Source organism: Anser brachyrhynchus (assembly GCF_964034855.1).
Source record: "Anser brachyrhynchus genome assembly, chromosome: 3".
In the NCBI taxonomy this organism is placed as follows: Eukaryota; Metazoa; Chordata; class Aves; order Anseriformes; family Anatidae; genus Anser; species Anser brachyrhynchus.
This window is the reverse complement of record NC_137696.1, coordinates 17,683,309-18,116,356: the sequence shown is the minus strand read 5'-3', so window position 1 is coordinate 18,116,356 and position 433,048 is coordinate 17,683,309. Positions and strand designations below refer to the sequence as shown.

Here is a 433,048-nt window from a genome sequence, read left to right as displayed (position 1 = left end):
CCACCCAGGGCTGCCCCCCACCCGCCCGGGGACGGGTCACCCAACGTCCCCTCGGGCACCTTCACTTCTCCGGAGTGTTTTTGCTGCAGGTTTGCTGGAAGCGGAGACTTTCACTGCTAGGCAGGGAGGATCTGCCACAGTAATTAGAAGCCCTAATCCGGCCACCACCCACAACAAATTTCCTGTCCGAGCAGATATTAGTGGATAAAACCCTAATTTTTGACGTTGTCCCAGAATCAGCTTGATTTCAGCAGTTTACGTTAAGGCCGAGCTGTTGGGAGAGATGATGAAGCCTTAAATATGCATATGGCCTAGTCATTTGGAAAGTTTGGGGATAAAGCACGTATAATTGCTCCTAATCAGTTTATGAAACATAAAAGCTCAAACCCAAGAGAAAGCCGATAGACGCAGAAATGGAAATAGCGATTAAATCTCCCCACGCCGGCGAGGTGGCCTGGATACGGTGGCGGTGCCGCGGGGTACCAGGGATGCGCCTGCTCCGGGCACACGGCTCCGGGACGGGGCAGGGGGGTTCACGGGTGGTGCCAGGTCCCCAAGCCACGGTGGAGAGGGGCATCTCCGAGGGGCATCTCCACCGGTCCTTCGGACAATAAATCAGTTAAAGGATATCTTGATATACGCTCATCAGATAGGATTATCTGGGATTAGACTAATCAGTAAATGTTTCTCTGCTCATTATTTTCCAGGGAAGATTTTCAGCTGATTCTCCGACGCCGAAAGATTATTAATCGCTTAAAGAGCAGAACATCAAACATCGCTCTTGCTCTAATTTCCCTCGGTTCCGCCCCCCCTGCGGGCAGGGCGCATGTGCCAACCAGACCGGGAGCCCGAGGGTGCCCCAGCACCTGGGACCCACACCTTGGGATGGCACCGCAGGGGCACCGGTGGGATGGGTGCCCAGGGCTGGCCCTTCCAGACCCTGGAGTGAGCCTTGCCAAGTCCTTGCAGGATTACAGTATGCGCTAAGTGAGTCCCAAGCCAGCAGCCAGCGGGGTTTAGGGGCGCCTGTCTTTGCAGGGATGTGAAGGGAAACCTCAGAAGGGTGCGCGCTCACCACAGATCCACCTTCTGTAGCGATGAGGAAGGGGAATCAAGGAGGAGGCATTGAAGGGACTGGTTTAGGGGATTAGTAATGGGATAAGGCAGCTTTCACCTCCCTGGTTTAGATATGAATCAGGTCAATAATAAAGGAGAGTCTGCACCATCTGACAGTTCGTGGCTGCTCGGGGTGGAAGAGCCTCCTGTGCTCCATGGACAGGGAGCGCACAGCCATCATCAGACCTGAGCTGGCAGCCTCGGCCAGGCGGTCCTTGCTGGCCCCATGCCATGCACCCCACATCCAGCTCCTGCCTGGGTAAACAGGATGGGAACACCAGCAATTTGGCAAGGGGGAGAGTCTGGGGAGAGGTTACTGCCTCAGCAAGCTCAGACAGAAGGAAAAGGGCTTTTCTTCCACCTCCTCCACGTCCTGCTGGGAAAGCAATGGCCAAATAGTCTCCATTTTGGGGTGATGGATCTGTGGGAGCAGGTGGCACGGCCAGGTTAAACAAATGGCGATATCTGTGCTCATAGCGCTGCTGTGCTGCAGGGAGCGGTTCCTTTCTGCCCCGCGCTGATGTTGGTGAAAGGCAGCATTTGCAGGATGCAGGCAGCCACATCTGGCCACGCATTCCGCCTGCTGTGCCGGAGTGCAGCAAGCTGGGCTTACGGCGAGCGCCTCAGCAGCCCTAATTTGGCACTGGAGGGGGTCCCTTTCCACGTCCCAGAGACATGCCCTACTAATTCCTCCTCACAGCTTTCTGTCTTAAGACATTTGCCTTTGATTAAAAACAGAAGAGCAGTCACGGTTTAAGTGGAGTTTAAGAGCAAACCACGTGCCGGGGAACAGGGCTCTCACATCTGGAGTGCTGCAGATTTAATCAAACTGCTGGGAAGTGCCACGCGCAGACAGCTGTCACAGCAGCCTGGAGCCGATCCTCTAATTAATTCCTGGCGAAACACAGGGCAAACAAATGACCATCCAGGTGGTACACCTACAACCGCATGGTCGGCAAGCAGCAAGCAATCGGAGTTGGGGATGCTCTCCCTTGGTGGTACCCGTGCCCACTCCACTTGTTTCTGCAACCTTCGGAGCAGCGTCCTACAAAACGTGGGTTATGGCAAAACAGGACAGGTCTGGGTGCTCCTCGGTGCTCCGTCACGGCTCATTAAAGCTAATTGAAATGGCTGCCGGAGCTGGGTCTGCGTGGGTGCTTGGGAGTCCTGGGCACACGGCAGAGCTGGAGTGGGAATACCCGACTGTGAGGAGCCCCAAACTAGCCGATGGACTGTCCTCTCCAATTAGCCCCACAAAGGAGCTCTTATTCCTCCGCACTATGCTTGTCCGATTACTTTATCTTATTATTTCTTGATCATTCCTCCAAAATGTGCTAATTAAACAGAAATCATCAAGTCAATTAGAGAAACACTCATTAAAGCAGAAAATAAAAGAAAATATAAGCAGAAGAAAAGCGGCTGCAAGGCTCCCAAGCACGCACAATAGCTGCCACATTCATTACATCAGCATCTCCCCAAAGAGGGGTATACATTGTCAGACTCTGGTTCAGGCCCTGGAAATTAAACTTCCCAAGCAATGGAGTCAAATTTCTTTTTGTTTTAATGGAAAAAGCTGCGCATTACACCACCTTTTTAGGTTTCTTTTATATTTGAGAGAGCAGAGAGATGTTTGGTCCCGTGAAGGTCTCAGGTCAAGGACAATGAAAGCTGCTGGAAGAGCTTTACTGACCTTAGTGAGTTTGGAACTGAACCTAAGTTCTTAACACCCTTCTGGTCTGGAAGATTTTTCAGCCAGTTTCTTCATTCAGAAGGTTAGCTTTCGATGGGAAACCTGCTCTGTGCTCAACGTAAAACCATGCGGGAGGGACCTGCCCGTGGCCGTTCAGCAGGACAGTGGCAGAGCTGGGGGACAGATCCTGCTGGACCCTAGTGCAGGCATCGCATCCAGGTGCCACAGCTGTTACTGCTGCTCATCACGGGAATGGTTTTAAACTGAAATAGAGTAGGGTTAGGTTAAATATTAGGAGAAAATTCTTCACCATGAGGGTGGTGAGGCACTGGCACAGGTTGCCCAGAGAAGCTGTGGATGCCCCATCTCCGGAGGTGTTTAAGGCCAGGTTGGATGGGGCTTTGAGAAACCTGGTCTAGTGGAAGGCATCCCAGTCGGTGGCAGGGGGTTGGAACCAGATGGTCCTCGAGGTCCCTTCCAACCTAAACCATCCTTTGATTCTATGACCCTAGACTCCACGGCAGACACACCGGATGCTTCCATGGGAATCCTCGACTTGGCCTCAGGACTCCATTCTCCTGCCTTGGCTACCTCAAGCAACACACAGGGCAATAGGGCATGCCCACCCCCAGTGAGAGCCACAGTTACGGCTTGGAAAAGGTGGGTTGGTTTGGAGGCACTGGTCCCAGGACGTGGAGGAGTGATGGAAAAGTGCCCAGGGGCTGGCTGGAAGAGGTCCTGGTGAGAACCAGCTGCTCTGCTGGTGCCTTGAAGGTTGCTTTTCCCCTTCTCCACCTCCCAGCCTCCTTTCTCCCCCAGCCACCTCAATCCACCCAGTCACCAAGCCACCCTCTCTTTCCATGAATGCCATGGTGAAATCCAGTCAAACACGTGAAATGGCAATTCCACTGTTTCTAATGTCTCTTCTGGGGGCAGGGAAAGGCAGATTTCACTTTATTCTGCCACAATATGGTGGAGAGCCCAGCTCAGATCTGGGTGAAGGTGTCACCCAGTCCCTTGCTTTTCCAAACCAGTTCAGCCATGCCTAATTGTAGGCGCTGCGCTATGAGACCTGACAGGGTTCCTTCTCCTTTAATTAAGCTCCAAGTTTGCTATCTGAGTGCCGTGCCATATGGTATTGATTTTTCGGCTCCGTGTGACAGCACTTGCCATGAAAGCAGCTAACCTAATTAAAGACGGGGACCCCGCGCACGCAGGCGGCTACTCTCACTCTTCCCTTTAGTGCCGCGTTCTGGAGTCGCTCTCCTGGGCGCAAACAGGTGCCAAAACGTGGGACCTGCCTGGGCTCCGAGGACAAAATCCTCCGGCCATCACCACCCAAAGTCCTGGCGCTTGAAGGCGAATCCAAAGGCTGAGAGGCATTACACAGGCAGCATGGCTCTTTACCAAAAAAAAAAAAAAAAAGAAAAAAAAAGAAAATAAAAGAAACCAGCTGGAGGACCTATAGGAATAACAGAAAAATAACATCAATTGTAATCCCAAATATGGATGCTCCTTCTCATATGAGTAGAGGCATATGGGCTTCTTCAGCTCCTTCATTGGAAGCACCCAGTTGTAAAATGTGCACCAAGCAAAGCACAGCCATTATTTTGTGTGTGCACATCATTTTCCCTATAATAAAGGACATAGAGCATGAAGGACTTCCCAGCTTTCCTACCAAATTCTGCTTTTTGCTTTGATGCGATTTCTGCAACATCATCAAGGTGGACCTCAATGCCAAAAGGGACTGTATTGTCCAAAATGAACAGATTGAGTGCTGCTGACAATGAACCCAATCACCTCAAACAGGGACTTGTACTATGGGTATTGTCACGCTCCAAGAAAAAGGAGAAAAAGGATTAAGAGGAAGAAATAAGCATCCCCCTTGTGGGATCATTGTCTGCAAGTCTCTGAGTTTTTGCTGGATTTTGAAGGTGAAAAAAAAAAAAAGTATTTTCTTCCAATTTGAAAACGGCAGCAGGCACTCTCATTTCCTTCTGCTTCGTGCCTCAGATGGCTCCAGTGACAATGCAGGAGGGACGCCTGGCCATCAGGTTTCTTCAGCACCCCTTCCTTTGCTGTTCCTGCAGTGCTTAGCCAGCCAAAGGTGAAGGAGCTGAGGAGGCTGCAGAAGACCTGGGAGATGCTTTTTCTCTGCAGGAGCAGTTCAAGGAGAAAGAAAAGCTGAGCCCTGGTGGTAATGACATTTTTCCACATGGGTAAATACATTGATCTGGGACAAAAAACACCCGGCTGTGCCTCTGCCCGTGTTGCAGAGGAGGAGGAGGGACGGGAGATGTGCAAGATGCTGGAGGCAGAAGTTGTAAGCTGTGGTGTCTCTCCCAGGGCAATTCCTCTGGGGAAAGCTCAAACCTCAGCAGACCTGGATCTCTGCTGTGCCTGGAGTGGTTCCTCCCACCTCTGCCCTTCCGAAAACAGCTGGGTGGCCATACATAAATACCACAATATGGTATTTATTTATTGCACAGAAGTGATGGGATGCCCCCAGGAATGTCATACACCCATAAAACAACTTATAGGGGTGTGTTATTAGTGTCTTGCCACTGGGTGGACAAAGTGGTTTAGGAGAGCACAGGGCAAGGCACGCATCCTGCCCAAAGAGCTTAACTTCTAAGCTTTAATCAGAAGAATTAGGGCTTTACTTTGGCTCTAATTTAATCAGAAAGAATAGTGGAGGTGGTCGTGCCATTTCGTTGGCAGGGTGCTATCTGCTCGGGGTGTTTTCCCTCTCGCTTTGCCTTCCCCCAGCAGCACCCCCAGGTGGCCAAGGTCCTACCACTGGTGGCAGGCAGCATCCTGGTGGCCAGTGCTCACCTGGGGGAGCTGCCCGGGCTGGCTTTGCCCTCCTGCTGGAGGCTCTGCTCTCGGTGGGCTCCCACAAGGCTGTCAGAGGTCTCAGCTACCTGCCACCATGCGATGGATGTGATGGAAACATGCGACACATCTGATGGAGGCTCCACCAGGTCCCTACAACTCTGCTCGCTCAGCGCTCTCCTTTGGGCCATTTTGTTGCCAGCAGAACTGCAGCCTGGCGCTTCTTTAGCCCAACTTCTGTACCTGTGGAGTGCTGAGGCTGAACCCATTGCTTTTCTCCCCAGCCCCACACCCATCTTACCCACCACAGCAACATCAGACTGCGCCCTGGACGTGAGCCTCCTCCCAGCAGCTCTCGATCCTCCTTGCTGTACCCACAGAAGCACAGAAGTGGCTCTGATGGTACCGAGCAAAATCTAATCAGGCCTGTACATAAAACAGAGGGCGAAAGAAAAGCCCCGACCGTATTTTTAAATAATACCAAAAAGCTGTAAGTATTTGGTCGGCCTGCTTGTTCTTACTGCCTGGGATCAGCCCGATTATTCAGGGATTCATTTTTATTTCTGAGTTTTATTTTTTTTTCTCATTTAACAGCTGCACATTAATAAAAACTCCATTTATTGGGGGATTTGGCTGGGATTGCTATAATAAAATAGAAGGATTTGTGCCGGGCACTAAAAGAACTCTCTGCAAAAAGTAGTGTTTTTCCAGTGATTAGGAGAGCCAGAACATATTGTTTTGCCGTGTAGCCCCGTCACTGCCGGGGATGGTGACAGATGTCTTGTGTTAATGTTGAATGATTAAATGCCATTTCTGAAGCCACTCCCTAGCTGCGGAGCACGGTGCTGCTTCACCCACACAATCTGCCTTCAATCTGTTCCCCTTGCTGAGAGCATCCTGCCTTCGTGCTCGTCGAGAAACCCCCGTCCCAACCCAGGCCATCATGGTGTCCCTCACACATGCCACTAGCGTGGTCACTTTGGTGGGACCACCCCAGGATTTTACTGCACCCAGCTCCTTCCACACGCCCAGCTGTGTTCCCCTGTCCCCAGCTGTTTCCTTTCCCTCCCTTATCCCACCAAATCTCTGCAGCCCACGAGCCGCATCCTGCTCTGCCCCCAACCAGGTAGGTGACCCAGCTGGGGAGGAAAGCCCTCTGACCAGGAGGAGAACACGGGCAGGCCAGCAGCGAGGTGGAAATGGTGACTCACTGTTGTCCACCCAAAATTTCGCAAGCAGCAATGCTCCTCTTCTAAAAGCCAGCTCCAGCCTCCGAAAACACGCAGAGTGATACCCAGAGAGACGCGCACAGATCCTTGATCAGAACATCTGTATCCTCTGCGAGTATATTGTCTTTGCAAAACTATTATCTGTTTGGCATCTGTTGCAATGACCTACTCCGACAGCACAGCGCTTGGGACCCCCGCTCATGCGACATCTAAGGCCAAAGTCAGCGTGGAGGACAAATCAGGTTGTTTCTCCAAATAGAGCTGATGCGGCGGGGGGGAGGGAGGAGCAGGCTGGTGAAGATCTGGCGGTTCACGTGCATTTACACATGCCACCGCCAGACCCGCCAGCCAAGGGGAGAGCTTGGGCACGGGCTCTTGGGCCAGCCCAGAGGTGCAGAAAGATGCTGAGGAGGGGGAAGACCGCAGCCGTCCATACCATCCATACCATTTTCCGTGGTGGGTTGGCTCCATGCACCCTGTGGATTCAGGGGCAAGGACCCCACGTGCCCCAGCACCTGGTGCCACTGAAGGCACCTGCCCTGGGCTGCAGCGACCTGGCTGTGCAAAGCCGAGCAGCGAGGGGTCCAAATGGACAAATTTCCACCACCTCTGCTTTAAAAAATCACAAAACCTGCCACCGCCCCCCTAATCCATCGGCCGACAGGTCAAGTAAAAGCAGGTTGCCCACTCGCTTTCACTTCTCCCCCAACTTAATCTGAGTGCTAAATTACAAGTTGATAATGGGTTCCCATTAATTATTGATTTTTCAGATAATACTTGTTAAAGTAGAATTAACGCTATTGTTTCTGAACAAATACTGCCCAAATACTGTGTTTAGCGGGCTTGTAATCAGCTTTACCCACTTCTCCTCTAATCTGATTGAAACAGATTTCCTACCAAATCTTTTTTATCATTTTGTTGATATTAAAAGGTCACATATTTGTGCCTGCCCAAAAGTTTAATTTAAGTTACTGCAATCGATTATCATTACATGTTCGCACACGAGTGGCAGAGTGCTGATGGAGGAAACTTTAATTTAGATTGGAAATAAAGAAGAGAGAAAACCAAAGATGTACACGTTTCATGGCGTTCATTGAGTGATGTTAGGCATTGTACATTTTAGCTTATTTTCCCAAGCTCTATATTATGATTCTGTTCATCATAATGCCTTTTGACCCGCTGCATTTACTCCATCATAATTATCCTTTAATACTCTTATAAATGAACTTTTAGCTTATCTTCTGTTAATTCTCAGAACAAGCAAAGCACTAACGTAACAAACAAAGCCATCTAAATAAAGTGTTTAACCCTTCTGGTGTCTTCCCCTGTTTATTTGAAGGTGGGCCATGATTTTAGGAGGCAGACGGCTTAATTACACCTCCTCTTGGGCAGTGCAGAGCCTGTGAAGGAATTTCAGCCCCTCTTCAAGCAAAGTCACATTGAACAACTCTGCGGAAAGGAAAACCAATGAATTAAAACCAAAGCAAAACTAGTTGGCAAGACTATCGCGGATCAGTCTGGGATTTCCGCAGTGTTGGGCAGCCGCCCAAGCCGAATGGCACACAGGACCTCAGGTGAGCAAGTTAGCAAGGGAAGGTGGAGGCGAGTTGTCTCAAGCACTTAAGAGGCTTCGGTTCAACTTGCAGTCTGGCCAAAAGCACTCAACAAGCCCTTGGGCGACTCAAATCTCTACAGGAGGTGGAGAGGACATCCCTGCTGGGTCTGTCCTGCACACCCACACCTCAGAGCTGAGACAATCTTCCACAGTGCAGCTGTAAAAAAGCTTACAAGCACCACGGTCCTAAAAACTATGCTATCTTCCACCTTGTTCCTCCTCCACAGCTGTGCTCAAGCCATGATGAGAAATGGGGACACACCAGCTTGTTCCACTTACGGTGTTTCAGAGTTTGGCACATAACCACATCTCAGCTATGAGCACAAGAAAGGCTTCTATAAATACAAATATTCCAGAAATACGATATCTCAGGAACACAAACACCAGGGTTTGCAGCTGTATATGGGTGCAGGCGAGACACCACAGGCCACACCGGAGACGCCATCTGCCAGAAGAGTCCTCCTTGTCCTTTGTAACCCAGGAGGGACGAGAGCCTCCGGTACCCCCAGCGCCTTGGACACCTGCCACCGACCCTGCGTGTCGGACTCTCTCGAACTCTTCTGCAGATGGCAAAGCTGCAGCCCATCTCTGCTGTGACCTGATTTCCCTGATCCACCTCGCGATGAAGTGCGAGGTAGCTGGCACTGGTCAGCGCCTGGGGGACAGGCGCCCAGGTACCCCAGGGCCCAGAGAGCCCTGCTGCCCACAGATTCCTCAACGTTGCAGACGGGGACAAGACCATTACGGGATCTGTGGTGCAAAGAGGGGTCACATCCTTGGCAGGAGAAGCCTGCTGCTGCTAGCGATGCAACTCCTCTTGCCACAGGCACTCCGGTCTCCTTGCTGTAGTTATTTATTATTGGCATGACAGGCAAAGCAAGAGAGGGCCCTTTTCCTGCAGAGTTTGCTAAACCTGGAGCATTATTTTCCCTGAGGGAGCTGAGACACAGAGGTTAAAGACCAGATCCAACACAGGCTTTAGGCTTGGTCTCAGACTTTAGGTGTCACCACCAGGCTGCTGTCACAAAATGGCTCCGTCTTCTCCTCCAGGCCAGCAACCTGAGATCTGCATCCAGCAGGGACTCAGCTCCTTCAGGATTTCCTTCTCCACACATATCCCTCATCTGCCTGTTTCAAAGGAGAACTGCTTCCTTTTTTCATCAGTTCATTGGAGAGTATCTCACATGCATAATTCCTGAAAAAAAAGAGGTTGCTAGAGGACAACTCATTTGAGACGATTCTTTTAACAACTGGGTAAACTTTGCAACTTGCTAGTGAATGTCAAACAGATTTTCATGGAAATTTGGTGATATTCAGTGAAAAGATATTAGCGTGCATAATGAGAAAATACCTAATTCTCCCAAAGAAGGTTTTATGTCTATAAGTGCATTGACAATAACCTGGAAGGGTGAGATTATAGCTAGTAATGCCACGCAGACCTCCAAAGGAGATTAACTCAGGAGTTTTGTTATTAAAGGTGTACTGTAACTCCACTGCAGTGAGAGATACTATATAGTACTAAAAAAAAAAGGTTAACAGCCTTGAGCAGCACTGGGAGACAACTTGCCTGCATTAGTGCATGTTCCAATAAAAAAGGTCTCAGTGAATGGCAAATGAAACAGCCTTCCTCTTTGGTCCCCAGCCCATCTTATTTTCTCTCTAATATTATTTGCCCTCACAAAATCCTGTTATAGTCTTTCCCCTGGTTTTGACAGCAAGATGATGATTCCTTCCAAGCCACAGGGCTGGATCCTCAGCTGCTGCGAGCTGACCCAGCTTTGCCAGCTAATGGGACTACGCTGACTTACATCAGCTGGGAATCTGGTTGCTCCCCTGCTTCACGTAGAACGGCCTCACAAAGATTATCACTGAGCTTTAAGACTATCATGTTTTTGTTGTAAAGAAATCACCCTAAAAGCATTTTTTCCTATTCGTTTTTTAAGAATCCAATCCTCTGTTGTAGCTTAAGGAGAAGCAATTTCCTGATTACCACCAGCAGAGCCAAGGCCAACTTGAGAAATTTGTGTTTATTTTCTGATAACATAATCCATATTCCACAGAATTTACCATGTGAAATATACTCCTGTGTAATACCAAAGTGTTAATGGCATGGAGTAAAACCACAAGCTGGTTTGAAATGCAGAGATTTTGAAGGAAAAGATATGAAATCACATAATGCAGCTCCATAATCGTTTGACAATAAATGATCCTTTTATCCGATTATTATTTTGGTTGCGTGTCTTCAATAATATGCAGCAGTTACCCATTCCCCAAAGCATTTGGATCACAGCTGTGACCAAAGGACTGTGGCCTGTACCGAGAAAGGTGGGTCCTGGTTCTTCATTACCCCATGCACAACCTGAGCTCCTCAAATTTTAGGACCGTCAACGGTATGAAACATAGGATCACATGTTTAATTGTTTTAAACGAAATCATTGCACCAAGAGTTACAACCTGACAGGCAGGGAACGAAGAGTACTGACACAGGAGTATAAAGACAGCACTGAAAAAGACTGTGACCAACAGAGTCAAGGAAATTAAGAAGGAGGCATCCACATTTACCAAGAGCAAACATATCTCCTGTTCATTAGCTAGATATCCTACAGTAGGCTGACTGTTAAGTTCCCATTTATGGTTCAGAATATGTTTTTTTTTCAGTCAATATATGTTTGCAGTTTTAAACAAGGAAAGAAGCACTAGTCACATCTTTTGGTGATAAGTGCAGGAAACTACCAGCTCCTTAACTTTCCAAGGGGAAATCCTAGAATGCTCATATAAGACTTAATTTGTAAAGAATTCAGGAAATAGCATGAGGGAAGTATGTTTTTACTGTTTCAGAAAATATAAATGATCCTTTTTCATCAGATTAGGAGTTGGCTTAAAGAATGTAACCATATTGATAAAATAATGCTACAGCTTCTCGAAGGAATTTGATTTCATTCTTTTTTTTTTTTTTTTTTAAAAAAGAGTGTTACACAACATTAGTTGTGTCCTTATTAACCAAATTTTAAACTTGGCAACTGTTAAATCCCTAAATCAATGCCAAATAATTCAGCTGCTCCAGCCTTATCTCAACCCAGCAGTGTTGGGTTAACCAACGGGCTGCAAAATAATATTAAATGTTACTAGATTTTTGTAACATTTGCAGAGTATTCAAAAATGAATTGAGCACTAAATAGCATGTGGTCAGATCAGATATGTGAGCAAAATTTAACCACCTGCAGAACTGCATTATCATTTTTAAGAAAGCTACACCCAAATGCAAATCTACATCTCCTTGGAAGAATATGGAGCCTGGAAATGGTCCTTTGGGATGTTGCTTGAAACAGCTTAAGAAATGGTTGAACCATGGTTGGAATGCATTCTCTCTCTAAATTAAGAAAGAAAGGAGATATTTTTCACCATGTATTCCCTAATGCTACCTACAGCCAAAATAATGGTCTGTTCTTGCTATACCAACTGGGAACTTGGTTGTTGATATATGGTGTCACATACATGTTGTATGGCAAAATAATTCACCCCACAGAAAGGATATTATGGGAAATCAGGGCACAAAGATATGAGGCAGAGAGAGATTTTTCTCTTTCTCTTCTCTTTCTCTTCTCTTTCTCTTTCTCGTTTGTTTGTTTGTTTTTTGGCCCCTGGGCACTGAGTGACAGAGATGTAGAGAGGGATTTGTCAAAGGCAACTCATCTAATCAGTGTGCAATATAATACGTGTGAAAATGTGGAGGAGAAGGTCAGGAAAGATGCACCTTCTTTTGCCTTCAAAAGAGTTCTGCAACTGAAGAGGAAGAGTCCGTGCATTTTACCTTACAACTAGTATGACGAAGAAAAAAAAAGAAAGGGTCCTATGAAACTGCAAAAGCTTGGGAATCCTATTGCCTTGGTCATACCTGGCCAGCCTCATGCAGCAAGATGCTGGCTGTCCGGGGAGTGACACAGGATGCTTCACTGCTTACCTCAGACCAGTTACATGGGTATCTGACATGGGTCTGATTCTCATATCTGCCTTGATCTACCCAATTCCTTCTGGAAGCTATGAATGCTGAAGGCTCACAGCACCCCAGAAAATCGGGCATGGTGTATCTGTCCGGCAACACTTGTGGGCTCTTTATATCTTTTTTTTTTTTTTCCTTGTAATAAATAGGCATAGCAATGCTGAGCACAGCAAAGGAAGATGTGCAGAAGCAAAATTATGTCAGAGAACAGGTCAGCAGAGCCAGGCATGAAGGGGACAAAGCAGATGACCTGCTAGTGCAAATGCACAGACCTTCATTTAAAGTCAGACACCATGACAACTATTTCAAGAGTAAATTGTTGTAATAAAAGTATTTTTAGAAACCTTTGCAGCTGTCAAATATACTTGCAGACCAGTAAGTTTTCTTTCTTTACTCATTCAACTACTTGAAGTTAAAATTACTCCTACAGAGCATCTACAATAGCAGCCTCTGAGATTTCCCAGATGAGATGCAGATGTCCATGTAGCCCATTCATATCTCCTGACCACAACTTGTTTTTCTGTAACTTAACACAAACCCAGCAGCATCCCTGGGACTTCCAAGGGTCTGGACTTCTGGCTGAAATCCTACGGTGCAGAAGGCCATGATATATATAGCAGGAGCTGAATAGTTACATTGGGGACTGCAAGGCTGCAAGACAGGCAGCTGAGCTAAAACCCAGCTCAGGAGGGCTTTTCTCCTTCCAAGTGCTGCTGTTGTGGGGAGAAACACCAGTAGGTTCAAAGACAGATAATCAAACCCTTAGACAACTGTGGAGATTATCAGTGGTGGCGAGAACACAAATTCTTTATTAAGTGTTTACAGATTCATTGAAACTTCTGACCAAAATCCAAAGTATGATGGACTGAGTCACATTTCGTTTATATTTTTCTTCTACTGATTCAGTAGCAGTGATCTGCAGTTTGGGTTTGTGCATTGGAGAACTAATGGTGGGATGAAGACCGAGCAGGACAGTCCAGTCAGTCAGGTTGCTTTCGTTCTGACGTGACTCCACCAGCTCCAGCAAAAGCAGACCAGAATAAAACTGACCTCTTCAAATCAGGCTGGATATATTCTGCCTGGCACTTGGATGGCACAGATTGGTGTTTGGCACTTCTCTGGCTGTTGAAACCCCAACAGGATTTCTTCACGAATGAGGGAGCAGTTCGGTTGCAGGACCGGGGTTGCATCTCAAAGCACAAAGCGTGTGCACCAGCAATGGCAGTACAAGCTGACAGCTCTAATATATTTTCTCTCACTGGAAACAAAAATTTTAAAAAAAGCTATTAAACTGACAAAAAACTTTGCACAACACATGTTGCCAGTACTCTGGCATCAGCCTAGAGGCTTAGAAACACACAGGCCCTGGGAACTGCTCTTTTCCACCCAGGGATCCCACCCATGGCCTTTACTCTCCATGGAAGAGGCAGGAGCCGTATGTGTGCGGGGAGAAAGGCGTTTGGCCAAATTACCTTATTTATTCATGGGCCTTCCTTAATAATCATGATAATAATAATAAATCCTGTGGGAGCAACCCAACCAATTCATGCGCGGGTGTGCAAACGGGCAATTTGCAAACTAATTGCCCCCACACAATGCGCCGCGCAGACAGGTTGCCCGAGCGCCGGCTCTGCATGCTTTTTGTACGCGGCGGCTGCCCGACAAGAGGCGGTTGAAATGCTTTCTGGGCAGACAATGGGCTTGCTCAAGTGTACAACTATTTCGGAGGGAAGCTATCCGCCCACCCCGGGTGGCGAAGGTTTGTTCTGCCCGTGTCCAGCTGCTGTGTCCTGCCAGGAAAATACAGGGGCCATGTGTGGGACACAACAGTTTTGCCTTATTGCCTCTCCCGGCTTGGGAGGACACAGAGAATATCGGCAGCATATGGGCCTCAGGGGATCTCAGTCATTTAACAAACATTATATGCTCCATAACAAAACAACAATATTTTGGTACTTAGATCAACCAAACAACTAAATGAAATTCCCTAGAGGGTGAGGGCTGGTATGCTAATTGGCTTGCCTTGTGGATTTTTCTATGCGGCTCCCCAAGAAACAGATTGGCCCATTTTTCAGGCAACTGATTGTTAATTGGAGTAATGAATAGCGGGCTGGAGGGGCCGGCCACTTCACTTGGTAAATTCAAACCCCTGTTATTCATGAGGATGAGATGGAGGTGAAGTGGTTTCCACAGAAGACGAGCAGCCGGGCTGGTGCCAGGTCAACCCCAAAGCATTTTCCTTTCCCTTGTGTTGGGAACCTTCCATCCATCCTCTGTCCCTCTGGGATGCCGTGACCTTCGAACAGCTGAATCACTGGCGGGAAGGGCTCCCCGCGTTGACTGCAGGAGGCCAGCCAGTACCCTCACCAAGAGACCTCCCTCCACCAGCCTCATTCTCTGGCTTTTTGGTCTCTAGCACAGACAATCTTTAACACCTCTGGGAAGGTCCTGGGTCTTGCTTCATTTCCAGGTAGCTCTGATGGGCTGCACAGAAGGTCTCAAGGAGTAGGGGAGTCTGCTGGCACAGCTCCCATGTCTTCCTCTTCATCTTCCCAGCTCCTGCATCCACTACGTGCCCACACAGCCTCTGCTCTCTCCCCTTCATCCATTCACCAGCAGCGATTCTGGTTCCCCTTCATCCCAGTTTGTCAGACTGGTTAGAGGAAAGCAACTGGGGTGTGGGGAAGGTGAAGATTGTGATCTTGTCTGCTCTTTGATCCAGAATTTCAGAAACACCCTGAGGTTATTTCCAGTACTTCTGCAAGAAGTACCAAAATAATTTCTCATTTCACAGAACTATCCAAAACTTTTCTAGCTTTGCATTAGTTTAGCAAACAAAATATTTAAACTTTTTAATAGGCCACATTTCCAGTCAATCACAATTCCAATTCTAATATTCTAAAATGTAGAAACTGCTCAGTTGCATATTTCCAAAAAAAAAAAGAAGAGTTTCAATTTCATGTTGAGCACTAAGGTGGTTCAAACCAGCACACAGGTGCCTCATGTCAAAAGTCACTTCTGAAAATCTCACAGCATAATTTTTATTCTTCATTATATCAAAGTAACCAAGCTCATCAGAAATTAAGATTATACTCCGCAAGAATAGACTTATTTTTATCTCGGGGTAATAAATGATGTTAGAAGACAGGTAAGTAACTCCATTTCCTGAGAATTAAATAAATAATAATAATAAAAAAGTGGCACAGAAGAGAAAGAACTGTATTCAAATGCAATTAATGACGTTTGGGGCCTGCTTTTTTGGGTACCCAAGCTGGGTGCTCCAAAAGGCCTCAAAGGGCAGGGAGGCTGCTTTTGGACAAAGCTCTTCTTAAAGTGCCTCAGGTTGGGCAAGCAGAGATTCCCTGTGTTTGCTTCCCCTAACAGACCGTAAGTATTCACCCAGGTACTTCTGCATTCACCCAGGCACTTCTGCATTCACCTCGGAAATAAGCACTTTATAACCAACAGTGAACTCATCACCGGGACACTAGAAAGTACATTCATTTTGTAGGAACTAAAACAGTGAACATTAGTTTACTTTTTCAAGGAAGTTTAGAAATATTGGAGGCATAAGGGATGGAAGGCTAACAACATGCTGCCACTAACATTTATTCAGCAGTAGTTGGTCCAAGACATGAAACAAATAATTAAAAAGACTTCCTTTCTTCCAAGGACCACTCTGTGTGATTATTTCATATATAAGACTTTAGTACCTTCTAGCAAATGAGGGGTTCACAGTGTTTCAGAGAAGAAAAGTGACTCATAGAGGACTCTAAGCGTTCCTTGCTGGTGTACAGGGTCAGGCAACAGGGCATGGATAATTTAAAGAGTTGATCCCTTGGTTTATAAATTAGAGGGGAGTTCACAACTAGTTTAATTTCCATGCTTTCTTTTCTATACACATCCAGCAACGGAATAGTACCGATATTGAGGAAAGACAGACACCTGCATTTTTTTGCTCTTCATAATTTTAAAGTACTTTATATAAATCACTGAAAATATCAAAAGACACAAAAAAAATCATCATGAAATTAAATAGTTGGAAAAAAAGAAATCACACAAAAGTACAAATAACCACACAAAACCCACAACTACTATCTATAGTCAGTAGTCTAACTGGCAGCTGGTTACTGAGGGAATTTTTCAGGTGTTGATACTGCCCAGGTCTTCCTTAATGACCTGGAAGACAGGGTGCAGCGCTGTCTGGGCAAGTCTGCAATCTATGCCAAGCTGGAGAGTCACAGTCAATGTGCCGGAGGTCAGGAGCTTGGCAGACTGGAAAAATGGGCTGAGAGGAGCTTCATGAGGTCCAAGAAAGGCAAATGCTCAGTCATGTGCCAGGACAGACAGATGCCATGCAAGGGGACAGGCTTGGGGCCTGCTCCACCAACAAGGCCCTGGGGCCCAAGCTGGCCAGCAATCAGCAGGATGCCCCTGTAGGGCAAAAAAACAGCCTTGTCCTAGGCTGTTGTAAGCAAAATGTTAGCCAGCAGGACTGGGAGGTGATCCTACCCCTCCACTCAGCACTGGTTTCTTCAACCGTCAGAAGTGAAGGCAAAGAGGAGACCTTATTGCTACCTAAAGAAACGAACATGGAGCTGGGCTCTTCCCAAAGATCTTCGGTGACAGCACAAGTCCCTGTTAGATATCAGGAAACAAACGTTAACCTACAGGTAGTTGAGTCTGGGACAGGGCTTGGAGAGTCTCTTGGAGATACTAGACGCCCATATGGACAAGGCTTTGATCAACCTGACTAAACTTCAGTTCTGATCCTAGTTTTAGAAGGGGAACTTCAAGATGACAGTAAATCATTTTAGGATTCAAATATCATGCACAAAATGTTTTTTTTTTTAAACCAGGGCATTTTTACAAAAAAACTTCATTTCTGAACATTGTTGTCATACATCATGCCAAAATAGGTCCCGAAAGCTTTACAGAAGAGGCTGAGATCAATTTTCTGCAGGTGGAGCTGTCCCACAAGGTGAGCAAGGACTTTCCTCTAACTCAAAATATTCAAAACTGACTCCAAGATTATGACGAGTTCATAAAAATCTTTATTAACGAAAGCCTGGTCAAGGTGCAGGCTGTCTCTTCAGTTAGACAAACCTGTGCCACTAGACAACCAGTTGAGCTAATGAATAACATACCTTTTTGAACACATGCTTTGTCCACACACTCACAGGCAAAACGTACATTTTCAACTGCCATCCTCCGCATAAGACACAGGCAACAATTCCCAAAAACATGAACAGTTAAAAATGGTAGCAGTTTGTTTTCACTTCTCCTCTCCACCCAACTCAATTGTTCTTTAAAATAAGCACGTAGAAGGAATTATAGATAATATGTAGCACAGTGCTATGTGACAGCCCACAGATGGATGCATTTCTAATGAATCTGAAGAAGTTAAAAATGCACTGATAACAGACATGAAAAAAATCTGGGGAATTTTCCTTAATTAGATTACACTCTGTGCACCCTGTCTGAATGAATGAGGACACAGCAGTGGAAACCGCCTGACAGCACTGTTAATATAACTGGTAGGGTTTGTAGTAGCGGACATCTGTTTAAAAGCTGTGATCCAAATATGCCCCTAGAGGCCAATCAGATGGGTTTTCTTCTAAAACATTAAAAGCTGAATTCATACTTGCTGGGAGCAGGTGCAATTCCATTGAACTCAAAGGTATTATCGCTCACCGAATTGCAACGTCAGTCCAGACTTTAAACGACTCCTACCGGTCTGCAAGTGAGGCAGAAGTGCAAGAAAAAATAATCCCATTCATGACAAAATGTTCAAATAACAGCAGGGTGCAGCAATGCTGTTTGCCAGTCCTGGGCCCTAGTGGTGTGCCCTAAAAAAGTGACTGAAGTGCAAAACATGTTTTGCTCCTACTCACTGATCTCCAAGTCAAAGACTTGAAAATTTTGCTTTATTTCCTCCCTCATGTTTAGCTGCCTTGCTTACAGACATACATACGGATGTAGCTCCTTGCCTAGAAAAGCAATAAAAATAATAATATGGTTTTTATTGTTGTTTTCTTTGAGAACAGAATCAATTCCAGTTTTATTCCAATCATACAAGCACAGGTTATGTATAGAAGGGGTCCAGAAGGGGAAAATCTGGGCATGATCCCCACACACATCACTGCACAAAACAGACGCGCACCCCTGTATAAATAAATAACCACTAAGCCATTCCCATTCATGTTTCTAGCTAGCGCAAGCTATTTAACAAATAATATAGGTCAATTATGTAGGTCGTGATAAATTTGTGAAGAACTTCAGCCTGTAGGGCACCAAAAAGACCACGCTGAGGCAGCATTTTCAAAGTTACTGCTCGCTTCTGCATGTGGCTCGCAAAGAGCAGGGAGAAACAACAGAGACATGCTTGGATGTTCATATTTGCTGGTAGTGCAGCCACAGCTGAAAAAGTCATTGACGTCCCCTGGGAGACACCCTCTGTGATACAATTGCAGAATGGTGGAGCCCGTCCCGCATTTATTGCAGACAAATCCAGTACACAGCCACAAATATAATCTGTTATACCGTACTACACCCAGCCTGCAGAGCCAGAGAAAAATATACCAATTTGGCCTGATACTAGAGGTCTTCAGAGTTTGAGTTTATTGCCACACGATTATGTACAGCTTGAAAAAAAAAAAAAAAGCCTGGAAGAAAAAATACATATTACTTCAAACCACAAAAAACATCGGCACATCACTAGATAAACAAAGAGAGAGAGAGAAGTGCAAAACAGTCAGTGAAGGAATAACGTTAGCATGTCAAAGGCGCGCTTTAATCCTGAGCTCTAAGAATACGAGGCTTGTACACATGCTGCTCCTCCAAAACTTTTCAGCCAGGTACTAGTCCCAGCCACATTTGCCAGAAACGTAAGTGTTTCAGGGAGATTTAATTTTTATGAGTTTGTCAAAAATTGGCGCGTTCCCAGAGGAAACAGAGAAAAATCTTACTTATGCTTTCTCTGTGGGAAAGGAAATGGCCACTCAGCATTTATCTAGTATGTCTGACAGCAGCCCTCTGACCAGGGATGGGCACAGCTCTGGAGAAGCCACAAGATAGGCTAAGCCCTGCCTTTTTAGAAATGTTGGGGAGGAATGATGGGGAATCATGGAGGCAGACATCAGAGGAATAGTGGGTGCCACCTGGGGTTTCAGGTAGGCGATTGGATGGCAGAGGTACCTGTAGGGTCAGTGGGAGCTCAGGGTAAAGGGGAGGATGTGGGGACTCTGCAGAGTGTCTCAGCAAATGCTACAGATATGTGTTTTGTAGTGGAGAGATACAGGGGCTGTGGGACTCAAATCCACAGGGAAATAAGCTTAGTTTTCACTGCTGAAGGAACACAGCATTTTTCTGCTGCAGGACAGCACTAATAAAATTTGTTCTTTGAGATAAAGGGGGAAAATTGATCTTGGATGGCAATCTGAGCTGTAGGTTTAGTTGCTGTTACCCGTTCTTAATATTTCAGGCAATCCCAGCTCTGTCTGCCACGGGACATGAGTTCTGACTTCTGCACTGCCGTTAGAGAGGATGTGTACCTGGTGTGCTTGCAGATGAACTCCAATATCTTTAAACAAAACATCTCAGGGAGTCATCTGAGTTACTCTATTGCACCTTAAATGTGCAACTGTTTTTTACATTCCCACACCTGCACTGCTGCAAAAGAGCCATTCCCCAGGCAGAGCGGGGGGGGGGGGGGGGGGGGGGCGGGGGGGGGGGGGCAGCACTGAAGGAAACACCAGTGGATACAGGGGGTCTTCATTATTTAAATAACTCTTCAGGTCTCAGAGGGCAGATGTTCGAAGCCACACTTGTGCATCCAGGTCCACATCATGCAGCCTGAACTCGTTTGTTGGCCACGAATCAACTGGTGGCAGAGATCCCTTCTCAAACAACTGGTCCCCAGTAACCTGCATTCTAGCTAAGGTATGGCATATATAACACACAAAGTATGAATGCACATTTATGTAATATATGTAATATGTAGGCACCATACTGGAAAATTTGTTACAAACCTCATAGTATATGGCTTGAGTTAATTATGGGAATGACCACAGTACTATACGTAAGAAAACTTCAGAACAAATGCAGAACCTTTTAAACTATCCATACTTCCACCCAGGGCCCCAAATGAGGTGAGGGGGCGGTTTCCAAGAGCAGACCAAGAACTGTTACCTGTGCACATAAATGATTCTTTCACAGGAGGAATAAATAAATAAACAAATAATAAAAAACAGCATTACAGTTTTACAGTTTTCTGGGTTCTCTGCAGCACAGCTAAAACATTACAAGCTGCATTTACAAATATATGTGCAGGACGTTTAATATACAAGAGACAAATACTATACTGTTTCCCCCTGTCCCTAGGGAAATGGTGTTGCTGATAAAATACTGCTCTCTGCTGGCCTGGCCTGCTTTTCCAAGAGGACCTCACTTTCCACAGTCTTCTCTTCCCCCTACTTAGCGAAAAGGGGAAAGTTCAACATGTTTTGCTGGATCTTTGATTGCATCTTGCAGCAATTGGTAACAGGAGCACTTTTCATTTAGGACTGAAAATAAAAATCATATTGCTAAGTAAAACAATCTTGATGTCACAGAAATCTTTAGTCTTGAAGAAAAACATAAGTAGTACTTGAGCTCTCCAGAAGCATTTCTGTTTTCTTACAACATGAAAAAAGAAATTGGCTGTTCATGTAGCAGGCTACCCGATGCAATGAGCTCAGGTAGGGGTGTATTTTTAAAGGCAAGGGCCTGAAGTTCTGTTCTGGGTATTGGGAAACTTGGTCCTAGGTGGGAATTTTCACTGCAGCCCAAAATCCTAGAGACAACAACAGGATTTGACACAGCTCCTCGGTCCCCAGGTCCTTGAGAGGACAGCCCTAGGCCTGGGAAGCTCCTTGCCCAGAAACCTGTGGACTTGTAGTACTCACTATGCACATTTTTTGTTGTCTTACCAAAAAGCGATCAATCAAATTGAAAAACAGCTTATTTGCAAAGAATTTACCTTTTCCCACTGCACCACACTGCCTGCCACTAGGCATCTGTGTGCTACAGCTTATTAGCAAAAACTGTAAAACTTGACCTTTTTAACGTCAGCGTATCATCTTCAGGGGCAGAGTGCCTGTCCCAGGAATAAAGGGTATTTAACCAGCAGGTTGCTGAGTTTCTCCTGTTCACCTTTTTCCTTATGGACCTGCAGCACCAAAGTGCTACAGGGGCAATTTTGGGATTAGTACCTATAGGAATTACTAGAGCACACTCATCTGTTTTTCTCAAGCTACCTGCAGACTCAGAGAGGTTTCTGTAAGGTTTCTTGTATTTTCAGGGTCTCTCTTGCAAACTAGGAGGGCTCGAAACCAAATAAAGTGTGAACTCTGTTGCAACCACATCACTGGGGAGCCTCAGATCTTAAAGACTTTAAGTCTTCGTGCCTTAATCTTTCTATGTACGATTTTCCCATTAAGAGCAAAACTCCTTTTAAATATAGTTAAGCAACATTAAAGCAAGTTAGAAAACAGTTGGAAAGTTCAGTTTTCCTTACATGAGCAAAACAGAGAGTTTCACGTGAACAGTAATGATCATTTGAAATTCCTCCATGCCTGCTATGCATAGGGCTTGGAAAAAAAATAATTTAATGCCCAAACAGTGCTACAAGGAAGCAATTTACTGGAATAAATAGTACCCAGCAAGACTCAGCGCTCTTTCCAACAGTGGGATCTTTCAGCACAGATGCCTGCACCTGCACAGCACTGTAGGAGAAACAGCAGAGCTCAGTGGAAGATAGGAGCCTCTCGCACACAGCAAACAGCATTGTGGCACGAATGGCTGCTCTGCATCTGATTTCCAAACATCAGTTTTCTCTTTTTTTCATGTCTGTGTTTCCTGCTGAACCTTCACGTATCCTTGCTCCAAAAACAATGCTCTTAATTCTTCCAGATTGGGTGGATTGGCAAGCTGCTGCAGAAGTAATTTTAGCTGGTGAAAGACAAAGTGACTTATGTGGAAGAAAGCCACTAAGAAACTTACTCAAGCAGAAAAAATTAAAACCTCTAGAGGAAAAAATAAAGCAATCTTCTGATGGAGTCATTTGCTTACTCTCTGCCTAGAACACAGCTGGATAAAACTTGCAAGCGACAAGTTCTCGTCATGACAGGATCTAACAAGAAAAGCTGAGGGTTTGTAGCTATCCTATCAGTCATCTATTTGATGACCTTATTCTGCGGGAACTGAGAGTCAAAAGAGCTACTTGCTGGACTTGAATACATTGCAGTCCATAGTTACTTTCCATACATATTTTCCTTCCGTATAAGAATTCTTTCCCTACGCTTGTAGGGATTTCTGTGAATACATATACATTATGTGCACCAAAAACATGGGGATGGGAACTGGAGAGCTGTACCTGAGCTTCTGATCAGGAAGCAAAAAGGGCCCGGTGTTTACTGGGAATGACTCACCATTTGCAAACGTTGCTAAAGGATTTATTTGCAAAACCAACCATTGTGTCAGCTTGATCAACATATTGGCACATAGGACATGAAAACTGTCTGCAAATTATCTCAGAAGAACTTCCTCAAGTTAATCAGTCGCCTCCAGCTGCCCACTTGACACATAAGCCTGAATCCCTGTCATGGGCTGTCCTGGGCTGGCTGCCAGACACTCAGCCAGCGACTGCCTCGCTCTCCCTCCTCAACAGGACAGGGAGAGGAAATAAGAAAAAGCTTCTGGGTTGAGATAAAGATGGGGAGATCACTTACCAATTATCATCACAGACAAAACAGTCTTGACTCGTGGGAAATCAATTTATTGCCAGTTACAATAGATGTGGATGGTAAGAAACAAAGATGACATTAAAACAAGATTTTCCCCTCACCCCTCTGCCCAAGGCTCAGCTTTACCCCTTCATTCCTGACTCCTCATCCTCCCTCCCACCTTGAGTGGGACAATGGAGAACGGGACATTGAGGTCAGTCCATAACAGCTCCTCTCTGCCCGTTCCTTCCTCCTCACATTTTTCCTCCACTTGAGAGTGGGTCTTCTCCATGGTCTGCAGTCCTTCAGGAAAAATCTGTCCCAGTGTGGGCTCTCCACTGGCTGCAGTCCCTTCAGAAAACAGTCAACTACTCCAGGATGGAGTCCTCCATGGTTACACAGTGGATACCAGCTCCACAGATCATGGGATGGCTGAGGTGGGAAGGGACCTCTGGGGCCATCTGGCCCAACCCCTGCTCAAGCAGGGCCACCCAGAGCTGCTTGCCCAGGACCACGTCCAGGTGGTTCTGAAGATCTCCAAGGAGGAGACCCCACAGCCTCTGTGGGCAGCCTGTGCCAGGGCTCTGTGACTTGCACAGCGAAGGGAGCGTTTCCTGATGGTCAGGGGGAACCTCCTGCGCTCCAGTTTGTGCCCACTGCCTCTTGTCCCGGCACTGGGCACCGCTGCACAGAGCCTGGCTCTGTCCTCCTTGCCTTCAGGGATTTATACACGCTGATGGATCCCCTTCGGCTCTCTCCACGCTGACCAGCCCCAGCTCGCTCAGCCTCCCCCACAGGCGAGGCGCTCCAGCACTGCGGGCGTGCTGAGCAGGGAAGGACCAGCCCCATCCCCCTGCCGGCAGCACGCTGCCTAACGCCCCCCAGGCCACCATTAGCCTTTTCAGTGGCCAGGGCGCGCCTGAGGCTCGTGTCCAGCCGGGTGCCCGCCACCCCCCCAGACGCCCTGCGCCCACCCAGCCGCCCCCTGGCAGCAGCCCCCCGCTGCCCTCAGCCGCCACCACAGCCGGCAGGGCGCGCAGGCGCAGTGGCGGCGGTGTCGCCATGGCGGAGCCGGCGGTGGCGGCGGTGTGAGTGCGGCCGGGCGGGCAGCGCGGGGCGGGGGGGGCAGCGGGCCGGGCCGGGGCGGAGGGGCCGCCGGTGCCACCGGGCCCTGCCGGGCCACCTGCGGGTGGTGGCGGCGGGTCGGGGCCCTCCGGCCTCTCGGGGCTCTGTAGGCAGCGGCGAGAGAAGGCTTTCCCCTGAGAGCGGGGTTAATGGTCCCCCTGCCCGTCAGGGAGACGCGAGGGGGCTGCTGCTTCCTCTCCTGTTACTGCCTCATCCTCCCTTCTCCTCACACAGACCGCGTTCTGCACAGCGGGCCGGGATCCTGCTGCTTTCCTTTCAGGACATGCTTGTAGCCCTCTGGCACTTAGAGCCAGCGGAGGCCTTTCTTGGACCGCGAGGGTTGGAATAATCGCCCGGATATGTGCAAGGGTTGTCACCCACATCTGCTAGTGCAAGCCAGAAAGAGCTTTCTCTTCTTTCTTTTCTTTCTTCTTTCCTTCCTTTCTTCCTTCCTTCCTTCCTTCCTTCCTTCCTTCCTTCCTTCCTTCCTTCCTTCCTTCCTTCCTTCCTTCCTTCCTTCCTTCCTTCCTTCCTTCCTTCCTTCCTTCCTTCCTTCCTTCCTTCCTTCCTTCCTTCCTTCCTTCCTTCCTTCCTTCCTTCCTTCCTTCCTTCCTTCCTTCCTTCCTTCCTTCCTTCCTTCCTTCCTTCCTTTTTCTCTTTCTTTTTCTTTCTTTCTTTTCTCTTTTCTTTTTCTTTCTTTCTTTTCTTTTTCTTTCTTTCTTTCTTTCTTTCTTTCTTTCTTTCTTTCTTTCTTTCTTTCTTTCTGTTTCTTTCTCTCTTTCTCTATTTCTTTCTCTTTCTTTCTTTCTTTTTCTTTCCTTTCTTTCTTTTTCAACACCGTTTCCCCAGTTTCTCTTCTGCAGCACCCCACGGTTCCTCTTCCCCTCTACCTGCTCTTCACCCATATTTGTGCCTTTGGTCTTGCCTCCCTCCATTTTTATAAAATCCTCTCCTAGCTGTTTTTGACAATGTACCGTGATCACCTTGAATTTAATTCCTCCCTCTCACACCTTCTGTATATCTCCTGAATTCCTGTCATCAGCAGATTACATCTGTCAAAACCATGTTTAAGTCAACTTCGTCAACTAGTTTGCTTTCTCTTCTTGATTACACTGTCAAAAAATTAATAATGGAATTTTCTCCCCATAAATCACTGATGACTTTGTTTTAATCATCTGATTGCCTACATGGGCACTTGTGTATTTGTTGCGTTGTGCTTTCCTGCTGGGTCTTTCCTGGTGTTGGAGCTGGGGGTCCAGGCTGATTCCCCGGATCTTCCTCCTTGCCTGTTAAGCACCAAATTAAAATTGTCCTTGTCTGGTCTCGTGGGACCTCCTTCACCATCCAGGAACTAACAAAGATAACTGCAAACGATTCAGGTTGCCCACAGAGGCTGTGGGATCTCCATCCTTGGAGGTTTTCAAGATCCGATGGGATAAAGCCCTGAGCAACCGGTGGGTCCCCATAGCTGCCTGTGCTTTGAGCAGGAGGTTGGACACGAGACCTCTGGAGGTTCCTTCCCACCTCAGTTACTGTGTGTAGCTTTTCTGAACTCTCCTTCCTCTATTCTTTCTTAGGCCTCAGCAGCAATGGAAAAAATTATATATTTATGCTGTTTCGTGTCGTAAAATTAGCTGTAGATCTCAGCGACCTGCTGAAGGAGGATGGACATGTTCCTTCTGAACTATTAGGAAAGTGGTGTGTGATGTTGGCACCCAGCTGCCACGGAGGCATTCGATGGCTGGAACGGGCGACGTGAGAGAAGAGGGATTTTGCTGCTAGGTTCAGTTTTACAAGCGATTCGTAGGGTAATCCCAGCTCTTTGAATGCAGCATTCTGCATCGTCCTGCTGGGGTAATTTTGCACATCTAACTGCAAGTTGCCCTGGATTAATCAAGCTAGATTAGAGCACTGAAGACAGCAGCTGTCTCACGCTAGATGCTGAAGGAGCTGAAGGCATAAATCCTTTTATGTGCAAGCAGTAGTCTGTCACTCTGCATGTAAGGTTTTTCACCAGGCTCTTTGTTGCAGTGGATAATTGCTTGCTCTGACAGTCATTCCCAACTTTATCACTAACAGTTAAGTATTTAACTAACTCTCAAGTCAAGTTTATTCCTGTAAGTCCCTTATCAAATAACCATCATGCTCTTAGATCTTTTTATAATACCTTCTATAGCTTTAGAAAGTAAAACGCAGCTTTCTTTTCTGTTGGATGTAGGAGTGATGTGGAAACCACCTGTTCTGTGTGAGACAGAATAAATAGAACATTTGGTAACAGGAAGAAACAAAAGACCTGATAAATGGAAGCCATGAAGATATCAAAGCGGTTCTTTGCTTTTGGGATTTTGGCATGCATCGCTATTTATGTCGCATACATGAAATGGCACTTGGATTCCAAACCGGTTGTGGGAGCAACAGAAGGAGTTGCTGAAAGCAGGAGAGAGAAACTGAGCCATCAAGCACTGACCACAGACCTCTCGGTCTTTTATGGAATCATGTTTGACGCAGGAAGCACAGGAACCCGCATCCATATTTTTAAATTTACACAGCAGCCTAAAGGTATGGCCTGCACACTGCACAATAGACAAATTCTTCTATAAATTATGGAGCAGCTTATTGATGATTCTATTCGTGGGAGTACTTGAACAAATGCACTTCAGCTCTTTCCGGAGAGCCATCAGGAAGTGCATTATGATTTGAGCATGTGGGTCTGGATGAAATTTATTGTGAAAATGTTCAACAAGGGGGAAAACGCAGTAATGTCAGAATGGTAACTAAATAGCTGCTGTACCTTTGGAACACATCTTAAAGAAAAGCAGTTTTTATCACGATATTTGTGGGCGAGAGGAGCAAGTTCAAAGTGCCTCATTCCCCCAGATTTTCAGCATGAGGTTGTTGGCTCTCTCTAGTTCCTAGCAGTGAGCTGCTTCTCTCTGCGTTGTCTGGCTTAGTGGCACTAAACTTTGTCTTGGCTTCAGTGGCACTTCCCTGTTGGATTAAAATCGCTGTGTATTGCATTTAGACAAAATTTTTGCTGAGAACCAAGACAGAAGTTGGCTGTAAAGCTCCAGTTTTCCTCTGGAGTTGTAAGCTTCATTTGTTTATGTGTTGTCAGCTCCTGTTTGTGAAACTTGTAAAGATGAAAGAAACAATGTGAACGCTTAAGTAGGTGATGTGGAGGATGTTTTTAACAGGTAGTAGTGTGGTATATGGTGTGTTTGGCCTTTGGGGAGCACCGTAGGTTTGCAGGATGGACTAGTGTAAGGCCTAGCCACCAAAGGTGTTAAACAACAGTCCACACATGGACTGCGTTTGTTCTTCTTTCAGTGTACTCCCAAACCTCTGCTTCTCTCTAAACAGAATTCCAGAATATATTGCAGGAAACTTCATGGAGTGTAGTTGGGTACGAGAGGGGGATGCTGTCAAGTTCATGGTGTTTTGCTTGCAGATTTCCAAAATACTTAGGGCTGGCTTCCTCTGCCGCCATTGAAAATGGTGGGAAAACTTCCACTGACTTCTGCTGGAGTCAAGTTTAGGCAGAACAGAGCATGCTGGAATGTGTGGCCTTTGTTACCCATGTAGTTTGGAAAGCTGCACATGGCAGGGGTAAGGGCTTGAAGAGAACGTGTACCCATCTGATACATTTGTCTGATGTGCATAAAGAATATGTGCGTGGTGGGCACCAGCACGATCGTGGCTTTAACTAATGGTTTTGTGGAGAGGTAATTCCACAGCAGGGGCTGTGTTCAAAGGTCGGGCGGCCTTTGATCGTTCATTAGGCAGAGGCTTCAGTTGACTCTCGTTAGCACATAATGATGTAATTTGTAAAGTGGTTTTGGCTTTGTGCATGCAAAATGATTTGTACTAGTACTTATTTTGGAACACTGCTTTTGAACAGAGACTCCCAAATTAACCCATGAGACGTTTAAAGCGCTGAAGCCAGGCCTGTCTGCATATGCTGATGATGTCGAAAAGGTAATTTTGTTTCTATTACTGTAAAAGCATGTGCACCAAAGCGTGCTGCTCTTGATATGAACAGCAATTCACACCTTGCCGTGGTACAATATGCTGAACTGTCTCAGTTCAGTCTCCAAATGGTACAAACTCACAGCAGAAGTTGGTCGATGCTCAGAAGATCAAGGAGCAGAACACATCTAGTTCTGCTTGGTGATGTTAATTAAACACAGCAGATGTTTCTTACCGTCTTAAGATTTCCTGTGTGCTTAAGAATATGACAAAAGAGCCATGTTGGATTGGAGCGGAGCCTTCTCCAAAAGTGACCAGAAGTGGATTCTCAGGGAAAGAGTCAAAAAAACAGGCCGAGTATTAAGTGACTTCTCTCCTGTCTTCCTTACCTTCTGGCTCACAGGGATTTAAGGAATTCCTGAGCCAGACATGCACCCGGCTCATATTGTTTTGCTGGCTCCGAAGGGCTTTTTCCCCAGGGATTTGTCGCATTGCTTTTTAAACCTTCTGTAGCCCGAACATTCAATTTTGGTACTGCTTGGCACATGGCACAGTTTGAGAAAGTGACTTTTCCTGTTTGTCTTTGACCTGTTGCTGGATAATCCCAGTTATATCCGCCAGTTCTTACTCCGTGAGTCATCTGCTTTCTCCTGATCCCTTGTGATGTTTACTTGTCCCTGTTCCGCATTTACAGTGAATCATATCTCTGATCACCCTTTTGCCCTTCAGAGAAAGGCAAATCTTAAGGGTTTCTAAGATGGGCTTTGGTTGGGGGTTGTTCTTTCTCTGCTCACAGAGTGGCCAGGGAATAAAAGAGCTCCTGGAGGTGGCAAAGAAGGAAGTTCCTACGGAGCTGTGGAAGTTTACTCCTCTGGTCCTGAAAGCGACAGCTGGCCTACGGCTGCTGCCGGGAGAAAAGGCTCAGAAATTGCTGGATAAGGTACTGTTTCTTATCTTTCGGTTTGCTTTCCAGAAATTTTATGACAAAAATTGGTCCCTTCAGCGTAAAGTATATACTCCTTTATCCTTATGTACATTAGTCACTCCTATCACTTTACTCTGAAAGCAGTATATAGTCACCTGATCTCGGATGAGTCCGGAGTGAGAAATGCTATGAGTACAAACACAGAGGAATGATGACAGCTCCAAATATGCATGGAGATGACATGAAACATAATAAGTGTAATGAGATACTTCTAACAGTCATCACAGGCTTGTTCTTAGTGCGTGGGTTTGTTGGTGGTTTTGACCAGAATCCTGCTTTTCTGAGAAGATCTTTCTCATTTTGCCATGTTATCTGCTGTGTTATCAGCCTGCTGCTGCAAGATTCCTCTGCTTTATGTTGATTAGAATAGTGTATATTGTATTTAAAGGCATATAAAATGTTTAGTATTTTAAAATATTATAAAAATAAACAAAATATTATGTCCTAGACCTTACAGCTGCTGGAGAAGTTATTGCTTGTACCCTAATTGTACTCTTTTTTCTAAGCAATGATTGGAGGGAAGAAATGTGGTGTGGTTGAAACCAATGTCTAGATTGTTCTCTGCTGCTTACAAGCTGCTCTGTTCTTTTTCCACACTGAATTTCATCTGGAACTGCTGCAATTGTTGCTTTAGAAGACCCCAGAAATGCAGGGCTTTGCTGCCTCATGTAGGGTGCAGTACAGAAAGCCTCTAACAGCCAACATGCTCGTGTTAAAAAAGCCATTCCCTGGTGTAGTCCCAAAGTTATTGTCCCTAGTAGTTGTTGGCTGTGATTTCTGGCCCAAGAAAAGGAACAGTTGTGTAAAGCCAGGTTTGTTTTTTTTTAAATTGCTTTTCAACTGAAAAAAAAAGCTTTCTCTGAGCATAACTTTTCTTTGAACTACAGGTGAAGGAGATTTTTCAGGCTTCCCCCTTCTTTGTGAGGGACAACTGTGTGTCGATAATGAACGGAACTGATGAAGGTAGGTTAACTTCTGAAGAACCTTTTTGCAATCCTGGAGATTCCTGCTGCGCTGTGGCAAGTCCCCACTGACCGTACTAGGAACCCGTATGTAGGAGATTTGATACAATTTTTATACTGCCTCAGACAGTGCCTGCCAAAGAGATTTTGTGCTATATTTTCCAATGTGAAGTCCTTCACTGCATCCTGATTTTCAAAGCTCTGATTACCAGGCAATTCCTGTGGGAATTGCAGTAAGCACTTCTGGAAGGTTCTCTGTGTATCTGCTTGTTGAGGTGGTCTTCAACACCTCCTGTTTTTGTACGCCCTGCTTTTGACAATGCTCATCTGAGCTTTCTGGAAGTATTTGGTCTTAATGTTAATTAAAACTGATCTTATGAGTGTGATTGTGATTTGAACCTGAAAAAAAAAACACGTTACATAGAGAAAATATATATTGAAGTAAGTGGATGTTCATCAAAAAAGGCTGAGCACAGAACCCAGAATCAGTCTTGACTTAAAGTAATTCAAAGAAACATGTCTACATTCTGGGTAACTTAGTGTTGAAGTGTGTTTTTAATCTGCTTAGAAACCAGACTTTAAAGTAGTTGCTGCTCCAGAGCTGTTTATGAGTTTCTTTTTTACTGCTTAATGGAAGAAAGACATTGTAATTCTTTTCATTTTAAGTTCATTAATAGCTCTGACAGCCTTGGTTCAGCCAAGGGTTGAAGTGGACCTCGTTCCCTAGCGTGCCTTAGTTTTAACCAAATGGATAAATATTTTAATTTGTTAACATAAGGGCCATTAGTTCACCTAATTCATGGAGAAAAAGTTTAGAAAACAAGAAAAGGACAGCAACAGTGCAGTTCACGAAAATGCTTTGAGGGAATAGGAAAAAATAAAGCACTGAAAAGATAAAAATTCTTAGTATTCAAAAGGAAAATTGTATGCCTAACATCACACAAAAGCCTACTGGTGGGTATTTTCCTAGCAAATGAACAATGTGAGAGTTTGTCATTTCCTTATTTTTTAGCTAAGAACTGAAGCCACTCTAATAGAGCCTTTGGGACTTCTCACCTAAGTGTTTGGCCTGTGAAGTACAGAGTTCTCCAGACATTTCATATATGGGGCTTCTCTTCCTATTACCACATAAACTCTGGTATGGAAGGCCACTCTCCTTGCTCAAGGCTGTAATCTTGGTTTATGACAGCCATTGACAGTTGCGGAAACACTGGCTTTGGGGCGGGCTGGGTCAGGGTAGCCCAGCAGAGCCAGTCCTGTTTGCCTCTCTCGAAGGTCCTTCTTTCTAGGTGTCCTTTGGAGTCTTTGCATTAGAAATCCTCCTTTTGTCAAAGGGGGCAAGGGAGCTTGTGGTAGATGCTTCTCTGATGTCTCTTTCTATGGTTGCATGACAAGCTCTGGTTTGCTGATTATTTTGTTTAGACGGTGGAGTGAAACTGAGAAAACTTTAAAATACCTCCAAGTGAAACAGATACTAAAGCCGGAAGACCTAGTAATATGGCTCATCTTAATGGTTACTGTTGTCATATAAAATGAAGTTACATGCTGTAACAGTGCATCTTCTGATATTATGTGATCTAACCGTGCCTCTTCTGAATCTTTTCCTTGTTAGGTATTTCAGCCTGGATCACAATAAATTTTTTAACAGGTATGTTTTCATGAGTATGTGTCTAAAAATATGACTGATGCTGTGAAATTCATACTGTTTACTGCCCCTGTATAATATTTGCTCATTCGTTGGAAGGGTCTGGAAATAAGTCACCAGTTGTTTTTGGCCTGCCCCATTTAAGTAATTAAGATTTTGGCCATTTGCTTGATAGAATGAGGAATTTAATCCCTTTTCCTAGACGTTCATGTAGCCTTTCTTTTAATTCCCTGTAAGGTACCAGAGCATTTTATTCCTTTTTATAGTCTGCCACTAGCTCTGCATAAATTTTTGATGTGGATATTGTAGATCTGCCTGGCAGCTGCACAGTGTGAAAGTAAGTGCTGTTGGTGCTTCCTTACGTATTTATAACAGAAATACAGTTAAGTGTTTACACTGGTGAGATAGAAAAGGGTAGCTGAAGAAAAAAATTAAACTGAAGCCCTCTCTGACAATAAGCAAACCAGTCTGCCACCCAAGCACTCTGTTCAGCACAGTGTGCGGAGCATTATGACAAGTGCTGTAAATCTTTTTATGCTCAAAGGAAGTATCAGAAAGGTCAGAGATCTTCAAACATTAGCTCTCATGAGGTGTATACTGTGGTACTTGGCACAAACTGATCTTGTCAGGAAGGTGTATTTGAAGGATCTAAGAAGAACTGGATTTAAAAGGGAAGAAAGGTCTGGGACGGCAGCAGGAAGAATCCTGAGAGAGCTAGTCTATTAAGCCAGCTCTTTTCAGTCTGTTCTCCCCTTGGCCGTAGGAATCTGCAAAATACTGCTGTGGGATCGGGGAGAGATGGCCAGGAAAACCACATTCCTTTGTATTTCAAAGTGGTTACCAGAGTAAAGTTTGCAAAAAGGTGCTTGCATCCAGTGAAGAATGTTTAGGAATCCAATAACCAAAGCTGCTGGAATTAGGGCATGAGCAGCCACCAGAGAAATAATAGTCACTTGGAAGATTTTCAGGTCACCCTGATAAAGCACAATTAAGTGACGATGTTATAATCTAGTGCTGGCTGGAAGCTGACAGATGGAGTTGGATTGCCGTCTTTCTTTACAGCTGTACTTCTGGTTTTATTCCTTGCCAGTTTCTCACAGCGCCCACTGTGCCTTTCTCTGTTCTGTCACGCATTTTAGGTAGCTTAGATGACCCGCAGAGGAGAAGTGTAGGAATGCTGGATTTGGGTGGCGGATCAACACAGATCACCTTCCTCCCACACGCCGAGGTAATGGGAACGTGCAGCACGCTGTAGGGAAATGGTGGTGCACAAATCAGTAACTGCTCGGTTTTATTTCCCTTGGACACATGCCAAGGAGTTGTCAGTGTAACATAAAGCCATGCTTCTGACAGAAAAACCTGTATCGGTTGGTCACGTATGCCTTGTTACAGTCGGTGACAGAGACACGCGCAACTCTCTGTCAGTCCTCTTGCTCCAGCTCCGTGGGTCCGTGCATGTGGTGAATGCCAGGGCTGCTTTATATAGGAGAAAATGCAATGTCCTGAGCATCTTAATCCTTCACACTCAGTTTGTGCTGCTTATAGTGACCTCAAAGGCAATGCTGTTAGTGAATCCAAGTCCATTTGGCTTATATTGTGTTCTAAGAACAGAATTAGATGCATTAGATGTTTGTTTGTGGCTTTCCTGAGTTTACTCAGTTGCAAATGAATGCTTTATAAAGAGGAGCATGAATTATGCAGTTAGAAGCACATGCTGATGTTTTTCATCTCAGCTTCCTCTTACGGCATTAGTATAGGTGTTCTGTGAGCAGGAAGTCCTGTGGATATGGAATAGCAAGGTCCTGGCCCGATCAGAGATCCTGTTTGTAGTAAAGCTGCACAGAAGCAGAGGATAAGGCTGCTGTTTCTAGTGTGCCGGCCCGGGCTGATCAGGACATTGTGCTCTCACAGAAGAATGCCAGGGAATGTGAAGAGTCCTGGGTGTGGAAATTCTGGAGTTAGACATGGTGTTAAGATATGAGCAGCTAGGCATGAGCTGCCTGAGCTGTGTTCCCCATAAATGCGCTGGTGGCGGTGGTGCACTTGGGGAACAGGCTGCACAGTGCTTTAGACAATCGTCCTTTCATTTCTTCAGACCACAGGCTGGTCCTCACTCTGTTCCTTGGCAAGAACAGTGATGTGCTTTTCCTCCGGCCTGTGGAAGTTCACAGCTGAATTCACTGGAGTAGGAAGTTAACGCGTGCCTGGTTTACTTATTATTTTGCACAGTTTCCCCTAGTAGTGATCCTGTGAAGAGGCAGTTTCTGTAGCATCTTGACAAAACCAGTTAAGAGCTGTAATAAGGACTCCTTATAATTAAAATAATTCTTTTACAGATGAGTTTGGTGTAGACACACCTAGAAATGTAACCAGTTTGGACTGTCACGTAAAGTCACTATTTTAGCTCCAGTTTTTTGGTTATCTCATGTATCAAAGGTCAAATGGAGATACATGCAAATTCTTCGTTTCTCTGTGAACCATGCTAGGATTGTTTCGTGTATTTCCTAAGGTTTTGGAAGATTGTCTTGTTGATGTTTGCTGTTGCTGGCTGAAACCTTGCTGTGACATCTTTTTTTCCCTCCAGGCAACTCTCCAGACATCACCAGCTGGCCATACAACTTCATTTCAGATGTTTAACAGCACCTACAAGCTGTATTCATACAGGTTAGTCGTGGTAAGAAGAGGTACTGTAAAAGTAGGAGCTTTCTTTGAAGCCAGCGAGATCTAGGTGTTTTGCTGAAGTGCACTTGAGTCCTGAGAAGTGGGTGAGCCTGAGCCAAGTCACTGTCCACACAAGCTGACTAGGGGGCGGTTATGCAGAACAACAGGCAGATAAGCAGTCTGATGGCTGAGAAAGTGATGGGCTCTAATTCTGCTCCTGGCTTTGAAGCTGCCTGTCCACCCAAAGCTTTGGGCAGAGGGAAGCAGATTCTTCCCACCTACATTTGCTGTGGGATGTGTTGGGGCTTGGAAAGTGTCCATGCTGGAGGTTGTGTGGCCTTTGAGGAGTGCAGGAGAAAGGTTAGGGGAAGCATTCGCAGCCTTTAAAGAGACATTATAGTTGACAGCTATTCCCTGTGCTTTTTCAAGGAGAGGTTATCCTTCTGGGTAAGGATAATATCACAGTGGGTTGTCACACTGTTCCCCTTATGCATTAGCTGCTGACTTGAGCCTTTTTGCTGGGACCGCATAGAGGAGGCAGGCATGTCCCGGCCAAGTTGTCGGTGGAGTATCAGAGGAAGGGTGTTTGTTGTTCACAGAGGCTTTTTTTCCCTTTGCAGTTACCTGGGACTCGGGCTGATGTCAGCAAGGCTCGCCATTTTAGGAGGAGTTGAGGGAAAACCCTGTAAGTTCCGGGCACTCTTCAAGTCTTGGCTCTGAGCACAGCGTGCATTGCACTATTGTGGGGGAAAAGGGTTGTCTGTCCTCTTCCTACTGGGCTGAAGGTGCCCGAGTGCTATGTGCATTCCTGTCACAGTAGCTGAGTGTGTTTGAGACGAATGCAGGAGGTGATGCTGCTAGATCCCAGGAGACGTGGATGTTTGCCAGCCTTAAGGGGGCGTGGGACACTTGAGCCATGGCTGGGGCTTAGAGGTGCATTGCTGAGGATGTGGGACAGTATGAAGCAGGACTGGGGATCTAAAATTAACTCCGTGCGTTTTTCTCTAACGTGGCTTTGTTTTACTTCTGCAGTAGGGGAAGGTGAGGAATTGATCAGCCCTTGTTTACCACCCGGTTTCAAATCTGAATGGCAACATGCTGAGATAGTGTACAAAATTAAAGGACAGAAGGCAGGTATAGTAATTTATTGCTCTCTCTTCCTATCTAGGCCAGCATGCTAGTAGAAGAGTATTTAAAATCGTATGCCCTCAGCTTCTTGGAAAGATACTAAATTCTCCGTCTCTGTCTGGCTTTCTCTTGACATGCTGTTAAAGAGATTCTGCAGCTCTTGCCTCTCGCGCTGTGGTATGTCTGCTCAGTCAGTAAATCTGTTAGTAGTACTGCAGATGGAGCTGAGCGCTCCCTGAATTCTTTTCAAAGTCCTTCTGCCTCAAATGGTGTTGTTCGTCTCTGATCTATCACATACTTGGTCCCGGCCTGAGGATGGTCAGTTACCGCTTGGAGAAAATGCAGGTGTGTCGTTTCAGTCCTCTGTGAAGAGCCTGTAAGAAATGAAGAAGCGCTGTTGTGCGAAAGGGAGCCTGTCTCCTTGCAGATCCTGAAGAAATTTTGCGTTTAAGTGTCTACCTGTGCTATGCTGGGTGTCTTTGCATTCTTTCAGGTGAGCCTCTGTATGAGTCTTGTTCTAACAAAGTGGCGAAGATGCTCTACAAGAAGGTGCATAAAGCTGAGGAAGTGAAGGACTTGGATTTTTATGCTTTCTCCTACTACTATGACCGTGCAGCAGAGGTTGGTCTCATAGGTATGTTTGCTCCTGTTTTCATTTCATTTTAAATGACAGATCTTGGAAGAAATGGTAGCACTGATACACATCACAACGCTGTGGTAAGCTCTCATGGCTACCACAGTGCATTGGTCTCGAGTGAATATTGAACGTTGTTGCATTTCTTTACAGAAGGGACTGGAGATGTGATATAGGACCTCCAACTTTTTGTAGTTTTTCAAACAAGCTGTCTGCATTTCAGAAATGATTGGTGTCTGATTACAGTCCAAAATAGAAAAAAGACTTCACGATGATATGAAAAAACTCGCTAGCTTTTTTCTTGGGCAGTAGAGGAGACCGGACTTGCTCTCTTGGGCTGACCTTTTTAGATGGAGTAAATATTTTCAGATAGTTCAACATGTATTCAGAATGAATCCCATCTCTTTTCCAGTGGTACACTGGTGTGCACAAGGCTGTCACATTTAGTAGTAGAAAGCAGGCGGTGGGATCTCAAGCTAGTATGGACAAACTTACTCCCTCCTCAGCCACCTTGTTTTATGAATAATTTCACATTTAATATGTTGCAGAGCACCACTGCCCTGTCAGATCTGGTCAAAGCTGTTAGCTGGGTTCAGGCATTACAGGACAGGGCAGCATAGACATGGGGCAATGTGAGGAGGTCTTTAAACTCTGTTTTTATATGAAAATAGTTTTAGGAAAGAAAGTTCCACATAGAATTAGGTTTTCAAGCTATACTAAGAATCTTGAATAAATGTTTCTATACCTTTAAAGCAAATGCGAGTTTTGTCATTGATTTCAGTTGGCTCAAGGCTTACTTCCAAACAGTCTGTACAAATGTCTTTTACAACTTGAGTCTACTACTGCCTTTATACAAAAAAACATTAAACATACCATGATTTTTTTTTCTCTATTAGATAAAGAAAAAGGAGGAAGCTTAACTGTCAATGACTTTGAAATTGCAGCTAAGTATGGTGAGTAAAAGATGCAATCAAACAAGACTGGTAATTGTGTGTAAATTCATACCCAGGTAGCAAATGCGTGACATGCTAAGAAGACTGATTTTTTGTTTCAAGTAAATATTCAGCACCTCTCTCCATAGCACCTCTGCTGATTTGTGTGTATTTCTGAAAATATCAACCTTTTTTTTTTTGAGATTTAGTTTTCTTGTAATACATTTAAAAACCCTCTTGAGAATTACTAATAAACGTGTCAGTTAACAGTTATCCTGAAACCATGCTTGCAGAATAAATATGGCGGTTCTCGTCATGTTAGCATAATCCATTCTAATTTTGTTTATTTTTTCAATTTTTCTCATGATTTGTTTGTATATTTGATTGTTAATTGAAAAGGGGAGGAAAATGATTCATAGCCTTTTTTGCTTCACCAGCTGCAGAGAGAACTGCCTGCTCAGATTTGCAAATGTAATCATGTTTTTGTTTGTTTGTTTGTTTTTAATAGTACAGACTCGGGCCTTGATCAAACTGACTTGTGACTTTTCAGTAAACTTTCTGAGTGACTGAACAATTGTTGCAGTTCTTATTTCTGGACTATCTTCTGAGAAAGGAAGTGGTTTTTATTTTATTTATTTATTTATTTATTTTTAAACAGTTGAATGCTTACGCTCAAGAAATTTTTTAGTAGGAGAAGCACAACTATCTGTTAAGCATTTAAGCTTTATTGAGATAGGGATGAAATTTTTCACAACGCTTGTTTTTCCAAGCTGCTGACATCTTTTTTTTTCAGTAAAAAGCGGATGTGATCACACTTGAGGTTGCTGATATTTAAGAGATTTAAAGTAGGTAGGATGAAAGTGGGAGGCCCTTTTTGTCCTTGCCCTGATAAGTACAAGAAACTCAAATGTCTTTGTGGAGACAGAATGCCTTGCTCTTCCTTCCTGTGTGCCAAAACTCTTGGGCTTCTGCAAACACGTGCATGCTATTTTAATGTCATTTTAATGGGTTCCATTACTGTGGAACACAAATTACAAGAGGTGTTTTTTAAGGATTTGTTTGAGGTTTTTCAAAGCTAGGTTGATACACTGCTTTCTTTGTCTTCAGTGTGTAAAACCATGGAAATCAGCCCTGGAAGCAGCCCTTTTCTCTGCATGGACCTGACATACATCACCTTCCTCCTGCAAGAACTGGGCTTCCCGAAGACCCAAGTCTTTAAGGTAATGCACAAAAACAGATTGCTGGGAAGAGTGGGCAGAAGATGCCAAGGCGTTAGTCATCATGCCAGTAGCTTGGTCCCTGGTTTCCCTTCTTGCTACAACGCATGCTCTGTGACTGAGGTGGGGCAACACTGCCCCCACAACTGTGATAACCAGTTGTGATAACCTTCAGCACTATATTCATCTTGCATACTTCTGTCAGAGAATTGTGTTTAAACAACTTTTTTTTTTTCCTTCAGCTTGCCCGGAAAATCAACAACGTTGAAACAAGCTGGGCATTGGGAGCCACTTTCCATTACATCGACTCACTCAATAGACTGCAGTACTAAAGCTCTTGAAGGCAATTTTGGGAACCTCAGGTTCTGGAAAACCAACACAGGAGGATCTGTAGAACGGGTCTGGTTTTGGCTTCCGGAGTCCTTTGGGACGTTACCATAAGCTAGGCCCCTTCCCTCCCACCCCCTGCGAGGTCCCCTCCATCACTTGCTCTTTTTTACAGTGCACAGTGCAGTATCTAAAGAAGCCTTGATTGTACAGCATCTGCAGTCAACTTGATGCAAAACTGCATCATCATTGAAGGAAAACCAGGACACCTGCAGGACATCTATGATCTCTATGAGAAAACCACACCTTTTTGGAATATGCCTGTACTATTTGCTTGTACTGTGCTGGTCAGTGTAGGAAATAGTCACTCCAGAGGGAACTCTTTACTGTCCTGATTTCAGGGTGTTTTTTTCCTGTTTGTCAGCAGTTTCCAGTGATAATTATTTTTATTTTACTACTTACATGTTTGAAAATGAACTCATCCGTATGTGTGAAGACAATGCATTTACATGGCTGTGCTGCTGACAGGCTGCAGCTGAGAAACGCTGTGTGGAAGTTTCAGCTCTGCTTTTCACTTGCTGGACTAGCAAAGCTCAGGAGCACTATTGAAGCTGCATACAAACAGGCACGAATCAGAGCCTGTATGCCCTGTAGGGTTAATGCCTACAGCCTCAAGTTGGTGTGTTGGCTGTTGGGAGATTGGTGGTGGAAGACAACACCAGATGTGCTGGATCAAGATGAGCACCGTCTGGAAGTTTGGTACGGGGCTGAGGATGGAATTGACAGTTTTGGAGTAGGTCAGCATAAGATCCATAAACAAGATGCAGCCACAAAAAAGAAACCCTGAGCACAGCTTATTGGACCTCACAGGCATTTGTGCCTTGGCAAGGCTTATGCAGGGCCCAGGATAAATGGTGTTTTGGGTGCCACTTCCTGCAGACGCATCTCACTTTGATAAATGAATGTATTGTCGTTGCACTGAGCTGTGGCAGGGTAGCTGCAATGCACCACTCCAGCAGTGTCCTGGACACAGGCTGGAAGTGATCTCAGAGGCAGCACGAGCTGGAGAGCACATGCTGTGCTGCTTGTAATCCGACCGTGGAATTGTGTTGTATTTGTATGGATGTTTAGGCAGACCTGAGTGGTCGTTAGGGGCTGTAAAAGAGCCCAGCCTGCAGGAGAGCCAGCAGCGTGTGCCCTGGTGCGTGGGCTCTCATGGACTTAGCCCTGTCCTTTTCCCGGGGCAGCGAGACACAATATAGGTGTGCATGGCTGCTGGCTCTGCAGCTGAGCCTGTGGGGGACATTTGAACCCCCCCCTACTGACAATAAACCTCCAATTAAAAATGAAGACCTGGTGCTGGTGGTGTGACTTTTAGTGCCAAAACCTGGCAGACCCCACAAGGTGGGGGGGTTGAAAAACACATGCCCTCACACCTTTCCATCCCCTGCGTGCCATTCCCATCCCCTTGGGGAATTCCAGTCCCCTCAGGCCATCCCTGCTGTCTCACACCATCCCCATTACCCTCACACTATCCCTTCCTTCATGACACCCATGTCCCTTCATACCACCCCTGTCTCTCATGCCACCTCTGTCCCCCTCACACCACAGAATCACAGAATCATCTGGGTTGGAAGAGACGTCCAAGGTCACCGAGTCCAACCTCTGAGCTAACACTAACAAGTCCCCCACTAAACCATATCACTAAGCTCTACATCTAAACGTCTTTTAAAGACCTCCAGGGATGGTGACTCAACCACCTCCCTGGGCAGCCCATTCCAGTGCCTAACAACCCTTTCAGTAAAGAAGTTCTTCCTAATATCCAACCTAAACCTCCCCTGGCACAACTTTAGCCCATTCCCCCTCGTCCTGTCACCAGGCACGTGGGAGAACAGACCAACCCTCGCTACAGCCTCCTTTAAGGTACCTCCCAGTCCCCCTCACACCATCCCTGTCCTTCGTGCCATCCCCATCCCTTCATGTCACCCCTGTCCCCCTCAAGCCATACATGACCCCCCACACCATCCATGTCCTGTCATACCATCCCTGTCACCTCACTTCATCCCCATCCCCTCACACCATCCCTTGTCCCCTCGCACCGTCCCCATCCCTTCACTCCATCCCCTCACACCGTCCCCTCACACCGTCCCTTGTCCCCTCACACCGTCCCCATCCCTTCACTCCATCCCCTCACACCGTCCCCTCACACCGTCCCCGTCCCCTCAGCCCAACCGGGAGCCCGGGGCAGGGCCGGGGGCGGTGCGGCCGCTTCCCCTCACCGGGGGCCGGCCCGGTCGGGCCCCGCCTCGCCGCGGCGGGCGGAGGAGGCGCAGGCGCGGCGGCCCCGGCTGCGGCAGAGGCAGGGACGGGGACGGGAAGAGGGACGGGGACGGGGACGGGGGGGGGAAAGGGACGGATCCCGGCGGAGGTGCCGCGATGGCGGCGCCGCTGAGCGACGGGGAGAAGCGCAAGCAGATCAGCGTGCGGGGCATCGCGGGGCTGGGCGACGTGGCGGAGGTGCGCAAGAGCTTCAACCGGCACCTCCACTTCACCCTGGTCAAGGACCGCAACGTCGCCACCCCCCGCGACTACTTCTTCGCCCTGGCGCACACGGTGCGCGACCACCTGGTGGGGCGCTGGATCCGCACCCAGCAGCACTACTACGAGCGGGACCCCAAGGTGAGCCGCCATGCCCTGCCCTGCCCTGCCCTGCCCTGCCCTGCGCGGCTCGCCTGCGGCAGGCGACCCCAGCCCCACCTTCACACCTCGCCCTGGCTGCGTCCCCAGTCCCCTTTCTGGCCTCAGATCCCCCCCTCGCGCTCCTGTGAGCGTGGTCCCACGAAGGCCGCCGTGGGCATCGCCGTGGGCACGGTCACGTCCACGCCTCGGCGGGCTCCTCGCTGGCTTCGCGCCTGCTCCCACGTCTCTGCCACGCGGGCTGGGGGCACTGGGGGCTGCAGGGCGTCCTTCAGCCCTGACCCTTCTGAATTAAGAAGCCCCAGCGCTGAACCGGGGAGCCCCGGGGGGCAGGTGTGTGCTGGAGGAGGCACGGCCCTTCCCAGCCTGCCGGTGGTGGCGGCGGCGGCACCGAGTCAGCTCTTTTCTCGGGGTTATGGATATTGCCTTGACGCACCGAGCTGCGCTCAACTAATGTGCTCGCATGCCGGCGTGGCCCTACGTGCTCTAGGAGTTACGCCTGGGTGTGGAGCCTTCCCTGTTATCCTTGCTCACCCAAACATACCATAGTCAATATTATTGCACCGCCAAGGGGCTGTGTAAGTCCCCTCAAGGGTAAGAGGAGCCTGGAGAGGGGTTGCTCTCTGTCCCAGGCACTTAGATTTTCGCTAGAACCACGTCCCTGTGGGAGGCTGAAGTGAGCAGAGTGTTTATGCCTCCGTGTGATGCTTTCACTCGTTCTGTTGAGTCCCAAGGAGAGGACGGGAAGAGCAGAAGGACCCTTTCATACTCCCAGAGCAGGTAATCCTGCCGCTTAGTGCTCCAAAACTGGCCTGGAAAGATCCTGGCTACCAAGGAAAGGGATTCAAGGGGAAGCATGATTCAAAGTCAGGCTATTGCTCTGTTAAAACTCCTGTTTACGTATAAAAATATCTGTGGGGATGGAAAAATCTGAGTAAGGGCAAAAGCGTGCGTAGCCTGCTTCCCCGCTGCGCATCCTAGAAACAGGCTTTCATTAGCATTCACCACACGGGCAGTAGTTCCTCCGAAACTTGGGAGGTCACCGCAGACCCGTCCTTCGTGTGCAGTTGTGCCAGGAGCTCTGCCACCCGTGGGACAGTTCATTCCTTCAGTAGAGTGAAACGTGCATGTCAGTGTGGGGAGGACACAAGGAAGGGCGAGCCCGTATTGTTTCAGCCCCCGACAGCCTCAGGTGGCTTTGAAGCATGTGTCTAAAGCTGTCAACATCTGGAACATCTGATCTGTCACCGTCTTGCTCAGAGATTGCCTAAAATCCAGCACGCCGGGCTGATCCTTTCTTGCAGAGCTCCCCAGAAGAGAGAGGGTGCCCCAGCCAGGACAGAAAAGCGATGGGAAACGCTCTCAGTGCCAAAAACAGGCTGGGGAAGGTTGAGCTTGCGCGCCCAAGTGCCTTCTCCCTTCCCTCCCGCTGTCCTGCCGCGGGTGACCTGGCTGGCTTATCTTCTCCCAGCTCAAAAAGCGCGAGAGGAGAGCTGGAAAATCACTGGCAGGAAGGGGGTTGGCCTGAAGCCGGGCCAAGTATGCGAGGGGCGGGGGGCTCCCTGCTTGCTGCAGGCTCTGGATCGGCTTCAGCGGAGCATGAGAAAACTTTTAAGAGCCCGGTGCAGGCATCACCTCGGGCGAGCTTGGCTGCGCGTAAAGATACAATTCAGCATCCTAGATAATTCCTGCCTGAAGTTAATTAGGGAAACACTCTTAACAGGCAACGGGATTTTTCTATAGAAGGCTGTTGGCAGGGAGATGTGCAGCGGGGAGTTGGCTAGCATCCCGTGCAAGGCTCCTTCTGACAAACAAACTGTGGTGCATGTTGTTCAGAAGCGGGCGCCAAGAGCCGCGTTGGGAGGCTGTCCCTTGCTCTGAAAAACAGTTGGGCCTGATCTTAATTTTAAGTGACTTCGGTGAAATCCTTTGGGTGCAGCAAGTGATGGGCAGGCCTCCCAAGGTGGGGTGAAACGTGCTGTAAGTGTCTTGCTTTGCCTCCCCAGCGTATTTATTACCTGTCCCTGGAGTTCTACATGGGCCGCACCCTGCAGAACACGATGGTGAACCTGGGCTTGCAGAACGCCTGCGATGAAGCCATTTACCAGGTGAAGTCCTGGGGTACGGGGAGGTCCCCTGAAGAACTGGCCAGACTTTTCCATGTGGATGGCTGGGTATCTTTATTTCTCAAGGCCTCCTCCTGAGGATGTTTTATTTTGACTAAATGAAGGCTTGGCCCTCTGCTTGTGTTCCGCCACCCCCAAAGAAGGCAGTGGTGGCACCTTGGGGTGCCTCGAGAGCTGGGCTTACAGATTCCTCAGACCACTCTTTTCCTGTAGTGGCCGGGCTCTGCATGCAGAAAGCAGCTCCAAGAGTCCCCAAAGACTAGGGAATCCCAAGGGGCAAACAACTTCCCACCACTGGGAGAGGTGATGGCTCATCACGGGTCATGTAGTCTGCTGAGGGAGGCTGGGCCAAAAAGGAAAGCGCAAAACCACCAAACCACAGTTCATATGTGCATGCACATACATAGAAAGCCCTACAGCAACACTGGCAGACGAAAGTAAATCGCCAGGAAGGGGGGGGGTGGGGAAATGGCTTGATTTTTCAAATGTCACTGGATGGGTTTGAACTGGAAAAAATACAGCCACTGCTGAGTACCACCGAGTCGATCACAGATGCCAGGCCATATTTACTTAGGCTCACTGCCATCTGCAGCAGGACAGTGACCTTTTTGACGGAATAGGAGTTTGGGGGCTTCCTCACCCGAAAGCTTTATTTCCCTACCCCTCAGACTGTAACTCCACGTTACAGCTTCTAGCAGAAGTTGGGCTCTGTCACTCACTGTCCCTCCAAATGAGGTGCTAAGCTTGCTGACGAAATGCCCTGGCCAGCACCTTCCCTGCTGAGGGATGGGAAGGGATTCCCAGAGAGGCACCCAGCACTTTCTGTCTGAGCCTCAGAGCACAGGCTGGTTTTATTCAGGCAGGATCCTCGAGTCCCTTTGCGAGGCGTTTTCCACGGGCTGATTCGGCCAGCTGTGCAGCCAAGGCTTCCCGTGCTGTAGCCTCCAGTTCCTGAAGCTCGTGATGGCCAGCTGGGACGGGAGGTCTCGTATCCAGCATGGCTTTGTCACGAAGAGAGACTGTATTAGTGCCCCCTGTCACGCCATGGAGATAGCTGAAGCTCTGGGAGGGCGGTCTGGGGAGGAACTGTAGCATCTGCCTGGCTCCCCAAGTGTCCTTGCTGCTGGCAGGCTTCCCCTTGAACCAGGCACAACCCCTGGAGAGGCAGCCAGCCCTTGGGTTAGAGGAGAAAAAACCCTGCGAGCTGCAGAAGATGAGACAGCCACTTCCACCCGCGGGCCCCGGCCAAGCAGCTTGGCAGCGGGGTGCTCAGGATGTGGGACGGCGCAGAGCGTAACGGTGGAAACCGCAGCCACGGGCTGCAGAAATGGCCGTAACCTTCCTCGAGGCACCGGGCTGGGCTCCGCAGCCCTTTGCGCGCCGCCTGGCCGCCTGTCGGCCTCCTCCTCGGTGGGAGGGCCTTGCGGCCGGAGGGGCTGCCAGGAGGCCGGTGTTTTGTTGGGTGTCTCTAAGGAAACCTGCTTCGTGGGAAAGCGGTGCTTGATGAGGGATTGTTTTCCAGTTAATTAGGCTGCCCCCGGGGGCCAGAAGCCGGTGAGGTGCTTTGGGGGGTGAGGGAAGGGCTACGGGGAGAGCCCCACGCGGTTTGTGTGAGGTGTAATCATGTTGGTTTGGGATTTGTGTGTGCCCTCCTCAGAGAGCACCCTCAGAGCACGGGGTCTGGGTACTGACGTGTTCTCCTGTGGCTGTTTCCCCAACAGCTGGGTCTGGACTTGGAGGAACTGGAGGAAATCGAAGAGGATGCCGGGCTGGGAAACGGAGGCCTGGGCCGCCTGGCAGGTAACGCGGGGAGAGGGGAGCCCCGTCCTCGCTCCGAGGGTGGCCCGAGAGGAAGGGCACGGAGTTTACCTTCCTCGTGAGCATGTCACGTCTTCATCTCAGCCTCCCAAGGGCTCTCTGCTTTGTGTCACCTCCTGCACCTGGGGCTGCCTGCCACAGCAGGGCCTCAACCACACACGGCCAGCATCCAGGAGATGCCTTGGTGCCTGACCGGAGCACAGCAAGCTGGGCTGTAGCTGAAAGAGGCTGTCTGAAGCCTTTCTCCTCACCTCCCTGTAAAAGCTTTTGTTTTTTTTTCTGAGGCACACAAGCAGCCCTCACGTAGGCGAATTGTTGGCTGCTATTTTGATCTGCCCGTCACAAAGGACTGCTGGAGTCAAGAGCTGCCTGACAGAGGGAGTGCCAGGGCTGAGCTTTACCAGAGCTGCCCTGGACCGATGGTCAGAAAGCTTTGCTTTGACAGAGCTCGTAGTAAAGCAGCTGGTGAGTCAGGATCAGAAGCCCCGCAGGCGGGCGGGCTTCGAGCCAGGCGTGGGTTTCTCAGGCAGGTTCGGAAGAGCTCTCGCTGCAACAATGCTGCATTTAGGTGCATTTCACTCACACCTGGCTTGAGCTGCTGCTGCCCCCGATGACCACTGGTCTCTGCTCTGTGCACATCTGCTCACATGGGAAAGGTTGCTGCACCTGCACCTTCATCACGCGAGGCTGCAGGCGCTCCCGGTGTCGGCACCATTGCTCCCAAATCTCCCCTGGCATTGGCCTGATGCTAAGGGCCTCGCTCCTGGGGGAGTCCTGCCCTTCTCACTAACAACTTTGTGGGGCCCTGGTGCAGGCTGTCCCCTCCTGTCCCTTCTGCACGGGGATTCCTGAGCAATCAACGTTCCCAGCAGCACCGGTTGTGGCAGACCCTCAGCCCCGCACCCAGCGCGCCGCCGGGGCGAGGTTGGTGGCAGTGTGATCATGCTCTGCTCTTCCAGCTTGCTTCCTGGACTCCATGGCCACGCTGGGGCTGGCAGCGTACGGTTACGGCATCCGCTACGAGTTCGGGATCTTCAACCAGAAGATCGTCGACGGCTGGCAGGTACGTTGTTGGCACACGCGGGTCGCCCCATCCCCTTCTATTTCGTGCTGCGATGGCCGGCTCTGCCTGTGGGTGTGACCCGGCCACACAAACAGCACGTGGGGCCCTGGGCTGCCCAAAACCTCAGTATTTTAACCTGGGGTGCTGCTGCTCATGTGGGGTCCCTTGGAGACTGGCAGCAGGGCCTTAAACGGGGACTCTCCCCTGTAGCATTAATAATCATAATGGTTTGCAAGTGAAAGTAGACTAAAAAACTGCCCCAAGTGGTGGTTATTCCTCATGTATGTCTGGAAATGATTTCTCTTAGGAGACTTGTATTGCTTCTGTGCATAAAGGACCCTATTTTCCCCTTAAAACAGCTCTCCATAGGTCAGGTAGGGTAAGAGGTGTGAGGGTTGTTTTTTCTTCCTCCTCCACAAAGAAGCTGTGCTGCTAGGCCCTGTAAATGGTGGAAAAGAGGCCAAAAAAAAGAAGCAAAAAGCAACTGTAGTTGGTTCAATGTTACTTGAAAAAGAACAGGGGCAGTGGTGGCTCAGACCAAGCTCCCTCCTGGCAGAGAAGCGCCTGCAGACGCAGTGTCTGCAGGTGCCTCAGCCCCTCTTGTTCATGGTGCACATCAGCGTGGGTTGCTCTGCTGAATTCACTTCTCTCCTGTTGGTGCTGTCAGGAGCAGAGCAGAAAAATCCTCTCTGGCAGAGGGCAGAGCAGTTAGCAAGAGCTGGATTACAGGGGGTAGTTTGGACTCCTAGGGGACCACAAACTGCACCATCAAGCTGGATGCAAAGCCCTCAAGGCACTGGGCGCAGGAGTCTGTGTGGTTTGTATGGATGGTTTAAACCAGCACAGCTCAGCAAAGGCAATAGAGAGTGATTTATATCAGCTGGGTTTTAGTCATCCAAGTTTTGGAAAGCCCAGCTGTCTTCTAGAGACCTCTGTGTATCCATTTTTAAAGCCACCTTACCAAAGCTTTGCTTTTCAAACCGTCTCCCTTTGGAGAGCCGAGTTTAGCCTCCCCTTGGAGACACGAGCCCCGTCTTGAGCCACGTTTGCCCCTTGCAGGTGGAGGAGGCCGATGACTGGCTACGCTACGGCAATCCCTGGGAGAAAGCTCGCCCCGAGTACATGCTCCCCGTGCACTTCTACGGCCGCGTGGAGCACACCCCTGAGGGCGTGAAGTGGGTCGACACCCAGGTACGCGCTGGGCTTGGGGAGGGTGGCGTGGAGGGGGAGAGTCTGCCCCCGTGCTAACCGAGGTCAGGCTTTGCTTCTCTCCCGCCCTGGTAAAGCGCTTTCTGCTACGTTTGCAGTTTCATTTTTATCGGCTCCGATGGTGGCAGGGAAAAGGGGGACAATGTTCAGTCGCAGCTGTAACTTCAGAAGGGGTTGGTGCCTGAATCTGTAGCAATTTCCAGGGTGAAACCTCTCATCCATTCTTGCAGGGATTTCTGTCAGGGGAGGATTGCAGCCCTGGCTCGTTCTGCGCTGCTCCCGGCCACGGCTTGCTCAAACCCAGTGATTTTGCAGGTGGTTCTGGCACCGCTGCTGTGGGTGGAGATCCATCTCTTGGGGCAGCCGCGCAGCAATCCAGCGGGTGTTCAACTCCTGTGGTCAGAGCAAGTGCCTCTTTCCCAGGCCAACCTGGTGGGTAGACGAGGTTTCAAGTCTCCAGTCTGCCCGGAGGCCTTGTTCTGCACCACTGTGGAGAGCAAACGCTTCTCCAGCTCCCGCATTCCCCTGCCTCGGGTTGAGGTGAGGCAGTGTCGCAATTACAGGGGTAACGCTGTGCTTCGGGAGCACATGCCTGCCAGGGGCATGTGCAGCTGCAGCATAAATGTGTTCCAGTTTTACAGCTGAGGGAGGCAAACTCTGAAAAAGCCTGGATTTATTAAGGGGATTGAAGAAGTTTCAGCCTCTGCGCCCCAAGCCCTAAGGAGGAAAGGCCTGTGAATTTCTCGGGGATTTATGGACACGGCCTAGCCTTGTTCCCACTTTGGTCGAGGGTCTGTCTGAGGAGCATACAGCCACAAAGCTGTTGAAGGCAGCGAGGTGCGGGCAGGTTGGCAGGGCTCAATAACCACACACCTGTGAACAGCACGGGGCACCGTGCCAGAGCTTCCCGGGGAAGCAGACACCCACCTGGGGACTGAATGCCTTTGCCTCTGCGTGCTTTCCTCTTCCAACCCCAGCGTTGCTCTGGGGTTTTCAGGGATCCCAAGCTGCGCAATGGGAAACACTGCTTCTGACAAGGAAGTGAGGTTTCAGCCAGTGCTATTGAAGGAACAGAGTGGAAAGGCTTAAAAAAAGTCAAAGATGCAGTTTCTAAATATAGCATCGTGCAGTTAATGGGATGCATGCCCCGGTCCCGTGGCTCGGACAGGGCAGGCTTTTTGCCTGCCTGCTTCCATGTTCGGAGCTGGTAATACCAGCTTGGAGAGCCCGAGCTCTTGCTGGTTTTCTCCAGAGGGGAGGTGTTGCTGACGCCAGCACAACGAGGCTGTTTGGGGCCGACGTGCCGATCCGCCTGGCTTTTCCCTGCCCTGTGAGCACAGCTCCATCCATTCTCTGCTGCCCTTTGTGTCTGTGCTTGGGGAAGGCCTGTGGCTGCAGGGCTGTCACAGCACTGCATGCTGATGTGTTTAGGGGGCTGTAAGCTCCTTCTAACAGAGGTGGCCAGGCCCCGTGCTGCAGGATCAGGGCTTTCCTCTGCAAGCACTGCTCAGCTCTGCTGGCGTAAGCCCTTAGGGGCTTTGTTCTGGGGCACGGTGCCTTGCCTCCCTGCTCAGCTGGTTTGGAGGCACGGAGACATTGGTACAGCAGTGAGCTGGAGCATGCAAGCTTGGAAGCACACCTGTGCCTTGCCTGGCGAGTGTAAGCTCAACTGGAAGCCCCGGTGGTGTTCTCTGTAGCACGAAGCCACCTGGGCAGCATCCCAGTGCTTAAGCACAGCTGAAAGGCTGCACAAGTTGTTCATGCATGTTCAGTTCCAGTGCTGGAGATCTCAGTGTGTTTACCCAGGTGGCTTCAACGTACGTTTAATGGAGTTTTTGGAGGAAGCGCTATGGCAATGGTGCTTTGGTGGTCGGGTTTGGTCCTGGGAGGCTGCAGAGGGCTTCTGGGCAGGATTCAGGCTGTGCAGTTTATCCCAGATGGAAACACCCAGGTGCCCCAGCACTGTGCCAGTGCAGGCAGAAGAGCAGTGGCCAGCTGAGGATGCTTGCAGGGCTTTGGTGAATAGTTCATAGGCACTCCAGTTGGTATGGGCAGGTCAGCAGGTTGCTTGCAAGCCTGTTGTTTTATTAATGAGCTTGAAACTCCTGTTTGCCAGTGAAGCTCCAAACAACTCTTCCTCTCCTATTAATGCTTTTCTAGCGGGTGCTGAAAGTGCCCGTGACAACAAGCAGGTTTGTGAACCTCAGCAGCTGTGTTTTAGTGCACGTGGGATCTTTACCACAGCCAGAAGTTGCCTGTGTCCTCTGGATTCTTTCTGGAGACGTTTTGAACCTTCTTCTGAGGATGTCATGCTGCTAAACAGAGGGAAATGCTGTCCTTTTGCAGGTTGTCCTCGCCATGCCGTATGACACACCAGTGCCAGGATACAAGAACAACACTGTGAACACCATGAGGCTGTGGTCTGCAAAAGCACCCAATGACTTCAACCTCCAGGAGTGTAAGTGCTATCCCTCCACTGCCTATCTTCTGGCCAGCGGGCTCTGGGGCTGGGACATCGTTATTCCTCTGTGTGTTGCACCTGGCACAGCACTCCACATCTGCCCTGCTTTATCCATACCTCCTGGCTACCTCAAAAACACAGTGCTGAATGCACATTCATGGATCACACCACCTCCAACCACTTCCAGAACCCTTGTGCACCCACCCATCCTCGTTTCACCCCCCTCATGCTTGCCTCACTCTCAAAACCTGCCCTGTGCATTCCCCAAGTGATAAACCATGTGCCAGTGTGTTCTGCATATCACCAGGTGAGCTGCAAACACCCAGGTGCCATGGAGAGCCATTTCCATGCAGCAGCATCCTCTAGTGCTGAAGGAAAATGGCAGCATTTTTCCTTCCTTACTGCTGGTTTCCTCTGAGTCCACGTGTGACCCCTACTGTATTTTTCAGGCTCTAACTGTAGTGCTGAAGGACACGTCCTGGGCAACTAACAGTTGCTAGGCTGTACAGAAGGGGAATGTTTTAGACAAGACTGATTGGATTCATTCTTCCGTACTTGGAAGGACCCAGACGTGCGTGTCCAAGCAGCCCCATCAGGGGAACTTATGTGGGACGCAGAGAACTGAGTTCTTGATCAGTTCTTGATCGGCAGCTGTGAGCTGGGTTTCAGGCGGGCCTTTTGTGCCCTGTAGGAGTTAGCTGTGGTTGTGGTCTTCGTGCTTCTTTGCCCTGCACCACTTCTCCTTAGTCCTGAAGCAAGATGGCTGCTTCACTCGCTTCCTTTTTTTTGCCTTCTCTGTCTGCTGTCCGTCTTCACTTTCTGTCTTCTGTCCTTTCCAGTCTGTGTGTCTTGAGAAACTGTGTGGGTATGTACCTTTCTCTCGTCTCCTCCTGTCTCTATGGGTGCATTCACACACGTCCATTCCCTTTCATATTTCATTAATACCAGCCGTCATGTTCCTGCTAGAAATCTCCACAAAAGAGGGAAAAGCACGGTGTTGGGGACCTGTCTGAATCTCTGCAGCTGTGGCAGTGCTGTGTGTATTTCTCTCTCACTGCAGTCAATGTGGGTGACTACATCGAGGCAGTGCTGGACAGAAACCTGGCAGAGAACATATCCAGAGTCCTGTACCCAAACGACAACGTGAGTGACTCTTGCTTCTCTTTCCTGCTGCTTGGGTTCATCCTTCCTGTAGTTTTATTGCCTTGTTTGCAGGCAGTGGAAGGTCACGGCCACCTGATGGTTATTGTTCTGGTTTGAGGATTTTTAATACAACGTGTTAGCTCTGTAATTCTCAATGAACAGATGCAGCTCTGCTGGCCCCAGAGCGTCACTGCTGCCTGATGGCAGCTGGGAGCCTGGCCCATATCATATAGTTGCTGTCTGCCTTCATACTCAAGGCAGTTGCCAACTTACATGGTTTACTGTTTGCAAAAGTAAGTCCTTATTTTAGAGGTGTCTATGAGGGGGCACTCATTTCCAGCCCCAGTTCAAGGGATTTCTCACGCAGGAATTGTCCCAGGCCATGCAGTCATTGTGCACCCAGTCACGGATTAGCATCTGTGCTGGAAAAGCTCATCTCCTGGGCTTTACCCCACCCACTCATTTCTCTTGGTGTTTTAAAACAGAACAGCGTGTTGTGTGGTGTGCACAGGAGGCAGCTGGTGTGTCCATAAATGACACTGGCTCCTGGCTATTGCAGGGAGTCCAAAATCCTTGCTCCAAAAACCCTGTAGAGGGCCTTGCAGCGAGGGAGGGAGCTGCACTTGGTCTGTGGGAGCAGCACCGATGTGTCAGGTTCTGTTGCCCTCTGGAGGCAGCTGAAACAGCAGCCTGTAGCATGGCTGGAGCTGTAACATGGCTGGCCTCCTGAGAGGCAGGATGAGTAACACCTAGGTTTGGCCTGACAAAGTGCAGAGCACGTAAGGGCTGTTGGGAAGCCCATCGGATTGGACAGGAGCATCTCCAGGGGCTGGGCTGCCAACTGGGGATGGCAGCTGCAGCACTGACACCTGCGTGTCCCCCACATGCAGTTCTTCGAAGGCAAGGAGCTGCGGCTGAAACAGGAGTACTTCGTGGTGGCCGCGACCCTCCAAGACATCATCCGCCGCTTTAAGTCCTCCAAATTTGGCTGTCGAGACCCTGTCAGGACAAGCTTTGAAACGTTCCCGGACAAGGTGGGTTTGTGGGCAGGGAGGGCCCGGGGGTGTTTCAGCCAGACCTGCCCACCGTGTGGGAGAGCAGGATGCTTTGCTGTATACAAAGACCCTGGCAGTTTGGGTTGGAACACAGAAGTGATCTCGGGGCCCATTCTCCAGGGGAAAAAATACATTTTGGAGCAAATCTGTTGAAGGTTGAACAGCTCCATGGGAGCTCTGTCTGTTTCTGGCATGTGTGGTTCTGTGAGCCATAAGAAGAGACCTGAGTCTTCCCCCAACCCTGACCCCACGGGGGCTGTGCTGGGACACAGACAGAGCCCTGTCACTGCCACATCTGAGCCCGGCGAGTCTGTGTTGCAGGTGGCTATTCAGCTAAATGACACCCACCCTGCCCTGTCCATCCCAGAGCTCATGCGGATCCTGGTGGACGTGGAGAAGGTGGACTGGGACAAGGTGAGCAGAGCTGGAAGGTGCATACCACACCTCACAGGGGCAAGAGCTGCTGTCCTCCCCTTAAATAAGGTTTTCTTCCCCCTCCTGGCCCCGGCATGTGTGTGTTAACCCGCTGTCTGCGTGCAGGCCTGGGAGATCACGAAACGGACCTGTGCGTACACCAACCACACCGTGCTGCCCGAGGCCCTGGAGCGCTGGCCAGTCTCCATGTTTGAAAAGCTGCTGCCCCGTCACCTGGAGATCATCTACGCCCTCAACCAAATGCATCTGGATGTAAGGGACTCGGCTGGTCACGGGCTGTGGGTTTCGCTCCAGCTGCCTTTTAGGATGGGAATGTTGCCAGGCCCTACAGCTGGGTTGCTAATGCCCCTCTTCCTGCCCGCCCGCAGCGCGTGGCAGCTCTCTACCCAGGGGACGTTGACCGTCTCCGGAGGATGTCGGTGATCGAAGAAGGGGACTGCAAGCGCATCAACATGGCACACCTCTGTGTGATCGGCTCCCATGCCGTCAACGGCGTGGCCCGCATCCACTCCGACATTGTGAAGAACTCAGTGTGAGTTGGGGGACACCCACAGTGTGCACAAACCTCCCCTCTCCTCTCTGCTCACTGAGCTTCGCCTGCAAACCTGGGGGGCTGGCTGGGGCAAACAGGTATCAAGGCCCGCTTCGGTTGTCCTGCTGGGCACAGCGGGCTGGAGAGACAGTCTTATTTGAGAGTGTACAGGGTCCAACTCATCTCCCTTCGGAGCTGGTGAAATCCTAGGCATTAGAGCCAAGGAAGGGGTTTGAGAGGCAGTGCAGAGAGTTCACGATGGTACAACGAGATCAGTAGAGGTTGTCCTGAGTCAGGAGCATGTCAGGAGCACCCAGCTGAAGCTCTGGGTGGTGGCAGAGTGGTTCAGTGTGGCCCCTACTCCCTGATGTTCCAGGTTCAAGGATTTCTACGAGCTGGAGCCGGAGAAATTTCAGAACAAGACAAACGGGATCACGCCAAGGCGCTGGCTTCTGCTGTGCAACCCAGGACTGGCCGATGTTATCGCCGAGGTGAGTCGCAAGCAGCTGGAGTGAGGGGCTGAGCTGCGATCCCTGCTGTTTGCTTCTGGGCACTTCACAAAGTCTCAACAGAGCCTGAGGGAAAGGTCTGGCAGGTGTGAGCGAGGACAGCCTGGTAGGAGCATGCCTGTTGCACGTGTAGGTGTGAGGTTGGCTGAGCTTTGAAGTCTCTGAGGAAGAGCTGGCCAAGGAGTTGCAGAAATTTGGATCTGGCTCCCTCCCCTCGCAGTGGTTGCAGATAACCTGTCAGGCAGCACCGCGGTGTGTAGAAGTGGGGTGTCGGCAAAAGCATCCAAGCTTCATGGCCACAAAGGAGCTCCCTCAGAGCCCCAGCCCCAGTTTTGTCTCCTCTGTTTAGCAGGCCCTTGAGGTTTGTTTATTTTTGCTTCACACTGGGGTATGCAATAGCCGAAAACCTTTGTGCAGTTATTTTTTATGTCCTGCCCTTCAGTTTCTCCAGCTGCCAGGAGGCCCTGGTACACATGCACATACCCTTCCTCTCAAGCTCTTTGAGGGAAAAGGACTTGTTTGGATTTTTGCAAGTACCCATTTTCCCCTGTACCTTCGAGCTCCCTGAAAAATCAATTTTCCGTAGGAAACTGTGCCCCTTTTCCTGTCCAGAGCATCTCTTCTTCCTCTTCCCAACAGGGCTGTGGTTGGGGAAGTGCACTTGTGGACGGGGTGAGATGTCCCACAGGTGAAACATCCCTATTTTGATTCCTTCCTTTAGAAAATCGGGGAAGGCTTTGTCACAGACCTGAGCCAGCTGAAGAAGCTCCTGGATTTCATCGATAATGAGATGTTTATCAGGGATGTGGCAAAAGTCAAGCAGGTAACGAGCGCTGGAGGTGAGGGGGGAAGAAGGGTAGAGGCAGCATGCTCCCAGGGAACATCCCAGCAGCCAGCCCTCACTTCTGGCACAAGGCCTGCTCCTCATCAGATTTTCTTGCCAGGAGAACAAGCTGAAGTTCTCAGCCTACTTGGAGGAGCAGTACAAGGTCAAGATCAACCCTTCATCCATGTTTGATGTTCAAGTCAAGCGAATCCACGAGTACAAGCGGCAGCTGCTGAACTGCCTGCATGCTATCACCCTCTACAACCGTAAGTCCTGCCTGGTAGGGGCTGGTAGTCCAGGGGCGCCCCCCAGCAGCCCCTTGCTGCCAGCGTTCCTATGAAAATGCACGCCAGCTGGTGGCCAAGGACTCCTGAGCCTGGCTGTGCCCTCCTGTCACGAGGGGCTTCTCCTCCAGGAGGAGGACAGAGTACCTGAAGGGTCCTGCAGAGCTCTGGAGAAAAGCTCACAGCCCAAATCTCCATCGCGGCGTGGTCCCAGGGCCCAAGTCACCCCCGCACCCGTACTGCTGGTGTTAGGACTGGCCTGGTGCAAGCTAAAACCCCGCTCCCAAGTGTCTGCCTCATCCCCCTGCCCCTTCCCAAGGGGAGGCAAGTCATTACAGCTCTGACTCGTGGCTGTCTGGAGTGGCTTTCCAAGTACTTTGCAGCCCGATTTTGCCCAGCACAGCTTTGGCAGATGTCTGGTTGGGCTTTGGGGTTCTGCAGGTGTGCTGGGCTCACAGCCCATCTCTGATGTGAACGATGAGCTCTGCCCGGTTTGTCTTTGCTTCAGTTGTTTATGCCCTGCTCTTTCAGGCATCAGAAGTGACCCATCCAAATCCTTTGTTCCTAGGACGATTATGATCGGAGGAAAGGTAAAGTGCTTCCCAGCCTCAGTGCACGCGCGGTATTGGGATGCGGGGAAGGTGCTGGTCCCTTCTGGGGGCTTTGCTGGGGTTGCTGTGGGTTAGCCAGCGTAGGTCTGTGCTGGTGGGCTCTTCAGGAAGCGCTGTCATGGACTAGTGGGGCCCCATCGCTCCCCTCCTGGGGCTCAGGGCTTCTCCCAGTAGGGTTTTGGCTGAGCCATGTGAAGAGCAGAGGTGAGGCCCAGGTTCTCCCCACAGCGAGGACCCCGCATTGGCACCTCTCATGCTCTGCCTTCCTTAAAAGCCTTCACTCTCTCTGGGCTGCTCTTCTTCAGGCGGCCCCCGGCTACCACATGGCCAAGATGATCATCAAACTCATCACATCCATCGGCGAGGTCGTCAACAACGATCCCTACGTGGGGGACAAGCTCAAGGTCATCTTCCTGGAGAACTACCGCGTGTCCCTGGCGGAGAAAGGTACGTCTGTGGCGCATGGAGGCACAGGGCAGGAGCTGGCCGTGTCCCAGCTGAGCCCAGAAGCTGGTTTGACAGAAGGCTGTCACAGCGGGCCACCTGGGCACCTTCAGGAAGGGCCTGAGGGCTGCAGGGCTCTACATGGGGCAGGAGCCTGGTGCAGGAGCAGCAGCAGCTGCATGGGGTCCTGGCAGAGCTGGGCCTTTGTGCCTGGGTCCGGCCTCTGGGCTGAGCTGGAAGGGTCAGCAGGCCACTGCCCAGAGTCGTTCTGCTGTCCTGGGCCCAGGCCGGGGGGAGCTGCAGCAAGCCGAGGGCTAACTCCCACCTCTCTTGCACCCGGCAGTGATCCCAGCAGCGGATCTCTCCCAGCAGATCTCCACAGCTGGCACAGAGGCCTCGGGCACCGGCAACATGAAGTTCATGTTGAACGGGGCCCTCACCATCGGCACCATGGATGGAGCCAACGTGGAGATGGCCGAGGAGGCAGGCGAAGAAAACCTCTTCATCTTCGGCATGCGGGTGGAGGACGTGGAGGCCCTGGATCGCAAAGGGTTGGTGCTGGGGAGCATGCTGCCCTCTCTGCCCGAGACACGTGCCAGCTCTCTGGGTGCTGGGCCCCGGGGGAGAGCGCCAGCCCCTACAGCCCGTCCGTGCCTCCTCCCTGCGCAGGTACAACGCGCTGGAGTATTACGAGCGCCTACCGGAGCTGCGGCAGGCCATTGACCAGATCAGCAGTGGGTTTTTCTCCCCGAGAGACCCCGGGTGCTTCAGGGACGTTGTCAACATGCTCATGCACCACGACAGGTGAGGCCTGGCACGCATCCCAGCCCCTTCGTGGGAAGATGACTGGGCTGCCCCGCCTGGGACCCTGCAGCAGGCAAACCCCGGCCTTACTCTGCGTTCTGGCTTTCAGGTTTAAGGTGTTTGCCGACTACGAAGCCTACATTAAATGCCAAGGCCAAGTGGACCAGCTGTTCATGGTAAGAGCTGCCCACAGCCTCAGCAGGGGCAGGGGGTCCTTGGCCATGGAAAAGGGGAAGCTGGGCTGTAGCGGTGCCCCAAGCCTGAGCCGTGCGGGGGTGGGATGAGTGACCGCTGCCCTTGCCTCCCCTCTTCCCAGGACCCCCGGGAGTGGACTAAGAAAGTCATCAGGAACATCGCCTGCTCGGGCAAGTTCTCCAGTGACAGGACCATCACCGAGTACGCCCAGGAGATCTGGGGGGTGGAGCCCTCCTCCACAAAAATCCCCCCACCCAACCTCCCCCGGGACTGACGCAAGCACAGAGGGAAGGAAGGAGGGATGGGTGCCCAGCCCCGGAGCCCTCACCCGCATTTCACCGCCAGCTGGCCGGGCTTGGCTCTGCAGGAGCGAGGCCTTTCCTTCGGGGGGGTAGAAGGGTGCTCTGAGGAGGAGCCCTGACTGAGGAAGGGGAGCGGGGGGAGAGGCGAAAGGCCCCCGTGTTTGTACCCAGCCTGCACGTGCTGCGTATCGCTTTTAGTGAGACAGCCACGGATCAGTCTTCCGCAACCGCACTCCACGCTTAACAAGGGATCTCCAGCCAAATCCTTCCCTCCCTCTGCACGTGGCCTGGCCTCCCTGCCCCACAAACGGGTTTAGACCACACCGAGTGTCGTGTCCTCCTCCAGGGGCTGTGCCAGCCCAACAGCAAGGGGAAGGAGAGGCTGCTGCCTGCCCTCCCTGCCGCCCCCTTCCCCCAGCGATGCCTGGAGAAGGGGCTGGGTGTTAGATCAGCTGCCTCCAGTGCAGGTGCCACTTCCATACACTGTGGTGCAGGAGGAGAGGGATCAGCAGCTGGGATCACAGAGCTTGCTGTAGCCTCCTCCCCACCTAGTAATTAAAAACCCAGTAGCCGAACCACTCCAGGGATATTTTTTTTTTGATTTTTTTTTTTTTAAAGCATCTATAGCTGTGTGGAACAGGTTCTGCTTGCCCCTGCCAGCTGGGTGGTGACCCAGCCCGGTGCATGACAGCTCCTCTGTCCCTCCCCAGCTGGGCCCTGCTGCTCCGTGCATCCCTCGTGGGGCTGGGGTCAGTTTAACACCTGTAGCGCGATGTAGAGCACCAGTACTCCTGTGTGACACCCACTCATTAAAGCAACCCGAACATGCGTTGGTTTGACTTCGGTGTGACTGCCCGCTGCGTGGGGTTCCAGCCTGGTGCCGCGACACTACAGATGCGGACACGGTCCCCTGCAGCCAGCACCGGCCGGGTGCCGGCACTGTCATGGGGACAGCATACCCATGCAGAATGGGCTCTTTGGCCAGCACCCAGGGTGGAGATGAGGGAGACGGGGCCAGAGGCTGCTCTGCGCCACTACCATGTCCCTGTACCCTGGCATGGTGGCTACATGCACTGGGCTGGGGGTTACGGTCTTGGATTTAGCCTGGAAATGGCACGGGGGGGGTGCTCTGCTTGAAATCCCACGGGCAGCTCCTGGTTTCCCTAGAGCCTCAGCCGGGCTCCAGGAGAGCTGCTCCCGCAGAGCTGGCAGCAGTACCACCCCTAAAGCATCGTCCAGTCCCAGTTGCAAGCCCTTTCTCCCATCCCCTAGCCCTACTGCAGCACTGCCACACACCCAGCTGGCCTGCCCGAGCAGGGAAAAGGTCCCAAAAACAGGTGAAAGCTGAAGTGATCAGCAGTCAATGCCTTTATTAAAACTACACCACTTTTAGATAAACATTTCGGTTTAAGTTTCCAAGCATCTCACTGGCCTACTGCAGGGACCGGCGGCATTGGGGTCACCGCCAGCTGCCGTCCCCGTGCCGGACCCTCAGCTCTGCCCCCGGAGGAAGGCAGCCAGCCTCCAGCTCTGCCTCGCTCTGAGCCAGCTGCTGGCAGCAGCATTAGCTGGAATGTGCAGGTCACTCTCTACAGAGCCACATAAGTGTTCCTCTTCTGTCAGTGCAATAAATACAAGTGCATCAAACATAATTTAAGTGGCACAGTTAGCTTATGAGTATCATGGGTCAGAAACCTCAGGGATAACCACGCTAATGGCAGAAGAATCTCAGTACAAGAACAAGCTACTGTCTGCTTTGCAACTAGTATGGTCCTGCGGGTATAACTGGGATGCATGCCGAGCAGTTTATACTACGCTGTACACCCCTGAATGGACCCTTCAGGCAGCACGATTCACTTCTGAGCACTAGTGACTAAACCTACAGCACCACTCCTTTCTCCTGGACAGCGTGCTCCCAACACAGCAGTGAGATGGGCTGAGAAAGCTGCTGCTGGAAGTGCCTGTGGTGCCCAGAGCACAGCAGGGAGGCAGAGGGAGAAAGGTGGAAGAACCCCAGACTTGTTTTTGCATCAAGAACTGCGTTGTCACTGCCTGCTTGTAACTACAGAGGAACAGTGTAGCCACCAGGAACAGGAAATCAAAAGGAACTAAAAAGTAGATGAGGGGAAATCAAAATACAAGAGTTCTTCCCACCCAAAGGAAGCACATAGCTGGCTGGCTGTGTACAGGGAAAATGGAAGACACCCATTCCCACATCCTGGGCCCATGCTGATCGCAGAAGGGGGAAGTCAGGCAAAACACGATCTTATGCTTTCCAGCTTAAACTCCCAACTCTGTAATTTATCTGTATAAGCCACTTCAGTCCTAGTAAGAAGTGCATGTGAGGAAGGGGAGGAGCTCCACTGAGGATAACAGGGATGGGAGCAGAAGTGATGTCCAGAAGGGAAACTGTACGGAACAGGAAAAAAAGGGTATTCATCTTTTCCCCTTAAATAGATGTTGGAAAAGGAAGAACAAAAAAAAAATCTCACTTTATTTCCAAATGTGTGCAATTAGCCCAACACTTGCAGCACATTGTGACTGAAGAGCTAAACAAAAATACCTCTCACCACCTGGATCTTCAGTGTATTTGTAATTACAGCCACTTAGCGGAAAAAAAGGGCAGGCAAAACGTGTATTTCCTAGAAAGGGAACACCTCAAACTCAAGCAAGACAACTGTGGTATGGAGACACGGCAAAAGCCATTTGCCTACAAATGAGTCTGTACGTGATCCAAAAAATAGCAGCAGTGTTTGGAAGTGAAAGAAACACCCTTGGTCATGACATACGTGTCCTAGGAATGTCTGTCCTCGGTGGTACCGCGCTGGATTGGCCAGGCTCTGTTGTGCTTACTTTTTTCACCATTTGGTACAAGCTCCTGGGTTGTTGTCACCCCTCCGTCCACGTCAGAAAAGAAGCCATCAACTTCTTTCTTCTACCATCACAAACGCTGATACTGGGAGCTGGAGTTGCCAAGGGTACACATCAGGACTGGAGTGGGAATCCCTGACCTCCTTTCGTGCCAGGGATGGAAGAATGGCAGACTGACCCACGGGGAGGGAAGAGGAAAAGGAGAGAGAGAGGGGAAGGAAAGAAAGGGAAACCTCTGCGCTGCCAAGCAGCCAGTCTTCAGTGATGATGCTCATGTTCAGATACTCCCAGAAATTCCCTAGGAAAAGAAACAACACAGCAGTGACTCTCAGTTGTCCTACGCTCTGGTGGATGCTGTGGCTTCTGTTTCCCTGGCAAATACTGGGGCTCGAGCGCTTGCAGCTAGAGGGAGCAGCAGTGAGCTTTGCTTCACCCATCTAGAAGAGGTAAATGCCAGCAGCAGAAGCAGCTGCTCTGCAGGCAGCCCCTCCAGAGCATCCAGCTCACAGCAAAGATGAGACAGAGAGGGGGGGAGCGCTCCCAAGCTTTCTGTGGTTCCCTTTCTGTAGTTCCCCTTCTGACCCAGAGCCCCAAGCACCATCCCCCCCATGCTGTGGAGACCCCGCTGGCTGGGCTGTTACCGCAGTATTCGAGGTAGCTCTGGACTCCTGTAGATGTATTTGTGCCGGTAGCCGAGGTCTGTGTGGAACGGAACGAACTGCACCTTGTAGTCTCGGAAACTCCGCGATGTCGCCGCGATGTTGTAAAGCTGAGTCCGAGGGGAAGCAGGTGAGGGCCACGTGTCACTCCAAACCAGCTACCCCCCAGCTCAAACCCAGCCATCCCACCCCAAATCAGCCCCCAGGCCCCCAAACCAGCTGCCTCTCTCAGGGGTGGTCCTGGCTTGACCAGCTTTGCGACCTCTCGCCCAGCCTCACTACCGATTCGCCACCTCCAGCACCACAGAACCTGTGGTCCCTTCAGGCTGCGCATTTCTGTGTACGTCCTGCTGTTGCTGTCTTTCTGCCTGGCTTTATCAACATCCCTGGGGCGTTATTCTGGCCACCCCAGTCCCTTCCTCCAGGTCAGTTCGCAGAGCCACACGCCTACCTTTTTTCCCAGATGAAACGGTACCACCGGGTCGTCCTCAGCGTGAAGGATGAGCAGGGAGCAGGAAATGTATTTCACACTGTAAGACAGACAACAGTGGCAATCAGGAGCAGGTAGACTGGATTCATTTTCCTCCCTGCCCAAAACTACTTCTACCACAGAGAGCCCCTTACTGATGTCAGGCAAAGCCAGTTAAAAAATAGAGCAAGCAAACAACTGCAAGGCTTCAACACAGCACGCAGGGCTAGGAAACGTGGGCTGGCCCGCAGCAGCCTCCCGGCACTAACACCAACACGCCTGGATTTGCGAGGAAGCTGCAGTGACTAACGTGTTCTGTGGGTCGTTAAGTGCAGTTCAGATCTTGAAAATGCTATTACACGGGCACCATTAATTTGATCTGCAGAAGATTTACTAGCAAAAGGCATCCTTGGAAAAGCTGTTTGCTGCTCAGACCCAAAGTGGCTCACATCACTGCAAGGCATCGTCCCCCAAGGTCTGGTTTGGTTTCGCAACTGGAAACCGAACTCCTAAGTGCTCAGCCTCTTGAATGAGGTGAAAGCAGACATTATTATGCAAAAAGGCGGCTTATGCAAACGCACACCAGAGAAATAATCCCAAACCTTTAAAGTCCTGATGCTACTGCTTAACGTGTAATGCACACTTGAAAGGCATAAATCACCAGGATCAAATTAGCATATCCCTGAGTAGTCTCTGTGCTCTCTTTTGCATCTCTCCTCATTAAGACCAATTAAAAAAGAAAGAGCTCCATAGTGCAAAGCTGTGCTGCATTCAGGGCTGCAACAGTAACTGAAATCCCTTCAGCAAGTACAATGCTTCGACAGAAAACTAGCAGAGTGCAGTCTGCTCCTTGATGCTTGCCCTGGTTCACTGCAGCCACAGCTGAAACCCCAGCGAAGAGGGAAGACACTCACTTCTCATCGTTTGCAAATTTAATTCCACTCGTCGTGATGGGGTCAAGGAAGAACCAGTCAAACCCAGGGAAGTATCTGTATATCTGAAAGGAAAAACTGGTGTTAGTGGCAGGCACCAGCAGGACAGTTACACGCAGCAGGAACAGGGCAAGCCTCTGCCATCCCTGTAACATCCCTGAGCTGCTGGCTGCGCGCTCTGCAATGAGACAGGCCACATTTCCACCGGCACCTTTTTTCCTCTCCTGTGTCAAGCCCCTCTTATCAGCCTGCTCAGGAGCAGGCTCTCGGGGAACTTGCACGGTCAGAGTATCAAGGCATGATGCTGCCGCTGGGAACAGTTTTCTGGCAAGCGAGCTTTATCCCTGGGCACCTCACCAGGACAGGCACATCCAACATGGGTGTCTGCTCAGTTTAGAGCCAGCTTGTAGCTGAACGGAAGAGACAGCCACGTCGGAGTGAACTCACCAGGGGATCTGGGCAAGCAAAGGGACCACACAGAGAGGGCTGTGACCAGGGGAAGCCCAGCTTTGCCATCACTTTGCTCACAGCCCACAAAATGGCCTCCCACAACAGGAAAGCTACAGCACAGAGTGGGCCGTCCACTGCTGAGAGCTGAGTTTACCTTACCCTCTCTGCATTTACTGCCCTTTCTGACCCCAATTTCTGTTTTATTTCACCAGACTCCACACATGGGTTAGGTATTGCTTACTGCAGTGGTCTTCCCAGGACCTGCCTTACACGCTGGTCTTTATTTCCAACACTTGTAAACGTGACTCATGGCAGTTAGCTCAGCTACATCGCTTCTGAAGGTTAATCTCTAGGCGTGCCGTTACACACCACTGCTGTGAGAACCGCTGTGTACTTGCCACAGAAAAGGGGTGACTCCGCGCCTCCTCCCGTATGTTGGTGAACGGAGATTCCAGTATCAGGGCATCCGGGGGTGTTTCTGAAAAGCCGAAGGCAACGTGCTGAAGTGCAGGGGTCAGCTGCCACCGCGGCATGCCAAGGACAGCCTTGTCACAAAACCTGGGACATCGGCAGCACCTGGGCCAGGTGGGGTGAGCAGCAGCCCACCAGACTTACCTCTCTCACAAAGGCGCCTCACGAGATTTGTTGCGACCCTGGAAAGGAGAACAACGGGTGTTAATCCAGCACAGTCCCTCTGCAAAACACCAGGCTCTGGTGTTAGCAGGGGGCAGGCATACAACTACAATGCCCTAACACTGCGGTCTGGGCAGCCAGCCCACGGTGACTTGGGTTCCCACAGGTCTCCCAAACCCCCACTGATGCCCACAAAGGGCATTAGGCACCTGCGTTTAGGGAAATGAACAAGGCCAGGAAAGCAGCACACCATGTAGTCACTTGAAAGGATCTCTTTGAGGTGGCTCTCAGGCTCCTGACATACCCACAGCGGTGCAACACAGCCTCCTGCCCCATGGGTACAAGGGCTGAGGAGCAGAGAGGGGGAGGCAGGAGTCGGGGCAGAGGGTTACTGAGCTCCAGGCAGCTGAGCACGGGGCTCCCAGCGTGACACTGGCCACAGCTGGGTCAGAAAGCCAAAAGGTGTCCTCCATGCACCTCCCTAACGGGATGGACACATCTGCAGAAGTTGCTGAATCCTCCAAGCACAGCTAACTTCAAAAAGCTCAACCTCTGGGCTGGCTACAGTCACCAGGCCGTTCAGATGGCAGTGCACTGGGAAACGTCACCAGAATGCTCCAACCCAGAAAGGGATCCTGAACGCAGCAAAAATAAAGAGGTAGAGCCAAAGGGAAAAATAAAATCTTCCTAGTCTCAAACAAAGCACGCCGTTTAGTACCACGGTGACGAAGAGGCACTATCCTGAAACACCTCCCTGCCCCAGCACCACGTTTCGTTGGACAGCAGGGCAAGCCACTGTAGACTCAAACAGTCTCATCTGCACACTGTTTAATTTCAAAGCAATTCCTGCGTTTGCCCTCTGCTCATCCCCACATCAATGGGATAAGAGTACGTGTTTTCTGCTGAGCGTGATCAGCCTCCAGACAGCGCAGGAAAGGGAGGAAGCATAAAAGGAAAGTTAAAAACCATTTAGGAAAAGGCACTTTGGACTGCAGATTTCTCACTGTTCCTACTTCCCTGTGCCAGGCATGACCCCATAAACACTGTCGATGGCCATCAGTGCAGCCATGCAGGCATCTACATGAATATTAATTACACACAATATGTTTGTCAGGACAGAAAAAGAACATTTTGTAAGGGAAAACTGCGCGCACATGTGGCCTGTCGCTCTTCCAGAATATCAAAGCAGCACGATGTTCTGCTTTGAGAGACGAATACAGACATAGGTTCGCCACAGGAAGAGATCAGCGCAGCCCCGCTCGCCTTCCACTCGATCAAATAGCATCATACTCTAAGTGCCTGTTTCCCAGCAGATCCCTCCGGGCAACGAAGGTTCGAGATCAATTCCCGCACAGTCATTCACTGTAGCCCTTCTCTCTGCAGAGCGCAAAAGGGGAGCTACTCTGCAGCAGTTATGCCACAGACTCCAAGCCAAGCCAGCCTGGGGGTTTTGGCAAACAGCGCCTTCACCCAAGGTCAGTGTTTGATGTTTGTCAGAAGGTGCTAAGTCCCACTGGGATTAGATGCTTACCCCGTGCCCAAGGAGTGTCCCCAGATGTAGACAGGGTTGTCTCCGCTTCTTGCTTTTATCCAGTCGAAGACGTGAAGGGCGTCATAGGTCATTCCCCTCTCAGACGGGCTGCCTATCGAATCTCCCCAGCCTGAAACACAGAAGGTCCCTCCGTGAGCTGCATGAAACGCTCTGCAAAGCCAGACGGCTCTTCCCATGCAGCACACCTGCAGAAGAGTCAGGCGCAGGCAGTTTCTGCTCATCTCACTGTGCACGTCTACAGCTTGGGGTTAAAGCCCTGATTGATCAGCAGTCATTGAAACAAGGTAACTGCTGGCTGCAAAGAAATTTTTGTGGGTTTGGTCAACAACAAAAACAACAGCTGGATCCTAAACACGGCCACACTGTGTTCTTGCACCTCCCTGACCGCAACTGCCCAGCTCTCAGACCTCGGCTGCTTTTGCATGCACATAACCAATTCCTAAGTGCAGTCTCTAAAAGCATACAAAGTGGATCCTTGGGATCAAAACCCAAGCACATTTCACAAAGCTGTTGCAACGTCAGCTTGTCCATGGTGTCCAACCAGGGCCCGCCAGCAATCTTCCACCCTCCTGATTTCTCTGGCTCTATCCCTATTACAGCGTGTCTACACACCTCACGCCGAGCAGGAAGCATCCCACATCCCTTCTGACACCTACAGAGCAGCCGGAGAAGCTGCTGCCAGCAGGACTGAAAAACAGGGCGAGCTCCTACAAATAAAACTCTGAGAAGAGCAGCAGATACTTGACTAGTGGTGGCACAGAGCTGCAAAATGGTCGCAGCTCCTGCCAAGGATGTTAGCAATGAGCTGCCATGTATCTTAGCTTCACAACAACTTCAGAGCAGCTCGCTGTCTCTGTGAGACCAGAAAGAACATGAATAAGTAGGACTTCTATCAAAGGTACCATTATCTGGGGAGCAGAAACAGTATTTTATGATAATCTTGTTTAATTCTTGTGCCTTTTGTTACACTTTGGAGTAATTTTATTATGGAAATTTGAGATTTCTGGAAATGCCTTACAGATCAGAAACATCTGCAGCATCTAATACAGCTTCTCTGAATTGTCAACAGGGCAGCACATAGTTACAGGTCACAAAATAACCATGTCTCGTTTGTACAATTTAAAGGCGAGAAAAGGAAGGATGAACTTAAAATTGAAAAAGAAACAGCAACCGCAACTGATTAGCTAACAGCAACCGTGTGCAAAACAACAGTTCCCCTGAGATTATCTTAAAAAGAAAAGCAATTATTTTGTTACTTAGAAAAGAAAGATAGCTAAAAGCGTTTCACAATAACAGAAGCCCACATACCTCGGTAATCAAACGTGACCACATGGTACCCGAGGGAGCTGAGAACCTGGAGGGGAGAGAAACACACAGAGCTCTCACAGAGGCTGCCACCTCTGCCGTGCTCTTGCCTCAGGCCAAGGTGCAGGGACCTGATTTATAACATTATCAACCCAACTCGGTAAAGGAGTAATTTAAGAGCTTTTCAGCGTGGCAGGCGCAGGGCTTTCGAGCAGCAGACATTTCAGTCTGCGGGCTTTACTCCATTTGTCTCCTGGGCCGAGATGTAGATCACCCCTTTAACAGCTTTACCCTTGGTATCTACAAATACCCAGTGACCGTTTCCCATACAACCAAACAAAGCCCACACAAAAACTTCCGGGTTTTCCAGTGAAACAGCACAACTGCTTCATTTATACTATCCAAACTTGCATAAAGGTGAGCTCAACATACAGAGGTCTGTTTCAGGTTTCAGAAGGCTTAAACATATACACCTAAAACTTACAATTGCTCTATCGTGAAGATTTACGTTACAAACAGTGGTAATCCTAGTAAAATCCATTAAAAGCAAGTAAAAATAATATCCCCACTAGATCAACTTGCTTAGAAAAAGTACCTCGGTAAAAACAGTACTAGCATTCTGAGCTACCATTGCTTGGTATGACTCTAACATCTCTGCAGTGGATAAAAATCAGTCACAAAAAGATTAAACTGCTGTTGTGACCTCTGTAGGATGTGTGATAGAAAAGCCATCTTAGTATTACATTACACTCTAAATCTTTTAATGGACCGAAGGAAATTGCGTGTAAAACCAACACGTTGTTTTTAGTGTAAGTGAAATCTTAACAGTCTGAATGATTTCCGTTACAAGTTTAGGCCTCGTTAGTACTGGAAAAAAAAAAAAAGCACCATACAGAGAAGAGGGGTGTTGGCAACCCAAATCCTTTGCTGGGGGGACCATGATGGTGACAGTATCTCCTTTTTTCCTTCTCAGGTCCGCTTGGGATCAATCTTTGTACATTTCTGATGTGCACAACATGCTACTTTCTCTTCACCAGTCTGTGACTCTACATTACAACCCAAATTACCCCGCAGGATGTGTTTAAGACATATCGGACATGTTCTCTTCCTCACCTCTAAGCCCATTTCTGCATCTCTCTTGCAGACCGCAGGCGAGCTGCTCCCAGCCCTGTCCCCACGGCTGGGCTGTGCCCCCTCCCAGCCCCGCTCGTACCTGCACGCCTCCGCAACACACCCTGCGTCCCCATCTCCAAGGTCTCTGCTGTCGCACGGGGCCTGCGCTCCTCTACGCTGCATCACTATGCTGGCTGCCATCGGCATCTCGTTTGACACAGAGTAACTATCTGCAGCTTGCACGTAAAAACGTGACAGATTTTCTCTCTAATACTGTCTGTGCGGGAGTTGTTACTATTTGCATTACGGTCACAGCCAAACCACGTCGTTATACAAAGCTCAGCAAAATAGAACAAGCTAGCCAGTAGTCACCTGGTCTTTAGACGATTGCTGTTAGGGCTAAACAAGCCGAAAACAGTGCTCCACGGGGCTCCAAAGCAAGCTCAGAAGCTTCACAAGCCTCAGCCGTGTTACCAGCAATAGCAGTGCTACATTCATGGGGCTACGAGGCTGCAATTTCCCTCTTCGGCAGCTTACCAGCTGCAGACTATCGCTCATGAGCCCAGCAAGGATACTGCAAAACCTCTTACACTGCAAACCCTCTTGTGACCTGAGGCTTCTCTCCAGGAACGAGCAGTGGATTTCCTCGGAGGCAGCTACCCATTCAGCTGCCTCAGGGCAACCTGCGCAGGTCCACGGGCAGCAAACAGCTCTTCATTGTAACGCATTAATTGGTTGCTGAGCGTCTGATTTTATAGCCAGTGCAGCTTGCGCAACGAATAAGTGCATTATAGTGATTACGACGAGAGCTACAGGATGCCAGGCCAAGTTCAGAACTCCTTTAACTGCAGGACACCACCACCCTCAGGGGGACTGCAGGAAGGAACAGTGATGCATCCTTCAGGATGCCGTAGCAATCTGGGCATCTGCTGGGTGTACAACACTCGCTGCCTTCAGGGCTCCTTGCACCACCAGCTGGACTGCCAGCATTAGCTGTTGGGTGATTAGTATTTGTTAAAATCGTTTCAAAAAGAAAAATATCTAATGGTACCGGCAGTGTCACAGCATACAGCTGAAGTGACATGCCTGCACACTGAGCATTACCTCTTGGAATAGTCCAGTTGTACTTCCTGTAAGAACAATTGTTCTCAAGTATAATTTTAACCTTAACAGGGGTTAAGGTTATATATATAGCTGACATTACCAGGTAGAGCTATAAACAGACAATTTACAGTAACGTGGGGACACACAGTATGCATACAAGTACTGTATCTTACACAGACGCCTGGATGCTGATTGGAAATGGAGAGAGCAATCCCACTGTCCCACTCGGCTCTAAATGGCTGTCTGCAGACAGAAAAAGCTGCTATCTTCACATGTGCATCACAGAGTTTGCCCTGCTGCTTGCCGGCACCCCCTGGGGACTGTCTAACACATTATATCAGGCTCACCCTTGCTTTACTTAGTTGTGGTAACTCTTGGCACTACCACGGAGTTATATTACTCCACTCCCCCTGCTTTATTGCCATTTTCCCACTAGCACGTACCCAGAATTGATGTTATCATTCACAACTGCACCAGCTTCAAAGTCACTCCTTCCCTCAAAGCCCCTTTGCTCTTTGCTAGTCAGGTCTCCTCAAGCAATTCCTGGCTCTTCCTTTGGCTCTAAATCCTCCCGAGGGGGTTCCCCAGAGGTGTGCCCTGTACTGCGTGTGCTTACAGGGCAAAGGCCCTTTACACAACGGAGGGATTAAATACCCAGTTGTGAGCGCAGATTCCTGGGCAGAACAAGTTACTGTCGTTTCAGCATCCTGTTGCAGATGACCTTGCTAACATTGCAGGCAGGTGGGGTTATGTATTTATCAACCCAACACCACAGTACAGAATACCTCTGCAAACTGTATAACAATAACGCAATAACCAGGTAAAATATTAGTAAGTACATTAGGTGCTGCAAGACAGCTGATTCCACCAGAATTACTAAATATCACTTTTGGTACGTCCACTTATGTATTGGATGCCCCGACCAGGCATGCAGAGCACCAAGTTCTTTCTTGCAAAGCCTGGTTTTCAGCTTTGCAATGGGATTTTAGTGCTAAGTCACCACACACAATCTAGCCTTTTCCAGACCATTAAAAATGACTTCCAGATCAGAAGACTGTATTAAATCATTCCCTTTTCACATTTACTTATATGATAATAAAACAGAGCAGTGAAAGCAAAGTTATGCAACAGATACTTAGCTGGATCTGGAACAGACTACGTCATCTTCTGTGCTACCTGGGGAAGGGAAAGTGATGAAGAAGCCTCGAACATCTCCCTCTGCAGGACTTTCTGGTCATAGGAGAGGTCTCATCAGTAGTATTTGTTTCCTTATTTTATCCAATTTATTATCTATTGTTCTTCAGTATCAACTGTTAATTAACCTGCTGACAGCTTAGCTATCTTTGATATGTTTGCTGTATCGGCTGCACTGGCGGCATCTCTTCTGAGTAACAGAGATGAACTTTTATTTCAATTAGCAGGGTGATAAAAGATTTTTACACTCCTCTATTTCTTCTTAAAAAAACCTGCCGAGTTTAACGCATCGATTGCCATCACACAGATAGGACTACTGTTTCATTTACAAAGTCAAGTCCATGCCAGTTCTTCTAGAGCCTTGCATTTCACATACCCTTGTTCAATCAACCATTCCCTCAACTCCTCTCTGCTCCATTACTGATAAGGCTTTATTTACGTTCCCAATTTAAACCTTTTTTCTTTTGATCTCTATCCTAGATTTCTTTTATGCTTACACTCACATACACTTCCCACCTGTGCTGTCAGGACTGGCACCCACCTCGCTGTGTGCAGGGGGGTAGCATCGCTGTTCATCCCCGGTCACCATTCCCATGGCTCCACTTTCCTCCACCTGGATTTCCAACTTCTCCCCCTCTGTGTGCCTTCTGCAAACAGCCCTTAGCTCTCCCCCTGCATCTGCCTCCTCAGAGCATCAGTCTGACCCGCACCAGCCACCACCTTCACCATATACCTGGCCAAGACCACCATGGAGAAGCCTCCAGCTTTCCCTAACCCCAACCTGAGTCGGAGGCAGGGCCACGCCTGGGGGTTCAAAACCCCACCGCTGAGAATGGCCGTGCCTGGAAAGAGCGCCCTGAAGAGGGACAGCTAAATTCTCCTCTTGTTGCTGGGAGCCAGGTGCTGCAAGGCAACACAAAGCAAACGCGCGGAGTAGAGACCAGGAATGCAGCAAGAGGAATCTGCCTGGCACTTGCCCTGGCCAGCTGCTCCTGCCCAAAGCACCAGCCCTTGCGCAGCAGCCAGCAAACAGTGGGGCTGCCCTCGAGACAAGCCAGGCCCAGGCAGCAGCACCCCACACACCCACCCAAACCAAGTCCTGTGTCCTCACAGCCTGGCATGGCACAGCCCCTGCGCTTTCCCTGCTTTGTGGGAAAGCAAAAAAATATGGCAGAGTCCCAATCCTATGCCCTGAGGCTATTAAGCCTCTTCTGGTTTAGGTGGTGTTGTCTTTCAAAAGCATATTTTCCTTTCTTGTTTCTCCCTCTAAAACTAGCTCAGAAAAAGTCTCAGATGAAACTAATAAGACTTCAGCTGCCTTTGCAGATAACACATTTCCTTTGGCCCTTAACAGGATGTTTAGTGTAGCAGTGACAAATGTTTTCTATGTAGCAATTACTTACATCCCTATAACAATATCCCATTGTTTCTTTTGTTGCTATAAAGTTGGGTAATCTCATGCAATTGGCAAAAAAACCTCTGCATCAGCTCTCCAATCTCCCAGCACATCAACGCAGCAAGGACCAAAAGCTTCACCGCCAAATCCTCAACAAACAAGTCTGAATCGCAGAGGAGCTCGCTGTAGCCTGTTCCTGACAAGGGTAGCTAGGAGAAGAGGACTCCTGTCTTGAATTTTAAAAGGTTTTGAGGACTCTTGTCTTGAGTTTTAAAACGTTTTGACTTGCAATATTCAAAGCATAAATAATTTGTATCAACACAGTGACCCTGAATATATTAGTATATACGGTATCTGGAAACCAGGCTCAAGCAAAGAATAACTGGCCACGTGTCCAGAGCAGAGGAAAGCACCCCTCAGAGTGAGCTTTTTTCTGGTTACTGCTCCAAACACACATCCATGCAGGCACCAAGGATTGGAGCAGTGACAGCCTCAATGTTCGGTGCTGCTGCTGAGAAAAGCTGCTCACACGGATCAGTCACTTGGGAAGAAGGAGCAGACCTCTCGAGTTATTTCCCTTCTGAGCCTCTTCTAGGGGGCTCTCCCCTGCTGCTTCCAGGGTCTGAGCACCAGAGGCTGAAGGGCCAGCAAGCCAACCTGGTTCATTCTGCTGGAATAAGCACATACCCAGAGTTTCTGGCGTGGTCCAGTACTAGTTCGGACAAAATCCAGAACTACTCCCTCTGCCTGTCCTGGCCAACACAAAATGCATTGCAGCAGACGTTGTTTTTCTGGGAGTCAGCCAACTGGCTTAGCATACATGACAGTCTCCCCAGCTGTCATGTGCCAACCTTCAGTAACTTAGCACATCCTTTTTTTCTTAGGAAAAAAGCATCACCTGCTTCTTTGAAACTTCCAAATGGCATTTTCTAAGTGACCTGAATTAAAAAAAGGCTTTACTGCAGGGGATCTTGCATAAGTAGCTGCATTGCAATAAGTCTTTACGAATGCCAACACTGACACCAATTATAAGAAGAAAGAAATGAAAGATAAATCCATAGGAAAAACACAGCCTCAACTCCCTCTGAAATGAACTAGCAAAAATAATTATGGCTCTTTGGGGACATTTGGGGATGCGTTGTGTCACAACAGTGACTATACAGAGACTCGTAACATATGAAACAATACTCTTAAATAGCACCTTAAGTCAGCATACCAGGATAATCAATCAAATCATGACTGTGATTAAATAAAGCTTTTATTTTTTTCCTCACGAACTGTTCTGAACATATTCCTGGCAAAGAACCTGGTTAGTTTGGTTGGAGCTGACAGGTAACAGCAAGTAAAAAAAACCTTTCAAGTATTTTTGAACGTGGTGAAGCGTGCTCACTGCTTACAGACTCCCCTAGATGCGGGGTGTGTATGGCAGAAGGGGGCCAAAAACCCTAGGTCATGTGCCTGGTGGCAGTGGGCTGTAACGAGCAGTCTTCAAGCCTGTGCAGGTCTGACTGCATTAGTGCAAGCGCCTGGACAGCACGCGCAGCCACTTACCTTGTAAAGCTCCACGCGGTGATCCCCTCCTCTGGCAAAAGTGATTCACGAAGAGAATGAAAAACAAAAACAAAAGCCACATGTCAACATTTAAGCTTCCAGAGACAGGCTTGGGATTCCAGCTAAACGCAAGCATGCATGCCAAACATAAACACTTTAACTGCTTTGTTACGGGCTAGAAGGAGACACCACGGCACTGTTGAGCTATGCAGGATATAGTTTAAATGTCGACTTCTCCCTTTAAATTTCTTCTCATGGCAGAAAAAGACGATCTTTTCAACCCGCCCTCCAACCTCCCTTTTCCAAAGCCTGTAACACATCCAAACCGGCCTGCCCTTGCTGGCTTTGCAGATCCTGAGCTGCTGCCACCAGTGCTGCCCCAGCCAGTAACCCCTGCTCCCAGCAGACCTCACCACATTAACCCAAGCGCCTGGCCCTTGGAACCTCTCACCTGGCTCCTAGCACAGGGACAGAAAGGACACGTGCAAAAGACTGAGCAGAGAAAACCAGAGTGGAACACTAGAAATAAGTCCAGGGGAAGAATCTGCTTTAATGTTTTTTTCATAAATTGAAAACTAGCGGCTAAAAAAGGAAAGGAGAGGGAATGTGACATCACACGCATTAAAATAAGTCCCCATTGTGACACTGCTAATCCACAATGGAGCTTTAGTCTAGCATTGCTAAAAGTAGATTTTCGCCTGCACTCACATGAAAACCCTAAAACATTCCCGCTATGACTGGTTTGGTCAGTGCAGCCTCTAAACCAAACTGCCACTTTCCAGACCTCCCTCGAAGAACACACGCACTTGCCAGCCAAAAGTTGTCAGCTCCAACTGCGCTACAAAATACCTAACACAGCCAAAACCACTCAGGGCAAAATGTAAGGGGTTGCTTGGAAGTCAAGTTGAATCAAACAAGTCTGAGGAAGAAGATACACTTGCTTGAAAAGCCATCTCGGATGTGCACACACTGGTGACTTCTCATGCATTCCTCAAAGTGCAATACGTGATTTTTTTTTTTTTTTTTTTTAAGGACATCAGGTAAGCATCATTTTTGCCTCAGCTCCAGACCACTCAGCTGAACCAGAAAGCAAAGGCAGTGCCTTTTACTTATGCTTTATTGATGCAGGCTGTGTTAACCAGGCCTTTCACAAGAGACTGAAGATGCGCTGTGGAAACATACGGCAACATACATTAAAGCAGAAACGGCAAAGCCAATATGACTCCGGCTTCCTCCAATGCACAGAGTAAAGCAAAACGTGAGATACGCAATCAATACATAGCTCAGCACTTTATCTCAGTAACACCTGGGGGAGCCAAGAAGTAAATCTAATCAATAACCGCACAACAGAGATACCGGTCCTAAATTACCACTGTTAAGCTGCAGAGCAGTTTCCATTAGTATCATTTGCTACACCCAATAAGGACAAGAAAACAAACTAAGCAGTATTTGAAAAATAAGGCAACAATTTGATTAAACCTTGTAACACATCAGCATGAGCAGACAACAGTTTCTGAAGTCCCATCTGCTCATGCATTTCCTAGCTCACAGCATGCAACTTCCACATTTTGCCCCTGTACAGAAAAAAGGAACGCTACTAAGGTAAGAATTTAGGTGAAAAAGGGCAAACCTCCTGCAATGTAAAGGCTAGGAAACCTTCGCTACCAGCACAGTTGAAACAGAATTGTATTACAGCAACGCTTCTGCTCTTGCAGAGTATCTATAAGCAGACATCAGCTGCAAAAGAACACGCACTCAGAAAGGAGCCAATACTCTTTGAAAGATGCATATTAGTAAAGAAAAAAACCCACATGTACTAATAACTCAAGTAAAGCTCTGCATCATGCAGAGATGTGGCAGGAAAACCATGATACTGCGAAACACCCAGAAAGTCCCATGCTGTACTAATGGGTTTTAGCACCCAGAAACTTTAGAGAACCTGACCACAGCTGCTAAGATTACAAGTTTTAGAAATGCTCCTGTTCCAGACAAACGTCCTGTACATGTGCAATAAGGAAACAGGCCAGCACATTACCTTCCTCTTTCCATCTGATTTTCCTTCCTCAAAATGTGTTAACTACTAAAATAAGCTCATGAAAGGAACTGGAAAGCTTATTTAATATACGTAAAAGCATACATACAGAAGAGGTAATACTATCCCATGTCTTGATTCAAAAACCGTTATACTGGAAAGAAGTATTCCTCCCTACTTGATTGAGTAGGCGTCACAGCCTCCTGGCACGCAGAGGACAGAAAGCATCTGCAGGATCAGATCTCTCTGATAATGCAATAAATGTATTCTCACATTCAATAAATGGAGAGCCATCATGCCTTAAAACATGCTTTCTTTTAAAAAGAAAGGAGAAGAACCAAAATGCTTTTAGATTTATTTTTTTTTTTAAATCAATGTGTTGAAGCTGTAGGAAGACAGAAAAAACACACCGCCTAACAGAGCCGTTGCTGTTTTGTGTCTCACCTTGTTCCAGCATTGCCGTGCAAATAAAGGATTACAGGATGGCTGGAACCCAAAGCATCTTCAAACCACAACTGGTCCTTCCCCCGGGCATTCTTCCATAAGGCTGCAGGGACTGTATGCCTGTATCCAGAAGGAAAAAAATATATATATGTTTATTCCCTTGTTGCTTTTTAGTGTCTGCAACTCAAATTTTGAGTTTTTCCTGATCAATTCATTCACTCAGAGTTAAACTCCTCACGCACTCTTGATAAAGCTGTCATTCTTAGCCAACAAGTGAGACATTTTAAAAAGCCAGTGAGTAGTGTTATTTCTACATTTTAATCTCCAATACTTTTGCCTTCAAAACCCAGGGCTATGCAAGGCACCAAACTTCCCAGACCAACCCAAAGCACAATTACTGAACTTCCGGCTGTTCTACAGGAAGAATCTCAGTCCCCAGGCTTTTATGGTGCTTGATTACTTCAATCAACAGACTTGTACATCATAAACAAGATTCACAGCTAGGTCATTAGATATTCAGAATAATGACCAAAGTCAGCTGATTTTGGAAAGAACATTTGATAAACAAGAGGTATAGCTGACTAAAGCGATTTGAGGAAAAACAGGTGCTCAAGGTCTGATGAGAAGATACTGTATTTTGTTTTCAAATACCAGATTCTTGAAGGTTTAACGTCTTAGCTAGAAAAGCTATAACCTAGAAACCCAGGAATTTTTAACTCACAGCTGTTCTTCAATAGAAAACATAGCTGGGCAGCCTGTTAGAATGAATTCAACACTAGTGGGGAATGGAAAGAGATAAACAACAGACCAAAGAGAAGGCAGGCATTCAAACTGGGTAATTACTCCAGAAGACAAACACTGAAAGTGAGTACATGCCCACAATCATCTCAGATTGTTGACAAAGGGGCCAGCTTACAGCTATCAGAAGTACGAAGGTGCTCACATTCCTTTCTCCTACGAAGAAAGACAAATTCCATCTACCACACCTTCCCGCAGACATAAACATGGTCAGAGGACAAACCAGTACATAGGAAAACACGTTAGAAAAAAAAAAAAAAAAAACCTACTTGCTTGCATGCAGCAGCCAAACATTGAGTTTTTGAGGAGGAAAAATGCCCAAATAGCTGTAGGACCCCCTGTTCTGCCTCAATAGTTCCGCAAGCTTATGAACAAAGCCGTCTGAGGAGTTTGTTTCAGGAGCATAGTGAACACAAAACCTTATGCTAACGTTAAAACAAGGCTCCAAACTTTAGTGAAGGTCCCATTCAAAAGGTCATACGCTCCCAAGCAAAGAGAAACTTTGCTGCCTTAGAGGACACATACAGGGTACACGCACACAGCTAAACCCTCCAAATCCCACAGTTTACAAATCTAACAGCACTGGCTGTATTAAGCAACGGCACCTTTCCCTTCACACCTGACACAGTGTCTAGGCTATTTTTTCAGGTGTTTGCTGTTCTTGTGGTATGCGTTCAAACTGCGGGCACTTCTTGCTGTTCAAAGCCAGCAGGGACTTTCTGTGGCTTTGAAACTCCTGGGTTTGAGACACAGTAGAAATTGGTCACGAGGAACAGATGCAGAAGCTGGTTTGAGCTGGCCTAATAATGCAGCAAGTGCTGAAAGCAGACCTTTTTCAAACAAAGAACCAGTCATTTGAGCCGGTCCCGGTTAACAAGGAGCTAAAATTAACTGTCCTTGCCTGGGACCAGAAAAATCTTCACGAGTAAAAGCGAGCACTGACACTGTCACTTGTTCTGCTAAGAGAGCAAACGGCGTGTTCCTTCCTCACCCACTCTCCAAACCTTACATATGTTTTGTACACAGAATATTCTTCCTCCTACTCTGAACACTTCGATCCTGTTTTCCCATCTTCCCCCACATATACTTTGCAAAACAAACTATGAACGGCAGTCAAATAACAGAACTTGTAACTCCTTGGGTCTGGTCTGATGTGGAGGCATGACCTTTGTAGCAATGCAGAGCCTTTCTGATTCCAAAATTATGAAATTTCTCTGAATGCAAAGGTTGTCCAATTTTGTTTCACGCATTATCGATCCGAGTTCAGCCAAGCTCCAGCGATCTGCATGCTTTTCAACACGAACTCAGCCACTTGGCAGAGAAAAAACACAAGCATCCACAAATCAGAGCAGGCAATGGCTGCCGCATGCACAGCAAAAATACTGGACACGCGATACTGAGAACAAAAGGAAAGACTACGGATGTACAGCACACACTGCACACGGCAGGTGTCCTTACCAGACTCCGATGGTTACATCCTCCTCTGGCTGAAGGTAATAATTACAGGTGTGGTTTAAACCTTGATCTTGTGGTCTTTTCAAGTCAATGAAATATGGGACCCTCACTGAAATACAAAAAAGAAGAAAAGAAGAATAATGAAACCTTTTAATTTTTACCTGTATTTTCTTACAAAACAGTGTTACCAAGGCACTGGAGAGTTGTACAAACCAGTCCACTGTGCTGAGAAGACCTTTTTCATTGTGTGAAAGGATGAAATCAACTACTCTTGTGACTAAAATATGAACAACAAAGACAGCAAGGTAAGATGCAAGCAACCACCAACAAAAAAAATAGGCAGGAGCAGGCTAAAATAAAGAGGTGGGGGATCCAGACAAATCTTCCTGTGACATGTACCAGAGATGTGAACCATCTCTGCTCAGTTTGCTTTAAAAATCTCCCAGGCACATGACAGCCACTCCTGCTGCATCAGGGCGGTGGGTGAGTTGATTTGGCCTTTCATTGCTTGCAGTAAGGGCAGTTACCGATGGGACAAACTCACCTGGGACAAAGGGCGCGTCCCAGAGTTAACGTCTGATGTGTTTCAGGATGGCATGTGGTTTCAGCCTCTATATTTAAAAAGTCTAAAGGAGATACTGTATCATAATAGCAGACACTGCATTGCTCTTGTCATAGAAGAGTAAGATAAACTGTGTCAAACGCTGGCCTTCTGAGCCTTTGAGGAGGATACGCAGTTTGGTAGCCAATTCTCCAATGACTAGAAAATAATTGCTTTATCTCCCAGACACCTCAGCATTTACGAGACCACATTAGGCTGGAAACTTCATCTCTTCAGATGAGCACCTCTGAAGCCCCAGGAAACAAAACAGTTCCACCTCAGTTCACTCCTCCAAACGCTTTACATTTCCCAGCCTGCAGAACACAGTTGGCTTTGCTTGCTATGGTCAATGATTCAAACGTGAACAACATCAGGAAAGTCAAACTTCCCCTCATCAAACATCCCCTCAGATTTTCAGCACTTTTTTCCTATTGCGCAGCGTCTATAAAACATTGCTTTTGAACCAAGCAATGTGCTAGGTGAGGCGACTGGCTTAGTCTAAACACTTGTTTTTCCACCACCAACGCTGTGCAGCCTCTCCAGGCAGCCTGTGAAACACACAACACCAAGAGGGATGCGAGAGCGCTCTCCCAGCAGGACGGAGCAGTTCTGAGGACTTTGTTCTCCCAGTAACTCAGGCTTTTCCCACCTGAGCTCCACTCCAGCAGAAGCAGGAAGTCTGTCTCCTGGACGTTTAGTGGCACAGTAATTAACTCACCAAAGCTTCTGTTGTATTAACACACAGAAGCACCGCTATTGGTGACAGCCACATCTCACTTCGCTTACCCCAAACACCATTCCCCAAGCGCACAAACCACAGCAGACAACGGCTGTGTTAACCTGACAAGTCCGGAGCCTTAGACTGCAAACCCGTGCCTGAGCGTGTTTGCTCTGACGCAGAGGCATTTATTTTGTTTAAAAGGGTATCTGTAGGTCACCTGGACCCCTGCAAACACAAACGTGAGAGTCCAAAAAACCAAAGCACAGGTGCCACCACAGACCCACTGGGTCACCGTGCTGTCACCACACAACTCACAGGGGTGGCAGGTCCTCCCCGAGGGGGAATTCTTTAGTCAAGGTCTGGACAGGAGCACGAGTCACTTCTACCAGTGTTCTGGGACAACTATTCAACTTCCCTCTGCCTCTACTTTCCCCATATGCAGTATCTGTTAATCGTCATTGCCAGAAAGTGCTTTCCTGAAGCTCTGTGCTCCTGTTTTAGATGCAGACCCCAAACTACACAAAAGGGGGAGGAAAAACATGGGGGAAGAGCACTGACTCGTGCTCAGGAGGTTAAAAAGCAACACGACCACTGCTCCGAAGGAGAAATGCCGCTCTCCAGCGGAGAACAATTACTCAGACTTCCTAGTGTGCTTCCAGTAAGGATTCTTTCTACAGAACTACGAAGGCAAGTAGTCGTCGTTGGGTACTGTGACAAGTAAATAGGTGACTGCCATTATATTAAAGCAGTGGGAACAATACCACAGAGATCTTAGCGCAAGGACTCCTGAGAGAGTGTTACAGGACAATTATTTTCATCACTTGGGAATAAAGAGAGGCAGGAATTTCACGGAGACCTAACAAAGCTCCGCAAGGGCAAATGAAAATCACCACGAATGAAAGCAAGGTGATGAAAATGGAAGCGACCTGCGTTACTCACTGTTACCCAGCTGTCGGTTCTGACAATCACAGCACGAGAGCTGGCGCCGTTCAGAAAGTACACGTGCACACTTCATAGCAACCACAAACCAAGGTGTTAGAGTACACAGAGAATGCAATCAAAATGACAAAAGTGATATAAAAGCAGCGCACGTGCACTTGGTCCTCTTAGCCAGGGTTTCTACAATTACAGGGAAAGATTTTAAGACTTCATTAGAAAACCCAAGTCAGGTTTAAAAGACAAATTTAGATTGCGAAGAAGCATCCCTTATAGTGATGCTCCGTCATTTTCTACCCTGTGGATAACTCAGACTTCCCTGGGAGCTAAGCCAGCCCGCCAGAGCCATCCCACAGCCCGTTTGACCAAACGCAGAGGCCAAACAGACACAAAGAAAGCATTCAATGTGACTGCGTGAATAGGTCCCTTCTGTTCTGCCCCAACCAAAATACCGCGCTGAAGTGCTTTCAGGTGAAGAGTCATGGCCTGGAAAACAATGCGCTGGATTTAATTTCACTTGCTTGCTGCCTATTCACGCAGCTTTGTTAATCCCTTTGGAAAAATGTATTTGACATATTGTACAGTTTTCCTGAAGGAAACCGTTTGGGCTGAAAGCTGGCTCCAGTTTGGTCGCTGTATTTATACTGCAACATACTACTGAGACCACCAGGGCCGCAGCCAACGCTCTCCAACACACAGCTTGGAGAACTTACAGCCTGTGAAAGTTCACATCCTTCACAAGCTGTAAACACGCGGGGAGGGGGGGGAAGTTACAGCAGGCAAACAAAATACAAAGACATTCCTCCCCTTCACCCTTCACCCACCCCAACAGAGCGGGTCACTTACCAAAGTTTAGGAAGACCAGCTTCGCCTGAATAGCGGGGCAAAGTTTGACTAGAAATGGAATGGCTATGTACACTCCCAGCAACCAGATTATTAGCCTCCGCAACCGGAACCATAATCCGTATCGCCTGTGTAAAGAAGGAAAAAAAAAATAAAGAAAGGCCTGAATACAGCAGGAATTTTATGAACCAGTTGTCACAACGATCTGCGTGCTTGGTGCATTGGAAAACGACTTCATTTATTCTTCAAACAAAACTAACTTGGAGCCCTTGACGCAGCCTCAGCTGTTTGAGAGAAGCAGAAGCCAAGCAAGCTGTCAGCTGATGATACACGCCTTCGAGAAAGGGAAGAGAAACTCCCCTCTGATCACATTCTAAACCACTCTGTAACAGCTTTTTTTTTTTTTCCTGATGATTTTACAGATTTCAAAATCTCTGGAGAAACATATGACACATTTGTCTCCAAAGAGAAGCACTTACCATTTTAAGCACTATCAGCAGGATTTTTTTTCCAGTTACATTTTTGTATACTTTAAGGAACTGTGTGTAATGAGACAGCCTGATCTCAGACCAATAAAATTACACGTGATCGCACGTACAGACTGGAGCAGAGGTTCTGCCTTGTCCAGCTAAAAGGGGTCATACCTTCCAATGACCTGGAAAGGAAATCTTTCTAAGTTATAAAACATGATGAGATTTCCTACTGTGGCACCAATTCTCTGTGAGTCCAAACCTGAGATCCCCCAAGACTTTATTTCTACTTTCCCATAAGTACTCTGATTGGGAAGAGTAAGCTCCTTTAGAAAAAATATTTTAAGAAAAATCAAAGTATCACACAGCAGAAGTCAAGCAAGTTCTCTCAAAATATGCTTTACTGTCTCAGAATAATTACATACGTACGATTGTGCGCGTACACGAAGTTGTACTTCTCATGATTTACTTGCCTGACACGCTACGGACAGCATCACTGAGTGCCACTGCAGTCAGGAACTAAAATGCACACAAACCCTTCAGGCACCAGCACTTCTCTGCTCTCCAGCCGACAGCCCCGAGCAGGAACCACGTCGCAGGCCAGCGAACAACCAGTTTTCACTATCGGCAGTTCCTGCCAGCAGCTGAAGGCTGAGATCAACTTTTCCAAGAGGCCTGAAGTTAGTACTCTCTCGTTTGGCGGTTCTAGGAGGTGACACGCTGAACTTGCTCCATAGCAGTGCTAAAAGGGCTTGAACGCTGTCAGCTACTTGAAACAATCAAACAGAGGACCTCTTTTTTAAGTATTTCTCCAGGAGATGAGTGTACAGCTAAAACCAGTATTGAAATAATCTAATCACAGGCCAAAGCCCTTTGGATCTCAATAGGTTTTGCAACCCTAGGCTAAAACCAAGGTTCTCAACAACAGTCGTTCTACCCAGCGCAGAAAAAAAAGCTCCCCACAACTCTGCCTTTAGGCTTTTGGCATGATTGCTCGTGTATTTGCCTGGAATGGGCTATCCTCCTACATACCCCACACCCACCACACTACTGCCACCCCACAGGTACCTGTCCGTCTCCTCACGTCCTGAGTTACATACACATCTGCCCTCCAAATGGCTGCCCTTTTCTTAACAACCTGAACTGCCGTTTTCCAAAAGGGGAGGAAAAACATTATTAAAACATCAACAACCAAGCCTGGTTGCAGCAAGGGCGTGCTGAAAGGCTCAAAATATTATCATCCTTCCCATGGAAAACCTGACAGTGGGGACGTGAAGAAAGCCAGCAAGGCTTCCAGCGACATTTCCATACCTCGAGCCCATTTTCTCAAGGCAGTAGGGAAAACAGACGCAGCAAAGGACTGGCAGAGGAACAGGCTCAGCATCAGAAGAGCGTTGGTGGTACCGGAGCCTCAGTGACCCATCTCCACCCCAGGGAGAACAGCAACTGGAGGAGGAGGGCGCAGAGGTCCCGAGGGCACAGGCACAGGACACAAAGCCTGCCCACAGCCGTGATCCTTCCGAGCAGCCCAGCTGGCATCCTCCAGAGCAAGGAGCTGAGAAATGCCATGAGGTGAGCTGAGCACACAAGGAAACCCCTGCAACTTTGGCAAAAGCCACCCAGTATTTCTCTTGGGCAAATGGCAACCGCAGCGCTCTCTGCTCTCAAGCTAAAGCTTTCTTTCCACAACCACCCCCACATGAGCACACAGCACCTTTTTTTTTTTCTTTTTTTGTCACTCAGCAAGGTTCGTGGGAGAGAGATCGCCGAGGTTCAGTTGCTCAGCCTTCATCGTATTTTGCTTCTCTTCAAGGAGAAGAGCATCTCCCTGCTAAACCTTTGGGGTTTGGCTCTGAAGCCCTCCAGGCACAAGGAGAAGACATCAAACCACAGGGTCTCCAAACATCCCCCCCGCAGAAACGCTGAACGCGACCCAGGCACGAGCTGGAATCGGGAAGAGAAATTGCTGAAGACTACACTGAGAAATGCCATCAGAGCAAAGGAATGGTTTTAGCTTCCACTTTTTCTCTTTAGGAGACTGAACAGAAACATCGTTTCCTTGTCTCCGGTACCCCATGCCAAACGCTAAGAGGTAGTGTGACATCTACACCTCATCACCAGGGAGATGGCTACTTGAAATGCAACCAGGGCAAAGCCTCCGCCCATCAACAAGCGGCTTCCCCTCTGCTGATAAATCCAAGACAAGGTGCTGAAGTGTGCCCGCTCTAAGTTATCTGCTAAGTCCTTAGCAAGCAATTTCACCCAATTAAACGGCTCTCGCTCTGCAGAAAAGCTATCATAAGAAACAAATGCCCCGCACGGGGAGCTTTGGGCGTGCTCAGGCAAAAGCAGCAGCAACACGCTTTTCACCCCCAGAAAACTCAACTGGTCTTAGGGTCTTAGTGAGAATATACAAGTGAGTTAGAAAATAAGCAGCTGCAAACTGAAGACATCAAAGAATATCATGAACAGATTTCCAGGAACAATGGAGGTAACGTCTTAAACAAAATAAAATAAACAGGAAAAAAAAAACTAATTTGCTGAAGGCCTCTGCCCAAAACATTGGTAAAATCTGAAGCAGTTCTGGCTTCACGTGGGTTTCTGAAGTGGGCACGAAAAACACACTCCCTCTCCAGACATACTTAAACCAAAGAAAAAAAGGTCTTTCCTCTGTGTGACACCAGAAATTGAAACATTTCCTAGGATTTCATACAGGGACAAAGGTCCTATATTTACTCAGCGCGATCACGGTCTGCACTTGGGCAGACAACAGAAGTACCTGACTGGAGAGGAGGACCTAGGGGTCCTCTGAGGAGAGCTTCCCTCGCCTGTGTTGTCCTTCATCTACCAGCGCCAGTGGAACTTCAGGCCCTAACATCCTTTGAGAAACTCCCCTCCAAGAAAACTCCAGGGTCTGGTGAGCAGCAAGTGCCTGATAACCTCACTTCCGAGGCATGCTCTGCATCCAGATCCAGATTAAAATCACCTCCCCTGGAGAGCACCTGAATCACTTCTCTGTCAGAAGCGCGCGAGATGAGTTTCCATCAGGATCTCCTTATCAGCTGCGTGACCAGGATGAAAGGACAGCCCTAGGGTGAAGTGGGACACTGACACCATGAGAGCTTCACTCTAGCAAGAACGGGACAAAATTCATCAGAAATACATGTGCACTGGGCTTGCAGTCCCAAAAGGACATATGGACAAGTATACGCATAGCCTACATGCCCTTTGTCATCTAGGGGAGACAACGGTAAAACAAAGCGCTCGTAGACATTGAGGACATCCATCTGCACTTGTTCCAGTGAATGCTGTTTCTCTGGTGTCCCTCAAACCATTGGCTGTTCAAATTGCAAACCAGCAGTCCTGTCCCAGCAGGAACTCAGAGCGTAGCACACGGACAGCCAAGGCCATTTTCATTTTTGGTCAAAGTACCTCCTGATTACCAGGTGGCAAAAGTGACTTTAAAAGAGGAAAGAATAAACAGCATGAATACTGGCATAAAGAGTACATGTTCCCCCACTTCTCTAACAGAAAATATTCAGGAAAAATAAAAACCAGTACTTTCCTCCCCAGAGAGGAGGATCAAGAGCACTGGCAAGCCTTCCTTGCTGGTCTTGTTTTAAACAAGAAGTGTTTTCAAGCCCAGGTAAGATCTTCAGGAGCATCCATCTTCTCCCTATAGGTGTCTGGGTGGGCGGTATTGCACAGGGCTCCTCCTTCTTGCAGGGCCTGGAGGAGGAAAGGAGCACCAGGTCATTCTTCTCCCTCCACGCAGGCCATCCGATCCGCCCAAGCTGATTAGCCTTTTGTTGTATTTCACTTGTTCCCTGCCAACGAAAAGAAAAGCGAGCCTACCAGCCTTCCAACTGCGTGAAAGCGCATCCAGAGGGAGCCTCCCAGCTCCTGATCGGGAGCTCGCAGCCAGGCTGGGGGCTCATCTCCACTCCAAAACACTACAGCAGCTTCTGGCCAGCTGGTGCAGCAGAGCAGTTTTGCACCACAAGAATAATTTGGGTCTTTTTCTCCCCTGGTTTGCTGCAAAACCCGCTTTATGTGCAGGCAAATGCAAACTGAGGAGATGCTAACGTCAAAGGGTTTGTCCCCTCCTGGCTTCTGTGCGCTAGAACGAAGTCGCATAGGCAAACGGGCCCTCACGTGACTCTTTTGTTTCAGGCCCGGCTATACAAAATTCTTCTTAATGAAGTCTTTGGCCAAGCCTTAGTTCTGCTTCACTGGAGGCACTGTATCGAGAGCAGGAGGCTGAATTATAGAAAATCCACCCAGTCCTGAAAACTGATCTTCCCTTGAATTCACGAAAGCCAGCGGGAACACAAAAGTCTCAGATGTTACGAATCGCAGCAATCTCCCCCCTTGGCATTAGGATCCTTTTTAAACAGCATCAGTGCCCTGCAAAACATCTCAAAAATAAAAGTCAAAGGCCCCCAAACTCAGCTTGCTATACCAGAGATGAAGCAATCATCTAAATAAAATAATAATAAAAAAAAACTATAAACAAAACCATAATCCTGGAAACAAGACGAATTTAAAATAGTATTCATGTTTTTTCCAAGTGTGTTCCCTAAAATAAAGCAATAAAAAAAAATCATGGACATAAACTGTCTTCGTATCCGCAGCTTCAACCAATTCCTAAAAATCTTTGCTCAAGGTGTGGAAAACAAAAAAGAAAATTGAATCTACCAGATGCCTTTGCCACTTCTTAACAAAAGAAAAACAAACCACCTTCTTAATAATCTTGCACTTCGTCTCTCTCTGAAGAAACACTCTAACCTCTCTCAGGAACAAGCCTGTCGCACGGTATCACCACTTCAGTCCACCTCTCTACGGACACAAGGAGCCTGGAAGACTGCAACCTCCTGAAAACAGACCGAAGGCACTACATTGCAAAGAGCTGTGCCGAGCACATTTTTACAAGGGTAAAGCACTCGAGGATTTGTCAAGCACTCGAACGCCACTCCACTCCCATTCATTGTTTAACCATAGGCTCCCTTCCAGAGCAAGGCTACTGATACACAGCAAAAATATTTTTTTTAATTTATTTATTTATTTATTTATTTTACAATCCACTGGCTAACATAGTGGTGTTTTCAACCAGAGAATAAATTGTTACTGACACATGCCATGCCTGCCAAGGACAGGACGGGATTTACTGACTGTTACCAACGTTGCAAAAGGCAACTTGAGATTTCAGCTATTAAAGTGAGCTAGGGAAGTTGGGTACCTATTTGTTCTCTGACAGCCACCATAATTCAGGTACGAAACCGTCCGTAAATAAAACCAATAAAGCCTCTCACCCAACAGCGAGCCTTCCTAGGAAAAGCTGAGCGTGCCTGGGTGCGTTAAAAGCTGAATAAAGCTTTACCTGGTAGGCAGAGATAGCAAAAACTGAACCTCTGAATCTGGCTGAACTGCTTCTATTTGCACCTATGAGAAAGTGTAAGACAGTGGCAAACAAAACGCTTTCTAAATATCGACCTTAGAAGGCTAGGATGGAACAAGGCATCTGAGCCTCTGCCCGCCAAGGCTCAGCCCAGGACCAGCCACCTGCGCGGGGTATCGTGAACTCTGCCCTGCTGTTCCTCTTTTAATTAGAGGCAGAGCAAGGGGAGCAATGGGAGTAATAAGGCAGTGGAAAGCCAACTCATTTAAACCCTAAAGGTTTTCATTAAAAGACAGAAGAGAAAGGCGAGCCATGCTTTCTGAGAACGGTTTCAAATATGCAAGCTCCACCTCTAGCGCCTCGGAATACGCGGCAGGGATTTGTTGAACACCCATCACCAGCAGTGATGGAAGGCGAAGGCGTCCTGGCAGAGGGAAAAGCTTGTCAGACCTGCATCGCCCGGGAGCTGGAAGCACACCCACAAAACCTTTTATAGTAGCAGGAAATTCGAGGGGTTCCAAGCAGAGAAAAATTACTGCCAGCCATTGAAGTTTATTCTTTTCTTTGTTGATATTATAGCAAAAAACAAAAAGCTTTCTTCTCCCCGCCCCCTTTTTTTTATTTTTTGCTATTTCTGTAGGGCAGCAAACAGCTGTCGTAAGCAGCAGCTTATTTCTCTGTTCGTGGCAGCATCACAGTGTGAAAGCTGCACACACAGCTCCAGAGAAATTGTGGTCGTGTTTGCTGACAAGCAGCATATTTTGGCTAGATGCTCACCAGCACTTCCAGCATCCCACCCCTTGTTTTACATTAACAACAGCAATCAAATGCCTAGAGACTTCGCGTTACCTTACTGAATTTCTATCACATTTTTAATAAGAACAAAACCACAACACAATTAAAGCAGAGAAGTCCATTTGACAGGCTCTGTGCTGTTTTTTTCCCCACTTCCCACAGCAAACTGTCTACTCCCAAGCTCTTCCTTGAGGCTTTCTTACCCATTTTAGCCCCAAAGCAAGCCGTTGCACGCAGGTCATCTCCTTTGGGCTGGGCTAAGGGCTTCAGGCAGCATTGCTCCAACTATCTGAGCACAGATGAGGTTTGAAACTTGAAGCTCGCAAATTCCTCCGGCCCACCGCCTCATTGCCTAGCTCCCCTCTCACAGCACAGGCTCTCAGTCTGCTTCTGCACCTCCTCCTGACCACGAGCAAGTGAGAAGGCACTAACTTAAAGCAACCATCCCCAAGAAGGGTATCATCTTGCCAGTCAACATCTGGCTTTCTAAATAAAGGAGAGCACCTCAATGAACGGGGTTTTTATTTGGAAGGGGGCAAGCTCCCGATATCAAGACCTTAAAAACCAGCTTCAATTTTCAGAATAGGGAATGACCTCGGAGAGGAACTGCAGGAATCAAGACCGTGCTGCAGCAAGAAGGGGAACTGAGGTGGCAGCAGGGAAGGTAAGGCAAAGGGGAAGGCGCTGCCCATCAGCTGACAGCGATGAAACGCCACGGAGGGTCAGGCAGGGTCTCGGGGAGCAGCAGGGAGAAAAGGAAGCCCACAAAGGCAGGGAAAGGTACACGAGGGCATGGCGCAAATGCCCAGAAATAGCAGAGCTGCCCTCAGGCGACGTACAGGCCTTGGGCACTGAAACACTTCTACAAAGAGCTGAGCAAATGAAGCCAGGTGGGGAAAGGCTCCCCAGGCACTCCCACACCCCACGGGATGGGGGCACAGGAGCTACACCTCACTTTCCCCCCCCCTCGAGCACCCATGCCTTGCATTCTCCTCTCAGAGCAATGATTTATTTGAAGTGCACACTGACCCACTGAACAACAGCCACGCTGCTTTTCAATACTTAGCTGGAAGGGCATTAGGCATTCGTGTTAATTGTGCGTGACAGCACTCACCTGAAAGCTGTGTTTTAAGAGGAAAGGAGCAGAGGCTTCTGTTATTTTAAGCACGCAGCAAACAATGAGTAATTACACCCTAGGCAATTGAACAATCGAGCGTTGGGACAGAAAAGCTGGCCTGGGGACTGGGGTTTTGAGCTTGTTGACTTGCTCTCAACGCATCTTGTGCAACAGCACCTTTGTTTGCACCACAGCCTTTCCAGGATAAATCTTTTCGTTTAAATTCCCCGAGCAGGCTTCCTCCAGAGCTCCCCAGCAGCGCTGCTGACACTTATCAAAGCTGAAGTCACCCACGCGAGATTTTAGCCGAGCTTGGCACTGAGAATACCGCTGTGGTGCAAGCACGCTCCCTCCGCAATGTTTACTGAATTCTTAAGTTCTCCACTCATTTCACGGCCGACAGCTGGTTTATATTAAAGGCACAACCCTCGGCTAGTCCGTGAGCTGGGGAACACAAGGCTGTCTGAAAATGGAAGGGGAAAAAAAAAAAAAAAAAGATAATCGAGAAAAGGCTTAAACAGCACTGGAAGTGCAAAACAGGAGCCTGAGAGCAGCCGAGAGGGGTTCTTACTGAAGCAGTGCCGCTCATTTCCCTCTCACACTCTCCTATATTGGGGTGCAAAAGCAAAGGGTGGAGAGTAAAACCAATTTAGATCTGCAAAACTCCACCCCAGTTCCTAACTGCAGCTGAACGGAGAGCCATTTGCCTGTTAACAGAGGGCCATAACTGAAAAAGCCAGTTCCCCTGCTCCCACGTAAACCTGTTCACATCCTGTACATCTGCCAGACCACCGTGTGTGCAGCAACAACAGGAACCCACGGGTTCAGACGCAGTTCCTATGGATACACATGTAGGAACAGGTCCACGTTTCCAAGCTGCGCAGCCTTGTGAACATGAAATCTTTTCCCACAGCGGTTTTTGGGAGACGGCCACCACCCAACCAAGCCTGGGAATTACCACTCCTGGCATGCTCGGTGGCTCTGGCTCTCTTTTAAAGCATCCGGGCAGCACTCTCACTTGTCTACAATTTCCTTCTAAATGCACAAAGATGGTCACCTCACGTTTGTCCATCTAAGCAGCCCTGCCTTTGCTGGCAGAGATCAGAAACCAATTTTCCTTGGAAACCTGCAGGAAAAAAAAAAAAGCTTTTGTATTAGCAGCGATACAGCCACCTTTTAGATGCAGAGCACATCACCAGTGAAACATTTTGATTACAATGAGCCAACAGTTCCCTGTTAGAGGCACACAAGCGAATGGGAACATTAAACAATGCCAAAACATTACATATGCTGGCCATCAGCTGATCGCTGTCACATTTAGCTGGCAGTCACAGCGCCCTCTGAAATTGTGACCTGCTTAAAAAGGGAGGCTCGGTGAACAGTGCACGGCCGTGAAGCGACAGCCGTGATTAAAGAACGGATGCAGGAGCAGAGACAGAGCTGCTGCCAGGCGCCGACATACCTTGAGCAGCAGGTTATTTTGCATGCAGCCAGGGAGATGAATCCATTCCTGCTTTCATCTGCGCTTTGTTCAAGGGTTCCCGCTGTAGGTATCGGCTTGGGGAGGGAAAAACTCCGCAAGGACGAAGCTTGGAAACTGAAGCTGACAACGAGAACCACAGCCTTCACTAATACTACAGAGATCTGAAGAGCCAAGCCAGGAAACACACCCAAGGACGGTGAAAAGCAGGTGTTGGCATATTTCTACTTAAACCCAGTGCAAACTGAATGTTTTGCAGCACTTTAGCTCAATCCACCGCAAAGCTTAAAGTGTATGTGCTCCCTGCTCTGGTAGGAACGGGGAAAGAGTGCTTTATGACAGGGACAGCACAAAGCTATCAGAACCTGAAAGAAAAGCTTATTCATCATGTTTCTGCTGGGTTTGCAGAGGATAGAACAGGGTATTTCCAATGACCGTGGCCAATTCGCAGATTTTATACCCAGCAGCACAAAACTGACCTTGTCAGCTTTGCTCCTGCTTCCTAAAGCTGCTCTGAAACCAATCGCAAAGAGAGAGATAGGACTGCTGTTGGGGAGAAAACAGAGCCAGGCTTCCTTTCGTGAGGATGCCGAGGCAGTCTAGAAATGCACTCGAGCACCTCGAACACCTTGCACACGCTTTCCTCCCCAAGCAAGGATGCTGCGAGCTGGAAGCCCTGACTGAAACAAACTCCGGTTACATCACCCTCATCTGCAGAAGCTTCGCTGTCTTGGAGCAGTCACCCCAGGGGAAGCTTTACCGCAAGGGGAAGGCAAATCAGCCTCTAGACGGGGTAAATATATTTGCTGTTCTCTGCTCTCAGCTTGCTTAAACCCCACTGAGAGGAAGTTTTCTTCCAAGCAGGTTTTTTTCCCCAGTTATGCCACATGAAGTCCTTTATCCTGCCCACTGCCAGCAAGGAGAGATGAGACTCCACACGACCTCATTTCGAGTATCATTCAACAGCAATCTCTTCTGCAAGAAGAATTAAGCTGTACTTTCAGCTGCTGCAGACCTGACTTTAATACTACCATCCAGATGCTGCAGGAAGGAATATCTTGGCTGCCCTTCTTACGTGCTGTGCGGGACAGACAGGCAACACACGACAAGCGAAAGGCAAAGCCCACATTTTGGCCGGCCAACCAGCGAAGGAACACCAGTTCTCGCTATTCACACACTGCTCCTAGTAAAAAAAAATAAATAAAATGAGGCAGAGGTACCCGAAGAACACAGTCACCTCTTACCCGTCGTGACATGAGGGAACACCTCTGGGCTTGCACGAGGCTAAAAGAGCAATACCTGCCCTGTTATCCGTGCCTAAAGCCATTCAGCACACGTCCAGCCATGGCAGTGACTTACCACAAGTAGGCACATCGGCCACTCTGTCGGCAGAAGCTTGTTTTGGTTTTCTGTTATTAAAATAAACTCCCCAGACATTGAACTACTTACGCTATGCATCCCCGCATGCCCTCCGTTGGAAGGTTTTGTTTAAGATATTTGCTAGATTCAGAAGAGAACTTTGATGTCTGTTCCCCCCCCCCCCCCACGCTTTTCTTTTGATTTCGAGAATTCTCTTTCTGCAATTTGATAATTGCTTTGAGCAAGGAGAGGGCAGCTGCGGGACATCTCAAATATTTTCTAATGTTTATTTTTAAAAGTCAAATTTCTGGCCCAGCCATCTTTTTTATTGCTTTAGCACTCAGTAAGAGTTATAACGTTAAAATAAATCTGGGTTAAACAAACAGTTTGATTTGAAAAGTAAACACAGACATCCTTCCTGTTAGCTCTGTTCAATAATCATAGTTTAAATGATCACGGCACTTAACGCGGGCTAAAAATAGGAAGCTCTGCTCACAAGTTTAATTGCCTTCATTAAAGCAGCAGACTTCTGAAGCTGAGTGTTTGACCAACACTGCTGGGAGACAGCGAGAAGCAAGGTGGGCTGCAGCCTTCAGGGCTGGTGCCCACGGGCAGAGGTGACCACGCAGCGTGACTCCACGCCGTGCCCGGCACCCACCCCATGGCTGCGGGCTCGGTGCTCTCCCCTGCATCTCGCCTGGCTCCCGGTGAACTTTTGGCTATTTCACCAGCTGCCCCGGGCTGCTGACTTGCCCTGCTTGCTACCTCATCCTCCCGGTTTTACCGGCAGTAACCATCTCTGCTCTGCTACGGTTGATACACAAATTACACACCCTTCAGCCCGGGGATCAATCCCCAGCTGTCTCTCTGCCCGAGCTGCTTTCCAGTACAGCTAACGTGCTCTCCATTAGCAATGCAAGCCCTTTAAATAAAACAAATAAACTGCGGTACAAAGTCAAGCGCTTTGGAGAAACAATTCTACCAACTGTGCTTCCATCAGCTGGGCCATAATCTTGACAAACCTGTCGCAGTTTACACTTGCCTTCCAAAGGGCCAATCTACTTTCATCAGTATATGCATTTAGCTGCTAAATCTTCTTCCCCTGAATCACAAATTAACTCTTACCATTAAAATTGCACAGACTCCACGTCAGGCTAATGACTTTAAAGTCTCCTCGGTCTCCTGTTACCCTTTTAAAACACCAGAAGTACTCTCCCTTAATCTTCTTGCGGTACTGATTCAGTCACAGCCACATTAACATAGTGCTCTCACGTTACAGCCCTAGTGAGCCTTCCTTGCTTGCACTCCCTCGCCCTGGGTGTCAGAAGCCATCCACCACTGCAACACCAACAACGTGACGTTCCCAGCACAGCTTCTCACAGCATTTCCAAAACCCAGGGATTTCTAAGGGAATCGTGGTAGAAGCCTATTAATTAATTTCACATCCTGATACGGTTGCCAAAATAACATGACCCAACCTGCAAGGATAAGGTAAATTAGCTGTAGCCTCCTAAAGGAACATCACAGTAGCACGGTGCCTTTAGAAGGAAACTGGGCTCAGCAGGCAGGACAGGACCCTCATTAGCAGCAGAAGTCTTGCTTGGGTGTACCAGGCCTCTTGCTTGTGCCACAGCAGCAGATCCTGCAGAGGAAATGGTGCCACCATCATTAACTTTCATTAAAACCCCACAACGTTGCTTTCAACAAAAAGGAATCCGTATTAGCACATCCTGGAGAAAACCTACAGACTCGCCATGATGACCTGGGACTGCATTTGCAGAGAACTACATTCCTGGCTAGGCAACTCCAAGCCATTTATAGCATGAAAGCAAGTCATCTTCCGAAATGAGCTGGTCGTAAGTAGGCCATTGATCCTCTGTGCAAGAACAGGCTGGATGTAGATGCGGGGATATCGGAGGCAAAAATGACTTCCAGAAGGAAAAGCACGTACTGGATGCCGAGGAGTTGTGCTGATGTTGAAGCTCAGTTTAGCTTGCGCAGCACAGCATCGCACCAACTGACAACACAGCCCCTGGTTATAGTCACTGGTATGACCTCACCGGTATAACCAGAGGAACCCAGAGCAGCCAGCTGAGAAGAAAGGACAGAAAACTTTGGGATAACGCTGAGAAGATCCTGATCTCCACAAAGACATCTTCACTCCGGGGGTGACTAGAAAGTCCTCTTGGTCCCAGGAGTTACCCAGAACTGCACCTATACTGGGAAATTTAGGTATACCGAAACAAGCAGAGCCCTACAATTTATACAGCTCCTAAGCAGAAGAGAGACTTATAAGAATTACAAAGCAGCAGCGATTAATAATAATGCAGTAATTAATAATTCAGACATAAGCTATCAAAGCAGAACAACTGAACCCAGGGGCCCAAGTGATGTCAGAAGGATGGCGTTGCACTGAAATTGAGTTCGAGGAGACCCACACAAAACTCGGATATAACCCGAGAGCAAACGGTCTGCAGAGTCTGAAGCAAGCGTGCTCAAGCAGGGTTCTCTGAGAGAAACGTGGGGAAAACACTCAGGGACTGTAGGATGACATAGCATGAAGCAAATGCAGCAGAAAAGTGCTGTGCTCTATTACAGAAAATCCAGAGACTCACAGGAAGATTGGATACGAGGAAAGAAATTTTAGATCATATAGAAAGATCTGCAGCAGAATGCTAGCAGTCCCAAGAGATGCTTGAAAGAGTTTTGTGTTTTCTGTTTAACACAAAAAACAAATTCAGTGATGAACACGATGGAAACAGGCTTCAACGGTACACAGCGAAGCACAGAATTGTCAGGCACGTATCAACACGATGGCCTCACAAATCAGTAAGACAAGAAAAAAAAACAGAACACTAACAGAATGCACCTAATAACTCTTCCACATTGCAGGGAGTCTTGCTATTTCAGCTGTATGAATTACACATCTCTGAAGAAAAGAGGGAGATGAGCATAAGGAAAGAGAAATTTAAGAGGTGCAATCCCCAAAACCGGTTAACCTGCAAGCAGCTCAGAGGCACTCACAGTCATAAGCTGTCCACGTGGCCGACAACGACGCCTGGCTTTGGACCCAGCCGCTGAGTTGCCATCCATGGGACAGCCAGCCAGATGTGTGGCAGTAATTACACAATCCCAGTTTTGACAGATCCTAGCAAAACATTACTGTGTAACCTCCTCAAAGAGAAATTGTAGCAAAAACAGATAAATAAACAGAAAACCACAGAGCAAGTTGTTTGTACACCCAGATGAGGAACGGTGTCTCAACCTGTACTCACTGTGAAAGAAGGCACGGGCAAGAAACTGGAAACCATTTTATAGCTCCTTTGTGAACTTTGCCCAAGAACAACTGAAAAAGCAGAGACTACTCAGAAGGAAGGTGGAATTGGTGAAAAGGTTACGTGACCGCTGAGACTTCCCCATACAAGCAGCACCTCTTCTCCTTGAAGAACACTAGCAAGGTTTGACCTTAAGACAGCAACTGAAGGGAAAAGATGGCACAAAACTTAATGGGAAAAAGATTCTTAAGGAACATACAGTAAAATTCAGCCGTATCAGAGGGAACGGCGCCAGACTGCAGCAGCAGCCTTCAGCCTCACAGTCTTCATCATTTTACTGTATTAAAAAAAAAACAAAACACAAAAAGTACTGTAAGATGACTTTCTCCCCTTCCAGAGAAAGGCTGAGAAAATTGTGCACAAGGCAAGCACAGGCGATTACAGTCAAACTGAAATTACACCAAATTGTCGTATGTTCAGACAAAAAGAGATCTAGATTGTGGGATCCATGGGTTGGACGGCCAGAGGAAGGCTGCCAAAAATACACCTTGCGGGGACTTGAGCCAGGAATAGGGGCCACTAAGGGTGAAGACAGCCGAGATAAGTGAAGAGACAGCCTGGAGGACAGCAGGCTTCTCCAGAGATGCAGCAGCAAGACAAAAATATCAAGGTACAGAGCTTACACATATGGGGTTTTCAGCTTATCACTGCTTCACAGCACGGAAAGAGACAGAACTAAGTTTTATCATTAGCAGCGTAGGAGACTACGGAATGACAATTAAATACTTCAGGTCTATAGTCTGACTATCGACTGGGACTAATGAGGTACAAATAAGGACTAAGGCATGGGAGAGAAGGGTAATATTCATGTGACCATTTGCCTCCAGGATCAGGGTTCAGCAGAAATGAGATAGGAGAATTTGCTTTGATACCAAAGCCATTATTAAAAGCTTGCCTGGCTTTCTTTATTCTCCTTGCTCTCGCATAAAGGGCTTTCTATACCTAAGGCTATTCAAACGCATTTCCTCAAAACATCACGGCCACTGATCACAAAAACGGGTTACAGCAGCAGCCTTGCAACCACCCTTCAAGCATGAACCCGCTGTGATTGCTATCCCCAAAACACTGCGCTACCTTAATAACCAGCCAGCGGGTACTTTAAACCGCCAGGTGGAAAACGCATCATAACACCAATATTACAGGAATGGCTACCCACACAAAACATACGTACCGGGGAATCCAGGTACCATATGCTGTTTCTTTAGCACCGCAATGTTGCCTATAATAGCTTCAGACAAAATGTGTCAGTTTCTTTAAAAAACTAATTGTTCACTGACTGTTGAAGCAGCTACTGCTCTTAGATAGTCATTACATTGTATTTACCACTATGTTTGGAAGAATAACAGAAACACCTGTATTTGTTCCTTTCCGTTTGTAAACCACTTAAGAAAAGCCACATTAACTCCAGCATGCACTCACCTAAACCACATAAATCTTATTTATCAGATACCCATCTCCATTATATGCACATGCGCGCACATGCTCTTTGTAACAGTAGTTCAAATGCACAGCCACCTCTTCAGAATGAATTTCAGCTCTCGGATGAATGAGCACAGCGTGATGATATGTCTGAACCAAAACAGAGGGACAAATACGGTGCTAGTGAAAAATAAAAAATACTGTTGAAAGCATAAGTAGTGCTTACATTTGCTGTTACAGTGCTATTTAGCCTCTGCTGAGGCACTGGACACAAACAGAAAGCCCTGCTGGGGAAGTGCACATGCCCTGGTCACCACTGCAATTACAAACCCTGATCCTGCTGCCCCCGTAGCCCCCCACGCTCCACAGCCACAGGATCTGCCACGGACACCTCAGGCTACTGTGGGGTTGGTTTGCTTTTCTAAACAGTGGTTCGTGTCATTTTCAAAGACGAGATGAAAAGCCACATCCAGAGAGACCTACGTAACAGCTGTATGAAATGCAGGCAGCCCCAGTTCCCCCGAACACAGAACCCACAGCCACGAGAAGCGCTGATTTTAACTATCTCAACAACAAGGATGTTGCTAGGAATAGCTTGCTGCAGTACTAATCCCCAGCTCCCGATACCACATCACCTCCGCCAGCCCAGCAACCCCGCCTCAGCCAGTTTTCACCTCTTTCCAGCTTCCGTGAGCTGGGAAGTAAAACCGAAGAAGCACGCTGAAAAACAGCAACACAATCAAATATTCATTTTATATCCAGTGGTATAATGAACACTGCAATAACAGCGCAACTTTGCAAACTAAAACAGGAGGATCCAGGTGATCATACTGCAATTTGTTGGCTACATAACTGACGACTGCCAGAATACCCCCCCCAAGGGAGGTCTGTTGTATATGTACCCTCCTCTTGTGCTCTTCCTGAAACACCCACTGCTACCTGCTGCCAAAGGTGGGACAGGGGGCTAGGCAGCCGTCTGACCTGACTCAGGGTGGTTGTCCTGGACAACACCATTAATCTCTGGGCATCATACCCTCTTCTACCTGGACCTCCTGTTCCTGCAGGCTCAGGTTCATACTTCAGCAGTGTATTTGCTATCCTGCAGAAAACATAACCAGAGGGTATTAGCAGACCCAGACATCTCGCCTGCAAAACACCATCTGAAGGCTCACGGGATGAAGCAGTCAAAGCAGGTCCATTGAAAGTCAGTAAGAAGGACAAAATACCAGGAGAGCAGAAAAAAGTAACAGAAGTATATAAGCAAGTGATTGTTCCACTTTGCGCTTTTACTCAGTTGCAAACAAACACCATTTTTGCAACACTGCACAGCATGGTCACTGAGATTTTATTTATTTTTTTTATTTATTTAAACGTGGAAGAGGGAAAGTGTGCTCCAAACAGATAAGGCTTTCCTACAACATCAAGAGTTTGATAAACACTGCTGTATAAGGAATACAGGACTAAACACACAAACAAAAAAAGGTTCAAAACGCATACAGGACTTCAAGAATTTCTGAAACAGGCTTCAAAGGCTCAACACAGAGAAAAGTAAGGACAACTTGCCTGCTGACCATTTTTAAAAGCGCTGAAGGAGAAATAAATGCAAGAAAACTTTCCACAAGGAGCGTATTTTCCCTGCTTTTAGTTTGGCCTTCCCAATGCTACATTTCTAATGGCTGTGCCTGGTGACCGCTTCCACCAAGCACCTGCCTGCCAGGCCACACCAACAGCCTGCCCTGCACGCTCAGGACCTGGTCAGAGCCCGCCACTGACATAGCGCTTCTGCTTCAGTAAGAAGTACTTTGATGCTATTCGCGATGCTGACAAAGCGATCAAGCCATCACTTGATTACCATTAGTCCTAGAAGTTACCCACTTCAACAAACGGAATAAATATGCTGATTTTTTTAAGTTATTATAAAAGCAGAGCACTGACAGAGTCTGATCTATTGCATGGTCATTAAAACAGAGAGATCAACCCAGCGCCATTTTCAATTACCAAAAGCTCGTCATAACGCGAACAGAGCGCTCCCAAAGGTTTACCTCCAGGGCATAAAAACAAATAGCTATTACCCATCAAGATTAATAACAACTCTTTAAGGGCTCTGTCATTGAACACGACAAAAATCTACGTCATCAGCAGGAAAATGTTATCTTCAAATGTTAAATTTTGTCTAAGAGAGCAGAAAGTGTCTGAAAATTTACCAGAGGAGCAGCCACGTGAGCTCATTTTCTAGAAATCTGTCGACTGCCTTTGGATGTTTATAGGCTGCTGTATTCCTGAAGCACAGCAATTTGGCATCAGCCACCCAAACCACACAGCCACCGCGATCATTAAATATTCTTCGCACTTAGGAAAAACGCAACCGAAGGAAAAGCACTGTGCTGGCGCCGAGGTGCCTCAAGGGTTGCGTCTTTTCCCTCTCTACCCTTCGAAAGCATCAGTGAGTCTTCACATCCCCCTGAAATGTTGCACGAAGGCGGCTCCAGCTTATAAGCATCTTCTCTCGTGACAGATTTTTGTTTGTACCGAGGGGCACAAGCGTTCTCCTAGCACAACTGCGTAAATACCTGCAAAATGTTCAAAACGCTAACGCAGCTAGACACTTTACTTGTGCAGCCGCGTAGATAAGCTTCCTCTACCCTCACCTAAATCCCACTCACTGTTTTTTTTTACAAAAAAAAAAAAAAGCAAAGCCCACACACCTCCCTGCCTGACAGGACTCCGCGCCCAAGGGACTCTACGGGGCCGTGCGCAGGTACCAACCCCAGCCCCTCCCGGCCCTCAGCGGCCAGATCTCTAATTAATTCTCAAATTAACGACACCCCGAGACCCCAAACACCACACACCCGCCCTGGGCTCCCCTCAGGGCCGGCCCCATCCCGGGGCACCGCGGCAGGGCAGCGCCCGGTCAGGGCACCCCCGGGGGAGGCGCGGCGCTCGGTGCCGGTGCCGCTCGCCCCGGTGCTCACCTGCCGAGCGGTCGCTTCATGCCCGTGTCGGCGGCGGCGGGCAGGCGGAGGCTGTGCCTCAGGCTGCAGCCTTTGTCGAGCGGCGCGGGCGCGGCGGCGGCGCGCTCATGCTCCACCGTGACCGACTCGTTGCGTTTCCTCATGCCGGGGAGGAGGGGGGCGGCGGCGATGGTGGTCCGGGACGGCGGAGACGGCAGCCACGGCTCCCCCCGAGCAGCCACCGCCGCTGCTCTCTCAGCGCCGTGCTCGCCCCAGCTCCGCCCCCGTTAATCTCCGCCTCCGGAGCCGGGCTGAGGACAAAGGCGCCGCTCGCCCGCACCGCGGATGGCCGCCGCCCCCTCTCCGCGCCGCCATCTTTACTGCGGGCACTGCGCGCCCGCCGCCATTTTGTTGGCGGCCTGAGGCGAGGCCCCGGGTGGGCTCGGTTCCAGGCGGCAGCATGGTCAAGTGTCCTCTGAAACATAAATCAGCCTTAGCAAAGTTTAGGATAAAATTGCCCCCCTCATATGTTCCCTCTAGCCCTCTGGGAAGCTTACAGTAGCATATGAGGAAACATCTTTATGTGTTGATCTCTTCGTCTCCACAGACACGCAAAGGCGAGGCTATGTTGCCACAGAGCTCCCCTACGCACATGGCAATTTTCCACTGCAATGATTAGCAGCAAAAAAAGGAACAAATAAAACATCCCTTCCGGTACCAGCAGTAGCTAGTGACTAAAATATCCGTATTCTAGTAATGCGCTGCAGAAAACTGACATGCTTATGTACCCCATTTCCTACTGCCGCTGCTGCGTACTGAATGCCAGGCTGGTCCATCGAGGTACCTTGTATGTTCTCGTAAAGTGAAAAAGTGGAAAAATTCCTAGAAAACAGACCTCTTCAGACCTCAGCTATCATACATCCATTTCTTCTGTATTGCTGCAAACTGATCCCATACCTGGAACATACCTGGAGATTCCAGGTAAATACGGCATTATAATCCCGGGAGCAAAATCAGGACCAAAAAGGAGGAAGCTGTTGATAAAATACAAGCCTCAGCTATCTTAGCAGTATGGATAGCTACCAGAAATTGCTCTCTAATCTGCTGATGTCTGCTTTGTTAAGTCCCTGGAAGTTTCTCCTACCATTTGTGACCTTTTAGGGATTTTCTCTCAGCCAAAGCATAATTTCTAAAACTTTCAGGCAGGCTTTTGGAAATATCAGCGATTCTTGTGCATGCTTTGAACAGCAGAGTGTCCTTTTTTTTCCCTCAGCTTTTGCCTTATTCCCTGCATCTCGTTGGGAAGGCTCACAGCTGCAATTGGGATTGTTAGCCATGTGTTCGGACATGTGGTGACAGCAAGTCGTGAGTGGCAATCATTCCTCAAGCCGGCACTTCAAAAGCTGTATTGGGCTCCTTAGGAGTGACAAGGCAGTCCTGCGAAGATAGAGCTGCAAGCTGCCTGACAGGCTTTGGTATGAGGAGGATGGTCTCAGGTGTCATAAATCCTCTGAAATGACTGAGAAAATTTATTACCAGGAAGGTCAAGTAAGGAAGATTACTTGAAAGTCTATATTTATGGCATGGGTCCTAATAACGACTGGCGTTCTCTCTGTGCTAGAAAGAAGGCAAGCAAATATTTTCTTGTAGTGACCTTAAGCCATTCTCAGCATTTCTGAAGGCTTCCTTAACTAGGTACAAGTATAAACAGGCATTTGTTTGGTCTCTCCCATCATATCAGATTGTTAAGATTTAGAAATCACCACGTCATCTTTTTTTTTTTTTTTTTAAGTTTAATGTCTGCTGTACTGCTAGTACATAATTTATAGAATATGAGAGAGGTTCTCCCATTTGGGATCAGTACTTATCCTTCTTGCCTATTGTAAGAGATGAATGTGGCATCATAAATTTGCCCACTCACAGAAATCAATGCACAGCATCCATTCTTAATCCCAACCTGTGGACTTGATGGGAGTGGTCAATGCAAGGGTCACCTACAAACCATACTACTGCTGCTGTTACAGGCAAGCTAGGGTGAAATTTTACTGTCTGCGGTCACCAAATACTTCATCTGAACAATGCAAAACAGCCTGGGGAATGTGCTGCCACAGGATTTCTTAGCAGCCAGTAACTCCATGTGGTTCTACAAAGAGAATATGTACAGGAAGAACAGGAAAATCCAGTCAGAGAAAAAGTTGAGAAAGAATTTGATATTTCTTAGCTCAGGGCACAAACGAAGATTATAGGAGAGCTCTAGTAGAAACTATCCCTATGGGCAAGGACACCTTCCGTGAGGTTTCTGTGTGTCTGGAATGATCTGGTAGAGGTGTGGATACAGGCCATAGGGCAAGGACACAGCCTGCTGGACTGCAGCTATGCCAGTCTCCTTCCTACCCTGTATTCTTCCCAGGCAGCTGCACCTGAAGATGGAAAGCAAAGGACAGCAACTGAGCACAGGTCATAAGTAATATTAGCAAGAGAAGGGATGATAGATGTGTTTGGCTGTGGATGAAGCTCTTAAAGGTCTCCACAAAGGACAAAACCCAGAGAAGAAGACACTGAAGGAACACAAAAAAAGCCAGGAGAAAATTCTGGTGAGAAGACTACTGGGGGATAAGTCTCTGGAAAGCACAAGGCTATTCAAAGCAGCAGAGCAAACAGAAAAGGCAAGGACAAAGCCACGGCTGAGGATGAGGTGCTTGAAAGGGGGCAAAAGCCAATGAGAAGAGACTCAAAGCAGAGCACAAGGAGGCTACACTGCCAAGAAAGGCAGCAGTACCTCTCAAAATCTACAGAGACCTGCTAGGAGGACAGACACACACAGCTTTCTGTTCCCCAAGCTGCTCCTCTCTGGGAGGACAAGGAGGGAAACCTGATGCTACAAGTAAATTACGCTCTTTTCTTAAGCATCAATCAAGGCAGAAATGCTTTAGCTTAGGTTGCTTGTGCACGTTTGTGCTTGATGGGCAGTGTGAGGGCTTTGCAGCACCACAGCTGGCTCCCACTGCAGGTGCCTGGAAGCAACCCCACACATACTACCTCCATCACTGGAGCATTAGCGGCACTTCAGGAATTGCTGTACTGCCAGCAGGCATCAGGGAATTCTGTCCAGGCACATGCAAAGCTCAGCTGACCTCTGGAAAAATATTTTTCCCCAGGTATGGCTGAATAAATACCATTTGTACAGTTCAATGTCATCTCTGCTTACAGCCTCGCTGCCAGACTTGTAAGCGTGACTTTGCCGGGTGTTTTGTCTTTGTCATAATGGGGAAGGCATTGCTGTATATAATAGACTCAAGGAAATTTTCCCCATGCGTCTAGCTAGGTTTGTTTAACTGGTGAGTTTGAAAACATTGACCCCATGTTTAGCTCTCTTCAATAGAGAAGATTGATGGGAATCTTCTACCCAGATGTATTGTTATTTGTTCCAGACGCAGAAGGCATTCAGGGTACTCTGATAAAGCCATAGGCTGATCCTAGGTCACATTTAGCTCCTTCCTCTGCAGTGCAGTATGCATTTCCAAGGGCACGGGACAGTTCTGCAGAATCCAGATGACAGAGGAAAACACAAACGCATCTCAGTCCAGCTCTCGCAGGCAGTCTGCTGGCCAGGTGACAGAACTACAGCCTGGAACAGCCAAGCTCAGTCTCATCAGCTGGGTTCCTAGCGAAGCACAAGAGAACTCAGCATTTCCCTTGTCCCACTCCAAGCTAGGCCTGGGAAGTTGTAAGTTAAGAAGTAAACCATCTGGGAATCATTTCTACTTACCTGCCTGCTTGGGTAATATTTCAATCTGTGTGTTTGAAGATGTCCAAAAGGCTTCTCTCCAGAGTTTTCTCTTTGCTGACCACCTTGCCTGCCAGTGCCAGTGCTCCTGCTGAAGCACCTCTGGCACACCCCTGTGCCTCGTTTTACTCCCCACTGATGCATCACGTCCCATCTGAGAGTGTGCCCTGTGCCTGTGGCTGCTGCGCAGCGCAGAGCTTGCACAGCTGGAATTACACCGACAGCCTGTAAATATCCGTGCTTAAGTTCAAAGAGCTACTTCCCATCTCCCAGAAGTGCTGGCACTCCAGAACCCCTGTGTTCTGGAGTAAGTCTGTGGTTCTGAGAAATTCAGTGCCACAAAGTGGGACCTTCGAAGCAGACACCTGTCTGTCACCTAGTGAAGGGACATGCTCAGGGACATAGAGTAGGGCCAAGGACGCAGTACGGGTTTCCAAGTAACAAGCTCACGTACTCACACAAAGCAGGCTGCAGACAAAATGTTCATCTGCTTGAAGCCTGAGTTATCCATACCACAGGCTTAGCTAAAGTGAACTGGAGTTTTTTTACCTCTTGCACCAGCCAACAGTCAGCAAGCACCTCAAAACGCAACTTTGAAAAAAATCTCAACTTTGTTGACCCTACTCTCTTACTACAGCAAAAAATGTATCTTGCTCTGCAACAACATATCTGTCTGCTTCTGCAAATGTCGCACACGCTGCAATATGAATTTTGGAAGTGCCCAAATGTCGGTGGCTGTAAAAGTGGCTTGGCCACTTCGAAGACAGGACAGACGTCTCCTGGTGTTGCTGCAAGCCATCAGTCTCATTGCTTCAGTAATGGAGGATACGTGGCACTGAAACCACGCAGATCAAAATACACATCCTGCAAGAGGCTGCTGAGGACTAGCTAAGCTGTTTGTGGGCTCTACTGGAGCAAGTTATGATGTGCTGCTCTGCTGTGAGGGATTAGCTGACCGGTGGACCATCACAAGGTGCGGGTGTGTCATTCATACGCCTTGTTCCTCACCTCGGTTTTCAGTGAACCTCTTCCAGATGCTACAGATATGCCAAATTTATCTCCAGGAAGACGAGTGCACGTAGTGCTGAAGTCTGCCAGCCCTGCCACCTGGCTGCCTCCCCCAGCAAGTGAGGGTTGCTCTGTGTGGGGATGGGGAGAGACGAGGCCTGTCACCCATGGGTCGGGGAGCTTGTGGGCAATGCAGCATCATCCTGGAAACAAGCGGGCTGCTCTGTGCAGCAGTCGCCTGTAGATGGCTGTAGTCCCACGTGGCACTGAGGTAGGCTGCAAGGGAAGGCTTTGCACCAGGTCAGCAGCCACAAGGAAACTTTCTGACCTTTGCTGGCTTCAGGGATAGCAGGCCCCTGAGGCTGGAGGGAATGTCTGGAGTAAGGAAGAGTCATCGCTGGGAGAAGAGCATCAGGCCGAGGAACATTGAAACAAAGTGGACAGAGACAAGTCCACAGGACCTGGTGGCACACGCGTGAGTGCTGAGGGAGCTGGCTGATGCCCTTACAAAACCACTCTCAATGCTCTGTGTAAGGTCATGGTGATGAAGAGAAGCTCCTGAGGACTGGAAGAAAGCTCATCTCACTGCCCTCTTCAAGAAGGGAAAAAAGGAGGATCCAGGGAACTACCAACTGGTCAGCCTTTTCCTGATCCCTGGGAAGGTGATGGAGCAAGTAATGCTGGAAAGCATTTGAGATGCATGGAAGACAAGGTGATCAGGAGTAGTTGCCATGGATTTACGAGGGAGAAATAATGCTGAGGCAACCTGATGGCCTTCTACAATGAGATGACTGGTTTGGTGGGTGAGGGGAGAGCAATGAATGTTGCTTCTCTTGACCTGAGAAGGGCTTTCAACACTCCAGTGAGAGCATCACAGACAAACTAATGAAGTATGGGCTAGATGAGTAGACGGTGGGGTGGTCTGAAAAGTGGCTCAATGGCCAGGCTCAGAGGGTTGTGCTTAGGTGCACAAGGCCCACCTGGAGCCAGCTGATAGTGGTGTAGCTCCAGGGTTGATCTGAGGCCAATACTGTTTCCCCTCTTCATAAATGAACTGGATGATGGGTCAGAGTGCCACCTCAGCAGGTCAGCAGACGCTAGAAAACTGGGAGGAGAGGCTGATACACCAGGGGGTTGTGCTGCCATCCAGAGGCAACAGGACAGGCTTGTGACATGGGCAGAGAGAAGCCCCCTGAAGCTCACCAAATGGAAGTGCAAAGTCCTGCCCCTGGGGAGGAACAAGCACGTTCTCCATCAGCACGTGCTGAAGGCTGACCAAGCAGGGACACCTTCTAGTAGACCAGGTAGCCCTAAGTCCCATCCAACCTGACCTTGAACACTTCCAGGAATGGGGAACTCAACTTTTCTGGGCAACCTGTTCCAGTGCCTCACCACCCTCATAGTGAAGAATTTATTCCTAATATCTAAGTTTACCCTCTTTTAGTTTAAAGTTGTTCCCCATTGTCCTGTCACTACATTCCCCAGTAGACTTCCTCTCTAGCTTTTTTGTAGGACCCCTTTAGATACTAGAAGACCACTGTAAGGTCTCTCCAGAACCTTCTCTTCTTCAAGTTGGGCAACCTCAACTCCCTCAGCCTTTCTTCATAGGAGAGGTGCTCCAGCTCTCTGGTCATCCCCACGGCCCTCCTCTGGACATGCTCCAACAGGTCCTTGTCCTTCACAGAATCATTCAGGTTGGAAGAGACCTCCAAGATCACCGAGTCCAACCTCTGACCTACGCTAACAAGTCCTCCACTAAACTGTATCACTAAGCTCTAAATCCTTGTGTTGAGGGCCCCAGAGCTGAACGCAGTGCTCCAAGTGGGGTCTCACAAGCCTTGCCCCTGCCCTTGTTGTGCCCAAAGAAGATTGCACAGAGGAGAGGACAGCTAAAGCCCAGTCCACCCTCAGGCAACATTGGCTCAATCTGGTACGTTGATACACCAAAGGAAAACGGTTTTGACCAAAGAGCTGACGTCTAACTGAGCCCCTGTGATGCCCTGGGACAGCGTGCTGCTCTGAGGTGAAAAGCTGAGGAGGAAGCTGTGGCAGCCGGCCACCTCCTGAGGAGAGGAGGATGAAGCAGCAGCTCCCGTGCTTAAGCCAGAGATTTGGGTCTTCTGCGCCTTGAGGGGAGCGACGGGGCCGACCACAGGCAGCACACTGGGACCTGGGGGCGAGTACCGACAGCGGTGCCTCACGGCCCCGGGGCTCCCCTCAGGGGGCTCCCCTCAGGGGGCACCGCCTCAGCGCCCCGCTCCCCCCCTCCCAATCCCCTCAGCACCACCCCCCGTAGCCCCTCCCCCCCCTCCCCTCCGTCCCCTCGTCCACCAATCACAAAATCCCCGCGCGCTGCGGCGGCGCGGCGGCGGCGCAAGCAGTTGCTAGGCAGGCTCCCGCCGCTGGCCCAATGGGAACGGGGAGCCGCGGCCGGGCCCGGGCGCAGGCGGCGGCGGCGGCGGGAGCGGAGCGGCAGGGGCCCGGCGCTCACCATGCCCTACAAGCTCAAGAAGGAGAAGGTGCGGCCGGGACGGGCGGCGGGGGCTCCCCGCACCCCCTCCACTCCGCCCCAACCCCGCCCCCGCCGCCGGGGACCCTCCCGTTGCCCTCGGCCCCTTCCTTTCCCCCCCCCCCGGTTCCCCGCCGCGGCCCTCTTTCCCCTCTCAGCGCGGCCGTTGGGCGGGGGCGCGCGCACGCGGGGCTGCGGCCGGCAGGGGGCGGGGGCGCGCGCGGCGGGCGGGGCGGCTGGTGCAGGAGGGCGGCGGGGGCGCGCGGGGCGGGGGCGAGCGTGGGGGGGGGATGTTGCTGCCCCCCCCCCGCCTTTATCCAGCCCCCCCCAGCAGCTGGGGGGGTCCTGGGAGGGGGGCACAAGGTGAAATCTGACCCCCCCCCCTCCATTTATTTCTTGTCGCCCCTCCAGGAGTCTCCGAAGTCAGCCAAAAGCGCCCCGAAGGCCGGCGGCGGCAGCGGGAAGGATGGCGGGGCAGAGAATTCGGAGGAGGTAAGGCTTCCGCCAGGCTTCCAGCGCTGCGCCCCTGCGCATCCTCGAGGGAGAGCGGCGTCTCTCGGTTGGGGGTGCCTCCAGCTGCCCTGCCAGCTAGCCCACCTCCCTGCCGCCTTACAAAACCAGATCAGGAGCCGCCAAAGCCTAAAGTTTAGGTGAAGTTAATTCCCTGTGAAATTCGGCCCAAAGGGAGTGACGGCAGCTGAGGAGGGGACGGGGCGAGTCTCGTGCCCCGCAGCCCTGCGAGAAGAGAGTTGGCACAAAGCTGATGGCGAGCGCCGCCGGCGGAGCGTGGTCAAGTTGGCTGCGGAGGGAGAGGAGCCACAGCTCCCAAGGAGGAGGAAGGCTGACAGACTGGAGCAGCTTCCTTGCTCCTGTCAGAGCGAAGCGCAATAAACCCTGTTGTCACCTTGTGTCAGAGTGGGAGAGTAGTGAGGAGCTGTAGAAAAAGAACTTGTTCTTCTGAGGCATTTTCTGGGGGAGTGAGACTACGGAATAATTGCTAGGACACCTCAAAGAATAGGGGTGAAGTGCTAGAGATGAAATAATTCTCTTTCGGTATTACAGCCTCATTGCTGAACGCAGCATTACTCACAAAAAGGCGCAGTCTATTCCCAGCTATGCAGAGCCTCTTTCGCTCTCAGTTTGGATGTTGCCAGGCTAGCTGTGTTAGGATGGCCTCAGCAGGACGTGATAAGATGATAAGCGGGGCTAGAACTAGCAAAAACTTGGGTAAACTGCAGCTTTTCTGGTAGACCTGAGTCTGAGCAGCACTCAAACAGCGTGACTGCAGATTTTGAGACTTGGCTGGGAAGAGCATTGTACACATGTTCAGGGAAGGATGCGTGTGTGTATGTGGGTATTTTATTTATTTTAATACTGCAGTTCGGCGAACAAGTTGTGCCACTTCTCTGTCCGTAGAAGCCTGTGTGCTCAGGTCTTGTCTGGAGCACGTTGCACTTAGGATCTGGAGGATCTCAGGTAGGAGATGTAAGGCTAAGGAAGACTAGGAGGGAATCTGTAGTTCAGTGGGAACATCATGGTCAAAATACGGTTATTTTAGAGTCTCTTCCAAAGCACAGAGCTGTGTTGCAGACCTGTTACAGCCGCTCCACTTCAAGGTTCAAGCCCTGCTCGTGGCCAGCCTGCCGTGTAGCCAGCAGGGAATCAGCTGAGTTTGTTTGCCTTGGAGCAGGCGGCAGTTTTGTAGATCCTTTTTCTATATCCCATCCTCATCTTGGCCTTTGTGTTTTGTGCGTAGAGGTGCAAACAGCTGGCTGCTGACTTCTGAGGCAGTGATGGAGCTCCAGCTTCGGCGTTGCTTTCCTGGTAATGAGCGCTGCAGTCAGAAAGGGAGAATAGCTCAGGCTACGAGCTCCCTTCCGTGACCTGAAATGGCACGTAATGTCTGGTTGTTCCTAGGCGCAGGAGAAACTTAGAGGTGTTGTGTCTAACCTTCCCTCCCACAAAACATACCCAGCCACTTCCTCATACCCCAAACAAAATCCAGCCCTTCTTTAAGATGGAAAGCTGGGTCTCCTTTGATCATAGGAACAGAGAGCAGAAAGGAGACACCTCTGCAATGTGCCACTGCCACAGGTCTCGTCTCCATTTCCCTGTTGAGTTTGCAGTGAAGTCGTTCTCTCTCGGTGCTTTCCTGCCTCCAGACTGCCTTGCTGCAGAATGGAAGAGAGTTCTTTGCTTGACCAGAAGAAATGTATACCAGTTTGAATGCGATTTTCCTGCTCTTCAGGAGGCACAGAAAGGTATTTTTGACTTTCACGTTGGGGGACTGTAAGGAATTTGATCCGTGTGCTGGGATGGAGGCTCCTTCCTCCTGCTGGAAGCAGAAGGGGGTTTTTCCTCGTGAAACGCCCGGAGCGGTATCGCGTGGTGGGGTCGATGCCTCTGCTGCCGCTGTGGGACTCTTGTACCCTCTGAATTCTTCCGTGGAGTTATGGTTGTCTGGTTGCTTTTCTGAAGGTGAAAGCTGCGTGCACCAAAGGGAATTGTCATCTTTCCTCGGGTCTCAAGAGATGTCTGATGGGCTTGGAGCAGAACAGTATTTGGGCGGTCCTCTTCCAGTGTCTGCTTTCCTCCCTCACGCTGCGCTCCAAGGAGCGGGGAAGGGCTCTCAGCCCTAATTTATCCGGAAAGCTGTGACTTGTTTTGCAGGCAAGTTGTCCAGCTGGTGGAATGAGTAAAGCTCTGTGAGGAGCAGCTCTGGTTTCGCAGATCCGAGCAAGTGCAGCAGTCTAGGACCTCCTGGTGGGGGTCTTTGCAGAGGGGGACGAAGCGGGCAGGAAACCTGTAAGCAAACTGTTTTGTTCCCTGCAGCGAAGGAGTCTTCAGTGGAGCTGATCTGGAAGGGCAGATGTGCTCAAAAGCAGGCACAGAAGCGTCTGAGTTCCCTACGAGGGCAGTGCGGTGCTCTTTTAGGTGCCCTCCTCGGTGAAGCTCTCCAGGGTGAGGAGCCAGCGTAGCTTGGCCAGCCCCTGCCTTTGGAGGGGCCGTTTGCTCTGGCAGAGACGGGGGCTATGGAGGAAAACGCGGGAGCGGGAAATAAAAGGTTTGGGTGGTTCGTTCTCTCTGGAACGTGACGAAGGTATGAATGGAGAGGATTTCTCTGTGGCTATTTAGGGAGGAAAAAAAGAAATAATGTCAGAGACCAAGGCGGCATTGGGTGAGAGGATGAGAAAGAGTTACTCCTCCTGGCCAGAAAGACTGGGAGAGGCAGCTGGGTGGGGAGGAGAGTTAATGACCTGGAAGTGGGAGCAGGGATTAGCAGCAGCAGCAAAGAGGGAAGAGGAGTTGTTGTGCAGCCTCAAGGGCAGCTCGGAGCCTCGCGGGTGAGATCCGCAGCTCTGGGAGAGGGTGCTCGTCTTCACCGCGCTGCCGCGTTACGTGTTCTGCAGCTGTCTCCACGGGGCTCGCCGCTGCAGTGCCTGGAGTTCATTATTCAGAGACGGGCGTTACAGCGCGCTGATGTTGCTTCGGAGGCAGAGAGCTCGATTTTAATGGGGAAGCCGGGTAACGACAGACAAAGGGAGCAGGTACTGACTTGAGGGATGGGAAGGGAAGAGTCATCTGAGGAGGAGGAGCCGAGAGCAGATCTGGGCTGAGGAGCTTAGCGAGCGGGGGATGCTCCGGGGACCAGTGAGGCAGAAGGGCTTTCGGAGCGGCGGCGATGCGCCCAGCTGCAGTGGGAGTGCCTGCAGAGGTGAGGTCATGGATGGGCAGGAGAGCAGAGCGGGGCTGCCACTGGGCTCGGCGTGGCTGGGGAAGGAGCGGCTCCGGGAGCCCGGTGTGAGGAGAAACGGCACCGAGCAGGAGGCCCAGGGCCTGGGGCTCGTCGACTTGCACCGACAAGTTCCCGGCGAGGAGGAGGAGGAGGAGGAGAGGCGGTGGGAACCAGCAGGGAGGAAATGCCAAGGAGCCGGGGAGCCTGAGCCTGGGGGAGCTCAAACCCGGTTGCGACTGGGGCCGGCCCATCCTGTTGGCTCCTCCGCAGAGGGAAAGGTGGGGCTGCTGCACCACGCTCGGGCGGGCGGCTTTGTGCCGGTCGCTTCGGCAGGCGAGCAGCAGGGCTTGCCGTGGTGGTGCCGGGAGCGGGGCCGAGCCCGAGCAGGTGGAGGTGCGCCTGGGGCAGGGAGCTGGTGTCCACCTCAGGGGAACGGTTGGCGAGGCTGTTCAGGGGAAAAGCTTTCAGTCCTTGCAGTCTGCGGTGATCTCAAGGATGGAGGCTATGCTAGGGAACTTGAAACGAGCCTCTTCCCTCCTGATTCATGTGACCAAGCGGGGAGGTACTGAAGGCAGAAGGACGGCGGGCCTGCCACAGGAAGCCCAGGGAGAATCGATCCTTCCTAACCCCCCTGAGCACTGCAGCGTAGGCGCAGAGCGTATCCAACCTTCCCCATCATCAGATTCTCTCTGGGAAACTTGGTTAGGTGATTTCCGTGTCGGTGTGTCTGCTTCCTGAACGCCCAGCAGTTAAATCTGAAGCCGTGTTTCGCTTCTGGTGACGGCTGTCGAGGACCGTAGAAGCTAGTGGCGAGGACTCCTGCAGACCCCCCCCCGTGAAGGGAGCGCGGCTGTAACCTGTGAGCATGCGGTGCGTGTACCGTGCTGGGAACATTTGCCTGGGGCATTTCTGAGTGGGTGGGGAACGCGCAGGCATGTCCTGTCAGCCCCACATGGCTTCTAGGAGAGCCCATGTGCCCCGCTTCCCTCGGCGTTACCTGTCGGGCTGCTGACACACCTTTTGTTTCCCTCTGTATCGTCTTCCCCCCCGTGGTGGCTCGGCGTTCAGATTCTGCCCTGCTTCCCCGCGGAAGGAGAAGAGCGGTCCGGAGCGGAGGAATCGCCTCCCCTAAGCTGCCAGGACAGCGTCTGCGCGGCTCAGGCTGCCCTGCTACCCACACGGTCAGGGTGAGGGATGTGCTTCGCTCCCGGGAGGGTTCCAGCAAGGTTTCAGCCCGGCTTAGCTGCTGGTTTGGCTGCTGAGGGGAGACCGCTGGTCAGGATTAGCTGCCCCCAATTTGTAGTCCGGGCCTGCTTTCTCTGGCAGATGGAGCTGTGTTCATCACAAGGCTCGTCTTGCTCCCTCCTCTCTTCACCGGACAGCGCTGCTCCATGCAAGGAATCGGATCAAGTCTCAACTGCAGGGAGTTCAAATCCTGTTGTCTCCCCCCACCTTGGTTTGGGTTCGAGTTTGAAGCAGAACCGTTTGAGATTTCTTTTGAGCACAGCCAGACCAAAGCATTTCTTATTTCTGGTTCGAAGCAGTGGCTTGACAAAATACTTGGTGTTCCCTGTTTGCCCCTGCTCTTCCTGTGGACTCTTGGCACTTACGCAGAGCAGTGTCCCCTCGCAGCAACGTTCCCTGTTCCTCCCTTGCTGTCTACCCGCGTGCCGTGGGTGTGTTCACTTGTTCTTGCGCAGCGGTGCCATGCTGCGCCTCTTTGGAAAGCGTCAGGGCTCAGTTTGGGTAAGGGCTGTTCCTCTCTTGGGTAAGCTGCAGCTAGACTGCTCCTCGCAGGAAAATACTGGCTGTACCTTGTTTGGAGGAGAGCCCGGACAAGCTGCTGCGCTGCTGGTGCTTCTCCCCCAAAATCCTACCAGTTGGCGTCCCGGGGAGGTGTGTGTTTGTGTTGCTGTGCTGGGAGCTTGTGGGGGAAGAAGGGACTGACGTGCAAGGGTTTCGCCCACCTCTCCTCCCCATCCGTTGCACTATCCCCGCGGGGTCCTGACCCGCTTCACCCTGCAGCTCCTTGGCTTCGTGCGCCAGCTGGGAGGAGTTGGCTGAGCCGGGGGACGGGAGCCGTGCTGGGCCCATGCGGCAAGGCCGGAGCAGGCTGGGTGCTGTGTCGGGATGTCGCCCTTTTCCACGCGTTTCCCACGAGGTAGGTCAGTGTGGTGTTACAGGATCAGGTAGTAAGCCACTAGGGCCCAGGTGGGACTGGAACCAGCAGAGCTTCAGCCAGAACAGAGCTGAGCTGAGAAAACGCTGGCTTGAGTTTGTGGTGACCCACTGAAAACGAGAAAATGCCTCTGCAAGTGCTGTTCGACAAGCATGAAGCGGAGAGAACGTCTGCTGGGGGAGAGTGCAGGCAAAGAGTTCATGTCAGTAACCCCTAGCAGCTCGTGGCAAGACGTGGCTTTGCTTTCCATATCTCTAGCACCACGTGTACCAGGAGGCTCTGATGCCTTCGTGCTACCTCGCAGAGGTGAGTAAAACTGATGCCCGCTTCGCAGGTGTGCTGCAAATGCAACCGAGCGGTCTGGAGCCTTGCAGAAGCAGGAGAGATGTGCTGAAATTCAAGTGCAACAGTGCAAAATGTTCCCGATTTCTTCAGGCCAAGAAAATGCTGATTACATCTGATTGCTTCTGAGGCTCGTAGGTAAAAGCTCATGAGTTGTTCTCTTTTTTTCTCATCAGGCCCAGCAGCCGCAGCAGCAGCCGCAGCAGCAGCAGCAGCAGACAACTTCAAATAAGCGTCCCAGTAACAGTGCTCCCCCACCGACCCAGCTGAACAAGATCAAGTACTCGGGGGGACCCCAGATTGTGAAGAAGGAGCGTCGGCACAGCTCTTCTCGCTTCAATCTGAGCAAAAACCGGGAACTGCAAAAGCTCCCGGCCCTCAAAGGTACAGAAGCTGTGGGGCAAGGGTGACCAGCCTGATGAGCTGCGCTTCCTCCAGGCAGAACGCTGTGGTGTAAGGGCTCTTTCCAAAGGGCCCCTGGCAGTGTCCTGCTAGCCTCCTGCCAGCTGTGCTGCAGGGATGGCTCTGGGAAAGATGCTTGACGTGGCAGCAGGCTGGGAATTGATGGAGAGCCTAAAAGAAAAGGAGGATGCTCAGTGTGAGCGTAGTTACCTTCCCGTTTGAGCTGATTGAAGCCCTGGTGCTCAAGGTTACTTGAGGTTGCTTCAGATTCTTCTGCAGATTGTGCAGGAAGGTGGCAAAGTGCAGAGACCTTGGTGCAGGCTGCTCGTGGTCCCTACAGCCGTGTGCTCCTGGGAGAGGACCAGTTCTCCTCCTCCTCCTCCTTATGTTTCCATTGCAAACTCTGATAGCGCTATTGAACTTGTCTGCATTAGGGCAATTACACAGTATTAGCAGTTAGTCTCCATAATGGGGCAATTAAAGATGTCTTAAGTGCAAGGAGAAAGCGTTTTCAGCAGTCACTCAGCCGGGCCCGTTGCTGACGTTGTTCACAGAGACGGGTCGAGCCTTTTCAGCAAGGGCAGTGCCTTGCAGCTCAGCAGTCCTTCTGCAAGTGAGATGTACGTTTGCCTGGCTGGCCCTGGCGGCGCAGTTTCCAGTGGCAAAATACCAAAAGGAGAAGGCCATTAGTACGGGGCCTCTGCCATCTTGGCCCCCCTCCTTCGGGCTGCTCCCTGGGAAGACGACGAGCCTCCCGTGTGCTCTGCCCAGCTCCCTGTGTGACTGCGGGGTGCAGCGCGTGGGTGTTGTCTATGATGGGAGCCAGTTCGGTGAGTTTGTTCTCCAGTGTAGTTTGCACTGGGAAGGGATCGATGCTTATCAGATCAGAACCCCCTACCAGGTTTGAAATCACTTGATGGATCGGTGCTCCAGGGGCCTCCTTCCACCTCCCCCTGTCTCATCTCCGTAGCAGGGATAACCCCGCGCCTCCCTCTTGCCCCACCAGCTCAAGGGGGGCTGTGACTAGGGAAGGAACGCAGGGCAGGACTGAACCGTGCCGACACCAGGTAGATGCTCTGCCCGCCTCCAAGGACAGGCATCCTTGCTTTCTCTTCCAGATGCTCCTCCGCACGAACGCGAAGAGCTTTTCATCCAGAAGCTGCGGCAGTGCTGTGTGCTTTTCGACTTCATCTCTGACCCCCTCAGTGACTTGAAGTTCAAGGAGGTGAAGCGAGCGGGACTCAACGAGATGGTAGAATACATCACGCACAACCGTGACGTCGTCACCGAGGCCATCTACCCTGAAGCTGTTATCATGGTGGGGCATGAGGCCAGCATGTGCTCGTGCCCCAGAGGAATGGGGACTGCTCAGAAGCATGCGCTTTTGGGAGCGGGGAGGGAGAAACATGGGTTTGTCAGAGAGCAGCGTGACCCCAGTCTTACCCCTCCCTTGCAGAGAGAGCTGGAAGCTTTTGTCCCTGGCACAGACCGCACTTGTGGAGTACACGTGCAGTCTGTAACCCTGCAGCCTTTAGAAGGGGAGCTGTTTGTGGGCTCAGCTATGGCAAATCCCTCTGCACTTAGGGCTTCGCTGCTGGGAGGACCACCGTGAAGCGCAGGGCTGTCATTCATACGCCTTTTTGCTCCCCTCAGTTTTCAGTGAACCTCTTCCGGACACTCCCGCCATCATCCAATCCCACAGGCGCGGAGTTTGACCCCGAGGAAGATGAGCCTACGTTAGAGGCTGCCTGGCCGCACCTTCAGGTGAGGAGGAGCAGGATATAGGACTGGTCAACTTATCTCTGGGAACTCGAGAGTCCGTGCCACCTTGCTGCCTGCCCCAGCAAGCGAGGGTTGCTGTGTGCTGGGAGAGGGAAGGGCAAGGCCTGCCACGCGCGGGGCAGAGGCAGTGCAGGGCCATCCTGGAAACAGGCTGCTGGATCTGTGCAACGTCCACCCGCAGATGGTCGTCGTCCCGTGTGGCACTGAGGTGGGCTGGAAGCGAACGCTTCGCTGGGAGTAGAGGGAGTTGTGCTGTATTGCCTACGTAAGAAGCAAATCCCCGCAGCGTTAATTTCCCTCACAAAGGCTCAAGAGCCCTCGTCCTCTGGGCTTCAGCAGAATTAGGGGTAGCACCCTTGTCTGCTTTGGTGCTCTTCTCCTTGCCGTGCTCCCTAGGAGGCGTGTGGAGGAAGAAGAGTGCCTGTTGCCAAAGCAAAACCTGTGCTGGCACCTGCTAACACGTCACCTGTGTGCTGGATGTCATCCAGTTGCATTAACTGGGAGCAGACGTGACCAGAAAAGGACAGGGAACTGGAGGGGACGAAGAGGGAAGGGGGGGCCAAGGGTCTTTTCAGTAAGCTGTGTGTCCTGGGAAACAGTCTTTAAGACAACATACTTGAAAAGGGATACGAAGGCAAGAGAAACCACGGTTTAACAGAGCTGAGAAGTGCAAGTCAGGAAGTGAGCTTATGAGGATCTCCCCGGGTGCCTGCATGGAGACACGCTGTCAAGGTGACAAAGGCAGAACAAGAGCCAGTCACTGCAGGATGAAGCGAAAAAATAGGCAGGAAATAAGGCGCAGTTCTGCAGCAGTGGTTAATCGCTTCTCACTGCTGCGGTTGATGTAGGGTTGGGAGTGTTGATGGGAACGGCTTTCCTTGGCACCGGTGCGTTATGATACAGTGCTCTAGTCTGGCGTAGAGGTTCCTCAGAAGCATTTTAGGCAGGGGCAGCCCTCAGATAGTCTTGCCCATCTAGGACAGAACTAGAAGTTATTGTTTCAGTGCTGGCGGCCTTCTCAAAGCAAGCTGGCCTTTTTCCCCCAAGGGGGACACAACGCGAATCTCACATCGTTTAGCAGGGTCAAGCCAACCTGGAGCCTGTCCCCATGAGTCAGAGGGCACGATGTGTTTTCCTGGGGTCATTTCATGTCTTTGCTTTTCTGTGCTTCCGTGGTGTCTCTCAAAAGCTTCCAAGGAAATCTAAGCCGTTGCCATCTCTTCTGGAGGTTTCTGTTCTCTGTACAGGCAGTGGCTGGAGGTAGGAAAAGGGTTTCCCGAGCGCAGTGTCTTCATCTGAGTAGGTGGCTGTTGTCTTTGGTGGGAGCTGTGGTGAGGAGATCTCATGCAGATTGGGACAGTTAACGTGCCACTGCCCATCGTAGTGAGGGCAGCTGAACTGGTGCCAATGGGTGGGGAAACACATATTCCTCTGTCTTCTGTGCCCCCGTTCGGGCCTCTCAGCTTTCCCCCAAATCCTTAAGGAGAATGAAAAGATTTAAAACATGAAGTAAACGCTGGTGAGGGGATGAGGGGGGATTTCTAAGTGCTCTCTCTTTCTCCTCCCCCAGCTGGTGTACGAGTTCTTCCTGCGGTTCCTGGAGTCACCTGACTTTCAACCAAATGTAGCGAAGAAATACATCGACCAGAAATTTGTACTGTCTGTAAGTAATCGTAGCCCCTGCCACTGTGCAGCACCTTTAGGAAGGACATGCAGCAGGCTTTGGCCAAGGGGTTACGCAAATAGTCCGTCTTTGTCAGGAGGTGCCAGATGATGTGGGTTTTCTTTCTTCCCATGTCTTATCTTGAAAGAGCAGCCCGAATTCTCTGAGCAGGGCAAGAAGGTGCGTGAGCTGTGGTCCCTGGAAGTCATCGTCATTGTACAGGAGGAGCGGGGCAGTGGGGGCCTTGCAGGGGAAGCCCAGGAACAACACGCAGCTTCGGAGAGTGTGGAGGCCATTGCCATGCTTTAAGAGATGGAAGAGGTGCTGCTGGTAACAGCTGGTGGATAGGAGGCTGCGTGTTTCAGGGCAGCAGCTGCTGTGATAAGGGTGCTGAAGGAAGAGCCACTTGGCGCTGAGCAGCAGCACTGCCCAGTGTTGTTTGTAGCGTTGTCCCAACAGGCGGTATGCAGACACTGACCGAATTTGTGTCCCCACAGCTGCTGGATCTCTTTGACAGCGAAGACCCCAGAGAACGAGACTTCCTAAAGACTATTCTGCACAGGATCTATGGGAAGTTCCTGGGGCTGCGAGCGTACGTGAGGCGGCAGATCAACAATATATTTTACAGGTGAGATGTTTTGTAGTGCCACTGGCTTGCTGAATGGGTGGTACAAGCCAGTGAGATAAATTCTGGACACTAGAATGGGACTCCCATCTGTGATCCAGACTTTGATTAGCCAGGTGGCTCAGTTATGTCATGCTGCTGAGGTGTGGATAGCATTCACCTCTGCCTAAGAGCCGTGACGATTTGGTAGCCCTGCCTTCAGCATACGTAGCAAATGCTGGGAGTGGTGAGCATTGGCTTCTCTGAGGTCATGCTGATCTGGGAGCTGTGAATGGAATATTTGCCTCAAACTCTTCCGCCTTGCCCTGCTGTCTTGGAGTTCTGCTGTTTGCTAGGAAAATCCTCATCTCCGTTGTTTGTCCTTCCTTTTGCTAATCAGACTGGGTCCAGCACTCGGCAATGACCTGTCGTTCTTCTCTTCTCTTTAGGTTCATCTATGAAACAGAGCATCACAATGGGATTGCAGAGCTGCTGGAGATCCTGGGAAGGTAAGGGCATTTTTGGAAGTCCCAGAGGGCCCACTTTGGGTGAGATATCCTAGCCCACTGTGCTGCGTGAGCTGGTAGTGCCTTCTTCCAGTTGTTCTTGCAGGAGCCACTCTCTTTCAGAGGGTCTCAGTCTGGTGAAGCACACAATGAAATCACTCTCCAGCCTTCTGATAAACGTGGCGATAGCCTTCTCCTCCCCACATTTGTCTGCGTTTCTCTTGTGTTTGAGACCAGTCCCACTTTACTCTTACCGCCTGCTGAAGCCAAATAGCTTCTTGCAGCCTTGAGCAGCCTTCTCCGTAGCTTCAACAGCCCTTCAGCAGCAGCAGCCCTCTCTTTTGTTGCTGTTGGACTGTTGTGTGAAGTCAGGCCTTGAGGACTGGGCTGCCTCTGTGCTGGACTTCCACAGATGTTCTGTTAAACTGTGTGTGAAGACTCCTGGGCCCGGGCAGAGCAGAGCCCAGGCTCCTTCAGAGGCCTTTCCCCACCACGCCATCTGAGGAGACATGCTCTTACTGAGCGGGGTTTGCAGGGTTGGGCCCCAGCAACTGCACTTCTGCTGGTTGGTGCTTTCCCAAGTTACTAATGAGAGAGAGCTACGCCATCTCACGGATTCTTTTGAAGTGGGAGATAATGTATATCCACTGGGCGAAGACATTAAATAGACTTCTGTTTCTTCTCAGCATAATCAATGGGTTTGCTTTGCCGCTGAAGGAAGAGCACAAGATGTTCCTCATCAGGGTCTTGTTACCACTGCACAAGGTGAAGTCTCTCAGCGTCTACCACCCACAGGTGAGAAGTGCTTCAAGTTCCCAGGGCAGATTCTTGCAAAAGTGTTCATTCGGGCTTTCTTGTAGATATTCAGCAGGCTGCGTTACTATATCACACAGACTTCTTGGTGTAAGATGTTTGGGGCTCTGCGCTAACCTTTAATTGTGGTGATTTGTCCCAGCCTTGTAGTGTCTGGGGCTGTGTGTGTGTGTGTGTGTGCTTTTTGCCACTGGCTGACGGGAGGATATCCTGTCATTACCTGCTGAGTGAATGCTCTGGCCTGCTTTGCCTTTCTGTGCTGGAAGTTCATGAAATACTGGTGCCCTGCTGAAACCAGAGAGGTAAAATTCTGAGCTTCAGTCATCTGTGGTGTGTCATCTCTTAGTCATTGCTGAGATATGCGGAGAAATCAGTGTGCTGGGCTGCTAGGCTGGTATAGAGATTAATTTCTTGTCATTTATAAGTAATAAGAGAAGAGAAAAGTGGAGAAGATTGGGACTCGGGCTAGAAAGTGAAAAATGGATACAGAACAGTGCTGTCTATTTTCACAGCCTCGTTTTTATGCGGGTAGGGCTTGCCGATAGTTGAGTTTGCTCCCTCCCATGTGTGTGGCTGTGCTTGCATTTGAGTGTATTAGCTGCAGATGGCTCTAGATGGCTCACGTTGTATCCTCTGCGCTGCACAAATGTCCTGAGCTCAGGTCCTGTCTGCTTGGTCTCCGTGAGCCCCCGATTGCCATCAGAAGAACTGGAGTCCTTTGGAGCTGCAGCTGTCTGCTTGTCACACGCGCGGTGGAGGGCCTAACGTGACTTCCAGTTGTGGGTGGCGGTGGCAGCGTTTTAATCTCCAGTACATTTGAGGATGCTCTAATCTTGCTGTGTTTCCTCCTGCAGTTGGCGTACTGTGTTGTACAGTTCTTGGAGAAAGACAGCAGCTTGACAGAGCCGGTGAGTAACCTTGCTTAACCTCTGCATGTCAGTCAAGTCCCAGAAAGTTTCACAGCTTCCTTACAATCCGGCAAGAGTGAAAAAGGGCTGAAGAGGGCTGAGAGGCATCTAGATTGTTTACTGTACTTGCCTGGCACCCTGTGGGCAGAAGGGGCAGTGCTGCTCATGTGCAAGCCTTTTGCATTCTTCCCTGAAAGCTTCAGGACGGTGGGCTGTAGTTTGCTTTTGTGCTTCAGGTCTTGGTGCAGCAGAAAGAAAATTATACAGTGTCCTTTCAGAGCAGGGCTTTCAGCTTGTGATGGATTCTGCAGAGACAAAGCACATTTCTGTCTTAAGTCTAATGGAACCAGCATGAGACCACAGGGGCCTTGAAATAGTACAAGTTCACTCCAGACTGCCAGAGCTGGCCAAGGAACCATGAGGATGAGGTCGTGAACCTGGGACCCAAAGATCTACCTAGGCAAGCCACTGTTTCTTGATGAAAATATTCTTCCTGCTCTAGCATCCGTATGCTAACTCCACGGTGTTAAGTCTCAGTGTAGAGACATATGCCTCCTGGACGGAGTGCTGTTGAAACATCAAGTTCTAAAATGTGGAGCCCTCCCATCTTCCAGTTACTGGCTACACGGGCCTGCAGCGTTAGCCAGGCTATATGCTGGCTTGGCAGCGGGTGCAAGCAGGAGACAAATGTTTCTCCACCTACTGGAGGCCAGGAAATGTCTTCGAGAGAGCTGAGCTTCACAACCTCAAAACAGCAGATGGCCAAAGAACGCGTGCTTGTGCCACTGTAGCAGGGAGCACCAGAAAGTGTGAGCATTTTAATGAGTAGCACTAGTTGAGGTCGTTCTGTTCTTTGGCTGAAAAGTGTGTGTTTGTGGTGAGCCTGATGGTACTCGGTGGAAGCTGGTCAGCTGTTGTCAGCTTTCTGGCTCTGCAGCTCTGACACCAGCAGTGCTGAAGCAGACCTCCTCGCTTTTCTCTTAAATGTAGGACCTCCATTTCCTGTGTTCCCGAAAGCCTCCTCTCAAACAAATTGTGTAAAGTGGCTTCCTGATCGTGCTGAGTACTTCCTGTGGCTGAAATCCAGCCCAGCAGCCTCCTGCCAAAGCTCTCGCTGTAGAGTGAGGGATAAAAGAGAAATAGAAAGTCTGTCAATATTTCCAGGATCCGTTCTGCAGCTTACACAAGTAGTAGAGCTCCATAGCTCATCGCTGCTTCCTGAGTTGGTGGTCCCTGGACTAGATGCCCAGGTCTGGTTGGGTGTTTGTGGAAAGCAGTGGAACGACCCGATTTCCTTACCTTCAGCGGGCTGCTGCGTTGGGTCCTGACCAGACAGACCAAGGCAGTATCACAGCCCTGTCGATGAAGCATCCTGCTTGTGAAGGTTTTGAATAGACTACTGGTATTACCGGGGGTTATTGAAGTTTTGGAAAATTAGAGGGGTTGTGCACCAGCGAGGCTCTGGCTGCACCAGGAGACGTTGCCACCAGTGCTGGAAGGAGGCCAGATCTTCCTAGGCCCACACTCGCTTAGAGTGTGCCTCCCAGAAGCTTGCTCAGCAAGGCTTGGCATGGGAGCTCCTGCATTACAGCAGCCTGACTGACTGCCAGGTGAGCAAGGCATCAGATGTGCTCAGGAGGAGTGCACGCAGACTCGACACACCTCGTACCACCTTAGCTGTAGGAGAAATTTGTCTGAGTCACTGGAGCTAACTCAAGCCTGCGTGGCAGACCTGAGTAATGGAAAACAGCGAGGATATCCAGCTGCTGGCTTCTTGAGCCTTGAGGTGGTGGAAACGGAATGCTCAAACCTTGCTGTTGCTTTGCCCACTGAAATTCCTCTCAGATGCTCAGAATCGGGTTGCTGAAGTACACGGTTTGAAAGAGTAGCTCTTACCAACAGTCGTCTGAATCTAGTGGCTGTAGAGTTAGAGCACGGAGTCAGCGTTTCTGTAAATGCCACACCAATGGCTCCCCCAGAGTGAAGGTCTGCAGGATCTTGGATCCTGTCTTTGACAGTGCCTAGAAGCAGATGGGTAGGGGAGGAAGCAGAATTAATAAATAAATCAAGTGGAATATAGCTCTTCTCCTAGTATTTCCTTCCACTGTCTTGTAAGCAACAGTTTCCTCCCCCAGAAGTTACATCTGCATTGTCATATTTAATCATCATCATTAGGTTTAGCCTCCGTGAACTTACCTATTCCCTTCTGGAGCATGATTGGACTCCACAAAGTCTTCCACGAATGAGCTCTGTAATCCAGTTACCTTTGTGTGTAATGGTACTTCCTGAACCTGACCATTGCATTATTTATTGGGTGCTTCCTAGCGTTCAAGCTCTGCAACGTATTGGATAATGATTCCTTAATCGCCCTCTCCGCAGCATTTCTGACTCTACGAGTTGATCCTCCCTTGTTTCTCTGCACCATCTGGCAGCCCCAGCCCGCTCTGTCTTGAGCCTTCATTGTTAAACTGTGCTTGGGGAAAGAGTAGTACGTAATTTTAGCATCCTGGGCAATGCCCTGGGCAATGCGTGCAACTTGGCAGAGTTTGTACTTTGCCTTCTTCCCTGGTAACCCTCCTTGGCTCTCTGGGAAAGTCTTGTTATTTCTGTTATTTCCTCTCCTCTGCTGTTGTGACCAGACCTTTAAAATCTCATTTCGCATCTGATGTTAACTTCTGACGCTGTGTCCGTACCCTCCCCGCTCAGGTGATTGTGGGCTTGCTGAAGTTCTGGCCGAAAACGCACAGTCCCAAGGAGGTGATGTTTTTAAACGAGCTGGAAGAGATCCTGGACGTGATTGAGCCGTCTGAGTTTGTGAAAGTTATGGAGCCCTTGTTCAGGCAGTTGGCCAAGTGTGTCTCCAGCCCACACTTCCAGGTGGGTCCCGGCTCGGGGAGTGGGTAGGGCGCTGACTTGTAACCCACTTGGCACGCGAGGGTAGCGCCACAGCTCTTGAGCTCGTCTCTGGGTTAGTGGTGACGTAGGTGTCACCAGGGTGAGTACCGGGGTGCCGCGTGCTGGGAGGGGGTGAGAATCCTCGCCCCAGCCACAGAGCCATCTCGTCCAAAGTGAAAACTAAGCTGACTAGCGGACCCCCTCCTGCTGCACTGTGCTGTTCAGCACCATGTATTATTGCAGCAGCCTGGAGCTGGCTAGCAGGTGCAGTACAGGGGAGAGCCATCCAGTGTCACCCTGTCACAGCAGGACCAAGCTGACCGCAGGACTCGGGTGAGGCCAACAAAAAAGAAGCTGTGGAATGAAAGTAGCTTCGGAGAAGGTACTTTGTATTATTCTGGTGTAGCCGATGGTGTCCTGGAAGTGCTGGAGTCTTCCCACTGAAGGGAAGCTAACTGCAGTACCAGGCTAAAGCGATCTCAGTGGGCGATAGTCTTAGGGCTGAAAATCTCCAGGGTGGTAGGAGCTGCTAGTAGCTCCTAACAGCTCTTCTTCGCCAAGTGTTTTAGTTTGCCATAGTGTGCAGGAGGAAGATGCACGGCTTGCTGATGAAACACGTGACTCACCCGGCTCTGGGTGGGGTGTTGGATGGTGGCAGAGCCCTCCCCAGGGTGGGTGCGACTGCTCGGTGAGGCAGGCTGGCTTCAGCTTCAGTCCCTCTTCTTATACAGTGAGGTACAAAGGCAGGTGTGAGGTACAAAAATGAGGTCAGCCTAGGTTGTGTGTGCGTAGAAGATCACTGTTCCCTGAAAAGGATTGACTCTGGGAAGGGCTTGGGGAGCTTGGTGGAAGCCAGCTGGCTGTGGATTACACGTGTGGTGGATGGGAACCAAAGGACCAACAGGAGCTTTGTGCATGGAAGTTGCAGCAGTAAGGAAGGAGGGAGCTTGAAAGGAAAAGGGCAAAGGATGGAGGAGAGGCATCCTGTACGTCATAGCAGGCCTCTTCTGCTGTCAGCTCTTTGCAAAGTAAGACTGAAGAACCTGGACAAGGTGCAAACGCCTCACAGTCTAGGGGAATAAACCTCGGAGGTGTTCCATACAGTAAGACTAAGCAGTTTTGGTGTCTGTAGCTTGCCTGAGAACACAAATAGGAATTGACTTCTTGGTAGGTCTGCACACCATGGTGGGAGAGTTTTCTCCAAGTGGATTGTGTGTTAATCTAGCAGACAAAGGCCTAACAAGATCTAATAGGTAGAAGCCAAAGCTAGGTAAGTGACATGAGATGAGTTTCACTTTCTTTACTCAGGTAAAATGATAAGTTAAGGGGATGTAGCGAGTTCTCTGTCAGCTGAAATATCAAACAGACTGGATGCCTCTCTTCCTAGGTGTTTGTCATCCTCAAGCTAGCACTAAACGCAGAAATTTACCCCCCAGCCTGGGGACTGCATTGCTGAGATTTGTGGTTAAATATGAAGAATTGTGATTGAATCTATCGCTATATAGAAACTTGCTAGACTTGTTTGAATTGACAGAGCACGGTGGCTGCCCCAAGATTTTCCGTATTTTCACCCTTTTAGATCTGGGAATGAATTGTGGGCCTGGTATCTGAATCATGCTTGAAAATCCAGAGAGACTGTGTTGTGGAGAAGGCCAGGGAGGAATGGTAGAAATGGAGCCTTAGGGAGTGCAGTCTGAGGAAATGGAGGCTTGGAATTAACCTGTGCTAGGACCTGGAGAGGATGACATTGCTGTGCTCAAGTGTTGTGTAAAGGGTGATGGAGCCATCAGGATGATGTTAGGCTTGCTTAGTCATGAGGTTTTTCCCCAGGAAAGTGAGAAGTGTCTGGCAAAAGCTAAGGGTGATAACTCTAGGCAGAGGGAATAAATGGCCATGTAGAAGGTGGCCAAGGTCAGCCCTGCTGCCTGTGCTGTGGGGAAGCATTTGCTCCTCAGCTGAGCGGTGGCAAGCTCTGGTCACAGCACTGCACAGTTTCCACGTGCACCACAGGTGTAACTGGAAGGAGCCTCTCCAAGGATGGGTTTCTCTCCCACTGCAGGTGGCAGAGCGAGCGCTGTACTATTGGAACAACGAATATATCATGAGCCTGATCAGCGATAACGCAGCCAAAATTCTCCCGATCATGTTTCCAGCGCTCTACAAGAACTCCAAGAGTCACTGGAACAAGTAGGTCTTTCCGCATGCCCTGGCACTTGCTGTGCATGCAGGATTGCTTGACCTACTAGCGATCTTGGGGCATGCTGCTACAGTGCAATGATGCATGGCACTCGGTGACACCAGGTGCTGAGCCAGAGGGGGCGTTCCAAGTTTCAGCACGGGAAAGTGTCACAGCAGACCACAGTGGCCTGTGGGGTCAGGCATCTTGCAGTGATCGGCCTCGCGGCTGTCAAGTCTGCCCACGGATTGGTACCTGCATATCGCTAATGCTGCGGGTCTCTTGGAGGTGTGCTGTAGGTTTTCCAGCCGATTTCTGGCTGCCTGCTAACTGATGAGCACCCGTATGCTTTCTGTGACCAGAGACATTGGGTAATGCAGTGCCTGACTGCGTTTGAGTGCAGGAAGAATGGAGAAAGCAGAACTAAGCAGGCAGATGCCCTCTGTCAGATCGCCTCCCGCGTCTGCTTTCTCGGTACTGGTCTGTGTTGTGGTTCTCCCGTCAACTTCCTGCTGGCCTTTCTTCCAACTGCTTCTTCAGCTGATTCCTTTTCCATTTAACTCAAGTTGTAGAGCTCACTTCCTTTTAATGAATTAGCTAGAAATACTCAGTCCACAGCTGAGATCCTAAAGTCTTCCAGCAAAAAAGACAGTGAGATTAAAAAAAAAAAAGTCTAATTCCAGAGGGCGGAAAAAGCAAAGTAATTAATTCTGGGGAGGCTGAGCGAAACCAGGAGTTAAGCATATACTGTGGTAGCAAAGACAGGGTTGTGATGCGGAACTTGTTTGCAAACAGCTCCCTACTGGTCTGCTGTTTGATTGCTTCCTTCTCTTCATTACAGCAGGAAGCACAAACTTGAGCTACCGGTCAAGGGTGCCCTAAAGACTAGGGTCAATGCGTTACCTCTCCAAACAGAGCTGCCTTGCTGTCTGTTCCATCTGATGCCATTCCGCGTACACATGCAGACACGAACATGCACAGACAGAGGCGTGCACGTGTGCACCAGAAGGCAGACACATGCATGTGCAGACAGGCACACGTGCTCACACAGATGCTTGTGCACATTTGCAGGTGTGCGTGCAGACGTGCACACAGGCACACTCTCGCTTAGTGTCGTTGCCCCTCCTGATCAGAGTTCAGAAAAGGACTTCATGTTCTTCTCTGAAACCCTTTACCAGTTGTTTCCTTCTTTCACCAGTCAACATTCGTGATTCTGCTGTTTCTGCCTTTCCTTCTTGGCTCCTTCCCAGTGCTATGGCAGATGAGGTCCTGAAGGTGTTTTCCTCGTATTTCTCCTTTTCTCTCTGTTTTAGCACAAGTCACGTTGTCTCAGCACAGGCTGAGTACCTCAGATTCTCCTCTTCCTTCCCATAGCTCCTCTACTGCCAGCGTTTTGTCAGCCTGTATAACAAGCCCAGGAAGGCTGTGGCTCTCTTCCTTATTCTACGTGTAGAGCTGGAGAGGCACAGGGCTCAGATCTACTGAATCTCTCATTTCCCCCGCATCAGGCGTTTCAGAAACAGCTTCCATGCTTGTTTTTATTCCCTACGAGAGTCCTAGTCCCAGAGAGCTCAGGCACAGCGTAACCTGTACATAGGTTGCTGACATGAAGGCAGCTGTTCTTCTGGGGTACTCCTTGTGCTTGTTTCCATCTCTTGAGGGATGCTGAACGGCTGTCTTTTGGGCAGCTCGGTGACAAAACCCATGAGTAAACACTGGGCAGCCCAAAAACGTCATGTTGCGTATGACGAGGTGACTTGTGGGAGGCACTAGAGCTAGATTAGGTAAAGCCCTCTTCAGAACAGTCCTGAGCAGGTCCTTAGTGTCCTTTTTCTCCAGTTTCTGACTTTAGGAATTAAGGAATTAATGGCTATTTTTGCACTCACGAGGAGCGCAGTCAGAGCAGGGCTATCCCAGCGGTCTTTTTCTGTCTTTCTCCTCCATCTCTTTCTCCATGTGATGGTCTCAGGTGCTGTGTTTGTGGAGAGGGTTTTCCCACACGAAGAGCCGGGACTGCGTGAAAATCTTTTGTAACGTTTCTGTAGCGTACAACGAGTTGCTGCAACTGTTGGCTCTTGTCTGTGCTGCTGGGGCTAACTCAGGGCTGAGGACCTGGCGGGTACCACCATGACTTGTTCTCCTTTCCTGATTTCTTTGCAGGACAATCCATGGGCTGATCTACAATGCACTGAAGCTGTTCATGGAGATGAATCAAAAGCTTTTTGATGACTGCACGCAGCAATACAAAGCAGAGAAGCAGAAGTGAGTAAGAGGTTCTTGCCCTGTGACTTGAGCTCATCCTGGAGTCTCTTTGGGTGCAGTAAGAGGTGACAGACGCCAGTACGCAGGGGGGAGATGCAAAGGTGGTACAAATCATTTGGTCAAAAAGTAGAGGACTCCTCAGCAATAATCACGTGTAGAGATGAGAAGAGTTAAATGCGTGATGAGTTAAAAATTCTTTTCAGTTCTGCTGAAGCAGGTAGCTTGGAAAAGAGTGACAGAGTTTGCTGGGTTATGAGGAAGTAAGTTGCAATGTAGAGGCTACTCAGCTTTTCAGAGAGGCTTGGAAATATGTAGCAGTTTTTATGTGTGTTAGTGAATGCCAGTGGAATCCTGCTGCTTTAGAAAGTCTTTTCTAAAGAACTTTGCTGCGGTGCAGAAGATGTTTTATGCCAACTGCAGGACACTTTCAATTTTTCAGTAATAAAGATGGAATAATACCTAGAACTTCAAAGAATAAATGGCGGGGATAAAATCTTAGCAAGTGTGATGCAGTAGCTGTGTCATGATGCAGTAAAGAGGGGAGAAAAAAAAAAACAACACTCTTCCTGCTTTCTTGTGTTGGTTTTGATGCTTGTAGGACTTACCTTGGTGAGTTGAATCAGTTCAGGAAGCTAGAAGGAAACTTTTTCTTTCTTGGGTCAGTTTTCTGCTGGCTTAGTGAAATAAAAAGTGCTTTTCATTCCTGGTAAGCCAGGGCTGCCAAAGGGGGAGGCAGTGAGGAGCTCTTAGACATGTGCAGCTATTTAGTGTAGGGGCATTTAATAGCAAAGTTGAGATGCGAATCAGAGTTTGGGGATGGGTAACCTGCATATGGAGAAATTAAGGTTTTGTTGCATCTAAATTGTCAGCAAACAAGATTTTTTATTTTCCCATTGTAGGGCATCTGTGAAGTCCATATCAAGGTCCAAACATACGTTTTAAGTCACAGTCACGGCACTATTTACTATGAGGTCTACTTGGTGTTTCCCTCAGGAGCTTTTTCTACCTGTTCAAATTTATATCAGTGCCCCACATTCAAGTGTGGCTGATGTAGGATTGTTCTAGAAAAGGCCAATGAACTACCTCAGAACTGTCCAAGAAATGGATGGATAGAGCTGTACTGGTTTCTGCTCTTGTTATTTTTTTTTCCCTCTGGCGCCCCTCTGACTACTAGGGCTCAGAAGATATTTTGTTTTGTACCTTTTACTGTCCTACATAACCAAATTTGGTAAAATGTTGATTGAAAGCTTGGGCAGAGGGGGATGGAAAAAGCTTTTTAGCAGCTGAATCTGAGACAAGTTTACTGGCAGCAAGCATGGTACAATTTCTCAGCTAAGTGGGATTCCCCTACCACGGGGACCCAGCTAAAGAGCCCTTTCTGTGCAAAAAGCAAGAAGGCTCAGCTGCACTATTACTAGCACATCGTTACCAGCTCTTTTTGGTTTGAGCAGTGTGGAAAGGTCCCCTTCTGAAGGGCTGCTAGAGTTAGGAGGAAAAGTTTTGGAAGGTCTGTGGGGACAGGCTGGGAAACATCTAGGAAGGGAAATCTGTGGCAGGAAATGAGGTAAGACAGCAGGCTTCGGGAGAAGCAGCTTGTCTGGGCAAAGTGGTCGAGGTTTTGGGCTGAGACAGAGTGAAGAAGCAAGGGATGGGGGGGGCTGTTATCCTTAATGTCAAGGGATAGTAGGAAAGGGATTGGTAAAGGAAGCAGGTTAGAGGAAGATCTCGGTGAGGAGTTGGGTAAGGGACCTGGGAGTGGACAGGACATAGGGCAATGATGGGGGATAAAGAGCATGGACTTGAGAAGGTGGATTAAAAAAAATGGGCTTATTAGAGCAATATTCCTAAGTTATTTGCTTAAGTCTATTGTAAAAATGTCATCTTTTTCCTTCATATCTTTAAGACTTCCAAGAAACAAGCAAATCCATATGCACTTAGCACTTTGGCTACGTGTTCTGGACTGTAATGGAATAAGTCATTGCTGGAATGAAGGGGGTTAGGAAAAGCTTGTTTCTCTGGCAGGAGAAAATGATATTTAGTGGTGTCTCCCCTGTGGAAGGAGAGAGTTTTGTAGCTGAAGAGTCAGTCCTGGAGTTTGGAGTGCCATTCCTGCACTTCCCTACCTGCTCTTCTGTCAGCAGGGGGCTGCAGCCTGTTCCAGTGAACAGCAGGTCCCACCATCTCCCTTCTGGTGGAGAAGTCGTGCTGCTTCCACAGCTCCCTTCTGCTGTCTCACTGGCAGAGGTCACTGCAGGCCACGGCCTGCTGACGCGCAATCATGTGGTGTTGCAGTTAATTGCTGTTTTCTTTTCAAACGCAGAAACCTAAATGAAGTAGGACTTTTTTTCCCTAATAAAAAACCTTTTGAGTTCGTTGACGTTTATTGTTTCAGGAGTAAAGCAACGTTCCTAAGGCTGCCTGTGGGAAGTTGGCTGGATTGCTGTAATGCGGGATCGATATTTAACTGCATCACACCCTTGTTGTTTTTTTCACAGGACCTCTGCCTTATTCAGTGAGGCTGGCGAGTCTGAAAAGCTGAGGTTTCTTTTGTGTAGACAGAAAAAGGAGGAGGCATATGAAATGTTTCCCAAGGAGCCCCCTAGAGACCCTGTGCTATGAACTAGAAAATAGCGCGAGACAAAGACTGCACACGTGAACAAAGCCAGTGGATGTGAAACGGTGAAAAGGAAAGATCTTGTAGGCACGCAATTAGGCTGCAACCAGCTGATAAGAGGTCTGTTCAGAAAAGGCTTAGTCATGTTTCTAATTAGTTACTGTGCTTATGAGTGACATGCCAACGCAGGCCTGTCACCGCTGCACTCCTTGCTGTGCAGCTGCAGCCCCTGGAGCAAGGCAGGGCACGGAGAGACAGCCCATGTCCCCGGGGCGTATGGGGAGGCTGTTCAGCGCAGGTGATCTGACTGTGCCTTCTGAGCCTTACTAATGTGCCCGGACACTTTGAGGCTGTTTGAATTATCAGAACCCTTTGGAAAACAGCGGGGAGGTTTGGGCAGATAGATAGTGTCTTATCCTGAATGTGCTGACCACCTGAGTGGAGACTGCTGGGCCTTAACTCATCTGTGAGGGGGGAATAATCTCTGCCCATCTGTCAGGGATGCAAGGGCTTTGGATGCTGACTTTCAGAAAATGTGCTGTCAGCGTGCCCAGGGGCCTCCCTGACACCTCATGTGTTAGCAGCTACATTATCTCCTGTGTTGGCCACAGCAGCAGGAAAGAGAAGGTATCTCCCAGTGTAGCTCTTCTTTTCCAAATGAGGAGCACATCACCTAAAAAGCAGGGCTGTGGGGGTTCTTCTCCCATAGATGCAGCGCTAGCCTGCGAGGCATTGCTGCTTTGCGAGATAGGATTCTCCAAAGACTCATGTCAACGAGTGACACTGAGGTAGACTGCAATGAAAGGTGTCCTAGTGCAGGAGGTAAAGCCAGTCTGAGTGATGAAGCTGGGAGAAGCTTCCCCTACAGAGGGATGTTGGACAGCCATAATACAGTTTGAGCCACTCAATGGGGCATCAAAATAAAGATGAAACTGTTGCATTCTTTGGAAATATTTGCTTTGCTGAAAAGGGATCACTGGTGTAAAGCTTTTAGACTTTTAGGAGCATGGCACTTAGTCTGGGTGTTCTCTTTGGAAGCTGGACTTTTACGGTGTCAGCTGAGCGCTTTACAGATTAACAGCGGCTCGCTGCTGGATGTCAAAGAATGAGGAATGGAGCTCTTCTGCAGTGCTGTTCAGCCCTGCTTTGGTGATCTGAAAGGAAAGAACCTGTGCCGGAGAGGCATGGAGCTAGATGACTGGGCACTCATGCCCTCAGCGTCCTGTGTAGTGGACCGGTAATGTGATGCAGTCCAGCCGAGTAAAATGAGTTTCATTATAGCCTTATAGCACAGCAGGAGACACGATCTGGGCAAGGTAGACGTTGCCTTGAGGAGCAATGACCATTGTCGAATCACGGAATCGTAGGATCACGAAGAGTCTTGAGATTGAAGGGGACCTCTGGAGGCCATGTGGTCCAACCCCTTGCTTAAGCAGGGACACCCAGAGCTACTTGTCCAAAATCATATCCAGATGGCTCCTGAGTATCTGCAGTGCGGAAGACTCCACAACCTCTTCGGGGAACCTGTGCCAGTGCTCGGTCACCCTTGCAATGAAGAAGCGTTTCCTGATGTTCACATTGCACCTCCTGTGTTCCAGTTTGTGCCCGTTGTCTCTTGTCCTGGCACTGCACACATCTGAAAAGAGCCTGGCTCTGTCCTCTTTGCACCTTCCCATCAGGTATTTATATGCATTCGTAAGATTCCCCCCGAACCTTCTCCAGCTCTCAGTCTCTGTGCCTATCATCATCGTGGCCATTTGCAGGACCCACTGCAGTATGTCCATGTCTGTCTTGTCCTGGGGAGCCCAGAAATGAACCCGGCACTCCAGGTGAGGCCTCACCAGTGCTGTGAGCAGCGGGGAAGGATCGGCTCCCTCAGCCTACTGGCAGTGCTTTGCCGAAGGAAGCCCAGGACACCAGTAGCCTTCTTGCTGCAAAGACACACTGCTGGCTCACCTTCAGCTCCGTGTCTGCCAGGACCCCCAGGTCTCTCTTTGCCCAGCTGCTCTCCATCTGGGTGCCCCCAACTTTTTGGGTTCCTCCCCATGTTCACAACCTTGCACTTTCCCCCTGTTGAACTTCATGAGGGTCTTGTCTGCCCAATTCTCCAGCCTGTCCGGGTCCCTCTAGATGCTCGTGCACCCCTCTGGCGTATCTGTCGCTCCTCCCAGTTTTGTTGTCTGCAAACTCACCGAGGGTACACTCTGCCCCCTCCTGTAGATCATTACTGAAGATGTTAAACAGGACTGGACCCAGTGTTGACCTGTGGGGTACACCACTATTACTGGTCTCTAGGCTTTGTGCCGCTGATCATCGCCCTCTGGGCCCAGCCATTTGGCCAAGTTTTTACCCACCTCACTATCTGTCCATCCAGCCCATACATCAACAGCTTGTCTCTGAGGATCTTACAAGGGAGTGTCAGAGGCTTTGCTGCAGCCCAGGTAGACAATCCACTTGTCTACCAGGCCAATCACTTCATCGTAGAGGCTTACCAAGTTGGCCAAACATGACTTCCCCTCAGTGAGTTCGTGCTGACTGCTCTTGGTGATTTTCTTCTCCGTGTCCTTCACGTGCTTGGAAATGGTTTCCAGAACGAGCTGCTCCATCACCTTCCCAGCGATCGAGGTGAGGCTGACTCATCTTCAAGCACTTCTTCCAAGCTGCCACGATTGATCAAGGATTATCAAAGGTGGCCTCACGTCTGCCAGCTCCCTTCCTTGCTGCAGCCTTCCTCCTGGTTTCTGGGACCTGGGATTCCCGAGGGCCACTCTCGCTGGTAAAGACTGAGGCAAGGAAGGCATTCAGAACTTCAGCCTTTTCCCTGCCCTGCGTAACCAGCTCTCCCACTTCATTCAGCGGTGGGCCCACGTTTTCCTCAGTCTTCTTTTGTCATTGATGTACTTACAGAAGCACTTCTTGTTACCTTGACATCCCTGACCAGATTCAATTCCGTTTGGGCTTCAGCCTTCCTGACTTCACTCTTGAATGCTCAGTGTCACTGTGTTCCTCCCAGATCACCCGTTCTTACTTCTACTCTCTGTACACTTCCTTCTTTGTGTTTGGGTTTGACCAGGAGCTTCTTGTTCATTCACGCCGGCCTCGTGGCATTTTTGCCTGACTTCCTCTTCGTTGGGATGGACTGCCTTTGAGCGTGGAGGTAACCCTTGAATATTAACCAGCTTTCTTGGGCCGCTCTTCCCTCCAGGGCCTTATCCCATGGGACTCTTCCAAGCAGACCTTTGAAGAGGCCAGTCTGCTCTCCTGAAGTCCAGGGTTGTGAGCTTGCTTTTCACCTTCTTCCCTGCCCTCAGGACCTTGAACTCCACCATCTCATGGTCACTGCAGCCAAGGCTGCCTTTGACCTTCACGTTACCAACAAGCCCTTCATCGCTGGTGAGTATGAGGTCCAGCAGGGAACCTCTCCTTGTTGGCTCCTCTGCCACTTGGAGGAGGAAACTACTGTCAGTGTCGCTCCAGGAACCTCCTGGATTGCTGTGCTGTCCCTCCGACAGATATCCAGGTGGTTGAAGTTCCCCACGAGGACCAGGGCCTGCAAACCTGAGACTGCTCTTAGCTGTCTGTAGAGGGCCTCATCCACTTACTCTTGTCAGTCAGGCGGCCTGTAGCAGACCGTCACTATAATGTCACCTTTACTCATTCTCTCTTTAATCCAAACCCACAATCTCTCAGTTGGCTTTTCATTTATCGCCACACAAAGCGCTCTGCACTTCAGCTGGTCTCTCACAAAAAGGGCAAATCCCACCCCTGTCCTTTCTAAAGAGTCTTTATCCTTCCACTGCAACACTCCAGTCATGGGAGTTGTCCCATTACACCTCCGTGATCCCAAGATCATAATAGTCTGAGTGCCTAGTGGACAGACATCTTGGTCTACGTTTCCAGTGGCAAGAGTAATACAAGTATTTCTGTTTACCACACATTAAAAAGGGTGCTGGAGAAACTGGGGAGGAGACAACAGAAGAGAACTTGGGGAAGATGAGTGTAAACTCCTGGCCACAGTTCTCTGCAGAGACCTCCAGAGCTCTGTCAGAAAACGAGGTATAAGTTTCATTTTTGGTTTCTGACCCCCATGTTCTCTGATGGAGTAGCCTGCTGCTTGAATGCTTGGCAGCTTTATTCTCATTTTTACCCTCCTTTCTTGGATATATTTCAAGAGTTTGAAGTAATCACAAAATATAAGAACTTCCTTGGCACGGACAGGCAGGGTGCTAGACAACCAGTAGCAGAGACGAAAGCCGGAGAAGTTAAAATCAGAAATAAAGCAGAGATTTTAGTGCAGATGTTTAAAACGTAGAAGAGAGTAACAGGGAGGAGTGGATGCTCACCTCTGTCTCCGGGGGAAAGTTCACTGCCCTGGGATTTGGAGGCGGCCAAGTTGAATGCTCACTTGAGGTCTGTGCCAAAATCTGTGCCAAGCTGAAGAGCCGTGCCCTGGCCTGTGGGCAGTCGTCTCTGGCGTGGCACGTTATGGCCAGAGAGAAAAGGGAAACGTGGGCAGCTGAGCCCCAGATCTGTTGGAAATAACAATTTGCCCCTCTGCGTGTGGGGCACCAAGGAGTTTCCAAACCGGTGTCACTGCTTTCCTCCAGAAACTGGGCTCTCGGCTCCGCTCCTGCAGCGCACAGCCAAGGAGCAGGCACCTGAGCAGCCTGCTGCTGCCACCCTGTGCTCCAAGGGGAGCGGGGAGTGCGCCTGGGGCAAGCTGCAGCACTCCCTTCTTGTCACATCTCACCTCGAGGTAAAAGAGGGGCTCTCTAAAGGGCTGAGCAGCTCTTTCTCTCACCTGTGCTCTTCTGCTGTCCCTGTTTTTTTTTTTTTCTTTCCGTTGGTGAAAGCTGTGCTGTCCCCAGGAGTTCACACCTGTGCGCTCTCTCTCTCTCTGCAGGGGAAGGTTCAGGATGAAGGAACGAGAAGAAATGTGGCAGAAAATAGAGGAGCTGGCCCGGCTGAACCCCCAGGTGGGTAACAGCAGGGCCCTAGGACAAATGAGACAAGAATATGCTGGTGGGGTCTTGGCCTGCTTCCTCAGCTCATGAGAGCAGCTCTAGCACGTGATCTCAGGCCCGTGCGCATAGCTGCAGCGGTGGGCTGTCCCTCTCAGGCCCTAACATCTCGGGGATGCTGGCAGTATTTTACCAGCCCGGACTCCTGCAGCACTGACCTCTGTGTAACGCCACATGTACGGTGTGCCTGCGGCCCAGGCAGGTGCCACAGGTAGGAACGGATGGGTGAAAATGCTCCTTTCCTGTCTGTGCGCTTGCTGTGACCTTTGCCAGCACCAAAGAGAAGAGCCCCGTGGCGTTAGGAGGCTGGGGGGAGCAGGTTTGGTGTTGGCTGGTGTCCTCACTCCCCAGCTGTCTGTCTTGTCTGCAGTATCCGATGTATTACGCACCTCCGCCATTGCCTCCAGTCTGCTGTATGGAAACGGAGACCCCAACTGCAGAGGATATACAGCTTCTGAAGAAAACGGTGGAGACAGAGGCTGTGCAGGTGCGTAGGTGACGAGGGACCTTCCCCAGTCCCTCTCGGAGTGCTCGGGACATCACCACAGTCAGTCCAGGGCCCGGCAGTCAGAACTGGCTCCTTCAAGCGTTTGGAGGGTAAAAGCCCCCCTACTCTAATCTGTGACCATTGGAGATCAGCCTGTAGTTTGGAGTTTACCTGACCTCCTCGCTCTGGAAGAAATGTAAGTGGGGCTTCTCTGTGCCCTTTTGGTTTGCGTCTGGCTCTCAGCCTGCTCTGCAGCACGCCACGGTGTCACCCAGCATATCCTAGAGCAGTCAGAGGAGGGGGAGGCTCAGGCTGTACGGGGCTGAAGGGCTTTGTTGCAGCTCTCTGACTCCTTTGGTTTGTCTGTAGATGCTGAAAGACATTAAGAAGGAGAAGGTTTTGCTGCGCCGGAAATCTGAGCTTCCTCAGGACGTCTACACTATAAAAGCCCTGGAGGCCCACAAGAGAGCAGAAGAGTTTCTCACCTCAAGCCAGGAGGCTCTCTGACGGGCTCAGGAGCTGGCCCGGGAAGCTCTGCCCCCATCCCTTTCCCCCAGGGGTCACAGAAATGCACTTGGTTCTCATGTATAAATAAGGAATGAACATGGTGAGCTGTGCCTGTCCTCCACTCCATCCACATCCCTCCAGGGTAGATCTGGTTTTACGTTGTAACTTGTACCTCGCCACTGCCGTGTCCTCCTGCTTTTCCACCTTCGCTGTGCGTGTGTGAAGGGAGCCTGCCTGTCCTGCAAGCCCGGGCAGGAGTCGCTTCATTTCCACGCTGCCTGGTTCTTATTCCGCCCGGGAGCCAGAGCCTCGCTGCCCTGCAGGGAGGGGAGACGCTCCCCGTACCTGCAGCGGCAGGAGGCTGAAGGGAGCCGCGCTGGGCTCTGCAGTCAGCAGAAAGAACCAAAACCCCTGCACAGCTCACCTCCCGGGGGGGCAGAGCTAGGCAGCGGCACGGTGCGCTTGACCCCTCTGACTTCAGAAACAACCTGAGCTGCCCAGCTCAGCCTGACGGAGGCGGGTGGCACAAATCCTGCCCTCGCTGCCGCCTGCCCCCGCGCAGCCGAGGCCTGCGGCTGAGCTTGGGCTGGGAGCATCAGGCAGAGTTTGTGGGGGCTCTGCTCTCTCCCCGCCCTGCCTTGGGGTGCGGCTCTGCGGTCGGAGGGTCTCGCGTACAGCAGGAGGCGTTCACTTCCACCTTTCTTTTGCTTCAAGCCCCCTGTTCTGTTCCCTTGTCAGTGGAGTGGGGGTTCAGTGCTTTGCCACCCCCAGTAAAGCTGGGTGCAAGCACTACGTACTATTGCTTCCCTCCCTTTAGAGCATCCTTAGAAGCTCTCTTGTGGGAAAGTGAATTCCTTCAGCTCTTTGTATTGGTCCTTGCTAAGTCGTCTCCATCCCAGCGTCTTGGGTAATTGTGGGCCCAGAATTAACTTCTGGCTTTGTAGCAGGCGTCAGCCACTGACTTCTGCTTTCTTCCTCTACCTGCTCAATTAAAATACTCCCGCAGCTCTCCCTTTGTTGCTCTATCCCATCCTTAGCTCTGCAGTGGCTGGGGTTTCTAGGAGGCTTGTGCTGCTAAAGTCATTTCTGCCAATTAGTGGAAGCAGTGGATCCACATTATGGGGCCAAGGCTGAGTTGTGAGTGTTCAGTTGTCTCCTCCTCATGATCGGTGGCTAGACGCTGCTGTCGAACTGCTTCTGTAGGTGCTCTGAGCAAAGTTAGCCTCGCCCTATTACTTCAGCACCTGCCGTGGCCTGAGGCCCTTGTTAGTTCCGTGGCGCATCAGGGACTTGCTGTGCTAATTTAGCATTTAGGGTGCACTTGATAGCCCAGGGGCCCGCGCAGCACTCGGGTGCTACTGTGATCCAGCTCTCGGAGCTTTTTCCCCTACCTTTTGTGGTGCAGATTAAGTCCCAGGCCCAGGCGCCCCCTCAGAGAGGCTGGTTGCGATGGATAAGGGAAGTCTTCGCTTCTTACCTGCTGCGCTTGCTTTCTCGACGCATCAGCTTGAGCGGGTTTGCGGTAGCGCAGGGAGCTTCTGGGGTCGGTGCCAGCGTGACGCAGCTTTGCAGCATCGCGGGTCATCGCAGGAGGTCCTGGTGTGTCTGCTCCTCGTCCCCACCAGCAGACCGCTTCCTGGGTCAGAGGTTCACCCCCTCTAATCCTGCTGCTGGTGCGCAGCACCCTTCTTTCCCTCCAACCCGCGCTAGGCTGTTTTTCCCCCCGTGTCGCCCCCCCGCCCTGTTCAGCTCTCTTTCAGTTCGGCCCTCGTTCGGCATGCCACCATCTCTCGGGAGCAGCTGGCAAGCGTGCGCGTGCGAGAGATCACCCCGAATCACGCAGGACCCCGCCTCCCCTCTGCTTCGTGCGATGGGCCAGTTCATCAGGAGACTTACGAAACACCTCAGGGAGGTTATTGCTTATTTTGAACATTAGCCCGAGCTCATGGTCAGCTGCCAATCAATTACCTCACGTGAGCCTGGCACAGCATGTAGACATGCGCTGGGTAATGCCGGCTGAAGGCTTGCAGGAGCGGCAGGTGGCTCCGGGGCACAGCACAGATGAGGACTGCCAAGCACCCCAACCTGCAGCAGGGTTTAGGTGGGTAGGGGAGGACGTTTCTTCCCCTCGCGGTTATGGGCTTTCCACCTCGCCTGCTTAGCGTCGCGTTACAAGCTGCCGCCTTGTTTCTAGAGCGCTCCAGCATGTGCCCGCCCTCACTACCGCCCGCTCGCTGCTGGGAAGCGGCCGCGTTTCCCTGCTCTGGGCCGCGCTGCCTGCGGAAAGAGCTGAGACCTGTGGCACGCGGAGGCCGGGCTGCCCTGCGCACAGCCCCTCTCCGCCTGCAGCCCCCGGCCGCGTCCGGAGGAGTACTGCCGAGAGCGGGCCGCGCGCGGGGGCAGGACCGCGACGCACCACGGCTACGTGCTGTAGGGCTTGGATGTCCTCATAGCTTTGTGTGTCTTGTTCTGGGTCAGGGACCTCAACGCTTAGTACCTTTCCATCGCCATTAGTTTACTGCCTACTCATTCCAGTGTCCTGGACATCGAAGAAGGGGACCATGTGAGTCAGGGGGGAGCGCGTTATTGCCCTCCGCCACGCGTACCGCTCATGTGCAGACCTGCGTCTGCCACGCTACCGCTGCCCCTTGCTCCACACTTGGTTTCTAGCATTAGTGCTCATTTCTGCCTATGCCTTCTCCCCACATCAGCCAAATGGACAGAACTGGAGCTGCCTCTTCTACTTCACACAGCTCCCTCCTCCCGAGGGAGCGAGCAAAACTAACTACTGCATTCACCCCCTGGACACAAGTATTAAGCTGCTTACAGTTCATATGTACATATGGTGTACTTTATTTTCAGTAGAGCATTACATAGTATGAAAGTGTTGGATTTTGTACAGATGTCCCTGTATGTACAGTACTAAATAAAACTGATCTCTTGGAAAGACACACTGGGCTCGACCTCTGATACGCCAACATGCAGCCGCGTGCCCTCGGAGGAGGCACCCCTGGGGGGAGAGGGACTTCTCCAGCGCTGGGACGAGGTGTTTGTCCCAAGCCAAGCTGGGTGAAGCCGCTCAAAACCCCTCCCTCCACACGTACGCAGGGTCAGGAATGTGGGCTGCCTCCTCCAGGGCAGAGCAAGTCAACACAAGGACATCACAGCAACTTACGTGGCAGCCAGAACCGGGAAAGAGGTAAGGAAGGGAAGGTGGACAACGTCAACGGGAGAAACTGGAACAGCGATGCCTGCGAGCCCCGGCCCCAAACTGGGTGACCGAGGGGCGGGCGGGGGTCTGGGCGTCACTTCCACTCGGGCCTGGGGCCGCTCAGGCTCTGCCTGGCCTGCAGCGTGCGCCGCACCACGTCCTTCCACTGGTCCTCGGAGATCTCGCTGGCCCAGGGCGGGATGCCCAGGGTGGGGAGCTTCACGCCGGCCATCGTCCTCTTCACCAGCTCCACGTGCTCTGGGGACGGACGGGCAGCGCGTGAGGCCGGGGCCTTCCCCCCAGGAGCGGGGACGGCACTGATGTGGGAATGGCATTGATGTGGGGATGGCGGTGACATGGGGATGGTGACATGGGGATGGCGGTGACATGGGGATGGTGACACGGGGAAGGTGACACGGGGAAGGTGCCCTTACCTGGGTCCATGGGGATGGAGCTGCGGCTGCTCTGAGCCGCCGCGCCTTCCTCCTCCTCCTCCTCCTCGCTGTCCGCGGGCGGCTCGGGCAGGTGCAGCCCCAGCATCTGCGGCACAAATGGAGGCGGGGAGGTGGGGATCGGGCCCGTTCTCCCCCCGGTCCCCCCCCCCAGCCCCCCAGCCCGGCGCTCCCCGCTACCTGCAGCCGCTCCTGCAGCCCGGGGCCCGCCGCCTCGCCGGGGCCCTGCTCCGGTTCCTGGCTCAGCGGCTGGTACAGGTACCCGCCGCCTTCCTCCCCCTCCTCCCCCTCTTCCTCCTCTTCCTCCTCCTCCTCTTCCTCCTCGTCGCCGCTCCAACCCGCAGCGCCCTCGGGGGCCTCCGGCGGCCCCGGCTCGCCGGGACAGACCCGTTCCGGCCCCATGCTCGGCGCCACCGCCATGCACCGGGCGCGGCCCCGCCGCCCCCTCTTCCTCCTCCTCCTCCTCCTCCTCCTCCTCCTCCTCCTCCTCCTCCTCCCCCTGCCCCCGGCCGCCCCGCCGCTGGGCACTGTGGGTGTTGTAGTCCCGCGGGGCCCTCCGCGTGCCACCCTGCCGGCGGCGGGGGGGGGCGGCCGCGGACTACAAGTCCCAGGGCGCGGCGGGGGGGGGGACCGGAGCGGGGCCGCCTGAGCCGCCTGCCCGCCGCCAGGTACCGGGCTGGGGGTGGCGGCCGAGCGGGGCCGGGGCGGGACGGGCGGGCACGGCTGCACCGGGGGGGGGGGCGAGGGGCGGCTGTGGTGGGGGCGGTGAGGCGTGGGGGGGGGGCAGCAGCCGGCCTCCGGGCCTCCACCGGGCGTTTGGGCCTCCGCCGAGCCCCCAGCGGGCACCTGGGCCTCCGCCGTGCTGGGCTGAGGCGGTGGGAGCGAGGCTGAGGCGCGTGGGGAGCGTGGCGGCGGCACGAGGCCGTGCGGTGGCGAGGGGCCGAGGGGGGCCCTTACAGCCCTCGTACCCGCTCCCCTGGGCTCGGGGCAGCCAGAGGCTGGGGCTGGATCTTGGCAGGAGGGAGGTGGAAGCCTGGGAGGTGAGGAGGGGAGCGGCCGGCTCGGGGATTTGGGCAGGAATCACCTGGCGGAGGTGGCACTGGGAGGAGGTGGCTCTCCTCTCGCCAAGAGCAGCCGCCGTGGTGAATCCCAGCCCGAGCACCCGGTCTGCGCTCCCCGCCGCCCCACACGAAGCCTCTGGAGCTGCCGCTGCTGAGCCCCGTGGCTGCCCTGGCACGGGCGCGCTCCCCGCTGCCGAAATGACACGGCGAGCTGCTGAATGTGCAAGCTTGCAGTTTCGCCCTGCCTTAGCATAAATAGGCAAAGCACGGGATAAATGTCAAGCACGAGTGAAGAAAGCGGGCTGTTCTCGTGCTATCTGTAACAGTAAGTTGGAGGTACTTGAAATAGAACAGTCTATATGGACTGCCGCGAGCTGCCTGGGCTATTTTAAGGGTTACTAAACCTTGTGGCCGTCATCTTTTTGGGAGACGGGACCGAGGCAGCCACACGGTAGGGATTTGCTCTGCGGCACGGCTTTACGGGAACGGCAGGCTGCCCTGCTTGGGGTGGTGCCGTAATTCTGGGGTGACAAAGGCAGAGCCCTGGAAAACACAGGGTTTCTCCTCCTTGCTCTGGGAATCGACTGCAGCAAGGCTAATCCAAGCGGCTTTCAGAAATGGCTCTGGGTTTCTTTGTGTGCAGAGGAACGAGGCAGCCCGGTGATCTCTCTTAGCGCAGAGAAGGGGGTCTGAGGATGTGTATTTTTGTCCTGAGGTTGTGGTTTAGCTACGGTACTCAAAGATGGTTAGCAGCTTTCTATCTGGAGCAAAACGTTTTCATAGTTAATTGCAAGGCTTGAAAATAGCGAGACTAAAGCAAATAAAACATCTGAAAAATCCGAGTCTGAAAACCCAGGGTGTTGGTTTTTTGGTTTTTGTCCCCCTTTGCTCAAATCACCACAACAGTTTTGGAAGGTATACCAGCGGAAAATTATTGAATTGTTCCCTGGTGGTCCTGGACGGCTGTGTGCTGTGCTGGTAGACCCTTGTGAGGCATAAGCTGGGCTAGTTGGTTGGTTGGGGCTTGCTGTGCACCTTCAGACAGCAGCACAGCCGGAGATTTGGGAGCGCTCTGTGTAGGAGCTGCCTTCGAAGAACACCGAGCTGCCTTACGTGGGACGACAACCAGGCTGAAACGCCCCGGGTGAGGCGCCGCGCTCCCTCTGCCGGGTGCCAGCGCCGAGGAGGCGCGAGGGAGGTGTCGAAGGACGTCCGCAGCTCTTTCTCAAAGCAGACCCGTGATCGTGATCTGCCACTCGCGGTCGGGTGTCACGCCCGGCCGTGGCGTTGCTGGAGGCGGCCGTCGTCGCGCCGCGTCCTCGGGAGGCACCGCCGGACTCGTGAGGCTGCGCGGCAGGTGGAGGGCTCCAGGCGCTGCTGCAGGACCGTGGCAGGTTGTTCCTGAGACGCTTCTGGTTTTAACCTCCTCGTGCTTAGCGGCACGGGAGCGGCTCGCTGCGCTGCCTGCTTCGTTTCCAGCCCCCGTCAGGTACCTCAGGGGAAGGGCTTTGCGATAGCAGGTGAGGCGTAGCCTGCTTTTTAGAAACGTTCTTGTTCCTGGCAGCCGATGACGGGACCTGCCAGGGTTTCAGCCCAAATTTCTCTGCCTCCCATGCTTGAGCATAACTCTGGAGGGGCTCTGTCAGAGCAGGGGAGCGGGCAGTCCTGAAGGCTGTGTGCTGAGGGTGAAATGCGAAGAGCTGCTGGCTTTTGGGGGGTGCAGCGGGGAGCTGAGGCATCAAGTGGAAGAGCCTGGTGGCTTCAACAGAAGCCCTCCTACAACAGAGCCCCCGTGTGCCCGTCGTGGTGGGCACGCTCGTGCCTTGCCGACACTCTCCTGGCTATGCCTGGGGGTAAGGGGTGGCCGGGGCTCCCTGAGAGAGCGCGTGGTGAGTTAACAGCAGCTTCCTTGGGTTTGCTCAGTCCGGAAGAATCTCTTCTCTCGCCCTACAGGAAACCTGTGCTTATTTCGGTGGCGTTGGTTGGTCTCCCTACGGGTCCAGTGTGGGGTTCCTGCGGGCTCTGGGGCACGGGTTCAGCCGGGTCAGAGCTTCAGGCGGCTTCTGGTGCAAGGGCAGAGGGGCTGCGAAGGCTGTTTTGGGGAGATGCAGCCCCGGGCAGAGCGGGTTAGGGTTAGGGGAGAAGGCACCCACACTTAGCTCGCTGTCTGCGAGGATCTGTCGCAGCCCTCTGCCTCCCCCCAGCCCTTGGCATCGCTTCTGTGAGTGCAGAGATTCGGGGCGTGAGGCGGGTTAAGCCTCCTCGTGCCACGAAGGAACGCGCCCATGCAGGGCAAAGGGGATGTTTGTGAAGCCCGGCCGCGGATTTAGGTGCCGTCCTGCCGGCCGCCGCCCCTGGGCGCGTGTCAGCTGCTCTCGGGGATGATCTCTGGAAAAACTTTTCGCCTAAGCCGGGCCTTGAGCAATCGTAATGGTAGGAAGCGGCGCTGCAACGCCTGCCGCAGCGTCAACCTTGCATCCCACGGTGTAGCCGGGGCCGTGGCGCTCAGCTGAGCAGATTAACTTCTTAGGATGCATCCCCTTCGTTTCCTGTCTTCCTGTGGCTAATCCGAGCGGTGGAACCGCGCGGGCAGGGCGGCCGGCTCCCGGCGGCCACGCGGCAAGCGGCAGGTCTGCTCCCAGAGGACCCGAGAGGTGACAAGGTGACACGTGTCCTCTCCTCCTTCCTGGGCCTTCTGGAGAGCGCTGGCAGTATTGACACGGCCGCTCAAGTCCCCTTGAGCTACTTCAGGAGCCTCCGACGGAGTCACTTAGCCCAGGGGTGGCTTTGAGGAGAACAACCGCTGGTCGGGTTCAGCGGTGACTCCCGGTCGAGGAGAATAAATAAAACAGATAGGGGAAGCCTGCGGGAGAGCCTAAAAGGTGACTTTGGTGGTCTCCATGGAAACTCTCTGTTCTGCAGCTTTGTGGAGGACTCGTACCAGAGCTGCTGGCTGGCTTGAAGGAGGCAAAAAATAGTAATTAAAAGGTGGGCGCTGTAAGGGAGAAGCGGCTCCGCGGGAGGGGCGCCTCGGCTCATCTGTGCCGCGCAGGACTGCGGGGAGCTCTCTGCTCAGACTTGGCCCCTGTCCCCTCGCCGCGACTTTATCTCTGACTCCTTCCCCAGCCCTGAGGAGCTGGAGATAAGGCCGGAGCGTGCTGCTGGGCCGTACGGGCGCCCGGGCGGAGAGCTGCGGCCCTGCTTGTCTGCGGGGCCGGGGGCCGCCTGGCTGCGCTCCACATGGCGCACCAGCTGCTCTTCAGCTCCTTCAGGAGGAGAGCTCTCCGTGTGAAAAGTTAGCGCTTTCCAAAAAAAGGGGCTGAGAAAATGTGTAGGAATTTTAGTCATCGTTCTGAGGCGTCCGCGCACCGCTTCACGTTCGGCAAATGCTAAAATTGGGCGTGGGGGGAGCGCGCTGAGGAGCGAGGAGCGAGCAATTAAAGAGGGAATTTTCTTTGGGCTGCCTGCAACGCTGACTTCTCCTCTAATGGCTGTTTTTCAGCTGGGGGAAAGCTGCTGACGAATTAGACGGACCTCCTTCTTCAGAAGTGCCAGGGCAGGACCGCGCTCCAGATCCTGAGATCCAAAGGGGAACCTCCGCAGAGCTCAGCGACGGTGACTTCTGTGCGAGCTGGTCTCGGCCATCTGTCTGAAGCGTGAGTTCATACACCGCAAGGCGTGCGTGGCTGTGCCTGAATTTACTGTGGGAGAGAAGGGACTTATCCTGATCCTGAGTGGGGAGTCAGATCAGAGAGCCTGAATGCAGATGTAGTGCACCCTCCTATCAGGGACTCTTGCTTTGGGGGGGAAGCTGTTCTTTTGGGGTTTTTTGTTTCTCTGCCTTTTTTCTTTGCCTTTTTTCTTCCTCTGGCATTCTCACAAGCGATCCAAAGAGCGCAGTCTCTTCCCTCTGGCTCTGTTCTTTTCACCTTCACAGTTGGCTCTCCCCGCATGTCTTCATTCATGCGGACAAATTGTTCTGGCACGTACATGATGTGTGCATGGCGAGGGCATGGCCGGGCGCACAGCACTCGGCTGCCTTCGCAAAAACTGCTGGGCTTGGGCAGCCTGTACTGCCGCCCTACGTTGTTTTTTTGGTGTGAGGACATCTCTGCTTGCTCTTCCTCGCCTCGCTCAGGTTACAGCACCCGCTCTGCCTCTCCTTCCCAAGCGGAGAGGGCAAAGCTGTCTTCAGCGGGAGGGCAGATGGGCGAGGACGCAGCAATGTGACCTTCATAGCTGGCCTTCAAGGAAGGCAGGAAAACCCGCGAGACGGATCGTGTTATTTTAGCATTGTGTCTTTGTTACAGAGCCAGGTGACGCCTGCGGGGCATGGCGGCGGCCCGGGAAGCATGAGGCCGTGGCGCTGGGGGCCCTGAGGACGGCCTGGCTGGCGGGGACGGGGAGGAATGTTACGGTGGGCCGTGCACCTGGAAGGCGGGCCGCGCAGGGTGAACCACGCGGCCGTGGCCGTCGGCCACAAGGTGTATTCCTTCGGCGGGTACTGCTCCGGAGAAGACTATGAGACTCTGCGGCAGATCGACGTCCACGTTTTTAATGCAGGTAAACGCGTCCCTCTGGCAGGGCAAAGGAGCGGCTTGCTCGGTTACTGGTTTCATTGCCTGCTGCTGCTCGGTGTTACGTGCTCTGTTACGTTTAATTTCCAAATTTCTAATTTCCAAAAAAGCTGTCTGTGTAGATGGGAGCCTCTTCCGTCGTGCAGCTCTGTGTTTTCTGCTTCGGGGGCAGGCCACAGCGGGGCTGTAGTTCAGCAGGCTGCTAGGACAAGAGCTTACCAGAAGTAACCGTATAGCCATATAGTTCTGTCCTTCTTCTCTGTGAACGCTAACTCAGGAAAGCGCAAAGAGGCACCGGTTAGCTGGTGTCCCCCATCCAGCTTCCAGTTTTCAGCCACCCCTGGCATGTACAGGGCAGGGTGGACTCGGCGCACAGGGCTGAGTCTCTGGGTTTAGGCTCCCGAGCCAGTTCCCTGTGGGACAGCTGAGTGCCACCACCAGCGCCGTGGAGTCAGCAGGGGTGTGTGGCTAGGGTGGAGGCATTCCCGTTTTGGCAGCAGCTAGCTGGTAGATATCCAGGCTCGCAGTGTGGCTTAGCAAAGCAACCGGAGCTGGAGTCATTCTTGTAGGGTAGCCAGTATGTGTCAGGAGGCTGAATCGGAGCCACGGCTGTGCTGGGAGAGGCTGCGTTTCTTCATTCGGTGCCCTTTGAACTGAACGGATTACTGAGCTGGTCCATAAAGCGCCTCCCTATAATTAGGCTGAAAAATTGCACTGATGCTTGGATGGGTTCGGCTGAGCAGAGGCATGAGGGGAACCAACGGCTCGTCCTTTGCAGAGGGGACAGCACGCTGAGCTCTCCTAAGGTGCAGGTGATGTGCGGCTCGAACCGCTTTGTCTGCGAGGCACAGCGAGTTCACTGCTCTGAATCTGACCTGGGAGAAGACAGCAGCGCACGGGGTGGTGGATGAAACGTGTGGCTACGTGGGGTCGTTGAGGTGGTCTGCTCACGGTGCAGAGGGCAGCTCAGGACCTCGTGAACGAGGGCATTCCTCTCTATTGGGAGACACTGGCCTCTTGTCGTGCAGTTGGACGCTGTAGCTTGTGAAACGTGCCGGCAGAGCGCTGCTCTTGTGGTGCGTAATTACCATGCCCAGAGGAATGCTCCTGCCTCGTCCTCCCGTCTGACCACTCCCAGGTGTTAAAGGGTCAAGAAGCTACGGCTGCTGCTTGGGAGGTGCCACTGGCTTCCCAAGCCCTTGCGCTGTCAGGTTTCGGTGCTAAAGCTGAGGTTCTGGGTCCTGAATGATGTCTTGCAGTGATCTGAAGGGGAAGAACGCCAGCGTCCTGCCTAGCTGGACTTCTTAACATTGGCTGTGCCTCCTCAGTGCCCTTCCTGCCTCTGAGGTGGACGCTCACCTTTTAAGAAGCCTGATCCTTTCCCTTTTGCTGCCCTGGTATTTCAGGGGATGGCTCTCTTCCCCTCGCCGCAGTAAGACATCTAGCTGGTCTTTGCTATGTTACCTCCACGTGGCAAACAAAATTGGAGGGAGGGCGTCTGGACGCTGTTATGTAATGGCCATGCAATGCTCGCGGTGCCTCCTGCACTGTCATTAAGCCCTGTAATACACACTGACTGCTCTGACTACCAGGGAACGTGACGTGCAGGCTCCCAGGAAGGAGAACCTGTAATCACAAGGAGCTCCCATTTGTACCCCAAGGTTAGCAGAAGGAACTGGAGAATGGGTGGGGGTAAAAGAGACGCAGCTGTCGGGTCTAAAGTTCTTACTTATTATTTTTTTTTTTAAAGACAAACAAACCATTGTTCCTACAAAGCTGCCGTGTCGTTTTATTTAGAATGTGCTCCCACAAGTCCAAATGCTGTCTTCAGGTGTCTTGCCTTGCCTGTTGCTGCAGTGAATTATTCCTGTGCTGCCCGTTTCTTCAGCGTTTTGAGTCTCTTCTTCAAAAATGTCACTAGTCTGAAGTAGTGTCTGCATTCATTATCACCTCCCTCCTTTTCTTTCCCGTTTTGGTAGGGTGTGTGTGGTGGTTTTGTGTGGGGGTGGTGTTTGTACCTTCACTCGTGGTCTAGGATGAAGGAGAGTGGAAATATCTTGAGTGTGGCTGATGCAGAACCAAAGCTATTTCCGTCCAGAGTCCTCCAGTCCTCTGTGCTTCCTGTAGTTCTCTCCTGAACAGGGGCCCCGTGGAAAGCTGTGCTTCCATATTTCTTAGCTACCTACTATTCAGGGTCAGGCACAGCTCTGTCTTGCTTACCAGACTGCTTCTGCGCCGTGTTGTGGCGAGGGGAAGAGAAATATCGGGCTTTCTGCTTTCACAAATGCTCACTTGTCCAGGCTGGGTAGACTGGTGAGCACGCGTAGCGGGCTTAACATCTGACACAGGCTCAAACTTGTGCTTTCAGTGTCTCTGCGCTGGATCAAGCTGCCTCCAGTGTGGACAAACAGCCGAGACCAAGTGAGAGAGGTGCCCTACATGAGGTATGGGCACTCGGCGGTGCTCATAGACGACACCGTCTACATCTGGGGTGGTCGCAACGACACGGAAGGAGCCTGCAACGTGCTCTATGCCTTCGATGTCAGTAAGTTCCAGCTTCTTGCTCTTTCTCGTCACAACTGCTCTCGATGAGACCTTTTCCCTGGCCCTCCACGTTGTTCCCCAGCTTGTTTCCCTGTCCCTTGGTCTCTCCACAAAGTGGTAGTCTTGGCCAGTTGGGCAGATGGGGAACTGGTGCTGCTGGATGGTTCAGCGGGTTTGGAAGGGGAAGGGGGTGCCCAGTGTGTCTGCGTACTTGACTCTCTGTAAAAGCCTTTGAATAGAGATTACTGAACTCTTCTAAAAATCGGATGGTTTTACATTTTTCTATCAGCTTTGCGTGCTCTCTCTGATTGTAACTACAACAGAAGCACCGTCTGTGTGCGGCTGAAGGTTGCAGCGAGAAGGGGATAGAGCTCTCAGGGACTGTGATGTCTCTCCAGGGTGGTCATTCTTTCTAAAAGCGTGAGGCAGAGTGAGGAATACAACGCACAAGTAGCCAAGGACAGGATGGAACAACAAGGGCAGGCATGAGCCAAGTTAGATAAGCCTGAAAGATAAACTCCTTGAGGCTTCCAGTCGGTTTCTTCCTCGTGCTGCTGGAACACCTGGGAAGAACAGGAGCCAGCAGGAAGTGGGTGGACGGGAATGCCAGGAAAAGAGCAGGGTACACCTGGATTCCGGGGGCAAGTCCACGTAAATGCTGACCACTAACTGGCTTGCTGGCCTTGCTGTGAAACTGCTTCCTCTGGTGCTCGGTCATGAATTCCTTTCATTACCAGGAGATGTTCTGAAGCTTGAAGCTGCTCTCTGGGCGCAGGGTTTCTCCCTTCCCCTGACACATGTAGCTGAGAAGCCACCAGCAAATCGCTGTGTACACAGAAGCCTTGCAGTGGGAGCTGCCTGGCGTCCCCGCCAACTCCGGCACTTTAGCATTAAGTGAAAATTAACTGAGAAGGCCAGGCGTAAGGGAGCCCATCGCAGCTGTCTGTACACGCTGTGCCCGTCCCCTGCCAATCCTGGAAAGTGCGGCTGGCAGCCCTCCGGCTGTGGCGTCAGCCCCATTGTATCAGTCACGTCAGGCTGCACAAAGCCCTGGCCCAGTGCAGCTTTGTCCTCTGGGGCTGGAGGCACCGATCCGGTCGCGAGTTGAGGCCCTCTTCCCCTCTCTAATCTGACACGTTACGCTCGGGCAAGCTCTCGCTGCTGCCGTGTGACTGGGCTTGGAAGCAGCCCCGCCAAGGAAGGGAACTCGATAGCTGTCGCGGGTTTCTCACTAGCTGGCTGCCCAGGGATTTTGTTGACCTTGCAAGCCCCTTTGTGTGGTTCCAGCTGGAGCCTAGGTGGACGGCTGTGGCCGCGGGCCAGGCTCCGAGAAGTTATCCTCGCGAAGAATGTTGCTTTGGCTCCAATTTTACCGCTTCCTGAAATAAGCACTGCTGTTGGCAGCTCGGAGCAGTCGGGGAGGGCGGGGGGGGAACGTCTCCTGCTGCCTCGAGGCTTATCTGTGCCTCTCTGTGGGCTCGTGGGACAGGTGCCTGTTTATGCTTGGCAGGGAGCTGCTGGCTTAGTTCCATGCTGCCCTGCATGGAGAACAGCTCCGGCTGGATTTAAAGTCCTCTTCGAATTCAAGCCAATCCCTGGAGCGTGTGGGCTGCCTCTGGCTGGTGTAGACACATGGGGAGCAGTGCTGAAGGACCCACGGAGGGTGGAGGGCAGGGAAGGCTCCCCTTGGAGAGGGGGTGAGAAGATGACAAGTGGAGCGGATAAGATAGGGAGAGCTGCGCTGCAGAGGTGAGGATGTGCACAGTAGCTCTGTTGACACAGTGAGCCTGTGGTTCAGTGGCTTCTGGCTGGGTTTTGGAGCACTGTTTTTCCTCGGTTAGACGGCATCTCCAAGCCGTGAGGTCACTAGGGCCACTTAGCATCGTTGCTTCACTGTAATTGAAACTGTAAATGCAGAGCTGATTAATGACTCACAAGTAGGCTTTGCAAGAGATTCAGTCCAAATAACATTGCTCAAGCAGCGCTGTACTAATCACGCGCAAAACTCGAGCTGTTTGTCAGGCCAGGCAGTGTCAGCAGCCGTGCCCGGGAGCCGAGGACCTCTGTCACCGTGCCCCTCTGGAGGCTCAGGCAGGCAGCCATGCCTGGAGAAGCCTGCGGTCTCCCTAGGGGAGGTGCTGTGTACGAAAGAGAGAAGGATTTCTGCCGCAGAAATGAGGAACGGTTGCAAAAGGCTATCCCATCCCCACGTCTTCTGTGTTTTCTTAGCGTTGTCCCCTGTTTTGTTTCAGACACGCACAAGTGGTTCACGCCAAAGGTGTCTGGAATGGTCCCAGGAGCCAGAGATGGGCACTCGGCTTGTGTCCTGGCAAAGAGCATGTTTATCTTCGGAGGCTACGAACAGCTGGTGAGTAGTCTCTGAAAGAGCTATTTGGCCACCCCTTGGGAAAGAGGGTATTCCTGCCCAGCAGAAGCAGGACACAGGGGCGTTTTGTATTCACAGTTGGTTTCATTTTATAACTCGGCAAAGTCACGGCATTAATTATCCAGGTTAGGTTCATAATGTTTCAGAGAAGACGGTTGGCAAAGTCAGTCTACAAAAACAGTGACTTTTAAATACTGTCTTTTCACAAAACATACCGAGTTAAAATTTCAATATGTTCTGGTGTATTTCTCCAACACTCCGATGGTATTAGATAAATGTATAATATTTATGATAAATACCATATATATTTATTTTAAATTAGCTGAAAAGTGCACCAGAAAAATCACTTTCAAACCTGCAGTGTTGCTGTGAGGCTTTGTCCCAAGCTGGTGCGTGTTCCCTGTGTTCTCTACCTCTTCTCGTACCTCGCTGAGCCCCTCCAGCGAACACTTGCTCGTCCTCTCGTGTAAGAATACCTTGAGACAAAGGTCATCCTGCACTAGCTGCCAGTGTGCTTAGCACCCCTTTAAGCAAATCCTTACGTGCTGATCTTAGGAGGGTAAGTATCACTTCAGACTATCACCAGACTCCAGAAAAGCTGTGCAAAGTCACAGCTCTTTATTTGGAAGAGAGCTGGGACTCTGTTAAGGCAGTCCCTTGGTTTTTTCCTCCCGTTTTCCAAGTACTGTAGCATGCTAAATGCATGGTCTTGGTTGCAGCAGCCGCGTTACAAATGTGACTTGCTTTTAACCAAGGCCAAACAAGCCCGTATCTGTCTCGCAGCTATCTCCCCTGCCTGGAGGAGCAGAAGTCTGTGCTGTTTGTGTGAATGTAGGCTCTCGCAGGCTGCGTGTGGTCTTGGTGGAATCCTCAGACCCCTGAGTGTATTTACTCTTGCATGTTCAGCTTCCTAAAAGTAATCTTAACTCCTGCCTTTCCTTGTGCGTCCGTAGCAGAGCCAGCTTCTCTTTCCTGTTAGAGCCACCACCTTTTGTTATGGTGTGAAGTAGAGGCAAGGTGCTGCTGTGCCCGTACCTACTGTGTGTGGGACAGTCGTGGTGGTAGGAACTGGGGACCGAATAAACGGGAAGGCTGCAGGGAGAGAAGGGGCAGCTTTAAGAAGAGGTGGGCTTTGCCTCCCTCTTGTTAAGTGGTTATGTATGCTGTTTACCCTGCCGTTTTGGAGCAAGCGCCACATCTCCTAGGAAGCGGTGACTCCAAAGGGATGCTCTGGTCTCTACGACAGCGTCCTTTCGCGGAGGGCCGGTGTGACCAGGCTTCTTAGCCCCTTTGTGACTGGGCTGCCCTGCTGTCTTCCAGGCCGACTGCTTTTCAAATGACATCCATAAATTGGACACCACGAACATGATGTGGACCTTAATCTCTGCCAAGGTCAGTCTCTGTTTTTCACTCTGCCTCGGGGACAAAGTCTCGTCTCCGCTATTCCCTGGGGTAGCTGCCTGCACGTGCCTCGCGGCTCCTGTCTGGTGTGGCAGGAGGGGAAGTTCTCCAGGAGAAGGCAGCCGCCCCAACTTCCCTGTCAAGATGTCGTCTCCCTGGGTAATCTGCATTGTTCCTCTTGCTCTGCTTTAACCTGTCCCTGCAGGGTACACCAGCTCGCTGGAGAGACTTCCATTCAGCCACCATCATTGGAACAAAGATGTACGTGTTTGGGGGCAGAGCGGATCGTTTTGGGCCATTTCACTCCAACAACGAGATCTACTGTAACCGCATTAAAGTGTTCGATACAGAAACAAACTCCTGGCTGGACTCCCCTCCAACCCCGGTGCTTCCCGAAGGCCGACGGAGCCATTCGGCATGTGAGTGTGGGTCTGCTGAGAGGGGAGGACAGTGGGGAGGAATTCCTGCCCCCAGCAGAAGGGGTCTCTGGTCCGCCGGGCAGAGATGTGGGATAGCAAGGGCTGCACGGAGCCTGGCTTCTGCGGAAAGCTGCCGCCAGCAGCAAAGCCTTGCGTGCAGCCCTGCACGTGAAGGTGGTATTAATCGGAGCAGACAACTAGCACCGCTTTGCTGTGCTTGATTTTGGGACAGGACGGCATGCTGATGTCTGTGCTTACTCCCCACAGTCAGCTACAATGGGGAGCTGTATGTCTTCGGTGGCTACAACGCACGCCTGAACAGACACTTCCACGATCTCTGGAAATTCAATCCAGGTATTTATGCTTTTAGCTCGTTGCAGTGATGGTGCTCAAGGCCCTCAGGTGTGTGAGTGCTCAGACGAATGTTTGCTCCGGGGTCTGGGAGCGTGTTTGGGGGAAATAGCTCTTCTGACAGTGCTGACAGAAACTTGCCGCTGTGCTTGGCACCCCTGTTCCTCCTCAGACCATCTCCAAATCTCAGTTAGAAAGAGGAAAAGGGAGAATTGCTGAAAGATGTGCCTGCTCAAAAGGGGGCTGGCAAAATTTTGTCTTGTTCTTTAGATATGCAGAACTCTTGGCAGAAAAGGAGGTGTGGGGTTAGAGAGGCTGTAGCTGGGGAAACCACTCACGCTGACCTGCAGCATCACCACGGCACACTCTTGGTACCAGGTCACCTTGGTGGTTCTTCACCTGGTACCCCAAGTATCAGTCAACCGTGAGCTGTTTTGGGGTCTTCCATTTGTTTTCTAATTGTTTTGCACATGAAAGCCTTATATAAAAATGTTACCTGCGAGCAGCCAACTTGCTGTTCCCCCAGCCAATTTAGGAGCTAGTGTGAGAGCCTGTGAAGGTTTTTAGGTGCCATGCATTAGTGAACAATCACCCCCAGCATCCTCGCCGTGGAGAGCGGCAGGGACAAAGGCTGCTGTCTCCTGGTTCGGTTCCTGTGCTCCCGCAGCCAGCTCGGTGAGGATGCTCTGCATTCTCAGTGGCTGCCAAGAGATGGAGCTGGTTCCTGGGTCTCCCTCCAGATCCGGCACGCACCGGGGTCCTTGGGAAGGGAGCCTGGCTGCTCCTGCCGCTCCCTGTGGCATCTGACCCGCTGCTTTTGGCAGCTCAGGGGCTTGGGCTTTGTAAGCGAAAGGCCTGGGCTTGCTGCAGTGGCTGAAGGGCAGAACCTGCAGCTCCCCTTCCAGCAGGCAGAGCTTCAGCAACCCTGTGCCCTAAGCAGCCTGATGGAAGTGCGTCATTCTGACTCCAGCAGAAAGAGGAGGTGGACAGGGAGGGCAGATGTGAGATGTGGTGTCTGTGGGGGCCTCTTTTTTGCTGTGGTCTGTTTAAACCCATAACCTGCTTATACCCGGGTCTCGGCCAGGCTTTTCTGACAAGCTGGTGCACTCTCACCCTCGTCCTTCCCCTTAGTTTCCCTTTCCTGGAGGAAGATCGAGCCCAAGGGGAAAGGCCCATGTCCTCGACGCCGGCAGTGCTGCTGCAGAGTGGGAGACAAGATCATTCTCTTTGGCGGCACCAGGTGAGCTCTGTGGGGTCCATGGGAGGGTTTTCCTTTCTCTTCAGTAGTTTCCCTCCGTGCTCTGCCCCATGCTGTAGTCAGATTCACTTCAGAGCCACGTGGCAGCTTCCCATGCAAGTGTGACAAATTACCTAGACCAGGGCTCCTCTGGAAAAGACAAGGGGGAGACTGAAGATGTCATGTTGGCCTGTAAAGCACCCGGTGACAAGCCCTGTTCGACACCCAAGACCAATAGCCTGGTCTGCTGCGCTGACGCAGACTTCAAACAGATTTATCCTCCGTTACATGCTGTCCTGCTTCTCCCACCACAATTTATTTCTTTCCTTGGCAAGAGGGGTGTCTGCCAGGCTGCAGAGGGATGTCAGCTCAGCTGGGAGCTGTCTGAGGAGCCCTCCACACAAGGCAGCGTTCGCTTCCGTGCCAGTGCTCCTTAGCAAAGTTTCCATTCACAAAGGGGACCCGGTGCTGAGGATTTAGCTGTCAAACACTGGAAGTGATGCTGTCAGGAGGCAGGGCAGCTTGGATGTGGCCGAGAGCCTTAACAGCTGCTAACAGAGAGGAAGTGGCCCATCACCAGGACATGCTCTGTGCTGCCTGGAATGACAGACGGCAGCTCTGGAACATGGGCCTGTTTGCCAGTATCCACCTTGCACGGGCACCTGAAATGCTTTCAGCCCTCCCAGTGCTTTGGAAAGCTTTCTCTGGGACCCTGGCAGCGGCATTTTGGGGATGCTTCTGAAGACAGGTTGGAGGCAGAGGACGAGGCAGAGTAGGTCCAGCTCGGAAGTGAAGGGCCTTCAGCTCCAGGAGAGCTTTTGGGGTGGGAGAAGGTTTAGCAGTAGGATGGATGTGAGGGAGCGTTCAGTATATGGAGGTACGCAGAGGGGCTGAGTTTATCCAGGCTCCTCAGCAGACACTGGAGCTGCTCGCTGCAGTGGAAGGCTTGCAGGGGCTCGGTGACAGGTCTGGATGCTCGCTGCCGCTGCAGCCTTTGGTCGGCGGCACGGATTTGTGTCAGGGCAGCAGCTGAACTGGTGTTAAACCCAGGCTCTCCTAACAAACGCTGGCAGACCCCAGTGAATGTGACACCAGCTTTTCAGAGCTCAGTCCGCCCCTGCCAGGCAGCACGGCAGAGCTCGTCTTTTCCACGGGGTGACTTCGCTGTTCGACTTGTTCTTCGAGCCGGGCTCGGTCCTGACGCAGGCTGGCTCACCGCGCTGTCCCGGGGCAGGAAGAGCTGCTGGTGGCAGGAATGCGGCCCGCCTGGACCTGGGGAGGGGGACAGGCTGCGGTGGGGGCTGTGCTGGCTTCCTGTAATGGTTATCAGGTGTGTCCTGGAGCCGCCTGGCGAGATAAGAAGTTTTCCAGGAAGTCGTTGTAAACGGAGAATTCCCTGCGGTCTGCCTCCTGACCTGCGCTCCCCTGCCAGGGCAGGGGAGGGGGAGAACACAACGCGGCGCAGGGATGGGGTGCGGGGGATTCGCCTTGCAGGATGAGCCGGCGTGCATGGCTTGCGGGCGGCAGCAGCGCCAGGGCACGGACGGGCAAAACCCCTTTGTGTCCTGCCTCTCCTGGGGGGATTCCTGTGCCCTGCAGCCTGCTCAAGAGGTGCTTCTGCAGGTGCCTCCGCTCCTGCAGCGTCCAAATGCTTCGCTTCTTTTTGCAGTTCTGCCGAGAGCTCAGTCTCTTTGCCCCCGTCTGTGGTCTCTCGCTGATCAGCAGCACTCCCGCTGTTAGCGTCTGGTTTAAGCGACCAGGCACGTCCCACCGACCGCAAGGGACAACGGAGGGGAGACGGAATGCTGTAAACCAGAGGTCAGCTGAACAGCTTCCGATCCAGGCTTGCCTTGGGGATGTGTTTTCCTGACAAGGCTTAGGAAGGCCTGGCTTCCTAAGGGAGGATGAGCATTTCTGCTGGGCTCTGGCTGTCGCCTCGCAGCCCGCTGTCTGGGAGCTGCAGCTCTCCTGGTCTTGAACTCCAGGCTTTCCCCAGCCGCTTGCGGCTGGGCGATAAAACCGCAGCCACGCTGCCTGCTGGCTTCTCCTTTGGAAGATAAGGGATGCCCCAGGTTTTCCTGTGACGTGGATGTGAGATTAGATCGCGGTGCGGCGAACATACGGGGTGGTATTAAGGGGGCTTTCGCCTGTATCCAGGCAGATGGGACCCGTCAGCAACAGGTCTTCTCTGCCAGCACTGAGCTGTGCCCCGGAGCTTGTGGGGGGAGATGAGGACTGGGCGAGCAGGTGCTGCCTCACCTCCTGGGGCGGTGCGAGGCTTAGCGGCTCGTAGGTGGGCAGCGAGTGGCAGGGGGGTGAGGAGTCACTGCACGAGGCTCCAGCCAAGCAGGGAGGATGTGCTAAACCCCCTTGTGGCAACCCAAAGCGGGACTTAAAACACCTTTCCTTTCTTTCAAGTTCTCCAAGCCACCGTCAGCCGTGGGAGCACCTTCCCACAGGCTGGCCCATGTGCTGGGGCACGCAGCGACCCGTCCTTCAAGTGGCTTTGGCAGCGAGGGCAAAGCAGTGCTGCCTGCAGCGTGGGGCTCCTGCCCTTTCAGGGCCTCTCTGGTTGCAGGAGGTTTGGATGGCCACTAGCTACGACCGTCACCGTCTCTGGAGACAGGGCACAGGTCCTGTAGCCCCGCAGCACAGCTAGAGAGCCTCCCAAAAAGTCCTCTCGGGTCTCCAGCTTGATCTTGCCCACCCCGCCGGGGTGCCAGCACTGCTTTTGGACTTTGCACTGTGCCACTGAGCGGTGTCTGAATCCTCCTAGGTCGGATGGCTGGCCCTTGTGATGTTCTCCTGGTTTGATCTGTATGCGATTAAGTGACGCAGCGTCGCTGTGACCTGGTTTGCCGGGGCTGCTGGGTTGTTGGAAAGCGGTTTGGGAGGTACTGGGAGGAGGAGGATTGTGAAACCAGCCAGGAGCCGGTCAGGGTGCGGGGAGCACAAAGAACAACCACCGCAGGGGCGTTTTGGCACCGACTGACGAGCTGTGCTTGGGTCCCGCAGCCCGTCTCCGGAGGAGGGCATGGGCGACGAATTCGACCTGATGGATCACTCGGACCTCTACATCCTCGACTTCAGTACGTGAGCGCTCCCCGCCCGCACGGCTCGTGCCTCTCGCCACCGGGTGCCTCGCTGCCAAGCACCGCTCGCCGTGGCGTTTTGTGCCCGACGCCCCGGTCCCCGCACGCGAGGAGTGCTGTGGCTAACTGCCCTCTTTCCGCAGGCCCCAGCCTGAAGACGCTGTGTAAGCTGGCGGTGATTCAGTACAGCCTGGACCAGTCCTGCCTTCCCCACGACATCAGGTACCGCACGCCTTGCTGCCAGGCCACCCGTGGGTGCGCTCCCTGCCTCGGGGCGCTCCAGCCCTGGACGCTGCGCTCGTGCTTCCCCTCAGTGTGCCCCGTTGGTGTGTTGCAGATGGGAGCTCTCGGCCATGACGACGAACAGCACCATCAGCCGCCCCATCGTCTCCTCGCAGGGCTGATGCCGGCTCACCCCTCCGTCGCCCTGCTCTCACTCCTCCACACGCCGACCTCTTGCTCCACTGCCTGCATGAATTTTTAGCCCTTTCAAGCAAGGAACGTATGTGAGCTCCGTTTGTCTCGCCCTAGCCAGGCCTCCCTCTGCCCTCGTCACGCTCAGGGCAGCGCGGGTGTGTGGGCAGGGCAGGCTGCCGGGGAAGGAATCTGCTCGCCCCAGCTGCGCGACTCTGAGCCCCCGTCCTCGCCTCTGGCTCGCCTGGAGAGCTGCAGCCGCGCTGGCCTGGTCCCCTGCCAGCGAGGGCCCGAATCGACTCCTGCCACCAGCCCCAGGCCACGAACTGTGCCCCTGCTGCCTCACCAGCGCGGGGACCTCCACGCCTGCACCCGTCGGCGCCGCCCTGCCTCCGGCCTGCTGGGTCCCGTGCCTGCCGTGGGGGCCTGGCCCCAGCTGGCTCCTCTGCCTGGCTCCCGTTGTGAAAAAAACAGCGCCCAGGGGCGGTTTTATAAACACTGAGGCAGAGGTGGCCTTCTGCTGCTCTGTGTGTCCGAGCTGGGGGCCGCCGTGCTGGGAGGGGAAGGCTGGGCCTCCACTGCAGCGGGCGTGGGGTGGGGTGGGGTGGGGTGGGGTGGGGTGGGGTGGGAGCTGTGCGACGCCCGGGGTAAGAGGGCTGGAGGCTCCACGGGTGCCTCAGGAGCTGGTTCCTTGCCTTCTGGCACTGCCCCGCTGTAGGCTGTGGTGGGCGACGAGCAGCAAGGGTGAGGCTGGGGCCTGAAGGGAGCCGGGCTGTGCTGGCAGCGTGTCTGGCTCAGGGAGAGCAGTCCCTGGCACCAGGTTAGCCGCGGGGGCTGGCTGGGCATCTCCCCCAGGCTGGCAGGCAGCTCCAGCTCCCCCCGCTCACCCAGCAGCCTCTCCAAAGCCACGAGGTGCCGGAGCTTTGTGCCGCAGCCCTCCTCCCCCAGCACTGAAGCACCAAGCTCCCTCTCCCTGCGCCGTGCCAGGCGGCAGGGGACACCCACGGACCCCCCAACTCGGTGTCGGGCAGCGTGGCTGCACCCCGAGGTGCTCCTGGCTGTGGGATGGGGCTTCTGCAGGGACAATCACAAGCTCTGGGGCACTGGTGGAGACACCCGGTACCCCATGCCAGCTCCCTCTAGGAGAGCAAACCTTTGGTGGGGAGAAGGCGGTGGCCTTGCTGGGGAGGGGGTTGTGGGCACCCTGCTCCCTTCCAAGGGCTGAGGGACACCGTGGCCCCACGCAGCTCAGGTCCCCAGCCCACCACGGACGTTGTGCTGGGCTGTTGATGATCGGCCGGTAGCTGGTGGACACACACCCCGCGGTGGGATCCCTGCTGCCTTCGTCATCGCCCCCTCCTGAGCTGCCAGGCTCGCTTTACAGACCCCAGCTTCCTTTTATTGCTTCCCCTCTCAGATTGCAGCCGGGCCGCCGGGGCTATTTTTAGCAGCCTGCCTTCTAAAAATAGCCGCGAGCTGTTGGCAGTTGCGTCAGGAGAGGTACCTCTCCTCCGCCCGCCGCCTTGGCCCCTGCGCCCCGGGAGGCTACAAAAGGAGGCCGGGAGCAGCGGGGGTCAGCGGGTTCAGAGGCAGCCGCAGGCGGAGGAGGCGAGAGGCGCTCCGCCAGCTCCGGGCGCGCCGTGCCGGCACCATGACCATCTTCTGCAGCCACTGCCACAGGCCGCTGCAGGCAGAGGCGAGCTGCCTGCCCGGGAGGGCCAGGTCGGCGCCCGGCGTCTCCAAGCCGTTCAGGTGAGCCGCCCCTCGCCCGCGGGGCTGCAGGCCGGGCAGCGTGCAATTCCCGCAGCCTGCCGTTGTGCCGGAGCAGGGGACGCCGTCCCCCCCCTCCCCAGGACAGGGCTCCCCAAAGAGCTGGCTTTGCAGGTCGACCAAGAGCGCCTCGAAGGCTCGCCGGGACCAGATCAACGCGGAGCTGCAGGCGCTGCGCTCCCTGCTGCCCATCTCGGCGCGGGAGAAGGAGCGCCTCTCCTACCTCCACACCATGGCCCTGGTGTGCCTCCGGCTCCGGGGCGCTCACCTCTTCCCTCCAGGTACCCGCGGGCACCGCCGTACCTGCCCGGTGCCTCGCCAGCACGGCTCTGCACGGGGCGCTGCTCCTGGAGGAGCCTCATGCTGTGCTCCCCCTGCAGACTCGGCTCCCCCGGCGGGACCGGTGCTGGGTGCGGAGCTGCTCTCCCTGCTGCCGGGGTTTCTGCTGGTGCTCTCAGCCGGCGGCAAGCTGGTCTACGTCTCCGAGAACGTCTCCCAGGTCCTGGGCCTCTCCATGGTAAGGCCTGGCCGCTGCGGGGTTGCAGTCGCTGTCCCCGCGAGGCTCTCCGGTGGCTTCAGCAGGCCGCGAGCTCGCGGTGTGCCAGCACCCGGCCCCGCGGGGCAGGCACGCTCCGTGACGACAGCTCCCCGACCAGGTGGAGCTTCTCGCCCAGGGGGACACAGTCTTCGACATCTTGGATGGGCAAGCGCGGGAGGACGTGTGCAAGAAGCTCCTCCTGGCGCAGGAGCAGCCAGGCAGGGGTAAGGCTGGGAGAACGGGAGGCTGCTGGGGTGGGGGTCTCACAGGTGCTGGGCTCTTTGTGGCCGCCTGGAAGGGGAGCGGGGCTGCCAGGGGAGCCCCTGACCCACCCCGGCAGGTTTGCTTCTCTGCAGAAGTCACGTTTGTCAGCGAGATGTGCACATCCAAGGCCTTCCGCCTGCAGCACGGGGGTAACCGGGCCGTGGCGGTGCGCGGGCGCTTCCTGGCCCCACGCTGGCCGGCCTCCCCCACTGCAGCCTTCCTGGCCCTCTGCACTCCGGTCCCACGGCTGGCTGCAGAGGGCGATGCTGGCTCTCAGGACGACCTGTTCCACAGCACTCATGCTCTGGACATGACGTTTACCGATGTCACGGAGAGGTGAGGGGTGCCCGCTCACACCGCAGCCCCAGCCGGCTGTCCAGGACAGCCAGGATGGCTTCACTTCGCTAAGCCCGGGTGCAGGACACAGGCTGGACCCCACTCCTCTTGTCCTCCCCAGTGTCATCTACCACCTCGGCTACCACAGGGAGGAGCTGATCGGTCAGTCGTGGTACAGCCTCCTGCACCCCGAGGACACTGACCTCGCAGCTGCCCAGCACAGGGCTGTGGGTGAGTGTCAGGCCTGGAACTGTCCGTGTCCTCCTCTACCCTGGTCTGACTACACCCAAGACCAGGATGGTTGGGACAAAGCAAGTTTAGTCCTGCTCACTGTAAGAAGGAGGAAGCAGAGGGTTAGTTACACGCCCACGTGGGTTTGCAAGCACACAGGTGGCTGCTGAGCTGGGGGCCACCAGCGCTCTGCCCTGGCACAGTGAGGGGACGCACACAGAGGGGGGACGATCCCCCTTGAGCCCCGTTTCTCCGAGCATCCCCGCCCCCCTAACGCCTCCCCTTGCCCGCAGCGTTGGGGCCGGGGCCGGCCGCGAGCCCCGCGGTGCTGCGCGTGCTCCGCAGGGACCGCACCTGGGCCTGGCTCCGCGTCTGGGCGCGAAGGGGCCGCGGCCTCATCGCCTGCTCCAGCCGCAGCCTCAGGTGAGCGCTGGGCCGGGCCTCGGGAGGCTCGGCGGGGGGACGGGGGGGGGGTTAAGGGTGGGGCGCGGAGCCCCGGGGGCCGCCCCTCACCGCCGCGTCCGCCGCAGGGAGGAGGAGGCGGCCTACCTGCGGGCACGGCGCCGCGCCGCGCCGCCCCGCAGCCCGGCACCGCCTCCCGCCGCCGCCGCCGCCTCCCCGCCGGGCCCGGCGCTCGGCCGGCTGGCCGCACAGCTCCGCGCCTTGGCCGACAGCCTCTCGCCGCCCTCCGCCGCCGCCCCGCCCTGCCCCGGGACCGCGGCCTGCCCCGGGCCCTGCCCCGGGCCCTGCCCCGCGGCCTGCCCCGCGGCCTGCCCCGCGCCGCCCGACGCCGCCCTGGCGCTGGCCCGTCTCCTAGGCGACGCGCTGGAGGCCGCCGCGCCGGGCAGCGCGCATGCGCGCCGCGCGCAGCTCGCTCCTCAATAAAGGCCCCTCCCACCGAGTGAGTGAGTGACTGAGTGACTGACTGACTGCGCATGCGCGCCTCCCGACCGCCGCTGGGCGCGTGGCTGAGGGGAGGGGGCGGCCATGAGGGGGGGCAGGGGGGCACGGGGCGAGGAGGAGGAGGAGGAGGTGGAGGAGGTGGAGGAAGAAGAAGAAGAGGAAGAGGAGGAAGAGGAGGAGGAGGAGGAGGAGGAGGAGGAGGAGGAGGAGGCGGCAGCGGGCTCGGCGTCGGAAGGTGAGGCCCTGCGGCCGCTCCCGCCGTGCCTGAGGGGGCTCTGAGGGGGCCCTGAGGGGGCCCTGAGGGGCCGGGCCGTAACCCGCTGGCCCCTCGGTCGGTTCCTGCCCCGGAGCGGCCCGAAGCTGCTGGGCCCGGGCACCGGGGCGAATGCCTGAGGTAGGGGTAAGGGAAACGGGTGCTCCCGAGGGGGTTGGTGACACCTCGGTGGCCCGCCGTGGGCGTCGGTGGGGCCGGAGGTCTGGCAGAGGGGGGGGGTGGGTCTCTGGAGGTCCCCTCCCGCTGAGGTGTTCTGAGGGGAAAAGGGACAAAAAGCAGCCAGGAGGTTAAAGGATCGGGAGAGGGTGCGGGGGATGAGGGAAGCAGGCCGGGCCCGCGATGGAGAGCCCCTCAGGACGGCGAGTTTCCCCCAGGGATGGGAGCAGCCCTTCTGGAGCAGGGCACTGCACTTCCCCAGCTGCTGCCCAGCTCTGTTTGCCCCCTGGGACCTCTGGCTTCTGCCCTACAACGGCTGGTGATTTGTCATTTTTTCTTCTGCTGCTCTCAGATGATGTTTGTAACAGTGTGAGTGGCTAGTTCTTGCCAGCCTCCTACAGACACACGGTAGGACACGTGTCCTGTGCTGACACTGCTGTGCGGAAGGTGCTTTCCCCGTCAGGTTTTAATGTGTTGCTTCTTGGTTTTGTTGCCAGCATGTGAGCCTTTGCTTACTTTCACGGTACTGTTTTGGAAATGTGGCCAACTGGAATTCTGCACTGCAAGTGACAGTGCCTTTGTCTTTACAAAACATTAGAGTCATTTCCACATCATTCTTCCTTTCTTTTAATGTTTTCTCTGCCCTTCTCACTGACCTTGCACAGAAACTTTCATTCATCCAGGGACACCCACGTATCCTCCTATATAGAGATTAACTGCTCTACGCCCCAGTAACTTGTGTAACGAATACAGATTCTTCCTGTAGTGCAGTTTAAAGATTTCTGCACTGAAGGCTACGAACTCCACTAAGATGATGGCTATGAATTGCCGAGCTGCTTGGCACTCGGTTTGTACCTGAGCGGTGAGCGCAGGTCTCTGCTCGGAAGGTGTCGCGTTGTGGCCGTGCAGGCACTGAGTGGCAGCACGAGGCTGACAAAGGGCAACGGTGATGGGGGGCAAGGGAGCCTGAGCCAGGGAGGAGATCAGCCGGCAGCAGGATCAGCGGGAAGGGTGTTTTGGGGGAGCAGGGTGATCAAACAGCGCTGTGTTAACGTTTCCTTTCTCCCTTGCTCTGAAAACTCGAGTGTACAAGCGAAAAGAAAGCATTTCTTAGGGCAGTACTTGGGGCAGGGTACGGCTGTTTTGGGGAGGCCATGTTTGGGTGTTTTGTGCCAGCCGCTTGGTACCCCAGCTGTGCCTCGCCGCCAGGACTGCGTGCCTGGCACTGTGAAGAGGTGCTGAGCAGGCAGACACCTCCCAGGTGTGAACCCAGAAAGAATTGGTTTGGTTGCAGTTAGGAGGAGGAGAACAGTACGCTGTTGGTGTAGTACTCGTCATTCGGGCTGCTAATGTTTTATATCTTGTAAGAACTGTTTAGTCTCCTTCAGTGACAGTGATCTTAAAGAAGCGTAGCAACAGAAGACTCCGGGAGAATATCTTGTGCATTCATCGGCACTTGGCGTAGAAGTGGTTTTGATGTTTCTTCTGTTGTGGTGGTCTTCTATTCGGCGGTCAGAGGCGAGAAGGAATAATTTGTAAAATATAAGATGTGAGCTGAGGGGTGCATGCAGCAGGAGAGGGGCGGCACCACTGGGCTCGTGCCAGTTGTAGCCAACTGAGCTGTCCCTCTTGGTGGAACTCAAGAAGTGCCTCAAGAAGCTGTTTGTTTCAGGTGTGTTCTGCTCTCTCTTCCAGATCCGTGTTTTATGTCTTTTGAGGAACGACTGCAGCTGCAGAGTGGTACGGGAACAAGAGTGAGCAAGCAGGTGGCCAGTGCGAAGAAAACTGCCAAACCCGCAGTGAAGCAGCAACGAAGCAAAAAGGGGTAAAGGTGTCCTCGTGCGTTCAGAATGAAGTTCCTGTGTGCCCTCTGCTCTCCAGAAGCTGTGCTGGGAACTCCTCACGGGTCGCTGTTGCCTTGGGGCTGCTGTAGATCTCCTTTAACGTGCTGTACAGCGGCGTCCTTCACCCCAGCGCTTTGTTTGGGAACGGGCTGATAGCGTTGGGGCTCTCGATATTCTGTCCTGCTCCCCAGCTGTCACCTGTTACTTGACAGTTAAATCAGCACTCAATTCCTGTACGCCCTCTGTACCGAGATGCTTTTAACCCAGAAGCACGGCTTGCTTCTCTTTTAAGGGAGAGTGTTCTACCTCTGTCCCCCTGCTGCTTTCTGATCCCCTTCCAGCTTATCGGGGTCTCCTGCCCGGCTCCCGGAGCTGCAGAGTTGGCCAGTTTTTCTGGGATTTCATTCATCCTTCTGCTCTTCTCTCATCTGCGTTGATGTTCCTCCCTCCCTCCCCTCCGCCCAGTACTATCCCGTTCTCCTTCTCCGTAGTCTTTACGCCTCCTGTTTGTATTCTCTGGAGACGCTATTGATGTGGCGACTGTGGAATGTAGTCAGTGCAACAAAGCCTATCAGATCTCTTTGCCGGCCTCTGCCATTAGCAGCTGCCATACCATTACCCTTTACTTGCGGTAGTTAACAGTTCTCAGTCCTCAGGGTCATATCCCAGCGATTTGAACAGGTCTCCTCTGTTGCACTGGTGCTCCCTCCCCTATTTCTGAACCTCTGCTGAGTCGGTTTTCCTTCTGAATGAAGCAGTTGACCAGAATGATGCGTCTACTTTGCCTCCTACCCGAGAGGCTGGGAGATCTTGTGTAGTGCAGCATCCTCAGACAGCGTCTCTATTTCTAATACCTGGTTTGCATAATTCTGTTTTTATTATTTAATTCCCCTAATCCTTTAAGCGCTGCATCACTGTAAACCCCAGATGCTGTTTCTCTCATGGTTTTTTATAATGGAAGTGAACTTCTTAAAAAGGGCTTCAGGGAAATCCCCGGCAACTCGGCTGCTTTCAGCGATGGGTTATAAAGCTGGTTTGAGCGTTGCACAGGGGTGCAGCTACATGAGCGGATGTGAAGATACGCTAAATGCTGCCTCGAGCATGAGTTGGAGATCTGCTTTATTGCCTCAGGGCTGTTTGTGCTCCTTGCCCCAGTGAAACTATTGCCAAGTGTGGCTGTAACGCCAGGACTCTCAGCTTCACACGTCTTTCCACGTTTCTGGTAACGTAGGTGATGTACGGACAAATCATGGGATGCAGCATCTGAGTGGTATGGGGAGAGTAATACTCCCTTCTCCCGCGTTATCCTGCCTTCCTCTCACCCCTAAAGCACCAAGCTCCAAAGGCCTGGGCTACAAGAAGGACTTGGGTCCTGAGCCACTGCGAAGTATCTCTTGGAATACGTGCCATAAGCTGTATGGCCCACGTTCCTGGGGTCTGGCCTTTCCTGTACCCGAGTTACGGTGTGACACACATCAGTTATACTGCTCCTGGTCACAGGAGGGCGGACCTGTCTCTGTAACGACCACGTCACTGCAGAAACACCCAGCTTTGGTGTTGCCTTTCACACTGAGTACCGCTCAGTAGCGCGTGAGTTGGGCTAGGAACACAAGAGGGTTGTCACGTGGTGAACGAGAACGTGCGTGTGATGACTGAGTACGGTGCGTTTACCGACGCGTCCTGTGCAGAGGCAGGTTTTCATTTGATACAGTGGGCTCTGAGGTTCTGGAACAAGACACGAAACACGCAGATGTTCTGTGGGGGATTACTTTAGCCACGCATCTATAGATCGGTTGGTTGCACTAGCCTTGTCTGGCTCTTGACCAGGCCACCTCTAAGGTATCGCCATGGGAGAAGCCTGGTGTTTTGGCACTGTGCATTAATATCCTCCAGAGGGTCTGCGTGACCTGCTGGCGCATTACTCTGAGCCTCTTTCTGCCCTCTGCTCCCTTCAAGTATGTGGTTTTTTTTTTTTCCTCTTTCAGGCCGGTGGAGATGTCTGCCAAGAAACCCGTGCCTTTTCTGCGACAAGTTGTCTCTGTCACAAAGAAGGTGGGTGCTCCTTCTCCCCAGCTCAGCTCAGCTCCCTTAGTGACGCCGAGGGGCACGGAGGTGGTGCTGGGGCTGCCGAAGGTGGCACAGGCTGTTAGTGGGAGACGGGGCTTGGACCAGCCTGCTGAGCGTGGGTACAGGTACTGCGCGTTTTGGGGAGAACAAGAGGTGGGGTGCAGCAGGTGCCGAGCTTAATTTGGCTTGTTGCTGTTGCCAGGTAAACTGGATGCAGACGTGATGACTTGGTGAGGGACCGCCACCTTTGTTGTTGGGCTCAGTCTTTGCTAACTGCAGATGTTTTCAGTGGTGGCTGTAAATATTGCTAGATAAAAAAAATAAAATAAAAACGTCAGGGTCTGATCCATGGGAAGAGAGAAAGCAGGACCTTAACGGTAAACCTGGCCCCGGCTCTCAGCTCTGCCTTTCCCGCTTCCAGATCCACAGAGACCCTCGATTTGATGACCTGTCTGGAGTGTATAACCCTGAAGTATTTATGAAGACGTACAGCTTCCTGGACGCCATCAAGAAGCAGGAGAAGGAGGTGATGCTTTATGCCTGTCCTTGGCCAGGAGAACCTTGCTTGGCAGGAGCAGCTTCCGCAAAGGCCTTTCGCAGCGGAGCTGGCAGGCAGGCAGTGACGCAGCTTTCTGCTCTCTTCTCCAGATGATTCAGAAGCAGCTGAAAAAATGCCGGGACGTGGAGCAGAAGGAGAAGCTGCAGCAGCTCCTGAACCGCATGGTAAGTTCGGTGCAGCAGCTCCTCTCCTGTGAGGCACGAAGAGAGGAGGTGTGTGACCTGAGGGTTCTCTAGACGCTTGCTGACACGGTCCATCCTTTCTGTGCAGACACAGCAAGAACTGGCACAGAAAAAACAGCAAAAACGGAGGGAGAGGGAGCTGTCTTTGAAGAGACGACAATGGGAATTGGCCAAGCAGGGGAAGAAACCCTTCTTCCTGAAGAAATGTAAGTACAGAGTGCGAACGTGCTGCTGACAGGGCTCCGAGCTCTGGAAGTGAGTGGTCGATAATTTCGCTTGGAGCTGCGGAGGGATGGGTCTGGTGCTGGCACCCGAGTGACAAGCCGGGCCTGGAGCCAGGCAGGGAGAGGCGAGAAGGGGCCAGTGTGCGGAGATGATTCAGGCTTGGGTTAAAGCCTCGCTCCTCTCTCCTTTGCAGCTGAGAAGCGGAAATTGGAGCTGGCAGAGAAGTACGCAGAGCTGAAGAGGAGTGGAAAGCTGGAGAGCTTCCTGAACAAGAAAAGGAAGAGGAACGCCATCAAAGACAAGCGCCGTCTGCCCTCGCAGAAGAACTTGTGACGGCTGGGCAGGCGTGCTGCTGCCTGGAGAGGTGGGGCTGCTGCTGGGGTTCCCTCCGCCCTGGCCAGGCCTGGGAGACGGCCCCCCATCTTCCTGCCATCGCTGTACGGTGATGTTTTTAGGCTCCAGACCTTGCACCTGCCCATCTCTTCGTCTAGCTAGGAGAGCACAAGCTGTGCCCTGCGTCACTGGCTCTTCTCTGGGTCTCACAGGCACCAGCTGAGGTGGGAGGGCTCCGGTCCCGGCCCTGCTCAGAGCAGGGCCAGGGCTGCGTTCAGAACAGGCTGCTCAGGGCTTGCTTCGTGTGGGGCTGGAGATGTCCGAGGACAGATGCCACCACCTCTCTGGGCCCCTGCTCCACTGCTTCCAGGTCTCAAGGGGATTTCTTTTTTTCTTCCAGGAACGCTGCCTGGTGTTAGCCTGTGATCATTGTTCTCAGTGACGTGCCCGGCTCTGTCTTGTTAAAAACCTCGTTACAGGTCTGGGCACGAGCAGGAGGGCTTGCTTGTAGGCCTCTCCCTCTGAGGCTCAGTAAGCCAGCTTCCCTCAGCCTCCCAGCACGGTTCTCCAGCCCCTGCCGGTTTTCCCATCCTCAGCTGCAGTGAGCCCAGAGGGCCAACACCTTGCTGCTGGGGGCCCGACCTGGGTGTGGTATCCAGATGCAGCATGGCCAGCGCTGAGAAGAGGCGAGAGAACTGTGTCGGTGTCTGTCAAAGCAGCCGTGGCGTGGCAGGCCTCCCTCGCGGCCCGGCACGCAGCTGGCTGGTGGGGCACAGCTGCCCGGTATCTCCAGCAGGGCTGCCCCCTTCTCAGCTTGTTCTCTCAAGGGCTGGCTCCGCACAAAATAAATACTTCACTTTCCCTCTATTCCCGGTGTCGGTGCTGTTGCAATCCAAGCTGTAGTTTGAGCTGACAGGACGTGCCTCTCTCCGGCACTACCCACGACCGCCATCTCTGTCGTTTCTCCTCCCTCCTGCTGGCCCTCTCCTCACCGAGGTGACGTGGGTGCGGGCCCGGTGCTCCCTGTCAGACCCAGGTCGGCAGGGCAGGGCGCAGCCCCGCTGCCGCAGGCGGGCAGCTGCTGCGTGGGGCCCCGGGGAGAGGCCTCGCGGCGGGCAGGAAGCGAGGCGAGCGACGCCACCGTTGCCTGGCTGAGGGCGGTACTGGAGCATCTGCCTCCCCGCACATCCTGCTCTGCTGACGGGTTTTGGTGAGACTGGGGGAAGGCGGAAGAAGTGGGATGTGCCAGCTCGGTTAGGGACGATAAGGAGATCCTCAGCCGCCTTTAGCCCACGCGCGGCTTGCTTTGTGCGCTGCCCGGCCTCTTCCTCCTCTCCTGGCCTCACAATGCAGAGCCTGCCGCATCCTTACGCCTTTGGAGGGGGGGGGTTCCTTGGCAGCAGCGTGGTGGCACCGAAGCTCGAGGCTAGCACGGCCTCTTTGTGGCATCGGTTTGCTGTTCTGTGCTTTGTTTCTGTCCTGGAGCTGAACAAACCTCTCCTGGTAAGGGCGCAAGGAGAGAACTGAGGAAGGAGGCCGGAAGCCCTGGCTGAGAGGCTGTGCAGGAGCAGCCTTCCCAGGTCCCCGTGCCCCCATCCCTAGCTGCTGGGAGACCCGCCCAGCGGGCAGCACTCCTGCTGCAGCCCCAGACCTCTCCCCGGGTCTGGGTGGCCACCAGGGAGCTCCCCCTTTTCCCCCCTGCCGCCACGTGACACTTGGACCCGCTAGGGACAGGGGACGCAGACACGAGGAGGGCTCAGGTCTTTTATTGCAAAGAGGGAGATACGAAAAAGGTCCCGTGGCCGAGCCCCCGCCGAGCCTGCGGCTGTCCAAGAAGGAGGAGGAAGTCCTCGCCCCCCCCAGCGTGGGCACCCGGCTCTCGCAGCACGGGGAGCGGGGCCAAGAGGCCGCGGTGGGGCAGGCGGCGTCCCCGCGCAGCCCCGGGCCGAGCCAGGGGGCCGTGGCCCTGCGCTGCTCGGCTGCCCTCGGGGACCGGAGCGCTTTTGCCCAGGGGGGGAGGAGAGGCAGGATCAGTCCCCGCCGTCCAGGGGCGCCGCGGCCCTCCTGGCGTTTCGCAGGGATGGCCGAGCGTGGCGGTGCCCGGGCTGGTGCATCACGTGTTGTCCTGGGCCAGCTCCTCGGGGCAAGCGGGCTGGTCCCGGGACTTGCCCGGCGCCGGGGAGGGCTGGGGCTGGCAGGTGCCCTGCGGGGCGGGGCCCGGCCCCGGCGGCGCGTGGTTCCGGTGCCGCTGGTACTGCACGAACATGCAGACCTTCAGGCCGATGGCCAGCATGTTCTTGCCCATGAAGATGCTGGAGACGCGGGCGTCCCTGAAGAAGACCATGTTGCTGCCGCGGATGAAGATGGTGGTGATGTTGACGGTGAGCATGCTCAGCATGGGGTACAGCATCATGCGGTGCGGCACGATGCCGATGCCTTGCATGCTGATCTCGCAGAGGGACACGCAAGGGAGGACCAGGAGCAAGATGTAGCAGTAGAAGAACATGATGCCCTCTGCCCAGAGCGGCAGGCCCTTCTTCTGGGGCTCCCACAGGTTGGCCTGGATGTCCAGCACGTCCAGCATGTCCACGATGACCCAGAAGAGGCGGTTGCGGAGATCTTCCTTCTTCTTGAACGTCCGGACGTACTCCATGCGTTCCGTGGCCACCAGCAGCACGTAGAGGGCCGGGATGCAGATGGAGAGCAGCAAGGTCAGCGCTTTGCGGGCCATGAGGTCCAGGCTCTTGCGGTCGGCTTTGTAGTTCTGGTAGACAAAGTAGACCTTGATCTCCAGAACGAAGACGTAGAGGAACCAGAGGATCATGGCGTAGCCCCGCTTGGCTGTCTTCACCTCCGCCCCGACCCAGATGGCCACGTAGCGCAGCACCAGCAGGAAGCACACGTCGCCCACTGCCACCATGACGCAGATGCCCAGCTTCCTGGAGCCCTGGCTCTGCTCCACCAGGTAGGCATCCATGAGGATGAGGCTGCTCATGATGAGCACCGTGGAGAGGCACACGTGGGGCTTGCTGATGGGCGGGGAGGGAACCATCCTGCGGGGAGGAACAGGCAGGACCATCAGGGAGCTGCCGGGCTTGCCCGTCCCCACCCTCTTGTCCCCCCCCCTCTCCCCACCCGCTGTGGATGACCAGAAGAAGGGGTGGGGATGGTGGATGGTCATCGATTCTTCTCCCAGCCTGTCTACCTGGATTGTTTCAAACCCCCAGAACGTGCCAGGCCACGTCTCCACAGGACATGCTGCTGGGGAATGGGCACAAGCCCCAGCTCAGACCCCAGGGGCTGCAGGGGGGGAGACCATGGGGATGTCCCTCAAGCATTCGGGGTGCTACTGCCTCTTCCAGGAGCTCCTCGCACTGCTTAATCTCTGCCGCAGTGAAGGGCACGTGCCTTATTTTCCGTGGGCTTTCCCAGTCCACGGCCCTGGTTCTGCTCTTTCCTGGAAGGCAGGCACGGCCGTGGCTGTGCTTCCATCCCGAGCAGGCCCTTAACGGCTGAGAGCCAGAGCCCCTGTCTTTTTAGCCTCCTTCATTTTCATGCTCAGCATTAGGAGAAAGGACAGCCGGGCTAAAAATAAGCTGTAGGGTGGGAGGGAAGAAATCTGCCCAACATCTTCAGTTTCCTCCAGCCTCGCACTCCTCAAGAGCTTTGCCTACAGCTGTCTGCCCGTGCCCGCTGTTCCCCGGCATGATGAGCAGGGAGCAAGGAGAGGCAGCACTGGGCCACGGCTCTGTGAGAGGCCCTCAATTTCAGCCCGATGCTCGGCTCCCCGGCACAGGGGCAGAGCAAAGCCTGGACCCCACGAGTGTCCTACAAGCCTCGGGTGGCACGGGCGCTGTTGGGCTCCCTCCTCCTGGCCGAGCACAGCTGCGGGAAGCTGCTGCCAGCGCCGGAGGGAGCAGGGTACCGGGGGCCCTGCGTGGCACGGCTCGGCAGCTGCTCTGGAGGGGAGCCAGCCCCCGGGCTGAAATGGAGGACGAAGCTTGGCTGCTCGCCGCGCTGCCCGAGCACGCTTGGGCAGGGCAGGGGCCGCCGGCAGCGTGCGGGTGGCACTGAGCGGAGCGAGCGCGTGGGAGCGGGGCACGCGGGGCACCGCCATACCAGAACTACTTTTTTGGCCAAGAACCTGCGCGCTCTGAGGGATGCAACCTGCCAGGCAGAGGTGCCAGAGGCTGGCGCGGGGATGAGGGAGATGATGGTCCCGATAGATGGGGAGCACCCCAAGGGCTCCTCCGTTTAACCCTGCAGGCTCCTCAAGCCTTTGGGGGAGCTGGAAACCTCCCGCCCCCCAGCTCTGTGCTCAGCATGCTGCCCCATCTCCCGAATCGCACCCGGCAGCCGCTCTGCCCCGCTTTCGGACCACAGCGGGGCCTGCCACGGGGCTGCCGCCCCCCCCCCCCCAGCCCCTGCGCCGAGCGAGCCCCCCGCGCGCTGCCGTTACCTGGGGGTGCCCGGACAGGCGAAAGCCCCGAATCCTGCATGTCCCGAGCCTTCGGCTGAGCGCGCAGACGGGCTGCAGCAGGAGAGCGGCGACGTGGAGGGGAGCTGCTCCGGGCCGGGGCGGGGAGCGGCACGGAGGGACGACGGCCGGGGCGAGGGAGCGGGGGTCCGCGGCCGGCTCTCGCTGTCCGCTCGCAGCATCGCTCGGGGACCCGCGGCGCGGCGGGGGCGGGAGGGGCTCGGCGAGGGGAGGGAAACGGGGACGCGGCTGGGGGCGGGGGGAGACCCTCACCCGGTCCCCGGGGCTCAGCCCGCACCGGCGGGGCTGCAGCCGCGGAAGGGGGCCCCGGAGCTCCCCGCCGGGGCCGCGCTTACCTCGGGCGGCTCCCCGGGGAACCGGGGCAGGGCGGGGACGGCGGCGGCGGCGGGGGGGGAGCCCCGGTGGCGGCCCCGTGCCCGGCGCGGCATCGCCCGGCGGCGGCTCTGCGGCGGCGTTTGGCCCCTCCCGGCCGGGCGGGGACTGCGGCGGCCCCCGCCTCGGCGGCACGGCCCGGAGCGGCCCGGCACGGGCTGGAGCGGGCCCGGGTCAGCCGGGGGGCTCCCCTCAGCCCGGTGGTCGCCGCTCTGCGGGGGCCCGGCCCTGCGGGGTGGGGGCCGCGGGGCGCTGCCCCCCGCCCGGGCGGCGGCTCGGGAGGTTGGGGGGGGGGTTCCCGGGGATGGCGGGAGGGGACACCGGGTGTGTGGGGGGCGGCTGTACCGGGGCACGCACGGACGAGTAACGGGAGCACGGGCAGCGCCCCGCCAGGCCCCGCCGGGCCGCGGCCCCCCGAGCAGGCCCCGTTGCCATGGCAACCCCGCCGGGCGCGCGCCCGGCCGCGCCCCCCGGCGCGCGCTCCCGCCGCCGGGCCGCGCGTTAAAGGACTCGCCGCCACGCCCCCCCGCCTCCCGCCGCCTCCCATTGGCCGCTCCCACCCCGGGCTCCTCGCCCTCCTCCTTCCCCGATTGGCTCCCGGCTTCCTCTAGCCACGCCCCTCGCCCCCCTCCATCCCGATTGGCCGCACCCTCCGGCCTCCCCTTTCCCCCGCGCGCCATTGGCCGGCTCCCCGCCGCAAAGCCGCGCCCCTCCCGCCGCCCTCCCATTGGCCGCGAGCCTCGCGGGGCCGCCCTCCCATTGGACGGCGGGCCTCCGTCTCCCGCCTCCTCCGCCGCCGCCGCGCGCGCTCGCGCGCGCGCGCCACCCATCGAACGGGCGGGCGGGCGCGCGCCCAGGCGGAGGCTCCGGGGCCGCCACCGGCGGCGGGATGGCGGCGGCGGGCGGCGCGCTGGGCTCGGGGCCCCCCGTGGGACCCCCGGCGGCGGCGGCGGCGGCGGCCGGAGGGGGAGCGGCGGCGGCGGCGACCGCGGCCGCCACGGCGACCACCGTGATGATGATGACCGCCGCCACACCGGCGGCGGCGGCGGTGACGGCCGCCGGTCCCGGCCCGGTGCCGGTGCCCATGAACCTGTTCGCGACGTGGGAGATCGACCGCTCGGCGCCCAGCTGCGTGCCCAGGTCAGCCCCGCGGGGGGCACCGCGGGGTGGGTGGGTCCCGGGAGGTCGGTGCTGCCCGCCGAGACGTCCCCGGGGAGCTGCGGGGGGGGCCCCGGTACCGGGAGGTGCCGCCGGGCCTTGGGATGGGGCGTACCGGGAGGGGGGCACCGGCGCTGCGGTGGTCACGGAGAGGTTGGGCGTGGTGTGCGGGGATGGGGCGTGGTGGGCGTGGTGGGGGTACGGGGACGGATGGGCCCGGTGGTCCTGGGGGTCCTCTCCTACCTCCTCCGTGGGTCTGTTAGCGGTGATGACGGTGGTACAGGGATGGTTGGGCAGGTGGTCCTGGAGGCCTTCTCCAACCTCCATGAGTCTGTGATGATTCGTGGTGATGGTGGTGGTACGGGGATGGCTGGACCAGGTGGTCGTGGAGGTCTTCTCCAACCTCCATGAGTCTGCGGTGATGGTAGTGGCCTTGGAGGCTTCCTTCTGCCTCAGCGAGTCTGTGATTATTTGTGGTGATGGTGGTGGTACGGGGATGGATGGACCAGGTGGTCTTTGAGGTCTTCTCCAACCTCAACAAGTCTATTAGTGTGTAATACTGGTGGTAGGGGGATAGTTGGACCAGATGGTCTTGGAGGCATTCTCCTACCTCAACAATTCCATGATTCTATTATTGGTAATATTAGTGGTACAGGGATGGTTGGACCAGGTGGTCTTGGAAGTCGTCTCCAACCCCAATGAGTCTATTAGTAGGTGATATTGGCAGTAGGGGGACAGTTGGACCAGGTGGTCTTGGAGGTCTTCTTCCAACCTCAATGGTTCAATGATTCCATTAGTGGTGATAGTGGTGGTAGGGAGACATTTGGACCAGATGGTCTTGGAGGTCTTCTCCAACCTCAATGAGGCTATCAATGTGTCATACTGGTGGTAGGGGATGGTTGGGACAGGTGGTCCTGGAGGTCTTCTCTAACCTTAGTGGTTCCGTGATTCTATTAGTGGTGATATGGGTGGTCCAGAGGTGGTTGGACCAGATGGTCTTGGAAGTCTTCTCCAACCTCAATGATTCCATGATTCTGTTAATGGTAATATTGGCAGTAGGGTGACAGTTGGACCAGGTGGTCTTCAAAGTCTTCTCCAACCTCCGTGAGCCTATTAGTGGGTGATATTGGCGGTAGGGGGACGGTTGGACCAGATGGCCTTGGAGGTCTTCTCCAACCCTAGTGAGTCTATGACCCGCGCGTTGCTGGGATGCCCACCAGGGATGTGCTCAAGCGCCGGGCCAAGAGGAGCCCAACGCATGGGGAAAAGAAATCACGGTAAGAACCAGCCCTTGGAAGGGGCACCAGGAGGCTGAGGAGTTGGGAGCGAGGAGCATGGGGGGCCAGCAGCCGGACAGCTGGGAGCAGAAATGTTTGGAAATTTGCCCAGCTGGTGTGGTGCCCATGGAGGTCCTGGGCTCCGCGGGCAGCAGCCTGGAAGGAGCACGCAACGCGTGCCTGAGGAATGCGGGCAGGTTTGGGGGCAGGTTTGGGTGCTGCGTGTGGAGCAGGACGCGGCGGTACAGCTTCCGAGTGCCTTGAGGTGGTGTCTGGTTGTGGGTGTCGAGCGATGAGCCGGGCGATGGTGAAGCGCGTGTGGACGTAGCCCTCGCACGTGGAAGCTGGGAGTAGCAGATGGGAGGCGATTCTTCCTTCCCAGCCCCGAATCTCATCTGGGTTCCTGGGGGGTCTGTGCTTGTGTATCTCAGGAACCCCGCTACGCTGTCCCCGTGCCCGGCTGTGCTCCAGGAGTGGCAGCGGTGGCAAAACAACATCCAGTCAGGGGTAATGGGGCTTTTGTCCTCTGCACGTGCCTGGTCTTAATCCTCCCGGCCCTGAGCGTGTGTAGGGGCTGTCGAGGGGCTGTGCCCAGGCCGGGAGGATTTCGGGGAGGAATCCAGGGCACTGAACCAAGTCCCCGTTGAGTTTTGGGGGTTGCCTCGCTCTCGGACTGGAGGTATCGTCCTTCCTGGTGGGGTCTCTCTGGTTTTGGGGCCAGTCTGGGAGAGGTGTGTGCCGAAGCGTTGCTGAAGTAAAATGTCTGTCTGCATCGAAGCAGCGCCGTGCTGTGCTTGCATTGTTCCGCGCGCTTGGAAGAAACGCGTGGAAGGACTTTGTGCAAACACGCTCTGGGGCTCGGGCTTGCCAAGCAGTGTTATTTTTCAACCTCTGTTAATAGCTCTGCTCTTCTGCGTGCTCCCTTTAACATCCAAGAGGCCACGAGTGCGAGTTCTTAAAGAATTAGGAAACGAGATAAGATTGCCTGATTGGGTTCGTTCTTGCTCTTTTTCCATGACACGGCCGGCGTGTTGTGGATGTTGGTTCCACGATAAGTCGTGGCGTTTCGAACTGGAGGTGCGAGATACAGGCAGCGTTTCGGCTCGTGGATTGCTGTGGCTGAGCTCAGAGAGCAAAGGCAGGTTCTCCCTGCACAGCCCATGCCGCGAGGACACAGGTACACTTATTTACACAGCATCCCGCAGCCCTGGGGGCTCAGGGGGCTGCTCCGTCCCCGCGTGAGCGCAGCCTGTCTATTCTGCAGCCCCTACAAATTCCCCTCTCCGAGGCTGGCTCGGTGGTGAACACCCCCGTGCTCGGTGTTCCTTTAAGGAACCATCTCCTTCCAGCCGGAATAACAAGCATTTGTCTGCCTCTGGTGCTCTCCAGTGCTTCCCTGGGTAAATCAGGGGTTTTCACGGTCAGCTTCCAGCCTCAGCAGAAGCTGCTCGGGGAGCAGTAAATGGCTCCGGATTATTCCCCCAAAAGGCAGTAGGATGCCACGGGGGGACGGCGCAGCTCCAGGCAGGGAGCGCCTGGGAGAGGCCCCGGCTTCTAAGGAAGCAGTCTCGTAACCGGTGATATTTGCCGTGTCTGAATTATGATTTCCTCTTTGTCCTATAGAGAAAACAAAATGTTCCAAGCGGCCGTCTGATTGCTTATTAATATCGTGGGCTTGGCGACGCGCCTGCGAAGCGACATGTCTGGTATGCCGCCCGCTGCCCGGCCCTCCCTGCGCCTCGTCCGGCACAGGGGAGCGCGTTTGGGATTTCTCCGCGCCGTGTTTCCCTTCTGAGCACATGCTGCTGGCATATAACATATATATATGTATGTATATATTTCTGGGGAGCTGGCCCCGCCACGAGGCGCGGTGGCTTTGTTCAGGTGCCTCCATACGCCGGCAGCGGCGGGCCCGGAGGAGAGGCGCGGTGTTTCAGGTGCCTCAGCACATCGCCGCTGTGGTTACGGAGACCGCTCCCCGCTCTGCGGGGTGATTCATCCGCTGTGCTCACAGCCCAAAATTGCACGGGCATTTCCTTGCAGGCCTGTTGCAATGCGAGCACCGTTACAATTTACTGCCCGCTGTCATCTGGCGGGCGGTTTCTGTTGCTCCTGGCTCGTGCGGTCTAAGCCAGCGAGGGATTCTGCTCGGTAGACAAAATCTCCTGTTGTGTTCTCGTTTTTCTAGGTCCTCCTTATTTTCTTCCTCGTGCTGATTTTTTAGACCTTCACTGGAAATCCTTCTTGTTCTGCAGGGTGAGCGTGGCTTCAGTAACACGAGGTCCAGAGATAGGTGCATATGGGACAATCGCCTGGACAAAAAATGCCCAGGTTCCCTGCACAGCTGTGTACTTTACCTGGTTTTCTGTGCGTAGGATACCCAAATTCCTTTCATAGTACAGGCAGCTTAGGATGATGGTTGAACTCATGCCTTCAGTTCTGTTTTCCAGAAATGAAGACCACTAACAATCGGCTATTGTGCTGTTACACCGGTAAGAAAAGACCAGTCCCGTTCTAAAGGCTTCTGCTGCTCTTCTAATTGCTCTTTAACACTTTTTCTCTGCTAGGGAAGAAGATCATATTCATCCAAAATGTCTCGTGGGCAATTCTGTTGCCTGGTTTTCAGGTAGTGTCTCTGAATCCATATTATTTAGGTCAGAGTTTTTAGGCGTACGTTACTTATATATTTTAGAAGAGCTCCCTTTCATCTGTTCTGCATTTTTCCTGTGTTCCTTCAGTTATTTTCTAGTAGGCTGTTGATTTTCCCACCTTACTTATACATCCAATTTCTTCTCATTGCTCCTTTCCCTCAAAGGCCCTGCACACTCCTGCTGATAATCTTGGCACCGTTCTCATGTTTTTTCCTTGCTTCTCTATTTCCTTGCACACCTGTAACTCAGTAATCTTCAGTTATGAATCTTAATTTTTCTGTTTTCTAGTTAATTTTCTTTTATTCTCAGGATTTAGAGGCTATTACTTGCGAAGCTGCAGCAGCCACAACTCGTTATTTCATGGCTTTTGTTTTTCAGCTGGACAATGCTCGTGGGATGTGTTTTAATAGCTTTGAGGTTTTCTTTCTCTCTTAGTGAATAGCAGGCTTTTTCCTGTAGTTAGGCTTTTTGAATGTTCTTGGATGCACTTCCCTGAAATACAGTCCCGTCAATTGCCATTTATTTCGGTCCGCTCCTACCTCCTGCCTGAGGCTGCTGGCTCTGAGTATTCCTTTCTTTCTTGTGTGCTCCTTTGTCAGAAGCAGACCCAGGATGTCCATTTGAATTTCATGGCATACTGTGTATATGAATAATTTACTCATTTTTTTTCCCCTGGTGTTTATCGAGTCCCTTAACTGAAGCTTTTCCTCTGCCTGTTATGTTCCTTAATCTCCCATCAGAGCACAGGACAACGTTCCCGTTTCTCTGCATTTACGCCTTGCTCGTGTCACCTCGGACTGATGAGATGTTCACGCTCACCTGGGGCTAACCTTGTCTGTTGCCCTACTCCTTCGGGGAGCACCACCCCTTATTTCAGGGACCTGAGCAAGTGGCTGAAAAGCCTAGATACACGTTTACCAGTTGTGGTGAGAATTGTTTTTGAGTGAAGGATCTTTACTGTGCAATTCTTTAGAATTAAACTTATTTTTTTTTTAAGGAAAATGTAAACATTTTTTATTCCAGTTGAAGAAGCTTCAAAATGGATGCCCAAGTCTTTTCCGCAGGGCTGCACTGCCACCCGTGTGCCACTTTGGTCTCCAATATGCTCTCTTCTGAAACGTGCCGTATCGTGGTATGTATCGGGAGACCTCTCATACCGTGGTGCCAGATTTCTGAGCCTGCGGGGGGTCGGATACAAGGCGCTTGCCCGCTGTTGAAGACACCAGCAGAGGAAATGGATGGGGTGGTAGGTGGGCTTGCTGTCGTGGTGAAGAATCACAGAAGCAGGGAGCCGTAAGGAAAACTTTATGCTCACCATCACTAGGTGAGTTGTCAGAGTTGGGTTTCAGAAGCTGCCGTGTGGCACGGGCTCCTTTCTGTGGACACTGTGGACGATGGAGAATCCCTCGTCTCTGAAGTCTCCGCGGCAGGCTTTGCCCGGCTGCTGCCTCTTCGCACCTGAACAACTGCCCGTAGCCGAGACCTGGAGGAAGTTGCTGTGGGTTTGCGGGCTGACCTTGACCTGGTTTCAGTGCTTTTCCCGGCTTGGCCGCACTGGCCCTTCTCCAGCGCACTTGGAGAGGCAGCGGTGCGGCCTGGCCGGCCCTGCCAGCTGGCGGGTGTCGGGCTGCGGCCTGCCCTGCAGCCCCGTTAGTGCCTTCAAACCTTGTTGAAAGGTGCTTGTCACCCTGTCTTAAGCACGTATGTATTTTTTTTTTCCCTCTGGTAGACAAGGCTGCAAGTGGTGTTTTTGTAACCGCTTTGTGGTGGTTAATTCATTAGCACGTTTTATTTTAGCCCGCAGACACAGCGAACGAGCTGTTCTGCAACAGGCATCGCGGCCGGCTGCTCGTGCCGTGGCTCCGTGGAGGTGTGGTGTGTTTGTACCTTTCTCAGAGCAGTCTTGGACCTGGGGGCAGCCGGTGCAACAGTTCCGCTGCCCTGGTGGACAGAAAAGTCAAAAACCTGTTAATTTGCCAAAAAAAGGTCTGTGACTTCAGCCACGCTAACACCTGATTTCAGCACGGCCAAACTGAGTGGAGAACAATGCTTCTTCAAAACTTGCACTTTTGGGTTTTCCGTCTGCCCTGAGGTTGCTTTTGGGTTAGATCCTAAGTGAACAGTGGGAAGTTCAGATGCAGTGATCTGAAGTGAGCGATGCTAGCGAATGATGTGATGTTTCCCAAGTAACATACCCATCGTGTTGCCCGTAAAAAAAACACAATAAAAAAGTTTGCTGCCGGACGCAGCCTCGCCACCGACTGGCTGGCTGGTCGGCTCTTTTCTCACATTTCTCGGGAGGCCGTTATGCAGCAGGAATGAATCTCATCACGTGCTTTTTGTTAAACAAGTCGCTCGTTTGAAAGCGGAGCAGGAAGACGACCTTGTGGTTTGGACACGGAAGCGAGGCTTAGATGCGGATCCTGGATCTGGAGCTGCTTGCTCTGTGTCTCACTCCCATTCCTGTGCCCCTCACTTTGTTCCCAGCCACTCATTTCCATGCCGTGGTGTTGCTGTTTCCTCACTTGTGCTGGGGTGACCGGAGCTGTGTGGTAAAGCAGAAGCGACCGCGACGTGCGGCGGTGTTGCTCTGAAAGCTAGCGTGCCAGCGCTTGCCAAGGCAGGGATTTGTCCTTCTTGGGGAAAATGGGGCCTTAGGAGACTGCTCATGCGCTCTGGAGAGAGAAAGCTGAAGCCAGAGGAGATGGCTGGGGGCTCTGCTCTGACTCCACAGCCTGAGGAGTGGAGATGGGGAAGCCTGAGGGTCTCAGAAGGGAGTAGCAGGAGAGGAGCCCTCTCAGAGCCCCATTGCCAGCAGCGCTTTCCTCGCTGCCTCATCCTGACCCTGCGGGCTGGGGGTCCTCTGACCCGTCTCGGGGGATCATGGAAGCTGGTGGAGTCTGGAGGAAGGTCTGAGGAGCACCGTGTGGAAATGGGGCTTTTGTGGACTTACCGCCGAGGTTTTAAGGTCTGTTTGTGCCGAGCAAAACCCTCGCTCCCGGCAGGGGCCATGGGTCTCCACGCAGCGTGCAGCGGAGTGTGAGAGAGGCCAATGGCCGTGTGAGCAGGGCGCTGGGCGTGCTGGGACAGGCTGTCCGGGCGGGTCCCAGCACCTCCTCAGGAGAGGCTTCTTGACAATGCATTTATTATCTGGAAACCAGCTGGGGTGACAGGAGGCTCTGGCAGAGTCCCGCGTCCCGTCGTGGTGGGTGCCGCCTGTTCTCCAGGGGCCGTGCTCCCTGGGTTGGATAGGCATGGGTGAGGGGGAAGCAGAGGTGAAGTGGTTCATCCAACAGCTAAGAAGTGGCAGAGACAGGGATTAAATTTCCCCTCTCTGCCTGGAACCAGATCTTAACTCCGAATTGCTTCCTTCTGTACAAGCAGCGAAGTCTGGCCGTAGCAGAGCCTGGGGGATGTGGTTATATCACTGCAGCTCTCTGTGCGCCTGGTGGGGCAACGCTTGATTGGTTTAGGTTGCCCTCAACCAATTTTCCTTTTTTTTTTTTTTTCCCCCCCCAGTCCCCAAATGTTTGGGTGTTGCCAATAAACGAGTCAACTCCCCATCCAGTTGCCCAGTTCCATCCTGGCTCGTTAAGGGCATAGACTGCGAAGATCCACGTTTCACGGAAATTGGTGGCTAAAGGGAGGTTGGAGGTCCTGGCTCTCCTTTTCCAGCAGGGTGCCGGAGAAGACAGCCTGCAAAGAGTCGATGCAAGTGCGGGAGAGGGGGGTGGGAGAGGACGGTGTGTTTTCAGGCCAGGCTGTTTGATGACTAGCAGCAGTAGTTGAAGCACAATCTGAGCGGTGCCTTGTTTTCCAGTGAGGCATCCGTGTGGGTATTTAATGCGAAGGGATGCGGAGTGACAGGAGAGTGGTTTCAAGTGCTTCCATTCATCCTCTGCACAGCAAAGCACACTTGCTGCCTACGTACGGAGGTAAACGTGCCTGCAAGCCAGCGGGGTGAGGCATGTCAGCCCGCAGTGCTGCTTTGTGGCAGCTGGGGGAGGAAGGCTTTAACACCTCCCTCCTGCCCTAAACCTCTGCCTCTTCGGGGCCTGGCCGAGAGGAGGGAAAGGAAAGCTCTTAACCTTATTATTGGTTGTGAATACAACAAACAATCCAATTACTGCCATCCTTTAATCCGGGCGCCACAATTGGACCACAATTAAGGCGGAGGAGTCTTGGTTCCCTACCCCTGCAGGCAGGGGTGTGGTGCCTGTGAAGGAGGAAGGCAAGGCAGTCAGTTACTGGCCCCCAGACCTTACCTTCTCTTCTGAAAAACGATGAGGCACTGGTGTCCGATCCTGTTGGCGGTGCCAGGCACTCCTGTTGACGTGAATACGAATAGGCTCGGGCTCCCAAGTGACAAAAGATTAATAACTCCGCTTAATTACAACCTACTTTTTTCCTAACACTGTGAACGTAAATGACTTTTCAAGGAGAGCTGGCTGTGAGATGCGCAGGCTGGTGGAACTCTTGGGGCAGAAGGCAACGCTAAGTAGATCAAGGTTTAAAATCCAGGGTAGCTCTGATCGAGCGGTCCGTGTTAGTAAGCGGTGCGAGAAGCTCCCTGGTCTCTGCCTTCAGAGTGGATATCGTGATCTCAAGCCAAAGCGGCTTTACTGTGGAGGTTACAAGTGTTCAGTTTCCTCCTCTGCTGGGGGGGTCTCATGTTGAGCCAGCTCTGCAGAGCATCTTCCTTGTCGTAGCCGGCAGCACAGCACCCTGAAAGAGGTTATGAAAGGGAAATGTGGAGCTACATTTGGTTTTGCCAGCAATAGTTGTATCTGATGATACAAATAAAGCACGTGAGGTTTTGGAGTTCAATTCTGGTTTAACCCGAAAATCAATTCAATTCAGCTCAGTGCGTAGCAAATGTTTGCTGCTGACAGCCCTCGAGAAGGAGCCCTGGGTCATCGATGATGCTGGTGAGTTGCCTTTGACATGGCTTCTTTGTCCAAGCAATAGGGCAGAGACCAAGATGAGGGACATCCTCAGCAGCAGCAGGGAGAACAACAAATGTTGGGGAAAAATAATCTCCTTAATAAATAAATAAATACATTTTTAAAAACTAGGCTGTGTGAGGATTTCTGGAAGTACCTTTGGAGTGCCCTGGCTCTTGGTTCTTGACTGACTGTGTGAAATGAAGCCACTGAAAGGGAGATGACTTGCTCATTTCTGGGTTTGAGAGAAATTACCTCCTGCTGCCTGAAAGGAGGCTTTTGAACAACTTCTTCTTCCCTTATTTTGCAATCATGACTCTTTTCTTCCCTCAAGATGAGATGCGTGTTCTGCAGAGCATCTGTTCCTCTTTGGGTACGTAACCAAAATAGGTGTGCGCATGCACCTTAAAGATAAAAATGTGGACCTCTGTGGCAAGTAAGCACCTTTGGCAAGGACATTTGGAAATGTGTGCTCCAAGAGACCTCTGCACTTGAGCTGTGGTGACGCAGCTGTTAATCCTTCCTGCTTCTCCCTGCTCCTGTGGGCTCCCTGGGGAGTACCAGCTCAGCACCCTAGCCTCTGTACCTGCAGGATGTCCAGGGGCTTGCAAGCGCCAGTTGTTGCTTCTGAGTGATACCTTGGGATTGGATAAAATGAGTAACGAGGGATGGATGGAGTCTGTTTCATGCCTAGTGACCTTGTTCTTGTGCACGACAGCTTGCGGTGTCTGGGAGGAGAAGAAGCTGCCGAGCAGCCTGCTTGTGGAGTAGGTCTGCTATTGACAGATAGCGCGGCGAGGCAGCTGTTAGCCTGGAAGTAAAATGACCAGAGCAGTGAAACAAGGTAGTGGAGAGTTTTTCAGGCTTGGGAGTGTGGAAGGGGTTGGGTATGACTGATTAAAATACCTTTTCAAGAAGTCTTGTGTTGCACTTAAATCCACGTGTGTGCATTCATGGCCAATCTTGGGTCACCAGACGGTGGGTTTGAGATGCTTTCTTAAGATTTCCAGCCTGAAACACAAGGATTTTCTGCTTGTGCTGAGTTTCACCACATTAATAATAAATTTCCCATGTGGAGGACAAACATACAGCAAATCCACCAAAGCTGAATGCTTCCTTACCCGCTGTGCTTTGTGCTTGAGTGAAGCTCACGAGCTCTCTCGTGGTATATATGCAGGTCCACAGCAAGTGCCCCCTAAATATATCTGTCCAAGCATGATTCTGTTTTCTTCTTTCATGGAAGGACATTAGTGGCCTCTTCCACATGGACACACCTGAGAACAAAAGTGCTTCGAGTTGCCCAGGGCTCACAGGGCTACTTTCTTTCTTGCCCATCTTGCTTCCCTCCCTCCCAGAGTTCGGTGTGTGCTTTCTGTCGCATCGACACCGGGAGGTTTCCTTTAAAGCGCTGTGATTCTTCGGGCAGGCTTAGGTTGCTTTTGCTCGGGCTGCTGAGGGATGCTTTGTGGCAATGTCATCCTCTGAACGCCAAGCCTTTCCTGTCCTTGAGGATAAAGGTCTGACTTTGAAGGCTCACGCAGCTTTTGCTCTGAGGGAAGGTGCCTAACGCAATCAGGGATTTTCCAGCAGGACGAGCTGTGTGTTTCCCAGGGGCCGCAGCTTTTAGATGAAATGGGTGAGATTGGCCCTAAAACAAGGCTTTCAGCACCAAACCTGCCTCTGTGCTGTGGGTGACTGGGCTTTATCCCAGCTGGATATAAAATCCTGCTCCCCACGGCAGGCAGCCCTGCGGTCACAGCTCTGGAGCGGAACAAACCTGGTGAGCGTTAGCTCCTTCCTCAGGCACCTGCTTCAAAGCAGATCGGAGAAAGCTGAGCTTTGAGGTGTGTGGCTGTTTCTTCTTTTTTTTGTTTTTCTCTTCCCCTGTCCTTTGGGATGCATTTCAAGCTGTTTCTCAATGGCTGTTGGCAGGCTTCCAGGCTTCGCTGGCTGCCTTGCTGAATCACCTGTAGTGCGAATAGTTTAGTAACACATGAGGATTGCAGCAAGCGCGAGGGGCTATGACTGCAGCGTGCAAAATGCCCTCTCGTGCCCAGGGGATGCGGATGGAAAAGCCTGTTTGAAAGTGGTGTTTGGGGCGACTTCTTAGCATGAGGTGATGTAAAACCCAGCTCTGGCTCTCAGCAGCTGGCACCCCTAGCAGGGAGCCTCGATAAGCCGGTAGGAGTTGTTTTCTCCCTTCCCAGCTGGTTTTCTCACCAGCCCAAAGGAGAAGTGGGGCATTGTGGCAGGGATGCTGCCCCTCTGGACAGAGAGGAGCACTGCCCGGTGGGACTGCAGAGCCTTCTGCTGCCTTCCGCAGCTCCGCTGGCAAGCAAAAAGACATTTGGATGGAAACCCACTTTGAAACGTGGCTGCCGGAAGGCTCCTGTGGTTTTTGATTCCTTCATCCACATTAGCTGACTTCCGTCTCTTCTTGTATGGACCTGGGTGAGATTAGTCAGCCTCGTTTTTGGTGCAGAGGGGGCAACATATGTGTCTGCTTTCCAGTCCTTTCTGAGGAGCTCCTCGCTTGGTGGGTGAGGGGAGAAATGCCAGTGCTGCAGGCTGCTGGGGACGGATGCCTCGCCTTTTACTCCTTCCTCCCGAGAAACCTCCACTTCCCCTGCACCCAAACCTCCTCCCTTCCCCAAGAGAGGGGCAGGGGCACTCGAGCTGTCTGCAGCATCGGCCTCAGATATTGATCTCCCATCGGTGGCTCCGCTTTTAGACCAAGCGGGAAACTGGGTAATTGCAAATCCTATTTCTTAGAAAAGAAAAAAAAAAAAAATCAATCTTTTCTCAAGCCGAGTGCCGCCATTTCCTGTCAGCTGCTTGTCCCTGGGCATACAGAGAAGGAAAGCTGTCTGCAGCCCTTCTGGGAGCTGTCTGAAAGGCTGGCTGACCGCTGTGGGAAGCAAATCCCATGGCTCGCTCTACCTTTGTGGAGTTCTGCTGTGCCAGGGTGGGAATCAGGCCTTCCGAAAGCCCTAGCTTTGCTTCTCAGTATAAAGGGTCAGGTGTTGTTTAATGCAGCAGTGACTTTAAAGCTGTTGAGCTTCCCTCTCTGGAGCTTTCAACTTGGCAAATGTTGAATTTGACTGCTGCCAATGAGTATTGAACACTGCACTGCCGGAATAGTGACCCCAGAAAGTGGGCCGCTGCGTTGTCCGCATCCCCTATCTGAAGGGGTGGCACCTTCTCAGCCTTGTAGCTTCTTATTCTCTTGACATACCTTACAGAAAGGACAATACATTTCAGAGATGGCTTGACGCCAACCGAGGTTATGTTGTTAGTGATAAACGATGGATCATTTTTCTATAGGTTTTTGTTGTGTTGCCATTTTTGGTTTACCCGAGCAAGTCTGGTGCTTGTGTATGCTCTCCAGGAGGCCGGGCCAGACAGATTTCTAAAACTGATGTCCCACCTGATCCTCAAAAATATGGAAAAATATCCCAGTAGGAAGTCTCGCCTGCTGGGCTTTGACGTGATCCTGACACTGAGTGGTTTTCTATTAACTCTCTTCTCAAATATCAGTATTCTTTTTTTTTTCATTTTTTTTTCAAAAAAATTTTTTTCAAAAACTAGATGTTGTTTGGCATCTTTCATCTCCTGTGAGGCAGATAGCTGGGACACCTGACCCAAAGCTGTCGTGTGAGCCCTCATCACAGCACAGCCAGTGCTGTCGCTTGAAATCGCACTAGCAGATTGCAGGACTGGGCACAGGACAAAACAGATGAAATAAAAGTGCTCAGATCAAGCCAACAGTGCCTTCACAATGGAGCTGTGTTCACACTTTGGTGTGCTGAAGGAGAAGAAGGTGAGAGTCACCCCGAAGTGGCTAATTGCTGCTGTCTCGCCCTGAGGGGAAGCTGTGCCGGGGCGATGGGCACACCTGGCATTGGAAGCCCTTCCCCCAGATGACTCACGCCTTGGGCTGGTCAAAAGAAAGGGGGAGAGCTTTGTTCCTGTCCCAGGCAGAATTCCAGACCCTACACCGGGTGGGACACCTTGGATGGCATCAGTTGGCAGTCCCAGCCCCACAGCTTGGGACTGGCAGCCCTCCTCTGCTGCTAGTTGCAGCGTGTGCGTGGCAAGCTGCCTCAGTGCTGGCCCGCAAGGAAACAATTCATTATTTTTTATTATTATTATTTATTTTAGGTTTGTTCTTTGCTGGATTAACAGGTTGAGTCAGTTCATCATGTGCTCAAACACACGGTAGTGGTGGGGAATCACGGGGAGCTGAGAACAAGGCACGGGGCCTGCTGGCTTGCCAGCGTCCTCCAAAAGGGATGTTGGTGTCCCCAGAGAACCAGGGCGATGCTCAGTCCCTGTGAACAGCTCTTGCAAGGGCCTGAAATGAGCCTGGAAAAGAACCATGAGATCTGTTTGGAGCCCCGGGGGCGTGGTGGGGAAAGCTGTGTGGGAGCAGCCGCGTTGTGAGCGGTGACTGGGGGCTGCCCGGCAGCTCTCCGACAGGCACGGCCTGCGGCGTGAGGCGCGCCAAATGGAGCCCTGCTGCGTTTTCTGTCAGGGGCGGCTGTGTCAGGAGAAGGTCTTCCTGGTTCAGCTCTCCTTCTTGTTTTGTCACTGGTGTCTGTTTCGATCATTGTGGCCTCGGTTAAGGTGATTTGTAGGATAATGGGGCAGAATAAAGTATTTCTCACCGAGCGCCAGTTCTGCCGGGTGTGTTACCAATTGCTGTCAACCCCTGGCACCTTCTTGAGGTGCCTCTGTGAACAAAATTCCCTGCAGAAATGGAAATATGTCTGCAACTGGAAGAGAGGCTCTTCTGAAAGGACCGAGGCACAGCGGAGCTGCAGCGAAGCACAGGGATTCCCAAGGGGATTGCAAGCTGTGTGTGTGTGTGTAAGAACTCGTCCTTTTTCATTATGTGTGAGGCTGGTACAGATTTTCCTGGGCACGGGGGTGTTTTAAGCCCAAGCGGCCGTGCTGTAGCTGGGCTGCGAGCTGACAGCATTCACCGAGTGAGCGGCAGCCATCTTCCCAGAGCTTCACAATCTTGAGCCAGACACAGCTCAAGCAGGAGCCAGAGGGGTGTGCTAGACAGGTTATCACCGGTGCTCAGATACCAGCCTAATCAGAAGCTGTGCAAAATCAAGGCTAGCTCCCAGAAAGAGCTAACAACCCCTAAAAATACACAGTTGGCCTTGTGTCTTGTGTCTGCTGTCCGTGAAACACGTGCACGTGTGGGATTTATGATTGTGCTGTGCGGGTGTTCGGTTGCGGAGCTTTCGCATCCCGCAGCATCACCGGAGGTGAGGTTGGGCTTGCTGTTGAGCTGTGATATTGCAGGGGGAGGCAGAAGCAGTGCTGACAGAAATGCAAATGGTGGATGAGTCTCACGTTTCAGGTTGTCTCTGGAATTGCTGGAATAATTTCTGCTTCCTACGTGGCAGTTGCGAGCAACCAGAGGGGCCGACAGGAGCATTTGCATTAAGCCTGCTGACTCTTGCTGATACCGCAAGCCGAAGGGATCGCGGTGTTGCGTGGCTGAGGCTTAGCCAGGTGCTCAGCATCAGGTGCTTAAGTTCAAGCCCTGAGAGATGCTGCAAACAAGAGGGCGTGGGAAAGGCCCATTTTTTTCTGGGATTTTGGAAAACGCTGGAAGATTGCTGTGCCCTGACTAATTGTCAGCCCTTATAAGGTGGTTCGGAGCATTACTCACTGCACTTCGCTGAGCCTAGCGCTGTGTTTTTATTGCCTGTTATGCTGAAGCAGGCCAGGCTACTTCTCAACAGAGAGCAAGCTGCTGGAGTTGCACGCAACGACGCGCACGCCGCTCTGAAAGCGGTGCGTGCAGTCTTTGGAGATCTCAAACGTGTCGTTCTTTCAGATGGAAAAACATGGGGAATCTGTCGTGATGGTTGTTGAAAGACCTGCCCACGGTACCTTTGCAGCCCACGCGGGATGCCCAAGCTGTCCCCCTTGCAGCCCCTGCTTGCTCCCTACCACAGTAGCGAAAGGGTTTCATTGCCTCCTGGCTCTGATGCATTTTGGTCAGTTTAAAATCAAGCTTTTTGGAAGTAATTTGCTGTTTTCATTTTAGATGAAAAGACATCAGTGACTTAAGCAGAAACACAGCTCTTAAAGCAGCTCTTGCTGCAGGGCAGCTTATTCCTCTGGAGTTTGTTTAAGTGGAGTGTAGTTCAAACAGGGCTGTGAGCTAAGCCCTCGAAGGCAGGATTTTTAAAGCTCCCAAGGTAACTTAGGACCTCAGTCCTAAGCCCTGCTGGCTCCACAGACTCACAAATTCTGTTCCGCAGCTCCAAAGCTTTCTTGTAAGGATGCTCACAGGGCCCTGGGCGCATATATCTCTTTGTGTGAGACAACGTGAATCACCGTGGGAGAAAACGAAACTTCCCCTTTCATGTGGATGCTTTCTAGCAGGTAAGAAACTGATTAATTAAATGCTAGGCATGGCTGTAAAATAGGGAAATTAAGGGTTGGGGAGAGATAACAGTCTTTTTTTTGTTTCCTTTAGATTGCATTTTAAGCACATCCTTCTGGTTATGTGTTGTGGGGCATTTTATGCATATCTGGACTGACATTTTCTTGTCTTCAGGATCTTGACCATCCATCTCAGCACAATCGCCTTGTTTTCATTTTTCTTGTGAGGTGCCCAGCACTACTGTGTACTTCATGTTCAGGGCAAGCTGGGCTTTCTATGCAGTTGAATATACTTTTGGGTCATGATCATAACAGTTCAGAGTTGCTGGACTATGGAGAGCAGAAAGTATCAGCTCCTCTCGGTGGCTCAGGGACTGACCGAGTGTTTGGACCTGACCCTTTGGTTCCCGTTGTGCTTCTCAGCCCTGTCTGTCAGGGGCTGGAAAGTGGGGAACTGGAGTGGCCGTGGCTGATCCGCCCAGCGTAACGCCTGCTTAGGCACATGGAGTTATTTTATCACATGTACCAAGGCAGATGAATGTTTTCTTATAATATGTTTTCTTATATAATTTCTTATATATTCTTATAATATTATATGTTTTCTTGTAATATATAATATAATGATGTTTTCTTATAATATCCCTATTCTTCCAAGGCTAGATAGTTGCCAGATGGATGTGTGTGTCTGATCATTTTGTGGTTCCCCTTACACCGCCCAAGCCACACGGTTTGCTGAAGGCGACTTTTGACTCAGTGATACCACTGGCGTGTCCCTGGGGATGTTCTGGGTATTGGACGTGTATGATAAGAAAACAACAGAGAAGCAGATATGTAATCAGGGCTTGAATTCTCGCAGAGCTGTTCCTGATCTCAGAAACCACAGGAGTGTCATGTTACTGCAGTTCCCAGATGGAGATGCCGTGTAATGCCTGCATGAAATATCCCAGCACGCTAGGGACACGGAGCCTGGGTGCTGCAGAGGCCGTACGTGGACAGAGAAGGGCCATTTATTGAACGGTAGCACCGGTGCTGATCTTCAGTCTGGGCACGGGACTGCTGCGGAGTTAACTCTGTGCGAGGGGGTGTGCAGGGAGAGCTCCTGCCTGTGTGAGTTGGGTTTGCAGCCCAGCACGTGCCTCCCGGGTGTACCACAAGCACGCCTGAGCATCCGTTCCTGGACTCCTGTGGGGCTGACGGGGAGTCTAGCAGACCTAGGGGCGATGCTGGGGGCACAGAACTACCGTTAGTTGTTTCTACTTCTGCTATTCCAGAGAGTCGTCTTAAATATTTGTGTTGCATCTCATCGCGTTTTGCTGCTTACTTGCCAAGGCTGGTTGCCTTAGACACCGGGGCTCTGGTAACTAGGACAACAAGATTGAGCAGGCAAAGGTAGAAATAATGGTAATAACTTTCTCAACTCCTTCTGAAATAGGCTTGTATGAACCAATACCATGCACGTGGGCGACTTGTGCAAGGCAGAAAGGCAGAACAGACTGCTGACATCCTCAGATCCTGCTGGCAGCACTGCCCTAACGGAGCAGTTGCATCCTCCTGCAACTGGAAACAAGCCGCCAGGCGCACGTGGACGTGGCTGACCTCTTCCTCCTCCTCTTCCTCCTCCCCAGGGCTGGGGCTGGAGCAGGGCCCAAGAGGTGCTGAAGGCAATCCCTCAGGGGCCAGCCCTTGTGCGCCTGCCGATTTGGCACAGCCTGAGTGGGAAGCTTTCTTCCAGAGACGTTGTCCTCTCCTGGAATAGTTGGTTGTTGGTTTGTTTGCCAGCTGGGAGGCTGAAGAGGGCCCGGGAGAAGTTCATGATTGGTGTCCTCTCTCGTTCCTCACATGGCTGACTTTTGGATAATGTTTATGCAGTGGGCATGGCTAGAAGTCAGCTTTTGATGCAGTTCTGCTGCCCTTTGATAGCAGGCTGTTTCTGTCCTTCTAGGTACTCCCAAATCCAGACTTAAGACAGCAAAACAGTATTTCCTAGCCCACATTTGAAACATATTGCTCCTGGAAGCTCCTGTGGATCTGCGTCCTGCTGTCCCTGTGCCTTGTTACTGAACGTCTTTTCTGCAGTAACAAACCAACACTGTGTTCTCTCCTCTGGAAAGCCTCCAGCTCCATGAATTCGTGCTAGCAAGATACTTGTCTGGCATCTTTTGCTGCTCTGCCTGTTGGTGTCCTGTACTCAAACACCCTTGACCAAGACTCCCTTTTTCTGTGCCCCGGTGTAAGTTTAGGATCGTCCAGCAGTGCACAGAGGAGGGCTGGAGGAGCTGCCTCCTTGGGAGCAGTGGGCTTCGGGAAGGGCAGCACGTCCACCTCTTGTGCAGCCGCAAATAAAGAAAAGTACTTGTGGCTTCTTTGCTCGCCCGGTAAGGAGGAAAAGAAATTCCATCGCCAGCTGTGCTCTGTCAAAACCATCTGCAAGAAACCTGCTTCTGATGTCTCGGTTGGCTGCATGTGTGGAGAGGGGGTCACAGCAGATGACGGGTCAGAAGTGTCAGCGATAAAATAACCGTGAGCTATTTCTGTACTGGTCATGGGATCCAGTGAGTGGCTGAACCCTGCCCTGGATATCCACGCAGCCTAATGAAAAGCTCAAGTTAAAGACCCAGGTCTTAAAAATAACTGTTGGATGGGATCCTGGGCATCCCTTTGACAATCAGCACCTAGACTAGGGCTGTTGGAGCATGCTTCTGCTGTGTGTATGGCGTCCCGGTTTGAGCAGGTATTCCTGCTATTTTAAGATCAGTGCCTTCTGGTTTTGAGGTCTCAACTCCTACTTCTACTTACCACTGCTCACCCCTCGGGTGCAGACCCCAAAAGTCCTCTCCTACAGGCCCGTGAGCCGGCTGTTCTTCAGCTGCTGGCGGTGCCTGGGCTTGTGGTTGTCAAGTGCTTGTGTGAGCCCAGAAATTTCGTGACACTGAGATTTCCAGCTGGCTGCAGTGCTTCAAGAGAGCATTGGGAGTTCATTCCCCTCGGCTGGCTGGCCCTGCTCTGCCTCTCTGCCCTTTCTCCAAGTTCCCTTCCCTGGCTGTGCGTGCAGACCAGTGATTGACCGCACCGGTGAGGAGCCCACCAGTGGCCTACGGTAAGAGCTGTAAATGCTCACACACAGCAAAGACGTGGCTGGGCAATATCTCAAAGTAATACGTTGGGTTCTCTTATTATTGACCACAAATATTGTAGTAATCAGTGCTAAAGAGGTCTGGGAGTATCCTTCCCCAGGTTCTGGCTGTCTTCTCTTGTGGACCAGGGAGGGTGCAGTTGTGGTTGAGCAGCCCTGCTACTGACTGGTAGCCTTAGGTAAGCCACGGACACAACATCTGAGAAGGCTTTTGGAGCAAATTCTCACTGGGACATCTTCTGCTGGTCATTGTCAGGTGTTGTCTGGTGGGTGCCTGCTTTATGAGGATTGCCTCCTGGGGTGAATCTGCAGGCTGCTCCTGCTCAGCTGCCTCCATAAGGACCTGTCTGCTGAACAGGCCGAGCGCTCGTCACTTGGCCAAGTGACAGCGGAAGCAGTGTGACACCATAAGGCGAAGCATCGTTTTCAGGAAGAGCGCTCTGTAGGGAGCACCTCGGCCTGCTGCGATTTGAAGGCAGTGCCCCTCGGTGACAGCTGTGGAGGCCAGCGTGGCGGCAGCGCGTCACTGTCTCCTCCTGTGGCCGTCCAGCTGTCCTGTGAGAGGTGGCGTGCTGCGGGATGCCCTTCACACAGCCGCCCGTGGAGCTCGGGGAGCCTTGGAGGAGGAAGGAGGGGAGGCGAGGATGTCTGGTGTAGCTGCGCCGGTTCTGGGGAAGCGCTCCGCTGAAGAGTCTGTGTGGTAGCGTTGCTTCCTCCCACGTTTCTGGGAGCTGGATGGGTTCAGTAGCGTGTCTGACACGTCTCTGAGGCTGCCAAGCTCTGTTTGCTCTCTCTCTCTCTTAAGGCTAGAGAAATAGGAAGCTTGAGACAAAGTAACTTCAATTAATTTAACATCAGTGACTAGATGTGTTTGCCATTCCTCCTGGTGTGATGGGTTAGTTCATAGAAGGATTTCAACATCTGAGGATGGATAACCTTGAGAATCACTGTGATGAATCCAGGTTGGTTTGCCTTCTCAATCCTGGGTGAAAAGGCACGGCAGCTTTGCTATCTCTGCTCTGACGGACAAGGTGGTAATAACAGGTCAGCCTCACACAGAAGTGTTGGGCCTTGCCCAGGCAGTGTCCCATCACTGGGGTTGGGATGCCTGTCATTTACGAAGAAACTCTGCTCCAAGAATTCTTTTATATGGGATTCCTTTATGTAAATATCTTTGGTTTCGAACAAGAACATTAAAGGTACTTGTGTATCCTGGCTGTAGTTCCGTTGTTTTCTTAGCCTTGACATTTTGATTCAATGAACTTTATTTTAATGGAGTTTGAGACTGGGGAATCTTTAACAAAACTGGGGAGAAAAAAATTCAAATCAGTATCCAGCTACGCAACACTACCTTGATATCTTCAGCTAGGGTGGAGGTGAGAAGACGAATATGGCTGCAGTGGTTTGGTCTAGACCTGCCCTCTGGTCCAGATGGTGAGCAGCCTGGGTGCTTCCTTGGCTGGAGCCTTTCTCTGCAGTGGGCACATTGGAAAAGCTTTTTACAGCTTGAAGTGCTGGCAGAAGAACATATGCGGAAAAATGGAGAGGAGAAAAAAACAACACACACACACACAAAAAAAAGAACAAGTTGCCTGGGATGGGATTCACTGGAGCAGTGTGGAGAGATGCCAGCGTGTAGTAGCCAGACTACTGTGTATGTAGCTGCTTGCTTCAGACGGTGTCTTTCCTAGGGGACTGGGAGGTGAGAAGCCACCCTTCTGTAAGGGTTGTAAGGGAGTTCTGACAATCTGTAGGTTAGTAAGCATCTTTAGTGGAAGCTAAAGAGCAGGCAGTGGAGCACATGGACAGACATGACATTGGTGTGTGGTTCCTGTTGAAAGAAAGGACCATGAAAAGAAGACTTACCTCTCAGATGTCGTGGACTTGTTGGGGCATAAGAACTGTTAGATCTCGTTGGTAGACTGCTTGGATTCCCAAAAGGCCTTCAGTAAGGTTTCTCAGAGGAACTTCTTAAAATGCTGGGCTGCTACAGAACAAAGGGGAAAATCCTCACGCAGGTAGATACTTGTTTAAATAAATATCAGGAATACATAGTCAGTTGTTATGGTGAAAGCTCACCAGTGGAGATCCGGAGGGGTCTGTACGCTCAGATGCCTGCTCAGTATTATCCTAAATCAAAACAATCCTTCTTGGAGAAGATTAATACAGCCCTGAAGAGTGCTGAGGGAGTGTATGGTGTGGGATCGTGTTCGGTGCACACCAGCACATCGACGGGCTTACTCCACAGGGCTCTATTTCAGGGAGTATTTGTGATGCTGTGCTGAAGACTTGGATGCAGCTTAGATTTGCATTTCAGGAATGCAAGTTGGACTGTTCAGGCTCAACCTTATTTTTCTTTTCTGACTGAGAGCATTAAGAATCTGACATGGCTCTTCTTGGCAAAATAATGGCCTGAAACCCTTGAAACTTTCCAGAGATCAGCACTTGTATTTAAAGTAGGAATATTCCTTCCTCCGGTTTCTCTCCCTGAAGCGCTGGATGATATTAAACTTCTTTCTTTTCCTTAGAAAGAGGAACGTCGATGCTGAATCCCGGGGGAGCTGTCACGCGGGGCTTAAGGAGCGCGTTCCTGTCAGCCTCTGACAGGAGCCGCTGGGCGAGGTGCTTTGGCAGCTGGAACCGAGTGGTTTTGCTTACTGTGCCAGCAGCCTGCCCCAGCTGCAAGTTTCGATGAGCTCTGCATTTTCTTTTTATCCCTGTCGTGACTCAGTGGTACGGTAGCGAGCATTTTATTCTGCGCATATGCTCCTGTGTCCCCGGTCCCGAGGCTGTTGAGGCGTGGTTTTGTGTAAGGCCTGCCAGCCAGACCGCCTGCTCTCCCCTCCGAGGAAGCTCTCGGCGCCGGTTCACAGTGGAAATAACTGGAAGCAGAAGACGTGCGTTGCTGCAGACACTGGGAAAATGGAGCAATCAGCATCCTGGGGTCGGGGGGGGATGAGAGCACCCCTGGAGACTGTAGGAGGGCTCTCAGAGGTGGGTGGGTGCATAGAATCACAGAATAATTGGGGTTGGAAAAGCCCGCCAAGATCATCTGGTCCAACCACCGCCCTACCACCAATGTCACCCACTAAACCATGTCCCTAAGCACCACGTCCAGCCTTTCCTTGAACACCCCCAGGGACGGTGACTCCACCACCTCCCTGGGCAACCCGTCCCAGTGCCTGACTGCTCTTTCTGAGAAGAAATGTCTCCTCATCTCCAACCTGAACCTCTTCTGGCACAACTTGAGGCCATTCCCTCTAGTCCTGTCACTGGTTATCTGTGAGAAGAGGCTGACCCCCAGCTCCCCACACCTTTCTTTCAGGTACCTGTAGAGAGCAGTAAGACCTCCCCTGAGCCTCCTCTTCCCCAGACCAAACAACCCTAGTTCCCTCAGCCACCCCTCACAGGACTTGTGCTCCAGGCCCTTCACCAGCTTCGCAGCCCTGCTCTGGACGCTTTTCAGGGCCTTGATGTCTCTGCTGGGCCTCTCCTCTGAACTCTGTGTGTGGAGACAGGCGTGAACAGAATTTGCTTAAACTTTCCGTGAGGAAACGCGGGTGTCTGCTCACGTACGGAGCCCAGCTTGCATCATCTCTGGCCTGTGGCTTTGTGCCACAGCAGCCCAGGGTGGGCTTGCCCTGGTGGCAGGGCTGAGGGCTTCTGGCTGGCGTGCTCCAGCCGCTCCTCCTGGGAGGCGCTGCCTGCTCGCTCGCCCGCTCTCGAGGAGCTGCTTGCTGGCACGTGGGAGCTCATTGCAATTCAGGGGAAGTAGCTGAAACTTTTCTGGAAAAGTAGGTCAGGGAAATCTGCCTGTCAGGAAAGTCTGGGGGGAGAAAAGGGGATTTGATGAAGGCGATAACAGCCCAACGCAATCCACCTCCATCTGTTTCTATTGAAGGGATTTGTGGCTTGAATGTAAATCATAAAGGCGTCTATAAAAACGCAGCTCCTGCTAGAGTGGCATCTGGTGACCTCGCTCAGCTGTGGCACCTTGTAGCTCTCTCCTGTCTGAGCTGTGCTGCCTGGCAGGTAGGCTTTTGGGCAGCCGTCGGGGCTGGCAGGGTACGGACCGTCAAGTCTCAGAGGGCAGCAGTGTGTCCTGCTAGAATCTTCTTGTCAGCACGGCTCCTGTTTGACCGCAGTGCTTTCCTTTTAAGAAAACCGTGCTTGTAACAGGTAGATTGCGCCTGAGGCTGGACGGAGGAGAAGCCTCGTGAACAGCAGCATCCTCTTCTGATGCAGCAGGTAGGGCTGTCCTTGCATTGCTCAGACAGCGCTGCGATCGGTCTCACCCACCTCTTCCTCTTTGCGTATGTGCCTACCCAGTAGTGAAGAGGCTGCTGGGTTTTCTAGCAGCCTCTAACGTGGAAGAGATTTATTCAGTGCTGTTGCTTTCAATAGGTGCTGGTCTGCTGCCAAAATGGGGAGAGCCAGTTCGGTTTATGTTACTGAAGCAGCTCAGGTTTTCGGGAACATCGATGGCTTTACGCTGTTCTCCGTGTTACACACCGAGAATTGATTTTGGGTGGAGAGAGCAGGAGTTCTTCACGCTGCCAGTTCTTAGCCAAGAACCGGCCCAGTAACTAGCCTTTGGTTATGGGAATAATACGTGCCAAGAAGGCAGCCTCTGTCTCCTACTCTGCGGATGCTTTGGGACCAAGGTCCAAATATAAATCAAAAAGCACCAGATGTGGACTCAGATGGAAGCATAAATTTCAGGTTGGAAGTGCTTCAGTGGTTCATATTGTAAAGGCAAGTCCCAAGGAGAGAGGTTTGCTTCAGAAAACTCACCAGGACTTGTACCAAAAACAAAACCTGGGTGAATGAGGAGAATCTTGTCTAGACACAATGCGATTAATGCATCTTCACGCTAATACTTGAGGCGACGTTCACTCACCTGTGACTTCTGCCAGTGCAAATGCGATGGACCTCAAGCCACTTTCATAGAGTTCAAGACGTGGATGCTGGGAGTAGGAGTGGTAAGAGGCTCAGATGATAGTTGGATCCTTTGTCCCTTTCGGTGGTGAGAAGAGAAACACGCAGGGCTGCCAGAACACGTACACTTCTCTTCTCCAAAATGGGCTGGAGCTGGAGGACCAAATGCTAATGGTCATGCTGCCGGTACTGCTACTGTCACCAGGCTCCCTGGGGCTCTGCTGCAGCCTTGCTTCTGCTTTTCTCACATTCTGGAGCAGCTCAGCTATACAGAAAAAGCCTTATGCACCTTCTCACAGAGGCAGGTTGGAGTCAGTAATCTGTCTGTGGGAAGTCCATTACCACCTACCGAGCAGCTGGCGCACAGCAGCATGGGCTCAGGGTGATCAACAAGGTAAATTGTACCCGGTCCCGTGAACCCCTTGTGGCGTTTCCTCCCGGAACACTATAAAAATTATAGGGTTACGCAGTGTATTCATTTTTAGCTTCCTTTTTGAAAGCGAAAGGGTGACTCACTTTGTGTTTACTAGAGGGGAAGCTCACAAATAATTAATCTGCTTTTGTATGGAAATGAGAGCTCAGTTAAAATCTCCGAAGTCAGTCTATTAAGATTGGCTCGCTGAAGCTACTTTAGATGTGCTGGATTATAAGAACACTCATCTAAACATGTTTTCTGTAGAAAGCCCCGTTAATTGGATGGAGGATTATTATTCCTGAGCAGTCAGAAACCAACAGATTCCGGTCGGTGCCCTCCAAGAGGCTGGAGCTAGCAGATCTTATCGCGTATACCCTCCCTTCTCACGTGGAGGTTCAAAGAGGAGAATCACCTCTCTGCTTTTTCAGGCTCCCAGTTGGTTTCCTTAGCTCTGCAACTTGCCAGCGAACCGAAGTGTTTCATTTCTGGTTGCTCGTGGTGGTCTCCCTGTGCACCCAGGGCAGGGAGAGGCTAGCCCTTAGCAAAGTCTGCTTCCTGATGTCTGTCCGGTGAGCTCCCCGTGCTCGCTTCTTTGAATTCTTTAAAGCTATGAAGACTCTTACTGCAATTTCTTTTAAATTTGCAAATTTATTATTATTATTATTATTAGCTGTACAGTAGGGCGATAGTTAACATTTCCATGTACTTTTTATTTAAATGCATTTCTCTTTTTCTAAAGAATACAGTATCTCAACTTTTGTGTCCACTCTAAGGAGCGCTTGCTTGGCTCTTATCTGCCTGCATCTGGTCTGGAGGAAAGCCACCACAGAGGAGATGAAATGGAAGAGCTTTATGCAAACAAATATTCTTGCACTGAGGCTCAAGCGTAATGGCAGCTGAAGAGAGGCTCGGGATTGCTGAAGCCTGAGGTTCTTGGCCCAGATGAATAGTCACCATTGCGTGGGCCCCAGAAAGCACCCATGACAGAAGGCTTGGGGTCTGGGCAGAACTGTGTACCTTATTAGCCTGGCCCAGATGTAAAATCCTGGCCCAGAGGACTGTGCCCTGCAAACTGTGGGTGATTTCTGGGGGCAGTGCTGTGTGACTGACAGCGCCTGACTTCTGATCGTTCTTGGCCTCCCCAGGAGTGAGATCACGGCTGGATGCTGCCTAGAAGCCCCTTTGCCACTGAACCTGGGCTACTTGGGTTACGGGGGATAATAGGGGACAACTGGGTGCAGAGGAAACAAAACACGTTTCAGAGGAGGCTCACAAAAGCCCTGTGACAGACACAGCTGACTTCTACATGCAGAGCGTTAACTAGGGGAAGAGCAGACCAGCTTGTGCTTTGTGACAGCGCAGGAAAATTAGCCTAGTTGTTGGTTTGGGGTGGGTTTTTTTTGCTTTTTGCTTTCCCCCCACAGGTAAGACGTGCCTTGGCCCAGTGCTGCCCGTGCTTTGGCTGTCACAACGTGAAGGACAGCGGGGCTGTGCGTGCCGCTGGTGAGGGCAGGGGCAACTGCAGTGGGGCCCAGCTCTAACTGGCCTTTACATGCCTCTCTAATTACACGTTGATTTTAAGCAGGGATTATTCTTGTAAAGCTGTATTTTAATTTGCCAAGGCAATTTCAGTGCATATTAAAAACTAAGCCAGTGCAGGCTTTGCATCTGCTAGTTCTGGCAAGATCGTGGTGGTTGGTTATGGAACCCGAGAAACCCAGGACCTCCAGACCTTCCTCCTCTTTTTGTGGTACGAGCCTATTTTAATTCCTCCTGCTGCTGCTCTGGCTGCAGGACTGCTTCTCCCTTGTACAAAGCAGGGCTGGCTGCGCTACAGGTCCGTAAAAAAGTGCAGTGGTGGTGCCCTAGTGCAGAATCTGTAGGGTTTGGGCAAGCCAAACTGCACTGTGGAGTCCCTGGAGGATGTATCCCTGCGACCTGCTTTTTGCAAGGAAGCAGAAGGAGCCCGGCAAGTTTCTTGAAAAGCCAGTGTCTTCAGCGAGGGAGGGTGAACATGAGATGCTACTAACAAGCTGACGAGTGCTTTGGGATCTTGGCTTCCCGGGGTTTGTGTTTTGTTCCAGTTCCTGCGTATTGCCATGCATGCCGCTGGTAACTGTGCTTGGTTTGATGTTTTGTATGCTTGCTTCTTGGCCCTGGGAGCTGAAGATAGTGCGGTCTAACCGGGCCGCGGTGCTGCCCCTCCCTCCAGGCATCGGGGTGGTTTGTCTGATCCCCTTACAGCATTTCTTTTTAAGGACCTGCCAGATAGTTCTGAACTAGGTTTTTCGTTCCAGTACCTTCCTGGGATGCCCCGGTCCTGAGCCTTTAGTTCAGTTTGCTCCCTTGGTGTTGTTGTCCTTTGACTTTCGTCTTTCTCTTAAAAATCATAACTGATTTCACAGTTACTTGCAGTCTTAATTATTGCCTGCCCTTCTTAACCACTTCCTCTGTGTTAGTTAAGAGTCAGAGGTGCCTTTCCTGGCTGTTTTCAAAACAGTGTTATTTTGGGCTTGATCTAGCTTTTATTTCTTTCACGGTTTGGTCAGTGAACCAAAACAAGTCATGTTGTTGTCTCTTCTGCTTCAGCCGGCTGGTGCGGAGCCGCCTGTGGGCCAGTCCCAAGGTGCATGCACTGGCATCCATTTCTCGAGCAGGCCACGTCGAAGAGCTGGGGATGAATCCTTTCAGGAACATTTAAACGCCTCCCGTGTAAAATTCAGAGCACTTGGGAAGAAAACAAGGGCACTGCGTCCGAACGTGCAGGTTTGACTTGGCCAACACACGCCCAGACAGGTGGAAAGGAGCACCTCTGTCACACGAGGTGGTTGCAGGCAGCTCTGTGCTAAAAGGAAAGCTGCTCTGTGGCACCAGGTAAGCTGCAGCTCCTTGCTGTGTAGCGTGTGAGAGCTCTGCTAGGGCTGTGACAGATGGCTGGCTCTTTCTAGGCAGGTCGCAGCGTTTCTGTTCCCATCTTGCTTGTTGCACTGAATGCACAGAGTTTGCTCTCCCGTGATTTTACCACTTCTGTCCCCCCTTTTCAGACAAGGGTGCTTGTGTCACCTGTGGTCAGCACAGTGGCCTCACTGGTCTAGGCCAGTGTGGTGAGGGACCTGCGTATCAGAAGCTCTTTTTTTTTTTTTAATAGCTGCTGGAAACCTTCATGCAGAAAACAAAACCTCATTTTTGGTCAACCTGGTCCCTTCTTGCTGCTGCTTGGGCAGTAGCCTGCAGAGACCGATAGGGCTGGGGTGGTGGGTGAAAAGCAGTGCTCTCAGCAACGCTGCCGCGTGCAGCCACAGGTGGGTACCAAACTTCAAGCTGCCTCAAAGGAAAAGATTTAAAGCAAAACCTTGAACAGAGGCTGAATACATCTGGGAAGGAAGCACAGCAGGTTTATTAAAATAGCAGCACTCTGGCTGGTGCAGATCTTGGGGTGATAATACCAGCCCACGATGACTTGGTAGGGCATTTCTCCGTTGCTGACTTTTTCTAGCCCAGAGCAGCATGACCGGACTGTAAAATGGCACGCTGAGCCGCTGCCGGGTTTGTGTCTGACATGAATCAGGTTAAACGTTAGCAGGAGGAGTACTTTGTCGGGAAACATGCAGTTCCAATTAGCATATTCATCTTTCCACTTAAGTTGACCAACGGGTCAACTAATTCGCTAATTTAGCATTTATGGAAGAGTAGAAGGATGGTAGTTTAATAAAAAAAAAAAAAAAACAGTCTGCAAGTGAGAAGTGGTTTGCATGGAGAGCTGTGCTTGCCCCATGGCGAGGCACGTCCAAGCCTCCAAGGGTGGCCCCGAGGAGAAGGAAATTACTGGAGCCGTCGGCAGTGGGAATCCTGGGCAGTGTGTTGCTGCTCTGTGCTTGGTGGGGATTCTGGAGAATGGGCAACGCTCCCCAAATTGGTGTGTGGCCTTGGCCAAGCACGTGTGCCCTGACCTGGGGGGCTGTGACCTGTGTGATGGCTCTGAGCCCGGCATCTTCATGCCCCTACCTCGCTGCCCCGCTGCTCGGAGCCATCCTTTCCTTAGGCACACGGCGTTACGAGCAGTTCACGTCTTACTCCAGGTGCACCGCCGGCACGCTGACTTGTTGGCAGCACGACGGCAGCTGAAAGCCTGAAGCAGAGGTGACTTTCTGGAGAGGGGAGCACAGAGCAAAGCACCCTGAGGGCAGTGTTGCTGCGGGTCTGCCTGCCTCTCCCCGTGGCGGGGCTGGCGCACACCATTTAGTGCACCGTGGCCGATCTCCTTTATCAATGATGGTTCGAAAGCATAACCTGCTAAAACCCTGCAAAGGAACCATTGCAGCTGGTCCAAGAGCAGTTTGGGCTCCAATACACTCAGATACCGGCTTTGAGGAGGAGAATGATTTTGCACGTCGCGTTACCTATAGAGGAAGAGTTTTATATCCTCGATGACCCGCTCTGCCCTGGGTGGCTGTGCCGTCTCAGTGGCACCGCCACGCTGCGAAGCACGGATCTGGACCCAGAGGAGTGCTGAGAGCTCGCAGTGAGAGAGCAGGCTCTTCCCGGGAGGCCTCTGGGTGGCACTCCGAGCTCCTGGGCAGCCCCACGCGTGTCCCCGCAGCGGGAAAGCAGCTTCTGTGTGCGTGCGTAACCGACCAGCCGGCGGCAGCGAGCTCAAGGGCAAAGCACTGACCAAAGCAGAGCTGTTCGGAGATCATCTGCCCGGGGATTAAAGAGTTAGGCACCCTTCCAAGGGCTGGTGGGAGCAGGACGTGCCTGATAAGTGTACGTGTGCTGTGAGATGGTGACCTTTAATGCAATTAAAAAGGGACTGCCCAGGCGGATGACTGCAGGTGGGGCTGCTGGGGTGGGCTTTCTCTCCCGGAGGACAGGAAAGATGAAATGCTCCGGGTTAATGCAGTGGCACTGAGGGCCAGCTGAATGTGTTGTACATGGAAAAAAGGCTGGGTTCTGCCCTGAATGGCCATCCCACGGGGCATGGGCTGCCAGGCCATGGGAGGACTCTGGACAGCTGAGGGCAGCCAGCTGTGAAGATGAGGAAGGATGGGCATAACCGCTTTGCAGGGCGCTGTGTTCTTCCCTTTGCCTCCCATTTGTCCTAACTGAAGACACCGTCTTGCTCTTTGGTAACGTACACCCTGCTGACACCGGCACTCTCGGCCATCCCCAGCACACCTCTGCCCTCCTCCTGTGTGGGGGCCCCTCTTTTTTTGGGGACCCCAGGAGGAGCTGGCATGGCCCTTGGCCCCCACTGTGCTCGTTTAAGCCACCTGAGTGCCGCTCGCTGTGGCCACGGCAGTGGGAGAGCAGAGAGGCAGGAGCGTGCTAGCAAGCCGTGTGCGCTCTGTCACGCTTTCCCCAGGGGAGGCTCTCGAAGCAGGCTGAAGTCGGCCTTCATCCCAGGTCATCTTCACGCACGTCACTGGCCCACCTCCCTGAGCTGCGGCGCCTGACGAGGAACCCGCTGCTGTCCCAGTTCTTCGCTCCTGGTTGCTTGCAGCAGGGACGTGGCTTCTGAAACGGGAGTAGGTCTCCCTCTGCGCGCACCAGCGGCGCCTCATCCGCGTGTATCGTGGCACAGGATGCAGTGCCTTGACCTCAGAAGGTTGGGAGAGCACTGTGGGCAGCATCGCGCCACGCACACCCCGCTCCTGTGCCCTCCCTGCTGTTGGTGCCGCTCAGAGGTGAGCTGTGGGCCTCTGGGCAGAGCGCGTGAAGCTGGTTTTGTGGGCACCTGTGAGACTGGCGGGTCCCAGGCGAGCTCCAGGGCACCCCTGAGCCCTGGGGTGCCTGATCCTCCTGGCTAAGCCTCCAGCTGCTGCTGTTGGAGGCTTAGTCCCCGGCTGTGCCCATAACAGTGTTAGTATTGACCAGGATGCGTGGAGGGCCACTGCTAGGAAGGGCGGATGCACTCTGACGTTTGTAGATGGCATGGGAGCTTCAGACAAAATCCTGGCGGCTGCTGCTTGAAGTCGGTCAGGATGTTCAGGAAAATAATATTTAGTCTGAGCTGCCTTAGTCTCAGCTGTCTGAGCTGGTGGTCAGCAAGCCGAGTACTGAACAGCGCTGGATACTGGTGGAGAAAACGTATCGTATCCACTCACAGGGAGCATGAGGCCTGCCCTTCAGGTTCCAGATCCCATTAGGGGCCAGATGTGCCTTTCGAAGAGCCCTCGGTGCTGCCTGGCTTCGTGTTCCAGCCTTCACCTTCAGCGTGTGACTCCAGCAGAAGTCCTACTTAGCACCTCTGGCTCCTTGCTGGCTCTCCTGTGCAAAAACAGATGTCGAAAGTTCCTTGGTTGCACAGAGCTCAGGCTGCTTCTCTGCCAGGCACCTTTTCCAGTCCGTGGATAAGCTATGCGTACTTATACAGCTCCGGTTTTGCAGGGTGCCTGTTCTTCCTGTACTGCTCACGCCTTGCGTTTTCATCCCGTTTTCCTCGCCCCTCTGCCAGCCTTAGGAGCTGTACTTCTGGTACAGAGGAGCTCAGTGCCTCATCCGGGATGCTCTGGAAAATTACACCTTTGAGGTTTGAATGCCATCAGATTCAGTGAGCTCCTGCGTTTGCTTTTTTTTTTTTTTTTTCCCTTGGCAGGATGCGTGTTTGCGTGGATGTGGGTGTGCTCCTTTCCCTTACCGTCATCTCAGCTGAGGATGGGGGCAGTGACAGACGTGTGACCGTATGTGCGTGTGCTCCTCTTCCCTACCATCTCCTCGGCCGGCAGTGGCGGTGCTGTGCGGCTGAATAAAGAGAGAGAGCTGCACAAGTCAAAGGAAGGAGCTGCTTTATTGTGCTGCGGGTTTAAAAAGCCGTGATCAGGGGAGGGGATTTTGCAGGTTGGAAGCAGCATTACACAGCTGTGACCACCGGAACCCAATACAGAGGATGTCCTTGCCGTAGTTCCACAGCCCAAGAGCACTTCCTACTTACCCTGTATGATCAGGTAGATCCAGATTTATAACTTACCTACCAGAAAGTTCAATGACTTGGGGGGATCACGGACATACTGTTCTGATCTTCGTGGATCAATCCTGTCCTACGGGGATCTGCAGGGATTAGCGAGGGACCCGCTGCTGTCCAGACCTGTGCCTGCACAGCAGTGACACAAATCTGGGCGATGCACGGACTGGTTAAGTAACGGATAAAAAGGGGGTCATCAGGGATAGGCAGGCTGCTGGGGAGCACCCTTCTGAAATAGGTGTGCTCTGTTGCTGCAAATACGTTTAGACTCCAGAACACGTGTGCTAATCTCAGTGGGAGGGGAGGTGGTGTTGCAGAAAGCACTGGTTTGAAAACGGTTTGGGGTCGCAGGGTGCTGGGCAAGCGATATCTCTGGGGGCAAGGGCAGTGGGTGGAGGCAGGTGCCCAGCTTTCTGCACGTGGTGTGGCTCTCCTGCTGCGTGCAAGAAAGCTGGAGAGGGTAGAAAGAGAAGAAAGGAGCTTTAAAGTGCCTTATCAGACATAAAAGAGCTCAGCTGTTTTAGGCTGAGGAAATAGGCAGAGCTGATCAGCATGCACGTACTCTTCCCCGAGGAGAGCCACCAGGTACCAGTGGGATTCCTGAGTTCCTCAGAGAGGAGCATGAACAGCGAATGAATGAGCTAGTTTGGGTAGGGAGCACGTTTTGCAGCGAGAACAACTGCCAGGTAGAACTGCAATCTTTCAGTATCCTCAAATGAAGACTGGATGTCTTTATGGAAGGTTTAATCTTTTGGGGATGAATATCCATGCGGGTAACTACAACAACTGGAAAATTTGAGTAGTCCTTGACTTACACATGCAAGCCGTGCACCTCCAGGATCTCCTCTAGGATCTAGGGAAAGCCAAAGTTAGCACTGTTTGGGGAGTGGTGGCAGCTAAGCTTGGCCGTCGTTCCTTGCGAATAACCTCCGTGGGAGCATCCCATAGGCCCCTAGGCAGGAGGTCGGGGTGGCTGGCAGTCTCACAGGCACCGACTAATCCTTTGAGCAGCCGAAGTAGCTCTTCTCGCTGAGCCTCGGTCTCCTTCATGGTTTTTCCCTGCCACTTCCCGTGCAGAGTCCCCGGGCTGCGAGGTGCTCAGGGTGGCTCCGCTGCAGGAGGCGTCCTGCGGGGCTGCTGCCTCCCGAGTCAGCTCCATGCAGCACTGCGCGAGAGAAGAGCCGAGTGGTGATGCCTGCATGGGAACATTTGCCTTAACTAAGTCCGGGATAAGAATGGATTTAGGTGCTTTGGTTTATAAATAAACAGCACTCGTGGCCAAGGTAGATTTAAGCAGAGCTGGCAACAGCCCTGCTTGGGAAGGGATCTCTTCACCACATGGCCTGCTGTAGGACTTCCTGTCGCACGTTAATCCCTTAAGCCTGCTTTAGCTCCGTTAATTTTCCTTCTTCCCTTTTTTCCCCAATGGGCTGTCTCGGTGGCGCGTGAACGCCGGCGTTCCTTGGCCAAGCCTGTGCCCGCGGCGGGGCCGAGCATCCAGGCTGCCTTCCGAGCGCCGGGTACCATGTGGCAGGGCCCCAGGGATGGTGGTGCCTGAATGCGTCCCATTCTCTCTGTCTTACAGGCTCTGCAGTCTGCGCCTGAAGAAGCTCACGGTGCTGAAAGAGCTGGACAAAGAGCTGAGCTCGGTGCTCATCGCCGTGAAGATTCAGGTAGGCTCCTCTCCTTGCCCGGCGGCAGCAAGCCCATCCTCGTGCCCTCGCGGTGAAGTGCCGGTCAGCGTGTCCCTTGCTTTGTGCCGTCCCCTTGTTCCTGCCTCCTATAGCACCCTTGGGGTGATTCTGGCTCCCAGGCAGGGGGGAATGATGTCCCAGCAAGCTGCCTGGTGCTGGCTGGCATCGGGGGTGAATTTGGCTAGGCCTCCGCACTAGAACAGTGCGTCCCGCTTCCCTGCCTCAGCCAAGGCTCTCCTTACAAGCTGCTGTTGAGGTTTGGCGTCCCCTACCCCACTGCCGACCCTTTAGGCGAGCTGTAGGTGCTGGGTGCTTTCTGGCAGTGCTTGCTGTTTGGATCCCCCTCCCTGGGGAGGGCAGGGGCTATGTGAGGGATGTGCGTGGCTTCCGCAGGCATCTGCACCCTGTGGGATCTCGCTGCTGCCTCTGCTGTCCCCTCCCTTTCTCCATGTGCCCTGGCCTGCCCTGGTGCTTCTACTCTGAACCAGGCAGAGGGAAGAGGAAAGGATCTTTTATCACCAAGGGGAGAGGGAATTTGCCCCCATCCTCACATGTGTGTGATCCTGCCCTCTCCCTCTCTCTGTGGCTGGTGGTGGAGAGATGGCTCCTCGTGGGTTGTGGGCACAGGCTTTGCCAAGGGACAGCAAGGAAGCGCGATGCCTCTGGAGCGTGCTGTCCTTGCCACAGCTCCCCCGACCCAGCTGGGATGCCGGTGTCCTTCCTTCGTTCTTGTCAGCCGGCCGAAAAGCTGCTGATCCCATTGAAAGCATCGTGGGGCGGGCGCTCAGCAGCTTTGTCCTCTCCCTGAGCTCTTTGTGCCGCACACATTAGGATCTAAATCCTGGATTAGTGCTGGAAGCTGCTGCATTAGTGGAGCTCTGGGAGCCGGGATTTGCCTTCATGGCAGGGTGGGTTCCTTGCCCAGAAGGATCTGAAAGCGAAATGTGTGAAACGTGGGGCCTGGAGGGAGGAAAGGAGCCGGATGCCGTGTTCCATACGCTGTCAGTGTCTCGCATCACTTGTCTTTTCATCTCTGCGTGTACGTTACCGTTCAGGAGAGCCAAAAACACAGGGCTGTGTCCATTGATGCAGGCCCTAGCGAGGGAAGAAGCTGGGCAGGGAGGCAGAGAGGCTTCAGCAGTGACTCCTGGAGGCCACAGAGGCTTTTCTCTGCAGGGCTCTGAGGCTGCGGTCGGGGTCTGGATCACCTGCGGCTGCGTGCCGCTGTAGGCTCCCTGCGAAGCTGAAGGAAACTGGAGGAGAAGGCTCCTGCCCACGTTCCCCTGTAGCTCGGCGCACGTCACGGGAGCGGGGTGGGCTCGTGCGCCTACCTGGGCTGCTTCCACCGGCCTGAGCGGCCACCTTGGCAGGGCTGGGGACTGCCGAGCCTTCCCGGGAGGCAGATGGAGGCTGTAGGCAGCTCCAGCACGGCCTGCCCACAGACGGGCCTCAGATGGATCCATCCCTCCCGCTCCTCTCCTAGGTAACAGATGAGTCACGGCAGCAAGTAGCTGTGTGAAGGCTGCCCGGCGAGCGTTGCTGTCTTTTGGGTGGAAGCAGATGATACGTGTGGTTTGTGGAGGACCTCGCAAGTTCCCAGCTGGGGACTGGTGGAAAGGGGAGCTGTATTCCCTCACATTTCAGCGGTAGCTCCGCTGGGCTGGGGCAAATCCTGTCAGGGTGCTGCTGCTCCCAAGGGCACGTTACACAGAAAGGAAGCTCGGGGCCTGCCCGAGTGGGGCCCGCATCGGGACGACAAGTGCCAGGCCTGCTCCATGAAAATACGTGCCCCAGAGGATGGTGGAGGCCTCTCTGGGATGTCCCAGTGAGCACACTGATCTGGTCTTTAAAACGCAGCTTCCACATGTGGTGTTGCTCCCTCGTGTGGAAAGACCCCTGTCGAAGGGCCGAGGGAGCTTTCACGTCTGCAGAACACCCTCATTTCCCGGAGGGGACCTGAGTGTTCAGCGTCCTCAGTCAGGGGCTTCCCGTGAGGTAAAAGTCCTAACTACTGAAGTCCAAACTACTAAACAGGGGACTTGCTCTCACCTCCCTTGGGTGGTTTTTAAAACTTTACCCCTCGCTACCTCAGGGGGGCTTCCTGTGAGGTAGAAGTCTGAACCACTGAAATCCAAACTACTAAAAAGGGGACTTGCTCTCACCTCCCTTGTGTGGTTTTTAAAACTTTACGTCTCACTATGTTTTTTAACAGCTTGGAGATGTCACGGAACATTTCCTACTGCGTATTGTTCAGCGTGGCATTAAGAGATTCAAATGTGCCTGGCGCGGCACCACAAAGGTGCAGTTATCTTGTCTTGGCTTCCTCGCTGTGATTATGGTGTGAAGGGAAGTGTGGTGCTCCCTCTTGGCAGAGGGAACTCCCAGTGCTGTAATTCAGGAACTCTCCGTCTTGAGCTGCGAACAGAGGAAGCAATCGAAGAAAGAGGAAAGCTGGTCCCCGCACTGCCAGGGCAGGTGCTGGGGCAGGGCTGCAGATCCTCCTGCAGCCGCTCGCTGGATGTGGCTGGAGACTCAGGTTCAACCCTTGGTGCTGTTGTGGAGGGGCGATGGTGCCAAACTCTGTGTTTTGAACACCCATCAGAGCAGATTTATACCTGAAGCTGGGGGCTGTACCTGGCAAACCAGGCCTGGGAGCTGTGTGCTTGTATAGAGCAGCGCAAGCTCCGGTACGGTTGCAGTCTGTTAGGTAGTGAAGATCTACGAGCAGAACCGCTCCCTGCTGCTTTTACTTCCTCAACAATCTTTGTTGTCTGTGGTCTGCACTGACGCAGTCTGATATTAAGTCTTCTTTTAGTACCGAGGGTGATACTTGAGTGTTGTGCTGAGAGCTAGGCCTTGCCTGCCATTACCCAAACTGCAGAGCAGCTGAGCTACGTCAGGGGCTCAAAGCCACATCGGACAGAGGTTTGAATTTCTCTAGGGATGGAGATCCCGCAGCCTTCCTGTGTCCTGTCCCAAGTGTTGACTGCCCTTGGGAGGGAGGAGTCATTCCTAGCACACAATGGTCATTTCCCATTTTCCAGCTCATCCCCATTGCCTCTCACCCTCACCTTTGAGAGGAGTCCAGCTCTGTCTTCTCTGCGCCCTCCTGCTAAGTGTCTGTGGGTAGCAGTGAAGTCGCCCTTCACCTCTTCTTCCTGCTGATCAACCCCCAGCTCTCTCAGCCTCTCTTTCTACGTCCTGTGCTCCAGCTCCTGCTGATCCCAATGTCTTCTGCTGGACTTGCTCCAGTCTGTCGATGCCTTCCTTATACTGGGGAGCCCAAACTGGTTCCAGAGCCCAGGTGTGGTGTCACCACTGCTGAAGAGGGGAGCAATCCCTTTCCTTACCTGCTGCTGCTTGCACTTTTGCTGGGCTGAAGTTCCCATAGTGGTAAGGAGCACAGAGGCTGATGATGTTTAAGAAACCTTCATTTTCACACAACCCAGACTATGCTCAGCTTTCCTTTGCTGTAGCGCCGTCCCCAGACATAACGTCTTCATGAAGAATAACTGCACTGGTGCGTGCAGTTTGATGAAGGACTGAATCTTTGGTGGGAAGTCTGCAACAAACAGCAAATGGTAAATGTGCCTAAGTAAAAGGTTGTGGTGGTGACCAGCTATCGTCTCTTAATGAAGAGCAATGCAGGAAGGAAGAGTCGGTGCGTTCTTGGCCAGGAAGGCTCCCAGATGGTGAAGGGGATTAGCTCCACCTCCTCTCTTCCGTTTCAGGAAGCCTTTTCACAGGGAAAGCCTTGCTCCTGGCACAGTGGCTGGGAGCAGTGTTGCAGGCAGCTCAAAAAAGGCCTCTTGGGAACGAAGGACTGTTTCTGTAGAGCTTGTCTGTGCCTCAGTATCGGCAAGAACTGTAATGCTGCACCACTGCAAGATACGGAGGCCTTTCCTGCCTCCCCTCTATAGGGTTGTTTTTCTTTTTTTCCCCTTCCTTACTAGCCTGGGTAACACCAGCAATTGGGGTGCAAGAAAGGCCTTCAACCAGTGCCACCACTGTGGGACATCTTATCCTTGAAGCTGGTCCCATAGCCCTGTGGGGACGCAGCCATGGGGTATGGGCCTTTTGGGAAGGTCCGTGAGTTCTGCTGTCCTATGACCAAGAGAGCCTGGTGCATACAGAGGACATTTTTCATCCCCCGGATCATTCGGTCTCTCTGGGTCAGCAGCCACGCCGTAGTTGGAGGTAGTGAAGGTAGGAGAGAAGTAAAGGAAAGGGTACTAAGAGTGGGCTGTGTTGACAGAGATCCCCTTTTACTGCCCTCCTAGGGGGAAAAACAATTGTGTATGTGGAAAGGTAAGGACTGTTGCCAGAGGAAATGGCTAGGAAGAGTTTTTGGAGAGATGAGCTGGGCGAGGAGGGGACCCCTGTTGCCCTGGGGTGTCCTGCCTTGGTCCCAGCAGAGCCAGCTGTGCCTGGGTCTGTCTGCTGGGGGAGACGTGATCCAGGACTGTCCCGTTGTCCCTTTCCCGGCCAGGCAGCGTGCTCGGACCTTTTCCTTCCCCTGCTGGTGCTGTCTGCCTGGCTCCAGCAGTGTCCGCAACCGCAGCGTCTGGGTGCGAGGAGCCAGGTGAAGCAGAGCAGGCTGGGGAAAAGCAGGTCCCAGCAGGTGGGCAGGGAGAAGAGGCCTTTGGCAGCTCGGGAGAAACCCCAGGCTTTCGCAAAGTGTTTATTGGTGTTTGCAAGGTGACTCTGCGAGGCGGAACAGAACAGAGCCACAGCTCTGGCTCCTTCCTCACGGGCTACGAACACCAGACCTACGTGTGTGGTGCAGTGGAGCCTGTGGCCAAGACGCTCCAGCTGAGCTGTGCGTGCCTACCAACCTTCTTGCAGGGTTCGAAGCGAGTCCTGAGGTCAAATGAATATGTCCTCCCGCCTGGCGGCCTGATGGAGACCGAGCTGGAGCTGACCTTCTCACTGCAGGTACCTCGCCTGGCCCCCTGGGCATCCCGGTGCTCCCCTCGCCCGGCATTTCTCAGCAGGCGTGGTTTTGGGGCTCGCTGGGAAGGGGGCAGCCTCTGAGGAGGGGCTCTGGAGCCTGCCTACGCCCTGACGAGCACAGCACAGGTTCATGCTGCTGGCCTGCTGCTCCAGGGTTTCAGGGGGTGTTTCTCTGGGCAGTGGGGATTTGGGGGATGATGTGGAGCACAGCTGGCCTTTGAGGGGCACCTCAGAGGTGGGCAGGTCAGATCCTGCTGTATATCAGCACCGAGGAAGAGTTCCCTACCTCCCCGTGTGCCATCCCGAGCCCTGCCCTCACGCTGCCCTCTCCCTGTGCTGCCCTCCCCCAGTACCCGCACTTTCTCAAGAGAGACGGCAACAAGCTGCAGATCATGCTGCAGCGGAGGAAGAGGTACAAGAACCGCACCATCCTGGGCTACAAGACCCTCGCAGTGGGCATCATTAACATGGCCGAGGTACGGGGTGCTGGGCACGGAGCGGGAGCTTGGCACCACCAGTGCCAGCCCTGGGGAGGGAGCTCGGTGCCACGAGTGCTCTGTGTCACCCGCATTTGTCTGTCTGCCTAGGTGATGCAGCACCCGACGGACGGAGGGCAGCTCCTGAGCCTCCACAGCAACATGAAGGACGTGAACATCCGAGTGGCTGAAATCAGCATCTACTCCTTGTCCAGTCAGCCCATCGACCACGAGGATGGGAGTGTCCCCTCGGGCCCTAAAATCAAAGCTTCAGGTGTGTTAGCGCTCACCCACAGACCTGAAGGCAAGCGTTTGGGGTGGGGCACGGGTAACAGAGGGCGTCCCCAAGTGTCTGCCAGCAATACTGAGCGTTTGACTGGAGCCTGGACAGATGTCTTGCTCAGCTGTGGCATCTGCAGTGTCTGCTTTCAGATCGCTCCCCAGACATTGATAACTACTCTGAAGAAGAGGATGACAGCTTCTCCTCGGAGCAAGAAGCCAGCGATGACGCTGTTCAGGGCCAGGTAAGGGAGAGATCTAGCAGGGTGGCTTATGTCCTGGTCTCATCTCTCAGGCAAGGATCAGACGTTGAGCGTCTGCATCACCCCAAGCTCCCTCATCTCCCTCGCAAACATTTGTCATGGTTTCAGAGGGCAGAGAGCCACAGTACCTGACAGCAGGAAGGACTGTGGTGCATGAGGACTTTGGAGAGCTGCAGTGTACTTGGATGAGCCATAGGTCTCACCCTTGTGTCCTGGGAGCTGTCTGGTCTGCAGCACAAAACGCCTGCTGAGCACCTTGCACCGCGGATGCTATCCCTTCTCGCTGCAATAACAGGCCAGAGGCTGTCCTGAGCTGCCCTCTCTCTTGGGGAGAACAGAGCTTTTAGGAAGAAGTAGTTTGGGTCTTAAAATGGTCAGGAGGCAGACCCATCCCAGCGCTGTGATGAGCTGTGCCACTGCTGTTTGCAGTCCTGCTGTTGTGCTGCGTACACTCAAGGACTAAAAAAGCCTTGTGGTGGCACGCTGGTCAGGAGCAGCGACAGTCCTGAGCAGCTCGGGATCCACCACATCACCTGCCCCATGGTGCCAAGCTAATACATCAGTACTCCATGTGGAAGCCGCGTGTTTCTCTGAGGCTGATCCCTGGAAGAACACTTGCATGACCCGGGGAGGCCCTGGCTTGTGGCCTCGGCTTCCTCTCCAACCCCAAATATCCCGTCTCTGCCACTGCTGGGTGAAGAAGAGAGCTGGGGTCAGCAAGCTGTATGCACAGGCTGTTTCTCCTTCCCCTGCTCTGCTTGCGTGGCTGTGGACAGGGGCTGGGGGCGAGGAGCAGGGCTCCCAGCTGCTCTCCCACATGTGCAGTCAGGGTGCTGTGCTCTCTGAGCTAATGCTGGAGAGGGGAGAACAGCACGTGGGTCGTGGGGAGGCTGAGAAAAGAGGTTTAGGTTGCAACAAGGACATTGCAGAAGGCTGCTGTGCCTCCCCTGCACCTTGCTGGCACGTTGTCCCCCTGGAGGGGCAACATCACTAATAAAGAAAGTCTGCTGGGGGAGAATGGCAAGGAGGGAGAGGAGCAGGAAAGTGAGAAGCAAGCCTCTGGGAGAGTGGGCCAAAGCTTTTCAAGGTGGGAGGTAAGCGTGGGGCGGGGAGGCTTCCAGGAGCTGCTGCTCCCTGCAGCACCCGAGTTGCTCTGACGTGCTGTGGCCTCTTGCCCGCAGGATCTGTTTGATGAAGAAGACGACTTGAGGAAAACCAAGAAGGCCAGGAGGAAAATGATCCGAACCACGTCAATGACCAGAGTAACATCTGCGTTTCCAATGTGATCGAAGGGATGGAAGGGACTCAACTTCCTCCCCTCCCTGCAGAGCAGGGGCTGGATTTCGGGGCAGGGGGTTGCTGGCACTGGTGCAGAGCAGGCGATGGAGCCCTTGGCTCTGAGCAGAATGGGAAAACCTCCTGCCTTCACTGGATTAGCTCACTGGCCAGAGCCATACCCCAGCTCGTGGCCTGAGCCATGCTTAGCCTGGCTTTGTGCACCTGATGATCTGTGGGCAATGGTTCTGACTTGCTGCCGTGACACGGTCTCTTCTCCTTCTCTCCCTGAGGAGGGGGAAGGCTGGCACAAGTAGGGCCATTGGCAGCTCTTCTGCCGCTCAGCAGAAGGGGGGAGCTTCCCTGGCAGCCCCCTGCTCCCCAAGCATCTCCTTATCCCTGTCAGGTCCCTGGGCACCTTCTCCTTGAGTTTGTTCCCCAGCTTTTATCGATTGAAGGCAGCATTCCTCAAACGGGTGTTCTGGGAGACAGGGGATTTAAATGGAGAGAAAGTGCTCCTCCAGCCTGTAGCAGAGTCATAGTCCCTGCACCATCCCTCATGCCCCAGTCAGCAGCGTCTCGCAGAGTCCACATTTAATCCAAATCCTACAGCAAATTTAAGGACCCAGGTAGATCCTAGCTGAGCGTGGGCCTGTGGACCCAGAAAAGAGCCAGTGGGCTGTTAAAGAGAGCAACTACGGGCTGTGCATTTGTCGTCTCGGAACCTGTTTGGATAGTTTTGCTGACCTTTTTTTTCTCCCCTTGTTTTATTTCAGCAACCAAACTTCAAGCAGAAATTTGTGGCTTTGCTGAAGAGGTTTAAAGTGACAGAGGAGGTAAGGAGCAGGAAGGCTGCCCCACCTGGCAGCGGCTCCTCGCAGATGTGTCGGTGTTAGAGTGCTGGTTCCCGCTAACTGGGAGCCTGAGCCTGAGCTGCAGGTGCTCAGGGCTGTTCCCAAAGGTGATGTGAGGCACGGCACAGGCTGGGGCTTGGCCTTTTCAAAGCCTTCTGCCTCAAAAAGGCAACTCCGAGCTTCGTGCTCAAATCAAAAACACCTTCCCAAAAGGCCTGTTGGGGAGATGTCATGCTCATGGCAACCTCCTTTGGCCCAGTGACAATGTCACCTGCACGCACCTGGCCTGGGATGCTGATGACTCCCTAACGCTTCGTTGCCCTCTGGCTTTGTCCCACAGGTCCTGGATTCTGACCCTGTAGACCAGACCCAGGAGGTGGAGGAAGACCTGGGCTTGCTCTATGACAGCCTGGAAGAGTGCAACAACAGCGACAGCGGCCCAGAGATCGAGGACAACGAGAGCGTGCACAGTACGCCCAAGCCGACCCTGAGGTAAGGATTGCGGGAGGTCACAGGCCACCAGCACCGTCCGTGGGACCTGGAGGAATGCCCTCTGACACTTCTCTGTTGCTTGGCTTAATGTAGGCATTGTCCCTCTCCTTTCCCATTGTCATCTTCCGTTGGCGCAGCTGAGTTCCTCACTTGTGTATCCTGTTTAAAAAAAACCCTTAAAACTGCCCATAAAAATTGGGTTCCTTCATACTGACTCTCATTTGATTTCCTCCTGGTCCAGCGTCTGACACTATTCCTGACCTGCTCTAAGAGTACCTCCTGGACCTAAGCCCCTGCTGCCGCTAGCTCTCACGCCTTTCCGCTGGCAGTCCCGGCCTTCTCAGGCTTTCCACCCCGAAGCATGCCTGCCTTTTGAGCACGTTGTCTCGGGGCTGCTAGGGCCAGTCCCTGTGTCCCCGCGGGATCTGCATGTTGTGTTCCCACCCCTTGCGGAGGTGTATGGCTGGCAACCCTCAGCGACACCGCTCGTCCCGGTGGCTTGGCTTGCTCTGCCGAGCACTGCTGACTTGGCACGGAGGTGCACTGAAACCAGGCTTTGCTCCCACGTGGCCCGCGTTCACCTGGCCTCCCTGCTCGTGGCTGTTCTGTTTCTGCGCTGTCCTTTCGTGGGGAAGCTGCCTCCTGTTGTCTTTCTGCTTGGCTGCCTCACGGTGCCCTGAGTCTCTTCTAGGCAAGCAGAGACCAAGCCGAGGTGACTTGTCATTATTGTCTCTAGAGTTAAGCATTTGAGTATAATTCGTGTTAGTTTGTATCCCTGGTGAGGGTGCTCAGCAGGGGCAGCAGACTTGGTCTGCCACAGGCAGAATGTTTGAAAGGAGAACTGCTGGATTCAGGAACCGCTTCAGGGCATGGGGAGGAGACAGGAGCAGGACTGAAGTCACATCTCGCACAGATCCACAAGTTGTTCGGGAGGAGACAGCGGGTGTGTGGGCACGAGGGAGCTGCTGAGGTGGTCTGCTCGGGTCTCCGAAAGGAGTTTCATGTGATCCCTCACCGCAGGCCTTAAAGAAACAGAGGCGCTGTGGGAGGAAAAGGATGGTGGTCCTGTGGTCAGATAACAGCTTACATGTGCAAAGCTGTGGAAACTTTAAGAATTAAAGCCTGCTGAGTGCGTTTAAATATAAGGCCCTGCTCTGGCTCTGCAAATCCACCAAGGTCCAGTCCCTGGGAGAGCATCCTGCCGTAGGTGCTGGTGTGTGCTTGCGCCCGCCCTGACAGCCCGTCTTGGGCGTTGCTGTCTCTGGTAGGACAGCCTGGTGGGCCCCGGGCTGGTTTTCAGCCTGCTCCCGGCGTCCCTAGCTTGGTGTGCACTCTGTTCTCCGGTTCTGGCAGTGCTGAGCGCGTACCTCCTTGCATTCCCGTGGGCTGCGGGGTCCCAGTGCAGAGCATTCTCACCCTGGTTGCCTCAGGAAGCTGGTGGTGATCTTCCAACCCAGCCTGTAAATTCAAGAGGTGCTCCTCCTGTTGGGTTTGTTTTTTTGTCCTAGACAGCCTTGCTAGACACCACAAAGCTCGTGTGGAGCACAGGTGTTCAGGTAGTCCTTGAGAGTGAGCGGTGGCTGCTGCCCTGCCTGGGGGGCAGCTGGGGGCTGTAAGACCTCAGCAGTCAGAGCCTGGGTCTGAAGAACAGAGGGGAAGGAGCAGAATTCTCCTTGGGTGGCTGAGAATATGGACAGCAGGGAAGGAGGCTATGGAGAAGGGCCTGGGATTTACCTAAATCTGAACCTGCTGAGACTCTGACTCAGTCACACCTGGAGGAGAGAGCCTTTAAATTGCAAAGCAGGGAGAGCTGAGAGCTGCAGGAGAGCTCTGTGCTCGGCGTGACACATCCTCTAGTGACGAAAGCTTCTGGGTTGCAAGTGAGAGAGGGCAGGCACAGACACAGCTTCCAGGTGGCGGGGGGGGGGAGGCAGCCCCGTTTAAAGGGGGCATTGAAAGCCAGACCAAATGCACACAATTTGGGTGAATCCAATGTCTAAGGGCTGGGGACGCCTGCTTTTCGAGGTGCCAGCCAGGGGTGTGCCACGTCGGGTAGGACTACAGGAACAGTACAAAGGAGAGGTGCTGGCTGGGGGCTGTATTTTTAGAAAGCTTAGCATATTTCTCTGCTTTGACTCTTTAAGTTTTTAATACGGTCTGTCTGAATGGGTTGAAACTGTTGGCTGAGAAAAGGCAAGTGCAGAGTAACGACTGTGCAGGGTGGTGAGGGTGCCTGAGATCCTGTCGTGGAGACTGGAGAGGTGGAGAGAGCAGAAATGTGCTAATAACAGGAGACATCAGCTACCTCTGTGTGACCTGGGGAAAATATCTCATGGGGGCACAATGCAGACTCCAAATCTGTGGCTTTTGTGAGTGAACGTGTCGTGAAGCAGCTGGCCGTGGAGCTAGCGAGGGGAAAATCGAGCCATGAGTTCTCCTGCCAGTCTGTAAGCGCTGCTGCTGAAGGGCTGCTCTGTGGTGGGACCATCACTTACTGAGACGAAACGTCCCAGCAGGAGCAGTAAAAGCAGAGAACCCGGCCCTGTTGTGCCTGGCAGCACGGCGTGCTGTGTACAAACGAGGAAGTAAAGAGAATGAAAGCGCAAGGGGCAGCCAGGACGTTCAGAAGCCCGTGGGTGTCCTGCAGAAAGCTGCAGATGAATCCAGACGAGGATAAAGGTGGAAAGGTGGAAACCCTGGCAGGGTCCTAACAGAAGAACAGCTCCGTGTCCTACACTTGTGGTCATCCCTGCAACCCAGCAGGCCTGTCTGCACAGCAGCCAAACCAGGAGAAAGTTTTGCTGGGAGTGAGCACAGACAGACAGACAGACAGGCAGCTCAGGGGGAAGTTGCCTCACTTCTCTAAGGGGAAGCCGCACGTTGCGGGCGGGCTGCCCTGCTGCAAGGGTCCTGGGAGAGCTGCCAGTGAGGTCCAGTGGTGCAGCCTGCTGGTTTCCCAAAGGCTTCTGTGGTCCCTGAGCAGCCCACAGGCCATGGAGGGGGCCTTGACAAATAAACAATGGGTGGAAAGTGGGGATGCGAAGGTGGAAGCGGGCAGCCCTCGCCGTGGTGGCAGAGACCCTCCTGCTCCCCAGCAGGGGTTCCCGTGTTGACCCCTGTGACTTGGTGTGGCACTGTGCGGCTCTACCAAAACATCAGCGCTGAGACCTTAAAAAAAAAAATATATAAAAGCGTAAATGTTAGGGAACAAAAACAGGACGTTGCAGTACTGCCGTGCTACCTGCGGTGCTGCTCTGTCCGCAGCGCTGCGGCCTCAGAGCCCTGGGGAAGGGGAAAGCAGGAAGGGAAGGTGGAAGCTGCAGCTGGAGGTGTGCAGCAGCAGTGTTCGGAGAGAAGGAGCCCTCCCCGGAAAAGGGGGAGCAAAAGGGAAGGCAGCAGAAGTCTGTGGGAGCCCTGGTGGCGTGGAGGGCAGCACGTTTGGGTTGCGGTGTTGGCAGAGACCCCGCACCGGTGAGGTAGACAGCTGCCTAGCTGGGGCTGCCTTTCTGCACCCTGCGGTGGCAGGGGATCACCGGAGGGGGAAATGGCTGCCGGCTAGGAGGCAGAGACCTGCCTCCAGTTCCCTGGGGTCACAGGTTTTAGCCTGCTGGGGCACGAGGGCACGTGGGCGTCCACCCCTGCGTCCCGCCGGGGACCTCTCCACGGTGCTCTGTGCTTGGGACAGGCCGGCGGGGGCGCGCTGGGGTCGTGGTGACTTTGTTCCTCTCTTATCCCTGCCTTTTTCTCTCCCGTCTGTCTGTCCGTCCGTCCGTCTGTCTGTTTCTCTGCAGGCGTTTCTTTGAGGGAGTCTCTCATTCTGGTTCCCAGACTGAGATCGGCAGTCTGCACAGCCAGAAAGGGCAGGATCAAGAGTCGGGCAGCCCTGTGAGTTACACCACCACCACCACCACCACCACCACCATCTCCTGTCCCCCTTCCCTCCCCGGCCAGCCCAGCACCCCCGCAGCGCCCGCAGCTCCCTCTGAGACCAAACCCGGGGCTGCTCCTTCCCTTCTTTCCTCTTCTTTTTCCCAGTGCCAGCGGACAGGTAGCGATAGCCTTCCTGGCAAGGCAGGGGGGCGTCCTCTGGGGCCGGTCCCAGGGGGATGCCAGGCTCCCCCGTGGGAGCATGTGCTGCGAGGCCGGGCCAGGTCCCACTGCGGGCATGGGTCACCGGCAGCCGCCCCGCGCGGGGCGCTCCGTCCTGCCCTGACCCCGCTCCCTGTCCCCCAGGGCGAGGCAGAAAAGAGGAAGCCGGGAGCGCCGCGAGCGCAGGAGGAGCCGGGAGCCGAGGTCCCCGCAGTGGTGAGTCCAAGCTACGGGGGGACGGAGCGGGGCTGGAGCTCCCTCGGGCACCGCCTCGTTCCCTGGGATGGGCAGAGGGGGCTGGAGAACGGCAGGAGCGGAAGGAGGGTCAGGAGATGGGGCTGCAGGAGGTGCAGCTGAGCCCTGTCGAGGCCCTGCAGCCTCAGCTCTGCTGTGGGGCCAGCAGGGCACGGGGAGCAGGGTGGGGAGCAGGGTGTGCACGACGTGACTGTGTGTGGCCCTCAGGAGCTGGCCGCAGAGGAGCCGAGTCCCCGGCTGGCCCCCGCAGAGGCTGCCACGAGGGAGGGCAGCGTGGACAGGCTGGCCCAGCTGGGCCCCGGGACCAAAGCCGAGCTCCCCAGTGCCGTGTCGCCCAGGTAAGGCGGCGCCGGGCCCTGGGGCAGAGCTGAGGAGGCTCGGCGTTGGCTCGCTGGGGTGAGGGGGGGTGCTGGAGGAGGTGGGGTTTCCCCCCACACAGCGTCACCTCTCCTGCTTCTCGCTCGCAGCAAGGCGGAGAGCAAGCAGCTGTGGCGTCCCCGCAGCACCTCCGTGAAGGACCGGCAGAGCTCCAAGGGCCAGGGCGGCCGCACCAGCAGCCTGGACAGCGAGAGCTCTCCTGACTCGTGGCACAGCACCCAGGTGAGGCCCTGGAAGCCTCCTCACCCGCAGGTCTCTCGCCCGAGAGCCCTGCTGGGCCCTCTGCTGTCAGCAGGTCGCCTGGGGCAGCCTGCCGAGCCTAACTTTGGCGGTGATGCCGTCCTAGGTGCCCCGAAAGTCTGTTTACGATCAGCTGAACCAGATCCTGGTCTCCGACGAGCACCTCCCAGAGAGCATCGTGCTGGTGAATGTCGCCGAGTGGCAGGGGCAGGTAGGTGCGAAGGGACGGGGGGTTCTCCCGGCCGGGGCAGGGTGTCCTGGGGAACCCGGTGCCAGCTGGGCCCTCCTCTCCCCCGCCGCATGGCCCTTCTTGGGGGACACGGTGCATCTGCAGTGCAGAGCTGCGTGCACAGGTCTGTCCGTCCACCTCCTCCATCGCTGCTGGGTCCCCAAAGCACAGCACCCGGAGCAGTCCCAGCAGGGATGCCTAACAGGATGCCTGCCTCATGCCCTCGCTGCTTGGTACTGGTTAGAGCTTTGCTGGGTGCCACAGCGGAGGTGCCGGACTCCCCCTGCTGGCACCAGGCCCCGGGGAGCGGAAGAGGCACTGCTCCCTGCTTGGAGATGGAAGGGCCTGCTGGAAAATCAGGGCAGGGCTTGTGGCAGGAGAAAAGCTCCTTGCACATCCTTGGTGTGTTCCTGCTCTAGCTCTCATCCTGAGAAGGGAAAAAGGAGTGGTATCTGCTCCCAGACCCTGACGTGGCCTCTTCTAAGCCCCCCGGTCTAGCACAGCAGCGCCGTTCAGCTGCATGCAAACACCTGAAGAGACGCAGAAGCGTTTTGGAGTGCCGTGGGAGAGAGAGCCAGAGAAGGGAACGAACAAAGGAGGGACTGAGCACAGAGCTGGGCCCTGCTCTGGGGTGGCAGGGCTAAATCAGAGGGTCCCTTGATCAGCCCCGTTATCTCAGGGAGCACAGCCCGGCTCCTGGGACAGCTGTGCCCTTGCCAGTGCAGGCTGGTGACTGCTGTGCTCAGAGACGAGAGCAGGGGCTGGGAGGAGCGGGGACACTCGGGTAAGCAGCCAGGGATGTCCGGGTGGTGGCAGCCCTCCCGTGCAGCGCGCGGTGGGGACAGGGGCCCCAGCCCCATCCCAGTAGGGCCTGGGCAGGTGTGGCCCCGTGGGGCACCCGCGGCTTGGCTTCACCCCGGGCTCTCTACCTTGGCAGTACGTGAGCGAGCAGCTCCTGGCGCACAAGCAGCTGGTCGTGTCCACCTGCTCGGTGGCGGACATCCAGGCGGCCTTCAACACCACCGTCTCCCGCATCCAGCGATAGTGAGTGCAGCTCGGGCTCAGTCCGGCGGCTCCCTGCCGCTGCGGGGAAGGGCCGGGGAGGGCACCGGTCCCCCCGGGGCTCACTGGGACGCTGTGGCAGCAGCGGGCTGGGCTTGGCTGGCCTGGCAGGGCACGTCCCCGTGCCACCCGCTGAGCCACCAAGGGTCCATCACGGTCTCCGTCTCTCCCTCTGGCAGCTGTAACTGTAACTCCCACATGCCTCCCCCGGTGAAGGTGGTCGTGGCAGGGGACCAGAGCTACCTGAGCGTGGTCCTCCGGTTCTTCGTGGAGCAGCTGGCCAGCAAGACGCCCGACTGGCTCAACTACCTTCGTTTCCTGCTTGTGCCACTGGGTGAGAGCCACCGCGAGCCTGGCTTGTCCTCCCCCACCGCCCCAGGCCCCCCCCCGCCTGGAGCCAGCGTCCCCCTTCTCGCCCGCAGGCTCCCACCCTCTCGCCAAGTACCTGGCCTCGGTGGATAACAAGTACAGCACCCTCTTCCTGGACACGGCGTGGCGGGAGCTGTTCAGCAGGGCTGAGCCGCCCGCCGCAGGTGAGGAGCGGGGCCCGACGGGGCCGGCGGCGCCCCGAAGGGAATCCCAGCAGCACTCGGTGCCCTCACCGCTCCCTGTGCCCGCAGACACTGTGGACATCGCGGGCCGCGTCACCCAGTTCATCGCCGGAGCCAGCCTCTCCCACCAGCTCCCCATCTCCGAGGCCATGCTGACGTACAAGCAGAAGAGGTGAGCGTAGCCCGCGGTCGCCTTTCCTGCCTCAGGGGCACGCGGGAGACGGGGGACAAGCTGAGTGAGGCCACGCGCTGCCCCCCCCCTGCCACCCCCTGGCGTGCACGGCCCCCGCAGCGGCTGCGGGACGGCGGGGACGGACTGCCTGGGCTGGGCCGGGCCGGGCTGGGGGCTGCGAGCCAGCACCGTGCCGCCCCGGGGGGTTGACGCTCGTGTTCCAGCTGCGCTCTCACCTCTCCCTTCTCTTGGTTTCTGGCACCCAAGGAAGAGAAGTCTCTATTTTGATTTTTATATCAGGTATTGGCTTGTGCTTGCTGTGCCGCTGCCTGGCCCGCCCTCCCTCCCCACCCCATGTGCGTCCGTCCCCCTTGCCGTGCAGAGGAGCCGCGGCCCCAGAGCGGGGCAGGGCTGCCCTCCCGCATGCAAGCCCTCTCCCGGCACCGGAGGGGCCGACTCCTTGCCTCCTTGTGTAGCGTGCCCTGTGCTGCCATGTCGGGGACAGGGTGTCCCGGGGGAGGGAGGGCAGAGGAGAGGGGCCAGGAGCCGGCTTCGGCCCCTGCCAGCGCGAGGGTCCCTGAGCCACGAGGCCGGCCAGCGTGGCAGTCGGCGCCCCCAGCCCCTGACCAGCCTTTCTTCCTCGCGCAGCCCCGATGAGGACTCCTGCCAGAAGTTTGTACCCTTCGTGGGGGTGAGTGTGAGGAGGAACCGGGGGGCAACTGGGGCTGGGGGAGAGGGGTGGTGCTGGCGGGCTCGTCTCACTTGTCTCTCCTTGCAGGTCGTGAAGGTGGGCCTGGTGGAGCAGTCCTTCAGCGCCTCCGGTGAGTCCCTGCCCTCCCCTTCCGCACCACAGGGAGCTCCTCGGCGGTGTCCCCCAGCCCCCCCTGACCCCCCCTTTCCCTCCCCAGTGGACTCGGACGATGCCACAGCCTGCGCTCCCTCGCTGCTGAGCTCAACGCCAACCGCCAGTGGAGCAGCCCCCTACGGCAAAGAGACCGTGAGCACCCCGCCGCCCTCCCCGTCTGTCAGCAGCGGCCTCTCGGGGGCCGGGTAAGGAAGCGGGTGCTGGGGCACGAGGGTTTGGGGTGCTCCCAGGCCAGGCTGCCGCGTCCCAGGGCTGCCCCGGGGCAGGCTTCAGCTGGGTTACGGGGTGCTCCCCTCTCGGCCAGGTCTCTGAGCCCCGGCGTGGAGGTGATGGGCCTGCAGGTGGACTACTGGACGACCCAGGGGCTGGACAGGAAGAAGGAGGGCGAGAAGAGGGAGACGGGCATCAAGAACACGCTCAAGAGCAACTTCCGCTCGCTCCAGGTCAGCCGCATCCCCGGCATAGGGGAGCTGGTGCCGCCCAGCACCATGGCCATGACCGTGGTCACCAAGGAGAAGAACAAGAAAGGTAACTCCTAAACCTGCCCTGGGGGGCTCTCCAGTTTTGGGGGCACAGCCAGTTGTAAAAAGGGCAGGGGGGGAGCTTGTGGGAGGGCAGAGCTGGGACCTGGCGCAGCAGGAACAAGGCGGTGAAGGCAGCCCTGGGGCGAGGGGTCCCGCTCCGGGCCGGGTGGGGACATCCTGACATTGGTCTTGTCTGGCCACGGCCCCCCCAGTGATGTTCCTGAGCAAGAAGCCGAAAGAGAAGGACCTGGAGCCCAAAAGCCAAGTCATCGAAGGGATCACACGCCTCATCTGCACAGCCAAGCACCAGAACACCATGCTGCGAGGTGAGGGGAGGCGCCAGCCCCATGGGGCCGCGGGCGCCAGAGCTGGGGGCCGGGGCTGCGCCTCACCGCCCCCTCTCCTCTCAGTCTCCATAGACGGGGTGGAGTGGAACGACGTGAAGTTTTTCCAGCTGGCGGCACAGTGGCCGACGCATGTCAAGTACCTCCCCGTGGGCATCTTCGGCTACTCGAAGAGCGTGTGAGACGCGGGGCAGCCCTGGGATGGAGCTGAGGAGGCGGTGGGCCAGATGTGCTCGCAGCCCCCCCGCTCCGCAGCCCAGCCCCTCCAGCTCTGCAGAGGGACCTCCACACCCGCCCCGCTCCCCGGGGGCCGAGCCCCGTGACGGTGAGGCCACTGAGACCGGCTCCACGCATCCTCCGACACCAGCCAGGGCACCACGCCATCTGCCTCCCCTCACCCCCAACAGCAGCCTGGGACAAGGGTTGGCACCGGCCAGCGTGGACCCGGGGGGGGGTTCTCCGGGCCCCCCTTTTCCCCGCTGCGGCCGTCGGGGCCCCAGCTGGGCTGGGCCCGGGCAGCTTCCCAGCGCCGGAGCCACAACCGGGGCTGCTCAGCGTGGAGGGGGGGCGGTGCTGAGCAGGGCCCCCTGCCCTCGACCAGCCCTTGCTGCTGTCCCCACGCTGCTGGGGCCTGGCCCTGCCCCACAGGGCTGAGCCTCAGCCACGCTCCTCGTCCCCCCGCAGCCCCGCTGCTGCGGCTGGCAAGGTGCTGCCGAGGCCGGCCCCAGGCTGCCGGGGGGGGGATCACCCCTCATGTCCACATCCCTCCCCGACCAGCCCTGCCCCAGGGTGCTGCCAGCTGGAGGTGCAGCATGGGGGCACCTGGGTTTTTTTTTACAAGATTCTATTTTTTTTAAATTTATTGTACGGTTACTTTTCGGGATTAATTTTAATAAATTAATGCTGGTACCATTAGGGCGGCGGTGGTGTGGCTCCCTCCATGCCCAAGGGCACGGCTCAGCGAGAACAAAACAGCGTGAAGGCAGCAACCAGCACCTCTCGAGCAAGCAGGGCCACCCCAGGGAGGTGGAAGCCAGAGGCATAAGCCCACCACCTCCACCCCAGGGGCCAGCTGCAGCTCTCTGACAGATCAGCCACTGGGACTGGGTGCAGCTTGGCTCGTTTATTCAAAATGGAAGTCCTCACGAAGGGCTGGGCCCAGCCCCTGTCCTGCTGGCCCAGCCTGGTCCTTATCTACCTGAAGGTGGAGAAAGTCTGTCTCCTTTCAGCAGCGGCTGGGCTTGCACCTGTCTTGATCTCTACAGTCTGGAAGGCAACTTGGGGCTGGGCCTGGGAGGTGGGAGGCGGTGGGGACTCAGCAGGGACGTACTCCAGGACGTGGGGCCTCCCTTCCTGGCGCCGCAGGTAGCCCTGGTTCAGCAGGTGCAGGACGCAGGACAGCACGTCCACGCTGTGGCAGCAGAAGCTCAGGAACTGCAGCCCCGGCCCCAGCTCACCCTTCTGACAGGCATCGATCACCTACAACAGCGAGGGAGCGCTGCGCTGCAGGGCAGCACGCGGCACGGCACCCGGGCGGCCCCTCCACGCCCCCCCACCTTCAGCCTCCATACCCTGAACACCAGGTTGTCGATGTGCAGCTGCTTCTCCGCCTTGAGGACACGGGTGATGAGGCAGCAGAGGACGTTCCTCTTCCTCTCCAGGGCGCCGCTCTCAGCCCTCTCTGCCCGCAGGTACCTCTGCCGGGGCAGCAGCCTCAGGTGGCGGCCGGAGGCTTGGGCCAGGGCCGCCCGGTTCAGCCGCAGGGCACCTGGAGCTAGCACCCGGCCCACGGTCAGCCGGGCCCCGAGCCGGTCCCTGCAGGAGCCCCAGGGCGCCCGCGTGGCTGCTGCGCCCGGCCCGGGGCCTCCCACCGCTGCTGTCACCCCACGCCCCGGCCCCACACGCGGCCCCGAGCCCCAGCACCACGCAGACCAAAGCCAAGACCCAACCGCCCGCGCGGCCACGCGCCCCCCGCGCCGCCCAGCCCCGATCCCCAGCCCCACACACGCCCCCACCCCAAAGCCCGGCCCCGCACCCAGGCCCCAGCCTCGTCCCCGGGGCTCAGCCCCAGCAGCCGGACTCGCCCCGGCCCGCCCGCATCCCCCCCAGCCCCTCCGCCCCCACCCAGCACCCAGGGGCGGCCCAGCACCACCCGAGGGTGCCCAGCCCCGCGCTCACCCCCCAGCGCGCAGCTCTGCACCAGGACGCCCTCGCCCTCGGTCAGCGGTGCCAGTGCCTGCTGCAGCAGCTCTGCGGGGAGCCCCGTGGCCCGCAGCAGGGACTCCACGGCCACCTCCTGCGGGAGGGGAACAACGGCCAGGCGAGAACCTCAGCGCCCGGAGACCCCCGGAAGGGGGGCACGGCCCCGCTCGGCCCCGGCACCGGCTGCACCCCGCCTCCGCGGCCCCAGCTCCTACCTCGGCGCCGTTGAAGCGCAGCAGGACGTACATCTGCAGCGTGGACACGTGCAGGACGCAGTCTCCGAACCGCAGCTCGGCACGGCCCAGCCACGTCCACTGCAGGCGCCGGGGCCTCGCGCACGCCCAGCCCCGCTGGCTCTGGCCTGCCGGGGGACACCAGCGCCAGGGCCGGGCAGCGCTGCCGGGCGTCCCCCGCACCCGGCGGCACCGCCGGGCGCCCCCCGCGACACTCACTCTGCCCGCAGAAGGCGGCGAAGTCGCCCAGCGGGGAGCTCAGCGCTGCCGAGAAAAACCTCCCGGGCTCGTCCATGTGGCACAGCGGGGACACGGGCCAGCAGCGCGGGGACAGGGCCAGCACCGTCACCTCCGGAGCCTCCGCCGCCGAGGCCTCCCCCGGCGCCTGGGCACGCGGGTGCGAGGGCAGCTCAGGACCCCACGAGGAAAACGGCGGCCCCCGGCCCAGCCCCGCCGCCCCGCTCACCTTGTCCTCGGGGCTCTCCGGGCCCGCGCCCAGCCCCAGCAGCCGCTTGTCCCGCTCCTGCAGCTGGAAGAGGCGAAACTGCTGCCGGAGCTCCTCCGACTCGGCCAAGTCGCTCAGCATCTCCTGGGGGAAGCGGCGGGGGAAGCACAGCCCAATCTGCTCCAGGACGGCCCCTTCCAGCCACGAGGGGCCCTGCGCCAGGAGCCGCTCCCCCAGGTACAGCCTGCCACAGCCACGGCGCAGGTCAGGGCCGCCGCCGCCACCCAGCCCCGGCCTCGCCCCCAGCCCGCGGGCCCTGCGCCGGGCCCTGCGGGGCCACGGCCGCCCTCACCGGTAGAAGTGCTCGAAGGTGTGCGCAAACTCCAGGCCACTGAAGACGACGAAGGGCTCCAGGACCTGCTGCAGCAGCCCCGTGCTGCCCGCGGCCCCGTGGAGCTCCTGGATCTTCCCGTCCAGGTAGCGGGCAAACCGCTCGCTCACCTGCGGGGGACGGGGCTGGGTGTGCGGGGGGCTCGCGGGGTGGGCACAGCACAGGGACGGGGCAGCCGCCCCGCAGGGAGCAGGGGGGGAGCCCCCAGGGCTCCCGGCAGGGGACGAGGGCCCCTGGCACAGCCCAGCGCAGAGCTCCGTGCCTGCGGCTGGGCACGGGCGCCCTCAAGGGCCCCGGGATGGCCGCTGGGGCCCGGTGCCAGCGCCGCGCTGCCTGGACTCACGTGCAGGGCGGCGAGGAAGGAGAGCCGCAGCAACGCCCCCGCGAAGCCCTGGCCCAGGGCCACCACGAAGGCAGCCCGCTGCCCGAAGAGCTCCTCCGTGGCGCCGCGCAGGCGCCGGTACAGCCCGCAGTACCGCTCCGCCACATCGGGCGCCTGCCCCGCCGCCTCCAGGAACCGCTGCACCTGCGGGGAACGGCACCGGAGGGGTGAGCACCCGCAGCCCCGTCCCGCTGACGCCTCCTGCCCCCCGGCCGGCCCCCAGCCCTACCTGCTGCTGCACCACGCCGCGCCAGCACCGCACGATGCCCCACAGGCCGCTCGGCTTCTGCGCCGCCGCCACCCTGGGCGGCGCCTCCTTGTTCCTGCCCTCCTGCCCGCCTGCCGGGGCACAGCCGGGGCTCAGCGCGGCCTCGCGGGCAGGCCCCGCACACGGAGCGCCGGCAGCATGGCCACGGGGGAGGCACGGCCACGAGCCCTCCCCGGGCCCCGGGGCCCTCTGCAGAGCCCCCCGTGGCTCCCCACGGCTGCGGCCCGGGACTCGTGGCCCCTTCCCGAGGGCAGCCCCTCGCTCACCCGCCGCCCTCGCCTCCTCCGGCTCCACGCCGCCAGGGTCCACGTGCACCAGGAGCTGGGTCAGGAGCCGCACGCAGGAGCCGAAGGCGGCGCCGCGGGCCGGGGGGCGCTGGGCCGGCTCCCCGCTCCCCAGGTACTCGCTCAGCAGCCAGGCCAGGGGGCTGACGCCGCTGGGGTCTGCGAGGCCACAGAGACTCAGGGCGGGCGCCTCAGGACGGGGCGGCGCGGGGAGGGGCCCGGCGCGGCCCGAGCAGGTACCTGGGCTGGTGATGCTCTGCACCAAGGGGCTCACCAGGGCCTCCCAGCACGCCCTGCCCAAGGCCCGGGCCGCCTCGTCGTCAGGAAGGAAGCGCTCGGCGAAGTCTTGCTCGTGCCGCAGCGCCCGGTTCAGCCTGCAACAGCCAGCGGGCAGCGCGCCGTGGCACCGGGCGCTGCCGGCGGGCACGGCCTCCCCCAGGAAAGGGCTCACGGGGCCGGCAGCCCGGCAGGACGCCCCCAGCCAGGGACCTCCCGGCCAGCGCGGGACACCCCCGCTGCTCCTGCGGCCCCTCTCGGGCTGCCAGCGGCGGGGGGCACGGCCGGCAGGGAACTCACTTGCCAAAGAGCTGCAGCAGCCGCCCCCGGTCCTGGCGGATCTCCTGGCACCAGGCGAGCGCCCGGGCGGTGCAGCAGAGGAACGTCCGCCGGCACAGCTGCTCCCTGAAGACGGGCCAGAAGGTGGGCTTGGGCCCCAGCACCTCGATGCCGCGCACACGCGTGTCGATGCCGCCCTGCGGGAGAGCTCGGCCCTCAGCTCCTCGCGCACGGCCCCGCTGCCCTGCGCCGCCAGCCCCCGGGCTGGCCCCCGGCTCCCCACCTGCTGGCACCGCTTCACCCGGATCTGGATGACGGGCCAGAAGCGCGTCATGTTCCTCAGCAGCACCACCCTGCTGGCCGAGGGCAGCACGCTCACCTGCAGGCACAAGGCGAGCCCTCAGCGCGCTGCACAGCCAGCACCCGCCGCCCCCACGCTCCCCGTGCCAGACCCTCGTGGGGCAGCAGCAGGAGCAGCCGCGTGGCCCGAGCAGCCCGGGCAAGACTCACGGTGTTGAGCACCGTCCCGACGGCAGCAGGGCTGTCTCCCCCCAGCACCACCACGCGGGCTGGCATGTAGCTCGAGTCCTCGCTGGCCACCAGCATGCTCATCTCCCTGCAATGCGGCAAACGTGGTGATGCCCAGCTGCCCCCCACCAGCCCCACACGCCTCTGCCCAGGTCCCACAACCCCCAGGATGGGGCCCGTGGGCAGGGCTCGCGCAGAGCCCCGAAGCCACCTCCTCCCCGCACGGCCCCTGCCCCCCCGGGGCCCCCAGCCCTACCTGACCACCACCCCGCACTGCATGTGCACAGTGATGAAGTGGGAGCCGGTGCTGCCGTTCGACTCCCAGTAGGTCTTGGGGTTCCTGTCCGTGAGCTTGCTGGCGCGGTGCGGGTTGGAGGAGACCTGCACCTTCTCCCAGCACTTGTCCTCCCTCACCTCCACGCTGGAGCCTGCGGGCAGAGCGCGCGGAGCCTCCAGCTGCCAGCCCACGCACAGCAGGCGCGGGGGCCCCGCTCCCCACGCTCACCTCGGCACAGGTTGCGCAGAAAGACGTCGAAGAAGGGGATGCTGATGGGCCGCTGGCTCCGGCGGTGCTCTTCGATCTGCCCCAGCGCCAGCTGGGGGACGGGGGCGGGCGGTTACTGGGGGCCTGCCTCCTCCTCCCCTGCGCCCGCTGCAGCGGGCGGAGAGCCGGGGGCTGCCCCCAGACCCAGAGCCCCGCGCCGACGGGCTCCCCGGCTGCCCAGGCCCACCTGGATGCAGCCGGCCAAGATGCTGCCCGTCAGCGTCCGGTGGAGGCCGGTGAACTTCTCGCAGTCGCTCAGCAGCTCCAGCAGGGCCGGCGCCATCGGCACGGCCGAGCTGTGTTTCTCCAGGGCTTTGCCCAGGGCCTCGCGGGCGCCCGCGCGGCACATGGCCACCGCGCAGTCCTTGCTGGCGGCGGCCAGGCGGTGCAGGAAGCCGACGACCTCCTGCACCACCTGCGGAGGAGGCAGCCCTGAGCGGCCAGCCCGGCGCCGGCAGCCCGCGGGGCCCCACCGGCGCCGTGCCGCAGCGCTCCAGCCCCTCTCCGAAGGGCCCGGGCTGCCGCTGGGCACGCAGCCACCGGGACGCGGTTGTCACGGCCGCTCCCAGTGCGTGCCACGAGGCCGGGCTGCTGCGGGCAGGGGCCCCGACGCACCCCCGGCACCGCCAGCCAAGCCGTCCCCGCCCACCGGGAGTGCCGGGGCCCCCTCACCTCCCGGTCGCTGCCGTGGGTGCTCAGGGAGGACAAGCAGGGCTCCACGCACTCGTGCCAGGGCAGCGCGTCCTCCTGGTAGCCGTCCAGGAACTTGTTCAGGATCCTGAGCGGCGGACAGGGCCCGCTCAGGACTCGGCACGCAGACGGCCCCGCCAGGGGCAGCCCCGCTGCCCTGCTCCCCCTGCCAGGCCGGGGCCGAGCCCGCAGGGGCGCGTCCTGCAGGGCCCCCAGACCCCCTCGCAGCCCCCCCGGCCCCACCTGAGGATCCGCAGGCCGACGGCCTTCTCGGCCCCCAGCAGCTCCAGGCTGCGCAGCAGCATCTGGAAGCACCGGCGCTCCTGCGACGCCTCGCCGGAGGGGACGGGGCCCCCGCCGCAGAGCTGCCGCTCCAGGGCAACCACCACGTCCTCGGACAAGGCGCCGTCCCCCGGGCCGCCCGCGGGCTCCCTCACCTCCAGCAGGGCCTCCGCGCCTGCGGGACCGGGACCAAGGAGGTGGCGGGCCCAGCCCAGGCACTGTGCCTGCCGCGGGGCATGGCACGGGGAGGGGGCGCGGCCGCAGGGTACCTGGGGTCTTGGGGCCCAGGGGCAGCCGGTGCTCCGCCAGGCAGTTGATCACGCCGAGGGCCAGCAGCGCCGTGGGGCCGCCGGCGCCCTGCCCGTCCCGCCAGCAGCTCTGCAGCACCGCGGGGAGCTCGCCGCTCACCAGCCGCTCCGCCAGGCCCCGGTGGCCGTCCACCAGCATCCTCAGCACCAGCAAGCCGTTCCGCACGCCCGAGGCGCCCCTGCGGGGACACGGCGACGTGGAGCCACCCTCAGCCCCCCCGGCCCCGCGGCCGCCCGCCCCGGGCCCCGTCCCTACCCCGGGACGCTCTGCATGGCGCGCACGGCGGCGGGGATGGCGCTCAGCAGGCCTGGCGAGCCCTCGCCGCAGGCGGAGCCGATGCTGGCGAAGACCTCCCGCAGCAGCTGCGCGTCGCCGTGGCTCAGGGGCGGGGGCTTCCCGACGGCTCCTCCGGGCTCGCCGGCCCCGGCTCCCACCAGCACCTTCAGGGCCTGCGGGGCCCGGGGCGGCTCAGCGGGCGGCGGGCGCCTCCGCCACCCGCGGGCCAGCCCCAGCCCAGCCCCGCCGCCCGCGGCGTCCCCTCGGCCGCGCCGCTCACCGCCAGGCCCGCCTGCTGCACCAGGGCGGAGGCGGCGTGCTGCCGCATGCAGGCCAGCACGGCCCGCACGCCGCCCTCCATGGCGAAGGGCACGCGCCAGTCGCGCCGCTCCATCAGCAGGGCCACCAGCCGCAGCGCCAGCACCACCACGCGCTTCTCGGCCGCCTCGGCGCTCAGCAGCTCCACCGCCGCCTTCACCAGCTTCTCCCTGCGCGCGGAGGGCGCCTCAGGAGGGGGCCCTGGCACCCAGACCCTCCGGCCGCCTTCCCCTGCCCGTGTCGGGGTCACCTCGGCAGCCCCAGCGGGCAGCACCCGCGCGGCTCCCCCACGCACCTGGTCCCCGGCCCGCCCCGGGCCTCGCCGCCCTCCTGCTGCTCCGGCTCCGGCTCCTCCTGCAGGACCCTCACCATGTGCTGCAGCCCCGCCACGCGCAGCTCCGCCTCGCAGCCGCTGCTCCGGATCGCCTCCACCACCTGCGCCACCTCCTCCAGCGAGCCCCTGCCACTCGCCCCCTCGCAGCCGCCGCACGCTGCCGGAGGGCGGCCGGGCCGTCAGGGCGGCAGCAGCGCCCGCAGCCCCAGCGCCCGCAGCCCCAGCGCCCGCAGCCCCAGCGCCCGCAGCCCCAGTGCCCGCAGCGCCCTGCCCGTGCCCCGGCGGCTTCACCTCTGCTCTCCGGCGCCTCCGGGAAGCGCAGCCCTTCCCTCTCCAGCAGCTCGCCGAACAGCTGGGAATCCGACTTGAGCACCGCACAGACGCCGTCCTCGGCCCTCGCTGCCTCGGCCGGCGCAGCTCCAGGGCCGGCGCTCCCGCAGCCGGCACCCTCCGAGGACGCCGCGGGGCTGCCCCCGCCGTCCCGCTCGGCCCCCCTGCCCGGCCAGTATTTGCCATAGACGCGGGAGCTGCGCAGGTGGCCCCGGGCGCTGCCCCGGCTCTGCTCCTCCAAGACCCGCAGCACCTTCTGGGCCAGCCCCGCGGGCACCGGCAGCCGGATCAGGGCGTCCTCGTCCAGCCCCGGCAGCTGCACAGACGGGGCCGAGTCAGCCCCCGCGGACGTGGACCCCGCGCCCCCTGCGAGGGCCAGGACCCAGCCGGACACCGAGGCCGCACCGCCACGGGGCCCCGCTCCCTTCCCTCGCCCCCTCGGCCCCCACCTGCTCTGCCTGCTCCCGCTGGACGAGGCCGGCGATCTCCTCCTGCTCCTGCACTTCCAGCTGCCTCACGAAGAAGAGCAGCTCCCACCACTCGGCGCGGCTCAGCGTCTCCGCAGCCTTGCTCGGCTGCTCCCCCAGGTATGGCAGGGAGCACAGCCCCCCCAGGGGCCTGGAGAAGAACGGCTGCGCGACTGCAGGACAGCGGAGCGAGGAGAGGCAGCGTCAGCTCCGCCAGCTCCCCCTCTGCTGCAGGCCCCTCGCTCCCACAGAGAGCTCGCGTGCGGCCGGGGCACGAGGGGTCCCCGCGCCCCCCAGCCTGCCGCGGGACTGGGAGGCGACAGGAGGGAGGGAATGTGCCAGGAGCAGAAGCACGGAGCCGAAATGGGCACCTCTAGCTGAGGGCTCTGCCAAACTGCTCCCACAGCGCCTGGACCAGGGCAAGGCTCGGTCACCCAGCACCAGCAGCACCCACAGCGCCAGCAGGGCTGGTCAGAAGAGCTGAAGACCCAGCCAACGCGATGCTCACCCGCTGCCAGTTTGTGGCTGTTTGTCAGCGTCGTCCCCCTCTGCCGGCCCTCCTGCTCCTCCTGCCCCGAAGAGCCGATGATCTCCACCATGTGCCAGTGAACCCAGTAAGTGCAGCCCAGGGCTTGCCAGTACACCTGCGGAGGAGAGCATAACACAGAGGTGACCGAGGGAACAGAAGACAACCCGTGCTGCCCCCACGCAAGGCTCCACAGCAGTGCTGAGAGGCCTTTCGTTGGCCCCGTCCTCCCAGCGGCGGGTACCTGCACGGGCGGCGTGCCGTCGTTGCTCTGGCGAAACTCGCCCTCGTCCCCCGCGCTGACCTGCTCGTAGTCCTCCAGCAAGCGCACCCGCATGCCGCGCACCAGCTGCGCCCGCACGTACTCCACGTAGCTGCTGCGGCTCGGGAAGGCCGAGCGCGTCTTGAAGGCGCTGGGCTCTTTCGGTGGGGGAGCAGGGGCTGCCTGGGCAGCGGTGCAGGATGCGGCCCCGTGCTGGAAGATGGAGCGGGCGGTGCGAGGCTTCGCCTCCTGTCGGGCCGGCGGCTCTGGCTCGTGGCTGTGCTCCCAGCCCATGGCACGCAGCAGCTCCACGATGAGGCCGGCCATCGCCATGCTGAACTCAAACTCCTGCTTCACGCGGCTGCTCTCCGGCTGCTCCTCGCCCTGCTCCTCGCCGCTGCCGAGCTCGTCCAGGAGGGAAGTGACGCGCAGGTAGCGCTTCACCAGGGCGAACAGCTGCTTCCCGGGGATCTGCAACGGGCAGGGCCCTCAGGGGCTGCCTGGCTGAGAGCCTCCACCCCGGCTCGCTCCCCCGAACCCAGGATCTTCTACTACCTGTGGAAGGTGGATGTCCTCAAAGGACATGCAGCGCTCTTCCGACGATGTCGTCTCAGCAAACAGCTCCAGCAAGGTGTAGCAGCTGTCAAAGTCCATGCGCTGCTCGATGCCATCCTGCTGGCTCAGGGACAGCAGGACATAAGCCCAGCTCCCTGTAAAAGCAACAGAAACTCTTCAGGCCCCCTAAAGGCACCCCTCATGCCACCCTCAGACACATGAGAGATAAAACATCTCTCTCTCCTGTGCATGTGCACGTGCCCTGCAAGGACTACACGCCAGCTACTGGGGAGAGCTGTGTACGTGGGGAGCAATCTGGCACCAGCAACTGGGGTGGCCAGGGGGGTCTCGGTGCCAGTGACAGGAGCATGGGGGGGGGGGGGCTCTGAGCTACCAGCCACCACAGTGGGAACAGCGTGTGTCCCCAAAATCAGCTACCGGGGGCACTGCCATGAACGAGCCCCACGGCACGCTGCTTCCCTCCCAGCCCCCCCACCTGCATCGTGCGAAGCCAGGACCCTCAGCATCTCGCCGGCGCTGCGGCAGATCTGCTTCTCCTTGTGGCACAGCATCTTCGCCAGCAGGTCGAGGGCTCCCGTCTCCCTGAAGGCGCCTGCCAGCGAGCCGATGCCAGCGTAGGCGCTCAGCACGTGCACGGTGTTGAGCACGGAGGCGGCCTCGGGGGCCCCGGTGCCGCCCAGCTGCCGGCCGGCTCGCCGCACCAGGCTCCCGACGTCGGCCTCCATCTCCCGCAGCGAGGCTTCGTCCGGCGCCGCGCCGCCCGCGGGGAACGGGCCGGCCGCCCTCTCCTCCTCGGCCCGCGGCCCCGCCGGCTTCCCCTCGCCCAGCAGCGCCGGGCAGCTGGCGCACGCCTCCTCCGCGGACATCCACAGCGACACGCTCCCGGCATCGGGCCCCGCGGAGGAGCCGCCGCCCGCCGCTCGCTCCTCCGAGCGGACGAGGCTCCACCGGACCAGGTACTGCGGCTGCCCGTCGTGGCCTCGCCGCTGCCGCAGCAGCTCCCGCGGGCAGGCCTGCAGCTCGGGGCCCAGCGGCACCAGCAGGCCGGTACCGGGGGTAACGGGGCTACCGGGGGGCCCAGGCCCAGCCCCCGGAAGCGGAGGCTGCAGCGCTTGCATGATGTCAGGGAGTACCGGGCAGCCGTGACGTCACGCAGCGAGCATCCCCGCCGCCACCGGGACCGGCTCACAGAGCGAGCGGCTCCGCGCTGCTTCCGGGTGTGCGGCACGGCGCGCATGCGCGAGGGGAGGGACGGCCGGGGGCTGGGCCCTGCGAGTCCCCTCCCCCCCGTTCATTAACGGCAATAACACACCGGCGGAGGCGCACACACCGCTTTATTAGCCCAGCGTGGATGCCACGCGGGGCAGGTGCACGTAGCTCTTGAGGGGCGGCAGCGGCCTGATCTTGCGGCCAGCCCAGCCGCCCTTGCGGTGCCACAGCCCCGTGTGCGGGCGCTTGCCCAGCCAGCGGTTGCGGCCCGCCTTGCCGATCACCCGCTTGTTGTGGTCGACGTTGGAGACGCGGCCCACCGTGGCCACGCAGGTCTCCAGCACCTGGGGGGGGCAGAGGAGAGCCGTGAGCCCCCCGCTGTGAGCTAGGGGCCAGGCGGCTGGGGAAGGGCCGGCGCGGCTCCGCTACCTGTATTTGCCTCTTGGAGGGCAGCTGCACGATGGCCGTCCCGTTCACCTTCCGCAGCAGCACCCCACAAGTCCCTGCAGCGGGCGAGAGGAGGAGGGAGCTGTGCTGAGCGGCAGGACTTTGTCCCAAACCACCACGGGGAGCACGCCCCCAAACACCCGTGCCCCTCATGCAGCACCTCCTCCGGAGGACAGACCCTCAGGGACACCCTCGGGAGGCAGCGTCACGCAGCTGTCCCCACCCCTACAGGGCACGGCTTTGGGGAGAGGAGAGGACAGCCAGCGGGTGCCCCCGCGCAGACGCACCGGCCGCGCGGATGTACTGCGCTCCCTTGCCGGGGTGGCTCTCCAGGTTGCAGATCAGCGTGCCCACGGGCAGGGCCCCCAGCGGGTAGGCGTCCCCTTCGTTGGCCGACACTGCGGGGGACAACCCGGTGAGCGTGGCACGGAGCGGCCAGCGGGCCCCCAGCAGGGCGGGCACGCAGCCCCGGGGCGTGCACCTGCCATCCTGCTGATGCGGGACGAGTTCTTGATGATATCCCCCGGCTGCATGTTCTCCGTGGCGATGATCCAGCGCTTCCGGTTGCCGCCGGCCACCAGCGCGATGTCGGCCGACCTGCGGGGGGGGCGGGGGGGGGGAAGGCGCGGGCGGGCGGTCAGAGCGGGGCCGACCGCACTGCAGGACCCGCCCGCGGCGCCCGGCGCTCACCTGCACGGGTCGTATCGCACGCCGATGACCTTCTCGGTGCCCTCCTCGTAGCGCAGCCGCTGGAAGTCGATCATGCGGTACCGCCGCTTGTGGCCCCCGCCGATGCCCCGCACACGGATGCGACCTGTGGGATGGGGGGGGGTGGCTCCACACGGGTCGGAGTCCCCTCAGCCCCCCGGTTCCACCCCCAGCCCCCGGTGCCCACTCAGCCCCCGGGTCCCCTCAGCCCCCGGTGCCCACCTGTGTGGTCGCGCCCCCCCGTCTTCCTCATGCCCACGGGCCGCACCGTGTACTTGACGCGGCACTTCCACGTGGGGTCGGTGGTGCAGCGCGCCGCCGAGGCGCTCAGGCAGCGGCAGGCGGCCGCCAGGGCCCCGCCGGACGGCGATATCGCGACAGGCCGGGCGGCGGCGACAGCGGCGACAGCGGCGCGGGGAGCCGACAGCGCGAGCGCCCCCAGGGCCCGGCACAGCGCCGCGGCCGCCATCTTGCGCACCGCCCCCCCCGCCCCGTCCCGGGCTACCACTGCGCGTGCGCGTCGCGGCTACGGGCGAGGGGGCGCGGTCACGGGGAGGGGGCGTGGCCAAGCGGAAGGGGCGTGGCCAAGCGCCAGGTGGGGGCGTGGCTCCGCTCCCGGTGTTGGCGCGAGGGGGCGCGCGGGCGCCGGTGGCGGCTGGCGGCGGCCATGTTGCGTTTAAAGGGGCCGCGCCGCTGAGCGGGGGGGGAGGGGAGGGGAGGGGAGGGGAGAAGCGGGGAGGGGGGGGGCGGATTTGGGCCGGGCCCCGCCCCGTGCCGCCGCCGCCGCCGCCGCCGCCGCCGCCGCCGCCGCCGCCGCCGCAGCAGCCTCGCACCGGTCTCCGCCGCCCTGTGCCGAGCAGGTAGGAGCGGGACGGGGGGGGGGGGTCCGGGGGGGTTTGGGGGGGATTTAGGGCCGGTGGGGCGGGTCTGCGGCACGGGGAGGCGCCAGGCCTGTAGACCCCGGGGCTGCCCTGTCAGCAGGCTGCGGTGGCTTTGCCCTCCGGGGTCAGGCAGGGCGGGCAGGGGGTTGTCCCCACAAAAACGGGGTGTCCCCAAAAAAATAGGGGGCCTCCCCAAAATAGGGGTGTCCTCCCAAGAATAGGGTGCCTCCCCAAAATAGGATGCCCCCCCGAAGCCCCCTTCCCATGCCTCCCGCCCTGCGGCACCCCGACCCCGCTGTCCCCAGGGAGCCCCCCTGGGCAGGTGCGGGCCCCCCAGGCCAGCACGGCCCCGATACGTTTCGGGGTGCTCCGTGGTGCCCCGCCGCACCGCCGAGGCCCTGTGCGAAGCCCCGTTGGCCGCAGGGCCGTGGCGATCGTCCTCGCTCCCAGCCAGGCCTGGTGCCGTAGGGCTGCCGGGGAGCCTGTCCCCGGAGCCAGCCGGGGCATGGAAATAGGGCCTGGGCGGCTGCGGGGGGGAGCCCTGCGGCTCCATGAGCTGGGCTTCGGGGAGGTGTCGGCCATGGGGCGATGCCGCCACGCAGGTAAGGGCGATAACGAACAGGGATGCAAACCCCCCAAGCCATAGGATCAATGTTTGGATGTGCTTCTGGGAGCCCGGAGGGAACGGCATCAGCCCCCCGCCCCGAGCCCTCAGATGGGGGCAGCCCCCCAGCAGCAGCTCGGTGGCAGTCGTGGGGTCGGCGTGCGTGGCGCTGCCAGCGGAGCGGTGGGGCCGTGGTGTTCCTGGAGCCCGGCCGCATCTCCTCCCCTCCCCCCCGCAGTGTGGTTGGCGCTGCTGCTGCTGCTGCTGGAAGCCGAGGGCAGCGCCGTGGGAGCCCCGCGTCGCCGCCACCGCCGCCGTGCCCGCTGCTCCTCCGCGGCACCGCTGGGGCAGGCGGGAGCGCCGGACAAGCCACTGCAGGCATCCAGGTACCGCTCCTCGGCGGAAGATTCCCTTCTGGTGACTGGGACGGGCAGGGCGCCCGGCCGTCCCGTAACAAAGGGCCGCTTTGAACTGCAGTTTCGGGGAGAGCCGGCGGAAAGTTTTCCCCTGGGGGAGCTTGCAGGAAGGCAGGTAGGCGCGGAACCGCGCTGCGGCGACGCCGGGGAGGGATGGAGGGGTTTCGTCTCTGCTTTCCTCGTCCCAAGGATACGCAGCGGGCGTGCCTCCCGCTGCCAGACAAAGCCAGAGGAGCGATGACGGAGGCGGCTCCGAGTGCACAGCCATGGCTCGCAAACTTTGGGAGCCTTGTTTCCGCCCAAACGTTCCTTGTGCAAATAAAACGCTTCCCCGAGCAGAGGTACACCCTGCTGGAGGGGCTGGGGGGGGACGCAATTCCCCGTAAACCTCCGGGAGGGAGAAGGGATGCGGCTAGAAGGCCGTGTCTGGAGGAGGGCTGGGGGATGGTGTTGCCGCAGAGAGCTCTGGCCGGGCAGCCCGGAGATATTTGCACAATGGTGGGAGGCTGCGGCGCGCTTCCAGCCGGCACCGGCTTCCCCCGCACCTTGCCCAGCTCTCCTGCGGCGCTGCTCCCCGCTAGGGTCTCCTCTAGCGCCCTTGGGCTCTGCTCCCCGGGTCACTTTGTCCCGCTTGGGGAGCTGGAAAAAAGCACCTGCCCCCGCTGCGTGCGAGGAGGAGGAGGGCGGTGTGCAGCGAGCACGGGGTCAAAGATCTCGCCAGCCCAGACGCAGGGTAAATAAACACGGCTGCGCTCTGCCGTGACTGGCGGGAGGAGCAGGAAGCTCGCCTCCTCTCCTCGGCTCTTTGGGAGGAATGCCCAGGTAGGAACAACGGCGTTAATCCCAAAAAGGGTCACGGGGGGGGGGGGCACAGGGGACGCGCTGCGAGGCTTTGACCTTGGCGGAGGTGCCGGGTAAAGGCTCGATTTGCTAGGGGAGCCGGAGGTGAAGCCGATCCTGTGCTTATTGTGCGGGTAAAGCTTTGTCTCGGGGAACTCGCCTGCCTTGTTGTGTTTTGAGGCCCGTTTGTTTCTGGAAATAGCCCGCCCGCAGTCAGCTGGTCCCTGCAGCCGCCCCAGGTATGCAGCGGAGGGGGTGCGGGCGCTGCAGGGCCTCCCAGGGCACGCGGAGCAGCTCCGGGGCACTCGCTGGGCCCAGCGGCACCCCGACCGTCCCCGTGCTCCTGCGGCACATCCAGCCCTCGGATTAGGCAGACGCCTGCAGAGGCATCGGCTCCTGGGAATTATTCCGCCTGCTTTCATACCGCTGCGTGCTGTCAGGGCAAGGTAACGGCTCTCGCTCTGCAGCGAGGCTCCCTCCCTCCCTGCCTCCCTCTTTCCCCATCAGATCGGGAAGCCAGGGAGAGATGCTCGGCCTGGCTTCGCTCCAGCTGCTTAGCTCTTGTCTCCGCTAGCCCGGAAACAGGTTTTTAATGGTGCTCCGCTCTCGTCCCAGCCACAGCAGATGCAGAGTGGATTTGGCTGCTGCGGGCATGAGCAAGAGGTTTTTGTTTTCGTTTTTTTTTTTGCTTTTTTATTTAAAAAAAAAACAAACAACAACACCTTATCAGTTGATCTGGAGACGCTAGCGCAAGGGTGGGGGGTGATGAAGACTGCCATTCCTCTGGTCCCAGTGAAAGGTGCGTGTTTTCCAGGCCAGCCGGTGTTGTAAACAGCACGAGGGGCCGTAAGGAGCAATCGGGCTTTCTGCTGTCACAGTCTCTTTCTGCTATCACACGTGTCTCTTCCTATTTCTTTACTTATTTTACCTGCGTTGCCTCCTGTGTCTGTGTTCTGCGATTGCCAAAGAACAAAAGGGGTAAGCCCTTTCTGGTCTTGAAAGGAGCGGCTGATCTGATATAAAGCTGACCACAGCAGCTCCTCTGTCTTCCCCAGAGCAGATGTGCTCTTGACATTGGCTCACGCTTTGGTAACCCAAGAATTGTTTGCTCTGGTCAACCAGAACAAACCCCAGTTTGCCATTTCCAGCCGTGGGCTGGAAAGCAGGAGGAGATGAGAAGCTCCCAGGTCCTTTCTGAACCTGGATCACCGCGGCCACGTCCCTGGAAAGCCGGCTTACCACCACCTCGCCCTAGGCTTCAGGAAGGTTGTGTTGCAGCACGTTTTCTGTTAGAGACTGGGGTGGCGGGGAGCTGAAGCTTCTGGGACAGAGAGGAATGTTTCATGCTTGGGGGAAAGAGCATTCGTGGAGTTTTCCCTTCTTCTTGTGGGAGAACCCTTCCACGTGAGCTGCAAATCTGCTCCCTGAGCCCTAGTTAAACACCCTTGGGGCTCCTGCAGCCTGCGGGTTAGCGCAGGCTTTCCCAACACAGGCCTTCTGGCATCTAGAAGGGCTCCTGGAGCGTCACACTCAGCTAGAGCTGGCATGTGTCAGCTGCTGCTGAAAGAAGCAGTCCTGGCACTGATCCCCGTCCAGGGCGTAGGGCGGGCTGAGCTGTTTCCAGCAGCGCAGTCAACTTGCGCCGAGTTATAAATGACCGTCAAGCCCGGGGAAGCTGGGTGGGTGAAGCCTTTCTGGGCCTGGAGATTGGCTTTAAACCACGCGAGGGGATGCCTGGGTGCTGAGGAGAGGTCCCGTGTTTCGGGCACGAGAGGACAAGGGCGTGAGAGCTTCCTGCCTCCATTCCCAGCTCTGCTGCTGGAGGTGGATTGCACTGGTGGATTCCCAGCTGTGTCCCTGGTGAAAGGACACGTGTGTGCTGCATTCCCTTCCTTCGGGCCCAGGATCAGTGCCTGATGCTGCAGCGCCCGGCCCCTTTGTCCTGAAGTGGTGCCCAGCGAAGGGAAACACGAGGAGGAGTTTATCAAATCGGAATTCAGGTTAGGATTTTATTTTCCTTTTCTTTTTTTTCTCCTGGATGGTCAGACCGGGTTAGGGGTCTGAAGAGCTTGTAGGATCTCTACCTCGGGAGATACTCAACCCTTGACTGGACGCAGCCTTCAAATACCTGATCAGAGGCAGGAGGATGGACCAGAGACCTTCCCAATGACACAAATACCCATCGCAGACCTTTAGTTAGGGAGGAAACTGCAACACAGCAGCCTGTGTAAGGTACACGAGGCCATCTGTGCATCAGTCAGTTTGACTCATGAGGCTCTGCAGTGCAGGAGGGGTCCGGGCTGGAGGCAGGGGCTGGGGGAGAACCGGGGCAGAAGACGGGGCCCGTAGGTGCCCCTTTTTTCCGCAGCAGGGTGGAGAAACTCATAAGCCAGGGTTAAACAATGGCAGGGCCCCACGCGTATCAGAGTTGGGCGGCACCTTTTGGCTTTGGGGTTGCAGCTCAGAAACGTGCTGGGTAGGAGCTCCCCGGGTGCTGGCCCCGGCCTGGTGTCCTGTTTGTGTGCCCTTGGTGGCTCTGAGGGAGCAGGACGTGTCCCAGGCATTGCTGGCACGGCATCCCAGAGCACTGCTCCCGCTCCATGCCTCACACGAGCCTCAGCGGGTGTGTCCTGGCTGCCCGTAGGCTCCTGCAGTCCCTGTTTGTTTCCTGATGCTATGGTATCAAAACGAGGAGGAGGCTTGTGACACCAGCTCTGCGATGGCTGAACCTCAGCACGCTGTTTCACTGCCCTCGTTTTACTTTTTGGTGTCCGAGGCGTCAGGCTGAGGTTTCGTTGTGATGTGGAGGCTCGGCTGTATATCGGTGATCTCACTTTCAGCTTCGTGGAGGTCAACCAGACTTCCAAAAAACCCTTTATTTGGTGGTTTGACAGCAATGAGCTGGCAGAGGTCCAAAAAAAAACCCCAAAACCCTAACAAAGCAACCCCCAAACTCTTCCCTGCTTCCCTCAAGGAGGTCACCCTACCTGCTCTAGGTAACAAAAGCACAAGACTGGGATAACTGCTGTGAAAATAAGCCTCCAGCCCCGTGTTTCCATTTCTGAGATGCTCATCAATATCCGTCTCCCAAACTTACTCCCTCCTTCTCGCTATGAATCAGCCTCATTCTTCTCCCCAGGAAGCTTTTTTTTCCAGAACCCAGTTGTTTTTCCTGCAATTACCGTATCCTTAGATCGCGTTCTCCTACAGAAGAGCTTGCTGCTAAAAGATCTGCGCTCACTGCCGTGCAGGAAGCACTGGCAGGCCATCTGCAGTCTGAAGGAAGCTGCAGTCGCTGCCCTGACAGCACCACTCATGCGAGCTGTGCAGCACCCTGCATCTCACCTGTGCTTGGTCCAGGGACGCGCAGGGAGGCGGTGAAGCGAGCTGAATTTGTTCAGGCACGTGTAGAGGTAACAAAAGACCACCTGAAGTCTGCTTCTGTCGTAGCTGCCCCCTGATTTCCCCGGTGCCAGGTTTGTGGCTCCCTGGAGCCTCCTGGCATTAGGCAGCGTGACTTTGAGGTCCGCTTGGACCCACCATCGTCTGGCATCCTTGTCTCCGTTGTGGGCTTAAGATGCAAGCGCCGAAGCTTCCAGCTCTTTCCTCTTACAGCTCTTGTGTGTGGGAGTGGATTTCAGAGGCAGAAAAAGTGGGCTGACGAAAACTGCTGATGCTCGGTGGTTTCCCGGTGCCGCACCGGATCGCAGGAGGAAGGTTTGTGCCCGGCAGGACGTGGCAGCTGGTGGCTCCCCGGCTGGCTGCAAGTGCTGCAGAGCTCCGTGCAGGCTTCCTCCTGCCCTGCCTTCCCGCAGCGCTCCTCCAAACGGGAGCAGGGGAGGGGAGGAGGGTGTTGTCGGGAAGCCGGGCTGTTCCGGCGGCTCACCGTCAGCAGGGAGGCCGTGCCAAGTAGAGCAGAAACGCGCTGGTGGAGACCTGAGCCGCGGCACCCCCGGAGCTGTGGGGATGGCAGGTGGATAAATGAGGAGCTGGGTGCTCCAGCCTGAACCTCCTCTTTCTGCCCGGATAAAGGACGCTCCATGCCCTTTGCTGAATGTGTGGGAGCAGGAAGAGTGCTTATGCAGCAGCCTCGGCCTGCCTGACCTTGGCATCGGTTGCCATACAGCACGTTGCCTCTCTGGAGGGCTGTGCACCGAGCACAGACCTGCCAGCCCTGGGGAGGGCTGGGAATAAGGCTCTGTAGGGAAGAATCCTCGCTTCGGAGGGACAATGAGCTGTCTTCTGCCAGCGTTCGTGGGTTTTCTTCCCTGCACTAAAGGGAGCAGCGTTTAAGCGACTCCTCTGCAGCCCTCTCTTTGTTTTCTTGGTGGTGTTTGGGAGTGAGCGGCCCGTGTGCTGCTCTTAGGTCTGGCACCCTGCAGCCAGCCCGGGCAATCTGCGCTCCCCCCTTGAATGGGAAGTTGGAGCTGAGCACTAAGGGAGTTGGTGCCTAGCAGAGCTGTGCTTGCCACAGAACCGCAGAAGGGTTTGGGTTGGAAGAGACCTTAAAGACCATTCAGTTCCACCCCCCTGCCATGGGCAGGGACACCTCCCACCAGACCAGGTTGCCCAAAGCCCCACCCAGCCTGGCCTTGAGCACCTCCAGGGATGGGGCATCCACAACTTCTCTGGGCAGCCTGTGCCAGGGCCTCACCACCCTCTGAGAGAAGAATTTCCTCCTAACCTCTCATCTAAGTCTTCCTTCTTCAGTTTAAAGCCATTACCCCTTCTCCTGTCACTACGCCCCCTGACAAAGAGTCCCTCCCCAGCTTTCCTGCAGGCGCCCTTTAGGTTGTTGCAAGGCTGCTGTAAGGTCTCCCCAGAGTCTTCTCCAGGCTGAACAACCCCGGCTCCCTCAGCCTGTCTGTGCAAGAGGTGCTACAGCCCCTTCATCATCCTCATGGCCCTCCTCTGGACTCGTCCTAATACTTCCATGGGGCCCCAGAGCTGAACGCAAGACTCCAGGTGGGGTCTCAGGAGAGCAGAGCAGAGGGGGACAATCCCCTCCCTCTCCCTGCTGGCCACGCTGCTTTTGATGCAGCCCAGGGTATAGTTGGCTTTCTGGGCTGCAAGTGCACATTGCTGGCTCGTGTTGAGCTTTTCATATCAACCTTCTTCAGCCCTGAGGTCCTTCTCCTCAGGGCTGCTCTCACCAAGATCATCTGGTCCGACCACCCCCCTACCACCAATGTCACCCACCAAACCACATCCCTAAGCGCCACGTCCAGCCTTTCCTTGAACCCCCCCAGGGACGGTGACTTCCCTGCAGCTTCCACGGTATCATCCTAGCCGAGAAAGTCAGGGATTGTGCAGAAGTGTTTGTGCAGTCAGTGAGAGGAGAAGAATCACTATCAGTACGTCTGGAGGATCCGAGGGTCAGGAAATGTATGTCGTTCCAGGGTAGGATGAGCCCGATGTCTCCTGGGTCAGGTTGTTTTGTTTAATCTCCCTTCTCAGACAACCTGAAGCCTCTGCAGTTCTGAAAAACGAGTTGAATGTGAGGACTGTGAGATGCTGTAAGCTTTTTCTTCTGGAAGGGCAGAAGAAAGACAGGATGTTGCTGGAGCAGAGATCCTCGTGTTTTAACACGCAGCTCAGCAGTTTCTCAGTTGATGAGTAGCTCTGTGCACAGCGGAATTAATGAGGCTGATTTCCTATGGATCTGGGGCTTGTCAGACTGTTACCAAGCAAGGTGCGAGCTCTGGTGGCTTTTTATCCCGGCTCATAAGATGTTCCTCTCCTCAGTGCGTATGTATTGAGCGTTACAAAGGTGGCAGCAGGAGCTCAGGCCGTCCCAGTGGGGATGTAAGTAATGCTTCTGTGAACACCGTCAGCATTTTCAGCTGGCCCAGCACACAGAGGGCCAGGTGAAGGGCTGCTCATGGGCCACCCCGCTGTGCAAGCCCTGGAGCAGAGCTCTAGGTGTGCTGTATGCCGGGTTCGAGGCTGCTTGTGGGCATCTCCTTGTGTCTCCAAGCGGTACCTGTGCTCCAGAGGACTCCCGCTCCCTGATTTCCCTATTTCTGGGTATGGAGCTGGGTTTTCTTGTGAGCCAAAACTGGTGACGGGGCCATTTTGCCCTTCAGCAGTTGTTACCTGGGCTTCTGTGGAAGCAGGTGTCTGCTGCACCTTGCTAGCAAGCTGTGTGCACCCATTTTGGGGCAGGCAGGTGGAGGTTTGCCTGGTGGAGCAGCGCTAGCATCCTTTGGGCTGCTGCCTGGGTCCCGCCACGGGCTTCCTCGGGAGCTGGGAATCCTTGCACATCTCTTCTTGGATTGTGCTTACCCGCAGAAGGCTGACTGTGGCAGGGTTTCCCTTGTTGCTTTAGCATTCAATCCCTCCCCCTGATGTTTTATCAAGGTGGGAAAGAGCACAGGGGAGTTACGGATCAGGTGGATTCCCTAGGAATGGGCAGCTAAGCAATTTGGCAAGCAGGCTCTGAGTGGCAGCCAGTTCTCAACAGACCTATCCTTTTCTTCCAAGCCATAGTCTGTGCCCTGTATCTTGATCTCGGTGACATTTTTCCTGCCGTTCTTACCATTTGGTCTTCCCAAAAGCAAACTGGAACTGTGTCAGTCAAGGTGAAACCTTTCAGTCTGAAGTGCCAAACGCAGAGGGTGACGGTATGTGGAGCGTGGCAGGCGCCCAGGAGGGGAGGGTGCAGTGGGTGCAGCACGAGGTGGTGCTGGCGCTGGGTGACGAAGCGGACGTGAAGTCAGCATCGTGACTCGGGGGCTAGGTGGGGAAGGACTCGATTCTTGCTCACAAGTAAGAACAGTCTTGAGGAACGTGAACCTTTGCCCTGCTGAGGCTCTCTGCTGCGCTGAGAGTTTGCTGCGCTTCCTGAAGGACGTGCATCACTGGAGCAGAAAGCTTGGAGCTGGCATCCCTCTGCTTTCCCTTCCCTCTCTTCCGCAGTCAGAAGAGGTGTTGGGCTCTGACAGCCTCCTCGCATCAGTGGTTTGCGGGTGGGAGGTGCACACGTTGCAACCACAGCTGCCAAGCACAAGTCTCAGCTCCTAAATGGAAGCTAAATCAGCTCCCCTCGCTGCTGGGAGTGTGGGGGTGCTGGAGGGCAGTGCTGACTTTGGAAGGTGAAGTGGAAGGGCTTAATGTGGGCAGCTGGTTGAACCCTGTCGCTGGCAGATGAAGGAGGCTGTGGCACTTGGGTCTGGCTGCTGAAACAGCACCAAGGCACTCAGATTTTGGTTTTCTCTCTCTGTAGGGCTGCAGGGCCAGGACTATGTCCACCATGGTGTACCCAAGGGAGGAGAAACTGGACAAGCTGAGCCAAGAGGAGATCATTTCCAACACCAAGCTGGTGATGCAGGGCCTGGAGGCGCTCAAGAACGAACACAACTCCATCCTGCACAGCTTGCTGGAGACCATCAAGTGCCTGAAGAAGGATGAAGAAGCCAACCTCGTGCACGAGAAATCCAACCTGCTCCGCAAGTCGGTGGAGATGATTGAACTGGGGCTTGGAGAAGCTCAGGTGAGAGCGGCAAGTGCCCTCCTGTGTGGTTGGTACCTGGGACTGATGGGGGAAGGCAGGCGCGTGGCCATCCCCCGTGAGCTGGAGAGGCAGTGTGGCCCTGGGGGTGGTCCCTGAGCACGCGTGTGAGGGAGATGTGAGGCTGGGGTCTCTCCTGACTCTCACTGTCACTCTTGACAAGGTGATGATGGCGCTGTCCAACCACCTGAACGCGGTGGAGTCGGAGAAGCAGAAGCTGCGCGCTCAGGTACGGAGGCTGTGCCAGGAGAACCAGTGGCTGCGCGACGAGCTGGCCAACACCCAGCAGAAGCTGCAGCGCAGCGAGCAAACCGTGGCTCAGCTGGAGGAGGAGAAGAAGCACCTCGAGTTCATGAACCAGCTGAAGAAGTACGATGAGGATGTCTCACCTTCGGTATGCCCTCGTCCTGTCAAGCAGCAGCCTTTTGCCCTGGGGGGTTGGAGCAGCAGGATTGCCTGGGTGTAACAGCCTTGCCCTGGGTTTTGTCCCTTCCCAGCTACAATGCACAGCAGGGTCTCTGGCAGAGCATGGAGTAGGGTGCCAGGATTTGATGGGGAAATCTGGCTTTACTGGGTTTGTTGTGTGGGAGAAAGATGGCGGCAGAGACACCAGGGAAGTTGATGGTGGTTTTGGGCTGCAGCAGGGAGAAGAGATCCGCAGGTGGCTCAGCCCAGGCTGCTGTCATCTCTTCTGAGAACCAATAGCACTGTGATTCCTGTTTTCTCAGGAGGAGAAGGAGGGCGACTCCACCAAGGACTCCCTGGATGATCTGTTCCCAAATGAGGAGGAAGAACACGGTCCTGGATGTAAGTGCGTGCTTATGCTTGGTTGCTGACTGTATCTGTTCAAACCTGCTCTGCCAACCGTGCCCCTGTGTGTTGTTCTGTGCCTGCAGTGCCCCACCAGCACAGCAGCGCGGTGGCAGCTGCCCAGCAGGGAGGCTATGAGATTCCCGCACGCTTGCGCACCCTCCACAACCTCGTCATCCAGTACGCCTCACAGGGACGCTACGAGGTGGCTGTGCCTCTCTGCAAGCAGGCGCTGGAGGACCTGGAGAAGACATCAGGCCACGATCACCCCGATGTGGCCACCATGCTCAACATCCTGGCGCTAGTGTACAGGTGGGGATAGTGGGGAGGGCACAACTGGGCCAGGAGGGCTTTCTTCCTCCCTTTCACCAGGTCAGCACATTCTGGTGACAAGGAGTTCTCCCAGCTTCCAGGGATTTGCCCTTCAGAAAGGGTTTTTGGCACAGATAAGGGATTTGGACTGCTAAACTTCCTGATAAAACTAGAAACTGGCTAAAGTAGGGAGGAAAGGAGAAATGAATGGGCTGTGGGAGCTGGCCTGTGTGGAGGGGGGACTGCTGTTTGTGGTTCTGCTTGCCGTGGGCTGTGTTGTCCAAACCCTGAATAACTAGTTGGTTTTGCACTGCAGGGATCAGAATAAATACAAAGAGGCAGCACACCTCCTGAACGATGCTCTCTCCATCCGTGAGAAGACCCTGGGCAAAGACCACCCAGCGGTGAGTGTCTCCCTCCTCTCTTGGTCACTTCTCTTGCCCAGGGACAGCAGGGACCCTGTGATGTGTGGGGTGCTGTTTGTATGGTGTGGGGCACCGTTTTGTCATGTCAGTATCTTTCTTCTTCTTGTTCAGTGTGGCCTGGCAGGATCCAGGAGAAGCCAGTTCCTGACATGTAGGCAAGGTTGGTCCCACTGAATTCATCTCTGTTTCACAGAGAAACTTATATCTCTGCAGGTGGCTGCAACTTTGAACAATCTGGCTGTTCTCTATGGCAAGAGAGGAAAGTACAAAGAAGCAGAGCCACTCTGCAAGCGAGCCCTGGAGATCCGTGAGAAGGTACTGGACTCCCGTGACCTCCTTCCGTCCAGCTCTCCCTTAAGGTTTTCTTTTCCGACCTTGCAATTTTTAAATGTTGTCTTTTTGTGGCTTCCCTTCTTCCGTGCACCCAGGTCCTAGGCAAAGACCATCCCGATGTGGCCAAGCAGCTGAACAATCTGGCCCTGCTGTGCCAGAACCAGGGCAAGTATGAGGAGGTGGAGTACTATTACTGCAGGGCCCTGGAGATCTACGAGAGCTGCCTGGGTCCTGACGACCCCAACGTGGCCAAGACCAAGAACAACCTGGTGAGACCCTGGGAGGAGGCCGTGTGGGGGTGGCTGGGAGATAGCTGGGAGAGGTGGGGAGGGTTAACCTGTGTCGTCCAGTGGGATTGGAGCTGTTCTCTTGTTCGCAGGCCTCCTGCTACTTGAAGCAAAGCAAATACAAAGATGCGGAGGTGCTGTATAAGGAGATCCTCACCCGTGCTCACGTGAAGGAGTTTGGCTCTGTGGATGGTTTGTACAGCAGGAATTACTGGGGCTGGGGAAGGCTGAGCAGTTTGGTCCCCTGGCGCTCAGCCGGGGCTTGGCTGATGCTGGTATCCCCTTGGCAGAGGGATGGGGATGCCTTGCAGGGCCCCTGCTTTGGGCACTCCTTGAGACACTGCCCTTCGAGTGTGTGGTGCTGTTGCACGTCCCTCAGAAGGAGACTTGGAGAGCTCTGGCTGTGAGTCTTTGCTAGGCTGGGAAGCAGTTGTGGCTAAAAGGGGAAATAGCAAGCGGCACAGTCATTCCCAGGCATGGCCTGAAGTTTCTCCTGTAAGCCTGACCCAGGTATTCCACCGTGGGAGGACTTGTTCCCTCCTTCCCATGCCCTGCCCTTGCAGTGTCACTTCGCTGGGGCTCTGGGCAGTGCCTGGAAGCCCCGTCACCTCCCTCTGGTGAGCTGCTGGCTTTGGAGACAGCGCTGGGTTGTGCAGGAGCTGGAGCTGCAGTGGAAGTAACAGAGCAAGAGGACGAGGCGGTGAACGGAGCTGTCTTGTGTCCTTCTCCACACAGATGAACACAAGCCGATCTGGATGCACGCGGAGGAGAGAGAGGAGATGAGCAAGGTGAGTCTAAGCTGGGGGTGCAGCCTCTTGACAGCAGCAAGAGCTGAGAGAAAGATTCGTTTTCAAAGCTGCCGGCCAAAGCAGGCCCAACGGAGCCATGCTGGCCGTGTCCTCTTCTCTCCCAGGGCTGTGGAGCAGGCCGGGAAATCCAGCCTTGCAGGACAGATGTGCAGTTGGAGTGAGATTCACTTTGCAGCCTGGGCAAGGACTGAGCCTCTTCCTCCCCTGGGACAGTCGGGCCTGGGCACAGCTGCCCTGGGGGCAATGGCACAGCACGTTCAGCATGATCAGGCAGTGGTGACCACACACCTGGCTTGTTCTGCTGGGGCTGCTACACTCCGCTTTGTGCCATTTACACATCTCCTATTAAAAAAGTATAAAACTGTCTTTGTAAAGCTTCTCTTTTTTTTTTTTTTCTTTTTTCCCCTCGCCCCTCTTTCTCCCTGCTTTTAGTGGCAGCAGGGAGAAGCCAGCTTTCCTTACAGCGGCTCTGGCCTCGAGTCTAGGCTTTTTGTGCCCCCAGAGCATTTCACAGTGGTTTCAGCCACCCTTCTAGGGCTGCCTATATGCAGGCATCAGAGGCATTTTGAATACTGAGTGGTCTTATCCTTGGGGTTGTGCAGGTTCTGACCCAAGGACACCTAAATGTGCCTGGCCTGATCCTGGTGCCCAGCGGGAGAGCACAGGGCGGAGAAAGGCGGTAGGCACGGGGCTAACGGCTGTCTTCTCGCCCTACAGAGCAAGCACAGAGACAGCGCTCCCTACGCCGAGTATGGCGGCTGGTACAAGGCCTGCAAGGTTAGCAGGTAAGAGGGGTTCGTGGGCAGCTCGGGGGGTGGGCGAGGTGGCCCCCAGGGCTCCCGCTCACCCACCATCTGTTCCCGTAGCCCAACTGTGAACACCACCCTGAGGAACCTGGGCGCGCTGTACCGGCGCCAGGGCAAGCTAGAGGCAGCTGAGACCTTGGAGGAGTGTGCAGTTCGCTCTCGGCGGCAGGTAACCCCGGGGGGACCTTCCTCGGGTGGGGGGACTTTGGGGTTCTGGGGCTGGCAGGTCATGGCGTAGCCATGTGTGTGGTGGGGGCTGTCCCGTGCCTTGCAGCCTCCGATGTCCGTGGTTTACATCCCCACAACCCTGGAACAGCTCGGTGGTTGGCGTTGGGGTTGTGCAGGGGTACACACGTGTGTGTATACGTATGTGGGGCTGCACTTGCATGCACATGGATGGGTGGAGCATATGCTGGGGGGATCTGTGTTGTGAAGGAAGCGTGGCTCTTGGAGTGCAGGAATCCTGCAGCTGCATTAGGGCAGCTTACTGGGCTTTGTCAACTACCGAGGAGATCTGCACTCACTGGAATATTTTCCTCCTACTAATTATTTGTCCAGGAAATACAGTAGAGATTTCCTAGAGCGCCTCTCAGCCTAAACTCCTCTCAATTCTCACGCAAAGCGGGAGTTGTAAGCCCCCAGCACAAAGGCTGTGGGAGAGCAGAAACTCTCACGCACCAAAATGTGAAGGACAAAAAGTTTTCAGCTTTGGGGCAGCGAGCCCTTGTCACTCGGGGTGGCTTGTGGCTCGAAAGGGGCTCCCTGAACCTGAAACCCAAACAGATTGCTAAATGTAGGATAGCATTTGGCTCTATCCTCGCGCGGGAGGATTTTGGCTGCGATGGGGCAACGGCTGAGAGGTGGGACGGGCCTGGGCAGAGCAGCACCACCGAAGGGCAAAACCTGGTGCTTCCTTATTCCTTTCTGCTTGCAGGGCATCGACCCAATCAACCAGACGAAGGTGGTGGAGATCCTGAAGGAGGGTGACGGCACAGAGAGACGTCGGAGCCTGGGTGGCGGCGTCAAGTACGAGAATGCCACAGACGGTAGCGAGGAAGTGAGTATGGGCGTGGAATGGAGCGGGGTAAGTACAAGACACCATCAAGAATGGCCTCAGCTGGCTGCTGGAGGGAAGGGACAGCCCGGCTCAGGGCTCTCCCCGTGTGGCCTGTCGTGGCATCCTCGTCTGCCTCCATTTGTCCCCTCGCACACTTCCTCCCCCTCTTTCTTGGCATGAGCCAGCCAGCCCACGAAGGTGCGTGTCTGGGCCTGGCTCCTGGCGTACAGGCCAGATAACCCCCACTGACGGCTCCTGCTCCCGGGGGGCCGCCGGGTCCTGGCAGTGCACAGCATGAGCTGGTCCCGGCCTGCCCTTAATCTCAGCCTTGGCAACCTTATTAACACCTCTCCCCGCTGCGCACCCTTCTCGAGGCCCTGGCTGAGCATCAGCCCCATCTCAGGCCCACGCAGCCTCCGCGAGCAACTTGCCTTTCCGTCCTGCAGCGCGCCACGGGCAACGCCGAGCCCAGGGAGGTGTGTGCGTGCCTGTGTGTGTGCCCGGTGGGTCTGTGGCTGCGTGTCTTCAGGGCAGGGGGATAGCCCGCAGGCAGTGCCTTTGCTGTCCTCTCCCGGCCTCGCGCCACCCGTGGGCTCTGGCTGAGCAGAGGTGGTTAAAGGCAGGTCTTTGCAGGGTGCCTGGCTGAGCTGGCCGGCGGTGGCGAAGGAGGCTGCTGTTAGCTGAGGCTCACGCAGGGTGAGCTGAGCCTGCCGGGCTCGCTCGGAGACTGAGGGGCACTTCGGTCACTAGCGCTGAGTTCGGAGGAAGGTAGGGGTCCAGGTGTGGGACAGGTGGCCTCTGCGAGAAGGCGGGAGAAGTGAGCATGTGTGAACATCAGGGGTGCTTGGCTCGAGGGCTGTTAACGCTTACTGATCTCCTGCAGGCTCTAGCTGAGAGCGTAGCTGGCACCTAGGGTCGGTTGCAGCCTGGCACGACACTGAGCACAAGTCCTCCGCTCCCCCCTCGCGTCTGCTCTCACTAACCCTTCCATCCTCACCCGCATGAGCTGCCTCCCTTCCTCCTTCCTCTCCCCTCTTGCCATGACAGCCCCTCAGCACCCAAGCCTGAAGCCCGCTGGCTCTCTTGATTGTGGATTGTACCCTGGAGGTGGCTGGAGGGGGCCTGGGGAGCAGAGCTTTGAGGGCTCCTCCACACACAAGGCTGCCCTCAGCCTCAGCTCTCGGTGTCAGGACTGAGGAGGGTCCTAGCCCTGGCAAAACACCAAAGGGCCCTCGTGTTCCCTGTTAGCAGAGGGGGACAGTCCCCGTCCCCGTCATCCTTCCCCAGGGGGCCCAGCCAGCTGTAGAGAGAGGTTTTGGGAGCTGGGACGCGGCTGCTGCCGCGTGCTGCTCGGCGCCTTTCCCAGCCAGCAGCACGCACAGCCAGCTCCCTCTGCCCCGCCAGCAGCCCCGCGCTGCGCCCCAGCTGCCCCAAAAAGAAGGCTGAGGCAGCTCCCCCTGCTCCTGTCCGTCACGGGCAGCTGTTCCCTCTGCTGGCCTAGAGACCTCGGTCACGCCGCCCCAGGCGTCTCTGCTGCCACCCCTTGAGCTGCCACCTGCTGCAGGCAGGGCTCCGGGAGCCCCCGGGGTGGCGGCGACCTCTCTGCCCCGCTGCACAGAGCAGCTCGAGAAGCACCCCGAGCCCTGGACCAGCTGCCTGCTGCCCAGGTAAAGGCGTGAGCCCGCTGTTTCGGCCCCGCCAGCCTCTCTCCCCGTCCAGACGCGGCCCGTTGCCACCGCATGCAGCCCGGGCCCTGCCCCAGCAGCTCCCCGGGCTACCTCCAACCTCACGGCCTTGTGAATTGTGTCTCTCTCCTCTCTGTGCACTAGGCTTAAATGCCTCCCGAGACTCCCTCTTTCCCCTCCACCGCAATCACCTGGATGTTTGTGTTGTACCTTCCGACTTTTCCTCCACACCATCCCTCCTTCCTCGGCAAGAGCTCCGCGCCAGCCCCCCAACCCTCCCGGCGCGCGAGGGCACCGCAGCGCCTGCAGAGAGGAGTGCCCAGCCGCACGGGGCCCCGCTCCAGCCCCGTGGCCAGCAAGAGCAGGAAGGATCTATCTGCGTGGAGCTGCCTGCTCCCCCCTGGCCAGGGCGGCGGGCCGCCGTCCCCTTGCGTGCCCCCACCCCAAGCCTGCCCTTGCACACCCCTGGGGACCGCAGGGGACTGTCTTCGCTCCGGGCGTGCCGACTCCACCGTCCTTAGACAGCCTGAGCCCTCCTAGCTTGTTCCCTCCCCCCTCTGCAGAGGCCGGGATGGGGGGCACGAAGATGTAGGGGGGCTGTTTCGGGACACAGAGGCCTGGCCTTGGCAGGCCCGTTGTGTGCCCGCTTGCTTTCTCCCCCCGTAGGCTTAGCTGATGTTAGCGCCCCGTAGCAAACCTGCGCTGGCCGCCGGCGAGCTGGACTCTCCCTGCAGCACAGGGCAGCCCCCGCCGTGCTCTCCTCCTCCCCGCCGTGCTCTGCAGCCCAGGGCCAGCATGGGGGGCTCTCGGCAGGGGCATGGATGTCCCTGCTGTACATCCCAGGTACGGGGTGACGGCCAAGGGCCCTTTGGCTGCTGGCTCCTAACCCGACGCTGTAGCTGAGCTGGCGTGGTGGTGGCAGTAAGAGAAAGCGTCCTGTGGCTCCAGGGTCCCCGCATGTGGCTGCTGAGGGAGGGAGAGGTGAGGGAGAAGCTGTTCTCTGTTCCTTTGGAGGCAGAGGGATGGGTAGGAGGAGAGCAGAGCTGCTCTCCAAGCAGGTACAAGTGGCTGAGGTACAGAATGGGCTCACTGAAGCACAGCAGGGAGAAAGAGGAGGTGCAAGGAAGGGTGTGAGGGAAGGAGGAGCTGGGGCTTGGGGTGTTCCAAGCACGAGGGACAGGTGAGGTGGAGGGAGGTTTCCACAGGAGGAGAAGGCTTTCCTGGGGAGGAGGAAGAGTTCTGAAATGCGGGACCTGGCTTGCAAGGCACGGTCCTTGGGGCTATGACTCACTGTCCTTAGCCACGTGGACGGGAAGACCGTAAACGTCTTACTGCCAGGGAGGCAGTGCTGACCCTGGGCTGGTGTGGGGATGGCTCAGTGCCCCCGGTGCTGCTGGTCCCCGCTGGGAAAAGGCCCTTTTCCCAAGAGCAGCCCACCACTGCCGTGAGCCCCGGGCCCTTGGGTGCACGCCCCCATCCCACCTGCTGTCAGAGGCGAGCCTCCCTGCCCTCCTGCAGGGAGAGAGAGGAGCCTGGGGAGGCTGCAGGCAGCAGGGCAGAGCCTAGAGGCCAGCGCAGGAATCCCCCCCCCCCTTTATTTATTTAGCTAGGTAGTTTCATGCTAGTCACCTGGCAGGCTGCGATAATAAACCTGCTTGTGTCTGTCTGGGCCTGGCTTTCCCGTGGTGGTGGTGCGGAGGCCTCGGGGCACGTGCGTACCGCTCTCCCGGGAGCTTGTGCTTGCTGAAAGGGGGCTTGTCCTCGGGACCACGGGGGCTGGAGGCCAGGGCTGAGCGCCGTAGGGCCGCACCGTCCCTGCCTCTCCCTCCCACTGCTGCCCCGTGCTCCTCGGAGCGTGGGGAGCCCCCAGTTCAGGCCTCAGCACCACCTGGCTCTGCGCTCTGCCGTGTCCCGGACCTGGTGCTGTAACGACTGTACCTCTGATTAAAGGCAGACAGACCAGAACCGCTGCCCTGTGCTTCTTTCCATGCTCCGTAGGGCAGCGTTGCTCAGCCCCGGGGTGGAGGGGGCGAGACGCTGCTGGATCAGGCATGGGTGCTTGGTGTCTGTGTGCGTGCAGGGGGGGCGTGCTGCTGCATGGGAGGCAGGGGGCACCTCACTGAGGGACGCAACGCTGCTATTCACCTCCCCGGTCTCCAACCCGGGGTTGCTTCCAACCCTAGCCCTGCAGCCTCGTGGCGGGGCTGCCGTGGAGCATTTGAGGTTGGGCTTTCCTCAACAGCTGTTTACGTTACCCAGAAAAATACCCCGCTGTGCCCTTCGGTGCTGAGCTTCACGTGCGGCCAAATCCTGCCCGGGTCCTCTGCCTCCATGCAGCAGAGGGACTCGGTGGTGGAGCTGCTGCTTGTTCTCAGCGCTCTCATCCTGGTGGGTGCAGTGAGGTGGGTGCTCTGCAGTAAACCAAGCCCCATCAGCGTTCTGGGTTAAAAATAACGCTGCAGAAGAGGGAGCGGGGAGAGAAAGGAGGCTATTTTTAACCCGGAGTGCAGCAGCACTCGGTTCTGGCATTGGTCTGCAGTCAGCCTGCACCGCTGCAGCTGGGGAAACGTGGCTCCATCCTCCAGCCCCGACCCCAGAGCTTACCTCCCAGTGGGATCCCGCTGCCCCTGCACCACGACCCTGCTCCCCTGCCCCGGCAATGCTCCCTGGCTCGTGTGCCCTGGCAAAAGGAACAGTGCCTGGCGTGGCAGAGCCCTGCCAGCAGCGTGGTGACCCAGTGCTAGCGGTGGCGGGGCTCTCTTGCTTCCTCCCCCCTCTCCCCTCCATCCCCATCTTTGCTAGTGCTGCGTACCGATGGCCGGCTCTTCCCAAAGCTGCCTGGGATGCCCGGCGGAGGAGCTGGATTGCTTTGCCTTGCTAATTCTGACGGTGCTCTCTGCGTTCCTGGTGAGTGGGTGCCTGGCAGCAGCAGCGCGTGGTTCCCAGCTTGGAAGCCCCTCGTGGCGATGAGAAAGCGAAGAGGTTCTCAGTGCGCTTGGCTTACCCGAGAACAGATGGGATCGGTGCTGGGAGAAAGGTTTGCTGGTAGGAGACGTTCTGTTCAGCTGGAGGAGAGAGGCCCGGGGTGGATCAGCTTTGGGTAACCGCGGCAGGGAGGTGTTGGAAAAGCCCTTCCCCAGGGCTGCAGCAGTTCCTGAAAATTTGGGGGTGAGAACAAGGAGACTTAAGGCAGACCCCGGACAGCACTTGGGCTCTCGCTGCTGCCAGCCCAGGCCAGGGCACACTTTGTTCACGTGGAGGGGTTCGAAGGGGCTCCCGCACGTGCTCATGAGGGCTTCTGTGGTTGCCTCACCTCTGTTTTTTCTGCCTCGTTGTGCCAGGGAAAACAGCTCTTGGGGCCGTTGGGATCAGTAGCAAAGAAGACCACAGTTAACAGGTCGTGAGAGCAAAAGCAGCCCCACACCAGCAGCGATGCCGCAGCCTTGAGCAACGGGTGTGCCTGGCCGCGTGGGAGAGCTCGGTGACACAGTGGCACAAGGCGGTGGTGTGCTGGCAGCCGGCACGCGGCCACTGAACGCATCCACGTGGAGCTAAACCACGAGAGGGGCTAGAGTCCATCAAGGGCTGAGAGCACCTGTCTCAGTAGCGGGGACATTTGGGGGCACGAGGGAGGCAACAGACTGGGGAACCAGGTTTAGGGCCAGGTTTGGTCTCTGGAGAAAGCAGGCAGTAAAGGAAGCCCCGTAAAGAGCCACCCCGGAGCAGCCAGACGAGCCCGTCCCAGGGGCGTTCGAGGTGGGCTGAGTCCGTGTGCGAGTGCCGAGTGGTTTTGTCTGACACGAGTGAAGCAGGACCAGCGAGCGGGAGCAGGACAAATGCTGGACGGGCAGGGGGACCACCACCAGCACAGCGAGGAAGGGGGAGAGGGGAGGCTCGTTTCCAGCTGGCAGCAGGCGGGGAAGCGAATGCCCTAACAGCACGTCCTGGCCTGACCGAAGGTGTCCCCAGGCTCGGGGACCCCCGTCGGCGCTTGCTGCTTGCTGCCCCCGGGGACCTCCGCTGAGCTGTAGGAGACGGAGCGGGGCTGGGGGTGCCGGTGGCCCGGTGCAGGTCGGTTCTCAGCGTGCCAGAGCCCCCCCTCAGCACCGCTCAGCCCTGGCCCCTGGCTTGTGTCTCCGTCTCCAGGACGGCAGCGGCACCCTCCAGCGCAGCAGCTCCCTGGGGAAAATCCGCGACGTGATCCGGAGGAGCAGCGAGATGTTGGTCAAGAAGCTGCAGGGCAACGGTCCCCTGGAGCCCAGGAACACCAGGTATGGGCCCGGCGGGCCGCGGTGCCGCCGACGGGGATCGGGCACGAGCTGACCCCTGCTCTCCTCTGCTTCCTCGCAGCATGAAGCGAGCCGCCTCGCTAAACTACCTGCACAAGTCCAGCGACGCCTCCTTCGAGGTGAGGGACGGGGACGGGGCAGGAGAGGGTGCCGGGGGGGGCCGTGGGTGCTGATTCTCATATGTGCTGTGTTTTTCAGGGCACCCAAGGGCTCCGTGCGGAGAGCAGAGGCCTCAGCGCCAGCAGCATGGATCTTTCCTCCCACAGCTCCCTGCTCGCTTCCAACTGACCCCCCCCGCGGGTCCCCCCCCTGCACTCAGCGCCTCGCCACGGCTTTGCAGGGCCGCAGCCGGCCCCCCTCCCCACCTCCACCGCTCCCTTCCCATCACAGTGTGCCCCCCTCGCTCCACCCCGGGGGTCCTGGTGGGCGGGGAGGGGGGCTGCAAGGAGCCCCTAGCTAGTTTGGGGTGGCGGGGGGCACTGGGGACAGCAGGAAGGTTAGGGTGCTGGTGGGGTGGGATGCCCCCCAGCAGGTGGGGTGCCCCCCAGCACCCGGAGCACCGGGATGTCCCCCATCCCCTAGAGCACTGGGGTGCCCCCCGCCACCCGGAGCCCCAGGCTGCCCCCATCCCCCGGGGCGCCCCCATTACCGGGATGCCCCCCGACGACCACCCGGAGCCCCCGGGGGCCCCCCCCCATCCCCGGGGCACCCCTATAAGCCCCCAGCTTGCAGGAGAGGGCTGGGGGCTTAAACTGGGGGCTGGGCGGGGGGCACGGCGCGGCTCCCGAGCTGTACTTTCCGAAATAAAGCCCCCCCCCCCTTCCTTCCGTGGCTGCCGGGGGTGTTTTAGGGGGGGTATTTGGGGAGGGGGCGCGCACCGGGGCGGAGGGCGAGGATGTCGGAGGGGATGACGACGGGGTGGTGACGTCATCATGACGTCAGAAAGGGGCAGTTCTTTTCCGGAGCAGGGTGGAGCTGGAAAGGGGTTGGGGAGGGCTTGGAGGCGGACGGGGGGGGGAAGATGGCGCGGATCAGGCTGGAGGACCTGGACGGGCTGGGCGAGGAGGAGGAGGAGGAGGATGAAGGCGGGGGGGGGGAGGACGAGGAGGAGGAGGGGGACGAGGAGGAGCGGGGCCGGCTGTTCGCGCACTGGGAGGCCGTGGCCAGCACGCACCGGGTGAGCCTGCCCCCAGGTGAGCCCCGGGGGGGGACGGCCGGGATTTGGGGGGGGACACACGCGGGGCACCCCCTGACCCCTTTGCCTTGCAGACATGGCCGGCCCCATCGCCCAGATGAACCGGCACAGCCAGGCGCGGGAGCCCGTGCCCCACGTCGCCCTGTCGCGACACGGCAAGGTGAGAGGACCCCCGACCCGCTTCTGATCCCCCCGATTCCCCCCCCCCCCCCTCCATGCAGCCCCCCAGCCTTGCACCCCGCTGCCTGCCGCGCTCGGGCGCCTCGCCGCCTGGCACGACCCGTGCCAAGCAAGTGTGGGCGCTGCTTGGGGGCTGCACAGGGTCAGGGCGCTTCTGCGGGGGGCGGGGGGCTGCGGCCCGGCTGGCAGCACCGAGGGACCCCGCGTCCCGCCCGGGGGAAGGGGCTGTGCTGCTCTGTGCTGCCATGGCCTCGCTGCCAGCGCCGCGTGCGGCTTGGGGTGCCACGGCGCAACAGGGGCGTAAAGCTGTCAGAAGTGTCCGAAGTATAAAGGGTCTGGAGGGGAAGATGTAGAGGGGTGGCTGAGCCCCTTGGTGTGTTCAGGGCAGGGCAGGCTGAGGGGAGGCCTCATGGCGGCCTGCAGCTCCCTCACGAGGGGAGCGGAGGGGCAGGCGCTGAGCTCTGCTCTCTGGGGACAGCGACAGGACCCGAGGGAACGGCACGGGGCTGGGACAGGGGAGGGTCAGGCTGGGGGTCAGGGAAAGGTTCTGCACCCAGAGGTGCTCGGGCACTGGGACAGGCTCCCCAGGGAAGTCATCACAGCACCAAGCCTGTCATAGCTCAAGAAGCGTTTGGACAACACCCTCAGACACAGCTGGGTCTGATTTTGGGGTCGTCCCATGCAGAGCCAGGAGTTGGACTCGATGATCCACGCAGATCCCTTCCAGCTCGGGATATTCCATGGTTCTGGTTGTCAGACCCGAGCACATGTTATTGTTTGTCACAGCTGCTGATCCAAACCTGGCAGCTGCTGCTTGAAGACTCCCGTTCTTGCTAAGTTGCACACCTCCTCTAATCTCTTGCACAAAAAGGTGCTTTGAGAAATAACTGTGAAGAAGCGCTCGTCAGACTGGTTCTTGTGTCTCTGCAGGCTTGGTTAGGCTTGCTCCCAACCAGACGTCTGTCAGTTGTCCTCTATACGAGGAGGGCTTAACCAGTTTCTTCTGGGCTGAGGTCCAGTACAGCTGCCTGTGAGACACGTCTCAGCACGCGGGGGCACAGCCCTGAACCAGGGCTTCACCGCACTCCTTTCCCTGCTCTTCTGCATCCCAGTGGCTTAGTTTGGGCTCCTCTGTACCTGCACCGATCCCAAGCAGGAGCGGTCCCTGGGACTCCGTGGGACCTGAAGATCTTCTGTTGCTGTTGGTGCCTCCTTTGTGCCTGAGGAGGATTCTTGGAGTTCGACTCCGGGGCTGGGTGAGGAGATGGGAGCCGCCTCGTGGCATCAGTGCTGAGGGGACTCAGGAGCTTGGGCCCTTGTGGATGCGTTCCCCAGGCTCAGGCAGGTGGGTGGTGTGTGGTTGCTCCTCCTGAGCCTCGTGTCATCCTCTTGGAGGTGCATGAATTCCTGTACCACCTGCAGAGCCTTCCTGGCCTCAGTACTGAGACAAAATCCCCGACCCAGTGGATGTGAAGCATCGTCACTCTTTCTCTTGCCCAAGTCTCACCTTCTAGAGGGGTGCTTGGTCAACGTACGGGTCAGGCTGCAGGGCTCCAGACACCGTGCCTTGCTGAACTGAAAGGTTTGTTCTCACATGCTGTCAGAGATGAGAACTGCAAACAGTCTAGAGGGACTGTCTGGTGGGTTCCCTTGTCTGGTAAATGCTGTTGCTCTGCTGGGCTTGGTGGATCAGGCATGGCCCCATCTGAGGGTGACTCCTGTGCACCCTTTCTTTTTTGGGCTTGTCCAGAAGACCGAGTGTCTGTCGTGGAAATAGAGGTTCTGACCCTTACCACAAAGCTGTCCCCTTTGCACGACCCGTGCTCGTGTCTCTTCTTCCCAATTTCACTTCTTGGTTTGGGAGAAGGATCCAAGAGGAGTTTTGTCCAACCTTCGCAGCTCTTCTTTGTGCTAGAGCTCTGCCGCCAGGCCTTCCTTTCTCCTGCGCAGGAGGTTTTTTGCCTGTTACCCCACAATGTACATAGTGCTCAAGGGAATGGGCGCTGCTGCCCGAGGGTCCAGTCGAGCTTAGTGGAGGCCTTTGGGTGCCTGGAATCAGGACCATCCTTGTGTGTAGGCAGGACAGTGACCGGAGAGCAGCAGAAAGCCCTGTGCTCCCTGCTGAGGATGTGCTGCATTCCGTGTGCATGCCAGGAGCCTCCCCGCACCCTGCCCCGTGTCTGTGCTGTTCCTTTCGCTGACTTCTGCCCAGCGGCGCTGCGTGTCCTTGCCTGAGGTGTGTGCACCATGCCAGCTCCCCTCGCCTTCTCCGTCCCCCCCTGCCAGTTGCTGGCATGCAGGGAGTCCCGTCTCGGCAGGATCCCTTCTCCCCGCTTCTCGCCTGCCGTCGTGGCGTTGGCTTTGCCACCCAAGTGCCAGCGCCCTAAACTCTGACCGGCTTTGTCCTGTGGCCTGTTGCAGTGTGAGGAAGCGGCCTACGAGGAGCGGCACTACCCAGCTGGGAAGTGGGCGTGTGTCACCAAGGGGGAACCCCTGTATGAGCAGAGCATCTCCCTGAGCTTCATGAAGCTCATGCGCTACATCTGCAAGGAGAACTCTGTAGGTGTGTGCAGGCAGGGGCTGTTGGGGGCTGGCAGGCTGCGCAGAGGGAGGGCCCTGCCTCATTTCGGCCCTCGCCTCTCACCGTGCCTGCTGGCTGCCTTCCTGCCTCCTTCCAGGTCGCTACTTGGGCATGACGGTCCCGGTGCTCAACGAAATCCACCTGAACAAGGAGGGGACCGAGCTGGAGCGCGAGGTCCTAACCGCCTATTACCTCCCGGGACAGTTCCAGCAAAACCCCCCCATCCCCATGGACCCCGAAATCCACATCACCGAGAGGGCGCCGCTCCGGGTTATAACCAGGTGACCCCAGCGCCGGCCGCGCTCCCTGGGCTCGCCGCGGGGCTGCTGCGACGCCCCGGTGGGCAGAGGGATGGGAGCCCGTGGCCGGGGCGAAGTGCGGCAGCTGGCGGCTCTGTTTGCTGATGTTGTTCTCTTTCCTGTAGGGTTTTCTACGGGATAACCACCGAGGAGACGATTCTGCGGGAGATCGGTCTCTTCTGGGAGCTCTTGGGCTCCACAGACGCCGTGCTCCGGGAAACCTACATCGTGGCCGTTTACCAGAACCCCAGCGTCCCTCAGCGCCGCAATGAGATCTGGTTCATCCGACGGGCAGAGTGAACCCTGCAGCCGGCGTACGTGGCGGTCCTGACCCCAAGGAGACGAACGCACGTCCTTGCCCGCCGCCCACCCGCGGAATGACGGACCGGGAGACTGCGGGCTGGCTTTGCGCCCTTGCCAGGGGGAAGCCTGCCTGCTCTGTGCTTCCCCTGCCCCTGCCGGGCCCAGCTGAGGCCGGGGCTGGCACCGGGGAGAGCCTCTGCAGGAGGCCGCTGGTGGGAAGCATGCGGCGGTGCCCACGTAACCGTGAGGGCTCGTGCAGCGTGCTGGCGCGACCTGGGCTGCTCTCGGCCCTGAGCCGGGGCTGTAGAGCTGAACCAGGCGGGCCGGTTGGCAGTCACGAGCCGGGGGTGTCCAGAGGGCGAGTGTGTGTACAAGGAGCGAGGCCCTGGACTCCGGTCAGCCTCCTGCAGGAGCGGCTGCGCTGAACAGAGCCGCTGAAGTGCTGCTACGGGGACAGAGGGACTCGAAGGGGGGAAAGGGCTGGCTGCCAGCACGATGTGGATGCCAAACGTTTCCCACCGGGTGGCTTTGTAGCCTGCTGGGTGCCTCCCCGGCTGTCACCCGCTGTCCCTCAGCTGGGACCGGGGCACTGGCAGCCGCCAGCGGTGGGTGCTGGAGCCGAGACGGACGGGTCCCGCCTCGCGTCGCGCTCCCACCAGCAAGCTCCGCGCCCCCAAATACTGCCGTGCTCTCCCGGGGGGAGGCCGGCAGCGCCGAACAAACAGCAAATAAACCCAGCTCAAACGCTGCGGCTGCGGGTCACTGGTGGCGGGGACGTGGCGTGCCTGGGTGGCCTCCTGCCACCGCCTCCACCGGGCCGGCCGCTCTCATCGCCGGCCCTGAGCGGGGCAGGTGGTGGGGAGAGGGAGGCTGCGGAGTCGCCCCCGGCTTCCCCTGAGGCCTGTGTGGTCCCGACCACAACCAGAGCCGCTCCCGGTGACAGGAAGCCGCGGTTCCGCTCTGAGGGCGGCTGGGCTGCAGGCAAAGCCCCGCGGCACGGCTCGGGCACGGGTCTCGGCCTCGTCCCCAGGGATGGTGCGGGGAGGCTGGTGGTGGGCCTCCGTGCGGGGCTCGGGGGGGCGGGCAGGAGGCAGGGAGCCCTGAGGCGGGGGGCTGCGGGGGGCGGTGGTGGGCACCGGCCCCTCAGGGGGACCCCTCGGTGAGCCCCGGGGTGGGAGGGGAGCTCTGCAGAATTCCTTCACTCTTTTAACGTCTAGTAGCTTTTTATTTTCTTTATTTAATTTTTCTATTATTTTATTTTATTTTATTTGTATTTTTATGTTATTTTAAAAATCTATTTATTTTATGCAATTTTTAAATTTAAAATGTTGGGGTTTTGTATTTTTTTTTTTTTTACCTTTTTTGCATTTTTCATATTTTTGTAACGTAAATTTTTGGGTTTTGTAATTTTTGTACATTTTCATATTTTTTAATTCTTCTGTAGCTTGAAAAAGAATTTTACTTTTTTTGCATTTTTTGATTTTTTAAAAAATTATTTAAAATTTTGATATTTTTTAATGTGGTGGCCTTTGTGATTGTTTGCAGATTTTTAAACGTTTGTGATTGTTTTAAATTGCTGCGATTTTTTTTTATTTTTTGTAACTTTTATTTTTTGTCGTGTTTTCATTTGCTTTTTGTTTTTTGTGCTTTTGTTCTTTTGTACTTTACTGTTAAATTTTTGCACTTTTTATAATTTTTTCATTTGTCTTTGCTTTTTGTAGCTCTTTGGTTTTGCTTTTTTCATTGTGTTTTTTTAAATTTCTTTTTGTAGTTTGTTTTCTGTAGTTTTTTTCGATTTTTGCCTCGTAGTTTGTATTTGTAGCTTTGTTTTGTAGCTTTTTTTTTGTTTTCCTTTTGCAGTTTGTATTTTTGCTTTTGTTGTGTAGCTTGTTTGTTCTTTTGTTTTTTGTCTTTTGTCTTTTTCTCTGATTTTTTTTGTCTTTTTTTGTTTTTTGTCTGGTTTTGATTTTTTTTTTGTCTTTTTTTGCCTGCTTTGTTTTTGTCTATTTTTTGTGTGCGTGTCTGTTTTTTGGTCTGCTTTTGTTTTTTTTTGTGCGTGTGTTTTTTTTATTTCCCCTTTTCAGTAACCACCGGAGCCCTTTCATTCCCTCCTCCTCCCCCTCGCCCCCCCTTTGACCACGCCCCCGGTTTAGCCCCGCCCCTCCCGGTTTGGCCCCGCCCACTTCCCTCCGCCGGCGCCGCCCCCGGAAGCCCCTCCCGGCGGGGCGGCATGGCCCGGGGCCGGGGCGCGCGCTGAGCGGCGCGGGGCGGTGCGGGACGGGACGGGACGGGGCGGAGGATGGCGGCGGTGCGGGCGCTGCTGGTGCTCGGTGAGTGCGGGGCCGGGCCGGGCCCCGCGGAGCCGCCACCGACCGGGGGGGGTGGGGGCTGCGGGAGGACGGGGGGAGGCTGGGGAGGGGAGAGGCTGGGAGGGAAGGGGGGAGGCTGGGGGAGAAGGAGCGAGGCTGGGAAGGAAGGGGGGAGGCTGGGGGAGAGGCTGGGAGGCAGGGAGAGAGGCTGGGAGCGAGGGAGGCTGGGAGCGAGGGAGGCTGGAGTGGAAGGAGGCTGGAATGGAGGGAGGGAGGCAGGGAGGGTTGGAGGCAGGGAGGCCGCCGACCTCCCCGTGCTCTCCCCGTGGATGCTCATCCCTCCCGCGCCACGTATGTACTCCGGGCCTCCCGGCCCCTTCGCCTCCTCCTCCTCCTCCTCCTCCTCCTCCTCCTCCTCCTCCTCCTCCTCCTCCTCCTCCTCCTGCTCGGGCTGCCCGGCCGAGCCCCCTCTCAACGGCGGCGACGCCAGATGCGCCCTCGGCCGGAGCGTGCGGGGAAATATTCGCTGAGTCAACTTTTCTGGCGAGCCCCGAAGCCCCAAATGTCTCTTTTCCTTCTGGACGTGCCTTCGCATCCCGCGTCTCGGCGCGGCGGTGCCTTCCCCGCGCCCGCTTGCGAGCCTAAAGCGCAAAACCTCCGAAAACGGGAGCGGCCGGATGAGGTCTCGGAATTCCTCTCGGGTTTCAAGAGTCCGACACAAACCCCCAGCAGCACGATGTGGGCGACCTCTGCTCCTCGCGCCCAAGCCGCCGTCTGCTTCCGAGCACGGCAGAGGCTGATCCGAGCAAGCATCCCTTCGGCGTCCGGAAAGCTGTGCTGCTCGGCACACTTCTGGGACGTTTTGGGGCCAAGCAGTGAGAAGCCGACGCTGCTCCCGTATCCAGAACCACCTGGTGTCCTTCGGGACCCAGAGGTGCCCTCGGTGGGGTGCAGCTCCTGACGCAGCGGGGCTCTGGAGGCATGGGGACCCCACGGCTGGGGGCACTCCTTTGTCCCCGCAGCGGGTCCATTGCCTCTTGGACTACCAAGAGTTGGCAGCAGAGGGAGGGATGTCACCTCCCGCATAGCTTCGGGACGTCCTCCGGCCCCCTAATCGATCCCAGACCGCCCTCCCATCTCCTAAAACGCGGTCTCGGGTCGATCGGAGGCAGGTGTTCCAGCCACCGCGAGCACCCGTGGTTCCACGGCGTGATGGGTGCTCTCACCGGCAGGACCGCGCGTCTTTGTGGCGCTCCTTCGGCCGGCCTCGAGGCCTGGCGGGCAGTGAGCGTGGCCCCGGAGGGCCAGCAGTGCCTCTTCCATGGCGCATAGGGTTTGGGAGGAAAGGCGAGGGGAGAGCGGGGCCGGGCGACAGGGCACTTGAAAGAGATCTGAAGGCCATGAGGCCCGGCTGCGGGTATTTGCTCGGGGAGCTTTACACTAATATTTTTCTTCCCTCCGTTGCAATTCATCTCCCGCTTGGGCCGCGAAGATCAAAGCTGTCCTCCAGCGAGTACACGTGGGCTTAAGTCAATAGCCGGCCCTACACCTCTCTCCGGTGAATAAACACTCTTTCCTCCCTGAACGGTTCCGAGCGCGGCTCTCCAACCTGGAATGCGAAGCATTCCGCGTTAGCAGTGGGTGTTTCCACAGCCCTCGATATTTGGGATCCGGGAACAACCGCGCATTTAGCAGCAGGCTCGGGCACAAACGTGCTCTTTGTCGAGGCGGTCGCCGCCGCCGTGGTGGTAGGAAAATTCCCCCGAGGTTGGGGGGGGACGTGCGATTGTCTGCCCGGACCCCGAGGAGACGGGGCCGGGGGCGGTGGCCTCGTGGGCTGGGTGGTTTTGGGGAGGCCTGGAGGGCGGCGAGGCACGGAGGCATCTCTCCTTTGTGAGGCGTTAGATCCTGCGGGGTGGTGATGTTAAATTTGGGGGGGGGTTTGTGAAAACTGTGCGCGCCCCCCTGGAGAAGGCTGGTCGTGCTCGAGGTGGGAGAGGGACAGGGACAGAAGAAATCAACGAGTGCATTTTGGGGGAAAAAAATGGCGATTTGACAGCCGATACCGGGTGGTTCCTGGGCATCGGCGCGGCAGGGGTGCCCCTTGGGTGGTCTGGCTCCGCGTCCCGCTCCTTGCCTGGAGGATGTTTGGGGGGTGGCATCCAATTGCCGCTCGTAAATGCCTCGCATCTGTTGGGAGAGCAGATGTTATCTCGCGCCGGTGGGGTTAAAGCGCTGCTGCAGCGCGCCTCGTGTGCCAGCATGCCTGCAAGAAGCGATCCCACCGCTGGGCACGGGAGGGTTTGCTCTCCGACGGAGACCCGGTGGGGAGCAGGTGAGGATGCTGCAGGTTCTGGGGCTTTTTGCGCGGCTCCGCGTGCGCTTTGCGACTCCCGCCCTGTGTCCTCGTGAGGTTTTGGCAGCAGTGAGGTGGGGATGCCGCCCGAGCTCAGAGCGAGGAGTCCTACCCAAAGGTTTGTCTCACCTTTCCTCCTCCTTTGGCACGCCGCAGCGGGAGGAGGATGGACCCGTGCCGCCCCACCGAGGCAGGGGCTCCATTTGGGGTCGTTCCTTTGTTCGGGGGAAGTGCTCGGCACCAAGTGCCACCCCCTGGTCTTTACCTGTGTCTCCTCTCAGTCCGCGCAGCCCCCGCCGAGTAGCTGGGGAAGATCTTCGAGCCAAACACAAGTGGTCTTTGTTTCAAAGCATCAATTTGTGTTGGCAGCCAGGTCTGCAGTGCATGTGCTTCTCATTGACTGCTGCTCCAGCTCCGTTCCTCGCTCCGTGTGCCAGCATTTTTTTATTTTTTTTTGAAGATTTAATACAAAAATGTTTTTCCTGAGCTTAAAAGGCTGAGCCGTACAGTACTCTTAGTCTTAATTTAAGCCTTGCCTTTTTTCGGGGAAGCGCTCTCTGTCTGCTCGGAGAAGAGGCTGCCTTTGAGAGGTGACCCGTGCGTGCTGTGCCATCAGCAAAAGGAGAGGCGAGGGGCACCTCGGAGCAGTGTGCAGCTTCTGGAAGCCTGGGACACGGGGCTGGCCTTCTCCTGAGCCTGCTCGTCCCGGGGCGCTTTGGGACAGCTGCTGGGTAGGTGCTTTTGGTACTCCTTGTAGGCTCTTCGGTTTGCTCAACTCTCCAAAATCTCCCCTCTCCCATTTTGACCCCTCGGTGAAGGCGTCCCGCGAGGACCCATCTTGAGATCTCGTTTTAATCCCGTAAAGCATTAGGTGGTGTCCAGGCAAGGCCCGGCTCGCTGCTTAAAACCTCCCTGTCGGTGGGGAACAGAGGGGTGCTGAGGCATCGGGGTGCCCGAGAGAGGAGAAACCAAAACCAGACGGATCCAAGGGGACAGTGGTGGGCGCCCGCCGGCTCCTCTCCCCTCGCACAGCGGGGACACACGAGCTGTGTGTCTGGGGAGGAGGTTTCAACCGATGACCCCGCAGTCACGAGGTGTTGGGGTGCCGATGACCTCTCTCCTGGTGAGAACGGAGCAGGATTTTCCTGATTTTGGGGCGTTTGTCTTTTGCTTACGTAGGGCCCCAGAGCGCGTCCTGGGCGCCTCCGCCGAAGCCGCGGTTGCGGGGCGGCTGGGACCTCTGTGGGGCTGGGGGGGGTTACGTCAGCGGCGGGGCTCCGCAGGAAAACTGGTACGGGCAGGCTGCCGTCTGGAAAACGGGGTGGCACGTCAGCTTTCAGGTGCGCGAACCCTCCAGCTCTGGGCAATGAGACGCTGCAGGCGGGGAAGAAGTGACGGGGGTTGCTGCGTGCGTGGGGAGCTCCTGCGGGACGGGGCTGGGGTCAAAGTGACTTGTGTGTCGGCTCCTGGGTGACATAAATTCAGCTCGGGCCGCCCCAAAGAGTGGCGGCACAGTTCCCGGGGACTGTCACCGCGGTCCCACTCTCTCTGTCCTCCGTGCCCTGAAGCAGGAGCGACGGCATGGAGCGGCCGGGCCCCGTCCTCGCTGCCCAGGGGAGGGCTGAAGGCAACGTGGGCTTTCTGCCCGTGCTGTCAAACGCGCTGCTGGCGTGAGATGGGCGCCGCGTTGCTTAAGCCCTCGTATAAACAACTTTCCTCATTAGGGTTGCTCGCTGGCCTCCTCGGGAGCACAAAGAAAGCCTTTGATTCCAAAACACACAGCGACTCTCCAAATGGTTAAAGGCGGGACAAGCCGCGGCTTGCAGGTGCCTTTGTTGCTCTCCACGCAGCGTGCTCTGCTGCGTGTCCTCGCTCCCCCTGCTGCGGCGTGGCCTCGGCTCCGTGGAAGCCACCAAGCGGGTGCCCGCATCGGTGGGAGGAAAGGTGGTGGTTTTCTGGTCCTTTTCCCGGCAAAGGCGCGACGGGAGGCGATAAAACCCGGCAGCCTCGCAGGGCTGCGCACATCCAGCTTGCCCGAAGCGTCCCCGGGAGCGGAGAGGAGCTGGTGCTGCTGAGGAACGTCAGCCCGTTGCCTCTTGGAGGGGGGCCAACGCGCAAAGTCTCCTCCAGCAGCTGAAGATCATCGCGGACCAAAGCAAACAGAGCTTCCTGCGCGCTGCTCTTTGTTTGTCTTGGGTCCTCTCCCTCCTTCCTGCCTGCCGCGAGCGCTGGAAAACGGGGAGACATCCCGGGTGCCGTGAGACCTCCCCGTCCTCCAGCCAGCTCCAAGCAGATGGTATCCGCCGAGATCCGAGGGAAAAGTCTAGCTCTGGGGGCAACACGTGGCTTTTTCTCTGTTGGGTCAGCTCCTGAGGACTTTCCCCATGCCTCGCGTGTGCTTGTAGCCTTCGGCCGCATCAAGTCCTGCCTCTCTCCCGCTGCCCTGGCCCAGGCGCAGCTATTCCTTCTCCAGCTTTGCCTCCCGTCCCTCCTCTCCCTGGTTGCTCTCCTGGCCCCACCACAGCACGCCGTGGGTCAGTGGCTGTCCGGGAAGAGTTACGTGTTCTCCGGGCGCCCTGGGGATCGGCCGTGCTGCTGCTGTGGACAGAAGCACTTGTTTCTCAAGGAGGTTCGATCACCGGATCAGTCTCGGTGAGTCAAGTTATACCTGGGCTTCGCTCTCATTTCTCGCTGGGGCTTTGCATTAGGCCTGCCAGCGGTGAGTGCTCTGCCGAGCTATCGATTTGTAAAAGTGCTCCCAAAAGTGCCCTGCTTGCACATTTTCCCCACTCAGCGACTTGTCTCCGTTTTTAGCAGAGAGGTAGTACAGCAGCGCTTCCCAGAGAAGCCACCTTTTAATTAATATTGCATGAGCACAGGAAATACTAGCTGCTCTGGCTGCTCTCCTATTTTTGTGGCTTTTAATATAGGTTCAGAAGTGGCTCTGATGAAAATAAACAAGGGTCTGTGCCTTTCTGTGCCCTCCCTGCTGCCGGCGGCCGTGAGCTGGGGCTACCTGTCAGCTTTCCAGCGACGAAGAGACGGAGTGGGATGAAGTCTGCGGCCCCGCAGGGAACGGCTGGAGCAGGGGAGCTGTGGATGATGCTTTTTGCTGGAAGAACGGCGGTGTGACGAGGGGTGGCGGTGTGTGACACGCAGCAGCCCGTGCCGACTGCCCCTGAGAGGCTCGTGAGCCCATACAAGTGGGAGAGGCACCGACGCAGCCGGTGGAGCGGGCCCATTTCAGGTCTCTCCCCGATGGCCTTTTGGCAGCTGTGCTCGTCTGCAGCCCTGCTGGATGTGCGGGGCAATTTGGGGCGGCTGGGAGAAGCTGGCGCGTGCTGTCGGGAGTGCCTTTCCCAGGAGTGCTGCTCCCCTTCCGAGGGGAGGGGAGGGGAGCAAACAGGTCGAACCTGCGGGAACCCAAGTGGAGAAGCAGGATGCTCCGGAGGCTCGCTCACCTCCAGCCGGACCCACGGCCTCGCTCGTCGTCCCCGTCTCCACACAGCCTCCTCGAGGCTGGAGGGGTGGGCTCGGAGTCCCTGAGAACAGCGCAAGCCTCCAAGTTCTTGGCTGTGCCTCCTCCTCCTGGCCAGCCCCCGGCTGCTCTCCCCGCTCTGCTGCCCTTGGGGTGTTTGTGGAGCCCGTGCTGAGCTGTGCCTGGTTTGGGGTCTCTCCCCCAGCCCTGAGCCAGCTCTGGCACCGGCAGGACCCGCCTGGCGCTGTGGTGCCGCCCGGGTGCTCCTCCACCACCAGGTGGGTTTTGCTTGGCAAGGACCTCGGCGTTCTCACATGCCTTTGCTTGAATTTTGGGGAGGCGTCGTGCTTCCAGGCTGCTCGCAGGGAGCACGGGGCTTGTCCTGGCTCTCCTTGGCGTCTGCCTGCTGTGTTCCCTTCTGTGGCAGAAACGCAAAACACCCTTGCTGTGTCTGCCAGAGAGCTCTGCCTCCGTCGGATGGGGGAATCGCAGAATTACCCTGCTGGGAAGAATCCTTCAGGAAGAATCCTTCAAGATCTCCAAGTCAGCCTGACCTACCAAGTCCCATCACTAAACCACGTCCACACGTCCCTTAGATACCTCCAGGGATTCAGCACTGCCCTGGGCCGCCCATCCAACGCTTGACCACCCTGTCCATGAAGAAGTTCTTCCTGATGTGCAACCTAAACCTCCCCTGGCACAACCTGAGGCCGTCGCCTCATGTCCTATCGCTTGTCACCTGAGAAAAGAGACTGACCCCCTCCTTTCAGGTGGTTGTGGGGAGGGATGAGGGCTCCCCTCGGCCTCCTCTTCTCCAGCCTAAGCAGCCCCGGTTCCCTCAGCTGCTCCTCATGTGTCTTGTTTCCCAGTCCCTTCACCAGCTTCGCTGATCTTCTCTAAACACGTTCCAGCATCTCAACATCTTCCGTGTAGTGAGGGGCCCAGAACTGAGCACAGTGATCACGGCACGGTCCCGCCAGTGCCACGTACAAGGGGACGGTCGCTTCCCTCGTCCTGCTGGCCACGCTATGCAGGCCAGGACACCGTTGTCCTTGGCCACCGGGGCTCACCGATGGCTCACGTTCGGGCCCCGCCGATCAGAGCTGCGCCTCCGACCTGCCGCGCTGCCGGCAGCACGCGTCGGCCGTAAATCAGCCGTCCGGAGGGAGCCGGGGAACTGCTGGAGGGCCCCGAGCACGCCCGGGAGATTCAGTTGGCAGGGCCGGCGGGCGCAGCCAGCGCCGTCACCGGTGCTGAGTCACCCCCGAAGCATTCGCGCTCCTCGCTGGGGCTTGGCAGCCCGGCCGGCGCGGTGTCTGCGCGGGAGCCTTCGGCTGGCGGGGCCTTGCGGAGGGTTTAATGGGGCCAGCGGGGTTCCCAGCTCCTGCTTGCGGCCTTCCCCCTACAGGAAAGCGGGGTCACGCTCTGGAGCCTTTTTCTCGGTGATCCTGGGGTTTTCTCCTGCCACGGATGTGCGAGCAGCTCCTGCCTGCTCCGGCACTCTTCCCGGGGACGGCTGCGCCCCGGTGCGGTGCGGCAAGCGCTGCCTCGCCAGGCGGCTGATTTACGGTCCCCAGCCCCCCGGTGGCTTTGTTCTGCTGTTTTAACCACTCTGAAATTTGGCTTTGCCATTCCCAAGTGCGGGCCGTGGCAGGGCAGGGAGGACTCCCAACCACGGGGGGGGGAGAACCCCCTGCAGCTCTCCGAGCAGCGCCGGGGAGGCTAATGGGGATCGCGCTAAGTGGTTGTGGCTTTTCTTTTTCTTATTTTTTGTTCTAAATACTTCTAAAGCTCGGTTCGAAGTGTGCAGTTGGCTTCTTGGTGGTTGCAGGGACTGGCGGGGAGAGGTGCTGGGGTCCCACAACGTTCCCAGACGAGGGCCTGTGGCTGCCGTGGGGCTCCTGCTGAGGTCCGTGATGCTCTGCAGTGGCCCCAGTCTGCTGCAGACGTGGTCGTGCGTTGTCACACGGGGGTGGAGGTGAGGAAAGAGCGAAGCAGCCCTGCCGTTCCCATCTGGGACCCAGGCCAAGCGGCTGAGTTCTGTGGGATGAGCAGATGTCTGCAGCTGCTGCAGGATGGGGCTGTCTCCGTGCCTGCTTTGAACTTGGGTCGCTTCTCCTCTGGAGCAGTAAATCCCACTTGGAAGGTTTATGGAGCCAAAGCCTCTCTAGCAGAGCATCTCTTGGGAAGGCCAGTTTGCACCCCTCCAGCCCTGCTGGCGACTCCCGTAGGGGATGATTTTTTTCCTGGGCACGGGGCGAGTCGGTGCTTTTCCTTTAAGCAGAGTGGGACACGCTGTGGTTTTAAGAGGCTAACGTGATGGGCGCCCAAAGGCTTTCCAGATGTCGGGCTCGCTCGGAGCAGACCTGCCGTGCTCAGAGCTCCTCGCCCGCACCAAACCATTTCCATCTGGCCTGGCGGGGGAGAAGGGCTTTATTGCAACTCGACCCGTTCGGGAGGCTCTCTCAAATGGAACCTCTCGCGGAGAGGAACGTGCTGGCTGGAAATCATTTGGAGATGCAAATCTCGCGGGGTGTTTGGCTCGGCTGCCGTTTCCGCAGGATCTGCGGGGCCGTGGGGTGGGCTGTGTGCGGGGCAGGCGTGCTCCGAGCAGCCGCTTGGTGTGGCTGCAGGGACCGACCCACCCGGCCAGGGGCTTGCTTGTGTTATTAAGCATTAATGATTTTTTTTTTTTTGCCTGCTTCTGCAGCCTCAGCTGGTGGAAACAAGCGTGCTGGCCCTGTGCTTGCGACCAGGAGGGGACGAAAAGCTGCCCCGCGTGCCATTCCCAGTCCTGGCATGCCAAAAATCTGCGTTTATAGGAGCGTGTTCGTAATGAGCTGTGCCAGGAAACACATGGCTTGCTTGGGCTGTGAATGGGAGGCCTGTGCGGGGCCCTGCACGCACCCAGAGCCTCGCCAGGACACGGAGCAGGCGCTGGCCTGCGGTCCTTGCTCGGCGGGAGGCAGAGAAGGGCTGCAGGCGGCTTGGGGTTCTGGTTTTGCTTGGGGTTGGTCGTGCATGGTGAAGGTGTCTCCTAATCCTGCTTATTCACTCTGAGGCTGAAAGGCTGCAGCCTGGAGATGGATTTGGGCTGCTCTCACCACCCACCTTGGTCAGTGGTGAGAGCTGGGGCATCTCAGGCCATCGTCATCCTCTCCCCCAGCTGTGTCCCTGGCCTCTCCTCCAAGAAAGTGCCCCTCGTGGTCACTGCAAGGTGCCCAGGGCCTTCCCCAGCGATCAAGGTCCTCTGCCAGCCGGCCGTGTCCTCTACAAGACGAACTGCTTGGGGTGCTGGCCATGATGATTTCTGCACCCGGCTCCTTCTGTGGCATCCTGGTACCTGTGGTTCAGGCTTTTTTTTCAGTCCCGAAAGCCAGCTGTCCCGCTGCCCTCCTGCCAGCGGGAGAAGAAGAATAGGAGGGCTCCCCTTGGGCGGAAGAAGCACAGGGTGGGCTTCCCCCGGGTTTTGGTGCCCTGGGCGCTCCAGATGAGCTGTAACCCCTCTGATCTGCCGTTCCAGATGCCGAGCACCAGAGGAGCTGGCTCGCACATCTGGCAGAGCTGAGCCGGGGCGAACTTGGCCGGAGCAGCCCTGGCAGCAAGCGTAGCGCTGCTGCGGCCTGGCTGGGGCGCGGGGCTGGCTTGCAAGCTGCAGAAGCCCCGTGGGCTTGCTTCCCAAACCAGGGAGCCTCGAAGCCCTTTCCCAATTCCTATTCCCGTGCCTTCAGCTCCTTGTTTGGTTGCGAGCAGCTCCGGGATTACTCACGTCCTTGCGTCAGCTGCGGTGTCTCAAGAGGTTGCTAACCTAAGCTCTTTGGGGTAAAAAAAAAAAAAGAAAAAAGAAAACGGATCCTTTCCTTTTCCCCTCGTGTCCTCAGCCGAGAGCTTTTAGCTCATCAAGGAGATGCCCGGGGATGGGTGGCCCATGGCGGGGAGGAGCAGGGGCGTCCCACAGGGCCCCGCCGCCTGCTCCCAGCTCTGCTTCCCCGGCGCGGCTGTAGGTGAGCTGCAGGCACGGCAGGGCTCGGGGCTGCGCAGCAGCTGAGGGCTTTGTGGTCGAGGCCGCATTCCCCAGCGATGTCGTGAGGCAAGGAGACAATGATCTTTCTGGATTGCTTCAAGATGCAGGCCCGTCAGGCGGAGCCGGGATGCGCTCGCCTGGCCGCCCCCGGCTCGAGCAGAGATGGGCTTGGGGGAGCTTTCGGAGGGGGCTGCAGTCCTGGGGGCAGCCCGAGAGGTGAAGCGAGGTGCCTCCTGGAAGAAACGAGATGAATTTTGAGCAGGGGGATACCTCGGTGCGTGCAGGGTGCTGGATCCAGATCCCTGCCACACGTACACTCTCAGAGCCGGGATGTGACCTGGTCTTTGTCTCCTCTCCTTCCTGCTGGTGCCCGTCCCCTCCCTGCGGATGATTTGCTCCGTGGGGTGCGGGAACGCTGCCCTGGGGACCTGCAGGTACCAGCCCTGCTTCCCTGCACGCTTCCCCAGCCTTCCTCGGCCGCCTCGCCGGGAAGTTTTTGTGGTTCCGTGAGATATCCTCTGGGTAAAACCCCACCAGGCGTTTCCGAGTGAGCTGAGCTTTGAGCCGTGTTTATCTAACTGGGCCGGAGCTTTCCTAAAAAGCTCTCTGCAGCCACGCTTTTAGGCCAGAAACATGTGTCGAGGGTTTCTTCTCCTGCGTGGGTATTCTCCTGCCGGGACACGGGGGATGCTGAGGCAGCAGGACGCAATCCTTTCTGAACCCTTTCTTTCCGACTCCTCGCAGTGCCGGGAGCGCGCCTCTTTGACCGCTTTCTCTCTGTCCCTCTAAGAAGAGTGCTTCCAAGGTGCTCAGCATCTGCCTGGCCTGGCCTCTTTCCCCGCAGAGCCTGGTGCTGGGAGCAGAAGCCCGGAGCGACCGGCGTGCTCTGAATTGCCCTTTGTCTGCTCGCCTCTCTGCGGCCAGCTGGTAACCGGAGCAGAGCGCCTGCACGGCTGCCTGCGGCCGGGCGGCTGCCGGATTTAGGAGTACGTTGTAGGGCAGCCACGTCGAGCAGGGCTGAGGAAGGAGTGGGCTGAGGAACGCGCTGGCTGCCCTGTCCCCAGGTCCCCCAGGCACCGAGCTCGCGGGCAGGGCTTGTTGCGTGGAGGCAGGGTGCTTGGGCTTTCCCAGCGCCGCCCGGCAAACGCAGCACGGGGCAGCTCGCCTGTATCTTTGCTAAACGAGCTCAGGCTGCACAGCTGGCTATGGCTGGGGGAAAGTGGCTCTCTTCCTCCTGGCAGAGATGCTTCCAGCCCTGCAGAGCCACCCCACGGCCGCTCTCGGACCCTGGGGTCAGCCCCTGCGATTTCTTGTTTCGGTTTCTCCTCGCAAGTGGGTTGAGCCCTGGGCTGTTGATGCTGTGCCCTCTGTGCTGTGCTCCCTCGCTCCCGGGGGCCGTTCTTGCTCCAGAGCAGTTTTTCTGGGTGATACCTGAGGATGTGCAGGTGAGGTGGAGACCTGGCCCCAAGGAGAGAGGCTTTGAGGAAATCCTGGAAACTGTACCTGGGTGTTTTTCTCGGGTACGATCCTGCTGCATGGTTAGGGCTTGCACACATCCTAAAAAATCAGGACAAGAGGAGCCCGAAGAAACATCTGAGTTCCCCGAGGAACTGCCTGCGCTCCAACATTTGGGAGCAGGGGGCTGTCCTTGGCTCGTGGCAGCCCCGTCCCCATGTGGGGGGATGCCACATGAAAATGCCACAGTTCCAGCTCTCTGGAGGCTGCTGTGAGCACCTCGTGCTTCCCGACTCCTCTCTGCCCATCCACGCGCCCTAAACGTGCCCTCCTTTTTCTGTCCTGCAGCGGTGGGGACTCGGGCGATGATCCATTTCACCAAGGAGCCGTACTCGCAGGACGCCCTGCACGGCCGCAGCGCCATCCTCCGCTGCGAGGTGGAGGACCCAGCCCACGTGGAGTTCGAGTGGCTGCACAACGGGCTGCCCGTCCAGGACACGGAGCAGCGCTTCAAGGAAGGCAGCAACCTCCAGTTCGCCGCTGTCGACCGGCACCGGGATGCTGGGGACTTCCAGTGCGTGGCGAGGAACTCGCTGAGCGGGGAGGAGGCGCGCACTGCCAACGCGTCCTTCAACATCAAGTGTGAGTGCGGGGAGGGGTCTTTTGGGACGGCACGGGGCTGGGAATGCTTGGGTGTACGGGGGGCGACGGTCAGGCATTGAGGCAGCACAGGCTGGGCAAGCAGGACGCGAGGAAATGGCCTCGAGTCGTGCCGGAGGAGGTTTAGGTTGGATATCAGGAAGAATTTAATCGGGGAAAACAGGGTTAGGCATTGGAACGGGTGGTGGAGTCCCCACCCTGGAGGTGTTTAAGAGATGTGGCATTTAGGGACGTGATTTAGTGGTAGATGTGGTAGTGTCAGGTTGATGGTTGGACTCGACGGTCTTAAAGGTCTTTTCCAACCTAAATGGTTCCATGATTCCTCTCTGGCTACCACATCCTTCACGCCTTCAAGGCCCCCGCATCTTCTAATGCTCCCAAGGCTGTCAGAGATGCTGCCGTCCCCGTTTGTATGGATGTTACTGCACCAAGCGTGTCCTGAGCACCGCAGATCCTTGAGAGCCCACCTCATCCCTCTGGGAACAGCCACCCGGGGCAAAGCGGGACATTTGCAGGGCGGCGTCCCTTTGCTCCGCGCTGTCTCCGGGGGTTTACATGTTTCTAAGCCGGTGCCCGGTTATTTATTACCGAGCTGGCACTTGCCAGAGCCAGCCAGGCTGACGTTCCCTTCAATCCCGCAGGGATTGAGACGGGCAGCGTGGTGCTGAAGCAGCCAGCCAGCGCAGCTGAGATCCAGCCTTCCTCCACCGTGGTGCTGCGGTGTCACGTCGACGGCCACCCGCGGTAAGGGTTGCCCCCCGAGGAGGGGACCCGGCCGGAGGTCCCCCCCGCGCCTTCGCCGCGCGCTCTTCCCCCTCTCTCTCCGTCTCTCTCTCCTCCTCTCTCCTGCGAGGACGCAGTAGAGCCTAGGGAAGGCGAAAGGCAGGATTGAGCCTGCGGCCGAGCACCGGGGGAGAAGGCAAACGGCTTCCTCGGAGCCGCGTAGCGAGGAGCACAGTAAGGACGGGCTGTGACAGCCCGGTCGCTGCGCTGCTTGGTGTGCTGCGGTCACTCTCCGTCGCTTCCCGATCATGTCCCGTCCACTCGGCTGCATGTCTCATAGCTTCGTGTGTGTGTCGTGGCCGGCGGTGGGAGCGCACAGCCAGGGAACGGGGGCCATCTCTGGGCTGTGCCCCCCGCACACGTGCTCGCCAGGGAGCCCTGCCGCCGACCCCGCGCCCCGCTCACCCTCTCGCCCCTGTCTCGCAGCCCCACGTGGCAGTGGTTTCGGGACGGCGCCCCGCTCCCCGATGGCCGTGGCACCTACGCCGTCAGCAGCAAGGAGCGGAGCCTCACCCTGCGGAGCGCCAGCCCCGATGACAACGGCGTCTACTACTGCTGCGCCCGCAGCGCCGTCGGCTCCGTCTGCAGCCAGGACAACTTCACGCTGAACATCATCGGTGAGCCGCGCGTTTGGCTCTTTTACCGGGTCCCTCCAGAAGCAGAAGGGGCTTTCCCTGAGCTCTGGCTTGGGAACTAGGGTTGTGCTGGCACGTCTGCCTCCTTCAGGGCCACAGTGTCCGTGCAGCGTGCTCCCGGCTCTTTTTTGGGTTTCCTCCGGTGTAAAGAGCAGCCCAGGGTACCCCTGCTTCCCTCACCCTCCTGTGGTCTCTGCTGTTGCAGACGAGAGCTTTCCCCAGGCGGTGATCGTCCCGCAGGACCTCATCGTGACCAAGAACGAAGAGGCAATGTTTGACTGCCAGTTCGCGGCCGTGCCCCCTCCCACGCAGGAGTGGCTCTTTGAGGACAACCCCGTCACCAACAGATCCAAGTAACAGGGACCCCGGTGATGTGGGCAGGGCTGGGAGGCACAGGGAGGGGGCACCGTGTTCCAGAAGCGAGCGGGAGGGGCCAAACCCTGGCCAGGCGTTCAGCATCAGCCACCGCGGTGGCTTCTCAGCTCGGCTGGCTTGGGTTCAGCGGAGCCCTGGTGCTTTTGTCTGGCCTTCCCCTGCGTAGGACTTAGGAAGTGGTTTGTCCCCGGAGGAGTCTGTGGGGCTGGGAGCCCTAGATGCCTGCGTACGATGATCCCCAGAGCCCGGGGCATCTCCCAGCCTGGCCGGGGTGCCCGTAGTGGTGATGCTGGGGCCGGGGATCGCGCAGCGGGACCGTGCGAGGCAAGTGGTGCCACCTGGGTGCCAGATGCCCGGTGGCCCGGCAGCTCCCGGGCGCCACCTTGTGCCCCCTTTTCCCTTTCCTGGCTGTGCCAGCTGGCCTGTTTGGGGGTGCCTCTTTCCACGAAAGCCAGCTCTGCTCCAAAGAAGAGACTTTTCTTAGCACGTCTCCTTGACGAAGCGCGCGTCCCACCTTCTTCTTCCTGCACCCTGCTTCCCCCGCGCTGGGAAGCCTTGGCTTGGCACAGAGGTCTCCCCGTTTGTTCCGTGGGCTCCTGTAGGACAGCTCGGGGCTGCGGCTGTGCCCCACGTCCTGCAGAGACGCCCGCTGAGGTCTGCCTCTCCCCGCGTGCCCAGGACCACCGTGTTCGCCAACGGCTCCCTGCTGATCACCCAGGTGAAGGCTCGCAGCACCGGTGTCTACAAGTGCGTCGGCCGTGGGCAGAGGGGGAAAGCTCTGGTGCTGAAGGCGACTCTGCAGCTGGCAGGTGAGGTCCTGGGGCCGGCGATGGGGCGGGCAGCGAGTCCCAGAGCTGCCCTGCCCCTCTGGAGATTTGGGACCACGTAGCAGCGGGCCAGTACACAAGGTGGTGTTTGGTTTATCTGTGAAACTGCTCGTCCTCACTCCCTGCGTGCTCTCTGCTGGTGCTGGTGGCTCCCGGGGGGGTGGTGATGCAGGTGGGACGGCCACGCTGCCCTGTTTGAGCCCTGCTGTCTGTCGCTCCTCTCAGAGATCGAAGAAATGGCCCCCTTCTCCCCGAAGGTGTTGACGGCGAACCAGGGGCACCGCGTGTCCTGCGCCGCCCCGCGGGGCGTGCCCACGCCGCAGGTCTGGTGGGAGAGAAACCAGGAGCGCATCCCCCCTGCCGGCAGGGTGTACCAAGAGGCAGAGCAGCTCGTTTTCACCAGCATCACTGAGGCGGACGCGGGGACCTACACGTGCCACGCTGCCAACAAGGCCGGGGAGAAGAAACAGGAGCTGAGCATCACTGTGGCTAGTAGGCGGCTTTCTGAGAAGGGCTGGGAGCATCGGGAAGGGCTGGGTGGGTGCTCGGGGTGAGCTGGGGAGGTGCTGGTTGTGCACATCTCGTGGCTGGTTGTGAACTGCCCACCCGGGCTGGATGTAGGGTGCTGAGCGGGCCCCGTGTAACCCCTCTCTTCCATGCCTAGCGGTACCCAAGTGGGTGGAGATGCCCAAGGACAGCCAGCTGGAGGAGAGCAAGCCAGGGTACCTGCACTGCCTCAGCAAGGCCTCCCTGAAACCCACGGTCACCTGGTACCGCAACGGCGTCTCCATCTCTGAGGTGAGGCGACAGGGCAAGTCCCCGCTGCTCCCGGGCGCTTCTGCTGGGCTCCATCCTCCCCTGCTGCTGCTCTTTGTCACCTTGATCCCACCCCTGGCATCCCTGGCACTGCCCCTGGCACCCTCTCCGTCCCACTGGGGTGCGGGAGCACGACTGGCTGTGCCTTGTGCTTTTGGGGTGGTGACGGGGCAGTTCTCTGGGGGGGTCTCAGCGGGGCTGCCCCTATCTGGGAAACAAGGCTGTCACCAGCCCTGCGCGGGGACGCTGCCCGTGGCGCTCCTGCAGCTCCAGGGCTGGTGACAGTGTTGTTGACGCCCCCATCTCTGGTCAGGACTCACGCTTCGAGATCTCGGAGAACGGGACGCTGCGCATCAACAACGTGGAGGTGTACGACGGGACCATGTACAAGTGTGTGAGCAGCACGCCGGCAGGCAGCATCGAGGGCTACGCGCGGGTGCACGTGCTAGGTGGGTGTGCTGCCACGCGCTCCGCTCCCTCTCCTTGCAGGGAGCTCTCTCACCTTTCAGGAGGGTCTCCGGTGCCCCCCGCCCCATGGCCAAGGCACCGAACGGGGCACCTCTGTCTCTTGCAGAGAAGCTGAAGTTCACCCCCCCGCCCCAGCCGCTGCAGTGCATGGAGTTCAACAAGGAGGTGACGGTGTCCTGCTCGGCCACCGGCCGGGAAAAACCCACCATCCAGTGGACTAAAACAGGTGAGGGGGGCTTGGCTGGGGCACATCTGTCCCCGACATGGACCCCAGGAGCTCCCACAGAGTGGCAGACATTGGCCACTGGCGCTGGGACCTCTGGAGGCCATCTGGTCCAAGCCCCCGCTCAAGCAGGGCCGCCTAGAGCAGGGAAGCCGCCCCGTGGCACAGCGCAGCACGTGTGGCCGCCACATCCCTGTCCTTGCCGTCCCGCAGATGGGAGCAGCCTGCCGTCCCACGTCAGCCACAACGCCGGCATCTTGTCCTTCCACAAGGTGAGCAGGAGCGACTCGGGGAACTACACGTGCATCGCCTCCAACAGCCCGCAGGGCGAGATCCGCGCCACCGTGCAGCTCGTGGTAGCAGGTGAGGGCTCCCCAGCAAGCCTCCCGGCTCTCTTGGGTCACCTGGGTGGCATGTCCCCGCCTGGGTGGCATGTCCCTGCAGGGACAAACGTCTCTCCTGACCCTGAGCTCTTCCCCATGGTGCTCAAGCATCTGTTTTGCCAGTGCCTTGGGTACAGCCCTAGAGGATGTGCCACGCTGCTGGTGCTGGCCCCGCTCTCCTACGCGGGCTCGGTGTCACTCCCAGGAGCTGACAGCCTTCGTGTCATCCTCTCCACCTGCAGTTTTTGTCACGTTCAAGCTGGAGCCAGAGCCCACGACGGTGTACCAGGGGCACACGGCCATGTTCCAGTGCCAGGCAGAGGGGGACCCCGTGCCGCACATCCAGTGGAAAGGGAAGGACAAGATTCTGGATCCCAGCAAGCTGCTGCCCAGGTACGCGGCCTCCATTCGGAACTGGAACGGGGTTCATTGTGTGCACCTGGTACCAACAGCATGGTCTCAGGTTGCCAGTCTGGGGGGTACGTGGTCAGTTGTCCCCACGTCCAAGGGCTCTCCTGGCCCCAGCTGAGCTGCAGCTGATTGTTCTTGGGCGCTGAGGTCTGGGACGATTACGGCAGGGATATGAGGCTGAGCTGTCCTGGGGAGACGAGGCTGCGGGTGCCCCACGCCTGCCTCTGCCCTCTCAATGTTTGCAAAGGGCTCTGTGTGGTTGGCAGGATCCAGATCATGCCCAACGGCTCCCTGGTCATTTACGACGTCACCACCGAGGACTCCGGAAAATACACCTGTATCGCTGGCAACAGCTGCAACATCAAGCACCGCGAGGCCTTCCTCTACGTCGTAGGTGAGGGAGGTGCCCAGCCTCGGGACGTGGCCTCCTGCCACCCTGGAGCAGCTCTGGGCCCTGCTGCTGGGGTTTTTCGCCTTCCCCTGCCACGTTCCCAAAGAGGGTTCGGGAAATCCCTCCGTGCTCTCACGGGTTCGCTGCTCTCTGCCCCACAGACAAGCCGGCAGCAGAGGAGGACGAGGGACCCAGCAACCACACGCCCTACAAGATGATCCAGACCATCGGGCTCTCGGTGGGGGCAGCCGTCGCCTACATTATTATCGTGCTGGGGCTGATGTTCTACTGTAAGAAGCGGAGGAAAGCCAAGAGGCTGAAGAAGCACCCGGAGGGCGAGGAGCCCGAAATGGAGTGTCTGAACGGTGAGGCCGGTACCCCCGGGGGTGGGGGCTTCCCTGCCTGCCCCATAGCCCTGGGCTGGGGGGGGCTGAGGGTGAGCAGGGAGCTCCCCAAGGTATCTTGCTCTTGGATTTGGCTGTGGCTGGGGGCAGAAACCTGCTGCCAGGTGAGAAATAGGCAGGGGAAGGGAGCCCAGCAAGTTGGTGCGAAGCCTGCGTCCCAGCTCCGTGTCGTGGCCGTTCCTGCCTGCTGCAACAGGAGTAGTGCTGCTGCTTCCAGCACCCCTCTGTGGGGTCACACACGCCCTTTGCCAAGGGAAAGGCGGTATCCCTATGAAGCAGTCGTGCTCTGCCAGCCTCTCCAAACCCCAGTTCAGCAGCTCCTGGTGCTTCAGGGGAGACTTTTCGCTGAACGCTCCCAAACTCTGCTGGGAGCTCACCCTGTTGTCTCCGAAACCCGTAACAGCTTTACGCACCTCCAGCATCCTCCAGCAAGGCACTTTGGAGCATAACGAGTTACCTGAAGAACCTCCTTGCCACCTAGCACCTCTCCCCGCGCTGGCAGACACAGCAGGACGTGGGGGCTGCTTTCCCCAGGCACGGTTTTACAGCTCCGGCTGCACCTCGCGGTGCTCAGCATCGCTCTGCGGCTGCCCACAGCTGGCCTCGACCTTTGCTGCCAGCGGAGCTGGTGGCTTTGGCAAGCAGCTGCCAGCAGCGGCACCCCTTCCGTGTTGGCAATACGATGTACTGCGCTGGTTCCTACCACCTTGTGTCCATCAGAGGGTATTTTTTCCCATCCCGTGGCAGCTCAGCTGCTTTTTAACAGCTGTTCCCTAAGACCCTGCAAAACCCCTGCTGGGCCCCACTGTGCACAAGCTCGTGACTCCTGCAGTGAACCCTCGAGCTCTCCGCAGCATCGTTTTCATTTCCAGAAGCTGTTTTAGCTCTTTCTCTAATGTCAGGTTTGTCCTTGCATCGTTGATCCCAGTGAGGTCTTCTGAGGGATGGGCTGCAGGCGAGTTTTGCTCCCCGTGTAGTTCCCTGCACCTCCTCCTGCACCAGTTCTCCAGCACTCAGCCGCGTCCTCATCTTCTGGGGATAGCTGTGAGGTGTGGCAGAGCATCGCCACGGGGTTTGGCCGCTGTTTTCCCTCTTGTATCGATACTTTGAGCAGAGCCAAACCTCCAGAAGACAAGCCTGGCTGGGGGATGTCCTGGGAGCAGGGATGCAGGAACATCTCTGCAGTTTTGTGCCCTGCTAGTGTCACCTCTGCAAGCCTCTCCCATGGCCAACCTGCAGGCAGCCCGCTCTTGCCAGCAGACTCTGGCCAACATCCTCTTGGAAAGAATTTGTTTTAATCCTTTTTCAGGTTGCCTCAGTTTTTTTTATTTTATTTTGGCCTGTCCTTATTACATTCTTTTTATTCTGCCAGACTTTACCCCTTCTTATTCTCTTCACCTGGAACCAGTTTAGCTGTCAGAGAGATGCGTCCTGGCTTGCTTGTAGCCCTCACCCAGCTGCCCGGATGTCTCTGCTCCTTTTTGGCCCTTCTGTGGCCTCACTTGGAAAAGTGCTTTGTGTTTGCTCTCAGCTCCGGTGGAGTGACTCCCCACCGTCACTTCTGATGCGGTCCCTCTTTAGCTGGGCGACCTGAAGTGTCTCAGCACCTACCTGAGGATGAGTGCTCCCCGGCTGGCCGCCAGCTGACTTTCCCAGTGCCCCCAGGACCCGGCCAGATTTGACCTCCCTATGGATTTGCGGTGGTTCCTTGCAATGGATTTCCTACGGATCGATGCGCTCCTGACAAGTCAGTCGCCCTCTAAGGTCGTGTCCTTGGTGTGCCTCATCCTCTGCAACGCGAGTGCTTGCTCTCAGTGTCCCTCTGTCTGACCGTGCTGCTTTTTTGGGTGAACACGGAGGGAATTTGGGGAGGTTAGCAGCTGTGTGGACTGATGGGAGCGTTTGAATTTGTGTCAGCCTGTGCTAATTTCTGCAGGAGATGCTCACGTGGTGCGGGCAGGTGGGCAGAGCAGGCACTCCGCACTTGGTCCCCCCCTGCGCTGCCGGCCGTGTAAATGAAACTTCATCTCCCTGGTCCCTTTGTTACCATCTGTCCGATCAAAGCTCCGTGAAAGATCGGCGATGTCTGTGCTCAGGAGCGCCTGCCGCGGCCGCCTGCTGGCGCTGTCTCTCAGCAGCACAGTACTCGCTCTGCAGCCTTCGGCATTTTCTTGGCACGGTCGCAGCAGTCTTGTATTATCCCCTTGGCTTCGGGCTTCCAGTCTTGAGACACCATCAGTCACTGCTGCAGACAGCGGAGGGTCAAACAGTTTCTAAGCGCTGGGCTGCTGACAATTAGCATAAAAACAGGGCGAGCGTAAGCAGCACCGAGCCTTGATTTATAGGGCAGATGGTGTTTTTCACTGTGCTCCTCTGTAAATATTACTCCAGCCTGTGGCAGAGGACAACTGTCGGTAGCCGTGGCTCTTAAGTTATAGCATCTCAGCGCCAAACCTACCTGTGGCAAAGCCGTGTCACCGTGGCCAGACGTGCTGGAGGGCAGGGACCTCTCTTGGGCGCACGCGGTGCGAGCGTGTGTGTACCCGTGCTGCCCTACGACACCCTTGGATGGGGATCGTGGGCCGCGTGGTTCCTGTCGGGGATACCTCCGGCTGGGTCAGGTCTTAATGCTCTGATTAAATTCTTTTGCACGGCCAGGTGTTCCCTGGATGCTGGGCTAGTTGAGATGGGGTGTGCGCAGTGACACAGGGTGATGCTGCACACGCATCACCGTAGCTGGGCGCTGTGCCCTGCGCCTTACAATCGGCCCCGGGAAAGTCTCGCTTCCTAGCGCCAGGTCTGATCCGAGCAGTACCCGCGCTAAAAGTCCAGGTTTGCTGTCTACACAGGCAGCTTGTAGGGGAAACGCAGGGCTCGCTGCTTTCTCAAGGCAATGTTTTCTCCTGCTCGCTGGCTTCTGTTCGTGCTGGGGAAATTCGTAGCGGGCTTCCTAATCAGAAAGTCTGCTGGGGTTAATTGTAAGGTGCTTCGATCCAGGTGGTAAAAGAAACTCCGGGCTGATCTGGTGATTACCAAGGCGAGCATCGCGGGATCGGGGGGGTCAGGCTGCAGCAGCTGGTGCCAGAGGGACCCATGGGTCTCTAGGGCATTAAAAGACCGTGAGCGGGGGCCTCTCCGCCCCACGCATCTGATCCACTGACTTCTCTCAGTGGGCAGTGGGGATGTGGCCACCCCTCGGGGATGTCAGCGTGGCGTGGGACGGACAAGGCCAGATGGGGCCAGTTGGCTCTGGGACCAACGCCATCGCTCAGCGTCTGATTTCAGGGGTGGCTGCAGGGCTGGCAGGGATGGGGCCGGACGTGAGCCCGCGGGGAGGGCAGCCTGAGGATGGGGTCCTCGGGGGTCTGGAGGGGGCTGGTCCCCAGTGTGACATTACCAGCACAGCCGGGCAGGATGCTGAGGCCACGCGTGTCCCCTGTAGGTGGTGCTTTGCTGCAGAACGGGCAGACGACGGCGGAGATCCAGGAGGAGGTGGCCTTGACCAACCTGGGCAGCAGCTCTGGGGCCAGCAAGCGGCACAGCGCCGCTGACAAGATGCACTTCCCCCGTGCCAACCTGCAGACAATCACTACCCTGGGTACGCCGGGCCACCCCATCCCAATTCTCAGCGGGAAACTCGGGGCTGAAACCTCCCAGCCAGAAAACTCAACGGGCTGGGGCTCGGAAGGTCCTGCAGCCCCTGGGCTTCCTAAATTTGCTGTCCTAACTCGCGCTGTCTTCCCCTGTGCGGCTCTGCACTTCCAGGCAAGGGGGAGTTTGGTGAAGTCTTCCTGGCCAAGGCGAAAGGAGCAGAGGACGGCGAGGGCGAAGCGCTGGTCCTGGTGAAGAGCCTGCAGACGCGGGACGAGCAGCTGCAGCTGGACTTCAGGCGCGAGGCGGAGATGTTTGGCAAGCTGAACCACGCCAACGTGGTGCGGCTGCTGGGGCTGTGCCGCGAGGCCGAGCCCCACTACATGGTCCTGGAGTACGTGGACTTGGTAAGGGCCCTGCCAGCAGTGGCAGCAAGCGAGAGCGGGGGGACGGCAGAGATGGAGCCCTGCGGGTGTGGCGTGGTCCAGGCTGGTGGCACAGGGACAGTGATTTTGGGGAGGCCAGGCTGAGCTTATCGGTGTTCCCAAAATTCGGAGGAGTGGGGTTCTCCTGCAAGACCTGGGGGCGGGGGGGGCTTTGTCCTTTCCCTCCTCCTCCTCCTCCTGAAGCTGTGGGACCCCCTGCTGCAGAAGGGCTGCAAATGCGGACTGCTCTTATGGGGAGCGTGGGCATGGGGGGACAGGAAGGAAGCCTTTTGGGGCGTGAATGACCTCCTGGAAGCATCAGGCCTGCTTGCCCTGATCTTAGCCCGTAGGGAGGTACTAGCTTGCCCTACAGGGCGAGGACCAGAAGGACCGTGGCCCAGGAACAGAGGCTCCACGGTGCTCCCAGTGGGAGCGATGGGACTGATGAGCACGGGAAGGTGCTTCCTCTGAGCTGCCGTCTGTCTCCTAGGGGGACCTGAAGCAGTTCCTGAGGATCTCCAAGAGCAAGGACGAGTCCCTGAAGCCCCAGCCCCTCAGCACCAAGCACAAGGTGGGAGCGCGGCCTCGGAAGCGCGGCGGGGCCGGGGGCTCTGGGGAGGGCAGGGGGTGCCAGCATCCCTCTGGGGCCAGGTGTCTCTGTGCACGCAGGTGGCGCTGGGCATGGAGCACCTCTCCAACGGCAGGTTCGTGCACCGGGACTTGGCGGCCAGGAACTGCCTGGTCAGCGCCCAGCGGCAGGTCAAGGTCTCGGCCCTGAGCCTCAGCAAGGACGTGTACAACAGGTCGGTCGGGGAGGGGGCTGGTGGGAGGGGACGGCACCGGGATGGGACGGCGCCCACCTCACTCACCGCCCGCCTGTCCTGCCCGCAGCGAGTACTACCACTTCCGCCAGGCCTGGATCCCGCTGCGCTGGATGCCGCCCGAAGCCGTGCTGGAGGACGAGTTCTCCACCAAGTCGGACGTGTGGTCCTTCGGCGTGCTCATGTGGGAGGTCTTCACGCATGGGGAGATGCCGTACAGCCCGCTGGCGGACGATGAGGTCCTCGCAGGTACGCGGGGCGCCTCGCGCTGTCGCCGCCATCGTAGCCCCCTCCCTTTCCTCGGGGACAGCAGGGTGTCCCCCCTGGCAGCACAGTGCTGCCGCGGAGGGGATCACGCCTCTTCCCAACACCTTTCCATCCCGCCAACCCACACCAGGGCTGCAGTCGGGAAAGACGAAGCTCCCGCACCCCGAGGGCTGCCCTTCGCGGCTCGCCAAGCTGATGCAGCGCTGCTGGGCGCCCAGCCCCAAGGACCGACCCTCCTTCAGCGAGCTCGCCACCGCCCTCGGGGACAGCCCGGCCGACAGCAAAGCCTGAGCACCCTGCCCCTGGCTGGGGAAGGACGCGGCGGGGCGGGCGGGGGGCCCGCGGGTGCCTGGGGAGCCCCCGGCACTCCTGCGGCCCCTTGCCGAGCCCGACCCCGCTGCGCGGCACCAGCGGCTGCTGGACTCGAAGCACAAGCCAGTGTACTCCCCCCTTGCCTCTCTCCTCTCCGTGGCTCCGAAAAGCCCGCGGGCTGCCGGTGTGGATGGTGCGCGGCCCCCCCCTCACCTGGCGAGAGCCGGGCTCCAGCACCAGGCTCTCCCCTCCCCGCTCGCCACGTGCATATCTGTCCATCCGTCCGTCTGTGCTAGGCATGCCTGTGGGCACGGGCCCACCATCAGGAACACGAAGTGCCTGGCATATGAAGGAGACGCTCCACCACCTTTTCCCCATGACCCCGTGCCTTTTTTTTGTGTGTGTTTTTTTGTTGTTTTTCTTTTTGTACGAGTCCTGGGGGCAGCGCCCCCCTCCCCTCCTCCCCCAGCGCGCTGCCTCCTCCCCACCATAGTATTTCTGTTACTGGAACGCAGCCTAGAGTGGGTTAGTTTGTTTGCTTGAGCGGAGGGTACCGCAGCCAAGAAGGGTTGGGTTTTGTTGGGTTTTTATGTGCTGCTCTCAATAAAGAAGGCTTTTTTTTTTTTCGTTTTTTTTTTTTTTTTTTGTAAGACGCTGCTGTCAATGCGTGCCTGACTCTTTTCCTCCGCGTGGTTCCTGGGGGACAGACCTGGCCGGGGATGGCAGGGGAACTCATGCCATCACATCTCGTGCATCTCCTGGAAAGGAGAAGCTCCTTGCCGGGGCATCCCCCCTGCGTGGTGGTGGTGGTGGTTTGGGTCAGCGCCAGAGGAGCTGCGAGCTCTCCAGCACCAGAAATACTCAATGCCGGACCCAATAAACTCCATCTAGTTGGCTCTGCTTTCATCGGCGATGGACAGGAAGCGTCCAGGATCCCCTTCCTACCTCTGCTACCCAGACAGGCTGTGGAGGTGCTGGAGGGTCAGGGGAAGGCTGCAGCGAGGCGCCTAAACGGGCAGGCACCAGAGCCAGGAGAAACTCCAGACCCCAAGGGTGCAGAAAGCCTGGGGGTTGGGGTTGTGTATTTTTGGGAGTGATGTCATGAAAAAGCTCTGTATCCTTGGGGAAAGGACAGATGTTGGCCAAGCTAATTGGAAACAGCGGGCTGAACATGTACAGCCCTGGCTGAACGTGGTGTAGGGGAGCGGGGTATCGGCATCCCACTCGGGCGCCTGCGGGAGAAGAGGAGGCCTTGGGCAGCTGACAGGCTTGGGATCCGTTTGTCTCAGCCCAAATTGAAGGAACATCTCAAAGAAAAGCCTTGGGGAGGGAAGACGACCTGTGATATCCATGGCTGGAGAGCAGCATGGCTGCACCAGCACAAGGGCCCGATCAGGAGACCACCATCTGGGGTCAAAAAACGGGCGTTTATGGAACAGTACGAGGTGATAGCAAGCGGGTATGAGTTGTCCCAGCTGCTGACGACCCAGGACAGGAGATATATAAATATATATATAAAATATAAGGATCTCCAAGCCAGGTGTTTCCAGTAGCCCCTGACAGTTGCTTCGGCCCCGCGGTTTCCCAGCCCCCCTTACCCCGGCGTGCTTTGAGGACCACAGGACACCAGCTGGGCGCAGAGCAGCACGCAGGAGCACTTCCCTTGTGGCTTGACCCGCTTTCATCTCCTGCCCTGCAGGGAAGTAATGGGAGCAAATTGGTGTAAGCAGCCTCAGCTGGGTGCCCCCGCCCAGGGAGGTGGCCCGGGAGCTGCATTTAAGCTCAAGCCAGGGCTCTAAGGGATGTTTTGGGCTACCTCCTGTTTGGTGCTCCCACCTCCTAGGCGCGCGCCGCAGCTTTGTTATCATCCCGTCCTGCTCTTTGGTCCCGTTTCTTGGCTGGTGAGCGGGTTCTTGACGGATTCTGGACCTGGCTCATCCTGGGGTCACCTGCACCAGGTGTGGCCGGTGCTCGGCCCCCCCGGGGAGGGTGGCCAGGGGCATGTGATGGGAGGCATGTGAGTGCCAGCGCCCCGCCGGGAGCTATAAATGGCATGTGTGCTCACTGGAGGAGCACGGCGCTGGGGGGGACGCGAGGGGGGTGTTTGTTTCTGCTCCAGGAGGCCGGCCCTGCGGAGGGGCAGGCGGCTGCGAGGGCTGGTGGCGAGCGCGTGTCCCCCCAGCGATGAGGCCCATGGGGCGCTCAGGAGGCAGGAATGGCGCTGGTGGAGGTGGGCTCGGACGGGGTGCGTGGAGGGAAGAGGGCTCCCCGAGGGCTGTGGTGGCTCTCTCCTGGCAGGGCCACGTGCCTCCGCTCATCCTTCCCGCGTGGGCTCTGCCTCCCGTGGAGGCCCTGCTTCCCTCCTGGGGGGGACCCTACCGCCCCGAGGCCGGCCCCGTACGTCTCCTTGACCGCCCGCGGAGGCTGTCCCGCCTGGAGGCTGCCAGGCCTCCACTCTGTCCTCTGGGGGACGTGAAGGTAGCGGTGGCCTCCTACCACACACGGAGACCCACGGCGGGGGCAACGCGTGTCCTGCTCACGCGGCCTCCCCAGCCTCCCTGGGCCTCCACCGCTCCTTCTGGCCCTGAGCGGAGGCCGGGAGACTGGCGAGGCTCACACCCAGCCCCTACAGCGGAGGATGGGAGGCTGGGGCAGCTCATGCCCGGCCTCTACAGCTGCTGGGGGGGGGTCTGGGTATGCTCTTGGGGGGCAGGCGGAGGCCGGGAGGGAGGCCGGGAGAGCACGGGGGCTGTCCTGGAGGCCGTCCTCCGGTAGGGTTGAGGCTGGGGTGGGCAGCTTGATGGATACGAGGGCAGGGAAGGCGGATGGAGGCCTGGAAGGGCCCTGGGGTGGGGGTGGTGGGGGGGTGTCCTTGGGGGGTCCTTTCCCCACGGCCTCCCCGGGCCTCGCCGCCTCCCGTCCGTCCGCGCCGCCCCGTCCACGCCGCGCGGCGCGGCCCCTTTAAGCAGCGCCCCGCGCCTTCCCCACCCGGCGGGTGACGCCGGCGCGCTATGCAAATAGCCCCCCCCCCCTCCTCTTCGCCCAATCGGCCGGCGGCTCCGCGCCCCCGCCGCCCAATGAGACGGCGGCCGGCGGCGGGGCGCCCGCTCTCCCCATATAAGGAGCGGCGTGCCCATATAAGGCAAGGTTGCCGCGCTTTATATGGGGGCGGCGCGGCGGGGCGGGGGCGGCGGCGGAGGAGCGGGTGGCGGCGGCGGGGCCATGGCGGGGCCGGCCTGAGCCCAGCCCAGCCGGCCCGACCCGCGCTGGCCGCCGCCATGTTACCGAGCCAGGCCGCGGCCGGCAACGGGGCCGCCGCTGCCGCCGCTGCCCTGGCCCGCGGCTCGGCGCTGGGCCGCTCGGCGGTGCCCCGCGGGGCGAACGGCGGCGGCGGCGGCACCGGGGGAGGAGCGGCGGGGCCGCCGGGCGGGCGGCTGGAGCGGGAGGCGCTGTACAGCGGCAGCGAGGGCGACTCGGAGTCGGCGGAGGACGAGGAGCTGGGCGGCGGGGAGCGGCGCGGCATCAAGCGGGGCCTGGCGGAGGCGGCGGCGGCGGCGGCGGGGCCCGCGGTGGGCCCGGGAGCGGCGGCGGGCTCCGGGTACGGAGCGGGAGGAGGAGGCGGCGGCGGAGGAGGAGGAGGAGGAGGGGGCGGCGGGGCCGTGAGCGGAGCCAAGCCCGGCAAGAAGACGCGGGGCCGGGTGAAGATCAAGATGGAGTTCATCGACAACAAGCTGCGGCGCTACACCACCTTCAGCAAGAGGAAGACCGGCATCATGAAGAAGGTGGAGGCCGGCGGGGCACCGGGAGCGGAGGCGGGGGGGGAGGCCGGAAACAACGGCGGCGGGTTCCCCCCGCCCCGGGGCCGGATGCGCCCGGCCTTGGGGAAGAAGCGGGGGGAGGGAGCCCCCGGTGCCCGCCAGCCGGAGGGAGATGGGCCGCCCCGGGTCGTGGCGGGGCGGCCTCCGGGGTGGGGTGGGGGGGTGGGGGGAGGCTTCGAGTGGCCTTGCTGCGGCCTCACGGGGTGCGGGGGTCTGCGGGGAGAACGGCCGGAGGCTGGCCTCGACCTCCCGGGGGGTCTCCTGCGAGCTTGGCTAGAGGCTGGCCTCTGCCCCCCTAGGGGTCTTCCGTGAACCTGGCCAGAGGCTGGCCTCCACCCTCTGGGGGTCTTATTTAAGACCAGCCAGAGGCTTGCCTCCACCTCCTGGGGGTCTTCTGTGAGCCCAGCTGGAGGCTGGCTTCTACCCCCTGGGGGTCTTTATGAGACCGGCCAGAGGCTGGCCTCAACCCCCTGGGGGTCTCCTGTGAGCCCAGCTGGAGGCTGGCTTCTACCCCCTGGGGGTCTTTATGAGACCGGCCAGAGGCTGGCCTCAACCCCCTGGGGGTCTCCTGTGAACCGGCCCGGAGGCTGACCTCTATCCTCTGGGGGTCTTCTATGAGACCGGCCAGAGGCTGGCCTCGACCCCCCCAGGGGTCTTCTATGAAATGGGCTGGAGGCTGGCCTCAACCCGCTGGGGGTCTTTATGAGACCAGCCGGAGGTTGGCCTCTACCCCCTAGAGGTCTCCTGCAAGTCTGGCCAGAGGCTGGCCTCAGCCCCGCTAGGGGGGCCCAAGTTGGGTGCAGAGGACGCAGGTCCTCCTGTTTTTTTTTTTTTTTTTTGGGGGGGGCGGGAGGCCGGCAGCGAGGTGGCCCTACATGCATGTGTGCCTGATTCCCTGTCCTCCCCCTCACGCAGGCCTACGAGCTGTCCACGCTGACGGGCACCCAGGTGCTGCTGCTGGTGGCCAGCGAGACGGGCCATGTGTACACCTTCGCCACGCGGAAGCTGCAGCCCATGATCACCAGCGAGACGGGCAAGGCGCTGATCCAGACGTGCCTCAACTCCCCCGACTCGCCCCCGCGCTCTGACCCCACCACCGACCAGCGCATGAGTGCCACGGGCTTCGAGGAGACCGACCTCACCTACCAGGTGTCCGAGTCGGACAGCAGCGGGGAGACCAAGGTAACGGCCCTGCGCCCGCCTGGGGACACGTCCCCTCTTGCTGCCCCTCCAGCAGCCCTCGGGGCTGCCTCCTCCTCGGGCCCGGCAGAGGCAGGCAGGCTGGCGGCAGGTGTCCTGGCCCCGGCCACGAGGCTCCCCACCGGCCCGGCTCGCCCCCCGGGCAGCTCTCGGCGCTGTTATCTCTCCCCGGGCGTCTCCATGCGCTTGCACTCATTGATAAAAATTTGATTCTGCCTCCATGGCCTTATAAGGCCTGGTTTCCCTCGCCAGAGTCCCTGGCAGGGCCCCTCACATTCCTTATAAGCTGCAGCTGTCTCTTGCTTTGGTGCTGTTTTGGAAGGGGGCAGGGAGGACATGGGGAATGGAAACATTTGGCTGGACCGACCGCTTCTGCTCCCTGCCCGGCGGCCCTGCAGGCGCCGGCCCCTGCCTGCCTCTGCTGGTCGTGGCCCCCGGCCCGGGGTGTCGCAGAGGGCACGGCGTCAGGCGGGTCCTGCTCGCAGGTCGCTGCCCCAGCACAGGGAAAAAGGTCCGTGGGATGGGGTGTCCCCTGCGTCCCCAGCTCCTTGGGGCTCTGGGTGTGAAAAGCTGGCCCCGTGTCCGTGGCGCTTGGATGCGCAGGTGGCTGGGGAGGGATGGGACGTGGAGCTGGGGGCTTTGCTGTGACTCCTGGGTCCGTGCGGGGTCTTGCGGGGTGCTGTGAGTTCCTGCAGCTCTGCTGGTGGGATGCGTAGCGGGCTTGTTGCGCCAGCACCCTGCCCCACGAACAAAGCCCCGCACCAGCAGCCTTCTCGCTGTCTGGATGCCCCTAAACACAAAGCAGAGAGACCCCAGAGAGGGCGCTTGGGACCCCTGTGCTGTTGGTGAGCCCCCAGAAGCAGGGTGCAGACGTGCCCAGCGCGCTGCTGGGTGCCACGGGGATGCTCGGGGTCATGGTGCTGCCACGTGCCCGCTTGCTGCGCGCCCTCTTCCCCGCGGTGAGCGCTGCTGCTGCTCCAGGCAGAGGGGCCTTGCTGCTGAGCCCCGCAGATATCAGGGAGGGGGATCGATACCTGCAGGCGGAGACCCCGGTTACCCCAGGTTGGCGTGACTTCCCTGGGTGCCCCTGACCCCCCCCGTGAGCTCTGCCAGTGGGCGAGGGAGGCCACCGGCGCTCCCTCCCTCGTGCAGCCTCTGTTGGGAAGGACTCGGGGCTTCTCCTTGGGGGGGAGAAGGCAAACAAATCCCGCGGGCATCTCGTGCCGAGGCGCGCTGTGCGTGCACGGAGCAGTTCGGAGGGGCAGGAAGGGCTGTGCGTGCCACCCGACCCGTGCCTGGCACGGGGCTCGTCCACGCAACATCCATTGAGATTTCCGCTGGAAACGGCGCCGGGTGGCCCCAGAGGAAGCGCGCTCTCGCCGTGTGGTTGCTCTGTAGAGGTCTCCTGCCTGCTTTCTGGTGCAAGCCCCGCTCAGCGCCCTGCGAGCTCCGTCCCAGCGCTCTCAAGAGGTGGTGCTTTGCGTGGGCTGTCTCGTGGCCACAGCCAGCGTTTGGTGCAGGGCTTGGAGGAGCCCTGCGTCTTCTGCTGGGTGTCCCGGGTGCGACCTCTGTGCGGACAAGAGCTGCTGGTAGTGGGCTGCAGCAGCAGAGCGGGGAGCGATGCAGCCCACTGGTGTTCCTTCATGCTGCAGCCAGCAGCAGCTCTGCGAGGTTCCCCCGCTGCGACAAGCCCAGCGGGGACAGGGGGATGCTCTGCTCCTGGCACTGCAGCCACGGCCTCACAGCTGCTGGCCTCTGGCATCCGTTGGGGTGAGAGCAGAGGGGTGGCACTTACGGGGCGATCCGTTTCGGAGTGGGGGGGGAAAAGTGGGGCTTCCTGCCCCAGCTGGAGCGGGGAGCGGGTGCTGGAGACCAGCACGGCATCTCCTGCATGCTGCCAAGGCCAGCTGTCCTTTGGTGTCCCCGTAACGATGCTGGTGGTGGGTCTGGGCCGTGCTGGTCAGCAGCGCCCCATGCACTGGGTTGCCTCGAGAGAGAGGAGGTTCCTTGCACCCTGCTGTGGTCCAGGCTGGGCACCAGGCGGCCTGGGCAATGCCCTGTGTCTCACTCACTTGTGGCACGTGCATCAAGCGTGCCCAGCGGCGTGGGGCTGTGCAGACGCCTCTGTCTCACTGTGCTGCGTGTTGGCTCCTCAGGCATTGCTCTGCAAAGCGGAGCTCGGGGTGGGAATGGACGTGCAGCTGGGCCAGCACGGGGAGGACCTGCAGGGCTGCCCCTGGGCTCGTCCATAGTCCCTTGGGTGACCTGTGCTGAGGGTGGCCCGGGGCTTGGCTGCTGCTGAAGGCTGGCCCCATGCACGCAGGCTGGGCTTTGCAGGGTGCTGGGGTGAGCTGAGGTGCCCAGGGGCTTGTGAGCGTCCCAGATGGGCAGGGAGAAGGCAGTGGGCGTCCCAGTCCCAAGGTCTGCCCCAGCTCCCTCAATTCCTCCAGCCCAAGAGCGATGTAGCAGAGATCGGAGGGACCTGCAGCAGGGCAGAGATGGGGTGTGCGTGGTCAGAGCATGCTGGCCTGGCTCCTTCGCTCTTCTCATCGTCCTGAGGTTTGCCCTCGTGCTTTCAAAGCAGTCCCAGGGACCCCACTGTGCATCTCCTGGGATGCCTCTCCCAGTCCCCAGGGGGATGCGAAGGGCTGGGCTGCCTGCGGGCTGTATCCTGGGGGCTGTGCACCCGTGGGGACGGGGGGACCCTGCTTTTCCAGCTGGAGACGGGACCCTTCCTTGCGTGGCCCGGTGGGCTGCGGGGAGCTCTGCCCCCTCGCCCACATGGGGAGGGTGCCCGCAGCTCCCACGGCCCCGTGCGGCGCGGCAGGAGTTTGTGGTTGAGCTCATGGAAAGTGGCTGTGCCGGGCGCCGCGCCGTTATCACGTGCCTCTGCTAATTTGGACGTGGGGGGGGGGGACGGGGGACCGCGGTGCCAAGGCGGAGGGGCTTTGCTCTCCTCCCTCCCCGGGCCCTGGGGCAGGGCTGAGTGCCCGGGATTGGCTCCCCCCTTGTCTAAAATGGGCTGCCTTCCCTTTTTTAGCTGTTCGTGGAGCTGTGAATTCCTGGCTGCTGGCAGCCTGACAAGCTGGGAACAAGGCGCAGCACGTGGGAGAGCTGGGCCCACCGTGCAGCGGGAGGGCTGGGAGCGTGGCCGCCTTAACCCTTCCCGGGCGTGCCGCCAGCTCCCAGGTGGCACGGCCCTCCGGCGGGGTCCCCGAGGGGGTCTGCGGGGAGGAGGCACGCCGGGCGAGGTGTGACCGCCCCGGGGCAGCGGGGACCCCCCTCGCGAGGTCGCCGGCAGATCCAAGATCCTGCTTCGCGGCTGCCGAGGCCGGGGCGCTGACCCGTCTCCACCTCTCCTTCCGCAGGACGCGCTGAAGCCGGTTTTCACCGTCACCAACCTGCCGGGGACGACGTCCACCATCCAGACGGCCCCCACCACCTCGACCTCCATGCAGGCCAGCAGCAGCCCCTCGTTCCCCATCACGAATTACCTGGCGCCAGTGTCTGCCAGCATCAGCCCCAGTGCCGTCACCAGTGCCAACGGGACCGTGCTGAAGACTACTGGAGCCAGTGCTGTGACGTCCGGGGGCCTCATGCAGATACCCACCGGCTTCACCCTCATGTCAGGTCAGTGGCGTTCAGGGCTGAGGACCGCGTCTGTCTGTCTGTCCATCCGTCCGTCTCCGTGCTTGGAGCGTGTCGCCGCCCTCGCCGGAGGGCAGGAGACCTAGAGGCAGGTGGAGGCAGCGGCTGCTGCTGTAGGGTGACCCCAGCTGGGATGCTTTGCTCGAGAAGGGTCTCGTGGTGACCGTTCCCTTAGGGCGCTGCTAGCTGGCCCTGCTGCTGGGAAGGGTGGCAGGGAGCCGAGCGGGGGCCCCCGGGGCAGCACCGAGGAGCCCGGAGGGAGTGAAAAGAGCTGGTGGTGACGGAGCCTTTCTTTCTCCCTCCTTTTGGCAGGTGCTTCCCTTTCTCCGGGGACCCCTACCATTCCTCTCACTCAGTTACAGCCGCACTCCCTGGCTCTTCCCAGCCAGCAGGGCCAGGTGGTCACGGGTACGGCTGGACAGCTGCAGCAGGCACAGCAGACAGTCTTCCGCTTCCCTGCCAGAGCTGGAGGGCAGATCGTGTCGCTGACAGGTCAGCACTCGCTTCTCCTCCGCTTGCTTCAGGTTGGGGGGGATGGAGGCTCCTGCAGGGGGTCCCGGTCCTGCTTAGAGAGCTGACCCCAGCTGAGGTGGGCGCGCGGAGGAGGCTGAGCGCAGGGCGATCCCGGCTGCGGCTCCGGGGACGGAGGGGAGGACAGGGCAGAGTGCTCGGCACGGGCAGGTGGAGAGCAGGGGAGGCAGCAGGTTGTCTGCCCCCTGCCCTGGAGTTTGTCCTGGGGCCAGGAGATGGGGTCCCTGGTGCAGCTGTGCTGGGAGGAGTGATGGAAGGAGACCGTGGGGGCTCAGGTGCGCGGTGGATGTGGTTTCGAGTGCTGGTTCCAGCTCTGAGCAGCTGCCCCTGCTTTCGTGCCTGGGTCTGCAGTCGGTCACCGAACCGCAGCGCAGAGGTGATGAAAGAGTCAGCGTGGAGGAGGTGGAGGTGTTGCTGTGCTGTCTGGTAGGCATCATCCTCGGCAGGAACTCCTCATGTTCCTGGGTGTTGTGCTAGGGCTGGGCATGCCCCTGGCAGGGGGTTCAGAGCAGCCATCACCTGGGGATGAGAGAGTATTTCTTGTGTCCTGCCTGGCTGTGTCCAAGTCGGTAAGCCTGACGGCCTGCGTGCTTTCTTGGACTTCTTATGGGTCTCTTGGTCCCGTGCGAGGAGCCTGGGTTTCCCTTGTGTTCTGGAGGAGCTGAGAGGACGACGGACGTGTGTCTCCGGTGTGGTGTGCGGGGAGATGCCCAGCCCAGGCCAGGTGGCCTGTGGTTCCTGCTCTGGCGTCCTTTGCTCTTTCCTCTGGAGATAAGACCTGAGCCTGAGGGGAGCTTTCTGTGCCGAGCTCTGTGTTGGCACAGCCTCGCTGAGGAGCTGTGCAGCGAGTGCACCGGGCCCCTGCGGCTCTGGGGTACACAGGTTGTGGTCCTGGTGGCTGTGGTTGTTCCTGCACAGGGCACCGTGGTGTCCTTGAGGTTGCTGGAGCTGGGTGAGGTGGCCGTGCCCTGAGTGCCTGCTGGAGAATGGTGCTGGGCTCCAGAGGGTGAAGGCCTGAGCGTTTTGGGCTCTCGCTGTTCTGCTCGGTGCTGCGAGCCCGTCTTCGCGGGGCTGGCTGAGTGTGGGCAGTGCTGGGGCCCTCTCCTCCCAGCATCTTCTGCGCTGTGTCCTGGTGGAGCCAGGAATGGAAATGAGGGCCTCAGGCATCCCTGAACTGGGCCTGGACGCTGGACAAAAGCTGCTCTGGCATTTCCTTTCCTCTCCAGAGCCCTGCAGGCCAGCTAATGCCTCCTTGGCCCCTGTGCGCCAGGGAGGAGCCCTCCCCAACGCGGTGCTGAGCCACGCTGAGGAGCCCTGTGTGGCCAGAGGGGGACAAATGCTCGGGCTGAAGGGCTCCCTTCTCTCCCCAGGTGGTACCATGGCTCAGCAGGTCCCTGTCCAAGCAATCCAGGTGCACCAGGCACCGCAGCAAACGTCTCCCTCCAGTGACAGCAGCACTGACCTTACCCAGACCTCTTCCAGCGGAACAGGTAATTGGGACCTTAGGCTAACCACACTCTCTCTCCTTAACCACTGCTGATAGCAGCCCACACCAACAGAGCTGCTTCCTGCCCGGGATCACTCAGTTCAACTCTACCCCACGCTTTCTGACAGTTTCCCAGGCGGATTTTTCCCCTGTTGCCAGCCCCAGTGCCATGCTACCTCTGGGTAGGTGCTGCTGCGCACAGCGCACCTCAGAGGGGATTTCAGAGCCTCTCCACATACGTTACCTGCTCTTTCCTGTACCAAGGAGCTGAGAACAAGTTCCCAGGCTCTTCCCAGTTCTCAGGGGATTTCTTGCTGAGCCAGCATTGCGCCCTGCAGAAGGCATTGGCTCATTTGTATTTGTCACTTTTTTATGTATGTGCAGAGGACACCTTTGTTGTCCAAAAATGAGAAACAAACTGATTTTGGGTGCCTGGATGCAGGCTGAACCCGGTTCAACAGCTTGCTCAGCTTCACCACGACACCTGCATCACGGGTCGGATTCAGTCCTGGGATATTTGGCCCCCAGGCTTCTGCCCTCTCACCCTCCCTGACATAAGCTACCCAGTTCCCCGGGGTTTCTCCTGAAGAGCTTGAGGGGAACAGGATGGGGATTCCCACGAGCCCGGGCGGTGCTGAGCAGTCACTCACACTCACCTCTCTCGTGTCCCGGTGCCAGTGACCCTCCCAGCGACCATCATGACATCGTCTGTGCCAACCACGGTGGGCGGCCACATGATGTACCCCAGTCCGCACGCGGTGATGTACGCGCCCACCTCCGGCCTGGCGGATGGCGGGCTCGCAGTCCTCAACGCTTTCTCGCAGGCGCCCTCAGCGATGCAGGTGTCCCACAGCCAGGTCCAGGATCAGGGTAAGGCAGCTCTCTGCGTCGGTGCTACCCTCTCTTGCATGTGTTTTTGCTGTCTGTTTGTTCCCGAGGGTTCTCTTCTGGGCAGTCCTAGTGCCTGTAGAAAGCCCTGGCAAGGATGATGCTCAGTGTATTCTTTTTTTTGATCCGTATCTATTCCTCTGTGCACAGGATTCCTTGAACAATTTGCTAGGGGAAAGGGTGAGGGTTGCTGGTGTGGGGAGCGTGGAAGTGTTTTCCAACCTTAATAATCCTATAAATGGGGCAGACAACAGGGGGAGCTAGGAGACGGGAGAGGATGCCCAGGTGCAGGAGGGGACAAAGCAGTGCGAAGCCACGCATGCAGGCTTGGGTTGGGGGTTTGTGCCCAACGCCCAGCGTTTGGAAAACGGCGTCATTTGTGTCATTCCCTCTGTCTGTGGCAGGTGGTGTCCCCCAGGTGTTCCTGACAGCCCCATCAGGCACCGTTCAGATCCCAGTCTCGGCTGTCCAGCTTCACCAGGTAGGTGCAGAGTGGTGCTTGGGGCTGTGGCGGGGGGGATGTCCTCGCTTCTCCTGTGGGGCAGCGCTGCCCCCAGTGTCGGTCCTCTGGGGACCTGGGCGCTTGGGTAGGGCAGGTCCTTGGGTCTCAGAGAGCTGGGGAAGCTGTCGGTGCCACCCACCCGTGGGTAGAGGAGGTCTTCGCTCTCCTTGGGCAGGTGCCTAGAAGGGACGCCGCCACCCTGGCTGCTGGCACGCCTGGTCTGAGGGCATGCTGTCCCCCAGTGCTTGCTCCTCCCTTTTCTCTCTAGATGGCTGTCATCGGGCAGCAGAGCAGCAGTGGCAGCAGCCTGACGGAGCTGCAGGTGGTCAACTTGGACACCTCGCACAGCGCCAAGAGTGACTGAGAGGCCTCTGCTGCTGGCCTTGTGCCGTCCCTGGCTTGTCGTGCCGGTGCTGGGGCTGGCAGCCATTCGTTCTCGTACAGACTGCACCAGTTATTTATTGTTGCCTTTTCACGTTTCCTTCATCCACACATGCACACACACACGCACCCACCCACACACACACACACACAGGCATGCGCGTGGGGCTGCAGGACCCACCTGGGGAGGAGCTGTGCCGGGGCCACGCAGGGCTTGGGGGCGTCGGGGTGCTGCGATAGCTGTGCTTGTCTCTCGCCAGCCAAAGAAACTTGTCTCTCGAGGGGAGGGTGCGCTCCATGCTGTAAATAAATACTGGGGGGGGCCGATCCCAGCTGGAGGCCCTGGATCCTTCTAGGTGCTCCGGGTCGCCTTGGCTGTGGGTGTTCGCTCTGCGTGGGGCCCGGAGCTGCCCCCCGGGAGCCGGAGCGGAGCCGTGCCGGCCTCAGCAATGTGCCTTTGTGGGGGTGACGGGTCCTGGCCGCGGCAGCTCCCCGCCCCGGGCTCCGCAGGGGAGCGAGTGGCCAGCTTGGACGTGCATCTCTGGTTGGGCCGGGCACGTGGCCCCATCCTCCTTGTATGCACTACAGCAAGCCCTCTGCCCTCAGTGCCTCCTCATCGGGCTGCCCGGCGGCTCTGCAGCCTGCCCGGCTCTGCCCCCGGCAGCCGAAACGCTCGGCAGGTGCCCAGGAGCTCAACGATGCCCCGCAGAGCTCCCGGGGGGGCTCCGCGGCCAGCCCGGCCCCACGCTCCCGTCTCGGCCCTTGCACTGCTTGCGGACTCCATACGCCCGAGGGGGACGTGGCCGGATCTTTCCCACGTCCCTCTGCAGCTCCAGCCGCTGCTTTCTAAATTTCTGTGTCTGATGCAAGGCGGAGAAGCAACTCGAGTGTCAAAAGGGAAGAGCCCGCGGGGCGCTGAGCTGCTGGGCGGGCGGCAGGCTCTTCCCGGAGCACCAGGGTGACCTGCGGGGCCATCCGGGGCTGTGGAGGAGCCTCAGCAGGGCCGGGGAAAAAAGGGCTGGAGCATGCTTGGTCCTGCATGGGAGTTGCTGTGAATGGCTCTGCTACCTAGCCCTGTCCCTGGAGGGAGAGTGAACAAGTAAGAAGAAGCTGCTGAACCCTTAGGGGAAGGAGCAGCTACTGTAATTTTTTTTAAGTTAAAGACGAAGCCTTGGGGAAAAAAAAAGAAAAAAAAAAAAAAGAAAAAAAAAAGAAAATGACTTTATTTTTCTAAGTGTTAAACTCAGTATTTATGTAATTCTTTAAGGAATAAAAGTTTGGCTCCTGTACAGTTTTCATGGGGTTTGTACCAGGGGGATGGGAGAGGGGTGGGTGGGCATGGAGGCAGGAAGGGGGCCTTGCTTTTTGAGTTTGTATTGTAACCTTGGACATGTTCCCTCAGCATTAGCGTTTAAGCTGCGCTCTCTGCCCACCAGCACGTGCCAGGGACTGAGCTGACCCGAGCCAGACGATTGTTTCCTACTTCCCTGCACTGAGGACTCCGTACCCGTAACTTCGGGTTTAAGGGGCAGGAGGCAAGTGAAGCAGTGGCTGGCCTCTAGGAGGGGGCGCAGGGGCTTGCGGTGTGCCCGGCGGCCAGAGGTGGGCTGGGTTTTCTGGTGGCCGCTTCCACCTCTGGTCCTGGGCCGCTGGCTGTTCTGTGACCGCTGTCGGTGTGGAGCAGCAAAGGGACATCCCCGGTCCTCTCTGGGGGGTGAGTGACCAGCAGTGGCCGCTCTCCCTGCTCGTGGCGCAGGTGGCACCTCTTGAACTCCTAGCTGATGACCTGGGCTCTACTTTCCCTCCCTGCAGCCTCAGCTTGCGCTGCGCCTTAGTGCGCAGATGCGGACAGGTTCCTTCCACGTCCCCCTGTGCAGACAGCTCCCTGGGTAGCCAGCCCTGGTTCTGCCGTGCAGCCTGTGGCAGGCTCGTAGTGGCCCATCTGGTGACCGTGATGTTGCACGCTGCCTCCCCTTAGCATCCTCGCTCTGAGCCGCGTGTCCCCCGCAGCTCAGAGCGTGCGGGAGCGTTGCACCAGAAGCTCTACGAAAGCCGCTCGGTGCTGCTTCCGAAAGAGAAGGCCGAGTAGCTAGGAGTTCACCCAGGGAGACAAAGGTGGGCTTGGGGCTCGCGTTACCCTTGTCCCAAGCACATCGCCGGGGCCATGCTTCGCTCCGCTTTGCTTGTGCTGGCACTGTGGAGCAGGGCTGCGGGGCCGGGGTGGCAGGAGTGCCGTTGCGGGGCGTCTTGCTGCATCCCCTCCCTCGTTACCCAAAGGCAACTGCTGGTTAAACGCTAATGGTGTATTTTATTTAAGTGCAGACTTGTAAGAACACTTGTGTATCAGGGACGAAACGGCATTTATTGTGTGGTGACATTTTTAGTTCATTTTACTGGTTTGAGGGTTGCGTGTGTGCGCGTGTGTGTGTGTGCATGTGTGCGCGCGTGTGTGTGCATAAGTGTGTGTGGGATTTTTTTTTCCCCTCCAGTTTCCAGGGTTGTGTTTCTGGAAGGATGTGGAAGTAATCACAGTACTATGTACAGAGCTTTCTTTTGTATTAAAAAAAAAAAAAAGAAATTACTCTTTCAATAAATGTTATCATTTTGTGCACAGATCTGGGGTCTTGGCCATGCTTTGCAGGAGGGGTGTTCTTAGGGAAAACTCATCGTCAATGAATGGGGATCAGAGGCAGCTTCCTGCACCAATATGTGTACCCCGGAGGGTGGGGGATGTCTGGGCGTGATGTGGCAGAGAGAAGGAAACCTTCTGACGTCTCTCTCCATCGCCATCACCTCTTGTGAAATGAGGCCTGCCCAGCTTCCACCCTGAGGGTCCCAGAGCCGGGGGGTGGGCCAGAGTGGGTGGACAGCAGGGCCGCGAGGGCTGACCCTTTGGGCTGCTTGGGAAGGGGGTGGTGAGCAGGGCACGGTGTGGGGGCAGAGAAGTACCTGCTGCTGAGGGGCTGTTCGATGAAGCACTCACCTGATACGGGATGCCACAGATGCGAGGTGCTGGCCAAGGCCTTGTTGCTGTGGGGGACGTCGTGCAGCCGGTCTTGCAGTCCTGGAGCACCCAGATGGTGGTGGTTGGGGTGTGCAGCTCCATCCCCAGGCCTTGGGGCTAGGAGAAAGAAGAAACTGCTTTTAAATGAAGTAGTTGAAAGGCTGCAAGCAGAATAGCATCTCCTGACAGTGGCAGGCTTCTGGTCCCGTTCTTGACCAAAAATGAGGTGGTTTCCCTGACCCTCTTCCAGATCCATTACTTTCAGACTCCTGGTGGCTTTGGGGATGGAGCTTAGTCATTACAAGGCCCAGCACCAAGGCTGTTAAATTCCCTGCAGCAAACAGCTGTGAGGAGATACAGCAATACTCAAAGCCCAAACTGGACCATCCTTGCCCCCAGGCAGGTGCCAGTAGGTCTCTAGGAGCTAGGTCAGGGCACACAAGTTATCGTTAAGTGGATAAAGGTGGGACAGAAAGCAAAGAGAGAAGGGCTTGTTGCAATCATCAGTGCTGTTGGGTCAACAGCATCCCAGCTGACAACACAACCGCCAGCCCCTATATAGCAGGTACCATTTTTTTAGAATAATATTAGGAAAGTTTAGCACCGTAGTAGAGGGACCGCCCTGTGACTGTACTAGTGCTCACAGTGCAGTTTGGAGAAAACAGATCCCAGCAGAGCAGGACAGAAGGTAATAACGAAGGTGGTTAGGAGCAAAACACACCTGAAATGGCTCTTTTGCTACCGAGAGGAGAGGTGCTTCACTTGTACAGGTCACACCGCAGCCAGCCCGTTGTTGAGCACTCCTACACAGACTCCTGGCTTGGCACTATAAAACCCACGTCAGCACAAGCAACCCCATGCTACTTGGCCACAGGGGACTGTGCACGGTGCGTGAAATTCCTAAGGCGAAGCAAGATATCACAGACATCATCTCCATTTGAAGGATGAAAGCCTAAGCATGGTATCGAGACCGTCAGAGCAAAGACATGAACAGTGCATAAAAAGGTTTCGGCCTCACAAATCAGACACCTGTGCCCTGTCTGGCCACTGCCACTTGTCGCTGGTGACGGGTTTGGCCATGGGATGTCGCCAGCTGGGTGCCAGGTTGCGTTCCCCACAGCAGAGCGTTAGCACCACCTCATGCTTGCGACATTAAACGCGGCCCTGCTGCAGGTGCAGTACACGCATGAAATGACGGCTGCCGAGACTGGAGGAAAATAGCGACAGTCGTGCGCCTGCTGTCAGCTTTCCTGTCGTCGTGTGGCGGTTAGGAACTCAGTTTCCCCTTCATTAGCGCCAATATTCTGTGTTTCTCTCTACAGGAGACGAAGGGACTTGTAAAGGTAAAGCATGATCTAACTAAATACCAGTTTGATACCCTAAATTTTAACAACGCCTTGGGAGTTAATGGGGAACACAGAAAGATTTTGGGAGAACCCACGTGCTTCCGGAAAGAGAGGATAAACAGAGGTTACGTGTAATAATGGAGAAATCAAGAGGCAGGCAGGGAAAGGCAAATATTTACAGTTCTCCATTGGTGCCACAGCTTTAGGGGCTGGCCCCCACAGGCTGATGCAGCACCGCGCTGATTTCTCCAGCCCATTGCTAACTGCAGTTCTACGGCTGGTATTAATTGCTGGTTGTTGTGGTAATACACGGAAATTGCCTCATCAGTTTCATTAGTACCAAGGGTAGAAATGGTTGGCCAGGTACCTGTATTTGCTCCAGGATCAAATAAGAAAGCAAACTCTCATCCATTTAGCCTTTAATTTTAATGGTTATTTATAATTAAGACAAATGTTAACAGAGGAGGTAGATAGAAACCTGTACCTACCGCATTCAGGCCTTTGGGAATCCTGGGTCCCAGAGACCAGGAGGAAAGGCCGGAGCAAAGATGTACTCTTGGTGGAAGAGGACAGGGTCAGGGAATACTGAAGTAAACTGGAAGTAACGAAAAACTGAACGTTTTTGACTGAAAGTTAAGGAAGTCCACGGGCCCTGAAGGGATGCACCGTCTTTGACCATTCGTGGTGACTGTGAGAAGTGCCTGAAGACCGTCACTCCTGTCTTCAAGGAGGACGACCCGGGGAACTACAGGCCGGTTGGACTACAGGCCCAGTGTAGGGCCACCAAGTGATGAAGGGGCTGGGGCACCTCTTCCATGAGGGGAGTCTGAGCGAGCTGGGGCTGTTCAGCCTGGAGAAGAGGGGGCACGGGGGGGGGATTCATTAGTCTGTATAAATCCCTGAAGGCAGGGTGCAAAGAGGACAGAGCCAGGCACTTTTCAGCAGCGCTCAGTGCCAGGACAAGAGGCAGTGGGCACAAGCTGGAACACGGGAGGTCCCATCTAAACACCAGGAGCACTTCTGCGCTGTGCGGGCGTTGGAGCCCCGGCACAGGCCTCCCCCGGCCCCACCACCGCAGCGGGGACGGGGCAGACCCCGGGACGAGCCCCACCGAGCCCCGGCGGCCGCCGGGTGCCGCTGGCTCCCCGTGCCACCGCCCCGCCCCGGCGGCGGAGCGCAGGCGCCTTCCCCGGGCACGCCGCGGCCCGGCCCCGCTGCGGGACGCGGAAGCGGGCGGGCGGCGCTCGGCGGCCCGGCCCCGGAGCTCTGCCCCTCGCCCAGCTGCAGGGCCAAGCCCGGGAGGAGTGCCATTTGTCCCCCAGCCGGGCCCAGCCGGGGCTGGGGGAACCCCGTCCCCCGTGCTGGCGGCGGGCGGAGGTGAGCGGGGGCCCGGCGGTTGAGCGGGCGTTGCTGGGGGGTTTTGGGGTGGTTTGGGAGAAATCTCGGGTTTTCCGCGGCGGGCAGGGGCGAGGAGAGCCGGGCTTGGGTGCACTGCGTGGATGGGGTGCGGGCAGGTGTCCTGTCCTGGGGCTGCGGTGGTACGGGATGGGATGGGAGGGAATGGGATGGGATATGGGAATGGGACGGAATGGGATGGGACGCCTGGCTGCACACGGGGTTTGCCAGGCTGCACTCCCGAAGCGGCTTTCGAGGTGCTGGCGTTGCAGCTGGCGTGCGCATTTGCCCCAGCTCTGAAATTTGCAGTAGCGCACATGTCTAAGCACTCTGATGGCTGATCTGCGGGTTGTCAAAGAGCAGTCAGGGACTGGGACGGGTTGCCCAGGGAGGTGGTGGAGTCACCGTCCCTGGGGGTGTTCAAGGAGAGGCTGGACGTGGTGCTTAGGGACATGGTTTAGTGGGTGATGGTGGTGGTAGGGGGGTTGTCGGACCAGATGATCTTGAAGGTCTTTTCCAACCTTAATGCTTCTATGATAGGTTCTAGTCTACCTCATCCGTCCTGCGTGTTACAGCTACTTCTTCAGGTGCCCTAAATCCAAATTCGTCCCCGCTTAGCTGTAAATCCTTCTGGGCCCTTTCTGATAGCTCTGCCCTAAAGAGTTTTTTTTTACGCTATATGCCGACATGTGGAGACTGGGTGAAGTTATCAAAGAAAATAATGCTGCATAGAGAATTGTTTTACTCTGGTTTTTATATCATGTGAACCTCTTGGGGTAGGGAATGCCTTTGTACGCTGTACAAACACAGCTAGGGAAAACATTTTTTTGGCTTATGGTGCAGCGTCTAAACACTGTCACAAAGCAGAGGAGAGTAACTTGGTCCTTTTATTACAAAAAGATCCCAGCTGTGCTCTAGATTCTAGCTGAACGGGCCTCTTTTTCCTCTGGGATTTTGTGAGGAGAGCCTCTTTCTGTGTGCCCCAGTAATGCTAGTCTGTGAAATGGGCTCATTTTCTTAGAGCAGGGATTCTGGGTTCCCTTCAGAGCTTTATCCTGGTTGCAGGATCGGAACGAGTGCCTCAGGCTGGTGAGGAACTGAGGTGCCTGCTCGCTCCTTCCCTGGCAGGTGTGTCAGAGGTGATGATCTGCTCCCGCTTCCCCTGTGTCTCTGCAGACTCGTCCCCCGCCATGGTGAACGAGAGGCGTGATGGCGGCCTGCTGGTGCCGCTGGGCCCCGAGCTGCAGGCCTGCCCGTGGGAGCTGCTGCGGCAGCGGCGAGGCCACGACGGGCAGCCGCAGTACCTGGTCCGGTGGAGCCTCGTCCGCTCGGAGGAGCGAGCGGCGGGCGGCGGCTCCTCCGCGGGGCCCGATGCCGGGAGCGTGTCGCTGTGGATGTCCGCGGAGGAGGCGTGCGCCAGCTGCCCGGCGCTGCTGGGCGAGGGGAAGCCGGCGGGGCCGCGGGCCGAGGAGGAGAGGGCGGCCGGCCCGTTCCCCGCGGGCGGCGCGGCGCCGGACGAAGCCTCGCTGCGGGAGATGGAGGCCGACGTCGGGAGCCTGGTGCGGCGAGCCGGCCGGCAGCTGGGCGGCACCGGGGCCCCCGAGGCCGCCTCCGTGCTCAACACCGTGCATGTGCTGAGCGCCTACGCTGGCATCGGCTCGCTGGCGGGCGCCTTCAGGGAGACGGGAGCCCTCGACCTGCTGGCGAAGATGCTGTGCCACAAGGAGAAGCAGATCTGCCGCAGCGCCGGCAAGATGCTGAGGGTCCTGGCTTCGCACGACGCAGGTGGGGGGGCTGGGAGGGAAGCAGGGTGCCGTGGGGCTCGTTGGATGGACTGGGGGGGTCAGACTGCAGCTTCCCAAGCAGCTCCTCGGTTGCATTTAGGATGCTCTAAGAGCTAGGAGCTCCGTTTTTCCTGACAGGTTCCCCAGCTGCGATGCGGATTAACTGTTAGGAGGACTTGTGCCAAGGGGCTTGGCAGAGCATCAGGGCCTCTCTGATGCCAACTGGAGAGGCTCTGGCCTCTTCTCAGCAGGGAGCCTCTCCCCAGGCCCTGGTGGGTGGAGGCCTGGTGCTTGCCCGCTCCTTTCGTTTGAGGGGAGCTGCCATGGCTCAGAAGTGCCTGGCGTGGTGTGGGGGCACCTGGAAGTGGTGGCCTATCCGTCTGGTGCGTGGTGTCTCACAAGAGCCATCGGGGGGTGGGGGGGGGGAACACCAAATCCCACATTAGCAGACATTAGTATTTTGATGGGTATGATTTTTAATATGTTAATGACCCTTAATGTGCAAAAAGTTACTATAGGTCAGCCTGGAGCTGTTTTTCTCCTTCTTGTTTTTTGCCTTTTATCCCTTATCTTCCTTGCTTCTGCTAGTTCAAGGCTACCTGTCTCTTTCTTGCAGCTAAAAGACTACACAAGCTACAGGCCTCTCTATTTTCTTCAAGGTTTCCTTGTTTTTTTTTCCCAGCTTTGGGTCTACACCAGTGCCTGAGTTCATGCTTGTGTGGGGTTGATGGGGAACCGGTTCATGGTAAAAGTTGACTTTTTCTTATTTGGAACCCTGTTCTGGAGTCAGTTGTTTGGGGTTGCCGTTTTGGGGGAATCCCACAGCTCTCGGCGTGCAGGAATACAAGGTTATTCAGCAGAGCAAAACACTGCCAGTCCAGGTCAAAGGAGAGAACGGGGTTCTAGGTTATACTGGGGAAGAAAGCTATTGCTTGCCTGCCAAAATCTGGTGCAGGGAGGGTGGTGTGAGGGATGCCTCTAGAGGGCCTGAAGGGTTTCTGTTGTTGCAGGAAGCCGGTCTTACATTCTGCTGTCCCTGAGCCAGCAGGACGGCGCTGAGCAGCGCATGGACTTTGACAGCCGCTACACCTTGCTGGAGCTGTTTGCTGAGATGATGTCCTCTGAAGAGCACTGCATGTCCTTTGAGGGCATCCACCTTCCCCAGGTAGTGCCAGTAGGCAGCCGAGCAGGGCTGCGCATCGCGAGGGCTGGCAGGGGATCTGGGCCTGGCCCAGGCCTGGGCTCTGGGGCTGTGGAAGATCCTGGGTTTGCGGGAGCGAGCCGGGGTGGAGGCTCTCAGCCAGGCAGCCCCTGAGGGCCCTGCCCGTTGCAGATCCCCGGGAAGCAGCTGTTCGCCCTGGTGAAGCGCTACCTGCGTGTCACTTCCCTCCTGGATGAGCTCGGCAGCAGCGAGGAGCAGGGCGGGGAGCAGCCGGAGAGCAGCCGCGTGAAGCAGGAGTTTGAGTTCAGCATGGCGATGGCCGGCCTCATCGTGGAGCTGCTGCGTGCCATGGGCTGGGAGCACAGCCACGAGCCAGAGCCGCCGGCCCGACAGGAGGCGAAGCCTCGCACCGCCCGCTCCATCTTCCAGCCCAAAACCCCGACCTGCTTTGCTGCCCCTGTGCCTGTGCTGTCTCCAAACCATGGTGCCCAGAAAAAGCAGGGTGGTGCCTTCCTGACCCCGTCAGACTTCGCCGACCGCAGCAGCTACGTGGAATACGTGCAGGCGCAGCTGGTGCGCGGCATGCGGGTGCGCTTGCTGGAGGACTGCGGTGAGGTTCGAGCTGGGGAGGAAGGCGAGTTTCTTCACAGCACTAACAGGATGCACGCAGCGCAGGTAGGTCGCTGGTGGAAGTAGTCGGGCTGGGGTGGCAGAGGGGACTGACGGGTGGCTGGTGACTTCCTAATGGTGTGTTCATGTTATATCATACTTTGGGACTTTGGCTACAGCTGTCCTAGCAAAGAAGTCACTTCTCAGAGCTGGGTTCCTAAGATAAGCTAGTCTTGTTTGGTGTGATCTGTCCTGTAAGATTTCTCAGCTTTCCCTCTCCCTGGTTTGATCTTGGGGGCAGTTTGGGAACAGGCTGGCTGGCGCAGGTAACACAGCAAGAGGTGCTGGGAGGTCTTACGCCTTGGTGTGTGAGCAGTAGTACTTGGGATGTGACACTTGTTCTCACTGGGTTGGGCACACCCTGCATAGCTGTTTCTTTTATCTGTGAGTATGTGTCAGGGTCAGCTTCCCCTTAGAAATGCTCTTTGGGTGAGTAGACCTTAGGTAAGAACTTGTGGCGACAAGAGAGCTGTTAGGGCTGCGTGTTTGCAGTTTACCAGAAGTCAGGGAAAAGGCCTCAATATATGATGAGGCTTGGCCCTCTCAAATGCTTGGGAGAGCATTTGAATGCTGTTCCAGCCTTTCTGTGGGCACAGGAAGGTGTTTGCTCCAGCTTAGGCCTTTTTCTTGTGACTTCTCAGTCCTGAAGGCTGGGCATGTTCAGCGAGGGCTGAGATTTTGTTGTGACTATGGAGTGAGGAGCTGGTGGGCTCTGTGTGCCACTCCAGTGTGGTTATTTCTGCAGCATGTCAGCTGTTCTTGCATTTTGGCCATGTCTTTGAGCTTGTGAGAGAAATCTCAAATAATTTTCTTCAGACAGGATCTTCTGTGAAGCTATTTTATTCGCGGTTGCAATGGTGGGGGTCCTGCCAATTAGGAGCGCAATTTAGTAAACAAATCATCACCTTTTATTCCCTATTACCCGACACCTGATCACCTCCCCTGTTTCCTCATTGGCTGAGTACTACAGGTTCACAAGCTACTCGATGCTCCTCTATAGCATATATGTACAATTTTTCTTTTTTTTCAACCCTTTAATTTCTCCCTTTTCCTTTTTTTTCCCCTTTCTTATGTTTTGAGAACCTGTGATCTTTGTTTTACTGTTCCCACACTACTCATCCTGTTTTTCTCAAGCTTCCACCTTATTTTGGAACAGTGAGGCCTTCTACTGTCCACTTACCTACTTAGCATTTCTCCTTGTTACGACTACACAGCTACCTTTGAATACAGAAAATTAGTTCTCTACTGCAAAAGCACAACTTAGTTTCTCACAAGCTTCCCAAACCCTGCAGCTAATTGCAATTACTGCTGCCTTAAAAATCCAGCTTTAGCTGACTGTCATCCACAGTGGGCTGTCTCTGCTTCTGTCCTCTGCTCAGTCCCGCATAGTGTGGGCTGCACAGAGTGCTAGTAGTCAGTTCATGACATCTCGAGTGAACTGAGATAGGAACCGCTGCACACACGTTAGTGTGAGCAATTGTGTTTGCTTTTTTTCCCCCAAGTAATTTGCAAAAATGTATATTTTGGTTGTGCAGTTAAAGAGTCTGAGGCCACTCCAGTTGGTCACAGCTGTGCTTAAAGTGCCTCTTCAGCCTGTGCTCAGAGGCTTCCTTACTTCAAGATGATTTCTGCAGATAGAGGTGGTCTGTGAAGAGACTGATTGCCACACTAGGGCACAAAGCTGTGTGTTGCTGATGCTCAAAAATCAATTTAAAAGCCTCGTTCTGGTATCTGTAGAAAGGAACAACTTCCTAATGCTCTTTCCAAATCTCTCTTGCAGTAACTAAAGTTTATTACTAACCTTTCCAGAGAGAAGGTAGAGAATTTGAGGTTACCTTCTGCATATTTGAAGGCCATCTCCTTTTGTTAAATTCAAGATTCTCTGGCCTTCGTGGACTCAAGTCCATGGCCTGTTTTATTTTGTGTAATGCAATTGTTGTTATTTACAGCTAAATAAAAATTAGCTAACAAAAACCCCTGAGCACTGGCTTTCTCGTATCGCCTCTCTGCTTTCTTGTGTAATTTTTTTTTTACCCCTCAGCCAGTTGCAGACTGCTTGTTCCTACTGATATTCTTCTGCTTAATCCCTGAGAACTGATCAGAATTAACTTTTCCAGTCCCCTTTTGGTAACTTCAGCTTACTCTGATGGGTCCAGGCCCATCAACTGCCACCTAGCTTTGGAGAACTTCTTGCAGCTGAAATTTAAACAAGCGGTTTAAAATGCTTGGAAATGTGCGAGAGCAAAAAAGATGTTTTCAGCCTTACCTGCTTGTGTGGTGCAGATTATTACAAGCACGTGCTTGTATGGGGACAGTGTAACTGTTAGGGCAGCATGTGCTGGGCAAATATGGCTTGACAGTATTCTTTGCGCTGTCTTCCAGTCCCATTCTTTCCCCTCCATAATCCTTTCTCATAAGAAACGAAGCTTGAAGCAGGTATATCTGTTACTTCAAATTTGTTGTTTATCTTGAACACCTTTTGTTGTTCTTTCCACTAAAATATGCTTTCAAGTTCTATGCACTGCTGAAGTCAAAATAGTGGAGCTGTCCCAGTGATTTTTTTTTTCACCATTTTTCCCTCTCAAATAGTAGGCACTGGCTTTAGTGTTCATTGATCACTTGAAAACATCACTGAATAACCTAAATCCTTCCCGCTTTCCAGCTGTGTCTTCTGGCAGATTATTTGGCGTGTCTTTCATCTCTCTCCTCCAAACTGAATTGTTTCTTCTCTCTCAGTTGTGGCAACTTCCAAATTTGTTCCCCTCTTCTCACTATCAGTTTGATTTACTTTCTCTTGTGTTTATATAAGATTCAAGCAAAACACTCTCCTGGTTGCTTGCTGTCAGTCTTTTCTGTGCAAAATGCAAACTTGTATGCGTTTTTAATTGGGGCCAGTCTGTCAAGTGTTGTGTCTTGTAACTCCTCTCAATTGGTTTAACTCAATTTCTTTCCATCTGATGCTTTCTTGAAGTTTCTCGGCATCTTAACTCTGACTTTCCGGCACAGTGGGGTCCTGGTAGCACCGGTGTAACTCTGAAAGAGCTCAGTGAATCGGGCAACCTCTGTGTTTTTGTGTCATCAATTTAAGTTATTGACACGTTGTACTTGCTGTCGCTGGGTCCTCCTTCTGCTCGCTAAGTTGAATGTAAAATAATGGTACAGGAAGCCGGGAGGGATTCTGAGAGGCAATTGAACAAAGCACAGGAAACAATTGTCCTCTTTGAGACCTGCTCGTCAAGACCCCAAAACCTTTCTGAGAGGGCTGGTGAATGACGAGGGTATAAAAGGATAACTGATAGAAGATAAAGTCAGAGCAGGAAAAACAGTTTTCTTTACGTTCGTGTTCGCCAAGTGGTTTGTGCCACAAGACCCTTTAAGTGTGGCTCACCTGCCTCCAGGTAGTGTTAGTTAACTTTTTCCTTTACCAGGGTTGGGTACTTTTGGAGGGGAATGCTTAACCAGATGCACTTCTGTCCTAACTTACTGCTCCTGTGCTAGATGAGGTTTGTAGACGAGTGGTTTTAGTCAAAGTTGACAGCTTTTCATTTTTTAAATAAAGAGCCAGGTGTAATCAGGGGAACAAGTTAAGAAAGCTGGTATGCTTAAAAATATGTGTGTTAAAGCCCAATATGAATTAGGTGCTGTTCTGCTTGAACAGCGCTTGCTATTTCCATGCATTTGGGAAAGGGGACAACGAATGTAGCATGGGGGTTGAATGAGTGAGCAAGTCTCATCACCAGGTTCTCTTTCACTCACAGGTTTTGTGGCAGTCAACAGGTCGGACCTACTGGATGCATTGGCACATGTTGGAGATTATTGGCTTTGGAGACCAGCGGGATGACCCTGCTGGTCAGGAAAAAGAATACAATCTGATAGAGAGCTTCAATCTAGACAAAGGTGAGGTGCTGCATGTGTGAATGTATCATCTCTTTGCTTCTGCCAAGGTGTATTTTTCAGTGGTGAACTTTATGTGGCTAGGCATATTTTGCATTAGCAGGCTGGATTTAGCAAGCATTGTCATCATTTAGTTTGTATGATTGTGCAGAGCTGGTTAAGTAATCACATGCCTTGTGAGTACATGAAGTATTTTTGAATCCTAGACTTCTGTCATGATACAACGTAGAGCATAAAGCAGGATTTAAACTGTGACTGTCAAAAAATGTATGTTATAATTAGCTAAACAAACTGCCAAAATAAGAATGTAGAATCTCCAAGATGAAGCTGCCTTAGGGACCCACAGATTCACTTCTTTAAAAGCATTAACATGCCAACAATTTGCTTAACTTCATGCCACTCAGCTTTGGAAAAGGTTTGGAAATACTATTTTCATAAGGTATCTGCAGAATCTCCTAGAAGTGGCATCCTTTGATTTTGCCCTTGCAGTGGGTGAAGATAAAAGGGAAAAATCCAGACTTCAGGTACCCCTTCTTTGCTCAGCGTCTGACGTGACTCTGGCTGGGGAACTTGATGAAGTAACTCTTTCATCAAGCCCTTGATCTTGTAGGACATCCTTTGAGCAGGCAAGTGGTTTGGATTTAACCGCTGCAAAAAGCAGAGTATGCATCAGATCAGGAGCTAATTATCCACTTTCAAAATGTTCTTATAGCCAGTTGAAAAGATGGCTTTTTTATAGACTTCTGTCTCTCGTAAGTAAAGACTTAACTGCATGTCAGTTCAAACTGGCTAAGTTAAAATGAACTTGGTTAGTTTGCCTTTTTTTCCTCAATCGCTCTGACTTTGATGGAAGTATGAGGTCAATTTCGCATCTGTGTAAAAATCTTTGCAGTCATCTTATCCCACACAGATGTGGAATTGAAAAAGTAGGTGCTTTCAGCTTTGGGTCTTGGCACTCAGATAAATTAGCTTATGTTGGCTGACTGTCGGTAATCAGCCACGTTTGTAGTTGTTCTTAGCCTTTTGGAGCGAGTTTGAGCCTCTTCTGTTGGGTCTTGAAGCAGTGAATGTCTCCTAGCTTGCACTTGCAAGCTGTTGCTTGGCAGATAACAGCAAGTTGATTCAGGTTTTCTAAACTGTGCAGCGAAAGTCTAGCCTAATAACGAACTTTATATCCCGGACTTCATTTTGGTTGCATTAGTTAAAAGAAGCTTGATGAATATGTAGTCTCCTTTTGCTTTTGCCTATGAGTACTTGCCCAGTTTGCCAGCAAGGGGCATTGGGAAAAGAGAGAAGCTCCAGGCAGAATCCACTTCCAACCTCTTGACCCCTTGAGCAGCTCAGGCCAGCTCTGTTTGCCCTGCTGCAGCTGCCTGCTGGCGCTGTGGGTGCTGCTGGTGCTGGGTGACCGAGCCTTGCCCTGGTCCAGGCGCTGTGGGAGCAGTTTGGCAGAGCCCTCAGCTAGAGGTGCCCGTTTTGGCTCCGTGCTTCTGCTCCTGGCACATTCCCTCCCTCCTGTCGCCTCCCAGTCCCGCGGCAGGCTGGGGGGCGCGGGGACCCCTCGTGCCCCGGCCGCACGCGAGCTCTCTGTGGGAGCGAGGGGCCTGCAGCAGAGGGGGAGCTGGCGGAGCTGACGCTGCCTCTCCTCGCTCCGCTGTCCTGCAGTCGCGCAGCCGTTCTTCTCCAGGCCCCTGGGGGGGCTGTGCTCCCTGCCGTACCTGGGGGAGCAGCCGAGCAAGGCTGCGGAGACGCTGAGCCGCGCCGAGTGGTGGGAGCTGCTCTTCTTCGTGAGGCAGCTGGAAGCGCAGGAGCAGGAGGAGATCGCCGGCCTCGTCCAGCGGGAGCAGGCAGAGCAGGTGGGGGCCGAGGGGGCGAGGGAAGGGAGCGGGGCCCCGTGGCGGTGCGGCCTCGGTGTCCGGCTGGGTCCTGGCCCTCGCAGGGGGCGCGGGGTCCACGTCCGCGAGGGCTGACTCGGCCCCGTCTGTGCAGCTGCCGGGGCTGGACGAGGACGCCCTGATCCGGCTGCCGGTGCCCGCGGGGCTGGCCCAGAAGGTGCTGCGGGTCTTGGAGGAGCGGAGCCGGGGCAGCGCCCGGGGCCACCTGCGCAGCTCCCGCGTCTACGGCAAATACTGGCTGGGCAGGGGGGCCGAGCGGGACGGCGGGGGCAGCCCCGCGGCGTCCTCGGAGGGTGCTGGCTGCGGGAGCGCCGGCACCGGAGCCGCGCCGGCTGAGGCAGCGAGGGCCGAGGACGGCGTCTGTGCGGTGCTCAAGTCGGATTCCCAGCTGTTCGGCGAGCTGCTGGAGAGGGAAGGGCTGCGCTTCCCGGAGGCGCCGGAGAGCAGAGGTGAAGCCCCCGGGGCACGGGCAGGGCGCTGCGGGCGCTGGGGCTGCGGGCGCTGGGGCTGCGGGCGCTGGGGCTGCGGGCGCTGGGGCTGCGGGCGCTGGGGCTGCGGGCGCTGGGGCTGCGGGCGCTGGGGCTGCGGGCGCTGGGGCTGTGGGCGCTGGGGCTGCGGGCGCTGCTGCCGCCCTGACGGCCCGGCCGCCCTCCGGCAGCGTGCGGCGGCTGCAAGGGGGCGAGCGGCAGGGGCTCGCTGGAGGAGGTGGCGCAGGTGGCGGAGGCGATCCGGAGCAGCGGCTGCGAGGCGGAGCTGCGCGTGGCGGGGCTGCAGCACATGGTGAGGGTCCTGCAGGAGGAGCCGGAGCCGGAGCAGCAGGAGGGCGGCGAGGCCCGGGGCGGGCCGGGGACCAGGTGCGTGGGGGAGCCGCGCGGGTGCTGCCCGCTGGGGCTGCCGGGGTGACCCCGACACGGGCGGGGGAAGGCGGCCGGAGGGTCTGGGCGCCAGGGCCCCCTCCTGAGGCGCCCTCCGCGCGCAGGGAGAAGCTGGTGAAGGCGGCGGTGGAGCTGCTGAGCGCCGAGGCGGCCGAGAAGCGCGTGGTGGTGCTGGCGCTGCGGCTGGTGGCCCTGCTGATGGAGCGGCGCGACTGGCGCGTGCCCTTCGCCATGGAGGGCGGCGTGCGGGCCGTGCTGGCCTGCATGCGGCAGCACGCCGCCTCCGCCCTGGTGCAGCAGGCGGGCCTGGCGGTGAGCGGCGCGGCCGAGGGGACGCCGCGGGCGGCGGGGCCGGGCTGGGGCTGGCCCGCGGGTGGCGGAGGCGCCCGCCGCCCGCTGAGCCGCCCCGGGCCCCGCAGGCCCTGAAGGTGCTGGTGGGAGCCGGGGCCGGCGAGCCCGGAGGAGCCGTCGGGAAGCCCCCGCCCCTGAGCCACGGCGACGCGCAGCTGCTGCGGGAGGTCTTCGCCAGCATCGGCTCCGCCTGCGGCGAGGGCTCGCCAGGCCTGCTGAGCGCCATCCCCGCCGCCGTGCGCGCCATGCAGAGCGTCCCGGGGTAGGGACGGGGCCCGGGGCGGGCAGCCGCGGGGCCAGGGGGGCTGAGGGTGGCTCCACGTCGCCGTGTCCCCGCAGGGGCGCCTCAGGCGTGCGGAACGGCTTGCTGGTGCTGAGGATGCTGGTGGACGGCCACCGGGGCCTGGCGGAGCGGCTGGTGAGCGGCGAGCTCCCCGCGGTGCTGCAGAGCTGCTGGCGGGACGGGCAGGGCGCCGGCGGCCCCACGGCGCTGCTGGCCCTCGGCGTGATCAACTGCCTGGCGGAGCACCGGCTGCCCCTGGGCCCCGAGACCCCAGGTACCCTGCGGCCGCGCCCCCTCCCCGTGCCAGGCCCCGCGGCGGGCACGGTGCCTGGGCTGGGCCCGCCACCTCCTTGGTCCCGGTCCCGCAGGCGCGGAGGCCCTGCTGGAGGCGAGGGAGCCCGCGGGCGGCCCGGGGGACGGCGCCTTGTCTGAGGACGTGGTGGTGGCCCTGGAGCGGCAGCTCTGCGGCGGGGGCCCCGTCCCCTCCGGCGAGGCGTCGCAGGAGCGCCGGTGCTTCCAGATGCTGCTGCGCAGCCTGGAGCTGCTGGGGGCCGAGAAGGCCGTCGGCCTGCGGATCCTCAGGTGGGGCCGGGGGGGCTGCGAGGGGGCCTGGGGGCCCTGCAGGACGCGCCCCTGCGGGCTCGGCCCCGGCCTGGCAGGGGGAGCAGGGCAGCGGGGCTGCCCCTGGCGGGGCCGTCTGCGTGCCGAGTCCTGAGCGGGCCCTGTCCGCTGCTCAGGATCCTGAACAAGTTCCTGGATGGCTACCAGGAGGACGCGCTGCCCTGGCACGAGTGCGTGGAGCCCTGCTTGTCCTCCCTGAGCACCCACGGCAGCGACCGGGAGGTGAGGGGGCCCCGGCACTCCCGGTGGGCGGGGACGGCTTGGCTGGCGGTGCCGGGGGTGCGTCGGGGCCCCTGCCCGCAGCAGCCCGGCCTCGTGGCACGCACTGGGAGCGGCCGTGACAACCGCGTCCCGGTGGCTGCGTGCCCAGCGGCAGCCCGGTCCCTTCGGAGAGGGGCTGGAGCGCTGCGGCACGGCGCCGGTGGGGCCCCGCGGGCTGCCGGCGCCGGGCTGGCCGCTCAGGGCTGCCTCCTCCGCAGGTGGTGCAGGAGGTCGTCGGCTTCCTGCACCGCCTGGCCGCCGCCAGCAAGGACTGCGCGGTGGCCATGTGCCGCGCGGGCGCCCGCGAGGCCCTGGGCAAAGCCCTGGAGAAACACAGCTCGGCCGTGCCGATGGCGCCGGCCCTGCTGGAGCTGCTGAGCGACTGCGAGAAGTTCACCGGCCTCCACCGGACGCTGACGGGCAGCATCTTGGCCGGCTGCATCCAGGTGGGCCTGGGCAGCCGGGGAGCCCGTCGGCGCGGGGCTCTGGGTCTGGGGGCAGCCCCCGGCTCTCCGCCCGCTGCAGCGGGCGCAGGGGAGGAGGAGGCAGGCCCCCAGTAACCGCCCGCCCCCGTCCCCCAGCTGGCGCTGGGGCAGATCGAAGAGCACCGCCGGAGCCAGCGGCCCGTCAGCATCCCCTTCTTCGACGTCTTTCTGCGCAACCTGTGCCGAGGTGAGCGTGGGGAGCGGGGCCCCCGCGCCTGCTGTGCGTGGGCTGGCAGCTGGAGGCTCCGCGCGCTCTGCCCGCAGGCTCCAGCGTGGAGGTGAGGGAGGACAAGTGCTGGGAGAAGGTGCAGGTCTCCTCCAACCCGCACCGCGCCAGCAAGCTCACGGACAGGAACCCCAAGACCTACTGGGAGTCGAACGGCAGCACCGGCTCCCACTTCATCACTGTGCACATGCAGTGCGGGGTGGTGGTCAGGTAGGGCTGGGGGCCCCGGGGGGGCAGGGGCCGTGCGGGGAGGAGGTGGCTTCGGGGCTCTGCGCGAGCCCTGCCCACGGGCCCCATCCTGGGGGTTGTGGGACCTGGGCAGAGGCGTGTGGGGCTGGTGGGGGGCAGCTGGGCATCACCACGTTTGCCGCATTGCAGGGAGATGAGCATGCTGGTGGCCAGCGAGGACTCGAGCTACATGCCAGCCCGCGTGGTGGTGCTGGGGGGAGACAGCCCTGCTGCCGTCGGGACGGTGCTCAACACCGTGAGTCTCGCCCGGGCTGCTCAGGCCACGCGGCTGCTCCTGCTGCTGCCCCACGAGGGTCTGGCACGGGGAGCGTGGGGGCGGCGGGTGCTGGCTGCGCAGCGCGCTGAGGGCTCGCCTTGTGCCTGCAGGTGAGCGTGCTGCCCTCGGCCAGCAGGGTGGTGCTGCTGAGGAACATGACGCGCTTCTGGCCCGTCATCCAGATCCGGGTGAAGCGGTGCCAGCAGGTGGGGAGCCGGGGGCCAGCCCGGGGGCTGGCGGCGCAGGGCAGCGGGGCCGTGCGCGAGGAGCTGAGGGCCGAGCTCTCCCGCAGGGCGGCATCGACACGCGTGTGCGCGGCATCGAGGTGCTGGGGCCCAAGCCCACCTTCTGGCCCGTCTTCAGGGAGCAGCTGTGCCGGCGGACGTTCCTCTGCTGCACCGCCCGGGCGCTCGCCTGGTGCCAGGAGATCCGCCGGGACCGGGGGCGGCTGCTGCAGCTCTTTGGCAAGTGAGTTCCCTGCCGGCCGTGCCCCCCGCCGCTGGCAGCCCGAGAGGGGCCGCAGGAGCAGCGGGGGTGTCCCGCGCTGGCCGGGAGGTCCCTGGCTGGGGGCGTCCTGCCGGGCTGCCGGCCCCGTGAGCCCTTTCCTGGGGGAGGCCGTGCCTGTTGGTGGCCAGCGGCGCCCGGTGCCGCGGCGCGCTGCCCGCTGGCTGTTGCAGGCTGAACCGGGCGCTGCGGCACGAGCAAGACTTCGCCGAGCGCTTCCTTCCTGACGACGAGGCGGCCCGGGCCTTGGGCAGGGCGTGCTGGGAGGCCCTGGTGAGCCCCTTGGTGCAGAGCATCACCAGCCCAGGTACCTGCTCGGGCTGCGCCGGGCCCCTCCCCGCGCCGCCCCGTCCTGAGGCGCCCGCCCTGAGTCTCTGTGGCCTCGCAGACCCCAGCGGCGTCAGCCCCCTGGCCTGGCTGCTGAGCGAGTACCTGGGGAGCGGGGAGCCGGCCCAACGCCCCCCGGCCCGCGGCGCCGCCTTCGGCTCCTGCGTGCGGCTCCTGACCCAGCTCCTGGTGCACGTGGACCCTGGCGGCGTGGAGCCGGAGGAGGCGAGGGCGGCGGGTGAGCGAGGGGCTGCCCTCGGGAAGGGGCCACGAGTCCCGGGCCGCAGCCGTGGGGAGCCACGGGGGGCTCTGCAGAGGGCCCCGGGGCCCGGGGAGGGCTCGTGGCCGTGCCTCCCCCGTGGCCGTGCTGCCGGCGCTCCGTGTGCGGGGCCTGCCCGCGAGGCCGCGCTGAGCCCCGGCTGTGCCCCGGCAGGCGGGCAGGAGGGCAGGAACAAGGAGGCGCCGCCCAGGGTGGCGGCGGCGCAGAAGCCGAGCGGCCTGTGGGGCATCGTGCGGTGCTGGCGCGGCGTGGTGCAGCAGCAGGTAGGGCTGGGGGCCGGCTGGGGAGCGGGAGGCGTCAGCGGGACGGGGCTGCGGGTGCTCACCCCTCCGGTGCCGTTCCCCGCAGGTGCAGCGGTTCCTGGAGGCGGCGGGGCAGGCGCCCGATGTGGCGGAGCGGTACTGCGGGCTGTACCGGCACCTGCGCGGCGCCACGGAGGAGCTCTTCGGGCAGCGGGCTGCCTTCGTGGTGGCCCTGGGCCAGGGCTTCGCGGGGGCGTTGCTGCGGCTCTCCTTCCTCGCCGCCCTGCACGTGAGTCCAGGCAGCGCGGCGCCGGCACCGGGCCCCAGCGGCCATCCCGGGGCCCTTGAGGGCGCCCGTGCCCAGCCGCGGGCACGGAGCTCTGCGCTGGGCTGTGCCAGGGGCCCTCGTCCCCTGCCGGGAGCCCTGCAGCTCCCCCCCTGCTCCCTGCGGGGCGGCTGCCCCGTCCCTGTGCTGTGCCCACCCCGCGAGCCCCCCGCACACCCAGCCCCGTCCCCCGCAGGTGAGCGAGCGGTTTGCCCGCTACCTGGATGGGAAGATCCAGGAGCTCCACGGGGCCGCGGGCAGCACGGGGCTGCTGCAGCAGGTCCTGGAGCCCTTCGTCATCTTCAGCGGCCTGGAGTTCGCGCACACCTTCGAGCACTTCTACCGGTGAGGGCGGCCGTGGCCCGGCAGGGCCCGGCGCAGGGCCCGCGGGCTGGGGGCGAGGCCGGGGCTGGGTGGCGGCGGCGGCCCTGACCTGCGCCGTGGCTGTGGCAGGCTGTACCTGGGGGAGCGGCTCCTGGCGCAGGGCCCCTCGTGGCTGGAAGGGGCCGTCCTGGAGCAGATTGGGCTGTGCTTCCCCCGCCGCTTCCCCCAGGAGATGCTGAGCGACTTGGCCGAGTCGGAGGAGCTCCGGCGGCAGTTTCGCCTCTTCCAGCTGCAGGAGCGGGACAAGCGGCTGCTGGGGCTGGGCGCGGGCCCGGAGAGCCCCGAGGACGAGGTGAGCGGGGCGGCGGGGCTGGGCCGGGGGCCGCCGTGTTCCTCGTGGGGTCCTGAGCTGCCCTCGCGCCCGCGTGCCCAGGCGCCGGGGGAGGCCTCGGCGGCGGAGGCTCCGGAGGTGACGGTGCTGGCCCTGTCCCCGCGCTGCTGGCCCGTGTCCCCGCTGTGCCACATGGACGAGCCCGGGAGGTTTTTCTCGGCAGCGCTGAGCTCCCCGCTGGGCGACTTCGCCGCCTTCTGCGGGCAGAGTGAGTGTCGCGGGGGGCGCCCGGCGGTGCCGCCGGGTGCGGGGGACGCCCGGCAGCGCTGCCCGGCCCTGGCGCTGGTGTCCCCCGGCAGGCCAGAGCCAGCGGGGCTGGGCGTGCGCGAGGCCCCGGCGCCTGCAGTGGACGTGGCTGGGCCGTGCCGAGCTGCGGTTCGGAGACTGCGTCCTGCACGTGTCCACGCTGCAGATGTACGTCCTGCTGCGCTTCAACGGCGCCGAGGTAGGAGCTGGGGCCGCGGAGGCGGGGTGCAGCCGGTGCCGGGGCCGAGCGGGGCCGTGCCCCCCTTCCGGGGGTCTCCGGGCGCTGCGGTTCTCGCCTGGCCGTTGTTCCCCTCCCGCAGGAGGTGGCCGTGGAGTCCCTGCTGCGGGCCACGGGGCTCCCCGCAGAGCTGCTGCAGCAGGCGCTGGCACCGCTGACCGAGGGCGAGGGCGTCCTGGTGCAGAGCTGCGCGCTGGGGGGTGAGCGCGGGGCTGGGCACCCTCGGGTGGTGCTGGGCTGCCCCTGGGTGCTGGGTGGGGGCGGAGGGGCTGGGGGGGATGCGGGCGGGCCGGGGCGAGTCCGGCTGCTGGGGCTGAGCCCCGGGGACGAGGCTGGGGCGTGGGTGCGGGGCCGGGCTTTGGGGTGGGGGCGTGTGTGGGGCTGGGGATCGGGGCTGGGCGGCGCGGGGGGCGCGTGGCCGCGCGGGCGGTTGGGTCTTGGCTTTGGTCTGCGTGGTGCTGGGGCTCGGGGCCGCGTGTGGGGCCGGGGCGTGGGGTGACGGCAGCGGTGGGAGGCCCCGGGCCGGGCGCAGCAGCCACGCGGGCGCCCTGGGGCTCCTGCAGGGACCGGCTCGGGGCCCGGCTGACCGTGGGCCGGGTGCTAGCTCCAGGTGCCCTGCGGCTGAACCGGGCGGCCCTGGCCCAAGCCTCCGGCCGCCACCTGAGGCTGCTGCCCCGGCAGAGGTACCTGCGGGCAGAGAGGGCTGAGAGCGGCGCCCTGGAGAGGAAGAGGAACATCCTCTGCTGCCTCATCACCCGCGTCCTCAAGGCGGAGAAGCAGCTGCACATCGACAACCTGGTGTTCAGGGTATGGAGGCTGAAGGTGGGGGGGCGCGGAGGGGCCGCCCGGGTGCCGTGCCGCGTGCTGCCCTGCAGCGCAGCGCTCCCTCGCTGTTGTAGGTGATCGATGCCTGTCAGAAGGGTGAGCTGGGGCCGGGGCTGCAGTTCCTGAGCTTCTGCTGCCACAGCGTGGACGTGCTGTCGTGTGTCCTGCACCTGCTGAACCAGGGCTACCTGCGGCGCCAGGAAGGGAGGCCCCACGTCCTGGAGTACGTCCCTGCTGAGCCCAGAACACCCCTTGGGGGCCAGGCACAGATGGTTTTCCAGAGGCAGCTACCGGCCACATATCCGGATGAGGACAGCAAGGACTGCCTGTATCAGTACGGTTGCATGTCACCAGGGGTCGGAGGGTTGTTCATCTCCACCCTGTGCAAATGTGACACATTTCTCCATGTCAGGTCGAATTCCGGCACAGACAGATCGGAGGAGTTTCTCCTGGCAATGCTGCAGGTGCCGATGGGGCACACACTTAGTCTGGAGGAGGCAAAGCTGCTCATGAATCAGACGGTGCAGCGGGTCCAGGATACTCTGAGCATCCCAGAGGATGTTGCTCGGCACCTCCTCATGCACTGTAGGTGGAATGTGGATTTCCTGATCCACTGTTACGTGGAGGACCGTCGGTCACTGCTCATCGCCTCGGGGCTTGAAGTGGAAGATGCCCAGCGCCCTCCAAGCCCGGGAACCCACTGCCCAGTCTGTGTGAACCAGTTGTGTCCCACCGAGAAGCCACCATCCCTCTGCTGCATGCATTACTGCTGCAAGGTGAAGGTCCTGGGGTCTTTGGCTCCTGTAACTTGGCAGGGGATTGCTGCTGCCTAGTTGAAGCAGCTGTTCTTTCTCTGAAGCTGTTATCAGGTGATTTTCACAGAGCTCATACATTCTGTTATCTTCATTTCTTTGCTTGCTGCGATAGTTCGGCTCCTGATTAGTCTGTTTCCGATCTTGTGCTTTTGCGTACTTAGAGATGGTTCTGTGCCCCATCTGCTGGGTGGGGTGGGCTCCTGAGGCTGGGATTTCTTCATGTGACCCAACTGGTATAGCTCATTTAACTCTCATCTCTTCTGCTTACACAGCCCTGCTGGAATGAATATCTCACAACTCGCATTGAACAGAACATGGTTCTCAGCTGCACCTGTCCCATTTCTGAGTGCCGCGCACAGCCTACTGCAGCGTTCATCTATTCCATTGTTTCCTCCAAGGAGATTATAGCCAAGGTGAAGTAGAAAAGGTGGCTACTGGGTGTCTAAGCCATGTTGCCTTTTGGTCAGCACTAGCAGATAATCTTGCTGCTGCTTTTCCCCTTCCCATAGTTAAGACTAGTTTACACAGTCAGCGGAGGCAGCAGGAGCTGCTTGTTCTGAGGCAGGTGTTATTTTTTTCCCCCGTTCTTCCAATTTTTAGCTAGCACTTAGAGCTGAACCCCCTTCCCACCTAGTGGCAGGGCTGTGGCTGTTGGGTGACTGGTATTAGCATCCTGTGTGAACAGTTACATAGGAGAAATGAACAGCAGTCATAAAGACTGCTCTCTTTTTATTTTCCTTCAAGTCTGCAAGCTGGCAACAAAAACGGGCAAGGCTACAGGAAACCATTTCCTTCAATGTATCCTTTATATCTTCTTTTCTGTAAGAAGTGCTTGGGGAGTTAGTACATGTATATGGGCACTTAATTCTTACTGGCTTTGCAAATCCTGTGGTCCCGCTTGTCTCAGAGCAGGATTTAATACCTTGTTGCTATGACTATTTTATCAAAAAAATTTGCAGTTCAACATAAATTGCAGCCAATTTTAAAAAGTTGATCTGATGCTCTCATTGAAATGTTATCTGTCTCCTTTTCTGCTCAAGAAGTGGGATGACTGGAGCTTGAGTGCCTCAACACAAAGTCACATGTACAAAGTCATAGAATAATTTAGGTTGCAATAATCTGGTCCAACCCTGTGCTCAAAATAGCCAGCTTCTTGTGTGAAGTTCTAACACTGAAGTTAAAACACACTGCTCCAGGCTCAGTCTTCTCTGCATCTTCTATTTAGGTGGCTCTAGGCAGTGGTAAGTGGGCCCTCTGCTGCCTTCTCTCCAGGCTGAAGAAACTCAGCTCCCTCAGCCTCCCTTAGTATATTCTGTGCTCTAGCCTCTGACCGTCCTGATGGCCTACCTCAAGTCCATCATATGGACTATGTCTTCTCTAGTCTGTTAATGTCTGTCTTGTGCTTGGAAGCCCAAATGCTCTTGTATCTAGTTGTGTCACCAATGCCAATAGCTGTGAGAAATCCCTTCCCGTGCCTGCTGCCTGCACTCTTGCTAATACAAGAGTATTCAAGTTTAAGCTTTTCACGCTGTTCTACAAAACATAAACCCGGACAGTTATGTTTCTGAAAGAGGTTTTCTCTCAAACGTGTTTACCTCAAGTTCCTTGAGAATCTGTTCTTCAGATGTCATCTCCCATTCTGGTCCCAGGGATTCCTTGCTGGGAATCATCCCTTAGGCTCACACCTGGATGAACTTCAGCATGTGCAAAGGTTCCTCTGTGATCTCTTGGTTGGTGTCACTGCGGTGCTTAGTAACTTCTTGGTTGTACCTGCTCAGTTTTCCTCCAGACCTTTGTTGGACACTTGTTCCCTCTCCCTTTAGGCTGCCTGAGAGCAACTCTTTCTCTTAAGGTTCTAACAGGAACCTTAGATCTGCTGCAGCAGTTGCACCTCTCTCTCTTTCATCTCACCAAGAAAATAGGGCAGAACTAAACTGCAGGTCAGGTGTGAAATTCTGCATCTGTAAAAGCTGTGATTTGGTCCTGTCTGCCAAAGCAAAAGACTCATTTGTCTCTCTGGATGCTGTTTTCTGGGCAGAAACGATCATGTCTCCTGTCAACAGGATGACAACAGACACTGATATTGATTCTTTCAGAAGAGTAATGTGGCTTTGTTGAGACTGCCTCCACCACACATGACACAGGCTGACGTCCTTGCTGCCAGTCAGAAAACACTGTAGTTTAGGCTGACTGAGAGAGAGAACGGACAAGAGAGAATAAATGAAAGAAATATGAATAAGAGCAAGTGCTCTTCAGTGCTCAGGGCTTGCACATTTTCTCTGTTTGTTACGACCTATATTGTCCTTTCTGTGCACGGTGGCTTTAGGGCAGTTTTCCCACGTATGCAGAAATCTCCATAGGAGGGCCGTGAAAATGACAAAGTTGCTTTTGAATTTCCACCAGCTTTGTACGTGTTTGCACAGTCCTTACACAAGAGTAACTGAGTGCAGAACACAGTTACTTTGTGCAGTATAGCTGCATTCCTGGGGTCCCTATCTGAGCGATCTCGTATTGCTGACCAGTTTGCCTTGTCCTCTGTAGTAATATCTGTCTAAAGGCTTTGGACAAAGCAAGTCTCCTTCCTCTTTGCACGTCCTGTAACTAAGCAAAACGCTACTGAGGAATTCAGAAAAAAATGAAAAAAACTCCTGATAGCCTTCTATGGTGACATGGCAGACTTGGTGGATGAAGGGAGAGCAACAGGTGAGGCTTTCTCCATTGTCATCCACAACGTCCTCACAGAACTAATGAAGTATGAGCTGGATAAGTGGATGGTGAGATTGATTGAAAACTGGCTAAACTGCTGAGCTCAAGGGGTTATTATCAGTGTCAGAAAGCTCACCTGGAAACCAGTCACTATCGGTGTAACCCAGAGGCTGATACTGAGGCCAATATTGTTTAATGTCTTTATTGATGACCTGGGTGATGGGACCAAGTGCACAAAAGGCCACAAAAATATAGTTTTTATCTCCAGAAGTGCTTTCCAATCTCAGGTGTTCTGCGCTTCTATGAAACAGCCTTCAGATATAAGATAAGGGGTGGGGAAAAGACACAAAGGGAATGGAAGAGCAAACTAGCTCAGTGCTGTTTTGTCATGAGCATTGGATGTAGAGCCCAGAGGTACCAGACCCCAGTTTTAAGGTCTTACCAAACGGATTCTCTGCCTTAAACCTCCTCTCTGTCTTCTCATTACAGTATGAAAAAGCCCTCCTCAGAGGCTATGTTGAATGTTGCTCCAACCTGACGTGGTGCACCAATCCTCAGGGCTGTGATCAGATCCTCCTTAAAGATGGGCTTGGTTATGAGGCAGCCTGTTCCAAGTGCTCCTGGATATCCTGTTTCAACTGCAACTTCCCAGAGGTGAGGGCTGAGCTGAGCCACAGGCGGTACCGCCTTGGTGTTGGCACACGCCATTCTGCTTTTGTGTGGTTGACTGTCTTTCAGGCCCATTATCCTGCTAGCTGCAGCCACATGTCTCAGTGGGTGGATGACGATGGGTACTACGAGGGAATGACAAGTGAAGCACAAAGCAAGCACCTGGCTAAACTCATTTCGAAGCATTGTCCAAGCTGCCAGGCTCAGATAGAGAAAAATGAGGGGTGTCTGCAGTGAGTATCCATTTTTGTTGGGTGCTTGGGACAGGAAGGGGCACAGACATAGTTAGCTCCATTGTGCTTTCTTTTGGCTGAAGAGCAAGCATCACAGCAGGTCTGTTTTATAGTTTTAGAGGAACGAATGATTGTATTTAATTTCTAGGAGAAGCAAAGTACTTCCTAGCACTCAGAGTTAAATCCATTGGTAGCTGTATAATAGAAACAAAACTAATTTTGCAGTACCTTTTTAGCAACCACTTGTCTGCTCTCAGAATCCACAATAGACATACAGAGATACAGCCAGGGGAATGGATATCTCAGCACCATTTAAAAAAAAAAATTAAAAAAATAATTTTGTGATGCTCACCTAATTGTGCAACTCTAAGCAGTTTGTTTTAACTGCCTGTTTTGAATTGGCTTGGATCTGTGGCAGCTTTTTACATCCTCCAGCTTCAAAACCAGGGCTTTGAAGTTGCCATTTGCTCCTTTCTTGCACTGGCACAGCCCTTGGTGCCCAGCTGTGATTTGTTCCCATGTGTTGCATATGGCCCTAAGGCTGTACAGCACCTTTCTGCACTGGAGTGATGCGTTACTGAAGGAAGAAGTGAGGTTTCATGTAGATGTTGCTCTGAATTGTGGAGTGCTTAGTTCACCCTTCCAGTTCTTGGTAGGGTGGTACCGTGAGACTGTGCTGCTGGTTTTCCTGGTTCATTTTTGGAGACATGATGGCTCTTAAGCATCATTGTCTTCCAGCAGGGCTTTAAAAAATACATGCAGGGAAGTGCATAGTACTGAGTGAATGGGAATGGGAACTAGGCTACGCACTCCAGCCCTGCGGTGTAGGGAAGCACTGGTATGAACTGTTTGGATGCAGCTGTTAGGACTGAATGATTTTCATCGCTCTTCTCCTACCATGCAGTATGACATGTGCCAAGTGTAATCATGGCTTCTGCTGGCGTTGCCTCAAGCCCTGGAGGCCAACTCATAAGGATTATTACAACTGCTCTGCTATGGTGAGTGGTTTGCTGTATCCTAGTGGTTCGTGCTTGTGTTCAGATGCACCTGGCCTCTCAGAGGGATAAGATCTCTGCTTGTGCCCTTTGCTGTGGCCTTTACTTCGTGCACTTGCCAGTGATCTTGATAGTATTGTCAAAGTCTCTGTGTGTGGTAGCCATTTCGAGGCGATTCTGGCACCCGAGACAAGTTGTTACAGGTTGCTTCTGTCTTTCCTTTCAGGTGAGTAAAGCAGCTTGGCAGGAGAAGCGTTTTCAGGATTACAACGAGAGGTGCACCTTTCATCATCGTGCGAGGGTAAGGCCTCCTTTTATTTATTTTTTTTTTCCAGATACTGACACTGTTGCCTTAGCCCTGATGAGCAGGACAGTTTGTTACGTCTCAATGCATTTCACTTGAAGCTGGGAAACAGGTTTCAGATCCAGGCAGGGTTGCCTGGTCATGTCACCCTTACTGTGGCATGAGGGATACTTCTCGGCCTGCTTTCTTCTGCCAAGTCTGTTGTGGAGACTGAACACCTAACTTGCGGTGTTCCCTTGCTCAGACTGATACAGTAGTTGGAAGCGATGGCAAAGAGATCTGCAGGCTGAGCTCTGCCTAGAGCTAAGTTACAGTGAAAAGTTGACATGTCACAGTAGAGATGTTGTAGCCGGGTGCAGTAATTGCTCTCCTGCTGCCTGCATCTGCATGCTGGGGTTGTGCTTTAGAATGCTCAGCAGTTATCTGTGTGGAAGATGACGTTTTTTGGATCTTGTGGAGCTTGAAACTGACTTTTTTTTTTCCCCTCTTGTGGTTGTTGCAGGAATTTGCCACGAGTCTGAGGAACAGGGTTTCTTCCATCAGTGAGATGCCAAAAATTAGGACTTTGACCTTTGTCCTTCATGCCTGCAAAGTGCTGGAACAGGCACGGAAGGTAAAACTGGATAACAGGTTTACTGAGATTAAGGCTTAATTCAGTTGGTGTGTTATGCCTTTCTTAAAGTGATAAGATGCCACTAGGAAGAGCTTGCTGTACTCCAACAAGGGGGAGACAGAAAACCTTGAGGGGAGTAGTAGCATCAGAACAGGGGAGGAGTTTGTATGCCTTTCTGCATTCTTCCTTTGAGCTAGGCTCCTTCTGCTGTGATCCTCACAGTTGGGTCGTAAGGATTGGAGCAGTGGTCAAATTTACACCATGGAATCAGCACAAGTGTTTTCTTATAGTTGCTTTAGTCCGTTCCAGCTTGAAATGCCCCAGTAGTGGCACTTACCTTTGGAAAACTCTCCTGATGCTGTACTGCAGTTAGGAAGTTGCTCTTGATGCTCATGATTTTCCTTTCTTAACTTCATTTCATGAGTGCTTTGGGAGCAATGAGTTACTTAGTGCATGCCCTGCTGGCCACAGTGTGAAGGATTTACAGTACAGCTCCTGGATGTGTGCAGTAAACCTATAGTAGGACAGGTCTGCAATGTTTTCTTTCCGCAGAAACATAAGGAGGAGGTGGGAATTGCCTTTACAATACATACCTTGTTTGTGCAGGCAGTCTTGATTTTGAGAGGCATGTGGAATGAGGGTTTCTGACCCTGTTTTGTCTGCTCAGTGTGGCAATCCCTGTGTTAGCCAGGGTACGCATTACTGTTGCTTGCTGCTGCTGGCTTTTCTGGCCTTATTTATGTAAATGGAAACAGTGGTCTTGTTCCTGCTGGGTACCTAGATGGCTTTGGGAGTCATTCATCCGTAACAGGAGTTTGTCAGTCATTGAAATTACTTTGTCCAGGGCTCTTGGTGCTACAAAGCACCACTTCTGCTTTCCCTTGGGTTCATTTCTCTCGGTTCTCTGCCACTCAGTTTGAACTTGGGCTGCCTGGCAACGTGTGGGTTCCATGTGCTGGTTGTTTTGACACCCTGCCTGCTGCTCAGTTGCATTTGTTATACGTCTGCAATCTGTGTTCTTGTGATGGTTTGCGACTGGGAACAACCAGTTATTTCAGACTTAACTACAAAATAATTGCACATTCATTTCCAATTCTACGAGTGGTGTCCTGGCACTGCTTTCACTTGACATAATGGTTCACTCAGCTGTCACCTCAGACCAGAAATGTGCCAGACTGATACTTACCAAAGTCTTGAAGGGTTTGGTGCTACTCTCTTCTTCTTTACTTGCCCACTCTGAAGCTGAAGGGGGATGCCTAACAGCATATTCTGAACTGTTCCAGGTACTGGCCTACTCCTGTGTGTACAGCTATTATAACCAGGACACTGAGAGCATAGATATTGTTGAACAGCAGACTGAGAGCCTAGAGCTGCACACAAATGCTCTGCAGATCCTTCTGGGTAAGTCCAGCAGCCTCTCCAAAGTAAATAGTAGCAGTCCCTGACGTGTGGTTCAAAGGATGGCAGATCTGTAGTAGGGCAATAGCATACACCCCAGCACCCACCAGGTATCTCTCACATCTCCCAGCCTATTTCGGTATTCTCAGTGTCATTTCTGGGAAGTCCACTGGAGCAATTCAGCTGCAATATTAATTGCTCAGCGTGACGTCAGATGGTATGGAATACCCCTTTGGCCAGTTTGGGTCAGCTGTCCTGGGTCTGTCCCCTCCCAGCTCCTGCTGCACCCTCAGCCTGCTCGCTGGCAGGACAGAGCGAGAAGCCGAAAAGTCCTTGGCTTAGTGTAAGCACTGCTCTGCAACAATTAAAACATCAGTGTGTTATCAACATTATTCTCATACCAAATCCAGAACACGGCACCATACCAACTACTAGGAGGAAGATTAACTCTCTCCTAGCCTAAACCAGGACGGGGACCTAAGTAGCTTGACTGGCTTGATAATCAGAGCTCAGGGACTTGGTTTCTGCTTAAGAGTGTGGGGAGGAGTCTGATTTTGTTGGTCTTGAATTGCAGAGGAAGCCCTGCTGCAGTACCAGGACCTGACTTCCTCTCTTCAGCTCCTGAAAGCAGAGCATTTCAATACTGGTTTGGAGTTGGTGCACCGGATCAAGGAGCGTCTCTTTGCAATTCTCTGGCACTCCACACAGGTGAGGTCCACGTGCTTGGTGGCGGCTTGTCTTGATCTGGTCTAGTTTGATCTTGGCAAACCAAGAAAGGGGCTTCATTAGCTGAGGGTACAGACTGAGGTGCTGTATGTGTGGATGTAGGGAGGGGGTTTGCAGCGCAAAGTACGCTTCAGATCACTTACTATCTCTTTCGTTTGCCTATTCTTCCACACCGGCAGGATTTCCGTGTTGGGCTTGAGACTTCAGCAGATCCTGGTCAGAATAAGGTGAAACTCTCCAACGTGCCTTCTTCAGCCCCTGCCTGTGTAGGGTGAGTTTTCTTAGTGGGGTAGTAAGGAAAGATGGTGAGTGCAGAAGAAAAGCAGGTGACCAGAGTTTTCCCCTGTGCTCACTGAAATACAAAAGAATTAATAAGATATTAATTTCTTGCATCCTGTGTTGTGGTTTGAGATAACAATGTAAGTAATGTAGCTGTGTAGGGAGCCCAGTGAAACCTGCACTTAATGTGAGGCTACGGGCAAGAAAGCTCCATTGCTGGCAGACCCGGTTATGGTTTTTCTCCACCTGGACTGTCTTGGGTTCCTGCAGAGTGACCCGCTCTTTCTTCAGAGGTGTACTGAAGATCTAGGAGGTGCCTGAATAAGAGCAGCAAGAAGAACATAAATGGAGAGAGATAGAAGGGCCTGACACTTATTTTAGGAAGGCAATGAAGAAGTTACAGAGCTGTGAAATAGTGTATTGAGAGGTGAAATGGATGGTTTGTTGTGACCATGTGTTAAAGTACTGAGCTGGCAGGTGTTAAGTGTGATTGAAAGGTGATGAATTTAAAACAAAGTCCATTCCTGCATGACACACTGCTTAAACCAAGGAACACAACTGGCACCTGCTGTCCCAGTATGACCAACACAGGAGCTGAACAGGGTACTGAAGGCTGCAAGAAGGAATGACGACTGGGCCAAGAGAGATTCGGTTTCAGGGCAGGGTTTCCAGTCTCTTCCAAGGAGGCTGAGACACCAGAGCTGCTGACCACAGCTTGTTGGCCAGTTGGTAGGTGGCTTGCTGGCACATCCCTGTGCTGCATGCCTGGATAAGCCCATTGAATCACCTCCTAGGTGTACCTGCGTGGCTGCTGTGCCTCTGAAGCATGGCTTTGGCAGGGATTGCTGAGGTGATGGTGATGTGGAGGGTGAGAGTGGTGTGGGGCTGGGTCATGGTTACTGCTTGCAGCCTGGGAATGGGAAGGGCTTTGCTCTGATGCTCTCCTGTTCAATAGGCCAAGACCTACCATCTTCTGTGAGTCCCCCAACACAGACGAAGATGGAAAACAAAATGAAGATGAGGAATACGACCCGCAGTGGCAGGAAGACTATGATGATGATGATGACGACCTTGATGAAGACAACTTTCTGTTCGATGATGAGTCAGATAACCTTGACTGTGACTCCTACTTTGACGATGATGATGCCTATGACTAGAGGTGGGCTGTCACCCAGCCTGCCAGCCTGGATCTCTGCCTCCAGGCTGTCTTGACCAGTTTGTCTTAGTGTCTTTCCTCAAAGATAGTATGGAGCTCTCAGGCAGAATGAAGAGATGTTTTCCTTTGGGGGCTGCTTTCTTAGTGCTTAATATGCAGAACCATTGCTCTGGGCAGATGGGCTGTGTTACTGTGGTCATCTCTCTCAGAAAGACATCTCCTTCCCTTTCTCGTCTCCACTTCTGCCCTAGATACAATCACCTAATTGAGTTTGGAGCTGAACTGTGATTTTTCTAAGTTGAGGACTGCTTGCTATCTGTTAAAAGACTGTTCAGTCCTTTGGACTGCCCTCCCCAAGTGCTGTGTCATGTGTCCTAGCGTGACGCTGTCTAATCCAGCCAGTGTCTAGAAATACCATAAAAGCAATGTGTTAACACTCAAGCCAAAGCTTCCCATCTGGAGCTGGTGGGGTCCCCTCCAGAGTGACAGATGTGGCTCAGTGCGTTATTTTTTCTGTTTGTTGTTGGAGTTGTCTTCTCTGCCGTAAAGCAGGATGGGCTGCTATGAGTGGCCCAAGTTTGCAGGGCTGTGTTTAAGTGTATAAATGTATGCGTGCATGCACACACATATATATATACACGCAGAGTTTGTTTGGATTACACTTTATCTTTGCAAAAAAATAAAACCCTGAGGAACAAGGGTTGAAAAAAATTCCGTTTATAAAAGAAAGTTTTTTTCCTATCACAAGTCTCCTTGTGGTCTCTTGCGGACACGATATGGGTGCAAAGGGCAAGCAAGACATTTTGATGTGAGGAGGGTGTGACTTAGATGAGCTTGTCTCAGCAGTTATTTGTGAAATTGGTGAGGGTTTGGGGTCTCACCCAGGAACAGAATGACTGTTCCTCTCTGGGCGGTTCAGGGAACAGCAAGAGTTACGAGAAATGATGGGAAAGAGGGCAGGGTGCCAGACCACACAGAGTGATAGGGCTCTTGTTTCTGGGAGGGATGCACGGCAGGATGCTGTGCATGTGCTTGCATGTTGGTGGAGGTAACATCTGGTACCCAGCAGAAGGCAGATCTGTTGGGGCTTGGCAGGGGACAGTTTGGAGCTTTGTGGGACTGGAGATGCAGGGTTTTTCTCAGGGCATGGGAGGAGTGGGATGGGTGTTAAGGGTGCTAGGAGTTGCTTGGAGATGGGGGTATTTGGGCATTTGTAGATCTGTTTTGGTGCCTCTGGAGGCCCTTTGGGGACGTGTGCCGGGGGCAGATAATGGAAAGAGAACTGATTTCTTCTCCCGCTGCTCCAAGTCCTGCACTGGGTTCAGCCTCATGAGTCTGTCATGGTGGAAATCTCAGCCCTGCTCCACCTATGCAGCAAATGGGGTCCCTGCCCTAGAACAAGAGTGAAGCCTGTCTGTGCCCTCTCCTCAGGGCCACTGGGAAAGAGATGTGGTGGGGCTGTCCAGGCAATCTCATTTTCCCATTAGAGCCCGTCCTTGCAGGCAAACAAATGATTGGGTTCCCGAGGCTGCTGGGGGGCAGAGCAGGGCCCACATCTGACACTTGGGTTTCCTGGGGTAGGTGGGACAGAGCAGAGCATCCTGGATGCCTGAAGTTCCGCGTGGAACCTCATGCTTGGAGTTCCTCATTCAGGATCTCCTGTTTGCATGTGTTTACTACTGTGTGCTGGGCACTAGGGGCTGAGCAAGGCCTGCCAGACATGTTGGTTTGAAATGGGAATGGTGAGGACAAGATCTTCTCTAAGTACCAGGGAAAATGTGGGCCCACTGCTGAATGAAATGGGAAACCTGGTGGCTCAGGACAGGGAAAAGGCTGAGGGGTTGAGGTACTGAATGCCTTCTTTGCCTCAGTCTTTACCAGCCAGGACAAGAAGCAATGGGCACAAACTGGAACATGGGAGGTTCCCCTTACCGTCAGGAAACATTCCTTCACTGTGCAGGTGATGGGGCACTAGCACAGGTTGCCCACAGAGGCTGTGGGGTCTCCTCCTTGGGGATTTTCTAAAGCTGCCTGGGTGGGGTCCTGGGTGGCCCTGCGGGGGGGATGAACAGGACAAGATGCCCCCTCAGAGCTCACTTTCCACCTCAGCCATTCTGTGATTCAGTGCAGGGTTCTATTTAGGCTGAGGGTTAGTTTTGGGTTTACCGTTAGGGTTTGTGGTTTGTTCTAGACAGAATTAATGTATGGTGTAGGATTAGGCATAAGGATAGGTTTGAGTTAGGGTTAGGGCTACAGTTAGGATGTGGTTTATGCTTAGCACTACTGTCATCATTAACCTGGGGGGATTACAGGGGCATTGCTCAAACATTCAGGGATGAAATACGGAAAGCTAAAGGCCAAATAGAATTGAATTTGTCCAGGAACATCAAGGAAAACAAGAGTGTCTTAAGTAGATTGCTGACAAAAGGAAGAACCCTACTTTTAAACCGAAGCCCTAAAACCTGACCCAAACCTGGGCAGCATCCTCCAAGCACACAGACGAAGGCATACCCGTCCCAGGAGGTGTTCAAGGCCAGGCTGGATGGGGCTTTGTGCAACCTGGTGAGGTGGGAGGTGTCCCTGCCCATGGCAGGGGGGTTGGAACCAGATGCCCTGTAAGGGCCCCTCCAACCCAAACCATTCCACACTTCTCCGATTCCCTTTAATCTCACGGCACGTCCGCAGCCCCGCTGTAGCTGGGGTTGTACAGACAGGCAGACATAAGCCTCTCCTCCTCTTGCTCATCTTCCACCTTTCTCTTCCTTTTTGTACTCCACTCTGGCCTCCTCCCGTGCAGCCTCTGCCTGCTCTCCTGCCAGTGGAGGTGGCGGAGGCGCCGCAGGTAGCTCCTCATCAAGGCCGTGCTGTCCGCCAGGCGGCGGAGGGCCTCGTGGCTGCAGCACGTGCACTCCTGGCAGTCGGTCCCCACAGAAACCAAGGCTGTCCGGACCTTCTCCTGGAAATGACAGAGCAGGGGGTACAATGAAATGGTTGGGGCCTTGGGGGACTGAGCCCTGTCGGGATGGTCTTGGCATCTTCTCCAGAAACTCCAGCCTCGCTGGCCTGCCCCAGGCAGCAGGCTGTGCTAAGAAAACCTCAGGTGGCCCCCCCCCCCGTATTTTCTTGCTGGCGGGTTCAACCCCTGCAGGGCAGCATGTCCTCGTTTCCCCCTGCAAGGCCGAGACCAACCTCTGCCTCCTGGGGAGGTAGGAAAAGACCTGCAGAAGATGTGGAGCACCCTTTGCGTTCTGCTGAGGCTTTTTTGGTTTTTAATTCCTTGGTTTAAGGGTCTTTGTCCCAAAGGCCTGGCAGTTCCCCGTTCCCAGTGGCCCAGCACCACCCTGCCTGTGACCACGCTCACTTACACGTCTCCGCCGTCTCCTGACTTTGTGCCACAGCCAGGACGCAAGCAAAACCCCGCAGAAGGGCCACAGGGCTCGGCTGCAGGTGTAAAACAGCCCCAGGGACTCCGGCGTTAGCTGCAGCCGAGCAAAGGCAGGACAAAACCAGTGCAGAGGGCAGAGCAAGTGGGAGGGCTGCAGCGCCGTGCCCCCAGGCTCCGGGTCCTGGGGGAGATCATCCCAGCTGAGCCTGCTCCAGGGGGGGCGGTCTCCGAAGCCGAAGTCGGCAGAGAGCAGAGGGGCCATGGAAAGCAGGAGGACGGCGGCGAAGGCCGGTCTGAGCATGGCTCTGCTGTCTTCCGAGGACAAGTCTCCGGGCCAGGCCTGGCTGCCACCCTGCACCCAGGCATGTCCCCGGGGGGGGGGGGGGGTCTGCGTGGAAGGAGCTTGATGACATCATTGGCCTGATGACGTCATTGGCTCAGCGGTGACGTCACGAAAAGCTCTGTGCTGTCACGGGGCCTTTCCCCGGGTCCGAGAGCAGCAGCATAAGGATGAGTGGCGCGAGTCCTGGCAGCTGGAGAAATGAGCTTCTAACCCTGCTGCTCCCGCCGCTGTCTCCTCTGGGGGCCTGTCACCCACCGGGAGAGAGGCCCAGGATCTCTGTAATGTCCCCAGGGCTCTGTGTGAGGGCGGCAATGCCTTGCTTGGTACCTGATGGTGACTCTGGTCATTAGAGGTCTTGGCGAGAGGCTGAATATCAGGCTGTACCACCTGGTGATGGCGTCTGAATTATTTAATTCCGTGCTGCTGCAAGGAAGCAGCACAAGCCCCCCTTGAGGAGGCTTTGGGGACCGGAGCACCCCATTACCAGTGGGGCCGTTTTGCCTAGCCCATACCAGGGTAGGAGGGCCTGGAGAGGACACCTCACTGCCCGCTGGCAGCACAGGGATCCCGGGAATATCTGCAAGGAGCCGTCGCAGGGGCGATGGGTGCAGAGGGAGCTGTTTCCAGAGCCGTGCCGTGGGTGCTGCGCTGCAGAGGCAGCAGCTGGAGGGTGCTGTCGCCACAGGAAAGGCGTGTTGTGCCCTGTGCTTGCACAGCTGATGGGGCTTCGTTTAGTAACAGGTGAAAAACCAGTTGCAAAAGCGAAACCCGTTGCAAGTTTTGGGGTGTTTCTAGTACATTGGAAGCAGGGACAGCCCGTGAGACTCGTGCAGCGGAGGGCTGGCAGAGCTTCTTTTGGGGCTGCCCTCAGCCAGGACCATGCCCTTGTTGTCATGCTGCTCTCACTGCTAAGACCAGCTCAGCTGCAAGAAGGGCTCCACACACCCTCGGGCCCAGGGCAGCTCTCCCTCTGTCACAGCAGCCCCGCACTGGGTCCCTGGGACAGTTCCTGCTCCTTCTCTCCCTGGGCCCTTCCTCCTTCCCGAGAGCCTCAGGCCAAAGGAGCAGCTGACACCCATCCGCACCAGCCCTCAGCCACCGCCTCTGTGCAAAGCCCCGGGTCCCTCCCTGCTAAGGCTCTGCTGGTTGCAAACAAAGGTTTCTCAGGATGTTGCTGTTGTCATGTCAGCTCCTTCCTGTTCCCTCGGGCATCCTCGGGGGAAATGCAGCTCCTTTCCGTCGTCCAAGGTTCATACCTTGTTCAGTGTTGTTCATCGGACTGGGCCAGCTCTCGCCAGCTTGTTGCCCTGGGTTCAGGTTGTGTTGTGAGGGCAGGGCTCCAGTTTCACCCCGGGTCATGAGCTGGGGCCAGTGTTACACATTTTTATATATGTCTATAAATTCCTGAAGGGAGGATGCAAGTGAAGACCGAGCCAGGCTCTTTTCAGCAGCGCTCAGTGCCAGGACAAGAGGCAGTGGGCACAAACAGGAACACAGGAGGTTCCCCCTGGCCATCAGGAAACACGCCTTCACTGTGCAGGTGACGGAGCCCTGGCACAGGCTGCCCACAGAAGCTGTGAGGGTCTCCTCCTCGGAGGTCTTCAGAACCAGCTGGATGTGGCTGTGCTCCTGGGAGCATGCTGATCTCCATGCAGAAGCCTTTTCCTTTGGGATCATGCTTGCCAAAGCTGATGGTCCTTCTCCCCCATAACTTCTCTGGTGGGACCGTTGAGTAGCAGGAACTCACTGGTGGCCTGCCTGTTGCTGGCAGTGATGCTGGTGCTGTTCTGTCCTGCTGTTTGTTGCCCAGTAGTCTGCAAGTCAACCTTATGTGGGTCAGGCCCCTTTGGGCACCTCTGGAGCCTGTCTGGCATGCTCTGCCAAGGTCACAGATGCTCATAAACCATGCAGTGCTTCTAGAACATCCTAGAGATGGCTGTTCAAACAGGTCGGCTACTCCAACTGGGCTCAGGCACATGCCAGAGGATCCCTTCTCCTTCAGGTCATGTTCTCGTGAGTATTATGTAAAATAAAGTGGAGAGGGCATGAGATCACCCCTGTGACTCTCACCTAAGGTGTGCACCATCTCCCTCACTTAATTTGCTTGTGGAAAGGGCCATCCGCCCCACTCCTTCCTCCCTTTCCCACTGCCTTCCTCTCTTGCACTCACTGCCCCAAACCTCTGTGTCCTGTGGCTCAGGACAGGCGTTTATTTCCTTCATCCCTGCAGAGCTCTCACCTTTCCCACCTGCCTGCCAACCTGCTCCAAAAGAAGCCAGAGTATTGAGTTGCTTGACCATGTTGCAGAGAAGATCAAAAAAGCTGGAGAAGGGACTAGGAAACGAGACACATGAGGAGCAGCTGAGGGAACCGGGGCTGCTTAGGCTGGAGAAGAGGAAGCTGAGGAGAGCCCTCATCCCTCCCCACAACCACCTGAAAGGAGGGTGTCAGTCTCTTTTCTCAGGTGGCAAGCGATAGGACATGGGGTGACGGCCTCAGGTTGTGCCAGGGGAGGTTTAGGTTGCACGTTAGGAAGAATTTCTTCCTGGAGACAGTGGTCAAACATGGAATGGGTTGCCCAGGGCAATGATGAAGTCCCTGACCCTGGAGGTTTTTAACAGTTGGACTTGGCACTAAGGGACATGGTTTTTAATGGGACTCAGTAGGCCAGGTTGATAATTGGACCTGATGATCTTGAAGTCTCTTCCAACCTAGATCATTCTATGATTTTGTGGTGTTAAGGCTCTGCAACCAACCCCCTCCTGCTCCAGACCCCGCATCAAAACCCTGTGCCTGGGAGCAGCTGCCGAAGGCCAAGCAGCATGGACAGGCTGAAATGGGCATTTCTTCTACGGCTCACTGCTGCACAGCAGTGGATAGGCCACGCCGGCCACATTGCTCAATTTCTTGATGTTTTATGTCTTTGGCCCTGGCCTTCATAGCTGAGATTTTGCTGAGTATCTGTGTGAGCGTGTTAATAAGAAGTAAACACCCCACATAATGGGAAGGGGAAATGACTCACTCACATGAACTCCAGGTTAAAAAAGCAAAAAAGAGGAAGACAAATAGCTTGGAAAATCTCATTATTTTAGGCCACTTTTGTTACCTTGGCCTCTCTAGTCTCCTTCTGGGATGATGGAGGTGGTGGCCCTGCAATGTGGCTGCCCATGACTGTCCGGGAATACGTCTCCCTCCGTGGGACATCTCCCAGCCCTAACAATTGCAGGTAGCTGGCACGTCGCATCTTGCTCTGCCACCTGCCATTGTGCTTTCTGCTGTGGCCAGCTCATGCGGGTGGGGGACAAGCCGACTTACTTTACTGTGTAAACAAAGGGGATGAGAGATGCTGCCCAGCAGGATGGGCACAGAGCACCCTTGTTGCCCTTGGATGTAAACCAGTGCCACCCACCACCGCCCAAGGACTTGCCCTGAATGGTGTGTCCCTGCTTGTGCTCAAAACGCCCCAGGGCTGCCCACATCTCCTGAAAAACCTCCCGTGTGGCCCCCACCAGGCGCAGAGCAATACGTGGGCACGCCTGTGACATTCACAGCTGTCTTCACCTGCCAGTGTGAAGGAGGGAGGGAAGAGCAGGAAGGAGGGGAGGGAAGGAGGAAGAGAGAGAGGGAGGGAAGGAGGCTGCATTTGGCAGCTGCCTCCAGAGTGGCCGACCGTCACTGCAGGAGAGGGTCACGATGTCCTCGGCAACTTCCACCAGCTCTTTGCCCAGTGGCCTGGCCGTCCTGACGACTTTCCCAGATGTGCTCTTCATTCCTGAATTGGTGAGTGCCAGCTTCTCCTCCAGGCAGGGCAGAAGCTGCTCGTGGGGCACCCAGCACGCTGGGTGCTGCAGGTGTCCCAGGGACGGGTCTTATCAGAAAACACATGGTCTGGGAGCCAAGCCAGGTCCCTCAGCCATAAGCTTCTGGGGGCAGCCTAAAAGAAAGCCACGAGCCTTAAATTGGGGCTCTAAATTTCCCCTTCAGTCTGCAGGGGATTTCTGTGGCACCTCTGAAAACCTGTACTTTGCTGCCTAACAGATTTGCCGGGGTGGTTTGTGGGTTTAAGCCAGATAGCCAAATTGAGCAAATTAATTGTTAGGTGGTTTTGAGCAATGGATGCATGCAGAGGATAAAATGCTTACCCCCCCCCCCTGCTTTAGGGGTAAAAGCTAGGTAGGGTAACTGCAGCCGCAAAAAGCCTCGCTGCTGAAGCTGAGATGTTTCTGGGCTGCAAGTGCAGTGCTGGAGCCGGGCATAGGGGTGAGGGAAAGGTGGATGAGCACATGCCACTTTTTCCCACATTGTAATCTCATTGACTAGGACATGATTAGTATCTTACAGGATTTGGCACAGGTAATTAAAGCTGTTGCTGTGAGCACTGAGTGAAAGATGGAAAGTTTCAAGGAGAAACTTTTTCCTGTGTCCTCTGCTGGTCTTCTCATGACAGTTTGAGAGGCTTTTTCCTATGCCTGAGTACTTTAAGCCAGCACTGAGTGGTTTGGCCGTGCACTGTAGGACGGAGTTCAGGTTATTTCATGCCAAAAACTTCAACTGTGCCATTTGGGAACAAAGCCTTCCCTGTCCCGCAACCCAGTCCATGTCCCTGGGATTTACAGCATTTACTTTATTCTCTGTGATAACAGACAAGCAAAGAGGAAAGAGCAGGCATTACTGATATGTGGAGAAAGTTTTCCCTCAGCTCACCCAGATATGTTTTGAAGACTTGGTCCCCCATGCCCAGGCTCTGATAACAAAGTCCAGGTTTCCTGCAACTGTGTGGAGGAGGATGCCACATCCCTGGGGGCTTTCTGGCTGGGCAGACACTGGCTAGGCAGTCCTGGTGTTGAGCATGATGTCCACCCAGGCATGCTTATGGAACTGGCTGTGCCTTGAGCTGTTTGCTTGCAATTCCTGTCTGCAGGGAACTTGGTGAGGCAGCTTGCTTAATGAGCCAAAAAGAAATACCCTATCCTGTGGTTTGAGGAAGGTCTGGAAATGTGCATCCTAAAGGCTCGGGCACCACCCAGCAAGGAGGAATGCAGCAGAACAGGGTTTCTCCATCGCTGGGGTGTATGACTCCAAGTCGTGCAGGTGTATTCTCTCTACTGTGTACAAAGGAGGTGGCTCCCTTGAATCACAGCATTCAGGAAAAGGAGAAAGAGCTTCTCAATCCTCAGTGGAATTTGAGGTTATCTGCAGTGGGTTGATATGGTAACTACACAGCAAAAAAATAAATCATTTCAAATTCTTAGACAGTTGCTATAATGCCAAAAGGTCCTGCCTACAGCTCAGATGATTGCTACATCTGGCTGTTGATGAAGAACTATCATTTGTATTCCATGAGGCTGGGTTTAATTCTTGTCATCTATTTTATTTGAAGAGCTTTCTGCGTATCTGGACAAAATTTAGCAGTTGAGCCTATGTGGAGAAGCTGAAACAATTTGAAAACAGCTTTGTTTGTATTGTAAAAGGCTGTTTAAAAGTTAAGCTTTTATCAGATTGTGGTCTCCAATGTGCTGTGGATTGTCGCTGAAAGCCTCTGATTTTTATGAGTTCACTGAACGAACAGCAGTGCCATAAAACCAAAATCAGCAGTCAAACACGTCAAACATGTTTGCTTGAGTGAGAAATCATATCCTACAGAAAGGAGACATGGCAAATGAGAAGCCTCTTGTCTCACCCTGACTATGTTGAATTTTAAGGGAACAACTGCAAGTTTTTCTCCAGTATCTTTAGCTGCAATGCACTCAAGTTGTCAGCCATACAGGGCCTGGGTTGGTGTTCAGGTGCCAGTTGGTCTTTGGTCATTACAAGGTGTGTCAAAATAGCAGAACCATTTTCACCCAGATACTTGTAAAGTTACAGTCACATCCTTGATCTACTGTACTGATTTGCTTAATGAAATCAGGGAAGTCTCTATAAACCTGGGGTGACGTGAATGATGTGTCATTGTCTGAGTGCAATAACTCTGGTGCTTCCTTTTGACCTGCAAAAATGCTTCCAAGGAAACAAATACCATGACCGGGATAAGTTGGTGTTGGATGCTGGCAAAGGCTGACCATCATATACGCTGGTAATCGTATACTGGTCACCAGAATGGTATTTCCTCTAGAGATTAACCAACAAAATCAAGAGCAACTGGTGATGAGGCATGACTCCCTGTGGCAGCAGTGCTCCCACAGAATCAGAATAATTTAGATTGGAAAAGACCCTTAAGATCATCAAGTCCAACCACCAACCTAACACTACCCAGTCCACCACTAAACCACGTCCCTAAATGCCACGTTCATGTCCCCTCACAGTATGGGTTCAGCTGAGAGGCACTGCACAGACTAAACTTCTGCACATATTCAAGAAATATGCAGGCTGATCAGTTGCAGAGAAAACCTACTGCATGCATTTTTAGTGCAGAGCCGCTGCTTACAGCTCAGTCACTCCATGGCATTAGATATAACGCTGCCATCCTCTTGTGCAGGAGCCTGCTGGTGGAGAAGAGATGGAGTCAGGATATAGCTGTCCTTGTGTTCCCCAACACGAGAGTACCTTGCACAGCCCTGGTGTAGAACGACCCAAGTAGCTGGAGCAACAAAGCAAACCCTGCTTCCCAGACAGTGCTCTCAGGAGTGCTTTCACAGAGCTGGGAGCCTCAGCCCTGTTTCCTCTACCACAGAGAGTAAAACTGGCTTCATTTACCGCTCCTCAACCTGTTTGTTCTCCTCTCAGGATAAAGCTTGCACAAGGCCTTCATTAAGGCCGTGGCCTTCACCACGCCGCGACTGCGCTGCTTGTGTCGGTGGGCTGGGTTTGGCACAACACCTCTCAGGGAGCCACCATGCTAGGTGTGAGGCGAATGTGTCCAAGCTCCCTTCTTACCAAAACCAGCCTTCAGAAACGGCCAGAACCAGCCTGCTCAGCACACTGAGGCGGTGAATGGCAGTGACTCCTGGAGGCAGGGGTGCGGTGAGGCTCTTTGGGGCCCAGACCGGAGGCAGATGCTCCCAGATCTGAGCAGAGGCTGGGAAGAACTCGAAGGCCTCGCTATTGCCGTGTGCAGTGTCTGGCTTTTGGCCCCGTTCTGGATAAGGCAGTCATCCCACACTCACCCTTTCTCCCACTTGTGCTTGCAGATCTTTGGGGGCCTTGTCTGGATCCTCGTTGCCGCCTCAAAGGTCTCAGACTCCATGCTGCAGGGCTGGGTGATGTTTGTCTCTGTGTTCTGCTTTGTCATGACCGCCACCCTCCTGTTCCTCTACATGTGTGGGGCGCACGGGGGCAGCAGCTCCTGGGTCACTTTGGTAAGTGGACGCAGCAAACCTCAGGGCTGATCCCTTCCTTGCTATCCCTGGTAGACAATTGTCCCCCTTTTGTCCCCCTACTGCACTCCGAATTGCAGCCTGGGGCTTGCTTGTTGTGGGTGCCTCTTGTTTTTCCCTTCCCAGCATGCTCCCTCCCTGGGAATGACTGTGTGTGATCTCTGTTTCTTAGGATGTCATCTGCCAGGGGACAGCAGCACTGTTCTACCTCAGTGCTGCTGTGTTGGAAGCCTACTACACCTATAAAATAAAGAGTTTGTTTGCCATCCCTCAGTGGAGGTCCATCTACCAGGAGAACGTTGCTGCTGTGGTGAGTGTCTGGCAAGTGGAAGACTGTGGGGTGGCCCCAAGGGCAAATCTGGATTAGCACCAACCTTTGGGGGGGGAGGAGGAAACCAGTCCCATGAATGTCTCCAAATGTGCAAAAGTCAATAAAAATATAATGCCTTACAGTGTATTTGCTCAGATCAGGAACTCATGCCGTATAATAAAAAATTAACTGGCTGATGTATTTTCCCATTGTAGGTATTTGCATTCGTAGCTACCCTGTTGTATGTGATCCATAAGATATACTCTCTCCGCCGATGGAAATCATCCTAAGTGGCTTTCCTTGCACGTTGTGTCTTGCGGTCATCCCATGAACACAAAAGTTGTCCAACAACTGCAGTTTCCAGGCTGGGTTTGGGGTTTGTTTTTTAATATATATACTATAAACAAGCAGCTTTCTGTGGGACTGTGGCAAGGAAGACCAAGAGCCTGCCAGAGAAACCTGTATCCTGGTGCAATCTATTTTCTTCATTCTCTTCCAGGTTGGGTACAGCTTGATGCTGGTAATTGGGGCCCAAGTAGAAAACATCCAGCTCAAAGCAGCTTCCCCTCAACTACACCCTTATGCCTCCAGGGTTGTTATTGCTATTGGGGGAAGCCTGAACGTCCGGCACTAAGCAGTATGAGTATGAAACCTGGCCATTTTCACTGACATCCACCTGTGTAAGCCTATTTTCCTCCCTGACGCTGCTGTGCCAAAAGAATTTTCTGTGCCATTTCTGGAAATGCCACCTCTGACTTGTGATGTGGAATGAGTGCAACTTGTCTCAGAGGCAATATGAATTCTTGCAACCCCCGAAGGGTACTGTCAAATTATGAGGCACAGCAGTAACCTGAGAAACTACCCCTGTCATGAATCTCCCTGTGAAACACAACTTAGAAAATGTGCTGTACAGACTGCAGCAGAATTATATGGATAATTAGAAAAATGTCTCAGATAAGCAGAGGCAATCAGCTCTTGTCTTTAGTGCATGACTGTTCTCACATACACTGGCACTGTGTCGCTAATAAAGATGGGTTTCCTGTGATTTTGCAACTAGACAAAGGTCATTGCCGCTAATTTCCCCCTGCAGCTGACGCATACGCAGCCCTGTACACCCTCAGGAGCACTGCACCACAGCAGGGCAGTGCCCAAGGAGCAGGCACAGACCTCGACACGAATGAAGGGGCTCCTCTGGCAAAGGGAGCCTGTGGGGACATGGGCTAAATTGACTCAAGTTCATAGAATCATGGAATGGTTTGGGCCAGAACAGACTTTAAGAATCATCTGGTTCCATCCCCCTGCCATGGGCAGGGACACCTCCCACCAGACCAGGATGCTCAAAGCCCCATCCAGCCTGGCCTTGAATACTTCCAGGGTTGGGGCATCCACTGCTTTTTGGGCAACCTGCTCATGAGTCTCACCACCCTGAGTAAATATTTTCTTCCTTATATCTAGCCTAAACCTACTCTCTGTCAGTTGAAACCTATTATCCCTTGTCCTAGCAACACAGGCACAAGTTAATCTCAGTGATGATGTTCACCTGAGCATGTAAATTAGAGTGTTAAGTCAAGTGAGTTAATTTAAATCCAGGCCCAAGAAGGGGTGTTCTCACATGTTACAGAGAGGTGCCTAATATGCAGTGGTACCAAATTATCCCTCCCAGCTTGTGGGGGGAAATAAAAGCTTCTATTTTGAGTCTGAAGTTCCTGGGTAATAGCGAGGATTGGAGAACTGACAGGAAGCAGAAGTGGACAGAGACACCTCTGTTGTTTCAGGTCCTAGGAGGACTTTTGAGGGTTGAAGCTTTTTAATTGCAATATGAGGGAAACATTGGATTCTTTATAGTTTATCCTTGCTGAAAACCAGCCTGACCTGTTTTGTTTGCTTTAGTGACAAAAGCAAGCTGATTACAACAGAGGTGGAAAAAGAAACCCCTTTTCATAGCAGGGAGGGAACTCACTGCTGCTGCAGACAATTGCGCTTGGTTCTGGAGGTTTATCTGCACCTGCTGAAACTTGCTTCAACGTCACGTCATCACAGGGGGTGGTGGAGCCCAGATTTGCACTGCCCTGCATGTAGTCACATCAAAACACAAAGATGCCTTTCTGTTTGGGGCGTATTTACAAAAGCAGGCGTTCAAGGTCATGCCCTGCAGCCTGAGATGTGGCGCCCATGTCCACCTTCTCCACCCACACGTGGTCACCATGGCTGCTCCAAACACTGCCTTCTGCTCCCCTCACTTCCCAGTCCCTTTGCCCTGTAGCCATCCCATTTACAGCCCATGTCTTGGCACCTGGCCCTGTCCCCTCCCCAGCTCATTCTGCTATCCTGCTCTCTCTGCCGCGCACCAGTTCACACCAGTCTGCACCCTGTCACCTGCCTGCCCCATTCCTTCTGGCCCCAGCTGGGCTGCTGAGCCACCTCCCTCCGAGCAGGAGCAAAACCTTCCTGTAAGCCTGGGCTGGAAAAAAACAGCTGGGTGGTGCTGCCATGGGAGCTCCCACCAGCCCCAGTACCCAGTGGCTGGGCCGAGGGTGCAGGCCTGGGACTGGGAGGGAGAAACCTGGGCCAAGGCTTTGCCTAGGGAGGGCTGGGCAGGGAGAAAGGCCACCACGGGGTCACGAGCATCCAAAGGAACTGATTACAAAGCAGCGCTGTGGCTTTGAAACCCTCCCAGTGCAGCCCTGGCGTTAATCCCCTGCAGCCAAATAGCTTACACATGGGACAGCACCAGAGGGTGACACGGTGTGGTGTGGCTTTGCTGCACCAGGTTGCTGAATTGCACCTCCCAGGTGAGTTACAACAACATACACGTTCCCCGCAAGGAGGAAAGGAGAAAATTAAAATGATAAAAGCCCTCTGAGATCTCTGTTGCCCTTCATGCCCTGCCCTCCAGTCCTCTCAATAAACCCATGAAGTCCCCGTGTGCCTGGAAGCTGGGCAGCCCAAGGTCACCGGCACACCTCCATGCTTCTGAAGTGAAAGATGCTGCCCACAGATCAGCGAATCTCCCAGGGCCTACAAACACCCTTCTGCCATGTTTGTCCCAGTTCTTATCCCAAAACAGAGCCCTGAGGACAGCACTGACCTGAGAACCTGCTGTGACCCCACTGGAAACATTGGTCGTGACAAACGTGGCAGGCTCAGACCTTGTCCAGGGCTTGTCAGGGAAATTGCTGTTCACTTCAAATCTGAGAGCAGTGAACTTGCCTTCCTGGGTCCTGCAATTGTTGTGCACCAAGAAAGGATGCATAGAGGCTTCACCCCACCCTTGCATTCCCTTTTTTGCCTTCTTGCTGCTGAGCAGGGTCTCCAAACCTGATAGGAAGCCCAGCGGGACCTGGGAGGAGGATGGTGTTATGCTGTTTGTCCTGTGGAGGCGGGAACCCTGGGGACATTTGCTGTGAGCATTTGCTTCACCCAAAAGCTGCGCCAGGCTGCTCTAGACCACATCCAGTTGGGATTTAGAAGTCTGCATGGATGAAGATAAACTCCTATGAAACAAGTCAGGCATTTCTGGATCCCTCCGGGCTAGCACCTGATCTCCAGCATCCTCCCCCTAATGCCATATTTCGTTTATCCTTCCATCCCTCCCCTTCAAGGATTCTCTTGAAGACACAGAGCCCACTTGAAATGCCACGAACCAGGCCTTTTTCCGAGCATTTAAAGTTCCATCACACTTAAAACCACCAGGCTTGTTGCAGCCCTGCAGCCAACACTAACTTTCAGCCAGGAGCATAACTGGAGTTTCCACCTCTGCTCTTCTCTTCCAGCTTCCTCAGCAAAACAAGGTCTGCAGGCATCTACTTTAGAGATCAGGCAACAACACTCCAGTTAAAGACAAACCAGCCTACCTGGAAGGCAGGTAAAACCTCAGCTCCTCTGATGCAAACAAGATTACGGACATATAATTCATTAACTATGTCCAGATCGTTATCTTGGTTGTTCTTGCTTAATTGAAGACTACCTTCTTAACCGTAATGTTAGCTGTTACCCAAATACCTGCATACAGGCACCTACATTACCTTGCCTCTAGGGATGCAATGAGTTAGGAGCACTTCCACATCTTCTGAATTGCAGAATTTGCTTTGTCTGAAGCAAAGATTTAATAAATAATTATGACTAAATGCATGGAAAAGTTCAGGAGTGCCTGATGTTTCTTGTTTTATAGTCAGCTCTTATCTGTGAGCGATGAGTGAACTGTGTGCTGGGTACAACATCTGTACAACCAGCTATATTATCGTGAACAAACTTGGAAAATGGGAAAGCCACAAAAGATAACGCCTGTGGAGGGATCAAAGCTCCATGTGGGTCTGTGGCAGAACCTGATCGGTGCCTTCCCCTCTCCTGAGACAACTACAGGCTGTTACCCACCTCTGATCTTCACACCGATGGCACGGCCCCATCCTGCTCCATGGTCCCCCTCATACTAACAGAATCAAGCATCAAAACCCCATTAATTCTGAGGACAGCAATGGAAATGCCCCTTTTTTCAGATTCATGGCAGAGCTCAGCCATGAGTTACTGCCCTGTGGGTTTGAGAAAGGCCCTACACTTCCTCCAAAGCAAAGGGAAGGCCGCCAACAGGGTTGTCGGGGAATAGTTAATGCAACCCAGGCATATGCGAATCAGTAGGCCCTGATGGGATGTACCAAGGAGTGCTGAGGGAGCTGGCAGCTGTCACTGTGAGGACATTCTTGATGATCTTTGATCAGTAATAGCAACTGGGAGAAGTGCCCAAAGACCAGAGGAAAACAAGCTGTTAATGTAGGGGCTAGAAGGGCAGTGAGGTGGACTGAAAACTGGCTGAATGGCTGAGCCCCAAGGGTCAATAACGGGTCCAGTCCTGTTCAGTATCTCCATTAATTATCTTTATGATGGGACAGTGTACTCTCAGCGAGTTTGCAGACAACACAACTGGGAGTGGTGGATACACCAGATAGTTGTGCTGCCATCCAGAAAGACCAGACAGAGAAATGCCATGGCAAGCATCTTAGAGTGGAAGGCACAGAAGCCGACTTCTGAACTGCTTTGTAGCTTGGATCACTCTTAATACTTTATCATAAAACATATTTTGGGTTCAGTTCCACTGAATTCTTCTACTATGCCCAAGACAAAAACATGAAGTTGCCAGATTAAGCACCATGACCTTCTATGTAGATGCAGTCTGTTTGTCTTCTGGTGGGATTTGGGTGATGGGTCTCCCAATCAGTGAGCTGATCTAGCTTCTAGCACCTACCTCTGTGTGCTTTAACTGGAGATCTGCTGCACGAAGGGGCTTACTCCATCTCTGATCAGAGGCTGGTATACATCATGGACTTTCTTTTTCTTTTAATCCCCTGGTATCTGTAGCACTTTCTGAGTTCTGGATAGGGCCCAAGACTCTACTGTGCCCAGTACCAAATCAGCAGAGAACAAAGCCAAGACCTATCCCAGCACACACGCAGAGGAGAGTACCATAAAAAAGGCTGGATTACAGGTTTTGGACTGCAGTTCCAATGCCAGCCAAAACAGGAGATTGTGGGGTTGTGTGAGAAACTAAGTTGTGTTTTTGCAGTACAGAACTAATTTTCTGTATTCAAAGGTAGCTGTGTAGTCATAACAAGGAGAAATGCTAAGTAGAAAGGTGGACAGTAGAAGGCCTCACTGTTCCAAAATAAGGTGGAAGCTTGAGTAAAACAGGATGAGCAGTATGAGAACAGTAAAACAAAGATCACAGGTTCTCAAAACATAAGAAAGGGGAAAAAAAGAGAAACGGGAGAAATTAAAGGGTTGAAAAAAAAATTGTACATATATGCTATAGAGGAGCGTCGAGTAGCTTGTGAACCTGTAGTACTCAGCCAATGAGGAAACAGGGGAGGTGATCAGGTGTCTGGTAATAGGGAGTAAAAGGTTATGATTTGTTTACTAAAATGCGCTCCTAATTTGCAGGACCCCCACCATTGCAACTGTGAATAAAATAAATTCACAGGAGATCCTGTCTGAAGAAAATTATTTGAGATTTTTCTCAGTTGCTTGTCCTCAGATATTTAGGCTCTGCTTCAACTGGGGAACTCCCCCACTTGCATGACCAGTATTCGCACAGATCCTGTTGTTGCTCACCATCACCTTGCCCCCCTCCTCTAAGCCACATACCTTCTACCTTCTGATTTCAGTTGCCCCACCACTCCGAACAAGCCTATGGAGAGAGATGGAGTGCACACTGACTCTCACTACTGCTGCTTGCTTCAAGGTCTCCCAGACATCAGCATTTTGCAAATAAGACACTAACCCACACCAAACTCATTCTGAGGATTCTTTATTGCTTCCACAATCTTATATTTTCAGTAGCTTCCCAAGGGTTTGTGAAGGAAAGCCCAGGATCTATTCATGACGCATCATCTTCAGGAATCAAGTAAACACATGCTTGAAGTCATGTCTACTGGCTGTTTCCTCCTGAATGTCCTTAGCTGGACTGTGGTGGGAAGAGTTGTGGGAAAGCAAATCGTGTTACTGAATGGTAGCAATGGGAGCAGCAACACCAATGGTACGAGACCTACCGGTGCCCTCCTCTGAAATGTAAGCTTAGACAACCCACTCATTTGGGCTGGACTTTCATAGCTGCATCTCTGAGCAGCAGGGAAAGATGTATTGTATCTTTCACCATACTCTCTGCCTGACATTTGTCCAGGGTGATTTCTTCATTCCCTGAGCTACTTTCACCTCGCTCCACTCCAACTTAGTGTCTGGAACATCATATTCGGGCTCAGGATCCGCTCGGACGGTCCCCTCAGGCAGTGCCACAACGATGGGCAGCGGGCCCTGCTCCTCCCGGAACTCCACAACGTAGAGGTTCTTCTGGTTTGCTAACTGTTGGTGAGTTTCCTGGGGGCAGATGAGGAGCAGGAAAGAAAAAAGATGATTAAAAGAAGTCTCAGGCTAATAAACATTAGAGGAAAGGCTGTTTTGTTTCCTGCTTCTGACTGATCCTAGTTTAAATCATCTCTAAGACAACTTCAGGAGCAATGATGCACAATATTGGTTTACTTGAGGTCAACCTCTGTATGGTATATGGGGTAGGAAAAAACCGGCATTTATTAATAAACATTTTCAGCAGTGCATAAATTAAAGGACTCATTACGCACATCCTTATGGTTTTCAAATGAGATAATAATAAGCAGCAGGGATTCTGGATTTGATTCTGGGATTCTAGATTGCTGATACACCAGCATTACAATGTCATCCTAGAGGAACTTGCTTCTGGGAAGGAGCTGATCAGAAGAAGTGCATCCTGCTAATAAGGATGCGCATTGGCATGTTCGTAATGTGCATTACCTGTTTTATATCTTTATATAGATATAAATTTTGCAAATTTTGCTTTGACAACAGTGAAGTGCTTGTTACTGCCCTGACAGGTAGTTTCAGCTAATAAAACCACATGAATTCACCGTCATTTTCAATACTACCCTTTCCTTGCATACAAGTTTTGTTAAAACTCGGATTTTATAGAATAAAAATTTACTGGGAACAGAAAATTTTTCACACTCATGGCAGCTGAGAAATTATTATCAACTGCACATCTTCCAGATCAATGATCTATACAGCACGTTCTTCTTCTGTCTCTTTTGTGGAAGACTTCTCAGAGACAAAGCATTGAAAACGTATGATAGAAATCCTCAAGTCTGGGTATCCTCTCACACTGATAAGCATCTGTAACCATCTCAGTAGGCAAAGACGATCAACTGCTTTTTAGTTTAGCCCTTCTGAGGCTAAACTAAAAAGCTGGCTAGAACAGGGTGACAAACTTGACAACTATAGCTCTGCAGTGGGATACTGGGACTGTAAGCAGCTAAATCCTTACTGCTACATAGACTCTACAACCAAAGAGATAACCAGGAATTTGCAAAGGACCAACTCATCCTAAAGCTGGTGTTCAGAGGAAGTCAGATGAAATGCTGCATGCTGGATCTCTCCATCAGCTACAGACAGGGCTCAGACAGCAACATCTCCCTTGTGATCGTTGAGTTTCAGGAAATGACACCACCTCCCTGATTTACTTCAGATATCTTAATTATACCAGAGACTGAAGCAGCTGTGACATTCAACCCTTTGGCAATGGAAACTTAGTATGCAGACAAACAAGCATCAGCAACCAAAGCAAAGCCACAATTTCCTCTGCCCATGCTTATTCCGATGCCACCAAAAATACCACAAATGAAGCCCAGAAATTCAGATGTGTCCTGGAGGCACTTGGCTGTGGAACACTCCTTACTGGATAACTTCATACAACTGCAGAAAAATTACTTACATGCCGATTTTGTTTGCTCTTGGGAAAAGTACTTTGTTTTAAGCCTAGAATATAACATGTTTGACCACAAGCTATTACAATATCAATCCCATTCTGTCCTCTGACCTAATTAATATAACAACTGAGTGTAATCTACCTGTTCTGTCAGCCCTTTGAAGAGAGCTCTGGTAATGTTAATCAAGTTTTTGGATCCAGTAACCTTAGCATACATGTCTTTAATGCCAATTAGTTTGCAGATGGTCATAATAGCTCGGTGGCAATGAAGACCATAACCTGGAGGAAAAAATAAAATAAAATTAACGTGATTATCTGTAAGCATGTGACTGAGCTTAGGAAAAACAGAGAGCTAGGACCTTGTCTTAGTTATATTTGTTACCTATTATATTAGGACACATAAATATACCTCAAAAATGGTAAAACCATTCTGGAAAGACCATTCTTCCCAATCTTTGCAGCCACACTAAAATAAAGATCATGTTCTTTTTATACTAAATATATTCCACTTAACATATTGCAAAACTGAACAAAAATGTCACCACCTATACACTCAAAACATAAAAAATACATCCTCAAGAACTGTTTAATACCACAGGTTTGGTTATTATTTTTTAGAAGTGCCGCTGGCAGTTTTAGAAGAGTCTTCTACAGACAACTTTCCCACCACCCCCATGAACATTCACCAAACAAAGGTAATTTCTTTCTCCCACTCACTTTAGTACTTCCCAAAACCGAGAAAAAAAAATCTGCAGAGAAGCAAGGCAAGAAGGTTACTTAAAAGCATATTAAACCAAATCCATTACAAGGGTTGAGGATCTAAACGAATTCCCACCAAGACTGTCTCTTCCAAGAAGCAATACCTGCAATAGCTTCAGAACTGCTTCCTTTGCAATTCCAACTGGACAAGTGCTGGGTGACAGCTTTGATAACTCCTAATGCTGGTAAACCTGACTTTAAAGTCCTGGTTCACAACTACAATATGTAAATTTAAACTGGTTTCCTATCGTGAAGTCACAGCTCAAAACAACCAGTATGCTTCAAGTACAAGTTACAAAACCCAGTAACAGCGACAACCTGGATGTGTAGATGAGTGGGAGGGAGGCAAACATACCTCAAATCCACAAACGCAACAGAGCTTTGCATCTCATTCGCATCTATCTCCAGTTGAGAGTGTTATATTAGCTCAAATGTATAATTATAGTGCATTAGCATTAACTGCAAATGGTATCTTACACTTGCCAGACTTTAATGAAGGGGTTATTTATTGAGGCATCCAATTCTGGTCTCTTGTTCCCCAAGAGACTTGTTTCATGTGGCCTAGCTCTATTAATCTTCATAAATCGCTTTATGATAGTTCTAATGTATTTTACTTAGAAGCTGAAAAGCCAGGTTATTGATTAATCCACTCTGCAGAACAGTTTTGCTGCGGAGTAAATGAGGAAAAAAATCTATTCCAGTGCTGCATGTTTTACTGCACCAATATTGCCTTTTTTTCTTTTAACCTGTAATCGGAAAAGAAATTATAACCATCCAAAGCCATTTGTTCTGCCTTTTGAGAAAACACCATTTTCCATGCTACAATGCAAAGTCAAGTTTTCGACACAATTACATGTGAATGATCTCTGAAAGGCTGTTTGTCAAAGTTTCATTTTCAGTGACTTAAAGCATTTTCCTTCTGGTGTTTTGCATCGTTGCTTTTCTCCCACCTCAATTCAATCAGGTTTCTGCAGATTGTTAATGCATGAAACTCAGAAGGCAGTGAATTAGTCCATCAGTCACCGAACAAAATTTATTCTAAACACAAAAGCAAAAGATTCCAACTGAAAACTCCAACTGTGGAAACAAAAAGTTGTGCTCTGACATTTTTTAACTTGCCTCTGGCACTCCAACTGTGTTACTGTGGTTTAATTCAGTGAGGCCTATGTAAGAGAATAAGGCCATTTAGACACAACAAATTTTCTCACACTGATTTTTGATACAAAGGTGATCAAGAAAAGCATTTAAAATGTAGTGCTACTGACTAATACAAGCTGTTATAGACAATCAAGCTTTTCTTGGTAGCCATTAACATGAGTTAGTGAGAAAGAGAATACCCACTTTAAATCCACACTAAGGGACTACTCCAAGTTAAGCTCACATTCAGATGTTCATATTACAGAACTCTTTTAACTTGGATTTTCACTTGTCTAACGTCATCCTCACCATAAGATGAGGCATTTCTCCATTTAGCAGGAATTAGGAATAAAGTAAGGGATATTAAGTATAACAGTGACTTTATCTTTTCTCTGAAAACATTGGGCTTTGTAGTTATCATTTGTTGAGATTGCTGCCTGTGTCTTAAATACAGGAACAGGGAATAAACTGAATATAACAACTTGCCAGCTGAAGTTGCACAAAGCAAGAGGTTCAGCATACATAACTATACAGTTGTACTGTCATCAGCAAGTAGAAGGAATCTTACAAAAGGTGGTCTATTGTGAAAACTATGAATAACTGTAATTTTTTCATACATATTAATTACAGCTACGGGGTATCAGTGCTGGGCTTCAAAACCAAAAATTGCACTGACAGGCTGAGGGAGCTGGGGTTGTTCAGTCTGGAGAAGAGAAGGCTCCAGGGAGATGTTATAGCAGCCTTCCAGTACCTAAAGGGGGCCTGCAAGAAAGCTGGGGAGGGACTCTTCATCAGGACATGCAGTGATGGGACAAGTGGTAATGGCTGTAAACTAAAAGATGGTAGATTTAGATTAGACATTGGGAAGAAATTCTTTACCATCAGGACAGTGAGGCACTGGCACAGGTTGCCCAGAGAAGCTGTGGATGCCCCATCCCTGGAGGTGTGCAAGGCCAGGCTGGGTGGGGCTTCGAGCAACCTGGTCTAGTGGAAGATGTCCCTGCCCAGCCAGGGCAGGGGGTTGGAATTAAATAATCTTTAAGGTTGCTTCCAACCCAAACCATTCTAATTCTACAATTCTATGAAATTACTTAATTTACAACCTTGAGAGCTCCTTAAATGCAAAAAGAAATGCAGAAATGCAAATAAGACAGTCTGACTCTCTACCTGTTGGACTTGTAAAGATTTTCTGAAGCTCGTGCTATCACATTACTGTCACACTGATTAAAAAACCCTCATCCCAGAACTAAAATAATGTCATCTAATAAAAATTGTTGAAGGTTCATAGCACTTTTTGATGCTTTCAAAATACGTAACTCTGAACATTAATATTATCTTCTCATATTACTAATGTGACAGTGCAGAACAATAATACCAGATATGCAAAAATCAAAGGGTATGTCCAAAGTGTCAGTGCTTCAGCTTGCTCAAAAGGCTACAGAATTGATAAATTAAGTAGGTGAACAAAATGACAGTGTTCTGACTGGAAAATTATCCTGGTTCTGACTTATTGTGAGTTAATGATTAAATGATCTTGCAATTTAGGTCTCATCATAATGGATCTGAAGTGATTTACAAACAACTAGCTATGTAGTTGAATTTGTTTCCTGTTGTATATTAAAATTAGAAGACCAATTAAGGGCACTCAGCAGCAAGCTACATCTGTTTTCTATAAAATAGCTGCTTTATCCATCCTGAAAGCAAAGGTAGGCTAAGCAAGTCAGATGAAACCTTTGTACATGAAGATTTAACTCAAATATTCCTGTAAAGAAATGACCTTGTACCGCCATTACAGGTCTTCAAAACAGAAAGAACCTAGAAGGTAAAGTGGGTCACGCTGAAAACTGCAGTCCATTAGAAATAGGTTAACCTTTAGCTCCCCAAACTATTTCATATACGACTTTCTGTATTGCAATCCTGAAGAACACAACACCAGCTTACAAGGTTGCTCTGGATGTATCCCCATCATTGTCAATGGCTGGCAAGGCATACATTGCAACAGCACTGAATGTGAGGAAAGGGATAGTAGAAAGAAAGCAACGTCTCTTCAAAAGGTCAGCATTAACAAAGCTATCAGACACAGCACACACCATTGAGACTATGTATGGCGAGCTGTGCATCTCTTTTGACTAAAGCTTTGAGGGGGATGCAGCCATGGCCCTCACTCAATTTCCTGTCTGATAATACAGCAGAACTTCCCCAGATAAAATCTGTACTGTTGAAGTCAGGGTTCATTTTTTAGGAGGATGAGCAATAGCAAGGACAGAAACCTGTCTGTGGGCAAGTACACTTTCCTCATCTCTACATATTACAAATCGTATTAGTTTTATCATCTAGGATGGAATGAAACACCACCTATTATCATTTACCAGGAGACAGTCCTGGGAGAAAAACAAATATCTGAGCACTTGCTGTGCCTTGCTTGCATTTCTAATCAGTACATTGCTTAGGGAAGCCTTGATGGAGGTGCCCATCTTCTCTGTGCAGAACTGTTGACACCAGACACGCTGAGTTGCCATGCTTCACAACTATTGACAGTGATATCCTACCACTGTGGACTGAAAATATTTCTTAACTTCAAGGGTAGGCAGGAAGGGTGAAAGAAAGCCATGATCAGAGCTCACACCAGTACTGGTATGAGGGGCAAACCCTGATGCAAAAAAACAAAGCCATGTAGTCAACAGCAGGTATTTTTGATGAAAAACCACTGGTCATCTTCACCATTTAAGACATGGTAGAGTAGCACCAAATGACACATCTCTGAAGTAAATGAACACTGCACTGATTTAACTTCATGAAATAAATACCTGTCAGTAATTAACAGAACTTCAGAATTTCCAAATAGTTTTAATTACCTTTGTTTTGCTTCTTCATGCGGATGGTTGTTCTTTTAAATTTCACAGTAATGTCATGGTAAACTGCAGGGGGAAGAAAAGAAAGGCATTACAGCTAAATTCTTCCCTCTAGAATAGCTTTAACTCAACAAACATAAGGAGTACCCTTCTTTTTTAGAACTGTGAAGAGGTAAGTAGTTTTCCTCTCCTCTGAGTTCTTTGAAAAGGAGAGTTTATCTAGGTAAAGTTCTGTAGTAGCTTAGGAATGTTTACACATCTGTGAGTACTACTTCATTATTGCATACAAAAACAAGCTACACTGGAAAAATATGAAGGGTTCACATGTCTCCAATGATCCACATTCCACTAGCAACGTAATTTAACCCTTTTCCTCATATCTAGATTTTTCTAATAATTCAGCTTTTAATCTAAGATTTCCCCCTCAGACTTTGGTTTTCTTAAGATTTTCTATAAAGAAATTTGCCATTCTAGTCTTGCTTCTTCTCTCTGCTTCAAAAGGAACCCAGAAGTCATTTCCTATGGTGGTTGTTGTATACATCTGATTCAATGAGTTGGTCTCTGCACACTGATTTCTTGCAGTACAGTCAGGGCAACTCAGAGAAGATCTCTATGTTGAGCAGAACGGAAAGCATGAAGGAAACACTACCAGTCTCTAATCAACCCCCCATCCTACTAGTGTGAAATATTAATGGTCATGGAATAGACTCATAACGATAACTACAGTTTTTATTTGTAAGATGAGGTTCGATTATACTGAAATTTTATTTACGCAGCACCTTGGTTAAATATGTGTTATTGTCTTTCATAATTTTTCCAAAAGATAACTATTTGGTATACTGGTACCACATATGACATCAGACAGACTTATTAAATTGGACTAACAAAAAGCTACCATGGAACACACCATGGACACCTCGAGCCCACATCCTCCTCCTGGGCTTGCTACTACTGCTACACATTTTTAAAAAGCCTGAAATACTATACATTAAGTAACCAAATTTTAAATGTGGTGGAGGCAGAAGAATAGAAGAGAGATAAATCTCTCAACTTAGTATTTTCATCTTAACAACACATTTCATCATGTACCTTCCTACAATTGTTGATACAAACCTGAGTGAAAGAAAAGAGCAAACTGTGTATTCACTGCAGGTAACTATCATTTATTTTACACAGGGATTGGCAGACTGTGTACTGCTGTCTAGTTAAAACAATCTGGGGCTAAGATTTCATACAGCATGCTAAAGAAACAAAATAATGCACAAAGAATAATAATACAATGCATCAAACCAGAAATGTTTTAGTTAATATCTTTTTACACTTTTCAACTAGTTGCAACCAGTTCTTATTAGTGTATTCAGTGCTTGTTGAAAGTTAAAGAGTCAAAAAAATAATCATACTACTTACTTGTGTGGTTCTGATACTGCTCTATATAATGTAAGCTGCGTATTGCTTTGTTCTTTGCCTAGCAAATAAAATAAGAGAACAGTTTTTCCTTGAACCTTTCTGCAAAGTACTTGAAATGCATTAGTGTTCAGTTAACTAGATAGAAACAAAAAGCAAGGAAGAAAACCTAGGAAGCAGGTTTGTCTCATTTAATCCATTTACTTTACAGAAATGAAAATGTTCTATTTAAAGAACTGTTTTCTCCTAGTAGATTGAACATTTCAAAAGATTACTCACTATAGTAATGACTTCAACTGCGTATTTTAGCATTGCTATTTTGGTAGCTTAGTTGAGCATTAAAACAAACTAGATTAATGTAAATGGATAAATAATATTTTCAAGTCTAAAGGAACCTTAATAAGGTCATAATGCATGTGGAAGAGAAAAATTTCTACACACTAGCTGTGTAAGCAGATTGCATGCTGTGTAGGTAATGGAAACAAACAAGCAAAGAGGGATAGAAAAGGGAGTAGGAAGAAAATAAAGTGTGTATTAACAGAATGTCAGTGCAGGGCGATCCCATTATACATTTCAAGATGGATAAATCACATATGTGGTCTTATTTAAGATTACTTAAAACAAACGTCAGTATAAATTATTTTGTACTTGCTTTTAATCAACATACTTTTCGTAAAGCATTCATCCTGTCACCTGCTTTCCCCAATGCAAAACCTGAAAGACAGAAAAAAGTCATTTTATTACTGAGAAGTACACTATGCAGCACCCTGAGAAAGCAGAGGGGGAAAAAAAAAGACAAATAAGGCTTAAGTTAACTCTTTTTTGTATTTGTTCTATGCTTGTTCCAAACAACACAGAGGTGACTGCTTCATCTAACAGGGTCTTCTGTTTAAAAGGTAAGAAGGGAAGAAAAAAAGGGAAACCGACAGACATAGCAAGTACATCTGTACAAATGGCAGCTCCAAGACCCTAGAAGCAAAGAAGGAGACTGGGTTTATATTAGAAAAACAGAGAATATAAAACTCAGGTTTTACAAACAGAATAGCACATTTGCAAAAAGCTCATGCCTAAAGAACAAAGGAAAAAAAAGACCGTCAGTTTCCATACTGCTACCTGATCTTCTCTGGACGCTCAGACCTACTCGTATTTACTAGTTGAACTGTGGTACTGGTGGTGATGAAGACCTTTCACAGCAGTCTCTGACTATTTGCAGTCAGCTCAGAATGGGGCATCAACTGACTGTACGGAACAAGTAAGAGGATGTGACAGCCTTTTTTTTTTTTTTTTTAAACACTGTGGTCCAATAGTGTTAGGACAGATCGAGTTCAAATCATTTTACTTCAACAAAATAAGGCTCCGTATACTGAGTTCTCAATCACTTTCTAACTCCTGCACAAGAAAATGCAAGGAAACTGATATTCTTTTATGCATACACACACAGAGCTCATCGGTAATGTATTAACATTCTAAAATCGCACAATAGATTAGAAAATTTAAAAAAATGAGACCACCTGGGCAACTTCAGTTCAAACATTTGGCACATATGGTAAGCCTTTAATGACGTGTTAATGTTCATGAAAAAAACTTTTCAAAGAAAAGGTAGGCAGAACTTTTCAGAGCAACATGTTCTGCTCGAGAGCCACACCTTCCTCTATGTACACATTTCTTTTTTCCCCTCCAAACAGTGGTTAAAGTTCTGCCACAGGAGCACATCCGGACTTCAGTCTTTCAAACAGATGAAGTTGTACACAACTACCCAACTGGAAATACGGTAGTCTTAATAGAGGTCTCACATCCCATCATCAGAGATATCTAGTGAGCTAATAATAAAAGCAGACTATTACATCCAAGAGGTAGATGCTCTAAATATGTATTGAAAACAGTTTTCTTTACTTCATTTAACAATGCAAATGCAATTTCCTATACTCTGTCACCAATACTATGTATCCCATACTCCTGCCTCTTGATTATCTGCTAGCCTTTAGAAATTTCAGAAAAGTGACAAGTTTAAATAGCAGTACGTTACAGAATGTCTCCTCTTGCTTTAACAATATGTAATATTGCTAAGCGTTATATATTCAGTAATATGCCACATATAAAGGCCTAGCTGTGCGATTTCATTGAAGTACTAATATGTACTTGTCAGCCTCGCCTGGCCTTGTGTAACTGAACTCATGAAAAAAACGTACGTACTGTATACAACATGAGTCATAAAAAACGGCAGAAACAAGAACGCAGGAGGTTAGCACTGTTAATGTGCAGTCATATCACTAGCACAAAGAACGTATATATTACAAACATTAATGTAACAACTTCTCAGGCTTCAGAGATGATGTACAATAAATGATTTTATAAGAAATAAAAGGCCAATTCTCCCTACACCTTGGATTTAATCCATTTGTACTACACAATATCCAAACACATTGACCCTGCCCATCATATTAGCCCATCATCATTAGACATATGCCAGACATATTAGAAGGACCTCAAAGGCACACAAATGTTTATGCAAATTTCATTTTTTTCTTTCAGTTGCCTTTTTTTTTTTTAATAAAAAACTGTAAAGTTTATAAAGTTTGTAACCATAACACACAAGCTACTTCAGCCTTCTCTATATTGTGTTTCCCCATAAACAGTGGTAACTGACTCAGCTAAACCAATGGGGATTTTTTCTTGCAACACTTTATTTTTACAGCACCCATTAAGAAGCTGCAGTAGAGTGGAATTCTTGTTCTCCTCATTTTGTAAAGACCAATTCTGACCAACTCAAAGGCTCTTCTGGCCAAGATTGTTAAGCACTTCACTTGAAGAAAGAATTGCAATTACTTAGAGCATTTTCCAAACTTCTGGGGAGAGGAACATGGCACAACATGCTGGTTCTTAGTCATCTATGTCTTTGTTGTTTGTCTTACTAACATATGAAGCACTACCATGGTATCAGATGGGATCCTCTTGGAAGGGCTAATTGATCCAATTTCTATGCTGCACTGAGATGGTTTGATTGCTTCTAGAGATAGCTCGGTTACAGCTACTGTGCAGCAGAACCGTGCTTAAATAGCGCTGTCACGAGGAGAACAAAACTAAACTGAAACCCTCTGACCAGTATTCTTTCTACAGCCTGTGCTGAGAAAGAAAAGAAAAAGGTTCTCTGTTCACAGCTTGTATTATTAGGTCTTTCATAATATCACATTTCTTTTGATTTTCCCAATTCCTTTATGCAGCAGACAGCATTTCTATGCTTAGACTTCAATTGCTTGCTGAACAGACCTTTATAAAGAATCATAATGGAAAAGCCTACAAGCAGGTCAAGCTGCATGTCACTGAAGTTACTATGAGAATGGATCCAAAGGACTCTGAGTATTCTATTTCCTTAGAAGTATAAATATATTTTTTTCTAGGAAGCCCTTAATATATTTTTTTGGGGGGTGGGGGCTGGAGGGGGGTTAGGGATTAACTTCAATAAAGTAAGAAAGCTTCCTGAGGAGGCTGAGTAAGAATGAAACTTCTGATTTAACAGCTTAATTACAAGTTTCTGAATCAAGATAGTCCATGCTAGCTGAGACTACCAGTAAACAAGCCCTTACTTTGTAACTAAAAGAAGTAATACTTGCAAGGAATTATCTTGAGGTCTAAGGAGGAAAAAAAAAATCAGCTATTTGAATATTAATACTAGTTAGAAAATGTACAACCAGGAAAATGCACAATCAGTCATGGTCACTGCAAAGTGGTCACTGTTACAGCAAATGAAAATAAAACCCCAAGAACCCCAACAACATGAAAGTGATTTTGCAAAACTCTTCCCTGTGATTTGAGAGTAAAGAACTACACTCTGCAGCTACGTGGAATTAATGCATGGATGAACACTTTGATATATTTTTTTTTTTAAAGTATAAATAGTACCTACAGTAAAAAGAAATAGCATAGCATTTCTTTTTTTTACTGTAGCATAGACAATCCCTTCTGGTAAGACCTACCTGTGGTTAGCTCTATCACTCTAAAGGTAAATAAAAACTGTTTTTACCATTGGATAATATATACACCAATACTAATCACATATTTTTCCCCAATTACTTTTTTTTTAAATACAAAAAAAGTGTTCCAGTGAACGTATAATTTAGTTATAAAGCTTACTTTTATAGATGAGGCTTTCATAATTCTTAAAGGTATTTCAATACTGCCTTATAGAAAGAAGTTTTTTTTTTTTCTTAAGTGTAAGAAGTCCCTGCATACCACCACACCTCCCAGTCTTCTATTATAAGCAATGATTACTTTGGCATCTTTCACATATAGCAAAGGCACGTACCTGCAGCCCCTTTACCATTTCCAATAGCCACTAAGGCACGTATTGATTTTTTTCTGCCTTCCTTTGCCTTCATACAGAACACATTTTTCACCTGAAGAAAGAAACACAAAGCATCATGTTATGACAAAATGCAATTTTATTTATTTTTTTAAAGAGAGTGAGTTTACTAAAAAGGAATTAGATGAAATGTTCCAATATATACTGCCTTCGCCAGTGAGTACCATCTGCAGTGGGACACTGGCTTCAAGACATTCAATAAAGGCTGCTAAAAATCTATACTCAGACACACGAGAAGTTATTTCAGTACAGTTTCACTTAAATATTCCCTATGCTGTCTTCAGTTGTACAACACTCCAATGCCACCAGCTTCATGTGTGATTTCAATCATGATGAAAAAGCAAGAAAAAAAACAAGTGACATTAATATCATCCTCCCTCCCATTTTGACATATTTTAGAAGCACTCTCACGAATTGCTTAAGGCATATCGTTGCTTTACATGGGTTAAAGCCTAGGACTTAAATCTGCTTGCAGACTGCAGAAGAGATTTATTTGTAGCTCTACTCATTACTGAGATGACAGCTGCTAAAGAGATGACTTCATTTAAGAGAGGGGAAGAAAATGGTATCTCATTCCTGTAACTATGTTAACAGAAACTCTACAGTAATTTCAAGCAGAGACGCAAGAAGCTACTTAGTTTGGAGTAGGGGGACAACAATAAATGGGGAGCCAGGTGACCTTATGGTTTGTATTCTGGAAATGGAAATTTGCTTCTGGCTCTGATACAGGCTCTCCTGTGTGATGGTGTGCAAGCCGCTGTTTTATAGTCTCCCACATTAAAAATGGTCTAATACCATCTGAAATACTTTGTCCATTTAGTGCCTGTTCTGGTTTCCTTGGTTTTGGTATACACGTATGTATTTTTGTTGTTTGCTTTATTTGTATTCATATATACCCATACACTTGTTTATATATATATATATATATATATAAAAAATATCTTTGGGTCTACTTTCTTGAAGCCCTGATATCATTTCCATACATTATACTAACGGTTAATTTAAATGTGCATTGTTAGCATTGGAATTACGTAACACTCGCCCCTTTTCCTTGTATGTAATTTTTCATTAAACTACTCCGGTTGTAGCATTATACATCTGAAAGTAAATTATTACAAGATACATGGCCATGGCTTAAACATTCTTACTGACATTTACAATAAAAAGAATCCACTAACAACAATGGGCACGGATTAGGAATGAGTACTTCTGAAAAAATCCACTCTTGCTTTTATTAAAATAAAGATGCTGTTAAATTCAGGGTGCACATATATTTTAGAGAGTGCTTCAAAGAATTACCAGCTTTATTAGTTGCTTATTCCAAGCTATTATTCTTTCCACAATCTTACCACTTAGAAAGACAAGCTAAAATACAAGCCTTCTATGATGAAAGTACCAGTGGGAATAGGTTATTTACAGAAAATGCAAAATAATTATGGAAAAAAGGGATCGAAGCAGGGTCATCCTGTCTCCAGGAGCATAGATAGCACACTGTTTTTGCTCTTCATACTTTTATCTTCCATTGCCAATCTAAATACAGACTTTACAAATAAGAAGTTGACATATATATTGTCAAAAAAAAAAAAAAAGGACATGGTGTTGGTTATCTACTCAAAATTATTCTTCTCCCTATCCAGAAGGTGGCAGGAAAAACCCATGCAATAAGCTTCTCCAGTCGCCTTCCTAAAACTGCACTTGTCAGCTGTTTCTGAGCAGCTTTGAAGGAAAATGCATTCAGTCACCCACCACAATCAGTGCTATTGCATCTCTCTTGAAACGCTGTAAAGGCTTTCCAAGCTTGATAATGTGCCCAGGCAGCCATGGCTGCTGGAACAACTGTGTCCTCAGATTCTCCCTGCCGCACCCTCGTGCCTCCTTCCATCAAAGTGAGCGATGCTCTCTCTGCTGGAGTGTGTTCAGAAGTGCTCTCCTTCCGTTCTGCAGTTAAAGCAATGCAGCTGAAAGCATATCATTAAGCAGCACTGGAATTAATTAATACACAATGAACAGCTTGCCACTTTTAAAACAGCATGACCTCCGAAAAGTGACTGAAACTAAGACACAATTACCCTTATTTACTAGATTGCAATTTGAGCCAGATTTAAAGCTAATTCTTTAAATTCGAAAACAGATGCATGCTCAACCTTAATCACAGTGTATCTCAAATTGACTGTCCCCGTTATTCTGTGCTGATAATGCAGATTCAGCTCGCTTTCTAGAACTGAGAGAACACTGGCTCTGAAGTACAGATTGAAAGCACCTCAAATGTTCACTAAGTGGAGGAATGGCAAGCAACAGTTTCAAAGGTGGAGTTAAAAGCATGGAAGGAGGCTACAGCCAAAGAGGCTGCTACGGGTAACCATGATTTCAAGCATGTGGCAGCTCGCGCTGTGCTAGAAGTAGGTAAAAACCCAAGGCTTTTCCATCCGTGTTTTGTTCTTGTGAAAACAAAGAATGAGTGACAGGTCAAATTGACCACCCTCAGAAAGCTCTCCTTTCTGCAAAGCCACACTCCTCACACTATGACTTTCTTGCTGCTGTAATGCAGAGGAGAGTACCTGCACAGGTTGATCCCCTCACTGCATAAGGTCCTCTGGTCCAATACTAAGGCTCAAGGTGAGACAAAATTAAACGAGGGCAGGGTACTGAAAGAAAAACATTTCCATGCAGGTGATCGTAGAGATGCTCAGGGACACAGCTAAAAGGCCTGAGAAGCCACTTCACCAAAAGAATTAAAAAAATGAAGTAATGAAGCTGTATATCTTATAAACAAAAATCAAGTCTGTGTTAGTTAGATCATGTCCATATCATTCTCTTCTCTGTGAAAAGCACTAAGGGCAAAGCAGATACCTAACACAGTGACAGAACTTGTCACAGTTGTAACTACAGTACCAAAAAAAAACCCAACAGAAAATGCATAAGCTATCTGGAGGGCAGAACTAGTATCACTGACAAGTGATGAGGGTGTGAAACATTTTCCCTAGAAGTGTGCATATGGTGGGCAATGGCAAGGGATGTGCTTCAGAAGGCAAATTAGTCTGTCTTCTGCTAGGATTACTAACGTGTGACCTCCTCAAGGAACTGTTTGTGAATTTATCAGTCTGTACTGATGTTTTATATAAGTGTTTGGGAGAGATGAATCCCACAGCCCAACAGAGGTGAGGCTGCCATAGTCCCAGGACCAACAAGCAGCACAGTGTTAGGGATGCCAGAAGCGGCCACCACCACTCTGGGCACACCTTCTGAAACCCTGCCTAGCCAGGGACATGGGCTTCCCATACGAGAGACGGGGCTACTGCTTTCCCATTTGCAGGTTCAACCAGTAGTAAAGCAGTATGTACCCCAGCAATGCAGACACACCACACTGACACTGGTACACAGAATGTCACAGACTAGGGTCTGCCTTAAACAGCTACATACAGAACTCGAAAATACTTAAGTATAGACAGCCAAGTCCTTTTCCTCCTCTTCAGTTGGTAGAGAATGAAGTTCAATAGTGAAGGGTTATAGGAAATGGGGTTACATCAGGCTGGCAGTCAGTCACTAGTGGGGTTCCCCATGGCTCCATCTGGGGCCAGATCTCTTTAATGTTTTCATAAATGGCTTGGATGCAGGACTCAAAGGTATACTAAGTAAATTTGCAGATGCTAAATTAGGAGGAATTGTTAGCTCCCTCGAGGGCAGACAGTCCTCGCACACAGATCATGACAAATCAGAGGGCTGTGCAGTCACCAACCACATGAAGCTCAACAAGAGCAAGTGCCAGATTCTAGACCTACAAAGGGGCAACCCTGGCTGTACGTACAGCCTGGGGGATGAGAGGCTGGAAAGCAGCCCTGTGGAAAGGGATATGGGGGCTCTGGTTGATGGCAAGTTGACTCTGAGTCTGTGTGCTCCGACAGCCAAAAGGGCTGAGCACATTCTGGGGCACATCAGGCATGGCATTGCTAGCAGGTCGAGGGCAGGGATTGTCCCGCTCTGTGCTGGTGGGGCCTCACCTCAAGTACTGTGTACGACTTTGGGTGCCGCAGTATAAGAAGGACATAAGTCTGTCAGAGAGAGTCCAAAGTACAGAGATGGTGAAGGGTCTGAAGGGCAAGATGTGTGAATAGTGGCTGAGGACCCTTGGTTTGTTCAGAGCAGAGCAGGCTGAGGGGAGGCCTCATGGCAGTCTGCAGCTCCCTCACGAGGGGAGCAGAGGGGCAGGCGCTGAGCTCTGCTCTCTGGGGACAGCGACAGGACCCGAGGGAACGGCATGGGGCTGGGACAGGGGAGGGTCAGGTGGGGTGTTAGGGAAAGGTTCTGCACCCAGAGGGTGGTCGGGCTCTGGGACAGGCTCCCCAGGGCGGTGAACATGGTTCTCAGCCTGCCGGAGCTCAAGAAGCACTTGGACAATGCATACAGCTTGATTTTTGTGTGGTCCTGTGTGGAGCCAGGAGTTGGACTCAACGATCTTTGTGGGCTCCCTTCATACTCGGGATATTCTATGATTCTGTTCTATGATTCTAATGGCACGGCCTCCTCTATCCAGTGTTCACAAGCACTCCACACTTGTGAGTCCCCTCAAATATCAGCAACTTGCAAATATCAGCCCACCAATTAGTGGGACTGAGGAGGTTTGTTTCTTGTCAATGAACATTCCCACATACCCTCAGCAACTAGTGTATCTGACAAGGTTTGGTGCTCATTACAAACCTCACAGACAAATTATAGGGCAGGCAGTGTCTCTGTGTTCTTATTTATGGCTTCTCCTTCACTATCCTACTATCCGCATTGGAAAGATCCTCAACCACACACCCTTAGAGGATGATACTTCCATTCATGCACCCTTACAGAAAGCTGGGAACACACTCCCAGAGGACACAAACATATACACCTACAGAACTCATACACATATATACATGGCAAGCCACACAGACCAACACAATCAGCAAATACAAACAGCAGTGGTAGCCCCACGCTGTTCCTCTCTGGCTGATCAAGATGAATGAAGGGCCATTAGAGGGAAATAAACATCGCAGGTCTCCCTAGCAGCTGGGACCTGAACATACAAGCCCCTGGGGCCTGCAGCACCACTCCAACAGCTGGTACAGGCTGCCTTGCTCATAGACACACATCACACTCCAGCAGTTGGCTGAGTCTCCCCTGATTCCTCCAGAAGCCAGCCACCATGTGCTCTCAGCCCTGGGGAAGAACAGGGGCAAACAAAGACGCAGGACCAGGACTCCCTGATCCGGTAGCCAAACCCTGGGATCTCCCTCTTTGAGGAAAGTTCTGTTCCAGGTGCTGGTACGTAAGCGTCCTCACTCTAGTCACTCTGAGGCTACCCCAAGACAGCACCAAGGGGAGCTGGTGAGGGCATCCTTTCTTCTGAGTCTGTAATTTCGGTTCCCCTTCCTGCCTCCGTGCAGATTGTTTCTCCTGTGATGGCCCTGGATCCTGCTACCTGCTATTGTCTCTCTGCCCTTCTTTGTGGGTGGACAGACAGGCCTTTTACCACATAACCTAACAGTCAGTACTCTCTCCATCGTGGCCATTAGCAGAACAAATAAAGTACTTCTCTCTCTGAATCAAGACTGATTCAGTAGCTATAGACTCTGAGAGACAGGAAGATTAGAGCCATCCATCCTGCTCACTGGGTATACCTGCTCCAAGCACACAGGAACCACAACACAGAAATAATCTGGACTCCTGTACCCCTCACTTAGTAAAGCAGATGAAAGTTTTTGTCCAGATATTTGAACAGTTTTTCACACAAGCTGACTCACCACAGCTCTGGAATAAACCCCAGGCACAGTTCTCATCCAAATTAGCAATGAGCCCAATTTATAGAGAAACTACAGACAAAACCAGGTTTGAGCTGATAGTTTTCCCCTGTCAGATGCATAAAACTCTGTCTTTTCTAACTCACTTGGAAAACAACATAACTCAAATGCCCTACTGTCACAGTGTGCGTCTAAACGTGGCTTCGTTCTACAGCTCACATCTGAGTACGGATCCTTTGGATTAAACCCACAATAATGCATGCTCACAGCCACGCTACACCTGAAATGGCTTTGCTTCCTTTTCAGAGGATGATTCATAATAATGGTGAATTATAACTCACTCAAAAGCTTCTGAATGTTCCAAATGCTAATGATTTCATCCATCCAGGCTGACAGGTAAGAGAAAGATTTAATTGTTTAATCAACAAAACCACTTGAAAATGCCATCCCAAAATGTTACTTTAAAGACAGGCCAAAACTCAGAAACCCAGGAACATCAGTAACAAATTCTAGACTCTCCCCTCTGACCTCTCATTCTTTCCTCTAACAGCTTGCTTCAGGTGCTATCTTAGAAATTGTCTGGAAATTTTCATTATCAGTCAAAAGACACTTGGTATCATCCAGGGAGCAGGAAACTTGCCTGCAGCTCTAAAAGCAAAATCTAGAGCTCTAATACCCCAAAAGTATATTTCAGCCAACACCTCATTTCAAGTAAATTATTACTCAGAGTATCACGTATACCATATAATTTTTCAGTCAAGGATGTCAAACAACAGATCTTAGACACTGTAATTTCATGCAGCATTTCCTTTCATAAGCCTTTTTTATTATGCCCTTTGCAAAAACAATAGCTAGAAAACAATTTCCAATGACTTATAAAAAGAAACAAAGGCTTTTGACTGTGCCTTAAGGAATGTTCTCTTTGTCACAAGCGGTAAGACTACCGAGAATAATTCCGTGCTCCTAAAGCAAACACGTATGAAAGGGTTTCTTGCTACTTCATGGAAAACTGAAACTGGTCTTACATTCTGCTTACGATCCCCTGCTGCAGCTAGACAATTAATTTTATTTAGTGGATACAGAATGCATGACTATAGAGCAATCAGTTAACAAGTTAGAAGTTTTCCATGCCTTCACATTCCCTACAGATACCTCTCTACAGTTCCGTGTACCTTTTTAACAAGCCATTTAGAAATACTGAAGACAAGGTCCTTGACATCATTTTGGCTCAACAAACCTTTGTTTTTCTGACTTTACCCCTGCTTTCGTCATTCCAAAATAAAGCTACTGTTCCTAAAGCACGACAATCCTGTGGTTTGGTACAGAAAGCCTAGTGGTTTCCAGTGTCCCCATTCCTGTACAGTCCCCAAACAGTCATTCTCCACACAACCAACCTCCACTCACTGCCCCCATCAATATTTGCAAACAGTTGGATTCAGAATGGCTAAGTTCAGGTACATTTAACTGCAAGAACACGAACCTCCAGCCATTCAGCTGCTGCTAATCTTTTCCAGTTAGGCACACCTATCCCTATGTTGCACGCGGGAAGGACAACCCACATCAGATGCAAGCTGTGCAGACCCTGCTCAGAAAACAGATCTTTTCTGACTGTTCTCTTCAGTTCTGCTTCTCCAAAGTGCTATGCAATAGTTGAGGTAAATGCTGCATCCAAACAGGTCTCGGGCAATCAGAAGCATGCCTGAATGCAGCTAGAGATAAGAGGGAAGGAACAAGCAAACAACCTAACTCACTTGACAGAAAATGCCAGCTTTATGAAATTACAGATTTTGCATGAATTCTTGCCCCATCAGGGCTCACTTACAAACTACCAATATTATGATACAAACTTTGTGAAGCATACCCAATCTCAAGTCAATTCAACTAAGAATAAAGTCTATGAAGCTGGAGACAATATGGAAGAAAAAAAAGACAAGATTCAGGCAATAGCCTAGAATATGGCTTCACTTACTGCATGCTATATTGGTTATATTTAGTTATTGATTATAAGACAAATTATTGATTATAAGACAAAAACTACTCCTTGTCAAAGGCTTCTGTAGAGTTCATCACTAACTTGGTTCCTGGGAAAATATCATCCACACGCTTCTGAGAATATCCATTTAATTATTGACTCAAAGCAATTTATTTTGATTGATTCTATGTCAGGAAGAACTAGTTATTTTTATTATGCCATTGTTAAAAGGATCTCTTTTGTGTTATCTTCTTCCACCCTTTCCACACTCTCTGAAAGCATAAAAAAACCCCAAAAACCACCACTCCAAAAACACCCCCACCCAGGGCAAATAATTAAAAAACTATCAAAACCCACAAACAAATACCCAAAGGAAAGAAATCCATATACAGTTTAACCTACAATGTAAGAGATAGAGAACCCTGAACTAAAATAGAATCATAAAATGATTTTGGATTTCAAGGACTAGGATAATACCAACATCATACCAAGCTCTAACCAAAGTACCAGTGTACTTTTATCTGCAGAAAACAGCTTTTGCTTTAAGGATAGCATCAGCCTATTTATGTTGTGGCCTTCTGCACCATTTCCCTATGAAAAATGCATGTATTGCCTGACCTGAACTTTTTTTAATCAAGTCTATGCCTTTCAGTAATTAAACATTTAAACACTAATGAGTGTTTCTTTTGTGTAAATAGGACAGTACAATACCCCAACCATCTGGCTGAAAAAGGGAATTATTCCACCACTGGCAAAGCTACACTGACCCAGGTACAATGGGGCCATGCTTTCACAAAATAATCCAAGTAAATTGATCTTTATTAGAAACAGGTAACAAAAAGAAAAAAAGGCGAAAACAATAACAAGTGATCAGAAGGCAGAGTTTTTGCAGCTGGCAAGTTCAGTGTCGGGTAGAAAAACAAACACATCCATCTTTTGCAAAGGACATTGTTTATTATCATATCTCCTCCTTTAGAAGGTTCCCATTTGTGAAAGATTCAAAGGGACGCTAACCTCATATTATATGCTTGCAGACCTTATTGATTACCAGGTTTCATTTTCTAATTTTCATCACACTGCAACACAAACACTGCCATATAACACAAGCCTTCATGTCGGCTTTTTTTTTTTTTTTTTTTAATATTAGCGTTACCATTCTGCTTTTGGAGAAAGATGACAGAAATCACTTGACAATGGATGATTCCTGAAATGATGCTTTGCCATTACAGTAAAAATGGCTTGCATAATTTGTCAAATGGAACTGTAAATTTTAATGACTACTGTTATTACATTATGTTAAACAATAGTAAATATTACCAGTAGTTTTATTAACAGGACTTCTGTGTGGGGTGTTCAATACTGGGCCCTTCAATACAGAGGTAGAGGTGCCTTCCCACCATAGCCATCCTGTGATTTTGTGAAAGAGGTAGCCCAAGTCACCTGCTCCAAGAAGCAAGAAAGTCAACAGGAAATCCAGTAACAAAACCAATATCCGGTCCCTCGTACTGTCTCTCCATACCCAAAATACCTTTTTCTCTGTAATGTCCTTAGCTCTGGTTTAAATGAAAATCAGAGCTCGTCTGTACCCTATTCTTCAAGCAGGAAAAAAAACAAAAAAAAAAACAAAAAACAATCAAGTTAGCATTTCTGTTTCAAGAAAGCACTTTCAAAATAATTTCTCTTTTTTTTTTTTTTTTTTAAAAGGGAGTACAGCCTTTTGGGCTAACAAGACAGCACAGCCTTTTTGGTAGCATAATCACAAAGGGAATTGGGCTTTTGCATTTTTGTTTATAGGACATTCCTTCAAAAATGGAATAGAAGTCCTGAGAACTGCTGAAAATCAAGACACAGAAGAAGAACAAATAGGCTTTCAGCTTCTTTCTGCAAAGTACAAAATTTCCAAGCAAATATTTTAACCTCCTGTATTGTCATGAAGACAAAGATAATGGAAAAGACACACAAAAATAGCATCACATATGCCATCTATTTAAAGTAAGAATGCTAACGGGACCTGTTTATTTCAAAACTCATACTTGTTACCAGAAAATTATAGGACTCAATTTTCTTGGGCTCATTGCTGGATATAGAAATTTTTGCTGCTGCTTTTATTTTTCCTGCAAAAAACACTCCTACTTTCTCACACTGCAACAGTACAGCCCCAGCCTGCCTCTGAAATGCTTTTTTGTTATTCAGATATAACAAAGCAGTGAAACAGATTTCTAAAGCACATGGAAACATCGCATAGCAACCCGTTTGGTTGTTTAATCTAATGTATTTTAACTGTAAATAATTATGCAGACACAAAATGGCCAACTTGAGTAAATACCTCATATAGCATCCAAACTGGCAGGCAATTGGGACATGTCACAGTAACAAAGGAACAGCCACTTTTCTCCTATGTGCCCTTTCAATTAACTGAAAGCACTGAGACCTGCAGGGCTTATTAGGGTTGTAACACTTAGCTGTAACAACTGCAGCAGAAGTACAATCTAACTAAAGCCAAAAGCCAATTTTATTCCACGTTAACTTAAGTATTAAAAAATAAACGTCAAAATCAGTGAGCTATATGTCAGGTCCCAGACAACGAAACTCTTCATCCAATTTCAGAGCCCCTGACAAGAGGGACACTTGGGAACTGGATAGCCTTGGGAGAAGTGAAACCTATTTTTTTACTACACTCAGGGAGCAGGGATAGAGTTTACACTTCCCCCCTTCCTTAGCAGTATGGGGAAGGGGAATTGTGTTCCAATGTGGAAAAAGGAGGAAAAGATTCATTGTTGTACTCCCTTCAGTCCTCAAACAACTGGCAGACATGAGCAAGGACCTAGTGGGGCTAAACCCATCATTTTGCGAGGACAGAAGTTCCTTACTGAGGAATTTTGCATGTGAAAATAAGAACCCATAAAATGTGTATGGTGCAATTCAGGACCTCTCACTGATGCTTGCTTAAATATTCATTTTTCTTGCATTTAAGATTTTCAGTGTAATCTCAAATATATTATTAAATGAGAACTTGATATGTAAATGGAGCAGATGATCCATCAGATTATCAAAATAAACTGGTACTTGTCTGAACCATTTGATTTTCCATCTGACTTTCAGTAGTACCATCTTTTAAAAGCAGTTTTGGGGAATACCAATGTATGCACACCAGCATATACTGTAAAGTATAGAGGCACACAACGTATTTTTTATTGTGACAAACCACCTGTGACATTAAGTGCAAGTTTGCTACTCGTTCTATTTTGTCATCTCTTTTCTAGGCACCAATGACAAATTTGGTAAGAATATATCAGAGATACTTGAGAAAAAAGAACCTTGATTTCAAACTTGTAGATAGATGAGCACAACAAAAACAGGACACAGAATTAAAAATGAACTGTGTGTTCTCTTAAGATTTAAACTAAGCTCAGTAATGGAAAAATATTGCTTATTAAATTAACTTTCAAATGTTTTTAATTTCATCTTGTTCTTGTGCATACCAGTACCACTTCACTTATTCTGTTGGTGACTTTAACAAGTCAAAGCTAATCTGAAATAGCAAGTTAGTTCTTAAAATAGAGACCAGTATGTGACAGTACATGGTAGCGTGCAGAGAAAGTACGGTTCCTTCCACAAAGGGCATCACTAGTCAACTTCAGTAGTAGAATACAAGATGATGTGCTGTAAGTGAAACTAAACAGAAGTTCACAGATACAGTGGAATAAACGCCATGTCTGGACACACGTACGACAGAATACCAGCTAAAAATACAGGCAATATTTCACAGAACTTTTTTTTATAAGTGAAGCTGTAATAATGACAAGAGTAAAGTGATGAACGGTCATCTCTACCCACTTAAAATCATGTAACAAACAACTTATTATACGGTCACTATTTTACAGTGATGAAAGTATGTCAACATTCATATTAAGCAAAGACACTCACTATGCATCTATCATAGGATGTGTATAGATCCAGGTTAATACTTTGGCTCTCAGATAACGGTTAGAAATTAAAGGAGTCCCTTTTCAATACAGCAGCCAGACGTGAATATTTTTTCCAATAATAAAGTAGATAAATACTAATTGCAAATAAGATTCTGATGATAACCCTGAAAGGGACACAAATCTAATAACCAATTTCATCTGTAGGTATGTAAGCAATATGAGAACGTTCTGAAGTGACAAGTTTATGCAATTACATTAAACACAAAGCCACTGGGTTGATTTATGCCCAGAGCATTCATGTAACAAGGTTTAATTCAATATATCAAAAGCACAATCCAAATTTTGACAAAATGTGCTTTGGTATTCATCTCACTTCATGGTGCTGCTCTTGCCACCTTGCTTAATGGCTCCCAGCCCCTTCTCCTTCACCAAAAATGTCAATACTTAACAAGAAAGTCTTGGCTGAATCTTACCAATTTGATGTCCCCCAACTGGAAGTGCTAAGTTTGCTACACCTTGCTGGGTTTTGCTTTCTAATAGCTTGGTCATTTTAGCAAAGTGTCAAGTCCTTTTAACACATTAGATATTTAAAGAAAACAAAACAAAACCCAATGACAAGAAAAACAGGTTTTGAGATTCAGCTGCATAAAACACTGACAGAAACAGAAATTACTTGGCCACAGCTACAAGTCTCACTAAAATTAGGACATAAGTAGAAGAGAAGGGAATGTGCAAGGACAGAGGGCAAATACTGTTCTCACTTCCAGAGCTACTACCTTTTCTGGATGCTGTGCATCATTTGATTCTGGACTGGTAGCAAATGAATCACAAGAAATCAGCTTATTTCTGAAGTCATGATTCCCCCTTCTAGCTTCTGCTAGTTCTGTGGTTTCCACAGCAACTAATGCATTCAAAATGAGAAAGAAACTAGTAAGGTAAGTGATAGGCATAAAATACCTTGTGACAGCATAAGCATGCATAGTACTAATTGTTACTGGTCTGCTTTGGAATGAGTTGCATCCTCCAATGGCTTTACCACTGAGAAATAACAAAGGTCCACATATCGGCATTACCAATGCTTTACATTTCACCATTATAAACTGTTATTAATGGATTATCTTGTGTTCTAAACAAAAATCCACCTATAATAATTTTTAATAAGCACTTTGACTACATTCTGAGTGATGTTTCTGTTGAAATCATTATTAAGAATTTGGGTCTTCAGAAGAGCTTTTTGGGGGGGGGGGGGGGGCAATGTTAAGGACCTTAACCTTTAGCCTGAAGTTTTGCTGTTAGGTATTTTTAAGTGAGGTGATGCAATATGATCCATCTAGAAACGAGGATGGAAGCAAGATTTGCATTAATCCAGTCAAAACCATCATCCCTAAACCGTCAGTAAGCACAATAATGCAGTAGATATACAACCATGAATAGGAAATTTTGTTGGAATATTTTTCACAGAAGACAGAAATATCATAGGTTAAGACATCTAGGACAGATGAGTATTGTATTAACCAAGACACGTAAAATAGGATCTTCATCCCACCTGCTCTCAATCTTGTCTTCCCAGTCCTCCCCGCTTTGTTTCATTTATTTATCTTGAAAAGCAGAACTACATAATTTGCTACATATAATTGTTTGAGAACTAATGCTAACACTTTACTAGGTTCCCAATTATGGTTGCATGTGAACTGTTAAAGCTTTATCTGCAGGCATTTGCCACTTCAGAGTCACTCAAAACAGTCTTTGTATTAGCTCAACAGAGAAGTCCCCAATGAAAAGAATAATAGATTACATCACGCAATTGAAACAAAACACTAGACTAACTCCTATTGCTATAAGATTGACTTAGCAAAGACAATTAAATAAGTGCAAGCCCCATATAAAATAGCTGTAACTATTTAAAGTCCTTGAAGAATTTTGTAATGCTTACCTCAATGACTCTTGTTTCAAAATCTTCGTAAGTTTCTGTTGGGAGAAAAATAGTGTCTTACATTTCCTTGTATTAATTCCTTATCAGCAAAGCTCCCTGCAGATTGTATAATTTAAAAAGGACACGATTTTTATGTAGCTGTTTGTTTATCTCAGCAGTGAGCAGAAAAGGTAAGAATAATTTGAACACATATCTAAAGTGAGCATTATTAGTTGCTTCCTTTTAAAAAGAGCTCGAATATATTTTGTAGCTTGACTCCATTCATTTTCTCTTTTAGAATAAACTCGGAGAGAAAATAAAGTATAACTCATTTATAAAGCGTGCTTTTTTCATTTCTTGAGTAAAAATCAATATCAGTACAAAAATCTAGATTAAATAATATCCAGTTCAAATGAGAACTTCCAGAAGGTGTAACACCACTCTTGTTATAACTACAGTACAGCTCCTGTTATAATTAAGGGGTGAAGAACTGTTAAATACATTCACTGTGCTTTGTTAGGGACCCCAGTCTCCAACTGCGATCAATATTTTATCTTTTTAAGTATTGTGGCTGCAGGGGAAGTAAGATGTAAATAGTCTCCAAAGACTGCCCAACCTAAATAACCAGCATGGCACACAGGAAGAAAAATAATCCCCTTTTAAATGGTAAAGCAAGACATACCAACTTAACTGCTTTGTCTGAACATCCCACAGAAAGCAGTAACAAAGATGATGGAAGAGCTGAGATGAGCTCAGAATCTGTCCAATACTTTGACCACAAGCTAAGCTACCCAACCTCTCCCAATTAAACCTGAAACTCTCTTGAAAATCACTACCAGCCAGCACTTACACTGAAGAATTTTTATTAAATTATATCTGTTATTGTTCCTAATTCTCTCCAGCTGTAGAAATGCTATTAAAAAATAACTGTCCACAGCATGTTATATAAAAAATAAAAATAGTTTGGGCTTTTGCTAGCTGGCAATGCAAATTGTCTTCTTCCCAAAATACTGCTCTAAAAGTGTTAAAAAGACAACACACACAAACACCCTCGTTTCATGTACAATGAGCAATGGCTGTACTTGGTTAAAAGCTAAAAAGTTGAATCACCAAATAGGCAAACAGGTCACTTCCATCATGGCAATACTATTCCCCAATATTATTCTGACTATTCTGAACTTGTATTAGACAATCACACTTATAATTTCTTTGATTCCCTTTTTCTCGACACATATTTTTGTGAAATTCCAGAGAAGAGAAAAAAAACAAAACACAATCACTTCAAATAATCAACAACCACGCAGCCAGACTTTTTTTTTCTCACCTCTTTCAATTTGAAATGCTACCTGAAAAAAAGTCTTTGCAATCAAAGACAATTACAGCCTCATTCATTTTGTCCAGTTATAGTTAAGGTGTTTTCTATTGTTTCCCTGTCACGTCTGCCTTCAAGTCTTTTCATCACAGCGGTAATAATAAGAGCTGTGTTCAGGTGTATGTTACATATTCGGCTGTACTTGGTGAACACATCCTTTTCACTGCACGAAAATTTCAAGTTTTTGCTCTGTCATTAGAAGGGACTTCAAAGGAATGACATTTTCAAAATGTCTTAGGAAATTGTGGGGTAGGAAAGAGCAAGAACAGCGCGGAGCTCTGGGCGTGACAAACCATCAGTATGTACTGCCACCGAGGATGGCAAGTAAAGGGAGAGGGCACAAAACTACACAAAACAGAAGCCCCCTCAGGTCTCATCCAAGGGTCTTCACCCTGACACACACTGTGAGTAAAGCTTGGTTTTAGAAAAAAAAGAAGAAAAAAATTGAAGACAATGAAGTAAAATGCAACGTCTCAATATAAGCAGCAGAACAAATAGGAGACCCTCCCGACCTCCTGCTTTTCCAATTTACTTTATTAACTAGAGCTTTCAGCATTTACAGCTTTAGAAGCCAGTGCTAACTAAAGCACTTAATATTTGTTGTATTTGGTATAGTCACAGCAAGAGTCTGGAGAAAGGCTTGGGAGCCTAAAGCAGCATGGTGGTGAAGAGAATCAGAAGCTTCGCCAGATGTTGCTTGATCATTTACACAATCTCCGTGACTATTACAAACATGATCATCTCAGCACAATTTAGAGAACTGCTGGTCTACAAAAAGTTCAGAGAAGAGCATGCAAATGCCAACGCTCAGGCACCCTGTTCCTTCTCTGAAGCCTCATCAGCTGCAAAGCAACACTGTCAACTTGGCTGAAAAATAATCTTATTTCTAACTGGAAAAAAAAAGTTCCTTCTCTACTCACAACTAACACAATAAGTAGTGGTGAAATTGTAAAAGATCCTCCTGCAAGAACAAAGCACAAAGAATCAGTCTGTCCTCGAATATATGGAAATATATTTTTCCCCAAAACAAAGCAGTCGGTTTCAACCAAATTTGTCATATGTCTAAGGCTCACAACAGTGAGGTTCTACAGATTTCTCCTGTACCTGTTTTTGTTAGAAAATATGAATGCTGCTGAAGAGAAGCTGCATTACATGCTAAAACTGTTTGTTACCAGAGGATCTAGCAGCAGAATACCAGGAAGGGCTGAACTGCAGGATCTCAAATTGAGGGAGTCCCGCCATGCCCCAGTCTCAGGACAAACAGATTCATTGGGTTTGACGGTTTCAGGTCTATTCCTTCTACCACTTTGGCTATGTGCAAAGCACTGTCAATGTCCCCGTTCCCCTGAAAATCATTTAATTCCTCTGAATAAAGATGCTGACGGAATTTTGGGAAACTGAAAATCCCCACAATTTTTAAACAGATTAAAAGGAAACTGGTGTATGCTAATCAGAAACTGCTTTTCTCAAGCACATTTATAATACAGGCTGACGGTTTCATTTTCCTGTTTTTATTGTAGTGCCCTTTCCTCCTCTTGGCAGAACTTGACCTGACTACTGCCGCACCCACGGAACCAACTTTAATGCAAGTAACCAGCCTCAGTAATATCAGCCACACCGAAAGCAAGGAAAGCACTGGGGAGTAGAATTCATGCATACATAAATGTTGTTTGCAACAGCTGCCACTTCTTTTAACAGAATGAACTACTTGAAAATACATTTGAATTTAAAAGCAACGTAGCCTTGCATTTAAAGCACAGAACCAGAACCGTGAAATCTTCTTGACTTTCCTCTATATTCCACCAACGATTTATGGGGAATTCATTAACTTCTCAAATCTTTATTTTTCACTTGTAAGATTCAGGTGACAGGCTGCCTCATCCATTGTCATGTCACCACCTCCCATGGAACATTTGCTTTCAAGGTAATAAAATGAAATGCTGGTAAGTGAACACAGGAAATCTTATTTATATACAGCAGTATTATGCTGATATTAAAATGGAATCAGTTATTCTTAAAATCAAGGATAAACAAGAAAACCCTGAAGAGAGTGGAAAGCAAGATCTCTATAAATTCACAAGGTATGTTGTTTTCCTGACTTAGACACCATAGCAACATAAGCCACAAAATTAGCTATACCAGCTACAGGACTTGAAAACCTGGGAAGGGAGTGGAGAAGTAGAAAACAGCAACAACAGGATGAATTTACAAGAGGAAAAGCTACAAAATGCCAGCATGACTTCAGTCCATGTGGACAATGGTATTAGATCATCCTGGAAAGACCATGCTCTTGCTGCCTTATGGCTTGGTGCAAAGCACATCTCGATTTTGTATTAACATCTAGAAGAAGTCACCAGAAAATACAGACAGAAAGAAATTCACAAACAAAGCACCAGGCAGAATGAGCAGCAACTGTGACTGCAAAAAGATCTGATAAAAATATAATTACAATCCATAGATGTAATTCCCTATTTATGGGGAAACTCCCATTTATAGGACATATGTTCCAAGATCACAGCTTTCACCAGGAGAACATATTCCTGGACAGAGAGAACTCTGAAAACATGAACCAAGCTTAGCTTTTAGAATGACCGGAGTCTGCAACAAGCTTGAAAGAAGTGCTAGAAAACATCAACTGTCATATTTACCTCATCTGACTATAAAAGTCTGAAGAAAAATTGCAATAAATATAGAAGCATCACGAAGTGCTTCACAAGGGAAACTCAGCTGAATATGAGTAGCAGCTTATTTTTATATTTTATTAGTTGAAGGGGGTTAGGTTTTTCATTGTTAAAGCTAACAAAATTTTTTTAGTGGTCTAATGAACAGCACTGTAAAAAAAAGTTCACCTGTCCACTTTACATATATGACCTCTAGTTTCACTATGATATTTAACTAGACAACACACAAGAACTTCCATTAGCTACATTCAAACCACAACATCTTAAACCATATTTCACTATTTGAGTAGGAAAAAAAGGTTGATTTACCTCACAGGATCCTTTAAGAAACTATACAAAAGCACAGCTGCATTTTGTACTTAAGAAAATCGACGTTGAACAGAAAACATATTTCCATTCTTTAAGACTCCTATAACAGTCTATAACATAATGCAGTACTCTATATCACAGTATAACTTTAGGTAGTCCATAACATAAAATAATAATCTAACAGCTATATTAAATTAAGCAGTGATTTAAAACATTTCACTTGTGTAAGTACTTGTTCTTTGACTGAGCTGCCTTAATTCATGCATTGGCATATGTGCAGACAAAAAGGCACATAAGAGAAGTTATAAAATGGATTTTCAATCACAGGAAAATTCTGGATCTGGCTTTTTCCCAGCCCTTTATCACAAAGGCTACGTAAGAACTAAGAAAGATATTCAGTCTTTTCTTACCTCCGTTAGGACCTGGGTCAGGAGGATCCAGAATGACACCTCCCCAACACTTTCCACTCCATCCTCCCTCTCTCTTAACTTTTATTTTTCTTCTCTTCTCCCATGTATCTCTCTGCTGAAGAATTTCAGACTGAATTCTCTCTCGTTCTTCTTTTTTTCGTTGGGAAACTGTCTGTACCATCCCACTTTGTATTATAGGAGCATTAAGACCAGGCCAGAGAAAACCAGAACGTCCTTGAAAATAACAGGGAAAAAAAAAGTTTTATGCCAAACTAGTACTGAAATAATGAACACTGTAAAAATGCAATAAAATGGAAGGTTCTTGCTTATTTGAAGTGTTTTCTGTGACACAGAATTTATATTTAAAAACAAAAAATAGCATTAAACAACCATATCAGGATTTTTTTTTTTTTTTTTTTTTAGAAAAAACTATATCAAGCTGTTCTGATGCCACAGAAGTTAACAGCAATTTACTGATTTGTTAAATCAAAAAAACATTACACATGAAGAGGTCAAGACATTTCTTCAGCCCTTCATTTGTGAATCTACCTTCTCCGATCTCCTGGCCTCTATTGAGATTCTTTTTTAGCTTCTTCTTCCTTCTCTTCCCTCTTCCTTTCTTTACTCCCACACCAGTCTCTGCCAAAGCTCCTTTCCAGAGCTCATCAGCTGTCACTGAAATGAGAAAGCTTTCATAAGTAATATACAAGTACATCTTATATTGGAAATTGAAGCTGAACAAAAAAAACTACCTCGAAATGTTAACCCTACTTTGATTTTTGCTGGGATTTAAACTGTGGGATTACTGCCTTGCTAAGAAAAGAATTTCCTACTACATGCACATATATCTGCTGCAGAGACGTGCCTCTACCCCTGATGACTGCAATCAGATATGCTCAGAGCTAGGTGAATCGGTTTTAAAAGGATTTTCAGAATCAATTTAAGGGCAAACATTTTTAACCACTAAGGTATTAATTCCCAAGTCAATAAAAGACAACCATTCATTACTAACTCAGATCAGCAATACCTACAAGCACTTAACCAAAGACAAATATTGATGAGAGTCAACCTCAGTCACTTTTAAAAAATACCTAAACCTGCTTTAAAAAGCCACAAAAGACAAGAAATTAATCAGCAGCATAGACCTGCCGATGTTCTCATAAAACACAAGGTCTTGATGGCTGATATAAGAGCTGGGTGGACAAAGGAATGCAAGGCACTCTGCGCATCCTCATCGCAGAGCTCTTCAGCTTTGGTTGGCCTCCTCATTCCGTGACCTTGCAAGACACCCACTGCCTTCAGATGTTTGGGCCAGCCAGCCTCCAGATGTCCCATCCAATCTCAGCCATTCTCTGATGTTTCACCCAACGTACAAGAACATGGCTAAGGAATCATGCGTTTGATAATTAACTGGGGAAGCTCTGCCATATTGACACCAAGGTGAGGGACAGCAGCTAGCCAGGCTTTCGAGAGCTACTGCTAAGTACCCAGCTTTATTTTTGTATTAAGCTTCTGTATGGTGTCAGGGCGGCTCTCTCAAAGGCACGATGCTCACCGTTCCAGCCAGAAGTCCTTATCCGGCTGGGATGCATAACTGATTCTTTCTTGAGAAGCACAATCCTGAACAAAGCAGTCGGAGCTCAGTACAGCAGAAAGCAGGGAAATACAGGGAAAAACAAAACACTACAAGTCAAAGAAGCTACCAAATACTATGCTCTCAACGTGGGAAAGAACAGAACGGCCTAAAAAGTCACGACATACCCCAGCCAAATATCGTAGGAGTAGCACAAGAGGCTTCACAGCCAAAGTAAGCACTGCAGACTTCACGCCGGGCTAGAGAAGTGAAAATGCCCCGTGACTGCACCTAACAGCAACTTTCATCATCACATATATATACTGCGAGGCAAAAATTGTATTTGCTCTTGGGTAGGCTCTAGTCCCTCTGAAAAAGAAATCTCTCGAAAACTACCCTTCCTTTTCTAGACATTCAAGTGAACCCCAAGGTTGTGGTAAAAAAAATATAGTAACATTTAGTTTGACTGCTGAGCAGGACCAAAACACCACCTTAAGAAACCTTCAGCTGCACAGCACTCAGCAAACGTCACTTACTAAAAGACAAGCTGTGACAGATACTAGACTCTCTACAACTAGCAAATACTACCCTAAAAATACACTGAATTAGAGTTCAATATAGACAAAGGCTGGTGGTAAGGAGGTGATGTATGACGTGGCTTTTCAAGTTCTTAAAGCAGACTATAAGACTGTGGCACGAGCTGGAAGGTTGATGACGGATCATGTTAAGCTTCTTAGTTTATTCAGGAAACATCGCATAACTAGCAAATTCATTTTTTTTAAAAAATAATAATCCTGCTAGCCTGGAAACACGGAATTAAAATGAAGGCTTTCATGTGTTTCTCTGCTGGGTTATTTTTAAACTGGAGCAGCTCCCCAGTCTTCAGTTTGTGTGGCTTCACAGAGGGTCACAACAGCTTCCGAGGAGGCTGCACGGGGGCAGGAACCAGCAGCTGAGAGACAAGAACAAGGGGCTCCTGAGCTGGTAAGGCACTCAAAAAAAGAAAAAAAAAGAAAAAAAACAAACAGCTTTTGAACTGTACTCTAAGTAACACTGCTTAATCCCCACACAGAGAAAGCAGCAAAAGTCACAGGGTAAGGAGACTGCACTGTACCAAAGGAGAGCAGTCTATGCCAACAGATCCGGCACGATGAGGTCGAACAGAGCCTAGTTTTGGCCTCAAGCACCGCACATAATCTGATAACATCAGAACGAGAGGAAAACATCACACTTGGTACCAAAGTGCAGTTCATTTAATCGACCTATAACAGTATCATCATGTGTTTGGAAAGCAGCTGTATTTAATGAAACGCGTGGGAAGCCTGCAGGCTCCAGAGCTGAGAGCTCTTTATAAGGTGGCAGATATCAGAATGACTTTAAGACAAAGCGAAGAGAATGGAATACGGAAGGGATAAGCAATGTCCCCACCACTGTAATCTTACGGACTTTCGCCTATGACAGACAACACAGCAATGAAGAAAACTGTAATGTGACTTGGCACCGAGATGACTGGAGAGCACATACAAAGATAAGACAGGAAAAAGCTCTTGCAGTGGAGAAAATAACCCCTGACAGAAATGAGGATCGCTGTAGTGCTTTTTACATTTGCAGAGAAACTCTGAGATGAAGACAGCACAGTAGGTATGCTGTCTGTAAATGATCTGAGGTCTTACCTTTATTTTGTTTCTGCAGCAGCTCGGTAAAACAGGAAGCTGCAGGTGCTCCTCCACCACTAAAGTAGCCTCAGTCATGAAACCCACCACACATTTCTAGCCAGTTACTGAAAAACACATAGCTACTAGCCAAAATAAAATCTCACACATCACACACTTACATTTTATGGCCAGGAAAAAGATCCACTACTGAATTTTGCTGCAAGCACGCTTTATGCAAGCTGATCGCCAACAACCACCGATAGTAAGCTTTAAAGATGCCACTCTATTTTACTTAATCTACATAAAAGGTGTAATATTTTGAAAAGGATTTTGTTCTGTGCCTTTTTATACTATACCCCAATTTCAGAAACCAGATAGCCTACTTCTTACTTCAGAGGAAGATGTATATTAGATCACAGCTCAGTAACTCACACGTATTGCCAAAACAGCTTGCTGGAAACCATATTAAAAAAATAACAAAATCCATGACCCTGATAAACTGAGATTAAAAGTAGATTTCTTTGCCTCCTGGAAGATGAGAGCTCCCAGCTTGCTTAAAATATAAGCTACAAAAATGGAATGACAAATAGCAGTAAATCGGAAAATAGAAGGGAATAAAATTGGAAGAAAGGATTAACTTAGTGAAACGGCTAAATAGGCTCACTTCTTCCACTTATACAAGCAACTTTGGCTTAATTTTTTTCCATGACAAATAGTCTTGCGGCAGAACACCACCACAGATCCAAAGACATTAATATTAATGATGTAGTAAAAAAAGAAAAAGGATGTTATAATAAACTTGCTTGCTTCACTGCACTGCTTCCTGCTAATGCCATTACATCTACGTATCTGCACTACCTTAAGGAACTTTATAAGGTCTTTCCAATCACTAATGTTCACTTCCAGACTTAAGCTTGGAATAAAAAACTTTTGGTAGCAGATGAATTCCAAAATGGTATGGTATCTCGAACATTTCCCTTTTCCAGTCACAAAACAAAAACAGAATTTGGAAGAAAAATACTCCACACAGATGAAATATGAAAAAGCATCTCCAAGGGGAATGCTTACATATTCTATTACAAGTTGCAAGATAAATTACATAGTCTAGACTCAGCTGCTTAATGACCGCAAGTAGACAGTTTTTCTTGGAGGAAGGTCAAAGGCTTATCAACTCCTCTAGGAACCAAGGCATCACAAAACCTCACTGTACCGAAGTGCAGAGAACATTTCCTTGACCTTGTCTTCTCTAATGAACACATGCGTCTCCATCTCCCCAAGAGAGAACGCGCTACTGTTGGATCATTTACAAGCGGCAAAAGCAGCTGAACAAACTCACAGAAGAAAAAGCCACCTAGAGCTATAAACACAACAAATTCCACGCCATAAATCATTGAAAGTTGTGAGGGTTTTCTGAAGAGTCATCCCTGCATGCTCATTCATTTCTTCCTTTCTTTCCTCCTTGAGCTCCTAAAAAAAACCCCACATATTTCTATCATCTCACCGCAACTTGAAACTCTGAGGGCTGATTAAGAATAGACCAAGCATTGCAGAGGTATGAAAAGTGAGTGAAAGGCGCGCCCTCAAGCTGGTCTTTAGGTATTATCTGACATGGGATGAGAATGGAGAAAACAGACTGTCACTTAATCATACAATTTAGCACCTTGGAAAAATCAATCACTACGACAGTGTCCTTGTAAGTTATGTACATTTCCATTATGGTAAAAAACTAAAATTTAGAATTAAAAATATTTTAGGAGTCAGTTTTTAAGTCATGCCAGACTACAAAACGTCCCAGTAAGAGGTCACTGTATGGTTTGGTAGATTGGATTCTGTGCCTCAGCTTTCATGCTAAATTTTTTTTTTTTTTTTGTAATAATTTCATGGCTACTACACAATCATGAGATGCTCAGAATCAATTACTGAAGAGCAAGACAAACATGCCAATTCAGGAAAAAAAAAGTTACTTAAATAAATTAGAGAACACAGACAAACACTCTGCACAGCTTGTTTCCACAGTGGCCAGGGAAAGTCCTCAAAAAAAAAAAAGCAACCCTTGTGTCTTTCTGATGGGTAACATTTTCATGGGCATTGTATCAACTGTGCACCTCTTGCAAATATTCCGTAGCTCAACAAGAAGTCGCTCACAGCACTGAACAATTTTTTCAATAGCTAAAGCAGCATTGGGCTGTAAGTTGATTCCACAAGCGCACCATCCAGGACATGGAAGGATCACCCACCACAGCCCTTAAGACGACTTAAGGGAGCGTAGGTCCCCGTGCTGCAGCACCTGAACAAGAAGGATGCTCTCTTGCAGCGCACTGCCAGGTGAGAAGTTCCTCACCAGGAATTCTCAAGTATTTTTTCTGCTGCTACACACAGTAACCTTGAGAATAGTTGGTGCCTCTGATCTTAATTTTTAACTAGATACAAAGCCTGAGAAATCCAAGATGATTTTCAGTCTCAAACATATGTGGTTTGATGTATCTTCCATTAGTTTTCTTCTCTCCTTGTGTAACAAGTATAGGTTCCTGGTGCTTCAATTTTGTCCGCATAATTAGCCAAAAACTTCAGAATATTTCTGGTTATAGGTGGTTTTATTAGGAAAAAAAGCAGCATATGGGCAGCAGAAAACAAAAAAGACCAAGGCACTGAAACAATATTTACAATTATTCAAAGAATTACCTAAGAACAACAACAACAAAAAATTAAACATAGCTCCCAAAACACTTGTCCCACTCTCCCTCTCCCCACTGGAGAAAGAAAGGAAAGAGAAGAGGCTGGCACACAGCAGGCTACATGAACTGCTCTAACCATTTAGAATTTGGTAATGAACTGCAATCTAAATCACTGAGGTCAGGAAAAGGAATGCTCAACTATATATTTAAATCTGGGCCTTACAATGTCTTACCTTCTCTCTCCACAGGCTTATAAAGAGTGCTTAATAACAATAAACAAAGCTACAAAACAGTTGATACAGAAGTGCTGTGCAAAAACATACGTAGACCACCTGTCATAAGAACAAAACCTACAACTCATTTCAGTGGCTGAACATGATGCAAACAACTTAGATGTCACTTCTGATTGCATTAACTTTTACTTCCAAGCACAACACTTATTCATAGCTGCAGATAGTCTCAGAATTACATGAAACACTTAACTCTGGAACAACAGAGGTGAAGCATCTCAAACAAAGATGGAGTATGATTTTATATCCCTTCATAATCTTAAATTGAACTCAACTACTATTCAAAAACTGTCAACCGAGTCCATACCACCATTTAGTCCTGGCAAACTAGGTTTCCAATATAGCATTTTCCTGTTTTAGATATAGAAATCTTATCAGCCTGTTTAAAGATACTTACAGGAACAATTCAACTCCTTTACTAATTCAGAAAAGAATATTGTACAGACAATACAAATAGATTTATGAGAGAAAAATGGAATAATTGCATACTAATATTGGATGACTTATTTATAAAACATGAGATTCTAAAGCCGTTTCTGAAATGTGTGTTCATCCCAGATGAGATCTGCCCTTGCTCCAAACTGCAACTGCCTGCCAACACGTGACACCTCAACTTCTTCACTGCCTGTCTGATCCCATCCTGCAAGCAGAAAAGCTGGGGTAACTTCCCAGTAACTGGAAATATTGCATACTGCATTATGGTGGTGCAAAGAAACCTCTGGAGGTTTCACAAAAGTTACACTTTTCAGTAACAAACCAAAAACAGTTAAAATGCACCCCCATCAGTACACTTAGCTGTAAGGCATTTAATATTCACCCCCCCCTTTTTTTTTTTTTTAAATTAAAAAAGTTAACCAACTGTTCTTCAACATACACGCACACAAACGTATCCGCCTCATAAATAAAAAAAAACGGTGACAAGTGGTAACTCAGTTGTTTATCTGGAGTAGTCGTATTTAAAGAAAAAAAATCTTTAGGAATTGAAAAGATCTTTTTCTCCACTTTAATGTCAATCGGGCAAGGCAGAAAAATGAACAACTCAATCCAAAGACAACTCACATAGGACTGGGAAAATTTAATATCAAATGTAATTAAAAAAAAAAAACAGGCTTTCAAGAACTGATGTTTGCAATAAGGAACACCAAGATTTATACTGAGTGCAATTGCTTGCAGTAAGCAGAGCACCTAGAGACAAGGCATGTTAGTCTATGATTGTATACTGTTGGTCTAAATGACTCCCCCTTCGTTATTACCATCTAGTTCTATGAGCTCCAAAGGATTGTCATGTTCCTTACTCTGTATTCTAATGTATGAGGAAATATCACCTAGCAACAGAGAAATTAAGCACTTCTTTTCATTTGTTCCCAATGGTAACTAATGGAATTAATACTGTGAGTGGGAAAGCATAATTCTGATATAATCACCGTTTCAAACAAAAGTTCTTTAGTCTCATATACACTCGGATACACAATGGATGTTGAGGAAATTTTGCTTGCTGTTAGAGCCAAAAAGGTTTGTACGATTAGGGTCAAACAGTTTCAGTATTCATGACACACCTGTGTGCCTGTGCTGCCTTCAGGAATGATGGCCTATGTATTTCAACCCAATTCTGCGGCTCTTAAATTTAAAAGGTATTTATCCCACATTTTCTGGAGACGGATACATACTTCTTCCACGAAACATACAGCATCGGTGTTTGTTTCTCAAGAGCTACAAGCTTGAGCATCTGCCCAGAAAGTCTGGACTGGTGGAATTTAACAGGCTCAAGCTGTGCCAGGGGAGGTTTAGATGGGGCATTAGGGAGAATGTCTTCATGGAAGGGGTGGTCGAGGACTGCGCTGGGCTGCCCAGGGCACTGGTGGAGTCCCCATCCCTGGAGGTATTCAAGAGACGTGTGGATGTGGCACTAAAGAACATGGCTTAGTGATGGGACAGGATCACAGACTGCCTAGGATAACTGCAATTCCTCCCATTTGAATGAGTTAAACTATTTTTAAAGATCAAGTGGAAGGTACAGGTGACCCTGCTAACAAGAACATGTTAATACCTTAAGAATATGATGGAAGAGAAATAAACCTTCGCCAATGAGACAAAAAAGTACTGTCAGTTTCCTCAGTCATAGGACTGTCATTTGACATTTCACTTGAAAATTATGTTTCACATAAAACGATCGTATCTGCATTTTTAATGTTACCACACTTCTGAAACAACTGCACTGCTAAAGGATATGAGTGCCATAATGTGATTTATACTGTTAATATTGTACTTCATTTGAATTTTGAAGATTTTATTGTGTTTAACTATTCAGCTCCAACTATTAAGCTATTTACTTCTTATGGAAAAAAGGAAGGGAAGACAGCTTGGCAAGAAGAGCTATTCCGAAACCAGCAGCCTTCCTCCAAAAATTACCAGCCAGGAAAAACAAAACCAACCTTTTCAGTCAAAGGGCAGCTTTTCAAAGGACTCTGTACCCGACAAGGAAAAGTCATTTTCCTTTTACTGTCTCATCACTTGCACCACCAAGATGAAACTAGTCTGCCCAAAACTTCCTATAAACAAGACAAACTGAGCCCCCGTTCTAGTCAGCCCCTCGGTTCAGCAAAGTCCCAGAGCTTCCCACCCCCTCGACACACTCAGCGTTGAGTCAGAGCTTTGCAACAATCACAGCTGGCCCCAGCATCATGGGATGGCTGAGCTTGGAAGGGACCTCTGGAGCTCATCCAGTCCCAGCTCCCTGCCCAGGAAGGGCTGCCTAGATCCAGTTGCCCAGGGCCATGTCCTGACAGCTTCTGAAGATCTCCAGGGACGGGAGATCCACCGTTTCTCAGGGCAGTCCATGCAGCCACCCCATGGGTCTCCATCCCAATAAAGCAGCATTTTTAACGGAGCCCAAGACACCATTAGCCTTTTTAGTGGTCAGGGCACACCACTGGCTCATGTTCAGCTCAGTGTCCACCAAGACCCCCAGGCACGTCTCTGCCCAGCTGCTCTCCAGCTGGGTGCCCACAGCACGTATTGGTGCCTGGGGTTGTTCCTTACCAGGTACAGGACCTTGCACTTCCCTCTGTTGATCTCATAATCCACATAAGACTCCTCCTCTTCTCTCAAGGATACTCCACAGAAGTCAGCTGTTGGGAGTTTCTGTTCTCCCCAGACATGAGGCCATCCTGTTCTCCACTCTCACAAATCCAGCTTCTGTTTGATTCCCTCAGCACTGAGGTATTTTCCTTCCAGATGTTTACAAAGCCCAATTCTCTGTGCCCCATACATCTGCTCCCTGACACCAATCTTTCAAATTCCAACAATCAAGTGATCCCAAATATGTTTCAGGAAACATACAGAATCAAACAGGCTGGTGGCATGTCCTAAGCCCAGTATAGATCGAGGTACAACACAACAGGCCTTACTACTTGCATCTGCATTCAGAAATAGAACAAATGAATTGCACAAAACTTTGCTGCTATTTTAACTCAGTGGCTTATCTTTTCAGTGCGTTCATCTGAGCGGAAAAAGAACAGTGAAAGTTTGAGAGAAATAAGTGAAAGATTAGCAGTGCACACTCCATCTATCATTACCATATTAGTAGGGGACTCTGCAGATTTGGCTCATACTTGGGATCAATAGTATAAAATTTTACATTTCCAAGTGAACCGCATGATGAATTGGACAAGAAAAAGCAATTACTCTAATCTCCAGGTTCCTATGGGATCTCTTATTTATCCAGCCTTCTTGATTACTTTGAGAAAGCATAAAACTGTTCTTAACTACTTTATGTTCAACCCACTTTGGTAACCTGCCTTTTTAACAAAACAGCCTACAAAGTAAGGTAGCACACAACTTCAAAATGATAACATAATATTATTTTTTCCAGAGTTTGGTCCTTGAAAACAAACAAAAAACTCGGACTGACTTCTGTCTCTGCTGAATACATATAAGAAGTACACTTAAGTTCTTCCAAGTTCTTACATCTTATTAAATAAGCCAGTAGTTTTATGTAGCTTGCTCAGATATAACTTGTTTACAGTTTCATTGAGTCAAACAATAGGGATGTCATTACACAAATACTAAGTCATCTAAAAAGACAGCTGGCAAAATTCTCGTTAAAACAGAGCTCACCTAGATGTTATGAATATGAACATAAGCATAAATTAAGGCAATATCTAAGCTACAAAGAGTAATCACAGTGAAATGATTGCAATGTTATATTTTAAATTTAAGATAAAAAAAAAACAACAACGCTTATCTTCTTACATAGTCTTGGTCTTGTGACCGGCACCTAAGGAAAAGTTCTAAATTAATTTTTCCTGAAGTTGGCATCCTTAGGAAGCCTTCCCCATGCAGTTCATGCTGCAGCCCTTCGCAGGCCTCTTGAGCCCTCTCTACTGTCATTTGCTTGAAATCAGACAACAGTCAAAATTAACCGGATAAGAGGAACAGACAGCACGATTACTTAAACCCCCCTTTATATACAAAATACAAAGAAAAGTTAACTTTACCTCAATAACGTTGAAAAGAATAGAAAAAGACCATCAGTTCTGAAAGCCTGACTTTTTTTAAACAGATCTTTTGTAGTCTATAGATTATAAAAAGTCTAAGAACTGTGACTGTCAAACTGCTCCAGTTATCTGCTCCAGAGATTATGTGCTTACTATTCCTTCTTTTCCTCCATGGGAAAACGCCATAGATAAGGAACCACAAAACAGGTGGGATGATGCCTCCGCTATCTCAGTTTGCGGTCCCGAGCACGAACTTAAACAGCCATCATTTCTCAATTATGTTAAGCATGTGTGTAATTCCTTTCAGGACTGAGGGATAATACTGCAGCTGGTCTGAAAATTAGCAGGACGTTATCAACAGTTTTTGTTTAGCATTTTATTGCATTTTAATTATTTCATTTTTGAGACAGCACAGCTTGAATAGTGTATCTTGCCTATGGCTCAAAAAACATTTGGAAAATAAACACACAATTTATATTGTCAATAAAGAACTAGGAAACAGAGGGGAAGGTGTTTCCCCCTCCCATCCAATAAAGTATTTTAGATGGATTCACTTCTACACAAATCAAATCGTTGCTTCCCATTAAAACACACTGCCCTTGTGCACACAATTCTATCAACAACTGTTGTTACATATCTCATAAGACGGTAGTTGTAGCTAGAAAAAAGTTACCAAAAATAGAAGCAAGCTTTCCCTTCCTTCTTTTATTTACCACAGATTATAATTTTAAACTAACTCAAGACTTACACATATTGAAGAAACTGCTTTGTCTGCACTGCTGTAGTGTGACATTCCGGGGGGCAGAGATGGAACACTGCACCTGGAGAGCCCATGCCAGGCTAGAATAGGAACAGCAACTCCCTTTCACTGGCGCAGAAGCAAACCCTGAGGATGGAGACAGAAAGGTGGTTAGATATATGACATTTTCATCTTGAAATCGCTAGGTCCTTCAAGTATACACATCACAAAAAAACACCCTAAAACAAGCTAAAAAAAAAACAACAACAAACCAACAACAAAACAACAAACCCAAGCCAACCCAAAAACAAAGCCCAAAAAAAGGAATCTAATAACATTTACTCATAGCATTTTCTAAAGGGCATCAGACATGAACCTACTGTCCTGAAGCACAAAGCAAGCTGCAGACAGAGGTGGGGGGAATGTTGCAATAGGAAATGCCACAAAGAGAAGAAAGCTAGGTTTCTAACAAATTACTGACAGAGTGAGAATGCACCTTCTTCTGTGCAAAGAAAACAGAGCCAGGCTCTTCTCAGCAGTGCTCAGTAACAAGACAAGAGGCAATGGGAGTAAGTTTAAACCTCCAAATTCTACCTGAACATAAGGAAGCACTTTTTTATTCTGAACTGAAAATGACCCTGGACAATCTGCACTGAGCAGGGGGTTGGGCTAGATGATTTTCAGAGGCTTCCAACCTCATCTATTCCGTTATTACACCAACCTGACTTACTCTGGGGTCCCAAAAGGAAAATATACCTCCAGAAGTACCTTTCCCAACAACCTCTGGATTTGGGTACTGCAAAGCTAGCCTATTATACAAGCTCTTTTCATCTCCAGAAGACATTTCTTCAGTGCAACATACATCGTAATGCAGCTTTACGTCACACGTACCACCTTCCACTTTCCAGGTACCACAGCAGTTTCAAAGGTGGGGTTACACACCTTACCAGCATTCATTTTTTTGTCCTTGAGGTCTCCTAGAATTCTTTTGCGAATAGTTTCTGGTTCTGCTAATGATCACCCTGTGGATTTGCCCCAAAACCTCTTCCACAGTTATTTTAATTTCAGAAAAATCCTAACTCTCATCAACATGCCAAGGGGTGCCATATGGAAAATTTCTGCATCTTTTACCAATGCATAATGATGCAACGCTCCTTTTACACCATTCATCAAACTGGCTTGATGGACATTCACTCAGGGTTCTCTGTTGGAGTTTAACAAGATCAGCAACTGGTCACTATTCAGAATATCATCAGAAACAGTTCTCCAGTATGGAATCATATTTTAAAGCCTAAGAAACAACTCATTCATTCAGAAAATAAAACGTAAGAGTACTTGACAGTTTATGTCATTATCAAAAGTATTTGTAATGCAATTTGGGGGAGTGGTTTTTGGTCTTCCTTTTTACTCCTACATTCATTAGCAAAGTTCCACATACCCAATACCATCTCCTTCCAAAATTAAGATGGCAATGTGAAAAAGTCTATACAGAAGCAATAGAATCAACACAAAATGAATCGCTAGGCAGTGAGATCAGATGAAGTGCTGCAGAAACAGAATTCTGTCAGAACAACTGGGGCACAAAAGAAAAGTTAAATGCCAAAAAATGAAGCCAAATAAACACTAGTTTTATAGAAAAACGGTCACCAAGTGATCTCAACAAGTCTGGTGATTCAAAGTGGCTTTAAGATGTACAATTTGTAACAAGTTGTTAAAGCACAGGGTGAGACCTTGTTTGTCTGAGACCAATGACAAATCTCCTATTAAAAGAGATTAAATCCTTAAAGAAAACGTTAAAGTGACATAAGTTTTAAATTTATACTTTTGAGGCTGGCACTAAGAGAATATCAGTTCTGAGCTGAAAATTAAATTCTTATGTTTAACAAATCCCAGGGGCTTTATTGACAATATTCCAGACACACGACTGCTTTGGTCTCCGAAATGCAGCAGGACAAAAGGAAGAGGAAGATAGAAAAAAACACACACACACACACCCCCTAAAAAAAAAAAGAAAAGAAAAAAAAAACACCCAATAACCATGAAAAGCCTGAAACCCCAAGTGCCTGTATTTACTAAAGTATACCCCCCCAACTTTTCTCTGTGCATACTGCTACCAAGGGAATAGACACTTTGAAAGCCGAGCAAATAAAAGTATTTATGCAAGGTAAACAGTTGGAAATGTCACATCTCAATCAAACTGGCCTGTGCTACATAAGCATGCACAGTTAATGCATCGTATCCTCTCTACAGATCCTCCAAACACATGTGATGGGATTTTTCTTTAAAAATCTAAAATGTGTCTTACCATAAGCTATTCAAAACTGAACCGTCTGTAAAAGCAAGACAGGTCACAAATGCAGGGCTGATGTCTTGCCACCAGCAAAAGACAAATCAACACAGCAGGAAAAAAAATGCCTGCTTACTATATTTAAGTCCTGCTCTGCACTAATGGAAAATCAACCCCTCACTGCATACTTATTTCCCTGATATAAACATTACACTTACAACCCTGGCCTGACTTAGATGTTATCTTTCACTGGCTAAACATAGAATTTTATACGATATATAACTTCTGTATACATGTGTGTGCATTTTTGGCACTTGAAATTTACCTCATAAAAGCAGAGTAAAGCCACTTCATTTTTCTCACAAGATGTAACAGGAGAACTCATCTCAGGACAGGTGGAAATGGAAACCTAACAGTTTAACAGTTATTCCTACAATCTTTTAGTCCCTAACTGTTTTTCTTTTCTTCTTTTTTTTTTTTTTTAAACACTCACTCACACACACGTCTACTATTTTAATGTGCCTATTTCATCATAACTTTCCTAACCTTCACATACTGGTTAACACACCACCTTTAGGAGATTTATGTGCAGAATGCAGCACCTCTCCCGACAGAGTGCCCCAAATTCATACACATTGCCATTTTTTCCCTAATATCTTGGAAGACGTCAAGCTGTCTGAACATCCACGCATTTGCTTAACTAGTGAATGCACTGTTCAGCAAGAATGACCACACCTTTTTTTTTTCTTTTAAAAAAAAAAGAAAATTGGCAACGATTTAATAATCCCCTCTACTTCTGTAATTATTTTCCAGGGGAATCAAATATGGAAAACCGTTCTTAGTTCTGTACTTCAGAGAAAGAAACACTGCAGGAAGCTGGTCTCAGCAGCGAAAAGTGCACTGTAAAAAAAAAGAACCACAACAAAACTTAGGAAAGAGCCATCAGGATGCTTATTGTGCAGCTATAATTAGAACTCTTTGCAAAAATTGCCTGAGTATAGTTCCAGGCAAACACACAGGAGGCTCTAGACCAAAATAACCGAGACATTCTTAAAAAGTTTAAGTACAAGAAAACAGAGGTGTGTTCTGATTAAATTCCAAATTGCAGCTTTGAAGATATCAAGCGCTATGCGCTTATTCTCTAATGGGCAACGAACTTTTTTCTTGCCTAGGGTTTTTCCATTTCACATTTTGCTTACTGCTTTTTACTCAAATGAAACTTATGTACAGAAACAATGCACTCATACCAATATTCGCAGCAGGGAAGACACTTCAGAGTTGTTACTATTTTTTTCCTGGCGTCTCGCGAGTGCTCAAGTGCCATGCAGTAATGAAATCTTTGCACTAATACAAATTGCTTTTTAAAAACCCCTCCTGCTATCTTGGAAAAATTTGGATGTGAAGAACAATCTCTCAAGCTGAAAGCCAGGCATTTAAAAATCACAGCACATGGAGAAGGTCACTATCGGCCTGGGCTAAGCACGGAATAACAAAGGTAATGATACCACAAAGCCTTAGAGGGTAACACCTAAAATGACCCTTATTACTTTAACAAATGATTTAAGAGCAGTTGCAGCTTTTTAGTTTCCTGGTCCACTTGCAAGACATAATTAAAGAGATACTCTGTGGTTAGGCAGCAAAAGTGTTTCCCTCCACCAAGGAAACACCACTGGCCTGCTTTCAAACCTCCCCGAATGCTCAGCCTTTAATTGCTGCTTGGCTACAGAATAGGCATCACTTCATTATACACAGCCCCGAAGAAGAAAAAAGAAATTCATTAACTGCTTAGCTGGTTTTTAGCACTCAAGGAAGGGAAGGCGGTGAAGCTTCTAGAGGCCAAAGAAATGCTAGAGAACTTTATCTTCGCTTTGAAGCCAGGGGAGAAAGAAGGGAGGTATTCTGCCAAAAGCAAAACCCAACCAGCTTCCAGGTGTTCCAACACCAAGCTTAAAGTATTTTTACCAACGTGATCTGTCATTTCTTCCCACCTCAGTCTCCAGCAAGATTTATTATTTAGCAGCCTTTCCCCAGACGACACACAGGCATTAACGGGTGTAATTAATTAACTTAGTTATGACTCCTACCTAGGACTTAAGGCTACTTAGGTTATATAAAGGGTTCTGAGACAGTTCATGAATACTTATTAGCAGGGTCCACAACTGATGGCATACATTGACTGTTAGGATGGAAGTCACTTTGGAAGAAAAGTGAGAACAGAAGGAGACAGAAATATAAGATGGGTCTCAAGGCAGACTCCAATGCAAGAGATGATTCCTCCCCTACGAACTTCCCATAGTACGTACATACTTTTCATCAGGACTCTTCCAAACCTGCCCACACGGTGCTGGCTGTTAAGTTGCACGGAGTCCTGTCATTACACCCCCTAACAAACCAAACCCCACCACCCAGAGGTCAGCAAGTGAAAGAGGCTAAGATTTGCCTGCTCCTACCAGCTGCTACCCAGGAGAACCCACCAAACACTATCAGGGTTCACAAACGCAAAGCCTTAAGGATGACAATATGAGAAGAAAAGAAACAAAACCGGCCCAGGGGCTCTGCGACAGGGCAGGGCAGTGCGGGTGAAGGGGAGAGCTGCCAAAGAGAGGGCAGCAGAGAGGAAAACAAAGGGCCGAGGTTGCCGGGGCACTGCGCAGTCACTGCAGGCACACTGCCTCAAAACCTCAGTAGGGCTTACTGCTTAACAACGCTTTTAATGAAGAGATTTTAATTCTCTATGGAAACATGCCTTCCGCAGGTCAAACTGCAGCATAAAACCTGTGTTAGAATGAATTACGTATCGCAGAAGCGCCGCCCGCCAGAAGGTTTCAGTTACACGGTACTTTTTCCTCGCGCATCAGAAGAGTTTTCCCATTTTTTTTTTTAAGAACAACTTTTTGAAGGAGAGCCCCAAAGTCAGCCCGACTCTGACTGGAAAACACAGGCACGCTCCTCCTAAGGGCACTTTAACGGGAAAATAACACAGCTGGGCTTTGAGAAGCGACTGCAGAGCACTACAAAACACAACAGGCTGGTGAAGGAGTAGGACAAGGAGCCCCCCGCCCCCCCCCGGCACCTCGCCACGCCGCCCGCACGGCGCCGCTAGCACAGGCCCGCCCGGCCGCCGCCACCACCGCCGCCGCCATGTTGCCTCCCTGCCCCCGGCCGCCGTACTGAGGCGTCCTCGGCGCTGCCTGCTGGGACAGCGAGGGAAGTGCTGGTGAGAGGGGGAGCTAGGGGAGAGCGGTGAAAATCTGTAGGCGGCTCTAGCGTGGTGGCACGCTGAAACGCTCCTCCTGCCCCTTTCCTGAGCAATTTCGCTGCAAACGGTTTGACAGGCGCGCGATGGAGAGCCCCGGGCTAGGAGCTCACCGAAGGACCCCACCGCTCGCCGCCCGACCTTTTGCGTTGGGCTGCCTCCCGCGCGGGGAGGTCACGTGGGCGGGGGCGCGGCCATCGGGACCAGGGGCGTGGCCATCGGGCGGGGGGCGGGGCGCGGGGCGGGGAGGGGGCCGCCGCCATGTTGTTGGCCGACGGGCTGGGGTTGCGCCCCGCTCGCGCCCCTGGCCGGGCGCCATTTTGAGGCGGGGAGTGCCCAAGTGAAGGGGCTGCCCGTCCTCCCTCCAAAGAGTTAATTGCGTTTATTTCAACCCCCTCTGTCGAAAGCTGGCCTGCATTTTAATAAAAGGCTTTCCAAAAGGTTAAATCATTTTGTGTCCCACCACACTCCCCTGAAACACACGCTTTGCCCTCAGCCAAGTGCTGTTACCAGATATTTCCTTGCTATCTCGGGGTAGGGTAAAGCCCCGTCGCATCGGACGACCCACCAGAACTGAAAGTAATTGCACTAAGTCTGGGCGTGCTGTCATCCACAACCTTCCTTGGTCCCAATGTTTTCCACAAATGACAGCCGAACGCCTTAGCAGCAGAACAGATTTAAACCAGTGTTAGTTGCTGATGTGTGAGCAGTGCTGCCACTGGGAGGGACAGCGAGGCTGGCGGATAACGGGCTGTTCAAGGGCAGCCTGGCTGCTCCGCTGAAGGATGAATACTATGCTCTAATGCGAGCAGACGGAAATTTCAGAGGAGATGTGGTTTCAATTAGGGTTTTCCTATTTTTGAATAATAGCAAAGTCTCAATCTAGCTCATTTGTTTCGGCAAGACTAGTAATTTTTAACAACTGATAACACAAACACTGTGGTTTTTTTTGCCTGGCCTGTTGCCTGTAAATCTCCATTGTTTAAAGTGATTCCCCAATGTATGCTTTCCCATTACAACAGCAATGCCAACATTCCCATTACAACAGCAATGCCAACTAAATGTGTGCCACAGCTTTGTCTCCTCCTGGCTAGGAGGAACTTAAAATGTGCAAAAAGAAATCTCTCTAAACCCGATGGAGAGTGGAGACCTGGTGGAGTCAGAAGAACCTCACTCACTTTGGGTCAGCCTCAGCAGTAGAGAGGCTGCTGTCTTGCTAACAGTTGCAAACTGTTTATCAGAAACTGCTAACCGTTTCTGATAAACAAGTTTCCAAAAGAGCAGAACCTGCAGAAGCAGAGCTGGCTGTTGATAGCACAGGCACTCCCCTGTCCTAGGGAAAATCATCCCAACCTTGTTGCCAGGGCTGAAGGTGAGGTGAGACAGCAGAAGCAGGTTGTGGGAGTCCTCACAATGCGGAGGAAGTTTTCAGCCTCTGAAATATTTAGCTGTCCAGCAGCTAATGCTAAGCAATACATTTTTTAAAGGGAGTAGGAGAATCCTTCAGGTCTGGTGGAAGGAGCTGCTTGCCTGGGAGCAGTGACCCAACCCCAGGTAGAGGAGTTACCAGCTTCTGTGCCTTCTCACCTGCCTGGGCCACTGCACAGCAAGGAACCAGGCAGCTGTCAGCCCAGAGGAGCACCTCGACCCCAGGCCTTGGGTGCACATGGAAGGTGCCCTGTTCCCAGCTTCCTTGCTAATAGGGGCCAAAGCCAGCCCCGCTCTACACACACAGCCACCAGTTCCCAGTGTTGCCTAGGGAAGGGTTGCCAGGAGGAAGCATAATATATTCTCCATGGAAACCTGCACTTTCACGATTTGTTTTTATGCGTCTCGGGGGCTGATGGACACCAACAAGGATCCCATTTCAGGAAGGTGTCATTAAAGAGGCTGGAGCAAGGCCATCAGCAGTATCCACGAGGGTGTACCTGCCAGACTGCTGATGCCTTTTAGTACAAGAGTGTTTTTAGGGTTTCTGCCAAAACCTCATGTTTCTCCGCAGCCAAGCATGAGTGACTGTGGCACACCATTCCCCAGTGGTCACTCCTTTGCTCTCTGCTGGGGAAATCAGCTATTCCCTTCACAAATGCTGCTCTTCTGCACCTGCCTGCAGTCTGCATGGTGTTTCATTTCCTCCTCTGCTGTGCATGGAGACCCCCATGGTTCTTGGGAAAAAACAAACAAACAAACAAACAAACAAAAAAAAACAGAATGATAGAATCAGATAATCATTTAGGTTGGAAAAAACCTTCAAGATCACCAAGTCCAACCATCAACCTGACCTACTGAGTCCCATCACTAAACCAGGCCCCTTAGTGCCACATCCACAACGTCTCTTAGATACCTCCAAGGATGGAGACTTTAGCACTGCCCTTGATGTTGCTGCAGAAGTCACTGCATCTCTGGGACCAAAGATCAGCTGCCAAGGACAGTGGCAAAGACAGTACAGATTTGCTAATCTAGCTATGGGTGTTTAATGCACCTGCTTGCTTAATTGTAGTTAGAAACATTCCTGGCCTTGTCAGCTCTCTTCTGCTCTCTCTCAGACAACTTTTCCAGCCCGTGGGTCTGACACTTGACTGATCACTTGTTTTCTTCAGCAGTTCTGGGTGCTTGGCTTTTCTACATAGTTGGGCATAAGCATCAGACTCACGGAGGAGGTGACCCGTGAATATCCATGTGAGGAGGTGACCCAGGTGTCCACGTTATCAGGGATATGCACAACCGAGTTACAGCAGTTGTGGTGATGCTGCATCTAACAATGTCGTGTGATGTGGCACCAGGCAAAACCTTTGCTTCTTCCCAGTACAAAATTACACCAACACACTTATCTAGAGCAATTGCTGTTTGTTCTGCTTGGTTACTCTGCCACTTTTGGTACACAGTCAGTCAGCATGGGCCTTGAAACTACTGGTTGTGCTCAGGGTCAAGCAGGGAAAGGAGCAGGTGCACTGGCCATCCATAATAGTTAACGTGCAACTGCACAGCGGTATTGCTAATGAAGCCAAAAGAAAGGTCGTAAACAGACATGAAATTTGGAAGGTGCCTGCACATTTCTGCTTTCCCTATGTATTGCTGTAACGAGTCTTTCAGCAATGACATTCTTCGGCATTTAATTGTTTGGAGATGCCATCTGTGAGTCCCAAAAGCCACTGCCAGCCTCTTAACAGAGCAACATGAAACCAGTGTGCAGCTGATTATGCCAGTGTGGAAAGGATGTGTGACTACTGCCATCATTTCTCTAGCGTTGCTGCGGTACAGTGTTACAACCTGCACATCAATAATCTGCCAAAGTGAACGCTGGAAATAGATTGAGGCTTTCCTGTGGCCAGCTCCATTAAGGCACACTGAATGGCAGGCAGGACAGAAGATCGTTTTCATGGCTCTTGAAATACGTGGCTACTGCCAGACACCTGGTTTGAAGGCTGTGCAATCAGAACAGGAGTCTATCAGTTATGCAGAACAATAAACCTAGATGTACAACAGGGTCTGCAGGCCTAGAGGACCGCTCGAATACCCCTCTCAGCCAGGATGGTGCTCACCTGATAGCACTGCTCCATCTTTGAAAGAAAAATGCATTTCCACTGAGATCTACACATTAACGCCACCCAGCATCAAATGCGTCACGGTTGATTTCTGTTTGGCAGCAGCCAGAGGTCCAGGAGTAGTAAACAAAGCAACCGTTCAACCCTTCGCGTTATTTATGCGTTCTGCTTCCCACCGCTGGCAGTAACAAACCACGCTCCACCTGTCTGACATGGATCATTTGCTAACCAGAAGGCTGCTAGCTCCAAACCCCACCTGCCAGCACTCAGGCCCCGAGGTGCTGCTGCTGGGCTCCCTGCTAGCAGCACGGCCAGGGGAGATGGACGCTTGCCCTGGCAGGATTCAGGATTAGCTGCCGTGACCGCACGGGTGACCCATCCAGTACCCCATCTACAGGGGCTAAATTGGAACTGCTCCCTTGACTGTTTGGGGTCTTTGTTTTCTTTCTTTAGAAATATTGTACTTGCAGAAATAAAAGCAAATAATGTGATGTTTATTCCTAAGTCACTCTGTGTACTTCTTTTATTGATAAGGTTTAACGATGCATGCCAGACCCTCAGATTATTTATTTACCTGCAGCGTTTCATTTTTCACAATAACTCCAGGACCCTCAGGACAGCTTGCTTAGGCTGTAAAAAAAAAGCTCCAGCAGTCAGTGCTGGGAATACAGGTAACGATGCCAGCAGGTAAATGCAGTTAGGGTTCTCACCAGCCCGCGCTTAGTCACTAGGTTTTACCACTTTCCTGTGCTATAGGATGCATCACGAGCTGGGGAACCTTCTGACACAGAGGGCATCATCTCTGGGGCTGCTGTCCAGGGCTGCCCTGCCATCTGGCAGCCGAGCATCACACGTTTAGTTCCTCGCTCTCCGCATGACTCAGCTGAGCAACACCCGGCTCATTTTATGCTCCAAAGGCTCATTCATGAGATAGTAAGCGTAGCAAAGAGCCAAGCAAAATGTCAACTCCTGTGTCTGCTGCAGCCACTAATAGCACAAAAGGAAAGAGGTGGTACTGCTGGGGTCTGGTACTGGGGGGCTGCTTTCCCACAGCAGCGATGGGAGCCAGGCTCCCTCGTCCTGGGGACTGCCCCAGGTGTCCTCCCGGGAGCCCCTCGAAGTCTGTAGAAACCATCCCTTCTAAGTGACATGTTACCAAGGAGCGGGACATCTCTAGGGAATGTCAAGAAGCTGAAAGACAGCTTATGAATAACAGAGTCTAGAAGTTATGGCTCAGAAAATGGATGCTTTCAGGCACAAAATAAATATTCATTTTGGTTGAGAGAACTTTTAAAAAATTAAAACATACTGTCATCTCTTTAATCTACATTTCCAGAGAAAAGAGTTGATGAGATGTTCTTTCTTCCGTCCCTGACATGTTGTAGTATAAGGAACTTTAAAATTAAGGCAACACTCATCAATTTGATAAAAAATACTGCAGGTCCTGTGAGCTGGTGGAGATGGTCTGGGCCAGGGCAGCTGAGCTGCCTCTTGCCAGGGTCTGAAATACAGAGCAAACCTGGACAGAATGCCTCTGAGACTGGTCTCTGCTCTCTGCCTCAGACATCCCAGCATCTGGAGGGGGATCTCCAGTCCTTCTCTCTTGGACACAGTGAGCAAGCATGTTCACGCTGTAGGAGAGGGTGTGAAAAGCTGCCAGTGCCCACTTCAGCACCTCCAATTCTGTGCAGGGCAGGCAAAGGCCCTTCGTATCCCCTGCTCCTGGGAGCACCCAGGGAAAGCATGTCTGAGTGCTGGGCTGCCTCTGGGATTCAGCCACCCCATCACTCAGGTGCTGCTCACCCTGAGGGACTTACTGGGGCCATGCATCAGAGCTGGATGCAGCCTAGGACATGTGGCTAAGAAATACTTCAAAAAAAATTCCAACACAGCCTGCTTTCATATTCCTCCTTCTCGTTGCTCTCCACTTGTATGTGTTTTCCATTTTTTATCTCCAGTGCTGGTTTACCCAAAAGACGAGGTAGCGCTCCTGGAGGGACTCGGGCTGATGCTGCGATCTGTTTTCCCAGGCTGGGACTGCTAGGCATTAGAGACTGACTGGAAATCAGTGCAACAACTTCACAGCCCCATCCTGTCAAGATTTCATCTGAGTACAAAAATTGAAAACTAGTATCTTCACATATGCGATACATATTTTGATTTTCTGCTTGCTTGGCAGCCTTCAAAAGAAGCGGTTGGAATATTCCATTTACAGATGAAGATTGCAGCAGCAGCCTGTGAAAGCACGCTTAAGGAGAAGAAAGCAAAGCACGTGAGATTAGATTTTCCTGAAGTCAAGTCCTTTCCTTCTTCCTCAGCATTTCATGTGACAGATGCCAACCTACGAGCAGCCCAACCCACTGACAAAGGACTGAGGGCTGAGGGCATGGCTCACCTCGCTGTGGACGATGATGTCCAGGCAGATGAAGTAACACCAGCAGTACTGACTGAGGGCACAGCTGAAAGTATGCTCACAAAAAGGCACCATGGTGGAGGCCAAGGCTGCCTTTCCAAAAAGAGCCAAAGATGGAAAGCACCCAAAGGTTTTGGAGTCTGCGGCAATGCCTGGTTCCAGCACAGCTTCACCTAGAAAAACACCGGCTGTAGTTCAGCACACTTCTCTGTCAGCGTCAATAAGAGGGTTTGCTCTCAAGCTCTCATGTGAGTGGTTTCAGGTGCCACAGCAATGATGCTTGCAGCATCTGCTCACGTTCACGTTGCACAAACCTCCCTGTAGCTTTAACATAGATAAAAACCAGATAGCAGTGTCCCTAGGGGACCCCCTACCTGACCAGCTCTCTTACGAAGTGCAGGGTTTGGTGCTTACAGGACACAAAACACGGTTCAGTGTTCACAGGACATGAAACATGCTCCTGAAACCTCCCAGAGAGCAACCAAACATCAAAGCAAGTATTGGCTGTGCAGCAGCCATGGATGTGCATCCCTGCAAGAGAAGTGCAAACCTGAGCCAGGCCATGGGTGACGCCAGGAGAGTGAAATCAGCAGCACCCAAGTTGGAGCTGGGAGTAGGAGGAGTAACATGTAAATTAATACTTTCTTCCAGGCAGCTGGACTTCCACTTGGCTAGAAAAGCTGACCGAGAGCTGGCTGAGAAGAAGAGCTACCCTTAAAAATCTGTTGGAGTTGATGGTTGAACATACAAGACTCGCTGACTTCAAGGCTGGGGCAGCAGCCAAGGATATCGACGAAGATTAGTTTCCAAGGTTTTGGAATGAGGGTGTGAAATCCACTTCAATCATTTGTCTGCCTTTGCAAACCGTGTTGTGAAGCTTGACTGGAACTCCAACTGGAACTCCAGAGAGGCATTAATTGCCCATGGAGTCTCGTGGCAGGGAACAAAACATAATTCAAGGCCATTAACTGGAGCTGATGTTTTGGGAGCTGCAGAGGTCCCTTCCAACCTCAGCCATTCCGTGATTCTGTGGTTGTGTGGTCATGCTCGAGAAGTTAACGCAGAGTTGTTCCCATTTCCAGGTAAAACTCAGCTGAGCCACTCAGCTCAGTGTAATTTTGGTCTTTTTTTTTTTTTTGGAGGACCATTGAGAAAATGTTGATATCATATACACCCTTGCAAGGGTATGAAGCTGAGCACTTGAGATACTAGCAGTGCTGTGCCAAGGGAGATAACTGAGGGCCTTTTCCTCTTAGGAAGTTGGAGCTTTTTATTTTAATTTAATTTAATTTAATTTAATTTTATTTTATTTTAATTATTTCATTTCATTTCATTTCATTTTTTATTTGTCTGATATGTTGCCTTCAGTGTGTGAAAGGAAGGCTCATGGAAGAATACCCACTCTCTGCCAGGGTAGGAGAGGATAAACCCTCAGACCAAGTCTTTTCATGACAAACATTACCAGGAGATGGAGATCAGGATTGATTATGGAGATCTCAAAGGCCTTAGGAGGAACAAGATGCCCCAACCCTATTACCCATCAGTGAAAACTGTATCAGAAATTGTTTTGAGAATCTTCCTCTGCCTCCTGTGAATGAGACAGTCCCAGACATCCACTGTAGTACAGAAAATTACGAACACAAAAATATGCTTACGCTGGAGACTTAGAACAAAACCTGAAAGACTCAAAGGGTTGCCTAAATATATGAGAAGCTTCAAACCCAATTAATAACCAGTGTACCTTCTGCTATATCACCAGAAGTTAATGACATCAAACAATAATAATAATAAAAAAGGCTGCTGAGAAGTTAAGCCGTTTCTCTGTTTAAATTTATCCTGCACAGAATGCATTTTTAAGACAGGTTTAATCATCAGACCAGCCAGGAGAAATTAAGTAGTTGAAAAATGAGTTCTCCAAGCTGCTAGTAAAAACCTGCTCCAGACATTGTGAGAGGGGCAGGTGTTGATCTATAACAGGCACACGAGGAGATTTTAATTTATAGGCCTCCCATACAGGACTGGCAAAGTGTTTTTAATGCTGGTGAAAACCCAGAAAAACAGAGGGAAAATCATGACCTGGAAGGAACAGTGAAAGCATCGTAAGGAAAAAAAAAAAAGACTCTCATTACAAAGCAACATATAGGGAAGCTGCTAAATGCAGCATTCGTGTTACCATACTCAGCTCTGTCTTGGGATGTGGTGGGGTCCATTTTATATTTATTGAATATCCCAAATATCCTTAGGAATGTTGGACATTGCGGTGTAATAAAGTACTTCATTTTTTCAGTGGATGCCCTATGTCATGTTGCTTGCTAGGAGAACCAAAACCCTAACACCATTTGTGAACGGCAGCACTGAAACTGTGAGTTTGATGCATGGCGACTGCTCTGCAGATAATGCTGAATCCTTTTTTTTTTTTTTTTTTTAATATCAAGGGCAAGGATGCAAACTCTGCCGCTCCCTGAATCTGTTGCAGATTTTGGCCTCTGCTGAGCAAAGGGACCACCTGAGACTCAAACAACCCCAAAACAACCCTTGAGGGAAGGGAGTTTGGAAGCAGTGGGACTGAGCCAGGAAGGGGAAGGCTGGCAAGTCCAGTGTGGAGGTGGACAGTTGCTTTGGAGGAGGACCTGACACTTCGGAGCAAAGCCTGGCAGGGCTGTGCAGTGGCCCCCAGCCTGGGTGGCAGCGCATCCTCCCTGCCACGCCACCCGCGAGAGCCACTGTCAAATGAGATGAATGGGAACCACTTGTATAAGAAAAGCAACATTAGTTAAAAAGTCTTAATATACATTTAGTTAATTACTAAGTGAATGACTCTGATGCTGTACAAAATATGCAGCTGTGTTTAATGAGCTGCTAAAGCGCTCTCTGTGCAAACTTTAATAACGTCGCTGTTCTCACGGAGGAAAACTCCTGCAGGGGAAAATGCATCTGTTCATACCTAAAATGTTGTGAGTGACAGCTCGACCACTATTATCTTTAGGGCACACAGTCGTCGTTTTCATTAGTATGATATGTTAAAATATTTAATGCTTATCACTAGTGCGCAGCCTTCAGGGCAGACTGTAAGCCCAGCTGTGCTGGTGACAGAGCAGGCAGCTCCAAGATAGGTTAAATAAACCTGGAGAGCAAAGTCAACCCCTGCTTCTTTTGGCTTTCCAGCCTTTTCCTGGCCTCAGCCCTGGAAACCTCCTTGTGCTTTCCCTGGACTGTCTCCAGCAGGCCTACATCCCCCGCTCAGACACAGCTCTGCAGCCCCCCGCGGAGACCAGCCGACTGCACCATGCAAGCAGGATGACTGCCCGTGAAACAGCCCAGTATGAGACTTACCTTCCCCATGGCAGCACCGTTGCCTCCTGTCTGGCTTGTGATTGTGGCTGAGGTGCCTCCAGGAGCCCTCCAAGCCAAGGTCAGGCTTGCACTGACTCCTGCCCTTCACTGCCCCATGCCGAGCTGCATCTCTAGTCTGTCAAGAGTCAGCTCCTGGAGCTGCTGCCTTGTGCCACTCTCACAAGTTGAGGAAAAGGCATTAGTCATAAATTAATGCTATGAAAAAGAAAAGCTTACGTACTTCAGAATAAAAGCCATATTGCTTTTTCAGAAGTCCTACCACAAGGCAGCACCCACCAGGCTGAATGTTAAACCAGCCCGGTATACCCAACAACTCTGCTTTGTAGTGTAGAAGGCCGTACCAACGTCACAGCTTGTCCAGACCAGGACACGTGCTGATCATCTCACCCTAACTGCAATGACAATTCGTAACCAAGCTGCACCTTCTGTATGGTCTCAGGGAATGGGAAGCGAGCAGTGCAGAGGCAGGCTGTTAGTCTCAAAGTGCCCACAGGAGAGATTGCTGGTGCTTCCTCCAAAGCAGCAGCTGCTGGCCGTGGGCACCCCAGTGCCCTGGTCCTTTTGGGACATGTTCCTCTGGTGTGGCAAGAAGGGATTTGCTCTTACTGGGAACATTCCCACTTCCCAAGCGCTCCTTCTCCCCACCATTGCCTTCCCAGATGATGTGATGGAGATGGACCCTCACCCCATTTCAGATTCAGTGCCCCCAGTGTGGCACGGGCACGCCTGCGATGCGCCTACGCAGTTGGTCAGACGGTCCTGCACTCACCAGAGCATGGGCTGGGTGATTTAAGCTTTGAAGATGATCTCCAGTCTCAGTCCCGCACCTCTCTGCAGCTGAGACGTTTCTCGATTTATGGGCCCAGCTGCCTGGCGGAGAGGGGCAGCACACCGCCAGTATTTCTCTGAAAACTCGCCCCAAGGGTCTGCTGCTGCCACAAAGTCACTTTCAGCAACCTGATGGATTGAGACAACCTGAAACGCGTGGAGATCTGAGAACACCTTGAGAAGCATTTGTTTATCTGTTCTCAGAAGAAACCCAGCCACTTGGGAAGACAAGTTTCAGAGATGTTTTAAACATCTATAAACAAAGCCAAATATTTTGACTGCGGAGATGTAGCGACTGCCACGCATTACAAACACAGTCAGAAGCACATTCTGCTGAGCACATGAGCAGGCTGATGGATACTCGGTCTGCCTGCTATTTGCTGCCTCGTTCAGAATAAAGCACCGATGCTCTGAATATAAATCACGAATACATTATTATATTTTCTGCACAGAAAATGTTTTAGTCTTCCCTGATTTTCAGAAGACTCGAGAAGGACCGAGTGTAAATATTCTTGCCTGGATCATTTCTGGAGGAAAGCAACCATTAGCTGCGGCAAGAGCTACATCTTAACTATGCAATTACACTTCTGTCCTGTCATCAGCCACTAATGCCTAGGGGAGAGAGCGTTTATTGCAGAATTATGCTGAAAAAGAAATAAAGCACCTGCGTGCCCGGGAAATCCTGACTTGGCTTGCTTCGCAGTAGTGGCCAGGCCTATTAGCTCCATCTCCTGATAAATGTTATGAGCTGGTTGTGGTTTATGGCTCTCTGCTCAGGTTTCTATAGCTCACCTGTGAGTAACAGCTACGAACGTCTTGCAGCTTCGCGGATTGCTTCGGTGGGTGCCTCTTCCTCTGCCCTGCAAGAACCCTGGTCCCAGAGCTGCAGACTGCTCAGCACCAGCTCTCTCATCTGAGAAGCAGAGCGTAGAGTGAATTCAACAGTTTCCATCCAGGCCAGGAGTGTCCCCACCTTGTCTTTTATATCATTCGCTCTCTGCATTAAAATTTCATGCTGAGCCTCCATAAAGAGTACAAGCATATTTTGGAAATATACACGGGGCCATAAAAATCCCACTTCATACTCTGCTCTTTTCAGTTCACAGCTTTAAAGGAGGCTCACAAGATGTTTTATTGGCTGAGTTACTGGATGGGAAACGGCTTGTGGATGGAGCTAAGAGCTTCCTGAGATTTTTTCCAAAGCAGGCAAGCCTCCTCTGAGCCTCTTTGATCTTCAGTAACAAGACCTCCCAGGAGACTTACAGCTCTTCCTGGTTACTGCCAGGCTAAAGAGAACAGTATTTTTTTCTCCTTTTTTTTCCCTGCTGTTGAAGCATTTTGCCTTCTGGGCACAGCTTCCCTCCATAACAGCATGATTTTACTTGTCTTTAAAGAAAGGGAGAGGCAGGCTGGAGAGGGAGGACAGCAAAAACAGAGGCCAGCCAAACCAAAAGAACTAACCTGGAAGAAGATTAAGGATGAGAGCCTGTCTCTAATGAGCCCCGTGCAGGGAAGAAGAGGCAGGGACGGGCAGAGTGGCTGTGCAACCCTCCAGGTAGCGCGAGCCAGCAGCTAAGTGACCAGCACTGGGTTCCTGTCCCCAAAACAGGCACCTCGATCGTGCCACAGTATTAAAGGCATTGCAAAACGCACTGTGATACCAGCTGGGTTCCTGCAAGCTGCTTCTTTGTTTGGACCGACCTCCCAGGCCCATGCAACCAGCGCAGCCAGAGCAGATCAAGTGCAACCACTAGAGCTGGAAGAAGCTGAAGCAGAACTATAGAAAAAAAAAGTAGTAGTATCGAGGCAAGAAAACACTCAAGCAAGGGAATAAGGCACCTGGCTGACTCAGAAAAGAACATTTTCAGGCACTATACACCTTATAAAAAGATCTTGACACCAGGTAAGGGGATTTTTGTTATGGGATCATCAAAACTTTGAGCACAACAGAATAGCTTTCTGTTAACAAAACATTTCATCAGCGGAGTGATACAACTCAACACACCCATGAGTTTTCTTCCACAAGAGAAAGCAGAAAGGCTGCAGTAACCCTGCTCTGAGTGCATTATCGTTGCAGAGGCACCTGCAGCATCCTTTGCAGTGATGCTGGCGCTGAATTGAGCTCTACATCTCACTTTTCTGCTTCCTTGCAGTGCTGTTACTACAGCAGACAACATCCCCTTGCAGTGAGCACAGAGAAAAAAACAAGAGAAGCATGGACTGCTTCCCCACCCTGCCAACCTTAATTCCTCCCTCCACTACAAGCCCAGGGCTTGGATTTCCATGACACTCAAGCTAAAAGCACATAGCTCCGTGAAGCAACAAGTTGTTCTCATGCTCAATGTGGAGGTGTGTTTCCTCTGATCTGCTCACAGAGGTTTTCCTCGGGGCATGCAGCACACACCAAGTCCTAGACAGAGCAGAGGGGAGCTGGCTGCTGACCCTATATAGAGTCACTGTTTTGTTTGTTCCCCCAGGTCAGCTGGGCCGATGTGCTAAGTTTTGTGTCTCTGACTCTTTATTGAAGAGGAGAGCTGCCTTTTTCAGTGACAGCAAGTAAAGCCTTCCAGCTCTGCAGAGATTTGCAAAGGAAACATGACAGCGGTGGGTAAGAGAGCCCAGATGTGGGAGCACCAGAAGAAAGAGCAGAGCAGGAAGCAGGAGGCGGGTGGTGGATACGCAGCAAGTCAAGAGGCTGTGAGCAGCTGTGAAATCCAGGAAAGACTGCAGATAACGCCAGGGAACTGGCAGCTGGCAGGCGTCGGGAGGAGAGCTGGGTGAATGCTGGTGCTGGAGAACCAGTGGTGTGATTTCTCTCTCTTCCTGGAAAAGGCTCAGGGTTGGGTTGAGTTGTACAAGTAACAGCCCTGCAGCATCAGGAGGCTGAACTCGGGAGCTGTCCTAGTCCCCCCCGTCACCACAAGGAACCCTGGCCAGATTGTTTGGGCAGGTGTGTCTAGGTGCTTGCAAGTGTCCGAGAATGGGTGAGCAACTGCAATCCGTCTTGCTTAAAATTAGCTTTTTCTTCTCCTTCTGCAGTTTCACTGTGAGTTTTACCACAACTCTGCTCTCTCTCCACCACCTCTGAGGCACTGGGGAGATTGGCCTCCGCAGGGCCATTCTAGCTAGCATTCAAGGAGTCCGAGATGACTCTACACCTGCTCAAAACTATCCCCCAGATAATGTTCGGAGTGTGTAAATTACATGGATAATGTAGGATAGCTGCTGCACTACCTTATTTCTGAAGACAGGTGGGACTTCTGTTTGTTTCTTGCCACCCAAACGTTTCCAGGAGGTGACCTGCAGCCTCCTTGGTTACCAGCTGCATTAGCAGCTGAATTTGACAGCTGTGAGCGCTTTCTCTCCAGGGGCTTGTGTCTAACAAATGCTGAAAGCAGTTCAAGACCAACTCCATCTGAATAGATTGCTAATTTTTCACGTACTAGAAAAAAATGATAGCTACAAAGGCCAACAATGCAGATGAAAACAGCAAGCGATGTGTTCCTTTTTATCACTGGTAGGACAAGTTCACGTGAGCAAAAGATATGCATCATATTTACACTACACTTGTACCCAGAGCCCTCCCAGTCTTCACAACACCCACTTATATCTTGTGCAGGAAAATATCACTTGCATTTGCTCTCATTTGGTACCAGTGTGGATTTTGCAATGCCATACAGTCACATTGCATATATGCCATACAGCCACGTCCAGCCTCCTAAAAAATCCCTTTTCAAAAAAAAAATATATATATATATTTCCAGCTATAGATTTTACCCCTCAGCCCAAATTTAAGGGGTAATTTGAGGTTGGGAATGGCTGAGCAGCACCTCAGGGAGCTCTTGTTTTGCAAGGACCTGCCTCCTCACCACTGCGTGGTGTTCCTGCCAAGAAATGTCCTGTGTTCCCTCATGCACAAAGGGAGCCAAAAATGCCACAGGACACATAGTCCAAGCAGAGGTTTTCAGCCTGGGATGAGAATGTTGTTCAAGTCGAACTTGAACTCAACTTGAACTCCCTCTGTTCAAGCCCTCTGGGTCCGATAGCCATTGACGTGGTTATTACCCATATAGAGGAGCGCAGGTATCATTTTGTTCTTCCAAGCCAGAGCAACAGACCACCGGGAGGCAGAGCTGAGCAGCAGAAGAATGCCCTCAAAAGAAACTTCCAAAAGGTAGTCTCAGACCCATGGCAAAACCTGTGGTTAAGCCAGCTCTTCCATCGGTAAAGCAGGCATCTGTACCCAGAAACCCAAGTGCTGGGAATGTGCAGTAGATGCTCTGTGAAAACCACTTGGAAAGGGACAGCTATTCTTGCAGATAAGTCTATATATGTATATATATGTATCTCTCTCCTCCTTCTCCTTCTCCTTCTCCTTCTCCTTCTCCTTCTCCTTCTCCTTCTCCTTCTCCTTCTCCTTCTCCTTCTCCTTCTCCTTCTCCTTCTCCTTCTCCTTCTCCTTCTCCTTCTCCTTCTCCTTCTCCTTCTCCTTCTCCTTCTCCTTCTCCTTCTCCTTCTCCTTCTCCTTCTCCTTTCTCCTCCTCCTTTTCCTTCTCCTTCTCATTTTTTTTTGATGAAATGGAATGAAAAGGCTTAAGACTGTGAAATGAATGCCCCTTTCTGGCTCCAGACCAGGAGGCAGAACAAAAGAACACTCTGGCCATTTGAATATTTAAATGTGGTCCAAAGCCAGTATTTCTGAGACTCTCCATTTTATAGGGAAATGGATTTTTCACAATGCACACTGAAGCAGGGATCAGAGTGGCTGTAGGACCTCCAACCTGCAAAACTCAGCTGAATATGGCCTTGAGCAATCCCATATAATCAGGCCTGCTCAGAGCAGGGAGTTGGACTCAAGATTTTTGGAGGCAACCACCATTATTCTGCGATTCTGCGATTTAAGGGGTGGGAAGGGACTTGCTAGAGCACAGGGGAATGCAAGCCTAAGAAAGCAATCTCTTCTATCTCCCTCTCTTCTCCACACAAAAGCATAATGCGCAAAACATGAAATTTTAAAATCCTAAAAATATTCCGTGGCACAGTCTCACATGGCACAAGGGTGGGTGGGGTCATTCGGTCTTCTTTTTAACTAATTTTTCTTTCTTTTTTTTTTTTTTTTTCTTCCAATTGAACATCAAACAGCTCCAGTCTGAAGCAAGGCCTGAAGGATTTGCCCTCCCCGGGCCTGGCCTACTCTTGCAGCGGCGCGAGGATGCGATCCGTGCTGAGATGTCGCGGTGGAAGGCACGCAGTGGGGACCAACAGCCCCATCGCCTTTCCTGCCTCTGGTTTTCCCAGCTGCTTTCTCCACAGACCCGAGGCAGGATTCTTCGCCTTTGCAATGAGATTATCACATGTTCTTATTCTTTCATGTCAAAGGCATTGCTCCATATCCAAGTGCTTCCACTCAGCCCTCAGAGCCATTTGTGAATTTGGGACCCCTAATGCCACCCATTGACTGCAGGTCTAGTAACCTCCAAATAGCTTCTGCTTCTTCTTTACTCATTTTTTTTTTTTTTCTGGAAAAGCAGTCACTTCTCAGATTCTACTAATTCTCATTGACAACTAACAAGATACACATAAATGCACAGGTAATATAAATATTATAGAATAATTTTATTGTGCATGTCTGCAATTTAGTATGTGTCATACACACGTGCATGCACATCCTGGATAACATAATGTATCCAACAGGCATGCAGAAACTACCTGGCTTCCAACCAGCAAATCCTGTGATGAACAGCAGTTCCTCAGCGGGTGGGGAACTGAATCATTAAGGTTGGAAAAGACCTCCAAGATCATCTGGTCCAACAGCTGAAATCTGCTGCTTCAGCAAAGCAAAATTCACCTGGGCCCGCTCCTCTTGCCCATGGGTGAGTCTGGTCCATGGATTGTGTGAAACTTCCCCAGTTTCACTAGTACCAGTCACGGTCATGTTCAAGAAGAGCTTCCTGATGGTCAGGGGAACCTCCCGTGTTCCAGTTTGTGCCCACTGCCTCTTGTTCTGGCACTGGGCACCGCTGCACAGAGCCTGGCTCTGTCCTCTGCACCCTGCATCATTTCTGCATCATTTGTTCACAAATTCTTCGTCATTTGTTCACTCATTCTTATTATTCTAGTATAATGCAGAGACTGATGAAATATCAAGATGCAGTGCCATGTTTTTGTCCTTTGCAGACTTCTTTCTTGAAAATCATCATCTCAGTAAGCCCTGGTCTATAACTAGCCCTGTCTCTCGTCATAATACCGGGTATACTGTGTGCCATATATTGCAAATCCTGCTTACCCTTTACTGCTGCATCCAAAGAAAATTGAACAGCACAGAGACCTTTGCAGACTGAGTGTCACAGACGTTACACAGCTGCTTTTGAGTTCTCAGCATTTGTCATCCAGGCTGCTTGGCAGGAATTCACGTTAACGATAGATTACAGTTTAATATTATGCAATTAAAAAAAAAATCTAATTTCTTCCATGAGAGAGACTTTAGCATTGTAGAAAAAAGAGTACACAACATTGCAATCAAAAACTCTTATTTGGGGGAAAGACAGTGGAATAAAGTTTGCACAGGCAACATGAAATCTGTTACCTGCTAAATCCTGAGTACTCAGTTTTACAGTGGCAATCACTTTTCCTTTAATGTTGCTTTTTGTTATATATTTTATTAAGCCAGAATTTATTCCAGGCCAGAATCCCTCTGGATCCTTTCTCCTTTGGTTATTTCCCCTACAACATATTGGAAATGGCTGGAAAGCGCTCCAGTTTGAACTAACATTTCAAACTTTTAACTGCACCAGTGTAAAAAATGGATAGGCAGGTTTATACATCAGTATGGCCACCTGGCTTTCTTCAGAGAATTACAAATGCTGAAGAGCCAAATGCTGGACCTCAGTCCTGCAGGGGCACCAGTGATGTTCTCGAGAAGCCCACTGACTCTTCAGCCCCTGTCTTACCTGTACAAAAGTCCTTACTGCACCTCTCATTTGTCAAGGTCAAGCAACAGCTTTCTGCTGCAGACCTCTGCCACTAATCTGCTTAGTTAATTAAACAAATCCCCAGATGCAATTACCACTGCTAGTCAAGACTTCTGCAGATGACAAAGCCAATGTCCTGTTGACTTTAATGGGCGCCTGACAACAGGCACTCATGTAGGAACGGGTGTATCTGTTCCCTTGGTTCGCTCATTTGCTTGACCCTGGTAGTTTTGTACCCAATTAAGATGTAGCAAAGCCATCAGGAGAGCAGGCAGCCCAGGAAACAGCTGCCATCACAGGGCTTCTCAATGAAAGTCACCCAATTTCCACATGCCCTTGCCTTCCTACCTCTGTTTAAAAGCATCGTAGTGACTTTCCACAGAGAAAAGGGGCAGCTCAGTGAGTGAGTGAGATCAAGGAAACCAGCCTAATGATATTTGCTGCTCTTTACTTCTCCAACAATCATGGAGCCTTTTTTTTTTTTTTTCCTTCCACTTGACCCTGCTGCAAAACTATTTCAGCCTTTTAATGTGGCTTTTAGTGCTTCCCTTTCTGCTTTCCTTTCAATAGCTGCCCAAACACAGCACTCACACAGCAGCCTCCGTGCACGACCACAGAGGCTTCTTCTTTGGTCCCCAAGAAATGTGACCACTAACCCCTGTTCCACCTTCAACCCATCCAGTGCAGGGAAACTCTTAAAATTCCTCTCTTTTAGTAATCTAGCAGCACAAGTAATCCAGGCTTGACAATTGCAGAGTCTTTTTGCTGCCACGTTCACAGCATTCTTGGCTCCAAAACCTATTTTGCATTTCCAAAGCTGCATGAACCAGACCCTTCCTGGCAATTGATTTTATTCCTAAATCCGATCAGAGCTTGGGGATGCACTGGTTGGTCCCGGCCACCCTGACCTCCTCCTTATTTTAGCTCTCTCCACCACATCCTGTTTCCATGTGAGTTTCCTTGTTGGGCACTTCTAACGCCTGTAAAACAAAGCAATCCCCTTGGGAACCTTCATTTTCCTAAGGCTGCCGGGTGCAGTCACATCACAGCCGTGGTCTCAGCTATTTCTTGAACGAGCCCTCTACTGAAAGCACAAAATGATGGGTGTTTATTAACAGTAGTTCTAAGTGATGTTTTACAGAGGATTTGTCCCACAGAGCAATGTGCAGAGATGTGAAATAAATCTGATCCCTGCTGTTTACAGCTGTTTGTGCAGCTGAGTCACCACCGTGGTTTATTCTAAGGGTCACCGTAAGTGTTGCTGTTTCAGAAAAAAAGAAAGTAAGTCTAGAAAAATTATTCTTAAAGTCCCTATCTCAGCAGGTTCTTTTGTGTTTTTCTCCTTTATTGCTTTTTTCTTTTCTAAGGAGGAGGAAGTGGAAGATGTTATCGTTTCACTTGTGCGAAATTTGAGTGTCTGCTTAGGTAGATGCTAATGCAAACATTGTCTTGAGTTTGAATAATTAAACTGAATTATTTTAAGATCAGCATCTACCTTAAAAGCACTAAAATCTTATTTCTGAATAAATGTCGCCCATAAATACTGGAAATGCCTGGCATATATTTTCCTTAGGAATAGACAGTATTTGCCTCTGAGCACTTACAATAAACATTAAATTCCAAATGCTTTCCACTCAGCTGCAGGACTCATTCTCCCTTTTTTGTCCTGTTGCTTCCATTCAAAGCTGTGCAACCAATTGTTTTTTCATTTACTTAGCAGTTAAAGAAGAAATTTCCAATACCATTTTTGTTTCTAACTGAGGCCCCTAAAAGTTAAAAATACATTGCACGTCAGCAAATGAATTTTAGCTGGAACACAACTTAAAAAATATAAGTTGACAAGAATATAAATTTGCATAAAAAGCCCAATGCAGTGCCTTGAAAACAGGCAAGATCAACATTTTCTGAGTTGCTGTGAGCAATCTGGTGAAATGGTAACTGCAGGAGATTTTTAGTGTCAGCTGAATGTGATTTGTTACTTTCCCGTGTTTATGAACCAGTTGCAGTTTCCTCACTCCACGGATTGTGGACTGCTGCTCCAGCCACAGACCCCACGCTGTGCTGAGCAGAAGTCATATTCTCAGTGTCTTGTCCTGAAGAGATTTATTAAATGCGCTGAGCAAAGACCTTGTAACTAAGGATCAGGTTAGGAAAGAAGATCGGTATTGGTGTAGCTCTGCCCTCAGCAAAATCCTACTAACTGCAACAACGCATTTGGAAAATCCTTTTCGGTGCTGATGTCTATAATCTTGATATTTCACTGCTTTGAGGGATGCGCAGTCCTACTCAAAACTCACATTTGAATTCTGCTTGCGTTGGTCTGGGGCATTGCTTTGTTCCTCAGACACATCCTGGATGAGATCTCATAGGATTTTCATGGATTTTGCTACATGCAGACATATGCAGGCTGGATAGACATAGGTTCCTATTAAAATCATCAGCAACCAGACCCTTACGGTACGTTAGGGCTGGCAGGATCTAGGCTTTACATCCCAAAAGGGTTTTATAACATGAAGTTAATTGCATCTGATGTTTCAACTCCTCTGTTCCATCGAGCTCATAATGAGACTCTGGCAAACAATTTCTTCTGAATAATTTTTTGCATGAATTCAACCTCTTTCCCAGCTGACAAAAGCCATGAATAGACTGCATTTCCTCCATCACATTCGCTGCTGCCTGAATGAACAGAAATATGTTTTTCCCTGGCTTGCCTTTCTTGGAGGGCAGGCTGGCTATAAAGACAAGGCTGCCAGTTCCCATCTACTCTTATCTTTGTTCGGTGGGGAGAGTCAGCCAGTCCTAGCTGCCCTCTATCCTACAAAGCGACCTGCTCATGGCTGTGGGGTGACTGGACCCCACATTTTTGGGAAAGGCACAAGGCTGGCAGCTGCCACACGGCTGTCACCACGCTGCGTTTCCTCAGGAGGCTGGGATGAGCGGCATGCAGCACGCAGCGCCTAGGGACAGGACGTCGCCTGTCACGGCTTATCGAGAGAGGCAGAGGCACATTCTGCAAGCGTGGAGCTCAGAGCTGTTCCTCATGCTGGGAGCAGCTCGAAGTGCCGATAGCCCCGCTTTGAATTCGGGGGCTGATAAGCTTCCACACTGGTTTCACTCCCAGATAGAGAAATGCTTGTTTGACACGTTCCCTCAAATACGTCAGGAGCTTTTCTGCCTCATTGGCCCAGCGCCGGGCACCACAATAATACAAATCAAAAAAAAAAAAACACCACACATTCTGCACAGACCAGTGGTCCCTCCATTCCCGTGGAAAGATGAGAGGGGGACGGGGTGGCTGTGCCTAGCAGGAGCACGTTACTAGTGCTGGTAGAGCAATCAGCATGCTGAAACCACAGCCTTGCCCCAAACGCCCCAGACTTCATGTGCTTTTCCAGCACAAGCAATCCAGGTGACAGTCCGTGGCCGGGTAGCAGCCAGAGGTCCCAGCTGACACCCAGAGGGACACTGCCCTGTTGCCCCCAGGCAAAAAGGACCAGGATTTCCTCCGGGCAGCTGTCTCCTACCTGTGCTTGTGGCAATGTGGAGCACAAGCAACAAGGAGCAGTCTCAGTTTCTGGGGAGTAAGGCTCCTGACAGCCAGCATGTTCCAGCACGGCTGGCTGTGCTAAGCAGACACAGTGCCCCCAGGTCCAGGTACAACCACACACTCCTAAAATCGGTCTGCTCACAACCTCAGATCTCATGTCATCCAATTCAGCATCTAGCATTACTTTGCTCTTGCGTGGAAAGAGACCTGGAATTTAGCCTGAAGCTGGCTGCAAGTAAAACTTGCCAGAACTGCGAAGTCAACCCTACCTGATGACAGACGTGTTGTTTTTTTTTTTTTTTCTTTCCAGACTGTGACAGCCAATATCCAAAATATCTCAATGAGAAGTCTGCTGGACAAAACAGGTGAGTGTTTTTCCTCTCTGAGTGCACTTATGTAAGGTTAGGTTTGGGTTGTAAGTAAGAACTGGATAGCTGTGCTTTCCCTGAGGATTTTTAATTCAGCCCTGGGACATCCCATCAGAGAGTCAGGGAACTCCATCCCTGGAGTTTTACAGAATCTGTCCAATCCTAGTGCTGGTGACAACAGGTGGTTGGGCTGGAGATACTCGGGGTTACTTCCCACCACCGTTCTGGGGGGCTACAGCTAAACAGAAAGGCACCTCTCCTTCCCAGTGAAGACACAGCTCTACCCTAACACGGCTGGTTTCAGGCTATCAGTGCAAAGGGCACAGCCCACTCCTGTTCCCCTCGCAGAGAACAGCCCAGGACAGTGTTCCCTCCCCAGTCTCCATCCTGGCTTTGCCCACAGTGAACAGGACAAACACCTGGAGAAATGGGAGATCATTTCAGCTGACAGCAAGAAGAACGAGGCAATTACCTGGCCTGCAGACGTAGAAAATGTCTCTCAGACAAAAAACTAGCTGCTTCTTCCAATTTGACCTGCTGGGAGTCACAGGGCAGCCTGTGCAGAGGGCAAGCTGGGGAGCACATCCTGCACCTCACGCCCTGAATGGCACAGCTCAGGGCACAGAGCCTCAGACACATCTCTCTGTCAGGCTCCGTGCTTCTTATGGTGCCTGTCCCACTGAAGGCAGTGAGACCCCTGCTCCTCCCAGGGCAGCTCGTCCTCCACATCCTTGCCTGGTGAACATAGCCCCATCGCAAGCAACGGGGTGGCTCTCAACCATCTCAGTTCTTGCCTCTGGTTGCTGCAGTTTATCACTGAAGGAAATGCCAAATTTATAGTTGGGGGACGTGTCCTGATCCAGCCATTGATCTTGGCATGACCAAGGCTCTATGATTTTCTTTCCTGATCTACCTCTGTCTTATTTCAGTGGACACCAGTTTCATTGCAAGCATGCAAAAGTTCTAATATTGATAATAACTCAATGAGACACAGTATTATTTTTCTTCTTTCTGGCCATGTGTTTTTTTATTCTGAAAGACTATGACCTTCACATATTACTGCAATAAAAAACACAGCAATGCCATGCCACGACAGCTGAGTTTTCCACATACAGCACAGACCTTTCTCACCTATTAAAAAAAACGAAGAGGACAAACATGCACAATACCTTCCCTGCTCATACTCTTCTGGACAACTATTTTCAGCCTAGGGGTGTCCTGAAACTGTAGTTTATTTTTTTAATAGATCTAGCAGATGCTGTCCTGCACCCATAGTGTCTCTCGGAAAGGAGTTCCGCAAGTTTACACCTGAAGCATGATGAATTGCCTCACTTAATTTATTCTGGATTTGATCTCAAGCAGCATCATTTTATGACCCCTGGTTCTTCTACATTCGGACACTATTTCTTTCAGACCCCTTGAGATTTGGTAGAGTACTATCACATGCCCTCCCAAGGCTTTGCTTTTCTAAGCTGAAGAGTCCCAGCCTAAGTGATTTATCATTGCTCACAGGGAAGCTGTTACAGATCTCTGATCATTTGTCATCCTTCATTGAGCCTTCTCCCATTCTGCTCTTTCCTTTAGTAGAGATAGGGGATCAGAACTGAATGCTGTATGCAGCCTGATGGCAGTCCATGGATTGTTTTGAGAAGCACAGCAATACCCTTTAGTTTGTCTCTGTTCCCTTCCGTTTAATTACAAATTCTTGATTTGCTCTTTCAGCTACTGTACACAGAGCTGGCACTTTCATGACTTGTTTGTGTCGCATCCACCAGGTCTCTCCCTCTCAAGTGGTAACAGCCAGCTCACAACCCATCACTTTATATATAAATATAGGATTTTTCCTTCCCTGTTGTATCACTCTGCAGTTGCTTTCATCTGCTCCTGAAATTCCACCAGTTTTCCTTGCACTAGTAATAAATTATATATTTTTGAAAGTAATTTCAAAACAACATTCTTTTTCACGATTTTTGATTAAAAATTTGGAAGTCTTTTCTTTCCCTTCTCTCTCTCTCTTTTTTTTTTTTTTTTTTAAACTGACCCGCGTTTCAAATAAAAGAACATTGGAGAGCAGGGAACAGATGTGACTTTGAGAAACATTTGGTAAGAGAAGATTGACAGAAGTGGTTTCTGACCCCATCAAACTTCTCCATTTTCTTTATGATTATGACTTCAAAATCTTAGCTTCAGAGCACGTAAAAAAACCCTTCACAAGCAGGCACTAAGATAAGGCACAAACCATGCTATCTGCAAAGACTCGTTAGATAAGGGAAGGGCTCTTGTGGAAAGCAACAAAATTCATGCCAACTTGACAAAGAGGGCCAAGAGAAACTAGCTGTTTAAAAGAGGTGATATTTTGGCAGAAGAGAAAATGCTGCTAATGGAAGCAATCGCTTAATAAAGGTAGCTCCTTGTATAACAGCCTGCTCCTGTGTCTTGTTTGAGCAATTACATGGTGTTGCACTACGCAAGCACCGCTATCTAAACAGCTCAGTGTCATGTTCTGATGCCTTCCAAACCATTGCACAGAGACATTATAATTAACCTTAGTGATCCACCATTATCCAAACAGCAGTATTTTTATTTTTTTTTCTAGAGGCTCTGTTTTGCCCTATGGCCATGTGGTTAAGGGTGAAGGCTAGGAAATTATGCCCAGTTTGTTTTGACAGGAAGAGAGGCTGCATTGTCTCAGGGCAAATGGCACATTAAGGCTCCTTATACGTTGGTGGAAACTGGAATTTCCACCTACCACAGGTGGTTTCTGAAGCGAAGATAGAAAAAGATCAAGATGATTTTTCATCTGCTGCCCCCAGGAATCATAATTCATCTTGTCATTGTTACTTGGAGAGGAGAACAAAAAACATTAAGTCTTTCCATCTGACTGAACTTTACAAAATGTGCCCATTGGAGGTGTGAGTGTGCCTGAAAGCATGCAGTGCCGTTTGCTGTGCAGTATTCATGGCTGGTTATTTTATGTCTTCTCTCTGCATTGAGTTCATTACAACTAGTACATGAATTTCTTAGCAACATTCGTCTTACTGCTCACCCAAACTCCCTACTACACAAAACTGATAATCTGATTAAAAAAAAAAAAATCCCCAATGATACTTTGAAACTACTAAGAGGGGTGAGTCATCTCTTTAATTTAGGCCATGGTACTATCTGAAGCAATAATTTCTTTAGCTTAGAGAGAAAACAGGGCTGCCTATGCCCTCTTCCTCCTCTTCTGCATTTCAAACTGCATGCAGAACCTCACCCCACATGGCTCCCACACTTCTCTGGTCTGCCCACTTCAGACGTGACCACGTTGCAACCGTTTCTCATCTCAATTATTTAATGTTCCCTTTTTCTTTGTGAGCGATCACATTAACCCAGTCTCCTCATGTAAGAAAAATTATCTTCCTTACAGATCTGTGAGGTGCTAATTAGCAGCCGTGGCTGGGTGTTTGCAGCAGACATGCTTCTCCTGTCTGCAAAGCCTTGTCACCGTAGATGAGAATACAACACTGCATTAGGAAGCTGGAAATTTGCCCTGCTGGGCTCTCCATCTGCTCTCTGTCTAGAAAGACCAAAAACAAGTGTTTCCAATCAAAGCAGAAAAAGGAGCTCCAACAAGCTCCATTTCACTGCTCTGTCCCACAACTTCTTGTCTGTACCGTTTCATGAATGCAATATGCGCAGGAAAGGTTCTGGGACTGTTCTGGTGAAGGAGAGGGAAACCTGCACTTAACAGCATCTGCTGGTCTAGCTCTTCTCTTGCAGAGCTGTGTACTCTGTGCGTGTGTGTGTAATAACACCAGCCAACAGTACAAGCCAGCAGTGTGCCCTTGTGGTGTACCATATGTGGTGCGTGTGCCCACATATTGGGCTGCATTAGCTAAAAGGCCAAGCAAACTTATTTTTCCACTCTATTTGATACTACTGAGGCTGCACTTGGAGAACTGTGAATAGCCTGCGGTTCCCCAGGACAACAGTCATCCAGCAAGGGACCAGTAAGGTGACCAAAGGGCTGGAACACATCACGGGTTGCTTTTGTCTAGGGAAGAGAAATCTTATTGCTGTCATCAGCTGCCTTAAGGGGGATATCTCAGAAATACGAATTGGAAGAAGAGGAGGCAAAGTCAGTAAATTGCAACAAGGGAAGTCACAACTGGAAACGAGAAAAAAATTCTTCCCTGTGAGAGCAGTTCAGACCTGGAACTTCAATATGAGAAGAAGGCCTGCAGAGAAGTCCCTGAGAGATTTTTTCCCCATCACAGCCTTCCTGCACAATTACTAGCCGTGGTAAAGAAGGCTGCAAACACTATTTCATTGAGATAAAGGCCCATCAGCTTCTTTCCTTTGGTGGAAGAGAGATGCCCACTGCACAGATTGCAGGGCCCCCTCCCCAGCATCAACTCTGGAAGCAGCCCCTGCTTTCTGGTTGAAAGTGGAGCAGATCTCCACGCTGCAGCCCCCCCCGTGGAGGAGCCCCCGGTGGAGCAGGTGGATGTGGCCTGGAGGAGGCTGCGGCCCATGGAGAGCCCCTGCAGGAGCAGGCCCCGGGCCGGAGCTGCAGCCCGTGGAGAGGAGCCCACGCAGGAGCAGGGGGTCTGGGGGGAGCTGCCGCCCGTGTGGGACCCGTGCTGGAGCAGTTTGCTCCTGGGGGATGGACCCCATGGTGCGGAGCCATGTGGGAGCAGTTCTTGAGGAGTGGCTGCCTGTGGGCAGCCCCCACAGGCTCCGTTTGGGAAGGACGGCATCCCGTGGGAGGGACGCCGCGTGGAGCAGGGGCAGAGAGGGACCGTGAGGGAGTGGTGGAGACGAAGCGTCAGGGACAAGACCCCATTCCCAGTTCCCCTGAGCCACTCAGAGGAGGAGGTAGAAGAGGGTGGATGCGGGGGAAGATGTTTTTAGTGTGCTTTTAGTTCTCACTGCTCTAGTCTGTTAGCAGTTGGTAATAAATTACATTAATCTCCCTTACGCTGAGACTGTTTTGCCCATGATGGTAATTGGTGAGTGTTTTCCCTGTCCTTATCTCAACTCGGGAGCCTTTTCTCATTGTAATTTCTCCCCCCTGTTTTTCTGTGGAAAAGAAGTGAGAGAACATTGTGGAGGAGCTTAGCTGCCCATTGCTGTGGTGCACCGGTCTGTGTGAGCACAAGCAGTGGAGGAGAAGAAAACCACCAGGTCTGTACGTAAGGATTTCTTGCCTGGGTCCTTCAGCCCCAGAATATAATGAGTGCCCTCCAAAAACCCTTGAGCATTTTGTTATCTCAGGAGAGCTACATGAACATGTTAAACTTGAGCAACATCCTGCTACAGAAATTCCTAAAATGAGCCCAGTCCCTTTGAGGCAAGGCCCATCTCCCTGCCTTGTCTACATAGCACCAAGAACACAGTAGCTTCTGCCCCAGCTATGCACCTTTGGCACAATTGTACTAATTTTCAAGGAAGGTACATTCAGGGGAAGAAGCAACATCTGTGTTGGTATCCAGGGACTTCTCTCCAGTCTTTCCAAATTAGCAGGCATTGCTGAGAGCCAGTTAGCTGCATCCATGGACCTGACTGATCCAGGAATAAATGTAAAACAGCCCAGGTTACTGGGGCTTGCAATCTAAAGCTCATTTCCACCTCCCTGCTCATGGCTGGGCAGAAGGTGAAGAGCTTTTCTGGGCAAGACTTCATTAAGGTTGAAGAATTGTGGCCGTAGACAGTTATTTTCTGTAGCAGAGCTCTGTGATGACTGATGCTTCATATTAAACCTGATTAGTATTCACAGCAGAACAGATATGGAGGTTTAGAGCAAGACTCTGATGTGAACAATAAAATGGAAAAACCCATAACATTGAAATGCTGCTGGTTGATTTTTTCCCCTCCAGTGTTAGCTCCACTTTTGATTACAATCCCAAATGCTGCCCAGGAGGAGCGCAAACAAACAAAAAATCTGGGAGTTAAATCACTTCTCCCAGGCAGTGCAGCTGAACGCAGCAACCACAGCTCTGGCCTTTGCTGCGGTGCCAACAGGATCTGGGGGTTCTGTGGGTGAGCTGGGTGGGGGAGAGGGGCAGGAGGGACTGAGGGACGGGGAAGGCATGGCATGCCTCATGCTGCCAGGCAGCTATGGGGAACTGGTATTTTCTCATGCTAGCCCAGGGTGTTGGCCTTTTGTGGGTGCTGCGCATCTCTTCCTCCTGCCCAAGGGAGGCCAAAAAACCAGGCTGAGATGTTGGACTGTGGGATGGCCAAGCAGAGGAGAAGGAATGAGGATGAAACACTGTGCTGACTTTTAGGGAGGCTGCCAAGGAAGAGCTGAAATTTAAGCCTCGTGTAAGTGTTCTTCCCAAGAATGCTCCACCTCCTGACCCTCACCATATTAAATGCTACTATGTTCCTCGGAGCTTGGCAGGTTAATTTCTGGGAAAAAAAATATGAAGCGAGAGTAAAACATTTCTTGAAGTGTCACCAACCACTATGGCATTGCAGGACACTGCAGAACTCAAAGGCTTTGCACTCAGCCATGTTGGTGAAGAAAGATGGAGGTGCCCATGACTTGGCAAACAAAACACACATTAATTTTTTTTGTTATTCAGGCGGGTTTTCTGATCTGTAATATTTTCCTCCTCTCTCAACATTGCACTTTCTTCTCTCTAGATGAAGCGCATTTACCAGGAAAAGCTTGGTTCCCACATCCCTTGGCCTTTTGCAGCCAGCCTCCACTCCAACCTCCAGCAGCTGCTGGAAGTTTCCAGAAGCCATTGGAAGTTTCTGGAAGCTTCTGGAAGCCACTTGGCCACTGCCCAGCAGACCCAAAGAACCTGCATCCTGAAATTCAATAGGGTGGGGTGCCTGAAGGATGTGCTGAGTGGCAGAGGGTTGAGGACAAAGCACAGAGACCATGCCAGGAGGGTTACGACCTGCCTACATGACAGGTATAACTCAGCGCTGGTTAGTGTCGGTATCAATGCTGATAACGCTTTCAGATGAACAGGAGACTACCAGGAACTACGTATAATTAGACACAGGTATAACAGCGAACATAATAAAGATGATTGCCCATTTATTAAACTTACACAGTAAATGTATCCCATTCAAAGAAGCACATTTTAGTTAGGGCTGGTCAGACGGATTTCCACCATGCAGAAAATGCTAATGCTTCAATACCTAATGGAAATACCTAGTGGAAGGAAAAGACAATGCTTCAACATTGCTTCTGGAAGATGAATTCCCCCTCCCACCTAAATTCTTTCAACTGTCCTGAAAGCGAGGATCTGTGACAGTCTTGTTGTGGTTATACTGCCTAAACAGTGTAATGGAGTATGGATTGTGGAGTATGCTAGTTCTAATACAGAATATAATCTACTGCTATATTCATATCAAACTTGGATTATCAAAGGATCACACGCAAATTTATTTACATAGAAGGAGAATGGTGGAGGAATTGCGGGAAGGGGAGCTGCTTCTTGCTTAAACGTTCACATAGAAATGCCCTGTTCGGTTTTCTCTGTTTCTGCTCCTATTCTGCTCAGCTTTGACTCACAGGCATTTTCTGAAGGAAAAAAAAAAAAGTCTGGCCAAAATCCCAGTGGTGTTATCACACACAAATGCATGGTCCCCCTGCTAGTGAGGGACACAGGACAGGGAGAGGTGAGAAGGCTTTAGCAGGATGCTGTGGCCAGGAGGGACACTGCAGCCTCTGGCTGTGGCAGCGTGTGAGCCACGCCAGGGAGCCTGGTGCTGAGCAGCTTCTGTGCCCGAATCAGATCTGTGCTCCTTTGAAGGCTGCTGGAAAGCTGGAGAGAATCCAGAAAAGGACAATAGAACTCGGCCAGCGGCTGGAGATGATACTTCACAAAGAAAGAGAGCTTTTTCTGCTCCAGTTATCGAGAAAAGGAGTGTGAGGTGGCTGGGTATAGTGCATGCAACCTTTGGGGGATACAAATGTTGAGAGGCTTTTTTAACTGAATGGAGGAAGAAAAGGCTAATGTTTCTGTTAGCATCTTAGGACTGGGGCTGAGGGGTTTTCTTTACACAATAGCAAATTCTTGAGGCTAGTGCAGAGGAAATGAGTGACACGGATGCATTTGGCTGGCCAAGTGCTGTGGGAAAGGTGAGTGCCCCATGCCCTCTCCCTGCCCCAGCCACAGAGAAGGAGCAGAAATTGTGTTGCCACAAGAATACATCCCAGTTCACGTCTGTCCCTTCCTGGCACTGCTCAGTCAGGGCCAACCTGCCCTCCTGATTCAGACACTTGAGAGGGGACCACCTGGCACTCAGTGCTGCAAGCAAACCTTCTGGCTTTGGCAAAGGAAAAGCAACATCTGTCTCTGAATGACTTAAAAGTGGCCCCTTAATTTTTTAATGCCATTGCTAAATTTCTGTGCATATCCCTCTCTCCCCCATCCCATCTCAGCCTTTAAAACCTAATTAGGTTGAAACGACTGCCCCAGGCCCCTGCTCTTGTTTTAAACCCATTGTGTCATGCTTAAATACCATGATGACAAGCGCATTAAAAATTTGGATGAATACACTAAGACCACATTCCTGCTGTGTGCAAAACTTGTGTTCTTCAGCCTTTTTCTGTGAACAAGACTGCTTCTCCTTTTGCAGCACAGCAGTGGTTTGCTGCCTGGAAGCAGCAGACAACTCCAACAGATGTCCAAAGAAGAGAAATCCCATTCCAGGAAGCTTAAATGTGCATGCACTGAAAAATGTCCAGGGGTCCACAGATTGAGAAAGCTGCATGTCAGCAACTGTGAATATATCAGGAAGGAGAATCTATTGTCTTTGTGAAGGTGTTCAATATCTTAAGTTAAATGTCCATCAATTAACCCAAGGTAGAAAGGTTGGAGAACATTTCCCTGAAGCAACTATAAATGTAATTTCCTGTAATTATGAAGCCCTTTTCATTGCCACAGCAGCTTTAAATGGCTTCACTCTACCTGAAAATCAGGTTAATAGATTTGGCTTTAGCTCATGTATCTGTTTTCAAAAAGCTGATAGATTATTAATAGATATTTATTCAGGTTACCCAAAGATGGATGAGGACCACACCATTCTTGGTGCTATATGAACACAGAAGTGCCCCAAGGCAGTCCTGTTCTAGTACTTTCATGCTATCACCATCTTCCCTCTATTTAAGCAAAACCCAGCAAACTCATCATGATTTGCATATCCAGCACTAACTGCACTCAGTGACACTTTACCTTCTATACCAGAGAGCCCGCACTGATGGGACACCCAGTGGACTTTGCTGTCCTGAAGGTTTGCAGTCAGAAACTGATGCTCAGTAGGACAGTAGGAACATATAAAAAAAAACTCTTGGAAGCATTGCCCCTTCAGGGTTAAGGAGCAGCTGACAGGATAGTGTTGCAGTCTGAAATTTCAGATGCTCAGTGCTGAACACAGGTCACACAGAAGCTCTTACAGCTATTCAACAGATATTTGATCTTACAGCTCGGGTACCTGGGGGCTCCTGCAGTAATTTTCTGTTCAGCTTTTCAAGAACTCCTTTTGGTTGCTATGCAATGTGCGTCTTTCCCCTGACTACAGATGCTAGTTTACATCATTCATCACAATTTGACTGATCTCCAGTGTGACCTATCACAAGAGTGAAGAATACAGTGAATAAGCATGGCTTATAAATGTCATATGAACATGCTTTACTTTTTTTTTTTTTTCGACTACACTGTAGTTCTAATCCCTAAGCGCAGCAAAATACCAGCTCTTTGTATTAAAAAAAAAAAAAAAAAGGGAAAGTAGGTTTTGTTATAATTTGTATAAATCAGTTTGTCCTCCTATGTCCTCCTGTGAAATTAATCCCTCTTCCCTTGAAGTGTGCCTGGGGTGGGCAAGGAAGGTAGCAAGGCATAAACGCTTTTATTAAGAATACAAGGAAAGTGCGCATAGCCAATGGACACAGTGTTGTGTAATGATGAGCCAGATGACATCTTGTGGGTTAAGCTATTGTTGCTGCACTGTTTTAATAGGACACAATCTGTTTAGCTGGAACATTTGGCTTCTAGGTATATGAGCTCGGGAAATATCTGAATGTTAACTTTCACGTTCCTGTCTGCTTTCTGAACTTGTCTGAATGCTCAAATACATGCTTGAAGTTGCCTGTTCTTATTCCAGATGGCATCTCATTGGAAACAGTCATGCCCAATGTGTGCAAATAGGCTGTGATGTGCAGAAATGTTTACTGGGCAACCATAGGTCATTTGGCTCCTCCGGCTGCTGCCGAGGGTCCAGCACTGCTTCTCCTAACCAAAGGGATCATATTCAGCTCCAGTAAGGCTCTGGACAGCCACAGCCACACTCAGTGATGCAAACTGATAGCAGTGGCTCGTGGTACTGGTGCACAGCCTGATATAGATCGCTGCATCTCACGTGGGACTTGCTGCACCTTGAGACTCCTGTGTCACCACTGCCTGCTCCAGCCCAGGTGGGGAGAAATCAGGTGGGGATGCTACACAAGCCAGGGATCCTGCCTAAGGCCTATGGATGGGGCTCAATGCCACAGTATTGTGTCAGAAGTAGGGCACACAGGCTTGAAGGTTGGGATGGACCCAAAGAAGTCATGCTGCTCTTTGTGCTCCCTCCAGTGGCAGTCCCTTACCTTAGGTGCTCAAGGCGAAATGATGTGGTTTGGTGCTGACACCCTGCCCAGCGTGCATATTCCCCTCTCTCCAGCCTCCGCGCTGTGGTAAGGCATCAAGCAGCCCTAGAGCCCTGTGGAGAGCATCCCTGTCCTTCTGCTGGAGTCCCACGTTCTGCTTTCACCCCCCAGTCGTCTTAGCAAGCCCCATAACCACAGCAGTGACTCCTGACAACACTTTGCCCAGACAATGTAACTTAGTCTGTGGAAACATCTGAGCCAGCCTCCAGCTCTGCCTCTCTCCTTTTCCTCAAGGTTAGTTCCTTGTCAGCACTCTGCTCTTCACAACATGGCTCACGTGAAGGATCTAGAGCTCTAGCTCGTTCAAACTCAGTTAAACCAGTAACGTGCTAGCAAATAGCATTCGTGAAGTGAGGCACAAGCCACCAGTCCTCAGGATGCATGGAGAACCAGCCTACCTGTGAAGTTTTAGGAGAAGGCAGAGAAGCATTTCTCCTGCAATGCCTTGACCTGGTATTACAAGCCCAACATTACTACCAAAGGACGAGGCGTTTGCTCTTGGCCTGTCCAGCACAGCCATCAGCATCAGCACGGGAGGTATGGGAGGACAGCAGGAAGAAGACCATGCAAATGTCAGTAAGTCTGGGTGAGCTCAAACTCGCAGCACTTTCTTATGTACCATAGGGACAGGCAGGTATTTGCTGCATGGGCAACACATCTGAAATCTCAGTAGTTTTTCCTCTGCCAGGGTTCATTTTATACGTGCTGAGGAGCAAGTCATATTGAGGCAGGTGAGCACATGCAAGACCACTTTATGCTGGACACCGTAAGGACTCTGCCACTTGCATGGGACCAAGATGCCTGACAGACTGAAGCAACCTTGCTTGGAGAGAATGAGTTTAAAGTTCAATATTACTGAAGTTTAGGGTTGCTCCAGGGGGAGCAAAGGATTTAGGAACCGAGTTTAATTGACTTTCTGTAGAGTACGTGTTCCCAGTGGCTCCAGAAGCATTTGAACAATTCCTGCTCTGAAAGCCTCTGAGCTCCGGGCATAACCTACCCTGAGCATGGATGAGTAGCTACCTGTGTATCCTCATTACTCTTTCACCAAGAGTAATATATCAGGCCATTTAAGAAGGCAGCTAGAGATTCCCCTGGATATCAGCACACTTTGAAATTAAGTATCAGGTAACTCAGGGTTACGCATTTTTTCCATTCTTAACGAGAATTACAGGAGAGGTGTAGCAAGAGTGATTTGCCCCAGGTATTTGAACTCTTTTATTTTTATAATACACGATATTTCCGTATCTTACCCAGGGTCAAATTTGGTCAGGCTGTTATGGCTTGACCTTGGCACATTCCAAGGCTTTTCCCCCATTATTATTATTTCCTTCTCTGCTCTTTAAAGGAATTCTCCGTTCACTTTAATGAACCTCTCCACTAGTTAGAAAAGCTGGACATTTTTTAAGAGCTATGTGGCCAGGAGGGTTTTTCCAAAGTGCTCAGGTATCTGCTAGAAGTGTTCCAGCAATATAGCTGTCAACATGGAAAAATGCTAACAGCAAAACACTGAGATGAAAATTTAAGATATACAGAGGTGAAGATATTCATTTTCTGATTCACTGGCTGAGGTCCTTGCTTGGTTTCTCTCGCTCTCTTGAAAATGCTATTGAGTGAAAAGCATTACCCGCTGAGAGAAAACCATGTGTGATTTTCTCCTTTTCTTGAACTTGCAAAGACTGCGGAAAATAACGGGAAAATAGTGTAATGGGCCCCGCTGTGGATCCCTGAAGCAGGATCTGACCATCTTCCTTACGAGGTTCCCACTGTGGAGCCCACCAGCTCATGGCTGCTCAGGACTATAGGATGGGGGAAGCTCCTCCAAGCCCCCAGCTCCACTTGTCCACGAGAAAGCCCAGCTTTTTGGGCAGAGGGAAGCTGCACGCCTTTGCTAGCAGGAGATAAATCTGCTGCAATAACATGGCATGCCTGCAACCAGCCAGTGCAGAGGTAGAATCACCTCTCAGCTCATCTCGTCTTGGGTCTTGCTGCCTCTCCTCCCCTTGCTCCCTGACATTTTCTCTCTTTTCTGCATGCTCACCATCTGTTGGAGCTATTTTTCTGCATATGGGGATGGAGATGCTGATTTTTAAGTTCTCCCAGTGGATGATCCCAAGGAAGGGCAAGGGCCTGAAACTGTAATTTAACTGAATTGCATCTCTGAGCTGGAAACTCAGACAGCCTTTATTGCTACATCCATTCTCCATTATGTTTTAATCCTGGATATTACAATGGTAAATACAATTCCCAGTTCCTTTCCTGTTGGCCTAGAAAATATCCTACCAGTAACAAGTTAATGTTATCACTTAGATCTTGATATTATTATTATTTTTAATAATAACACACATATAAAATTATAACAGTAATTACTAATTTTGGCTGTTGCAGGCCAAGCAAAACCTAACAGCATAAAATCCTTCAGGGCCAGACAAAGAAACAGCTGCTCTCCTGAAACCCCAGAAGTGCAATTGAGCTCCGATTCACTCTCAGCATCCAGCCTGTAATTTTATTCCTGGTAAGTGCTTGCCTCACAGGGCACCTAGGAGTTAGGGAACCTGTTTGGGCAGCCTGGCTGCTCCGTGTGTTTTTGCTGAGCTGCAAACCCTGACTGCAATGTACACAGCTGCGGCAAATTGGGTGTGCTGTTTTAAAATTGGAAGTGCTAGTGCAGGAGAGGCTTGCCCACCCATCAGAGCCAGAAGAATCTGTTTTACTCCTATTGTAGGCACAGTCTGTAATTCACCTCTTGCTCTAAGCCACTGGCTTTGCTCTGACTTTCCTGGGAGCTGATTGAGCCGAGGGAAATTGCTGTTGCAAATCACACCGAAATTTTGTATGCATTTCCCAGTTGCATGTTTGACATAGTGCAAAACTCACATGCAGTGGTATGATCCAACAAGGACCCTCCAGGCCCCACATCGCTGCACACAGGGGCAGCACCAGCCTCTGCTAATGCTCCAGGTGCAGCAGGGCCAGAGCCTGCTGCTTTCTGCTCTAAGTTTGCTGGGGTCAAACAAGTGTGCAGGCCTGCAAGGCCACCTGCAAGTGTGTAACACGTATTCATCAGTGGCTGATGCGGGGTCTTTTCCCCAACAATGCCACTCAAGCTAATAAAAGATATTACCTGACCCCAGAAAGCCTCCCTCTGCTTGCATGATCAAGCAGTTGCAGCTACAACCACGCTGCCGTGCCACTTCTCTTTTTGCTTCCAGGTGTAGTAGAGCCTGGATGCTGACCACAGATGGGTGTTTCCTGGGACTGAGCACGTTCTTTAAGGTCACTGATTGACCCGAACTGTGGTGTGGACAGGTTGGGTTTTCCTGGGAAGAGTCAAAGAGAGCAGCACAACTCCCTACCCTCTTCTTCTTCTCCAGGAATCATTTTACAGCCTCTGCTGGTGACAGACGTGGATGGGTTTGCTGCAAGGCAGTTGCTCACCTGTTCCTGAGCTGTGGGACCTAGGGACTGCAGTTCTGTGCTGCTTTGGTCTCTCAGGTGTAGCTACTGAAGAGCTGGGGCAGGACACCCTTGTGCGTCCTTCAAGGTGGCAACAGCAAATGGAAGCCCTGCCTTTGGGAGGCTGAGACACCATAATTAAAGTGAATCAATTACAGCAATGATTCTGATTTCAAACCCACTTCATACTTAATTCTCATTGATTTTAGTTTTACCAGTCGATCACAGAGAGGCAGTGAGGTAGAAGCATTGGTGGTGAGATGAAATCAGTAACCATCAAATGGGTACAGCCATGATAAATTACCAATTAACATCAGCGGGCTAAAAATGGTGGTGATTAACCAGGGAGAGTGCAGCTAGGAGCTGTGAAATTGGAGTGGCAATAGCAGGGCAGCTAGTTATTAAAAAGATGTGACAGCAATCAGAATGGCCTTATTGTATTAAAATACTCCCCCTCACATGGATTGTGTTAGCTGACTTGTCAATGGCATATTAAAAAAAAAAAAGAAAAAAAGAAAAAAAGAGAAACAAGCTTCAGCGTAGAGACTGAGGATTATAAGAGACAAGGTACAAACACAATTGCTGCAGATATGACCCCAGTTAAAGCTGCTTTTGTGACATTTAAGCCTGACTATATCAGGCCATGGAGGGAATTGGCAGGCTTGATTGTCGCTGGAGCCATCATGTCCTTATAAACTCTCATATTTCAGTATCCCAATGAATTTATTTTCTATGGAAAACTGTGTTTAACCTATTTCCTGGCTTGTTTTGGTTGGACAGGACCTTGCTCATTTTAACTACCATGAATGCCACTTCTCTGTGAAGCTGCACTGAGGAAGGTGACAAATGTGACTCCAGGCAGCTCTGTCAGAGAGCTTTCCCCGACAGGAGACGCCAGTCCCTCCTCTCTGGTGTTCCCATCCTGAAAGAGCCACAGATGGATAATCCTTGCACATTGCCCACACATGTTGCCATCCAGAAGCTCCTCCAGTGCAAACCCATGGGACAAAGCACCAACAAGGAATGGCCCCCAGGAATCCTTTTTTCAGCTGCAGTCAGAAACATCCACCTTGCCAGACACAGAGAGGCAGGGAGTCCAACACGGACAACTTCCAGCCTTTTAACACAAGGTATTTAACTTTCTCGATTGTTTTAAGACTTTTACAGACAAAGGAAGGTCCACCCTGTTTAGGAGCAGCCAACAGTGGCTGCTAATTAGCACTGTGAGGAAGAATATTCTTCTCTTATGCCAGGATTGGGATAATGTCTATTACAAGCAAAAAGGGCACATTAAATAATTGAGCTGAGAAATGACTATAGAATAGGAAGGTCTTACACAAGCAGAGCAAGAGTTGAGCCAAGACCAGATCTGACTCCCGGAAAACCCTTTAAGCAATAAATATCAGCAAAGTAGTCTCCGTTTTTTTTTTTTTTTTTAATAGCAGATAATGGACTGAATGCCTTACAGTCATACAGAGCATTCAAGAGCTGTTGCAATAAAGTGACAGAGAGGAGGCCCTTGTTGTTATGTTATTAGAGATGTTTTTAATCTCACCTACCATGGGATTACTGGGGTTTGCATCTCCCATCAGTCTTGCTTAGGCTGACAGGCAAGCACAGCAAGCCCAGCTCCCACCAGCAGCTGTGCCTGTTAGCTGCCAGCCCCCACGGAGACAGCTCTCTGAGCTGCGTTTTTAAGCAAGGAGAAACCACGGTGCTCAGTGGGAAGAAGGGCTGTGGAGAAGACTTGCAGAAGGAAGCAGCAGGTAGAGGAGCAGATTGGGGCCAACATCTTTGTGACAGGCTGATTTGCAGAGAGGTAAGAGGAGAAAAATGTTGGGAGAGAAAAAACAGGTAAGGACGGGGACAGCGGAATAACAGACCCAGTGGGCTTCTCCTGACTTTCACCTTGCCATAGCAGCTGGCAACAGTAAGCAGGCCATGGACATTCAGGAAAACGAGGGTCAGAAAATGGTTCTGGATGTAGTACTTTGGATGTGCTGTGTGCTGCAGGAGACAACCAGGCCAGGGATGCCATCCAAGGCACAAGGGCGCATGATATTCCTGTGGGAAGACGGGGCACTGTACCAAGACTTGGCCCATCGGGAAACGTGAGTCCAGTCACCTCACCATGTACCTGCCTCCAGAGCAAGTAGAAAATCTCCCTGTACAGTGACTACGCAGAGAGCAAGAACACTGCTTCGTCCAGCTTGCAGGTGGAAAGGAGCATTGCCACCTCTCCTTTGTCCCCCTCCCTTCCAAGCCAGTGCAGGTGCTATTGTAGGAAAAAGCAAGGAATGAATAGCTCAAATCATAACCCAGAGCTCAACCTCCTGTAGGCCAGCATGGACGTTAGAGATGCTTTCAGATGAATGTGGCCCTGCACAAAGAAACAGTCTGACTCAGAATTAATTTAGGAACTAGGAGAGAAAAGAAACAACAAAAAAAACTGCACCTTTATTGTTGGATTTTTGCCTTTGTAACACAGTGAAATTTAAATCCTTAAATTTAACTGCACAGAAGCAGGTT

At 52.9% G+C, this 433,048-nt stretch overlaps 19 protein-coding genes and 4 long non-coding RNA genes across 53 annotated transcripts in view; 16 read left to right on the top strand and 7 right to left on the bottom strand.

Annotated features, from left to right (window-relative positions):
• The first annotated feature begins 24,131 nt into the window (after positions 1-24,131).
• ENTPD6 (ectonucleoside triphosphate diphosphohydrolase 6) lies at positions 24,132-40,180 on the top strand. 2 transcript variants are annotated; one of them, XM_080584739.1, is made up of 14 exons: positions 24,132-24,336; positions 26,592-26,932; positions 28,272-28,348; positions 29,136-29,279; positions 30,212-30,287; positions 31,899-31,934; positions 33,071-33,159; positions 34,516-34,595; positions 35,213-35,277; positions 35,625-35,726; positions 36,214-36,354; positions 37,251-37,307; positions 38,394-38,506; positions 38,746-40,180. In XM_080584739.1, exons 2-14 carry the CDS (start codon positions 26,674-26,676, stop codon positions 38,833-38,835), a joined length of 1,329 nt encoding a protein of 442 aa, XP_080440865.1. In that variant the 5' UTR covers positions 24,132-24,336; positions 26,592-26,673; the 3' UTR covers positions 38,836-40,180. The 2 variants fall into 2 exon arrangements, with proteins under 2 accessions (XP_080440865.1, XP_080440864.1); XM_080584738.1 differs by lacking the exon at positions 24,132-24,336 and adding an exon at positions 25,809-25,827.
• Positions 40,181-41,125: 945 nt separating this feature from the next.
• On the top strand, positions 41,126-58,172 carry PYGB (glycogen phosphorylase B). Its single transcript, XM_080584668.1, has 20 exons — positions 41,126-41,509; positions 43,534-43,635; positions 45,375-45,453; positions 46,431-46,534; positions 47,594-47,725; positions 50,090-50,201; positions 51,265-51,347; positions 52,238-52,381; positions 52,724-52,816; positions 52,943-53,089; positions 53,206-53,369; positions 53,746-53,860; positions 54,600-54,701; positions 54,823-54,970; positions 55,520-55,578; positions 55,905-56,046; positions 56,387-56,594; positions 56,713-56,847; positions 56,957-57,023; positions 57,164-58,172. The coding sequence occupies exons 1-20, from the start codon at positions 41,267-41,269 to the stop codon at positions 57,314-57,316; spliced, it is 2,532 nt and encodes an 843-aa protein (XP_080440794.1). The 5' UTR covers positions 41,126-41,266; the 3' UTR covers positions 57,317-58,172.
• Positions 58,173-58,694: 522 nt separating this feature from the next.
• ABHD12 (abhydrolase domain containing 12, lysophospholipase) lies at positions 58,695-99,030 on the bottom strand. The gene is made up of 13 exons (XM_080584669.1): positions 98,749-99,030; positions 80,407-80,531; positions 77,306-77,411; positions 75,050-75,169; positions 72,574-72,604; positions 66,219-66,264; positions 64,890-65,019; positions 63,341-63,378; positions 63,124-63,203; positions 62,258-62,340; positions 61,326-61,404; positions 60,857-60,984; positions 58,695-60,513 (listed from the first exon to the last, which is right to left on the bottom strand). The coding sequence occupies exons 1-13, from the start codon at positions 98,889-98,891 to the stop codon at positions 60,474-60,476; spliced, it is 1,149 nt and encodes a 382-aa protein (XP_080440795.1). The 5' UTR covers positions 98,892-99,030; the 3' UTR covers positions 58,695-60,473.
• A 6,859-nt stretch (positions 99,031-105,889) lies between these two features.
• PPP2R5D (protein phosphatase 2 regulatory subunit B'delta) lies at positions 105,890-137,879 on the top strand. Of its 5 annotated transcripts, none has more exons than XM_080584648.1 (16): positions 105,890-106,041; positions 106,443-106,523; positions 112,465-112,672; positions 113,809-114,008; positions 114,344-114,454; positions 116,043-116,135; positions 116,633-116,763; positions 117,189-117,248; positions 117,932-118,040; positions 118,913-118,966; positions 121,673-121,843; positions 123,921-124,048; positions 126,198-126,299; positions 133,817-133,889; positions 134,305-134,421; positions 134,791-137,879. In XM_080584648.1, exons 1-16 carry the CDS (start codon positions 106,015-106,017, stop codon positions 134,926-134,928), a joined length of 1,803 nt encoding a protein of 600 aa, XP_080440774.1. In that variant the 5' UTR covers positions 105,890-106,014; the 3' UTR covers positions 134,929-137,879. The 5 variants fall into 5 exon arrangements, with proteins under 5 accessions (XP_080440774.1, XP_080440778.1, XP_080440775.1 ...); XM_080584650.1 differs by lacking the exons at positions 105,890-106,041; positions 106,443-106,523 and adding exons at positions 108,194-108,292; positions 108,510-109,579; XM_080584649.1 differs by lacking the exons at positions 105,890-106,041; positions 106,443-106,523 and adding an exon at positions 108,179-109,579.
• MEA1 (male-enhanced antigen 1) lies at positions 137,758-139,048 on the bottom strand. The gene is made up of 3 exons (XM_080584667.1): positions 138,772-139,048; positions 138,574-138,679; positions 137,758-138,397 (listed from the first exon to the last, which is right to left on the bottom strand). Exons 1-3 carry the CDS (start codon positions 139,009-139,011, stop codon positions 138,234-138,236), a joined length of 510 nt encoding a protein of 169 aa, XP_080440793.1. The 5' UTR covers positions 139,012-139,048; the 3' UTR covers positions 137,758-138,233.
• A 74-nt stretch (positions 139,049-139,122) lies between these two features.
• Positions 139,123-156,581, top strand: KLHDC3 (kelch domain containing 3). 7 transcript variants are annotated; one of them, XM_080584656.1, is made up of 12 exons: positions 139,123-139,259; positions 143,155-143,308; positions 143,963-144,215; positions 146,598-146,774; positions 149,026-149,141; positions 150,480-150,551; positions 150,766-150,979; positions 151,247-151,333; positions 152,462-152,570; positions 155,583-155,656; positions 155,803-155,881; positions 155,997-156,581. In XM_080584656.1, the coding sequence occupies exons 3-12, from the start codon at positions 144,062-144,064 to the stop codon at positions 156,061-156,063; spliced, it is 1,149 nt and encodes a 382-aa protein (XP_080440782.1). In that variant the 5' UTR covers positions 139,123-139,259; positions 143,155-143,308; positions 143,963-144,061; the 3' UTR covers positions 156,064-156,581. The 7 variants fall into 7 exon arrangements, with proteins under 7 accessions (XP_080440782.1, XP_080440788.1, XP_080440786.1 ...); XM_080584662.1 differs by lacking the exon at positions 139,123-139,259 and adding an exon at positions 139,395-139,631; XM_080584660.1 differs by lacking the exon at positions 139,123-139,259 and adding an exon at positions 139,680-139,977.
• A 125-nt stretch (positions 156,582-156,706) lies between these two features.
• On the top strand, positions 156,707-160,219 carry NPAS4 (neuronal PAS domain protein 4). Of its 3 annotated transcripts, none has more exons than XM_080584654.1 (7): positions 156,707-157,825; positions 157,958-158,124; positions 158,224-158,360; positions 158,500-158,981; positions 159,103-159,212; positions 159,506-159,635; positions 159,743-160,219. In XM_080584654.1, the coding sequence occupies exons 1-7, from the start codon at positions 157,725-157,727 to the stop codon at positions 160,095-160,097; spliced, it is 1,482 nt and encodes a 493-aa protein (XP_080440780.1). In that variant the 5' UTR covers positions 156,707-157,724; the 3' UTR covers positions 160,098-160,219. The 3 variants fall into 3 exon arrangements, with proteins under 3 accessions (XP_080440780.1, XP_080440781.1, XP_080440779.1); XM_080584655.1 differs by having other exon boundaries at positions 157,958-158,360; positions 158,500-158,605; positions 158,738-158,981; XM_080584653.1 differs by having other exon boundaries at positions 157,958-158,360.
• Positions 160,166-166,622, top strand: RRP36 (ribosomal RNA processing 36). Of its 2 annotated transcripts, XM_080584666.1 has the most exons (8): positions 160,166-160,350; positions 162,241-162,370; positions 164,375-164,441; positions 164,878-164,982; positions 165,105-165,179; positions 165,286-165,403; positions 165,616-165,786; positions 166,156-166,622. In XM_080584666.1, the coding sequence occupies exons 1-7, from the start codon at positions 160,200-160,202 to the stop codon at positions 165,753-165,755; spliced, it is 786 nt and encodes a 261-aa protein (XP_080440792.1). In that variant the 5' UTR covers positions 160,166-160,199; the 3' UTR covers positions 165,756-165,786; positions 166,156-166,622. The 2 variants fall into 2 exon arrangements, with proteins under 2 accessions (XP_080440792.1, XP_080440791.1); XM_080584665.1 differs by having other exon boundaries at positions 165,616-166,622.
• An 884-nt stretch (positions 166,623-167,506) lies between these two features.
• LOC308191805 (transmembrane protein 121-like) lies at positions 167,507-171,120 on the bottom strand. Its single transcript, XM_080584663.1, has 2 exons — positions 170,215-171,120; positions 167,507-168,808 (listed from the first exon to the last, which is right to left on the bottom strand). The coding sequence occupies exons 1-2, from the start codon at positions 170,412-170,414 to the stop codon at positions 167,869-167,871; spliced, it is 1,140 nt and encodes a 379-aa protein (XP_080440789.1). The 5' UTR covers positions 170,415-171,120; the 3' UTR covers positions 167,507-167,868.
• A 379-nt stretch (positions 171,121-171,499) lies between these two features.
• Positions 171,500-222,422, top strand: LOC308191800 (phosphofurin acidic cluster sorting protein 2-like). The gene is made up of 24 exons (XM_080584647.1): positions 171,500-171,765; positions 204,098-204,185; positions 209,052-209,141; positions 209,510-209,635; positions 209,747-209,909; positions 210,068-210,159; positions 211,359-211,439; positions 212,229-212,288; positions 212,647-212,798; positions 216,590-216,683; positions 217,032-217,103; positions 217,350-217,480; positions 217,610-217,742; positions 217,867-217,971; positions 218,927-219,033; positions 219,231-219,385; positions 219,474-219,584; positions 219,672-219,774; positions 220,423-220,465; positions 220,553-220,595; positions 220,683-220,824; positions 220,944-221,167; positions 221,376-221,489; positions 221,574-222,422. The coding sequence occupies exons 1-24, from the start codon at positions 171,515-171,517 to the stop codon at positions 221,687-221,689; spliced, it is 2,796 nt and encodes a 931-aa protein (XP_080440773.1). The 5' UTR covers positions 171,500-171,514; the 3' UTR covers positions 221,690-222,422.
• LOC308191810 lies at positions 171,783-192,027 on the top strand. Its single transcript, XR_013948288.1, has 2 exons — positions 171,783-176,637; positions 176,735-192,027. It is a non-coding gene; the product is annotated as an uncharacterized lncRNA (long non-coding RNA).
• A 188-nt stretch (positions 222,423-222,610) lies between the features above and the next one.
• LOC308191799 (cullin-9-like) lies at positions 222,611-232,971 on the bottom strand. 2 transcript variants are annotated; one of them, XM_080584645.1, is made up of 29 exons: positions 232,185-232,971; positions 231,689-231,843; positions 231,116-231,604; positions 230,854-230,989; positions 230,328-230,518; positions 229,840-230,194; positions 229,510-229,705; positions 229,177-229,384; positions 228,876-229,069; positions 228,581-228,798; positions 228,273-228,486; positions 228,012-228,117; positions 227,527-227,754; positions 227,301-227,391; positions 227,052-227,223; positions 226,778-226,883; positions 226,551-226,646; positions 226,289-226,464; positions 225,953-226,086; positions 225,695-225,871; positions 225,390-225,499; positions 225,122-225,304; positions 224,740-224,888; positions 224,409-224,631; positions 224,162-224,327; positions 223,925-224,070; positions 223,686-223,803; positions 223,079-223,281; positions 222,611-222,986 (listed from the first exon to the last, which is right to left on the bottom strand). In XM_080584645.1, the coding sequence occupies exons 1-29, from the start codon at positions 232,825-232,827 to the stop codon at positions 222,702-222,704; spliced, it is 5,868 nt and encodes a 1,955-aa protein (XP_080440771.1). In that variant the 5' UTR covers positions 232,828-232,971; the 3' UTR covers positions 222,611-222,701. The 2 variants fall into 2 exon arrangements, with proteins under 2 accessions (XP_080440771.1, XP_080440772.1); XM_080584646.1 differs by having other exon boundaries at positions 223,079-223,275.
• A 55-nt stretch (positions 232,972-233,026) lies between these two features.
• On the bottom strand, positions 233,027-234,602 carry MRPL2 (mitochondrial ribosomal protein L2). The gene is made up of 6 exons (XM_080584664.1): positions 234,296-234,602; positions 234,056-234,179; positions 233,847-233,962; positions 233,653-233,763; positions 233,348-233,421; positions 233,027-233,262 (listed from the first exon to the last, which is right to left on the bottom strand). Exons 1-6 carry the CDS (start codon positions 234,540-234,542, stop codon positions 233,047-233,049), a joined length of 888 nt encoding a protein of 295 aa, XP_080440790.1. The 5' UTR covers positions 234,543-234,602; the 3' UTR covers positions 233,027-233,046.
• A 231-nt stretch (positions 234,603-234,833) lies between these two features.
• LOC308191793 (kinesin light chain 1-like) lies at positions 234,834-255,963 on the top strand. Of its 11 annotated transcripts, XM_080584641.1 has the most exons (18): positions 234,854-234,870; positions 234,901-234,933; positions 235,797-235,944; positions 244,040-244,306; positions 244,488-244,718; positions 245,053-245,131; positions 245,221-245,446; positions 245,763-245,850; positions 246,085-246,186; positions 246,300-246,473; positions 246,584-246,683; positions 247,227-247,279; positions 248,018-248,085; positions 248,167-248,275; positions 249,041-249,190; positions 254,995-255,119; positions 255,199-255,256; positions 255,336-255,963. In XM_080584641.1, exons 4-18 carry the CDS (start codon positions 244,058-244,060, stop codon positions 255,423-255,425), a joined length of 1,902 nt encoding a protein of 633 aa, XP_080440767.1. In that variant the 5' UTR covers positions 234,854-234,870; positions 234,901-234,933; positions 235,797-235,944; positions 244,040-244,057; the 3' UTR covers positions 255,426-255,963. The 11 variants fall into 11 exon arrangements, with proteins under 11 accessions (XP_080440766.1, XP_080440760.1, XP_080440768.1 ...); XM_080584640.1 differs by having other exon boundaries at positions 234,834-234,933; XM_080584642.1 differs by having other exon boundaries at positions 234,836-234,933; positions 249,041-249,163.
• An 82-nt stretch (positions 255,964-256,045) lies between these two features.
• Positions 256,046-260,443, top strand: LOC308191795 (heme-binding protein 1-like). Of its 2 annotated transcripts, none has more exons than XM_080584644.1 (5): positions 256,046-256,330; positions 256,407-256,492; positions 257,625-257,857; positions 258,590-258,748; positions 258,934-259,068. In XM_080584644.1, the coding sequence occupies exons 1-4, from the start codon at positions 256,159-256,161 to the stop codon at positions 258,711-258,713; spliced, it is 615 nt and encodes a 204-aa protein (XP_080440770.1). In that variant the 5' UTR covers positions 256,046-256,158; the 3' UTR covers positions 258,714-258,748; positions 258,934-259,068. The 2 variants fall into 2 exon arrangements, with proteins under 2 accessions (XP_080440770.1, XP_080440769.1); XM_080584643.1 differs by lacking the exons at positions 257,625-257,857; positions 258,590-258,748 and adding exons at positions 259,191-259,374; positions 259,518-260,443 and having other exon boundaries at positions 256,114-256,330; positions 258,934-259,075.
• Positions 260,444-261,867: 1,424 nt separating this feature from the next.
• Positions 261,868-285,763, top strand: PTK7 (protein tyrosine kinase 7 (inactive)). The gene is made up of 20 exons (XM_080584628.1): positions 261,868-262,025; positions 273,666-273,959; positions 274,619-274,721; positions 275,187-275,377; positions 275,601-275,748; positions 276,449-276,579; positions 276,823-277,089; positions 277,262-277,395; positions 277,727-277,862; positions 277,988-278,107; positions 278,318-278,467; positions 278,730-278,880; positions 279,165-279,292; positions 279,451-279,654; positions 283,136-283,291; positions 283,459-283,691; positions 284,200-284,280; positions 284,361-284,512; positions 284,601-284,779; positions 284,928-285,763. The coding sequence occupies exons 1-20, from the start codon at positions 261,995-261,997 to the stop codon at positions 285,086-285,088; spliced, it is 3,150 nt and encodes a 1,049-aa protein (XP_080440754.1). The 5' UTR covers positions 261,868-261,994; the 3' UTR covers positions 285,089-285,763.
• Positions 262,605-268,096, top strand: LOC308191796. The gene is made up of 2 exons (XR_013948281.1): positions 262,605-267,012; positions 267,291-268,096. It is a non-coding gene; the product is annotated as an uncharacterized lncRNA (long non-coding RNA).
• A 2,529-nt stretch (positions 285,764-288,292) lies between the features above and the next one.
• On the top strand, positions 288,293-300,174 carry SRF (serum response factor). Of its 3 annotated transcripts, none has more exons than XM_080584630.1 (8): positions 288,293-288,891; positions 289,843-290,109; positions 293,496-293,757; positions 294,088-294,267; positions 295,677-295,796; positions 296,471-296,662; positions 297,085-297,161; positions 298,966-300,174. In XM_080584630.1, exons 1-8 carry the CDS (start codon positions 288,388-288,390, stop codon positions 298,969-298,971), a joined length of 1,608 nt encoding a protein of 535 aa, XP_080440756.1. In that variant the 5' UTR covers positions 288,293-288,387; the 3' UTR covers positions 298,972-300,174. The 3 variants fall into 3 exon arrangements, with proteins under 3 accessions (XP_080440756.1, XP_080440755.1, XP_080440757.1); XM_080584629.1 differs by having other exon boundaries at positions 297,451-300,174; XM_080584631.1 differs by lacking the exon at positions 294,088-294,267 and having other exon boundaries at positions 288,295-288,891; positions 297,451-300,174.
• LOC308191797 lies at positions 298,383-302,975 on the bottom strand. The gene is made up of 2 exons (XR_013948282.1): positions 301,289-302,975; positions 298,383-300,684 (listed from the first exon to the last, which is right to left on the bottom strand). It is a non-coding gene; the product is annotated as an uncharacterized lncRNA (long non-coding RNA).
• Positions 302,976-303,136: 161 nt separating this feature from the next.
• Positions 303,137-330,656, top strand: CUL9 (cullin 9). 2 transcript variants are annotated; one of them, XM_080584627.1, is made up of 41 exons: positions 303,137-303,290; positions 304,437-305,093; positions 306,103-306,257; positions 306,426-306,929; positions 310,682-310,820; positions 312,483-312,673; positions 312,807-313,161; positions 313,371-313,566; positions 313,692-313,899; positions 314,007-314,200; positions 314,278-314,495; positions 314,590-314,803; positions 314,959-315,064; positions 315,322-315,549; positions 315,685-315,775; positions 315,853-316,024; positions 316,193-316,298; positions 316,430-316,525; positions 316,612-316,787; positions 316,997-317,130; positions 317,212-317,388; positions 317,584-317,693; positions 317,779-317,961; positions 318,194-318,342; positions 318,451-318,673; positions 318,755-318,920; positions 319,012-319,157; positions 319,279-319,396; positions 319,807-320,003; positions 320,096-320,355; positions 320,434-320,797; positions 321,109-321,249; positions 324,032-324,196; positions 324,281-324,444; positions 325,349-325,442; positions 325,666-325,740; positions 326,246-326,356; positions 327,640-327,757; positions 328,329-328,462; positions 328,660-328,751; positions 329,715-330,656. In XM_080584627.1, the coding sequence occupies exons 2-41, from the start codon at positions 304,451-304,453 to the stop codon at positions 329,914-329,916; spliced, it is 7,515 nt and encodes a 2,504-aa protein (XP_080440753.1). In that variant the 5' UTR covers positions 303,137-303,290; positions 304,437-304,450; the 3' UTR covers positions 329,917-330,656. The 2 variants fall into 2 exon arrangements, with proteins under 2 accessions (XP_080440753.1, XP_080440752.1); XM_080584626.1 differs by having other exon boundaries at positions 319,801-320,003.
• A 6,495-nt stretch (positions 330,657-337,151) lies between these two features.
• MAL (mal, T cell differentiation protein (MAL blood group)) lies at positions 337,152-342,323 on the top strand. The gene is made up of 4 exons (XM_080584300.1): positions 337,152-337,423; positions 340,771-340,938; positions 341,129-341,266; positions 341,482-342,323. Exons 1-4 carry the CDS (start codon positions 337,337-337,339, stop codon positions 341,554-341,556), a joined length of 468 nt encoding a protein of 155 aa, XP_080440426.1. The 5' UTR covers positions 337,152-337,336; the 3' UTR covers positions 341,557-342,323.
• A 5,225-nt stretch (positions 342,324-347,548) lies between these two features.
• Positions 347,549-395,327, bottom strand: MRPS5 (mitochondrial ribosomal protein S5). Its single transcript, XM_080584299.1, has 11 exons — positions 395,198-395,327; positions 389,847-389,984; positions 378,959-379,084; positions 378,410-378,643; positions 373,659-373,693; positions 360,003-360,093; positions 356,367-356,413; positions 355,703-355,760; positions 354,299-354,361; positions 349,690-349,826; positions 347,549-348,130 (listed from the first exon to the last, which is right to left on the bottom strand). Exons 1-11 carry the CDS (start codon positions 395,265-395,267, stop codon positions 347,906-347,908), a joined length of 1,224 nt encoding a protein of 407 aa, XP_080440425.1. The 5' UTR covers positions 395,268-395,327; the 3' UTR covers positions 347,549-347,905.
• A 36,332-nt stretch (positions 395,328-431,659) lies between these two features.
• LOC308193386 overlaps positions 431,660-433,048 on the top strand; it is a 5,563-nt gene continuing 4,174 nt past the window's right edge. The window contains exon 1 of one of the 2 annotated variants that reach the window (XR_013949592.1): positions 431,660-432,338. This is a non-coding gene — a long non-coding RNA (uncharacterized lncRNA). Of the gene's footprint in view, positions 432,631-433,048 lie in introns of both variants that reach the window. The other variant, XR_013949593.1, reaches the window with a different exon arrangement.

Bases quoted from the DNA above. Each gene is read 5' to 3' on its own strand.
- ENTPD6 (XM_080584739.1), top strand. From the start codon at position 26,674: ATGGAAGCCATGAAGATATCAAAGCGGTTCTTTGCTTTTGGGATTTTG. The intron at 29,280-30,211 runs GTACTGTTTCTT...TTTGAACTACAG, and splicing joins CTCAGAAATTGCTGGATAAG to GTGAAGGAGATTTTTCAGGC. The intron at 35,727-36,213 runs GTATAGTAATTT...GCATTCTTTCAG, and splicing joins AATTAAAGGACAGAAGGCAG to GTGAGCCTCTGTATGAGTCT.
- PYGB (XM_080584668.1), top strand. From the start codon at position 41,267: ATGGCGGCGCCGCTGAGCGACGGGGAGAAGCGCAAGCAGATCAGCGTG. The intron at 53,370-53,745 runs GTGAGTTGGGGG...CTGATGTTCCAG, and splicing joins GACATTGTGAAGAACTCAGT to GTTCAAGGATTTCTACGAGC. The intron at 53,861-54,599 runs GTGAGTCGCAAG...TCCTTCCTTTAG, and splicing joins TGGCCGATGTTATCGCCGAG to AAAATCGGGGAAGGCTTTGT.
- ABHD12 (XM_080584669.1), bottom strand. From the start codon at position 98,891: ATGAGGAAACGCAACGAGTCGGTCACGGTGGAGCATGAGCGCGCCGCC. The intron at 66,265-72,573 runs GTAAGTGGCTGC...TCTCCCCTCCAG, and splicing joins ACCGCGTGGAGCTTTACAAG to GTTCTCAGCTCCCTCGGGTA. The intron at 62,341-63,123 runs GCAAGTACACAG...TTTTCCTTTCAG, and splicing joins GGAGTCACCCCTTTTCTGTG to ATATACAGATACTTCCCTGG.
- PPP2R5D (XM_080584648.1), top strand. From the start codon at position 106,015: ATGCCCTACAAGCTCAAGAAGGAGAAG. The intron at 114,009-114,343 runs GTGGGGCATGAG...TGCTCCCCTCAG, and splicing joins ACCCTGAAGCTGTTATCATG to TTTTCAGTGAACCTCTTCCG. The intron at 124,049-126,197 runs GTAGGTCTTTCC...ATTTCTTTGCAG, and splicing joins TCCAAGAGTCACTGGAACAA to GACAATCCATGGGCTGATCT.
- MEA1 (XM_080584667.1), bottom strand. From the start codon at position 139,011: ATGGCGGTGGCGCCGAGCATGGGGCCGGAACGGGTCTGTCCCGGCGAG. The intron at 138,680-138,771 runs GTAGCGGGGAGC...TTTGTGCCGCAG, and splicing joins GGCTGCAGGAGCGGCTGCAG to ATGCTGGGGCTGCACCTGCC. The intron at 138,398-138,573 runs GTAAGGGCACCT...GTCCGTCCCCAG, and splicing joins CTCCATCCCCATGGACCCAG to AGCACGTGGAGCTGGTGAAG.
- KLHDC3 (XM_080584656.1), top strand. From the start codon at position 144,062: ATGTTACGGTGGGCCGTGCACCTGGAAGGCGGGCCGCGCAGGGTGAAC. The intron at 150,980-151,246 runs GTGAGTGTGGGT...TACTCCCCACAG, and splicing joins CCGACGGAGCCATTCGGCAT to TCAGCTACAATGGGGAGCTG. The intron at 152,571-155,582 runs GTGAGCTCTGTG...TGGGTCCCGCAG, and splicing joins ATTCTCTTTGGCGGCACCAG to CCCGTCTCCGGAGGAGGGCA.
- NPAS4 (XM_080584653.1), top strand. From the start codon at position 157,725: ATGACCATCTTCTGCAGCCACTGCCACAGGCCGCTGCAGGCAGAGGCG. The intron at 157,826-157,957 runs GTGAGCCGCCCC...CTGGCTTTGCAG, and splicing joins GGCGTCTCCAAGCCGTTCAG to GTCGACCAAGAGCGCCTCGA. The intron at 159,636-159,742 runs GTGAGCGCTGGG...CGTCCGCCGCAG, and splicing joins TGCTCCAGCCGCAGCCTCAG to GGAGGAGGAGGCGGCCTACC.
- RRP36 (XM_080584666.1), top strand. From the start codon at position 160,200: ATGAGGGGGGGCAGGGGGGCACGGGGCGAGGAGGAGGAGGAGGAGGTG. The intron at 160,351-162,240 runs GTGAGGCCCTGC...TCTCTCTTCCAG, and splicing joins AGCGGGCTCGGCGTCGGAAG to ATCCGTGTTTTATGTCTTTT. The intron at 165,404-165,615 runs GTAAGTACAGAG...TCTCCTTTGCAG, and splicing joins ACCCTTCTTCCTGAAGAAAT to CTGAGAAGCGGAAATTGGAG.
- LOC308191805 (XM_080584663.1), bottom strand. From the start codon at position 170,414: ATGCTGCGAGCGGACAGCGAGAGCCGGCCGCGGACCCCCGCTCCCTCG. The intron at 168,809-170,214 runs GTAACGGCAGCG...TCCTCCCCGCAG, and splicing joins GCCTGTCCGGGCACCCCCAG to GATGGTTCCCTCCCCGCCCA.
- LOC308191800 (XM_080584647.1), top strand. From the start codon at position 171,515: ATGGCGGCGGCGGGCGGCGCGCTGGGCTCGGGGCCCCCCGTGGGACCC. The intron at 219,386-219,473 runs GTGAGAGCCACC...TCTCGCCCGCAG, and splicing joins TTTCCTGCTTGTGCCACTGG to GCTCCCACCCTCTCGCCAAG. The intron at 221,490-221,573 runs GTGAGGGGAGGC...CTCTCCTCTCAG, and splicing joins CCAGAACACCATGCTGCGAG to TCTCCATAGACGGGGTGGAG.
- LOC308191799 (XM_080584645.1), bottom strand. From the start codon at position 232,827: ATGCAAGCGCTGCAGCCTCCGCTTCCGGGGGCTGGGCCTGGGCCCCCC. The intron at 228,118-228,272 runs GTGGGGCCGGGG...TCCGCCGCTCAG, and splicing joins GTCGGCCTGCGGATCCTCAG to GATCCTGAACAAGTTCCTGG. The intron at 225,872-225,952 runs GTACCTGCTCGG...GTGGCCTCGCAG, and splicing joins GCAGAGCATCACCAGCCCAG to ACCCCAGCGGCGTCAGCCCC.
- MRPL2 (XM_080584664.1), bottom strand. From the start codon at position 234,542: ATGGCGGCCGCGGCGCTGTGCCGGGCCCTGGGGGCGCTCGCGCTGTCG. The intron at 233,764-233,846 runs GTGCACGCCCCG...TGTCCCCCGCAG, and splicing joins CCGCATCAGCAGGATGGCAG to TGTCGGCCAACGAAGGGGAC. The intron at 233,263-233,347 runs GTAGCGGAGCCG...TGCCCCCCCCAG, and splicing joins CCTCCAAGAGGCAAATACAG to GTGCTGGAGACCTGCGTGGC.
- LOC308191793 (XM_080584634.1), top strand. From the start codon at position 244,058: ATGTCCACCATGGTGTACCCAAGGGAGGAGAAACTGGACAAGCTGAGC. The intron at 246,684-247,226 runs GTTTGTACAGCA...TTCTCCACACAG, and splicing joins GGAGTTTGGCTCTGTGGATG to ATGAACACAAGCCGATCTGG. The intron at 255,257-255,335 runs GTGAGGGACGGG...TGTGTTTTTCAG, and splicing joins CCAGCGACGCCTCCTTCGAG to GGCACCCAAGGGCTCCGTGC.
- LOC308191795 (XM_080584643.1), top strand. From the start codon at position 256,159: ATGGCGCGGATCAGGCTGGAGGACCTGGACGGGCTGGGCGAGGAGGAG. The intron at 256,331-256,406 runs GTGAGCCCCGGG...TTTGCCTTGCAG, and splicing joins CCGGGTGAGCCTGCCCCCAG to ACATGGCCGGCCCCATCGCC. The intron at 259,375-259,517 runs GTGACCCCAGCG...TCTTTCCTGTAG, and splicing joins CCGCTCCGGGTTATAACCAG to GGTTTTCTACGGGATAACCA.
- PTK7 (XM_080584628.1), top strand. From the start codon at position 261,995: ATGGCGGCGGTGCGGGCGCTGCTGGTGCTCG. The intron at 275,749-276,448 runs GTAACAGGGACC...CCGCGTGCCCAG, and splicing joins CCCGTCACCAACAGATCCAA to GACCACCGTGTTCGCCAACG. The intron at 284,780-284,927 runs GTACGCGGGGCG...AACCCACACCAG, and splicing joins GGACGATGAGGTCCTCGCAG to GGCTGCAGTCGGGAAAGACG.
- SRF (XM_080584629.1), top strand. From the start codon at position 288,388: ATGTTACCGAGCCAGGCCGCGGCCGGCAACGGGGCCGCCGCTGCCGCC. The intron at 290,110-293,495 runs GTAACGGCCCTG...CTCCTTCCGCAG, and splicing joins ACAGCAGCGGGGAGACCAAG to GACGCGCTGAAGCCGGTTTT. The intron at 295,797-296,470 runs GTAATTGGGACC...TCCCGGTGCCAG, and splicing joins GACCTCTTCCAGCGGAACAG to TGACCCTCCCAGCGACCATC.
- CUL9 (XM_080584626.1), top strand. From the start codon at position 304,451: ATGATCTGCTCCCGCTTCCCCTGTGTCTCTGCAGACTCGTCCCCCGCC. The intron at 313,162-313,370 runs GTGAAGCCCCCG...GCCCTCCGGCAG, and splicing joins GGAGGCGCCGGAGAGCAGAG to CGTGCGGCGGCTGCAAGGGG. The intron at 313,567-313,691 runs GTGCGTGGGGGA...CTCCGCGCGCAG, and splicing joins CGGGGCGGGCCGGGGACCAG to GGAGAAGCTGGTGAAGGCGG.
- MAL (XM_080584300.1), top strand. From the start codon at position 337,337: ATGTCCTCGGCAACTTCCACCAGCTCTTTGCCCAGTGGCCTGGCCGTC. The intron at 337,424-340,770 runs GTGAGTGCCAGC...TTGTGCTTGCAG, and splicing joins TGCTCTTCATTCCTGAATTG to ATCTTTGGGGGCCTTGTCTG. The intron at 341,267-341,481 runs GTGAGTGTCTGG...TTCCCATTGTAG, and splicing joins AGGAGAACGTTGCTGCTGTG to GTATTTGCATTCGTAGCTAC.
- MRPS5 (XM_080584299.1), bottom strand. From the start codon at position 395,267: ATGGCGGCGGCGGTGGTGGCGGCGGCCGGGCGGGCCTGTGCTAGCGGC. The intron at 373,694-378,409 runs GTAAGAAAAGAC...TTCTCCCAACAG, and splicing joins TGACCCAGGTCCTAACGGAG to AAACTTACGAAGATTTTGAA. The intron at 355,761-356,366 runs GTATGTTGATTA...TTTATTTGCTAG, and splicing joins GGATGAATGCTTTACGAAAA to GCAAAGAACAAAGCAATACG.